General features: G+C 39.8%; 17 protein-coding genes across 31 annotated transcripts in view; 9 read left to right on the forward strand and 8 right to left on the reverse strand.

Annotated features, from left to right (window-relative positions):
• Window positions 1–11,756: 11,756 nt before the first annotated feature.
• Window positions 11,757–19,887, forward strand: ucp1 (uncoupling protein 1). 2 transcript variants are annotated; one of them, XM_017719792.1, is made up of 7 exons: window positions 11,757–11,851; window positions 12,399–12,533; window positions 14,562–14,769; window positions 15,168–15,365; window positions 15,534–15,635; window positions 17,524–17,704; window positions 18,624–19,887. In XM_017719792.1, the coding sequence occupies exons 2-7, from the start codon at window positions 12,408–12,410 to the stop codon at window positions 18,736–18,738; spliced, it is 930 nt and encodes a 309-aa protein (XP_017575281.1). In that variant the 5' UTR covers window positions 11,757–11,851; window positions 12,399–12,407; the 3' UTR covers window positions 18,739–19,887. The 2 variants fall into 2 exon arrangements, with proteins under 2 accessions (XP_017575281.1, XP_017575280.1); XM_017719791.1 differs by having other exon boundaries at window positions 12,402–12,533.
• A 1,217-nt stretch (window positions 19,888–21,104) lies between these two features.
• elmod2 (ELMO/CED-12 domain containing 2) lies at window positions 21,105–27,715 on the reverse strand. 4 transcript variants are annotated; one of them, XM_017719794.2, is made up of 9 exons: window positions 27,330–27,715; window positions 25,575–25,722; window positions 24,979–25,007; window positions 24,556–24,653; window positions 23,633–23,762; window positions 23,138–23,271; window positions 22,853–22,921; window positions 22,603–22,736; window positions 21,105–22,057 (listed from the first exon to the last, which is right to left on the reverse strand). In XM_017719794.2, the coding sequence occupies exons 2-9, from the start codon at window positions 25,720–25,722 to the stop codon at window positions 21,900–21,902; spliced, it is 900 nt and encodes a 299-aa protein (XP_017575283.1). In that variant the 5' UTR covers window positions 27,330–27,715; the 3' UTR covers window positions 21,105–21,899. The 4 variants fall into 4 exon arrangements, with proteins under 4 accessions (XP_017575283.1, XP_017575286.1, XP_017575284.1 ...); XM_017719797.2 differs by having other exon boundaries at window positions 21,900–22,057; window positions 27,537–27,715; XM_017719795.2 differs by having other exon boundaries at window positions 21,900–22,057; window positions 27,515–27,715.
• Window positions 27,716–32,828: 5,113 nt separating this feature from the next.
• Window positions 32,829–42,709, forward strand: gprin3 (GPRIN family member 3). The gene is made up of 2 exons (XM_017719790.2): window positions 32,829–32,936; window positions 38,840–42,709. Exon 2 carries the CDS (start codon window positions 38,927–38,929, stop codon window positions 41,282–41,284), a length of 2,358 nt encoding a protein of 785 aa, XP_017575279.1. The 5' UTR covers window positions 32,829–32,936; window positions 38,840–38,926; the 3' UTR covers window positions 41,285–42,709.
• A 15,248-nt stretch (window positions 42,710–57,957) lies between these two features.
• Window positions 57,958–119,649, forward strand: zgc:154142 (uncharacterized protein LOC555481 homolog). Of its 2 annotated transcripts, XM_037538415.1 has the most exons (21): window positions 57,959–58,203; window positions 69,362–69,498; window positions 71,505–71,598; window positions 81,262–81,402; window positions 81,801–81,898; window positions 85,466–85,598; window positions 85,704–85,913; window positions 89,662–89,883; window positions 95,969–96,109; window positions 100,627–100,863; window positions 102,086–102,271; window positions 105,789–105,898; window positions 106,712–106,812; window positions 107,790–108,067; window positions 110,991–111,154; window positions 112,100–112,283; window positions 113,377–113,595; window positions 116,001–116,141; window positions 117,815–118,039; window positions 118,397–118,576; window positions 119,156–119,649. In XM_037538415.1, exons 1-21 carry the CDS (start codon window positions 58,068–58,070, stop codon window positions 119,221–119,223), a joined length of 3,405 nt encoding a protein of 1,134 aa, XP_037394312.1. In that variant the 5' UTR covers window positions 57,959–58,067; the 3' UTR covers window positions 119,224–119,649. The 2 variants fall into 2 exon arrangements, with proteins under 2 accessions (XP_037394313.1, XP_037394312.1); XM_037538416.1 differs by lacking the exons at window positions 69,362–69,498; window positions 71,505–71,598 and having other exon boundaries at window positions 57,958–58,203.
• A 366-nt stretch (window positions 119,650–120,015) lies between these two features.
• On the forward strand, window positions 120,016–123,887 carry LOC119263487 (chymotrypsin-like elastase family member 2B). The gene is made up of 3 exons (XM_037538531.1): window positions 120,016–120,089; window positions 123,023–123,294; window positions 123,756–123,887. Exons 1-3 carry the CDS (start codon window positions 120,040–120,042, stop codon window positions 123,785–123,787), a joined length of 354 nt encoding a protein of 117 aa, XP_037394428.1. The 5' UTR covers window positions 120,016–120,039; the 3' UTR covers window positions 123,788–123,887.
• A 5,414-nt stretch (window positions 123,888–129,301) lies between these two features.
• fam13a (family with sequence similarity 13 member A) lies at window positions 129,302–210,792 on the forward strand. Of its 4 annotated transcripts, XM_037538348.1 has the most exons (25): window positions 129,302–129,522; window positions 139,428–139,638; window positions 143,208–143,417; window positions 147,478–147,655; window positions 150,203–150,350; window positions 153,877–153,963; window positions 157,357–157,449; window positions 162,476–162,702; window positions 175,238–175,279; window positions 186,409–186,450; window positions 186,648–186,827; window positions 187,534–187,708; window positions 190,363–190,427; window positions 190,879–190,915; window positions 198,456–198,567; window positions 202,866–203,082; window positions 203,645–203,786; window positions 204,012–204,093; window positions 204,568–204,773; window positions 205,317–205,400; window positions 206,046–206,141; window positions 207,005–207,091; window positions 207,621–207,808; window positions 208,873–208,974; window positions 209,085–210,792. In XM_037538348.1, exons 1-25 carry the CDS (start codon window positions 129,496–129,498, stop codon window positions 209,206–209,208), a joined length of 3,162 nt encoding a protein of 1,053 aa, XP_037394245.1. In that variant the 5' UTR covers window positions 129,302–129,495; the 3' UTR covers window positions 209,209–210,792. The 4 variants fall into 4 exon arrangements, with proteins under 4 accessions (XP_037394245.1, XP_017575967.1, XP_017575968.1 ...); XM_017720478.2 differs by lacking the exon at window positions 129,302–129,522 and having other exon boundaries at window positions 139,368–139,638; XM_017720479.2 differs by lacking the exon at window positions 129,302–129,522 and having other exon boundaries at window positions 139,368–139,638; window positions 207,008–207,091.
• Window positions 210,793–211,433: 641 nt separating this feature from the next.
• On the reverse strand, window positions 211,434–253,764 carry herc3 (HECT and RLD domain containing E3 ubiquitin protein ligase 3). The gene is made up of 25 exons (XM_017720483.2): window positions 253,676–253,764; window positions 249,109–249,478; window positions 246,798–246,957; window positions 244,591–244,667; window positions 243,863–244,084; window positions 241,767–241,858; window positions 240,663–240,793; window positions 240,159–240,316; window positions 237,421–237,494; window positions 236,075–236,193; window positions 234,309–234,368; window positions 230,825–230,936; window positions 229,576–229,765; window positions 229,249–229,412; window positions 227,354–227,467; window positions 227,204–227,227; window positions 227,028–227,117; window positions 225,935–226,105; window positions 225,087–225,230; window positions 221,903–222,069; window positions 219,951–220,017; window positions 218,911–218,993; window positions 215,990–216,173; window positions 214,285–214,387; window positions 211,434–212,522 (listed from the first exon to the last, which is right to left on the reverse strand). The coding sequence occupies exons 2-25, from the start codon at window positions 249,329–249,331 to the stop codon at window positions 212,314–212,316; spliced, it is 3,138 nt and encodes a 1,045-aa protein (XP_017575972.1). The 5' UTR covers window positions 249,332–249,478; window positions 253,676–253,764; the 3' UTR covers window positions 211,434–212,313.
• Window positions 253,765–254,178: 414 nt separating this feature from the next.
• LOC108441139 (probable E3 ubiquitin-protein ligase HERC4) lies at window positions 254,179–277,105 on the reverse strand. Of its 2 annotated transcripts, XM_017720489.2 has the most exons (24): window positions 276,779–277,105; window positions 274,906–275,023; window positions 274,734–274,810; window positions 273,149–273,370; window positions 272,391–272,482; window positions 269,727–269,857; window positions 269,400–269,527; window positions 268,389–268,456; window positions 268,178–268,290; window positions 267,073–267,132; window positions 266,875–266,977; window positions 266,421–266,613; window positions 265,915–266,072; window positions 264,349–264,423; window positions 263,614–263,667; window positions 263,445–263,513; window positions 263,191–263,328; window positions 262,869–263,009; window positions 262,605–262,771; window positions 261,527–261,590; window positions 261,393–261,451; window positions 257,594–257,777; window positions 257,399–257,498; window positions 254,179–256,040 (listed from the first exon to the last, which is right to left on the reverse strand). In XM_017720489.2, the coding sequence occupies exons 1-24, from the start codon at window positions 277,017–277,019 to the stop codon at window positions 255,826–255,828; spliced, it is 2,970 nt and encodes a 989-aa protein (XP_017575978.1). In that variant the 5' UTR covers window positions 277,020–277,105; the 3' UTR covers window positions 254,179–255,825. The 2 variants fall into 2 exon arrangements, with proteins under 2 accessions (XP_017575978.1, XP_037394246.1); XM_037538349.1 differs by lacking the exons at window positions 263,445–263,513; window positions 263,614–263,667; window positions 264,349–264,423 and having other exon boundaries at window positions 276,779–277,104.
• Window positions 277,106–280,184: 3,079 nt separating this feature from the next.
• Window positions 280,185–297,354, reverse strand: LOC108441136 (probable E3 ubiquitin-protein ligase HERC3). The gene is made up of 24 exons (XM_017720486.2): window positions 297,059–297,354; window positions 296,491–296,602; window positions 295,928–296,004; window positions 295,354–295,575; window positions 294,496–294,587; window positions 294,211–294,341; window positions 292,347–292,474; window positions 292,002–292,075; window positions 291,792–291,916; window positions 291,500–291,559; window positions 291,281–291,386; window positions 289,601–289,793; window positions 289,343–289,506; window positions 288,105–288,179; window positions 287,871–287,948; window positions 287,718–287,801; window positions 287,522–287,620; window positions 286,234–286,374; window positions 285,365–285,531; window positions 285,156–285,219; window positions 284,984–285,054; window positions 284,575–284,758; window positions 281,652–281,754; window positions 280,185–281,319 (listed from the first exon to the last, which is right to left on the reverse strand). The coding sequence occupies exons 1-24, from the start codon at window positions 297,273–297,275 to the stop codon at window positions 281,108–281,110; spliced, it is 2,979 nt and encodes a 992-aa protein (XP_017575975.1). The 5' UTR covers window positions 297,276–297,354; the 3' UTR covers window positions 280,185–281,107.
• A 1,792-nt stretch (window positions 297,355–299,146) lies between these two features.
• On the reverse strand, window positions 299,147–318,749 carry LOC108441137 (probable E3 ubiquitin-protein ligase HERC4). Its single transcript, XM_017720487.2, has 24 exons — window positions 318,461–318,749; window positions 317,893–318,004; window positions 317,194–317,270; window positions 316,230–316,451; window positions 314,986–315,077; window positions 314,731–314,861; window positions 313,978–314,105; window positions 311,984–312,057; window positions 311,774–311,898; window positions 311,109–311,168; window positions 310,886–310,991; window positions 310,242–310,434; window positions 308,512–308,675; window positions 308,335–308,409; window positions 308,032–308,109; window positions 307,866–307,949; window positions 307,671–307,769; window positions 306,517–306,657; window positions 305,522–305,688; window positions 305,344–305,407; window positions 305,165–305,235; window positions 303,446–303,629; window positions 301,926–302,028; window positions 299,147–300,929 (listed from the first exon to the last, which is right to left on the reverse strand). The coding sequence occupies exons 1-24, from the start codon at window positions 318,675–318,677 to the stop codon at window positions 300,718–300,720; spliced, it is 2,979 nt and encodes a 992-aa protein (XP_017575976.1). The 5' UTR covers window positions 318,678–318,749; the 3' UTR covers window positions 299,147–300,717.
• Window positions 318,750–321,500: 2,751 nt separating this feature from the next.
• On the reverse strand, window positions 321,501–343,628 carry LOC108441135 (probable E3 ubiquitin-protein ligase HERC6). 2 transcript variants are annotated; one of them, XM_017720484.2, is made up of 23 exons: window positions 343,366–343,628; window positions 337,135–337,285; window positions 336,870–336,952; window positions 335,191–335,418; window positions 334,279–334,370; window positions 333,451–333,578; window positions 332,758–332,909; window positions 332,505–332,560; window positions 331,184–331,284; window positions 331,038–331,097; window positions 330,848–330,956; window positions 329,413–329,593; window positions 328,389–328,540; window positions 327,153–327,284; window positions 326,796–326,894; window positions 326,379–326,549; window positions 324,966–325,106; window positions 324,685–324,851; window positions 324,440–324,506; window positions 324,251–324,321; window positions 323,259–323,442; window positions 323,054–323,156; window positions 321,501–322,070 (listed from the first exon to the last, which is right to left on the reverse strand). In XM_017720484.2, the coding sequence occupies exons 1-23, from the start codon at window positions 343,592–343,594 to the stop codon at window positions 321,859–321,861; spliced, it is 3,069 nt and encodes a 1,022-aa protein (XP_017575973.1). In that variant the 5' UTR covers window positions 343,595–343,628; the 3' UTR covers window positions 321,501–321,858. The 2 variants fall into 2 exon arrangements, with proteins under 2 accessions (XP_017575973.1, XP_017575974.1); XM_017720485.2 differs by lacking the exons at window positions 321,501–322,070; window positions 323,054–323,156 and having other exon boundaries at window positions 323,303–323,442; window positions 324,411–324,506.
• An 8,407-nt stretch (window positions 343,629–352,035) lies between these two features.
• On the forward strand, window positions 352,036–362,180 carry ppm1k (protein phosphatase, Mg2+/Mn2+ dependent, 1K). Its single transcript, XM_017720490.2, has 7 exons — window positions 352,036–352,122; window positions 354,197–354,768; window positions 355,626–355,726; window positions 358,350–358,515; window positions 360,098–360,242; window positions 360,331–360,465; window positions 360,866–362,180. The coding sequence occupies exons 2-7, from the start codon at window positions 354,329–354,331 to the stop codon at window positions 360,995–360,997; spliced, it is 1,119 nt and encodes a 372-aa protein (XP_017575979.1). The 5' UTR covers window positions 352,036–352,122; window positions 354,197–354,328; the 3' UTR covers window positions 360,998–362,180.
• Window positions 362,181–367,171: 4,991 nt separating this feature from the next.
• On the forward strand, window positions 367,172–394,234 carry abcg2d (ATP-binding cassette, sub-family G (WHITE), member 2d). Its single transcript, XM_017720503.2, has 16 exons — window positions 367,172–367,249; window positions 370,134–370,379; window positions 374,161–374,220; window positions 374,806–374,920; window positions 375,235–375,387; window positions 376,782–376,939; window positions 377,612–377,763; window positions 377,965–378,066; window positions 379,012–379,262; window positions 385,206–385,288; window positions 387,044–387,133; window positions 388,651–388,775; window positions 388,967–389,121; window positions 390,852–390,941; window positions 392,323–392,405; window positions 393,395–394,234. Exons 2-16 carry the CDS (start codon window positions 370,168–370,170, stop codon window positions 393,540–393,542), a joined length of 1,977 nt encoding a protein of 658 aa, XP_017575992.1. The 5' UTR covers window positions 367,172–367,249; window positions 370,134–370,167; the 3' UTR covers window positions 393,543–394,234.
• A 1,904-nt stretch (window positions 394,235–396,138) lies between these two features.
• On the reverse strand, window positions 396,139–417,024 carry pkd2 (polycystic kidney disease 2). 2 transcript variants are annotated; one of them, XM_017720493.2, is made up of 15 exons: window positions 416,147–417,024; window positions 414,476–414,589; window positions 410,549–410,682; window positions 408,586–408,836; window positions 408,058–408,282; window positions 405,972–406,200; window positions 405,703–405,873; window positions 405,396–405,577; window positions 405,034–405,154; window positions 404,390–404,488; window positions 404,118–404,239; window positions 403,637–403,754; window positions 401,651–401,811; window positions 401,240–401,387; window positions 396,139–400,184 (listed from the first exon to the last, which is right to left on the reverse strand). In XM_017720493.2, exons 1-15 carry the CDS (start codon window positions 416,514–416,516, stop codon window positions 399,957–399,959), a joined length of 2,673 nt encoding a protein of 890 aa, XP_017575982.1. In that variant the 5' UTR covers window positions 416,517–417,024; the 3' UTR covers window positions 396,139–399,956. The 2 variants fall into 2 exon arrangements, with proteins under 2 accessions (XP_017575982.1, XP_017575980.1); XM_017720491.2 differs by having other exon boundaries at window positions 401,651–401,814; window positions 416,147–416,516.
• A 7,123-nt stretch (window positions 417,025–424,147) lies between these two features.
• On the forward strand, window positions 424,148–464,733 carry papss1 (3'-phosphoadenosine 5'-phosphosulfate synthase 1). 2 transcript variants are annotated; one of them, XM_017720494.1, is made up of 12 exons: window positions 424,148–424,355; window positions 426,130–426,244; window positions 429,161–429,396; window positions 430,318–430,456; window positions 433,616–433,734; window positions 434,969–435,082; window positions 435,762–435,873; window positions 438,795–439,000; window positions 447,127–447,262; window positions 449,428–449,696; window positions 456,396–456,625; window positions 462,896–464,733. In XM_017720494.1, the coding sequence occupies exons 1-12, from the start codon at window positions 424,296–424,298 to the stop codon at window positions 463,032–463,034; spliced, it is 1,875 nt and encodes a 624-aa protein (XP_017575983.1). In that variant the 5' UTR covers window positions 424,148–424,295; the 3' UTR covers window positions 463,035–464,733. The 2 variants fall into 2 exon arrangements, with proteins under 2 accessions (XP_017575983.1, XP_037394763.1); XM_037538866.1 differs by having other exon boundaries at window positions 456,396–456,629; window positions 462,896–463,019.
• Window positions 464,734–490,422: 25,689 nt separating this feature from the next.
• On the forward strand, window positions 490,423–507,050 carry dkk2 (dickkopf WNT signaling pathway inhibitor 2). The gene is made up of 4 exons (XM_017720495.2): window positions 490,423–491,037; window positions 501,106–501,256; window positions 501,772–501,903; window positions 504,372–507,050. The coding sequence occupies exons 1-4, from the start codon at window positions 490,807–490,809 to the stop codon at window positions 504,620–504,622; spliced, it is 765 nt and encodes a 254-aa protein (XP_017575984.1). The 5' UTR covers window positions 490,423–490,806; the 3' UTR covers window positions 504,623–507,050.
• Window positions 507,051–546,976: 39,926 nt separating this feature from the next.
• Window positions 546,977–565,000, reverse strand: part of aimp1a (aminoacyl tRNA synthetase complex interacting multifunctional protein 1a) — a 22,770-nt gene continuing 4,746 nt past the window's right edge. For all 3 annotated transcript variants that reach the window (XM_017720500.2, XM_017720501.2, XM_017720499.2), the window contains exons 2-7: window positions 562,468–562,601; window positions 562,182–562,295; window positions 558,482–558,649; window positions 553,671–553,876; window positions 550,055–550,223; window positions 546,977–547,348 (exon numbers count right to left, since the gene is read on the reverse strand). In XM_017720500.2, coding sequence (XP_017575989.1) covers window positions 547,182–547,348; window positions 550,055–550,223; window positions 553,671–553,876; window positions 558,482–558,649; window positions 562,182–562,295; window positions 562,468–562,576 — 933 coding nt within the window. In that variant the 5' untranslated portion in view covers window positions 562,577–562,601 and the 3' untranslated portion in view covers window positions 546,977–547,181. The remainder of the gene's footprint in view (window positions 547,349–550,054; window positions 550,224–553,670; window positions 553,877–558,481; window positions 558,650–562,181; window positions 562,296–562,467; window positions 562,602–565,000) is intronic.

Here is a 565,000-nt window from a genome sequence, read left to right on the forward strand (position 1 = left end):
CATTGCACATTTTGATTTTAATTTCGTAATGCTCCTGACATGAAGTTCTCATGCTGATGTTGCTTCCAGAGGCAGTTTGGAACTCTGTTGTGAGTGATGAAACAGGATTTTTATGCACTATACACTTCAGCATCTGGCAGCCGTGCTCTGTTAGTTTGCATTGGGCAGATCTAGAAGGACCTTTTGGCAAAGGTGGCATGATATGACAGTGCCACGTTTAAAGCCATTGAATTCTTCAGTACAACACATTTTCTGCCACTGTGTGTGTCTGTAGAGATTGCCTGGCTATGTGGCTTTATAAACCTGTTAGCAGTGGGTGTGGCTGAAACTCCTGATCTCAATAACTAGCAAGGATTTCCACATACTTTTGGCCATATAGTGTGTGTGTGTATATGTATGTGTATATATACAAAAAAAAAGCATTAACCTATGCTGGAATTTAATGTAACAGGATTTTTGCCACTTATTTTTGGACCATGTCTATTGGTTCATTCATCATCACATTTTGACACTGTGCAAAGGGTAACGGGAAATGTCAGACCATATAATAAAAAAAAAAGACAAACTTGGAGACACAAAACGTTTGTGCAACAGCAAGGATGTGTTTTGTCCTGTTTCACAGTCACCCTGAATTTTGAGGCTGTTTGATAAATGATTTATTTGTATTTCTTCACGGCTCTTAGACGTTTAGAGCACTGACCGCCAGACTGAAAGAGACACTATGACCTTGTGCTTTTAGTGGAGTGGGGCTTTTGCATTTGTTCCAGGGATTAATACCATAGCACATCCCAGAGCAACTCTCCCTGCTCTCTGCTCTGAATATGAATTAATGAACTAATGATATCAGAGACTGCCATAAAAGTGCACACTCATCATTCATGTATTAGGCAAGGTATTTTTAATTATTGACAGCATAAAATCCCTGATGCAACAATATTTTATACATATATATTATATATTGTAAACAAAACAACAAAATTTAGCTTAAAGTCGCTATTTAAATGGCATTAAAGTGGTATTAATCACACTGTCAATCATCAACCCTATAAGTACTTTAAATGTATAGTTTTTGCTGGTACCTTTGCTGCCTGTAAATTATTGTGAACTGATTACTAAATTAGCTGTTGTAAACAACCCTGTATTAATAGTTTTTATATTATTATTCTCACTATTTCCTTGGGATGTTTATAAGCATGTATTTGCTATTCTAGTTCTTGTTCAGGTTTATATCTATGTGTTATATGTTATGTTAAATTTTCACTCAGGAAACATACTGTTATTTTTCAACAATGCAAGATGAGCAAAAAAGGTCATTTTGTGGTTGTTCAGATCAATCTCATACTGAAAACAATAGAAGTGCCACTTTTAATTGAAGGACATTTAGTTTAAGAAAACAAAAACTCACCAAAAATACAGATATTTTCAATGAAACCATGAGTCACAATTATTGGCAGCCCTTCTTTTTTCTTTACTCTGTGCAACCTGTCTCTGCCAGCATACACATACAACTGAGTGACATTCCATTCTTAATCCATAAGGTATAATATGATGTTGGCTCACCCTTTGCAGCTATAACAGCTTCAACTCATCAGGGAAGGCTTTCCACAAGGTTTAGGAGTGTGTTTATGGGAATTTTTGACTATTCTTCCAGAAGCGCATTTGTGAGGTCAGACACTGAGGTTGGATGAGAAGGCCTGGCTTGCAGTCTCCACTCTGATTCATCCCAGTGGTGTTCTACAGGGTTGAGGTCAGGACTCTGTGCAGGCCAGTCTTCCACACCAAACTTGCTTATCCATGTCTTTGTGGACCTTGCTTTGTGCACTGGTGTGCAGTCATGTTGGAACAGGAAGGGGCCATCAGCAAACTCTTCCCACAAAGTTGGAATCTCTTGGTCTGCTGGAGCATTAAGAGTTCCTTTCACTGGAACTAAGGGGCTGAGCCTAACTCCTGAGAAACAACCCCATACCATAATCCCCCCTCCACCAAACTTTACACTTGGCACAATGCAGTCAGACAAGTACCATTCTCCTGAAAACCACCAAACCCAGAGTCAGCGATTGGATTACCAGACGGAGAAGTGTGAATCGTCACTCCAGAGAACACGTCTCCACTGCTCTATAGTGCCTCAGCATCTGCTGACCTCGCTCTGTCAGTTTACGTGGCCTACCACTTTGTGGCTGAGTTGCTGTCGTTCCTAATTGCTTCCACTATTATAATACCACTGACAGTTGACTGTGGAATATTTAGTAGAGAGGAAATTTCACGACTGGACTGGATAACTGCACACTTGGCGTCCTATCATGTTACCATGATGGAATTCACTGAACTCCTGAGAGCAACCCATCTGAATATAATACAGTGTGTATATATATATATATATATATATATAGTGATATTTAAATATGTATATACTATATTTAACTATATTCTATGAAAAATGTTTAAATATTACAAAATATTTAATATATTTAATGATAACAAAATATGTAACAATACAAAATATAAATGGTTTATTCAATATCAAAAATTCTGTGTAATTTAATAATAAAAATATTCAGTAATCAACTATTTACATTTGTTTTGAAGTTACCTGCCCTTGATCTGATCTCCCCCTTTACAATGCAAATAACTCATTTACTACAGTATTTCAAAATGACCAGTTATCCTACACATGTCTTCTGTGTTTTTATATGTAATATTGATTAGGGAAAAGTAGTGGTAAATCTGAATAAGTATGTTTTCTTTGGGTACTACTTGCCTTACAGCACCTGCATCCTCCTCTCTACTATGAACGGCTGCTAAAAATATGTTTTAATCCAAAAAAAAACATAAAAACTGTATGACTGTAAAAAACTGTAAAAACATAAAAAAACTATAAAAGTATTCATAATGACTGCATGTAGTAATTTTCTTAAAGTAAGTTTTTAGAGGCATTAAACTCTTCCAATGTCTGGTTCCTATAACCACCATTGTGAACAATTCTGTCTCTACATTCTCTCTGTAATGCAACTTTTGACATCAAACTACTTTGAATGACTTTGTTTACATTTTAACAATTGAATTATACAGAGATTTAGAAAAATCGGTGGAATTCCCTTATGACTGCATTAGTCTTAGTGCTGAATCTCTTGGCCTGTTTCAGTGACATTTCAGGATTTAATCTAATCCAGAAGCCAAAATCCAATAAGTTTAGCAGACTGAACCTGACGTACTCTCTCTCATAGTCAATCAGCCAAGACAGATTTGGTGTTTGAAGTTTGCAAGTTTTGCACTAGAGCTACGAGGCTAATGTAGCAACAAGTAACAGAAGCTAACAATTTTTAAGTGACACAGGCCTTTGTAACTCTGCTAGAGAACTACAGAAGAAACCACAGACAATAAACATCTATATCTGATCATAACTAGGCTCTGAAAGTGTTAGCGGAAAGGTTTCACCAGAGACGTCCAATATTTCATCCATCTGTCTGATCTCAGCCAAGAAACACAGATCCAGTAGAGGCTTTTGCATTGAAAGACCAGTTTACAGCTGTAACTGGTATCTGCACATTGAAGCCTCTTGCGTAAGGTGGCCATAATTTACGTAGTCATGGTCTTAACAAAATATGCAGTGAGGCAAGTCTCTTATCTGTCCCTGTGCGAACTTCAGCCACAGAGTCACTCCGTGTCCTCTGTCTGAACTGTAGTGCTGACGAAGATGAACCTGTTTACCATCATCCTACATTTAGAGATATACACACCATCCACTTACACTCCCTGGCCACTTTATTAGAAACATCTATATAATTCTTCCACTCACTGGCCAGTTTATTAGTAACACCTACCTTGTCCTTCCACTCGCTGGCCACTTTATTAGCAACACCTACCTTGCTGGTCACTTTATTAGAAACAACTTGTGCCTCCTTCACTGGTCACTTTACTTCCTTCGGGATCAATAAAGTATCTATCTATCTCTTTATTTGAAACACATAACTTGTACTTTGACTCACTGGCCACTTTATTAGAAACAACTAACTTGTTCTTCACTCTCTGGCCACTTTGAGCTCTATCAACCTTTTATAGGTGTACAGTTGCAAACTGTAGTCTATAACTGTACACCTGCAGTCTGTTGCTGTTGAGTCAGAAGCCCTCTACCATTTATCACTGGTCAGTTTGTGACCAAATGGCTGCTGTGAACCAGATATCATTTGGTTAGTAGGCCAGGAATAGGTACATTCTTTGAACTTTTGTCATTGACAGTCTATGCAATTAGACTGTATAGTATGACTGAGTGCACACTGGTTGCTATTTAGAGGACAGAGATCTGTTTTCACACATGCAAATGGAGAAAAGCGAAAGAAATCAGAGTATACATGCACTGAAAAACCCGATTGCTAAAATCCAGCTAAAATCTAGATCTTCTAATTAAATTTCTAGGCCTCAATCCGACTAAGAAATCAGAGTATGTGTAACGAGGTGCAAGCAGGCGGACGCATGTGCTGAGTAAAGCAAGATTTATTTTGGCCAAATCCAAGGGCATAGTCGGAACAGGCCATGTTCATATATAGCCAACACGGAGAGATCGCAGGACAGACATGACAATAATAAACACAGAACCTCTAACAAGGCTAAAACACTTCAAACAATACAAACAACACATACATCAAACATATCAAACATCAAACAAAGACCAGCAAACAAAAGGGGCAGACACAGGGCTTAAATACAAAACAAGGATAACGAGGGACAGGCAGAAAACAGTTGGCAATGATCAGGGATGGAGTCAGACAACAAGGGGGCTTGACTTAGACTCAAAACAAAGAAGCACAGTAAACAAAAAGCACATGGAGGAGAGGGAGGAGCCAATCGTGACGGTATGCTGCATACATGACCACATGAAATCCATTAATGATCTGATTATTAAGTGCATGTAAACACACTCATTCTTTTAGTTACTCATCCAATGGTATTTTAAGGCTGGTAACATTTTCTGATGAGGACATTCACCAGCATCTTGCTTGAATTGACCCATTCCACCTTAAATGATTAGGCATTATAAGGTGGAATGGGAGAATTTGAACAAGCAGATGCGGAGTATGAAGTTGTTCATCGAGAGGTGAAAGGTATGATAAGAAATGAGGAACGTTGAAATGTTGCTCTGCTTCTGCTTGACAGGTGAGTAACATTAACTTTTTAACTTTAACATTTTTTTTAAACATTAACCTTTTGTTGGTTCACAGAATCAAAAGGTCAGAATTCTTTTGTCCCATTTACAAATTACTGCTGTTGGAACAAAACCTCCATCCAGCCATCCTCCACCGCTTATCTGAGTCCGGGTCGTGGGGGCAGCAGCCTAAGCAAAGTGGCCCAGGCCTCCCTCACCGCCACCACCTCCTCCAGCACTTCCGGAGGGATACTGAGGCGTTCCCAAGACAGTTGAGAGATATAATCCCTCCAACGTGTCCTGGGTCTTCCCCGGGGTCTCCTCCCCGTCAGACATGTCTGGAACACCTCCCTAGGGAGGCATCCAGAGGTCATCCTTACCAAATGCCCAAACCACGTCAGCTGGCTTCTCTCAATGTGGAGGAGCAGCGGCTCTACTCCAAGCCTCTTCCGAATCGCCGAACTTCTCACCCTATCTCTAAGGGAGAGTCCTGCGACCCTGTGGAAAAAGCTCATTTTGGCCGCTTGCATCCGTGATCTCATTCTTTTGGTCACTACCCAAAGCTTGTGACCATAGGTAAGAGTCGGAACATAGATTGACCAGTAAATTGACAGCTTCGCCTTCTGGCTCAGTTCTCTCTTCACCATGACGGACCGATTTACGGTCCGCATTACTGCAGATGCCGCGCCAAACCGCCTGTCAACCTCTTGCTCCATCCTTCCTTCACTTGTGAACGAAATCCTAAGATATTTAAACTCCTCCACTTGAGGCAAGAATTCACTCCCTACCTGGACAGAGCACTCCACCCTTTTCTGACTGACGACCATGGTCTAAGATTTAGAGGTGCTGATTTTCATCCCAGCCACTTCACACTCGGCTGCAAACTGGTCCAGAGGGAGCTGGAGGTCCTGACCTGATGACGCCAACAGGACCACATCATCTACAAAAAGCAGACGTGAAATCCTGAGGTCACCATACAGGACACCCTCCGCCACTTGGCTGTTCCGAGAAATTCTGTCCATAAAAGTTGTGAACAGAATCGGTGACAACGGACAGCCCTGGCGGAGTCCAAACCTGACTGGAAACCAGTCCGACTTACTGCCGGCTATATGAACCAAGCTCCTGCTTTGTTTGTACAGGGACTGAATGGCCCGTAACAACTCCCGGAGCACTCCCCACATGATCCCCCGAGGGACATGGTCAAATACCTTCTCCAAATCCACAAAACACATGTAGACTGCTTGGGCAAACTCCCACGCACCCTCCAGGACCCTGGTGAGGGTAAAAAGCTGGTCCAGTGTTCCACGACCTGGGTGAAACCGCATTGTTCCTCTTGTATCTGAGATTCAACTATCAGTCGGACTCTCTTCTCCAGTACCCCTGCATAGACCTTACCAGGTAGGCTGAGAAGTGTGATCCCCGATAGTTGGAACACACCCTCTGATCCCCTTTCTTAAAAAGCGGGACCACCACCCCAGTCTGCCATTCCAGGGGGACCGCCCCAGATGTCCACGCAATGTTGCAGAGACGTGTCAGCCAGGACAGCCCTACAACATCCAGAGCCCTCAGGAAATCCGGGTGGATCTCATCCACCCCTGGTGCTCTGCCACCAAGGAGTTTTCCAACCACCTTGGTTACCTCAGCCTGAGTGATGGACAGACCCTTGCTCGGATCTCCAAGCTCTGCCTCCTCTAGGGAAGGATCATTGGTGGGATTGAGAAGATCCTTGAAGTATTCCTTCCACCATCCAATGACACCCCCAGTTGAAGTCAGCAGCCCCCCAGCCCCACTGTATACAGTGTTGGTCAGGAACCGCTTTCCTCTCCTGAGGCGCCTGACGGTTTGCCAGAACCCTTTGGTACCCATCTTTTGCCTCCAGAGTCCCACAAGCCAGCCATGCCCGATAGAACTCTTTCTTCAGCTTGATGGCTTCCTTTACCCGAGGTGTCCACCAACGGGTTCGGGGATTGCCACCACGACAGGCACCTACGACTTTGTGGCCACAGCTCGACAATGGAGGCATGGAACAGGGCCCACTCGGACTTGATGCCACCGGCCTCCCTCGGTATGCGGTCGAAGCTTTGTCGGATGTAGGAGTTGAAGATCTTTCTCGTAGGTTCCTCTGCCAGATGTTCCCAACAAATCCTCACAACTCGTTTGGGTCTGCCAGGTCTGTCTGGTATTTTCACTTGCCATCTGATCCAACTCACGGCTAGGTGGTGATCAGTTGACAGCTCCGCTCCTCTCTTCACTCGGGTGTCCAAAACACACGGTCGCAAATCCAATGACAGAACTATGAAGTCGATCAACGAACTGTGGCCTAAGGTGTCCTGATGCCATGTGCACTTATGCACACCTTTGTGTTCGAACACGGTGTTTGTTATGGACAGACTGTGGCGAGCACAGAACTCCAATAACAAAACACCACTGGGGTTCAGATTGGGGAGGCCATTCCTTCCAATCATGCCCTTCCAGGTCTCACTGTCATTGCCCACGTGAGCGTTGAAGTCACCCAGCAAGACAATGGAGTCCCCCTCCAGGGTCTCCAAGAAGGCCGGATACTCTGAACTGCCATTCGGTGCATAAGCACAGACAACAGTCAGAGCCCATTCCCCGGCCCGAAGGCGCAGGGAAATAACCCTCTCATCCACCAGGGAAAACCCCAACGTACAGGTGCTGAGTTGGGGAACTATGAGTAAGCCCACTCCTGCCCGACGCCTCTCACCCTGGACAACCCCAGAATGGAATAAAGTCCACCCCTCTTCCAGAGCCCCTGCCATGTGTTGAGGTGAGCCCAACTATATCTACTTGGTATCTCTCAGTCTCATACACTAGCTCGGGCTCTTATCGGAACAAAACCTCTTATCACTAAATCTGTACATTTACAGGAGAAGGAAAAAATCTACATTATTTTTCATGTAAGTCAATGGACTTTTTCTCCAAGTCATTTTTGCCCATTTATTTTGGTCCATCCTTGAAATTTACATACAATATAAAGGCTAACATGCATTTTCAAATTATGTCAAAAACTGAAAATCAAGAAAAATGGAGATACAAGGTTTTGTTCTGTCAACAGCAAAATGTTTGTGGTAGCTAATAATAGCTGCTGCACCATTTTAGTTGGAACAGGAAAATGACCTGTAGCAATATTCATATATCAAGTTAACTGCTTAACAGCCGTGTAATTCAGACGATCTAGTTTAGCCTTCTGGCAGCAGGCCCTGCAGAAATCCAGTCCAAGTTTTGATTCCTCCCGTCCCTAAACCAGTCTTCCCTCATACTACCACCATAGTGAAGGTATGGCCCAAACTTGCAAAAACCTATTAAATTCACTCATCATTAATACATGTCATAAATATACATGAACTAAAATAAAAGAATTTGTACCATTCACTCCTCACACTGACAGCAGTACTGCTGCGTCTGATCCATAGCGCAACACACACTAACACACCACCACCAGGTCAGCGTTATTGCAGTGCTGAGAATGATCCACTACCCAAATAATACCTGCTCTGAGGTGGTCCTATGGGGGTCCTGACCATTGACGAACAGGGTAAAATGGGACTAACAAAGTATATAGAGCAACAGATGGACTAGAGTCTGTAATTTTAGAACAATTAAGTGCATATATATAGTAAGTGGAGCTGATAAAGTGTGTGAATCAGTCATGAAGGCATAGTAACAAAAACAGTCCACATCATAAAGAGAGTATGGAAAATGAATTGTGACCTGTTTTGGTACATAAACCCACACAAACACAGGGAAAAATAAAGTAAATATTGACAAGAAAATGGAGGATAAGGCCCATCTGATGTGAATTTTAACCAGCATTCATTTATAAGATTTGCACAGCACCATCCACTTGACCTCCAGAGACCAGCCACTGACTTCATTCTTCCAAGTCTCAGTCTTGTGACTCAATAACAACTCAGTCATTCTGCATTGCTTTCGGAATAATAAGCCTTATGATGGGGACGTGCAAAGACGTTTAAGAGACTAAACCAGCCACATCAACAGCCTCCCCTTCTTCACATTCCCTGGACAAGAATACTCACTGACAATATACAATAAATATCATCCAGCTCTGCAACCAGTCACATTTCTCAAGCCAGGGTCGCTGTCCTGAAAGCTGCTCTGTGATTGGTTGGGATGTGGGTCGAGCCCCTGTCCTGATACAAGTGCGCTCACTTTGAACTCTTGGAGCTTATTACCCTCACGCAGGCTAAGCTGAGTCATAAAGTGGAAGTTATTACTTGTAACTGCCGAGGCCAAAGAGTTTTTTTTTTAAGTTAAAGAGTCTACATGAAATGTGTGATGTAAGACTAGGATAGTGACCTTTTTGTAGCCATAAGATCTTGATTGATTCGGTCTTTAGTAAAGAGCATTAAGACATCATTTAGAAATTTCATTACGTCTTAGCATTAAGACATCATAAAATTTCATCTGTCATTTAAAAAAAAACCTACTAAAAACCACTTGTGATTGGAGAAACTACAGAGTAGTGGATTTTTTTTATTTTTACATTTAAAAAAACACAGAATTAAAAATAATAATTAATAAATATTCCACATATCGCTGTTGTCAGAAGAAAAACTCATATCTCTACAATGGTAACTTTCCAGGAGAAGGAGAAAACCTACTTTACTTTTAATGTAAGTCAATGGAACCAGTCATGTTCGGCTGTTTCTTTTGGTCCATTCATCATGACATTTATAAACCACATAAAGGACACCAGGTATTTTCAAATTATGTCAAAAACTGAAAAATACAAAAAGACAAAAATGGAGATACAAGGTTTTCTTCTGACAACAGTGATCTATATTGGATAGTGGTTGGATAGTGTAGTGGTTAACACCTCTGCCTTCTACACTGTAGACTGGGGTTCAATCCCCACCTGGGTAAACGCCCTACACTATACCAATAGGAGTCCTTGGGCAAGACTCCTAACACCGCCTTGGCATCCCTGTGTAAAATGATCAAATTGTAAGTCGCTCTGGATAAGAGCGTCAGCCAAATGCCAGAAATGTAAATGTAAATATATATCATTTAAATATGTGAGGGCAAATAGGACCTGTGTTCGATTTCCCGGCTGGGTGACCAGGGTCCTTTCTGTGTGGAGTTTGCATGTTCTCCACGTGTCTGTGTGGGTTTCCTCCGGATCCTCCAGTTTCCCCCCCACAGTCGAAAGGCATGCAGTCAGGCCAATTGGACATGGTAAATTGCCCCTTGATGTGAGTGTGTGAATGAATGTGTCTGTCTGTCTGTCTGCCTGCGATGGATTGGCGACCTCCTCCAGGGTGTATCCTGCCTTCTGCTGGGATAGGATCCAGCACCCCCTGCGACCCAGAAGGAGAGGCGGCTTAGAAGATGTGTGTGTGTTTGTGTGTGTGTGTGTATTTTCAAATGTAAAAATATATAAACAAATAATATATAAGTATATTGATTATTATTATATAATTATTATTAGATAAATGGTTATAATCACACCAAGTTGATGCAGTTGAATCACCACCTTCTAACTGCTGCAGCGATTCATTTTGACACCCTTCCTTAAGACGTCTTGTCTGAGCCATTGCAGGACATGAACTCTTCATGTCTCACCTATTTACAGTATGCAGTGAAAAAGTTATGTTTTAACACTAAATCAGTTTGACATTCAGGCAAGGCAAGTTTATTTCTGTAGCACTTTTCGAACCCTGTTGTCATTCAAAGCGCTTTACAAATGAGAAAATTCAGAGTCAGAGTTGTTTAAAAAAAGTGAAGTAAACCCACATAAGAGAACATAATTAGAAACATTAAAAACATAATCAAAGCATGATTAAAACTATACATTTAAAAGTGAAAATCATTAAATTAAGAATCAAATTAGAAATAAAATTAGTATAGTTAAAAATACAAAAATTTAAAGTTAGATTAGGACTTTGAAAAGTCCTGTTACAGAGGAAAAGGGGCTAGAAACACAAACAGAGCTGAGCTGAAAGCTGTTCAAACAGGAATGTTTATATCCAAGAATGGACCTGGATATAAAAGTGTCCAATGTCTGACGTTTTTCTAATGCTGTATGTTGACTGGTCCCATTTAAGAGCAGCGTAGTAGCCGAATGCTACTTCTCCATGTTTAGTCTTCACCTTTGGCGGGACTAACTGATTAGTTCCTAATGAACTGAGAGCTCTGCTTGGCTCTTATTGCTACAGCATATGAAATAAATATGCTGGTCCTGCACCACTGAGTGGTTTATAGACCAGTAATAGTATGTTGAAGTCTATTCTGCAACAGACTGGTTGTCAGTGTAAGGATTTAAGAAGGGGGGGGGGGGGGGGTGTTTTCCATTCTTTTACTCCTGGTGAGCTGCAATTTTCAGTAAAGTGCAATAATATTCTTCTGATATCTGAATCTATTTAATGTGTTTTCTGACAGACGGGAGGCTATCTATACATACTGTGTACAGTATGTGTGGTTACAGTATGTACAAAGGTGCAATTGCACTTTTGAGATCAGTGTGTTTATCTGAGCGGACGGCGAAGTGGACATTGACTCTATGTTTGTAAGTGGACTTTGAGTTTGCCCCTGATTGCAAAGTGACGCCTCTCAGTGTCTGCAAAAATCATATAAATATAGAGGGAGAGAGAGAAATGTACCTGCCTTTATCAAGATCAAGCTCAGCTCAGCTTCATCCAAAGGGATTATTTGACCACCGGATTAAAAACAGTAAGTAGCCAGTTAGAGTTAGGTCTGGGAATCTAAGACGCATGGATTGGTACTGGAATTGTATTGTAATTTAGGCTAAGATTCCTGATTTCTAAAAAATGTAATGACTGTAATTTTACAGATTTATACCATCACTGAGAAAACACCTTTATTGATGTTAGTTAACAGGTTTTGTCTAGCACCATTGCTGCTGACACATGGAACAGCTATTCTTATGTAAAATCAGAATTTGCTTGTCCTGTTTTTAGCTCCTAGATGGAAGTGATGGTTCCTTGTTCTAGTGTTGAGTAGAGTGAAATCACAAAATAGAGACAATGTTGACGTGTGGTGGTGTCTGTCATTCATTGCTATCTCCCTCTGTCTGCACTTTTATTTTCTCCTTTCTGTGTCCATACGCTCTAAGTGTTAAGATGTTGTCCACCTGTAGCTATGAGTATTCAGTAGTTCATGACAGTGTCTGTGATTCTGCAGCCATGTACAGTTTCTCAGCTGTTTCAGTTTCTGACTATGCAGTGGTTTCCAAACTCTCCGTTTGTGTGTGTATAAGCAGGTCATCATGGTGGGTCTGAAGCCGTCTGATGTTCCTCCTCCTCTGGGAGTGAAAGTGCTGAGCGCAGGAACGGCTGCCTGCATCGCTGACCTGGTCACCTTCCCTCTGGACACTGCCAAAGTCCGACTACAGGTACACGCTTCTCAGCAGGCAACTTCTGCTCCTGCTCAGCTCCACTGAGACTGCTTGCATCTTGAGTGCTTCCCTAAGATCTTAGCATGCTTTACCCTGAGGTGCACACCACACACAGGGCTTCTGCTCCCTCAGCTCCACCAGCTTCTCTGCTGGCTCTACAGGTAGCAAAACCACAAAACCTCAGCTCATCTGCAATCCGCATTTTTGTTTTACGCATCTAAAAAAAATAATAAAACAAGGCTAAATTCCTATGCCAGTGGTAAAATTCTCAAATGCTTTCATTCTCAAATGTTGTGTATTTTGTTGTTAACAATTTTGGATATAACCAGTGTTTGAAAAGAACAACAGCGGATGTACAATGGAACAGACATTATTTCTGTAGTAATGGTGATGTTAGTCAAAATATACATTGAAAAAAGTATTTTTACTGTTAAAGTACAAAAACACACACGCACACATTTCTCTCGATACCCGTTTTTAAAGAAAGGTTAAATGCATGTAAATAAACCATAGTATACTGTATTTTAATACTATTGCTAATTTACACAAGTAGAATTTACATAAATAAATGATTATGTCAAAGAGAAACAAGTATCTTCAAAATAGCAGCTTTACAGGAAGGGGAAAAACCTCTTTTAACATAAGTTAATACAAAATAGTTTTATCCCAAGTGATCTTGGAGCATTTCTGTTCATGAATTTTTTACACAATGTGCTCAGATCATATAGAAAAAAGAACAAAAAGAATATATATATATATATATATATATATATATATATATATAAATAACCCTAGGTTTTGTATATTCAAATATGTATATATATATATATATATATATATATATATATAAATATATATATATTTCGCATATAAATGGGATTTTGCATATATATATATATATATGTGTGTGTGTGTGTGTGTGTGTGTGTGTGTGTATATATAAAAATATATATTGCCTTTTGCCCTGTGTATATGAACCAAAAGAAATGTATATATATGTATATACAAAACCTAGGGTTAAGGACTTAAATCTTATTGGAAATGAAAACTATAAGTATTTGTAACTAAAAGTATTTGCAAGTCAATGTTAGATATTGCAATAACAAAGCATGGAAAAATAAAACAAATTATTTTATATAGTTTACAATACAAAAACAAACAACATAAAAATTAAAAAACAATCCATAATCCAGTTATATGCATCTTTCATGAGTTCTGCACCATTTGTACTTATTTTGAGCCCATAAACAGCCAGACTTCGTTCATTGCTCCTGTAACTCAACACCAAAAGATTTTTTTCGATTCTGTGCAGTTATGGAATAATATGTGTCTAATGATTGTTTTGTTTTTTTTTGTGACAAAATGGAATGTTCATTCATTTATGTCAATAAAATAAAAATGATTTTGCTGTCATGTCACTCAAAGTAAAAGGAGTTTAGTCTAAAGTCCAAGTCAGTTAAAAGTAATAAGTCAAACTTTTGAATGACAGAATACATCAAGTTATGATTAGGCTTTGTTCTTTCAGTTTCTCTAGGCTTATCATGAGTTTATCTCCCACTCCAGCCAAGTGAACTGTCTTTAGTGAACACTGCTTGATTGTGAATTGTTGGAGATTTTAGTGCATTCTGTCTGAGTGATGAATAATAAAATTCAAAACTAATTTCAAACATGAAAGGTTTCAAACAGTTTGCAGTCATGAACATATTCACAAATAAGCACAAGTAAATGCTGTAAGTCTAATCTGAAAACATAGTTTGCAGTGTGTAAAATTACAGGAACAACACGTGAAAAATGCAAATAAGTCTATTTTCTGAAACATGTACACAAGTAAAAACTGGATATTCATTCTACAAGACATTCTTTGACAACATTACCATGTTGATTCTATCTGTACGTCAACCAGTTTGTCAATGTTCAGTTTTCTCTGCGTCCAGTGTTTCGCCATTGCCAGCCCAGCAGTTAATCATTTCTCGTGTGTTCCACCAGAAGCTCTCTGACGTGGATGTTGTTCTGTTTTGTGTTTAGATTCAGGGGGAGAAGGCGGTGGTGGACGCTGCCAAGGACATTCGCTACAGGGGCGTGTTTGGGACCATCAGCACCATGGTACGGACAGAGGGGCCTCGCTCACTCTATAATGGCCTGGTGGCCGGCCTGCAGAGACAGATGGCCTTCGCCTCCATACGAATCGGCCTCTATGACAACGTAAAGAGCTTCTACACAGGAGGCAAAGACAGTGAGTGCTGCCTGTGAAATTGAACGAGCCCTCCAATGTTGAAATGAGTTACAGTTAGGGGTGTAAATATCAGAATCATTCACTTTGGTATTAGGTTATTTTAGTGATTCAGAAGTATTATTAAAAATATGTTGAATTCACAAATAATGAAACATCTTACTGAACTTTTTGGAGCCTGATTTTATTTTAGCCAAAAATGAGCGAATGACTGACTGAATACTGGCTATAATTGATTAAATTTGATACCACTGGATCATACATTTATCACAGCCCCAGTAATCAGTATCAGTAATGCATTCATAGGACGTTAAAGCATGACAAGCTGTTACCCAGAATGTTATATAAAAGATAAGACTTGAAGGGAAATTTCAGTTTTTTCTAAATTTCTTTCTTTTCAGACCCTAATGTAGGTATCCGGATCCTGGCTGGCTGCACCACGGGGGCCATGGCTGTTTCCATGGCGCAGCCCACAGATGTGGTGAAGGTGCGCTTCCAGGCTCAGATGAACCTGCAGGGAGTGGCTCGCCGCTACAGTGGCACCATGCAAGCTTACAGACAGATCTTCCACCATGAGGGCCTCCGGGGACTGTGGAAAGGTTTGTATTACCAAACCTGTTGCATAGAATTGGGGTGCTTTTAGCTTGTTTTTTCAGACCTCAGTATGGCACTTTTTATTTTGTTAGTTCATGTAACTGGTCATATTAAGCATGGTTCATCATATTATGTCATTAAAATAAAGTCAAATCAAGTTAATTATCTTTCAGGGACACTGCCAAACATCACTAGGAATGCCTTGGTCAACTGCACAGAGCTGGTGTCCTATGATCTCATCAAAGAAGCCATTCTCAAACACAAGCTCATGTCAGGTACGTGAAAAACCATTCACCTAAAAAAAAATGCTAACATGGCTAACAGCCACTGCATGCAGTGGGGACCAATTAGCATAGTGCTTACTGGTTATCATGGAGTATTAGCAGTGTTAGCATTCTTTTATGTTTTACAACATGTGATCTTCAATCAGCAAAAACCAAGATGGCACAAAGCACTAATTCCAGCCTAGACCAGTTTTATGGGCCAAAATCCAGCAATAGGCTGAGCTAAGCGCTAATGCTGATTGGTCAAACCTACTCACACACCCTCGCTGTTGCCTCCTGTCTGCTGATAAGAAGTGTTAAAGCAGATATCTTCCAATATAGAGCACAAGCCATTACTGTCTTTTATTGCTTCATGCAGATAATAATAATGATAACCAACATGCCTCTACATGCAGAATACAGGTTCTTCAATATACAGTGCAACTATTGTAATTAGTACTAGATCCTGTAGTTTAAGGTACAGTTAAATATGTGATACAAAGGTCACGGACAGAACAGTGTTCAACACCCATATATATATGGGTAAAAATAATTATTAATAATAACAACAATAAATACATTTTTACTTATATAGCAATTTTTCAAGCAATAAAATCTCAGCTGAAAGAACAAGAACAGGAGACAATGAACCACAAAACTAGGCAGTAAAATACAGTAAAAATGGTCTCCCACCAACTGAGCTTTAAGTGATCCTTGGAGTTTGCAGTAAGCCATAGCTGAGCGTTCAGGAAGGAATCAGCAAGGTATGGTGGAGCTAGGCCAGACTAAATGTACCAAGAATTTAGAATGTGCTGCATGCAACTGTTACTGGCTGCTTGCGAGTTGCATGCAGCATATTGTCCATGAAATTTGACAGTTACACAAAGCAATTTAAAAAGAATCAGTTGCATGCAATACAGTTAAATTGTCCCACTAGCCAAATTAGCAGCCGGTAGTAATGTATTATCTATATAAGGTTATCTGTGACATTTACCTATATTTGCATATTTAATATGTGTTTTCATCACTAAGATCGCAAAGGAATCTGTTATCTGTGTAAAATTAGGGGTCATCAACAGATGAAAATAAAGTCGTTTTACATGATTATGTGATTCATTACCAGCGTCTTTGACTGTTTCATGAAACTTGTTTCACAAAGTTGTGACACTTGCTACTGTTGCAGTTGAGTTTCAAGTGAACTGTAGAACATTTTACGTTATGCAACTCAAGGGCAAATTGTGTAAAGCCAGGCTTAGACGTACTACTGACTCAAATGATAAACTAGCATCCAGTGTTACACCGAGGTCTTTAACTGTGGCTTTTGGTTGCCCTGAGAAACAAGGATCAAATCTTAATTTGAGCGTAGAAGGAGTTTCAGGAGGCACTGGTGCAAGGAAAGACTGCAAGCACTGTATGGCATGTTACTGTACTTAGGTGTAAAGGAGACGTTTTATTAGCCCATAGATCTATGGTGGGATTCCGCAATAGTTACATAACCAAAGGTGCCAAAAAGATTTCTTCTGAGTTCTTTAGGGAACCAAGTTGCTCTTTGTGAGAGTACATGCACTTTCTGGCCAGGTGGACTTTTACTGAAGTAAAAGTACAGTTGGTCAGCACTCTTTTTCTGAGCTTGTGCCAGGCAGTGCTGAATGCAGGGGCAAAGGTGTGAGGAAAGGCGGAAACAGCTGATAGCACATCTGTGTAAGCAGGTTCTGAGAAAGACACTATTGCTCAACGTGTTAGGGGCTATAAGGGGACAATCAGTCCATAGGTGCACTAATCATTATCACTTCTGTTCCAGACACAATGCAAAAGGGCAAAATGGTTACACAAGTGTTTCCGTCAGACTGTGTGCATTAAGACGGCGACCTCACCTTCACTGTTCACTGTTGTACCGCAGATAACCTGCCGTGCCATTTCCTCTCTGCGTTCGGTGCTGGCTTCATCACCACGGTGATAGCCTCTCCTGTAGACGTGGTGAAGACTCGCTACATGAACTCTCCTCCTGGCCAGTACAAAAGTGCCATCAACTGTGCCTGGACCATGATGACCAAAGAAGGCCCCACTGCTTTCTACAAAGGGTAGATCAAATGAATTATATCTCTACACTAATCAATCAACCGCCCAACCGATGACTCACTTGACATACTTGACAAGGGTCCACATTTATCCTGTTATAACAGTCCTACTCCAGTCTATAGGTATGGTTCTCTTTATGTATGGTTCTATATAGCATCAAAAAGGGTTCTGCTATGATTACGATGTCAAGCACACACTGTTAAAAAAGATGGTGCTTCATGAGTTCTTTAGTAAAGTGAATGGTTCTGTATGGAACCATGAACGTTCAAAGAATCGCTTGTATGATTAAGGGTTCTTTGCATCACGAAAAGGTTCTTCCAGGTGATGGAAAACGTGCTGTAGATGGTTCTACATGGTTCTGCAATCCAAAGAACCCTTTCATGATGTAACGAACCCTTTAAGCATGCGAAGCATTCTTTGAGTGTTCATGGTTCTACATAGAACCATTTGCTTTACTAAAGAACCTTTGAAGCACCATCTCTTGTTAAGAGTATATAACACATTCTGCCTCAGTCTCTTACTCTGAAGAACCGTTTAACCATGCAAAACCGTGCAACCATCCAAAGACCCATTTAAGCATGAAAAAGGTTCTACATAGAATCATTCCCTTTAGTAAAGAACCCTTGAAGAAACATCTTTTTTAAGTGTTCACTTACAACATTTGGGCATATTCAAAAGGAGAAATCTTTATACTTCAACTCGTATAAAAATATAGAGGATTTCTACTTTTACTCAAGTAATATTTAGCAAGGGCATCTCTCCTTCCAAACCTTGTCCACTACTTTGTCTATTTAATTAGAGACTTTTCCAGTTTTAAAGCCTTTATAAATACACTAAATCATGCTAATAACATGATCAAAGAATAACTTTGTGGACTCTGTTCTGTCTGGATGACCGGCTTCAATCTCTGTCCCCTTGTAGGTTTGTACCATCCTTCCTCAGACTGGGCTCCTGGAACATCGTCATGTTCGTGTCATTCGAGCAGCTGAAGAGAGCTATGATGGTGTCCAGGAATAAGATAGAAGCCACCATGTAGAGAAAAGTACTATAATTCTGCCCCCATTTTGAACTCATGGACTCGGAGAAAGCAGCTGGTTTAAGCCTCCTAAGGGGAAAGTGATGGAGGATAAAAGCAAGTGGCCTATTATTTAATTTATAAGTTTGATACTGAACTAACTAAAGGAAGTTCACTGGCTCACATAGCATTACAACACAGAGCAGGCTACAGCAGGACCAGTTCATGTTTATGGCAGGCCAGCATTATAACTTATCTCAAAGCTCTGTGTGTGTAATGTTGTCTGAGTCAGGGCTCTGACAGTGTATTTCAGAAACAGTGTTTGCGGTCAGCTGTAGCTGGCAGGCAGTGAAAAGCCACTTTCTGCACTTTGGCCTTCCCTCGATGATCCATTCAAATGAACACAGTGGATTTTTCGCAGAATGTACACTATAAGCTACCATATTGGTTTTATAATTATTGATGCTAATTAACTCTGCCACACTTTACTTTGATGGTCCCCTACATATGCACAAATCATCAGGGTTTGGACTAGGGTTGAAGTTTTAGGTTAATTAGGTTATATTTAGGTACCACTTTAGAATAAGGCTACCTTCATAAATGGGTTATTAATGGTTTTAACTTGACAGGTGTCAATCAGGTCACGAACAGATTTCAGTCCTTAATAAGCACTTATAAAACACAAGTGACCTGTTTGCCTAATACTAAATTCACATTACTTTGTGTTCTCCATCAGTCAGCACTGAACCTGCCAGCTTCATCACATATTCACATTCATCATTTATAACAGGTCACTTTTGACCTTTCTAGTAATGTGTCACACTCATTCTAAACTATTCATAAACCCTTTATAAGGGCAGTCTTAATTTACAGTCATACTGATATTTAAGTTGAGCATCTATAGTGGATCATCACAATAAAGTGTTGTCGTTAACTCATTAATCCTTTGTTTAAAAAGGAAATCCTTCACCGGGATAAAAACTATGTTTTTAAAGTTTATTTTGAATCTGCCTATTCACTGCATGAACCTCTACTGTGGAGAGAGAGTGACTGATCGAGTGCTGTAAACGTGCAGGAGCAATGTGCAAGGACACATCCAGCACTGTGACACATATCAAGGTCCATTTCTAAAATAAATATTATTTAAGTGAAACACACTTGAGTGCTTTACAACTTTCAGTTTGTGGTTTTTCATTGTGGGGTTACTCAGTGCATCTATGTCTGCCCAGAGCACACATCTTACTCTTTATGGTATGAAATTATTATGGTCCACTTACATCATTTCCATGGGTTTATGCACCAAAAATACACACATCTTTTAAGCCGCTCATCCCTCTGAGCCGCAGGGTGCAACAAAGACAATTCTAATTCACTGAACCATGACTATGGTCCAACTTCTCTTTATCCCTTAGAATTACACAGGTTGTTTATGTCATGCCTTTAAGACTGGTATATTTAAATGAGCCCTGTTCTGATTGGCATCCCTGCCTGGGGCCTCATTCGCAAAGCATTCTGGACTGAAACGTCTCCTTGAACTTCAGTGAGAATGGCTGGAGCCTAACCTGCTGTAGTCTGAATAGGTGGATCTACAATTGCACTCCCTGGTCAAATTACAGTGTTGATTTTCTACACTTTTAGAAAAAAAAGTACAAAACTGGCAATGGGGCGGTTCGTCTCACCTTTAGTCAGGGAACATAATTGTACCATAATCCATTAAAATTATATTTTCCACACACCCTGTCTTGTCGCCAGGATTATTTTCACTGTTGTTTTTAACATTAGGTTATGAAAAGGTACAAATATTTACTTTTCAAGTGGGAAAAAATTACTTAAGGTACATAACTGGACCTTAAAACCACTGTTGTACTTATGAGGGAACATTTACATTGTTTGTACCTTGATGAACGAAAAATGTACCTGCACAGAACCTTTAACAGTGTACTAGAAAATAGGTTAACACATCCTCCAGAGAACACACTTAACTATAACATAATTTCTCTGGGTGTATCAGGGAAAAAACTGATGAAAGGGGCCATAACTTCTGCACAGACCACATTGTATGCTTTATTTTTCCCCCATATATTAAGTTCAGCAAATAAACAGTAAATGCGCATTAAAATGTGCAGACATTTTGCCTGTTTACTTATTTTCACTAGAAAATGAACACGTAATTTGACTGGAGTGCCCAAACGTTTGCAGAGAGCTGTGTATAAATGTGTTAATGTGACATCACAAAAATATTAAATTCAACCAGGACATTTTTGCAGGTTAGTCTCCATATATGGACCATAAATACTAGGACGTGAGTTTATTAAAAAGAAAAAGTGAAAAGGTGAGAAAAAAATGCACTTTTACATGATTTAAATGAAACAAAAGAAACACAAAAAAAAGTTCTTAACCACTGATTTAGTTTATTATTGTCTGCATCTCTCCAACTGTACAAAGCAATTCATAGTGTGACTTGAACTACAAAACGTCCTGCAAAATTGTATAAATAAGACAGTGAATATTGATACACAAACCCCACTGCAAGACAGTAATTGTGTATGTGTTTGCTCATTCTCAACAAGAATACTAGTACCATGCAGTACTTTCACTGCTTTTGTCACTGACTACAAAGTTACACATTAAAAATACATTAACCATTAAATTCTGTTACATGGCAACAGGCCACTTAAAGAAATATACTGTGGGGTAAATTTATTAGCCATCAAAAAAAGCATTAAAACATGCAAAAGGCTTGAACTGTCTATGTGCAAGACAATTTTGCTCAAGAAAAAACACACCTTTGATATTGACCATATATGATCTTCCTCTGTGGACAATTCCTGAGATGATGGACGAACACAAGAGTAAACTCACAGGAATCATAAATACATGCAACCAAAATATCAAGTGAGGAGAGTGTGCCAATCTAGCTACAGGACCAACTAGTTCTAACCATCCTCATGAGCTAAAATTTCTTGTAGTGTTAAGCATGGGCATGTCGCTGACCACATAAACCAATAATTCTACAGTATAGTGCTCAGGAATGATCACTGACTGAGGCTCTGTGGTTTAAAGTATCATAAAACTGCTGTTATTATGTTTAAAAACAGGAAGCATGGGAGAGAGGTGTCCGTAAAGAACGCTATTATTCAGTCATCTGTTCAAAGTAATTTCGGGTCTATTGGGAGTGTGGATCAGTTTTTAGTGTCCACCTTCAAGATGAGGGCGACATCTGGCTCTTGAAGGTACCCTTTGACCTTGTCGTGGAACTTCTCTCTGTAGTGGTTGAACTGCATGATGCTCTCAGGCTCCTCTTCCACCCAGAATTTATCGAACTCGTGTGCCAGGTAGCCTGAAAGAGGCCCATAGTGATTTGGATTACATTGGAACAGCTCAAAATAATAATTATGCTCAGAATAATAACATAAATTAATATCTCTCTCTCTTTTTTTCCCTAGCTGTGACAATCATTTCAGAATATGTTCATGCGTGGCATCATACCTGCTGCTGCTAAAAACGGTGTCTGCAAGCATCTTCGTGTTAAATGTTCATACTTTTTTACTTTTAACTTTTAAATGCCATTTCAAATAGACAATTTACCAAATATATACCAAATATAAAAAACTCTGTTTTACACTAATATCAATGGAAGTAACATCAGTAATGTTAACTTAATTAAACAAACTGAAATGACCAAATTCTAATTTAACTTAATAAGCCTTTAATTTATGTAATGGAATTTTAGACAAATGAAGAATTTTTAAGGACTTAGACACCCTATAATCACTTCTTGCATCCTGAGTGACCGTGCCAGCAGTTGGGCTGTACAGTTGCAGCAGACGTTTGCCAGTAACCAGTGTTAGGATTGGGGATTAAAGCTTAAAGCACTTTACTCACAGTAAAGCTGGTGGAAGTCGTGCATTTCAGGTTTTCCTGCCACACTGTTGTAGAAGTGCATCCTTAATGCGCCACTCCTCAGTAAACTATAGGCCATCTCTGTCAGGTTAATGCCCACTATGGCATAAGAGTACCTGGGTTGAAAAAGCAAACTGATATTACAATGTAATTCAATTAAGAAAAAATTATGCTTAGATAAAGGTTTTAGTGTAGCAGAATGTGTAGAATGTTGTGGTCACAAATTCCCTACCCTAGCTTGGGATGGTTTGCATGTGACAGGACTTGTCGTGCTGCGTTGGTGTAGTTCTCACTGAAAAACCTTCCCCAGCAAAACAAAACACAAAAAAATCCACCAAATTACAAACTTCAGAAAAACAGTTACAATTTTTTCTACCTTTCTTAAGCAGGACACAGTTAATATTTCTCCAAGACAGCGCAAATCAAACATACAGGAAATTCAGCCTATAGAAAGACTTTTAGATCTATTTTAATGTGAACATTTTTTACACAATTTATTTAACATTGTGAGACTTACACAAGGTTCACCAGGCCAAGCATACCCATTCCCCTGAAGTCAGTCTTTGGGTCGTCACCTTGAAACCCAATATCGCCCCATTGCTTTGTGATTCGAGAGTCCAGCTTAACTGATGGCATCAGCAAGTCCCACAACTAACCAATAAAAACAACAATGTTTTGTTTGAATTATCTATATTTGCTTATCAGAGCTATTTTTACTCATTTGGTATTTCATCATAACCCCTCAACTTCCAAAAAAAAAAACCTGACTGCACAACTTGATCACCAGCCTAATCACCAAAGCAATGCATGATGTATGCGCAAATAATCCTTTCAAAAATGATCAAGCAGGGTACAGCAGGCATTCAGTGATCAGGAACAGGCCCTATAGTGCCTCCAAGAGCCTAGCCAGCATAATCATCAAACTAGCTGTGTGTTTGCCAAAGCTTCTTATCTCCCAGTGTTGTGATGGATCAACTGAATGTAGGCTAAAGAGCATCTCAATGAAACTCACCTTAAGAAGCATTTTCTCATGGTCTTCATTTTCTGAGTCGAACACCTCTTTTCTTAGCTCTTCAACTGTCGTAAACAGTGTGCTATAGCCACTTATTTGCAACAGGCATTGCTGAAGATTCCCCTTAAACCTAGAAAATGAAATGTTAAGTCAGTTCATTCAACCACTTCTATAAAAAGTGAAGAGCTTTAATAGTGGGGATGGAAAGTTTCAGTTGACTGAACCTATTCCTTAGAACCACCTGCTTTAGTTAATCAAATATCTGATTCAATTGAGTCAAAGCATTTGCTCTTAATGTGTTACAAAGGGATGTTTAATGTAATTTGATATTATGTTATTAGAATCCTTCAGCCAATCCTTGAAGTCAACTTCAATGAGTGGGCATACTATGATGTTCACAATGATTACTCAACTTTATTCTTATTCCTTCCTATGTAATGACTTTCAATATAGGGAATTAGCCTGAGGATCACTTACTCATTAAAAATGTTCAAGGAAAGAAAGGAGACAGAAAATAACAGTAAATTCAAGACTGTTCTTAATATGCTGTATGGCTATACTCTATGTTTTTAACTAATTTCAATTCTGAAAAACTTGTATTGAAATTTAATCAGATTTTTTCAGCCTGTACATGAATAAACAGTGCACAGACTTTAGCAATGACCGACATGAGATTTTTTCTATTTTAATATATTGGTCAAGTTTACTCACTGTCAACTGCTAAATCGTTCCATGGATTAAACTGTATGTTTACATCATTGCAACATACAGTTTAAAGGAATTACTATGGTTAAAAAATACTGGAAGACACCTGATTCAATTCCATGTTACTTGAACAAGAATTTGATTGCTTCACCATCAAGTTCATAATACTATGCATATCTCTAAATGTGTGATGTGAGATACAGTAGATTCAAACTTACGTTGGATCTTTTTGAGCATTGATATTCTTTTCTCTCATGATTTGTGCCACACAGCCCACCACATCATCTTCCTTCACCTTCACAGCATCTTGCAACACCTATGCAATATAAAAGGAACCGAGACTAAGCATTCACTTTAATCTAATGGAGAGAAGCCACAGTTTTCAAATGTGTACAAACAGCAACAAATGTTATCATAACCACATGGTAAATTTGCCCTAGTAGAAAGCAAAATCTGATTTAATATTTGTTTACATGACTCAGAACACCAGAACTCTAAGGAGATTGGACCCTAGATCAGTGTTCCTACTGTGCAAACCTATCTTTCTCAGGAGTGATAATGCTATGATAAACAGTTAGTGATGATCAGTTTAAAGTTTACACAGTAAATCTTAAAGCTTTGATGTACTCATTGTCCCTTACCTTGTTTTTTGAGGATTTCAGGGAGTACTCTGAAAACAGAAACAATACGGATTCTCTCTAATACAAATACAGCAAGAAAATGATCATCTCTTTTTGTAAGCATGTGAAATGTAGGTAGTACATGATGACAAATAAAAGAGATCCTCATTCTATGAAACCAAACTTGAAACTATAAACTTCATATAGATGGTCGGTTAACCTCAAGAACCTCGCAGAATGAGCCTGTGTACTTACCAGGAAAAAGGAAATCTGAGCATATTACGCTGGCAGCTTATTATTCAGTTTACACCGCTTTCATTCCACAATGACTACAAAGTCTTGCTTGTGACATTTAAAGCCCTATGAAGGCTTGATGACAACATATCTTGCTGAATCACTATAGCTTTTCCAGACTGCTCAGCTCAGACTCCTACGATCACTTACAGCTCAGTTGGTAGAAGACCATTTTTAAGTGGTTTTTAATCCAACAATAAACAGGTCTAAAGCCCAGCGTGTAGGGTCTCTCTTCTCGAACTGTTGGTAACTACTGTCATTTAATTTATGGCATTTTAGCTTCCAAAGTACTTTTTATTTTCTATAACGATTACAACCCTCACCTATCTGTGTCGTCCTCAGTGCTCCTTGCTTGTACCCAGCACATATCCGCTGCAGTTCACATTTCCCTGTGACGTGTCTGAGAAACCATTTCAGCCAGAAGCGAAGAAAGGATGAATAGACGTACTGCCAGATATATGCCAACATCATCTGCAATACAAAACAGCAATAAATGTAGTCATGAACAGCTGTTTGTTATACATTTCACAGCACTGCTCTACTCAAGACACATCAACATACACATTTTTGACACTGCGCCCCCCTCGCCATTAATAGCGACTTCAACCTGGACAGAAAGTCTTTAAGCAGCTCACACGAGGCTTTGAGTTTAATCTTTTTCTCTGCGTATTTTAAATTTCTGCCCTTATCTTGGGTAGATAAGGATGCTTGTAGGATAGTTCTCTATTTGCTGTCTGTCTTGCAGGAGTCAACCTCCATCCAATAGGATTTACTAGCAAACAGTTCATCTAGCAAGTTATTAACATTTCAACTGTGATGCTATCAAGGCAAAAAAGATTAGCTTTTAAAACAAGCTTCACAGTCAACTTCAGTAAGTTGATGATTAGAACAAGCTGGCTGGATAAAGCCATTTAAATCAATGAAACACATCTAGGATGTTCATCTATAGTCGCTAAAAGCTGTACAGAGCAGCTTATAACCTAAAACATTTAACCATGCATGAAACAATATATAAGACACTAATACTGGACAGACTTGACACCTTAGGTTTCTAAAGTCTTCATTGCTTTATGTAATAAAATTGATTTTTCTTTAAAATTGGATTCCTGATTTGGACTGACAAAAACGTACCCTAAACTGATGACGGAACAAACATTTTTATGATATATATATAACTTCTTATATATAAATTTGTATTTCCATTTTCAAATGTAACAATATTTTATAAAATACATTTTTAAATACTCAACTAGAAATCTACCTACTTTTTTTTTAAACTGCGTAACAGTTACTGTTTTGCCTTTTTTTGCCCTTGGCGCAGCATAAACATTGCACTTCGGACCCCAAGACAAAAAAGCTTAATCCCACGATTTAGAGTTATGGCTCCTGTTATTGATGGTGTCTATAAGGACCACTGATAGGGGGATAAGTGCTCCTCTAAGGATTCCATTTTTAAGAAAAGTGTAAACAATGAACAAATTAGAAACTTGAGATTTTAACAGGGAATTCCACTGGGTTTTCAAACATGCGCATAAGTCTGTCGTTGCAATATAAGCAAAGTCATTCAGAGTGGTTTGATGTGAAATGGTTTGCTATAGAGAAAGTTACAGACTAAGATTTCTTTACAGTGGTGGTGATAAGAACCAGGACTGTTCACAGTGTCCACAACACAGCCATTTCATTTACTATTCAAAATGACCAGTGTGACTACATGTATTTTCAGAGTTTTGATTAAGGTAAAATAGAGGCAAATAAGGGGGAAATTTTTTTCTTTGGGGACTATTTTGTCTTACAACGCCTTGCGTGTATCTCTCCGCCATGAATGGATTCAAATGCACGTATTAGCAAGATGTTTTAGGCCAACTTTTTTTTTAAGAAAAAAAACTGACGTCTGGTTCCTATCACCATCACTGTGAACAGCAAGTTTCACTAGACTGGAGCATTTCACACCAAACCACTTTCACTTTCTTTGTTTCCAACCCATTTAATGAACTACACATTTTGAAATTTGGTGGAGTTCCCCTTCAAGTCTGTTATTCAGTAGCGTTAACGTTAGTAGCAACAGAATCAACACAAACCTCACATTTATTTAACGGGTGCCCAGATCTCTTACTCTCCCGTGTTCAAACCGGGTATCTTAAATAAAAGTCCGGCCAGTCTCAATTCCGTTACCCTGACCAACTCAAACAGGTTGTTTGTTAGAACAGTTAGGTTAGCTAGCTTTGTTAGTTAGCTTAGTTTGCTAGGTTAGTATCACTGTTACCCCAGGCAGAGTGATTTTATGCCTTTTATGTCCCCCACGCCACTGTTCCTCTAACGGCAGACGAAGAATTTTCACTGGTGAACTTCAGAAAAGTTTCAGCCGGTTTACGGTTCAAGAAAAACGGATAAACGGCTAGACAGCTAATCGTGTAGCACCAACTGTCGTCTGGGTCGCAGCTCGTCTCCCGGAAACCAGCTGCGCATGCGCAGAGCGGCTTGTGGTCAACTTTTGCAGAGACCTTTCTTCTCAGCACCACCAGAGGGCAGAAACTGACCACAAATAACCAGTCTACACGCTCAAAGGTAAGATGGGAAGGAAAACGTGGCATAATATTTCGAGTTTCTACACAAAAAAAAAACGTTTTAATGAGAGCTGAGATGTCTGTATATAAATACAGCCTCGCAATATTATCCCTGCATAACAAGATCTACAGTAATATTAGATAAAAGAGTTTCTACAGAACTGCTAGGACAATCCTACAGTGATAAGATAAGATAAGATAAGATAAGATAAGATAAGATAAGATGCGTTTATTGTCATTGCACAGTGTACAACGAAATATCTAAACATAAGGCTAAAATATGTAAAGTGCAGATTTAAGGGAAAAATGGATAAAAAATCTTAAATATAAAGAAAAAGGACCATAAAACTATATATTCTATAACAGTCAAGTTAGTAGTAAGACAAAGCAGTATGCACAGGTGTTGTACTTCACTATGAGACGGTGCTACAGTGATGTAATAGGAGGCAAATACTACCATTTATTGTGGAATCTTTATTATATACCACTGTAGACATGTTTTGTTTATTAAGGTACTACTAGATCTTTTTGTAAAAAAAATAAAATAAAATCAACTGTGTTGACAAAAGGTTTCCTACAGCACTTGTACTTGTACTTTCCAGTAGCCCAGAAAATGGTTCTGTATAGCACCAGAAAGGGTTCTTCTATTGTTTTAATGTCAAGTTTGTAACAACAAAAGAACCCTTTTTGGTACTCTATCCTTTTCTAAAAGGTTCCGTATGGAGTATGGAACCAGATGCAACATGTTCTTCATCATTCTGAAGAGCTATTTTACAATGCAGAGAAGCATTTAAGCAAGAAATGGTTCTGTATAGAACTCATGGTTCTAAATAGAACCATTGCCTTCACTAAAGAATCCTTGACGAACCATCTTTTTTAAGTATGTTCCCAATGATTTAGTAAGCCATGTAGTTCTTCTTCTTCTAATTGTTATTATTATTATTATTATTATTATTAGTCTATTTAGGAATATTGGACGATATATCTAATACTTTCCTGGCACTGATGCACATAGTTCTGAATTTGGGAATTGAGGTCAGATTAGTTACTCAAACAATCAAAATTCCGAGAATCGTGCAGCGCTTTGTACGGTACAGCTCCGTGCTGACTGCCCATGGGGAACCTACAGACTGCAGCACATCAAGAGAAGAGCAACTCCAGCAAAATCCCTCCTTCATCATCTCACTGGGGATTCCTTCAAGACAGAAATCAACAGTTCAGAATGCTCTTTCTCTGTCTTTTATGTCTCAGGCCTTTATGTGATGCCTTCGTGTTTCCCGTGTCCTATATATGTAGAAGACAATGGAAATACCCCATAAATACAGGAGTACAGAGTTCAGAAGCCCCTTCATTTATGTAATTTCAAGCCAATACATTAATTACAAGCTATTCATGTTTCAGGAGTGATTTATTGAGGAGAATAGATGTAAGATGATCCACTTGCACAATGAAAGGGAAAGTTAGAGCAAAAAGGGAAATTGAAACATGATTCCCAAAACTGGAGTTCAAAATAATGATTAAAAGATACAGAGGAAATGGACAACAAAACCTTCAGATAAACGCTGCTTAAAGCTTTCAGCTTTGAGAAAAAGGAGAAACAATCCATAGGTGTTTCTGTCCATCCTTCTACTATAAGAAGACAACTCAACACTATGAGTCTTAAAGGATGTGTAGCAGTTAAGAAGCCCTTACTGAGAAACAGGAATAGAAAAAAGAAAGAGCACAGAAGCTGCTGGTGTTCTCGGAACAATAGACTGACCACTCCAGAGTCCAGACCTCAACATCACTGAATGTGCTTGGTTTCATTAGGAGCGTTAGAAACTAAACGTTGGAGGTGTGTCTGCAGATTTCTTTGAAAAGCTGAAAGGAAGAAGAGGATATAATAAAGAAGAACATGCTGAAAAAAACTGAAATTTGAATTTGTGTGTAAAAATTATGGAAGAACAAAATATTGGAAAAAGACTCTGCATTCATTCTGTTCAGTAGGAGTAGATCTGCATCAGCCTGGACATCTGCAGCGCTGTGATGAAGGCAGGCGGCCGAAAATATACCATTACCTCTCCACCAGTAAAAGTAGGTGTAGAGCTGCTTTTGTTTGTTCTTACTGTACTATTGGCTGCAGATGAGAATGGTTCCCCCTATTGACTCTTGGCTCCTCTCAGTGTTTCTTCTTTATGCTCTTACAGACTTTTTTCCTGACGCTAGACAAGTTTCCATCCATGAATGAGCTTCAAGCAAATAAATGAAATGTCACAAACAATTATGCAAATTAGGCCGCTATTGATGTTACATTCATGCAAGAACAAGTATTTTCATCATAATTTATTCGGCAAAAGTGTTTGCATTATAATTTGTTACATTTCTTTTTATCCACAAGAAAAATTCATCCAATATTTGTTATTTTTCATCAACTCTTTTTATTCAGTATGTCAACATATGAGCAAATACACTATATTTCCAAAAGTATTGGCTCGTCTGGCTTCACACGTGTATGAATTTAAGTGACATCCCATTCTTAATCCACAGGGTTTAATATGATGTTGGCCCACCCTTTGCAGTTATAACAACTTCACCTCTTATTATGAAGGCTTTCCACAAGGTTTAGGAGTGTGTTTATGGGAATTTTTGACCATTCTTCCAGAAGCACATTTGTGAGATCAGACACTGATGTTGGATGAGAAGGCCTGGCTCACAGTCTCCACTCTAATTCATCCCAAAGGTTGAGGTCAGGACTCTGTACAGGCCAGTCAAGTTCTTCCACACCAAACTTGCTCATCCATGTCTTTATGGACCATGCTTTGTGCACAGTCATCTTGGAAAGTTGGGAGCATGAAATTGTCCAAAATCTCTTGGTCTGCTGAAGCATTAAGAGTTCCTTTCACTGGAACTAAGGGGCTGAGCCCAACTCCTGAGAAACAACCCCACACCATAATCCCCCCTCCACCAAACTTTACACTTGGCACAATCCAGTCAAACAAGTACCGTTCCCCTGGCAACTGCCAAACCCAGACTTGTCCATTGGATTGCCAGACGGAGAAGTGTGAATCGTCACTCTAGAGAACACGTCTCCACTGCTCTAGAGTCCAGTGGTGGCACTTTACACCACTGCATTTGATGCTTTGCTTTGCGCATGGTGATATAAGGCTTGGATGCAGCTGCTCAGCTGTGGAAACCCATTCCATGAAGCTCTCTACGCTGTTCCTGAGCTCATTTGAACGCTACATGAAGTTTGGAGTTCTGTGGTGATCGACTCTGCAGAAAGGTGGAGACCTCTGTGCACTATACGCCTCAGCATCCGCTGACCCCGCTCTGTCATTTTACACGGCCTACCACTTCATGGCTGAGTTGCTGTTATTCCCAATCGCTTCCACTTTGTTATAATACCACTAACAGTTGACAGTGGAATATTTAGTAGCAAAAAAATTTCTCAACTGGACTCAACCTGAACTGCACAGGTAGCATCCTATCACGATATCACGTTGGAATGAGAGTGACCCATTCTTTCACAAATGTTTGTAGAAGCAGTCTGCATGCCTAGGTGCTTGGCTTTATACACCTGTGGCCATGGAAGTGACTGGAACACCTGAATACAAAGATTTGAATTGGTGAGTGAATACTTTTGGCAATCAACAGTCCATCCACGTACTTATGTGTGTTTTGGCACATTGAAGAAAAAACCTGAAAGGACCTGAGTTTGATACCCCTGGTTTACATAAAGGTTTATATGATGCAAAATGTGGTAAATCATGATTGAGAGGCATTTGCTGAATAAATACTCAAAAAATCATAAGACTGACCATGTGTTTCTGTTTTTTGTGTCCTGACATAAGTACGAAACATGACAGAAGATGGGACCAGTCAACTGCGAAAATTAAAACATACCTTTTTACCTTATTTTCTCAAAGAACACCTAACGGTGATGAGTTTGGTGACACTAAAAGATTATAAGGTCCATGACGCTGAAATGTCTTGAGCAGTTATGTTAACCAGTGCGTTCTGCCCCACTGCATTGGCGCACCTTATTGTCCATTTTATCATTTACCATTTTACTCACCATATAGGTGAACTTTGTAGTTTTACAATTACAGACTGTGCTCACTCTGTTCTTCAATAGACAGAAACCCCACAGGACTACCACAGTGACCACTAATGAAGGACTAGAGGACGACCAACACAAACCGTGAAGCAACAGATGACCCATTATTAAGATTAAGAAACCCTTATTAGTCCCACAGTGGGGAAATTTCACCTCTGCACACACTCTAGGGAGCAGTGAGCACACTTGCCTGGGGCGGTAGTTGGGGGTTAGGTGCCTTGCTCAAGGGAATCTCACTCTGGGGTGACCTTCCGGTCACAGGGCTGTTTTTCTAACCTCCAGCCCACGACTGCCCCCTGACTTTACAACTACAAGATGGACCAACAAGGTAGGAGGGTCTAATAGAGTGGGCAGTGAGTGGACACAGTGTTTAAAAACCCCAGAAGCACTACCAGCGCAACACACACTAACACATCGCCACGCCAGGGTCACTGCAGTACTGAGAATGACCCATCACCCAAATAATACCTGCTCTGTGGTGGTCCTGTGGGGGTCCTGACCACTGAAGAACACGATGAAAGGGGGCTAACAAAGTATGCAGACAAACAGATGGAGCTGTAGAACTACAAAGAGCACCTATATGATAACTGAAACTGATCAAATGGAATAAGTGTAGATACTTGGCGGCGTACTTAATAAAGTGGCCGGCCTGTGTTTTGGCACTGTGTGCTGCAGCGACTTTATTTGTTCTGCAATGAAGGCCGGCTGCTATTTGAACACTGCAGAGGAGCTTTTTTAAAATTCATGGTCCTTTTATTAGCGTCATTCCCCGTGGAATGCGGTGGTCAAGCCATATTTACGATTTTGATCAAATAATTAGGATTTTTTTCCCGCCACTGTCCTTGGATTTTTGGCGCGCTCTAGAGGGCGTGGCCTGCACGTCACTAACGGTCGGGTGAAAATTCAGTGGCGAGAGAGAGAGAGAGAGAGAGAGAGAGAGAGAGAGTGAGTGGATGTGTGTGGAGAGGACGAGCTGCGCGGTTGGAACCCGAAACCGAGAAGGATGTAAGACAAAGACGAAGCAGGTAAGATTTTCATTGATGCGTGTTTCTGCTTTTTCCCTTGTGTTTCCCGCACCTTGTGAACTGAGAGGCTACCAAACGCTTCGTTTTCTCGCAAGGTCATCGATAGGCTGTGGACTGGTAGAGGAATTCACTGTAAATGAGCTGAACGTTGCCGTTGTTTGTATTTTTAACAGTAAACCCGCAGGATAGTCTTTTACAGTTCATTTTCCACCTCATAATGCAGCTCATGCACGCTTTAAGTGACCTAAACTGATCCAGTCTAATTATCAGTCCATTATTCCGCCTGGCTCTGTCCAGTCAGTCCGAATGTAGCCCCTAATTTGCTACCTGTCTTCTCAATGGACAAACCAAGAGTTCTTTTATTGGCGTATTTGTGACATATAGCCATGCTGAGCGTGTCTATAGCTGTGACATGTATATCCCTTTTAGACACCTGCTCCTCCAGCCTTTCTTCAGGGGTCTTAATAGAGAGTTTGTCCTCCTTTGCTGCGGTAACAGCCTCCACTCTGCTGGGAAGGCTTTCCACTCTGCTGGGAAGGCTTTTTGCTGTGAGGATTTGACTGCATTCAGCCACAGGAGCGTTAGTGAGGTCAGGCACTGATGTTGGATGATCAGTTCTCCGCTCCAGATCATCACAGAGGTATTGGATGGAGCACCATCATTCCAAAGAACTCAGCTGCTCTACAGCCTGGTGCTGGGAGGCTTTATGCCCCTCTAGCCAGCGCTTGGCATTGGGCAGCGTGGCCTGAGGGTTATGTGTGGCTGATCTAGAGCATCGCATTTTCTTGGCAGTGCTTTTCAACACAGATATACAAGCTGTTTGCACAGTTGAACATCTGTGTCAGCGATGGGTGAACCTTTAACTAGCTGAATTCAGTAATTAAAAGGGGTATCTGGATATTATTGTGGGTGTATAAATACATATATGTACATGGTTGGGATGTAAATGCATGTAAGTATTATTGGGCATATATATATATATATATATATATATATATATATATATATATTCAGAAAATGGATATTAAATATCTGTATTCAGTCCAAGTCACATTTTGTAAATGCAGCATCCAGAATAAAGTTACCTTTTACATTTTAGGAGAATACCTTTAGAATAATTTTGAGACCCACTAATTTTGAAAAAAAAAAAAAATCTTTCAGAGAAATATCACTGGTTGTTAAGTTCTATTTAAAATCAGCACACAGCATATAAAGGCTTGCTCTTAAGAAGAACTCAAAATTAGCACATCCTCAAGCCTGAGTAGACTGATAAATCACTGTGATGAGCCGGTTGTAAATCTGAGTGTTAGTAAACTCTTTTGAGGGAGCACTGAACTGAGCAGTGGGTATATTCTCAAATGATAAGCTTAGCTTTGGCATTGTACCGGACTAGTGCATGGGTTCAGTGACATATTAACTGAAAATCACACAGCTGCTCACTTTCTAGACACATTTGCATACTTTGTTTTGGGGATATGGTGAATGCTGTTATGCAACATTGAGAATTTAGTATAACTTTTTTATTAATGTAATTAATACAATTTTTTAAGTGAAACATATTATCAGGAGACTAACCAGAAACAGTGAGGAATGACGTGAAATACATAAAAAATACAGCAGCGTTTTTTTCCATGTACTTTATCAGTATGTATTCAGAATGTATTCTACATAATTTGCTTTTTTATGTATTGTTTTGAAATTATATTACTAAAAACATTTCAGACAGCTGGATGGATGGATGGATGGATGGATGGATGGATATTCAGTATTTAGCCATCACTACTTTTATAAAGTATTCTGACCAGCACTGTATAAATACATTCCCATGTGAAACAAATGGACCAAGCTCAAAATATAGCTGTTTTAACCACACAGTTTAACATTTAAAGAAACCAAGGGAAAAGCTATCTCATACTAAGTTACTTCATCTGTGTGTTTATTGATTGGTTGTTAAGACCATTAAAGCTTAATGTGTTGCCATTTTTGGGCTTGGCCTATAATATTTTTTACATGGGAGCTGTATTATTCCATTAAAACTGAGAAAGCTCTATAGCATCGAGCTGAACCCAAATACAATGAATATCTGGAATGCCTCATATTAAAAAGCAGTGACGAAAGCTCACGGATCAACCAGCTATTCATAGTCATTTCATATCAAGAATCATATAATGGCAGGTTATTGTTTAATATACCTTTTAAGTTTTGGTGTCTAGTTTATAACATTTCCATCTACACTGTGTTATTATTGAATAACAATTATTATGACAAGGGCTTCCAAACTTTTGAACTGTGTGATGTGCCAGGATTATGTTTCGAGTAATTACAGTAGCTAAGGTTTCTGTATTCTGTAGCCTGCTTCCCTTAAAATAAAGATGTGATGTCCAGTATTGTTTTGAAATACTGCCCAGATTGAACAGTATTTCATGCAGTATCCCATACTTTTTAGGCAGTGAGCTCAGCTTATGCCATCAGAGTTCCTTCAAGAGTAATAAAGACAAATAGTTCTGGCTGCAGCTTTTAGAAATCAGAGATGAAATGCATTGCTCGGTACTGTGAGCACTAAATCTTGTTCCGTCTGTCCACTGGTGTGTTCCATTTCTGATTCAATGTTTATTATCATGGAAAAATTGAGTGCTGCCCAATTTTATAGATGAGGTATGCGTTTTTATGCCCTATATGCATGTGTGTATGCATTGGTATAATAATAAGTGGTTGGGATAGTGTAGTGGTTAACACCTCTGCCTTCTACACTGTAGACTGGGGTTCAATCCCCACCTGGGCAAACACCCTACACTACACCAATAAGAGTCCTTGGGCAAGACTCCCAACACCGCCTTGGCCTACCTGTGTAAAATGATCAAATTGTAAGTCGCTCTGGATAAGAGCATCAGCCAAATGCTGTAAATGTTAATGTAAGGTGCTTGTCCAGATAGGGGATTGAACCCCAGTCTATAGCGTAGAAGGCAGAGGTGTTACCCACCATACCAACAAACATATAAATAGTTTCAAACCATTTTCTTCTGCACATTGCTATACACATGTTTCTCTGAATCTCCTTTTGCTCTCCAGGCTAGACATCAAATCTGCTTTTTTTCTTTGTTTTAGAGGATTTGCTTAGTGTCACACAATTTATCTTTGCCTGCTGCAATCAACCTCTAGCAAAACAAAGCCCTGGAGAGCTGACAGACTGAAAAATCCCCTTCTAGCAGGCAGTTACACTCACTTCTGCTAATAACGGACTACCGCTGAGAGGGAACCTTGCTGGTTTTTTTTTTTATCTAGGTAACAATAACGGATTGTTATACCCAGCTGTACTTTAATGAAGCTCTTTCCTATCACACTCCACACAAACAATAAATCACACCATAGCCTTTTGCTTATCTATTTATTGATTCTTTCTATTTCAAGAGCATCCTGTCAAACCTTTGGCTGACTGCCCCAATGCCTTGGCCAGAATAAGACCTGCTCAGAGGGTCGGACAAAGCCTCTAAATAACAAACATTATTACACCACGTTTATCATGAATAATGTATTTTCCTTTGGTGGAAATAAACTGCATGCTTGGTAACAGCTGTTATGTCCGCTAGCACAAATAATGACCACACATGCATATAGGGCATAAAAACGCATACCTCATCTATAAAATTGGGCAACACTCAATTTTTCCATGATAATAAACACTGAATCAGAAATGGAACACACCCAGTGGACAGACTCATTATACCAATAAGAGCCCTTGGACAAGACTCCTAACACTACCTGTGTAAATTGATCAAATTGTAAGTTGCTCTTAATAAGAGCGTCAGCCAAATGCCATAAATGTAAAATGTTCACAGGACAAAACATTTGTTGTGGGTGTAAGTGTGTTTTTGTCATTATAGAACATTTTATAAGAAAAATAAACATAAATACAGTACAACCTAACATTAGTTAGATCCCATTGTTTTGAAGTAAATGGGCTGCAAATGTCTGAAAATCATTGTGTAACATTAAGAATTCTGACTACCAACACACTTATTTTCTGCAATTAGGTCAACTTTTTTGTTTGGATGAACAATATTAAAGCTGTGTTTGCTGGTCATGTAGCATTTTTGAGTGATGCTTAAATTAGCTAAAATTGTCCCCACCGAAACAGTCACAACCGAAACATTTGGTGAAGTTTTTGGTAGCATTATGATTGTTTTGGTAGTGACAAAATGCAATTTTTTATCATTTGTTTTAATAAAATAAGCATAATTTAGGCACATGGTCATTCAAAGAAAATTAATTTTAGTCTTGAGTCCAAATTTATGAAATGACAGAAAGACCAAAAACTGACTTTGAACCAATTCAGTAGTACAATTCATCTATAATCATTAAACCAAAAATAATATTCTGTACATGTAAACGTTTGTATGACAGAATGTGCTAAGTGACTCAAAGGACTCTGTATTTAGCATAAATGATTGAAAATGCATTTTGATTTCTCTGTAATTAACAGTGTAACTAGTCATTGTGGGTTATTCCCAGTGTTACTTGAACCATGTGAGTGTTTTACCAGGTTATTTCACTTTAACTGAAACCACAAAATTCAGAATTGAGCTTTGGACATATTGGCTGAAGTCACCTGTGATTAAGCCTGTGTCCAGTGAAGGTTAACGGTGCTACATTCCACAATGATGTTAAAAACACATTTAGTGTCTATTTAAATTTGATATTTTTTGCTTGTTACAAAAATGTCATTCATTCGTGAGTTGTTGTTTTTTCTAATAAACAATGGCAAAACTTTATTATTCTCAAGCGTTAACATAATCAGCCTTTCAAAACACGTAAGGTGATGTGATACTCCACTTCAGTACCACTTTTGTTGTACTTAATATGGATTAAATTGTTGTGGACACTTGGCTGTGGTGATTAAACATGCTGTGTCTACAGGCAAATAATGCCATAATGCCTGTACCTACAACTACCTATAGTACATAAGACTGCTTCAGACCACAGTATCAATTTTTAAAAATCAGAAAAGATGACTTTGGGTCTTGGGAAAAGTGCAAGTAAAAACATCTCTCAGCTCTTGTTTCAAACAGTCTTGGTTGAAATGGCTTTAGAGCCAAAGGCAACAGGCTAAAATAAGTGGCTACACTCTCTTAGACCATAAAATTTCATGGCCAGTGTCATGGCCAGATACGTAAAGCTATGGCCACAATGTTGACTGAGCTGTGCTGATATTATTTTGTTTTAGAGTAGATCTAAAGGGCTGATGGTTACAGATGCTGACGTTACAATGTGTGTTTGGCTTATGCCATGCCCAAATCCAGATAATGGGTTAGTTTACATGAAGGTTTAAGGGGATCAGGACTGTATAACTTAAACCCAGGACTTGCAAAAGGGTTAAAGTTTCAAGCTGTCTTTGCTATTCTTGTTTGAGTTAGAGAGCCTTGTCAAGTGTCTGAATCCTCTTTGTTTCCTCTGTTGTTCAGCATAGTTGCTTTACTTGACCTGTTTCTTTGCTTTCACTGTTCCATCTTGACGTACCACACTCTATACTGTGGTTTGATCAGTAACTGGTGTGTCTGTGTGGTACTAATTGGCCTGCATGTGTTTATGCGTGTCTGTGTGAGTCATATTTTCCAGTGCTGTCTAAAGTGATTACAGTTGACCTGAGAAATTTTCATAAAAGGTGTTTAAATTGAGATCGTTTAGTGTCTACATCAGTTAGAATAAAGAATTAGAGTGTTAGAAGTGGTTGTTGCTTTATGGATTCGTGACATGTATGTATATATATAAATATATCTAACAGTACATTTGTAAATGATTTAACTTTTAATACGGTCAGAAAATTGTGTATCTCAAAGTTTTTTCTTAATCTTGTAACATTTATTTTTACTTTTGTATCTAAAGTAATTTCTGTCTCTATGCCTTAGGGAAGCGTTGGAGGGACAGTTAGGCTTCCAAGATATCCACACTGATTTTGGAATACCAACAACTGAAGTGATACCACTGGACTCAGGATGGGAACTGTCCCTAACCCCAAAAGGACTGTTACTGTTCAAATGGTCCCACAGCTGTCTGGTATGGATACTTTGGGTAACAAAGAGACAAATGCCAACTGGGACCAGGAATCAAACTTAAACGTGAAGCGCAGTCACTCCTCTGCTCAAAAAACAAAACCTGATCAGGATAATATGCATTTAAAGTCCCCCAATGCAGGTCCCACAAACCTTGGAGAAAAGCTCTTGGAAGGGACATCCAACTCTCCTTTATATGACAGTGGAGGTCACAAGAACCTTGGGGCCCAGGATCGCGCAAATATCAAGACAGGTCCATGTGCGAACAATGCTGAGGAAAGTCACAAGGATGGCAATGCTAATTCAAGACCACTATCAGCCCTTTCTGCCAAAAGGGAGGATGTGTGTGTGACTAGCCCGTCATCTGTAGTTACGTCGCCTAAAGTTGACAAGGAGACGAATGGCAATGGTGCAAAAATGGCAACCAAAAGGGAGGGGTGTGAGGACAAACTACAGAGTAGGGCTTCAGTGACAGAGGAAACCATTTCTTCTACAGGTACAATGCACAATCAAAAGCTAAGCCACGCTAGTGACCCAAAGCTGATGGGCTGTGCTGCGATGTCACCCCAACAGAATGCACCTACCAGCTCTAGAAACTTAAACAAGGACGTTTCCCACTTACCTGAATTGAAAGATTCAAGTTGCTCAATGAAATCAGGCCAAGCTGTGACAACCAGCTTGGATCTGATGAAGCAACCACTACCAGAATCAACCAGGAAAGCTCAAGGAGCAGGTTCCTCCAAAGATTTAAAATCAGAAGTTTCAAAATCAGCAGAGATCTTTCAGCCAACACATATCAATGAGAAACCTGAGACAGGTGTTACCCAACAATCTGTCAAGGCACAGCCCACACCTGTTAAAGAGGAAGGTCGCTGCTACAAATCAGAATGCTCAGAAAACAGCGCAGAGCCCCTGGTGACCTCACAAATTTCTTCTCTCCACAATACAATACCAGTAAGCAGTATCCCTCTTTCTCATGACACCTCCTCTCATGCTCAGCTGACTGACGAAGCAGTTCAAACACAAGGCTCTGCCTCGGAGGAAAACAAGAAGACACACTGTAAGCTGTACCGTGAGGCTTCCACCATGACATCAGCAGCAGATTGTGGCTCCTCGCCCTGCAAGCAACACCAAGACGTGGAAGTGCAGGCTGTGGCTGCGGTCTGCAGTCGAGCTGTGGCAACAAGTCCCAGTCTTTTTACGCACCAACCCAACCAGGCATGCATCTCTTCTCAGACGAATGAAACAGAGAGCCTTGCAGTGGTTTATAAAATGGACAATGCGGCGGCTCCTTCACTTGTTCCCTCACAGATTCTGATGGGCACGTCAGTTAGTTCATGTGGTCAGTCTATAATGACCGTATCAGAGAAGGTTCCTCAACCTGGCAGTGTTTCAGTACACACTGATGCTGCTCTACAACAGGAGTCTAGGCTTGGAGCCAAACCCAAAGAGCCAGGGCCTCCTCTGCTCAATGCCCAGAAAGGATATCCACCCCTTCAACCAGTTTATCAGATCAATATAGAGACGGTCAGCCAAAATAAGCCTTCAGCTGAAGCTAGCTGCCACAGTCAGGGCTACAAAGCCTCCCCTGTGCTTTCTACTTCAGATTCGTCGAATCAGGACTCTATGCGGAAAGGCCTTTGTGAGATGCCGACCACAGCATCAGATCAGGCCTGTCGAGTTCTGTCTGACACAAGTGCTCAGTCAGAGCAACCAGTCAAGCCTCCTGCTGCTAAATGCCCCCTTTCACAGGCTGAGCCCCCTCCGCAGGACACCGTTTCTCATGTAGAAGACAAGGCCAAAACAGAGGCTGCAAAAGTAGTTCCTACGCCATCTTCCAAGCTTCCATGCTCCACATCGGAGGACAAGAAGAAAACAGAGCAGCCAACAGACAAAGCCAAAGCTAAAGCTGCTGTGGAGTCTTCAAAACAGAGTGGTTCCAAGTTGGAGCCAGAGAGGAATAAAAAGGAGGAGGAGAAGGCAGCGAAGCAGACCAAGAAGAGTGTCCATGACGTAGTGTGGGATGAGCAGGGCATGACGTGGGAGGTCTATGGCGCATCGCTGGACCCCGAGTCACTCGGCTTTGCTATCCAGAGTCACCTCCAGTGCAAAATCAAGGAGCATGAGAAAAAGATAATGGCTCGGACGACGTTCAGGAAATCCATGTCAGGTGGAGCGTCTGACTCGCCATTGGGGAGGAAAAGCAAGCGAAGGCAGGCTAATGTGTTCAGGTCCATGTTCCAAAATGTCCGACGACCCAACTGTTGCGTACGCCCATCACCATCATCGGTGTTGGAGTGAGAACTGCTAAGTAATCGTGGTCCTACAAGATTGTTCTAGTGCAAAGCATGACAGAACTACCCCCATTCCTGATGATGGATTTGTGGCATTTAAACCCTATTGGTGATATGAGTGTTAGAAGGTGGAAAACAGTGTTAGAGGAAATATTTTTAGAGACTAAAAAAGCTATTTATGTGGAGAGTCAAGTCATAGCAGTATTTAGAGTGAAATGGCAATAATAATACTTAATACAGTGTTGATAACAGAACAAATTTAGTTATATGCATGTATATTTGTTCAAATGGCCAGCTATTAACCTCACATTGTGGAATCCACATTTATGCATTGCACTGATTATCAGATGTAAGCATACTAATTATACATTTTTTTTCCACAACATTTTGCAAAACCTTGTGCAGTTTAATTATTATTGTACTCTCAGTACAGTAAAGTGTTTGGTAAATATTTGTTTTGCATTTCTGAAAGTGGACTGGCCCCATTTTTAGCATTTAATGAGTTCTCAAAGTTTCAGAGATTCATTACAATTACTTAGACTTGATAGAGTAAAAAATCCACAATATGTTGTGCTTGTTGTTCTGCATAAACTAAGCCTGTGCCATTCAACCGTAGTGTTACCCTGATTTTATATTAAAATCATCAGGAGAATACTGTTTACTCTCGATGTATTCAATTTTTCCATAAGCAGTGCCTTTTTGACTTATGTTTGTGCTTCGTTTAAATATGTACACACTTTGAAGTAAAAGTAAATTGGAATGCTTAATGCATTTTGCTTCGATACCACATCGTATGTTAGGCTACGTTCACATTTCCAGGTTGAAGTGACACAAATCCGCTTTTTTGACCTAATGTGACTCAGATCTGATGTTTTCAGGGCTGTGTGGACACGCAAATCTTGTGTTCTTAGATCGTATATGTATCCAATTCGTGGTCATGTGACCTTATTGTGAACGCTCAGATCAAAATTCATGCGTTTTTTTTTTGTGTGCACCAGTAGAATCATTCAACGTTACCATGGCAGCTTTACCAGATAAAAAAGCCTGTAAACAATGAAAAAAGCAACACATCTTACCTTGTTTACGTCTGAGAGCTGGTCAGAGTTAATTATCTTCGCAGCGAAGGCTCATTCTGCTTGTTAGTTCGTTTGCTGATGATGCACGTGACGCATACAACTCATCTACATGACGTTACTGAGTAGGATGTGCGCATCCGGGTCATTTCAGGACACTGCTTCGTTCACATTAATGACAGATTTGAATCACTTACCTGTGCCATTGTGTCAGAGATGTCGGATTTGAGCAAAATATCGGATTTGAGCAATATTATTGGCTAATATCTTTTTTTTCTGCAAAAAATGGATGGAATATATGGCGAATGAAACATGTATGATTTACCTTCATAAATTGTTTGATGTGAAGTAAGCTGCAATGTTTTCCATTGTCCATGTTATCTTGGCATTGGTGTCATTGTGTTCGCTTTTACTCCCCATTGCTCGCTAGCAACTCAACACAACCACAGCATTTCACACCCAGAGAAACAACAGCGTCCTAGTTAATAGGATAACAGAGTTAGTGGGAAAATGTTTTATTTGATTATGTTAAAGATATCAGTGTCGATTTCCGTTCCTCTGGTTGAATGTTCATTAGGGCGGCCTGCAGAAAGAGTTTGAATAATATGATGTGATGAAAGATATATACATCATATAAAATGACCTGAGACACGAATCAACAGGGTAAAATGTCCATCTTAATTCCACAGTGAAGGATTATCATGTAAACAATTTTCAGTTGTTATTGTTGAGCGCTGTATACATTCACTGATGTGACTGATGGTGCCATTTTATCTGAAGATGGAAACCATATCGTCTTGAGCCGCATCTCAGATATATTGTCGGAGGTCTTGATTTCTAGGAGAAAAACAGAGATATTGAATTTGGCAGAAGGGCTTTTCCGCTCTTCCTGACTCCGCATGCGATTCTCTGTCTCCATCTCTTTTGCCTCCCTCCCTTCATTCCACCATTCCTCCAGCTTCATTTTCTTTCATTTCCCTTCATCTCATCTCTTAATTAGCCCTTGTTTCAATATTTAATGTCCTCCCTCTTGCTGGCACTGTGTCTCGCGCCTGTTTGAAAGCTTTGATTAGATCTTCACCATAGGCCGTGTTTAACTCTGGAAGAGATTAATGCCGGCAACAGAGCTGGCCAAACGCCGAGCCGCTCACACATTCCATCTGGCCCGTTCCCCTGTTCAGTGATCCCTGTTTCACTTTTCAGTGGTTTTTGAAGATATCAGCCCGCAGGATGATACCAGAGACTGCCTGACAAAACGTTTTGTGATGTGCATTAATGAGAGTGTTTGAAATGAGCTGGTCCTGTAAGGATGTTTTGAAGTGAGGATAAACATGTGCCGGTGATATGAGGCAGCCCAGTGCTTGGGCTGTGAATATAAACAAAAATAATGTGTGTGAATTGTAGGTAGACCTGCAACAAGTAAGCATTATTGAAAATGTGGATATTTAAAAAACACATTGCCAACAGATCATGTTTAGTTATCATGATGATGCTTGTGCTCCCCATTTACATCAGCTGATTGGACAAGGCTGAGCTGGAGGTGGCAGAGATGAAGATGCTGAGATTTTCGTTGGGAGTGACAAGGCTGGACAAGATTAGAAATGAGCGGATCAGAGGGACAGTGAAGGTGGAGCAGTTTGGAGATAAAGCCAGAGAGGCCAGGTTGAGATGGTTTGGACATGTGTTGAGGAGGAATAGTGGATATATTGGGCAAAGAATGTTGGAGATGGAGCTGCCGGGTAGAAGGAGAAGAGGTAGACCTCAGAGAAGGTTTATGGATGTAGTGAAGGTGGACATGGAGATGGTTGGTGTGAAAGTAGAGGAGGCAATGGATAGGGCAAGATGGAGGCAGATAATCCGCTGTGGCGACCCCTAAAGGGAGCAGCTGAAAGAAGAAGAAGAAGATTGGACAAGGGAAAGCACTGATGGTGGAGACTGCAGTACAGGTTATTCACAGCTTAAAGAGTCAAAAATATGGGACAACTTCAGCTTAATATTGTTTAAAAAGACCTATAAGATTTCCTGTAATATGTGTAAAACTGAGCTCACCTTTCAGTATGACTGTCATCTAGAGTGTAGTCAAAACCTGTCTACTTTTCAGTGAGCTCTTTTGATTTGGCCACATTGATGGCTTGAAGGTTGAGCTGCATTTTGTTGCATGGCTAAATTAGATGTATTGGTTGCTAATGTGCTAATGCATAGACCTGCTTGTCTTCATCCATACAGATTTTTAAAAAAGTGTACTGGGTTTGTTTGCGTTTCTCTATTTCTATAGCTGTGTTCTAAAGCCTACGTTGCAGCTGAGGTAGGGCAGATCTTATGAAGACTCCTCCTTAGCAGCCTATTGGTCACAATTTTGAGAACAGTACTAACAAGGCTGCGTGGTGACGTCACCAAAAAGGTCCCGTCTATTGCAGTTGTGGTATGAAAATTTGTGAGAACTGGAGAGAGAAAATGAAGCCCATTGCATTGAGTACAATAAATTACATACACTAATCAGGCATAACATTATGACCACCTCCTTGTTTCTACACTCATTGTCCATTTTATCAGCTCCACTTACTATATAGGTGCACTTTGTAGTTCTACAGTTACAGACTGCAGTCCATCTGTTTCTCTGAAACTTTGTTATCTCCCTTTTACCCTGTTCTTCAGTGGTCAGGACCCCCATGGACCCTCACAGAGCAGGTACTATTTTGGTGGTGGATCATTCTCAACACTGCAGTAACACTGATGTGGTGGTAGTGTGTTAGTGTGTGTTGTGCTGGTATGAGTGGATCAGATACAGCAATGCTGCTGAAATTAAATAATAAATAAAATATATTGACAATATACGCTATGTGGACGAATGCTTTAATTAATCAATAATTTTACGCTTAAGACAAATTCAGGGACATAAACAACTTATATTTATAAGCAAGCTCTGCTCCAACGGCTTCATCGTCTGGGGCTGTTTCTCCTTCACGCAGTTCGTGCACAGAGAACTGTGGGTAACAAAAGTCCTGGAAGGATACATCTGTTGCAGGTCACTCAGAACATAGGCTGCATGTCTAGGCTGTATATGAAGGCTCCTTTACTTTGGAATGGCCTTCTATGACATGAAATGCAGCCTAGGATTTGGAGCGCAGCTTCTGTATTTTGGCCTCCTACCTGCACAAAACTGGTGTCCCTGAAAACAGAGGTTTTGGAAAATGCTCTCCAGGATGGAGATAAAAACGTTTTTAGGTTACCACATGGATGGATGTTTTTGAAAATGTTAACACACACATGGTTACTGCTATTCCTGCATGTCTGACATGGCTATTCGGGCTGCGTGTGTGCTCGCTAATATCTAATATAGGTTTGATTACATCTAGTTACTGAACACACAAACTAAAGACTTTATCTTTGCTTCCTTAGAGGAAAAATAAAACCACCTCCCTAATACTGCTCATGCATACCACCTTCCTAACAGTACTCCTGCATACCACCTTCCTAATAGTACTCATGCATTCCAGCATTTGTGAGGGCATGTGTTGATGTAATGAAAGTGTGGTTTATAAGATGGGTGAAAGAGCCCTGGGGTAAAAGGAGGAATAATCCTTGTATTTTTAATTTGTTAAAAGAGATGTGAAATTTTGTGCTACCAATTTTTCTCTTTCTGATTAATCGAACTAGTTAATCTGATATGTAAATCATCTTTTGTCACTGCCTTAATTAACTGATAATAGAGAATATGAAGAGAAATGTTCTGGTAACTGTGTTTCAGGTTGGTTTTAAAGGGTGGACGCCTCTGCACAGGCTTCAGGGGAGCTGTTTCTAAACATGGGGTTTGATGTAGAGAGTAATGATGTAGGTTGGGCAGCAGGAGGCAGGACGCAGTGGTGGTGCAGTGCAAGAGTGCTGATACAGACCGTACCCCTCACTGAACCTTCACAGAGATTTTATAGATTGCAGCATCAAACGGACCGAAAAACGCACTCCTCAGTTGTCTGGCAAAGTGATTCGCTGCACTAAAAAGTAAAAAAATGTAGATTGAATTTCAAAAGGAGGAAAAGGGGAGTGTAGAGCATTGATTGGAGTCATTATTCTTGCACTGTGATTTATTTCATCTAATTTATTTAGATGGGGATGGAGAGGAGGGGAAGGAGGAGGATTACATCACTGCAGACCAGTGTTGCTCTTGCTGTTGTGTTTTAAGTGACCACTGGTAGTGGAAGTCCTGCATGATCCTGTTTATTTCTCTGGTGATCTTCTAGACTGGTAGTGTTTCTTTCGTACATCACACCAGTTCATGATGCTGTTAATTCTTCTGTAACCATGACTGGAGCATCTTAATTATGAAGCTTCCATTTGCTGTCTTTGACCACGGCCAGCCAAAGACTTGACCTAAATTTCCTGATAATTAAAGCAGGCTGGTCTGAAATCGTTTTACCAAGGAGACATGTCTTTTTAGCCAGCCCTCATATCTGTCATTTGAACTGCAGATAGGGTCCCTCTGGCTGCTGGATGGATGTTTATTCACTCATATTTAAAGCCAACCTGAGATCAAAATGGATTTTTTTTCTGGAATTGTTAGTTCATAATAATATTAACCAACAATATTAACAAATTATATTTTTGGCAAAACTGAAAAAAAGGACAGGCGTGGATGAAAATTAAAACTGGAAATATAATTATTATTATCATTTTTTGTCTTTTTATTCATGCGTAGTGAAAAAGGTGCAAGGTAATGAAGAAAAACGCTTATTTTTGATACAATCGGGACAAACTATGGTGAAAATTATTGTGAACAGTTGGTTTTCTAAGGGAATTATTTTTTGTTTGTTTATTGATTATTCATTTATTTATTTTCATTATACTTTCCACTTTGATACTGTCTTTCATGAAATTTTATCCTCATTTCGTCCGTTCTGCTTCTGCTGTTTTGCCATATTCTGCATATCACTGTGGTCGGAAGAAAGCTTTATAGGAGAAGGACAAAACATACTTTACTTTTAATGTAAGTCAGTGGAACCAGACTTTTTTCCAAGTCATTTCGGGTCATTTCTTTTGGTCCATTCTTCATGAAAGTTACATACAATGTATTTACAATGTATTTATTACATACAAGATTTCCAAATGATGTAAAAAAAACACTGAAAAACATCAAAATTAGAGATGCAAGGTTTTCTTCTGACAGCAGCGATATCAACTGGGATGTTATGTTTTCAAGTAGAACCAAACCTGTAATGGAGGGTTTCTTTGGCAATGTTATGGATTGTCATGCACAAAGATGATAAATCACTAATGATTTTCACTGTTAATCTGCTGCTGATCAAACTCTTTGAACACATCTGGACTAAATAGTACAAGAGAGTGACAAAGCAAACTGTTTTTAATCACGGCTCCTTATTTTCATTACCTTATTGCTTGTTCAGTGATATTTTATGTTTTATACCTATTTAAGTTTTTTCTCTTCCTCTGCACCAACATTTTGGTTGTTTTCGGTCAAAACTCTGGTGCATCTCAATAATATCATGTTTCACCTCCCCTGCCTTTCATCGACAGAAAATGCTCAGATCTTGGAGACCTTCTCTGATACCATAATTGATGTCAAGAAAAAAAATATATGATCATTTTGGATTCGCATTGACTTCAAAGCTAATCACTAATTCACCTTATTGATATATTGTTTAGCGGAGTTGCTGGGTGATCTTTCTATATGGTTTCTGAAAAATGAAATAGCTGACAGAAATAGCTGTGGGCAGAAGTGGTCTACATGTAACCTGGATTAAATAATCTGATTACAAAAAACAACCACAATCAGAAAAGCAGGATGTTTTAAAAGAGGTATAAATATTAGAGTTACGTTTTTTATGGATTATTCTTTTCAGGATTATATTTTAATTAAGGCAGTAGATAATAAATGATATTAAGGTAGTGTTGTCACCTCACAGCAAGAAGGGCCTGGGTTCGATTCCCGGCTGGGAGACCAGGGTCTATGTGAGTTTTCTCTCACCATCCAAAGACATGCAGTCAGGCCAACTGGACACCATCAGTAATTCAATTTGTTAATGCCGTTTTGGCAGAAAGAAGGAAGGAGAGGAAACTGGGTCTGTATCTATAGATGATTTAAACTTTATATAACCAATTTACAAATTGTGAAACTAAACAAAGCAGTTAGATAAGAAATAGACTAAAACTAATCAGATTAGATTATTCTAATGATTACATTTCCCCCCATCCAGCCTATAACCAGTGTCTAATCACATTTCTTAGGTAATCGACCCAACACTGAGCGTCATTTAACTTACAGTACATGGATTTGTTTGTCCTATAGACACTTTATCCTGCTAAGAACAATGAGCCAGTTAAATCAGACTCACCACATAATGTTCCCTTCTGCACATCCCAGGTCAGATTTTACACCCCCTTGTTTACCTGCTGCTGTGTTAAATTGCTGGAGCTTTGGCATTTCCTTTGATGGCACTGCTCCCCATAGAATACTTGCCCTACATATATTAGTGGTGCAGTGAAACAGCCCATGTATGTGTGTGAGTCTGGACCCTTGTGCATGTTCACATGTGCACTTTTATTCTCCCAGTTATTACTAACTCTTGCGCTTCAATTAGACTCAATGCATTTCAGAGGTCTTGTCAATAACTCTGCTGTACACATGCAGGGTAAAGTCACTCCGCATCACAAGGTCACCTTCCTCTGGCTTCATTAGAGACTGCTTTATTACCGCTGACAGATGCAGTCATAAATCACTGCTCCCCTGGTAGAGAGAGCTCCAAAACAAAGCGTGCACGCAGACCTCTCTCTCTCTTTCTCTCTCTCTGTGCTACTCTGTAACAAGCTAATTATCTATATACTGCCAGCTCTCAGTTCTGCTCAAAGCTTCACTTTGCCTGAATAATATCTGATAACCTACCATCTTTCACTGAAGAACGCCTCATTTATGTGTGGCCTGCTGAGCTTGGTCCATGCACGTTCCTATGGTCTAACAGGTCTGCACTTAAAGGGTCCGTATTATGGAAAAAACTTGTTTTCCTTGCTTTTTTGAAATGGTGATATAGCGTTTACTCATTGCTAGCGTTTCAAAATGCACCATACCCAGTCGTACATACAGATTAAGCTGCAAAAACAGCTTATTTTGAATGAATTGTTTTCTGATCTCACTTTGGCTGTGTTTACATGCAAAGATTTTCGCCAATCCGATTGGATACCTTCCATTTATAGAAGACTGAGGTGTTTATATGCTCACTCTACTCAACAATCTGATGGAAATCTCCGTTTACATGCACACTACAAGTAATCTGATCCATAATTACGTGCATGCGTAGAGAATCGCTTAGTGTAGACATTACCATGACAATTAGCATCACGTGAGTCCAGTCAGAGTGAGATGAGCAGCAGTGAGCAGTGCTTGTGTTTTTAATTACTTTAAAAAGAAGGCCAAAAAGAAGATCTCATGCTCTGAGATGTCATCCACCGCTGTCTTTTAAACTTCCAAGCATAAACCTTGTCTCCTCTGCAGACCAGTTTCTGCTCTTGTCATGTTGAACGCTATGACACAAACACACACGCGCAGAATGTACTGTAATCAGATACAGGCGTTTATGTGGTTATTATTCTTCTATTTAACTGACTTAAATCAATGATTTACAGGATTCTCCACCTCGTTCAATCAGACAGAAACTGTATTCCCGATGGCAGTGTATTCTATTCCGATTTAGCTATTAGTGAGATTATTAACAAATTATTAGGCTACATGCTATTTTGGCTATTTACATATGATCGCTATCAGGACCAAACCCCGCAAAACTACATTTTGGTCATTTTTCATTTTTTGACAGAATTTGAAATGGCCAGTTGCTTTTTACACTGTGTTAAAATGCCATGATGAATAGACCAATAGAAATTGAACAAAATTACTTGGTAAACCTGTAGTGTTTTTTACAAATTCTGACATCAATGTTGTATCTATGACTCCTTTAATGGCTATTGCTGGATGAGGACATTTCCAGTAAATAGTAAATGTAAAAAGAGTTTGTACACAGTGATGTTGATGCTACTGCAGAAGAGTGAAGTTTGAAGCAGTCACCGGTTTTGGTGCTTGTGTAGGATTATGAAGCTCTAAGCCTTTGTAAGCTTGTATTCATCAGTCTGGAAGTTCTGGGCTACTTGGTCTTGGCAGAGGAGAGATAAGACTTCAATTTCATAATGGCTCATTTCATTACGAGTCTGAAAGCAGCTGGAATAGTAGTTATCTCCCTATGTGGGGAGATATTTTTAAGTCCTGCTTACTGAATGAATGTCTTTGTCTAACAGCGCTAAGAGGACAACAGAAGTGATTTAGCTGAGATAAAACCCATCTAATTTCTAACTTGCTCTCAGATTTGACTGACTATCTCTCTCATAAACCTCATTAGCGTTGCCCTTAGCCCTGCTTCTAATGAATGTCTGTATCAATAAATCACATCCAATTTCAAAAAATTCTAATTAATGGTCAACAAGTGGCTCATAGTAATTATCCCGCGCTCATTATATGGATAATATAGATGGGCAGACCGACACTGAAGTGTTGATATTTCTAAGTTCTAATATTTCTAATCCTGACATCTATACAATACGCCTAACTTGCTTTAAAAGCTCAATAATGCCAACAGGCGAGTTTTCCTTTGTGCATGAGGTGACTGAATGGTCTGATTTACAGTCGTACGCACACATTTGGGCACCCCTGCTCATGTGACATGTTGTGAATTTAGGGGATCTTTTTTGTACCACATCTTTCCTTATCAGCGTCACCTTCTTCAAAAAGAAGGTCCAGCTTGATGTTTAAATCAACATTTTGCTGATGAAGGTATGGAAACAAAAGTAGATAATTCACGTACATGCTTAGAAGACATGCCTTACACTAAGTTTTAACTGAGGTCTCTTCGAAAGCTCTCTTAACCCACTCACAATCATCAGATCCATCTGTTTGGAGAAAAGATCTAAAGTGCAACTGATTTTCTAAACATAACATGCAATTACATATTTCCAAATCTCCAAAATGTACGTAGTGCAGCTTTAAAGAAAAACCACATCTGAATATTTGATAAATTAGGGCACAATTTAAATTTCATTTTTTAAGCAGTATAGTTTTACTTGGTGTTGGTTTGCATACAATCAAAAAGTAAACACATCCCTTCATTGTAAGGCTAATCATTATTTTTCCACCCAGCTTGCCTGCTGCTCTAGGACTGGTTAGTAGTTCATAAACAGTCTGTCAACGAGCTCTCTCTTAAAAATTCTAATTAACTGTCAATGAATTAGAGCCTTTCCATTCAATATGGCTGAGCATATCGTTTACTACTGACAAATAGCAGCGCAAGGGGTGGGGCATGTTAGAATATAAGTGGGAAGAATGATGTTAAATCATGTAAAGAGCACAAGCCAGTTACTCACATCTCTCAGTTTGAATATGGATGTGCTAAACAATAATGCAATGGCTAACTGTCGCAGAGCTGTCACCTCTCATTCCTGAATGGAGGGTGTGCGATTATTCAAACTCCTGGTCGGCTCTTATTAAAAGTCAAATTAAAAATGTGCAGATTGCTGCGGTGTGACAGACTGTCGTCCTCTGCTCACACCTGATTTCATGCTGAGGCACTCTGCCTGTACTTCTCTTAATTAAATCCTGACAGTATGGCTCTCTCTTCGCAGTGCTAGTGGTAGCCCTGAGCAAAGACAAGCCAAATCAGGTGGCAGTGGCTGTGTAAGAATCAGCATGGCCTTATCACCATCAGGAAAGGAAATTTCAGTTTATCTCAGCATGTAAATGAAGACATGACCTGTCAACAGATTGTAGGCTACACCAAAAAAGGTTACCTGCTAGCTTATGTAACTGCTAGAGCTGGGCAAACACCAGAGAATGTGTAGTGAGAAGAACTGCCATTCTCACTGTGACTTCCGGGTTTGCCAAATGCCACAGGGTGGTCCCAAGTGGGTCAAAAATAAATGGGTTAATATGGAGCATTTGAGCAAAAACATAGTTTGTAAATGCTTAAACATTTTTATATAGAAGAATGCAGTCATTTCCTGAATGTAGAACAGCATAAAACATTTGAACAAAATTATTATAATTTTTTTTTATTTAATCACCTTTGAACTCAGTTATAGAGTTTATAGGACTTTATAATGGTGTTCACTGCCAATAATAATGGTGTACTCAGCCAATGAGTCATACCAACCAGTCAGCACTCAGTACCAGTGACACTAACCTAGCAGCACTTAGTAACAGTGATGCTAACCAATCAGCTCTCAGTCGCAGTAATGCTAGCCAATCAACTTTCGGTAGCATCAATGCTAAACAATTAGCACTCGGTCGCTATAATACTAACCAATTATTACTCTGTAATTTCACTCAGTAACAGTGAAACTAAGCAACCAGAAATCAGTAGTAGTCATGTAAACCACTCAGCACTCAGTAGCAGCAATGCTAGTGCCCAAATCCCATTAGCTGTAAAAAAAAGAAAATACAATTTTTTAAAAAACATTTTTGTGAAATACATATCTCTACTATCCAAAATTAGAAGTCCTGAACAAGTGGCTAAAAAACAATTTTTCATTTTTAGCTGTTTAGCTCTATTCACCCTCAATCATTGAGGACTTGTGGGAGCCCTGGTATTTTGCAGTCCTGTTTTTGATATAATGTGAGAAATAGAAAGTGGCCAGGCTCCCTCTAAATCAGCTCTGCCATAACCAGAAGTAGCCTAAAAACCATTCTCCAGTAAGTCTTGTTAGATCAATGAAATAATGACTTAAGTAAAATTAAACGTAGCTAATCAACTTGAGTAAAAAAAGTATCAGGTCCAAAAAGATACTTAGCTCCTTACAGAACTGCAGTGGAACCTTGTAATGCATCCAGCATCTATCAGCATATAAGCTTGTTAGGCTCTGTTGTTTCATATTTAAAATCCATTTGATCTAAAACAAAAAGCTAATGCTTGAAAATCAAGTGTGAGCAACTGTTTGAAATTTGAAGTCAACCTCTTTGAGACCAAGCTTTAACCGTTTCCAGTCCAAGTCATTTAAAAATCAGATATACCCCAACAGATTCACTTGGGAAAACAGGGTTAGTACTTTAACTTTCCTGTAGTGTTTAAATTAAATTTGAAAGTGAAGGACTGAAAGGGAACTGAAGAAGTTAATAAAAATAAGGATAATTTCCTCATAAATACAGCCCTGTGCAAAAGTTTGGGCGCCACCTGACAAATTTAGTTGAGTTTCTGACTGAAAATAAGTCAATTTGTCCTTTACAAAGAGCACACTTCTGCACATTTTAGTGCACTATTACTGTTTATTTGCTGAATTGAACACACTGGGGGGAAAATAGGCATAAAATGTGGCTTGTGCAAAATTTATGGCACATTTTATACAGTGTTCCTATGATTTTAATCCTAGCAAACAAATAACTAAACTAAAATTTGCAGAAAGTTTAAGACGTATAAAGTTTTTGCTCTGTATAGCAGTGGTCTCCGACCCTGGTCCTGTTGGTCTACCATCCTGCAGAGCCTAGTTCCAACCATAGTTTCCCACACCATCTCCAGCTAATTAACCACTTTGCAAGTCCCTGTTTGGCTGAAGCTAAGTAAGGGGTGGGACAGCTTATTGGAACTAAACTTTTTAGGATGGTAGCTCTCCTGGACCAGAGTGGGAAACCACTGCTGTAGAGGATGTGTTAACTTATTTCCACCTAGGGAATCAACAAAACATGTTGTTTGACCAGCGGGATTCAAACTTTTGCAAGAAACTCTATGCTTCAGATTTGAAGCATTTGCGTATTCACAGCAACCAAAAAATGTATAAATCCTTCAAAGGTAACATAAATATCAACCAACTACACTCCATATTGACATGGTCTTATATTTGTCATTGTATTTCATTCTAGGCAATGGCACTTCTGCATTGAGCATGATCTACTTCACCAAAGGGCTGTTAAATTACCCAGTTAAGAACAGCTGTAATATCGGGAGGCTCATTTCCTTTGCTTTGTCAGTGTGACCGACTAACTATGCACATATTACTTGATCGATTGACACTGAGTGCTAGAATGCAGCTATCTCAAATGAGGCATGCAAACTCGCTGCTTAACATAATCACAACAGGGAGCCCCAGATAATGATGTGGTCAAGGCTTCTGGCAGAACGTGGGTATGGTGGCTATAATCTTATTGATAGCAGTTGATACCAGGCTCCATGTGTTTATGGGAGCAGCAGACAGCCCTTGCCCCGCTCTCCGATTATCATAAGATGAGATGAAGTGCCTCTTGCTTCAAAACCACTGCCTCTGAGGAACAACGCTCCTACAGAGAGCTTCATAGTGTTAGCCTGACGCTTCCCTTTAAGACAGAGCCAGATAGCACCGAAGCGTTCAAAAGCCGCCATCAAAAGCCTCCTCCAGTGGGTCAGGCGGACAAACGTGTGGTGACTGAATTAAAAGGGGCTCCTTTGAAAAGCTCCCTCTTTCATTCAACCCTGTTCAATGAGTCAGTGCTGAAAACTGTTGCCTTTGCCATCCTGTTCACTGAATGTAGCAGTAGGGATGGCAGAATCCAGCAACATCAGTGTATTTTAGTCCTTTGGATCCCAGGCATTGTGAATATGTGCCAAATATTTGTTTGTTTTGTTATAAGTGTACAGTATTTGTAAACCACTTAAGCCCCAGGCTTATTATTCAATTGATCATATTAAAGCTTATTTTACTATGATGTATTATGTAACTATTCTATGACTAAAATGTAGGTTATATAGTTAAAAGCAAATGAAGTGTGGGCAAGTGCCATAAATAAGACAAAAATCTGATAACAAGTGTTTGCCAAGCTTAAATATATTAATTAAAGTTTCTCATTAACAAAGTTTATTATTTTGTTTATGGCAAAAGACAAACATTATGCTTTTAATTAGATTTTTTTAAGCATACATACATTTTATATGTTCATAGAGAGCATCATTGAAGTTATAGCTCACATATAAACCCACACAGTTTCTAAACCAGTTGTCCTTCTGAGTCACAGGGGGAGCTGGAGCCTATCCCAGCGGGTCACTGGGCACAAACACCCTGGACAGGTCGCCAGTCCATCGCAGGGCAGACACATAGACATATACAGTCACACACACCTGGGGCAATTTAGCACATCCAGTTGGCCTGGCTGCATGTCTTTCGACTGTGGGAGGAAACCCACATAGACACAGGGAGAACATGCAAACTCCACGTAGAAAGCGCCCTGGTCACCCAGCTGGGATTCGAACCCAGGCCCCTCTTACATCAATCCTTTGCCAAGCCCAAATGTATATCTGTCTCCACATTTAAGGGAAATTCCAGTTTTAACATTCTCTATCTAATTCAGTCATTGAGATCAAAATCAAAGTCATCCAGTGTTTTGTGAGATGGTTCATTGTAGAGAAACTTACTGACTCATATTTCTTTACTGTGGTGCTGATAGGAACCAGGGGTTGTGATGTCTACAACACAAATGTAGACATTTTATTTACTATCCAAAACCACCACTGAGCCTACATTTGTGTTCTGAGTTTTGTACGTAGAGCTGATGGTGGTAAATCTGACAAACTATGGTTGTTCTTACCTATTTACAGTTCCCACATGCATCTCTCCATGAGGCAGTGTATTCATAATCATTCATATTTAGAGATGTAAACTTTGCAGACATCTGGTTCCTATCAACACCACTGTGAACAATTCTGATGTAAGTTTCTCTAAAACAGAGCAGTTTTGCATGAAACTACTCTGACTTTGTTTGAAGTGCAGAAATTTTGAAAAATAGTTAATATATATATAATATATTTGCTTTGCACCCAGTCACATCAACTTATTAGCATTAAAATGAGGTTCTGCCAAATTAAATGACATGATTAAGAGCAAGCATTTAAGTCTTCAGAAGAGCTATGCACAAAAGCTGGTTCTGCTTTTATTCAATATAACTAATTTGTTGTTTTCTCCATCCTTAATGGAGAAACAACAATGTTTTGAAATAATTGGAAAATGCATGTTGGCCTTTATATTGTGTGTGAATTTCATGAAGGATGAACCAAAATAAATGGGCAAAATTGACTCGGAAAACATTCTGGTTCCATTGACTTACATTGAAAGCAATGTATGTTTTTCTTTTTGTTCCGACAGCAGCAATATATATATATATATATATATATATATATATATATATATATATATATATATATATATATAAACAATAAAACATAAAAAATTTGGATTTTTGTAATATTTTTAGAAAAGTCATGTAATTTGCTGTTGAAAAACTCATGTTAGTAGGTGTAAGCTTGATAACAGGAAGTCTGAAGGCCTGAAATATTCCATCTCTCACATTCCCCTCCACCTCCATCACAGCTTCAGTATGCTGGGGTTGTACTTCTCCACGTTATTAGGCACGAAAAATGGAAAGAGCAGTATGTCCAAAATTTTCTTGACAAAATTTCAATACAGAATCTCATAGAATGACTAGAGCCTACATACAAACCTTAAGGCAGTGGTTTTCAAACTGTGGGTCATGACTTGGCATGTGCTGACATAAATAATTTATGTCACAATAATGACCTACCTTTTTATTAAGGTTGCATCAGTGCTGTTTTCTGTCAGTTTTCCACCAGCTAAATGCCTCCAGCTAAATGAAGCATGTTCAATATCATTGTGGCCTAAGGGGGTGCTCAGACGATGCTTCTTCAAACTCTTTTAAGAGCATCATATTTTTTCATTGCTGCACTCTTCTAGCCTGGGCAGTTGATGTTGTGTTTTTAAATGACACATTTAAGTCTTTTATGCTAAACCCACAAAAGAGCATCATTCATCATCCAGAGCTGACCAGTCAGGACTGAAAATTACTAGTTACTCATCCAACAAGAGGTAAAGTAGGTTTTGGCTGTTTTATGATACCACAAATCATATTCCTGACTTTTTTCTCTTTTTGTGCTTTGTTATTAAAATCTCATCTACATTTAAACTGATTGTTATATGCAGTGGGGTCTGAATGTCTGAGCATCTACTATTGTTTTCATTTAATCCTGTAAATAAACAACAGAAAGCTTTTGGGAGATTATAAAATAAAGTACACAAGATTCTGCATTATTTCTACATCACAATTCAAATTGAAGCAGATTTGTGCAAAAAGGGTCAGATCAACTTTGTCTTATTCCTTCCATTAAAGTTTGTGATTAGATGACTCTCAGGTGTATATTTTTAAGCACAAGGTGCAGCGAACCTTTTATGCATAGCCATGCACATAAAGTTTAGTGATCAAGTGTTGCACAAGCAATAATGGAAGGGACGCATAGTTGCAATAGTTTTTTGCAGTGAGCTACAGTTTTAAACATTGGTCATTTTGAGCTTTTATGTTGACACACGACCGTAAATCCAGAATCAAGATTGTAAACCCAGATTGCACCATGTCTGATTAGATATAGTTAGTCTTGTACTGCAAATCCTGCAGTTTCACAGTGATATCGAATTAACATGTCCAGCTGATAATGGCAGAGATCACTATCGTGGGCTTGCAGGTGTTTCAGGTATACCTTGATAGCTTACCATAGAACAAAGTACAGCCTTACAAAGTTCAACAGGGAACGGCAGATACTAACATGGGACAGTTGTCTGGTAAAAGCACTGCAAGGTTGTCTTCATCAGCTTGAACACACCTTCAGTCAGAACACTGTGGACGAAGAACGCCAGAAGAGGAAGATGGCATCCAAGAAAGGCCTGACAAACTTGGAGAAATCTCTGATTGTTCTCTTTGTGGCCATGACCTTGGCCTGCATTGGTCTGATTGTGGTCTATGTCACTGAGAGGAACAACTCTAAAACTGAGAACAAAGAAGGTGAGTTACTTTCACATTCTTTTTAAGGCAGTTGTTGGTGCATGTGCATCATGTTATTGAACTCTGAAGGAACTGTGGACAACTGTGCAGCACTGCTGGAGTTTACTTCAGGCGCATTGACAATTGGTCTTTATGACATTTAGGCAAAAATAAATGAACTAAAATGACATTACTTTAGTACTCAGCCTCTGTAACCTTCAACAGGACATAAATGGGAATTATGTAGGCCTGATGTCAGATCAATACCCTACCAGTCAAGACAATCAATTGCCATAAACCTTTTAAACAAACTCACAATGATGCAATGTTAATGTCATTTCTAAAGGTCACTGACCCCGCAAACACCAACACTCCAATGTTGCCTTTATCCTGTTCCAGAATGAGCACTAAAAAGACAAACAAACCAGTAAGAATGTTGTAGAACAGTGTCAGTGTGGAGAATGTTTTAGAACAGTGTAACCTGGGAGAGAACTTTTTAGAGCAGTATTAATGAGGGAAAGTTTGGGGGAGAGCATTTTGAGAATAGTTTGAAGGGGGTGTTCTTTGAACACTGTGAATGGATAGAACATTTTACAACAGTATGAATCAGAAGAGTGCTTCCTACAATAGTGTGAATGGGGATGAGCATTTTAAAAAGTTTGAATGAGAGTTGAATTCCAGAACAGTGTGAATGACAGAAGAGCGTTATAAAACAGTGAACTGGATGAAACATTCTAGAATAGTATGAATAGGGATAGAGTTCCAAAACAGTGTGGATGGAGAGTATTATAGAACAAAGTAAACTGAATAGAACATTGTAGAACATTGTGAATGGGGTTAGAATTCTAGAGCCATGCGGATGGAAGGAGAGTATGGTAGAACAAAATGAATTGGACAGAACATTGAAGAAAGGTGAATAGGGATAGACATCTAGAACGGAGTGAAAGGAAGGAGTGCATTCTGGAAGAAAGTGAACTGAACAGGACAGTGTGAATGCAGTAGAATTCTAGAACAGTGTGGATGGGAGTTCAGCATTATATAACAAAGTGAATTGAACAGAACATTTTAGAACAGTGTAAATGGGTATAGACGTCTAGTGTGAATGCAGATAAAGCATTATAGAAAAAAGCAAACTGAACAGAGCATTCAAGAACTGTGTTAATGGGGAGAGAACATTCTAGAATGGTGTAAGTGAGGGAGAAGGTTCTAGAGGATTTCAAAAACCTACACAGGCAATTTACACCAACAAAAGGTTTGGTTTTGTTGCCATTTCGGTCGGTGTGCTTTGGTCAAAGTATTGAGAAACATATTGAGGACCATGCTTGAAAGTTCTGAAGGCTGGCATTCAAAAAGGCTTCACGAAACCTACATCAGCCTTTAATGGCAACTGAAACTAATCTATATGGACATTTAGAAAAGCGTCAGTTGTCATTAAAATTTCAAAGGTGAAATCACTTCAAAATCGACGAAATCAGCCCTTTTCACAGCTGACATTAGTCAGAGTAAGCCTTTATACATGTTTATGTAGGGTTTTGTACATTATGGTGTCATGTGGCCTTAAGAATGCTGCCTTTCAATAAATGCCTCATATATCTTGAGATAAGCCGTAATCAGCTCTTGTGATTACAATGTAAGCTCCAGCATATTGGTTACATTTTTGCTGTAGTATGAAAGCCTGAGCATCACAAGAGTTCCAGATTGTGGCATTAAATCATTTGGATAGCTTATTTTTGGGCTTTGTTCTGACCTTCAAACAGAAATGCCATGTCATTCTGCAATGGATTTATTAGTACAAGAATTCGTTCTTCTCTTTCACAGTTTGTTGTGAGTGTATCAGTTCAGGCTTATCAGCGCCGCACCACACTCGTTTCACATCAAACCGCTGGAAGATCACATCTTTCTTTTTCTCCCGCTCTCTTTTTTCTTCAACACCAAAGCATGGCCTCGAACCTCCAAAGGCGAGAGGCGCATAGACAGTTTTGGAGGCTTTGCTCACATCGTATATCCATCAGGTGCAGGGACGCAGGCCTGGACGGTCAGAGAGGTTTGAAGGCTGACAAGAGTTGCACTGATGTGTTCAGCCGCTGGCCACGCTCCAGTCTGACAGACCGAGAGACGCAGATGTGTGTGAGGGGAACATCGCTATGTAGGTTAGCTTTTTCTGGGAAGGACAGGGAGGCGCTGCTCTTAAGAGACCCGCTGCGATTTATTTATTTATTTACTTCAGCGGCTGTGGGCGCCTCTGTGTCGCCCATTCAGGCGTGAACCCGACTCGTGAATGTGCTGACCTCTACAAGGTCAAGCTTGTCCTAATTTTGCCAAAAACAGCTTCCGTGTAACACGTCCATTACATTGGCTCTCAGGGGAACTAGACAGATCTGAGAGGAAAGCATGGAATACGGTATTTGTTAAAGATTTGTGTTTGTATTTTTTATTCGATTGTACTCCTTAATCATCCCTCTTCTTGCTCACCGCAAGATACCATATGTTCAATTCTTATAGACAGCATGACACACCATATAATCTGTGATAATTCTCCCAGGAACTTCAAATGTGTCATAAGTGATCATTCTAAATGGCTGCACACAGCTTGAACACTTAGAGCAGCTGTCACTTATTTTATGAGATTTTTACTTATTGTGATTGCACACATGTTGATTGATGTGTAGCAATAAAACTGCTGTCTACCAGACTGGCAATCGGAATGGAGACTGTAGCACAGGGGGTTGTGTTGAACAGCCCTACAGGCCCAAAGACTGAACGATTCATTGTTTTTTAAATCGAAATGCAATTTTCAAATCACAAGAGTTGCCATTTTAATTAGATCTTAATTTTCCAAAATGTTGGTATAGTTCAATACACAAAGTAAATCAGAGCTTTAATGCAAATTGTTCGGTTCTAGAAATTCAGCAATTCATAATTCTTCACACAATGGGGACAGGAATGTCTGAAGAGTTCTGTGCTTCTAAAAGCTCCCTCACAGAAAGTTAATACACTAAATGGTTAAAAATACACTGTATGATGTCTGAATTTTGACCTTAAACATATTTTAAATCCAGTCATGGCAGAGAGGTAGACAAAGGGTGTTGTAGGGCAAAATCGTCCCCCAATAAACTTTCTAAAAAATGTACTGCTACCTTTATGAACTTTATATATAAAACTTTGCAACCCCTGTGACCCTGAGGGAGAAGCGGCTACGAAATGTGTGTGTGTGTGTGTGTGTGTGTGTGTGTGTGTGTCTGTGTGTGTGTGTGTGTGTGTGTGTGTATGTGTGTGAAGGTTCACAGGTCATTTTGGATGGGAAAAATAAAATATCTGTTCTTGCATTCTAGACGTGGTGACCCTGGTTTCTGTCTTCACCGCTATAAAGAAATCAGAGTTTCTCTATCAGCCGTTTCACATTAAACCAATGTGAATGATTTTGTTTACATCTCAATGATTGAATTATGCAGAAACTATGAAATATCAATGGAATTCCCTTTAAGTGGAGAAATTTAACTTAATATTGCAAAGCTTGTCAACTGGCAGTCATTCAAGCTACAAGTCTGAAAAAAATTGATGTACTTGACTTCTTGGCCAAAAAAGACTCAGAGCTGAATTTGCCTGTAATATCATACTTACTCCACTGCTACTAGAGCTTCATGTTTTTGTTTTCCTGCTGTTTAAAAATATCAGCGTTCCTTTTTTTCTGTTCATGTAAACATTAATGAGAGGATGGAAAATGATCATGTACCCCTGAATTTGAATGCTTTACAATCTTACATGTGGATCTCAAAGGAAATATTAAATACAAGAAAAAAGGGAGAATATCGCTCTCTACTCATTTTCATGATTTTCTGTTTTTATTATGAGCTGGCAGAGAGTCTTCATCTTTTCTGTTGAGAGATTTTTGAAATGACTTTTCTGCTGTTTCCTTACGTTTGATTTGAGTTGGGACTAAATTTGGTGCAGGTACCGTCAGATCTGCAAAAGTTCCAGTCAGAGTTAGCAACACGTATACCTTAGCTTCTTACGTTCCTCTCCCTCACATAAAGTGACTGCTATCTTGTTTCTCTGAGTCTTAGCCAAAATTCCCAGCAAGTAGGTTATTTAAGCTTTTTTAAAATTGTTAATGGTGCTTGTTATAAAGGTTATTATGTTGTTGTTTGTAGCTTATTCTCCCTTTTCCACTGCTTACTCCCCATTCAGAGACCGACCAAGAAGAGCGAATTGGTCTATTTTTCTGGGGGGTGGCCATGGGTCATGGATTGGTGGTGTCATGGTTTGTTTATGTTGTTTACTAGATGCCACTGTCAATCATTTTGTATATGTACACGCCAAACAGGAGCTTTAATTAGACTGATATTGAACCGATGGTGTGCATCAACATATCAAATGCTGATTGCTTTAGAAAAAGTCTGGTTACACTTTCCTGCCATACACGCACAAAATTCAGGAGCCCCTAAAATACCCCAATTTGGAAAGCACACTGGCCAACTTCCAACTACCAGAGAGTCTGCATTGCCACTCTACTAGTTCAAGAAAACGCCTTTATCCTTCAAAAAGGCAGGGAGCGTTCTGAACAGTATCCATCGCTGCCCTTGGCTTCTATAGCCAAATGTCACATAGTACTTTATAGTAATGTACGTCATCAATCTCTGTGAGTGAGTGGGTCTAATCGAGTAGGAGACAGCATCTGTAACATGTACCTCATTTAAAGCGACACAGCCCTCGTCTTCTTGAGCAGTAAAGTCAGCAGTGCTGGGTAAATCCTACATCTAACGTGTCAATTTTAGCAGGAACACCATCAGTGCATGAATATTGTCCAGAAAAGGCTATTTTACTTTGTAATATACACCAACCAACCCCACTACTGCTGGTGTACAGTTAGAGACTAGCCCTTCATCAGTGGTGCTCAGCTTCTGACCACAGAGCCACACTTGGCTGGATATTTTTTATGTAGTGGACCACTTTCAATCTAGCAGTGACACTGATGTTTCTAAGAACTATCAACACTGCTGTATCTGCTCTCATACCAACACCACACACGCTACCATGTTCGTTTGTGTGCTATACTGATAATTATCAACCTCCAGGGTTTCAAAATTGCTTCTATAGTTTCCAGCCAGAAATTTGTTCAAAATCAGAACATAGTGAAAAACACACTAAGGTCATTTCAACCATAATGATAAATTACACAGTGTTTGAGGAACATGGCATGAATAATAAGCTTCTGGGTGCATTAACAGCTGGACAAAGAAATGTAAAAACATGAATCATTTACATTATAATAATTTATAAAAGATATTTCAATTATTTGAAATATGTTCTCAGCTTGCACAAACTGCACAAACATTTTCAGAGTATTACCATTTTATTTAACAATTTATTTCTGAGATCAGTAGTGATAACACCTTGTTTTACATTCTTTTTGAATTAACAAAAAACTTTAATATATTCTCAGCTGAACAAATTGAATAACGGTACCACCTTTGGAATCTTTGATACTTGAATTTCAGAATTTATTACTTTTAATTTAATGGACAAGTGGGCATGGACTCCATGAGATTGTGCAAAAGCTTATGACGTGTAGATCAAGTCCACCCGAGAGTCATCAGAACACTTCAGCAGAAGTGATAAGACCCCAAAATCTTTTATCTTAACTTTTCAAATTCTAAGACTTTCTGTTGTTTATTTATAGGTTTAAATGACAAAAATCTCAGATCCTCAATGTAGTCTTTGACTTTTGGACTTCACGTTTTATTTATTTATTTGATGATGTTGTATATGATAACACCCAAAGGCAAATGAATAGCAATAATTTTGCATGCATAAATATCCCTCATACACATTTTTAAAAACGTGTTTACCTTGGACAAAACCAAAGAGATCACAGGCTAGTTCAGTTTCCAACTACTGCAGAACAACATGTAGTCAGCAATGTCACATGAACTGGATAATCTATGCCATAATAAACTGCTGTAATAAACTGGATGTGCTTACCGCTGATGTGAAGAGAAGTTAGGTCTATAACTTCAGGTCAATGTGCCAGTATCATGACAGTCTGGCCCAAAGTCTCACTAATCATTATTGAACCAATTCTAACCAAAATCTTCACAATTTATTCACCACCCAAAAATACCTGGTCGATCAGCGGTCCTGTAGTCAGAAACTGACCAATGATAAAAGGGTTTCAAAGGCGCTGACTGATTGAGTATGAGACAGTAAGTATCTAGGTAGTCTGTAATTGTACACCCTTATACTGGACCAATAAAGTCAGTGGAGCTTGTAAAGTAGCCATTAAGTAATGAAGAACCCTGTTAATGAAGTACAAGGTAGGTGGTTCCAATAGAGTAGGTGTTACATAGACTAAGCTGTTCATTCTGGAAGTTAGATGTGGTGAGTAGATTTAACTGGAAAGCAGAAACTCACAATAACTAGCTAATGAGAGCTAAACTAGCTGATTATTTAGTGTTAGATATGTGATGGGCTTATGTCCTTACAGGCCTGTGCCATTACAGGTGGAGTTGTAGTGGGTGGAGCTGAAGGCCTCATCGAGAACACTACTTTCACTTGTATCGTTTGCTTGTGGCAGGAACTTCTCTTTAGTAAATTGACCAGCAAAACATTTTTAGGCAGACCTAACATTTTCAAATCGTCAGCCAGTAGTGCCAGTGTGATTAGGACTAAATCCCAAACTTTACTTAGACGTCTCTCTAGCAGCCAACAATAACCATGGCTACCCTGATCCCCAGTCCCCTTGCACTTGAACACAGTAAGCATGTAGCAAAGACTTTAGCATCTGATGGAACCTTTCTAAGGCTCCTTGGCTCTGGGCATGATAGACAGTAGCATGTGTTCACTTGGGGAGGTTTTAATACCTGGCTTAATAAACAAACTAGAAGTAAAATTAGACCCTTGGTCAGACTGAATGACTCGAGGACATTCCAAAAACTGAAATGAACTGAGTCAAAGCTTCAACCACAGACATTGCAGTAATTGTGACGATTGGCCCCTCCCAGTCCTGTCCATGTGTTCATGTTTTGGTTTAGCCCACATGCGTTTGTTTTGGTTTAGCCCCCTTGTTTCATGACTTCATTATTCTCACCTGTTTTTCCACCTGTGTCTTGTGACCCCTCATTAGCCCTCTTGTATTTAAGCCCTGTGTTTTCATTAGTCTAGGGCTGGTCTTTGTTTGAATCTCTGTCTGTGTTGTTGGTATTATCTACTGTGGTGTTTGTTCTGTTCTGCTTGTTCTGTTTAATTCTGGTGTCTGTCATGTCTACCTCTCTCCGTATTGGCTACTTGAACCTGGACTGTTATAACCATGACCTTGGATTTGCCCATAATAAATCTCGCTTATCTCAGCACGTACGTCCGCCTCCTCACTCGTTACAGTAATAGAAGTGTGTCACGGTTGGCTCCTCCCAGTCCTGTCCATGTGTTCTTGTTTTGGTTTGTAACTCCGCCCCTGATTGTTTTCACCTGTCCCTCATTGTTCCGTGTATTTAAGCCCTGTGTTTGCCCCTTACGTTTGCCAGTCTTTGTATCGTTGTTTCATTGTATCTGGTCTTTGTTTGATGTGGATTCTGGTTCTTTGTCATGTCCGTCCCCCAATCTGCACGTATCGGCTCTTTGACCCTGGACTGTTATAACCACGACCCTGGATTTGCCCGTAATAAATCTCGCTTATCTCAGCGTGTGCGTCCGCCTCCTCGCTCCCCCTTACAGAAAGACTGGCCACCACAGGACGCAGCAGGTAAGCGAGACTCCGGCATGTGGTTGTTCCGTTGGGACGAAACTCCGGCTGTTTCCACCAAGCCGGAGACAGCAAATCCCCTGGCGCTGAGGGAACACGAGCGTCTCGTCGGTCCCGCAAGAAAGCGGAGGACCTTCACGCCTTGTGTCCGGGTGACGAGAGCTCAGGTAAGCGCCTTGGGTCTGCACGTCTTGAGCGCCACTGCAGGGAGGAGCGACCTGCAGTGCAAGACGGGGTCAGACAGAAGGAGCATTCAGATGACCCGTTTTGTGGGACTCGGCTCGTTCGCAAGCGTCACTGCGAGCTGCCTATCGCTCGAGTGAGCTTTGGGAACGGCCGAGTGGGTCCAGTGTCTGTGTGTTCCTCCAGGTTGGAGCAGAGGTCCCCACCCCGCGGCACTTCTGATCCCGCGGCACTTCTGATCCCGTGGCCGCACCCCGCGGCAAGCCCGCGCCTCCGGACCCGCCGCCAGTCGTCGCGCCTCCGGACCCGCCCTTCATGCATCAGAGCAGTCTCACACTACAAGAGACTATCCTGCTGATGCGTAGATTGCTGTCTCCTGTACAAGAGACGGACGTCGTAGCAGGCCCGCCTGCCTCCGTGGACGTCGTAGCAGGCCCGCCTGCCTCCGTGGACATTACATCCCCTTTGTTCCCACCCATCCCGCCCTCGCCTGTGTCTGTTGCCCCTGGGCCTTTCGTTCCTCCTGTCTCTGTTCCCCGTGGTCCTTCTGTGCCTCCTGTGTCTGTTTCTGTTCCTTTGTTTCTGCCCTGTTCGGTCCCTGGTTTTGTCCTGTTCCCTACTGTTGTGTCTGTCTCGGTTCCCGTTCCTGTTGTGGTTCCCGTTCCTGTGTCTCCTTTTGTTTCCGTTCCTGTGTCTGTCTTGGTGCCTGTTCCCCTGTCTTTTGCGTGGTCTGTTGTTCGTTCTTGTTTTCCTCGTCCTGTGTCTCCGGTCGTCTCTCGGTCGGCGTCGTTTTGTGTTGTGCCTCCTCGTCCTCCCTCTTTTTTTTTTTTTTTTTTTTTTTTTTTTTTTCTGTCCTCGTTCTGTTTCGTCTGTTCCTGTGTCTCCGTCTGTGTCTGTTCCTGTTTCTTGGTCTGCCTCTTGTGGTTCTGCGTCTGTTCCTGTTTCTTGGTCTGCCTCTTGTGGTTCTGCCTCTATGCCCGGTTCTGCCTCTGTGCCCGGTTCTGCCTCTGCTCTGGCTTTGGTGTCTGTGCCTGTCTAGTTTGGTTTTTCTTTTTCTGGGTTTTGCTTTCTTGTGTTTTTGTTTTCGGTTCTGTGTGGCACGCCTCGGTGTGCGTACCTTTGGGGGGGGGTACTGTCACAGTTGGCCCCTCCCAGTCCTGTCCATGTGTTCTTGTTTTGGTTTGTAACTCCGTCCCTCATTGTTCCGTGTATTTAAGCCCTGTGTTTGCCCCTTGCGTTTGCCAGTCTTTGTATCGTTGTTTCATTGTATCTGGTCTTTGTTTGATGTGGATTCTGGTTCTTTGTCATGTCTGTCCCCCAATCTGTACGTATCGGCTCTTTGACCCTGGACTGTTATGACCACGACCCTGGATTTGCCCGTAATAAATCTCGCTTATCTCAGCGTGTGCGTCCGCCTCCTCGCTCCCCCTTACAAAGTGGATAAGCTGCAGGATATCGTGTGGCTTGACACATCAGTCAGAAGATAAATATTTCCTGCTTTGGACTTGTGTAAAGAGCCTACACAATCCACTGTCAGATGCTCACATGGTTGGCTAATAGTAGGAATAGGTTAAAGGCGAGCAGGTATCAGTGTTTGATTAGGCTTACCAGTTAACTGGCAAGTGTGGCAAGTCTTAATGTATAAAGATACATCCTTTTTCAATTTTGGCCAAAGAAATTGCTGCAGTATTCCATTGTAGGTCTATCTAACTCCTAAAAGTCCTGACACATCATGAACGGTCTGCAAAACAAGGCTACGAAACAGTTTTGGCACTACAATTTGAAAAATAAGAGTCTCCCACAAAATGAATGCTATGTGGAACCCATTTTCTCAACAAGAGGCCACCTTCCAAAAAGTAACCTGAAGGCAGATCTTTAATAACAGAGGCAGGCTGGACTTAATTAAATAATTCACCTAGAGAAGGATCAGCACGTTGCTCTCTAACCAACACTTCAGATGAAACAGAAAGGCAATTTCTGAGAATTTAAAACATCCCTACTAGGGATGAAGGATCCTTGGGTGGGGAATGTTCCCATGGCATGTGTCACAGCACAAGAAATAAATATCTCAGGAGAAACATTCTCCTCCAAATCAACCATTCGAGTGACTGGTGTGGAAGACTCAACCAAAGATCATCTCTCCACACATGTTCTCCTGAAAGATAATTACGCAGAATCAGATGCACTTCTTCTACTGGCAAACAAGATTGCATATCCAATTGCACCTGTCCCTAGACCAGATCAGACTTTGTAAACAACCCTATAAAAAGGAACAGACAAAACATTCGGTCCAATTCCCCTAATCAAAACATCACTGCCCATATAGGAATCAGAAGAAAAAGGCATCACAGATTCTAATATAAAAGACTATTATGCCCCAGGATCTCGCAAAATTCTAATAGGGACTTCTTGAGTAGAGTCCACTAAATGGACACGTCCGTCAATCACAAATGGCAAATACGTAGAATCACAGGACTTCCCAGTAACAGGCTCAAGCACAGAAGGAGCAGCAGCTATCAAGCTAACAGGTTTCACAAGGTCAGGAGCACTCCTAGAAGGCTTGGAAGGAATGCCCTCTGTCTTCGTCCTCAAGACAGGATATCCATTTTTCCATTGACCACTGGCATGAGAGTAATGGCATACATTCTCAAGGTTTCTGTCTTTAGGAAAACGACATGATCCCCTACCATGTCAGTATACAGCCCAGTCCTAGGAGAAGTACGCCAAGCCAAGTCCCTTTGAACAGACTCTCCACGGAACCTGTGGCCAAATGAGATCTTATTAATCCAAACAAATTCATCTGCCGAAACCTCAGCATCACATGCAGTCTGGACTTTACGCTGATTTACATAGGTAGCAATCAGAAACAGAATTTGGAAATTGTTCTACTATGAAGAAATCTGAATCTGTTTCTCTATAATTATATAAGTAGTAGTCATAAGTAACTACAATGAATGACTTTGACAAGATGTTATTTCAGGTCATTTTGGACAATTCCTAATGCTCCACTTATCATGAACCAGTTCCACAATGTGAAGGGCAGCTTTTAAATAAGGGACAAAATAAATACGGCAGCCATGATGTTTTCATGTCACAATTACAAAATACTCATTTAAAAAGTGCTAATTATTATAATTTGCTGATAAGATTTAATTTACCACTCTAGCAAGGCTTCATCTACAGGGTGCTATTACAGCGTAATTAGTTCACCAAGGCCCCAGCAGTGACGGTTTGTTGTTTCTCGCTTGTCATCTGCAGAGGAGGTATTGGATTCGGGGTGTGGAAGCCCGGGACAGCTGAGCGGAAACTCGGGGGAGTTCAGCAGTGGGAATTATCCAAGCAACTACAATAACGGAATGAGCTGCAGCTGGCACATCACTGTGGAAAACAATAAGGTAGTGACCCAGATGATTGAAAAGCCAGAAAGGTGTCTGAAGGAATGTAAAGCTTGGTTAGATTTTAGAGGAGAGCCACTTAAATTAGAATTAACAACCATTTTATTGTGTTTTGCACACTGTGAAACTAGACCTCTGCATTAAACCCATCCATGCAGTGAAACACCCACATACATGCACACTAGTGAACACACACACTAGGGGGCAGTGAGCACACTTGCCCGGAGCAGTGGGCAGCCCTATCCACGGTGCCCAGGGAGCAATTAGGGGTTAGGTGCCTTGCACAAGGGCACTTCAGTCATGGACTGTCAGCCAAGGCAATCGAACCAGCAACCTTCTGGTCACAAGGCTAGTTCCCTAACCTCCAGCCCACGACTGCACCATACATTTTCCCTGTACTTTTTTAAACAGTAACGGATAAGTTTAAGATGACTGGAGCAAACATATAGAACAGCTGCATAACAAACGGAAAATATGCCATTGCAGTAAAGAGGAAATAGAAGCATGTGTGATTATTTCTGTGTCTTGAATTGAGAAGTGCAGTGATTAACTACGAGTAGCTACATTTCAAAAGACCAATCGCACACACTCAGCAAGTAAATGGCACTGATATTTGAAGCCACTGAAGTAGCTACTGTAGCTTTGATTTAATGTAAATATATAAACATTAGATACAGTGATTGATGTATATGTATTGATATGTAGCAGTGATTGATTTATAGGTTCTAAAACTAGGCTGTGGTTGATCTATAGGTTCTGATATTTAGCAGTGATTGATCTATATGTTCTGATACTTAGGAGTGATTGATCTATAGGTATCAATACTTAGCAGTGAATGATCTATAGACATTGAAACCTAGCAGTGATTGATCTATAAGTATTAATACTTAGCAGTTATTTATCTATAGATATTAATACTTGGCAGTGATTGATCTATAGATATTAGTAGTTAGCAGTTATTGACCTGTAGATATTGATACTTAGCAGTGATGAAGCAATAAACATTGAAACTTAGCAGTGATTAATCTAAAGATATTGATACTTAGCAGTTACTGATCTACAGATGTTGGTACTTAGTAGTAATTGATCTATAATATATAACATTTAGCACTTATTGATTTATACAGCTGTATGAAAAAGTTTGTGTGCCCTGGTCAAATGACATGACAAATGACATAAAAAGTGTCCTGTGCAAAATTTATGGCACATTTTATCATTTGTTTTATTTTTTCCAATATGTTGAACTCCAATATGATGACTGTCAGGGAGCAGAGGATGAGAAAAGCCATGGCAATATGCAAATACCATCAGGTTTTAATGAGATCAGCTAAAACTGAGCAATTAAATGTAGCATTTTAAAGTGATTTACAGCGACTAACTGACTGAATCCTTTTATATTCACCCTTTTTTTTCCAGTCTCATTTTATCCCCTGTAGTTTATCCCCTACGGTTCGTAATTGTGCACTGAGTCTTTGAGGCAACTCTTCCTCTGAAGCCCCAAGAGACCTATTACTGAAATAAACGTGCTACCAAATGAAGGACTGCAGATATATGCTGCATTTTATGAGCAGTCAATAATACTGTAAAATGAATCCTGATATAGCACAAAACGAGGAGGGATCATTAAACTGGAATAATCATTTTTCAGTTTTTCCTTCCTCTTTGTTTAAGCCCTATCTGCTGATTTTGAACAAGCTGGAGTGGAAGCAGGAATTAAAGGGTTTTATGCTAATGCACTGGAGAGGAAATAGAAAGGAAAGTCTAGTGGCTTCAAAAGAGAGAAAAAGAGCCATAAAGTGATTAAATGTAAATACAGATAGCAAAGCTAAATGATTACATCACATACAAAATCAAACAAATGGGAAAAGTAAGTCATCCATCTGCTGTTTAGAGAAACCTACAGAGAGAGAGAGAGAGAGAGAGAGAGAGACACACAGAGCAGTTGTTTTGGGAGTGAATGGAGCACAAGAGAAAAGAGAACAATCTGTGTGCTCTTGTTTCTCCAGGTGATCCATTTGTGGTTCCAAGACTTTTCTCTGGAGGATTCAGGCACGTGCAGTGCAGACTCTCTCACGCTCCGGGACAACCTGGGGATCATCGGTGAGGATTCTGGAAAAACCTACTGTGGTAGCAATCTCTAATAAACACAGGAAATCAGTTAAACAACATAGTCACAATTGAGTCTAAAAAAACTTATTTATTTATATATATTTATTTAAAAATCATCTCCAGAGAGACCCAGAGATCTTCACCTGAAACAAGGATTACAGTTTGATAGCCCCTAAAGAGGCATTTCGTTGGTCAGAGAATTCACAGGTTTCATTTAGCCCTATTACCACAGGTGTATAAAATCATGCATCTAGACATGCAGTCTGTCTTTATAAACATCTGTGAAAGAATGGGTTCTTCTAAAGGGCTCACTGAATTAGAGTCTGTGTCACGATTGACCCCTCCCAGTCTTACATGTGCTTTTGTTTTGTTTTGGTCTTTTTCATGCGATTCCTTGTTTTATTTCTTCCTGGTCCTGCCCCCTTGTTTCCAGACCCTGCCCCTGATTGTAACCACCTGTGTTAACACCTGTGTCTTGTTAATCCTTGTTATTCCTTGTATTTAAGCCCTGTGTTTTCCCCTGTTAGTTTGCTGGTCTTTGTTCAGTCTTTGTATTGTATTGTTTAGCGTCATTCTTCCGCCCTCCGTTGTGTATTTTTCCTGTGTTCATTTTCATCATGTCTGTCCCTTGTTCTCTCTGTGCTGGCTTGTTGACCCTGGACCATTTTGACCCTGATAATGGATTTGCCCTTAATAAATATGCGTCCGCATCATCGCTCCCACATGTTACAGCCTGGTACTGTAAGATGTTGCCACCTTTGCATTAAATCTGTTTGCAAAACATCTTCCCTCCTAGATTTTCCATGATCAGCTGTGAGTGGTATTATTGAAAAGTGAAGTATTAAGGAACCACAGTAATTTAGCCACAAAATGTCATACAGTTACAGTGTGGGTCGCCGAGTGCTGAAGCGCATAGTGCATAAAAGTCACCAACGCTCTGCTCACTGCTCACGTAACTGCAGAGTTTCAAACCTCCTCTGGCATCAACATCAGCACAGAAACTGTGCCCCAGGAGCTTCATAGTATGGATTTCCATGGAGTGAAATGTAAAGCATGCCGCCACTGAACTCTGGAGCAGTGGAAACGTGTTCTGTGGCATGGCAAATCTTGCTTCTCTATCTGGCACTCTGATGGACGAGTCTGGGTTTGGTCAAGGCCAGAAGAATATTACCTGGCTCACTGCATTGTGCCAACTGTAAAGTTTGGTGGAGGAGGGATAATGCTATGGGGTTAGTTTTCAGGGTTTGGCTTAGACCCCTTAGTTCCAGTGAAGGGAAATCTTAATGCTTCAACAGACCAAGACATTTTGGACAATTGTTTCTTTCTACTTTCATGGGAACAGTTTGAGGAAGGCCCTTTGTTAAGGGTGTGGTGGCCTGTAGCTCCACTGGTTATAATCAGTGGTCCACTGTGACTTTATCCTCCAGGTAGTCTCAGGATGAAAAATCCTAGATACAGTTGACATCTAAAAGTGACAGAGATGTTCTTCTAAGCCGATTATCCTTCTGGGTCACTGGGGGGACCTGGGGCCTATCCCAGCAGTCATTGGGCAGAAGGCACTGTGAAAGCAGAAAAAAGAAAATAGAGAAATAGAGACAATTAACGTCTATGTTTATCACAATGAAAGAAGCAGGTCGCTGATGCTTGGCCAAAAATAAGTGGGCAGAAATCAAAGGCATTTCTTTGCTATTTTTTATTGCTCTCCTATTATTACCAGCAGCTCACGCAGCAGGAACAATACGAGCAATTGTAAAGAGTAAAATGTTAAACAGGCAGATTATGCAGACAGTACAGTGCTGGAGCACTGAAGAAAGCAAAGCGCTCATGTGTTGAATTTTCCCACATGAAGTCCATTCACAACAGCAGTGAACTGCAGCAGGGATCAGTAAAAATGAACTGAGACCTGCGATTTTGACAGTGTTCACACCCAAAACAGACTAAGAACAGACCTAAATAGACTTCACAGTAAATTCACAGTGTAGGAACATAAACAGTGACTAAGTGCATTCATTCAGGCATGTATCATGATAAAAACATGTTTACTAGATTAGTGAACTGTAGCACCTCTTACTGAACGCAAACACTGAAAGGGAGATTTTAATTAGTCCTGCCCAGTAGGGTTTTTTGTTTGTTTCATGTCTATAGGTCAGTTGAACTCAAACGGTAGTGGCCTGTCGCCCCAGTACTTTCAAAAGTGATGGGTCAAAAGCCTGCCAAGAAGTGCTGGTGTGATTGATTAATTTAATATCAATAATTGAAATTTTTGTAACCATACTACACAGTAAAATGATAGTTAAATGAGCTCCTGCAGAGTACTTTATAAGCCCACTCATCCCACATACAGGACCCCATACATGCTCTTAAATGGTTCTTTGGACTGATGCCATAGAAGAACCACTTTTCTAAAGAACCTTTTAACGAATGAAGCACTTCAGTTGAACTCAGTCGAATGTGTTCCTACAGGTTCTGATTATACAGATACAGACTGCTTTGGCTGCAGCAGCCCTCTAATAAAATAAACCCCAAAAATGGCAAAGTCAATTGCAATTTATAAACAACTTCATAAAAAAACAAAGTTAATTCAAAGTGGGTTTGTATGAGATAAGCTCTTCCTAGCCTTTCTCTGATAGGATGAACCCAGAAGTCTAGTTTTGATCACTGACAGTTTTCTGCATAGGCAGCATATAGGCAATACAGTTTTATCACGGACATTTTTATTTACCTCACTTTCTTTACATAAAAATATTTGACATAAAATGTTTGAAAAAAAGCTACACAAAGTTTCAAAACACACTGTTCTCTCCCCAGTACATACTATATGGATATAAACCTGAAAAAAGCAGTCATTATTTTTGTGATGTCATTAAAATCAGTGCATTTGCATATATCTACTTATTCAGCCTACAGCAGTTTAGCTCCGCCCTTTGATTCTGAAGCTGTAAGCAGTGTTTCAACCCATGCTTTTTTGAATGAGGCACAATATATGAAGCCAGTCAGTACAGAGAGCAATCAACTTATATCAGGCTTAAAGTCACATAAACAAAATAAAGCCAGTTTAATTCTAAGGGACACAGAGAGGCTGGAAAATAGCCATGTAAAAATGAATTATGGCTGCTTTTGGTACATAAACCCACACAAATAATGTGCATAGAAATCATCACGTCCTTATTTTTGTTCTTTAATGCCATTGATTTAAAGCACCTTTTGGACACCTTTCATTTTAAGACTAATGTAATAATAGTAATGCTTCACTTTTTACTCTGCTCTCTAACTTGCATGATCTTCTGTTAATAAAATCTTCTCTGTGAGACGACTGCAGCTTAACTACTTCAGAGAATTCATTTGGATGTTCTGATTGATTAGGAAGACTGTCAGGCAACCAGTGACCGTTGCAGCAATGACCTTTTGCATATGTAGTCTGTCGGAGTTAATTTAATGCAGGAAGAGCTGATTTGACATTGGTGATGTTATTACGCAATGCTGTTTTTCTGAGTATAATGATCTTGAGCAGGAGTATTTCAGGAGTGAAAGTGTTTTCTGATGAATCAGAGGAGTGAAAGGTTGTGAGGGGGCAGTGGGAAATACCTGCCCACATGTACTGATAACCCACTTTACACACACTGCTATGAGCTGTTGAATGGGCTTATTGTGCATCAGTGTTCACTACTTCAGGCAACTCTAATATGCTATGCTATGAAAGTCTTTTGACAAATTATATTGACTCTAATCAAAGAAAGTAATGCTTCAGAGATTAAAGCAGTTGCAGAAAAAGCACTTTGTTGGGTGTTTACAGTAATTTCAGGTAGTTGCTAGGCAATTCTTATGTTATACCAGGTGGTTGCTAAGGTGCTGAAAGGCAGTTGCTATGTTATCCCATGTGGTTTGTAAGGTGTTGCTAGACTATTGCTGTCCTGTTCCAGATGGTTGCCAAGGGGTTATTTGGTGGTTTCTAAGATGCTGCTAGGCTGTTACTATGATATCCTAGGTGGTTGCTAATTTGCTGGTAGACCATTGCTGTGCTATCCCAGGTGGTTGCTAGGGTGTTATTAGACCATTGCTATATTACCCAGGTGGTTTTTAAGATTTTGCTAGGCTGTTACTGTGGTATCCTAGGTAGTTGCTAATGTGCTGGTAGACCATTGCTGTTATCCTGGGAGGTTGTTAAGGTGTTGCTACGCTATGGCTATGTCATCCCAAGTGGTTCCTAAGATATCACTAGGCTGTTTCTATGGTATCCTACACAATTTCTAAGGTGTTGCTAGACTATTGCTGTCCTGTTCCAGGTGGTTGCCAAGGGGTTATTAGGTGGTTTCTAAGATGCTGCTAGGCTGTTACTATGATATCCTAGGTGGTTGCTAATTTGCTGGTAGACCTGTGCTATCCTAGGTAGTTGCTATGGTGCTGTTCGTCCATTGCTGTACTAATCCTAGATTGTCACTAAGGTTCTGCTGGGCCAATCATTGTGTCCTAGGTTGTTGCTAAGGTGTTGCTAGCATAATTGCATGATGACATAACAGGAGTTTCCAAAACCATTAGAGAGTAAATTCTGACTATGGTGGAATATGATATTGAGATATAAGATAGAGAATTACATAAGAGGAATGACTCAAGATGTTCCCCAATCATTTATGTATTTATTTATGTAAAAACTGTGATGTATGCTGTCTGAGCACAGTAAGTCAAATTGATTAAAAATGCACAACATGTTGAGGTATGGACTTTTGACATTCACTATTGTTCATTTCTATCTCATTGAAACAAGCAGATCAAGGAATATCCATTAACTGGTATTGAACTTTTACATTATATAGACATCCTTTTTACTCCTAAAGGCTATTCATATTCACACATCTCATATCTTTAAAGAGCCTTCTATTAAAACACTTTTGGGGCTTCTTTAGTAAATCATTCTACTTAAAACTTTAAGTTCTTTATAGAAACATTGCATGGTTAAATGGTTCTTTTCATGGGGAACTGTTCTTCAGATTGATGGAACATGTGTTGTCTGTGGTTATATAAAGAACCTTTTTGAAAATGGTTCTATGTACAAGCTTGACATTACCAAAATAGCACAGTGCTTTTTGGTGTTATGTAGATCCATAAACCTGTCATGGCAGGGTATTTTTGCTATGTTTAATCTAATTAGCTATCATGGCATTGATGACTGTGCAATCTGTCATGACAAGTACTGGTAATTATAACATGGTACTGTTATATTACTGAACAACATCTGTTGTGATAACACATGACAGCAAATGGCTTCTGCCATAAGTGTCCTGTTTATGGCACCGTTATGTCAATAAAATCAGATACGGTGAGATACCATTGGCAATAGTATCAAAAACCTCATTATAAGTATCACAGAACTCTCTTTGCTTTGCCTGCTTTCACTTGTTTTGGACTGTTTTGGACATGGTGAAGTTTGCCAAAGGACAATGTGTCAAAATCGTGCAGTCATCATGCCTAGTTTTGGTGGTTCTTGTTGTCTATCCAACCTTTTCCTCTAATTATTAGAGGATGCTGACTGTTCCTGAAGCAAGTGCCCTGAGGGTTTTGCTGATGACCTGCAGCCACTCCATCTCTTTTACTGAAACAGGGTTTGCACTGTCATGGAATGGAAATGGCTGATTTGCAGTGTTTGTGAACTTTGGTTTGATCAGTTCATTTAATTGATTCTTTTTGTTCATCTCGGCTGTTACATGGTTCTGCATCATTTCAATCGAAGGATGTTTAGAATAAAACCAGTTAAACCTATGAAGATACTAGACTGAAACCAAGCAAAGCAAAGTGAAAATTTCCTATTTACAAAATGTAGTACAAGGTTGTAGAAGGCTAAGTAACGAGAATCAGCCTGGACGTTTTGTACAAGGTTGAATGTACTGTTTAATACAACAGAGCTACTGCATGGTGTCAGTTAATATATGTGTGGTTATATTCATATACTGACAACTATTGGAGTGGGCGATATGGTTAAAATGATGGATGCATGACAGGAATTGGCTCAGATGGGATTGGATATTTATTCCAAGCATCACTGGTAGTTGGGCAAGGTATTATTTTTTTGTGTTGAGCTGTGCCATAATTTAATGACCAAAATAATGTGAGCCAGGAAAGTGCATGACTGCATCATTATGGTCATTGTGCTTAAGAGCCAGCTGCCTCTTGCTTTCAATATATTACTTATTATATATTATATTACTATATATTATATTGCCTATAAAAGAGCAAATAATGGTACTTATATTACAGCTTTGGCTGGTGGAAAGCACTTGAAACTAGGGGTGTAACAACATGCAGATCTCATGTGATATACATAGCTGTTTTTGCCTTACGACACAACGTGCTTCTGATACAGAATTAGAAAAGTAATGCTAAAATATATTGTATGTATTTATTTATTTATCCCCCAAAAAGACAATAGTGCTTGCTGAAGGGATAACTGACAGGGGGATAAAGGGATAAAGTTATTTTCTTAAAGTTCAAGATGTTACACATAAAACCCGTGTGTTTGGCACACATGAGTATTATTATGGCTCATAACAATAAAAGTAAACAAAAGTGTATGCTATAAGGCTACATCTCAAGCGAAAACAAGCACTCTACAACTGAGTAACTTACAAGCAATAAACATCCCTGTCAGAGCTATTTGTTTCACCCATTCAGAATCAGCACTTGTTGGCTGCTTGAATCCTGTTTGGAGGCATAGCTGCTGTGACTCAGGTTTTTTCCTCACTTCAATAACAGAATTTGTTTGATGTCTTCACAAATTAGTTAGAATGGGTATTTGATACTCGCATTGAGCAACTATCAGAATGCTGTCCTTGTTCAGTTTATTACCCTTTGCTCATCATTATTCTACTCGACTGGCAAACCAAAGTGTTCCCAAAATGAAAATGAATGCGAGGATAACTTCACTTTTTCCAGCCAAACTTGCTCTCTCTGCTTGCCATTTCAAACGGCTTGTGCAACCATAAAGGGCATTTGTTGTGATGTTTTGAGCTTAATTAGACACACTTTTTCAAGTGGAGGATGGAGTTCTGGACTGCAGGAAGGCTAGTCTAGCACCTGCGCTCTCTGATTACACAGCCATTCTGTACATGTGCAGAATGTTGCTTGGTGTTATGTTGAAATAAGTATGTATGTGCCTGAAAAAGATGTCATCTAGAAGGCAGCATAGTTGCTCCAAAATGTGTTTAGTGCTAATGGTGATTTACAGATGGGCAAGCTATATGCTAGTAACCCCCATGCCATAATAGACCCTGGGTTTTGAAGTTTACAATGTAACAATTTGGATGGTCCTTTTATTTATTTTTTTGGCCTGAGGAGCACAACCTCTACAATTTCCACAAACTTTTGAAAGTCAGACCACAATACATGTTTCCACTGTGCATTTCAAATGAGCTCAAGCCCAGAGAAGTTGGTGTTTCTGGACATTGTTGATATGTGACTTCCACTGTGCATATTATAGTCTTATTTTGAATGTGTGGATGCAGCACTGAACAGTGTTTACTGACCCTCAATAACTAAATTTTCACTCATAAATGTCTAGGCTTTTCCTGAGTGCTTCTTTTACACTTAGCAATAACTGCATCACCTGTTTAAGATGCAATTTGATACATTTCACAGCATTCCTAGCCTCTGTCACAACATTTTAGGAGCTTGTTGCTTACATCAATTTCAGAATCTAATACATAACTGAATGAATACATATGAATTATAAATACGTAACTTTCCTTTGTACTATTTTTATTCGCATACATGATAATCACTGCTTTCTGCTTTTATTTGCATTTTACCTACTGGCTTTTGGAATTGAGTTTGTATCATGAGAATAAAAACATATCCACATCTTGCCCACCCATAGTGGCAAACTTATAAAAGTTTTGAGACCAAGGTCTTCAACCAAATTAGGACACAAGCACAGATCCACAGACACACTTCCCCCACCCTGCAGCTGCAGTGTCCTCCTCACTCCAAAGCTAAGAAGATTGCGCTTTGATGTCATGCCTAAAATCGGCCCCCCAGCTAGAAGCCAGTCTCCACCACTTGGCATTCTGGGCCAATGCAATGTTCCACATTAAAACATCCTCGCAACTACAGTGGAGTCACTGCGGTGCTATAATGAGCATCTTAAGGAGGGCTTGCTCTTCTCATTGAAACTTTAAAGGTCCAGGAGAATGGGGGGTTTTATGTTAATGTAGCAGTAGGAGATCAGAATAAATCACTTGCAGTCGTTTAATGAGCATCATGTCTGTCCCTGACACACATTTCATTTACAAAACGGTCTCTCTAAAGAGTCATCTGTTGAAAGGTTCTTTAAGGAACCAAGAGTGGTTCTAAAGTTTTTATTGTGTGTATAGTTCTGTGTCACAAAAAATCTTTTTACATTCTATGATTTTGTTTCATCACATTTCAACAAATGGGAAAAACATTATTGTGAGGGAATGCAAAATTATTGTGAGGGAATGCAAAATTATTATGAAGGAATGCAGCATTATTGTGAGGGAATGCAAAGTTATTTTGAGGGAATGCAAAATTATTGAATGCAAAATTATTGTGAGGGAATGCAAAATTATTATGAAGGAATGCAGCATTATTGTGAGGGAATGCAAAGTTATTTTGAGGGAATGCAAAATTATTGAATGCAAAATTGTTGTGAGGGAATGCAAAATTATTGTGAGGGAATGCAAAGTTATTGTGAGGGAATACGAAATTATTGTGTGGGAATGCAAAATTATTGTGAGGGAATGCAAAGTTATTGTGAGGGAATGCAAAATTATTATGAAGGAATGCAACATAATTGTGAGGGAATGCAAAGTTATTGTGAGGGAATACAAAATTATTGTGAAGGAATGCAACATTATTGTCAGGGAATGCAAAATTACTTTGAGGGAATGCAAAATTATTGTGAGAAAATACAAAATCATTGGAAGGGTGTGCAACACATCGTCAAGAGAATGCAAAATTACTTTGAGGGAATGCCTTATTGTTTTTGACCACAGCCAGTTAGAGGTCTTTGTTATTTTTGAAAATGCTGCTGGCGTGGATGATTTTTTAAACAAAGAAAGACTGCATGTCCAATAAAACATCCGGATATGGGAGGACAAATCCTAAACTGTACAATTCTGTCCCATAAAACTCAACTAAATTTCAACTAATCTTCATTTCACGTTGCATTTTCTTCATAACAAGAAATAGTAATAATGTTCATTTATGCTGATGCGGGGTTTTTGTTTACCAATGTTACTGCTGCTTCCACAGGATGGACAGCCGCACACTGCCTTTCCAAAGCAGTTGGACACCTAGCTTTTAAAAATGGCTTTAATAAAAATAATCAAGTTTTATTGGAGGGAAACAACAAGGAATATATAATATTTATGACAGTGTTGCTTTGGCAATGATGCCAGAACCTGCCCATTTTACCCTGTGGCATCACGTCAGAACTCATTTTTGGGCCAAAAGAGTTTCAGTATGTGCTTTTAACTCTAGGTTGCAAACAAAACCTTGTCAAATCCTCATTTAGACAAAACTTGCTCTTCATGTCAAGGAAGACACTTTGATGAATGAGGAGAGCTGAAGAGCTGAACTTTTAAAAGCCCCTGTCCATCTAGGTATCTGCACCGGCTGTGATGATATGTTGTTTTGCTCCTGCAGGGAAGTACTGCGGTCATTCCAAGCCAAAGCCGGTAGTGTCTCTGGGAAACACTTTGGTGGTTTACTTCGACACCAATGACAGACAGATGGACAGAGGCTTCAAAGCCATGTACCATGCTGTGGACCCTGAGGCGGTTACAGGTAATAACAATGATAATAATAACAATAATAATAAAGACATTACATAATGTCTGTTCAATTGAATAACCTTGCTGCTGCTGACCAACACAAAAGAACATTTTCAGTGTGAAATATCAGCTGCAACTGCTGCCATTTTGAACGACCCTTTTATGTCTGTGTGAAGATAAGAATGAAATAATCTTGTTCTGTGCGACGAGACTAGAAGCGGGGGACATGATGTGCGACTCGCTGTGTTTGACCTAGAAACCGAGGGGCTACAAGAGTGGAGGGTGTGAGAAAAAATATCCCCACCAGTGTCATCCAGCTAACCTCCCTCTCTCTACTCTCTCTTTCTCTAACTCTCTCTACCTTTTACACTCTCTCTCTATCCTTCTCTGTCTCTCCCTCTCTCTTTCCAGAAATAGTTGGTGCTGGTGGTGTCCTGCAGGGTGACCGTGGGGAGTTGATGACCCCTGGCTTTCCTGAACAGAGCTATGAGAGCGGTGTGCTCTACCAGGTACACTTATTTAACCACGTAACCTATAGAGCCTCTCTCTTTACCCCTCTGCTCTTCTCTTTTCACACTTTCTTTCCTTGTCTCTGTCTCTCCCTCGTTCTCTTCTATCTGTATCTCTCTGTCCTCCTGCCTCTTTACTGTTGCCTTCTGCCTTCGGTCTGATCTCCAGCATGAGAGCAACATCATGCTCTGCCCAAAAATGTGTTCTTTCATGGCAACTGTTGCCAGGTTGGAAGATATTTACAGAATATTGCATAAGAATTCCGTTCCAACTAATGACAACCTGTGACAATATGCAGTTTGAAGTTTGTAATGCTGCACTACCAAACTGGCCTATCCTGTTATAGGCAGGTTGGACCACAGTGAATTTGCTATGATGCAAGTGTTGCTTTGATTACATGTGATACACATACAAATTCTCATGACACTGTGAAGCTTTTCTATCCTCACGATAGTCCCTACATACAGTGCATCCGGAAAGTATTCACAGCGCTTCACTTTTTCCACATTTTGTTTTGTTACAGCCTTATTCCAAATTGAATTAAATTAATCTTTTTCCTCTAAATTCTACACAAAATACCCCATTGTGACCATGTGAAAAACGTTTTCTCGAGAGTTTTGAAAATTTATTAAAATTAAAAAACAAAGAAATCATATTTACATAAGTATTCACAGCCTTTGCTTAATACTTTGTAGAACCACCTTTGGCAGCAACTACAGCCTCAAGTCTTTTTGAATATGATGCCACAAGCTTGGCACACCTATCTTTAGGCAGTTTTGCCCATTCTTCTTTGCAGTACCTCTGAAGCTCCATCAGGTTGGATGGGAGACGTCTGTGCACAGCCATTTTCAGATCTCTCCAGAGATGTTCAATCGGATTCAAGTCTGGGCTCTGGCTGGGCCACTCCAGGACATTCACAGAGTGGTCCTGAAGCCACTGCTTTGAGATCTTGGCTGTGTGCTTCGGATCGTTGTCCTGCTGAAAAATGAACCGTCGCCCCAGTCTGAGGTCAAGAGCGCTCTGGAGCAGGTTTTTATCCAGGATGTCTCTGTACATTGCGGCATTCATCTTTCCCTCTATCCTGACTAGTCTGCCAGTTCCTGCTGCTGAGAAACATCCCCATAGCATGATGCTGCCACCACCATGCTTGACTGTAGGGATGGTATTGGCCTCGTGATGAGCAGTGCCTGGTTTCCTCCAAACATGACGCCTGGCATTCACACCAAAGAGTTCAATCTTTGTCTCATCAGACCAGAGAATTTTGTTTCTCATGGTCTGAGAGTCCTTCAGGTGCCTTTTTGCAAATTCCAGACGGGCTGCCTTGTGCCTTTTACTAAGGAGTGGCTTTCGCCTGGCCACTCTGCCATACAGGCCTGATTGGTGGATTGCTGCAGAGATGGTTGTCCTTCTGCAAGGTTCTCCTCTCTCCACGGAGGAACGCTGGAGCTCTGACAGAGTGATCATTGGGTTCTTGGTCACCTCCCTGACCAAGGCCCTTCTCCCCCGATCGCTCAATTTAGACGGCCGGCCAGCTCTAGGAAGAGTCCTGGTGGTTCCGAACTTCTTCCATTTACGAATGATGGAGGCCACTGTGCTCATTGGGACCTTCAACGCAGCAGTAATTTTTCTGTATCCTTCCCCAGATTTGTGCCTCGAGACAATTTTGTCTCGGAGGTCTACAGACAATTCCTTTGACTTCATGCTTGGTGTTTGCGCTCTGACATGCAGTCAACTGTGGGACCTTATATAGACAGGTGTGTGCCTTTCCAAATCATGTCCAATCAACCACAGGTGGACTCCATTTAAGCTGTAGAAACATCTCAAGGATGATCAGTGGAAACAGGATGCACCTGAGCTCAATTTTGAGCTTCATGGCAAAGGCTGTGAATACTTATGTAAATATGATTTCTTTGTTTTTTAATTTTAATACATTTTCAAAACTCTCGAGAAAACTTTTTTCACATGGTCACAATGGGGTATTTTGTGTAGAATTTTGAGGAAAAAGATTAATATAATTAAATTTGGAATAAGGCTGTAACAAAACAAAATGTGGAAAAAGTGAAGCGCTGTGAATACTTTCCGGATGCACTGTAAAGGAAGTTTGCTCTTGGAGTGAAAGCTGCAGCTCAGTGGCCATGCACGCTGAAACTGATTAGCTATTTCACTCAGCTCCGGCCACAGAGCGGCCAGAGGAGAGGGAAAAGCTTTGGGGTGAAGCCGTGATGAGAATTGATGAGCTGTTCTGACAGGAGGATGTTTGATTATGGAGTTTAGATTCGTCGGACCCTCCCTGTCGTTCAGCAGCTCCATCTGGTCAGGCGGAGAGCCGAAAACCGCTAATCTACAGCCAGCCTGTCAACCTCCAACACAGCAGACAGACACACAACAACATATGGACACACACAAAGAAAGATCTCTGAATTACTACTGTCACTGCTTTATAACTGAGCAGACATTTATATGAGAGGGAGAAAGAGAGAAGGGGGGGTAGAGAGAGACAGAGAGTGAGAGACAGAGAGACAGAGAGAGAAAGAGAGAGAGAGAGAGAGTGAGAGACAGAGAGAGAAAGAGAGAGAGAGAGAGAGAGAGAGAGAGAGAGAAAGAGAGAGAGAGAGAGAGAGAGAGACAGAGAGAGAAAGAGAGAGAGAGAGAGAGAGAGAGAGAGAGAGAGAGAGAAAGAGAGAGAGTAAATGGAAGGCAGATTGGTTTAGTGATTAAGGTAATGGCCCAGCAATCATTGAGCACTGTGTTCAGTTCCCAGGTGAGATGTGCTGTATGCAGACAGATCGCTGTTGTCATGGACATTTCGTCACTGCTGCTGGCTGAGAAGACTGAGCATCTGCTCAGTGTCTGACCTACAGGCCTGCAAGTCTTTCACGAAAACTGATGTGATACAGTTTGCAAAGTTCTTAGTGCAAAAGGCTACTGATAAAGTCAACAATGTTCAAAATGACCTGCTGCAGTACAGGTTTTTATGAGCAATGACTCCTATAAGACCAGAAAATGTATTTTCTTAAGCCAATATTTCCCAGTTCCGGCCCTGATGCGCCATTTCACAGTAGATTTTGCTGTTTTTCTGCTCTAACATCATCACTTCAGTGGACAAAACTAAATCGTCTGGTGAGAGAAAACTGCAGGACCAACACTGGAAAGCATTGGTATGAAGTAATAGTTCAGGAAAAAAATTAAGTTAGCATGCTTGATGTTTGGAGGTGTGAGGCTAAAGCGGCTAAGTAATGATAACGCCTAGCAGGTTAGCATCGTCCAATAAATGATCTGCATGCCTAAAGAATCACATATTTGCCTTAAACTGCATTGAGTTGTAATCTCAAACAGACTTGCTGTATGGCAAACTGCTATCTATAACAAATAGAAGGTAGGGACCAAAGTTATGCCTAAACATGGCGGCTACTGTTGTTTTTAGCATGGTCAGAAACCCAGAAAGCTAATTTATTTAGGATTTCTTTACAACTCAATGAGGTGAGTGGGTGATGATTTTTTTTTCATGCAGTTTGCGTGATGCTAAGTGGTTGGCAGGTGACTGCTTCTCCTATATTGTTCTCCAGTGGAGGATTGTCGTGAGTGCTGGGAACAAGGTCCATCTCAACTTCACAGCTTTTGACCTGGTACCTGATTCCTGTGGAGACTTTGTGGATGTCTTTGATGGACATTCAGATGATGTTAGTGCCACTAAACTGGGTGAGTCTAGCATATGGTTTGATCATTTCAGTCACACCATTCAGCCTGTTGATTGTCTTACACCCTCACAACAATAAACAACAACAGATGTGTTCTTCATCTCAGGTCACTTCTGTGGAAACCAGATGCCAGAACCAGTTGTCTCCAGTAGCAATGAGATGGTGGTGCGTTTTAAAAGTGACTCTGGCCAGACTGCTAAAGGCTTCAGCGCTGTCTACACTGTGGTGACTGATCCACCAGTAACATCAACCACCACCACCACCTCCACCACTCAAACCAATACAACTACACCATCCATCACATCTGCACCCATAGGTAGGTGCTGAATTTACCATTCTAAACTGTATCATGTCCTAATTACAAATCATACCTAGGCCTGCACAGCTCTCCAGTTGTGGTTCTTGGTCCAAGGTTGTATTGTGTTTTGTGTAAGATTTATACTTAAGTTTGTGTTTGGTCTTTTTTGTGCTTTCTGTGATACACTTACTCCAGTGGTGCTCAGTCCTGGTCCTTAAGATCCACCACCCTATAGCTACGTCGCAAATCTAACACACCTGATCCAGGTGAAGAAGACCTTCAGAGGTGTCTCAACGTAGGCACCAGGTGTTTTCGATCTGAGATCTCCAGGGTGGTAGAGCTCCATGACCAGGATTGGGCAGTCCTGATGTACACTTTACACCACTAACATTTTCACTAAGCTCCACATTAAAACTAGTTTGCATGGTGGTAGTAAAGCGTAAGCCTGAACTTAGTAAACACTTATGTTACTATTAGCCTATGTTTGAGTTAACATACAGCTAGTGCAACTGGCCCCAGGTTTTCCATCTGTCTTTTAAGGTTTAGTGTCTAATATATTACAGAATGTGTACAACAAAGGCAGTCTTAACTGTTCAGAATAAAAGGATTGTGGCCTGCTTGTTACATCAGATAAAACACAGACTGGTCATGTATAGTTTAATAGTCCATCCTTGGGCCAGCTAAGTTAATGGTGGCTATAGCAAAAGCTCAGCTTTCAGGTAAATGTGAATATGTTTTTAGTTCATTTTCTGTCATTCAACTCAAATGGTTAGCATCAAAACGCTGCAAAGCGTTGTCTGTAGTAATACATATCTCTTAGTGCATGTGAGCGGGTTCAGGTCAAGTTCGGGTTTTATATTGAGTAACAGTAGCAGTAACGGATGAACGGAGTCGAGTCCGAGTGTCAAATTCATGTCTGTGCATACCTCTAATATTAATGCACTTTGAGTAAGTTTATATATGTATTGCTGCTTTCGGAACAACTTTACAAGAAAATGAAAAAACATCCTGAACTTTTAATGTAAGTTAATGTTTTAAAAAGATCACTATCATTTCTATTTTCTCAAGAACTTCCACAATGAAAAGGCCAGCTGGCATTTTCAAATTCTGTAAAAAAAAAATAGAGCGGTGGTGGTCACTCTACCTTGTAGCTCCGGCTTGCGGGTGTAGAATTAGAGATCAGCTCATCTGTTCATGCACATTTTGTATTAGCTATCCTCTGGATCCCATGTGTCAAACACAAGGCCTGTGGGCTGGGTCAGGCCTGTGACACGGTCCTATTCAGCCCATTAGGTTATTTTAATTTTCTATTCATCTTTGCCCATTTCACCCCGAGATGTGCTACAGTCACCAGCATGCACAGCAATATAGTGTGTTCTGATCCCCTTCTTCTAACAACAATCTATGGGGCAGCATTTATGCAAAAAGAAAAGATACCTGGTGTCTAGTTCAAGCAAATAGGCAGTTTTCCATATTCAGGGTCTATTTTACTGTTGCAGTTTTGGCATGTTTTGAAACATAGGCCCGTTTGAGTGACTGCGAAATATTAAGCAGAAAGAAATAAAAACAAATCGGGCCCAAAGATTTGCTTAGATTTTTTTAATATAGCCCTTTTAGTGGTTGAGTTTGACACCCCTGCTCTAGACCTTTACAATTACCACAGAGCCCTTTGATTGGATATTCTTTGATGGCTGACCACTCATAAACTAGCAGTGACCGCACTACCACATCACTACCATGTCATTGTCACTGCTGTGCTGAGAATGATCCACCACCCAAGTAAGGTCTCAAAGTGATCAGTGAGTATAAAGATATTCCATCTCCTCCTTCTCTCAGCTAATCAAGCCTTAAACCCTTTGACCCATATGAACTTATTCAACATAGTGAAACTCTACAGAGATCTGTTTAAAAACTACATTGACTTTCATTCTCATTACTTCTTCTCAGTACTCCAGCAATGGAGACCAAATTGGCTTTTGTGAAACCTCTTCCCCTGAGGACTGCTACAGGCCAGCACAAGAAATTAATTTCTGTTTGACTTCACTTTCAGAATAAAACTTGGGCTAATAAGTAGTAGGAAGTATTGGGCAAAGGCTTAGAAGAGAAGTGGTGCACATATAGAACTATGAGATTCATCATTCTCTCCCATATGGACTGATAAACAGCAAATGCTGTCTGTCCAAAAGTCTGTAGAAACCTGTTTCTTCTGAAATCAGGAGACTTTGTCATTTGCTGCAGTAACAGCCTCTACTTTTCTGGGAAGGCTTTACACTAGATGTTGGAACATTGCTGTGAGGATTTGATTGCATTTAGTCACAAGAGTCAGGTCAGGTACTGATGTTGGATGGTTATGTTGATGACAAATACAGATTAAAGAAAATAGAGAACTGTGTAAAAGATGTGAAAGGCTGGATGTTATGTAACTTCCTCCTACTAAACAATAACAAAACAGAGGTTCTCCTTCTGGGTCCAAAATTGGCAAGAAATAAATGATCAGATATAATTGTAAATCTCGCTGACTTTCCAGTCACACCTGGTTCAGCAGCAAAAAATCTTGGCGTCATAATTGATTCAGAATTATAGTTCGATCAACACATAGGCAGCATCACTAGGACAGCTTCTCTACATCTTCAACATTGCCAAGATAAGAAATGCCCTATCCCTGTGTGATGCAGAAACACTAGTACATGCCTTTATTACTTCAAGGCTAGACTATTGTAACGCACTACTGTCAGGATGTACGAGCAGGAATTTAAGCAAACTTCAACTAGTCCAAAATGCTGCAGGCAGGGTCCTCGTTAAAACTAGAAAATTTGATCATATCAGTGCAGTGCTATCATCACTTTGTTGGCTGTCTGTTAAATTCCGTATTGATTATAAAATTCTTTTATTGACATATAAAGCCCTATATAGGCTCACTCCTGAGTACCTACAAGACCTTATTTCCTATTACGAGCCACTACAATTTCTCAGATCACAGAGTGCTGGCTGTGATCTGAGTACTGTCGAGCTCTCCTGCTACCCACTTCATATCCACCCATGCCCCAGCTACCACCACCTGCCTTGGACTAGCTGCCCACCCTACATCGAAGTTTTCATAGACTCCTAGCTATTACTACTACTAATACTACTGCTAGTAATATTAGTAGTATAATAACTTTGTAGGTAGTTTGACCAGAGGATGGGTCCCCCCTTCTGAGCCTTGGTTCTTCCCAAGGTTTCTTCCTTAGCTCTGAGGGAGTTTTTCCTTGCCACTGTTGCCCCTGGCTTGCTCACCTGGGAATTTTTACATTTCTTGTTAAAACTTTGTATTTTCTGAAATTCGGTGAAGCTGCTTTGTGACAACATCCGTTGTAAAAAGTGCTACACAAATAAATTTGATTTAATTTGATTTAATGATTTAGGTTCACCCCAACTCATCTCAAATGTATTAGATGGTACACCATCATTTTAAATGGTGCTCCATCACACAGTGCTCCACAGTCCAGTGTTGGGGGCTTTGTATGCCTCTAGCCGATGCTTGGCATTGGTTGTGGTGACCCCATGTATAGTTGCTATAATGTCTCATTCTACTGACACTGCTTTAATGGAAATTACACAAGCTGTGTAGTACAATCAAACACTTGTATCAGCCATGAGTTCAACTGTAGCTGAATTCACTTATTAGTAAAGCCGCCTACAAATGTCTGGATATATAATGGGTGGAATCAGTTCAGTGAAAGCATAGTATATTCTCCAGGCTGATGTTCCATATTTCTCATTGTAGATTCTGGCTGTGGGTCTCTCGAGACTCTTTCTGGTCGTAAAGGTGTGATCCACTCACTGGGCTTCCCTAATGTGTATCCTGCAAACCTGCAGTGCTCGTGGAACATCAGTGTGGATGAGGGTCTCCTGATCAAACTGCACATTACTGACCTGGCCATCGTGGGAGAAGCGGGACAGTGTGGCCAGGACCAGCTCACTGTGTCTGACAGCCAGCAGTCACTGGGTAAGACCAGTCTGTGTGTACTGTACCAGGGTTAAGGTTAGACTTATGATGCATTATAGCTCAGTGACATTCATTAGCACAAAGTTTGGGCCCACCACGTTGTATGTAATGTAACTTTACATGCTTTTACAAAATGCAAACTGTTCACCAAAACATATTTTCAGTTGTTTTATTCAATATTTCAAGAATTCTGTAAAATAACTTTGTATTTACATCTTTTTTTGTCAGATTATCTTAAGATTTGTTCTCCTTTTTTGAAACATGATGAACTAATTAAATTCTGGTAAATTCTTACCATATTATACAGCTTCTTAGTTATCTCAGAGTCCTCTATGGGTCCATTCAAGGTTCTGGACACATCTAGCCTCATAGTTATATGAAAGCTGTGACATCTTGTACAGGATTTTGTTAACTTTTCTGTAAACAAACTGATTTTACAAGATTGATATATTTCATATTCTTTCAATGAAGAAGTGGATGTAGTCAAAGAACACTTCAGTGCTTCTTGTGCTAGCTCTGCTGTGTTCTCTTCACCATCAGTATTTGATTGCTAATCATTAGAGACCAGTCATAGAACATGACCCAATTCTAAGTCCACGATAAGTCCGGTTATGATCCTTTAAATGACTTAAGTAGCAACTAACGCATTTAAAAATCATGTCAGATTGAGTCGTTGAGCGCTAGAACCCATCCCAGTGTTTACTGGGTGGAAGACAGGAAAAACCCTGGTTTGGCAACCTGCCCCCCACCATAAGTGCTGGGTGGAGTGTGGCCTATCAGTGAAAACCTTTAGCACATATAAATTCCTGATTCTGTGGTGCAATAACACTGCAGACGGCACAGTACAGCATTCACCACGTTCACCTTTAACAGTTTGGACAGGAGCTGCAGAGGCAGCTGACCATGATCTCCCTCGAGGCAGTGACAGAGGCAGTGAGCTATAGTGAGCTAGTGAGGTGTAAATTACTGCTCTTTATTACTGCGACCGAGAGTTTTATCAGCACACGTTTCTCACAGATACTGCACCTCAGATACCGCACACTAACGTGCACAGCAGGAAGGAGGAGCTTCACGTAGAGGGAGAGAGAAAGAGAGAGAGAGAGTGAGAGAGAGAGGGTAAGAAAGAGAAGAAGAGGGAGAGAAAGAAAGAGAGGAGGGGAGAGGATAGGGAAGAGGGTGGCAGAAAGAGAGCAAAGCGGAAAAAGAGAGAGGGGAGGAGCGATAGAGTGAAGGAGAGAGAGGTGAAGAGAGATAGAGGGAATAAAGAGAGGGAGAGGGTGTGAGAGAGACAGAGGAAAGCGAGATAGAGAGTGAATAAAGAGAGGGAGAGGGTGAGAGAGAGAGACAGGGAAAGAGAGATGGAGAGAGAATAAAGAGAGGGAGAGGGTGTGAGAGAGACAGAGGGTAAGAGAGTGAGAATAAAGAGAGGGAGACGGTGTGAGAGAGACAGATGGTAAGAGAGTGAGAGAATAAAGAGAGAGAGAGGGTGTGAGAGAGACAGAGGGACAGAGAGTGAGAGAGAGAGTAGAGAGAGGGAGAGGGTGAGCATAGACAGGGAAAGAGAGATAGAGAGAATAAAGAGGGAGAGGTTGTGGGAGAGACAGAGGGAAAGAAATATAGAGAGAGAATAAAGAGAGGGAGAGGGTTTGAGAGAGACAGAGGGAAAGAGAGAGAGAGAATAAAGAGAGGCAGAGGGTGTGAGAGAGACAGAGGGAAAGAGATAGAATAAAGAGAGGGAGAGGGTGTGAGAGAGAAAGAGGGAAAGAGAGATAGAATAAAGAGAGGGAGACGGTGTGAGAGAGACAGAGGGAAAGAGAGAGAGAGAATAAAGAGAGGGAGAGGGTTTGAGAGAGACAGAGGGAAAGAGAGAGAGAGAGAATAAAGAGAGGGAGAAGGTGAGAGAGAGACAGAGGGAAAGAGAGTGAGAGAATAAAGAGAGGGAGAGGGTGTGAGAGAGACAGAGGGAAAGAGAGATAGAATAAAGAGAGGGAGAGGGTGTGAGAGAGACAGAGGGAAAGAGAGAGAGAAAATAAAGAGAGGGAGAGGGTTTGAGAGAGACAGAGGGAAAGAGAGAGAGAGAGAATAAAGAGAGGGAGAAGGTGAGAGAGAGACAGAGGGAAAGAGAGAGAGAAAATAAAGAGAGGGAGAGGGTTTGAGAGAGACAGAGGGAAAGAGAGAGAGAATAAAGAGAGGGAGATGGTGTGAGAGAGACAGAGGGAAAGAGAGTGAGAGAATAAAGAGAGGGAGAGGGAGTGAGAGAGACAGAGGGAAAGAGAGAGAGAGAATAAAGAGAGGGAGAGGGAGTGAGAGAGACAGAGGGAAAGAGAGATAGAGAGAATAAAGAGAGGGAGAGGGTGTGAGAGAGACAGAGGGAAAGAGAGATAGAATAAAGAGAGGGAGAGGGTGTGAGAGAGACAGAGGGAAAGAGAGAGAGAAAATAAAGAGAGGGAGAGGGTTTGAGAGAGACAGAGGGAAAGAGAGAGAGAATAAAGAGAGGGAGAGGGAGTGAGAGAGACAGGGAAAGAGAGATAGAGAGAGAATAAAGAGAGGGGGAGGGTGAGAGAGAGACAGAGGGTAAGAGAGCGAGAGAATAAAGAGAGGGAGAGGGAGTGAGAGAGACAGGGAAAGAGAGATAGAGAGAATAAAGAGAGGGAGATGGTGTGAGAGAGACAGAGGGAAAGAGAGTGAGAGAATAAAGAGAGGGAGAGGGAGTGAGAGAGACAGAGGGAAAGAGAGAGAGAGAATAAAGAGAGGGAGAGGGAGTGAGAGAGACAGGGAAAGAGAGATAGAGAGAATAAAGAGAGGGAGAAGGAGTGAGAGAGACAGAGGGAAAGAGAGTGAGAGAATAAAGAGAGGGAGAGGGAGTGAGAGAGACAGAGGGAAAGAGAGATAGAATAAAGAGAGGGAGAGGCTGTGAGAGAGACAGGGAAAGAGAGAGAGAGAGAATAAAGAGAGGGAGAGGGTGTGAGAGAGACAGAGGGTAAGAGAGTGAGAGAATAAAGAGAGGGAGAGGCTGTGAGAGAGACAGAGGGAAAGAGAGATAGAATAAAGAGAGGGAGAGGGTTTGAGAGAGACAGAGGGAAAGAGAGAGAGAGTATAAAGAGAAGGAGAGGTTGTGAGAGAGACAGAGGGAAAGAAAGATAGAGAGAGAATAAAGAGCAGGAGAGGGTGTGAGAGAGACAGAGGGAATAAAGAGAGGGGGAGGGTGAGAGAGAGACAGGGGGTAAGAGAGCGAGAGAATAAAGAGAGGGAGAGGGTTTGAGAGAGACAGAGGAACAGAGAGTGAGAGAATAAAGAGAGGGAGAGGGTTTGAGAGAGACGGAGGGTAAGAGAGTGAGAGAATAAAGAGAGGGAGAGGGTGTGAGAGAGACAGAGGGAAAGAGAGAGAGAGAGAATAAAGAGAGGGGGAGGGTGAGAGAGAGACGGAGAGTAAGAGAGTGAGAGAATAAAGAGAGGGAGAGGGTTTGAGAGAGACAGAGGAACAGAGAGTGAGAGAATAAAGAGAGGGAGAGGGTGTGAGAGAGACAGAGGGTAAGACAGTGAGAGAATAAAGAGAGGGAGAGGGTGTGAGAGAGACAGAGGGAAAGAGAGATAGAGAGAGAATAAAGAGAGGGAGAGGGTTTGAGAGAGACGGAGGGTAAGAGAGTGAGAGAATAAAGAGAGGGAGAGGGTGTGAGAGAGACAGAGGGAAAGAGAGATAGAGAGAGAATAAAGAGAGGGGGAGGGTGAGAGAGAGACAGAGGGTAAGAGAGCGAGAGAATAAAGAGAGGGAGAGGGTTTGAGAGAGACAGAGGGTAAGAGAGCGAGAGAATAAAGAGAGGGAGAGGGTGTGAGAGAGACAGAGGGTAAGAGAGTGAGAGAATAAAGAGAGGGAGAGGGTGTGAGAGAGGCATAGGAGCAGAGAGTGAGAGAATAAAGAGAGGGAGAGGGTGTGAGAGAGACATAGGAACAGAGAGTGAGAGGGAGTGAGAGAGTCAGGGTGGGAGGGAGTATAAGAGCGAGTGTGATAGCTGTTTAGTTTCAAGGAAGGATTTGCACTTCAAGTGTCCCAGTTACTCACAAAGTGGAGCAGCTCTGACACCTCAGCACACATTACAGCAGCAGAGCAGGTTAAAAACGTCTGTTCACAACAGAGCAAATCACATACTGAACAAGCTTATTTGTCCTCAGCCATCACACTGTACGCCTCATTGGCTGCAGCAGTTTATCCTTCTCTGCCCTTCACTAGTGTGAGTGAGAATAGATGAAGATGCCCTTACCTCTCATATCAGCTCTCTTCCTTCCTTCCACACTGACTTTCAGCCCTCAGATCATCTCCAGTGGTGTTCATTTGAGTGCTCAGCAATGTGTGTGTGTGTGTGTGTGTGTGTTTACAGTTTCAGGACAAACATGTCGACATTTACAGTAGAAGGAAATATAAGGAATATAATATAAGGAAGTTACAATGAAAGTTCATGGAAAAAACATAGTATTCCAAATAATTTGGTACCATGTCTATTGGTCCATTCATTGTGTTTTTCAATTATACATATAGGACATATCAATAAATATATGCACTTATGTGTGTATGATACGTATGAAACATGTTATTGATACATATATGTACTTACATATGTATAATAAATATGAGACATGTTATAAATACATATATGTACTTACATATGTATAACACATGGGACGTCATCAATACATATATGTACTCACATATTTATAATACATATGAGACATGTTATTAATCCATATATGTACTAACATATATATAATACATATGGGACATGTTATTAATCCATATATGTACTTACATATATATATTACATATGGGACATGTTATTAATCCATATATGTACTTACATATATATATAATACATATGGGACATGTTATTAATCCATAGAGGTACTTACATATATGTAATACATGAGAGATGCTCACGTTACATATAGGTACTTACCTATATAATACGTATAGGACACGTTATAAATACATATATGTACATACATATGTATAACACATGGGACGTCATCAATACATATATGTACTCACATATTTATAATACATATGAGACATGTTATTAATCCATATATGTACTTACATATATATAATACATATGGGACATGTTATTAATCCATATATGTACTTACATATAAATATAATACATATGGGACATGTTATTAATCCATAGAGGTACTTACATATATGTAATACATGAGAGATGCTCACGTTACATATAGGTACTTACCTATATAATACGTATAGGACACGTTATAAATACATATATGTACATACATATGTATAACACATGGGACGTCATCAATACATATATGTACTCACATATTTATAATACATATGAGACATGTTATTAATCCATATATGTACTTACATATATATAATACATATGGGACATGTTATTAATCCATATATGTACTTACATATATATAATACATATGGGACATGTTATTAATCCATATATGTACTTACATATATATATAATACATATGGGACATGTTATTAATCCATATAGGTACTTACATATATGTAATACATGAGAGATGCTCATATTACATATAGGTACTTACCTATATAATACATATGGGACACATGTATGACCCTACATCCTGTTTTTGTATAGAAACGTGTGTATTGTATTGCAAGTTGGCTGCATGCTGCTGAAAGCCTGTGCTCCATTAAGGTATAGAGGGACACACCGGTGCAGTACAGAATGTAGGCCAGTGGTACACACTATAATTATGTCAAAGACCTCTTGTTGGAGATGGTGCTGATTATGTAGAGTATGAATAGAATGTGCTGCAGACTATCATTTCTCCCACATAATAGGTGCCAGATGCCACATAAGTCATGATAGTTTAAAAATGCATTAATATGAAGTTTAATTAACTGCTGCATTTTTCATAATAGATGTATATTGTTTTAATAGGTCATTTTCATCAGTCACAGTGATATAGTAATTTGCAAATTCTGTGCGAGCTTAATGACAAAGCAAGCAAGGTAAAAGTCACTGCTTTTGTTTTTCTTACTTGAAGATTGATGTCACCCCTCTGTGTGTGTCTGTGTGTGTGACTCTCTCAGGAACACACTGCGGGTTTATTCTCCCTCCAGTGCTTGTCAGTGTCAGTAACAGGATGTCCCTGACTTTCCAGTCTGACGGCCGGCTGGCTGACCGTGGCTTCTCCGCCAGGTGGGAGGCTGTGTATCCAGAGGACATTGCCGGTACAGCACCTGCTTCACTCACAGACACACACACACACACACACACACACACACACACACACACACACACACACACACACACACACACACACACACACATATCCACACAGGTGATGGTGTAACAATAGATTACTGACGGCTATTAGAACAGACAGCTGTCTCAGCAGGACTCACCCTAAGGTGAGTGAATGACGGAGAGTGTGTGTGTGTGTGTGTGTGTGTGCGTGCATGTGTGTGTGTGTGTATATTTCAGATATATCATATAGTACACAAGACATATTGTTATTTTATATCTAAGTAGTTACGCACATATAATACATATGGGATGTATTATTGTTACATAGAAGTACTTACAGACAGCACTGTGCAAAAGTCACCTAAGAAAAGTATATTTAAAAAGCTGTTCAGTTGGGCAGTATGTGCTTATCACTCCGAAAAAAATAGCATTCAGGCCTGGATCATCGAGTTGTCAGCCCCCATGCATATTTCATTTTAAGGTCATTTAAGGGGTTAAACCTGTGGGATGGGCCCAGTTACATTAATACAATAAGTTTTTATGAAGTAGAAAGATCCTCAAACTCACCTAAACAGGCCATAAACAGTTAACTGATACTTTAATAAAGCAATAAACCATGAGAGGCTATGCTCTGCTTCACATTATGCCTAAGAACTTACTTTCCCATGGTACAATTCCAATAACACACAGCCTCAAGTGGCTTATTGCTTTTAGAAAACAGCAGCCAACATAAAGTATGATGTAATACACATTTGTTTGAAAATAATTTAAGTTATGCTCAATAATAATCAATGTAAACAAGTATTCTGTACAGAAATGTAGGTTTCTTAGAGTATGGTATTGCCAAGCAGCCATGTACTGCCAATGAGGAGCACGTTCGGTTGCTCATTCACTGTATACTGTGGTCATTTCATGAACTTTTTATCATATAACAATGAACATAAGATAGCACAGCACTGTTCAGTGCAAAAACGTTCCCTTAATAAGTGCTTGTTGGTCACCCAAATACCACCAAGTCTTATTTAGCACCAATCCAGTGGCGCCCCACTTCTCAAGCTTGGGCTGAATCTCAAACAGCTCCCTGCACTCTACATGGTGCACTACGTAGGAATTTAAATACTGGATCCTGCACCCCAACTGTGCAAAATATAGTTAAGAAATAATCATGTGGGACTCATTCGTACTGATGCACTATTTGACTGTAGAGGCTAGAATCTCTAAACGTCTAGCACACTATTTAAGGAGTACGGAGCCATTTGGGATTCCGACTGGGTTTGATGATGCTCCTGACTGAAACACAGATATTTTAAATGTGTAACACGTTCAAGGGATATTTTTAGACTTTTACACTGCAGTTTTACAGTAAATCATACTGTAAGTGCTTCAGTTCAAGCCTGTGATATTAATGATGAAGTAATTCAGGCTTTAAACTCTCTTTCAGCCTGTCACCTATAGCTGAACAGCCTAGTTCTAGTTAAGAACATAAGTAGCCAGCCCCTCAGTTTAAAAAATGTTTTCTTAATCAATAAACTCAGTGGTCCATGCGAGCAGCATGAGAGTAAATGATTCCAATAATAGCATACAGGTTCATTTTTTCATGTCATAGTGTGCAAATATACAGTTCAGTTTTGTTAGTGGATCTCATAGGTGTGCATATATTGTGGATTTTACAACAGCTCAGCCAATCAGATTTTAGAACCAGAACTATCTGTTTCATTAAAAAGCATAACCTTCTGTGTCTTGGTTAAAGGCAGGTAGAGTGGCAAGTTTTTTCCAGGATAAAAGAAAAGTAATCAGTAAATGAGTAATAAGTAAACTAATAGCCCTAATTATAATACATTTACCAGCCAATGCAGAGCTCTACCATCTGTGTTCTTGTGTGCTGTGTTCAAAGCAAAAGTTGCAGCACGCTTACACCTTTCGGCAGATATCATTTGGCTCCTTCATTTGTCCATATGTGTGTCTGTACGCGGGATTCACTGCCAAACGTTTTCTAGACAGCCCAATGAAGGAAAACTGCTTCTGCGCAATAAATAGACTCACTGACCGTGACTGTGCGGAGATTTCACTTTATGGTCTTTACTGCAACTCTCAGCTGGCCCTGCGCCACACAGCTCCTGTGTCAAGGCTAACAAATTAGACTCTACCTGCATTGCCAAAATGGCAGTTTAGGGAGCCGTATTTCACTGTGAATGTAAATATAGCTGGATTTATTATACGTGTTTGCCTGCTAGAGCCTCCAAAGATGCCTTAAACTCCTCTAGGCCTGGCAGGAGCTGATCCGTATCTTGGGAGATGTAAGTCTGCACCAGTTTGCATTTCATGGGCCAATGGTGAGACGAAAAAATGCTCTCTGCAGTTTTCATTGTAACATAAGGGTCACAGAAGGAGGACATCTTAAAGCTGTACTTCCATTTGAAACAAACTCAGCTTGTTTAACTAATTAGGGTCTTAGTTATACCGAAAGAGAGGTGTACTTGAGTAGTATCACCGGTGCAAAATCAGGGCAGGGGGCTTGGGCAGGGAGAGGGGGCAGTGGGCAGGGGGATCTATAGGGATATGCCCCACTTTTTGAAATGATGCAACATATTTTGGGGTTCCAAGGTACTAACTGTCAGGTATTAATTATTATAGAGCGCTCAAACTCTTAAAAATGGAACTTTACTGCCAAAATAGATGTTTTGTTTCATTATAGTCAGTGATGACAAAAAGAAACTTGTTTACTGTGCTGTGATCACCTGTTGATTTTGCCATAACAGTTATTAACATTTCTTCCTTTTTCCTTATAACTATCATCATATTTATCATTATCAGGGTATTTGGCTAAAATATTTGTAATTTAGATCAAGATTAAGAATTTTAGTGACGCGAAGACAAGACAAAAATGCCATTGTAACTGGCAACAAGACTAAATCTCTATACTGAATATTTATGATATTCCTATTATTTGTTTTTGTGTTGTAATGTTGACATATAATGCATCAGATACCAGAGGTATATTTTGTCTATCCATTTTTACGTTTGAATTGCTCAGTGGCAAACTCGACCTTTTAGAGCTTGGCCCTTAATTTGGGTCATAGCATAAGGAAAAAATCCACCTCTGTGATAATGCTAACGTCTGCTAACTTGCCTATGGGTGTCACGATTGGCCCCTCCCAGTCTCCTCATGTGCTTGTGTTTACCTTTCTCCTGTCCATGTGCTCGTGTTTACTTCCTGGTCTTCCATGTGCGTTTTTTTTTTTTTTTCTGTCCTGCCCCCTTGTTTGGTTACTCCACCCCTGATTGTTCCCACCTGTGTTTCCACCTGTGTCTTGTTTGCCTTGGTCTGCGTTGGTCTTTGTTTATTGTTGTTTGAACTGTTTGGATGTTACTGTTGGATGCTCGTGCTGTTTGGTTTGTTTGGTCCGTTTCTCCGTTGTAGAGTTCAGTCTGTGTTCATTGCGTCATGTCTGACCCATATTCTCTCCGTGTTGGCTACATGAACCTGGACCGTTACAACTATGACCCTGGATTTGTCCATAATAAAAGTCGCCTATCTCAGCGTATGCGTCCGCCTCCTCACTTCACATCACAATAGGATACTAGTAGTTTGTTAGCACTAAACTGCCCAATCAGAAAATTGGTGTGTAAACCAGAATGTAAACAAATCAAACTTTTTTGATTTTTTTATTAAAGCAATACTATGTAAGATTTTTTTGGCTAAAACTAAAAGAAGTAGCATTACTGAGTTTGGAGAAAAAAACTCACCCTGTAAACCCAGAGGTGTAGAGTCAGGATTTGGCAGGAGTTTTGAGATCACGTCATAAAAATAGTTTAATTACGTGACCCTTATTAGTCCCACAATGGGGAAATTTCAGCTCTGCATTTATCCATTTGCGCAGTTAAACACCAAATTACACACTAGTGAACACACACACTAGGGGGCAGTGAGCACACTTTACAGCCCTACCCATGGCACCCAGAAAGCAGTTGGGGGTTAGGTGCCTTGATCAAGAGCACTTTAGTGACATACTGACAGCTCAGGGGATTGAACTGGCAACCTCCTGGTCACAAGGCTGGTTCTCTAACCTCCAGCCCACGGCTGCCCTTCTTTTTTTCTTTTTCTTTCTTTATTTGATTAGACTAAATATATAAAATGTACTTAAATGTTTTTATTAGATTATGTATAAATGTTCTGTTGCAAAATCTCAAACGATTCATCTGCTCAGAGAAGGGGTTCAAGACACAACCCAAGTTACAAAATGTTCTTCTGCAGGTTCCTGCAGGTTCATGTCTGTACAACTTACAAGCAGTGACAATAAAGCCCTTGCTGCTGTTTCACAGAGCAATCACTGTGTGTGTGAGTGACCAATGTGTGCAAGCTGTACCCTTCAAAAACTTCTGATTGGACTAGTTTCCTTGTGTTCCTGTGAGGTCTTAATCAGTTAGTGTGTTTTATTCCACACTTTGTTCTGGGCAACATTAAACCCCCCACCCTAATCCCTCCTCTTTACTCCTTTAGAAATCCAAGGCTGTGGAGTCTTCTCTCATGAGGAGATGGGAGTCATCAAGTCAGAAAACTGGCCCATGAACTACCCTCCCAACAGAGAGTGCCTGTGGAAGGTGCAGGTGCCTGAGGGCAAAACCATCACGTTGACATTCACCCAGTTTGACATGGAGGCGGCTGGCATCCTGTTAGGACGTTGCTTGGACAACGTGATCATTTATGATGGATCACAGCCCATGGCCAAGAAATATGGTCAGCAAGGATTTCTCAACTTCATAATGCCTGTTTTTTAAACAAGTTTCCAATATTTCACAATACTATGTTAGTTATTGTATATGTTTTATATAATTTGTTCAAAATATTTCTAATGTAATAATAAATAATGAAAGCTTTTTTATTATTCAACTTAAAAATGTATGTATATGCTATTTAACTAAAATATTTTGCAGTTTTTTTATGTAATATGGCCAAAAGTATGTGGACATCTGACCATCACACTTATATGAACTTGTTGGACATCCCATCAAAAATCTTTGGGCAATCCCACCTCTTTGCAGCTGTAACAGCCTCCACTCTGCTGGAAATGCTTTCCAACTGGTATTTGGAGTGTGTCTATGAGAATTTGTGCCCATTCAGTCAGAAGTGTTTGTAATGGCAAGTACTGATGTTGAACCAGAAGGCTGGCTCGCAATCAACCTTCCAATTCATCCCAAGTGTTCTGTGAAGTTGAGGTCAGGGCTCTGTGCAGACCACTGTAGTTTCTCCACATCAAACGCGCTTTATGCCCAGGGCCTGAAACAGGAAAAGGGTCTATTCCAAATTGTTGCCACAAAGTTAGTTAGTCTTTGTATGCTGCAACATTAACATTGTCCTTCCATGGAACTAAGAGGCCTAAAGCCTGAAAAACAGCCCCAGACCATTATCCCTCCTCCACCAAACTTTACTGTTTCCACTGTGCATTGTGGTAGGTTGCGTTCTCCTGGCATCCACCAAACCTAAATTCATAAATCAGACTGCCAGATGGTGAAGAATGATTCATCACTCCAGAGAACGTGAACATAGATCCACTGTGTTCTTTCATTGCTTTACACCACTCCAGCCATTGTGCATAGTGATCATAGTGTGCAGGTGCTCAGTCATGAAAGCCCACTTTATGAAGCTCCTGACTAGTAGTTCTTGTACTCAAGTTGCTTCCAGAGGTAATGTGAAACACTATAGTGAGTGATGCAACATAAGACATGTAATTTTTAAGTGCTACACACTTCAACACTCAGCAGCCCCACTCTATGAATTTGCATTGGCTACCGCTTTGTATATATATTGTATTGTATATCTCACATGTATGTGTAAATTGTAATATTTTTTGCTGTATGACTGACAAACTTGGTTTCTACCTTAGGTAAACAAGTGTTAACTGATGTTAAAAAATATACAGTAAAGGTTCACAAGTGTGTGTGTGTTGATGGCACTACAGGGCCTTACTGTGGTACCAGTATCCCCCCAGTGATCCATACAACAGGAAATGAGCTGGTGATGCGTTTCTATGCTGACTTCTTCATGGAAGCGAAGGGATTCAGAGCATTTTGGACCACAGACCCCACACTCCCTGCTCCAACTGAACCTCCTGTACCACCAAACCCCTGGGATGACATCCCCATAGGTACAACTGATAACCTTTTAATCCACATTAATCCTTAGGTCAGTTTGTTATTCATGGTTTACTGTTGTGCAGGTAATAGGTGACAATTTAAATAATTTCAGCTTTAATTTGAGGGTATTTATATCTGTAAACAGTCCTTTTCATACATACTAACCAAATATTAGATCAGCATAAATAATTAGATGAACTGCTGCTTAATTGTTTCTATGTTAGTTGTTTAACAGCACATCATTAGTTCATGCACAGAACTACTAACTAAAAGACTTTGTTATCGTAACAGCCTCTACTCTTCTGTGAAGGCTTCACACTAGCTTTGAGTATTTAATTGCATTCAGCAAATAAAATTTGATTTGTGGGAAATCAGTGAGCTGATTTCACTTAGTTTGGGTATCTGGATAATTAGAACCATGGAGAAGTGCAACCAACTTCTAAGACTGGACTTTTGTAGGTGTGGAAAAATATACCTGCAGATTTCTTTGTGGTGGGGACAAAACTGAATGTTTAAAAAACGGGTAGTCCCCTGTGCCCTCATCGTAAATTATGCCTATACCTGCCATCGGGGGGGGCAGTCATGGGCTGGAGGTTAGGGAACCAGCCCTGTGACTGGAAGGTCACTGGTTTGATCCGCTGAGCTGACAGTACATGACTGAAATGCCCTTGAACAAAACACCTAACCCCCAACTGCTTCCAGGCACTGCTGATAGGGCTGCCCACCGCTCCGCGCAAGTGTGCTCACCAGTGTGTATGTGGTGTTTCACTGCACAGATAGGTTAAATGCAGAGGTGAAATTTCCCCCTTGTGGGACTAATAATTGTCTCTTAATCTAATCTAATTTGCATCTGGAGTCTTTTGCTGCTGTCTGTCAATATGTGTTGATGACACCAAAGCAGACCATCACCAAAAAGAGGCTGAAAGCCACAATAAATAAAGAGATGCTATCAAAACATTATTTGTGTAGAAATCACCTGTGTGGTGCAAGGAAGAAAGTTCAAACTGGTGAGGTTGTCAAACAAGCTGGCAGGACCACAGATAACCACAGTACCCAAAGTGTGGTTTCTATATGTTTCACTCAATACAGATGTAAACACTGTGGACTTACAGCTGACATTTTACTCTTTAACATCATCATAGCAGTGTATCAAATGCAATGTATTGAAGCATAAAGCCAAAACAAGAAAAACACCAGTGTCCAGTTACTGTAACATACTGTATAAGTCGGTGCTCCTTATGTATGTCAACCATAGGACACTTTTCCATGTTGATCCGTGGGAAATTTCGAATAGAAGAATGTAAAAATGTGCAGTCAAGACCTCAGAACAAAACAAACCAAAACAACAAACAGATAAGAGCAGAAGGCATTGGTCCATCAGCAGTGATGCAGTGATGTGAGACTCTTCTGTTGGGGACGTGCAGTGTTCTATGGAGGCCTGTGGGAATATGGCTGCCGTTTTTCTGCAGTGCTGACTTTGTGAGAAGGCCTTGTGCTGTGTTTGGTCTCAGGTGGCCTTGCTGGCTAGTGGAGCGTGTGCGTGTGTGCTCCGAAGGTGAACACTGCAGGACACACTGAATGCATCCTGCAGTCCAGAAAGAGAGAGAGAGAGAGAGAGGTTGCAGTGTGAGTGTGTTTAGGTAGGTGCGGGTGAAGACACTCAATTAGCAGTCTTTTACCAAAGTTTACATTATTTTATCCAATAGACCTGAAGTTAATTTCCTTGTTCAGTCACATGACGACAGAGCATGGGCATAGCCAACCTTATCTCTAAGCTGTATGTTCTCTTCTCCTAATCAACTAAATTTAATAGCAGATTGGTCAGTATTTAGTGTGTCCACCCTTTCCAGTTATTAAATGATTTGAGCTTTTCAGAGAAATCAGCAGTGCTTTTTTCCACACCTCAAAAGTTCAGTCTCAGAAGTTGGTCGCATTTTCTGCTTCTTGTAAGTGATGTTGACATCTGGACTCAGACCACATTTGCAAAATGTCTTCTTTTTTGTTTCCTTTCTTAGTAATGGCTCCTTGACAGTTAGTCATCTTTGGAAACTTATGTTTTTGCACTTATTTTCAAGTGGAATATCTTATATTTAACCTCCTGAAAAAATGAATAACCTGTGCTTGATAATAATGACTGGAAATGAAATAAACTCTCTTTTTGGACAGTCCTGCAAGTGCAAATGCATTGTGAGATCTGTATTGATGACCAGGTCTTGCTAACTTAGGGCCAGATTTCCAGACACGGATTGAGCCTTGTCTTAGACTAAAAAGAATTTTCAATAGTGATTCACTGTTAATGCTGCAGTTCAGTCCATGATAAAGTCCTGCTCTGGAAGATCTTAAACTATGGAATAATGTGCTAGAGGATGCAAGCTTAATTTATGCTTTAAATCTGGGTTAAAATATACAGTATGTGGCAACCTTGGAGTTTTGTATGTGCTGTGCTGGCTCATTTGCATACCCATAATCCTGTGCCTGGCCCTGTTGTGTGCTGGAAACAGCTCTGTCTGTTCTGTGCTATCATTATGGTCTACACTGCGTATGTGTTTTTTTAGCTATCTATCCAGTGAGCTGTTGTAGTTAATTGTTAATATGCCATGTATGTGACATTGATGTGAGATTGTTATGCTCAGCAAGAAGGTCTCATCTCTCTGGCTCACACCAAGCTGCTTTGTAAGCCAGCAAAGCACTGCATACACTCCAGAATGCTTGCTGGTACCACCTCTTCTTTGGGGGTCACTATGTTTGTTTTAGGCTTACGACTGCCCAGTCTATTAGATCTATGTTAGTGTTTATTTTATAATGTAATTGTGGTATTGTTTCATTCATTTGTGTGTTATATGGATAATTATACAACAGTTAGTTCTGGCCATGCAAAATGATTGGTGAGAAGCTGTTATTTGTCATAACATCATGTTTTTATTACAAACACTGTGTCACTCCACTGAGCAGAACTCCGTTACTAAGCAACGACTTTGACAGCTGTAGGAGACACTCAAGTCATTTGAATGTTTTTACTTCTTACTTTGCATACAAATAGAAAATGGATACTTTTAAGATCACATTCGACCCACAGCCGATTTGGTGAGACTCTGAAGGTGAGACATCACTAAATTCCTGTCATTACCACTGAGTAAGCTTTCGAGTCAGCAGCTGTGACAGAACACCTAAACAACCTGGAATTAGCCAGAAATGAACCGAATACCATTTGCTAAACAAAATGGCCTATAAAATGCTTCATAGATTGGCTGGAACAAAAAAACATTAATATTGAACTAGCAAAAATTTACATAACTGAGCTAAACTTGATATTGTGACAGTTTTATGGCTCAGTTTGTACTTCAAAAGGCGACTGTCTTAACTCCTCAAGTTACTTCAATAGGCAAGGAAGAACCACTGTAGTAAACGTAAAAATTCCAGCATGGACATGAATGGGTTAAAGGTAACATACCCTGTAAAGCTGTGGAAGAAGCACAGCTCATGAATCTGCTCTTTAACCTTAATTCTGTGTCTGCTATTCTGCTGCAGAATGGCCAGAGACTTGCGGAAGGCCTGCGATCCCCCCCATGGTCAACGCTCGCATAGTGAACGGTGAGGCTGCCAAAGCTCACTCCTGGCCCTGGCAAGTGTCCATGCAGGTATGGCCGAAATCCATCACCTCCTGCCCAGTTACACCTTACACTTCCTCTGCTCATCTCAGCACTCACGCTAATGTTTATCTGAGATACCGTGATATCGAGCAGTGATGGAGTGTTTATTTAGATACGCTGGAGTGATTGGTAATAAATTGTATGTGACAAATCGCACTGATCAGCAAACCTCCATTAGAAAATGATTAGGTGGCTAGTTTAGCTCCACCTCAGCTTCAATATATCATCAGTGTCTTAAGAAATCCTCCTAAGATGGTAGCTTCCCAGCAGAGGAGCAAAACAACTGATATATTCTCCACACATTGTGGCGCCTAGAGTTGATTTTTCCTTTTTGTTTCCTACAGCGTGAGCTACAAAAATGCCTACACGGCATAAATAGGACAGTTTTAAATTTTGTAACAAAAAACCTCAAGCCTGTCAGAAAGGGTGACAGGTTTCCTCCTGAGAGCAGCTATATTACACATCACAGCTCCAGAGTTAAAAATGAATGATTATCCTGTGTTGCTGTGTAGTCTCTGTATACTAACCTAGACCTAATCACTCATATAAGTCATTAGTATTCTATGACCAGCATCATTCCCCAGCACCTCTCCTGTCCTTTCCTCTTCTGTTTCACTATAAATTAGCAAACGCTAAAGCTGTGACAACACCTAAAGGACTTAAGGACCATAACCAATCATTCAGTCGATTCAGTCTCTCTTAATAGTGTCCCCGAGCTGCTATTAGTTTATGAAGAGAGCTGTGCTACCGTACCCTCATTGGTTATATCTCAGCAGTGTTATCTGCGTGTTCTTTCCCAAGGTTTGGCCTGAGTCCCAGCCGACCCCCACGTTCGCCCACACGTGTGGTGGGACGCTAATCCATAGGCACTGGGTTATGACAGCTGCTCATTGCTTTATCAGGTACAGTCAAAGTCCTCTGTTATTTATATTGCTTCATAGGCTATTATTTTTGATTAAATCTCTTATCCATGTTAGAGCATATTCTATATCTGCTATTATCACTGGCTGCATGGCTTTTATCATATGTTATTAGCTCATGTGTGCACGTTCTTTAATGCACCTGTTCAGACAATTTTATCAAGGGTGCTCAAACTTTTGCCTACGACTGCATATACACATGCACATTGACAATGCATATGCATATGCATGAATTTATTTATTTTGGGGAAAAAAACATAAAATGTGGTCTGTGCTAAGGTTATAGCACCTTTTATAATACATTTTTTTCCCAATATTAGTCCCTTAAAATCTCAGGCTTTCTATATTTTAAAGGCTTATTATTCAGGAGCTGCATGGACTTGGTCAGCAAACTGACCAAGCTGTTCTTAGGATATAGACGTGTGTCATAAAACTTAAGCCATTTAAGGGGTTGAACTCAGCAAATGAACAGAAATTGTCTGCAAAAATCAGGACATCGTCTGCAAAAATCAGGACAAGTTTTTTTTTTAATTGTTCAGTTGTGTTGCCAATTATTGCCACTTGACCAATCAGAGCACACTGGGCTCATCAGGAGGGGGCTTATGGACCCAGGAGCACTAACAGTGTGTGAGAGTGACAGAGAGTAAATGAAGATGTACAGTCTGTGAAAAAAATAATATGTTTTGGAATCATTGAAGGATGTAAATCTGTTCTAGTAGAACCAGAAATATATTCAAAATGAGCATAATAGGTCCCCGTTAAAAATAATGTATGTAAATAATTTTGAATTTCCTATTTAAGCACTTTTTAAAGATATGTTTATTAGGGAGAGGAGTGTTTTGAATCACTTCTCTGGAATGACCCATGTTTGTTGTGTGTGTGTGTGTGGGTGTGGGTGTATGTGTGTGTGTGTGTTCTTTTATGCATGTGTTTGACTGTGTGCGCACACCTTTCCTCAGGTACGCAGATCAACTGCAGAGATGGCAGATGTGTCTAGGCAAACACAACCTGACCCTGTCAGAGCCTGGCCAACAGTGCTTTGGTGTTCAGGGCATTTACCGCCATAAGGGCTTCAACTATCCCACCAGTCCCACTGTGGAGTTTGACATCGCCCTGGTGCGCCTGGACGGAGAGGTGACCCCATCTGACCATGTCCACTTTGCCTGCCTGCCGCCTATCGAGGAGGTGCTTCCAGAAGGGAAAACATGTTATGCTACAGGCTGGGGAGACGAGACAGGTGTGGACGATAATGCTGTATTCTCAGTGGTTCACTTGTTAACCCCTTAAAATCCTAGGATTATTACCTACTAAGGCTTATTATTCAGTAGCCACAGTAAACTGGCTGCGCTATTCTTAGTTTATAGAAGTGTGCAATAAACCTATGGGGCCACCTGTTGGCCCTGGCCATTAAATGGGTCAACTCATTCTCTGTTTACCACATAGTGTTTGCTCTATAGTGAATTGACTAGGAAACTATAATGAAACGGGCAAAATATTTGCCATTCAAACAGCACTAACACACTACCTACTGTAGGTTACTATTTCTGGAGAGTGAATATGGTCAGATCCATGTTATGCCAATGGAGGAATTCCTAACTTCAGCCTTTGATTAGCCCTATGCTGCACGATTTGGTGTGCTCTAACCAAGGGTGAGTTAATGCACAGGGTTTTGTGGACTGAAGCCCAGGGGCCACGAGTAACATAGCCTCTGATAATGAAATTTGATTCATTTTCTCTCAGTGCTGTCACTTTATTAGAGCTAATCAAATAATTACCCTCTCCACCAAGTTCTGGCTTTTTAAAGCCTGCCAATCATTTCACAGCAACCGTTGCCTTCCACCAGTGCCTCAAGCTCAGTTCATTATCAGCGTTCTAGTATTTGAATTCGAAGCTCCAGCATTGGTAAAAAGATGTGAATGTGTCGTTTTACACTGCTATCATCATTGGTTTTCGGTGAATGTGGTATTTACAATGCTCTCTTCGTACAGTGGCTGAAATGGGCTTGGTCAAAATGTCAGTGCAGACATATAAATTTACTTCAGTGCATGAAAGGTTGGACAAGAATGGGCCACTAACATTTTTCATGCCCACTGTACAGTATGCTTTACCTATGATGACAAGGTTTATTAACTTCTTAACTTCAGGCATATCATCCTTGTTTCTGTGCTCATTGTCCATTTTATCAGCTCCACTTACTATAAAGGTGCACTTTGTAGTTCTACAGTTACAGACTGTGGTCCATCTGTTTCTCTGATACTTTGTTAGCCCCCTTTTACCCTGTTCTTCAGTGGACAGGACCCACAGAGCAGGTACTATTTGGGCGGTGGATCATTCTCAGCACTGCAATAACACTGATGAGGTGTGTTAGTGCGTGTTGTGCTGGTACGAGTGGATCAGACAAAGCAGTTTTTTTAAACTTTGCTCATCTAATGTGTCTGATTTTATCTCACATCATCTTCTTTGGGTCCATGCATTTACTTCTTCAGACAATAGACTACAGCTTATTGCAGACCTTGGGGGTTTTGGTGGTGTTAATGGTTTTACAGAGTAACCAGTAGGCTACCACGCACTGCTGGAGAAGCAGCGCACAACTGACTGAACAGAGTGCAGCTTGCACATATAAGATCAAGTTGAAGTTCATCTACAGTTCAGTGGAAACTTCAAACCTTCACCAAATTTAGGTTTGGTGAGGCTGAAACTGACTTTCTGTTTGCCATCTTCTTCTTCAGATTTTCCATTCCACCTTAAAGCAGTTGCAGGTGTCAGAATGCAACTGCTGCACCTGGTGGATAAAATGCTAAATTCAGCTTCATTTAGGTTCTTGCGGTAATGGAAAGATGATGAATGGTAGTACTGGAGGTTGGTGGCGGTGTGTGCACATTCATTAAAAACAAAGGCTTCGAGTGTGTGGACGCTGTGTGTAAATACACCTTTAGGGCCCAGGACCACAAGTAGCCCAAGGGCCTATGAGCAGGTTAAAGCACCTCTGGCTCTACCCCACCCAATAAAACTAATCAGCTCTTTAACAAGCATGAGAAAATGCTAAATTTAAGTTTAAGCACTATGCTAATGGTAACCCAGTGTTATGACCACCTTGCTGCAAATGAGGCTTCAGTCTCAGCTGGGTCTCCCTGCATCAGCACAGATTTGAATAAAATTGCCGTTTATATATCTCTGCAGGCTATTCATCAGTAGCCAATCAAATGGGCAAAAGAGCAGAGCATTTCCCCCTTAATTTGCTCTTCCCCTTAAAGAGTTACAGTGCCATCTGTTGGGTAGTGGGTGTTAAAGCAGCTGGGCTAGTAGTGGTGTGCTGTGTAGCTTTTATTTATTTATTTACTTGTTCATTGATTTAATGCACATTCTTTAACCCAGAGACAAAAGTACCATTGATAGCTAACTGGTTCATTTCTAACTAATGCTGTACACCATAAGCAAAAAGGTAGTAGGATTGATTGTTATCCACTTAATTTATTTACTTATATTTATTACTCATTTACATCAGGGAAAATACATACAAGATAACCTAAAGGTAAATGTGCTACTTTAAGATACAGTTGTATGCAAAGGTTTGAGCACCCCTGGACAAATGACCTGTTTTCTTGATTTTCTGAGTAAAAATAATGCAACACATCCTTGACATTAAACACACTTAAATATGACATTTTTCTGTGAACTAAAGGCACTTTATTACCATAAAAAAATTATTTTACCACAGCTTTTTGTATTGTTTTTTTTCCCCCAGTATGTAAAATTCAACAAAGAAACTTATTGTGTGTTAAAATGTGCCAAATAGTGTTAAAATGTGTGTAAAAATCAACAAACCATGTCATTTGACGAGGGGTGCCCATGTTTTTCACAACTATAACAGTCTACTTTTCAATTGTTGTCCCTAAGGTCTAATGTTATGAGCTAACAGCTAAACATTTAGATCATATTATACCTATAACCAATATAGCAAATATTAGACAAACATAAAGCATATCACAGACAAAGTGTAAATGCAGACAAGGACAATTCAAAGATAATATAGAAACTGTTATAAAAAGTAACTGCTTAAAAACACTTCCGGATACTAATTGGCCTTGTAAATAAAGCGTTAAATGTAATATTTAATAAAGTGCAAACATGTCTCCTAAAACTGAATATTTTCTCATCAGGGAACTTCTCAGCTCCTAAAGCGTCTGAAACTCTAAACCAGGTGGCTCTTCCTGTTGTACCTTATGACACCTGCAAGCGCATGGACTACTGGTGGTTCCAGGTCAAATCCTCTATGATCTGCGCTGGATACAATTTACCTGATGAACTCAAGTCTGTGTGTCAGGTGTGTATGACAGCTCTTTACCCGTATGGCAACAGTGACTTTTTTACCTGATTGCCAAGTAAAATTCTCATATTTTAATTCATTGTTTTGCCCGACTGCAATATATGGTTACCCTTTTCCCAGGTTAGATTTTATAGCTTTCATATAAAATAATAAAATGTAATTGTTGCCATATGGCAACAGTGTGCAACAATGGAACTGCGATCTGCTGTGCATACAATGGTAGCATATGAATACACGTCTATATGACACACTGTACTCCACTATCAGCTTTTACAGTTCAAGTTGATGGTTTTCATCAACATAATTATTCTCATTCTACCTTCTGTATTTTAAAAAACATTAATATTAATTTGTCTAAGTTCATGTCTAAATGATGGACTTGAACTGGTTTACTCACATTGTATGCATTGCAGGTGACAGTTCCATTGATAGATGCTCTTGCCATATAACAACAAAATGCAATGTACCACCCAAATATTTCTATTAATTGTGCCATTTTTAATAAGAAATAAACAAAAAATATATTTTTTATGTGTATTTTATAATTCATACAGCAAAGGGGATGTTACCAACCCTATATTCTTAAAAATGTATTACTGAAAATGTCTCTTTTCTGTTTTCCATCTTGCCTTCACACTTTTTTTGTTTTCTGACTTGACACATTTTTGTGCCACATTGTTATCTATTGTTATCTGTTATCTAGATGTCTAGTTAAGAACATAGCACATCTCTTTTTAGAGAACACCAGCAGCAAAAAGCATCCCTTCAGAATCTCCCCGACAACAATATTATGCCAATAAGAGCTTCATATGTGTATATTCTTGTTTTAATTAACACCTACAGAGCACACTGAGGACTAGTGGAGCTACAGGTTGTGCTCTAGAGGACAGGTGAACACTGTAGGTGATTATGCTGTGTTTGCTCATTCTCTTTGTGGCACAGGGGGACTCAGGTGGGCCCCTCGTGTGTCAGGATGGCCCCACAGGCCCCTGGGAGGTGCATGGCATCACAAGCTTTGGGCCCATCGGCTGTATCATGAACAAGAAGCCCAGTGTTTTCACCCGCACTTCTGCTTACCTGCCCTGGATAGAGAACATTATGCGGAAGGACAGCTATGACGGCATCAGTATGTTAATACCAATGAGAGTACATGGATCTACTGAACTAGTTCAGAATACATTTTGGACTTTTAACTGACTTGGACTTAAAACTAAACAAAAGACCAAAAGCCTTTTGCTTTGAGTGACCCTATATCTTAATTATGTTTATTTTATTCAAACCAATGACTGACCATTCCATTTTGTCAGTACCAAAACATTCATAACACTGAAAAAACTGTACCAAAGGGACAGTTATATGCTGATTTTCAGACTTGGGATGCATGTACAAAACAATGGGATCGAACTGCTCACCATGCAGCCCTGAGGAACAGGACTACAGCCTCCCTCCCTGCTCTAAAATGCAGGGGTGTGGCTAAAATAAGGCTTCGCCTATGTCTATAGACTAAAAATCTCTGTCAGTAAGGTCATGAAAAACTGGGGCAACATTTTCTGAATAAAGTTCATAAAGATCTTGAAATGAAGTTGAAACTCTGAATAGTCCCCTTAGAAAATAGCTTAGAAATGATTTGTTTATGTTTAGCTTACTGCTGTCTCCATTAAAGTCTTGGGCTTAAATACATCATAACATAATCCTTGTAAATATCAAACGTCCTTGCAAGCGCTTTGTTGTTTAAACTAATTCGAAGGAGTGCTCCATATAAAACATAGAAAATGAAATATTAGCATGAAAAAAATTAATTTGACAATATAAAAACTTACATCAAAAGTAAATAACATTTTTGCCTTCTGGACATTAATATTTTAAAGATGCTTGTATTTTCACTACATCATATACATACATACATATATATATATATATATATATATATATATATATACATATACATATATTGTACACATTTCAATCAAGTACATTTTGTGCAATATTAATATTCTGCTAATTTTTACTTTCCTCTTTTCCGTTTACCCCATTGTTTCTAGTGTTGCCAATTCTATGTATTTTTTCTATGTATTTTATTCTATGCATTCTATAAATTCGATTTGTTAAACAAATGTAGGATTGACTTATAAAGAGTGGGATTACATTACATAAATTACAGGATTACATCATAAATAGTGACTCCTCTCTATCTCTTGCTCTCTCTCACTGTTTTACAGCTTCTGGCTGTGGTGGGCTGAAGGAGCAGACTGGTACTGAAGGTGTTTTGTCGTCTATGAATCACCCTCAGGGCTATGAGAACGGCGCCCGCTGCCAGTGGAACATCGTCGTACCTGCAGGAAAGCGTGTGCACCTGCACTTCGACACATTCTCTCTGGAGGAAAGCCAGCTGTGTCTCAGTGACAGCGTGTCCATCTCCGACAGCCTTGGATCTCTGGGTAGGCTGGCTGAACTGAACTGTCACCGATCTGGTCTAGATAATCATACTCCTCACCAGGCCCAGGCATAGACATTTTAGAGGGGAAGGTGGGGAGAAGACTGGGGTGGGGGGGTCTCACAGGAAAAAATGGAACATGAACGAAACTGAATTTGATTTACAGCAGAAGAAAGAAGAAATTTGTTTTCCAAGGAAAATAAATGTAGTGCAAAGAGTCAGAAGCAGCCCAGACCCCAGATCCACTACTGCTTGTTGTCCAATTACAAGCCAAAACAAACTGCATAACATTAACACCACACAAATAATGTCCTTAGCTCTTTATCCTCATCTTCTTTCTTTTACATGTACAGTCTTTTAAGGCATAATTAACTGGTTGATTGGTCCTTCTACTTGACTACCTTAGACAACAAAATGGTACAATAGAAACGCAGAAGTTGTTAGGGGGTCCCCTGGTGGACAAGGTAGCTCTAAACCACTGCTTATGTCATGATTTAGGCAGAGCTGGCACTGCTTGAGTCGTAGCTGTTAATGAATAATTTGGTATAGTAAGTTATTAGCAGCCCTCTCTGCTGACATTATGTTTGGCTGTTGTTCAAAATAACCCCAATATGAAACGCGAAGCTTTCCTAAAGAGACAGTATTGGGAGTTTATAGGTGGTGGTTCCAATGCTCTGGTGGTGCATGCATGACAGGTCAGAACTGGCTGAGAAGAATGCACCAGCTATATAATATACGCCATACAACTAGGCGCTGTGCAAAAAGGTCTCAAATCCCCATGGCGTCTGTTTGTGCATATGCCTGTTTTTCACTGATAGCGTCATTTCACTTAATGAAATACTGTTTTGATAATGGTCATTTTGCTGCAGCTGTATTATTTGAAAAGCATGGAAATTGTGAATTGTTTGTCTTCAGCTGTAGTCTCTCTCTTTCTCCTTTAAGCCTTTTACCGAGCATGATTTGACTTCAGTTAGCTATAATCAGTAGGTGGCCTATTTGAAAAGCACAACTATTTTTAAAAATAGGCAATAAGAACAAAGTGAAACAAAACAAAAGGCCTGTTTCAGGGGATCCTCCTCCCCTAGATTGTTTTTTAATTAACTTTTTTATATAAAATGAGGATCAATTCAGCAATGTTGATTGACGTCTTATAAACAAAATCTGAAAAAAAGTGTGAAAACACTGCTTATAACAGAAAATGTATGTCAAAAAATATAAACAATCATGCCAAAACAAACCATTCCATGTGGATAGTTTTGTGAGTCTACCACAGCCCAAAACACTATTGGGTAAACATTTTTCACATATAAAAGTAGACTCAGGCTGGGCTTATTTTCTAATGAGTAATTATTTATCATTTCACACACTTTTCATGCTTTCTTTCTTGTACTCTCTTCCAAGAGCGTATGAATGTGCCCTTGAATCAAACCACTGATGAGTGTCCAAACACGCCGATGTAAAACGTGTGACATATTAACATTGTAAGGTTTGGGCAGTTTAGACTGTCCAAATACAGTGTCCCATTACTGAGGAGTCCACAAAGCAATACATTATTGGACAGTTTATTGACTTAATCGTGAATTTAGTACTTACTACATACAGTATAATACCACCGTATTATATGTGGTTTTTCAATGTATGACACATCAGTAAACAACTTCTTCTAAATTATACTCACATTTTTCACCATCAAGATATTTTCTAAAATATTTACTGCAGTTTTTTCCATATTACTCAGTTCTACTCCAGGTAGATCCATATTTATTGAGGGGACCTTCATAGGCGCTTCATAACCCATGCATAAGCAATGGAAATTGTATAGAAAAAGCAATACTTCATTGTTGCTTAAGTCAATATTTGCAAGATAACATGTTTTACTATGTAAACATCAGTGAACTGACATAACAGCTTTTAATCTAAAGTGGCAGACATTTGTTCCATCAGTTTATAACACTGATATGAAGCATCATCAGGAAGTCTCTTTGGGGCATTAGTCACATTGTATCAGGTCTATGAAGGATATTGATGCCCTCAGACATTGTAGTTTGAGGACATCTTTCATAGATCTGGTATAGTATATGATGTTCTTAACAAGGCATCTGCCCTATAAGCTCTTCATAACAATGTTATGAACAAATGTCCATTTAGTTTAAAGGGCAGTATAATGCAATCAATACAACATCATTTGTATAATAAAACAGATGTGTGAATACTGACATAAGCTGTTCATAAACATTCACATATGGCTTTGTAAATACGTTATTCAATGTTTAGGCATGTTATGAAGTCCTTATGTAGGTAGACTTTAAATAAAGTGTTTCCATTTACTCAAACTATGTGTATGCATAAATATAATATAGCATGTATGGATGTGTTTAATGTCTAAATGGAATGTGATTTCTCCCTCAGGCACCCACTGCAGCATTTCCCCTCCAGCAGACCTGGTTGCCGTTGGTGCCACACTGACTGTCCATTTCTCCTCCAACGACAGGGTGGTGGACACAGGCTTCAAAGCCACATGGAGAGCCGTGGACCCAGCAGACATTAGCAGTGAGTCACTGATTCAATCTAAACAGAGATAAACACACAATACACTACATCACTATAGTGGAAAAACATGAAATGCAATGTACACATTACTTTTCCATATACGCAAACAAAGTAAATGTCTTCAGTAATACAATATGGACCACAGGGTCATACTGTCTACCTTAAATGAGTTTTGAAGGTGTACTACATTCACTATCCATGAGATTGTAATGGCATGAGGAACACAGTGGAGGGTGTGTATTTCTATGCTTTTATAACTTGTTAAAGTATAAAAAAATGACAGATTCTGGAGTCATGACAGGCTGTACTGACTCAATGCAACTTAAATAGTATAAAATAGTATAACTGTAATGGAATGTAGCACAACGCTTCCTAACAAGAGGTGCTGAAGACGTACTGCCCCAGTGACGCCTTTGTACACTGAATTTTTTTTATGTTGAGTGTAATGACATGAGGAATATATGGCAAAGTGAAAAGCCAAACATCAATTACATTGTTTTCATTTCACTTGACCTCTTTACTGAAAAACAGTACAGGATTTGCATTTTAAATACAAAATTTGAGAATTTGCAAATTTAAGCCTTATTAGAATACAATCCACATTGAAACGTGGTCAACGCACAGGTATCTTGCTTTCCAATAAGCCAGATTATTAAAACAAACTCTGTTCCGTAGAAGATAAAAGCATGAAAAAAAGTCTTATGAAATGAAAGACTGTGGGGCAGATTTTCTAAGCGAGGCATTGATTACTGACAATCCACCAACACTTTATGCTGGGGTCAGCCCAGTCATCAGATTATCTTCTAAATGAACACAGGTGCAACTTCATCATTAACATATCGGCAGCGAGGCTCACATGCTTTTTGTACGAAAGGACAGGAAGAAAATAGTTTTTTAATTCTTTGACTCAAGTTTAAGTTAAGTTTCAACTTAAGTTGAAATAATGGCTTGGTCAGTCAAAATAAAGGCAAACTCCAAAAATGTGTAATTACTTGCCAAGAAAGTATGTGATTATTTTAATATAATAAGCAGTTATTTTGAGAGAATAAGACATTAATTCATTCATTCATGAAGTAATTATTTTTTACTTTCTGTTTTTGGAACATATTTTTTTGGTTGGTGAATAAGCTGAACTTTTTTGGTTGGTGGAATAAGCTGAACTTTTTTGGTTGGTGGAATAAGCTGAACTTTTTTGGTTGGTGGAATAAGTTGAAGTCCTGTGCTGAGTGCAGTTGGAAACCATGCAATGTTGCAGAATCTCTGTTTTATTTCGCTGAGCACTCTCAGGTTGTTTAGGAAACTGTTTGATAAACTCTTAGCTACATTCAAGACATCAAATAATGACTGTGACATTTTTGCCACATGCAAGAAAAGAGTAGCTTTAGTAAAGCAAGGATTGAATCAGTCCATCAGTAAAGGCTCTATGTGTTGTTTTTCTATGCTTCACTAGAAGATTTGAGTCACATTTGTGTACATGTATTTGTTTAAATAATCATAAATGATACCAAAATAATCAAAAAGGAATCAAATTGGGGTGAAATTTGAGATTTCATTATGTATTGAATCATTTCACAAATAATTCTGGAATCAGGGATTTGTGTGAGGTCTTAGATTTGGATTTACACTCGTATTAATCTTGTTGCCACCTTTATTACGTCTGTTTTTATTCCCAGATCTGGTTGGGTGTGGTGGAGAATTTGTCGGTCAGCAGGGAGAGCTCCAGTCACCCAACTGGCCCAATAACTACCCTGACCAAGCGGCCTGCACCTGGACCATCTCTAGCCCCTCAGCCAAGAGCCTCCACATCGTCTTCACTGACTTTGAGCTGCAGGCGGTCAACATCCTTGGCAAATGTGTGGACTTTGTGGAGGTCTTTGATGCTGCTGGGCAAAGTCAAGGTTGGAATAGTAACATTATACTAATGAGAGACATCAAAGTAAGCAAAATTTACTGAGGCAGGAACTGGTGAAATAGATAAGTGTTTAATGTTAATTAGTGTAGTTAAATGTAGATTATCATAAGGTGTTAATTACGGTAGTTAAATAAAGATTAGTGTTTAGTGTTTAATCTTTAATGAAAGAAATAAATCTTCTCAAATAGAAGAATTCAGAACAGATCAAGTTGCTGAACCACAAATCTGTCTATTAGATTAATATTGAACACATGTTTAACACATGAAAATGTAACCCCTTCAGTTATAGGGGTCCTGCTGGTCAGATGGTCAAAAGCTGATATTTGTGTTTCTCTTTGCTCAGGTCAGTTCTGTGGCTTTGGGCCACCCAAGCTGACTGTCACCGGAGATAGAGCCACCGTTCGCTTCCGCACCAACAAGGAAGTGCAGGGGAAGGGTTTCCGTGGTTACTGGACCACCGATCCCAACGTCTTTCCAACTTCGCCCCCTCTGGCCCCCAACTCATGGGATGATTTGGTCATCAGTAAGTGTTCATATATAACTGTTACTCTCTAACTATGTGACTCAGACACTTTTTCATTTCATTTGTTTCTAATAGAGGTAAAAATCATATGCTAAATAATGATATAATTGTAGTAAATTACAATTACAGGACAGTAAATTGCAGTTAATAATTGAAATAAGCATAGTATTGGCCCAGAAATTGCAGATTTTTTTTTTCACTTCATATCAGTTTTTAATTAAAATTTTATTTTAAAGATCACACGGGGTTTATAAGGTTAATGTCATGTTGGTGCCAAGCTAACGATGGTGCACATTCACTTTCCCACATAGAGTTTAGTACTGTACAGCTCTAGCTTAAGCACTGACTTTTGGATCTTATAAGATGTGCAGGGAACATGTGTTTTATTCTGTATACTGCAGTTTTTAAGTGTATCCTTTAGTAAATTCTTTAGTAAAGGCCTAAACTTTAACTTGGGGCGTGTCCAAGCATCGAATGCAGGACGGAGAAGCCAGTGGGCTAACCAGTGGACTAAATAGCTGATGATGTTCACCAGTGCCTTGTTTTGGCCAGCCCACTTATAGTCATCTCTTCCCTCAGTAGGTGGCAGAGCCCAGAGAGAGAAGGAGACCCGTGAAGGTGTGAGAGACGAGCTAAAGCTGAACTGAGCTGAGCTGAAGTGAACTGAACAAGAAATGAAAAAAGGACTGAAAAGTCCCACCGAGCATCTTCTCTTAATTTGTCTGTGGGCTGAAAAGCTGAGTGGTTTTTGCGTCATCTATAAATAATTTAAAGGCTCTCCGTCTTCACACCTGCCCCCAGCGTCCTTCCTCCACCCATCATTACAGTTGTTACAGTGGTGCCAAAACCGGGAGGATTGGACGAATGTCGCCATGGAGCGCTCACCGCTTGGAGAGAGAGAGACGAGCAGCAACAACAGAGACTGAGTGAAGAGCTGAAAAGCTGAAGTGATAAAGGACTGAAAAGTCTAGCTAGTTGAAAGCCACTGAGAAGTGACCAGCAGAGCTTTGATTATTTGGTTTTGTGTGCTTTGTGTTCATTTGGAAAATAAAATACGGCTGCTGCAAACGCTTCTCCTGCCTCCCGTGTCCTCCGTGAGCCCGGGGTAGCACATACCATGCTACACATTCTCTAAAATGTATTTAAGACACAAATTAAGGTACAGTTTGTGCATTTTAAAAACAGCTGTTTTAACTCTTTCTTTTGGTAATATGTGTGCGCATATATAATCTTCATAAAAGATGATATTGTTGATTAAGTAATCTACAATAATGAGTAAAAGGTATTTACGCCCAGCTGGACACAAAGCAGATGGATTTCATTCACTACTGATTTTACTGTGAATGAATATAACACTAAATGAACTATGGTGTTTGATGTTGACCATGTCTTCCTCTTAGACTGGCCAGCAGAATGTGAAACTCCAGTAATCAGTCCCATCACTCATGTGGCCAGGGTGGTGAATGGAGCAGAGGCTAAGCCTCACTCCTGGCCATGGCAGGTGTCCATGCAGGTAAGAACAAAATGTTCTCACATGGGTTTACACTTGACTAATTAGCTCTTATCAATACTAATAATACATGATTGTGTGACTTCACTAGGCTCAGTTATATAACCTGGACTCGAGTCCAACTCGAGTCACGAATTCGATGACTTTAGACTTCACTTATGAAAATCAAGAAAGACTTGCGACTCGACTTTGACTTGAACACCACTGACTCGGACTCTGACTTGGATTTGAGAGTCATGACTCGGAAAGACTTGAGACAAAGTGGAAGAAACATGGAGAGTCTGGCTGCAAACGTGACTCTATATCATTAGAAATAAAGGTTCCATGCAGGTACATTTTTAATTCATCAAGGTACAAAAAATGGAAACATGCCCTCATTGGTACAACAGTGGTTTTAAGGGCCAGTTGTGCACCTTAAGGTAAAAAGTATATATTTGAACCTTTTCTTAACCCAATGTTTTAAAATAGAACAACAAAATAAAAAGCGTAGAGAGGAGATGGGGTGTGTGGAGTCAATATAACTTAGAAAATATAATTTCAGCGGATCATCGTACAGTTATGTTCCTTGACCAAAGGAAATGAGATGTACCCTTCAGGGTACCACTCCAGTGACAAGAGGGTTACTGCCGAAGTGTCAGTGAATGCCCCATTTCCTGCCATGAAGTTGAATAAACAGCAACATCAAATGTCTATTAATGAACTTATGCTCGGTTTAGTTTATTTTGAAAAACAAGAGAAGCATTAGAGCTCAAGTTCACCACCATAAGCTGGCAAAAACAGAAGAATCAACAGCATCAATAAGCCCAGCTCAGCACTTAAACTCTTACTGGAGAAACATACAGGTGAACTGACCCTTTCCCTCATGGTAACAAAACAAAAGAGACACAGCTCTCTCTGATTTTAACACTTCACCACAAGGCTGAAGCAGACTTTTTATTTGCCGGCTTCATTTCAGAATTAGTCATTCCACCTTAAATGGTGCAGCAGTTAGGCACCTAAACATAACTGCTGCATTTAAGGTGGAACAAAAAATCCAAATAAGATGCTGCTGGTCAAAAAGTCAACGTCAGGTTTGTGCATGAACCATCATTTTGTTGTCTTTTCTGTAAAATGTGTTCAGCTCTGTCATCCAAATCCAGTTCAAACTAGTGATTGTTGACTAACCTAGTTATTTTAATCCTCTGTGAGCAATGTTCCCAAAAACATAAAAAATTAACGTCAAATAAAATAAATAAATAAGTTTCATTTCATTAAGTTCTGTGGTACTTGTTTAAAGTTCTTATCATATGTAATGCAATACTCTTTGTGTATAACAGTATGCCTGTCATGGTTATCTGTGTTCTGTGGAATTTTGAAAAAAAAAAATAATACAGCCATACACTGCTAACATGCTGTCATTACAAGGCTATAGAACTGTTACCAATATTCAGTAATGAGGCCTTAATTTAGCTGAAGAAATCAGATTGACTTGTTTAGGACTCAATGATTAGCACTATTGACTTGGGACCCAACTTGAGACTCACCTGTACTGACTTGGATCTTAAATTGAGACTTGAGTGAGAAGACTAGAGACACTTTTTACTAGCAACTTATTGATTTCCTATCTGTGTCCAAAAGTGTCCAGATAGCCCTTCTAATCAGTGAATTCAGCTACTTTAAAATGCACTTATTGCTGATCCAGGCATTGAATTGTGCTCAGACAGCTTAATAAGCCCCATATAAAAGCACTGCCAATAGAATGGGATGTACTGGAAGCCACACAAATTTAAGGTCACCATGCTTAATGGAAAGCATCAGCTAGAGTGGAGCTAGAGTCTCCCCCACCACTCTATGCAGTCATGGAACACCATCTAATACATTTGGGAGAATGTAGTTTCGCTTGTGATCAAGAACTTATCATCAGTAATCATCATCATCAGTAATTCACCTCAATAATGCTCTAGTGGCTGAATGCAATCAAATCCTTACAGCGATGTTTTAACATTTGGTGTAAGTCCTTCCTAAAACAGCAAAAGTTGTTAATGCAGCAAAGGGTCGTAAACTCCCTCCACTGTAGAAAATGAGAGGTCAGCTTACCTTAAAATGATTTAGTAGCTGATTACATGGCTTTTCTTGAGTTGAGTCAACTTAAGGACACCAGAGTTCACACAACTTAAACTTCTTGGTTGAGTCAAAAATTCTCCAAGCTACTGTTTCTAGATCTGCATCTCTGTTAGATAAGCTAAAGTGAATGTGTTTTTTTTTTAACTCAGTTTCGCCACTCGCTGGCGCTTCTTCTATCACACAGTCCCACCTGGCATATTCTCCTCTTGGTTTTCCGGACAATGGACACTGTGATATTGCTGGGATTCAAACTCACAACCACCCGATGTTGGGATAAATTATTAGACAGCTGCACCACATGAGATGATGCCACGCTTCAAAGTCAAAACAACAACTATTTTCTCCAGTGTATTAAACATTTGTAGACACAAAATCGGAGCTGCGTCACGTGTTCCTGAGTGGTGCAGTCGACTGAGCCGTCTACCCACCAGGAGGTTGTGAGTTTGAGCCCCAGCGATGCCATAGCCATCCATGAGTGTGTACTCAATGTCTCGTGTGATGGAGAGAGTCTTGGCTGGTGAAGAAGTTGAGTATGAAAAAACAAGTTCATTTTATTTACATAACTGAGATGCAGAACTAAAAGCATTAGAGAACTTTTGACTCAACTAGGAATTTGAGTTGTGTATCCTCAAGTTGAGTCAACTCAAGAAAAGCCATGCATTCAGTGATTATATAATTTTTACAGTGTATTTAAACCCTTAATTTCCCTGCGTCTACAAACTTTTGGACATATATGTTTGTGTATTTGAGTATGCTTATATCCATTATCTATCTTTCCATGCATTCATCGACCCATTGGTTCATCAAAATCCCTGTCTTTCTGTCTTCCTCAGCCTCTTAACTCCTGACGTATGGCAGATGTGTTTGGGGAAGCACCATCTTAGTGCTAGTCTGGACGGTCCCCCTGAGATGTGTGTTTCTGTTGCTGCCATCATCTCCCATGAGGGCTTCGTCAACCCCGATGCCATCAATGACATTGCCCTGTTGCGACTGGCTGAGCCCATTACCAATACTCCAGAGATCAGCCCTCTCTCTCTGCCCAAACCTGAGGCGCTCATGCCTGCTGGCCACATATGCTATGTCACTAGCTGGGGAGACAAGAAAGGTCAGAGAAGGTCCTCAGAAATGACACTGCGAGAAACTGTCAACACAGCATATTCAAAGTAACATACTATGGAAGGAATTATTCTCCCAAAAATGTGAATGTGACTAACAATATATGAAAAAAAGCAGCATGTTATGTTTTCATTTGCATCATGCTAAGCATCTGGCTTTCATTCTTTATTAGTAACACTAGCATTTTTAATTGAAGTATTCCTTTGCAATGGGGCACAGTAAGCTTCATCTTCCTATATACTACAAAGGCCACTACACAGTTCATACAAAATATATGAATCTTCATTCATAATGTTCATGCAAGCTTCTGTTTGATAGTCTTTTCCGTGAATAAATGATGTATTTTTAAAATACATTATGTGCTTAGCAATGAATGAGTACAATGTATGTTATTACATCTGTTATTACATAGAGTTATTACTCAAGCTGATTTTGGTATTTATTTTACAGGCACCCTGAAGCCTGTGGCATCAAGAGTTTGAACCAGGCTCTTCTGCTCATTGTGCCTTATGAAACATGCAACAAACCCACAACTGGTGGGATGGCGTCCAGCCCTCCAAGCACCAGCTATGAGCAGCATGATGAGCTAAAGTCTTCCTGTCAGGTATGGAAAGAGACTTAAATGAATATGCATGTGTACTGTTTCAGTATAATAGACATCTGATCTGTTTTAGTGTTATTAATTAGTGGATTTAAATACTATTTTCCATAAACTCAAAGCTACAGGCCAAAGAAATTAGTGGATGTGCATTACATTTTGACACATAAGTAGATTTAATGTGGTCACTTTAATATTAACAAAAACTAAAAGCAGAATTTTTTAATAGTTTAAAATTTCTCTGCAGAACAATTGTTCATATTTGAACTCGAAAGCAAAACAAATAGACCCCTCCTTTCGGTGCTCTAAACACTGAGATAGCAAACTTGTTTGGAAGTTTGGAAAACCAAGACTCAGTCCCATATCTTATTTTTACCCCTACCCCGTGTTTTCGAAAGTCACCTTGCCCCTCGGAACTGAGTCACAATGGGAAGTGGTTGAAATGGGACCCTCAAATAAAAAGAGCATTACTTCATTAACAGGCTACTATTGATACCCTGCAGGTGACAGTGATAGCAGAGGAGGGTAAGGTCAGAAACCTCACTGCTGGGCTTAAAGTAAATTTAGGCATCATATGCTTTCAAAGAAGGAGATGTGAAAACGATTCATTATCACCCACCCATGATATAAAGCTGAAGTCATTTTTTTCACCAGCTTCTCATTCAAAGTTTCCTGTTCCACCTTAAATGGAGTAGCAGTAACATTCTGGCACATCAGTACTGCCTCTGTTTGAAGGGCCATGTAGTCCTTACACTTCATCCTAACCCTCTATCTAAACAAAAAACGAGACACCCTAACCCTAGACACGAACAGGCAAAACGGAGGGCTAAGGACTAAGTGGTAGGACCAAGGGGTGAAAAGGGGGGAATTATAACGTTACATTATAAGGGGGGTTATAACGTTACAGTGAACAATGATGCAACAAGCAATATAACTAACGTCACCTAAGTTGTGGGTTAGCAAACTGTAGCTACAGTTGCTGCAGTTATATAGTTACAATTATTGTTTTATATTTTTTATTGTATTTTTATTATTAATGTTTCACTTTTTTATCATTATCTGATTTGAATGTTTATTTATTTATTAAATTTACTTTGATTATTTGATATCACTGCTGTCGGATCAAAAGCTCGTATCTCCAAAATAGTAACTTTACAGGAGAAGGAAAAAACATACCTTACTTTTAATGTGACTCAATGGAACCAGACATCTTTTTGCGTCTGTGTCGCTGTGTGACCAGCAGTGGAGCACCAACCTTCAGGTTAAAGGGTGAATAAGCAGTTCTACTTAAGACCATTATATTTAAGACCATTAACTGTTACAACTGTGTTAAAACAGCGAGCTAGAATGGTCAGCAGAGTTTTATTTTACTGCAAAGGTTGGATTATTGTATTTTTACCTAAAAATCTAATTCTGCTGTGTAGCCACAACAGTAGAGTAGGGCAGTAAAACAGTTGCATGTTGCCGCATGGTGTAATTGGTGACATTATTTTCTCTATTTAATATGCTTTTCAACTCATAATTGCAACATTGGAATAAACTGTTATTATTATTGCCATCATTTATTTGTTTGCATATGATTATTTTTGCATCAGAAACTGTTATTTCTATACCAGAAACATTTGAGGAGAAAAATGTCCTCTGCTTCGGCACAACACAGCACACTGTTTAGAGCTGTTCCAATTCAGTCATCTTTCAATATATGCAAAAAAAACTGAAACTGTCAGAAATGGTGATAGAAGGCTTCATCCTGACAGCAGTGATATCAGGCTTGACGTTGAGGAATAACTGCAGATGAAAACGAGTGTCAGCCCTACTCTGTCTCATGGGGCTCTGCACAGTTGCATAAGCTGCCACCGTTCTTCATAATCGAGCTGTGTTACATAAAGTCCTGAATGAGACTTGTTTGTAGTCACAGACCCTGAATGACTGCGGCCCCCTGTCCAAAACATTGTGTCCAAATTGGGGCCTTTTGTTCAATGATGGGACTCCAAAAGACTCTTTTGTCAGAATGTGACAGACTCACAGCTCCTTTAGAATCAGTGCATGCAAATTCTCTCAGTTTATAGGACTACTATGTGGCCTTTTGGACAAGGCCATTTTTTCCTCGATGGAAGATGATTTCCCATCTTCAACTGCACGGCCCTGTAATTAAAAACAATTACGTTTTCAGACCTTATTTACAAGTATCATGTCATGATCTATTTAAACTCAAAGCAAAAGAGATAAGCTATTAGTTATAAGCTAAATATATATCCAAAATCATCATGTATTAGGTTCTTTCTATTATGAGGTGGCTGTCCAAACCCTAACCCCAAAATTTTTACTTGTGAAAAAAATACTATTGTTTTTCTCAATGTTTCTTCATTTTATACCTTTTCTCAGTGTTTTAATGTCTTTTAACTTTATTCAGAAAATGCTGTCCATTTTTATATCACTACTGAAACACAAAGAGTTTTAGTCTGTAGGCCGAGCCTTATTTTAGCCACGCCTCTGAATTTTAGAGCAGGAAGTGAGACTGCATCCCTGTCCCTCATGGCCACATGAAAGTCATAATCAAAAATTACGCAACTGCTCAAAGTGTTTCCTAGTCATGTACTGCCTAGTGTTTTCAAGTTACACTCAAAATTAGCTAAAATTGTCACCAACGAAAAGTTAAACCCTAAAATTTCAGTAGCGCTGTGCTTGTTTTGGTAGGAACAAAATGAAAGCTTCAATTTTATTTTATAAAATATATATAATTAAGGTATAAGGACTTTTAAGAGTTTTAGTCTAAGGTGCAAGTCTGAAATGTTTTTAACTGTATGTAGTATGTATGTATGTATGTAGTTACTGTTGTCTTAATATTAATGACTGAATAATAAGCCTGCAGTTTAAGGTGCATCAGTCCAGTTCTGGGGAGATACAGCACTGCAGAGTTTAACATGCTATCACATTAAACACACCCGGTTCAACTCAGCAGCTAATTATTGTGAGTTGAATTCAGAGTGTTAGATGGAAAATGCTAATCTCTGTGGGCTGCCTGGATCAACTCACAATGCATTATGTTCCTGTACTGTGTCTGCAAGCATTTGTATGTGTAACAAGTCAATGTACTGTTCTCTTCTATTTCATCTGGAGCTCATTATTTTGGTCAATATTTCACTACTTGGACCCTTGCTCTCACACTCAAACCCTCATTTTCCTTCATTTTATATATTTTTTATGAAATTGACAAAAGAATTTGATGGAATGTGAAAAAGTTGTTAAATAATAGAATATTCTGTGCAGTTTGTACTTTGTAAAGTGTAAAGCACAGTAGTTCTTAAGGGAAAAAATGTAAAATTGTGCTGTATTTTGCAAGATTTCGGTTGAGAATTATTTAAACTGACAGTATTCCATAAAGTGGAAAATGTTAAAATATGTTGCTTCATCAAAATACTAACAACAACCACTCCACTCCATTCGTTTTCATTTCTGCTGTATTTCTCAAAGCCATACAGTCAGACAAAAATCAGTAGACATTATCTCTTCACGGTCTCTTCAGCTGCTGTATTCATAATTTATATGATTCAAAGTTTTAGGCTGTACGTTACAGTTTGTTACATTAAGTTCTTTTAAATATTGTTTTGTTATAAAAAATTATCCACTTACAATGTTGTCTTAAAGAAATAAAGATTGCTTTGTTTTAGCAGGTAATGTTTCTGTAAATGATTATTCAAACTGACAGTACTCCATGAAAATGATGTGCAATGCTTTGGGGAAAAAAGAAATAATATTTTGAAATAATTGGCCTTGCTCATCCATGTCTTTATGGACCTTGCTTTGTGCACTGGTATGCAGTCATGTTGGAACAGGAAGGGGCCATCCCCAAACTGTTCCTACAAAGTTGGGAGCATGAAACTGTCCAAAATCTCTTGGTTTGCTGAAGCATTAAGAGTTCCTTACACTGGAACTAACAGGCCAAGCCCAACTTCTAAAAAGCAACCCCACACCATAATCCCCCCTCCACCAAACTTTACACTTGGAACAACAAAGTCAGACAAGTACCGTTCTTCTGGCAACCACCAAACCCAGACTCATCCATTGGATTGCCAGACGTAGAAGCATGATTCATCACTCCAGAGAACACGTCTCCACTGCTCTACAGTCCAGTGGCAGCACTTTACACCACTGCATTCTGCGCTTTGCATTGCACTTGCTAATGTAAGGCTTGGATGCAGCTAATCGGCCATGGAAACTCATTCCATGAATCTCTCTACACTTGAGCTAATCTGAGGGCCACATGAAGTTTGGAGCTCTGTAGTGATTGATTGAAAGTTGGTGACTTCTGCGCTTCTGCTGACGCTGCTCTGTGATTATATGCTTTGTTATAATACCACTGACAGTTGATTGTGGAATATTTAGTAGTGAGGAAATTTCATTACTGAACTTGTTACACAGGTGGCGTCTGATCACGGTACCATGCTGGAATTCACTGAGCTCCTGAGAGCGACCCATTCTTTCACTAATGTTTGCAGAAGCAGTCTGAAGGCCTAGTGCTTTGTTTTATATACCTGTGGCCATGGAAATGATTGGAACACCTGAATACAATGATTTGGATGGATGAATGAATACTTTTGGCAATATAGTGTATATATGTAATATGTAATAGTGACAAATTTTAATATTTACATATACAGCCATACACAAGCCTGTTTTGTTGATTTTCTAAGTGAAAATAAGTGAACATGTCCTTTATGGTCAACACACTTCTGCACAGTTTAATGCACAACTATTGTTTATTGTTTATTTGCTGAAATGAATGTACTGGAATGTAAAGTAAGGCATAAAATGTGGCCTTTAAACAAAGGTTATGGCTAATTTTGTATTTTATTTTGTATCTCATCAAATAAACACAAATTTTGCACTATAATTTGTAGAAAAACATCATATTTAAGCTTCCTTCCTGTAGAGGATGTTTTCACTTATTTTCACGTATAAAATCAACAACACATGCAATTTGATCAGGGGTGTTCAAATTTTGCCTCTGACTGTAGTCAAAAATGTGTAAACATATCACAAACTGATACACATTTTGAGAAATATATGAAATATATTTATATTTGCATATAGAAAAGTTTAGCTTTGCAGATGCAACAGTTTGGTACATCAACGCAATTTTGTGTTTTGATTTACTAAACTGCGTTAACGTTATATGTGTTGTTCAAACAGAATTCATGAATCACTGTTTCAGTGTGAGTACAGACCAGTGATGAGTCTTTGGCTTTCAACCTCATCCCTTTGAAAGTTTCAGCCTGTTGGTCACATGACCTGATCAGCTGGCCAATCACAGTGCAAGGCTCAGATTTCAATAGGAGGCTCTAATCCCTATAGAGGTCTGGAGAGAAGGAGTATGACCGGAGGGATTCCACTTCCCTCAGACTAACTCCAGACTGACTGAGACATCCGCACTGGATGTGGAATGGACGAGCGATGGATTAATCCTTGTGTTCTTGCTTTGTGGCCTTTATTTTGGTGGAATGTTTGTGGGAGCTGTGTGAGGAGGAAGAGGAGGGTGAGTTTGAGGAACTCATCACTCTTTCTTTAAAGACTCTTCCTGGGAGAAGAAGAATGGGGGCAGGAGCACTCACCATCTGTGTAAGTACGGAAGAATGCCGGCCCGGGACTCCTTCTAAGGGGGGAGTGAGAACTAGAGAAAGAAAGAAGGAGGGAGAAAGAGAAAGGCCTTTAAGACGTGCTGACTTTCTTAAGCAGAAAAAGTTCAAAAGGGCGAAGTAATGTGCTCAAGAGGCAGTCATGCAGTGTGTGTGTGTGTGTGTGAGTGCATGTGTGTGTGCGTGTGTGTGTGTGTGTGTGTGTGTGTGTGTGAGAGACTCTGTGTCTGTGTGTATGTGCACATGTTTGTTGGCTGTCATCCTAGGCCTGAGTCTGGCTTGCCCAGCATGGTCAGTTTTTCCCCCTGTGCCTCTGCTTACAAAGCCACTGCTGTTGTGTCCACTGGAGCAACACCAATTAACTCTCTGAACTTTATTTATAACATCACTTTACATTTTTCTAGCACGCTTTGCTTTGAAAATCTCAGTTTCTTTAGCTGACAGATAAATATTTTTGTAGGCAGTTGTTTACAAAAGTTTTGCTTTTTTCTAAGTGAAATTAAGTGGAAAAATCCTCAACAGTAAACTTCAATGTGCCATTTTTTCTGCTAATTTTAGCGCACAGTTTCTATATTTTGAGTTTAACATGAAAAACATAAAATATAAAAATGTGGCATAACAAAACAGGAACCCATTATATCTATTTTGTTTCACTAAATTGGCTCTATTTACTGTTAAGGGAACATTAGAGGCTGGCAATATTACGGTATTTATTGCTATTGTGATAGATTACGTCTCACTATGCTTTTCTGATCATTTTGTTGAACCTTAACCACATAAAAGGCCAGGGCCCACCAGCGGGCCTGAGGTTTTACTACACATTTCCGTGATCTAAGAATAGCTCAGCCAGTTTGCAATAAAGTCCTTCTAGTTACTGAATAATAAGCCTTAGCATGTAATAAGCCTGAGATTGTAAGGAGTTGAAGAACACCAAACTGCACATTTCCTAATAAAGAAGGCATAATTAGTCCTGTTTGATTGGATTTAGGAAAGAAAAGTACTCCTAGTTTTTGATAATGTCTTTAAATAGTGCTTTTCTTTTCTCCTCCAACTTATCAAACTTTAGAAAATCTGAATATCATTAGGGAAGAAACTCTCTCAAAGGATTGACATTGTATTTAAATTATATTATAGTTACATTGTATTTTCAGCTTATCGCCCACCCACTAGAGAACATTTATAGTAGTGAAAAAGTAGGACAATTTATATTGAAGCCACCAACTGCTGTCTCCTTCATACTGTGAATGAATGTTACAGTCATTGTGGACAGAGAAGCAGTAGACACACAGAGTATAGTGGGAGCATGGCGAGGTTCACTGTGCTGCAGCTGTTGCTGAAGGCTTTTTGAGCTGCAGCAGTTGCTCCTTGGCCACCCAGCGAGAGGGGGAGAGAGAGAGAGGGAGGGAGGGAGGGTGAATGAATGAACATGCTGAGGCTTGCTGCTCACCATGTAGAGCGGAACACTGTGAGAATGAACTCTGTCTGAACACTATCTCAGGTAAAACAAAGCCCTACATTCAGATAGTCACAGCAAACAGGAAAGGTGTAAAAGAAACCTAAATCTTTCCTTAAAAATCATAGATTGACCAAATGGCTAACAGTGACTTGAAGCTAGTGGCCACCAATTTGCAAAATATCATTTGCATAATGCTAATCTTTATCTGTCTGCTTTCATGTAGTCTTGGCAACAATAGCATTTATTGACTGAATTGGCTCCTTAAACTCCTTAAACTGTAAGCTTCGTCTTCATTTGTTCAATTTAAAGAGCACATATTATGGAAAACCAATTTTACCTCACTTTCTTTCTTTATATAAAAGAGTTTCATGTAATATATAAACATTCACAACCCCCCCCCCACCACCACCAACCCCGTCCATATGAGAAAAATAAGCTATAATATATAAGCCCTATTTAGTTTTTAGTTTTTAAGAAGAAGACAAATCAACTGCCTGTTCAGCCAATAGTAGTTTAGCCCCTGAAATTATGAGTGTTTTATCCTGAATGGCTTTTTTAATGCCCAATGCAAGGTATATATATATATATATATATATATATATATATATATATATATATATATAATTAGATCTTTTTCTACAAAAAAAAAGATTTAATTCAAGAAAAATGTAACATATTGGCCCTTTAAAACTTATTATTAAAACTTATTAAAAGCACAAGTTCAAGATGTACAACCCTTTGGTGTTACAATCGATAACAGATTATCATGGTCAAAACATATTGAGAACATAGTTTTAAAAAATGGGAAAAGTCTTATCAGTAATAAGGATATAAACACCATTTTTAAACCCCGAGGTCACTAAAACTAGTGTTAGAATCACGGGCACTGTGTAATGTAGATTATTGTGCTGCAATATGGTCAAATGCAGCAAAGAAACATCTGACAAAACTGAAAATAATGCAAAATAAGGCAGCAAGAATGACATCACAATGTCCATATAGAACTAACATTAATAAAATGCATCTTCAGCTTGAATGGCTAAAGGTTGAAGACAGGTGGAAGACGAGTCTTACTCGACTTATTAAAAACACTTATGAACAAAAATATCCAACAGATCTCTTTAATCAACTGGAGCAAGTAAAAGGTATAGAAACTAATATAACAATACGACAAAAATATTTTCAAATGAGCCAGATCAAAAACTAACTACATGTATCGAACAGTAATAGAGTAATAGAGCCATAAAGGAGTGGAATCCCCTACCGGTGTCACTGCTTAAAATTGAGGGTAAAATAATGTTTGAAAAACTGATATAAAAAATTCTATTTAACAAATTTAAGAGGTCAGTTAAGTAGGTAGGTCCTTGGCAGCTGCAACAACAGTATGGTGGATTGGGCAAAAAAAAAGATTTGGGGTAAAAATATTGGGCAAAATATTTACCAAAATATAGTCACTAAAGTTGTTATGTTGTGGATACACTGTCTACTTTGTATTTTTTTTTATCTCTTCTCTCAGTCTGTTTTTGTTTTTCTTAATTTTTTATTTGTGTTTGTATGACTAGTATTGTTAATTGATACCACACTATTTTTGTAATGTATGATATACGTGTACTGGACCCCAGGAAGAGTAGCAGCTATCACAATAGCATGGGTATCCTAGAAATAAACAAAAATAAACAAAAGAAACCCACCAAAATTTAGTAAATTATTTTGTAACCACTATAAAACTAGTATGTAAGTAATAGTCAAGCCCAGATCACAGTTACAGTCCATATCTGAAAAGAGCTGTCAGTGCAAAATACCTGCTGCCGGTGTGGTTTAGCCTAAGATGAGTGATATTAGTCATGTGTGTGTCAGCTCACAGTAAAAGGCCCAGCACACACACTGTGGATGGCAGGGAGCAGTTGGTAAAGGCAGCTTTCACACCAGGTGGGGGAGGGGCTGGGGGGCAATCTATTCTTCCACTGGACACAATGGAGAAAAGTGGCATTGGTAGTTAAAGAGCAGTTGTCAAAGAGAAGGCCTGAAAGGTGTAGAGAGCTGTAAGTCTTTAACAGTCAATGAATACACAGCAAGCTCTCTGGACGACTGACCAACGGTTGTAAATGGCATGTGAGTCATGGCATATGAGGTCACTATATCCAATGAGTAAGAGGAATATCCCTTCCCTGAGTGTGTGTGTGTGTGTTTGTTTTCATACATGTTCAGGTATATAATGCCCTGACTTTTTCAGAAAAATGGCCCAGACTTTGTCAAGTGCTCAGTTTCATTGTTTAAAAACTAAATGGGCAAATCTATTTCTTTCTGGATAGTGAAACAGAGTTTAGACCTGGTTTAGCATTAGGCACTTACATACAGTACTGTGCAAAATTAGTTATCCAATCCAATTGTTTTTTATCTGGACAATAACTGTTTTTTTAGATACTTAAAATAGGCTTAAAATAGACTTTTTGTGTTCATATTGTGGTCATAGTTTTTCTGAGCAAATAAATGCTTAACCCCTTAAATGGCCGGTGCACATGGGTGGGCCTAAAGTTTTATTACTTACTTAGGATAACCAATAACCTAGGAATAGCTCAGCCAGTTTACACTGAAGTCCCCGCAGCTACTTATGAATAATAAGTCTTAGTTTGTAATAAGTTGAAATGATTTAAAGTTAAATAATTTCTTAATTCTAGCTTTCTCAGGTGGCTAAAACTTTCATACAGTACTGTACACAGCCGCCTGTAATATATATGGGGATATATATATATATATATATATATATATATATATATATATATATATATATATATATATATTTGACCCTATGTCCTGACACAAGTGGGCATGTAATGTATGTACCTCTTTCTGCCTTTGTGTGTGATTGTGTGTGTATTCGTGTATGGTAGAAGACATCTGCTTGTGCATGAGTATACTAGCTTAGACAGGCTTATGTTATTAACGGTCCCCAGGGCACCAGTGAATCACTTCAGAGCTCCAGTAAACACAGTTAAGAGGTTCATGATGCTACATCATATACATACACACATTCTGATTCTGTCATGTCTTATTAATTGACTATATGACCTGATCCTGTAACAAATATAGCCTTAAAAGCACATGTTCACGCTGTGTGATGTGATGATGTTAGCTGTGAATTTCTCCCAGGGGGGCAGTGCAGTGATTGAGTCTACTTTTAGGTGCTTATCTTGTTAATAGATTTTAAAGAAGTAATATTGGATTGGTATCATTACTGGCCAATACTCAGTTTCAATATCAGTATAAAGAAAATATTATGATTAGGATTATTTTTAAAAAGTACATTAACTACACAAATATAAATCATGCTGCCAGGTTTATCGTGTGCTAAAAACTGCTTCTCTACACAGAAAACTACTGCAAGCTATTAACAGATTTCTGCGATACTGCCAGCTGTCCATTTAACTTTTTCCTTTAGATAATTAGTATATGAGCTGATGTTTAGTTTTATGCCTCTACTGCTGTAACGCTGCAGTATAAGTGATGCTTTGGAATAACATGATTAAACAGCATTAAGTGGTTGTATGTGACTATAATGAATTACTTGAACCCATTTATCTATCTATCTATCTATCTATCTATCTATCTATCTATCTATCTATCTATCTATCTATCTATCTATCTAGTCTCTGTCTAGTACACTGAAAAAAGTTCTTGCATTCTTATGATTCAAATGTGTACATTGGTTCCACATAAAATTTTATGTTACAACAACTTGAATGAAGTCAATTGAGGACTTATACAATAATTATATTGATGTTAAACATGTCATTCATGTTGAGCCAATCTACACATTAAAATCACTTGAATTTTACCTTTAAGCAGTTATTTTTTATGCTTAGTAGAACATGGAAAATTGACTTTTTCGACTTTTACGTTTAAAAACAGCCCTAAAATTGGCTGCATCCTTTCCTGAACTTTATTATAAGCAATCAGAATCATTCTTAAATCACTGCAGTTGAAACACCACTTTTAAATCAGTACATCATCTGTATTTTTCATCAACCCACTGTTTTTCCCCCATATAGAAAAACTAAACAACAACTTCATCCTGCAATGCAACAATTTCTGTGTGCTTTCCCTTAAAACAGATGAGGTCATTTCCTTTAGTTGGCTCCATTGTAATGCATATGTAGTAATAGTATGCATATGAAGTAAGGGTGGGTGTTTATAGAGGAAGACACACAGGCCTCCTGTTAAAGCATCTGTCTCTATGCAGATCCCCTCTTTATTCATCACAGCACCATCTGTGAAGCTTCCACCACACTCCATCCAGGGAGGAACACAGACTGTCAAATGCAGTTAAAGACATTCTTCTACACAGGCTTACGTTGCTTTAACACCACTTACGCCACACTAGCACTGTACTGGAAACTGGCTCACAGATTTTCTGCAAATTTTATTTATTGTCATTTCAGAACATGCTGTACATGAAAGGTAAGGAAATGAGGTTCTCAGGGCTCAGTTTGGGTGGCAGCAATAATAAAATCAAAAAGAAAGCACACAGTAAACACCATTCAACATAAAATATGTAAATAAATATTTAAATACAAGTGTAAAGAGTACAAAGTGTGAATAGGAATAAAACTATGAAAATCTAAAAGATAAATAAGGTGGCGAAGTGGGCCCAAAACTGCAGTCCTGATATAAAACAATAGCAATAATAACAGCAACTCGTTCAGTAAGACAGCAAGTGTCCAGTGAAGGCACTGCAGAATTTTTCATCTTAAAGTGCAGAATTGATCAAACTCAAGTAACAGTGATTCCCTGATGTGGAATAACAGTAATAACAACAACCAGTATTCAGTGACATTTGTCAGTCCTAAAGCATCTGCTCTTCACCCTGGTAGTTCTGGCCTTAAAGGTGTGGTGTGTAGGATTTAGTGGCATCTAGTGGTGAGGATGCAGATTGCAACCAACTGAATATCACTCCCTTCCCAAATGTGTAATAATAGGTGTTGCCCCCTGTCCTGATTTTGTTTATCGTCGTTTGTGTTTTCACTTCTTTGATGGCGAGGATTCACTCTCATTTCTTTTTCTTGTACCAAATAAACATTTTTAAACATCTCACAGCACAAAATAGTTTCAAGGATTCAAAAAAGGATTCAAGCTGCCGCTTCAACGTAAATAAGTGAAGCGCTAGACCCGGTGTTTGGTGTGTCTGTTCTGGGTTACTGCAGAAACATAGCCGCACAAGGTGGCAGCCTCTGTTGGAAGAGAACCTGCTCATTATGGACACATGAAGGGCTGATTCTAAACTAACAAAAACACGATTTGTAGTACAGGTGATTATAACACTAATGAAAACATGGCTTTGTATACTCCACTTCTGCTAATAGATCCCCTTAAATCTTACACACTGCACCTTTAATGCTGCATAGCCTCCTATCTGAAGGCGCCCTTCAGTGAGGAAAGGGTGCTTGTTCTCTGTAGAACCGCCGTGTCTAAATGTCACGAGCACACTTTGATATTGCAGGAATGACATGAGCAGCAAAGAAGCCTTTGATCAGACCTGAGAGTATTAAGTGTCACGGGAAACCTGCAGACCTGGAATTCGCCTTTAGGTTTTTGACACTGTCCTGTACATTTCCCCCTGGTTTAAAGTCACAGATAAAAGCTTAAAAACAACTATAATGTGGGACAGCATCCAGCAGCAGACTCCGAAGGAACTGATTGACAACATAAACTTTTCAGAAACATGAACCAAGCTAACCAAAATACAGTAAAAATGATGTTTAAGCTCTAATTGCTTATTTTTTTTACTGTTTGTACAATAGGCTTACGTTGCAAAGTTCAGAGACCTCGTATAAATCAAGCATCTTAAAGGTAGCCTATTATCAGGAAAATGAACCAGGACAGAAACTGTAGGCTATATTTCTCACACACAAAACCTAAACAACGTTAACAAAACTTTAACAAATGTTAAAGATTGATCAGTTATTGGCCTTAAACCATCAGTCCCATTTCTAATGATTTATTAATCATTATTAATATGCATGTACTGTTGTTAATAGTACAGTTGTTGTAGTTGTTGTAGTACAGCAGTGAAGTTGCTTTTGAAGGATAGACCTCAATGGGACCAAAAATGTGTAAAACCTACAGATTCTGGCCCTAAATGTATGGCTCAATCTCAAATGGCTACCTAACTCCATATGTAGTGCGCAAAGTAGGTCTTAAAACAAAGGCTCCTGACCTCAAACACTCAGGAATATTGTCTATAACATGTCAAAGAGCCATTTGGAATTCCCTTAAATTCCCCACTGGGTATATATTGCCCTTATTTAAGTGAGGAAGCCAAATAACTCACAGTAGTACATTATATAGGGAGCAGGAGCCATCTGAGATTTAGCCTGAGACTTCTGCCCTATAGACCACTCTAGTCGTGTCGTCATTTTGTAGTCAGCGACATGTTGTTATGCCCACATTAGGAACTCCGGGTCTAAGCTTAATTTCTCTAAGGGCTGAATGAATAGGGTTTTCGAAAAATCGCCTCTATCGCCCCCTGTGTTAAATACAAATGTTCGGAACCCGATACGTTTTGCCCCTGTGAACATTAAGCGATTTAAGATGGAACGGGAATTTATTTATTTATTTTTTTTGGTGGAGGGGGCATGATATGAGGATGTTTCTCTATTTCTAAACAGCTGAGTGACTAACTTATTACCAGTTTTTTTTTATTTACCAGTATTTTGTCTTATTTGCTAGGTTAATGTTTGCGATTAGTGTCACAGCTGCTGCACCATTTAAGGTGGAACGGGAGCATTCAAACAAGAAGCTTCGAAAAAAGAAGCTTCATTCAGCCTCGTAGTTTTAACACGGGTAGGATAAGGAGTTTTAGCCTGTCAAAATATCCTACCTAGAGGTTTTATTTACGAGTATACCCGTAAATATGCGCCCCGGTAGAACGTTTCGAAAATAGATAATATAGCACAGCGCATCACAGCAGCGGCACAGCCCGCATTAGCGTCGTGTAGCTTTGTGACATCACACTGATGCGCAGTAGCTTTAGCTCGCTTGTAGCACTATTAGTATTACAGCTCGTTACGATCATGTAATTCGGAGAATCCAGTGGGATTGAGGAGAAGAATGTTCACAGGACAAAACGTATCGGGTTGTGAGCATTTTAATTTAATACAGGGTGCGATAGAGGCGACTTTTCGAAAACCCTGTTCATTCTGGCCATAGAGAAATCGGGCTTAGACCCGGACTTCCAAATATGGGCATAACGAGGACTAAAGAATGACGCACGACTACAGTGGCCTGTAGTTTTTTGTAGGCTGTTTTTCTATTTTTGAGCCATTATTTGAATGAAAAAACAATACTTTTACTTGAGGATGGTGCTACATCGTATTACTACTATATTACCACGTTTACAGACAAGGTAATGTCTGTATATTTGTTTGTTTAATTATTTGTAGGTAATTCTTCAGTGACACCAAACCCAAGTCTAGAAGTTGCCGTGGAGACCGCAGAACAGGGAGAAAAGAAAAAGACTAGCTTCTAGCTGGCTAACGGTTGCTAGCCAGCCTGTTTAGTTTTTTGTTGGAGACTGGATTAAATAAATTTACAACGACTTAAACCAAGACTGAAATAAATGAAACGAAAAGGTTAAGTCTTTTCCAAACTTGTCCAAAAATGTCTAGCGCTGTTACCTTTTTTTGTAACTAGGTTAGTTGTTGAGTGGTGACCATACAGCTAGTTAACGTTAACAGGGCTAATCGCAGGTTGCTCACGCTGAACTTATATCTGTGGCTAAACTCATATCTGCTACGCTCCCAATTTGTCTGAAACTGTAGGAAGTAGCTAGCTAGAATAGCTAAACCACACGATTATATTATACTTTATAGATTTAACTGTTTAAAAATGAAGTTTGAAAGACAGAATGCTCAAAGGCAGTGCCTACACCACTGTAGTTAGTGTGTAAGGACTATGGATGCGGACTGTATTACTAGGATGCAATGTAAGTTATACTTGGGATTGTAACGTTAATCTTTTTTTTATTATTATTATTCATATTTCAGTCTGTCTCAACTGTTTTTATCTTAGGCATTTTTTTCATATTCCCCATGGTTTCCTCCTTGCTTCTCCACCTAAAGCCCTTCCTACTCTGCCTATAAAAGCTGTGTCAGCTAATCTATCTTTTCTCTGGGCATTGTAGTCTAATTGCCTCTGCTTGCTTTAGCCTACTCCCCTAGATACAGGTGCACAGCAACCGGTGCCCTGACGTAGCAGCTGGGACAGGTTAGGTCCCTCTTGTATCCATGCCTCAGCATTCTGTTGTCTCATATTAGGAACATTCTAAAGTCCCTAAGGAGTCTCACGAGAGATCTGGGGCAGAAGGAGTAGCAGCAATGAGGTCCAGGAGAGCCGTGCCTGTGGTTGACTGCTCTCCTCTCTTATGTTTCTCAAAGCACAACAAGGCGGCTGTGCAGATCCGGGAGGATATGAAGAAGATGGTCCAGCTGCCCATGCTGAAACCCTGGCCACCCTCCGCTGCTGCCACAGTCACAGGAGGCCAGAAAGTGTTCGGTATCTCCTTGCTGGAGATTAGAGAACTGGGCCTGTTGAAAGATGGAGTGCCCTTGGTGGTCAGGAGCATGGTGCAGTACTTGAGACGGCACGGTGAGTAAAGGGACAGATTAAAGCTCATCTGTTGTCATTTATATTAGCTATCCTCTATTCCCTTCATCAGTGTCTGACCACAGGCCCATTCTTGATATAACAGCAGTGCAGTACAGTCGCTAACTGCGGACCTATGACGGTTTCTAATAAAGTGGCCAGTGTAGAGTAAAAACAAAGAGCAGGAAACTTGACCTAAGGTCAATGAAGAAGACTTGACAGTAACTTCTCTGAGTCGTTTTTTCAGTGGTGCATTATTGACAGACCCAGTCATCTGATACTCTTATCACAGCCAGCATGGTTGGTCACTGTGTGCATTGCAGATTATTTGTCATGTCTAGCAGGTGGTGTGTGCTGTTCCTAAGGTGAGCCAACATCCCATTGTTTTTTAATATATAATTTATATCTCATGTGTCCATATTCTATTCTATTGTGTCTTTATGTGAGGAACCTTTATTAACTTATTAATTTTAGGTTTATTGTTCAATAAGTGCAGTGAAACTACGTAAGAGAACTGAATTGTGGGCTCACGTACAAACTTTGAGGGTATAAAGTGTTAACAGGGTACCAGCAGCGTAAATGTGCCATCTGGGAGATTTTTCACATGTGTGTCATCATCATGTTTTGTGAAATAATCCTCATAAGTCAATTTACTAACTGTCATGTATTTTGTATCACTGGGGCTCTAGTTGTTGTTTCTAAATTGTCCTGGCCAGTCAGACTTGGTGAGAGATTTATACAATTTCAGCAGAACAGTGTGTGTATTTAATGACTTATGGCTTATTTGGTGCTCTGACCACAGAGTAAATGCCAAACCTGGCCAACTCGAACACACCAAATGTTTGTCAGTGTGGTTCACTGTCCAAACTTGCCGACCCTATTTTTGGGTTGTGAACATGAGTTCAACGTAAGTTGGTAGGAGAGTTGCCACTTTACCAAGATTTTACAGTCTTCTTCATTTAGTACCTAATACAAACCTTTTTTTTTGTTTCCCACACTAAAAAAAGTGAATTTACTAGCTTCACATCTGCACATCTGTTCTACATGAATAAAATACATTAAATCAACACAGTTCTGCTCAAAAGTAAGAATGAATGACCATAATTGTGTTGATATATTTAATTCACGTAGAACCAGCGTATAGAATTGAATCAAGTAAATTCAAAGCCTTTTTAAGCGTAGAACAATACAGTTTTCACAAATTGCACTTTGACCAAAATGGTCTGTGTCAATATACGAAGTGGCAGATAGGTCGAGTTGTGCTGTTGTTGCCTACCAACCAGTTATGTCTGAAGGCAAATAATGTCATGCTTAAAATGCTGAGAGCGAACTCAAACAAATACCATAAAGACCAAGTGCAAATGAACATGTCTGGCGGTACAGTATGCTATTAGTTCTGAGTGAGGGGATACACATGGAAACAGGTCAAACAATAAGAAATTAAAAACTCAAAAATTGTTCTGACGAAGCTAAGATTGTTGTTGAAGAGATGCTGTAGTCACTCTCCTTTGCTAATCTAAATGTAGCCTACAGTTAACTCTTGACTTGAATGGGATGCAGTGTTCGTCTTGCTCACCTTTTCAGTAAAACCTACTCGAAAGAAAGAATCCATTAATAGTCAAAATAAATGTACAAAGGTTTGGTTTATATATGTCATTGAGTTATTTTTTTTCAGGTTAGCAATTCTGCAATGGTTTAAATCAGATTTCAAAATCTTTTGATACTAAAGATTACTAGTGTTTTATCATAGGCAGCAGTTCCCAGTGTTCTCCACTGGATGGCAGTACAATGTTATGTCTGAAAAACTCCACCAGTGGTACCCAACAGCTTCTGGAACATTACAGCATAGGACAGGCTGTGTGTAGATATTTACAATGGAACATGTCTGAAGTGATTTCAGGAAAAACAAGGTACACCCTAAAACTTTTTTGGCTAAAAATTTGTAAAAATATTTGAGCAAGATTGATAATGTCAATTTTATGTAAGCAGTCTTAACCAATTTCCTTGAAGTAAAAGTGGAAAACTTACATATAATGTACACGTAACATTGCTGCAGTCAGAAGAAAACCTTGTATTTCCATTTTTTTTTCTTTTTCAGTTTTTGACATAATTTGAAAAGGCCTGTTGCCCTTTTCATTATGTGTGAATTTCATTAAGAATGGTCTGACAGAAACGGTAAAATATATTTTTTCCTTCTCCTTTAAACTTACCATTTTGGAGACGGTTTTCTTCCGACAACAGCGATATATAGCATGGTTCTGATGCATCTGTGAATAAAAAGTTTTCTTTTAAATCTTTACTTATTGCATCCACTGGGAGGTCAAAACAAAGCGCTGTCATGTAGGCTGTTGTACATGTAGGCTGTGCTTTAACCTGGCTGGCTCTCACTGTGAGCTGATTATGAGCTTCAAAATTATGCTGTATACAGTCATATGCAAACGTTTGGGCAGGCATGGTCAAATGACATGTTTTGTTGATTTTCTAAGTGAAAATAAGTTATGCATCCCCAACAAAAAGCATGCATCTGCACAACTTAATGCACATTTGCAGTTTATTTACTGAATTTAATACATTGGAGAAAAACTGCAGCATGCACAGAGGTTATAGCATATTTTAATATTTTTTCCAGCATGTTAAATTTACCCATTAAAAAAACAAAATTTGGTTTGTTTGCACGGCACGGTGGCGTGGTGGGTAGCGCTGTCGCCTCACAGCAAGGAGGGCCTGGGTTTGATTCCCCGGCCGGGCTACCGGGGTCCTCTCTGTGTGGAGTTTGCATGTTCTCCCCGTGTCTGTGTGGGTTTCCTCCGGGTTCTCCGGTTTCCTCCCACAGTCCAAAGACATGCAGTCAGGCCAATTGGACATGCTAAATTGCCCCTAGGTGTGAGTGTGTGAGTGACTGTCTGTGTTTGTCTGTTTGCCCTGCGATGGACTGGCGGCCCATCCAGGGTGTATCCTGCCTTCCGCCCGAAGACTGCTGGGATAGGCTCCAGCACCCCCCCGCGACCCTGGTGGAGAAGCGGCTTAGAAAATGGATGGTTTGTTTGCTATAGATGTTAACTAATTTTCATTTAGAAAATCAACAAAACTTCAAACTTTTGCATACAACTGCATGTGAATTCTGTCATACTTACCAGTAAAAAAAAATACATTAATAATACGAAACCACTTTTCAGGGTGAATATCGAGAAATATCTATCCTATTGCTGAGAAAATTTGCAGACAGCATTGCTATGGGTATACAAGATGACAATGAAAAAACCACATTCTACTTGAAATAGAACCGCATAAAAAATTTGGTAACTCTTACACTGTGATAGGTTGTGAGCACCACTAGGTACATAGAATGACATTGAGAAGAGGCCAAATACAAGCGTACCAAACTTGTTAGGAACAGACGTGTGTTCTGTGTCTTTTAATGTCATTGAATGTTGCGAACAGAGACATTAATGACGCACAAGAAGTTCAGTACACTTAGGTCATCACGTATCACGTTTAACTCTGGACACCATGCAAACGCTTGTGAGGATGACGCAGAGTCATACTATGTTCTCTATGTTTGTGTCTCTTAGGGATGGAGCAGGAAGGCCTGTTCCGTGTGAGTGGCAGTGTTCGTGCCGTGGACAGTCTGAAGCAGAAGCTGGACAGTGGTGAGGATTTGGACCTTCAGCAGGAGGCTGAGGTCTGCAGTGTGGCCAGCCTGCTGAAACAGTACCTGAGGGAGCTGCCTGAAGGCCTTGTTCACTCCTCCATCCACTCCACACTCATTCAGCTCCATCACGGTGAGCCAGTCAGAAACCCTGCCACCTCAAAAGCAGCTGTTGCTATGGTGACTCTATATTTGTGATGCTTCTATCACAGGAAGAGCAAGACCACATGAAATCAGAGTTTAGCCCAGCATTAAAACATACATGCAAACTGCATGTAAAGGGTTATCCAAAAGGACAACATTATTTTAAACAGTATTATCCAATATAATGATTATGATGATGATCAGTGTGCAAGCCGACTTTTCTGTCTCAAATGTAAAAAATATATTTATTTATTTATTTATTTAAATTTAATTACAGTAAAATAAATACAGAGAAGAGTAGCAAAGTAAAAAAAAAAACTATGCTTATCACAACAGATGGGACATAAAGCTTTATAATATTGCCTGTGCAATGATAGGCCTCATAATATTATTCCTAAATACATTTCACATTCACTCTGATCAGGTTTTTGTCTCTTTGAAGCACATTTTCAGATGACCACTTTTGCTCTGGTCTTGCCCTTTTGCTTCTGGCTGGTCTGTATTGGGTTTGACAGTTGTTTCACTCACTGAAAGTAAGTAATTACTCACTGAAAAACAAAGTAGGTCAGAAGGCTGAATTGTTGTACCATCCAAAACATCCAACTGCTCTTTAGAGCTACTGCTGTGATTTGGGTCAGGGCTGTGCTTTGTTTTACTGCATTTATTTTTAGACCCCCTTGAGTCACTGTCTAAACACACGGGTTCTGCCATCAGAGGCTTAGCAGGAGGCCCGTCTCTTGCAGCATCAGCGTATGTTTGCTTCCCTATGATGCTCAGATAGTGACCCAAACTGTGGAAAATGGCCATCGGAGGAGAGTTCGCCCACTGTGTCTGTTTGTGCCAGCTGAGAGGCATTAGAGCAGATTTATGTTGCTGAGTGAGTAGCCTGTGGGTGTAAAAGATTAAATGAAGTTGTAATAAACGGGCCTGTTTGTCTAGGCCTGGAGCCAGTGGATGCATTACAGGACACGGCTGTAGCAGAACCTTTCTGAGCCCACAACTGAGATCAGCACTGGAGCTTAAGTGCAGCAATGGCCTTTCCATGTCAGATGGAGTGTGGGGTTGGAAAGTAGAGCGTGGGGTCTGGGGGGATTTGTGAGGAGTTTGAAAAGGCATCCCAAAGTCATTACTTTCTGCGTTTGTGGAGTGAATCACAGCTTGTCTCCAAGCAAAGTTGAGACACAAGTATTTTCTTCACAGGGTTGGTAACATGAATATGCCTCAGGCAAAATTCTCTCACTCTTGTCTCCCCTTCGTCACGTCACCCTCTCTTCCTCCCTGCTCGCTCTCTCTCTCTCTCTCTCTCTCCTTCAACAGTGCCAATATGTCTCCTCCTCTCTGTTTCTCCCTCTACTCCAACAATTAGTCTGTCTCACTGTCTTTAACTAAGATCTTTCTCTGTGCCTCTCATGCTCCGCTATCTCTCTCACTCCTCTTTGTCTTTCACTCCTCACTCTCTTTCTTTCTCTTTCTCTCCTCTTTCTTTTGCTCTTACTCCATTCACTTTCTTTCCTCTCTTGCTTTCTTTCACTTTCTCTCTGTGTACCCATCACATTGTCTACTTCTCTCTCTCTTTCTTTTGCTTCTCCTACTCTGTTTCTCTCATTCCTCTTTGTCCTTCCTCACTTGTTCTACTCTCTTTGCTCTATCTCTTTTGTTCCACTTCTCTCTCTCTCTCTCTCTCTCTGTACCCATCACCTTGTTTATTTCTCTCTCTCTCTCTCTCTCTGTACCCATCACTTGTCTTATTTCTCTCTCTCTCTCTCTCTCTCTGTACCCATCACCTTGTCTATTTCTCTCTCTCTCTCTCTCTGTACCCATCACCTTGTCTATTTCTCTCTCTCTCTCTCTCTCTCTCTCTCTGTGTACCCATCACCTTGTCTTACCCCCCCCCTCTCTCTCTCTTTCTCTGTACCCATCACCTTGTCTATTTCTCTTTCTCTCTTTCTCCCTTGTCTTATTTCTCTCTCTGTCTCTCTCTCTCTCTGTACCCATCACCTTGTCTATTTCTCTCTCTCTCTCTCTCTCTCTCTCTCTCTCTCTATGTACCCATCACCTTGTCTACTTCTCTCTGTCTGTCTCTCTCTCTCTCTCTCTCTCTCTCTCTCTCTCGCTCTCTCTCTCGTTCCACTCTCTGTCTCTGGGGCATACTAAATATCCTGCACAGATGGTGCACCTTAGGTGTCAGGAAACAAGCATAGACGACATGTTTGTATTAGGTGTCAAAATGTGTGTTTGCAGGTGTTATTTCACTGCAGTGGATCACCTTTTACCACTCACTTCACATGTGACCATCCCTCACATGATTGAATCTTGGAATTTCCTCTAAATGAGGACATGAAATTGGATTAGACCTTTCAGTAATCAGTAAAAATTAACATTAGTAAAAAAGTATTGCTCTCCTGCAGTATTGCATGGTGAGAAATGGTCACCTTAGGTTTTTTTAGTCTTACTTTACTGTAGTCTACTTGGGTGTCACAGAACAGGATATCTTTAAAGAATACTATAGAATGTGCACTATATAGGACTGCATGATGTATTGTGTGTACCACTATTGTAGAGGACAATATACAAATGTGACCTCTTACCAGTTGCAGAGATTTTACTGTGTGCTGTGAGCATTTTGACCAATCACAGTTCCAGATGAAGGTTTCAGTGGATATGTTGATGAATTAAAGTATTCATGTAATCCAACAAAAGTAAATTAATTCGGTCAGAATATGCACTATTCTGTACCACATCACATATTTATTCATCAGTGCATTACTAATGAACTACAAAGCATATCGTAATTGCAATTATTGGGGTAATGATGTTCTCAGCCCACAATTGAATTTGATTCACAATAGGGGTCTCACAATTCAGTGGTCTTACTAACAAAATTCAAGTAAAGAAAAATGGTAAACATGAGGTTGTTGCACAACTTACTAGCAACACTAGAGCTGGGAGGCAGGCGAGAGGTGTGTTAGAGAGATTGTTATTGATTGATGGTGATTGTAGAACTTCTTGGTCAAACAACCCATTTGCATTTGATGCAAATTAGTCTTTTCTCAACGATGCATCAATTCTCAACAGTGCTCATTGTCACTGAAAAACATTTTCTAGTTTTGTATTGAAATATCACAATGCCACAATGTATTGTAAGGCTGGCTTTCCACAATGAACCTGTATGCAGCTAGTTGCATGTTATCTGGAAAATAAATTCTATGCAACTTCATAGAAACTAATTGAAAAACAAAGTTGCACACAACACATTCAGTTAAGATTCTAGATATCCGTATTAGCAGCTCATATTTTTTGATACACTGTATTGTTTTTGCTATAAAAAATGTAAAATGTCTTGCCCCTCATCAAAGGTACGCTATTTATGTCATTCATGTGATGTTCAAGTGATGCATTACAGCTGTTTTGATCGACTTTTTCATGAAGCTTGCTTCATGAAATTAATACAATTGCAACTGTTGTGGCTGAGTTTCAAATGAATTACAGGATGCTTTAAGTTCCACCATGTAAAGTCAGCCTCACACCCCTAGATTTAATATAAAATTAAAATGCTAGTGGTTTATCTTGTGGTACAGTAGTGCCTCCATTGTAATTGCACATTGCCCAGTGTAATAGCTGACTCGGGCTGTCACTGTTACAATGACTCAAGTGTGTCTTACCTTGCAGCTCTCTCCATCAATTCAGCTGAATACTCACACAAGCTGCTACAGCTGTTAATGCCACCCAGCCTCTTTCCCCAATAACTCTGAATCAGCCTTCCTGATTTCCTGGTCCACCTTTGACCCAGTTAGCAAAGTCATGCTGACTGTGCTGCCTGTTTCCTGTTTTGAAGCTTTCTTTGACTTGTTGGCCCCTTTAATGTGAGAAAGAAATGCATCCTTTAGCTGCATTTTTGAGTGTATTTAATGGAGAGGGTTGTAGGTGGTCCTAACATTGCAGTTCATTTTTCCATGCTTAGAAAAATGTAATATTTTTGGATTGGGCAAAGTAGGTAGCCTATTTATTAACTTTTGTCATTCTTTGTTTTTTAATTTTTTTATTAATAGAATCCAGTGAGGATGGTTTCTGTAAGGATGTACGCGAGCTCCTGCTGCGGTTGCCAGACGTTCACTACAGCGTCCTGCGCTACCTGTGCTATTTCCTTACCCAGGTGGAACAGCAGCAGCACCTTAACCGCATGACTGCACTCAACCTGGCAACCGTGTTTGGTCCCAATGTTTTTCAGTGAGTGTAGAGACATGGCTGAGTAATTCTACACTAGGAAGACTAACTGTGACATTTTTAAACTGATCTGGTCTAGTATTCATGACTAGTGCTACTTTTGGTTGCCAGATTAATGCATTCTGCAGAAGATGACTAATGATCAGCAGCCTAAACTGCCTTTTAAAAATTTCATGCCATATTTGGGCAGCGCATATGAATGCAAACACAACACATCCATTCATAACAGAGAGTGTATTCCTTTTTGATCGTCTGGGCTTTTGAATGTTAGATATTATCCCCTTTAGTCTAAAGCCATTAACACTATGTGTTTATATTCCTTTAAGTTCTCTATAGACCTGAAGGGACCAGTCATGTCAGTAGGAGTCTCTTGTTAGTAGTGTTCAAATATTATTCAATTTCCAGTCATAACAGCCATTATGTGCATATTATTCCTTTTTCAGTGTCAAGAACACTGAAAACACCAAAATGTAAGATAAAATTAAGCATTAGTTGGTCCAAGTTTTACTTTTGTTCCCTCTGCTGACACTGAAAGGAATGGAAGATATAAGGCAAAGGGCAGACAGAGTAAATCCTGAAAAAAATGATGTCATATTTAGTTGTAGAGGCTTCTGTGTAATTTTCGGTTAAATGGATGTTTCCTCTTCATTTCCTGATGCTGAAAAATGAATGACTTCTACTTAATGGCCGTTTTGACTGAAAATAAATGAATGGATGGTCTGACAATTGCACAGTACTGTATTTGAAATAATGTTTAGGGTGACTTTTCTCTTTGCTTTTGCTAAAAGCAATAGACCACCAAGTTGTATGCTTTTGTGAATAACAGCACAATGGAGGTGTTCTACTGTTGGTCGCAGTCTTGATGGTATTCATGATAACACACACCATGTTTAATTTCTTAAATGTCTCTCTGTACTATTTATCACACATTTCACAAAAGAATTGGCACATTTTCAGTCACCCTTTGATGTACAATGTACTTGTCCTTGACCTGCAGCCTGTTCTCAGTCACAAACATCATTTGCATGTCTAAGGTCATGACTTTAAATTACTCGTGTTATTTTCAAGCTCACAAATATTTTGAACTCTATAACTAGTATGTGGGCCTAGGCATGCCCAGTGAACCAACATGTTGTTTTGCCTTATGTTGTCCAGGAGTGTAGGTATAATTAGGTCTGACACACAAATAAACACACAGCTCTCCAGCATTTGTGAAACTTTCAAACTCATTAGCAGTCAGGTGGCTACGCGGCTTTACACGTTACTTTGCATATGCCTAGCGGTCAGCGAAACCTCAAATAGTAAAAACCGCACCACTGTTATGAATTTAGCTATATTTGCTCATGTCATTTTGCCTTGCTCCTTGTTGGCATCTTGGCATTTACCAGTAAGTCTGCATCAGTCAAATGACTGTTCACATTTAGTTCCACGTTCAGTTTGTCATTCAGGTGTGTGTTGTTGAGGTGGTCAGACAGAATTACACTTTTTGTTTGAACGTTATCATTATTTTCACAAACATGTGCACAATGACCTTATTTTATGGCAGCTTGGAACACCTGGAACCAAGTATTGCTATTTTTTTTTTGACATACAGTTTTTTTTGGCTTTCAAATCTCTCAGTTTAGATGTAGCTCTGAAATGAATGCAGGTTTGTCATCTTCCCAGAAAATTATCCATTTCACATTTTACTGGCCAAAAGTACTGCAAAAGTACAGAGACCACTAATTTAAGTAATTACAGATGCTTTTCTCATCACTCTCCTAAAAACAACTTTTACTGGAAGCCTGCATTGATCATGATGTGAATCAACTTAAAGTGCTTTAGTCAGTCCTTTTTTCCTTTTTTGAGTGTTGTGTCATCACAGAATGCAGTGAACAGTACTGTGCAAAAGTCAGTCAAATATCCTTTCAGATTTCTTTGACAAACTTAGACAATCTCCCACAAAGAAAAGAAGGTATAATAAAGCCAAATGGTGGACACCCTAAATAGTGACAAAACTTGTGTGTTAAGTTCTTAAGGCTTCTGTGTAATTTTCTGTGAAATGAACGAATAACTTGCACTTAATGGCAAATTGAATAATTAGAAAGCTGGTCTCTGACTTTCACCCAGTACTCTATGTTCCTGGATTTATCTAAAGCTCACATTGACAGCTAGGAACAAAGTAATTAAAATCAGAATTAATAACCTAATTTTACAATTGCATAATAAACATTCAGCATTGTATTTACATCTTTTGAAAATAGTGTTATGCTGTGCATCTCCAGTTTTGCAGGGGACAGTATTCCAACATTGTTGTCCTCAACTAATGCATTAAAAAAGACTAAAAGTGATATTTAAAATTTTGTCACTCCATGTCAACAGAACAGAAATATTAACCGTGTGGAGTTGTAGCTTCATCTATAGTTTGATTCTCTTTTAACTAAACCACATCCATCATCCAGCCATGAACAGTAAAACAAAACTTTCTTGCCTATTTTTGAAAAGGCACGGTTTGGTCCTTTGCACAGAATATAGCAGTTCACTGATGACTTGTTTCTGTTTCTTTCTCAGTGTGTCCCCAGGTTTTGATGGCATCCAGGAGCAGAACGTCTGTAATAAGATCATGGCCAAGCTCATTCAGAACTACACTGCTATATTTGAGCCAGACAGAGATGAGGAGCAACCCAAAAGCAAGGCAACAAACATCATTGTAGTTAAAGTGGGTGTTAACAATTCAGCTTTCTTCACTTTGATTTACTACCCCTCAGTCATGCTTCATACATTTTCCAAGATTCTTGCTCATCCACCCATCTAAGACATACATTGCACAAAGCAGCACTTTTCTGTCTCATGGCAATGAACACAGCAGAGACTGAGCCAAATCTGTGTATAGTTGTAGGACTCAAAGCATGGAATGAAGTGGAGTGAAGCAAAGCATGTTTTTCTTCTGCTGACGCAAACAAGGGTGAACAGTATTAACCAGAGCGTTAGTTAACAAAGAAATCATAAACACTCATTTACTCTAGAGACACCTGTGGTCTGTATGTGCGTCTGCCATGTTGAAGTACAGTGAGGAAAATAAGTATTTGAACACCCTGCGACTTTGCAAGTTCTCCCACTTAGAAATCATGGAGGGGTCTGAAATTTTCATCTTAGGTGCATGTCCACTGTGAGAGACATAATCTAAAAAAAAAATCTGGAAATCACAGTGTATGATTTTTAAAATAATTTATTTGTGTGCTACTGCTGCAAATAAGTATTTGAACATCTGTGAAAATCAATGTTAATATTTGGTACAGTAGCCTTTACAATTACAGAGGTCAAACGTTTCCTGTAGTTTTTCACCAGGTTTGCACACACTGCAGCAGGGATTTTGGCCCATTCCTCCACACAGATCTTCTCCAGATTAGCCAGGGAGTTTGAGCTCCCTCCAAAGATTTTCTATAGGGTTTAGGTCTGGAGACTGGCTAGGCCACTCCAGAACCTTGATATGCTTCTTACGGAGCCACTCCTTGGTTATCCTGGCTGTGTGCTTTGGGTCGTTGTCATGTTGGAAGACCCAGCCACGACCCATCTTCAATGCTCTAACTGAGGGAAGGAGGTTGTTCCCCAAAATCTTGTAATACATGGCCCCGGTCATCCTCTCCTTAATACAGTGCAATCGTCCTGTCCCATGTGCAGAAAACCCCCCCATGCATGACTTAAAACTATGATGTCTTAGTGTATTACCCACAGTAACCTTGGAAACAGTGGTGCCAGCTCTCTTCAGGTCATTGACCAGCTCCTCCCATGTAGTTCTGGGCTGATTCCTCACCTTTCTTAGGATCATTGATACGCCACGAGGTGAGATCTTGCATGGAGCCCCAGTCCGAGGGAGATTGACAGTCATGTTTAGCTTCTTCCATTTTCTAATAATTGCTCCAAAAGTTGATCTTTTTTCACCATGCTGGTGTCTTTGGACAGCTCTTTGGTCCTAGCCGTGTTAGTAGTTGCAGTCTTACTGATTGTGTGGGGTGGACAGGTGTCTTTATGCAGCTAACGACCTCAAACAGGTGCTAAATTGGAATAATAAGTGGAGTGGAGGTGGACTTTTTAGAGGCAGACTAACAGGTCTTTGAGGGCAAGAATTTTTCCTGATTGACAAGTGTTCAAATACTTATTTGCAGCAGTAACACACAAATAAATTATTAAAAAATCATACATTGTGATTTCCGGATTTTTTTTTAGATTATGTCTCTCACAGTGGACATGCACCTAAGATGAAAATTTCCGACCCCTCCATGATTTCTAAGTGGGAGAACTTGCAAAGTCGCAGGGTGTTCAAATACTTATTTTCCTCACTGTACATGAATTACAGTATATTTGGTTAAATGATTGCAGTACCATGAAAAAAACATTCATAATTTCCTCTATTTTTGCATATTTGTCACACTGACTGGTTTCAGATCCTCATATAGAGTGTCATGCAAGAATAGAACATGAAGAAACACAGAACTATGTCATTAAATGATATTTCATTTATCAAAGGAAAACTACCTCTGGTCTTTCACATCAGTGAAATTTTGGTCTACTGCTTTTTGCAGAATTGTCTAAATTCAGCCACATTGGAGGGGTTAAGGATATGAACTGCTCATTTAAAGACCTGCTGCAGCATCTCGATAAAATTTAAGTCAGGACTTTGGCTAGGCCACTCCAAAACCCTCATTTTGTTTCTTTTAAGCTGTTCTGAGGTGGACTTGCTCTTGTGCTTCAGATTGTTGTCTTGCCATATTTGCAAGTTCCAATCTTTGTGGAATGCTGTCTTAGTTTTACGCCAGATGTAACAGGACCCTGTTGTCCAAAAATGTTTTTTTCCCCCAACAGTCCACAGAACAGTATTCCAAAGACCTGTGGCAACCTGAGACCTGCAGTTCCTGAGATACTCATCTAGGTTTGTGAGCTAAATTTGGTTACTTTGTTGAGTTAGTTAACTCAAGTTAGTTAACTCAACAAAGTTAACTAAGGATACAAGTACCTTTTCACACAGGATAAACTGGTGTAGGATAAAGTTTTTCTTCAGTAAATAAAATGATCTTTTAAAAACAGTATTTTTATGTTTTCTCAGGTTACCTTTCTTTTATACTTAATTTTATTTGAAGATCTGAAATAATTAACTGTGACAAGTATGCAAAAACAATAGGAGGGACATTTTCTTAGAATTGTACATTAGCTTACAGTAGATTGGATATATGGTTATATTGTATCTTGTGCAAAAAAATAGTCCTTTTTTATGTACCTGAGGTTTTATATACGTGGGATAACAAAGATATTGATATTGACATTGACAGTTTGTAAATGCATCAGCATTATTAATTAAGATATTAATTGCAGTATAATCATAGTATTTATCTTTAAAATGAAACACCTTAACTGGTCTTCCTTTGCTCAGAATTCAAACTGTCTATAATGGAACTAGCTTCCTGAGAAGCATGCTAATCTATGGAAGCACTTCATCCACTCGACAGAGATTACCTCACGCCTCTCAGACTAAATAACCACAGATGATCTTTGCCTCTACCAGCACCTATCCCCTGCCCTTACACGTGATGGAGACGGCTCAGGTTTCTGATGTTTTGCCCTATGACATGCCACAATAACTCAACGGCACCTTCACATAAATACACCGGCACATGATGACTTCTCCTTCATTACCCTCTTAACTACATAACATTTATATTAGTTTCATGGTAGGTACCAGAAAATGCTAAGTTGGATAGTGGCTGAAATATCAAACCTAGTTCTGTCAGAAATATAATTTTAATTATATTACATTTGGTATATATAAATGTTAGGATTAAATAAATGTTAAAAGTTTTAGAATATGTGTAAGTGTTAGACTATATCAGAATTACAGTTCCCTTATTTACTTTACAATTGAGCCACACTTATATTGCATTTAATTATAATGTGCTATATTTTTTTAAAGAAATTGACTAATTTTAAAAACATTTAAGGCTTTAAAAGCTACAGTTTGTATATTGTTGGCTGAGTATTTCTTTTTGTAGGTTTATTCTTGATTAAGCAATTTAAGCGTAGTAGTTTTGCTAAACTAGGCGTAACTACATTTATGGGTGTTATTTTAGTGAAATTAAAAGGTTTCCCCTAAGATGCTCTGAAAGGTGAAGCTTGCACTAGATGCTGTGTTTCTGGTCACTGAGGGCAGGTGAGCTCATGTGAACTCTTTTTGCTTGTTGTCCTGTTCCCAGGAGGCCCACATGGATACGGCATATGAAAAGACGTCACCATGCTCTCCTTTTCCAAAAACACTCACTCCTGTTCCCAGAAAAAACAAGGTACACATGTGTTTGTGTTTTTGTTTGTATGTTTGTGTACTATCATGCATAATGTCAATGTGGGTTTGTTTACATGGCAATAATATGTTCTCAGTTTTGCATAAGGAGTATGATAACCTTGAGTAGCTCACATATCGTTTGTCGAATACACTGTGATAGGCCTGGTTTGGTTGGTGCAAAAGTCAAACCATTTTATTTGGTTACACTTTATTTTTATGTTCACATTACAAGCCTTAATGCTTAAATATGTTTTGTTTGCTCAAATCCGATCTGTCAGACAGAGTGGTTCACACTCGTTTAGGTAAATGATTCAAATCTGTTATTAATGTGAACAAACTGGTGTCCTGAAATGACCTGCATGCGCACATCCTACTCAGTAACGTCTCAGTAATGTCAGACCTGCGTCATACGCATCATAAGTAAACAAACTAGTGAGCAGAACGAGTCTTCACTTATAATTAACTTTGATAAGCTCTCAACTGTTCTTTATTAGAACGAGACGAAGACGAAAAAGGTGAGATGTGTTGCTTTTTCCACCGTTTACAGGCTTTAACTTCTGTTTGGCGCTGCTGCCATGGTAATGCTGAATGATGTAGTGTTCTAGGCCTTATTAGATTCATTACTTTGCAGTGATGCTTCATAACAGTGTTATAAATAGAACAATAAATCTTTTCAATTTGAGGTTCCTTTTATCAATACAGTGTCATTTACTTCATAAAACATCTTATGTCATCTTGCGATCGCTGACATAAGCTGTCCATAAATACTCAAATATTGTTTTAGAAATGTTCGCTGCTTGTGCTTGTGCTATAGTCTCTGTCTAGGTAGATTTCAAAAAAAGTCTTCTTTTTATTCTTTATAGTTTTAATAAAGTGCATCAGTTGTGTATCTTCAGCTATAATATGACTTTCTACTCAGCACTATGATCCACAATGGTGCCAGCACTGCCAGTTGGTGTTTACCAAGCTCCATCACTCTTACAAATTAATTTTCATGTCCTTTATAAGTTGAAGAAAGTGCATTAAAGCAGAGACAGCGCTGATCAATGCAGAGCTGTGGTCAAAATCAATCTGGATAACTTGTGGACTAGAAAATGCAATGTGGAAAAACATCAGTGAGCCCTTGTTATCGTCATAACACGAGTAAAGACTCTTGGAAGTTACATAAAGCGTTCCAGGCTCTGACTACCATCTCCAGTATGCTACTGCTGTGCCATTGTTTCATGCAGTCAGCCTCAGCAAAATCACCCAGTCTTGACCTCTTGGTCTTGATCTTGATCTTTGCCTGCTCATCATGTGAGTGAAAGGGCTCCTTGCAAGCATTTACCTGAGGATGTGTTTATGCCACTGGCACTTTTGAGGGGGATAAATAAAAGATGTTATTATACCGTAGGATATGTGTTTATGCCTGCATAACATGCAAATGTATTCAAATTTCAATTTAAATTAATAATATAAACCTTTCCCTGAGATCTACTTTTAGATTTTGTGTGAGAACAGGCACAATGCAGCCAAGAATAGTATCTGAATATGCCTTTAAATTTGCATTGTAAAAAGACAGTTCAGCTTAATAAGAACACTGCATATAAAAAGGTGTGCAGACACCTTCTGATTAGTAAATTCAGCACCCGTTGCTGACACAGGTTGTTCAATTGAGCACACATAGCTCATAAAAACTCCATAGAAAAGCACTGCCAATAGAATAGGACACTCTCAGTAACTGCACGTGAGGTCACCCCAACAAATGCTAAGCTAGAGGAGTAAAAACCCCTTCGCATTGGGCTGTGGAGCAATGCAACGGCCCTCTCTGAACCGTTGAATACCTACCTTAGGGATGAGTTGGAGTCATGAAGCGCTAATCATCTAATATCAGTACCTGACCTCACTTATGCTCTTATGGTTGAATACAACTAAAGCAAAACTAGCTTAAAGCCTTCCCAGAAGAAAAGAAGCTGCAGCAAAAGGGAACAAACTCCTTGTTAATATCCTTGATTTTGAAAGAAAATTTGAATAAGCTGGACATATACTGTATCATAAAAATTAACCAGGTGTATATAATGATCTTGAAATTTGAAAATAAGGGGAAAGTGAAATGTAATGCCATAACACCAATGCCCATTTTCCTCTGACCTCTCACATCAACAAGGCATTTTCGTCCACACAACTGCCGATATTTTCTCTTTTTCGGACCATTCTCTGTAAACCCTGGAGATGGTTGTGTGTGAAAATCCCAGTAGATCAGCAGTTTCTGAAATACTCAGACCAGCCTGTCTGGCACCAACAACCATGCCATGTTCGAAGTCACTTAAATCACCTTTCTTCCCCATTCTGATGCTCGGTTTGCACTTCAGCAAGTTGTCTTGACCGCCTCTACATGCCTAAATGCATTGAGTTGCGGCCATGTGACTGGCTGATTAGCTATTTGTGTTAACAAGCAATTTAACCTAATAAAGTGGCCAGTGAGCGTGTGTGTTATCTGGGGGTATCTCTGGGGTCATCTCAAACAAATTGTGTATGCTGAGAAAATCCGCAACAAACAAGACTTTCAACAGCGCATTGTGGAGGCTTGTGACAGCATTTCTCCAGAGATTCTCATGCGGATTCATAACGATTGGATCCTGCGCCTTCAGCTCTGTGTTCAGCACCGGGGACAGCACATTGAACACTGTGTTGAAAACTTTTGAACCACAAAAGATATTGTGAATCTGATTGCAGCAATCAACTTCTAACTTCTAGCAATTTGGACTTTGTGATTTGGACTATGCTTTGTGACCACCTTCCCATTGGAAAAACTTGCCCTTGATCCAAGATGGCGGCCATGTTCCGGACATAGCCTAAAAGATAGGCCCCCTCACCCATTACTTGCTGGGGTATTCAGATATGTCATATTCCCTTTTCTTTTCTTTCTGAAATAAAACGGTGTCCTGTGACTTTTGACTCATCCTGTGTGTGTGTGTGTGTGTGTGTGTGTGTGTATGTGTATATATATATATATACACACACACACACACACACACATATATAAGTAAAAAAAATACTGACTGGAAGATATTTTCTTTATGTATAAGATGTGTATGTGTTCAGAACCACATGTTGAAGCAGCTGGAGTTGGGTTAGGCCTCATGTTTGTGTAGATTCTCTGTATGAACCCTTATGAGCTATGACCTTCTACACTTACTTGACCATGTTTTCCTAGCAGCCACTGTGCTACTGCTGATTTCTGGGAATTTTAAATAAATTCTACTTTATCTACTGTCTACTATCTACAGTTCTCTAGCAGTTAATGTTTTCACCTCCAGGGCTGTTAGGAAACCAAGGTCCAGTCCGTTGAGTGGTTTTATTGGCTTTGAGATCTCCTAATAATCATGGCCTGATCATTTACTGTTCTGTCAAGGCCACACAGAGCAGCGAAGGAGAAGACAAAGATTCGCCAAGAGAAAAAGTGTCGAGCCTCGCAAACCCTGCAGCTATGCCAAGAAAAAAGAAGGTAACAGTCTTTCATCATTTGCATTTTCAGTGGTGCTTACGAAAGAGCTGAGCAAGACTTTTTGCCAGTTTGAATTAAATTGTAGTCATGCTGTTTTATCTTGATGCAAACTTAATAGACAGTCCATTCTGATCCTTTCTTTGTAATTTATTACCTACCTTCCTTCCCAGTATGTGTGAACACACCTTAAAATACCTCGACCTTGCAAAAGTCTCTTGGCTCTAGTTTGCACCAGCAGGTGGGAGCTTGGTGTGTTTATTTCACACCCCCTCCCTTAAGCCTGGTGGTTTTATCGTCACCTGACTTTATTTTGATGCTGTGCTGTGGGAAAAAAATCTGCTAGTTCATAACCTCTTCAACCACTTTTCCACTTCCTGGAGTTGCAAGGTCAAGGAGGTCTTGGCAGACACCAGCTTATGCAATGTTTTTGTATAAGGTTTGAAATCCAAAACTTAAAAAACTGTTTGCTTAGACTGGTGGTGTTCAGCGCTTCTTGCTGAGCTAGCCCAGATAAGGGCCATAGGAAAGCATGGTGATACCTGATGGCCAGCGTAGTAGGCCGATTGAGAAATGCTGATGGAAAAAAACAAGAGGAGATGGTGAAAAATAAGCTCAGCTCCAGCTGAGGAGATGTTTGCCATCGCTAAAGGGGTCACTGAAATCATTCATCTTAACACGTAGCATGACTGGAACTTTATTTTAGGTTCTTCACTCAATAAAGAATTCATATGTTTGGGTTATAACTCATTATTTCTCTTGGCCATGCAGGCTTATATGTCCAAAGCGATGGCTGTTTTTAGGTTTGTATGTAGTGTTTAAATCCTACAAACTACAATTTGTATCCTTTATTACTTGATAATAGCCACTGTCTGGCATGTCAGCGTTATCTGTTTGCTTCCTGGCTACTTCAGTGTTTAAAGACTGTTTCCTTGTCTCAGTGTTTTCTGTGGTAGAATTCTTTTCCACAGAATACACTTATTTGTGTTTTTTCCTTATAACAATACAGCTCTTTTTAAGCTAATTGTATGTTGGCAACTTTCTGAGTAGTGAACAGGCAGAATCATGACACCATGTGACATTTTTAAAAGTAAACCATGGACTTTTGTAATAATTAATAGAATTAAAATGAAAGGAATAATAGTGGATTGACAACATGTGCATTGTTGGAGACTATTATGTAAACCTTCCCCTGTCAGCCCAGCCAATCAAACTAAGGCCAACAAGGGCCAAAATTAAAAAAGGTCAGAATAACAAAAACATGTTTATCATGTATATGTTGTATTTATAGTTCACAATCATGCTTTAGTACCAAAAGCAGCTTTATGTAAGTATTGCTCTGAAACTAAATATTTATTAACACGCTGACATCACTATGACATCATCCAGTCTAGATTATATCATTAGGTACTGTTTAGCTAGTGCAATGATTTTGTAATGCCAGCTTGTTTAACACTTTATCTATTTATTTATACAAGACCTCATTTTATAGAATATTAGCAAACTTTTAGCCAGTGGAACGGCATGTATGATTCCAGGTGGACCAGCTCAGCAGGGGGGACCCCCGCAGTTACTGCAGGATGATTATAGCTAATTAATTGTGAAAATTGTGGGAAGAAATGTCAGTCTGATTTGTCTAATTAGTTTAGTGCTTGATCAAGCAGGTTTGTTAATATTGAACAAGACAAGTGCAAGTCTGAGGCAAATGGCCAAGTGGCCCACCAGCTATGCTTTTTTAGTGATCAGAATGTGAAAAATTTGGTCAGGGGCAAAATTCAAAAACCAAATTCACTATTTACTTTAACCAATTAACTGGAAACTATATAGACATAAACTTGCCTTGATTGTTATGGCGTCCATGTTGTTCCCAAGAACCTTGAGCAGTCATTCATGCGTGTAAGAGGATTTCAGTACGACTCTTATTTCTCTGAATTACCAGAACAGATCAAATCTATAAAGCCACTCACACTGCCAGAGCAGCCTGTGCTCGCTTTTATCAGAAAACAGTTCTCAAACCTCACCTGTTTATCTGTGTTTTCATAAGGAAAGAAAAAGAAGATTCATGTGACATCATTTATCATGTGGCGCATTTGTCTTTCTGTATTTCCTTAGCCTTGATAATGGTATAAAATGCTATGTAATTCAGGGGAGTGGTGCCATAAATGTCATGAATTAGTGTTTTTATTAGTGATAACGATAATGTTATTTATTGGAAATCAGTCAAAACAGGAAGGCCTAGGCGGAACAAAAGCATTATGTTTTTAACAACATTTTTATTGTTTATGGGTCAAAGTTCTCACAGTCTTTGTTTAGCCCCATAGTGATTCCTTTCCTCATGAGTTTACTCAGAACATTGCAGTGTGTGGAGGATGTTTACTGTGGTAACTATAAAAGTTGCTAAGTTGTAAAAGAAAGATTTGCAACTTACTTTGCCATAGAAAGAGAAAAGAAGCAACAAGTCACCATGAGTGGGGCCGTGTGTGTGAATGGGCCATGCTGTGCTCTCACTCTGAATAAAGATGTTCACAGAGTTCAGGTAAGCCATAAGGTTATATATTAGGAAATACCACTGATAGGACTACTGCAGATTCAGGGATTAGAGGTGTGTTGGTTGTGAAAGTATGATTTGTCAAGTAGTATTGACACTTTGAATAGCGGTTTCTGATTACTATATAGTGAAACTAGCTATCTATAGCAATATAGATAGTAACAGAATGCTTCTTTGGTGAGTGGCCAGCTGTGAAGTGGGGAATAATAGGTCAGTATTGATTGTACCATGTTTGCTTGAGGTTTTTCTAGTACTTGAAGTCATAGCTATGACTGTGAATTCCTAGATAAGGACGATATGCCAGAGCTGTCTGGGTGGTTTCATTACACATATTCAGACAGTCTTATAGATATTTGGCTTACTATTCAATCCTTGTTTTTAAAGATGGACCATGGGGAGCTGTGGATAATATAAGGTCTTAGATCTTAGGTCAGGGGTCTCAAAGTGCCGGCCCAGTCCACTTGTAGGCTGCACGTCTCTACGCATATGTGCTCACCATTCCTGGCAAAAACATTCTGTTAGCCAAAATGTCTCTTTCGAAACTCTCAAAAAATAAAAGAAAAGTTGACTTGGAACACAGACAGTTTCAAGAGAGGTGGATGATCGATTATTTATTTGTTGTGTTTAACACGACCGCCACTTGTCTGATATGCAAGGAGAAAGTTTCCGTGCATAAGGAGCACAATCTTAGGCGTCATTACACCACTAAACATGCAGAGCAGTATGCTAGGTATGAGGGAGAGGAGAGGGAGAGATGAGTCGCTCAGCTTCACAAAGATCTTTCCCTGTAGCAAAACTATTTCCGACAAGCAAAAAGAGAAAGTGATGCTGCATTGAGGCAAGCTATGTGGAATGAGTGAGCTCATCGCCAAAGCTGGGAAGCCGTTTACAGAGGGACAGTTTCTGAAGGACTGCATGCTTCAGGCTGCTCATATCCTTTGCCCAGAAAAGGCGACTTTATTCAGAAACTTAAGTCTCACTGCGAATACTGTAGCCAAGCGGATCAGTGAGTTGTCTGCTGATATTTATGATCAGCTGTGCACCAAAGTGTGAGGATTCAGTGCATATTCACTAGCGCTTGATGAGAGTACAGACGTGAATGATACTGCTCACCTGGCTATATTTATCAGAGGAATAAACGACCAGTTTGAGGTGACCGAAGAGAAGTTTCTGGTAGCAAGCACAAAGCAAGCACTGAGCAAACACTGAACAAAATGTATTTGAATTTCTGTGTGTGTACATAGTTATTATATATTAAAATAGTTGATTTTCCCTTTTCCCACTGCTTTTGTCACGATCCTTTAATCTGGCCCCTCATCGAAAACACAGCCTGGTTAGTGGCCCCCAGGTAATTTAAGTTTGAGACCCCTGTCTTAGACCATTTACCATGTGTGTTAACATATCTTACTCTCACAGATTAGCTACATTTTAATTAGTCTGTTAAAAGTAGAAAGAATGACCTTGTGTGTTATAATAGTATGTATAATATTGCATAACTAAACAGAGCTTTTTGGATCCATAAAGTATCCACAAAACTCAACTGACCTGCATTTATAATGACCAGCTTCAAAGCTTGTATGTTCAATGGTCAATTTGCTGGTGCATTTTGGGCTCAATTCAGAAAAATAATGATTTTTGCGTGTTGATTGCATCATTAACACATTAACACATCAATGTTTACTGTCTATTCCACTACAGTGAAGTAAGTAGTCCCAGCAGTCATAATCAATAGAATACCTTTAATAGTCGTGTACCGTGAATAGGCCTTATTTCAGTCTTAACGTTTTGGCCATGCTCACAGCCTTGTCCACTCTCATCTGACTTTGTTGTACCATTATTAATTTTGAGTTTTCTCCTTGTTTCATTCCACCTTTCAGACAAATTCTCCTCTTTGTCGAATGGCATGAGGGTTGGAAGCCTAATGCTTTGTAATTGGGTGCTGCACTACCAATCAATGGCCTAAATTAGGGCTGGTGAGTAGCAGTTAGACAGCAGAGCAGCTGCAGTGTTCAGGACGAAACTACTTGCTCTTCATTATAAGTGACTAATATAAAAGAAAGCTGTGCAGTTTTTTTGATAGTTCTAGTAGTGAAGAAACCTTACTACATCAGTTTGGGAAACATTTTAGAGCAGGCTCCATTCATATCAACTTTTTAAGAGGCGATGAGGAGAGCTGAGTTTGACTTCGCTCTTATTCGTGTGAGATTTTTTACCTTTTCTACTGTCTCTGGCTCAGGTCAGTTACGGCCTGTATCCGTGAGCAGGGTAAGAGAAACGTGAGCTAAGCCCTTTTTTATCAGCTGCTTCCTCTTTCTTCTTCTGCCTTGTGGCACTTCCTTCCTGCTGAGGAATCCTGGAGTGTGGGGCCTGCAGTAATCTAAGCGAAGGGCCTGTCATCTGATAGCCAGCAGTGCTCATGTTTATTTGGCCTTCTTCTAATGCATGTTTGTGTGTGCCTCTCTGTTTCTCTCTCTCTCTCAGGTGAAGAAGGCGAAGGCTAAGGAAATGCTCAGGTCAGTTCCGCAGCCCTCTCCATCCTCTGGGCTTCCTCTCTCTAGACATTTACCCCAGTCTCCAGACTGCGGCTCCAGCCCACGGGCACAGCCAGAACTCCACAGTCAGGACAGGAGAATCAGTCCTCAGCCCGAGAGCATGGACCTGACCCCTCCTGACCCTGTCCCTGCCAGAGGCATGGACACTTTGTGCAGGTGAGTTACATGCAAACATGCCATTCTTTACAGACATGTGGTTTCCTTCCTTAATCCTATCTACACACTTTTTCATAATTTTGTGTTTGATAAAGTGTTGTTTTCTGATGCTTTTCTGAAGCGTTGTGTTGAAACTTTACATAGTTTAAGCCATTTTTATTAAAGAAGAAATATATATATTATATAATATATATATATTATAATACATGAGTCTTACCAGCACAAACATAACTACTTAAATAAATAGCAGCATTAGACAGATGTTTAGATTTGACCAGTATTTCCTATGCTGAAATGTCTATACATTACCCACAAAAAGGAATGCTATAGTTCTCTGTAATGCTAAACCATGTGAACCTACACCCAATGTCTACATTTTGTACATGTTTATATGTATTGGCTTTGATTTTAGCTCTGAGCTACTACTTGCTACTACTTCTTTTTATGGTAGGCCTCACTAAAATACAACTTATTATATTAAATTCACATACATATCTTGTATATGTTACATTGTTGAAAACAATCATAGGATGTCGTTTGTTTTTTAAATGTCATAGATTTAAGGGTTAATCACTAGTGTTCTCTGTGATACATGCCAGAGTAGAAATCAAACACTGAAATACAACCATCTGGATTGCATTGTATGCAATCACTGCCTGTTTGTAGATATAATTAGTTTTTGTCATTATTATCCTTAATTGTACTCCTATCATTAGTACAGTTGTCCAGAAACAACAAAAACACTTCATTACCATAAAGAGAGGCACATTTTTCCTTAGTCCAGTTCACGTAAGAGCTATAAAAGCAGCAAAGGGAAGCTCAGTAAGACTGCAGGTGTTCCTGTTTCTTTAGGTGGAAGAATGCACAGGCTGGAAATTATTATTGCGGATTCAGAATCAGGGATTCTGTTCTTTGTAGTTATTTAGAGAAATAGCAGAACTGTTCAGCATATCAGTTCAGGACGAAGAGGCCCCTGTATGGAAGTGTTAGTATGGCGTTGTTTTCCCCATCATCTCTGATAGTGCTGACAAGTATGTTTAACATCTAGCTGCCATTTAAGTTTTAAGAGGTATCGTAGCATGGCTAGCGGCATGCCACAGACACCCAGATTCCAGGCACACACTTATTATAAGCAGCTGAAAGCTGATCGGCTGTGGAGATCAGGTGTCTCCTGGAATAGCACTGCTGAGGCTGTGGGGCATGTTGTCAGGGCGAGGTTTGTTCTGCCTCTGTGAGAGTGGACGCATTAGCCACTTAGCCACTTTCTCATTTCCATCTAAACTGAAAAAAGTGATGCATTGTGTTTACTTGATTCAAATATGTACATAATTTCTACATGAACTAAATATGTTTCACAATCACTGCCAAAAATAAATAAACTGAAAAACATGAACTGTGCAGATATATTGTATTCATATGTAAGTGCTGTACACATTTGAACCACATGAACCCAATGTTTGTCTAAGACAAATAAAATGAGCTTAAATTAAAACCATGATTTGCCAGTCAGCAGCTAATGACCGGCAAGGATTCCAAACTGTGTTTTGAGCTGATTTTCAAACTTTTATTTTTAACTTTTTTTTCATTCTAGTGATAATATTAAATACATCATAGAGCTTGTTGTCATAGGGGTTTGTCATAATTTAATGTAACTACTATCTATTTACACCACAACGCAACAGTGAAATTAAATTATAATATTAGGCACTTGCTCTTCTGCCATGGTGGTCAGTGCAGTAGTCTGTGTTGATTCGTAACCTAACACCAAACTGCTCCATTGACGGCTCTGGGAATCCATTATGAATTGTTGACGACTGTGGTGCAGGAAATTATTTACTGCAGTTAAGTAAACTGAGCACGTAAGCTGAGCAAATAAATGAAGTAGGCAGGCTGCAGATGTAAAGCAGGTAGCTAGTTAGCATTAAACCTAACAGCAACCTTAAAAAAGAAAACTAAAAACAACAAGATTATATCTAAATAATCAGCATTTCTGCTTTAACCAATTAATGCAACAGAACCAATCCAGACTTCCATTCTTCATTTTCATATCTGCATAACTTTCTATTAGCTTCATGGCAGTTAAAGATTAATGATAGACTAGCCCTTTATGTCCCATTTCATCCTAAGGCTTATTGTTATTAGTTGGACTTGAAAATACGCTGACGTCAAATAAATTCATTTTTATTGTATTCAAGTGAGTGATCTATGGAAAATGGATAAATATGAATAAAAGTACATTAACATGAATGAGAGCCATTTTGATCCAAAGAGAATTTTATTCTTTTGAAACTAAATTGCACCAAACTGTTTTAATTTCCATCAGCAGTTGAAGAACTGTGTCTATGTATACTGACTCTGATCACACACTTGGAAACGTGTGGCATGATTTAATGAAAGCATCATACAGCAGAGTAACACTTTATTTAGGTGATCAACTGTAGATGCTTGTTATCAAATGCTTAACTTATTAAACTACATTGAAGTAAATTTCTATTAACATTGCCTTGATTTCTTACAGTTATAATTTTCCTGAGTGCAGGTTTGAGCCATACTTCAGTGCAAACATCTTTTACATTTTTATGTATAAGTACAATATAGAATGTATGTATGAATGAAAGGTTAATCTAAGAGCTTTGAAATGACTTTTTCTTATCAGACCAATGCACAATCTTTGTTTGGATAATGTAAACATCTTTGCACTGGCCACATTTTATGTAAATTGTATAAACAAACAGTATTGTGCATTAAAATGTACATTCTCTGTAGAGGAACTTACCATATATAGAGCTTATATAGGTTAACTTATTTTAAATCAACAAAACATAATTTGACCAAGCGTACCTTAACTTTTAGGTAGGACATAAACATACAGGCTGTACAATCTTGACAAGTTATATTCATTTTATATTAAATTCAGACCCCTGTTGTTATCATTATTCAAGTCTGTGCAAGGCTTTTCTAACTGCTATGAAAGAGTAACACATTTCAGTACATTTTGAGCTCCACAAAAACTCAGACGTCAGAGGCTGTGTGCTGAGCTAAAAACACTTGAGAAGTGAGGGACGCCCCTGTCTAGTCCAGTACAGGCTGGATCACACAGACTTGCAAAACTGAGGTAGATTAAGTTGCACAGAGTTTGACCTTTAGATCGGGGTTCACCATGTGAGCCTTCGCTTCCTCTCTGCTGGTAAACCTGTCATCTAACCACCAGTCTTCTCTGATTATGTGCTAAAAGTATGTCAGCATAAGTGGTATGGTTACTTTTTACTAAAACAAACTTGCCCTGCTGAAAAACTGGAACAATGTAATGTATTTTCAATCTTGAATGTGGTGTCACCATCCAATCACGCCAACATTATTGCCCTGTGTGTTGTCTCAATTTGGTCACTGGTGGTATATCTGTATGGGTGTCACACAAGGTCACAAAGAAACCAGACACCCATCAAATCCCTGATTTATTCCCTGAAATAGACCCTAGCCTCTCATGTGTTTCAGCTAAAGTAGAAGGCTTGGCACCTTGCTCTTACTTTCTGTAGATATGTGTGTATGTCATGTCAGCAGCAGGTCAGCTCTCTACTGGTCCAAACCGGGTCTGGATAAAATAGGTAGCACCACATCCGTGGATAACGTTCTGCACGTCTGTGTGTCTCACCATCTGATGAATGCAAATTAGGCTATGGCGCACCTCTGTAAATTCAAGCGTAACACATAGAAATGGTGCATGGAGTTTCTTTGATTTACTTGTGTACACAATTTTCACATTATTGCAATATATTACATCAACATCATTGGTAAAAGTAAGTGAACTGAAAGAGAAATGTGTTGATAATCATTGTTATTAGTGTGTCAATTATGTGCACATCTGAATCAAGTTTGGTGCTTCACTTTTCACAATATGTGATTATCTGTTGGCTCAGTGTTTCTGAAGTTCCTACTGTGCTGCTACTATCAACCCCGCATCACTTGCATCTCCAATATATCCCCTTTCCGTGGGAATATGAAGTGGAGCTAACAGTTTGTGCCTATACATCAGCTTTTTCCAGACCTGCTACCAGCACTTGCTGGACAGCTCTGTTTAGTTTTTTCCCTGCTCCACACCTGATTCAACATGGTGGCTTCAAATGCTTTGTAAGCTGAGTCAAATGTGTTAGAGCAGGGAAAACCCTGAACTAAGCAATGCTGGAATATCCCTAGGATAGGGGTTTGGAAATACTCAGCTAGGATTTGTTCTTCATTTGTGGCATATACATGAGCTGGTCATCAGATATTTGCATGAAACTGAGAGCCAGATGCATGTATACTGTGTGTCCAAAAGTATGTGGATGCCTGACCATCAGCCTTATGAGCTTTTGGACATCCCATTCTAAAACCAGGGGCATTGATATGGAGTATGCCCCCTTTTTTCAGCTATAACAGTCTCCGCTCTTCTAGTGCCCATTAAGTGAAAAGAGAGCGTTTGTGAGGTCAGACCTTGATGTTGGAGGAGAAGTCCTGATTTACAATTGATGTTACAATATATCCCAAAGGTGTTCAGTGGGGTCTGAGGTCAGGACTCGGTGCAGGCCACTGGTGTTGCTCCACACCAAACTCATAAAATCATGTCTTTATGGACCCTGCTTTGTGCACAGGGGCACAGTCATGGCAGGACAGGAAAGAGCATTCCCCTAATTGTTGTCACAAAGTTGGAAGCATATAATTGCTTAAAATGTCTTCATATGTGGTAGCATTGACATTACCTTTCACTAAAACTAAGGGGCCGAGCCCAAACCCAGGAAAACAGCCCCAGACCATTATCCCTCCTCCACCAAACTTTACAGGTGGCACAGTGCATTCCAGTAGTGTTCTCCTACCATTGGATGTTCCTTCAGATTGTGAAGTTTGATTTATCACTCCAGAGAAAACATTTCCACAGCTCTAGAGTCCACTGGTAGCGTGCTTTACACCACTCCAGCTGAATCTTGACATTGTGCATAGTGATCTCAGGCTTGTGTGAAGCTGCTTTTGAATACATAGTGTATATGAGAAGACAGCACAAAATGCAGTTTGATGTGGTCACAGTATGACTATAGCTAATGAACTGCTTTACACTTGTTAGGTTTGGGGTTTAAGGTTATAGAGTGCCAATTTCTGTTATTTAATCTCTTCTTTGTTGTTGCATTCATTTGATATGTAAAGAATATTATCTAATAGCAAAGTTCATAGATTTGTATTTTGATCAAGAATACACACTTAGGAATAAGCCACCTTTTATCGTTAAACCAATCAGTAATAAGCTCTTACCAGTCTACATTAAGATCTGTGTGTGCACGCTTACTTAGAAACTATGGTAGTGTATCCACCAATAAAGCGCAGCATGGAGCTAATATAGTGATAGAAAACAGGGTAGTGCAGAGTTTATCTGGCAGAGTTTATCAAGTTAAAGGGAATAAAGAATTCTTACTGTATTGCTGGTGAGACATTTGGTTTGACAGGTTTTTATAAGCTAAGGACAAAACAGAAGATGAGTAGTCAGTGGTTAAATTATAGTACTGTTAGTAAATGTTGATCCACCAAAACATTCTATATGGGTGTGATTCTATATGAGAAGGAGTAACATACGTTTTGAGAGCATACTTTGCTCTACAGCTTCTTGCATATGTATGTCTGCTCCTCAGAGCTGAACTAATATTGTTCTGTTGGTAAATATTCTTTAGGCTCCTGTGCATTTGTATGGCAGCTCATACAGCTACCATTGTTAAAAGACATCTCCTGAAAACACTCTTTTGAGACACCGCCATTACTTAACTTATAAAAGGTGCAGCAAATACTATGCAAAACTGACCTCTGTTAGTTATTAAAACTTTGCACATTCTAACAATGTAATAATCACATGTACTTTCTATGCCTCTACTCATTCTTTTGTCTAATTATCTTATGTTTGACACAGTTCTCTCTCAATACATGTGTATGAGGGTGTGAAAGACATTTTATGTTCTTTATATATGCAGCATAACCTGCCTGTTTAGGCTTGTACACCAGTGTTGTACGTAACGTGTGAGCTGAGTGTTTCCTATTTGCTATAATATATAGGTGCAAATTGTTTAAAAAAATCTGATCCAACACTAATATCATGTCAAAATATATGTCACTCATCAGGATAAACAAAATTGTTCAGAGAGGTTTGATGTGAAACTTGTGTGTATTCGTAATCAAACAGAATGAATGAATGACCTCTCAAAGAAGATAAATTTGGAAATGGCTGGAAATTCCCTTTAAGGAACTCTATACTTCTAGTATTTTAGTGTGTTGATGTTAGTGTTTAATAGTTCAGTTTTTAAAGAAATAAATGTAATTAAAAATAAACAAAGCTGAAGAACGACCAACTATCTTTATGCAAATCATACTAAATGATGGCTACCTAGAAAGTTGATAAAGTTGATAAGCCACACCATGAAGGTTTGGGAAAGAGTTGTTGAAGCAAGGCTAAGGCGAGAGGTTCAGATCAGTGGGCAGCAGTTTGGTTTCATGCCCAGAAAGAGTTCCACAGATGCAATTTTTGTGTTGAGAGTGTTGGTAGAGAAGTACAGAGAAGTTCAGAAGGAGCTACATTGTGTCTTTGTGGATCTAGAGAAGGCATATGATAGGGTGCCAAGAGAGGAACTGTGGTATTGTATGAGGAAGTCAGGTGTAGCTGAAAAGTATGTTAGGGTGGTGCAGGACATGTATGAGGATAGTGAGACAGTGGTGAGGTGTGCAGTTGGCGTGACAAATGGTTTCAAGGTGAAGGTGGGGTTACATCAGGGATCAGCTTTGAGCCCCTTCTTGTTTGCAATGGTGATGGACAGGTTGACAGATGAGGTCAGGCAGGAGGCTCCATGGACCATGATGTTTGCAGATGACATTGTAATCTGTGGTGAGAGTAGAGAGCAGGTGGAAGAGAATCTGGAGAGGTGGAGGTTTGCACTGGAGAGGAGAGGAATGAAGGTCAGTAAAGACAAGACGGAATACATGTGTGTGAATGAGAGGGAGGCAGGTGGAAAGGTGAAGATGCAAGGAATAGAGGTCGTAAAGGTGGATGGCTTCAAATATCTTGGGTCAACCATCCAGAGCAATGGACAGTGTAGAAAAGAGGTGAAGAAGAGGGTGCAGGCAGGATGGAGTGGGTGGAGACGGATGTCAGGGCTGATGTGTGACAGAAGGGTGAGGGACAGCAAGAGTGAAAGGGAAGGTTTACAAGACAGTAGTGTGTCCTGCTAGGATGTATGGTTTGGAGACTGTGGCTCTGTTTAAAAGACAGGAGGCTGAGCTGGAGGTGGCGGAGATGAAGATGCTGAGATTTTCGTTGGGAGTGACAAGGATGGACAAGATTAGAAATGAGCAGATCAGAGGGACAGTGAAGGTGGAGCAGGTTGGAGATAAAGCCAGAGAGGCCAGGTTGATATGGTTTGGACATGTGTTGAGGAGGAATAGTGGATATATTGGTCAAAGAATGTTGGAGATGGAGCTGCCAGGTAGAAGGAGAAGAGGTAGACCTCAGAGAAGGTTTATGGATGTAGTGAAGGTGGACATGGAGATGGTTGGTGTAAAAGTATAGGAGGCAGTAGATAGCGCAAGATGGAGGCAGATGATCTGCTGTGGCGACCCCTAAAGGGAGCAGCCGAAAGAAGAAGAAGAAGATGGCTACCTAGATTCTGTTCACTGTCAGCCACATTAGCATGTTTGTTGAAGCTATTGTTTCTACTTCTCGTCACACGACATTGAGTACGGACACATTTTATCTGTTTGTTGCTCTCATGTCTGACATTGTTGAACTTTGTTAGTACTTTGGGTATTGAAACATTTGCGCACACACACATCCTGGACACATACACAGGGAGCAGGATATGGTTCCTACTGCTGTTACTTGTAGAGAGAAACCAACACTGACATGTTTGACGTCCATCATTGCCACGTCATGCATACTGGCAAGTGGCCTGCTTGAGCATAAAACTAGGAAGCTTGGCTGAGCTTATCCAAATATTTTTGTGAAACACAACAAAGTCTTTTAGTGGAAATGTGTCAGGAAAATGTTGCTTATTTACTGTTCTCATATAACCCATTCAGCTGTGGGATTATTATTCACTTAGTAGTCTTATTAGTAATGCTATTATTAAGACTTATCATCCAGCTGCTTCTATATTATTTAGTAACTACAATATAACTAATATGTAAGTTTCATAGACATAGTCTTAGGCAGGGTTAGACAGATTTTGGCCTAACCACTCGGGCAGCCAAGTCGATGAATCTTTTTTCTAAAACAGGAATTTGTGGCCAGAATCATAGAAACATGTTTACTGTATTCATTAGATTGGATCATTTGGTCTGATTCATCTTTATACACATTTTTACTCATTCAGATTTCAGTAGAGTCATGTTTTAAACAGGAGTCCTAGACAGGAGTATTCATTCACTATCATCTTAGCTATCATGGTGGTAATGTTAACATTGCAGTCGGCAAATTCTGACAAAATCTGATTTAAAGCAGGTGGTTCATGTCCAGTGAAACAAGCTATGGATGCTGGAAACTAGCTGTGTTGTTATTAATCATGGATATTTATCGATGGTTGTGAATGTGTGAAAATGTAACTGCCCTTTTAAGAGGTTAAAAAAACACTATACACCCTAACATCGAGGTTAAAAGGAAGAAGAAATACTTCTGCTCTAATTTATTATCAACTTTAACAGTTATGTTTGAATAAAATACAAAATTTAAACACAAATGGATTTTAGCAGTACCAGTTAGCACCCCTTTATTCCTTTCATTGTATGATGTGAGTGCATTTTAGAGGGGGCAATATTACAAAAATACAGTGTTACAATACTTTTTCTAAACACGAAATGCATCATGATTAGATTGTTAAATTTAAATCATGATTAAATTGAAATAATTGTTAAGTATTTTTTTATGTTTCACAAACTGCTCTGGACTAATTAAACAACCAATTAAACAGGACTAATTATGCAGATGGCATGACGCTATCCACAAAATGCTTAGCTCAGAGGTGCGCAATCCTGGTCCTGGAGATCTGCCACCCTGGAGAATTCAGATCTAACACTCCTGGCTCTAGTAGTCAGATGCACCTGGAAGCCTTAATTACTTGGATCAGGTGTGTTAGATTAGGGTTGGCACTAATCTCTGCAGGGTAGTACCCATTTACACTTACATTTGCAGCATTCAGCAGGCGCTCTTATCCAGAGCGACTTACGAAAAGTGCTATCTAGAGAAAGTATCTTTGCTAGTTACCAATAGGTTAGAGACAAAGCTAGTCCTGAGCTCAGATACTGCTAGAAACAAAACATTTCAAATACATTTCAATAAGTGCAGTACAATACATTACAATGAATGCTTAAGTGTTCATTTAAGTCCTGTATAAAGAGATGAGTCATCAGTGTTTCAAGACTGCAAGCGACTCTACTGTTCTGCTGTTCTGCTTGTACTTGCCATCAAGTAGGGAGGGGCTGGTCCGTTTTTGGCTTTGTAGGCAAGCATCAGAGTTTTAAATCTGATGCGTGCAGCTACAAGAAGCCAGTGAAGGGATCACAGCAGTGGGTCACCCCTGGCTTAGATGTATTTATCACGATAATCACAATATCACAGTAAAATATCATCACATCATTTTTTTTTTTTAAACTGTACACATCACATTTTTACTGTATTGGTGACTGATGGATGGACATCTATACATTTGGAGTTATACTTTGTCCAGGTAGTAATTATGATTAGATTGAAGGAACATCATGGATAAAACATTCTGGAAGCTCCATGTTGTTGACGCGTCACTTCCCCTTTTTGTAATTTCTACATAAGCAAAGCTTTGTTGAAGGTTACTATTGTTCCCTCACTAAGGTAGTAGGTAAGCAGGATTTTCATTTTGTAATTCACAGTGGTACACACATTAGTTTAATACCCTCACCAGACTGTAAGACCACTCAGTGGAAAACTATTGGCCTCAGAATGCCGAAATATTGTGCAATTTCCTGTATGCTTTGGGACGTTAATACCCAGGAGATTTCAGAATGGGACGTACACATGCTGTTGCAGGTAGAAAAAAATGGTGTGTTATGCTATTTTGTGGGTGGAAACACCAGTCCTCCACACACACACACACACACACACATGCCAGTGCATTCATAAATTTCTTTAGCACAGGCAATCATATGGTGAGCTTTTTGAAGTTGCTTGAACCTTGGCCCCGTTTTTCATTTTTGTGTGAGCTGGACCTAAATCCTTAGTGGTAGGCAGTTGAAGTACACCAGTCCTCTACACACATACACCAGTCACCAGGAACGCCAGTCCTCCACACACACACACACACACACACACACACATGCCAGTGCATTCATAAATTTCCTTAGCACAGGCAGTCATGTGGTGAGCTTTTTGAAGTTGCTTGAACCTTGGCCCCCTTTTTCATTCTTGTGTGAGCCGGACCTAAATCCTTAGTGGTAGGCAGTTGAAGTACAGTATATTCAGATTAGTTTCTTCCACCACCCCTGCACACGGCTTTTATGATGGCCTACGTGAAGGCACGGCACGTATTCTTGAATGTTGTGTTCCAAGTGACTAGGCCATAACAATGCAGTTCAGTTTCACATTTATATTGTTTATCTCAGCTTCAGAACTGAAACTAATTCTGATGTGCCCTGTCACAGCAGTCTTATAGCAATATGGTGTTAAGTGTCTTGCTGTAGGGTGCTTAGCAGTCAAGTCAAGAATCTCAGAACATGTACCTTATTAGTACTGATAGGTTGATTTAACCCCTTAAACAGATTTATTAAACATGATATTAACAAAACACCATATAATTGTCATTATGTTGCTTGTGAATATATGTGCGGTTACCACATTCATGAAAAGGGCATCTGAAATAAAATCTTGTGTATGAATAGAAGTAATGTTCCCTATTTTATTCTGTTACAGTCACTGTTCTTGTTTCTCGTCTTCCACAAGGTTATATGTATGATTTGCCATGTTGTATGATGACCTATATTGTTGACAGGTTACCTGGAAGGGTTAAATGATTTGCAGTGTTAAATGATGACCTGTAGTGTTACATGATGACCTATAGTGTTGAATGATGACCTGGAGTATTTAATGATCATTTATAGTGTTGTTTGAAGGCCTGTAGTATTGAATGATGACCTTTAGTATTGAATGGCTGTAATGTTGAATGATGAACTTCAGTGTTGAATGATGACAGTGTTTATTCATGAACTGCAGTGTTGAATGGAAAACCTGGGGTGTTGAGTGGCGACCTGTGGTGTTGAGTGACGACCTGTGACCTGTGGTGTTGAGTGACAACCTGTGGTGTTGAGTGACGAGCTGTGGTGTTGAATGATGATCTGTGGTGTTGAATACCGACCTGTGGTAATGAATGACGACCTGTGGTGTTGAATGATGATCTGTGGTGTTGAATGATGACCTGTGGTAATGAATGACGACCTGTGGTGTTGAATGATGATCTGTGGTGTTGAATGATGACCTGTGGTGATGAATGATGACCTGTGGTGTTGAATGATGACCTGTGGTGATGAATGATGACCTGTGGTGTTGAATGATGACAGTGTTTATTCATGAACTGCAGTGTTGAATAACGACCTGTGGTGTTGAGTGGCGATCTGTGACCTGTTGTGTTGAGTGGCGACCTGTGACCTGTGGTGTTGAGTGGCGACCTGTAGTGTTGAGTGACGACCTGTGGTGTTGAATGACGACCTGTGGTGTTGAGTGACGACCTGTGACCTGTGGTGTTGAATGACGACCTGTGGTGTTTAATGACGACCTGTGGTGTTTAATGACGACCTGTGGTGTTGAGTGACGACCTGTGGTGTTGAATGATGACCTGTGGTGTTGAATGACGACCTGTGGTGTTGAGTGACGACCTGTGACCTGTGGTGTTGAATGACGACCTGTGGTGTTGAATGGCGACCTGTGGTGTTGAGTGACGACCTGTGATGTTGAATGATGATCTGTTTTGTTGAATGATAACCTACAGTTTTGAACAAAGCCCTGTGATGTTAATGATCTATAGTGTTGAACGTTGACCAGTATAATTAAAAGATGGCTTTTAGTGTTGAATGGTGACTTACAATGTTGAATTATGGTGATGTATTAACACCCACATGGATGAATTAACACACATAGTGTGTGTAGTTGTAGTACACACATAGGTGTAGTTGGACGCATATGAATACCTTAATTGAATACTGCGCCTCTTGCTGTGTGTGAAGCAGCGTAGATGCCTTTTGTCATAGCATAATTTATCATGTGTTTTTGGCAGAGCTCCACATTGTGCTACATGGCTCTCTCTGGCTATAGTAATTACTGGAGACAGACTGCACAAAGGCATTGAGCTGGGGCACTAGGCACCCATTGTTCCCCAGACAAAAGCCACTCAGAAACTCTTAGTCCCATGTGCTTCAGAACAATGTTTTGAATCATCTAGCAAATGCTTGGTCTGTTTATGTTGTGCTGTTGCATGATCCTAACCCATGTTTTTGTTTTTTTGTCTTGTCACAGCTCCCAAGAGGATGAGAGGCCAATATCTCCTTTCTATGTGAGGTAGGCTACCACTTTATATCTTAGTGTTTCAGATTTTTTCCCCCTTTTTTCTCTCTCACTCTCTAACTTGCTCCATCCCTCCCTTTCTCTCTCTCTATCTCTCTCTCTCTCTTTCTCTCTTTCTCTGTCTCTCTCTCTTGCTCGCTCGCTCGCACTCTCTCACTCTATCTCTCTCTCTCTCTTGCCTAACACACTTGGTCTCTCGCTTTTTCTTTCTCATGCATTTCTCTCTCTTTCCACCAGTCCTTTCTTTCTCTCCTCTTGCTTTCCCTTCCTGTTTTTATTCCCCTGCTAACAAAAACCTCATGAATTTAAAGGGATGAAAAAGAGCAAGTCTTTTCACACTCTCTCAGTGCATCAACTTATCAGGCAAGCGAGGGATGTACACAGCACAACCAACAGTTGTCTGTGCTGTTATTATTTGGCCAAGCACACATCATCAGAGTGCAATGTGCTACTTAGCCTGTTATTGTCCTTATTATGCTCCATAACAAATAGTCACCAGCATAGGAAGATGGGGAAATGGTAAATAATAAAGCAAATTAGACAGCTTCCCTTCAGTTCAAAGTTGTTCAGCTTATTCTTCCTTACAAGTTTAGTTATTACCAAAAACAAATTATAAAAGCTGAGTTGATTTAGTCTTTATTTAAAAATGAGAACAGAGCTAAACTTTTGCTAAATGTTTGATAAATGCAACATCACATCAGCCTAGAAGGGTATTAGCATGTTCCAAAGTCAAACAGTCACATCAGGAATTTCACCATTTCCGTCTCGCGGTGATTCATTGGCTTGCATCAGCTCTGTTTCTTTCCAGAATTTTGGTAGGTGACCGTTCACACGTTTCACTATTTACAACTTGTTCACTGTGTTAACATAACACAGAACACATGGGACACACTATCACCGTTTATCACCCCTGCCCTATGTTGAGTATGCTGCAAACCACAGAAATACAATCCAGCGTTCCTCTTCAGCTGGCAGCACATCTTGCCATGGACGTTGAATACTGAGGACCTTATGCTCTGCACCTCAGCTCTTACCACAGTCACTAAACAACACAAACAAAAGCAGACAGGTCTCAGATTAGTGTGAAAAGGCAAGTGCTGATGAAATGTGTCTCAGGCACTGAGAACATGAACGCTGTGTTCAGCTTTTAGTGAAATGCCAAAGCTGGGGCTCCACTGAAGCTTACTTCCTCTTCTCATTGCTTCTGTTTTTCTCCATTAACCACAGAGGTTGGCAGCTTTTAATTACATACAAGTTGTTCAGAGTGGTTAAATATCTGTCATTGTCTTTGGCCCACACAGTTTGTCTGTATTCATTCAGTTTCATGGTTCTTGCTTAAGGCAGTCCATTGTATTGGAGTCATTGTGCCAATTTGTGACTCAGCATTCTGTTATGAGAGTCACATTGAAATGTGGGAAATGCTTATTCTCAAAAATATCTACATTTAGAGTGCAGAATAAATTTTATGCTACTGTTTTAAATGAATAAACTGTTTTGGGAAAATACTTTGTATAAATCTGTATAATTGGTATAAAAACATGTTCTTTACACTCACACACCTTATTTACAAATACAGTTATTTAAAAACATCTGTTAAAAGGTTCTTTAGGGAACCAGCCAGTCTTGTAGTAGTTGTTGTTTATTCCTGTCCTGACGATTCTGCTGATGTGTGATTATCCTTGCTCATATCAAAGTTGCCAGTGCTTGGCAAGCTTGTCACCAGATTGGTTTCTTGGACAGAATGGATGCGCACCTGACCTCTTCCAAGACATCCTACTAGTGTCCTTATATCAGCTTTTCTGCATTTCCTCCTGCAGAATGCTGTCATTGATCAGCTGACTTTAATGTCCTTGGCAGTGTAGGATTCACAGTGGACTCAAAACCCTAAAGTTAAGACCAGGCTTATGCTGTGCCAATAAATGATGGTGAATGTCACTTGGATAGTATTAAAACATGACTCACAATCTTGCCACGTTGCTTTGAGGACACCTAGACATTTGAGTTTGTGATCTGTGTAAAGTACAGGGCCTTATCAGACTTCTTATAGTGTGCTGGTTGTCACTGAGACAGTCAGAAGCTTTCTTTGTTTTTAGAAAATGTAGAAGCTTATGGCCCCTGAACATGTTGTGTCTCAAAAGGCCCTTTTAGATAAACTCAGCAGTAAGTCAGGGCAAACAATTTACATAAAGGAACCATAACCTTAAAATCCTGTGTCTCAAATGAAAATTGGAGAAAAATATAAATCTGTTTATACACGGTGATGCCTTCAGTATATTATAAGACTGGCAGGGGGACTGTGTTATGGGAAGATTGCAGTAGAGCAGTAGAATTTGACTTTTTCCTTACTGGCTGGCATAGCTGTATTTCTTGCAACCTGGTCATGTGCTGACAGGTGGATATGCCTAATCCTGTCTAATAGGTGACTGTTCTGTAACACTGGATTAACTGATCAATTAGGCTGGAGGTTTTACACAGTGTGTTTGTATTACAGAGTAATGGAGACTGAACATGCTGTGTAATTAATGTAACTCCCCCACTCAGTCTCAGAATCATTTCTTAGGCCTGGTATATTTGCATTTACAAAGAATTTGTTTTAGAGAAACTGTTGCTCAGAATACACTTTATGTGTAGTATAACAATCCTTCTCTCTCTGTTGTTATGTGTGTATTAATTGTGGTTGTCCAAAAAAGGGAATGTGAAATGCTAATAAAGCAGAAAGCAGTGATATTAGTAAATCTGTTTGACCTGTATTACATTGAAAACAGAACAAAAACACAATATAATACATCTTTTCTATAAAGTACCCTACAAATGTCATTGTTTTATGTAATTATATGCTAATTCAAAATGTTATGCTTGCAACACATTCCAAAAGGTTGGTTCACCTTTCCTTTTGCATAATTTTTTGCCATTCTTCAGTTGTACAAGTCTTCAGCTGAGCACCCATACAGGGCTTTTTTGTCGCATTTTGATCTTAATGAGACACACTTTTTTTTTTTTTTTTTGATGGACCTACAGACAGGCCAGTCTAGTACTCCCACTTTCTGATTATGCAGCCATGCTCTTGTAACACGTGCAGAGTGCTGCTCGGTGTTGTCAGTTTGAAATAAACAACCCTAAGGATGACTTCATCAAAACTGCTGCCTATGTTGTTCCAAAATGCGTTCATTAATGTTTTAATGACGCTTTCACAGAAGTGCAGATTGCCTGCTGATTCTTTCCAATATACCAAAAGACCCCAGCTTTAGAACCTTATACTGGTAATAATCTGGGTGGCATTTCTTTGGCTCAAGAATAATCCTGACGTATCAGGCTACGGTACACATTTCCACTGTGTATTTTAGATTAGCTGGAGCCCTGCGAGCATTTCTGCACACTGTTGATTTATGACTTCTGTTGCAGATAGTACCGTCTTAACTTGTGTTTGTAGATGCAGTGACAGAATGTGTTTACTGACAGAGTTTTTCAAAATATTCCTGAGCCTATGTTATGATATCCATCACTGAAACATGCCAGGTTGTAGTGCTACGTACTGTTTGAGGTGTTGAAGGTCAGAGACATGCAAAATTTTTGATGATAGGATGCACTGTATAGTGTGAAACACCTAAAATCCTTGCAGTCCCTAGTTGAGGAATGTTATTTTTAAACTGCTAGATCCTTTGCTAATGCATTTTTGGCAGTGGCGAGCCATTATCCGTTCTTACTCATGAAGGACTACACCTTTTCTGGATGCTCCTATTATATGGAAGTGCAATTGTGCTACCTGTTAAAGATTAAAGGTTAAACATTTCACAGTGTCTCTAGTCGTAAATTGCCCTGTTTCAACATGTTGCAGGCATTAGTTTCATCCATCCAGCCATCCATTCATTTTCTAAGCCGCTTCTCTGTCAGGGTCGCGGGGGGCATTAGTTTCAGAATGAGCAAATATTTACAAAAAGACAGTGGAGTTGTTAAGATAAACATTTTATATAAATAATTTCTTCATGTTTTTATTGGAATTTTTCATTTTGTCTCAACTTTTTTTGCAGTGTGGTTTGTGTATACATATATATATATAAACACAAACCCCACTGCAAAAAATCATGTCACGTTTATCATGTCACAGTTGGAGCAAAATGTCTCATCATTCAAGTGAAAATGTAATTTAATGTGAGAAGATGAATGTTTGAAAAATGTGTGTGAATTTCAGAAATTATTAGTATTTGCTGCTGGAAAGCAAGCGTTTGTGAAGTTGATCATGTCAGTTCATTTGGGCAAAAGGCCTTCAGATTAGCTCAAGAACAGTACGTAGAGAGCTTCATGGAATGGGATTCCATGGCCAAGCAGCTGCATCCAAGCCTTACATCACCAAGGGCAATGCAAAGCGTTGAATGCAGTGGTGTAAAGCGCTGCCACTGGACTCTAGAGCAGTGAAGATGTGTTCTCTGGAGTGACGAATCATGCTTCTCCGTCTCGCAATCCGATTGACGAGTCTGGGTTTGGCGGTTGCCAGGAGAACGGTACATGTCTGACCGCATTGTGCCAAGTGTAAAGTTTGGTGGAGGGGGGATTATGGTGTGGGGTTGTTTTTCAGGAGTTGGGCTCAGCCCCCTAGTTCCAGTGTAAGGAACATTTAATGCTTCAGCACCAAGAGATTTTGGACAATTTCATGCTCCCAACTTTATGGAAACAGTTTGGGGACGGCCCTTTCCTGTTCCAACATGACTGCACACCAGTGCAATCAAGGTCCATAAAGACATGGGTGAGCGAGTTTGGTGTGGAAGAACTTGACTGGCCTGCACAGAGTCCTGACCTCAACCCGAGAACACCTTTAGTTAGAGCGGATACTGCGAGCCAGGCCTTCTTGTCCAATGTCATTCTCTGACCTCACAAATGCACTTCTGGAAGAATGGTCAAAAATTCCCTTCCCAGAAGAGTTGAAGCTGTTATAGCTGCAAAAGATGGGCCATCATCATATTAAACCCTATGGATTAAGAATGGAATGTCACTGAAGTTCATATGCGTGTGAAGCCAGACGAGCAAATACTTTTAGCAATATAGTGTACATGTTTTTCTTTGAACGGCAATGATATAGGGGCGATACAGGAATGGGGTTGTGTGTTCTTATATATTGTCGCTGTCCAACTAAAAACAAGTATCTCCAAGTACCTCCAGGAGAGGGCAAAAACATTCTTTACTTTCAGTGTAAGTTAATGTGAAAGTTTTTATTCTAAGCAATTTTGGAGCGTTTCTTTTGGTCCAATCATCATGAAATTTCACACAATGTAAAGGACAGCTGCTGATCTCTAATGATGCAGAAAAGTAAAAATGGAAAAAGATGGAGATACGTTTTCAACGATACATTCTTATGCATTCTTATATGTTCTCAAACGTGTGTGTGTGTGTGTATGTGTGTGTGTGTGAATATAATGTATATATCGCTATATATATGTATATATCGCTGCTGTCGGAACAAAACTTTACAGGAGAAGGAAAAAACATACTTTGCTTTTTTATGTAAGTCAGTGGAACCAGAAGGTTTTACAAGTAATTGTGGGCCATTTATTTTGGTCCATTCATCATGAAATGTACATACAATGTAAAGAACAACAAGGACTGGAGATATGAGGTTTTGTTCCAGCAGCAGCAAGATATATCCAGCATCCAGGCTCTAAAAGAGGTCATTCTTGAAGAATGGAAAACGATTGATATTTCAATATGTTGCCAGCTTGTTCTTTCCTTGCCTAGAAGACTTGGTGCTGTCCTTAAACATCATGGATGTCATACAAAATACTAGGGGTGTATTTATTTTTGCATCAACTGATTTGAGTAAAACATGATTTTGTAATCCAAGTTATATTATTAACCTTACTTCCATGGTTAAAGGTCAAACAAATGTTCTGTGAAACTCAGTCTTGTTAAATTTTTGGAAATTGTTCTTGTGTTCAGTGAGATATTGATAAAAATCTTACTTTAGTATACTTACTTACTTTACTATATATACACTGCTCAAAAAAATAGAGGGAACACTCAAATAACACATCCTAGATCTGAATGAAATATTGTCATTGAATACTTTGTTCTGTACAAAGTTCAATGTGCTGACAACAAAATCACACAAAAATCATACATGGAAAATCAAATTTATTAACCAATGGAGGCCTGGATTTGGAGTCACACACAAAATTAAAGTGGAAAAACACACTACAGGCTGATCCAACCTTAAAACAAGTCAAAATGAGGCTCAGTATTGTGTGTGGCCTCCACGTGCCTGTATGACCCCCCTACAATGCCTGGGCATGCTCCTGATGAGGTGGCGGATTGTCTCCTGAGGGATCTCCTCCCAGACCTGGACTAAAGCATCCACCAACTCCTGGACAGTCTGTGGTGCAATGTGGTGTTGGTGGATGGAGCGAGACATGATGTCCCAGATGTGCTCAATTGGATTCAGGTCTGGGGAACGGGCGGGCCAGTCCATAGCTTCACTGCCTTCATCTTGCAGGAACTGCTGACACACTCCAGCCACATGAGGTCTAGCATTGTCCTGCATTAGGAGGAACCCAGGGCCAACCGCACCAGCATATGGTCTCACAAGGGGTCTGAGGATCTCATCTCGGTACCTAATGGCAGTCAGGCTACCTCTGACAAGCACATGGAGGGCTGTGCGGCCCTCCAAAGAAATGCCACCCCACACCAATACTTGACCCACTGCCAAACTGGTCAAGGATGTTGCAGGCAGCAGATCGCTCTCCACGGCATCTCCAGACTCTGTCACATCTGTCACATATGCTCAGTGTGAACCTGCTTTCATCTGTGAAGAGCACAGGGCGCCAGTGGCGAATTTGCCTATCCTGGTGTTCTTTGGCAAATGACAAGCGTCCTGCACGGTGTTGGGCTGTGAGCACAACCCCCATCTGTGGACGTCGGGCCCTCATACCATCCTCATGGAGTCTGTTTCTAACCGTTTTTGCAGACACATGCACATTTGTGACCTGCTGGAGGTCATTTTGCAGGGCTCTGGCAGTGCTCCTCCTGTTCCTCCTTGCACAAAGGCGGCGGTAGCGGTCCTGCTGCTGGGTTGTTGCCCTCCTACGGCCTCCTCCACGTCTCCTGGTGTACTGGCCTGTCTCCTGGTAGCGCCTCCAGCCTCTGGACACTACGCTGACAGACACAGCAAACCTTCTTGCCACAGCTCGCATTGATGTGCCATCCTGGATGAGCTGCACTACCTGAGCCACTTGTGTGGGTTGTAGAGTCCGTCTCATGCTACCACGAGTGTGAAAGCACCACCAACATTCAAAAGTGACCAAAACATCAGCCAGAAAGCAGAAAGGTACTGAGAAGTGGTCTGTGGTCCCCACCTGCAGAACCACTCTTTTATTGAGTGTGTCTTGCTAATTGCCAATAATTTCCACCTCTTGTCTATTCCATTTGCCATTTGCACAACAGCTGTGAAATTGATTGTCAATCAGTGTTGCTTCCTAAGTGGACAGTTTGATTTCACAGAAGTTTGATTTACTTACGAGTTATATTGTGTTGCTTAAGTGTTCCCTTTATTTTTTTGAGCTTATATATATATATATATATATATATATATATATATATATATATATATATATATATATATATATATACACACAAACACACACACACACACACACACATGTATGTATGCATCTATGTATGGGTAGTGGATCATTCTCTGCACTAATGTGGTGGTGAGTTAATGTGTGTTACACTGGTATGAGTAGATCAGACTCATGTCAGACTCATGTCAGACCCACTTCATGTCTCACAGCCAAACATTAAATATCCAGCCAACAGTGCCTCTGCGATGAGCTATCAACAGATGAGCTATCGTCTCTGACATTACATCTACAAAGTCATCCAGGTAGGAATGTCTAGTAGAGTGGGCAGTGAGTGGACACAGTGTTTAAAAACCCTAGGAGAACTGCTGTGTCAGACCCACTTGTACCAGCACAACACACACAAACACACCACCACGTCTGTGTGTCACTGCAGTGCTGATAATGATCCAGAACCCAAATAATACCTGCTCTGTGGTGGTCCTGTGGGGGCCCTGCTCACCAAAGAATGGGGTGAAAGGGGAATACAAGAATTCAGTTATATTGATCCTCTGTCTCATGCCTTGGCCTTACAGGCTTTTAACCCTTTAGGCATAAAGACTTTCTATAACTCTGGAATAAGTATTTCACAAGGGTTACTGTGCTGTTTTTAGCCTGAGACGGAGCAGTGGGTCAGGCTAGGCAGACAGCAGTGTAGCATTACATGGCACAGGACCTCATTGTGACTTGCTATTTATGATCGAGAGACTACTCTGTCCCTGCAATCATTTCATTTGCTGGTTATTTGTTTATCTCACACACTAGCTCAGCACAATTCTTATCATGTTTTCCTCCATAAACCTATCAAACAAGAGCTTTGTTAGATAAGATAGTACGTGCTGTGCCCAGATCTGTGTTCAGGATTGGACAGTGTGTTTATTGAAGTAGGGCTACTTATAATAATCAAATATTATACCACGTGAATCCCAGATGAATGATGCTGTGTGGGCTAAAACACATACTGAACCATTACGCTGTTTTGTTTTCCTTTTGAAATTGTGTAATTCAAGGATAAAAGATGTGGCTGAAAATGTGTCTTCATATCATAAATTATGAATTTATTATACTGTACCTTCCTTTGGTTCATTTCGTTTGGATTTTTTCACACCAGCAAGACATTTTACCATAGATTGATTAGCATTATCCTCACTTTGCACTGTCAGTCCACACATATATGTCACTATTTTCATGAATAAAACACTCATTTGACTTTCCCACACTCATCACTGTCTGATGCTTTGCCCTGTTTTGTCTGTATCCCCACCTGAACTCCTTCAACTCCTTGAGTTCAAGTCAAGGTGTATTTTGACTCTTCACAGTCCAAAGTGTTCTCTATTCATAGCCCGCACATTCCAGACGTTAGATAGCAGACCCTGTGTCTACCCAATCACACTGTGGTTTCTGAGGCCTTGACCACAGTTGCCTCGACTGATATCTCGACACCAACTCATGTAACCAAGACCGACTTTGTTCTATGCTCTTTAGACAACCGGCTGTAGTCACTGGCCTACATCAATTAAAACAACTGATCCTTTTACTGTAGTCTAATGCCACCTGAATGGCATCTTCCTTTTGAGTCATCCTCAGATGCTTTAAGAGACAACAGCCGGCCATAAGCGGGACAACTCCAAGGCAGTGACCCTGAGGGGTACATTGATTTCATAGTACTGTACGGCTGAGGTGATAAGTCTGGAGTCACTGTTTATTTAAGCATGCAAAACAGTGTGACCATTTTAGATAGCGGAGTCATTTTCTGGAATTTGTTAAACTATCTGTCCACAGGCGCTGGTCAGCTCTCATCTAATGGAGTGTAGTTATCGTAACTAATGGCGAGCGGGAATAGTTTAAAAATAGACGAGACATAACAGCTGATAATCTCCCTTGAAGCAAGCACAGGCTGAGTCACTGTGTTCAAGCTGTTTTGTAGAATAAACTCTGTGGATTGTCGTAACCAGTATTACCCCATTTGTTACATAAAAGATAGACATACTTGTAAGACAGAAGTTAATTAGATCACCTCTGTTCTTTGATATGTGGGTAAATTAGCGGAAAAATATTATAAGTTTGTATTATATATAATATAAAATATATATTATATAAAATATTAAATAAGTTTAACATATCTATTTTGACAAAACAAAGCCATTTTTGGTGCAGGTGCATGTACGTATAAAGTTACTTTAATTTGATGCTAACATTCCATAGGTTTATTAATTGTGGGAAGGGAAGAAATTTTTTCATAATGAACAGATCAGTGATTCCATGATTGGGAATGCTGTATGGCATCAAGAATAAACTAAAATGAATACCTAATATTCAAAAAGCAGTGACCAAGACTTCCTGATAAATGAATAAACCATTGTTTCACATTTTGGTGTCTAGTTCATAACATTTTACCCCGCACTGTACAAGATAATATTGAATAGTAATGATTAATATTGATATTAATGTTAGTGCTGCTCTATTTTGTATGAACAAGGTTGCTAATGACTTTCCCTTTATTTTCTTCACTCTTATAATTATTACAAGAGTCAGCTTTGACCTTTGTATAAACACTTCTAATCTTGGCTTGAGAAGAACCTGAGAGAAAAGCAAGACTTCATGGTTTTGAGGCAAAAGTTGGTCATTGTGATAAAAAGCAGCTCTGTTTGGATAAGTTCTGCTTAGTGATTTGGCTGGTCTGGTAGGTGTGCCTTCTTTTGTGAGCTGTTGTAATCTCTCTGATCTGTTGTAATCGCCTGTTTCTGTTCCGTCATCTGTTTGCTGTTCAGTCTCTTTCCCACAAAGCAGTGCTGTGACTATAAACTGATGTGTTTATGGAGAACCACAACTAGCGTCAATGGCCTCTTACTTTTAATTCCAGTCATTTTGAAAGACGTCTGGATGTATTATAATTATAATAATAATAATCATTATTATTATTATACATCATTAAATTGGGTGGATTCAAGTCTAATTGGCTCCATCATCAGTATTTTATATATATATATATGAAATAATATTGTCCTGTCCAATAAGACATTTTAATATATAATTAATAAAATAAAAATAATAATTGATAATATATTGACTTCCATATGTTGTGCATCTCTTAATCTTGACTGTAGACGTCAGAGCTTGTTTACACCTTGTTCCATGTCTGTATCACATATGGACATACTTTGGCTTGACTCTGTATACACTTTTCACTAAAATGCATCCCCAATGTGACCAGATGAGTTCCAGTTATTCTTTTCTTTGTAAAAAGCACATTACGACATTGTTTCTTTCCATTTTATTTCCATTTACTTTTTCAACTTTACATTATGAATCGACAAGCTTGTCTTGTATGCTTCGTGCTTGTCTTATGTGTCCTTTATCTTGTGTTATCTTGTTTATTCTCCCTCCTGTTAGTCAGATGTGGCACATGCATTTTTTGGTGCATTTGCGGAAGCTCAATTAATGGTGGGTAATGTTTTAATGTGACTGTTTCACTTCATAGTACAATGTGTAAAATGTGCTGTGTTCTCTCTCTTCCAGCTCTCAGCTCTCTCCTGGTCAGGGTAGGCCTGACTTAGCACAGTAAGTGATCATACAGTGACTCAACGTGATGTCCTGATAATATATTCACCTTAATTAAATAATTGTTACTGATGATTCACTGTAATAGTCTGAACAGACAAATGAGCTGCAGTGCAGGCCTAACTGTAGCTACAATCATTTTTTTCTGTTTTGAGAATGGAAGGAAGTGATGTCATTCCCTCACTCTCTTTCTGTAGTTATCTGGAGAGGACAATCCGCTCTGCGGTGGAGCAGCATCTCTTTGATGTTCATATGCAGGCAAGTCAAAGTTCATCACAGGACTCTGAGTCAGTTGACCATTCTGCGTCTCCCGTGACGACGGCTCGGCAGAGGAGGCGACAGCAACGAGAGCTAGAGGAGAATCATGAAAAATGCAGGTAAGAGCTCTCCTTTATGAAAGATTAAGACCATCCCCACAGCCGAGCATGACAACCTCCCTTCAATTTCCCTGAGCTTACCATATGCTAGAACTTGGAGTATAAACCTATATATAATGGTCTAATCTAGAGTTTTGCTTTCTTTATCATCACTGTAAACTCATACATTTCTGAGTTTTGATGGGCCTCAAAGCCATGGTAAACTTGAGCAAGTTCCTTATGTGATGTCACTGGTTTCTTTAAAGGTGAACAACTTTTAGTTACAGTGTGATGATGTGACAACTTTGACTAGGACTGAATATACCCTTAGTCTAAGTTTGCAGAGGTTAGTTTGTAGCATGTATTAGCACCTAGCCTGGTATGGTAACCTGCGATCCATCTATGTGACCCTTTCCTCTGTTCCACTTCTCTTTATCACTCCTGTCTCTTTATGGGGTCATCTCAGAGCCTCACTGATCCTGCTGACAAGAGGACAGCGGCAAAAGAGACCAAAAACATGAGATTAGAATTAAAGCAGTTGTGCTCAGTGACACCGGCTCATCTGGGTTGGACGAGAGTTTAGATAAACATTGCTGTCTGCTATAAGTAGCTGGGACATTAGCGTGTCTCACTCGCTCATGCTCTGTTTGATCATTCTTCATATGGAAAAGGCTCTGCTAAATTTATGTTGTGTTTTTTTCTGAAAGCAGATCTGTCTTTTCCTTAGGGATGACATCGATAAGGAGAACATCCCTTCCCGTGGCCTGAGTGGCAGTGTTAACATCAGCACCATCGAGGAGGACGAGAGGAGACTGGACAGTACTCAGGAGGGTACGAGGTCCAGGAAGCCCAAACACAGCCCTACCCTCACTGAGCTGTCCCATAACCAGGACTCACCTACTGTGAGTACTGCTCTCTGTGTCCCCCAGGCTCTCTCTAGCTTTCTCTCTGTTGGTCTTCTTTCTCTGTCTTATTATCAGTTCTAGGGCTGTCAAGATTATATTAGCAATCGAGAAGTCCTTTACAATTCTAACAGTTTTTCTCACTATTGAGCAACCAGAGACCATGAAATGGTCATAACTGAACAATCTTAAACCAGCTTTTCTCTAAGCTTTTAAAAAATTTATTGGAAAAAAGATTAAAAATATATTTTTCCTGTTGGATCTCCATTTTTGTTGTCTTTTATATTTTAACATCATTTGAAAACGCTATCTTCCCTTTATATTGTGCAAAGATTGTATGATGGACAGAAATGGTCAAAAATGATTTGGAATTAGGTAATTGAATTAGAATTATTTTAATATGTAAATGTTCTTGGTGGGCTGATTTACATTATGAAAGAGAACCTGATGGACTTTTGTTTATACATATTTTTTGCTGCATTGTGTCTGTATCATTCGTATATGGAACAAAACCTTGTATCTACACAATAGTGACTTTACAGGAAAAGGAAAATCATTCTTAACTTATATTGTAATCCTACAAATGACCAACTACTCATTGCTGTTTCTTTGAGAAGGTAAAAAGTATTTGTTAATTTTAAAAGTAAATATGACAGTTTTCATTCCAACCAAGTACAATTAAGTGCTTTCCTTAAAAAATACACTTTCTGCTCCAGAACGACTCACACAGTCAGTCTAATTCATTTATTTAGCTAGTTCTTCTACATCTACCCTCTAGTATTGTTCTTAAGAGCAGTGACTCAGTCCTGGTAATTGATGACATAGAAAGAGAGAGATTGTGATTAGAGATGTGATGTGAGGCAGAGAATGATGAGGAAAAAGCAGACCCAGGGCAAACTGCTTTAATTATACCAGCAATCCCACAATCCCTGTCTTGGGCACAAGGTTAACAGTGTGTCACGCTTGCCTGCATAACATTCTGGCTAAATTGCTTGCAGGCTAACAAGGCCTCAATTAGTATGAGCTTTTATCTGAGGCAAGTGGCCGCTGAAGCAAAGAGGTTGACGTATGTTTATCAGCTGGTGGAGTGTGTGTGTGGGTGTGTGTGTGGGTATGGGTGTATGTTGATAGATGTAACTTTAACTGATGAACAAATGAGACCACCGTGTTTAGAGCCATGGTCAGACATGCATCAAAAGGTGTCAGAAATGTCCCAGGGGCAAATATGAGGAGAAAGACCACAGGCCACATTACATGCAAGTGAAAATTGGCAGCATTAGATGTGCCTTGTTGTGGCCACAATATGTGATGTTCAGTTTATAAGTGCTATAGCTAATCAGCTCGGTTGAACAAAAAATGTGCTATGCTTCGCTATTATGCTACAACGTCTGCATTTTATTCATTTTACTGCATTTGTAACCCTCTACAAATACACTTTTTCCTCTGCAATGCTAATCTGTGTTGATGAAGTCCCATTTTCTTTGTTTATGACTATTTGTTTTGGCTTCAGCACGAAAAATATCACTTATTAGTATAGCCCACAATTTCAATATTGGTGAATTATGTCAGTTATTTGTATAATTATTTTGACTTTTTTATTTTGTCCTTTTATCTCTTGACTGAAATATTTATGTGATACAAAATGTAATCTGGAAACTGAAACAATTTGTCTTTGGACGGAAACTGAAGCAACCGCCTTTATGTAAACGTTACCAAAATATAGTGAGGATTGTGTAGTGGGGACTGTCTCAATCTTTTATCTCTATTAGTAAGCAAGAAAAAAAACTTAAGTCACTTGTGTTTATATCATGTCTGTGTTGCTATAAAATACACTGATCTACTATATAAGAGCTCAGACACACTATTGCCTGCTGACAGGGGTTTGGAGACAAATACCATGGTTTCACAGTAATGCTAGGCAGTAAAGTTAGGCTGCTGTTTTTGCATAGGTTATGTAATGTTGCCACAAGACACCGCTGACACACTAATGGTGGTCCCTGATGGATCTATAATGCCAGTCATGACTGAAATATGACCAGTGAGGTGAAAGAGTGCAGTGTGCTCCTTTAGCTGATGCAACAGAGTACCAGATTGCCTTTGCCTGATCTGTTAATGCAAGAAAACCTTTAGCTTCTCTTCTTTTTTCAGGAGGGGTGACGTATAGACAGACAGCACATGATGTTCATGTGTTTCCAATTTATTTTAAACTTGTTTTTCAAATTAATTCTCGCTTAATTCTGTTAGCTGTGCCCCATGTTTGTTCCCAGGGGTTTGTCAGCAGTAAGAAAATAATAAAAAAAAAAGATGTAAAAAGAAGTAATAATAATAATAATTTAATAATCAATAATAAATAACTTTAAACAAGTAAAAAGTCATCTTGAAATAAATTGAATAATATTGTAACATAATGTTAATCTCATAATGGCAAATATTAGATATTTTGACTAGATTTGAGCAGTTTTCACTTGCCAACATGATTTTTGCATTATAAGAAGAAATTTAAAGGATTGTCACTCACTGTATGTAAAGTCAGTGTTCGTGTAACCGACCTGTTATAACTCAGCATCAAAGGAAAGTTAGTACTTACTAGACATCATTTCATTGTTGTAACTGTTTTTTTTTGTTTTGTTTTGTTTGTTTTTCCACAACTTCAGATTTACAGATCACCCAGACCGCACAACAGAAACATGTCAGACAGCATGGAGTCCACAGAGAACAGGTATTAAAACAACGGAGTGACCCATTTTTTTAAAACATGCTTTCTAATACTGGCAAAATCGATTCTTACTGAAACTTAACGTGATTACATTATTAACTAGTTATGTTCTTTAAACTTGCATTGATGGTAAACCATGATTCAACTTTTAACTATTTTTGGTGTAGAGAGAATGCTGTCAGTATACCACCTCGCCTGTTCACAGTGACATGTAAAGGAATGTCATTTGCTCAGTGTAACTAATCACATAAACAGTGAATCTGCTGAGCCTGAAGGACATTTAGAGAGTAGATTATTTGTGGTCTGGGAATGTGTTGAGACCTCCTTTGCAGACTCCTACTATACAACGTGCCAGGGCTTCTGTCATCCTGCCCCTCTAGCTTTCTAGATTTGTGCTCTCCTAAATCAGAATCCAACCTATCAATAAAATGCTGCCATTTCTCATCTGTTCCAGGGAGGATCAGAAGACAAATGACTCACCTCATCTCCAGGTAAGTCTATGCCCTTATATCTGCTTTCTTTTTCTGTTTTCCCCCTTTCTTGTTTGCCCATCCTTCTTTTTCTTCCTCCCTCTTGTTGTTATCTTGCCATGTGTTTGTGGCTTCTACACACGTAGGCAAGTTTGTGATGAAATCACCACTCAAGGTGTTCCTCTGCAATAAGCTTCCACTGGCTCATTGTGTGATGTAGAAGCTCAGACATGAGAGTCTGTTTCTGCAGCCAAGCTTGTTTGTGTTGCTGTGGGCAAACATGTGGACAGGCTGCATATTTAAGTGACGCAACCTTAAATTGGGTGAAGCGTCAGTCAGGCATACAACTGCCGTTTAAGTCATGCAAGTGCAATTTAAAGTGATAGTTTGCAGAAAATCTGAGTTCTACAGTTTTCATTCTTATCCCAAATGTAGTTGATCAGATAAGACAGTTTTGCTTCTTTAGTGGTTTACTGGAGCTGCAAGGCTAAAGTAGTAGACGCACATTATACAAACCTCATGCCTAAATCCTTACACACTTGCCTCAATCAATGTTCTGTTGATAATGGGCCCATATTTTACATTTATCTTCTTTAGGTCCACGTATGACGTTTGTTTGGGTTTATGTAGCAAAACCAGTCGGAATTCATTTTTATATGGGCATTTTCCATCTTCTCTTCCCTTAGAATTAAAAACTGTTTAAAGGCTGTCTGTTTTTACTGCACCTTTAAAGTAACTATATGTAATTGACCTCTGTTCTGACTCTCTATACCATTTTGTGCATCATTCAAAAAATTGTGTAGACTGCAGCACTGCTTATAAATACAGCGAGAGAAGATGGGGCTAAACTGTTGTAGACCAAACGGGCAAAAATATTTAAATGCATTGGTTTTCATCACAAAAACAATGAATTCAAAGCGTTTTTTTTGCAGTTTAGTTTCCATATATGGACTATATGTGGTGGGGAATGACCGATACATTTTGAAAATGATGTATACATACTCTGTCAAACTGAAAAAAAGTGAAGAATGTTCAGGGCCCTTTAAGTAATCTCAAACAGACTCACTCATGTGGTTCTTGAGACTGCATAATGTACAATTATCTAACTAAATAGATGAATGTACAGACATAATTCGGGCTTTAACATGGTTGCTACTACTTTTTTTTTAGCAATGCCACATACATTTATCCATTTTTAGGAGCAGTCGCTTTAAGCTAATTAATTTGGACAAGATGGATGAAGTGGATAAACCTGTAATGCTCACTGTTATCTAGCTTTCACTTACAGTTAGATACATTAGGGATAAATTAGTACTGTTTTGTTAAAGTGTCCCTTTGGCTCTCTGACACAGTCTTTTGGAACTTGCAAAGAAAAAGATCCATCTGAGATGTATGCAAGCATTCCATTGTTGTTAGTGTGGGAACCGCCTGGTGCCGTTGACCCCTCACAGTGGAGTTGGCCAGTCCCATCCAGCCCCATCTGCTTCTAAATGCACTGTCCACTGCTGCTCCTCTGGGGCAAACACTCTGAGCCTAAACACGCAGATGGCCATTGCTGAAGTAGCTGCGGCCCCTTCGTTTCTGTCACCACCCGTATTGGTTCACCCTTAGTGCCCTGCCACCTGGCATGCTCTAACACCAGCCTCCTGATTATGCCAAAGCCCTTCTGCTGTGACACTGTGGCGCAATGGCTGCACCAAGTAGGTTAAAAAACCATGCCACTTATTTCTGGTTAGCGTTGGAATGTTCTCCATCATGGTGCTGATTTGTAGGATTGAATTCATAAAGGAATCTTTCATTATGAAATGGATGAGAAACTGCTTGAATGTTTTTCACTCAAGACTTAATCTCACAATCTATTTGGAAAGCATTTTGCAAGAATGTGTTTCGCAACTGCTCTCTCCCTCCAGACCTTCTTTTTTTGTGAGGCAGAGATTTTGGCAGTTACACCTTCTTTTTTACTAGCAATGTCCTTGAAGTTGATTTAACCCCTTAAACAGGAGTCTTGGTTTTCAGTTATTAATCTTAAGGATTATTATCTGGCAACTGCTGTGAAACTATTATGTGAGTAATGTAGCTATGAGAGTGAAGGACTGCAAGTCTAGACCTGCCTCTATAGGTCCTTACAGTTCAAAAGGTTGTTTCATTTGGTGCCTTCTAGAAAGCTAGAACCTAGAACCTCACCCTTACCTCACAGTATATACACCTATAGACTCATACCAATAACGTATTTACTGTATCAGCATGTTGCTGCATGCCAGACGGTGCACATAGTAACCTGATCATACTGTATGCTCCAGCGGCTAGAACACTCTGTCCTGGCTTTGCATATGTTCACAGTGCATTAGCATGCAGCAGTCCGTTGGGCTGTACTGCCACAGAGGGAAGGTAACACTTGATATCAGAATCTTATCTGAGTCTCATTCTTACGCTGCAAAAAATGATATCTTGGCAAAGGAAAGCTTTAATCTGGTCAATATAGCTAATGCTTCTCGTTGTAAGATGGTATAAGGATTATTTTACCTTTTATTTTACTGTTTAAAGTCATTTCATCTAGTGAAATTGTCTTACTCTATTGGCAGATCATTTTGCTTTTTTCAAGCATTATTTATTGAAACAAGCTAAACCACCTGCGTCTTAAAACAATTTCTTTAGAAAAAACACTTAAAACAACTAAAAATGTTTACAAAGCTCTCATTGTGAGAGACACATCCACTAGAATTGAGATGCAACTTATTGCTGTGTAAAGACATAGACAATTACAAGTAAGGAATTTGGACTGAGAATCTCCAATAAAAGTATTAATGTGTAGAAAGAAACACTTCTTATTTGTTTTTCTTGGATTAACAGTAAATCCATTGTTGTTTTTTATTAGGTTAAATCATCTCTCCACTGTATTTTGGCCTTGGTGGATGAACTGAAAATCCCAGATTAGAATATATTGAGTACGGCCTTATAGGATGGGAACACACATAGACACAGTTGTCTAGCTGTGTGCATTTGTCCACCCTTATCCCCATAAATCCTGTGTTTGTGTATAAGTATGTGTGTATTCATAAGTGTGTGTGTGTGTGTGTGTGTGTGCATGCATATATGAGACCATACAGTTTGAGACTGTAAGCAGTTATTAGACCAGCCCACCTGCGGAGCTGGGCTACTGGTGATTATGTAACTGGAATGGCCTCCATTGCGCTGCAGCAGAAAAGCATGCTGTAACACTCAGCTAAAACAGCGTCACTTCAGCATTGATTCATTCAGCTTTAACCTCGTCTTTACAAGTTGACATGCTTAAAAGTGTTTTCATCTTGTATTAACAACGTCAACGTAAGTGGATTAAGTGATTAATAGTTGTTTACTGTTGATTGCCCTTAATTGTATTACTCTTTGTGGTTGTTTTCTCATAAGGGTATCATGTGAGGGATGCAGATTGGCCTTTTGAATAGCCAAACTCAAGTGTTTCCAATTATTGGCAGCTACAGGCACTGAAGGTTGATGGAAATTAGCCAGAAATGCTTGAGCTCTGAAAGACTTGCATGAAAATGCCTTTTGCATTAATTTCTTGGCATGTGGAGTTAATTCAGATTCACAAGGACTCAAACCTAAATTCAAGATGCTTGAAAGAAAAAAAATAGTTATTGAAATTTACTGATATGTAAAAACACAGGGACTGAATTCACTTCATTTGCAAGTTCTTGTTAAAAAATGCAGGCAATAGAAAATTCAGTTTAAAAAAATCAAGTTAGAAGAAATGTTTTGAAAATTCAGCATTACAAAATTCAAATTTAAAACACTTGAAAACTACTTGAAAATTCAGGTTTAAAAATTTTAGTTATACAAAAATCAGGTCAAAACATTATAGTTAAAAGGAATGCATGTTTAAAACATTCAGGTAATAGAAAATTCTGCACAAAAAGACTGGTGCTTGACCTGTTTTAGGACTCCTAAAACCTGGGGGAGGGGTTTCCCTGTACAGAACATCATGTACCCTTTTCATTTATTCAGTTGACTCTGCAGGACACATCTATCCTCCTGTATTGCCTGATCAAGAATGAATCTGTGAGCCAACAACTGTGTCTGAATTAAGACATTGTAGGGCTTGCATGATTAGATTGGAATCCAAAATCTAAAAGAGCCGTGTTCAGTGACTTTGTTTGGTTTTAGCTGTCTTACATTATGAACTAGAGCACATGTTTTTATGGGACCGTCCTCTTCCTTCGTCATGTTTAGATTACGATCTTAACATGTATGAGTTTTTGGTGGGAAATAAAATATAAAATAAACATGGAAATTGCTTGATTGAGCGGTTTTACTGCTTACAAATGGCTGTTTGTTTATTGGCTGGTTTGATGTGATTTGTGTGATTTGATTGTGTGTGAGCATGTGAGGATGTGTGTATGTGTGTGTGAGAGTCTTAATGAGAACCAAATGTTGTGTAGAAGTAAACAGTGAGAGTAAAGCGCGTGGGAGGTTTCCGTTGCTGAAGCTGGGGTCGGGTCTCCTGTCCACAGCGGCAGCAGCAGCTGGCCTTTGGGCATTACTCACTCTCTATAAAAGAGGATTCACTGGGGCTCTGCTGCAGTCTCTTAGCACTGGGCCCTGAAGAGGAAAATCTGCTCCTAGAGCAGTGATAATGAAAGACTGGACCATTTTCAGTAAATCCCCTGTAACATTTCATTTAATTCACAGCTGCCCTCTATATTTATCTGAAATATTGACTCCTTTCTGTCCACCTCGTTTATCTTGGTTTGCTGGGTTGCTAACTGTTTCTAAAACAAGACTAAGCGTTTGCCTCTGTTCTTCCAGATTTGTGGAACCAGCTCCATCTCAGCATCTCAGTAGCAGATGTCTGGACTTTTTAATACGTCTTAAAGCAGTATCTTTTTATGGAAGCATGTGAATATATTTTTCATATTGTGTAGGGCTGACACAATTACTTGATAAACCTTGAATACCCAATTTATATTAAAAAAAAAATTTAATTTTATCTTCTTCAGTGATTAGTTGGCAGTTTGTATGATGATGGAATCGAATTTAAGAAATCCATCTGCTGTCTCTTAACAAGCCTAATAAACCTGTTACATGCATTTACTGTATTACCTTTTAGATTTTTTTGGGATGTTAATGGAAGATAGCCAGAAATACTCGAACTGTATGGTGTTTGTATGACAGTGGTGTCTACATTTTTTGATGGCATATACAGTTAAATCAGAATCACCAGAACATGAACCTGAAAAAACTTTCAGAAAAAACTTTCACAAGTTGTTGTACTTTTTTATCTGTATTTTATATATGTGACCACACTTAGTCTGAATTTACCCTTTTGAAAAGTAAAAAATCACATAGTACAAAATTCAGGTTTAAGAAATTCAAACAGTAGAAAATTTAAGCAGTAGAACATTAAGGATACAAAATGTTTTTTTGAAAGCTTAAAAATTATATTTTTATTCTTAAAGGGAAACTCCACCAGGTTTTCAAAAATTTTAGATAATTAAAAGGCTAAGATGAAAATAAAGTCATTCAGAGTGGTTTGGTGTGAAATACTCCATTCTGGAGAAGTCAGAGGTGTTCCCAGTGGTGGTGGGAGCCAAACACCCAAATAGAAGAGTTACATGAAAAGTTATTACATGAAATGGTTATGAGTACCTAGCGTAATGTCTGAGACATTATTTCACAGTACTTTTAAAGTTTTGGCCTAAAACTAAATGAAAGTAACAACCCTAGATATTGTTTTGAATACATTGGTTTGCTCATTTTACCTCTTTGTACATTGTCTTGTCTTTGTTTTTGTACATTTATTCCAAAGTGCTTTGAGATCTGGAGTATATTATTATGGCTGTACATTGTGCGAGTGTTGGCCTTGCTCTATTCTTGTGTGGTCGTGAGTTCTTGCACTTTTCCTGCTGGGAAGCCTAAAAGTCTCCCCCTTCACTTGTTTGGGTTGGCAAAATAAATGACAAACCTCACTGTAATTCCAGCAGTGTGGCAATTATAGACCTCAATGGGGCAAGTTTGTTAAAAACTGCTGTGGTCTTCCAACACGGATCTGCCAAATAGCATGTGTTGCCTTAAATAATGTGTTAGTAATAACACTAGAGCATCTAAGCTGCTCTTAAAAATCCGTCAGTATTAGCGTGAGGACTTTGTGTGCTGTAGTATCAGTAATAGCAGTTGTAGTCAGAGCGCTGCTTGGTGCTGATGGTAATGGAGCTCTAACTGGAACTTGTTGTCATCCTTTCAGCAATGCAAAGGGGGCGGGGAGTTATAGGGGGCGTTCCTTTTACTGCAAAGCCCCAATCTGCTCCAAAAATAACCCCAGCCCAGCATCAGAAGTGTGTGTGTGGGTGTTTGCATGCGTGTGCATATGTGTGGGGGAGTGTGTGTTGGAGACACCTTGCAGAGATTTCTCCTTTTGAAAAATGTTGTAAGAGAAAAACATAAAGTTATGTGTTAATACTTTTGGGTTAGGGTTAGGGTTAGCTTGATGTTCATCCCAGTGTCTTCTTTGGTATGAAGAGCAGGTTTTGCCTAAATAATAATTTGACAGTTTTTCCTTTCCAAGCTATTGTTAAAAGCACATATTGGAGTTCCACAGAGTGGTTTAAATAAGTGAAAGATTTGAGTGCTGACATCACAGCAGGAGGATACAGTGTGAAAGCTTTGGCATTATTTGTAAGGTAGCACTGGCAAAAATACTGTCACAGCTATGTACAAACCTGGTTTGTCTTTGGTATAAGTTATTACAAACTGATCAAGAAAATGTTTATTTGTATTAGAAATTTGTATGTTGAAAAGCTGAGTGTCCCCACACTTGTGATGAGCAGTGTACATGCACGTGAGTGAGTGTGCATGAAAACAGCAATGTGTGCAATAAGAAAAGTCCAGCATGCACGGTCTACGTGTGAGCAGCTAAAGGGATTACATGCCTGCCAGAGGAAGAAACATCAAAAGGAGACATGGATGTGTGTAGATGAGGAGAAAGTAAGAGAGAATATCCAAAACGGTAAAACCAGAAGAAAAGCAGAATAAAATTGGCTGCTGCGGCTGTGCGGTGTCGCCTGCAATAACAGAAGTTCCTGTCAGTCTGCCTGCGTGCTCAGCGTGCCCTGCGTGCTCCGGCTGTTCTTTCTTTGCACCCCCTCCCCCACCTTTTCTTTCTACGCCCTTTTCCCTCTCTCCGCCCCTCTCCCTCCCTTCCTCCTTCCCCAGCTACTGAGACAAACAAGTACGGGGAAGCACTGGAGCGACTATGTGTGTGTGTGTGTGTGAGTGTGTGTGTGTGTGTGGTAAGGGGGTGATACACACCCTCACTCCAAAAGGCAGATGGGAGGATATTTTTTCTTTTTCCTTTTTATTTATTTATTTATTTTTTACCCAACACAGCCAATCAAAATACAGGGGTTCGGCGCTCTAGGCTCCACCCACCCCACCTCCCGCACTGCCCTGGGGTAGGCTGGGGCAGGAGGAGGCAGAGCACAACTCAACTTAAGGAGTGCACAGCTCCTGCTGCGCTTTATTCCGTGCTCTATTCAGCACTCATCCCTCGCTCTTTTCCCGCATACAGGCGTCCGCCATGAAGATCCAGGAGGCTCTCAGCAGCCCGGAGCCTTCAGATGGCTGCGAGGACGTCCCACGACTGGACCTGTCCGCTCTAACGGAGGACAGCAACTGGGGAGGTGAGTGACTATCTCTTTTTCTGTTTTGGCTGAATCACAATTTGACTCCCTCCTCCCTATATAGTGCCTTCTAATAATACACTATAATATACAATAGGGAGCCATTTGGTGTCTAGTCCGTCTCTCTCTCTCTCTCTCTCTCTCTCTCTCTCCATGGCTCAGTCGCAAATGACTCCCTCCTCCCTATACAGGGGGCCTGTAGGTCATGAAATAATACCTTCTGCACCCAAACGTTGCAATCTATGTCGAATAGGGAGTCATTTAGAATTTAGCCTCTTTCTCCCCCACTGTTTCTCCTTCCCTTTTTGTCTTCTCTCCCTCTCTCCTTTTCCCTCCCTCAGCACATGGGTGGCAGCTGCAAGCCTGCTGCTCCCACTTTTGTTGTTATCTCATGTTGGTGACGAACAGAACCACAGCCTAAGTTGCTTTAGGTGAAAGATTTTGAGGATTTTATTTGTGTGATACAAAACTATTTTGCCTTAAGATTATTTTCTCTGCGTTGAGTGTTTATGCTTAAATTGTAGATGCAGCAGTTTACTGTAATGTGGTAACTGGTGAAAGCTTGTTGCATTCTGGGTGGGAAAGATTAGAGCTGTGAGCAGCCACTGGTTGCAGCACTGATGGCTGAAGGCTGTGTTTGATGGTGAACTTGCTTCTGATCTGGGGGAAGGAGCCTGCATTAGAGACCCTGTGGGCATTTTAATGAGAGTGCTGTAGTATCATGTGAGGTTCCAGTTGCCTTCTTGTTTTTCCTCCTTCTCAGGTCATTTATTGCTTACGACTGCATATACTGTATATCCATAGGCCATCATTATGTTCTCTGTTGTGTTTCTTGATTTTGTCATTTTATTTCTTAGACGTTGTATTTCACTCATTTTGTTCATGGCGTTTGTGGCATTATTTCATAGGTTTTATTGTTTTATTTTCTACAAGGAATATTTCAGTTATTTTTGGTTTGCAGAATGTATTAATATGTACAGCAGGATATTAAGAATGGTTAGACTTTTAAATAATTTGTGCAGATCAGAAACCTCTACAGATGGCATATTGGTATTGCTGAGTATGGACCAGTCCAATGCTGTAACAAATAAAACCTCAAATGCCTCACGCTCACACTGTATGATATTATTTTTAAGTAGTTTGGGCATAATAGTGTACTTTTAGAAGGGGAATTCCTACTGATATTTGAATTTTGGGTCGATAACCAAGATTTTCTGTGTACATTCTGCTGATGCCACCATAATATTTATAAAATATAGAAATTGGGGCTAAATGCAGGCATATTACCACAGTAGCACAGCGTTGCCTGAACGTTTCGTAAATACAGCAGCAGATATTATTAAATACTTTCAGACCACAGTCTGCCAGTACTAATGTTTCCCAATGCTATTAGATGCTCTTCTTGATTCACACAGCTTTTAAAGCTTAGTAATTTAACATTCTTGAAAACAGCTTGTTTTAAAGCTTAGTCATTTTAAAAGAAAATAGATCACTATCAGAAGATATCAGTATCGGTACAGGAGAGGAGCAAGTGGTACCATGCCATCTCCAGAATGATCTATTGCAGATGCAGAGTCAATATATAGGACAATATTGGGCCTGAAGTTTGTTTAGAGGTGGGCAGCAACAGTGAGCATGCAGCAGCTTCCTGGTTTTATTATCACCGTGGAAACAGACAAACCTAGAGCCGAAATGTGTTCTGATCAATCTCAGTAAGGCAGGCTGTTGCTATGGGACTACAATACCATCTGGATATGTGTACGTGAAAAAACAGTCAGCTTCCTTCCTTGATTCTTGCTGCTTTCCTACGAGACTGCCAGTTACAGGCGTGCAGAAACATGCGGACACACACTCACACACACACATACACACACACACAAATGCCTTCTCCACCGTAACAGTGGTAATGCAAATCTAGTCGAAATAATGTGAACATTCAACCGTCTCTCTCTCCTTCTTCAGCCTGGCAGAGACAGAGCCACTATCTCCCAACCCAACGTCTCCCAGAGCTGACCCAACTGGGAGGGTTGCCAGGTTGAGTCACATTTACCCTTTAACTTAATAGAGCTGCTAATTCCTGGCTCAAGGGCTGGCAGCCTTAGCTACATGCTATATCTGTTTTATGAGCTTTTTACCAGACCACAGAATGCATGGGGTATAGGCGGATTTCTAAAGTTACCTTTTCTAAAGGTACACTCTGAGAAATTATGATAAGAAACTGCAGTGCTCTATTGCCAGGGGTGTGCAGAGATTGCTTGAATGTTTGGTGTGACGTATTTCTACCCTGCAGCGGAGGTGATGTATGGTTGTGTCTCCAGATTGAGATGTGCGTGTGGAAGTGGTACAGGCTGAACGTCTGTGCATCAATTTACATGAATATTAACTCTTAATAGTCACAGTTATCACCAGTGGTCACAAAGGACAGTGATCACATAGTTTAAAGGATGGTGTAATTTTTTAAATAATTATTTCTCACTCATAGCTCAGAGAACTGGAGAAATTTTGTAGAACATGAAGATTCAAAACTTTCGTACTACCTTTGTGTTTGTAAGTAGAAGATATTGTGATTTGAATTGATTGGTTGATTGAATTTGAAATGTTTCTGAACTGTGAAACTCAGCAGAGGAGTTTTGCTCTGTTTTAAAATAGTATAATAGGTTCATGACCAGGGATCAAGTGCAGGGATAGAGTGTATATGTATACCATGGGCCTGATTCTCACTCATTAGCTTTGAAGTCCAGCATTAGGGGGAAAATGGGAACAACAGAAGCTTTCTTTCACTCTGAAGGCAAGGGACCCCTGGAGAGAGGCTGTACAGACAGCAGATGAGACATGAGCTTTTTAAAGTGGACGGGTGGAGTGGGAAGGGGGGTGAAACCTTTGTCCCAGTGTGGCCAGTGCCAAAGCTGTTTGCAGTGACCCACTGCAATGGGATAAACAATCAGATATATTTCTATTAGTCATCCATTACATCTCTTTCATGCCGAATCAGTATAGTTTCCTCTTTTTCGATATTCTCGCCTCACACTGCCCATTTCCTTCTAGAGGGAAGGCAAAAAGTCAGTACTTATTTGACTCATCTTTTCTCTTCTGTTCATTTTCTTTGCTATTTTCTCACTGATTCTCATTTCGTTTGTTTGTCCTCTTGTCTTTGTTTCTATTAGATTCACCCTTCTTTAGCAGCCCTTTCCTTGATTTCAAAAGTGTTTTCCAGCAGAGTTATTATGAGGGTAAGTGTATTAGAGGCCTACTTTAGAGATAAACCTGCCCGAGCCAAACCCATCCCTCTGCAGTGGCCTTTCCATGCTGCCTGGCAACCACACAGACGTCTAACATCTAACAAGGCAGAATGATGTATACTTCATTTAAGTTGACAATGGCACAGAGCTGTTAGTGAACTTTATGGGTTTCTTAAGTAAAGGCTATCTTATAACACATGTTGGGGTATATTAATCTGTAACACAACAATGGGTCCCAAACAAAAAGCAGTGATTTAGTGCTTCATCTTAATTGTTAGTGCTCAGTGCAAAACCATTAGCAGTGACAGGTCATGCATAGACAAAAAATGCCCTAAAACCTGTAGGATAGTTCAAAATCTCACTTAATCTCACACCCCTTATCGCCTGTCCACTCCCTTTGACTGTGATGCTAAGCCTGACACACGTGGGCATTTGTTTATTTATCCATGCTTTGAAATGACCTTGCATCCTTGCTGCAGTCTTGGCAATGCAGCAAGTTGTTTCTTGGCAACTGCTCTGCAGTGTATAAAAAAACAACTTGGAGTATTTTGTTCTCATACATTTTGCTTTTACTGTCTTTCAGGAATCGCATGCTTGAGTTAACTGATATTATTCAGTCATTATTAACCCTGAGCCTAAAATTAGAAGTTTTCACCTTGGAAAAACTAGGTTGAAAGCTAATAATTAAAAAGTTTAAATATTAAACCACATATTTTTGTTTGGTGGCTGTCCAGACATTTGCAGTCCCAAAAAGCCTTTACTACCTGTTTAACCATGAATGCGTGGCAGGTTCCAAAGGTCATATATCTCAGCATGAGTCTGTGTGTGTTTTGTGTCTGCTAGGTCAATTTAGTGGACATCAGTCAATACTCAACCTTTTGAACCCAAGAGCTGCTCAGACTCTCTTTCTCTTATCCTTCTGTTGCTGACCATTTTTTGAGATGCAGTAATCGCAACTTTATATTAAACAATGTCTTTTTTCCTTGACCACCTATATATATCTGAGAGATACCAATGTTTCAATATGTGTATGTGTTTTGTTTTTATTGCTGTTAACAGAACCAGTGCCCGCCTACTCGTCATGGCAAAGGGAGAGCATGGACCGTGAGGAGGCCCGTCTCTCACCACACGCTGGGGGCAGACTGATTCGACAGCTGCTGGAGGCAGATTCAGATCCCATGCTGTCCCCGCGCTTCTACGCCTATGGCAACTCTCAGCAGTACCTGGAGGACACAGAGGTGCCCCCCTCACCGCCCAACGCACACTCTTTCATCAGGTGAGACAATGAGAAAAGGCCTGGCTCTGATCTCATTACACCAGAAAACTACAGAGGCCCCAAAACTGTCTTCATGAAATAACTTTTAAACTGCAGGCTTATTAATGAATTATTAATCTTAAAGCTTACTGATCAATGACTACTATGAAATGAATACTCAAGCTATGTAGTTACCATAGTTAGGGTCTACATACATTGTTAATGTTTTGTTAATTATTAAATACAGACATTTTAATTGTTCCACTTTGTTGCTCTTCGAAATTCTCTGTTGTTGTACAACCTAAAACTAACCAATTTAAGAGTTTCTTGGTTGAAATGCTAACAGTCTGGCAGTAGGAGCACTAATAATAGATTATTCCTATCCATCATTGTGAGCTAAAACTGTATCCAGCAACAGCGATCATTCTGGCATAGTTTATTTCATGGTATTTTGTTGAAAGGTTTTTTAGAATATGTCTATCTAACACACAAGTAATCTGATGATCAGTATGTTGATGCTGTTGAGGTTGAGTGGCTGTGAGGATTTAAGTGTAATGGTTTAATTATTGTCTGTTTTGCTCAGCCGGCGGCGGAGTTCTTCACTGGGCTCGTGCGATGATGAACGTGAGGAGCTCACCTCAGCACAGCTCTCAAAAAAGATCCACAACCTCAAGAAGAAGATCCGCAAGTACGAGGAGAAGTTTGAGGAAGATCGGAAATACAGGGTGAGTGGGATGCAGTAGAACATATTACAAATAAAACAAAATAAAACAGTTCCTTAAGACAACATGAAATACCTGTCAAAAGATTTTTAGAAAGATATAATAATGTGATAAGCTTGAGGGAAAATCAAAATGGATGCCATAACTGGCCCTTCAAAATGGCCCCTGGTGAGTTTATTTCCTGCTCTCTGCACCAACAATAATGAGCGCTGTGTTTACTCTCTCCAGCCCTCACACAGTGACAAAGCTGCCAACCCCGAGGTCCTGAGGTGGATGAATGAACTGGCCAAACTTCGCAAAGACCTCAAAGGTATGCCTGAAACGTCTAAAGCACCAAGAAGGAAGGAAAAAAGTGATTAGCATGATTAGCGTCTTGTAAGTCATGCTAATCCAACACTCATGACGTTTTTGTTTAACAAACGAGAAAAAAAGGAATATGCATGCAAACACAAACGCCTTTCAGAGTCTCAGACATCATTAGTTACATTTCAGATTCTCCAACAGCCATAAACAGCCTGTGTCAGGGGTTTTATTTTTGTTTGTTTATTTATTTATTTATTTGCTTATAATAAGAAAGGAAATAAAAAGAAGATTAAATACCTACACTTAAAGGACCAATTGGAGGAACCAGACTTAGTAGTTACTGAGTAATGCATTGCTGGATAATTAGTCTTAATGAAGGCTGAATAAAAAGCTTGGCGTTTAAGCTATTAACAGTGAGCATAGCTGTCAAGAACCTGGCTTGGAAGCCAATCAATTCATCTCCCATCTGCTTCTCTCACAGAGCACAAATTGCTGAAGTCAGAGGAGGACCTGAGTCCTTTGCCCCGACAACGCAGCAACACACTGCCCAAGAGCTTTGGTTCACAGCTGGAGAAGAAAACCCCTGAGGTCAAGGCACCAAAGCCCCCGGTGGAGAGCACACTGGAGTCGGTAATGAGCAAACTGCAAGAGAAACGAGTCGAGGTTGGACGGCCCGAGGACATCAAGGCAAGTTGCAGAGCATGAGGATGTTTCAGAGCTACAGGTTTAGATAATATTTTTTCTTGTTAAAAAATTAAGACAATTCTGTAACGGTAAAAAACTGCCTTAATAAGAGATTTTTTAAAATAAGAAAAAAATGGATGGCATTACAAAGTAACAGAAATGGACTGCTTAAACCTGTAATGGAGGTAAAGCGCATAAGGCTGTTAATGAGTTCCAAATAATACAGCCTTTTCAGATTTACCAAGTCACAGATAAAACTGCTATTTTCTCAAGTTCAAAATTAAGCTTACTGTTCTAGCAGCATTCCATGTTTACTTGAGACACTACAGGCCCAAAAACATCATTAAGATTCAGTATAAAGAAAGAACCCAAATGCATATTCATATTAAATTAATTGTTGAAATGTCTCCAACTTGCTGCTCCGAAACTGAGCGAGCTCTTGTTTTAAATATTACGACTTTTCACAAAAAAAAAATAAGCTTAGTGGCGTGTTTAAGATTATGATAAATAATTCAGTTTGGTAACTGAAATACCTCTGTTTTTCAGGATATGACCCGAGAACAAATTGCTGCAGAGAAAGTAGCTCTCCAGAAAGCTCTGCTGTATTATGAGAACATCCATGGGAGACCGGTGAGTGTGGCCACATGATTGCAGGTGTGGCAGTATTGTCAATAACTCTCCTCAAACCTGTCTTTGGCCCAGATTTCCCAACAAGTGCATTAAAGTCTCTTCTGCTTGCCCTAGATTGCCAGTGGAGAGTGAGTAATGCTTCAAAGCAGTTTGTGTGTAGGAGTAGCTCACTGAATGCACAGATATAGTCTGTTTGACTGTATGCCCTCAACACATTGCCAAGGCTGATCTTTAGAAGCTCTGCAGAAGATCTTCCAGTGCTATTTCATGCTCAAGGCCATTCAGGATGCCAGAAGGCATTTGGCTCATGCAATTTTTTTACTGAACTCAGCTTAACTGGGCCTCTGTAATATCTTCTACATCAGCCCTGCAGTGTATGATCAGAGTGGAATACAGCTGGTCTCACTTTAAACCTCCATCATTCATCTCAGTTTATGAAATGGCCCACGTTTTTACAGCCACTGAGTCACATCCAGAAGAAAAAAACTCACTGGATTTGATGGGAGAAAATATAGGTCAGCTGCAAACTACACTGCAGTGTCCATCTATCAGCCTGAGAGGAGCTCTGTCCAGCAGTGTTTTAACAAGGTTTTTCTCCCTCTCTCCTTTTCTCTCTCTCTTTCGCTGTCTTTTTCCTTTTTCAAGATCACCAAGACTGAGAGACAAATCATGAAGCCGCTCTACGACAGATACCGCCTCGTCAAGCAAATCCTGTGCAGAGCGTCCACCATCCCAGTCATTGTAAGTACACATTCCTTCTCCTTTTTCCACCCTGAGCGCTCCATTCATCCACGTGCTGGGTTATTACTCCAGGGCCTCAGTGCAGGGAAGTCATATCCAGCTGCTTTGCCACATTAGCTGACCTTTGTGAGTTAGCATTGGCAGAGTTAGCAAGCTAGCCACAGCCTGTCATGACACGCTTGGCAGCAAAACTAGCAGCATCAATGTCAATGGTGTGACTAAGAATTAGCATTGCAGCATTAGCTGCTGTGTTGGACCCACGATAGGAAATATCACTAGCACGGTTAGCATAAGTAAGTGTTTGCTCTCACAGCGGTGTTGGTGTGATGGTAGTGTTAGCAGCGCTAAGCCCAGCTTTGGCAGCTCAGTAGATCTTCTGCTCTTAAAGAGCTCAGGAGTGACAGGGAAAGGACCTTATCTGGACTTAAACAGCAACATCAGCAACATATGTACATGCACATACACATTTCAAATCTTTTAGCAAGCCCTGCCGTGTACAGAGTCTCATCTCTTGAGGATTAAGTTTTCATATCTTGTATATCTACAGAAATTCATATTCCACTGCAGCTTGAAAACAGACTTTTCAGTTACACTAGGTTGATTACAGTGTAGATTTGTGAATTTATATTTAAAAACCTTTTGATTATATAACATGTAATCTGTATTATAGATGCATGTTCATTATATAACAATCTGAATACTGATTATATAAACTGGAGTAATGCAGCAGCAGAGCTACATGCTTTAGAAGGGCATCACTGAAGACTCCTGCATCAGTTTAGTGGTTCTGAAGCTAGATTGAGCTGTGTGTTAGCTGTCCTGAGGTCAGTATTGTAAGCAGTAATTTCCATATGAACCCCCAGCAGGGCTCTCCCTCCAGCAAGCGCAGAGGCCCTCAGCTGCAGCCTATTATCGAGGGGGTTCCTGCTCTCTTCTTCGACCACAACCAGGTGAAGAGCTGCTACTCAACCAATCGGAAACCTGACTGCCCTGCCTATCCCCGCCCACCCCTCCAATTAACCAGTCCCTGTCGCAGCCTGTTGATTTTGGGTGTGATCTGTCAGATGACTATTCCAAATCAGTAGCTGAATTTGATTTGGGAGTGTTGTGTGATTTCACTGGTTGAAGTTCTGATCAAACTGAGGCAGACGCTTGTTTTTTGGTGCATGTTTTTTTTTTTTTTTTGTAAGAAAAAAAATTTAAATTCACTTTGAGCTCAATAATATTCTCAATGCTTTAACATTGCTGTGATGTTCTGAGCATGTGCAAATGAGAGTGTAGATAGATCTCACCTTTGGTCCTGCTACAGAATCACTAGAGATGTGGTGAACAGTCTTTGCCTCTTCTAACAAAAGCTCTGATGAAATCAAAGCCTTGATCCTCTGAATCCTGCATGGAGGTGGAGTCTACCTGAAGATCCCGACTTGAACTAGCTTTTATATTCATGTAACTAAGCAGGCATGTATTGTGTGTGTACAGGAGGAAGAGGATGGCTCAGATGAAGATGACAATAGGACACAGTTGACAGTCCGTCCAGAGCTGAGCACACTAGGGTTTCTGGACCACTTGGATGATGAAGTAGATGGTTTTATCTCACCCGTAGATGAGCTGTCACCCTCGAAGAACAGCACAGACATGAGGCTGTCCAACTTGCATGCAGCCACCATGTAAGTGTTTTTAGAAAGAGGTGTGCTTTCTACCACAACTCTGCAAAACACATCGATTGAGAATCCATCAGACCTACAGAGCAGCAGGAAGTCTAGACCTGCAGATTCAGGACATGATGTAGCTTTAGACTTGCACCCACTGCTGTCTAGAGTTGGTGTTAACTTGTTGTGTGGTGCTGAAATGAAAGTCTACTTAACTCCAACTTTAAACAGTTTTTGATGCATCTGAATGATTTAATGTTCATTTTGGGGTCTGTATTTAATGACTATTTTTTTATTATTTACATGCCAAATAGAACTTATTTTTGATGTATCAAATCTGTAATTTGAATGAACTGCAGTTTTTCAATTTTTTATTTAAATGTTATTTATTTTAAATGTCCTAAAACATGGAGCTTGTGAACTGCCTGTAGATGAATTACATGAAGCAGCAGCTACTAAACATCCATGTGGTGTATACAACACAACCACATCTAACTGGCAGTCTGGCATATTGCATTCAGAGCCTCAAGTGAGAAAAAGTGGCCAAAAAAAATAGGCCACTATTTTTAGCCTTTATAGAAAATAATGGAAAATTTATTGTTACAATATTGGTCAGAAAATTTTTACACAAAGTTAATAACAGTTAGAAATTAAGTTTGCTACTTTGGCTGGATTGACCAGCTAATGAGATCGTCCAAGAAACCCTAACCCTGACCATTGGAGGCACCAAACTAAAACCCAGGCAAGTCCTGAAAAATGCAGCTTTAGAACTATTGCTGCTTCTCCGTGTGTGTAGACAGGTGATTATCCATCTTTTCAGTTACAAAGGAACGTCATATCTTTGATATTCTTGCTTAACATTTAAGAATGAATAAAATAAATAAATGAAGAACACAATTTAGAGCTGAATTGTAATCTAAACACCATCGCCTGGATCTCTTCACGATCAGAAAGAATGCAAGAGGATAAGTGATGTAAAAGATATTTTGTAGTGGCAGTACCACAACTACTGGGTGCTCTAACTAAGACACCATTTGCTGAGTGTAAAAGAGCTTAACAACATCCTTCTTTTCCACACAAAGTCAAGAACTGGTGGAACAGCTCCAGGAAGCTCGCGAAGAGAAGAAAAGAATCCGAAAGAACCTGCGTGAATTTGAGGACCAGTTCTTCAGGCAAAACGGCAGGTAAGAAGGACCTCATCACTTATGGATATATATTTATGAAAGTTTCCTCTCAGTGATTCACATTTTACAGAAGGTTAACATCACACTTTGTGCTTCTGCTTCTCCTATAGAAACGTGCAGAAGGAAGATCGCTCACCCTTGGCGGTGGAATACAATGAGTACAAGCACATCAAAGCCAAGCTCAGACTGCTGGAAGTCCTCATCAGCAAAAGAGACTCTGCTAAATTCATCTAACGGACAGCCTGCAGGGAAGATTTGCTGGACTATAGTTGGGAGCACGCTTCCACACAAGCCGCACAAGGACAACCAGACAGTGTTAACAAAAGCAAATGAGCTTGTACAAAAACCCGCCTGTCAGATTGGAAAAATCACAGATTTAGGTGTTGGGGTTTTTTCCTCTCAGGCCATCTGTGGTTTACAGGCACATTTGGCTGAAGAAGATGCCAAGACATGGCAGCTTCACCCCCTGCTGGATCTGTGTAACACCCTTCACACTCACCTTCTCTATGAAGATGATACAAGCTCCATCCTCTTCCATCCCAGACACATGCCATGCCGCGTCATTTAGTGCTCAATTCTCAAACTGACCTAAACTCTACTGCCGCAGACCTGACTGCTCGAAGTCAGGGAACTTACAATCAAGACAACGAACTGTTCAGCAGCACCCACTGAATAACAGTAACCCCAGCGGAGTAAATTCATATTTGACACACTTTTATGATGTATTATATGATTTGTATTTATTCTGTAGATCATTTTTCTGGTTTAACATTGGTATGAGGTACACGGCATTGACAGAGAAGAGGTTTCACTTAATCAGAGAGGGTTTAGTAACAGAATTGGGAATTTGAATTCAAGTCTTAATTTTTTATGTGATGATTTACTGCTATTTATCAATGTAACGACTTTGTATTTTAAATCAGGAGAGAGAAGTTTAGGAAATTGTGGAAGGAAAAGGCTCTGTACCTACATGCAAGCTGCATGAAAAACATCAGGAAAAAAAAAATGTATCTCCCCCCCCCCCCCCATTTCTGACTTTTATGACTGGTGCCATATTTCACGCACAGCTCTGTTTGAAATACTTATAGTGTCACAGGCGTAGAGACAATGTTGCTGTAGATAATTTTTGTATTTTCTTGTTATAGTTTGTTTTTCTCTAATGAATAATTTGCTGAACTGATTGTAAACAGTGTAGCCAAAGCAGGTTGTTTTTTTTTTCTTTAGCTAGAATCGGTGTGTACTGAGAGCAGGTGATTTTCTTCCATAAGTGGCAAAAGAGACAATATCTTAATCCAAGATACCAGCTAAAGCTCGCATTTGTATTTGCATGCGTCTCTTAAATTTTTTTTTTTTTGGCATTTCATTTTTGTTATGCAAAATAAGCTCCACAGTCTCTAACTGGTTGTAATTGTAAAGTCACTGTGTGACAGTGACGTGGGCCAATATTATCCTAGCAAAACGGCTGCCATTTCTTATTGCAGAGCGATAGTTTTATGAAGAGAGCGGGGCCTATTCCCTGTTTTGTTTGTGGTAATATAGATTCAGGTCTATATTCACAGAGTGAGCACATTAGCCTCTCCTATTTTTCTCCAAAATGGATACTTGCAGTGTGACCTTCGCTTTACTGAACGTGAACACTGATGGTTTATAATGAATATGGGTGTGTACATTTTAGTACATGATTTTATTTGTATTTTGTATATATGACAAAGTGAAACTTATTTTTACTGAACTGGCTCGTGTGGTATGCCTTTCTGTGTGGATTTTCACTTGGTTTGACAAAGTGATGTGAAATACAGTGCAAATCTTTCCCAAGTACAACATTCTTGGAGGTGGAATTATAGTTTTATTTTGTTCTGGAAAAAAAATAGATAAAACAATATATTCCATTTGAGAGAGGTATAAAAGTAAATATACTTTACCAAAATAATGCATCAATAGCCACTAAGAAGCCCTTGTTTGCTTACATTGAATATAACATATTGGATAGGAATGCTCGTGGGTGAACTGTGAATGAATGAACGCACGTCTCCAGCTCCTGCAGCAATACGTAGATGAGAGGATGCCGTGAACACGGCTCATGTCTCCAGGGCCTGTGCCGTGTTCCTCTCATGAGATTTCTGCATGAACTGCTCTCTTCTTCATGTTATTCTCCTTTAGCTATGCAGCAAGTCATTCTGATCCAGTACTTTACAATGTCACCCATGGCTGTGCAAAGAAAAAAAAAATCCCTTTAACATGCCCTGCGACGCGCAGACGTCAGGAAGTCGTTCAAATGTGAATACAATGTCGTCTGAAAGACCATTTAAAATAAGGAACGTTTAACAGATTCATAGTGCATAGGCCAGCGTTTCAATGGAAAAAGAAAACCAAGCAAACACAGATGCATCGCCCAGTTATTGCTAGATCTCTTCCTTCAACCAAATATCAACCAAAGGCTTCCTTGTGATTCTCAATGCAATCACACAAGTTACAGTGATATTTGCAGCTTTCAAATGTTTAGGAATCAGGGTTTTTTTTTTTTCCTTTTTAAACCATAAATTAAATGTTTGGGTTTACCATATACATATTTATTGTTACACTAAACAGTCATAAGCAGGCTCAGCTTCCACTCTGTATGCCACATTTGCATGCACACTTATCATTAAGAGCAAAAGGAAACAAACAAACAAACAAACAAAAAAGTAAAAAGCTTGAGGCATACCTCGCTAGTGGCTCACTATATTAAAGGCAATGTTGCAAGTATGGACTCAGGAATGCACAGTACTGCATAATCTGTTGAGTACATGAGTAAGCAAAGGGTCAGAAGTCAGAGATTTGAGGACGTTTTAGTAGGTTTTTCTGTTCCCCAGCAACAGCAGAGGGAAAACAGTTGAACATAGTGCCAAAACAACGCCTATAAACCACAGCAAACCAAATGCTCAGGCTCAATTCCAAACAGAAAATATGTACAGTCAATGTGTAGAACGTTAAATTCCCCTACAGTAAGCCACATGGATTGGATTCCAAGGATTAAAAAAGTTTAACTCAAAGAAGGAACGGAAAATATACTCTGAATAACAATGTGCATATCTCGGTCATTGAAGTCACGTCAGACTTACACTCCAACAATAGGAAAATAACATTTACCCCAATTAGAATCAGCAAAGGTGCCCGTCCAGTACAGGCCCCTTCTTTACTCGGCCACTGGAAGAACCCTGTGGTGTTAGGTCAGGAATGGCCTGTCCAGACAGGCCATCCTGACCTCCCGGGCTCCTCCATTCTATCCCCCCCGTGCCCCGCTGGGTATATGGGGTAAAAAGTGCAGTGCATCCGGCCTTCCCACACTGATGGAGTCGCTCACACCAGGCTAAAGCCCTCATACTGCTCGATGGCGCGTGTCAGCCGTGTGTGCAGCGTCTCTTTGGTCTTGTAGCAGGGCATGTCCAGCAAGTTGTAGCAGGTGTGGGCCACGGGCAGGTAGTGCTCAGCTGCTGATGTAGACTGGAGGACAATGCGCAGGCTGGCCATGCCGTGGATGGGGATGCGATCGCTGCCCGTCAGGAACACTGCAGCAAGGCCAAAGAGGATGAGAGTTAGCCTCCAATAACGGTTAGTTCGTTTTGCACTGAAGGGTAATGTAGCTATCGAGTAACCCAGACTGAGACTACAAACCCATAGCAGACGAAACGTAGAGAAAGGCATCCAGTCTGAAGTCTTTAAGACAGACAAGTGCCGACTGTTTTCACTTTAGGCATTTCCTACCTTTCAGTAAGCCAGCATATCACACATGATAAATTCACTAAATGGGTTTCCATACCACTAAATCTATACAAGTAGAGCATAACATGAAATTAAGCTTCTTATGATATTCGCATTGATACTGGAAAAATCATACGCATCACAGCTGTCAACAATTCTGGGAGGAACTTCAAAAGGTTGAAGATATGTGCCTGACTTTATGTAAACAAATGTATTTGTAAACAAATGCAACAAAGCTAGTTGCAAAACACAATTGAATTCAAATAGTGACACATTTTACAGTTTGCCCTGGCAGTTACAGGTGAGATGACAGGTGATAGAACATAGTTATACAAGAAGTCTATCGTGTTCTTCTGATACTAAAAAGATCAAGTTAGAAGATAAATACCATGAGACAGAGTTTTAATGAACTGCTAAGTTAAAAAGAGAAATAAAAGGTGGAACTGAGTTCCACAGTTTAGAAGCAGAGTAACTGAACGTCTTTCCATGTTCTCTAGGGTATTTGTAGAAGGCCACTATCTGCAGATCTGTGCGGGACCATAAACAGAAGCCGTTTGATGTAAGTGGAGCTCTAAGGTCATTTAGAGCTTTAAAAACTAGTAGTTCTCTATCCTGAATGACACAGGTAGCCAGTGCAGTTCTTTTAAAACAGGAGTGATGTTACATGGTTCCACCCGGAAAAACCAGACTATTAACCAGTAAAACTACTTCAACTACCTGTCAGCTACATTAGTCTTGAAGCTTCAGTCCATAGGCCACGTTCACATTACCTGGTTGAAGTGGAACAAATCAGATTTTTGCTCTAATGTGACTCAGATCTGAAGCTTTCAGGGCTGTGTGGACACACAAATCTGATCTTTTCAAATCCGACCTCAGCCACTTTCATATGTGGTCCTAGATCGGATACGTATCCAATTCATGGCCATAAGAGCTTAATGTGACGCTCGGATCGGAATGCAGTGCTTTTTTTTCTGCGTGCGCCATCATTCAGCGTTACTGCGGCAGCAGCGCTGAGCAGAAGTTAAAACCTGTAAACGGTGCAAAAACAACACAACACATCTCACCTTCTTCATCTTCATCTCACTCTAATAAAGAAGCGGAGAGCTGTTCAGAGTTAATTATATTCTATATAAGCTCGTTCTGCTCGTTAGTTTCTTTGCTGATGATGCATGTGATTCATTCACATGACGTTACTGAGTGGGTCATTTCAGGATTCCGGTTCCTTCACATTAATAACAGATTTGAATCAATTACCTAAACTAGTGTGAATCATCGAGTCAGAGAGATCAGATATGAGCAAAAAAATCTGATTTGAGCATTGAGGCTTGTAATGTGAAGGTAGCCTAAAGAACCAAACGTCAGATAACATCTTGGCTGTGTAGCTCAGGGCACCGCAACCCTACGTGCTTACAACACCACACCCCTAGTATATGTGCAAAATTACAATTACATGATCCCATTGTATTCTATTTCCTTCCACTGTGCCTCTCAATAAGTATATAAGTCTGAAATGTAGACCACATGCCAGAGCTTGAGTAACAGCAGTGTAGTCTGCACTTTTCCACTTACATAAGAACTGTTTCTTTTTCTCCAAGGGAAAGTTGTGGAACACCTCCCAAAACATCCGCACTGTGGGATGAGAGGCTGAAAACTCCCCCTTATAAACCGCATTCTGCAAAGAGACGGGAATATCATGAGAAACTCTCGAGAAACAAAGCCTACAATAAGAAATGGAGCAAAGAGGAAATTCTAATAAAAAATGATATTATCAAACTTAAATTATGGTATTACATCAGACAGATTGGAATCCTCCTTCAGCAGACAGTTACATAAGAGCCCTCCACTCAGCAGAGTGAGTGTCACGGCTTTTCACACAGAAGTGTGTTTATATGTGTGCATGTGTTTGTGTGAGCACACTTTTACCTGGAACAACCCCAGTGTGTGTGTGTGTGTGTGTGTGTGTGTGTGTGTGTGTTCATTCACAGAACCCTCTTACATTCTGTTTGAGGCTGTGAAAGATTGAGTGAAGACTGGGTTACCCAACCATACGCACAGTGAACCTGGAACGTCGTCTCCGGTCAGCTTCTGTTCGAGGACACTTCTTTTGAAATTTTCTAAGAAACATTCGTTTTCCACTGTTAATTTTCAATCTACACACTCAATGCCAAAATATCCTTCCGACTGACCTTTTAAGGAACATTGCTCTTAACTGTTAAATTTCTCTGCAGCTGAACTTTTGGCAAAGCAGTGAGCCTCGACCCCTCTCCATCACAGATGAGACCTTTCCTGGATTTTCCCGTTATAGCCAAGCATGGTGGCATCACCTCTTTCCTCATTCCCGAAATGTTTTAAATTGTGTCTGTCCCAACTTCTTGTGGAATGTGTTGCAGGCATCAATTTCAGAATAAGCATATACTAACAAAACAACAATGAAGTTGATGAGATAAAGCAGTAAATCTCTTGTCTTTCTATGGTAGCTTGTGCTGTAAGGATGATATGAGTCTCTGTCAGGAGTCAAATGATTAAAAGGTGGATTCCGCTGACAGTACAGCGCTAACGTGCACTGAGAAAAGCACGCTCTGATGTCGAATTCCCTTGTTTGGTGAGGACCATCATAAAAATGTGTTCCCACAAGCAGCGAACTGGACTACAGTTCAGTTAAAAGCAAACGAAGACCTGCGATTTTTGCCATCAGTGTTTGATTGGTCCACACCAAACAAGGCACCTTTTGCAACATCCTAGGGAAGTTATTACCAGTTATGTAAGACCAGATTTCTCTACTTGAACGGAGAGAACTGATAACCAGGTTAATGCTTCAGTATCTTATTTGAATTCACTGATAAAATCTTGTAAAATCAACGGGTGACACAAAACAAACAACCTTATTTTCAGATACTACAGATGCGCATATCTCCACAACAAGGAGACATTTTCCCACTGTTAGCAACAAGGCTAAGTCAAAATCAGGGAATTTTCTCCTCCTACTTGGCTATATTTAGCATGAAAACTCATCAAAGTGCCTTCCTTGTTTTGAAGCGCAGATTTTGCCTTAAGAAAGACTGGATCGTTTTCTTTTCCAAACTATAGTTAAAAGCACATATTAAAACTCTTTGCTTTGAAAAGTCTGAATGCTGATGAGAGCTGACAACACAAGAAGGAAGGAACACGTGAGAGATCTGGTTGATGCAGGAAATTAATTAAAAAGAAAGAGTTAAATGTCGTGGCCTATATGGTGCAGGCTCACACACAAACACATGCACACATGCCCTCTCACCTTCTCCAGCTCCTCCCAGTTGTAGCTGCTGTTGCCCACCACCATCGCCATGAGCTCCGAGGGCTGAAACAGTGAGAGGATCCGGCCTCCACACACCTTCAGGAATCCGCCCGAGAACGCAGAGTACAGCTCCTGCACGCTGTCACTGAACACATAGCGCAGGTACGCCTGCACAAACTCTTCTCTGTAACAGGAACACATACATACATATATATACAGACATATGCATTACTGTAACTTTCACAACCCTAATGCTCTGAATAGTGGACCGCACCACACATTAGGTTTTATAGTAGGTATATGTGTGTGTGTACACACACACACACACACACACACACACACACACACACACAAATATATATATATATAAAATGTATATATATCAATGGGGTTCAGGTCTGGGCAGTGGTGGTCAATCCATGTGTGAAAATGATGTCTCATGCTGACCAACTGCAGCAACCCCAGATCATAGCACTGCCCCCACAGGCTTGTACGATAGGCACTAGGCATGATGGGTGCATCACTTCAAATTGAAGCCATTTTTGCCGGTTAGCCTCACTGATATGTGGTTTTCTTCAGGCTACACAGCTGTTTAGTCCCAATCCCCCGAGTTCCCTTCACATTGCGCGTGTGGAAATGCTCTTACTTTCACTATCAAACATATCCCTGAGTTCTACTGTTGTTTTTCTATGATTTGATTTCACCAAACTTTTAAATGACCGCCGATCACAATCATTCAAGATTTTTTTCCGACCAAATTTATTCCTCCAAGACGACGTTTCCACTTTTTTTATAATGCGTTAGACCGTCCTTAAACCAATTTTAGTAGTTTCAGCAATCTCCTTAGATGTTTTCTCTGCTTGATGCATGTCAATAATCTGTTCCTTCTGAAACTGATTAACATCTTTTCCACGACCACAGGATGTGTCTTTCAACATGGTTGTTTAACAAAGAGAAGCTACTCACTGCATCAGGGTTAAATAACTTGTTGCCAGCTGAAACATAATCACCCATGCAGTAATTATCCAATGGGAGGCTCTTACCCATTTGCTTAGTTAAATCCAGGTGATGACCTTTTTCTGACCAGGCAGTGTTTGTGTATGTTATATATAATATAACATAATATATATATATATATATATATATATATATATATATATATATATATATATATATATATATATATATATATATATATATATATATATTACATACACACATACACACACACACACACACACATACAGTGGCATCTCTACATTAGGGATCAGATGTCGCTCTTGAGCAGTGCACAACATGATCAATAATTCAGTATAACAACTAACACAACTATATTCTTGTTCTTTGTGACTAAGACTCTTGTGCGTTTATTACATATAATAATGTTATGGCTGTCTGATATATTCCAAATACCTTCCTGTACCTGTTGGGGCTGGCCTGTCACCGTTCATCTAACCAAGCGAGCAGTTCAACTCTGCGCATGTTCAACATGCTTTCAATAACCAACTTTGGGGCTCCATCATGTTGGCCCCATGCTGAGAGCAGCCAATAAAAAAAAAAAAAAAAACGATAAATTTACATACATCCAGATGTTTAGTAACGTTTACAGTATGGGCGTCAGTTGTGGTAGCTACTCCTAAAAGCAAGGCAATATAATGAGTTAAGTTGAAAACATCATAAAAGTTAAATGTGGTACCAGCCATTAGAGCAGATATTAGAGATTAAAGATTGGGACCAGACCAGCCAGAGGATTTCAACATCATTCAGACTGGAAAGGACAAAATCTGCTCCTTCAATTCAGAGAGGTTCAAAAGAAAAACCTGGCTAACTGTGAGTGTAGATAAAAACGATGAAATATGGTTGTGCATCTTTTCTGTTTTGAGTAGTGTACATCACTGGTGAGTCACTCTGGATTATTACAAGGCGTGTAATTCGTAAAGCCCAAAAAGCATGTTTCCCTGCTCTGATATGTTGCTTTTGATGTGTATTTGCATGGATATAGATATACGTGTGTGCGCGTGCGCACGTGTGTGTGTATGTGTGTGCGCGTGTGTGATCCTTGCTCTGCACACAAGATATTTGGCCATCTGCCTAGTTTCCCTGACAGATAGCAGAGACAGCCGTCCTTGTAAGACACACACACACGTAGGCATGTGTGCACGTGCACACATTCACACATTCACACATACAGATTCTTGTGGCAGAAGCTACGTACAGACTTCCTCTGCCTTCATATGAAGGCACAGAAAGCATGCACTTCGCCATTTCTTAAACAGAAACCTTTGAAGATTCACTGCTGACAATGGTCACGTCCACCTGCCGATGTGAGAGATGTCTCAGCTTTAGAGCAAAAAGCCTGCTGGAGGACTCCATGTTCTGCAGCAGCAGAAAGTCTGCAATTAAAATGGTTGCTCTATGATCCTGCCAAAGGATCCATTCCATCTTGGCTGAATATGCATCTGCATGCGAGTGTGTGTGTTTATTCTACGTTCCTCTGGGACGACGCCCTGAGGATTTGGCCCTGCAGCCTAATGGACTGTCCAATTATAACAGTGTGTGCACATGTGTGTGCGTGTGTATGTGTGTGTATGAGTGAGAGAGAAATAGTGCAGAGAAAAATAGAGAGTGACTGAGTGAGAGATTTTGTGTGGATTTTGTTGGTAGTGTCCCATCTGTTTGTGCAGCCTATGAAATCCCACAATCCTCTCACCAACCACAGGCACACACACACACACACACACACACACACACACTTGCCATTGCCACTCAGCAGACATATTTGCAAAATATAGGACGCAGGTTGGAACATCACGACCTCTTTTAGCCAGTTGTGTGAGGTCATAGAAAGGCACTGCTGCAGACACATCACTGTGTGAGAGGAATGTGGAATCGTACAGGGAAGTTACGTCTGATAGACACACCTGTTGGACCGGACCACAGTGATGTTCTCTCCTCCGGGAACCAGCTCCTTCACCTCTGTTACCCCATAATGCTCTCGGGTAATCTGCAGAGAGAATCATACCCATCTTGTTTACTGCACTAGTGGAATGCAACACTACTACTGCAACTACTCAAATAAGAGCAACATTACTTTTAAATAGCATTCTTAGTAAAATCTGCATTTTGACCTGTCAGTTTACTATGGAGTTAGAATACATTTGCATACAGTTGTTAGTCAAGTTTTTAGTGCATAATTTCTGTTTTTTTTGTAGAGTTTAACATGTTAGCAAAAGTTAAACATAAAATGTAAAATGTGCCACACCTCTGGCACAAGCCACATTGTATTACTTATGTTTTTCCCAATATTTTAAATTCAGGAAATAAACTGTCATTGTGCATTAAAATGTGCAAGTTGAGAGCATGGGTTAAATTAAATTATTTTTTTACTTAGAAAATAAACAGAACCTTTGCCCAAACCTCTGCAAACATTTGTGTATATTTTTCTCTGCCAAGTACTAGATACAAGGGATTTCTGGTGGTGCTGGTGTCAACATAAATTCCAGTACAAATACTTAAAATGGCTATAAAATTACATTATACTCAAAATAATCTACAAATATGCAGTTATTTCTGTGTCAAACAAAATCTTGATTTCCAAAAAGTTAATTTTACAAAAGAAATTGACATAATATAAAGGACAGTTATCAATCTAAAATATTGTCCAAAAAAAAAAAAAAGACAAAAATTGGAGATTCAAGGTTTTGTCCTCATAGTGATTACATTTTTTTATACAGGCATAAAATTATATTATACCTTGACTTATTAAAAAGCTTCTTATCACGATGCAGGTTTATTGTAACAGCTTCCCCCATTTTATAAACAACACAGGGACTGAGAATAGTTATCATATTAAAAGTAATATAGTAGATAGTTTTGTAACTGGCAGTATAGCAGAGTGGTTAAGTCACTCACTATCTATGTGGGACAATTATTGAAACATTTCTTGCTGTTCACAACTTACAGCAAAGTTCAGGCAGAAGGCTTCTTCAACATCATCTCCTTCATAGTCCAACAGCTGCTGGAGACTCCTGTGACAAACACCAATTCAAATTCTCAGTCTCCAACTGTAATAAATGTGGATGCTCTTATATTCTAAGGAAATATAAATAAGTTTTCAATTACAAGGTAAAATGAAGTTTAAAAGGAAATCTATAAGCACACTGACTTTTCACACATTTGGAAATTGAGGCAGTGTTTGTATTTGAAATTTGCCCTTTACAATGTACTGACGTTGGGAGAGCAGCCTCTTATTAATTGTGTTTTTTTATCCTCGCCCACATTAAATATTTAGAAACCAATGTCTTATTTAATAAGCTCGGTGACATTTGTACTACCTGCACAGTTAACTGTCCATCCATCTGTATTATATTCTTGGCACCAGATGAGGCCCACAGATCTCCAGCATTGGATTAAGAGTGCTGAAAGACCAGAGCTTCCCGCTACTCAACACAGGGCAAACTGACACGCGCTGGTTTTAACACACTGCCAGTATAAAGCAGAGAGCACAGGGCCATTTGCAACGCATTATGAGCCAAACATTCTAACCAAAGAATGGAGCGCTAACTTGAATGGGTACATAGTGTCCCAATAATAGGAAGTGACAGCTGGGAGAGTAATAGCTCAACAGCTGGGACACAGTTGTGCTGCCAATCACAGCAGGACACTCCTCATTTTCTAGAACGGTTTTAGTATATTCATCACAGTTCCAGAAAAAGGATGCTAGAAGATTCACTACAAATGAATGTAATGCACATACAATAGAAAACAGTTGTCAGCAAACAACTGAATACTCATGTAGTTGTAATAGGTATCTTGTTATAACAGCTTCCAAATGACAAGTTCCTTGTTCTCCATTCAAGAGATAACTACTAGTTCACACAGAACCAATGCCAAATAGCACATAACAAAACAAACAAAACTCTCCCCTGCTTGCAATGGCGCAAAATACAGCACTCATAAAAATGCCAATGATCTAGCTGAAGTAAAGACATAGTTAAGAAACCACTTTATCATTGAGAAAGGATGGCACCTTTTACTACACATTCTGGATACGACCTTTCACTGCCAATCTAAGGGTCAATTGTTTCACTGTTTTCCTCTCCAGCCATCTGCAAATAATTAGCGGCTAGCGGCCCATGTCCTCCAATTGATACAGGGTTTCTGCTGTGCACTAATTAAACCTTACATAATAACAGGTTACATAACATCAGGCTCAGGGCAGGGAGCTTTTAGGCTGGAAAATGGGGCAAAAGTTTTTAAAAATGGTCCCCTGCAGTAGCCACTGTAGCCTGGATTGAGGTGAAGTCAAGAACTCCGGCAGAGGTTAGTAGAGCTCCATCGATTTAAGCCAACCCACAGACAGCAGTGAACTTCTCTCTTTCTGACATGTTCAGGTTTATGACTACAGAATTTCTGTAAGCAAAGCAGGTAGGATGAGATTATTCACTCAACTCTAGAACAGAGCAAACTGTGGTAAAAATGGTCCGCACTTAAATAGTCTTTTGTTGCCTATTTATGTGGTAATGTTGGCAGGCGGTGTCACAATCAGTCAAAAAGGTTTAAAAAAAGGAAGTAAAAACAGACAAACGTACATTTAGAACTCAAGCTTTAAGACAGCTGCTACTTCTTAGCTATGCAACGTACATCTGTCCAGTTCTACAGATAGCAGTATGCCATACAGGGTCAGAAACCATATGAGAAGCATTTGAAATTACTTAACAGAGGCAAGTGTGTGATTATTTAGCTCAAACAATTCTAATTGGTGGGGTATAAGCTTCCATTACTAGTTAGCTATTTGCAAGTTGTTTAAGTACACAGAGTGTGGGGACAACTGGGAACTGGGTTAATTCATCTTTTTTTACCAAGCTATTCCTTTAGGATATCCAACACAATCAATTTTTTTTAGTTGCACACCTTCCCTCCGTAGGAGACAGCTCCTTCAGGTCATCCAGAGCAGGACAAACATCCAAAAGTTTCTTGTAGAGCACCAGAGGAAAGTGCAGGTCTACCACTGTGGAGTTATAGATGGCCAGGCCACAGACGATGCCGATTAAATGGAACCAGTTGTGTTCCACGAAACACTGCAGCACAAACAATTTAGCAGAAAGTCAATACAAATCTACTCATTTACATCAAGTTTTTTTTTTCTTCTAGGTTCCTTTAGGCAGTATGCCTGCTGGTGTCCGTGTAATGGATGGTTACCTGCCTACTAATGATAGGTGTGAGCTGAGATCTACACTGACTGAACACATTAACTCCATGATTAGAATACCTGTATAGCAGCACTCATGAAATCATTTGGAAAAAATTGGTATATCGGTTAGCAAACATTATTGGCCAATATGGACAACTGATGGTTTTAACATTATCTGCAAATATACTGCTTAAACTAGTAATCTCCCAGTGATAGGGCAAGATGATAGGTGGTCTCATAAAATACATATGAAAGCAGAACAGGCAGAGATGCTGGCTACAAAGGAGCCGTCAGGATACTGGCTGGAAAAAATAGGCAGGACAAACAGAAAACGCACATTTTTATGCATTATTTGAGCCAAGAGTGTTTGTGTGTTGTTTTGAAACATTCATTTGGGTTTTAGTTTGGGGTTTATAAGTCTCTGCTCATTCAAAGTGCTTGAAGTCTAGTCTAGTACGAGTGGTAATGCCTGGGGACATTGCCAAGATGGCAATCGAGTGGACAGGCCCTAACCTTAAACTTATCAAGACTTTGGTACAGGTCGAAACGGTTAATATGAACACCCTCATGGTTAAACTGTGAAATTAATAGAAATTAATGGGAATTAATAGAAACCAAAACCTCAAAATATTCTTTAAAATTGTGCGTTTTTGCTGTTTATTTGAACTTACGAATCATATCCATTGAGAACAGAATGATACTTCACAATTCACAGCTGACAAATGACCTACTCCGAAGTTCTACAGGCTTGAAAACTGTGCCCAAACTTTTGATACTCTAGACAGGACTCTAAATGCATGATAATGGTTAATGGCTAATAGCTGCAGTTCTTAAGTAGCAAAGATGGCAAGGAGAGAACACACATAGTCCCTACAATAAGCTCCTGGTGGCTCCTGTAATTGTACATCATGTTTTGTACACTTTATGCTTAACAGCCATGTGGTTTGACCCATCCAGCATGGTAATCACTGTTCCAGGAAAGTGAGCTGATCTGGGCTAAATACCTCGAAATCACAGGCTCCATGACGTGGGGTGTTGTCATTCAAAACAACATTAATTCTATCCTTTTCACCTTTGAAAAACACCCTGTAACAACATAAGATGACCTCAAAACTATTCTGAATTACTCAGCTAGAAATGAGACTGACAGACTGTCAGAGACTGACCGGAATATCCAGCGCAGTCCAGAGTAAACAGACAGATTTTAGCTAATTCCCTCTGTATGTGGGTCCATGCTACATTTTCTTCTCCCTGGTTTATGTATTAGTTTCACAGTTGTCAACATAATTTATAATTACTGAAAAACAATCAGAATAATAAGCCTACAGTTTAAGGTGATGCTTCTAAAGCACTGTGACCATTTTAACTATATTTCAATTATTCTCTAGGTCTACTTAATTGTAACTCAAAAAGGGTCCAAACTCTTTGTAGGAAACAAAGTTTCCCAATCCCATTTCACCCTTTGCCCCCAACACTTAGCCCTACCCCTCTGTTTTGGGCGTAGTGTTGTCCCGATTGTTGCTGAGATGGAGGGGTAGGGTGAAATGTTAGGGCTATGTGGCCCTTTAAACTGAGATTTTTCAGAGGCGCACTACAAATGGAGTGTTATGAGAAAATTCCCAGAATGCCCTGAGAATCATCGGCAAGATGGCTGCACAAGCGGCTGAAGAGACACATAAATGTATTTTCTCTGTTTCTCTGTTAAAAAGCCGCTGTATTGTAAGGTAACCATTGTAATAATGTTTTATGGTCATTTCCTTCATAAGACACATAAAAATCGCTAGTAATACACTGATGTCTCGGTCACTACCTAGCAAAATTTCCCGTTCCACCTTAAATGGCGCAGCAGCTACGTTCTGGTACCTGAGGTTGCCTCACCATTTAAGGTGGAACGGGAAACTGATCATGAAGCTTCATATCACCGAAGAATCCTTGGTGGTGATAATAAATAATTGCCCTTCCCCCTCTTTGAAGGTGTATGATACCCTAAATGCATTTAAGCAGTGAGGAGCTGAACTTTCCCCTCCTCTGCTGTCACTGCAGGCTGGCAAGGTCACTTACAGAGCAGCGCTAGCAGCTGTTAATGAAGTGATGTAGTTTTTTGTTTGTGCCCTTTTTTAATCTGTGACTCGTGGATAAAAGGCAAATGTCAGTGCGATATACCATTATTGCTATAGTATGGAGAACACAGCAGGAAAACGTGTCCTGATTATTTTTTTCAGGCTATTTTAAATATGATTCACCTGTCCTGTCATGTGACACACAAGTGAGATCACCACAGCTGGAGGCGGCATCTTGGAAATGGCCGGAAAACCTCGTCTCGTCTGGTTACGTAAAAGTCACTAACGACAACTGATGACGTATCCGGTTCTTGAAGGGTCGCCCCATTTCATAGGGGGAAGATTTCAACCACTACCTCTTGTAACTCAGTTTTGAGGGGGGGGGGGGGGGGGGATTACACTCGAAAACAAGGCGTAGGGGTAAAAAGAAGAAATGGGATTGGGCCAAAGAGTGAAAAGAGAACCAAATCTGAACAGCACAAATCCACAGTGCTACTCCATCATCAAAGCTTTGGCATCTACCTCAATTTAAATTAATGTAGATTTTCAACAAAGCAGTTGCACATCCTCTTTAGGCCCATAAAGAGAGACTAAGCGTAATGCTAAAACTAAGCAAATTTGATGGGTCTTCCACTTCCACTGTGGGGTGTAAGGTGGAGCAGTGCAGCTTTAATTTAATAAGGCTTGTAGACAGATCTCAGAGTCTGACATTTTTTAACACCACCTTCCACTGCAGGTCAGTGATTTTACAGACGCATAAATCTGCTTGTAAAGATGACTTAAATGACCCGTTTTACAGATGCACTGAGGTGCATAGCTGGACTTTGCCTCAAGTTCAACTCACTTTATCAGAGAACCAGAGCAGGTTGGATTCTGGGTAGTGGGTGAACATGCCATACACTGGATCCATCAGCTCCTTCAGCAAAAGCAGAAAGAACTCTTTGGTGACTCCTCCTGCATCCACTGCCTCCTCGCCATCAAAAATCACCTACAGTTTAAATCAACACATTAATAAGACATATTTTACTCTTTTAGTTCCCCTGTGTGATCAATTCAGCGACATTAACATGTCATTTCTTCCTCTTTGAGAAAAACAGGGTTGCTGCACAATTTTAAAAGTCTAATTAAACGTGTTTGATACCTTTTAAGACGTCAACAAGCAAAAATGAATTTGAATCACACAACAGTGCTCACAAACTCAAATGCAGCATGTATTTGTGTCTTTTTATGTAAAGAGATTGGTTGTAAAGGAGTGGATATGTATTGTATTATCCTGCTCTGTGTGTTTGATTTATTATTTATTAGTCTTGCTGTCCTCTAGTCCTTCATCAGTGGTCAGTTTCTGACCACAAGACTGCAGTCAGCTGGGTGGTTTTTGTAGGCTGACCATTTTAACATGTAATGTATCCTGTTCTTTAGGAGCCATCATATTATTTAAATAGACATGTCTAAATTCAGCCCCCCGCCTCACTATCCAATCAGATTTGAGGCCTTTTAAGTGAATTTGTGTAAAAAAAAAAAAAAAAAACGATTTAAGTAAATACGCTAGGCTGCTAATAAATACTACAGTAAAATTACTTCATTTTTTGTATGTGTATAATGTGACATTTTGGATTGATATGCTTAGATTTTTGGTTTACACTTTTATATATAGTCTCCTGATATTGTGACAATGTCAAGGTGATTACTAACCTTTAGGGGTTTCTTCAGATCCACATCATTGTAGATTGTGAGCTCCCGAAGTGCGTCACTGACTAAGTGATCCCTTCGCACATGGAGCACTAGAAAGGGGTTCTGTGCCAGCAAAGGTTCCAGAGTTAACAGCATGAAGACATTGTGCAGGTTCGCTCCACTCACTGCCATCTAAAAGGAAGATGGTATAAACAGTTCATCTAAAAGAACTTTCACATCTGTTGAAATGACCGTTACCAATTATGTTCACAGTCAAATCTCTAAAATCAAAGGTGAGGTTCTTTATCACTTGGAAATGAAGAATAAAAATGCAATATTTGAGAAGATTTTGAGAAGATGAATAGAACCTCAAACTTAAAACTTACAAAAGACTCTGAAAAGCCTTTATAAAGCTTGAAGTCTGACACCTTCTCACAACAGAGGAGTCACAGACTATAATTTTGCATGGTGTAGCGGCCAATAAGGTGCAATATTCCTTTAAGAGGAAGTCAAGTAGTGTGAGCAGATGTGTAGCACTGCTGTGCGGTAGAGAGATTTTGTGCTGCAGCATAACAAAGACCAATAGACGTTTCTTTTATTTTCTTTTATTTTCACTACAGGGTTTTGGACTGGTTCTCCTTCATCTATGAACAAACAAGTGAAGCAACGATCTCTAGCTTTACATGGCCAATGATAGCTAATATATAACTTGTTGGAATACTGTCAATGTGTGTTTGAGTCACTGGTCAGCATTTAATCCACGTGCTTCGCGTTTCACTTGCTTATTTCTCATCACCAAAGCCCTCCACTATCTGGAAACCTGAAGCTAAACTGACATCCAAACATTACAAGGGTCACTATTTGCATGAGCTGAGACAAGACTAAAAACTTATAATGACATTGAATTTTATAGGAATGTCAAGACACGAAAAGACTGAAAAAGACCACCACACTGACCGCAATCGAGATTATAAGAGCATGCCTCTACTCTAGCGAAACTCTACCAAATGATCTTATTCTGACACTGAAAATTTGTCTGCGATAGTGAAATCGCTTGAAACATCATTTGGTGTAAGGCTGGCATTAGGCTGGCATATGACAGACGTTCTTTTACCTGCATCTGCAGCTCAGCATCTGTCTGCAACATTGTTGTCTTGGCTTGAGCGTTCAATATGAACGGATAGGCACATAACGTGACAGAACTCTGAAAATGAAAACCTCTCATTAATACTTATTTTAAACATGTCAAATGACTCACAAAAGAGGCTTTTCTACTCTGCATCAGCGTACCTGTACTGGAGGAGATCGCATTTTCTATAAAGCAATAAAAAAACAACAGTAGTTACAAAAGATACATGAAAGATAATAGATCAGGCAGTTTACTAAATAGTAAGGGTTTGGCAATAGGATGAAAAAGAGGGCAGGAAAGAAGTGACTTACAATCTCAGCTTTGCTCAAAAACCACTTGAGGTAGTCTTCCTGGATGTCCACCAGACTGGTGACATCAGGGATGTAGAAGCAGTTGTATTCCACATGTTGGGCTTTCTGGTTTACCTACACCAGCACAACACAAGAATTTACAAACTAAATCCTGCACAGCAAAGAAAAGACAAGAATGCATGCCTCAGAAAATGCAAAAAGAGACAAATGTATTCCCTGCAAGGACATGCACACAGGCCATGGTTCAAAAGAAGCTAAAGCTAAAAAGTTATCTATTAGTGCACAGCCATGTGCAACCACAGTTTTAAGAAAAAACCTAGACTTAAAAATCTAAAAAAAGACCAAGTCTGGCATTTTATTAGCATTCTAAAAGGGTCAGATCTTCTCTTTTGACAATCCATATCAAAGCCATTACCAAAACAGACTTCAAATCATCTTAAAAATATAGCCAGCATTAAAAACCTAGAGAAATCATCCATGCTTTTATCTACAGCAGGGTAGACTATTGTAACAGTCTCTTAACCAAAAAGACCATTAAACAGCTAAGTCTCATTCAGAATGCTAAAACCAAACCAAACCAAAAAAAAAAAAAAAAACAGAGCACATTACAGCATTTCTAAAATCTTTATAATGGCTACCAGTATAAAGTTCCAGAACAGACTTTAAAGCACTGCTAGGCTGCTTTAAAGCAGTGGGGAAACCTCAGGGACTTCTAGGCATTCAGAGAAGGCCTATTGATTTCTGGGAACTAAAAAATGCATGTCTGTAATTTTTAGTTATTTTTATTCAATAGAATCATTCTTGAATTCCAACTATGAAGGATTTACAGTATAATTTTTGTTTTGTTTAGGATGGAGACAAAAGGGTTAAATTCTTGTAATGCCTAGTGGAAAGCTGGCCAATCAGGTATAGTCTTTCCTCTGTGGTATCTAGGTAAATAGGAGCTAAGGAGGCTCTCCTACTGTTTAGGAATTCAAGAACTGAAAATAAGTCCTACAGCATTAGATTAACTATCTGCATAGTTATGAAGGGACGGTGTCATCACCCAATCGCATTTTTAATTTCCAACAGCCATCAGAAATATCACTCTAAGCCTTCTGACGGTCCTAGATATGTCACTGACTGTGAACATAAGTAGCAGCCTAATAAAGCAGCAGCAGTTACATTCTGGTGCTGCATGATTAGAGCATAAATCCCGATAAAGGTGTCACTGCAAATAGTAGTTAGTAATGCATTGTAGAAATACATGAAGGCCCATTCCCACTTCTTCCTTTTACCTCTAGCCCTTGTTTTGAAGCGTCACCCTAACCCCTTGGACCAGAGTTAAAGTGTAGTGGTTGAAATCTTGCCCTACCAAATACGACAACCCTCAAATAAAAACAAATAAATAAATATACATTATTTATTTAGCCTCATTAACAGGCTATCAGTGATAGCAGAGAAGGAGAAAGTTCAGCAACCTCGCTGCTGGGCTTAAATTGCATTTAGAGCATGATGTTTTCAAAGAGGGGATATAAGATTATTTATGATCGCACTCTCCTAATTCTTTGGTGATATAAAGGTGAACTTCACTATTCGCCAGCTTTTGAGACGTTAGCGTGCTATTATTATTCTTTGTGTTGTTATGAAGAAAAAGACAAACTATGGTTATCATAATTTTTAATGGAGACAATACCTACTTATATTTGTGGGTTTCTTTGGTCACTCCCGTAGCCATCTTGCTCTTTGTGGAGTGTGCCTCTGAAAAAGCCCTAACACTTCGCCCTACCCCTCTCAACAAAAACTGGGACACCCTTACGCTAGACATGAATGCGCGAAACAGAGGGCCAAGGGCTACGTGGTGGGGCAAGGGGTGAAATGGGATTAGGCCTCAATATCTTGATATTATACTTTACTTTATGCAGTTTCTCCAGCAGTCGTAACGTGGCGCTAATATAGCTCTCCAGAAACACAGGGATGAGGAGGGCTTTGCCACTGGTAAGCAGAAACACCACGATACTCTTATACATCTCCACCAGCCTGGAGAACACTTCGCAGTCGACCAGTGACCACCAGTTATCTACAGATGAGAAAGAAACAAAGATAAAAGCTTCACATGGCTCTTTTGAATGTAACTGTGGTAACTGGAATGTAACTGTGGTAAAACAGGAAACATGTGGTCTTGGAAACGTGTGTGAGAAGAACTGTGCAGTAACCCACAGCTGAAGACGACGTTTTCATACCTAGAACTTTACTGGGGTTGGTGTCCAGTCTGAGGATGGCCATGGCAAGAGGGATGGTGAGGGAGATGTAGTTTTTGGAGTCGTGGAGGGCTGGACACTCAGAAAGGATCAGATAAATGCGCATGGCCTCCACGTCAGGAGGGGAGCAGGGGAGCTGAGGAATCAGCAGGCTCTCAAAGCTCTTGGTGGTCTAAAAACATACAGCCTTCAGTCAGTAGACTTTTTAGAATGGACAGATAAAAAAAATAATAATAATAAATTAATTTAAATCAGTTTATTGGATTTGTTTTGTTGAAGTTTTGTTTTGATCAGGAGGAGAACAAATAATGTATATATGGCAATGTTTTAGAGCATGAGACCTTTGGAGCATTGTTGCTAAACAAATGGCTCCACTGCTGAAGACCTTAAGATGACCCTGAAATGTCTTTATATAAAAAGCTAAGCTGAAGGGACGGCAAACTACCCCAGAAGATTGAGGCCAACGCAGCCACAACACAAGGAGCCACAAACGGATTTTTGATCAAATACACAACCCTGCATGTGTCACACAAAATGAACAATAAATCTAGTTTGGCTGTTGAGCACAAACTCCCTTTTGCTATTAATAGGCGAGCTTTACATGTGATGACTCACTTTTTCAAATAGTAAGTGGCGGGACCTCAAAAGCTTCCAGGGCTGAACAAAGCTCATCCTGAAACTGTGTCTCTAGCCAGATAGCTGCAGGAGATTAGTGGAAAGAAGCAATGTTTCCAGAGCTCAACACCCAGACCTTTTCTGTCCTTGCAAGCTGTGTGTTTTGCTCCAAAACAATTTATGAACACAGCATATTTGGAGGAGCTAGTTAGTATGAGAGAACAGGATGGCTGCATGGTACAGTTTTACATTTGTTTTTAAACTGAAGTCTTGCTTTGGGTACAAGCCAGGTTCAACATGATACACACAACGTAATTTAAGTGACTACCAACAAGATCAGTGGTATTTATTATAAATCTGAAATACCTGTAGTTTTACAGTCTGACCATAAAAAGTGCTTCTGTAATTTGCCAAATCTGGAGATTCTTCAATAATAACACTCCCTTTTCAAATTGACTTCATAGTCAATAGTAGTGCATCAGTGACATCCAGGTTATGTGGGGAACTTGGGGATATTATACATTTAATACTGTATCATAAATTTCCCCCGTCATCCCTACAAATCACATAACCTTCAATGGACGTCCAGCTAAAACAGTGCTTAAGACACAGGTACCTGCTCCAGTAGCCTTGAGTAGGCAGGCTTCATCAATGTCTCAAACAGCAGCCTGACTGAGTTAAGATCGATGCCAGGGACTTTGGGATTGGTTTTAAAATGACCATCATCACTGTACAAGGAGAAAAAAAACATACAAATAACACAGAATATTAACAAGAGGACAATTTATGATAAAGTACCAGAAGAAAACAAAAGCAAAACTGAATTTTTGAAAAGGTCTGAGAGCAAAGATTTGATAGGTTTAGGACGCAAAACCCAAATGTAGCTTATATACACAGAATCTAGAGAACATTCTCCCTGAATTTGACTTGTCTAGCGACAAGTTCTGAGTCCAGACCTGACAGCAACTCCACAACAGACTGCCCAAACCTGACCTGAACCCACTGCTTTAGTAGAAAGAAGAAAATAGGACAAATAAAATTGGGTAAACACAGGCCAAAATCCATTAAATGCAGGAGACAGACTTTGATAACCTTGACTGTAACATTTAAACCTGATTCAAATCCAACAAATATTTGTACAAAACTCAACCGAACCTGACATGCATAGTCTATCACCGTGAATCTGGGACAAACATCTCATACCCTAGTCTGTTGGGCTTTTTTTTTGCTTCTCTCCCCTTTCCACTTGCATTTGTTTGGTTTTTGAAATGTATTCACCATTGGTCTTTGCCCAGAATTCAGTCTTCCTCCTGACCTTCTACGACTTCCACCATTAAAGGCACATTTCCCTGATCATACTATAAAATGGTGTTAATACCTATAAACAATGTTGATATTTGCTGCCTGTGCTGGATGAAGGCGACATACACCGAAACATCACAAGGACTTGAATAAAGAAGTTAATAAAGAATTTATATACGGACTGAGAGTCATGTTTTTGCCAGTCTGTAATGTATATTTTATGAAGGCAGCACCTCCTCTCGAGCTGTTTGAGCCTGACTTTTGCTTTTTTGCATGCCCTACTCTAAGTACATGCCTATGCATGCCTTTGCACACTAAAATTAAATTAAGCATTATAATCTATAACGCTGGATCGTGCCTTTATAGGACTGATGCACAAACCCTCTGTTCCCCATTACAGTGTACAACTGTATTTTAGGGCAGACAAAATAAGTGCTGTGACCCTCCAGGACTAGACCCTGCACAAACCTGCTGAAGGATGAAAGGACAGATAAAAAGATGAACCGGCAAAGTGAGTTCAGGGAGGAGGACAGACCAGCCTGCATCTGTCCCTCTTTATCTCTGTGGCTGCTCCGAAGGGGATCATCTACAATCATTTTCCATATAAACACAGCGGTAAGTTAAGCCATTACGCAGACACAAATACAGCCTGTAGCCACAATGATCAAAGCTCAGGTCAGAGCCCTATTTACAGCACACTGAGATACGGAAAAAATCTACAACCACAATAAATAAGAGCTTGTGGCTGGCACAGATACAAGCATGATGTGATCTGAAATTCCAGTGTGTTTAGACATATCTCGTCTGTAACCATATATTAGGATTGGTGTCACACAAAAGTATTATATTTAAGGTTTATCAGTATTGATAAACACAAAAAAGCTTAGCTGCAAGATAAATAACTTGCTAGATGGTCCATATTGTTTTTAAAGATCAGTTCAAAGTACATAAAACAGTCTGGGTAACATTTACAGTACTGTGTAAAATTCAGCAGGACACAAAAAAAAAAAACCCAAAAAAAAGTTCAACCGAAACATGTTATAGCAGGTTTGTAAGCTATTCCTTTAGCATACTGTACCAGTCCTCGGGGAGCATGGGTTTAGTGGTAGTGGTGGTGGTGGCGGGGGGAACTGCATATACACCAGATCTGCTAAGACATGTTTGGAGTTACTTTACTCTAAACACTACTAACAAACAGTAAAAGTCAAGTCACCAAACCTATCCATAAATACACCCCCAAAACTTCTCTCAACCTGCTCAAACTGCATCCAAGTCTTACTAAGATCATGCAGACTTGTTGATGTGGTTTAGACGACAGAATGACTTGCTGTGAGCTATAGAAACGACCATAACGTCACCATGTAGCTGAACACACAGTCACCCTTCACAGGTGTGGCGTTCAAATCCGACTCCTCTTTGCAGACAGGCAAGTCACGCAGGTGTTATTTCAATGAATAAATAACTGCTTGTCTTGAATTTTTAAACTGAATTAAATATAAACAGTTACAACAGATGAACAAAATCAAGAGCCCATATCAAGCCCAAATCAAGAACACACAAAGCTGAGTTGTATGAGCAGAATTTGGCACAATGTCGTTGTCTAAAGTGGCTACCCACTGTGTTCAGCTACAGGGTGAAGTTTTGTTCATTTTATAATTGACCGTAAGTCATACCGTGTCCTACTACACATCGACGTGTCTGCATGATCTTACTGAAGACCTGGATGTGGTTTGAGAAGTTTTGGGGATGTCTTTACAGAAAAAAAATGAGTGTTGACTTCTAGTGTTTGTTAGCAACATTAGCCCAACAGCTCCAGTGGTAAACTAAAAAGGAAACATTCGGACATTAAACATGTCTTGGCTGATCGATTACATTTGGAGAAGGTGAAAAATTGTGTAAATGTGATTTTTGCACCAAATCGTTATTTTAAATGCAAACTTAAATATCAAGCAATTACTTTAGGAAAAAGCAGTCATACCGAATTTCATCATTACCAGCCAGTGATACTTTAGAAGCATAAGACCCTCTCTATACATATTGCAATCTGACCAGTTAATCCCACTGTGCAGAACACCATGTGGCGTCCCTAAAATCCACACTGTGCAAAGCACTACAAGCCAGCTGACCGCTAGAGAGGACTTGCTTCTCTCAGGCATAATACCATGCAGAGAGTAAATGACACCAGTTGAGGCTTATGTAATCAAATAATCTCTCTCTCAAATGTCTGGCTTGCTTTTTAGTGAAAGAGATTAATGTGAAGTACGATCTAGTGAGGACAGCATTATGTAGATGATGATGATAATGTTGATGATTCCAAGGGTCATTCCCAATCAAGGGATAATCATCTAGTCATGATTCAGCCAAAAGATGTCCTGTTCTTTTATGGACAGGGCAGGGAATAAAAGTCTGGGTTTACATGCGTGCGAGAGAGTGTGTGTGGGCATGCATGCAAGAGAAAGAGAGAAAGAAACACACACAAAAAAAGAGAGAAGCGACTAAACTGCTCATTATCTAAATGCACTCAATAACCCACTGAACCCTCCCCACTCTCCACCCTCCTTCTCTAGGACACATCAGCAAGTTTGGAGGATGACCCCAAGCTTTTAAAGCATTATGGGACAAATGAGGCATCATTGGTACGATGCACGTACCTGCCAGCATGTTAAACTGAATCACAAATAAATAATAAGCTAGTGTGTAATGAATAAAAGCTAGTGCTTGGGAGGGGGTCAGCATTTTTTTGGGTGAAGTATTCCTTTAAAGGGCATAATTCACAGAGATTATTCATTGCAGATTACCTCTGGTCCAGAAAACTGGCGTTCCAACATGCAGTTGAGGACAACAGCAGGATGATGTCACTGCATAAGCAACAAAGAATAAGTCCATAAACCAAACATTTTACATTTGTCCATATGCATACAGTTTTACATATTTAAGATTTTCTTATTATTATTATTTCATTTTTCTATGCAGCACCTCCCCAAATTCTGCACAGTAACTGAAACAAATGAAACAAAATGAAACAAACAAAAAAAAATTATTGGCTGATATTAACAAATTATAAATACATAAATTGTGGCCTATGCAAAAGTTATGGTTCATGTTATAGTATATTTCCCAATATCTTAAACAGACACTGCACTGACATGTGCAAAAATGCCATATTTACTGTAATTTATGCCATTGTTCACTGTAGAGGATGTGCGAAAAGTAATTTGACTGGCTTGACCACTTTTGCGTCTGAATGTAAATAGTTTTGAGAGCATGTACTACATACAGTAGCGCATATCTGAGATTGTACTTCAAAATGTACCAAGCAGGGAGTGTCTCTCCACTTTAAGTTTAGCAACAGAGCTTCAGTGAAGATACCAAAGTTAATAATCACCTGTATGTGTAGTATCCCTACTGGCTACTAACTGAAACATCCACATGTTTTTGTCCATCATAAAAAAAGCACGTTTTATGCAGCCGTTTTATAGACTGATAAAACACCAGCAGATAAAAGATTGATCATTTACAGAATCCTTGCTCTGCCACTCTACAGTAGCGCCGCTGTTCACATGCTTGCATCTTTATGGAGGAACTCCACTCTTTTTTCAAAACGTCCGCATAACTACTCATTAAGACCTAAACACGCTCAGAGCGGTTCGCTGTGAAATACCTCATTCCAGAGAAACTGGCAGAGTCAGAATTTTTTTTTACAACAGTGGTGATAACTAGACATCCAAAAAATGTAACGCCTCTTAAAGTTACTTCACAGAAGGACGCCTGATGTCTAAATGGAATATGCAAGGAGCTGTAATGCAAAATAGTTCCCAAACACAGCTTATTCAGATTTACCATTCTGATCAGAACATATCGCTGCTGTCGGAGCAAACCCAAATCTCCAATATGGTCACTTTACAGGAGAAGCTAAAAAAAGCTTTACTTTAATGCAAGTCAATGGAACCAGAATCCTTTCCAAGTCATTTTGTGGGCCATTTCTTGTGGTCCGTTCATCATAAAATTCACGCACGGTGTAAGGGGCAACAGGCATTTTCAAATTCTGTCAAAAATTGAAAAGTGACAAAAATGGAGAACAGCAGCGATATGTAAACTCAGAAGACAGGTGTAGGGCTGTGTAGACATTATCACCCCTGGTTCTTAAGACCACCACTGTAAAGAAACCAGAATTAATAAGTTTCTCTACAATGTACCAAAACATAGACCGATCTCAGCAACTTTGTTTACATCAACAAAGACTAAGTTACATATACATTTTGAAAAACTGGTGGGATAGCCCTTTTATTAGTTTGGTTTCTATGTAACCACAGCAAGTAATGGAATGTTTAATAATAACAATTTCCTTTTGTGACTTCCCAAGAAGGATGCTTTGTGTCAGTCAAGCGAACTGAATATAAATCACATTAGGTGAGCTAAAAAACAAAAAACATCAGTTCAAATAATCTGGGAAGATGCTTTGCAAAAGCAGCGATATTGCCTGAATAAACATTAGGCATAATAACAGAATCAATGTGCATAAAAGTTCATAGTGAATGACACTCGTGGTGAATAACTCACTCACTTTGTGATACTGGAATCCGAACTGTCGAGGAGCTTCAATCTCCAACTGTTTAGACTCTCATAATTAATCAGAGAAATGCTTTTAGACGTGCTGATAACGCGAAAGTCCTCTGGCCATCTCTGTACACACACACACACACACACACACACACACACAGTTAAGATAATAATACTAAACAATTTCCCACTGTGCACACTGCAAGGCCACCTCACATCAATGTTTAGACTAAATGTATCTCCAAGCACAGATTAAACAGGAAATGCCAAGTCAACAGAGCAAATCCGCTTTTCTGTTTTTGTATGTAATTCTATCAATTTGGAGGTTAGAGTACCACCATGTGGACAACATGAGGTGGTGCAATTACTGGAGAGAGGAGACACTCATTACCAAGGTCAGACCAAAGCACAGAACAGTAATTACATTAGCCCTTAATTAAAGCTCGATCACTGGGATCTGGAGGCTTTAAGAGAGTAAATACCATATGAAATTTCATGCAACCTGTAAGTGGATAAGAGTTTATTACTCATCCACAGATTGCCTTATGGAATTAACCAATCTGCTACAAATATGTACCTTAGTTTAGTTTTTTCAACAAGGGTTTCATTACGATTACTAAGTTTGTTTTCTCACTTGCTGGTCAGGGTTATTACAGTTAACTAAAACTATTACTAAAATGAAAACTAGAGGTGAAAAAAACTGCTTATTAACTTGAAAAATAAAGACAGTTTTCAAGAACACTAAAAAGTACAGCCAGCTGTCCACAGCATAACTAACTAAAAAAAATAAAAAGATAAAAAATAAGAATTTCTGAGAAAAAAGGATTTGTTTAGAACTGAAACTGAAATTAAATAAACACTAAAATACACTACTTTTCAGAAAACAAAAACAAAACTAGAACTATGAATGCACTCTTAAAACTAACTGAAACCAAACTGTCTAAAACCAAAATGAAAAACTACTAAAAAAACAAAAACTAATAAAAACTCAAAACTGTTATAACTCCACAAAAGATGGGCAATAGGACTATATTTTCTCATTACCGTGATAAATAATACACTTTTCTGAATAATCCTGGAAAAAAGAAAACTGACGACTGTATCTTTCTGCATAAATGGTCCTGTTTAACTACAGTTAGCGTAGTACAACAGGTGAAATCCAGTTTTTGAGGGCACTGTTTTTGATTGTTCATTATGCTTCTGTGTAAAATTACTGTGAAACACATTGTGTAGTGTGATGTCATCACATATCGCGATAATTTTTCTGCCACATCACCCACCCTTTCCTGTTACATCTGGTCAAAATAACTACTGATAATATGAGCTAGACTGCACTGTGAAGTGGTGTACCTTGTCATGTGACAGCAAGAGGAAGCTGTGGTCCCCTCCGCAGTGAATCCTGTTGATGCTGTATCTCTCTGTGTCTGTTCCAGAAACAAAATGAAATGGCATCTCTTACTGATCAGCTGCACATACACTTTATTACACACATAATCACTGTATTCACTGTGTATACCATGCCATAATCCTTCAGAATAAGAGCCTTTCCCACTGTCCTCTATTATAGTCAGTGCCCACATGCACTTTAACTTTAACTGGTGAAATCACGTTTTATTGACTTGAAGTGAAAATGACATCCTCTACAGAGGACACTTAAAATGAGCATTTTATGGCTTTTTCTGCCAATTTCAGATCATAATTTCTATTTACTTTGATGAGTTTTACATTGGAAAAAAACTAAAATATAAAATGTCACATCTTTGGCACAGGCCACATTTTTGTTGTTCACCCAATACATTAAATTCACCAAATAAACAGTAATTGTCCATTAAAATGCGTAGAAATATGTTCTCTGTAGAGGATGTGTTAATGTTTTTGCACTCAGAAAATCAACAAAACAATTCATTTGACCAGGGACTGGCATTTTTTTAGCAAACGACTGTACATATTATATATTTTACATTTATATTTGCTGCTCATACATTTAGCTGTACTGTAGGCATGTACTTCAATACTTGACTTTAAATGTACTCGACTCCCATTGCACATTCTTTTTTACTCATCGACTGTTTGTGTGCTCTCTGTTTTCTGTATATTTATGTGCACCTGGCGAATAAAGATTCTGATTCTGGTTTAAAGAGACTGGGTTATCATCAACTAAAAAAGTGAGGCAAAATACATACAATACATACACTTGCAATATCTAGAACAAACAAAAAAAAATGTAAGAATTTGGAAAGTAATTGTGCAGTTTTACATTTTAGTTTCTGTGATGGTCATATATTGCATGCAATGTGATCCAAGCCATATAAAGAATAGTGATTAACAAAAAAAATAACAAAAAAAAAAAAAACACCTTTCTTTTCTGATTATTATATAACTGCTAATGTACAAATGTAAGGTGGCCAAATTGGTTTATTAGCTATCTTTCTACTCACACTGTTTCTTGTGACATGAACATATGATCGTAAAGTGAGCAATCGTGCAAAATGATTGCAATCAGTTTGAATAATAATTACGATCAGGCAATTATGTAATAATTGTGATCTGCCCAGTACCTCAAAAAGAGATTAAAACCTACAAGCTATGGCAAAGTGGCTCAATTAATTCCAAAATCATGCGGAAAGTTCACAGTTAAAAAAAATATGGTCCTTTAAGGGTTCTTCAGTAAAGATATGGTTCTATTTAGAGTTCTATATAGAACTGTTTCATGCTTAATTGGTTATTTGCATGGTAAAATGGTTCACCAGATGGATGGAGAATGTGTTGTATATGGTTCTATAAAGCACCAAAAAAAGGGTTCTTCTACGGTTATAAAGCAGCCACTTCTTGGTGGTATATTGAACCCATTTTAAAAAAGTTCTACATAGAACAACATGGTACACATTTTCAATCAATCTGAAAAACTATTTCATCATGGCAAGAAACATTGAACCATGAAATGATTCTATATAGGACCTCTGATTCTAAACAGAACTATTACTTTTACTAAAGAACTCAACTCAAATCCTCCCTCGTCTAACCTGAGTCACGGACGCCTAAAATGTCTGAGTCAAGCCCTGCCATCTGTTCTCCTGAGTGTGGCAGGACTTCGGTCGAGTTTCTCCCGCAACAAGGAAGCACACTCCTGATGCTGTCCCTCCAGCTCTCTGCCCTGGAGCTCCTGTCTGCAAACAGCACACCTACTGCCAACACTGGTACTGCAGGCTTGCAAATGTGGTCACGGGTGCCAAACTCAGCCTGCAGAGATTAGCGTTTCACCCCTTCTGACAATCTGATTTTGACTCCTGAAGGACCTGCTAATTAGCTGATGAGTTGAATCAGGGGTGTTAAATGAGGTAGATGACCCTCCATAGTGCTACAATTTTCTAGAACTGAAGAAGTGCTAGATGTTCTCTATTGTAATCAGGACTGGGTGATCTCGATTACTGATTCTGTCTAATATATAACAATGCAAGCGATGTGATTTTAGTTCATATGATTTTTAAATCATACTATAAACATTAACTCTTCTTTACAAAATACATGGTCTGAGTAACTTAACATCTTAAAAAACTAAAAAAGTAGAAAATTACTTCACTTGTCATTGTAATAGTTGTTTCTGCAAATGTGCATTTATGAGCTCCTTCTAGTGTAGGTTCAACTTGCGTGCTAGGAGCTCCCCTTACTGGAGAAACTTAAGACTGCAACAAGCTCTAAATGAGTCATTTCCAAAGCTGTGCCCACATGCATTACATACTAAGAAAACAAAGGTGTTTTCTGTTGACATTGTGGATACCCTCTGGAATTCAGCTATAAATGCCTTTGGAAAACCATCTAGCATTATACTTTAACATTTGAAGCACCAGGACACCCACAGCAGGGACAGTGGTAATTTACTTAAAGGCATAATGGCTTTTTATAATAACTATTATTATATGACCACCAATAAGTGAACAACACAAATAATATAAAAATGCTACTTACTGTTCCTTTACTTTGTGTCAAATTAAAAGCAGTGCAAATAATCAACACTGGTAATCCTAATATGGATGCAATGAAAAATAACCAAGGGTTATTTCCAAAGACTTCCTGTCTAGTTTACTAACCTGCTGTTTGAGTGCTGCTGAGATATGGAGGCTGAATATTTCGGACAGGCATGGGGATCTTGGCATGTCCTCTGGTTCCTAAGCCAAGTTGGCCATGAGCATTGCAGCCAAAGGCGTAAACCAGGCCAGTGGAGGGCACAAACGCCAAGGTGTGGTGCCTGTGAGAGATATACCCACACACAATGGTATGTGGTCAAACCACAATTCTCTCACGTCATTCCTCTGCAATGAGTACAGCCTATCGATCATTACAAAGATGTGAGCTCATATCACAAATAACTGGCAAGTCAGAAATTTACGCTTATGTAATGACTTCTCCACAGATACACGCCACATGTTTAAGATGTCTGCTGTCTAAAGACAGATGCCGTGTTCAGGACCTCCATTAAACCCCTCCCATGCTGTACATATTCAGCAAAAATAAAGGCACCTAAAATATTAAAAGGACTAAACTAAGATGATGTAGTCATGTAAAAAGGAATGCATTTATGATATCAGACTTACTTGCCACAAGCAATCTGAGACACTTCTGTGCCCATGAGCTCCAGAACCCTACGTGGCAGAGGCTCATTATTGGTGGAGTCATGTCCTAGCTGTCCTCTTGACCCATTTCCAAATGTGAACAAGCCTCCATCCTGCTCAAACACACAGCAGCAGAAAGTCATTGCGTGGTCATCCAGATATTAATTGCTAAACACCACATGAACATTATGACTTTCTACATCAGGGTGGCAAAGTCAGGAAAGAAATGAAACAGGTGAAATTACAGACTTACTGTAACTAATATCAATGTGTAATAGAAGGGTGGTCTCAGTGTAGCATATTTAAAGAAGAGATATTACCATCCATTAAAAAAAATATATACGACAAACACTGATAAATGTACAGCTTTAAAAGCACACATACATGACACAAGCACAAATGTGTAATAAATCATTTTGAAATGGCAGATTTAAAGGAGTTAAAGAGACCATCACCAATGCCTCTATATGTATTGCCAGCAAAACACTGGTGAAAACCTACAGACCACAGAACTACACAGAGATTTTTGCAGCTCTAACTCACCTGAACTGAGCTCATCATGAGCTGACTAATACTAAACGCAGTCTTATGACCCTGCAGGGTCCATTTTAAGGATCCCAGAAAAAAATTTTCAAACTAGTTGCCAAAAAAGTACATAGGCCTACATTTTGGTATTCTCAAGAAGATATTATTGAGATTTGAGGAAAATAATTTCAAGATTTAAGAAATTCTAGATCTAAGAAAAACATTTCTTAAAATCTCCCATACCAAAACCACATCATCATTACAAGAGAGTGGTTGAAAGACCCAAGGCATGCACACACACCAAGTGACTGACTGGTGTGGTAGGCCATAGCCTGTAGCAGCATCTAGCAGCATCTAGCAGCTAACCAAGCAGCTAATTTTTACTTATTGCCTTTATTCAGCTCAGACAAAGTTGCTGGAGTTGTAGAACACCTCTGTGGGTGTCACCACCTTCTAAAAAGAATCAAACTTTTTAAGGTTCATTTTTGGATGTGCATTAAATGGCAATGAGACCGAGAAGCTCCAGCACAGGTGAGATAGGAGAGGTTTTGAGAGCTGTACCTTGGTGAGAGCAGCCGTGTGCTCCTCTCCACAGCTGATGTAGACCACTTTCTGGGACCGAAGGAATTTAATATGGCAGGGAACGGCCCGATCTGTATGAGCAGGGAGAAAACCAAAATTAAACACCTGTAAAACATGTTTATGTGGATGCAGTAGTTCATGAGCACACATAACAGATTTTAGATTCATCAGCAAATGCAGTATTCAGGGCAAAGGAAGACAAGCATAATGGGGTTTTGAGAGCAGTATCGCAGGAACAAGGGGGTAGTGTACTTCTCACTAGCCAGGTCTGGAGGAAAAAAAAAAAGGATAAAAAGAAAAGAAAAAAAAAAACATTTTACAGAACAACTCTCTACTGTCAGGCAACACATTTATCAAGCACAGTGCAGGCTGCAGTACACAGAGGCCATTCAGAAGCTTTTTTTTTTTCTTGTGCTGACTGAGCAGAGACACTCACTACGTCTGTCCAACTTACACTCAAAGTGCACTAGTACCTCACATTCAACACCTGTTCAGGCCATCTTTCATCATTTTTAATACTCGATTACAATATATTCTGGTTTTCTGAGTTTTGATAGCCTGGAATAGGCAAAATGCAACTTCAAAACTGTAATGCAACATTAAAACATGCGATCAAAGATTTTTAGACAATGATTTCCGTTATTCAGCGGAGACGCTCTCCTGGACTATCAGAATAATCAGGATTCATTGATATTTTAACAGTAGGGAAATGAAACATCAGTATTTAAATGAAAAATCCTGTGTTCCATGTATGTGTTCATATCAATTGTAATCTATTTTCATATGTCTATTGTTTTAACTTTCTACTGCTCACACTTAATATTTTGACACTTGGTGTCTGGTCATTAAAATGTGCATAGATGAATATATACACGTACAAGAAGGTCCAATATACAACACTCACTTAAGTTGTCATAGAGATAACTGCATCTCTACTGGGGAACCCGAGATCAGATTGCATCACGAACAACATGTAGCTGATCACAACAGCAAAAATTATTGTTTTTATAGGCTATTTTCTAGACATTCTGCATTTGTGAGCTTAAGACAAACCAACTGCAACCTCATTTCCAAAAAAGCTGGGACACTGTGCAGAGCGTAAATAAAAATAGAATGCAATAATATGTAAATGATGCAAACCATATTTTAAAGGAAAATACTACAAAGACAATAAATCAAATGTTGAAAGTGAGCAATTTTACTGTTTTTTGAAAAATATATGCCCATTTTGAATTCGATGCCAACATGTTACAAAATTTGGGACTATTGTGTACCGTGTTCACCACAGTGTTATCACCACGTCTTCTTTGAACAACACACTATAAGCGAGAACTGTGAACTTAGCACAGTAGAGAGACCAGTTGTTGTAGTTTTGAAAGTGAAATGTTTTCCATACCTGACTGTTATAGGATCCAGGACTCTTTCAATACGGTGTAATGCTGGCGTACTACATGCAGAATGTGGTTTGACATTGTCTTGCTGAAATAAGTAAGGCCTTCCCTGAAAAAGACGTTATCTGGATGGCAGCATATGTTGTCAAAACATGTACATATCGTTCAGCATTAATGGTGCCTTCACAGATAAGCACGTCACCAATGCCATGTGCACTAATGCACCCCTATACCATCATAAATACTGGCTTTTGAACTTGTGCACTGATAAAAAAACTGAGTGGTCTTTAGCCCGGAAGACAGTGTCCATGATTTCCAAAAAGAATTTCAAATGTTGATTCGTCAAACCACAGGACATTTTCCCACTTCCCCTCAGTCCATTTTAAATGAGCTCAGGCCCAGAGAAAGTGTCAGTGTTTCTGGATCCTGTTTTTATATGGTTTCTTCTTAGCATTTTAGACTTTGCATTTGTGGATACAGCAACAAACTGTTTTCACAGAAAGTGGTTTTCAAAAAAAGCAGAAAAAGGCACTGCAACTTGTGACATGATCAGTGGGAAATTCTGGCACACTGTTTGAGGTTTATTATTACATGAAATTAAAACTTGTTCCTAGATCACCGCTCCTGCTCTGACTGTGTGACCACACGCTTTTAGCTTATTCCTTACTCATCTTGAAAGCTCACCTTGCTCGTCATTGAGGCCCAGCTGCCCAGCGCTGTTCCTGCCCCATCCGAACACGGCTCCAGAGAGAGAAAGGGCGAAGCTGTGGTCTCCCCCGGCACTGATCTGAGCCAGTGGGATCCCACACAGAGATTTGAGGGGCTGAGGAGACAGAGAGCTGGGCTCACCTTTCCCCAAACCCAGCTGACCACTGGAGTTCTGACCCCACGTGAACAACTGACCATCTGAGAGAGGAACCAACATCCCATATTAGTGCCAGTTCATTGTTCACATTAAAAAGATTTATGCACCATTTGAAAACACCAGCTGCCCTTTACATTGTGAGTGTGCCTACAGGAATTTACTTGAAATAACTTCAAATAAAGTGTCAGTAGATTAATACACACTAAAAATGAGAACCTTTTTTCCTTCTCCTATTAAGTTATCTTTTCAGAGATATGGGGTTGTTATGACAGCAAGGACACCGATCAATCGAGTGCATGTAAAGGCCAGCACCCCTACACCATGCAGATTTATCTGCTCCAACAAATCACAGCTTACAGATCCGGATAAAAGAGTCTGATTACCAGCTGGTGAATTCAGCTCAGATGTGTACAAAACAAAAGTACTAAGCCATTTAGCACAGGCTTTAGAACCAGAGATGGAACTGTCTGTATGCAAGGCTGGAGAAAAGATTAAAGAACACATTTAATCAAAAAAAGTGGAACAAAACTGAAGCGGGTTGTCTCACCTTTAGAAAGTGCTATGCAGTGCTGGTTTCCACACATGACTTGAGAGATTCGATGCTCACAGAGTTTTTTAATTAACCTTCACAAACGAAAAGAAAAACAAAGCTGTTAAGCTGTCAGAAGAGGGTTTTCCATTTTACTTTTCACATGGTTTTTGAAAATGTGCATCAAAGTATATTGCTAAATATACACTTGGCTGAGGTGGAAAGGTTGTTAAAATTTTTGTTCACAATGTTAAAAGTGCAACTATACATCTTACCCAACCTTAAAAATAAGGCTGTTTTAAGAAGGGTTCTTAAAAGAGGACAAGATCCCAACCGTTCACTTCTATCTATGTTTATAAACCATGTTAAAACTTGCAGATATCAGTCTGGTGTTCAACTTGAGAAAAAAAGAAAAGAAAAAAAAAGCAACACAAGCATTATAAAAACATAAAACACCTACGCCTGACAGTCTTGCTGCTTGCTTAACTTGCTGTTTTACAGGTCACACAAGAAATCAAGAAAGTCAAATGTTCCCAGTTTCTATTTATCAATCCTATTTTTTGGTTCATGCCAGACCCTGTAGTTTCCAGCTATCTGTAGTTCCCTCTTTCAGTCATGTGGTGTAAATGAAACGTGCATCAAGCCAACTAATTGATAACTTGATTCATTGCATGAATGACATTTTTTACTACCAAAAATGCCGACTAGTTGTTTCAGCACTACTTCCGTCATGCTGGAAATATAATACATTATAATGTCAAAAAGCCTATTTCTAAATGTACATCAGTCATCAGTCCTTGACTGAATGCCACCCCACTGAAATGACATTATATCATGATACATGTTCATGTTACATCATACGCATGATGATATTTTGACAGATACACGATGTTCTAGTAGTACTTTTAAAAACAGCCATCAAAAATTCTGGGTACAATGATTTTTAGATAAACTTTTACAGTCTGCACTGCACTAAATCCAATAAAACAGGATTAATTACGTTTTGTTTTATTGGAACATGCAGTTGTTCAAGGTACTTTAAGTATGGATGATATACATGATATGCTTGGAAAAGCTTATAATGACGACAATGATCATGACGATGATACAATATTGTCAAACTGCCCACCTCTCCCACAAGCTTACATACACAAGATGCATGCACCCATACAGTGTATATGTGGCATAACATGTGATACACTCAAAAAGGTTGGATACAAAAGACAAAAAAAGAAATATTTTATAAACAAGTGACCATTACAATCGACAGAAACACAAAAGAAATCATGATCAAGATCATATGATCACTATTATACTCACAGCAATTACAGTCACTATTACAGTCATTTGAATGTCAGACAAATTAAAGACAGAGGTGCCATTCACACTTGGCATAAACACACATCCTGGGTGATTCATTCATAAGTGGACAGTGACAAGTACAGGTGTGAAGGGGTACAATGAGTCTTAAAGACACAGCATAATCCAATCCCTCAAACCACCTTTAGAGTGGGAACACCATATTGATGCATCTTTGACAGCGGCAAAGGATCGACTTAAATGACCTGCGTCATCCCAGCAGAGACAAACCCACTGTGTAGCTTCGCTTGTCGCCTCCTCCATTGTTTGTTTACAAGTCACTTTTGCACTTCATGTGGTCTTAACACTTATACCAGCACTTTCACTTACACAAAAACAGTCTCGCGGTACATTTTTGTCTGACAACAAACACAGCAAGACATCACTGTAGTGAACATGGATGGTTCGCGTCCTCCAGTCACAAAATCCAATCAGTGGAGATGTATTCGAGACACATGGAAATGTCAGGTGTGAACGGCAACACGCCTCGCTGTTCACTTATAATCAGATCACTTGAGATGGATGTTAATACAAAGTGCAAAAAAGGCCAGAGTAACTCTGACAACTATAGTGACATGTAAACAACTTTGAAGAGCATCAGCTTTGTGCACATTTATTTGGCATAAGAAACCTGCAAAGATCTCACTCATCTACTCTTATTTCAGTCCACTTACAAACGTATTTCTTGTCATGCCCAGATGTTGTTTTAACATTGCTCATGATATAACAATACACTGTAGGATAAAGGTCTTGCAATCTGTGAAGTAAGGTAAAAGGAGTGGAAACACACATCTGTGCAGTTTCATTATAAATAAGAAAACAGATGAAGCAGCCAAACAGTATCAGAGAGAGAAAGTGGTTTTTACCTGGGCACTCGGACGGCCTCCTCTGCTGTCCCGAGACCAAGCTGACCCCCGTCTCCGGCACCCCAGGCGAACACCTGGCCCTGCTCATTTACTGCTAGAGAATGGGCCTCTCCACATGCCATGCTTGCAATCTTTTGCGCATCCAACGCCACCACCAATTCTGTGGATGTACATGCATGCACAAAGACGTGAGGAGGATACATTTGCAACTAATCATCTCCATAAATTTTAATTTATGATCTGTAAGCAAAGTAGCTTCACAAACATAAATAGGATTTGCACAGGCTGCATGAGATAAACATACAAAACCTCAATATTTATATTCACTGGTCACTTCATTGGAATCCCCTTCCTTATAGCTGTTCATGACTATAGATTGAAGTCCTTCTTTTGATGATTTTTGTGTTGAGAGGTTGACTTCTCGCGGCTAGGTTGACAGTGGGCTACAGTCGGTAACTGTATAGCTATATTGCTGACCTATAAGGTAAGTGTTTCTATTAAAGCGGCCAGCAAGGAGGAAGCACAAGGTAGATGATTCTTGTAAAGTGGCCAGTGAGTGGACAAGATAAGTGCTTCTAAAAAAGTGTGTGGCAAGTATTTAACATATATTAATGACAATTACAAATAAGTGTTACATGATTATTACTTTGTTATAACACCCATGTCGTCCAATAAATAAAACATTGCATTACCTAGTCTCACATTTCTCTATGTTACCAAAAATTGACACACTGCTTTTAAAATAATGACTGATGCAAACATATAGCCCATTTTCCCCTCACATAATGGAAATATTGAGTGTGCAGGCTCCAGAAGTAAGACTTCTTGATTCTAAAAACATGATGTTTCTGGTTTAGCAGGACAGACTAAGTTTACATGTTTTCACACCTAAATACAACTGTTAAGGTGGGCCAGTTTAGTGTAAATCAAGTGGCACGAATGGCAGCACCTCAGAGCCCAATTTGAACCTGCTGGTGCCAAGAGCAGCTGGGGAATTCCAACCTTCATTCCAGTAAATTTCATTTAGGCTTCTACTGAAGAGAAAGTAAAACATTTGCTTTATCTGTTCTTAAGAATTCCAGCATTGCAGAACCAAAAGCAGTTTCAGAAAATAGCTTTTTATACTGGCTTCTGAATTATGAAGCACCTGAACTCTTTTGCTAGCAACCAAGACAAAAAAACCCCAATGTGAAGCGGTTGGTGGTAAAAGCATCTGCGACAAGCACAATTTGTACTGAGGCTGAGAACGAGGGCACCTACTGCTATAGCGAAGAGACTCGTGCATGCATTCCCTTTAATGCCCTCCTTTATTATGCATGGCGAGGTGCAACACAGCCGTTTAAGACGCAGTGGTTCAAGACTTAAAAGCTGTCAATCATAGCAAGCTGACTCATTTACTAAGCATCAGAACCTTTAATATTGATGACCATCTTTATTTATATAGCAATAAAGATTCTTACAAATCTCAAAAGTTCTTTAGATGCAGTAATAAATAATGTCAAAAAATACGCTCGACCACTGATGTTCATGTGTACATTTTCCGTGCTTTTGCACATGCAGGCACATGCACAGAATGAGAGCGCCTCATTGGCTGCAGCAGCCTCATCAGCATGGTCATGTGCAAGAGAGCGTGCTGCTGGGAAAAGTGGCTTTACAACCCGGATTACACGCCAAACGTCACACAGATACAAATGTGACTGAAGCCGCAGGTTCAGTGTCACATATGGGCACTCGATTTCCCTTATTCAGGAGGAAATCCCGCAATCGTATAAATCAATGACAGAGCAGGGATTAGTCTGTATCTGAACTACGCATTCTTCTCCCACAATCTAAGCTTCGTTGCATCACTGGGAGATTTGCAAGTTTAATCTTAAGTTTAATGTCACAGTGATCTATAGCCACGGTTCCAGGAGAGAGAATTTGGCCTCTTGCTTTCTGGGTGGATAGGATAGCTGCCCAACTCCAACGCATCACTAAACAAGATGCAAGCCAAAATGGACGTCTGGTAGGTGACAACACAGAACTGACAGTTCTTCACTAAGGCTGTCTTTTCATTGTGAAGCTTTCATGCAAATTTAAATGCTTGAAACTTAAAATAAAACAAATTTGCACTTGAACTGCGTAATGTAAAGCATCCTGCAACTCACTTGAAACTCAGTGGCAACAGATAAAGGCGGCACTCGTTTCATAAAAAGCCAGAACAATGAAACTTAAGGCACTTTCACCGTACAGCTCTGCAGCTCATAAAACAACAGTTAGAAAAGGCCTTGCTCCAGTATGCTAATTGAGCTTTAGAGAAGCAGTTCCTCACCTGGCTTTGTACCTGTCTTCTCATGGCCCAACTGACCACGGCTGTTGGAGCCACATGTGTACACGCTCCCATCATGTAGCAGGAAGAGTGAGTGCTGTCCTCCACAGGCCACCTCTTTCAGCCCCTTCCCGTTCAACATGCGGCAGCTCCGTGGCTCAAACACAGCACTCTCGGAGTTGCCGAGGCCCAGCTGACCCCAGGCTGAACTGCCCCAGCACAGCATTGCCACTCGGAGACAGAGAGAGAGAGAGAGAGCACAAGAAACAGAGATGGAGAGAGGGAGAAAGGCGGACACAAAGGAGGGAGATGGAGGGTGGAAGTGCCCTAGGCTGAGCAGCCCTGCCTTCTCCCCTTCATGGGAATGACAAACCTGAAAGGAAAATGAACATAAAGCCCAGCATTACACAACAGCCAGTGGACTGAAAGAAGAAAAGAGCAAGCTGGAGCAGTGCTGTGTGACTTTACTTCTTATAGCTAGCTGAAGAGCCACAGTGGTTGTTGTGTGACATAATGTCACAAGGTGTTAGGCAGTTCTTGAAAGAGGCTTCATGTACACTCCTCCAAAGTTACACAGCGCTACAGCTACAACACCGTTCTTCCTCATTATACATCTGTTTACCATTAAAATGACCTGTTATTCTGAGGTAAAACTGTTAAACAATGTTGCTTTAAAACTCAGGCACCCTTGGGGAAATGACATCTTGTTGAAACAAAGGAAATAAACACATCTTCTACAACTTGATTTAACATAATGTGTTAACATAATAAAACATTAAATGTGGCCTGTGCAAGTTATGGTATATTTTATTTTCTGATATACTAAATTAAACAATCTCTATCACAAAAAACAAAAAAAATGTTATTTATTAATTATTTTGCTGTTTACTTATTTTCACCTAGAAAATCACAAAACGTGTCATTGGACAGGGACAGTGTTCATGACTGTATGTTGCATTCCATATGCACACTATCAGTGTTTCTTTATTAGTCCACAGTCCATTGCGGTCAGTAAGTACACCCTCTTCCAACACCCATATCTGTTTTAGGCCACACAAACTTTGGGTTTGTCATGGTATTATTCATTGAATCAATATAGAAATCCAGGTATCAATTCTTAAGACTACCCAGCCCTATACACAACAATACTGACTTTTTGCAGTATATAAATTAACATTATGACATTAACTGCACTGTTTCACTGGCTGGAACCTTTGGAATATTTTAAAAGAAGTTTCCAAAATACATCAACTATATCAACAGTAAGTTACCCTTTTAGAAATGTGCTTTCTATCTGGTGAACATTGACAATACTGTATAAGAATTCCTTTGGTGAAATTCTAAAATACAAAAACATAAGAGGCCAATCAAAACCAACCACGTCAGGTTTATACGATACTGCTGTAGCATACAGCGCCACTCCACCCTAAGGATGGGGTCATTATCTCAATGAATACACTTCAGCAAGTGTCATGATGTATGTGGAAAACAAAGGGATACAGAATTTTATCAAAGTCAAAGAGAGAAAAAAGGCCCCCCGTTATTCCCTTGGCTTCTCACCACTCTGGATAGCCCTATAAGACTGTCAGCCAGTAAGGGGACGCAGGGTTTTGCCATGTTGTGGAGATAAGGAAGCTGCGAGGTTAAATAAAACGGCAGCTTCTCTAATCTCTCCCTAAGCTGCAAGCAACAAACACTACTGCCTCCTACTCGCAATCCTCTCAGCCAGCTCTGACCACTGAGGCCACAAGTGGGCGTGTATGCTCAGGTGAGTTGTAAGGTAATTGCTAGCAGTCTCACATATGGCCATGTGACCATATTAGAGACCACAGTCTCACAGTGACACGCCAAAATGTAACATTAGCTTCGGCATTAAAAGGTCAATAAGATATAGACAAAACACCAGTGTATCAATTACACTGCTGCACAGTGCACTACACAGTGGAGCATCAATAACGTGACAACTTACTGTTGCTGGATTACATGAACACCTCAGGTAATCAAAACACCACACCAACACTGACACAGCTACAAATCCAAATCATTAAGGCTACAGTATCTGTTTAGGAGTTGGTGTTATTACTTGTTTTGATTAACTGTTGAAACTGCAGCTAAACCTGTCATTTGAAAAACAAAAATTCAGGTAAATTCATACTGTGCTACAGCTTTTTTTGTATGAAAATGAGTCACTTGGATGAATCTATCATTGATAAATGAATCTAAATCAAACTGAGCAGTAAGCTACTTGGCAGTTACTAGTCTGCTGACTTCCAGTAGAGTACAGTGCAAGGTTTTCACCAGTCCTGTAGCCCATTCGCGCAGTACAGTTTAGCCTTTTCCTACTCTACACTCTCAGGAATAAAGGTATGAAACTGTCACTAGGACAGTACCCCTTTCATCGGTGGGGTGGTACCCTCAAGGGTACATCTCAGTACCTTTAGTCAGGGAACAAACCTGTTCAATAATCCATTTACATTATATTTTCTAAGTTGTATTGACTCCACACACCCAGTCTCTTCTCCAGGCTTTTTATTATATTGCTCTGTTTTAACACTTTAGGTTATAAAAAGGTATAAATATGTACTTTTCACCTGGTTAAAACTTATTTAACGTACACAGTTGGACCTTCAACCCACTGTTGTACCTTTAAGAGTACATTTACATCGTTTGTACTTTAATGAATGAAAAATGCACCGGCAGTGTAACAGTGTAACCACACCTCACTCAGCTCCAGAGGGACTTGATCATTATCTAATGATGTGACAGAGACAGTTCAAAACCATGCAGTGTCGTTTTACATGACTGAAGCTGTACATGCTGGTGTGCAAGCAGAGGTTTCTCACACCACTGCCATGACAGGATTTTACATCTCTTTGCAAATAAGTAGCTGTCACTGTTTTATTAGTCATCAGCAGGTTCTGGCATTTGAAATACTGCTTGAATAGTCACGACGCTGACATGCTGTAGCTTTTCTTCAGCACCAATCAGGAGCCCTCTGTCTTCAGCTGTATTGCCAGTAAAAAGTGTGTTTATACTGCAGCGTTGGCAGTTGGTGTAAAAGATCGTCACAGTATTTCCATCTGCACAGAGCATGCCTAGAATCAATTTGTGCAACAATACAGGATTTCAGATTTCACACGATTTGAGACTCTGAGGTCAAAGATTCAATGTAATTTTTGACATTTAATATTTCAAAAACATCTGGATTCTATACTTCGCTCCAACTACACAACACACGGACTGTTTTGGAACAGATAAACACATAATCCAATTAAAGTAGCCTGTCTTTGGGCAAACAAGCTCTTACAAAACAGTGCAACAGAAAAATAGGACACACCCAGAAGCCTAGTTTGTGTCACTGACAGTGCTCATCACGAAAAAGGTTGTATGAGGTTGTATCGGTCAGGAGAGAGCAAGAGGCGTATCGGCAATACAGTGTTACACTCAGACTGTTCCAAATGTTCCCCTTTCAAATTTATCGATACTGCATCCAAATCAACAGATGATCTTAAAGCACCTGCTTATGTCCGAGAATGTTTATTTTCCAGCATTTAGTCTTAGATCTGCAGATACTGGCCATCGTCAGATATGTTCCATTAAATGCAGAAAACGTAGAGACTCCTTCTGGTTTAATTCAGTTCTAGCTCTATTTTGGTATTTGTTTTCCATTGGATCTGTCTGCCTTACATGATTACTCATAATCAAGAAGGACTTTATTTGCCTGTTGTTGTGCCAAACACCAAACTGTGAAGTTGGCCCTAATACGGAATTTAAGCAGCTACTCGGTTTACATTAAAATTCAGGTTTCATTACATCTTTCGCCCAGTGCTCTTTAATATAGTTAGTTAGCTACGTCTGTCAAATGACGAGGCTAAAGTGAGCTTCTTGTTCGAATTTCCTCGTCCCACATTAAATAGTACATGTCACTGCCGCATGATTTAAGGTGGAACGGAAAATGCGAACAGGAGACCGGGATGAAATCCAAAGGAATGTATTTACTTTAACGTTACGCCTCTTATTTCAGCATCAGCTAAGACTGACTAACGCTCGACACACGCGAAAAACGCTGCTTCGCTGAAGTTGTTTTTGTTAACGTTAAGTTACTTATTATTATTTATTTCGTCTTAATCCTCATTGCCACTGCTTACTGCCAAAATGCCAAAAGACCAGAAAGCAAAACTAAAGACTGTCAGTAACGTTAGCGAGCTAGCAGGCTAACGTAGGCTAGTTAACCACCGTTTAGCTTAGCCACTAGCGACGTAAGCTACGGTGTCTACTAATGACTTTTATCAGCATATTCAGTTTAGACCTTGAACCATAAGAGATTTATGAAGAACCCAAATATCAGGCGAGCGCTGTTAGACAGCCTTATTTAAAGTAAGCAGCAAAACGGCACGTTTATTAGATCCTGGCGTTAGCTTAGCTAACAAACAGCCTTACTTTAACGCAGAGTGCTAATCGGCTAACCGCTGCCTTTTTTGCAAACTCATCCGTAATAAACTCGTCCAGAGAGGAAAAGGCGAACAAGGGGGCAGAAGTTGGTTGGCCGGTAGATCAGACACCCTCATACCTTGTACGGGTCATAATCCTTCTGCTCGTTTCGCCTCCTTTCGCTCTTTTCTCTTCTCGCTCTGCTGTTTTGCCCACAATAAGAAGGAAGTTCAGCTTCAGATTATTGGTGGGCGTCACCGACCACGTGCTTATGTTGTGCAGAGCGCCACCGACCAATCACAGCGCCGTGTGGGTGGGATTTGCCCGCATAAATTAGCAAATTTTAACGTATTCTTTATGAAGATTATGATTATTCATGCATCACTTTTACCGTTGAAGTTTATCATTTATCAATGACATTGCTATTATATCATTTAAAACTCAATTCCCATTTCTCATGAAACATTTCGAGCATTTTCACTTCACATGCATTTGAAATTTACATTTTAAATGCTTTAATGAATTATTTGTTGTTATTGTTAAAGCATGTTTAATGTCTGCTGCAGAGCCCATCAGGAATAAGACTAACCGCATTAGACCTTTTCATCTTTGAAAACGATATTTTATTTATCTTTTTTTCATGTATTATTTACATGAACTTGTGCTTTTAATTATTATTAAACATTCATGTTATGATTAAAAAGTAAACAGGATGTTCACAGCTTCGGTTCAAGAAACAGAATGTATGCATAGCTACGTTAGATCTAAAGCATGTTTGCCTAAACATGACCTAAACTGTGAGGGAAAATAAATCATATCGCACTTATCAAAATAACCTTCACCGCAGAGCAGAGAAAGTAGCAGTATTACATCCACTCCGCTTTATTAAACATGGGGTTTATTAGCAACATGTCGTTGAAGCGAAGCACCAAACACCAAACAACCCCATAAGTAATTTTTTTGTTTTGTTAGTTTATTGTTTGTTTGTTTTTTTGCCAAGGGACATCTCTGCATCTCAAGAACTCTGTCTCGTCTTTGTGGCTGTGGTCTTCATAAGATTAGATGAGCTGTGGTCATCTCCCCGCTGAAAATAACAACACAGGCATTTCATGCTGGTTTATGCTGGTCTGCTTCTGGCTTAGCCGGTCACCCTAGCATGGTCCTACAAGTTGACCAGCAACAAAACACAGCATATTCTGGTTTTGGTGGTGACCTGTCGTGCTGCTGTATGCAGGTTCTTCTAGCAGGGCTAAGAGTCATGCGACCAGCATAATAGAGAAAAATCTGTGCACCAGCATTGCTAAGGTGTCTGATCCACATGCACCACTGCAACACACACTAAAATGCCACTAATACATGAGCGCTGAGAATGACCCACCATTCAGAACAATGCCTGCTTTTTGGTGGTCCGGTGGGCTAACAAAGTAGAAACAGATGATGCCCCTAAATGGTAAGTCATTTTAGCCCTATTTCAACTGTTATTTATTAAGTCGATTGATTGACTGATTGATTATCTATTTTAAAGACTACAAAAGCTCCTTCTGATAATCTTTCTTGAAGGTGGGAGAAACCTTAGAAACACTGAATCTGCTAAAGAGTCATTGTTTGGGTATGGACTGTTCAAAATTCTTTCTCACTAGGAATGCAGAAAGAAGCCTGGTAGCTAATGTCACTGCTATCAAATCATTATTGTTAGCAAGTTAGCAAGGTGGCTACCTGGCTCTCTAGATATTTTCTATGAATAATAGGGTGAAGTCCTTGTCTGAAGTGGCCATAAGGCAAGAGTTACACTAATGCTAGCATGGTTGAATAAATCAACCTACAGATCAGTGGCTATGCTAGCAGTCAGGATTGGCCAACAGCACAGGAATGCACGATAATGTATTTGCTTAATACCTGCTGGGTACTGTAGTGAAAGAACACCGAAAGAGGGAAAACCTGAAAATATTTAAAATGATGAATTCTGTCTAACTGATCAGGCTGGGGGGTCTAATACTGCTCTAAAACACTGCATAGCACAACAAATAACATAGCAATGCTAGTTTTAGGCCAGAATGCCCCTTGAATATATTAAAAAATATATTTAAATAAGCAAACATAATTTGTAACATTCAGTGAATATCTACAAATAAAAAGCTTGGGGTTATTTACACAGTAGTCTTCCATGACCTCTGTAGTCTTGATATACAATCACCCAGGTTCATGGACCATGGTCATGTTTTACTCTTAGTCTGTTAAAGGACATCTCATATCTCCACTAACACTTTACAGAACAGATCAAATGACTTTCTACATCTTCCCGAAATCCTCACAACAGGTGATGGCATGAATTAGTCTGTCTCCAAGTATTTGGATGTTGCTGTAGTTTGGAAGATGCAGCGTGCCGAAGCAGATCTGAGCCACTGGGAAACGCTTGTCTGCATCTTCATAGTCACATCTTACAATTTTCAGGTGCAGTTGAGAGAGGCCTCCCAAAGGCAAGCGGACTGTTGCATACATGAAAACTAGAAAAAAAAAAACAAAAAAAAAAAACAAATCTCAGGGACACTCAGCCAACCTCCTTATACTCTATACTCCACATTATACATTCTAGCTCAAATTAAGGGAAATCAAATTCTGATAAAATATTCTGCATAGACCAGATTTGTGTGCAACAATAAGGGTAAAGGTAAGGTCTGAAAAGCGTACCTTCTTCCCTGTACATCTTTTGTTGCCTATACTGTTGTACGAGCATTTAGAATCACTGTTTAATAATATGAACTCAGTTTTGTTGTGGGTAAATGTATAATATCATACAAACATTTTGTAAGTTTCAAACTATTTGCAGGATGTTATAACAGCACAGTTCCCAAAATGCTTTAAGTTGTGAACAAACCACTGGTTTATGTTTTGGTTTGTAGCTTATGACATTTCAAACTACACTATAATTAGTAAATTACACTTATCCATTTGACAATTGCTTCTAAACTACTGAATAGAAAAATAATTGGAATGCTAACATAATAGCAAAATTAACCTAACTTGTGGTATATTGTTATATTTTGTATTATCAATTTTTTATTTCACATTTATTATATATATATATATATATATATATATATATATATATATATATATATATATATATATATATATATATATATATATATATAAAATGTTATATATCTCACCAAAGAAAATTCCAAATTGACAGGACAAGTTTAAAATTTTCAGAGCAATTATGGAGCATTTCTATTTGTTCTAATTTGGTGAGCTTCCATGGGTCCTTGACAAACTAGTATATGTAACGTCCTGTTTTTGCGGCAGTTTTAACAATTAACATCCTAAAGCAATCATTTCTTGATGGTCATAACCACATGATACTTAAAATCGACATCATCAGACAAAGTTTCTTTGTATATCATAATGGAAATAAAATTGCAAATGCTTTTTAATTTTGTACAGAACTACAAAACACTTGCCAATCATGAAATCATGCCAAATGGGACAAAGAATTTTAGGAGTATTTTTTGAAAAGTTAAAGTGAGTAGATATGTGGGAGAGAGACTACATACTGTTTAATGGCACCTTTTTATGCATTTGAACTTTTTTTAAACTGAAAAAAAATGCTGTCGGACTGAAAATGTAGGCGTCACGTCATTGACCCATATACTATATGCATGTATACATATAAACATCATCATTTCAAAAAATAATCTTTAAATAAAGATGTGGGATTTTTTTTCTGACATCAAGTGGAATATAACATTTCTCAAGGCAATTTAATATCATCAGAGTAATCTGAACACATAACTGGTAAATAAAAATAATAAATAATACAGTAATAATAATTGTTTTATTTGTATCCAACTCTTAAACTCACTCAGAAACCTCTTCTTATGTTCTTCAGACAGCTCAAGGAAAACAGTCCAGAAATTTTGAATCAGTTTATCCAGGGGTCCACAGTGTTCATAAGTGGCAATCTGAGGGAAATACGACATACAAAAAATCCATTGTGCAATCAAAATAATATAAATAAGCAAAATAGCCCAGACTATCAAAACAGTTTGCGTTTTACCCTTCGGAGTTCTTCCCACTCATATTTAGATGTGCCGTAGAGTTGAAGCCTGAGTTCTTCAGGCAGAAACATCCTCCAGAAGTCGAAGCAGTTGCCACAAGAAAATCCTCTGGCAAATTCCTTGAACTGATACTCCACAGACTTGTTGAGAAAGAAGTCAACATACAAGTCCACATATTTCTGCCTGCAAAAGAATGAATAAACAGAGGCTGTGTTTGAACGTGATAGACGCTGCCTACGCATACAGTATATGAGTCATATCTGAATGAAACGTTTGCATAAAACGCTGCTTGCTGAGATTCCACCATCTGGCCATTTATAAAGGCAGCATAGATGTATCCTTCACTGCATTTCATGTCCCATAAAGACTGTTTTATGAGACCAGTAGTTTTTCTTTATTTTATCTGCATTAAACAACAAGCATTTTAGAACCATATACATTGCCAGGGCCTGCCATAAAGTGTGTGTGTGGGGGGGGGGGTTTAATATAATATAATAATATTATATTATCATTATCATCATCATCGTTGACTTCACACTGAGCTGCAAACCACTCCAGCGAGCGCTGGAGGCATCCATGTGATTCCGCCAAAAGAACAACATCACCTGCAAATAGCAGAGACGCCACTGGTCACCGCTCCGGCCTCCACACATACTGCCTTCCTGACCCCAGCTACGCCCTGACACTCTGTCCATGAATATCACGAACAAGACTGGAGACAGGGCACAACCCTGGTGGAGTCCAACGCTAACACTGAAAGAGTCTGACTTAATGCCGAGTATACAGACACAGGTCTGACTCCGGGAGTACAGAGATTGGACCGGAGGACCTTCCACAAGATATCTCGAGGAACATGGTCATAAGCCTTCTCCAAGTCCACAAAACACATGTTGACTGGGTTGGCAAACTTCCATGCCCCCTCAACAATCTGTGAGAGGGTGAAAAGCTGGTCCATTGTTCCATGGCCAGGACGGAATCCACATTGTTCCTCCTCAATCTGACGTTCAACTATCGGTCAGACTCTTCTTTCCAGCACCTTTGCATAGACTTTCCCAGGGAGGCTGAGCAGTGTGATACCCTGATAGTTGGCACACACCCTCCGGTTCCCCTTTTTAAAAATAGGGACAACCACCCCAGTCTGCCAGTCCAAGGGTACTGTTCCCGAGGTCCATGCAATATTGCAGAGGCATCTTAGCCACGACAGCCCCACAATATCTAGAGCCTTAAGCATCTCTGGACGAATCTCATCCATGAAAGTCCACGGAAATGGAACTTGACACCCCAGGAGCCTCTCGCCCTGACTCCCATAAGGGAGGCACGTCTCCCGGATTAAGAAGTTCCTCAAAGTGCTCCTTTAACCGACCAACAATATCCTCATTTGAAGTCACCCTTGCCGAATACAGCTTGGGCACAGCCACCCCGACCACTCCTGAGTGTCCAGAACGAAAGTCTTTTTCCATGGCATCACGAAACTCCTCCCATGCCCTGGATTTCGCAGCTGCCACCTTTTTAGCCTGTCTGTACCTATCTGCTGAATCGGGAGTCCTTCGGGCCAACCAGTCCCTAAAGGCCTCTTTCTTCAGCTTGACGGCCTCCCTCACCACCAGTGTCCACCAGGAGGTTCTTGGGTTACCACCCCGACAGGCACCTACAAGCTTTTGGCCACAGCTACACCTGGCAGCTTCCACAATGGAGGTTTTGAACAGGGTCCATTCAGACTCCATGTCCCCTACCTCCTCTGGGACATGAGAAAAGCTCTCCTGGAGGTGGGAGTTGAAATCATTCCGAACAGGGGCCTCTGACAGTCGTTCCCAGCACACCCTCACTATTTGCTTGGGCCTACCGGATCTGACCATCAGTCTTCCTTGCCATCTGGTCCAACTCACCACCAGATGGTGATCAGTTGACAGCTCAGCACCTCTCTTCACCCTACTGTCCAGAACATATGGTCCCAAGTCAGATGAAACGACAATAAAGTCGATCATTGACCTTTGACCCAAGAAGCCCTGGTACCATGTACACTTATGAACATCCTTGTGTTCAAACTTGTTTTTCGTTATGGACAATCCATGCCTGGCACAGAAGTCCAATAACAATTCATCATTCAGGTTTAGATTGGGCAGGCCATTCTTCCCAATCACGCCTCTCCAGGTCTCCCAGTCATTGCCAACGTGAGCATTGAAGTCTCCCAATAAGACTATGGAGTCTGTAGGTGGGACCCTTTCCAGAACCTCGCCCACTTGCTCTAAGAAGGCTAAATACTCTGACCTGTTGTTTGGTGCATAAGCGCAGACAACAGTCAAAGCTTTCCTCTCTGCGATTTTAATTCGCATTGAGGCGACCCTCTCATCCACCGGGACAAACTCCAACTGCATGGTCACCAGCCGGGGACTTGTGAGTATCCCCACACCCACCCGGCACCTCTCACCCTGTGCAACCCTTGAGTAGGAGAGAGATCAACCCCTATCCAGGAGTTTGGTTCCAGAGCCGACACTTTGGGTGGAGGTGAGCCCAACTATATCTAGGTGGTACCTCTCAACCTCCTGCACAAGTTCCGGCTCCTTCCCCCCCCCAGTGAGGTTACATTCCATGTACCAAGAGCTAGTTTCTGCTGCAGGGGCCTAGGCCACCAAGGGCCTCCCCGCAATCTCCCACTGCCGTGCCGTATTGCCGTATATTATATTATATTATATTATATTATATTATATTATATTATATTATATTATATTATATTATAATAAAATGATATTATACCAACCCCTTAAATTCTCAGGCATATTACATACTAGAGTTTATTATCCAGTAACTACAATGACCTAAACGTAAACCATCTGAGCTATTCTGAGGTATAGAAGAGTTTACAAAAAAAGTTTTGTTCTAAAATATATGAGAAGAATGACTGAAAGGTTATGATAACAAAAACAGTCCAATTAACTCAAACAAATTCTAGCCAGTGGAGCACATTTGTAAACATAACACAATTTTCTCCAGGTTTACACTATATCACTATCATTCAAATTATAGCATAGTCTCACTTCTTTTTGTTTAACTGTTAGCACTGGAAGCCTATCAAAAATATCTGTGCATTCTTTTAAACCCATAATGCACTTTTCTGCCATAAGTACAGAAAATAAAAGTAACCAGGAAAATTACACAACTATTTTAAATCTGCCATGCCTTGATTTGCCTCCTGTTTGTAAAAAGTCATTGTTCCAGATTGTAGATTCTGCTGAGAACTTCAATGGATCACCCATATAGTTACAGATATCTCACCACACACTGAGAGATTTTGCCACTATGGCATAGAATGTAAACATTTGATCCTTTTTTGAAATGCTGGTGAACTGTAAATCCTGTAGACGATGTGGATGCATACTTGTTTGCCACTGCCATCTGGGACTCCACTTTCAAACAAGTGCTAATTGAGCAAAGTTGAAAGAACCATATATATATAGTTTGTGTACAAATACAACACTTTGGGTATTAACCGTTCAGCATGTAAAACTAAAAGACTTTTTTCTGAGTAAAAGCTACTGTCGTCTAATGCTAACAGTTAGCAGTGAAGTATCTATATTAGTAACAACATGATGTATCACTGCCTTTGAAGCATGTCTAAAATGCATTTTCACTGCCTTCTAAGGCACTGATTATGAGACAGCACAGGCGACATAACATCCAGACGTCTCCCTTCAGCTTCAGACACAGTTTAATGCAAATGAGCCTGTTTTTCATGAATATCATTATGTGTGTAGATTGCTGTGTGTGAGGAATAAGTGAAAAATGACAAGAAAAACATACCTGTTGACTTTGGTGACAGGGATTTGTCTTCCATTCGGAATGAGCTCTTTGCCCTGTACCTAAAAGAAACTATACTCACATACATATACTTCAAAACCTAAACGTACAGCAATAAATGTTTAATGATTTCTTACTGTGAAATCCAAACAAAAAATCTCCTCAACTTCCTCATCTTCCATCAGTACATTTTTCAGAGACCTGAGGTAGCAACAAATACAACATAATTAAAAAAAAGCATTTAAATAAAAAACAAACAATAAAAATTCTATATATCTATATAGGGATTTTTAATAAGCTAAAGATGCCCATAGTTGTTGACAACACACAAATAAAGTAACATACAGCATACTAGGAGAAAAAACAAGATGACTTGGTTTGTAAGTCTTTTTAAATGATCATTCGAAGACTACACTTATTATTCAGTAACTGCTTTAAATTATTCAGTAACTACTATAAATCACTACTACTATAAACTTCTATTAATAATTCAGAATCCACTATACATTAATATATATTACTCAGTAAATTTTATAATTAATTCAGTACCAACTAAATATTATTCAATATTATTATATAACTTTTATATATTATTTAGTAGCTACTATAAATCATTCATTAACTACCACAAATCTTTCAGTACCTACTATAAATTATTCCATAACTACTATAAATCATTCAGCAACTGCTAAAAAGTATTTAGCAACCACTAATAACATTCAATGACTTATAGAAATCATTCAATAACTTATAAAATTGATTTAGTAACTGCTAAAATCATTCTGTAACTGCTATAAATTGTTAAGGATCTACTACAAATCTTTCAGTAACTACTATAAATTATTTCGTAACTGCTAAAAATGATACAGTCACTACTATAAATCATTCAATAATTACTATACATTATTCATTAACTACTAAATAACATTCAGTAACTATACTACAGTATATGGTTGATATGATTTTTAATAGTTATTGAACAATATACAGTATTCAACAACTATTAAAAATCATATTAACTGTAGAACTATACAATAAACTATATAATAGAATACTATAAATCATTTAGTAGCTGCTGTTACCCTAATATATATGTGAGTCCACACTTTAGTTCCTCACTCTCATAACTACTAACTACACACATTAGTTTCATAGCAGCTACTGAATATTCATGGTAGTGAGGGTTTAAGGGGTTAACAGACAATGGCTCTGAACCTGGCTTCCACTGGGGACAGCTCCTCCAGGTCACTGAGAGTGGGACTCAGGTGCAGTAGCTTCTTGAAGAGCGCCAATGGGAAGCCGATGTTTAAGTAACAGTGATTATAAAAGGCCATTCCACAGATGACGCCGAGATAGTAAAACTCATCACTGCTTCCAGAGGTCTATACCAGACAGGAAAACAGGAGCAACAGTTTTGTATTCATTTGCCATACAAGAGCAAGCCTTTTGAGAAAAGCCACATGTTGACCATAGACTCACATCAGCAGAGAACCAGAAGAGACCTGAGTCTTTAGAGGCTTGAATCACGCTGGAGGCTTTTCTTATATCCTGACTAAGCAGTGTGAAGAATTCTGTACACAAACCTCCAGCATCAAACCCATCCTCCAGGAAAAAGTTCACCTTTAAGAAGAGACCATGATAGATAGATAGATAGATAGATAGATAGATAGATAGATAGATAGATAGATAGATAGATAGATAGATAGACAAACAGACAGACAGATTGATTGATTGATTTAATTGATCGATCGATTGATAAATTCACTTTAGCTAATTTAACCTAAGTTTAATAGTTACAGACCTTTAATGGGAGGGAGAAATCAGGAGGAGTTGTTCTCAGATATGCAAGAGTATCTGCTAGCACCATGTCTCTCTTCACACACAGTGAGTTTTCACAGACGAGTGGAGGATCCACATTCTTTTGTCTTTCCTGCAAAAACTTGAGGCACAAAATAATAAATAGAGCAACACATCAATACAATGAAGATTAATAATGATCGATGGAGTGGATTTGAATACAGCCTCTGCAGCGTCTGACGGAGTGAGTCTACTTACACTGAAAAGAAAGCGTTTAGACCTCAAGTCAAGAATGAAAGGGTAACAACAAAGACAGTCCACATTTTTCTAGGGGAAAAAAAAAGTAAATAAATAAATAAATAAATAATGCCACACTACAAAACAGGAAATGCAATATACAATATACAAACGAATCAAGGTTGATTACCATAAAGTTGAAAAAAACTGAACATTTTTGCTGATCACTGAGGAAAAATGGAACCTGTTCAAACGCAAAGAGACAGTAACATTAATGCAGAGACCTACAGCACAACAAACTTTCAGCAGTCATGTGCATGTCACATATCATGGACAGTCAGTTTTGTATGCTAATTTTAGTCCAGTTACTCTCTTGAATTCTTTTGTATGTCCACATCCTGACTTATTGTTACATTTTAGTAGTTTTTTTTAATTATGAAATGATGAATAGATGTCTGGACACCGGAGGCCTGCACAGACATCTTAAACCTGCCTATGTAAAATCTCAAATCTACACCTGAAAAATATGTTAAACATTCTGATTTAAAAACAGTTGTGCCATTTAACATTTTTTATTGTTTTATTCCACAGACAAGCTGTTGGCTGTTCTACAGCACTGTTTAAGTAAGTCACAGTGTATAGCTGAGAGCAAACTGTGGAAACGTAAACTGTAACACCAAATAAACTACAGAACAATAATGATATTAAAAGTAAAACACTAAGCAATGATCATTTAGACTATAAACATTGGTGATTTTTAGGGAGGAGCAACTAAACACTGTGACAAGCTTAAAATGTGTGACGGAAAAGATTTTAAAACATTTACAGTACAAGCCTTCATATTCTTTTCACAGCTGCCTGAATGCTACACTTTCACCAATATGAATGTGAATATTAATTTCTGTGGAATTATTTCAGTACTTACAGAGGCAAAGACCTCAAAGAGCTCTTTGATGTAGAAGTAATCATCCATCAACCGTGAGGCTCTCTTGCTATTAATCTGAGTGAAAGTATTAAAATGCTCAAATATCGCAATGATAAGGACATTTAATCATAATAATAACCAATAATGACATAACATCGCTAGATAATAATTAGATAAAAGCAACATTACACCATGAAATCATTACATCATCGGATCATTAATAATACAATATTAATAAGATATTGACATTAAATTGTCAGATAATAATAATCTGATAGCAGCAATAAAATGCTGATAGATAATATTTTGATAACTTGAAATAATTAGACAATAATCTGACAACAACATGGAATCATAAGATAAGATTAATCTGAAAATGGCAGCAAATCATTAGATAGTTATAATAATGATAATCTGATAACAGATTAAATCACCTTTTAACAGTAATAATCTGATAATAGCATTAAATAATTTGAACATTATACTACACAAAATAAGTAGACAATAATTTGATAACAACATGGAATCATTATATTAGAATAATCTGAAAAGGTAGTAAATAATTAGATAATAATAAAAAACAATTATAATAACAGCATTAAACCATTAGATAAGAATAATAATCTAATAATAACAGTCAATAATTAGATAATATTTTGATAACACAAAATAATTAGACAATAATCTGATAACAACATGGAATCATTAGATTAGATTAATCTGAAATGGTACTAAATAATTAGATTCTAATAAAAATAATAATAATAATAACATCATTACATCATTAAGTAAGAATAATAATCTGACAACAACATTCAATAATTGGGTAACATTTTGATAGCACAAAATAATTAGACAATAATCTGATAACAACATGGAATCATTAGATTAGATTCATACGAAAAGGTAGTAAATAATTATATTATAATAAAAATATTAATAATAACATCATTAAATCATTAGATAAGAATAATAATCTGATAATAACATTAAATAATTTGATAATATTTTCATAACACAAAATAATTAGACAATAATCTGATAGCAACATGGAATCATTAGATTAGATGAACCTGAAAGGCAGTAAATAATTAGATAATAATAAAAATCATAATAATAACAGCATTAAATCAGTAGATAATGATAATAATCTAATAATAGCATTAAAGTATTAGATATTTTGAGAACATGAAATAATATGTAAATCTGATAAAGTATATTATATGATTGGAAGTTTATGATGGTGGTTGGTTAGTGTAGTGGATAACACCTCTGACTTCGACGCTGTAGACTGGGGTTCAATCCCCCACCAGGGCAAGCTCCCTACACTATACCAATAAGAGTCCTTGGGCAAGACTCCTAACACCACCTTGGCCTACCTGTGTAAAATGATCAAGTTGTAAGTAGCTCTGGATAAGAGCGTCAGCCAAATGCTGTAAATGTAAAATGTAAATGTTGAAAAAAGAAAAGTCTGGCTAACAGGAGGTGTGTGAGTGTGTATGTGGAAGAGGGTGAGAATGGAGGGAGTGATAACAGGAAAAGATGAATGAAATCTGTAATCCTCACATCGTGCAGTTTGTGCAGAACCTTTAGAAGAAACGATGCTTCGTCCCAGCGGTTGCAGATCTGAGTTGTCATCTGGGAGATGAAGTGTGCCAATACAGAGTGAAAGACCTTCACCAGCGTTCTGTAGTAGTAATAGGGCAGTGTAGTCCACAGCCTTCCTGAGGACATTTTACAAGACAAGAGCATGTGCAACTTCTGAGCTGTTTAAAAGGTCAAGTAAATTTGATACACATGCATAGATACACGAATACATGCATAAACAAATAAGGTTGTAGCAATGCTGTGATATTACACACAGTACAAAAATGATGCATTAAAATATTTGATTGAAATATGTAGATCATTTCCACACTGATGACATATATCACACTACTAGATACTGTGTTGAACTGATAATATATGTGATTTATGCTCAAATGATGTACACATTTTAAGTAATTCAACAAGGTGTTCAGAGTAGGTCTTAAGTAGGTAATAAACATCAAGGTCTCTAAACAGGGACATACTTAAGACACTCAGTGACTCCTGATCCAGGTGTAAAATGGCAGAAGCCAGGTCTACAGCGAGCTGCTTTCCATGCTGTTGTTTGTTCAGCACTCTGAGGAGCTCAGGCAGGATGAGGTAAACTCTCAGAGCTTCAACACCAGGAGCAGTGGAGCCCAGAGACCGGAGCAGATTCTGCCTCACTACACTTTCCACCTGAGAGGAAAATTCAGCCTCTGATTTCAGCCTCATAACCACAATTTAAATGACGTCTACAGTCTCATAGGCACAAATTCACATAAAATGATGTCTATTGTCTCAGAATCACAAGTCAACTCAAAACGACGACTATATTCTCATAGTCACAAGTCAACCTAAAATGATGTCTACAGTATCATATTCACTAGTCAATGTAAAATCGTGTCTCTACTAATGAAATCAAATTTAGCCTGTAACATGTTATCAACAGAGCAGTACCTCCAGTAAAATCTTCTGCTTTTGGGCCATCTTCTCAAAAGCAAGACGAGCCAACGACAAATCCAGACCAGACTGCCTTTCAGATGTTTTATAATGTTTATCACTGTTAATGATACAAGTGAACAACCTCAGACATTAATACGCTGAAACAATCACAAACACAAATTCTGAAAAATGAGTCACAAAATCCATTTATACCTTTTGTCAATGAAGCTGCCGTTGATGCACGATGCCGATGAGAACATTTTCTTGATTTCACTATCAAGACAGAGAGAATAATAAGCTGGATAATTGGTCTCATGCAAAGTGAAAATGACCATTACGTACACTATATTCATTTTCAACATCAGGAAAAAAGCAGGATTAGTGACGCTTCCAATCAAAAACAAATTACCCGCTCCTGATCATGTTATATATCCCTAAACATGCAATGATCATCCATCAGGCTTGACTGGTTGTTGTGCATATGATTTGAAGAGTCTTTACTTCTGTTCCTTTGACTTTCTCCTGGCTAATGCAGAGGTAAATATCTCATTTAGCCATTTTAGACACTCATGAGAAATGTCTAAGGCAGCTAAGGTGTGTGTGGGTGAATAATAGTGTTTCTGTGATGGAGAACATAATGTCGGTGACTCCTGTCTACTGCTTTTTCCCAAGAGTCACATTATTAGGAAATGCCATTTAGGTTAACACTGCCATTGCACTGAAATAAAGCAGGTTTGACTATCAGACACGAGGCCTCAGGGGAAAAAGTTCACTGTGCTGTTGGTTAGTCTAGCATGGGCAAGTCAACCTTTCCCAATATAGTTATGGGGTTCCTTACAGTAAAAGCTATGGACTTTTGGATGAGATACAAAAGTGAGTTCCAAACTCTCTGTTTAACAATACTCACCCAGATGTTCTAGCCTAAACGTCACACTCTGACACTCTGTAGGAAATGTGATCTCCTACTGATCCCCTTCTTCAAATTTTATTTTCCCTGACACATAAGTAATGACTGGAGTTGGTACTGACTCACAATGGCCTCTTCTCTAATGTGCACAGTCATGATGAGTCCACATTTACAGAAAAGAATTCTGTGTGGTCTAAAACAGTGTTTCTCAATGCTGGTACTGGAGGCCCACTGCGCTGCACTTCTTGGGGTTTTCCTTGCTCCCAACACACCTAATCCAACCAATCTCATTAACAGCCCAGTCAGGTTAAAGTGGCTGTGTTGATGTGCGGCACAGTGAGCCTCCGGGACCAGGGTTGAGGAGCACTGGTCTGGAAAAGTGTGCAAGTGCTATGATGCATTTACATATACCTTTTCACTCTGTTCCATGCTTTTGCGTTTTCGCAGTCTAAAATCCATCTGTCAATAATTCCATCATCCAATACTGACATCCCTCTGCATGAACCTGCTGAGATCTCACCATCCTTAGACACACAGAACATTTACCACAGTTGGAAAAAAAAACTATGTAGATCTATGAACTGTAAGGGGAAAAAAGACATCACTGAAGACTCTTGCTCACCTGAAAACAGGCAACAGAAAGATTTCCTCCAGCCATGATTTTCTCCACTGTCTGATTAGGGCTGCATTCTGTTTAACAACATTATAATATGGTTATATGGATCATTCTACTGAATCAGAACAAAGTCAGAGTTCAAAACTAATTTGAGCCTTTTAACTGGCTGAAACTTTAAAATCGCTTTCCGTGAATGACCCTACACCTTAATTATGTCGATTTTATTAAAACAAATGATTGAAAAATTCATTTCGTCACTAATAAAACAATCATAACACTGCTGAAACTTAGTTCAGTAGTTTCGGTAGTGACAGTATAAGTGGTGTCAATTTTAGCTCATTTTGGAAACTCTAGTCAGTACATGACTAGCAAACACAACTTTGAACAGATTTTGAATGCATAAAATAATATTTATCATTAAAACATAAAAGAGTGTACATTACTGTAGAAAATCTGTGTTTCAGTAGTGACAATTCTTAATGTTACACACTCATTTTTAGACCTTGGGACACATTTAATTTAAAACAACAGGATCGTACTGCTCTCCATGTGGCCATGAGGGACAGGGATGCAGTCTCACTGCTCTACAAGGCAGAGATGTGGCTAAAATAAGGTTCCGCCCACAAACTTTCAAGTAAAACTTTCAAGACTAAGGATATAGTTGGGGCCAGAGAGACCTTCCTAGACCTTCCACACAAAAAATGCCGCAGCACTATATGTGTAATATGTATTTAAGGGGGGTGTACTAAAATAGCAGTGAGGCCAAATGTTATTATTTTATTTTTATATCTTTATCTTAAGTGAATTATATGTAAAGTAACCATGCAATAAAATCACCAGCATCATACTATATTTTTAAAAATATTTGGAGAGGTTGTGTTTAAATGGCAAATATTTGGCCAATATTTGGCCAGGGGTGGCAAAGCTTTTGCATACGACTGTAAAATGATAAACATTTTTTTCCTTGCAGTAAATACACCCATTCAGTTTCTAAAGGTAGTTTATTATCGCACAAACCTGGTGGCAGGTGTACAGGAAGTGGCACACACTGATTGGTTCTCTGTCCATTTCCCAGCTCTCCTTGCTCTCCACGTCCAAACGAGTAGATCATTTTTGATGATCCAATCAGTGCCAGAGTGTGATGTCTTGAATTCAAAAGAACAATCACACATATCAACTAGTTCTGTATGACAATGGTACCACCATCTGTACCTGGATGATGCTCAACTCAAATATTTTACATCAGCATCTTTAAATTAATTTCCCAGAGTAGCAGAATAAGCACTAATAGGTATTCCAGGACATACTGTCTTAAGGCGGCAACACTTTTGGGCAGTTATTTACCGTCCACAGGCTATTTGGGACACTTTTGACCCCCAGAGTCCACCCAGCAGACGAGGTCGATGTTCATCTCTCAGTGAATTATGTCCGAGCTGCCCGTAACATCCTGACCCGAATGTGAACAACAGACCTCCCTAAAAATGTAAATATATAAGGAAAAATATTTTTGGCTTTGCTTACCTGTAAAACAATGTTCTATCACACTCAGTGACTTGATGAAGAGTGACACTGTTTCTGACTTTACAGGAACTTTAGTTGACTTTAGCTCTCCCGTGAACTGGTCAACCTTCTATAAAGGTTCTTAAACAGGGACTGAGCTAACCCCAGCCCCCCGTCACATACATACTCCACACATACAACTCTTTTGATGCTCTACTTGAACTATCTGGAACATGGCTGCTACACTGTGTTTACACTGTTTTACTCAGGTCTTTTTACTGCCTCAGTAACTGCTGTGTTTATGTCGGTCATCTGACTGTGTGACTCACAGATCACAGCATGTTAAATATCTCTGCACCTTATTTTACGACCTCATGTCCAGAAATGTGTGCTGTATCGGTGCTGCACTGTCCTGTCTATTTACTGTGTCTAATGTCTGTTTAATTTATCATATTTATTTACTTATTTTTTTATTTGCACACTGTGTCTGCACATTTGCACTTCGTACTTTTGTTCCTTGTTGCACCGTGATGTCCTTGGAGGAACATAATTTCACTCCACTGTGTACTTCTACATAGACAGAATGACAATAAAAGCCTCTTGACTTGACTTTACTTGATAATGAAGGCAGAATAAAGTCCAATCACAGAGAATAAAGGAAATACACTATATTTCCAAAAGTATTCATTCACCCATCCAAACCATTGAATTCAGGTGTTCCACTCACTTCCATGGGCACAGGTGTATAAAGCCAAGCATCTAGTCATACAGACTGCTTCTACAAACATTTGTGCAAGAATGGGTGGCTCTCAGTAGCTCAGTGAATGCCAGCGTGGTACCGTGATAGGAGGCCACCTGTGCAACAAGTCCAGTTGTGAAATTTCCTTGCTACTAAATATTCCACAGTCAACTGGTCAACTGGTGGTATTATAACAAAGTGGAAGCAATTGGGAACAACAGCAACTCAGCCATGAAGTGGTAGACCACATAAAATGAGCGGGGTCTACGGATGCTGAGGCACATATTGCACAGAGGTCACCAATTTTCTGCACAGTCAGTCGCTATAGACCTCCAAACTTCATGTAGCCTTCAGATTAGCTCAAGAACAGCACATAGCGAGCTTAATGGGATGAGTTTCCATGGCCGAGCAGCTGCATCCAAGCCTGACATCACCAAGCGCAAAGCAAAGTGTCAGTGTTTTAAAGCGCCGCCACTGGACTCTAGAGCAGTGGAGACTTCTTCTCTGGAGTGATGAATCGTGCCTCTCCGTCTGGCAATCCGATGGACGAGTCTGGGTTTGGCGGTTGCCAGGAGAACGGTACTTGTCTGACTGCATTGTGCCAAGTGTAAAGTTTGGTGGAGGGGGGATTATGATGTAGGGTTGTTTTTCAGGAGTTGGCCCCCTTAGTTTAAGTGAAAGGAGCTCTTAATGCTTCAGCAGACCAAGAGATGGACAATTTCATGCTCCCAACTTTGTGGGAACAGTTTGGTGATGGCCTCTTCCTGTTCCAACATGACTGCACACCAGTGCACAAAGCAAGGTCCATAAAGATCGGTGAGTGAGTTTGGTGTGTAAGAACTTGACTGGCCTGCACAGAGTCCTGACCTCAACCCGACAGAACACCTTTGGTATGAATTAGAGCAGAGACTGTGAGCCAGGCCTTCTCGTCCAACATCAGTGTCTGGCCTCACAAATGCGCTTCTAGAAGAATGGTTAAAAATTCCCATAAACACACTCCTAACCCTTGTGGAAAGCCTTCCCAGAAGAATTGAAGCTGTTATAGCTGCAAAGGGTGGGCCGACATCATATTAAACCCTATGGATTAATAATGGGATGTTATATGCGTGTGAAGGCAGACAAGCGAATACTTTTGGCAATATAGTGTAGTTTGGATAAAAGAGTCCAGGCAGTAATAGGAAACTTAAAGATAGAGGTGGGCAATATGGCAAATTATAATATCATAATACATTTTTACAATACATAATATGCATCACAATATTTTAACATTTTTTCTTAGATTCAATCATTTGGAAAAGACAAATTAGAACCAGTAGTAACTGCAAGGTACTGCTGGTTCTACAGGTTCTGATAGAACCACAAATGTAATAATAGTAATAATAATAAATCTACAACAACAATGATTTTTATCCAGTGTTTTACAAACTATACTGAGCTATATCCAATTAAACAGGCCTAAGAGTCTACAGCTGACTTAGCTTCAGTCCTGCAAGACCTGTGATGCAGGATTCAGTGCATAACAAAACAAAGACCATAATTCATAACAAATACCATGATTCATAACAATGCAACACGGCAAGATAAACCCTGCCAAAAGTCTCACTGTTTACCTGAACTGACCCTTCAGTGGTCAGGACTCGCTGGTGGGCCCAATGTTTTATAACCTAAGAACAGCTCAGCCAATTTGCACTGAAACCCCTGTGGTTACTGAATAATAAGTGTTAGTATGTAATATGTCTGAGATTTTAAGGGGAAACATCTGGACTAACCTTTGTTAGAACAGCAGTATGGTCCTCTCCACACGAGATGAACACTGTCTTCTTTTGGTTCAAGCTCTTCACACAGACAGGAACATACCTTTCTGTAAAAGACGTAAGGACACATGACGTCACTGAACATATGGCTGTCAGATCAGGTAAAAAAATCAAGAACTCGACGTTGACTGTGAAGTGCACAGATTTTCAACCAGCAGATCACTTTTTAAACGTTTTTCTTTTAAATGCCTCCTATATGTCTTTATACCTCTTGTAAATACACATAGTTACTGAACTCACTGAAAACATTTTGCTTATCAGAAACAAACGCATTCAGTTGTGTGCAAAAGTTCGGGTGTCGCTCAACAGTGAAAAAAAAATGTAATGCATTTTATTTACTGTTTATTTGCTGAATTTTTGACATGGTAAAAAAAAAGTGGCCTGTGCAAACCGAATGACACATTTTTAATCTTATATTTTATGTCATGATTTTACTAATGTGTTAACTTCACAATATAAAATATTATAATAAACAGAAATTGTGCAATACCACACAATACCAGAAAAAGTTAACCAGGATGAAAATTTAATTTCAGATAAAAAACAAGTGCGTACATTTCTGAATGTTATCATAATTAACTATAGTCATTATTGACATTCTCGAGTGTTTGCAGTTGAATTGATACCTTCTCATAGATGTTTCATCAGATGTAGCCATGTTACATTTTACACCCCTACACATCACCACAGGAGTACCATAGTGAGGTAAATACCTTCTTTGTCCCCCAGGCCCAGCTGTCCGGCACTGTTCCTGCCCCATCCGAACACAGCTCCAGAGAGAGAAAGGGTAAAGCTGTGGTTTCCCCCAGCACTGATCTGAGCCAGTGGGATCCCATCCAGAGACTTAAGGGGCTGCGGAGACAGAGAGCTGGGCTTATCTTTCCCCAAACCCAGCTGACCACTGGAATTCTGACCCCATGTGAACAGCTGACCATCTAAGAGAAAACATGAAGTGCTGTTAATTACAAAACCAATTTCAAAAAAGTAGGGACAGCAGGGAAAATGCAAATAAAAACTAAAAGCAGTGATTTATAACTCCACTTTAACTTGATGGAATGAAAACAGTGCCCAGATGTTTAATGCTTTATTTTATCAATGTCATAGTTTTTTTTAAATATATATTAATTCTGAAATTGATGCCCACAGCATATCCCAATAAAGTTCTGACAGATGCAATGTGTTCATAAAACATGTTAAACAAGTGATGCAATTATGCCTATAAGGAGAATTCAGGAAAAGTCTAGTCCTCTATGAGCAAAGCTGGCTGACCACTTTGCCAAAAATGAACCCAGTAGTTTAAAAATAATGTTCCTCAGCCAGGGATTGCAATGTGTTTAGGTATTTCACCTTCTATGGTCTATATTATCATCAAAACATTCAGGAAATTCAGAGAAAAAGAAAGACTGAAAACCACAACTGAATGCCTATGGACTTCGAACACTCAGACACAGCACATTAAAAGCCATAAACATTAAAAACTGGCATATCTCTGTGATGGATATCACACATGAGCTTCAGAATACTTTAACAAACCAATAATCATTGTCTGTTACAGCATCCATACATGCAGGTTCTCCAGGCCAAAGAAGAAAAGGACCATCCAGATTGTTGTAAGCATAAAGTTCAAAAGTCAGTGTCTGTTATGATGTGAAGGAGGAACTAGTGGATTACTTGAACATCTGCGAAAGCAACATTTACTCTGAACACATTTTGGAGCAACATATACTGCCTTTTAGACAATGCTGCATGTGACAACAGCATGGCTGGGTAATGAGAGAGTGCGGGTGCAGTCCAGAACTGTCGCCCATTTAAAATGTGCCATATTACACTCAAAATGCGTCAATGAAGTCATTGTACGGTTGCATAGCTGAGGACCTACACAACTGAATAACAGCAAAAAATTCAGCTTTCAAAACCGGACCAGTTTTTTGTCCTCAGTTCCCAAATGATTATAAAGTGGTGTTAAAAGGAACAGTGTATGTAACACAGTGTAACACAGTGGTAATCAAGCTTTCTGTTCCAACTTTTTCAGAATGTGCTGCAGGTATCAAGCATATCAGCATAGTTATTACCAAAAACGTTGAAGTTCATATAGAAAAAAAATCACTGCAGTCTGTTTTATTAGCATTTCACGTACTGCCCCAACATTTCTTGGAACTGAGTTTGTAATGCATGATGGCAAGTAAATAAACAGCTACAATATCATACGAATATAAAGTATCTGTTCAGTAGGATACATCAAAATGGTATAGTTTTACCCTGTGAGTGATGTGTTTATCAGAATAAACTTCAGTTTACCTTTGGTTAGCACAACTGAGTGATCATCTCCGCATGCAACTTGTACAATCTGTTTGTTAGTCAAGCTTCTGAAGGGCCTACACATGCAAAAAGGAGATATGCATCTTGGTAAAACTAGAAAAAAAGATCTCACAGTGTAGTATTCTCCACTGTACTCGGTAGTTAGACTTACTTGGTTATGGTAGACTGCTCACTCCACTCCCACACCATCCCTGCCTGTGTCGCAAGCACCACATGGTGCTTTCCACTACTGAGAGAGTGAATTTGCTCTTTCAACGTTATATTAAATCCTGAAAAAAACGGGAATTTATTTGTAATGTTGCCATATTTTTTGTCATTATACTACTGATACTACTGAGCTTAACAATTATTAACAGGGATCTTGTTAACAGAAAGTTGCTGCATATATAATAGACAAAAGTATTGGGACACCCCTCCTAATTATTGAATTTAGATGTTTCAGCCACATCTATTGCTAACAGGTGGATTAAGCACAAAGCCTTGCAGTCTCAATAGATAAACACTGGCTGTAGAATGGGTTGTATTGATGAGCTCAGTGACTGTCATAAGAGGCCACCTCTGCCACAAGTCAGATTGTGATGTTTCTGTCCTGACAGATCTGCCCCAGTCAACTGTAAGTGCTATTGCTGTGAAAAAGAGTGTCTAGGAGCAACAACAGCTTAGGCACGAAGCAGAGACCTGACCTCAACCCTATCGAACACCTTGGGGATGAACTATAATAGAGAGCGAGGCCCTCTCGTCCTCTCGTCTCACATCACAAATGCTTTTCTGGATGAATAGGCAGAAATTCCCACAGACACACTACAAAATCTTGTAGAAAGCTACCCAGAAGAGTGGAAGCTGTTACAGCTGCAAAAGGGGACCCAATCCATATTAATGTCTATGGGTTTAGAATGTCCCAATGTCCCAAAACATTGTGAATATAGTGTGTGTGTGTGTGTGTGTGTGTGTGTGTGTGTGTGTGTGTGTGTGTGTGTGTGCATATATATATATATATATATGTACATATTTTTCAGTCATTTCAATGCATGTTTTCTAAAATTAGAAAATCAACAAAACGTAATGTAATCTGAGCTTTGACCAGGGTTTTTAAATTGTATATATATGGACCACTGGTTCTCGTGGTCCAAACCACAGTCCCCACCAGATAACGTCTGGTGAGGAGAACCTCCACTTAGTAATGTCTTCCATGTTTTACAGACACAGATGACGCTCCTGATCAAGTCTAAAATGAATGGTGGCCTAAAAAGCTTTTGTGCAAAATTACATTTGTGAATGAATAATCCTATTTATACATACTAATGCAGTTATCTTCTCGACCCAGAACAATAGGAAATATTTCAACATTACTGGTACACTTTTTTACTTTTTTCAACTAATACTCAACAAGACTGCCTGTTTAGAGAGACACCTGAAGTGTTTCATGCCTCTGATAGCTCCCTCACAGAAAGTTATTGTTTACAGTGTTTACAGTTACGATGTCTGATATCTGAGACATTATTTTATGATAGTTTTAGCCCTTTAGACTCCCATCATGGTGGAGAGGCACTAGGACATTCTAATTCATAGTACCCAAAGGAAATGTATTAGTTATGGGTGAACAACATGGAGTTGTTTTATCATTATTGTGATGCATTATTTGATCATATGCTTTTCAAAACACTGTTTCTCTAGAATGTTTTTCTACAATGAACCATTTCACTACATGGTCATTCAAGCCACTCAAATCACTATAAACAACTTTGTTTACATCTCAAGCACTGAAGGATGCAGAAAATGGCAAATATCTGTGAAACTATTAGGCTTATTATAATGCAGGAAACAATAATAATGATAATAATAATAATAATAATAATAATAATAATAATAATAATAATAGTAGTAGTAAAAAAGGAAACAGAATAATAGTAAAAAGACAGATAAAGAAGCAGAACTCTAGCCAAAATAATGAACGCCAGCACTTAGTGCTTGGACCCCTAAAAATAATAACAAGTGTTTCTGGCTGAGAATCATTTGACACTCACGTTTGTACCGACTCGGCGCTTTTCCTCCTCTACTCGTCTGTCTTTCGTTCTGTCCTTCTTCACTCTGTCCATTCAGTAAAACCACAGTCACATTTCCGTCTGCAGTGAGAAACGCCAGCAGGCTGCGCTTGACAGACAGCTCGGAGAGTCTCTTAGAGCCGAGGATGTGTTTAAAACCATCCCCAAAGCTCAGACCCACGCCAGCGCTGCCCGGCGAGCTCAGTCCACCCCAATAAAACATGGGCGAAGCGAAGAAAAGCTCGAGCAGACTAAACCCTGCCGTCGCCAGCTAGCGGCTCTCTGAGGGCGGCGGCAGTGAGAGCTGAGCTGGAAAACGAAACTCGGCCGTAAACAGAGCGAAACAAAACCGAAACACACACTCAGGTCCAGGGAAACGCGGGTTCGTGTTGTTGTAAATGAAATGATGACGTATCGAAAGGCTTATGTCACTTTATTTCATTAACATGCTCATTAAGCTCCACTGGGGGCTCTACAGAGTGATCTGATGTGAAGTGCTCTGTTCCAGAGAAACTTGCCGACTCAGAACTGGTCACAGTGGTGGTGATGGGAACCAGACGTCCGAAGAGGTTAATGCCTCTAAAAGCTCCCACACAGAAAGCTGTTATATGGAATGGTTCGGTGTACACTCACCGGCCACTTTATTAGGCACACCTGTTTAGCTGCTAGTCAGCCAGTCACATGGACACAACTCACTGCATTTAGGCCTGTAGAGGTGGTCAAGGCAACTTGCTGAAGTGCAGAACGAGCATGAGAATGAGGGAGAAAGGACATTTAAGTGACTTTGAACGTGGTTGTTGGTGCCAGACGGGCTGGTCTGAGTATTTCAGAAACTGTTGATCTACTGGGATTTTTACCCACAACCATCTCCAGGGTTTACAGAGAACGGTCCGAAAAAGAGAAAATATCCAGTGAGCGGTCAGTTGTGTGGACGAAAATGCCTTGTTGATGTGAGAGGTCAGAGAAGAATGGTCAGACTGGTTCGAGATGATAGAAAGGCGACAATAACTCAAATAACCAACCACAATTTCTGAGGAACGCTTCCAACACTTTGTTGAACGTGCCACGAAGAATTAAGGCAGTTCTGAAGGCAAAAGGGGGTCCAGTCTTTTACTAACACGGTGTACCTAATAAAGTGGCCGGTGAGTGTAGACTGGTGTCTGACACACTGATTTATGACGGTTTTGTGACAAAGCTTTGGGTTCAAACGTATTTTAGTCCATTTATTTTCATGTATTTTCACGAAGAGGAATACATGCTAGCAGGAATGGGGGAGTAGCTAAGTACCAAACGTAGTTAGGCTACATTTCTTGTAGCAGCTGTAGTTTTATGTAGCGCCCACAAATGTTTGTGTAGATACATCGATAATTTTCACTACAATTTCGCTACAGGATTCAGGCAATCCGAGCAAATCCTGAACTGCAGAAGGCGGCCGTTAACAGGGCTGTGGCGACTGTGCAGCAATGAGCCGCGGAGAGTTCACGCAAACAGTCAGGCGTTGATCATCCATTACTAGTAAGCTTAGCTTAGGGGTCGCAACCGAAATGTTAAGAACAGACATTTTGTCCTTTCAACAAAAATGAAACCCACTTTGGAGGCACAATATTTTATGTCTGTTTTACCATCTTGGTCGTATGTCTCAGCATGTGCTGATTTGCTAATACAGGCTAAAAATATAATATAAACAAAAGCTCAGCTTGCTCTGCTTTAAGCGTTAGCTCAGCTGTAGCCGTTTTTCTCGCATCCCGGTCAGGAAACTTCTGAGTTTCTTGTAAAATGTCTTTCAATGTTCGAGCTTTTACGAGGCTGAAGTCACTTCTCATTCTCCTGCTTCTTGTTATTTGGGACGGGACAATTAGAACGAGGAGCTGGTGTGGACTGTGAGAGTAGCTAAAAAGTAGTGCACTAGTTTTTTTTTTCCAAAAGTAGCTAAAAAAACTGCTTTCTCTGTTGTAGCTAGCTACAACTATTGGGAAAGTAGCTACAAAGTAGCTTACTACTAATTTTTCAGTAGCTATCCCAACCGTGGGATTCAACCTTCAAGCTGTTGTAAGGCAAAAATGCCCTCAAAGAAATGTATGATTGTTTTACCATCATCAACATTAAATATAAAAACAGAACACATGTGCAGGTTCACTGGTGGGTTTGGATAGTAAATAAAATGGCTATAATTGTGTTGTAGTCTTTGAGACTCCTGGTTCCCATCACCACCATTGTAAAGAAATCACAGTCTGTAAGTTTCTCTACAATGTGATTCATTTCACGTCAAACCACTCTGAGTGAATCTGTCCACGTCTCAATGTCTGGATTCTTCAGAAACGTTGAAGAGCTAGTGGAATTCACCTTTAAGTAACAGACATTTCTGTGAATAAAGTGCAAACTTTTTACAATTTATTTTTCTTAAGTATTAAGTATTAATCAAACTGCTTAACAGTTCGAAAATGTTATCTCACCAATACAGGCTGTCAAATCAGATACTACATGAGCTATTTTTACCATAGACGTGAACACTTAATCAAATAACATTGTAATGACGGTGCTCCTGGAAATCTTTTGATAAATATATTTCATGGAGAAGTTCACTGTCAGTTGGTGGGACTGCCCAAAATCGCCATTTTAAGGGTGTAGATTAAGAAGAACTAAGAGTCAGTCCAGCGCTGATGGCTGAGAATGTCAGATATAGTGAGGCTGGAGTTACTGTTACAGAAAACAGCAGCTGGTTAATAAAGCACTATGACTGTGCTACAATATTAAGGCCACTATACTATATTGAGGCCACAAGATAACATATTGAAGCCACAAATTACTATATTGAGGCCATAAATTAATATTGGCCATGAGTTACTACATTGAGACCACAAATTAATATACTGAGGCCAGAACGTTTTACATTGAGGCCACTAATTAATATTTTAAGACCACAAATAACTATATGATAGTCACAAATTAATATATTGAGGACACAAATTAATATATTGAGGCCACAAAATAATTAAGGCCACAAATAACTATAGTGTGGCCATCAGTGAGTAGGCCTATATTGAGGCCACAAATACATTTTTTGAGGCCATGAATTACTATATTGAGGCCACAAATGAGTATTTTGGGGCCTTAAAATAATACATTGATGCCACAAAATTCCTATACTAAGGCCACAAATAATTTTTTGAGGCCATAAATCACCATATTAAGGCCAAAAATTAATATACTGAGACCACAAATTACTATAACTGAGGCCACCACAGAATAATATAAGACCACAAATTGATATATTGAGGTCATGATTTAATATACTGTGACCAAAAGTTAAGAAAAGCTTAACTCACGGGCTCAATGCATTAAATTGTGGCCACACCTTATTAAATAATCACCACATCACCTTAGCAGCTCCACATGAACACAATCTGTTTATTAGATGCACAGGATATTTTGAGAGTAATCTTCCTCTCAAACTTGCCCTCTAGGAAGATACTTTTGCAATGCATCGTGGTTGTATTTTTACAATGCCTGTTCAAAGGTAATTGTTTTTTTTTTTACCAATTAACTTTTAGTACATGTTGAAAAATCACTAAGTTAATATTACTGCAAGGTTCAGAGTGGCCCGTCATCAAAAAAAGAACTTGCCTAGAGCAGTTCAATGGTCAGGAGATGACCTTTGCTGAATCCCTTGATGTGGGCTAACACAAACAGGGTGACAAAAGCATATGGTCCCTAACTGTACACCAGAAATGTTGAGCTGTAATGTAGGGGTTTCTAATAAAGTGATTTGTGAACATCAGGTTGTTTCTAAAGGCACAGTCAACAGAACCACATAAACACATTCTGATCAAACCACTCTGAATGGCTTTGATTATTAATGCAGAAATGATGAAAAATCTGTAGAATTCCCCTTTAAGGGCTAAAATACACTGAGCAGACAAACGAGAAAAAGAGAATGGGAAGAGAGCAGCGTGTGTTTGCTTGTTTGTCCAACTACTATACTCTGGCTTTAAGAATAATGATTTAAAGCTCTAATTCTTTGATTGTTGTAAACAATGGAACATGCATAAACTCATGTTATGGACCACAAGAGCTCCTAAATGCCTTTATGGGTAAATGCAAGTCAAAAGTTCTAACAAAAGTTATTGAATGAATTTTGTTAACCACATTTCCCTGATTTCAGATTAGGTTGTAATAGAAAGATACTTTGTAAATGGACTGTAATATAATCATAAAATTCAAAGCCTAGGTGTAAACACAGCTACTATTCACATACAGTGAGCTATGACAAATATGTTATACAGCATTCGTTAAGACACTTGGTAAGTCCTTTTATTCTTCCCAGAAGCCCCTCTTGTGGTGTAGGGCCTCTAAGAGTTTAGCTCTTAATGTTTCCTTGGTTTGGTACATAGGCAGCTGCAGGAGGGAATGGCAGGTAAGAGCTTCGGGCAGGTGGTCTTCAGTGGACATATACAGGCAGCACACCCTCATCCTCACTTGGTCCATACCCAGAACAGGCACTCGATCGAACCCAGTCAAAAACACTGTAACACAAATAGAATGCAGTGCTTTTTAAAGATGTTGTAGTGCCCACATGGATGGATACATGTAGAAACAATGGATTATTGACTTTATTCTCGCTGTATTTGAAAATCTTGGTTTGTCTTCCACCATTGAATGGAAAGTTGGTCACTGGGCCGTTTCTGACCACAGGACCACTGTTGATTAGATATTGCTGGAGTTTTTACACACGTCAGTATCGTTGCTAGGTTGAGAGTGGGCCGCCAAGCAAAAATATACAACAAAGGGTGGCTCTGTGGTCAGAAACTGACCACTAACTCAAATCTCTGTTTGAAGAATGAGGTAAATGACTCACAGAGGAAGGCTTTCTTGTCCTTGTCTGACAGTTCATCAAACACTTCCCAGAATGAGACAATCATTGGGTGTCTTGAATGGAACAGTCCTTCATAACGTGCATTCTATTCAACATAAAGAGATATACATAAACAGTTTGCTATGGCTAAAGTATAGCAATGTGTGGTCCATATCAATACCTATATCAAAGAGCTGGTCCACCAGAACAAGCCAGAATCCATCACCTCCCAGATTGGATCATTGGATCACCCATACCTTAATCACTTATTATCCAATTTCTGCCCAACTTTTTTCATTTTTAAAATTTCTTCATGATAGCAGTTCTTGGAGCTTAACTGAGCACAAATCGGATAGCAAAATTCAAATCGGTCAAATTCAAATCGGTTGACTACAGCATCCAATTTTCATTTTCTTGTTGTGCTTTAAGTCCTTGGGCAGAAATAGGTTAACTGTATGCATCAGTAAATACACAGTACTGTGCAAAGGTCAGTCCAAAACAACCACTCCTTACAATTCATTCATTTTCAACATCAGGAAAAAGGCAGAAAACTTATATTTAACAGAATATTACACAGTAATCTTATTCAAAGCAACTACATAATATGAAAAATAATATAAATACAATTATTTATGTATACAGAACAACACAGTTCCAAAAAAGTTGGGATGCTGTGTAAAGTGTAAATAAATGTAAATAAAAACAGAATGGAATGATTAGCAAATCTCATAGACCCATGTTTTATACATAATAGAACATAGAACACAGATGTTGTGGTGTTTCACTTCATGGATAGGTTAAATGCAGAGGTGGAATTTCCCTGTTTGTGGGATTATAAAAGTATCACTTAACTTAAAAAACAGCTGGAGAAGGAATTTGCAACTAACTCACATGACTGGGTATAAAAAGAGCATTTTAGAGAGGCAGAGTCTCTCAGAAGCAAAGAAGTGCAGAGGTTTAACAATCTGCATCTAAAAATTGTGAAACAATTTCAGGAAAATGTTCCTCAACATAAAATTGCAAAGACTTTGGATATCCCACCATCTACAGTAGATGATATCATCAAAAGATTCAGAGAACCTGGAGAAATCCCTGTGCACAAGGGACAAGGCAGATGGTCAATATTGGATGCTCGTGATCTTTGGGCCCGCACTGCATTGAAAACAGACATGATTCTGTACTGGAAACCACTGCATGAGCTCAGGAACACTTCCAGAAATCACTGTCTATGAACACAGCTCGCCACGCAATCCACAAAAAAAAAGTGAATAAAAACACAATACAGGTTAAAGTTGCATCATGCAAAGAAGAAACCATATATTGACCCGATCCAGAAACACCCCTGTCTTCTCTGGGCCAAAACTCATTTAAAATGGACTGAAGCAAAATGGAAAACTGTTCTGTGGTCAAATTAATCAAAATTTGAAGTTTTTTTTAAAACCACAGATGCCACATCCTGCTGACTCAAAAGAAGAAGGACCATCCAGCTTGTTATCAGCACACAGTTCAAAAGCCTGCATCTCTAATGGTTTGGGGTTGCATTAGTGCCTATGGCATGGGCAGCTTGCACATCTGGAAAGGCACCATCAATGCTGAACAGTATATAGAGCTTTTCGAACAACATATGCACCCCCCAAACAGCGTATCTTTCAGGGAAGGCCTTGTATATTTCAGCAAGACAATGTTAAACCATATACTGCATCCATCACAACAGCATAGCTTCGCAGAAGAGGAGTGCGGATGCTGAACTGGTCTGTCTGCAGTCCAGATCGGTCATCAATAGAAAACATTTAGTGTATCATCAAACGAAAAATCAGGCAAAGAAGACCCAGGACTGTTGAGCAGCTAGAATCCTACATAAGATAAGAATGGGACAACATTCCTCTCCCAAAATTCCAGCAATTGGTCCCCTCACTTCCCAGATGTTTACAGACTGTTGTTAAAAGAAGAGGGGATGCTGCCCAGTGGTAGACGTGGCCCTGTCCCAACTTTTTAAAGATGCGTTGCTGCCATCAAGCTATAAATTTTATAATATTTTTTATGTGAAATGGTAAAATGTCTCACTTTCAACATCTGATATGTGTTCTATGTTCTGTTGTGAATAAAATGTGGGTCTATGAGAAATCATTGTGTTCTGTTTACATTAAAATTTATTTATTTTACACAGCATCCCAAATTTTTTGGAATTGGGGTTGTAAAATTCAGTATTCTGTGTGTCTAAAAGTGACTGCCTTTATTATATCTTCCAATCTTTCTGGGGGACTTGCTTCCAGTTTCTCAAAGAAATATGCAGTTCAGGTATAGAGGTTGGGTGGATTTCCTGCTCCTCACAATCCAAATGTAGCAAAACAGTGATGTACTCTGGGGTGGTCAAACCATTGTTCTGAGAATACCAGCAGTTACTTGTTTAATCGGCAGGTTTTACTTTTTTTTTTCATCTCTCAGAATGTTGGGCTGTCTTATCAGAATGAAACAACAGACAGAAACATGTGGGTTTTCTCAAATCTGAAGCAAGAGTGGAGCTTGATTTTCTCCTTTCTCTCAAAGATGAAAGCTTTCTAAAGGCACATAAGTGTTTATGTGAGGGGAACTGTTCTGGTGGTCTACAAGGTCTTGCATCATTGTTTGGCATTCCATTTTCTCTGTACCTTTTCTGTATACCTTTTAATAATTTTTTAAACTCCAGTTTTGGAATTTACCATTTTGACTGAAAATGTATTAATCTCTGACTTTTGCACAGTTATATCCTCATAAAAAGGTACATCAAATTAAAATGTAGCTAGCTGTGAGATTCAGTGAATCACTTGTTCAAGTACCATCACTACACAGTATTGCAAAACCTCAACATTTACAAATACAGCACTGGATCAAACTCTCCATGTCTTCTCAGCGCTGTAATGTGGAGGTACTTTGGTCGAGACCCCACCTTTTTGAGTGTACTCCAGTCATATTCTTCTGTGCCCACCATCACCCCTCTCAGCTCCTCGGGCTGGAAGGACTCCACTAAGTCTTGGTCACACACTTTGTAGAAGCCCCTCCTGAACTCCTCAAACACTCGCTCCACCAACTTGTTCATGGTGTAATCTACATAGGCGTCCACAAACTCCTTTCTGAAAAACAGATAACAGCCAACAATATTAAATCAATACTTCAGCTTCTGTCTGTTGCATCTATAATGCATGGCCAAATGACCACAGACAATATTTTTCATGCATTTCCCTTTTGGAAATGGAAACTCAAAACAATAACAGAAGCCAGTGAGTTGCTGCTACTTTATAATATACAATAATTACTTTTTAAAACTGAAAATTGTAAGCATTTACAAAACAACTAACTTGTTTGAGCTTGTGACGACTTTCCCAGGCTCATTTGGATCCAGTTCAACCTCCTTGTCTTCCCAAATGATCTAAATATGTTAACAGGAAAACATTAGAATTAAAAAACACATATTGTAGGAATCTTCTTGCAGCTATTTCAAGCCATTCATACACACTGCCAAAGACTCACTGTGAAACTCATTTCCATGCATTCAACATCTTCATCACTGTAATCCAGTATGTACTGCAAGCTCCTAATTACAGAACAAATAATAATTGAAGACACAGTTCTGCTGGCATGGCACATACAACAGAAAACATCAATACTGAGAGAACACCAAGAAACGGCTGAGAGAATGATGATGAGGGTCTGCATTACTTTGGTATCAAAGTTCATACCTTCCAAGAACAGGACTAAACTCAGTCAGATCCTCCAGGGAAGGCTGGACATCAGCAAGCTTCTTGAACAGGGCTAAAGGAAAGGGCAGGTTCACTACACTGTTGTTGTAAAAGGCCAGACCACACAGGCATCCAAACAGAAAGTAGTTCTCCTCCTGTAAACTGGGCTGTAAGGAACAGAGATCATAGCACAGACCAGAGATCTCAATACGAAGTCATAATACTGTTTGCCACCTTAACATAACATAATATACAGTGGGCAAAATGTAACCAGGCAGAAAAACTTTAATGAGCAATACAAGTGGAATATAATGTTAGTGCCATTGCTGTGCTGAGAATGTCCCACCACCCAAATACTATCTAATCAATAGCAATCCAGTGGTCAGAAACTGGTCAACGATAGCTGAAGTAGAGGGTGGCTGATAAAGCAACAGATGGGCTACAGTCTGTAGCTGGACACTTATTTAGAGGTGGATGGAGCTTATGAAGTGGCCAGTGAGCGGACCTAAAAGGTGTTTCTAATAAAGTGTACACTGGATAAGTGGATCACGTCGGGGTCAAACACTTCTTTTCGAGAGTTCGAACCCCTCAGCCGACAGTACATGACTGAGGTACCCTTGAGCAAGGCATCTCACCCCCAACTGCTCTCTGGGCGCTGCGGATAACGCTACCCACCGCTCCGGGCAAGTGCGCTCACTGCCCCCTAGTGTGTGTCCTCTCGGGTGTGTATGTGGTGTTTCACTGCATGGTTGGATTAGATTGCGGAGGTGAAATTTCCTCACTGTGGGACTAATAAGGGTCACTTAGTCGAGAAATGAATACTGAGGTGCTGAGTGTGTTAATCTTTCAAAATCATGTCTTTGTCTTACCTCAGCAGGAAACCAGATCAGTGTCTTTGTGTCGTTGTACACAAACATTCTGGATTCTGGGTCCAACAAAGTGCGAAACACATTGTAAAAGAAGTCCTTCTTATTAACGTCTGTCTTTTCATGCTTCTCAGAGTACACCACCTGTTTATTGACCACACAGAAAAATATAATATGTCCCTAAAACTTTAAATTCAGCTTTTCAGATAAACTTGGATCAACACATCTGGTTGGAAAGTCTGGACAATCTATTAGTTTAACCTGTTGAAGTAATTAATCTACAGACAGGACTATAAATATTTTGACATTGACAAAAGTATTGTTATTTTAGCTCTCTACCACAGCATTTAGAAGTTGACATCAAAAGTAATTGGACATTTGGCTGCTCAGCCGTTCCCTGACCGGGTGTGTGTTATTCCCTCATTATGTCGCACTAGCAGATAAAAGGTCAGGAGTTAATTTCATGTGTGGGTCAGAAGATCCCTATCCATAGTGAAGACAAACCCCTGCACAACAGTTGGTCAGATCAAGCACACTGTCCAGAAGGTCAGCGTATCTGAGTCAATAGGACAACAGTCAAGTTCACCAGACTAAATACAGGTTTTTCCCAAGATGTAAGCCTCAAAAACAGCAAGACCAGATTAGAAGGATAGAAAAGCCTCTACAGTTCTAGAACTTCTTTAAGGCAAATAAGTGGGATGTTCTTTAATGAGGAAGTCAATCACCTGACCTCAATCTAATCAAACACTCGTTTCATTTACTGAAGGTGAAACTGAAAGAAAACACCCTAAAATCTACCAGGGACTGAAGAAAACTGTAGTAAATGCCTGACAGACCATCACTTTAGAGGAAACCCAGCACCTGGTGATGACTATGAATTCCAGACTTCAGGTAGTCATTGACTGCAAAGGCTTTGCAATGGAGTATTAAAGATTTCAGCCCCTGAAAGGGAGGGAGCTTATTTATGCACATATTTGTAATTCCTACACAGTTCATACAATTTAGGTGTTTATAACCTCAAATCTGTTTTGGGCACAGATTATTAATATTTATTGGGTATCAGCACCTATATGCTGTGGTAGACCGCTAAAATAACAATAACTTTGTCAATGTCCAAATACCTCTGGACCTGAACTGTATGCGAGAGTGATATCTAAATGTGAAACTAAAAAGAACCAGTTAAACAGGACTGGTTTTAAGTGGCCATCAATGTGTGGAGACTTACTGTGAACATACACAGTACATTAAATGTTTGCATCTAGTTTGATGCATTTAGACGAGCTGATCGTACCTGCAGGCAACCTTTCAGAGCACTCTCATCAGCAGCTCTCAACTGACTGAAACAGTCCTTCAGGAGTGCAGTGCGTCTCAACTCCAGCCTGAAGACCTCCTACAGTTACAGCATTGGTATACCAAAGGAGAACATTAGTAAGATAATGCAGGGTCATCTGAGATGAGAAAGTATATTCACAGAGAAGGAAACATACCCTAACTTTTCTCAGTTTTAGAAGGTTGCATTTGGCCTCCAGGTTAAAGATGCAAGGACTGGAGTTCAGAATTTGCAGGATGTGCTGCAAATGAAGGTTATAGTGTTGAAAATATTTAAATTCAGGTTGCTCTTAAATGCATAGAATACCCACCTCTAGTTGCCTTTTTTCTTTTAACACGACAAACCACTGAGCACCCATATAAAACAATTCCTGATTAACAGCTTCCAACTGTGGTTAAAGAAAAACAGACAACCATTAGACATTTCCAGAATTACGACCCTAGATGTTCACAATAGTGAACAGACTTATTGACTTAATGCCACACTGAATGAGCAAGCACAAATACAGTAAAAACATTACAAAATATTAATGCAATATTCTCACCAACTCAAACAGATCATTGACCTCGTGGATAATGAAGTCCCTGGATGCCATTTCTCTTTGGCCTTTACAGAATGCCTGTAGAGTAAAAATGAGTCAAACAAGTCAAATAAAGTAAAATGATATATTAACCTTTTGCAACTTAAACATCATGCATTCATCAGCTCACCGGACAAAAATTGGTCACCTATGACTGAAACATACCTCATAGCATGTAATACCTCAATGAGCATGGATAACAGCTGCGATTCAGTTTTGTTTCTGTTTGTCCAGCAGCTCAATGTAGGCACTGTGGTTCAAATTTACTGTCACCTCAACCAAAAGACCAGTTACTGCATAATTAAAACACCTCCAGAACATCATAGACCCTCCTCCAGCTTCAACCACATCTTCCACACAGTCCTCCTTGCAGGCTTCCTGAGCTCAGTGATGAACATGAAGCCTAGCACCATTCACATACCAAATAACACGTTTCCAGTCATGAACAGTCCAATTTTTGTGTCTCTTTGCCCACAGTAACCGGGCAACTTTGTGAACAGAAGTGAGCAAAGGCCTCTTGCATGCTGCTCTGCTTCATATGTTAATGACATGCAGTTCCCTGTGGTTCTTTCAGAAATTGGTTGTGAAGCACTTGCGTTGACTTTTAGAAGCAATTTTTGCCTTGAAGTGAAGCGATTTTTGGTCCCAAGCCATGAAACACGTCAGCGGTCCCTGTCCATCAGTTTCGGCCCCAATTCTGATTAGAATTTCCTATAGACTGGTATTTTTGCCAGTGCTGGTAGACCTGTATAACCATACACTTCGATACACCTGCAAATTCAGCTACTTCCTTCACACTATGGCCTTGGCACACCCAAATGCAATCGCTCCTTTTTGCCAATACATCTTAACATCTGCTTTGCAACTCATTTCCACATTGAATGAGACATTTACTGCACTGTACCACCTTTTCTCAATCATGTTATAATGTTGTTCACCCTGTAGGTATTTATAGTCTGTTCATCCTCTTGAAACACCGTCTGCGGGTGCCTGAAATTACTACTACCTTAAACACTGACTAATTCTTTTGTCCAGGGAGTTTATTCCAGCACAATGCATGTCTAATCTTCTTATCTGCTGCTTTTGTTGTGTTAAATGTAGAACAGAATTCCAAATAAACTACTCTTCTGTTTCTCATTTAACACACCCATGGTGAGAAGGAATGACAATGAAGTTTGACATTAACGTTGACTATGATTCACCTTGTAGAGCATCTGCAGGACTCGCACGTATTTCTTCAGAAACTTGAAATAACATTTTATTCGTTGGTCAAATGTCATCTTAGATATGAAGTATGCAGATGGTTTGCGGAACAGCTCCACCAAGGGTTTAAAGAAGTCATCAGGGAGCTCGGACCAGTAGTTCTCTGAAAACATATCAAAATGTGAAACCACACAGTGTATCTCCTTCCACACATCACCAGAGAAGTTTAAAGGATATAACATTCTAATAGCACTTACCCAAAACCTGGAGCATGGAAGGGTTCAGCTTTAAGATGGCAGAAGCCAATTCAGCAGTGAGCTTTGTCTCATGCAGATCTTTGTTCAGCACTCTGAGGAACTCGGGCAGGATGAGGTAAACTCTCATAGCTTCAGCACCAAGAGCAGTGCAGCCCAAAGAGGGGAGCAGATCCTTCTCCACAATCTTTTCAATCTGAATAAAAGCACCACAAAATATCAATCCCATTTTACAGTAATCATGAAATGAAAGTTCTTTGCCTGTTTTGGAGATCATTCAGATTATTTTTCTCCAAAATTGTTGATAACAATAATAATGTTCCAATATTATTGCATTGGTTTACAAAACTGGATTTTAATCTTTGCAAGTGAAAAATGATTGAATGTTATTTGTTACTGTTGTCACGCATCCCTCCAGCCATGGCTCTCAGGACTCTCCGGATGAACATGTGACATCAAGGTCACCTGGGTCCACCTATCAAAGATCAGCTTCCCTTTGGCCCTATCGTCAGGTGATCGCAGCCATGTGTAGCCGCAGCTATCTTGTGGGAGTTGTTCTCACCCTCTTGAAGGGTTCTCACTCAACCTATTTCATCCTCATTGCTTGCTGGCAGCTCAGTAGAGTGCATTTCACACACAGAGAGACAATAATCTGGACATGGAAAATTATTGCATTTGATTATGTTGCTTAACAATTTCTTTTTCACCCAATTTTCTCCCCAATTTAGTCGTCTCCCATTCCACCTGCTAGTTAGGACTACCCCAGTCATACAATGCTATCAAAGCTAGGAGAGTGAAGGCTAACACAGGCTTCCTCCGAGACCTGTGAAACCAGCCACCGCTTCTTTTTCGAACTGCTGCTCACGCAACGTCACAGGACAGCCAAATGCGCTCGGAGGAAAGCACCAACCGCCAGATCTGCTATGTCAGCTAACAGATGCCTGCGCTGACTAGCATTGCGTTGAGTGATGGGGGAGAAGGGGGTGCCATCCTGCCCACCCAGAGAGAGTGAGGCCAATTGTGCTCTCTTGGACTACGGATGGCTATAGCATCACTAGGGATCGAACTCACAATATCCTGACAATGGGACCAGCACTTAGACGGTTGCACCACTTGGAAGCCTGCTTAACAATTTCTAAGTGCAATCTAATGTGCCGGTGGAGTAGGGGACTGCAGAAAGAGACTATAGCAATTGCTTGTCCTGCTTTGTCTTTCCTTGTTTCTGTCTGTGTCTGCCTTTGTTTATCTTCCCTCGTGTTTTGTTCCATGTGCTTTCGTTTACATTTGCTTTTGTTATTTAGGTCTGTCTCCTCCTCAGTCATCTGTCCCACCCGTGTGTAGTCTGTAGCCCCACCCTCTCGTTAGTTCCAGGTGTTTCTCATGTATTCTTAGTCTATTTACCGGCCTTGCTTTGTTCCGTACTTGCCATTGTTTGCAGCATGTTTTACTGATTTATAGTTTGAGTAGTATGTATTTTGTACTCTGTCCTTTGCTTTTGGCGGTTCTTTGCATTTCTTTATTGCTTTCCTTGTTTTGCTTTTCTTTTGTTTCTGGTTCTTTCTTTGCTACTTTCTCCATGGACAACAATAAACTTGTTAGCTCCCACTTGCATCCTGCCTTCTGATCTCCTTTGGCTTCCAACACATTATATTGTGAGCCTTGAGTGTTTTGGGGCTGCTTTACCTCCAACAACACCTTTTCCTTCTGAGCTAACCGCTCAAAAGCAGCTCTCACTGATTCCATATCCAAACCGGAGAAGCTTGTAGAGGTTTGATAATGTACATCACAACTACACAGAAACAGAGATGCACACACATGAAACAACTTCACACTGTGAGTAGCATTTAACCAGTTTTTGGATTTAAAGTTTTAACCGTGTTGTATTAATTCTGGCTGCAGTACCTTTTCTTAATGAAGCTCCCATTTAAACATGCTGCAGATGAGAACACTGTTTTCATTTCTCTAAGTTAAAAATAGAAAAATAAATCAATACACTGCAATAAATCACAATAAGATAATCTGTCAAGTGACACATCAGTTCAGTTCTGCTCATAAAGTCAGCTAATGTTCACTTGTTTTTTGCTATGTAATTGTTTTGGGGTCAATATGGTCAGGGGATATGCATGTAATGGAGATTTTTATCATTTAATTAATAATGTGAATGTCTCCAAATCACGTTCATGTAAACACTCACTTCTTGATTGTCTTCCACTGATTTGAGTCACACTCAGATATCCATCTGTCAATCATTCCATCTCCTAACGTTAAAATCCCTCTCCCTCGGTTCAATTCCGGGTGCACTGAGCTATTATCAGCTTCCTAGAGACAGAATTCCAAACAGACCCTCCAGTCAATATACAAGCTTTCATTTGTTAATAGTTCATGCAATAATACCAGATCTTACCTGCTGAGAGCACAAGACGAAGGAAAGGTTCCCACCAGCAACGATCTGCTCAACTGATTTGTCATGATTCGTCTCTGCACATTAAACATTTGTTTATTGCTCGCATGGGATAAATGGTAAATACTGTAAATTCAAACTAGCACTGCTGTGATGCTGATGTTGGAGCTTCTTGTTGGCATGTGTTGTGCTGGTATGTTGGATCAGACACAGCAGTACTGCTGTCCGCTCACTGTCGAATCGATTAGACTCACCAACCTTGCTGGTCCACCTTGTAGATGTAAAGTTAGAAATCTCATCTTTATCTTTACAGACTATCCTACTAAGATAAAACTAGTTGGTAATTACCTGGTGGCAGGTGTACAGGAACTGGCACACACTGATTGGTTCGCTGTCCACTTCCCAGCTGTCCCTGTTCTCCACATCCAAATGAGTAGATTGTTTTTGATGATTCAACCAGGGCCAGAGTGTGATGTCTTAAATTCATGGGCAGATAATGAGAAGTGAACTCTCAAGCTTCACAGTATATATGAGATTCAAGGGCAAAGTATCAGCTTTTGTTTAACTGTACATCTACAGTGAGTGAAGCAGACATCAGGCAGAATCACAAGCGTTTTATATACAGTTCTCTCATTTCAGGGTAACAAAGTTACCTCAAAAAGTGAATATAGCCTTAACTAAACATTTATTTTAGTACTGATTTTCCAAACTCATGAAGACCTACTTTACTCTTTGCTGTTCCTGATCTTGAGAAACAGATTCCACATGCAAAGGTCACATCTAGAATCAATTCTAGACACATTTCTTAGCTCTCTTGGTGCAAATATATAGAAAGGACTCGTCCATATAAAAATGAGACATGCATGTATGTATAAGACATACATAATATGGCCAAAAGTATGTGGACACCCCTCCTAATTATTTAGTTCAGATGTTTTTGCCACACTTGTTGCTAACAGCGATACAAATCAAGCATAAACCCGTGCAATCTCCATAGACAAACACTGGCATTAGAATCTGTGACTTTAAATATGACGCTGTCATAGGATGCAGCCTTTACCACAAGTCAGTTTGTGAAATATATGTAAATGTTATTTTTGTGAAGTGGAAGAATCTAGGAGGAACAACAGCTTAGCCATGAAGCAGTAGACCCCACAAGCTCACAGAGTAAGGCCGCCAATTGCTGAAGCATGTATAAATCACTTATCTGTTGCATCACCAACTACAGAGTTCCAACCTGCCTCTGGAAGCAACATACACTATGTGCAAAACCAAGTATTGGCTGGAGTGGTGTAAAGCATGCCAAAACTGGACTCTAGAGCAGTGGAAATGTGTTCTTTACATAGCTTCACTATCTGGCAGTATGATGAACAAATATGGCTTAGACAGATGCCAGGAGAATGCTACCTACCAGGATGCGCAATGCCAACAGTAAAGTTTGGTGGAGGAGGAATAATGGTCTGGGGCTGTTTTTGAGGTGTTTGGGCTCCTTAGTTCCAGTGATGAGAAATGTTAATGCTACAACATTCAAAGACATGTTGGACAAATATATGCTTCCAACTTTGTGACAACAGTTTAGTGAAGGCTCTTTCCTATTCCAGCATGACTGTGCCCCTGTACACAAAGTGAGCTACATAAAGCCATAGAAACCCCACTGAGCACCTGAAATGACAAACTAAAACCCCAGTTTTGACTAAATGGCCACAAATGTCCTCAGACACACTCACAGAAGAGTGGAGGCATGCCACAAAGGTATGCATGTAGGGGGGTAGGGGGTGGTGAAAAGCTCAATATTAATGGCCATGGTTTTGGAATGGGATTTCCAACAAGCTCATATAAGTGTGACGTTCAGGTGTCCACGTATTTTTGGCCATATAGTATATGTATGAAAAGTGTCATGAAAAAATATCTTCTCCCTCCTGATTTCTTCTGTTTTAGCATATGTCCAACCTGAGTAAATGTAAAATACAGTAAAATGTAAAAGTAATATTTTACATTACTTCTTTTACATCATAAGGCCTATCAAACCTCATATCAAACAGTTTAGACTACAACAGAATGCAGAGCTCAAAAAAACATTGAATGAAACATCTAAATAACTGCAGACAAATAGTTTGCAATATTTAGATACTTACTAAGGTTATTGTTGTATATAAAGCACAAGAATTGCTAAAAAAAAGATTCCAAACTTTTGAAAGCAAATCAAATCTACCTTCCACAGGTGATCTGGGACACCATTGACCCCCAGAGTTCACCCACCACTCGAGGGTGGTGTTCATCTCTGAACGAGTTATGTCCAAGCTGCCCATATCGACCCGATCCGAACGTGAAAACAGTTCCTCCCTGAGGAAAAATAAAAGCATCATACAGCAACAGTTTCTCAACAATCAAATATAACTGGCTCAAAACAAAAAAATAGAAAATAGATGGCACTTCAACAGTGTTGTAAACAATGTGCAGTATGTGGTTATATTATGCTCCTTTTCAGCTGTGATACCTTTGACAAAGTGGCAGTGTGCTCCTCTCCACATGAGATGAAGACTGTTTTCTTGAAGGTCAAGCTATTCACACAGGCTGGAATGTATCTGTCTATGGGAGGAAGTCAAACAGGGCTAAAGCAGTACAAGCAGTCTACATTCTTCATCTATTTTATCAGGTCTATTTATCATATTGGTGTAGTTTTACAATTACAGACTATAGTCCATCTGTTTCTTTGCATACTTTATTGGCCCCCTTTTACCTTGTTCTTCAACGGTCAGGACCCCCATGGATCCTCACAGAGCAGGTACTATTTGGGTGGTGGATCATTCTCAGCACTGCAAAGACACCAAGGTGGTGTTTGTGTGTTGTGCTGGTACGAGTGGATCAGACAGAGCAGTGCTGCTGGAGTTTTGAAACACTGTGTCCACTCTATTAGACACTCCTATCTTGTTGGTCTACCTTGCAGATGTAAAGTCAGAGATGACAGCTTGTCTGTTGCTGCACAGTTAGTGCTGGCCCTTCATCAGTGGTCACAGGATGTCTGAATATTTTTGGTTGGTGGGCTGTCCTCAGTCCAGCAGTGACACTGAGGCGTTTAAAACTCCAGCAGCACTGCTGTGTCTGATCTACTCAGACCAGCACAGCACACAATAATACAACATCACCATGTCAGCGTCAGTGACTGCAGTGCTGAGTATGATCCATCACCCAAATAACACCTGCTCTGTGGTGGTCCTGTGGGGGTCCTGCCCATTGTTCTTCAAAATATGCAGAGGAATAGATGAACTTCAGACCACATCAGAACTACATCTACACAAGCACAATATGGCAAAAACAGACAGGTGTTCTTTGACTCCTTTAAGACATGGCCCACCTTCAGTGTCCCCCAGGCCCAGCTGTCCAGCGCTGTTCCTGCCCCATCCAAACACAGATCCAGACATAGAAAGGGCAAAGCTGTGGTCTCCCCCGGCGCAGATCTGAGCCAGCGGGATCCCACACAGAGACTTGAGGGGCTGAGGAGACAGAAAGCTGGGCTCACCTTTCCCCAAACCCAGCTGACCACTGGAGTTCTGACCCCATGTGAAGAACTGACCATCTGAAAGAGGATGAGAAGAAACATAATTCCATCAGATCTCAGTACCACCAACCAGCTTAAATCCAGAGTCTTCTTAATGTCAACACTACAGGGTTTTGTAAACTCATGCATAAGAAGCAAAACAAAACTCGTATGTCCTGTTATGTGTCTTATGTTTGCCAGCTGTGATCTAACACCACAGACCTCTGGCAGATCACCCACAAGGAAATGAAAGTCAGATAGCGGCTTCTCCCATGAATCAGATAATGAGGTCTGAACGGTGTCTTCACAAGCATGAATGTTTAAGCAGCGTTAGGCATTAGATGGATTTATTCTGCAGTTTACATAGTGAACTGAACAGTGACGTGCTTACCCTGGGTTAGTGCCATGCAGTGCTGGTCTCCACATACAACCTGAATTACATTCCTACCGGAGAGCTCTTTGAGGGGGCTGTGAAAACGGCAATAATATAAATATTATTACTACAAATAATACTTGTAATGATATTATATGTAGTCATATTACATATAATATCACAATAAAGCTAAATAGTAAGACACTCCTTGCATACTTATGGTTCTATAACAAAGTTCATGTTTTCAAATGTATTTTTAATTTAAAAATTATTTACTTACAATAAAATGTATTAATACACACACACACACACACACACACACATATACACACACACACACACACCTACATATTATAAATGTGTATAACAAAAGGGTGGTCTCTGACTTTTTCACATTATAATATATTATATACATTATATAATAAGAATTATAATATTTTTCATATGCCAATAAGTCAAAATTCATTGTTTCTTCATATGGTTATACTGATTATGTTCAAATCTCATTTAATGTCAAATAATAATAATAATAATAATAAGAAGAAGAAGAAAGATTATTATTATTATTATTATTATCATACCTGCAGTGGTTATGTGTGTCCATCCAAAACGATCTGCCTGCGTATGTAAGAAGAACTGCTTGAGTTTCTCTGCAGCTCATCAGTCTGATCTTGTCTTTCAGCTCCAGATTCTCTGAGACAAAGACAGAAAGACTGACAGTGAGATTCAGCTTCGCTCACTCAGTGCTCCACGTCCACTCCACCGTCCTGCACACTTCAAAAAGATGGTTCTTCAAGGGTTCTTTAGTAATGGAAATAGCTCTATTTAGAACCATAAATGCTATATAGAATCATATAGCACCACAAATGGTTCTTCAGGCTGATTTAGAACGTGTTGAATGTTTGAACACATTTGTATAGTTACAAGCTTGACATCGTAACAACATAAGAACCCCTTTTGGTGCTACATGGAACCATTTCCAAAAAAAGGTTCCGTATAGAACCATGTACAACACATTACCATTCATATGAAGAACAGTTTCTCTAGACAAAGAACATTAAAGCATGCAGATGGTTCTGTGTAGAACACTATGGATCAGCATAGCTCCACTGCCTTTACTAAAGAAGCCTTGAACAGCCTCAGACGTACTCAGCCTGCCGCACTGCAGTCCGCCAGCAGGGGGCACTCTGATGACGGACACGTTCCCCTCTCCGCGCACGAAGCCCACCAGACCCTTCCCGGGCGCGAGCTGCTTGATTCTGGATTTTGGAGAACAGAAGAAAACACCAGAAGTGGTCTTCTTCACCCCATCAGGCTTGACCAGGCCAAAGCCCGCTCTGACGTCATCTCCCCAGTAGCAGAACATCTCCGCGTGAAAGTCGTGCAGATCGAGTCAGCCGCGCTCTGAGGCTCGCGCGCCGTTGAGGCTGCTGCTGCTGTGATGAACAGGCGCGCGAGCTGACTGGGAAACGAAAGCGAGAGTTACAGCGCGAGCAGCAAAATCCCCCATCTGAGCACACGTCGCATTAGATGTCCAAAAGTTTGTAGACACCAGCTCATCCAGCGTTTCTTCTGAAATCAGGCGTCTTAATAGAGAGTTTGTCCTGTTTTGCTGCAGTAACAGCCTCTGCTCTTCTGGGAAGGCTTTACACTGCAGAACATTGCTGTGAGGATTTGATTGCATTCAGCCACAAGAGCTTTAGTGAGGTCAGGTACTGATGCTGGATGATCAGTTCTGGACATACCAGCAGTCAGTAATCATCAGTCAGCCACCATTAAAGGTGCAGTGTAAGATTTACAGGAATCTGTTAACAAAAATGTAATATATTCTTCAATAGTGGATAATATAATATAATATAATATAATATAACCTCCAACTACAAATCAGATTCTGCAGTAGCTCAAAACAGACAAACCAAACACTGACTCTATGCTCTTAAAAAAGATGGTTCAAAGAAAATGCTTCTGTATAGAAGTGTGGGATTTTTGAAGAAATATTTCCTTAAATCACCTTTTAATAAAAGTTTTGTAATAATCATTACCTTAGAAATGATTAAAGACGGAGTTATGAGCATAAAACAGAGACAGGCCTATAAGCATTTAACTGAGGCAGGCAGACAGGGACCGGAACAGCAAGCCCAAAGCTTCCAAATATGCATTTTCCACTCCATGAACAGACAGTACTCGTTGACAGTGAGTGCACCTTGCCTGGGAGCCTTGAGAAGTGTTGCCCATTCAGCGAAAACAAGCCTGAGTTAGTGAGCAAAATACATAAGAACTGGTAGAAACTAGCCCATCAATCAAAACTAATGAGGAGAGCACCCAACACTTGGTTAAAATGACCTCATGTGCCAGGATAAGGGAATTATATAAAATATAGGAAACAAGGGTTCCTAAAAAGCTAGGAAAACAGTTCTATTGATTGGTGATTTCAGGATGTACCAAGAGTAGGTGGAGCGATGATCTCACCCTTCTCACCCCAGGGAGCGATGATGGATTCGCTCATAATTGTCTGTACATTTTGGCTTTTGGGGTGCCGTCTTGTCATATTGGAACTAATAAAGAGGCTTTTTTTCCCTTCAAACCGAACCTGCGGCTGAAGTTTGGTTTTTTCATCTGACTTTGATTTTTTTTGCAAGATTGATTTTTCACTTCTCTGTAACTTTTGCAAGAACGTTTTTCCAATTCTTTTACTTTGCGACTCTTTTCAAATTAGAAAACATTAAATTAAAAGCAAAACTTTGATTTGACTTTAATTAATTAGTAACGTTTTTTCACATCGTCGGGAACTTCGGAGCAGAGGACAGGGAGCTCTTTGGTCCCAAAAGAAGCATGAGCACTCAGCCTCACTCCTGCTACAAGGGGGACCTACAAGGTAGGGGTGTCTAACAGAGTGGACAGTGAGTGGACACAGTGTTTAAAAACTCCAGCAGCACTGCTGTGTCTGATCCACTCGCACCAGTGCAACACACCACCAGTCTGTAATAGTAGAACTACAAAGTGCACTTATCAGTAAAAGCAGCTGAGAAATCGGACAATGACTATAGAACCAAGGAGGCCTTTTTAATGCAGTAGCTGATTGGTGTGTATGTCCAATTATTCCTAGTGTTTGCATTTTTGAATATTATTAATCAATTTTTGATTCAGGCCTCTCTCAGTTTACATCATGCTGATTCCACCTCATATTAATAAGCTAAGACAATGTCAAAAGACAGTAAAACAGAAACACTTCAAGCCTCAGTTTTATGTACTATTTATTGTGATCATATTAAATTGCTTAATGATATTACATCAACCTTTTATTATTGCCACATATTTTTCATTCTTATATCAACCATCATAACAATAGCAAATTAAACAAAGAATTAAGCATTTCATTGGTTACTGTACATGATTAGTGCATATAATAACATCATTTACAAATTGCATGTAAAGTTAACTCTGCTGACTAGCAAAAGTCACATACAAACTCAAGTTCAACAAGACTGTTAAAATCGCTTCTGAATTCTAGTTAATGATTGCTAAATAATAATGCTAAATAATAATGCTAAATAATAATGCTAAAACTAGCTAGTGAAACTCCAGTAAACATTGCATCTGTAATAATATTTACATTTATGGCATTTGGCAGACGCTATTATACAGATCGATACAATTTTGATCATTTTACACAGGTAGACCAAGGCGGTGTTAGGAGTCTTGCCCAAGGACTCTTATTGGTATAGTGTAGGGTGCTTACCCTGGTGGGGGTTTGAACCCCAGTCTACAAGGCAGAAGTGTTAACCACTACACTATACCAACAATAAGATTCTTGGGTCAGTTTGTGAAAGGGGGGCTTTTGCCCAATGTCTGGGGAAACCTCTTACCCCAAATGTTAACTGCTTTTGAAAATAAATAAGTAACTAAATAAATACAGCTTTTTAACCTCTCAAAATGTAATGTTCAAGGAAAGTCTGGTGTTGACTGTAATAAGAATGCAAACGCTAACCAGGTTAGCCTGTTACCGTAATACCTTCAATATAAGCCATTCATTGGGTGAAGACTGTAGGTTTACTTAGTAGAATTGAGGACTGGCCAGAAAATCACCAGGAGTGCTTCGTAAGAGAGAGTCTAATCCTGCTGTTATCATCCTTTTTATGATCTCTAATCTGTTTTCTGTAACATTATTCTGGAACAGAATTTTTTTGTATACTGATTATGTAGCCAAGTCTGGTATTTGGCATATCTTGTAGTGAGGAATGCAGATGGGGACTGGTCATCATACAAAGGCCAAAGATAGCCTGACTAAGCCTGGCTTTTACACCTCCTTAACCCTTAACTGCATAAAAAAGTAAGTCATATGATAAATCAATGAAATAAGCCTATAGTTAACAAGGTTAAAACTACAATCTACAAAAACAATGGAACTGAGTGCGTTGTGCCTTAAAACAAGCCTTCTTCCATCTTATTCACCAGTGCAGGAATTCTTGAGTGCAGGAATGGATTTAAAGCAATACTTAATGCTTACAGTGGTGCTTGAATTTCTGCATAATTGTGACCCAAAAATTGTTTTACTGAGGAAAATCAACTTTTATGCAGAAATATAGAAAATTCTAAAGAGTTCACAAACTTTCAAGCACCACTGTAAATATACATCTCTCGCTCAACAGTTAAGACAAACAACCATGTTTCCCTAACCATATTTTCTCCATTCTTCCAGATATGTGCAGCGTTTCTTGTGAGTTCCCTGATTTCAGATGGAAGTCATTACCATTAAAACCACCACCAAGGTAATATGGTAAAAGCCCAGTGTGTACTAATGAGGAATTTTATTCCTCCCAGAAGCCCCTCTTGTGGTATAGGGCCTCCTTGAGTTTAGCTTCGAGAGTTCGCTTGGTTTGGTACATAGGGAGCTCCAACAGGGAATGACAGGTAAGGGCTTGAGGCAGGTGGTCTTCAGTAGAGTTTAATAGGGGGCGCACCCTCATCTTCACTTGATTCATACCCAGAATCGGCACTCGGTCAAACCCCGTCAAAAACACTGTAAAGCAAAAAGGATGCAAAACAAAAGTGCTTTTATGTGTTTGGAGAATGTTTACAATACAGCATGTTGTTCATGAAGTATTTTAAAATCTTGTTTAGCTTTCCATCTTATTCACCATCAATGAAATGGGAGTTGTTAATTAGGTAAATTTCTGACCACAGGATCGCTATTGATTAAACATTATGGTAACACTTTAATGTAGGGTGCTGTTCATAAGGCTACATGCCACCTACATAAGCTTGTCTTGACAACTGACAGAACTCTACATAAATGTTTATGAATGCTTATTCCAATAGGCAGCATCTGTCATAAAGGCTACTTTAGTTAACTTTGATCAAAACTGGCAACCTTTATAACGAATGACGCATATTGGAATAAGTATTAATTATGTAATAAACATTGATGTAGGGTTATGTCAGTTCTCATGACAAACTCATGTAGGCATCATATAGCCTTATGAACAGCACCCTAGAGTAAGTGGTACTGATAATATTTGAATGGAAGATCATTTTCAGTATAGCAGTTACACTGATATGGTAGCGTGTGTGGGGCTGGTATGAGTGTATTAGACACAGTTGCCAGAGTTTTTAAGTTAAGTGATACTTTTTTAATCCCACAACCGGGGAAATTCCACCTCTGCATTTAACCCATCCGTGAAGTGAAACACCACATACACACTGGTGAATACACACACTAGGGGGCAGTGAGCACACTTGCCCGGAGCGGTGGGCAGCCTTATCCACAGTGCCCAGGGAGCAATTGGGGGTTAGGTATCTTGCTCAAGGACACCTCAGTCATGGACTGTCGGTGCAGGGGATTGAACCGGCAACCTTCCGGTCACAGGGCTAGTTCCCTAACCTCCAGCCCAGGACATAAAAGTGATCCACTGACTCAAAAATATCCAGAAAAGAGTGACTCTGTGGATAGAAACAACCACTAGGGAAGCTGTGCGAAATGCAAATCTCTGTTGGTAGAATGAGGTAAATGACTCACAGAGGAAGGCTTTCTTGTCTTTTTCTGACAGTCCATCAAACACTTCCCAGAGTGAGACAATAGTTGGGTGTCTTGCATAGAACAATTCTTCATAGGTTGCATTCTATCCAACACAAAGAAAGAGAGCAAACATACAAATGTACATCTGTAATGTTTTTAAAGAATAGTCATGTGCAGTTCATGCAGTCCGTTTAGAGAGAATTCAGATCCATTCGCTTTTTCATTATGTTCCATCATATTCTTACTGTAAAACATATTTTAGAGAATATTCTCATTATTCTGCAAAAACAGCTCTTAAAAAAACATAAGCAAATTTTCACAATTTACAGAGTTCAAACCCTTTCCTTAGTGCAGGGGTCGGCAACATGCGGCTCTGCATCAGAATTGAATTTTTAAAAAACCATCCTTTGCAGTAAAATAAAGCCCTGCTGGTTGTTGTAACACAGTTTTAGCAATAAATGGTCTTAAATGCTGGAGTTTATGTATAACTGCAAATTCACCCTTTAACCCTAAAGGCTGGCACGCAGACCACTGGTCACCACAGCAACACAGACAAGAATCTTGCCTAGCTAGCAGCTAATGAAAAGGCAAAAGAGAAAGATTTCCGATAAACATTGATGATTTGGAGATAAATGGACTTATTTGCGTTTATAATCACTCCAGTTGGTTTCCTGACATTTAATCTGCAACAAGAAACTGTCAAACACTAAAAAGCCACAATGCTGAGGTCAGATTCTTCTTCGCCAGCTTCTTGTTCCAATTTTCCCATTCCACCTTAAATAGTGCAGCAGTTCTAGTGCCTCAGGCACCATTTAAGGTGGAACGGGAAAATTTAAACAAGAACTTGGTGAACGAAAAGCTGACTTCAGCCTTGTAACAAGTCAAATATTGAGAAACATTTCCTGCTTGAGAAAAGTTTCCTGCTGGAGAAACGTGGCTAAAGCTTAAAGCAGAGCAAAGTACATCTGGGTTTTCATTCATATTGTATTATTTTATATATACTAGTATGTTAGCACTGAGACATGTTTACCACTAAGATGGTAAAATGGACATAAAATGTGGCTCCCAGGGTGGTTTTATTTTTGTTGAAAGGACAAAATGGCTCTTCTCAACATTTGGGTTGCCGACCCCTGATTTAGTGCCTGACAGTAAATATAACCTGAGGTCCTCTTGAAAGGGAGTCCAGCTCCCAGCTGAGTTTAACATTAGGCTATAAAAAATAAACCTCTTCACTGATTGGATATTGAACGAGAAGAGCAGTTGTTTTCACCAATCTTATGTTAACCAATCAGAGTGCAGATTTAATTTGGACTGCTTTATTCTGTTTTAAGGTTTTGTTGATATTTAATAACAATAGAAAAGTTTAGTTTTGAGTTAGCTCAGACAGAGGCACTACACTTGGCTGGTCTCAAGCCAATTAATGAGTCCGCTTTACACCAAGACTGAGACAAGAGCAAGTCCAAATGATGTTGAGGTCATGACAGGATTGAGGCCAGACTCAAGCACACAGGAGATCCCACCTTTTTGAGTATACTCCAATCGTATTCCTCTGTGCCCACCATCACCCCTCTCAACTCCTCGGGCTGGAAGAACTGAACCACATTTTGGGCACACACTTTGTAGAAGCCCCTCTTGAACTCTTCAAACACTCGCTCCACTGACTTGTTCATGGTGTAATCCACATAGGCGTCCACAAACTCCTTTCTGAAACACAGATAACAGCCAACATATAGTTAAGTATATCGCTGTTGTCGGAACAAAACCTCGGATCTCCAAAATGGTAACTTTACAGGAGAAGGAAAAAACCTACTTTACTTTTAATGTGAGTCAATGGAACCAGACGTTCTACCAAGTAATATTTGGCCATTTCTTTTGGTACATTCCTCATGAAATTTTGACACAATGTAAAGGACAACAGACAATTTTGAACTATGTCAAAAAATGAAAAACAAGAAAAACGGAGATACAACGTTTTGTTCCGACAGCAGCGATATGTAAAGTATAGTGCAGGTTTGTTTACAAAGGATATCAGTTTACTTTCTCCATGTTTATATTTTATATGCACTATTATAGACTCACTATTCTCTGAATGTAAAATCAATACTTCTACAGAAAATAAAAATGACCAAATTAAGATTTTCAACCTCTATCTGTTGTTTCTCTAGCATGCAGTTAATAGTAGATATTAATTTTGATGCATTTCCCTTCTTCTAGTAAATGGACAGAAAACTAAGATTGAGTGTGTTCACATGTGCTCGATTAATCCGATCATAATCTGATTTCTGCAGTTGATTATTCAAATGGTCAGCATAGTCCAATTTCTTAGATTGGAGTAAGGTCTGCAAATCTAATTAAGAAATCCGATAAAGAGAGCTGGATTTTAGCACAGTAATCAGACCTCTCAGTGCATGTAAATTCTTGGATTTCTTTCAGATTTCTCAGTGTGTACATGTTTAAAAACAGAGCACGGTACCAGAAATAAGCAAGCAGTATTTCCCATTATCTGATTACCCAAGAGCTTGTAAACACATTGATTGGATTACTGACAAAATCTGATTTCCTGCAGTTATTGGATTATTAGGTGTATGTAAATGCACTCATTGTCATAAAATGTGATGTTTGATAAAGGTGTCAAATGTAATGATGATATAAGAAGGGATAAATTATTACTAAAATAGTGTCTCTGACTGGTTGTAAATTAAGTACAGACTTTTTTGTTGTGTAAACAGACAATCTACATACAATCTACATAACCTCTCCTTTGAGCAAATAGTAAAATATGAGCACTATAAAGGCACAAATTTACCATTCTGCAACATAAAAAGAAATGAAATAACCCCCACCCTCCCCTTTACCCCTCACTTAATTATAATAAAAGCCAGTAGGCAGGGGCAAAAGGCAGCAGTGTAACAAAAATGAACAAATACTAGACAAAAAGTTACATATCGCTGTTGTCAGATCAAAACCTCCACTTTTGTCTTTTTTTCAGTTTTTGACATACCTTGAAAATACCCATAGTCCTATATACTGTGTGTAAATTCCATCATGAATGGACCAAAGGAAATGACCTAAAATTACTTGGAAAAAAGTCTGGTTCCATTGACTTACATTAAAAATAGACTATGTTTTTACCTTGGCCTATAAAGTTAAAATTTTGGAGATATGAGGTTTTGATCTGAGAACAGCAATATATTTGATTACACTTTGAATTTTAAGCATTGTCTAAATGTTTAACTAACTTGTTTGAGCTTGTGACGACTTTCCCAGATTCATTTGGATCCAGTTCGACCTCCTTGTTGTCCCATATGATCTAAATATGTTAAAAGGAAAATATTAGAATAAAAACTAAATATTGAATGAAGCTTCTCGCAGCTGTTTTAAATCTTATATACACACTAAAAACACTATAAACACTTACTTTGAAAGTCATGTCCAGGCAATCAACATCTTCATCACTGTAATCCAGTACGTACTGCAGGCTCCTAATTATAGAACATTTAATTAGCATTAAGGATACAGGAACTTGACCCTTGTGTTATAAAAGGCTGAGAGAATTATGATGAGGGTCTACCTTACTTTGACATCAAAGTTCATACCTTCCAAGAACAGGACTAAGCTCAGTCAGATCCTCCAGAGTAGGCTGGATGCCGACAAGCTTCTTGAACAGGGCCAAAGGAAAGGGCAGGTTCACTACACTGTTGTTGTAAAAGGCCAGACCACACAGGCATCCAAACAGAAAGTAGCTCTCCTCCTGTAAACTGGGCTGTAAAGAAGAGAGATCAAGGTACAGATTAGAGGTCTAAATATCACTCTTTAATACTGTTTGCATGAGTCATAATACAGATAAAAAGGTTACCAGGTACAAAAACTGTAATAGGCAATAGAAGAGGAACATTTCTCTAGTAATATGTCGGCTGAAGAACGATTAATAAGTTAGGGATAAAAGAACATGAGATAGGACAGTTTAGACCTCTAGCTAATTCTGTGTCATGTCTACAACATGTGACTTCATATAGACTCCCACTTGCATACAACTGTATGCAAAAGTTTGGGTACCCCAGTGAAATTACTTTTTGCTTTTTACAAGTGAAAATAATTTCACATCCTCGCTCAGTTTGAGTCAGTCATCCTCTAGTGCTTCATTAATGGTCAGTTTTTGACCACAGAGACACTCAGGGTGGGACCATTTTGGGCAGAGGAAATGGATAGAAGGGAGCTCATAAATTGTCCGTACAAGCTACACTGTAACAAGTGGCTCTACTTAAAAAATGACTTCATGTGGTAAAAAAGCAGTTGACCTAGTTTAATTCAACTCAAAAATGTACTTTGATTGAAAGAATCATTCATTCAAAGTATTAATTTAGGATGAATAAAACTAGTTCTTTTACTTTACTTTTATTTATTTATTTTTTACCACATTAAGTCATTTTGGAAGTAGATCTGACAAACCACTTATTACAGTGTACAGTTTGTTATTGTACTCCTACAAAGTGGACCTATGTGGTAGATGCCGTTTATAAAGTTGCCAGTGAGTGGACCTACAAGGCAGGTGTTTCTAATAAATCTCTCAAAAATCACGTGCTTGTCTTACCTCAGCTGGAAACCAAATCAGTGTTTTTGTGTCGTTGTATATGAACATTTTGGATTCTGGTTCCAACAAAGTGCGAAATACATTGAGAAAGAAGTCCCTCTTATTAACATCTGTTTCTTCAAACTTCTCAGAGTACACCACCTGTGCAATAACGAGAAAAATGCATGCGCTGTATGATACTTCAACTACGCTGTAAAAAATTCTAAGTCAGATCGCTGTGAAATTTTAAGTCAACCTTCTACATAGTTTTAGTTTTGTGCTAGTTTAGTTTGGCACTTAGCTTTTAAGTACTGCATCACAGATTTAACAGTGAATGTGTTCACCTCCTAAAATTCCCAACATTTTTGGGATTTTTACTCAGTTAATCAGTTTCCACTTACAGGCTATGACCCCCCTTTATAAGGTCCCGGAGTCCCCAGCTTGGAAGGAAGGTGGTTTGAGTGCTACTCCTCTCAGATTCCTGACCATGGAGGGCTGTGGTGTCAGTGGGATTGGACCCCATGATCTCTTGATGATCAAGCAGTTAGACAATTGCAAAACTCACTCAGAGCATTGTGACCTGTGCTTGAATTGTTTCTCATACTCAAGCGGAGAGCATTGTCTATGAATGCGAGACAGGAGATCATGAGTTCGAATCCCAGCGATGCCTCAGTTTTCGGTGGTCAAAAATCTCAGACAAGGATGCACCTACGCCAACCCCTCTGCCTGTTCTGAGCATACTGATTGACAGGAGGAGTTGTAGTTTCTGGGCAGGAACTGGCCATGCCTAATCTGAGGGGTGGAATGGAGTAAAATCTTTAAATTCTAGCTTACGAGGAGACAACCATGCTTACTGGGCCTCATTAACCACCATTCTTAAGTAGAATTTTTTCCTCTTAAAATCCACTTACACAGTTTTCACAAATATTCAGAATTTTCTTACTTGGGATTCATTCTTAGGTCATTTGCGGTTTAAGTACACGTCATGAATCTAATGTAGACTTTTTCTTAGGACCTTCCTCAAGAACAAATTCAAGAAAAATCTTTGGAAGATAATGTCGAATGAAGTCCACTGTACTATCAATGTTGTAGATTTAAGTCAGATGCAATACTGAAAAGTGAAGTGTAAACGGATTTGCATGCAGTTCAGTTCATTTGCATTTTCCTGGCCGTACCTGCAGCCAACCTTTCAGAGCGGTCTGATTAGCAGTTCTCAGCTGAGCAAAACAGTCCTCCAGGAGCGCACTGCGTCTCAACACCAGCCTGAAGCAAGTCTATAATTGCCAAAGCATTTCCAAAGGAGAACGTTAATAAGATAATGTAGGTTCACGCCAGAGAGGACAGTAAATATACAAACAAAGGCTACATACCCTCACTTGTCTCAATTTTAGTAGGTTGCACTTAGCCTCCAGGTTAAAGATGCAAGGAGTGGAGTTCAGAAGGGCCAGGGTACACTGCGACAATGGAAACAAATGCGTCAATGATTCATATTTTATCTGAAATATCATATTTCGGTTGAATGTGTAGGTTGCCCACCTCTAGATACTGTTTATTTGCGAGCGCTACAGGGCCAGGATACCTATTCAGCTGCATATTGTTATAAACAGTTTGCAACTGTGGTTAAAAAAAAACATCCTGCCATTAGATATATGCAGTCCTACATGATCAACATCCTTTGTAGAATCATACAGTGGTGGACAGGCTGATGAACACATTATCATATGAATAGAAACTTGTAGATCACTGAATGAAGAAGTACAGATACAACTATACAAATACAGATTAATTTAGCCAACAGTTGCATGCCTGATTTGCAAAGATTAAGACAAAAATACTTACTATTTCAAACAGAACGTTGATCTCATAGATGACAAAATCTCCAGATGTGATTTTTCTTTTGCCACTGCAGGACACCTTCAGAATATAAATGAGAAAAGTTTGTTTAAAATAAGTGTTAAAGAGTTTAAAAACTTAAAAACTTTTCACCTTTCTCATATTTCATCACAATACATTGACCTTGTAGAGCATCTGTAAGACGTGCACAAGGTTCTGTAGATGTCCATCCGAGGATTCCGCTTGTCTGTTAAATGTCCTCTGAGATACGAAGTGTGCAGACGGTTTGTGAAAGAGCTTCACCAAGGGTTTAAGGAAGTCATCAGAGAGCTCAGACCAGTATTTCACTGAAAAGACAGCAAAGTATGGATCTTTATGTCTACAGTGGGTCTCCAGTTTCACTCAGTACCAGAGCTTGGTGGAAAAACCCTAAATTCATGCTAGTAAAAGTATTGATAGTGGTGTAAAACAATGACTGAAGTAAAAGTACCTTCCCAAAAATAACCTGAGTAGAAGTACAAAAATATCAGGTAAAAGCTACTTAAAGAGTAACTACACCCTAAGACCCCTTTTCAGTAACAGCTGAAATGTATTGGTTTGTAATAATAAAATATACCAGCCTTGCTTAAAACTGCTTAAACCTTTCCACGCTGTGAAAATAACATTTTTATCGTGGTTGGTTCACCCTCTGCAGTGCCCCTATGGTTCAACTCTGCTAAATGCGAGGATGACGTGTCATCGTTCAGTATGCAAATCAGTCCTCCAGTGTTACCACCCCCTGATGACGCCTTATTCAGAAATTCATAAATCACAAATATGAGAAGCATTTAGCGTGTTATTTAGTGTTTCAGTTTTTGCTAGGTTATGCTTGCTAAAATGACTCAGTTAGTTGTCTTTCAAACTTAGTTTTTCAAATGATTTAGTACTTCAGAATTCAGTTTTTCCCGGTTAAGAGCAAGGGGGCCAAATGTATGCTTACCACTGATATGAAAGCAATGTTGAATTGCATGTATTTCCCACTAAACCAGCACTGGCTTCTAACTTATAGACCTGCAGTGCAACTTTTTAGAATACCCAGAGTCAGAAATATCACTATAAAAACTGAATTTTGCATGGCACAGTTCTTTTTCAGATTCTTTGAGTCTAAAATAAAAGGCTAAAGCTTCGAAGTCAGAAATGTGAGCAAACACAAAACAGTACAAATGCAACAACCAACAAAACATAATACATTTAAGCACAAAACAGAATCAATAACTAAATAGGAAAGGCAAAAACGTAAGAGTAAAAGAAGATTATTCACTAATATACTTGAGGGGCAGTAAGAAAGTATTAGGATTTGAAAATACTCAGGAGAGTGCATGTCCATAATATTTCACTTAAGCACATTAACTTAAGTAAATATAACTAGTTACTACCACATCTACTCATCATCTACACATTACAGAAACTTTATGCAGGAGTTCACAGCCTTTTCCACCTCAAGGCCCTGTTTGTCAATAGAAGGCATGAAGACCCACAGACATATGAAACTGTTTTGATTTAAAATGACATTTTTGGGAAATTATTTGGGCGCCTAACCTCTCACTATGCAACATTTATCAGTAAACATTAAAATGTCAGAAAATAAGGCACATCAGAAATCAGGCCAAATGCTTGCAATGACTGAAATATCCTTGGAGTACACTTTTTTTCTAGAAGCAAGTAGCGAAAAATAGACAAAGCTGTTGTTTTAGGGCATTTATTAATATAGTTTATTTATATTATATTATTAGGTCAACCATTTCTTCACTGATTTTTATTACAAATTGCCATTGACAGCCCTCTACAGACCTGTTTTCCAGCCCACTTGTGGTCCACTGCCCAGTGGCTGAGAAACCTTGCCTTAAAGGACGTAATGTCACGTTAATGCTTACCCAAAGCCTGGAGCATAGAAGGGTTCAGCTTTAAGAGGGCAGAAGCCAATTCAACAGTGAGTTTTGTCTCGTGCAGACGTTTGTTCAGCACTCTGAGGATTTCAGGCAGGATGAGGTAAACTCTCAGAGCTTCAGCACCAACAGCAGTGGAGCCCAGAGAGGGGAGCAGATCCTTCTCCACAATCTTCCCTACCTGAAGCAAACACACCATAAGATATTAAAGCCTCAGTCAGGAATTGCTTCAACGTCTGTACCTGAAGCAAAGGGATCAAAAGACACTAAAGCCTCGGCCAGAAACTGCTACAACTAGCAGGCCAGTGTTTATCATGAAATAACAAAAAATAATAAAAAGTAGAAAACATAATTCCCACCAGAACTTTGATATTTCCCAGAAATGAACATTGCTGGGGTCAAATTGGCCTCAAAGATAAAAGTTGTCAGTAAATTTGAGGATAAAAGGAGAGTTAAGCAAAGGCCGAATGCTACAACAGTATAACAATGCAACTTTTTGCACACCTGTTAACAATTAGCTAACCAAACTTATATACTGATATAGAACATCTGCAAGCTGGTAACCTTCTAAATTGTTCCTCCAGAAACATTTTCTTGGAGGAGTGTTTTTGTGTAACTTTGGGTTGCTTTACCTCCAACAGCACCTTCTCTTTCTGTGCTAACCGCTTAACAGCAGCTCTCACTGATTCCATATCCAAACCAGAGAAGCTTGTAGAAGTTTGATAATGTTCATCACAACTGCACAGAAACAGAGATGCACACACAAAATCAACAAAACTGCAGAGTTTGAGCAGCATTTAACCAGTTTTCAGATGTAAAGTTTTAACTGTGCTGTATTAATTATGGTTCTAGTACCTTTTCTTAAGGAAGCTTGCATTCAAACATGCTTCAGAGGAGAACACTCTTTTAATTTCTCTAATAAAAACAGAAAAACACATCAATACACTGTCATAAATCACAATAAGCTAATCTGTCAAGTCACATAATGAATTTAATTCGATATACTGATGTACAGTCATAAGCAACATCAACCCTAAAGTTACTTTGGAGGGAACAAACCCAATATATGACCCTTTCCTGCACATTCTAGGACATAATTTCTGTTTATTTAAGTTTAACATACTGGAAAAAAAAAATCAAACATGAAGTATAAAATGAGCCTCAACTTTTGCAAAGTCCATATTTATTTTTTATTTTTTCCCAACATCTCAAATTTAGCAAATAAAGAGTATTTGAGCATTTAAATGAACAGAAGGTTGTTCTCTGTAGAGAATGTGTCAATTATTTTTACTTCCAACAATGCATATAATGAATCCAGTGGCGCCCAAACTTTTGCACACAAATTCTGCTTATAAAGTCATTTGTTTTAGGGTCAGTATGGTCAAGAAAGGAGGGCCTATTAAGATCTTGTGATTATCATTTTACAAACAAAAACATTTTCACATGTAAACATGCAGCTGATGCACTGTAGAGGTGAATGAGATGCATGTGAGCAGCTCGAGTTTCGCTTAAACACTCACTTCTTGATTGTCCTCCACTGATTTGAGTCACACTCAGATATCCATCTGTCAATCATTCGGTCTCCTAACGTTAAAATCCCTCTCCCTCGGTTCGATTCCGGGTGCACTGAGCTATTATCAGCTTCCTAGAGACAGAATTCCAAACAGACCCTCCAGTCAATATACAAGCTTTCAGGTGTTAATAGTTCATGCAATAATACCAGATCTTACCTGCTGAGAGCACAAGACGAAGGAAAGGTTCCCACCAGCAACGATCTGCTCAACCGATTGGTCATGATTGGCATCTGCGCATAAAAAAACAGCATTTGATCATTTCTAGCTTGCAGCATGTATCCAATTACAGTTTTTTCTAGCTGCAAGATCACGGACACTAAGGAAAGAGGACATATTACTTATGGTTTTAGCCTCCCTCCACAAGGTCCAGTTCTTTTACTTGTTGGTAAGACCCTTAATGGAGTTGCACTCTCTTACTAAAACTTCATTGCTCTTGCAGGTCCCTGAGGTTTTTAGATCAGCTACTCTTAGCTGTTCCATGGTCTCAGCTGAAGCTCAACACTATTAAAAGTACTGTGTGGGTACATTTTTTGTTCATTAAGGTACAAACCAAGCAGAGTTAACACACTTTCCTAAAATGACTTTGCAGGCCCATTACAACTGAATTGAGCTGAACCTTTTCAATGAGGTGACCAGTTTACACCCAGCAACTTTATTATGGTGGCAAACTGCTAGGGATAAAGGTGTGAGGTAACATTATGAGAGTAATATTCGGCTAGGTAACATGCTAACCTACTGCATTAGCAGGAACATCTCCTCAGCACTGAATTAGTCTCTGATGAAATCTAGCTCGCGTCACTAAACAGCTGTAAAAAGTACTCAGCTCATGATAAAAAATAGATGTTACTATGCAATACTAAATGTTAGTTACTAGTTTTAGCAAATGATAGTTTTTTGTTTTGGATTGTTACTCCATCCTACCCTTGTAAAGCCTCCTTCAGATAATGTAGCAGTAGCTTAACAGTGATTTTATCCTGATTTCCATTACATTATGTGATAAATATTGCATGTTTTGTTCCCTCTACTAATCCTACTCTCTGCTGATCACTAAAATCTTTAGTCATAGTACTGTTACAGAAATCTATATAGAGCACAGTATTTACTGATGACAGCTTTGTTTAAAACGTTTAGGGGCATAGCCAAGGGGTCTTTATGGGCTTTATGCCCCTTCTGGCCACTCCTTACCTATGCCCCTAAACCAAATGTACAGCCCAGGTGCTGACTGTCCATAAAAAGAGGTCACATCTGAAGTTACTTGTTCACAATGGGCAGTGTATTATGACCGAGCTCATAATAAGCAAGTGCTCATTCAATTCTACCTTAAAGGGGAATTCCACCAATTTACCAAAATGTCTGGATAATTCAGTCTGACATGTAAACATTCACAGTCAATTCACAGTGATTTGATGTACAATGACTCACAGTGGTGGCGATGGGAACCAGGGGTTCCCATACAACACTAATATAGCCATTTTATTTGCTGTCCAGAACCTTCAGTAAAGCTACACATGACTTCTAAGTGTTTATATGTAATGCTGATGATGGTAAAATCATTGAAAAAAAAGTGGACTATATTGCCTTGCAACATCCTGCAGGTACATCTCTGCCATGAACGGATTAAAGAAAATGAATTAGAACAAAACACTTTGAGCCAAAACATTATCACAAAACTATCATGTTTCAGCAACCATTTCATGTAATAACTTTCTGTGTGGGAGCTTTTAGAGGCATTAAACTCTTCTGATGTCTGGTTCCCATCACCACCACTGTGAACAATTCAGATTCTGCAAGTTTCCCTAGAAGAAAGCATTTCACACCAAATGACTCTGAATGATGTTGTTTACATCTGAACATGGAGTTCCCCTTAGTGCCAACAGGTGTCAGTTTTTTTCAGGGTCTGACTGATATACAGTAGTATTTCTTTTGTAAGAATAGATGTATTAATGGAATTCATTTATTTTTACATGTTTTGCACTGTTTTTACAGCTACAGAGCATGAAAAGCTGCATGTTTATGCAGAGTGGGGAATGAATGAATGAATGAATGAATGAATGAATGAATGAATGAATGAATGAATGAATGAATGAACCTTGGCACTAAAAATGCTTCTTAGCGATCGTAAAAGCTGTTAGAAGAACACAGTTAATTACCTGGTGGCAGGTGAACAGGAAATGGCACACACTGATCGGTTCTCTGTCCATTTCCCAGCTGTCCCTGTTCTCCACATCCAAAAGAGTAGATCGTTTTTGATGATCCAACCAGTGCCAGAGTGTGGTGCCTTAAATTCACATAAAGTAATGAAAGGTTCACAGGAATGACCTAAAGTGCAGTCTCATGGGCTGAAGGTGTTATTCTAAACCAGTGGTCTACAATGGTCCTGGAGATCTACCTTCATGCAGAGCCTAGTTCCAACCACAGTTTGTCACACCTGCTCCAGCTACTTGACCTTTTTGCAAGTCCCTGATTGGCTGGATCAGATGTATTGGAGTTAAGTAAGGGGCAGGGCAGCTTAGTGGATACAGGCTGGACCTAAACTCTGCAGGAAAGCAGCCCTTCTTGACCAGGCCTGGACACCACTGCTCTAAACTCGACAGCTGTTTGCATATTTAGGCATACATAACAATACAGTTTCCCTCTGGGATCAATAAAGTTCTATCTATCTATCTATGCAAAAGTTTGGGCACACCTGGTGATGTTTTGTTGATCAAAATAAGTAACACACCCTCCACATACTTTGATCCCTGTAGCGGATGCATTAGCCCCATAAAATCTCAGACATGTTACATACTAAAGCTTATTATTCATTAACTACAGAGACCAGTGCAAACTGGTTGAGCTATTCTTAGGTTATAGAAGTGTGTAATAAAACATTTTTATAGACCATATAAACAAATCAAATCTACCTTCCACAGGTGATCTGGGACACCTCTGACCCCCAGAGTGCACCCACCACACAAGGTCGGCGTTCATCTCTGAACGAGTTATGTCCGAGCTGCCCATAACGACCCGATCCAAACGTGAAAACAGTTCCTCCCTGAGGAAAAGTAGCAAAAGCATCATATTGCAATTGTTTCTCATCAATTAACTGTTACTTTATGTCAGCGTTGTAAACAATGTGCAGTATGTGGTTAAATTATACTCATTTTCAGCTGTGATACCTTTGACAAAGTGGCAGTGTGCTCCTCTCCACATGAGATGAAGACTGTTTTCTTGAAGGTCAAGCTATTCACACAGGCTGGAATGTATCTGTCTGTGGGTGGAAGTCAAACAGTCATCATCAAATAGTTTTAAACACATATGAAGGGTGTGGCCTCGTTTTATAACAGCATGTTCTACCAGTTATGAATGACAAGGCTGTAAAGTACTGAGAATAGGAAGACAATATACAATACACTATACAGTAAAAGACATAGATAGTCCAACTATGGCATGTTTAAGCTCACTTCCTGACTGAAAGCTAAATATTCAGATCTTTAAAAATAACACATTGCAAATTACATATTTTCTCTTACATTATGTGGTCTGTAGCCTTCAAGGCTCATATCAGGCAGATAATGATATTATTAAAGATTTATTTGATGCTCTCTGAACTAGTAATGTTTTCATTAAGTACGCATGTGCCTTAACCACGGTGTCAAAATCACCTGTAAGAAGTACATTTGTACCGTACCGTATATCTTCTAAGACACTTGGGAGTTCAATTGTCCAGGTCCTACATTTTTGCTTCTTTTACATTGTTTTCATTGAGGCCTACTTACCACATTTGTGTGCATTTATGTACCAAAACTGGTCATAATTAATTTTTCCAAGACCAGTTTCTCACCTCTCTCTATCCCTTAAAAAAAATTCAATATAATTGGGCGGAGCTAAACTGCCTAGGCTTAATGGATGGCTATATGTAAATGAGTTGGTTCTCAATACTGTATACCTAAATAAATAATGCATGGCCATGACTCAGTAAGGCATAGGAACAAGATAATTAAGTTGTGGCCATGACTTTGTAAAGCATGGGAACGAGATCCTAATGCGTGGCCATGACTTAGTAAGGCATGATCTCGTTCCCATTGCCACAACATAAATATCTCATTCCCACACCTTAGGATCTCATTCCCACATGTTCAGAAAGGTGTGGCCACACATTATTTTTATTTATATGGGATGTCACCAGCAGGGCTCCGCTCAGAGAACAAAGAATTTTAAAAAACTGGCTGTTTCGCAGCTTAGTTTCCATATACGGAATATGTGGTCCACTTTTAAGTGTTTATACGTAACTTCTTTATTTAAAAATTCTGTGATGCGCACACTTTAAAGTATGTGTACCTGAATCAATGAAAGCAGTGCATTTGATTCAGTTAAAAATTTTTCATTAGCTTTAAGCAAAACTGAAAAAGATGTGCCCCACCCTCAGTGTCTCCAAGGCCCAGCTGTCCAGCGCTGTTCCTGCCCCATCCAAACACAGATCCAGACAGAGAAAGGGCAAAGCTGTGGTCTCCCCCGGCGCAGATCTGAGCCAGCGGGATCCCACACAGAGACTTGAGGGGCTGAGGAGACAGAAAGCTGGGCTCACCTTTCCCCAAGCCCAGCTGACCACTGGAGTTCTGACCCCACGTAAACAAATGACCATCTGAGACAACAAGAAACATGAAAACACTAACATGATACATGATGTAATATGAAAACACTATTTAAATTATAGTGTACAATGCTGCACTGATGTATCACAGCATTATGGGACAAGGGAGTTAAAAAGTTGTAAACATTTTAATAAAACACACACACACACACACACACACACACACACACACACACACACACACACACACATATATATATATATATATATATATATATATATATATATATATATATATATATATGCAGACACACACACACAGACACACACACACATACAAGTTCTAAGCCGCTTCTCCTTTTGGGTTGCGGGGGGTGTATATATATATATATATATATATATATATATATATATATATATATATATATATATACAGTATATAGTTACTTTTTTACTGTTTTACTGTTAATATGGTACTGTAAAAGTAACACCATTCATAGCCATTCACTTACAGAAATTTTACTGTGATTGTTTTTACAGTGTAGAATTTATAAGTGTGCTTATCGTAGCTTCATCACTAGAGGCCTTAATCACCTCACTGACAAGCAAAGGAAAGTTATCTTTGTAATACCAGCTGCTGAGCATTGAACCAGGTGCATATGTGCTTAGTGAGAGAACAAGGCCAGAACCATTTAACCTCTTAGGTCCTCAACAGCATCTCAGTATCTGAAGCTAAACAGCTTTTCAGCTGTAATGCAGGTTTAACATTTAATCAGAACCATGATATAAATACCTTGTGTTAGTGCCATGCAGTGCTGGTCGCCACATACAACCTGAATCACATTCCAACTGGAGAGCTCCTTGATGGGTCTGTGAATTATATATATAATTTATAATGTTAACATGTTAATTACAAGAACACAAACATGTTTTTACCCCATCAATAGTTTTAGAATTCACTTTCATGGTACATTTGACTATAAACGATTCATCATTGTAGTTGTTTTAATGAGAGACTACTACACTATTGCTATAATTACACACTTAAAAGGGATGGTTCTTCAGGGGTTCTTTAGTAAAGGCCATCCTGAATAGAACTACATTGGACTATGTGTTCTACATAGAACCATTTCGTGCTTAAATGGTTATCTGTATGGTGAAATGTTCTAAAGGTTGATGGATCTATATAAAACCTGTTTGAAACAAGGTTCTTGTACCAAAAAGCATTTTATTGTTGCATGCTACAACAGCAGAACCTATTTAGAACCATTTTTCAAGTTTGTATGTAGAACCATGAATCTGAAGAAGCATTTCACCATGCAGAGAACCATTTAAGCATGCAAATTGTTCTTTGACTGTGCAAAGTTTTATATAGAAACATTGTCTTTATTAAAGAACCCTTGAAGAACCTACCCTTTTTAGGAGTGTATGATTAACAGTAGTATTAGTATCATTTATTTTATCAGTGTTAATAGTTTTATAACAGACATACCTGCAGTGGTTATGTTTGTCCATCCAAAACGATCTGCCTGCGTATGTAAGAAGAACTGCTTGAGTTTCTCCGCAGCTCATCAGTCTGATCTTGTCTTTCAGCTCCAGATTCTCTGAGACAAAGACAGAAAGACTGACAGTGAGATTCAGCTTCGCTCACTCAGTGCTCCACGTCCACTCCACCGTCCTGCACACTTCAAAAAGATGGTTCTTCAAGGGTTCTTTAGTAATGGAAATAGCTCTATTTAGAACCATAAATGCTATATAGAATCATATAGCACCACAAATGGTTCTTCAGGCTGATTTAGAACGTGTTGAATGTTTGAACACATTTGTATAGTTACAAGCTTGACATCATAACAACATAAGAACCCCTTTTGGTGCTACATGGAACCATTTCCAAAAAAAGGTTCCGTATAGAACCATGTACAACACATTACCATTCATATGAAGAACAGTTTCTCTAGACAAAGAACATTAAAGCATGCAGATGGTTCTGTGTAGAACTCTATGGATCAGCATAGCTCCACTGCCTTTACTAAAGAAGCCTTGAACAGCCTCAGACGTACTCAGCCTGCCGCACTGCAGTCCGCCAGCAGGGGGCACTCTGATGACGGACACGTTCCCCTCTCCGCGCACGAAGCCCACCAGCCCCTTCCCGGGCGCGAGCTGCTTGATTCTGGATTTTGGAGAACAGAAGAAAACACCAGAAGTGGTCTTCTTCACCCCATCAGGCTTGACCAGGCCAAAGCCCGCTCTGACGTCATCTCCCCAGTAGCAGAACATCTCCGCGTGAAAGTCGTGCAGATCGAGTCAGCCGCGCTCTGAGGCTCGCGCGCCGGGCTCGCATTATTAAGGCTGCAGCCGTTGTGACGTATAGGCGCGCGAGCTCGCTGGAAAACGAAACCGAGAGTTACAGCGCGAGCAGCTCTCACTCAGCGACACCGACACACACGCGCGCGTTTGTTTCTGTGCATTGTGGGGACATTTCATTGACATTCATTCATTTCTTGGAGACTTACTCAAACCTTAAACAGAACTACTACTAGCCTAGCCGTAATCCTAATCCTAACCTTATCTTCCCCTCACCTTAAATGTTTATGATTTACGTGGTGAGTACTTCACGTAGGTCCCCACAAGGACGAAACCTAGTCCACACACTCTCTCTGTCTCTCTCTCTCTCTCTCTCTCTCTCTCTCTCTCTCTCTCTCCTTTCTCTAATGAATACAGTTTTAAATGAAGTCTTTCATGAACATCATGGACACTGAACGAACAACACCAGAAGTTCTGAATAAACAGCTGGTGTTGAATGAAAACCACCACAGTTTATTTAAGAAAACCAAGGTTCCTGGTTCATGCCTAACAATTAAATGTAGTACAATCAGGAAAAAAGCCACAGAGCTTGTTCTGATTGGTTTCAAAGTGATGACACTGTGTATAGTTATAGCTGAGATGAACACCTAACAGGATCTTTTACATTCATTTTTATAGATAACATACAAAGACAGACTTAAAGTATAAAATACACACCTACACTGTTAGACTGAAAGTATAGAATGAACACCTACAGTTTTAGACTGAAAGTATAGAATGAACACCTACAGTGTTAGACTGAAAGTATAGAATGAACACCTACAGTTTTAGACTGAAAGTATAGAATGAACACCTACACTGTTAGACTGAAAGTATAGAATGAGCACCTACAGTGTTAGACTGAAGGTATAGAATGAACACCTACAGTTTTAGACTGAAAGTATAGAATGAACACCTACAGTTTTAGACTGAAAGTATAGAATGAACACCTACACTGTTAGACTGAAAGTATAGAATGAACACCTACAGTTTTAGACTGAAAGTATAGAATGAACACCTACAGTGTTAGACTGAAAGTACAGAATACACACCTACACTGTTAGACTGAAAGTATAGAATGAACACCTACAGTTTTAGACTGAAAGTATAGAATGAACACCTACAGTGTTAGACTGAAAGTATAGAATGAACACCTACAGTGTTAGACTGAAAGTATAGAATGAGCACCTACAGTGTTAGACTGAAGGTATAGAATGAACACCTACAGTTTTAGACTGAAAGTATAGAATGAACACCTACAGTTTTAGACTGAAAGTATAGAAGGAACACCTACACTGTTAGACTGAAAGTATAGAATGAACACCTACAGTGTTAGACTGAAAGTATAGAATGAACACCTACAGTTATAGACTGAAAGTATAGAATGAACACCTACAGTTTTAGACTGAAAGTATAGAATGAACACCTACAGTTTTATACTGAAAGTATAGAATGAACACCTACAGTGTTAGACTGAAAGTACAGAATACACACCTACACTGTTAGACTGAAAGTATAGAATGAACACCTACAGTTTTAGACTGAAAGTATAGAATGAACACCTACAGTGTTAGACTGAAGGTATAGAATGAACACCTACAGTTTTAGACTGAAAGTATAGAATGAACACCTACAGTTTTAGACTGAAGGTATAGAACGAACACCTACAGTTTTATACTGAAAGTATAGAATGAACACCTACAGTGTTAGACTGAAAGTACAGAATACACACCTACAGTGTTAGACTGAAAGTATAGAATGAACACCTACAGTTTTAGACTGAAAGTATAGAATGAACACCTACAGTGTTAGACTGAAAGTACAGAATACACACCTACACTGTTAGACTGAAAGTACAGAATACACACCTACACTGTTAGACTGAAAGTATAGAATGAACACCTACAGTTTTAGACTGAAAGTATAGAATGAACACCTACAGTGTTAGACTGAAAGTATAGAATGAACACCTACAGTTTTAGACTGAAAGTATAGAATGAACACCTACACTGTTAGACTGAAAGTATAGAATGAGCACCTACAGTGTTAGACTGAAGGTATAGAATGAACACCTACAGTTTTAGACTGAAAGTATAGAATGAACACCTACAGTTTTAGACTGAAAGTATAGAATGAACACCTACACTGTTAGACTGAAAGTATAGAATGAACACCTACAGTGTTAGACTGAAAGTATAGAATGAACACCTACAGTTTTAGACTGAAAGTATAGAATACACACCTACACTGTTAGACTGAAAGTATAGAATGAACACCTACAGTTTTAGACTGAAAGTATAGAATGAACACCTACAGTTTTAGACTGAAAGTATAGAATGAACACCTACAGTGTTAGACTGAAAGTATAGAATGAACACCTACAGTTATAGACTGAAAGTATAGAATGAACACCTACAGTTTTAGACTGAAAGTATAGAATTAACACCTACAGTTTTAGACTGAAATCCATTAGTTACAGTGGTATTCAAGACCAACTGGGCACAAATGAACACTAAGTGTTGATTCATCACTAAAGATATTTTCTGTCTATGTTGTTCATCACAATTCATGCAGTGTGGAGTATAAACAGCACAGCTGTGTGGAAACGGAAATAAATTCTTTGTTCAGTATTACACAATAGCTTAGGTAGCAGGCTTGTGGTTTGAATTAGAGAACGTGAAAAACTGGCTGTCTCCAGTCATTGTGGCTACGATGCTGTAAGGTGTTGTGAGAAACAGATTCTTAAGACAAAAAATGTGCAGACAAGAAAGAAAAGCCAGTTTATTAAGATTTATCATGCATTTATTATCTTAACACGCAGTATTTAGTAACTATTATGAATTATTTGGTGACTATGAAACCAATATGCAAGTTGTGAGAGGATATAAATATATATTATAAGTAAGGCATTGAAGCATGAACTCACATACAGACCTTTGAGGGTCTAATACCTGGTCAATGTATGAAATATTTGAGATTGTGACAAGCAAAGAAGTGTGAGAGAGAATGAAACATCTGAAATTCACCAACAAGCAGCCCGATAGAATTATCACAAACTGAGAACATCTAGACATCTATTTCTGCACCGATGCACTTCCGTTTGTCAAAATTCTGTCTATTCTCTCCAAAAGCCTCTGTTGTGCTTCAAGGCTTCAATAAGCTTGGACTGCAGCCGCTCCTTGCTGTTATACTGAGGGAGCATGAGGATGCAGTGACAGGTGAGGGACTCCGGCAGGTGGTTCTGGGTGGAGTTGGGCAGGACAGACACACTCATTCTAACCTGCTCCATTCCAAGGATGGGTACACGATCACAGCCCGTCAGAAACACTGAGATAAGGGGAAAAAAAAGAAAAGAACTGAAAAAGTGTATTGAGTGTGCACACATGATTTCCATGTGAATAAAACACATTACATCAACACAATTATTACCAGAAGTAGGTAAACCTAAGAACATTGTGTTGATGTATTGAAGGAATGGATCATCAATAACATCATATTGACACACTTTTGTTACTATAGTGCTAGGGCCATGAGAACGATATTGCTAACTAGCACAGACTAGTTGATGTGGTTTAGGGCACCGTATGACTTACTTTAAACTATAAAAACTATAATGCCATTGCATTCACAATTTCTCTTTTTTTCTATATATCAACATACAGTATATCTTCAGTTTGAAATTCAAGACTATTTAGTCTAAGTTTGTGCATGTGATGGGCAGGGCACCTCAAAAATGTGGCTAAGAAATTGTCTAAAAGAAAAAGTCATACTGTGCCCTAAATCTCATCAACAAGTCTGTGCAACCTTAATGAAGATCTAGATCTAAGGATGCATTTATGGGAAAAGATTTGGGTGATTATTGACTGCTAGTGTTATCGGCATTAGTCTTGGCTAATTTGTTACATCTAAGGGAATTAAAAATTGTGTATGTTTGATTTTTTGCCAAGGCATTAATTTGATGTGGATTATGTGCACATTTCAATCCATTAAACTTATTATTTATTCTGTGTATATTTTGTATGGGGGGAATTATTACATTGCTTTTTGGATACCTGTTCACTGTATATCCCCCCCTTTGCTGCCTTTTTTTGGCAAGGCTTCACACTAGATGTTGGAACACTGCTTGGAAGATTTGATTACATTCAGCCACAAGTCAATTCACTAATGTGAAGTGATGTCTGGATACTTTTGGACACATAGCGTACACACTGATGGCCCATATACTCACAATTTATGCTTATGATGCTTATGATGACTGCAATACCAAGCTACTCAAACACTATAAGACCAAATAGCATAAATGCACTCACAGAGAAAAGCTTTCTTCTGTTCATCTGTCAGCTCCTCAAACACCTCCCAAAAAGTGACAATAGTGGGGTGTCCCACGTGGAACTGTCCGTCATAAACCGTGTTCTAAATTCAACAATAGTTTCACACTGAGTGTGCCATCATAACATGCTCCATTATATTGTACAGTATAAGTAAAAGACAGGACACCATGTAAATACTTCTGACCTGTCGGAAAACATCCCAGTCATACGCTTCGGTGCCCACCATCACTCCTCTCAGCTCCTCCGGTTGGAAAAACTCCACCACGTCTCGGTCACACACTTTGTAGAAGCCCCTTCTGAACTCCTCAAACACTCGCTCCACTGACTTGTTCATGGCATAATCCAAATAGGCGTCTACAAACTCCTTTCTGTTGAAATAAACACATAACATAAACATTAAGGACATAGTAGCCCACCTGTGGATGCACAATTAGACAGTAAACCTCTATGTCATTCATCACTAGTCAGTTTCTGAACACAACATCACTGTTGAGCAGATATACAGTATATTAAAGGAATAGTTAGATAAAAAAAATCTAATGCACACTATTTTCAACTTACTACAGATGTAGCAGATCAGCTATGACATGCTGTACAAATGTTGGTTTTAGTTTTGCACTGAAGCTGCGAGGCTAATGTTGCTAACAAACACTGGAAGTAAGTAGTCACCCAAATGTTTTCCATAAATACATCCCCAAAACCTCTTTCAACATGATGATCCTGATCTTCATTAAGGTGCTGCAGGCTTGTCAGTGCGGTTTGTAAAGAACTGTGAGCTACAAAACTTCACTGTGCAGCTGAGGAATGCAGACATCATTTCTGGATAGCACATGTACCAAATTCCGTCTCTCCATACAGAATCTAGATTATATTCCCTTTTTTGTTGTTCCTATTAAAAAAAATTAATTCAGAACATGCATGGCCTTTATGAAGACCTGGATGAGGTGGGAGCATGTTGAGAGAAGTTTAGTTTGCATTTACAGAAAAGATTTGGGTGACTATTGACTCCTAGTGTTTGTTAGCAGTGTTAGCCCCATTGCCTCATCACTAATAACGTAGCAAAATTTGGACACTGTACATGTCTTGGCTGGTTATTAATACATCATTTAGCCATATAAAAGTCAGCATTGATATACTCATGAAAACACATAATGTAAATGTGCCATAGCGTCTTACTTATTAGCACTTATCACAGGTTTTCCTTTTTCCTGAGGATCCAGCTCTACATTGACTCCATCCCAGTGCACCTGTAATTCAGAGGAAAATACTTCAGGTTTATTTATACATTACTAGATAAATCATACAGAAGTCTATAAATTTCAGTTAGTTAGACTGCCTTTTTAAGTTGACTGAAATGTCTCGTACACAGAAGGTGGTGTCCATATTCTCAATGACATCATCAGTATAGTCGTACAGAAGACATCTCAAACTCCTGAAAAAACACAACCAGAGAGCTGAAACCAGTCAACTTCCCACTGCCTGCAATAATCTACAGTATCATCATCAAATACTTCCACATAGTGTTCAACCCTTTAGACACGCCTGAAAAATTCAAATGCAACATCAGCGGCAACAACTAATGATTTCATAGTAAAGTTTGATTCTCTTACTTTCCAACTGTAGGCCTGAACTCGATCATGTCATCCAGAGTGGGCTTCATGTTAACCAGCTTCTTAAACATGGCCAGAGGGAAGGGCATGTGCACTATGTTGCTGTTATTCAGTGCCAGGCCACAGAGGATCCCAAACAGAAAGTACTGCTTTGATTCCACCTTGGGCTGGAAGAAGGGAGTCAGAGTGAGTCACCAGTCATGAATCCGCTTTACAACAGCCATTACTGAGGATGTGGAACATTCTTGCTTTAACTAAGGATCGAATAATGGATTTTGTACCTGGGATGGGAACCAAATCATTGTTTGGGTGTCGTTGTACATGAACATCTCTGACTCCGGAGCTAAAAGCTCATTAAAGGCGTGGAGGAAGAAATCTCTTTTGTTGACATCTGTCTGTTTGGAATCTTCAACAAATTCCACCTACAAGGAGCATGGAAGTCACAACTGGGGCTATTATGATCATTACATTTTAGCTGACAAATAACTGTCATATAAATAAAAGAGATTAATGATGAACTTGATCTTTTCTGGTTAATTGCAAATATTCAAATACAAGCCTGAAGCGGCCAAATGGGCTGATTAGCCACTTTACTTATTAGCTAGTTACAATTATGTATAATTACAAACCATTATCCAGTACCTGTGTACAATTTAATCATGTTACAGATGTAGGCAAATGTAGTGTTTGGAGTCTTGCCCAAGGACTCTTATTGGTGTAGCATGGAGTCCCACAAGTCTTCATTAAACAATATATTCATTGTCCACAATCACACGTCATATTTTCAGTAAAGATTCCATAAAATATGGATTATATATGTACTCCTATTCCAAGTCCCATAAATTTTACTTTGCCCCACACTTCTCATGAACAATAACAGTCAATAAGAAAGTACTCTAAAGGTTCTTCCTCTTGGCAATTTAGTATGGGGCAGGATTTGTTTGTCTTGATTGATGTTTGTCTTAACAAAACAACTACAAGTATACTTGCAGTATAAAACTATTATCCTTTTAATTGCCAGGGCCCGACAGCAGGCCCACAGTTTTACTAAACACTTCTATAACCTAAGAATAGCCAGTTTGCATTGGAGTCCTTGTAGTTACTGAGTATTAGTTTTAGTATGTAATAAGTCTGGGATTTAAAGGGATTCCACTAGTAATGTACTGAGAGCATACTTAAAAGTGTATTTTCAATAACTAAAAAGTGGATGAGAAGTATTTAACTACTAAAGAGTACACCTGAAAATTTACTTAGTTAACTACTCTTACACCTAAAGAAAACTTTAATGATACCTTCAAAAACTAAAAAGTGGGCCAATTTTGTCCCAAGAAGTGCTGAAATAGTATGCTTACAAGTATATTAGCAATACATTGATATTAGTGAACTTGCTACATAAAGTATACTTGGGAAACCCACTTGAACTTTACTTAAGTTTTAAGAATTTTAAGTATACTGTTTTTGTTTTGTAAGTATACAAGGTTTTGTAAACTAGGCTACATCAATCACCACTTCCACTTCTTCTTGGCTAATGGAACCACCAACGTTTCATTGACTGTGACCAAAATGCTAGCTTTGTTAACAATGAACAGACCTCATGTTCCTGGCTGAAGCTGTGATAATTTACACCTGCATTAGCATTTCTCAGGGAAATACTGCTTTAGTCATGTTAGATGGACTGAGAAAGGAGTGCCCACCACTAGCTGCTTTTTGAAGTTGTCATGGTCAGCATAGGAGAGCTGTCGAAACACGTCCTCCAGCAGAGCGGTGCGTCTCAGTCTAAGCAGGATGATGGGTGTCGGGGCCTGGGTGTACAAATTCTGAAACAGCCCAGCCGTCACTTGGTCATGAATAAAGGAGTGGGTTATCTGAAACACATATGTAGTTCTGTTATTTTTCAAAGGGGTTTCAAAAAGGTATTGCAGCACATGTATTATCACATGTTAGGCCTACAGGCAAAATAAAATATATCAATTTTCAGTTGTCAGGATGATTTGAACACTATAGTGCTTTTTAAATGTGGTGAAATTATGCCTAAACTCATCAAATGTCTACTTATCTGTAGAGATTGTGACAACAAATGCACAATATTAACTGCACAACAACAGAAATACCTTTGTTATGGCAGCATCGTAGTTAAAAATGTTTATCTTGCTCTGCAGATCCAGAAGAAATGGGTAACGGCAGAAAACAGGCGGCAGATTATCCCCTTCCTCTCAAACATGAATAAATATATGAGGAATATAAGACATAAATATGGTTATAAAACAAGGACAATGTCATTGATGCGAAGCTCTGCCCTTATGAAGCATTTTTGACTGTCCCCTTATGGGGACTTTTCAGCCTGCTAAACATGAGTGAGTGAGTGAGTGAGTGAGTGAGTGAGTGAGTGAGTGACTGAGTTACAAGCCAGCTCCATAAGGTGCTTTGCATCATAAAATTAATTTTTGTTTGATCTGATTTTGCATTACCTGAACCTGCCCCCATTTAAGCTGCCGCCACAGCGTAACATCTTGTTGGAGCAATGGAGGTGACAGACCGATCTCCTCTACATAGAACTCACTAAGGGGAACCTTCCTGGATCTCGCCACCCTTTTGTTGCACTATGAAATGAATACATTAAATCAGTCTTCATCTGCTACTGTAATTTCCAAGTTGTTGTAGTAGTTTATATATAATATATATATATGGTATATAAACTATAAAGCTATAACCAATGGTTTCTATCAAGGTTTTAATCAAATGTATAGGACCATGTAGATCAAATACAATACTAGGGCTGTATGATAAATCATACTCATTAGTCATCCAGTATTTTGTGTAAAACATTAAGTGCTAATAGCTATTGTTATAACAAACATGCATCACCATAAGGAGCCTTTGCAGGAATTAAATATATATCTGTTAGTTTTTGTATTGTGGTAAAACATAAAAACTGTCTGTTTCTCAGCCTTCAGTGAAAAAAAAACGCACTTGCAGTGTTGATGCCAGTAACTGTTCATTAATTTAATTTCTCTTTATTTTACACAATGCTGAATGGTGATTTTTATAATTAAATTTTTTTTTATTATTATTATTAAAAATAATATTATTAAAAAAAAGATTTGTGGCACATTCAATCAGAGACACTATTTTAATCATAATATATTGTTTCTAGGATCATCATCATGATATCCAACAGCTTTGCATTTTATGTTCACAACGTGTAGCCCTATACAACATTATGCAAGTTAAAATGGCATCGGATACATCATAGCCTTGTATAAATGGAAAATACAAAATATCTACGTCAGATAAATGATCGTTGAAATTACATTATATTTTAAATTTGCCAAGTTCAACATGACATGCATGTGCACTAAATGGGAAAAATCACCATAGTGAGGTCAGACCACTCATGGATGTCTCTGTTGCGCTATACCTGGAGGGATAAATCTCATGTCATCTTCCAAGAAATGTACAGCCAGTTTCCACTTAACGCTGTGCTGCCATGCAATGTTTTTCACTTTTCTGAATGACTTGGGAATGCCAGCTACCAATCGAACCATGTTAGAATTCCATGATAAATAGACCAAAAGAAATGTTCCAAAATTATTTGGAATAAAATTGTTCCATTATTTTATATTGGAAATTCGGGATGCTTTCTCCTTCTGCTGTTAAGTTGAATTATGACTGGAAAGATGCTAATAACAACTGGACACACTGACCTTATATAGATACTTGAGGACTTCCAGCACAGCTTTCATTCCTGGGATGAATGTTAACCACACATTGGCCTTCAGGAGGAAGGCAAGTGCACTTTTCCACATGCAAATATGCTTGGACATCATAGGGGCTTCCATGGAGGACCAGTAATCCTCTGAAGAGACAATAACCAAAAATATTAAAACATACACTCAATTACTGTAACATACAGCTTGTTTTCATACCTGCTCTTGTCCTTTTGGCCCTGCTGTTCCCCCTTGGCGGAGTCCCTGATGTCATCTTAAGGGGTGTTACATTACTTTATTATTCAAAATTAACTTTTTTAGATGAGCACTCAGAAGCTTAGGGATTAAGTGAATACAAGTGTCAACACCAGAACAAAATCATAGCATTTTCCTTTTCAAACCCAAAAATGCCAGATACAGTGTACAATGCCAGGTACATTTTCTCTAGAATGTTTCACATCAAACCACCCTGCATGACTTTATTTACAGCTTAAATGTCTAATTATGTGGAAACTTTGAAAAATGATGGAATTTCCTTTGCCAGATACTTGTTAAGGGCCTCTGGGCCATAAGGTCCACCTTTGTGACAACACAAGTCAAATAGCACTGATTCTTTGTTCTGTTCTTATGTGTAATTTTGAGCAGTAAGCTAGATGTATGTAATAAAGTGGCTTGTGAGTGTTTATACATTTGTCTCATCATCGTTACTAATAGAGGCGCATGCACTTGTGCACTACCATTTAAAAAGTTTGGAATCAATGCTCTAATTTTCTAGCCCTGAAACTCCCCCGGGTTCATCTTCGTCTTAGAAAGCTGAAAACCCGAAATAATCAGACATTGTAGAGGATTACAGAATGATGCACAGAGCTGTAGATCATTTCAATTGCTGACAAACCATTAAGAATGAAGTTAAAATAAAGTTAATATCAGAATGACTCCTGTGTCAAAAGATGTGACCAAAAGTTGATCAGTAGTGTATATATTTAAAAGATGATAGTTTATAATGCCCATCTGGTCTTACTCAAGGTTTTCATGGCAGACTCATTAAGCGTTGTTAGGGCTACTGCTAATAGCAGCACCAGGTCAATGACATTCCGGTCTTCGTGAAGAATAGAGCACGTGGGTAGAAGCAGGAAGATCTCTGGACACTTCATCACCGGTGCAGCAAGCCAAAGATTGTGCACAAGTGGACGGATGTTAACCTGGAGCAAAATTACAGTATGTAACACAAAATATTATGGCACCACAATTACCATAGAATTAGACTTGTTACTGATCTGAATCCAGCTGCACAAATGTACTTGGGATGATTTTGCAAAAATTAAACACAATTTCGACCTCTACCCAAAATATAGTCAACCAGCCACATTTGGAGCACAGCTATGTCACCTAAAATATTTTGGGGGAGAAGATTTTCCATTACTTGTCAGCTACATTAGCCTTATAACTCCAGTGCAAAACTAAAAAAGAAAACATTATGAACCAAACATGTCCTGGTTGAATGACTGTGTTATGGGGAAGTTGCTTGAATATTATTTTTTGCTGAACAATTTCTTTGATCCCTTAGATTCCCAGCTTAAATACATTCTACATTCTGTTGTCCCATATATGCATATAAACAAGTTTTTTTTTGCTTTAGGTATTAAGTGAGGAAGTGAGGAAGCCTGGACATATCTGTAGGTCCTGACCACCTAATGCCCATGTATCAAACACCAGGTTCGCGGGCCAGATCAGGTACGACACTCAATCCTCTCTGGCCCACAAAAGAGTGTATTCATTTTCTATTAATATGAGTCCATTTCACAAAGTGCTGCACTGCACTTTTCCAGCATGCACTGCAACATAATGTGCTCCAAATTTGCTACACCAACAACTGTCTATGGGACAGCGGTTCTACACAATTCTGCACAATGCCACACCAGTCATATCACCAAACACACTAGCTGTGTTTTAGCTGCATTTTATCTGTTTGTTTGAATATATATATATATATATATATATATATATATATATATATATATATATATATATATATATATATATATATACATACATACTTATTCATTTATTTCTTTATTTATAGGTGCCTACTACAAGTGCCTATATTTTACTGCTGACATTTTTGTACCACATCATTAACTAAAAATGAGCCCCATTAACCCTTTTCCTCTGGCCCACGGATTTGATGAGATTTTTTAAAATGGCTCTTTTATTGGATGTTTGACACCCCTGACCTAATGTGTTTAGGCGCTCACTACTGTCGTCTTCACTTGCTTTACCATCTCATAATGGTCATTCTACTCCAGTGTTTTAGGAAATCACACATAATCAATAACTGCCTATATACAAGAACTTTTATATATTTAAGTGTAAAAAATTGGACAATTTCTATAACAACACTAGATAAGATGTAGATTTCCATACACTTTAAAATTTCACTTATACATGTTTTATACCTCAAATGCTTTCTTGATCCAAGGAATCTTCAGGATCTTGTCAAAGGTCTCACTGGCAGCATCCAAATCAACCGCAACAGTGCCTGGAGAACTCCTGCCGACAGCTCCACTACAGGCAGAGAAATATTTAATGAAAATAAAGACGACACAAGCAACAAAACTTCCAAAATGTTCAGGTGCACAGACTTACCTGTCCTTCAGGAAACAAGCGACAAGACTTGAACTTGTAGAAAAAGTCAAGCCCACCTCCCTGTGAAAAATCAGACACGTTCCCCAGTTTGGTTAGATCTGCGGGTCCATTTGAAAGCTAGAGGCAAGATTTCAGATTCGTCCCACCTTTTAGCTTCCTCAGTGTATCTGTCTCTCTCTAACACCGAAACCCATCTCTGCACTCGGGCGTCGTCTAGTTTTCCAATCGGATCGCCAAGAACAGATTTCTTCAGAAAAAAAAAATGTAATAATTTCATTTTCATCATTTAACTGTTTGAATGTTTACAATACAGCTGCTTTAAAGGGGAACCAAAATGACTTAATAATTCACTGATTTAGATGTGAATAAACTCATTCAGAGCATTTCGGTGGGAAATGCGCCTTTTCAAAGAAATTTACAGAGTGCAAATTGTTCATCATAACAGTACAAGGAACCTGAAGTCTGGCCGTTTAATGACACTGAAAGATACATCCTGTTAAGTTATCACACACAATGGGTATGAAGACATGACTTGATACCTGAGACATTGTTTTATGACAGTTTGGATGGATGGATGGATGGATGGATGGATGGATGGAGAGAGAGAGAGAGAGAGAGAGAGAGAGAGAAAGAGAGAGAGAGAAAGAGAGAGATAGATAGATAGATAGATAGATAGATAGATAGATAGATAGATAGATAGATAGATAGATAGATAGATAGATAGATAGATAGATAGATAGATAACTTTTTCAATTCCAGGGGAAATTCTTCTATTGCTGCAGTTCAAATCACAGTAAAGCACTTTTATTATACCGTTTTGGCCTAAAACATATATTTTCTTTCAATTTTGCCCTGTTTTATCATTATCAGTGTGACATATATGGTTGTTTTGGATAGCAGATAAAATGGTGATATTTGTAGTGCAGACATAATGTCTGGTTCCTAGTACTGCAATGGTGAACAATTTTCCTGGTGCTTTTCATACTAAACTACTCTGAATGATTTTGTTTACATCGATGGAATTCCTCTTTCAGCATTTCTCGAGCATTATCAAATACATGCACGGCCTATATGTTCACCAGTTGATTGATAATTATAGATGCCTCATCTGAAAGTACATCAAACCCCAATACACACCAGTGCACTAATACTAATAAGTGTAATAAAATACTAACAATAATATTAATATCAATAATGTACTAATAAACCTTAGTGTAAATATACCATCCTGAGTTATATATTGATCACTTCCACATGCATTTTGGAGTTCAGCCATTAAATTTAACATTATATTTTAGCTTTACGTTTCCTATTTTAGGTCAGTTTTAGCTGCTCAAAATAAACAACTTAAACATTTTGGCTGAAACAAACAGTGATTAATTCAATTATTGTTATTTTTTTATTAAATTGCTATGTTTATTACAAAATAATTAAATAATCAATGACAAACAAATGTGTAGTATTTACCTTGGGAGGGGGAAAGAAAAGGAAGTTGGAATTCCATCCTGAGGAGATCCTCACTTCTAATTTAATTCAAAGATAAGAAATTATTATTGTTTTCTTTCAACGTATTTTAACAAATTTAATGCACAACACTGTTTGTCTGCTGAGCTTAACATACCAAAAAAAAAGCATACAAAAAAAAACATAACATCTAAAATGTACCAAAGTTTTGTAAACAACTGTATATTAATGCTGAGGGGATGGAGAGCTCCTGTACCTCTCTGTCTCTCTGCCCCTGAACTATTCCAGGGTCCTTCCAGTCTCACAGGTTGCAGGCTGTTCTCTGTGCTGGCGTTGCCCAGCTGACCATTGACCCCTTGCCCAAATGCAAAGAGGTCACCCGACAGCATCAGAACCAGAGTGTGATTGCTGTAACAGTACATATATTCATGTTAATGAATTAGTCAGGTTTGTCAGCTGGTAATAGCGTCTTGAAGAGAATATAAGAGGCTACACAGAACAAACTGCACACAGATCACAAAGTAATATCCTCTCTAATAAACCCTTTATTTAAAAGTAGGAAGTATATTTACTGAGTTGTTTCAAGCACTCAATTAACATTTTGTTGGATTTGTACATTTCAAGTATTACAGTTAAAGTACAGTGAGCCCCAATAGTGAAAGTGCTTCTATTTGCATTCCTTCCGAGTTCAATGCAATTTATTTAATTATCAAATAATATTGGCACAGCAATTTTCATTTAATGTAAGCCCATAAATCCAAAAGTTTGTGCAAAAGCCTCTGATCAGTAGATGAAATCCCCCTGACAGTCGTCTAAATATATAAATAACAGCACTAAGGACTGACCTTTTTTGTACAAAGGCCTCAACATGGTTATTTTCACATACAACCCCAATTTCAATGAAGTTGGGACATTGTAGAGGATGTTAACTTATTTTCACTTTCATTACCTTCCACAGGTTACTTGTTTAGCTGGTCCATCAATACCTTCCACCTTCCTAGGCAGAAGCTCCCTGTTGGTAGAGTTGTGCCCAAGCTGACCATATGTTCCATCTCCAAACGTATAGACTTCTCCACCCTAAACATAATAAGACGTTTTCAGGAACTGTATGATGAGGAATGTAGGCGATGTAGAATGTGTACAAGTGAAAATTACAGCAAATTACAAAAAACTGTGTGTACAGTGTATTATATATGGTATACAGCATATATAAATTGGGAAGATGTTGTTTCATTTTAAAGGAACTGTTCATTTTAAATGGAACTCTTTCCTTCAATACTTTTTTAAACATGCGCTCACCCACTTCAACTCACCACTCAGATATGTGCCACCCTTACATTACACAAGTAGCTATTCGCAGCAGAGTGGGAGGAGGGGACAATGAAGAGCGCTCAGCAGGTAAGCCTCAGTAAGCTGTGATGAGGCCTAGCAGACAAGGGTTGTTAAAACCAGTACTGAAACGGGTGGCAAGGAATCGAGCGAATAGGGCATTTCATGGAAATGGTCAGACAGCATCATGGATAACATTATCGCCCCTTTACAGGGGAGCACAGCAGAATCAGCACTCGGAACCGCCACTATAATATGCCAGTAAGTTGTTAACTATGTGAGGATGGAATCTGTTCTGAATTCAAATATAGGCGTCTATAGGCTCAATAGATAAATATGAGGAGAGTTTACTGAATGTTGCTTTGTGTACACCACAATTCTATTTTGCCACATCAGTAAAAAGACTGAACAGGAGTGAATGAGGAGAACATTTTAGATAAAATAGTACCTTAGTGAGGACGGCAGTGTGTGCTGCTCCACAGCTGATGGAGGCAATGGACAAGCACCTCATAGCAGGAATAGCACAGATTGTAAAGCGGCCTAGCACAAAAAAAAATCTATTTTGAAGACTTCAAAGATGAAAGCTTGACAAACGTGCTAATGTGGCTGATGGATAACAGCTAATAGCACTCAGCTGGTTGTCACAATATGTGAGCAATTGTTATTGGCGACAGCTTATCTAGGGTTTATGCGGTCATGATTTCCATGAAAAACTCAAGCAGAATTGAAAGTAATTATGTTGTTTGCCAGCAAAAGTAACATTTAATATAAATAAACACTAATGCAGTAACACATAAACATTGCTTGTAATAAAGTTATTAATATGTTGTTTAGAAAACCACAGTTAGAAATGAATTTTCTATAGTTACTTTATTGAAATACCGATTAGATAAACTACACACTTGAAAGTGTTGGTTCTTCAAGGGTTCTTCAGTAAAGAAAACAGTTCTATACACAACCATGAGCATTCAAAGAACCCTTCCATGATTAAAGGCTTCTTGGCATCATGAAAGGTTTCTTGGGATTGATGAAGAATGTGCTGTAGATGATTTTATATAGAACTTTTCAAAAAGCACATTCTCCACATATAAAAAGGGCTTTAATTTATTAAATATTAGGCTTGTTAGAACAGAAGAACCCTTTTTTTGGTGCTGTATAGAACCTTTTTCAAAAAGTCCTGACAAATACACAGACAAATAGGCAAATGGATCTGCAAAGCTCCTTCCTACAGCTGCCAATAGACTAATTGCTTGGTTCCCACCCCATGTGTTATGTAATAAGTAAAACAGGTCCCAAAATGAAATGACCGTGTGGAGCGTTCTGTATTTGTATCAGGTGGAATGAAACAACAGCACAGTACCTTTCTCATCAGTCCTTTTGAGGCCCAGCTGTCCAGCACTGTTTGCCCCACAGCAGAAGACTTGCGCTGAGCTGGTGAGGGCGAGAGTGTGGGCTCCACCAGCAGAGATCTGAATGACTGGCACTCCAGTGAGAGCTTGCACCAGGGCAGGGACGACCTGCAGGGCCACAGCTTTCCCCAGTCCCAGTTGCCCATAGCTATTCTGGCCCCAAGCATACACCTCGCCTCCTTAAAAGAATTGCTTTTGTTGAGTTATGCTGTGTGTCTTTCATCATTGTTATGTAAGCTGGCATATCACACCTTTATATACACACTGTAGAAATGTATCTATTTGATGCAATGAAACTCTTTTAGATGTATTTTTTTCTGAAGTCCACATGCAAAATTAGTGTGGTTTTATGCTATAAAACCAATTGTAATAAATTTTTATGTGGCCATTCTCATCCCCTAGAATTAGACAGGCTGTTTTTGTTTCTGTTTCTTTAATATTCATTTATTTAAATATCCCCTGTTCTGATTGGCTGTGTGCTTGTCACGATTGGCTCCTCCCACTCCTCCATGTGCTTTTTGTTGACTTTTGATCTTCCATGTGTGTTTGTTTTGGTTCAGTCCAGCCCCCTTGTTGTCTGACTCCACCCCTGATTGTTACCACCTGTTTCCAACCTGTCCCTTGTCTTGCCTCTGATATATAAGCCCTGTGTTTGCCCTGGTCTGGGTTGGCCTTTGTAAGCCTGTTTGATCGTGCTGATTGTTTGATGTTCTGATTGTTTGTTGGTGTTGTTGGTGTTTCTTTTGTCATGTCTGAACCCCAATCTCTCCATGTTGGCTATTTGAACCTGGACTGTCATGACCACGACCCTCGATTTGCCCTCAATAAAAGTCGTTTATCTCAGCATATGCGTCCGCCTATGCCAGTCCAGGCTGAACAGCTCAGGACAAACAAATCAGACTGAAATCCCTGGGGACATGGGAAACAATAAACCTCAGACGCTCCTTTATGATTCGTGGATTTTATTGGAAGGCTGCAGTGATGCATTCACTTCCCGACAATCAGTACAGTACAACACATTTAGTCAATTTTTTTTCCTTCACATCTTCCACTCCTGTAACTCTGTCTGTCTGCAGTGGTCGACATGAATGCGTGGGGGGCTAAACTGCTGCAGGCTGAACTGACAGTCATATGTAAATGTGTCTATGGTTGTGACATCACAATCATGATGAATTCAACAGGCTGTTTGTTGGGAGTGAGTACATTTTAAAACACCACCACTTTTATTTGTATATCTCTTTACTCATCATGTACAGTTGCAGAAGTCTGAATACCCCTGGTCAAATTCCATGTTTGGCTTTTTACATGAGAATGAATGAACACATCCTCTTCAGGGAACAAACTGAAATAAAAGAAAGCTTTATTGCATGCTTTCTATTATCTGCTACGTGTATTAGGAAAAATAAAATACAAAATATATAACTTGCCATAAGTTCAAATGTATTTTCACTTATCAAAAGAATTTGACCAGAAGCATCCATACTTTTGCAAATGACTCTATAAACATATAAAGATGTGTGTTTATATAGTACAAAACTTTTATGTCCAAAAAAGCAATGAAAATTCTTTTTCTATGATGTGACTTCTTTAAAGAATGTTACTGGTTATGTTGTCCCACAACCAGACTTACCTTTGGTCAGGGCCAGAGAATGGAAATTTCCACATGCAATCTGTACTACTGGTATTGGTAAAGGTGATGGTACATGAACAGGTCTGGAAAAAACAGATATGTTAGGAAAAATAATGGAACAATAACATAAATAATATTGCAAAAATATATACTTTACTTTACTTTAATATACTTTCTGTATTTACACTGTCAATAAGTATCCAACCCCCCTTTTTAATTACTGAATTCAGCTTCTTTAATGCTCATTGCTATAGTCAGTCTTTACCCTGGTTTTGTAGATTTTGCCACTGGACTGTTGATGCCCAGCTGACCTTCTCCACCTCCTCCCCAGGAGAACACCTGACCCGAGTCACACAAGGCCAAACTGTGCTCCTGACCACAGGCCACAGAGGCTACTCCCCCCAGACCTTCAATCACTAGAGAGAGAGAGAGAGAGAGAGAGAGGGGAAGATGAAGGGGATATAAACACAAAAAGAGAAAGAGAGAGGAGGGAGCAACACAGAAAGAGTTGAGAGCAGAGAGACAAAGAGAGAGAGAGAGGATGAGGGGAGAGAAGACACAGGAGGGAGAAAGAGAGAGATAAGAAAGACACAGATGGGAAGAGACAATCAGAGAGAGAACAGAGAGAAAGAGGAGAAGAGAGAGAAAAGAAAGAAAGAGAATGTAGAGAGGAATAGCGAGAGAGAGGGGGGGTTGAAAAGAGGCAGAGACAAAGAGAGAAAGTGAAAAGAAAGAGGAGAGGGTGAGAGAGAACAGAGAGAAAATGAATATGTATATATAGACAGAGAGAGAGAGAGAAAGAAAGAGAGTCAGAAGGAGAGAGAAAGAGAAAAGAAAAACAGAAATACAGAGAGACAGGGAGAGAAAACAGAAAGAGTATAGAGACAGAGAGGAACGAGACAACAGAGAATGTAGAGAGAAAAAAGACAAAGAGCAAAAAAGGGGGAAGAGAGATAACAGAGAGAGTGTAGACGGAGGAGAGAGAACAAAGAGTGTAGAGAAAGGAGAGAGAACAGAGAGAGTGTAGAGAGAGAAGGAGAGAGAACAGAGAGAGTGTAGAGAGAGGAGAGAGAACAGAGAGAGAGAGAGTGCAGAGAGAGGAGAGAGAACAGAGAGAGTGTAGAGAGAGGAGAGAACAGAGAGAGTGTAGAGAGAGGAGAGAGAACAGAGAGAGTGTAGAGAGAGGAGAGAACAGAGAGAGTGTAGAGAGAGGAGAGAGAACAGAGAGAGAGAGAGTGTAGAGAGAGGAGAGAGAACAGAGAGAGTGTAGAGAGAGGAGAGAGAACAGAGAGAGAGAGAGAGTGCAGAGAGAGGAGAGAGAACAGAGAGAGTGTAGAGAGAGAAGGAGAGAGAACAGAGAGAGTGTAGAGAGAGAAGGAGAGAGAACAGAGAGAGAGAGTGTGTAGAGAGAGGAGAGAGAACAGAGAGAGTGTAGAGAGAGGAGAGAGAACAGAGAGAGTGTAGAGAGAGAAGGAGAGAGAACAGAGAGAGTGTAGAGAGAGAAGGAGAGAGAACAGAGAGAGAGAGTGTGTAGAGAGAGGAGAGAGAACAGAGAGAGTGCAGAGAGAGGAGAGAGAACAGAGAGAGTGTAGAGAGAGAAGGAGAGAGAACAGAGAGAGTGTAGAGAGAGGAGCGAGAACAGAGAGAGTGTAGAGAGAGAAGGAGAGAGAACAGAGAGAGTGTAGAGAGAGGAGAGAGAACAGAGAGAGTGTGTAGAGAGAGGAGAGAGAACAGAGAGAGTGTAGAGAGAGAAGGAGAGAGAACAGAGAGAGTGTAGAGAGAGGAGAGAGAACAGAGAGAGTGTAGAGAGAGAAGGAGAGAGAACAGAGAGAGTGTAGAGGAGAGAGAACAGAGAGAGTGTAGAGAGAGAAGGAGAGAGAACAGAGAGAGTGTAGAGGAGAGAGAACAGAGAGAGTGTAGAGAGAGGAGAGAACAGAGAGAGTGTAGAGAGAGGAGAGAACAGAGAGAGAGAGGAGAGAACAGAGAGAGTGTAGAGAGAGGAGAGAGAACAGAGAGAGTGTAGAGAGAGAGGAGAGAACAGAGAGAGTGTAGAGAGAGGAGAGAACAGAGAGAGTGTAGAGAGAGAAGGAGAGAGAACAGAGAGAGTGTAGAGAGAGGAGAGAGAACAGAGAGAGTGTAGAGGAGAGAGAACAGAGAGAGTGTAGAGAGAGGAGAGAGAACAGAGAGAGTGTAGAGAGAGAGGAGAGAGAACAGAGAGAGTGTAGAGAGAGGAGAGAACAGAGAGAGTGTAGAGAGAGGAGAGAACAGAGAGAGTGTAGAGAGAGGAGAGAACAGAGAGAGAGAGGAGAGAACAGAGAGAGTGTAGAGAAAGGAGAGAACAGAGAGAGTGTAGAGAGAGGAGAGAGAACAGAGAGAGTGTAGAGAGAGGAGAGAACAGAGAGAGTGTAGAGAGAGGAGAGAACAGAGAGAGTGTAGAGAGAGGAGAGAGAACAGAGAGAGTGTAGAGAGAGAGGAGAGAGAACAGAGAGAGTGTAGAGAGAGAGGAGAGAGAACAGAGAGAGTGTAGAGAAAGGAGAGAACAGAGAGAGTGTAGAGAGAGGAGAGAGAACAGAGAGAGTGTAGAGAGAGGAGAGAGAACAGAGAGAGAGTAGAGAGAGGAGAGAACAGAGAGAGTGTAGAGAGAGGAGAGAACAGAGAGAGTGTAGAGAGAGGAGAGAACAGAGAGAGAGGAGAGAACAGTGAGAGTGTAGAGAGAGGAGAGAGAACAGAGACAGTGTAGAGAGAGAGGAGAGAGAACAGAGAGAGTGTAGAGAGAGGAGAGAACAGAGAGAGTGTAGAGAGAGGAGAGAACAGAGAGAGTGTAGAGAGAGGAGAGAGAGAACAGAGAGAGTGTAGAGAAAGGAGAGAACAGAGAGAGTGTAGAGAGAGGAGAGAGAACAGAGAGAGTGTAGAGAGAGAGGAGAGAGAACAGAGAGAGTGTAGAGAGAGGAGAGAGAACAGAGAGAGTGTAGAGAAAGGAGAGAACAGAGAGAGTGTAGAGAGAGGAGAGAGAACAGAGAGAGTGTAGAGAGAGAGGAGAGAGAACAGAGAGAGTGTAGAGAGAGGAGAGAGAACAGAGAGAGTGTAGAGAAAGGAGAGAACAGAGAGAGTGTAGAGAGAGGAGAGAGAACAGAGAGAGTGTAGAGAAAGGAGAGAACAGAGAGAGTGTAGAGAGAGGAGAGAGAACAGAGAGAGTGTAGAGAGAGGAGAGAGAACAGAGAGAGTGTAGAGAGAGGAAAGAGAACAGAGAGAGAGAGTAGAGGAGAGAGAACAGAGAGAGTGTAGAGAGAGGAGAGAGAACAGAGAGAGTGTAGAGAGAGGAGAGAGAACAGAGAGAGAGTAGAGAGAGGAGAGAGAACAGAGAGAGTGTAGAGAGAGGAGAGAGAACAGAGAGAGTGTAGAGAGAGGAGAGAACAGAGAGAGTGTAGAGAGAGGAGAGAGAACAGAGAGAGTGTAGAGAGAAGGAGAGAGAACAGAGAGAGTGTAGAGAGAGGAGAGAACAGAGAGAGTGTAGAGAGAGGAGAGAGAACAGAGAGAGTGTAGAGAGAGGAGAGAGAACAGAGAGAGAGTAGAGAGGAGAGAACAGAGAGAGTGTAGAGAGAGGAGAGAACAGAGAGAGAGAGGAGAGAACAGAGAGAGTGTAGAGAGAGGAGAGAGAACAGAGAGAGTGTAGAGAGAGAGGAGAGAGAACAGAGAGAGTGTAGAGAGAGAGGAGAGAGAACAGAGAGAGTGTAGAGAGAGAGGAGCGAGAGAGAACAGAGAGAGTGTAGAGAGAGGAGAGAGAACAGAGAGAGTGTAGAGAGAGAGGAGCGAGAGAGAACAGAGAGAGTGTAGAGAGAGGAGAGAGAACAGAGAGAGTGTAGAGAGAGGAGAGAGAACAGAGAGAGTGTAGAGAGAGGAGAGAACAGAAAGAGTGTAGAGAGAGGAGAGAGAACAGAGAGAGTGTAGAGAGAAGGAGAGAGAACAGAGAGAGTGTAGAGAGAGGAGAGAGAACAGAGAGAGTGTAGAGAGAGGAGAGAGAACAGAAAGAGTGTAGAGAGAGGAGAGAGAACAGAAAGAGTGTAGAGAGAGGAGAGAGAACAGAGAGAGTGTAGAGAGAGGAGAGAGAACAGAGAGAGTGTAGAGAGAGGAGAGAACAGAAAGAGTGTAGAGAGAGGAGCGAGAGAGAGTGTAGAGAGAGGAGACAGAACAGAGAGAGTGTAGAGAGAGGAGAGAGAACAGAGAGAGTGTAGAGAGAGGAGAGAACAGAGAGAGTGTAGAGAGAGAGGAGCGAGAGAGAGTGTAGAGAGAGGAGAGAGAACAGAGAGAGTGTAGAGAGAGGAGAGAGAACAGAGAGAGTGTAGAGAGAGGAGAGAGAACAGAGAGAGTGTAGAAAGAGAGGAGCGAGAGAGAGTGTAGAGAGAGGAGAGAGAACAGAGAGAGTGTAGAGAGAGGAGAGAGAACAGAGAGAGTGTAGAGAGGAGAGAGAACAGAGAGAGTGTAGAAAGAGAGGAGCGAGAGAGAGTGTAGAGAGAGGAGAGAGAACAGAGAGAGTGTAGAGAGAGGAGCGAGAACAGAGAGAGTGTAGAGAGAGAGGAGCGAGAGAGAACAGAGAGAGTGTAGAGAGAGGAGAGAGAACAGAGAGAGTGTAGAGAGAGGAGCGAGAGAGAGTGTAGAGAGAGGAGAGAGAACAGAAAGAGTGTAGAGAGAGGAGAGAACAGAAAGAGTGTAGAGAGAGGAGCGAGAGAGAGTGTAGAGAGAGGAGAGAGAACAGAGAGAGTGTAGAGAGAGGAGAGAGAACAGAGAGAGTGTAGAGAGAGGAGAGAACAGAAAGAGTGTAGAGAGAGGAGCGAGAGAGAGTGTAGAGAGAGGAGAGAGAACAGAGAGAGTGTAGAGAGAGGAGAGAGAACAGAGAGAGTGTAGAGAGAGGAGAGAGAACAGAGAGTGTAGAGAGAGGAGAGAGAACAGAGAGAGTGTAGAGAGAGGACAGAACAGAGAGAGTGTAGAGAGAGGAGCGAGAACAGAGAGAGTGTAGAGAGAGAGGAGCGAGAGAGAGTGTAGAGAGAGGAGAGAGAACAGAGAGAGTGTAGAGAGAGGAGAGAGAACAGAGAGAGTGTAGAGAGAGGAGAGAGAACAGAGAGAGTGTAGAGAGAGGAGAGAGAACAGAGAGAGTGTAGAGAGAGAGGAGCGAGAGAGAGTGTAGAGAGAGGAGAGAGAACAGAGAGTGTAGAGAGAGGAGAGAGAACAGAGAGAGTGTAGAGAGAGAGGAGCGAGAGAGAGTGTAGAGAGAGGAGAGAGAACAGAGAGAGTGTAGAGAGAGAGGAGCGAGAGAGAGTGTAGAGAGAGGAGAGAGAACAGAGAGAGTGTAGAGAGAGGAGAGAGAACAGAGAGAGTGTAGAGAGAGGAGAGAGAACAGAGAGAGTGTAGAGAGAGAGGAGCGAGAGAGAGTGTAGAGAGAGGAGAGAGAACAGAGAGAGTGTAGAGAGAGGAGAGAGAACAGAGAGAGAGTAGAGAGAGGAGAGAGAACAGAGAGAGTGTAGAGAGAGAGGAGCGAGAGAGAGTGTAGAGAGAGGAGAGAGAACAGAGAGAGAGAGAGTGTAGAGAGAGGAGAGAGAACAGAGAGAGTGTAGAGAGAGAGGAGCGAGAGAGAGTGTAGAGAGAGGAGAGAGAACAGAGAGAGTGTAGAGAGAGGAGAGAGAACAGAGAGAGAGTAGAGAGAGGAGAGAGAACAGAGAGAGAGAGAGTGTAGAGAGAGGAGAGAGAACAGAGAGAGTGTAGAGAGAGAGGAGCGAGAGAGAGTGTAGAGAGAGGAGAGAGAACAGAGAGAGTGTAGAGAGAGGAGAGAGAACAGAGAGAGAGTAGAGAGAGGAGAGAGAACAGAGAGAGTGTAGAGAGAGGAGAGAGAACAGAGAGAGTGTAGAGAGAGGAGAGAGAACAGAGAGAGTGTAGAGAGAAAGGGTGTAGAGAGAAAAGGAAAGAGAGAACATAAGGAGAGATGTCAACATGAACTTTATTAATTACAGCGCGTCACTAAAGAAGACATTTACATCACGACCTTAAAGCGGTGAATATAAATGACATCATACACTGCCGGTGTATATGATACAATATGATGAAGACCTGCTTATCTAGTCATAACAGTCATTAGGCAGTTGCACTACAGCGGTGTAAGTCGTCGAAGCTACAGCTGTGATTAAAGCCCGTCTTCCAGCTGATGTGGATCAGAGCCAAAGTTTCACCAGAGCGGCTGCAGAAACGAAACTGAAACGGCAGCGTTTCACAAGAACAGAACAAACAAATAAATAAATAAACAAAGAAGATGCGCCTCACATGATTAAAAGGGAATGCTGGCGCGCACGATTCTCTCTGAGGAGAAAATGAGGGGAAAAAATACTTCCCACTTTATTCCCTTTTTTCCAGTCTGTCAGGGCAAGTGAAGCCAGACTGATTAATCTGTCGTCATCACTGAAAAACCCCTAATAAAGCGCAGAAACTGAAGCTGAAGGCGAAGCTCTACCTGGTACTTTAGTCTCTTTGCTCTTCGCTCTGCCCAGCTGTCCTTTAGAGTTCCGTCCACAGGAGAAAACTCGACCACCTTCACTCACAAACACAGCGTGCTGCTCTCCGCACGACGCACTCACTATCTGCTCACCAAACGCATTCACCAAGGTCGGGACGGTGAGAAAGCCGCGCTCAGCTCCGGCTGAGAGGAGCTGACCTCTGGACGCGTCTCCCCAGCAGAACATCCTGAGAGCGCCGCTGAGGTTGAGCTGACAGGAGCTGGAGTGAAGGAGATCTGAGAAGGAGCTCCAGCGCACGACACCTCCCTGCTGGCCACCACCTGACATTACCTCAGCTGTGGCGTAGGGGCTTTAGCGTGCAGTGCTGATTTTCACACAGGTGGCATTTCGTAGGAGCCCCGCTGGTGACATCCTGTATAAATAAAAATCTTGCGTGGCCACGCCTTATTAACGCGTGGGAACGAGATCCCAATGCGTGGCCGCGACGTAGTAAGGCGTGGGAACAAGGTAATGAAGTCGTGGCCATGCCTTAGTAAAGCGTGAGACCGAGATCCCAATGCGTGGCCACGACTTAATAAGGCGTGGGAACAGGATAATTAAGTCGTGGCCACGACTTAGTAAGCCGCGATCTCGTTCCCACGCCTTACTAAGTCATGGCCACGACTTAATCGTTTGTAGACAGGTTTCTTCTGCGACCAAGGACTGAGTTAGCGCTGCAATCAGCCATAACATCCCTGTTTCTACACTTATTGTCGTACTAGAGTACTAGATAGGTGCACTTTGCCGTTCTACAGTCCATTTGTTTATCTGAATACTTCGTTAGCTCCCTTTCCCCCCGTTCTTTAATGGAAGACCACCGCAGAGTACGCATTATTTGGTTGATGACTCATTTTCAGCAGTAACATTGATGCGGCGGTTTGTGTGTTAGCATGTGTTGCGCTGGTCTGAGCGGATCAGACACGGCAGCGCTGCAGTGTTACTGCTGGACTTACAGTAGACCACCAACCAAAAAATGAGCTATCGTCTCTGTCTTTACATTTACAAAGTGGATCAACCAGGTAGGAGTGTCTAATAGAGTGGACAGTGAGTGGACGCAGTGTTTAAAAACTCTAGCAGCACTGCTGTGTCTGATCCACTCAGACCAGCTCAACACACACATACACACTACCACCACATCAGTGTCACTGCAGTGCTGAGAATGATCCATCACCCACATAGAACCTGCTCTGTGGTGGCTCTGTGGGGGTCCTGACCACTGAAGAACAGGGTAAAAGTTAAGTGATACTTTATTAATCCCACAAATGGGGAAATTCCACCTCCACATTTAACCCATCTGTGAAGGGAAACACCACATACACAGTAGCGAATATACACACACTAGGGGGCAGTGAGCACACTTGCCTGGAGCGGTGGGCAGCCCTATCCACAGCACCCGGGGAGCAACTGGGGGTTAGGTGTCTTGCTCAAGGACACCTCAGTCATGTGCTGTTGGCCCTGGGGATTGAACCGGCAACCTTCCAGTCACAGGGCCAGTTCCCTGACCTCCAGCCCACGAATGCCCCTTAACCCTGTAAAACCCAAATATAGAAAAAAGTGCAAAAAAATTTTTTTTCTTCTCTCTAATGATGTTAAAGTGATCATCTGATGCAGAAATTGAAGTGTTACCAATTTTTTATGTTTTAGTATGTTTTTACAGAAATGTTGCAATATTGCAACTTCGGGCCTAGATAGGAGCAGAATTTGTGTATTTACACTCACGCTGTCAAAACAAATATACTGAAGAAATAAGGCTTGATTTGCACTGTGGACTGCTTATAAAGCTCTTTAACAGTAAATATCATTATTAATAATCACACAGCAGTCATACTTATGAATCTTAATTTATTGACCAAAAAAATAAGAATAAAAACTGTGTTGCAGACCCAGGACAAGCAGACAGTGTGTTGTTATGCGTTGCTTAAATACATACTATACTCCATTACCCAGAAGGCAGGGGGGACCAGAGGGGCTGACGGGGGAGAGTTCAGTTCAGTAAAGTGAGAGATAAACCCACGCTGACCGTGTGTGTCTATTCATTAATGCACTACACGGCATAACATGGTGTCAGATGGTGAAAATCTTTGAAAGTAAGCAGGAAAGATGAGTTTCGGTGACGAGTGAGCGAGTTTGAGCTGTGAGGTTGTGCTTACGAGCCTAGAAGTGTAATGTGTAATGCTAACGGCGGAGGAGAACGGCAGCAGCATTAGCGGTGAGGAAAGCACGGGAGAACTCGGCGGACGCGGTGCCAGAGTCACAATCACCGCAGCAGAATTCGTCGGCTGGAAGGACAGAAAGAAGACCCGCAGTCATGGATAAGCTAAGTCCACCCTCACCCATGCAGTTTAGTGGAAATCTCGCAGATAATTGGAAAAGGTTCAAGCAGAGATTTGAAATATATCTAGCTGCTAGCGGAGCGGGGCAAGGGGACGAGAAATTGCAAGCTCAAATCTTTCTGGACGTCATTGGGGAAGACGCGTTGGACATTTATAACAGTTTCCAAACTACACCCGCTGATCTGAAACTACCTACACTGTTGAAGAAATTCGAAGTCTACTTCGTGCCTACAAAAAACAACGTTTGAGAGATACAAGTCCTTTTCCTGTGACCAAAAGCCTGGCAATGCTTTCGATCTGTACCTGGCAGAACTGTATACTTTAAGCAAGACATGCGAGTTCGGTGCACTGAGAGATTCACTAATAAAGGTCCGCATAGTTTGTGGAATTGCAGACAATGGCCTGAGAGAGAGATTGGTAAGAGAGAAAGATAAGGCAGTAGACTTTGGATAAGGCAGTAGACCTGTGCAGGGCATCACAGAGCTCACGCGAGCAAGTCAAAGAACTGGCCAAAACAGAAATAGTGCATGCAGTAAGAACAAAGGAGCAGCATAAGAAACGCCAATGTAAACAAAATAAAGACAAAATGGTGGTTGGCACTTGTAAGAAATGTGGAGACAGTCACGCGCCAAGAACATGTCCAGCATATGGGAAAACATGTAATAATTGTGGAAAAAGAAACCATTATGCAAAATGCTGCACGGCTGAGACAAAGAAAAAAGTGCATACACTGGACGAGGAACCAGATGAGTTTTTCGTGGATGTGGTACAGGCATCCCATGCTGAAAAAGAAGAATGGGTTGTTCCAGTGACTGTAAATGAGACAACAATACCGTTTAAGTTGGACGGTAAAGGTAAACTTGTTGTCATTTGCTGATTACAAAACGCTAAAAATAAAAAGCAAGATACATCCAGTGAAATTGAAAGTGACAGGTTACACCGGAGAAAGTGTACCAGTTAAAGGCAGCTGTATAGTTACATTCAAACACAAAGGCCAGATGTTAAAGGCGCAGTTGTTGATTGTTGAAAAGGAAGTGCAACCAATACTAGTTGTAACTGCATGTGAGAAACTCAATCTCGTAAAGAGAGTGTTTATGGTGGCTTCGCAGACAGCAGACAAAAAGAACACAGACAACGGTGATCAAGACACTTTAATGACAGAGTTCAAGGATGTTTTTGAGGGACTAGGCTGCCTACCAGGTGAACACAAAATACATGTGGACGAAACAGTTGCACCAGTAGTTCACGCATGCCGAAAAGTTCCATTTGCACTGAGAGAAAAACTGAAGGAAGAATTAGGAAGAATGGAAAAGCTGAAGGTCATACAGAAAATCAATGAACCGACAGACTGGGTGAGTTCCCTTGTCATCGTACAAAAAGAAAAAAGGTGCATTACGCGTATGTCTGGATCCCAGAGATTTGAATAAAGCAGTCAAAAGAGAGCATTTCAAGTTGCCAACCCGTGAGGAGATTATGTCTCAGTTCGCAGGAGCCAAGTGGTTCAGTAAACTTGATGCGTCTTCTGGGTTCTGGCAGATGAAGCTTGACGACGCTAGTTCAAGACTCTGTACTTTCAACACGCCAGAAGGAAGATACCGATTCCTCCGTCTTCCATATGGAATCCTATCTGCTCCAGAGGTCTATCACAAGACTATTCACACCACATTCGAGCACATTCCAGGAGTCACAACCATGATGGATGACGTGATAGTGTGGGGATCCACAAGAGAGGAACAAGACACAAGGCTACGACAAGTGCTTGAGCGGACACGAAGTGTCAACCTGAAGCTAAACAGAGACAAATGTGAATTCGCAGTGAAGTCACTGACGTTCATCAGAGATGTTGTGTCTGAGAAAGGGGTGAGTCCTGACCCAAGAAAGACGTCAGCCATAGTCAATATGGAGAGGCCCCAGAACAAGGATGAGGTGAGGCGGTTCTTAGGGATGGTCACATACCTAGCTAAGTTCATACCCCAGCTGTCTGCCATTTCGGCTCCACTCAGGATGCTGCTAGAGCAGAAAAATGAGTGGATGTGGCTACGACAGCAAGAGGAGTGTTTTCAGAACCTGAAAAAGATACTCATCTCAGAGCCAGTGCTTAGGTTCTATGATCCCAAACGAGAGACAAGAATCTCAGCTGATGCTTCTCAAGATGGCTTAGGAGCCGTCCTTCTACAGTTGCACGAGGAAACATGGCAACCTGTGGCCTATGCGTCGAGGGCCCTCACCAGCGCTGAGGTCAAGTATGCGCAAATTGAGAAGGAATTGCTGGCCACCACGTATGCATGCGAACGTTTCCACCAGTATGTATATGGGCAGACTGTAGAAGCAGAGACAGACCATAAACCATTGCTCGCCATCATGTCCAAGCCATTGACTGACTGTCCACTGAGAATACAGCGTATGTAAATACGACTGCAGAAATACGATGTGAAATTGACATATACACCAGGAAAATACATGTATGCAGCTGATACACTGTCACGGGCTGTTGACAAACATGAGAAACCAGACAAGGAAAAATGTGCTGACATACAGGCATATGTTGACATGATCATGACATCACATCCTGTGTCACGTGAAAGAACAGAACAACTTAAACAAGAAACTGAAAAGGATGAGACATTGACAGAACTCAAGAGGATGATCAAACAAGGCTGGCCTGAGCACAAGAGCGACTGTCCACAGCGAGTTCAAGATTACTGGACCTGCAAAACAGAGCTGACAGTGGTCGACAACGTTGTGTTCAAGGGCAACAAGTTTGTAATTCCGTCTTCAATGTGCAAAGACATGCTCAGGAAGATACATGAAGGGCACCTGGGGGAAGAAAAGTGTAAACGCAGAGCTCGTGAAGTCATGTATTGGCCGAGAATGAACCAAGACATAAGCTTGACCACAGCCTCATGTGAAGTATGCTTGACTTACAGATCTAAGCAGCAGGCAGAACCACTTATGTCTTATCCTGTGCCAGGTAGACCATTCTACAGAGTAGGAGTGGATCTGTGCGAATGCCATGGAAAGAGCCATATAGTGGTGACAGATTACTTCTCAAACTACCCTGAGGTCGCAACCTTGCAAACAACATCTAGCAAGGCAGTCATTGCATTCCTGAAGACTGTATTTGCAAGACATGGAGTCCCATGTGAACTGATATCGGATAATGGTCCACAATTTGCAAGCAGTGAATTTGCTGACTTCGCAAAAGAATGGGGTTTTCAGCACATAACATCTAGCCCACATTATCCTAGGTCCAATGGCCTTGCAGAGAGCTCAGTCAAAGTTGTCAAAGGTCTCATGAAGAAAGCGCACGATGGAAAAGAAGACTTTCATCACAGCCTGATGATCTTTCAGAAGTGCGCCACTGCAGAACGGCCTGTCACCAGCCCAAATGCTAATGGGACGACGCTTGAGAACCAATCTGCCAATGCATGAGAATCTCTTGACACCCAAAGGAGCACACAAGATCAAAATTGACAAAGAAAAAGACAAAGAGAAACAAAAACTGCAACACGACAAAAGACCAAGGAAACTGTGCGTATTAAGGCCTGGAGAACAAGTCAGGATCAGAGATCATGTGACAGGCATCTGGAATCTGCAGGGTTCCGTGCAAAAAGAGGTGGCACCACGCTCTTATGAAGTTCAGACGGAGCATGGAGGCTCTCTGAGAAGAAACCGTGTCGATCTCAAGCCACAAATGTCAAAACAGCCTGACACAATGCCGCAAGCCGGAGACAACACCCTGAAGCATACCGTGGAACCGGAAGTGCCAGCAACTGTCCATAGCTCTCCTGCCAAGACACCGTGCAGGCCAAAGCGCATGGTTCAGCCTCCTAAGAGACTCATTGAAAGTTGCTGAACACTAGAGACTGTAAATTTGTTGTGTGTAAAGAGAGAGGAAAAAAAAAAAAAAGCTCATAATGTGATGTTGTGAATGTTTAAAACAGAGCATTTAGAGTAAGTTAATGCAAGGTACATTAAGTCTTAGACATAGTCATAGTCTTAGTTAGGGTAAAGTTAATCTCTTTTCTAAAGGGGGGAGATGTGTTTTTATGCGTTGCTTAAATATACTCCATTACCCAGAAGGCAGGGGGGACCAGAGGGGCTGACGGGGGAGAGTTCAGTTCAGTAAAGTTACAGATAAACCCACGCTGACCGTGTGTGTCTATTCATTAATGCACTACACGGCATAACAGACAGAACCCAGATTAGTGGGAGGCAATGGTGATAACCACTTGTTTTTATGTACAGTGGTACTCCAAAAAGCAGTTCCTTTCATCTGAAAAGCATAGACGCACACTACACTTCCTGCACAGGGTATTGGTATTGATATCGGTCCCGGGGCGTTGTCAGATAAGTTGTTTGGCTTGGTTTAGTTGCCTCAACTTCCTCATCATCAGCAGTTGGGAAATCTATGGGTGCCTGGTTCTGTTTGTCCAGCTCCTCGTCACTTGATTCACTGGTGCCTGATTCCATTTCAAAATCACTCTCTCCAGTTTGAACAGCTTCAATGACATCTTTCACGGTGTAAACAGATTTCCTTGCTTGTAGCATTCTGGAACTGAAATAGTAGTGGGAAGGATTAGAGAATGCTACAATATGAATAATTTACATTTACATTTACAGCATTTAGCAGACGCTCTTATCCAGAGCGACTTACAAGAAGTGCTTTGTCAATCTAGAGAAAGTATCTTTGCTAGTTACCAATAGCTTAGAGAAAAAGACAGTCCTGAGCTCAGATACTGCTAGAAACAAATTCATTTCAATGCAAATGAATGCTAATTGTGTGATACATTCCACTCAAGTCACACAATGCACTGTATGGCCACTTAGATCAACATAATAAAGGGAACACCCAGACCACTTAGATCCACAGAGTCCAGAACAATGCACCATTCCCCTGCCCACTTGCATCCATACAGTCAAGAATGTTCACACCTTTCCCTACACCCATACAGTAACCATCCAGTGTCTGGCTTTAGATATTTGAGTAAATAAATCCCAGAAAAACATATGTATATGTATTTTTACAGATAAAACACAGCCAAAGTTTCAAATACTGCTAATGGAAAGACTTGAATTACCACAACAACAAATCATGTTTTCATTCAGAATTACTCAAATCTGTTCTTAACAGATAAAAAACATCTACATTATGTTTCTAGTATTAATAAGTAACTATTTCACAATATTTGAACATTTGAGAAGTGTTATGTCCCTATGCATTATGCAAGGTGCATATCACATTTTGACTACCATCCTCACCCAACGTTGTAAAACTACAACAAAGACATAACAAGCTCAAAATCTAAGTTGGTGCATGCATTCAACAATAATGTAGTATTTACATGTTCTAGACATTCTAATGATCACCCAAAAAATAATTCAAGGATTTTACTTACTTCAGTGTTGAGATAGCCACTTCAGTAAATGAGGGAGATGTGCAGAAAAGTTCCCAAGTCGAATGACTTCATGGCTTGATGGTCAGACCTTTTTACACATTTTACCGTCCAATGGCATTGCAAGGCTAAACAATAAGACATACTGGCTATGGAAATGTGGTGTTATAGGATTTTATTTTTGCAGGTTTGTTTTTGGTACAGCTGAAAGTGATGTTGTAATTTTGCAACAAGGGGCCTTACAGGGTTAAAAGGGGGCTAACAAAGTATCAGAGAAACAGATGGACTGCAGTCTGTAACTGTAGAACTACAAAGTGCACCTATACAGTAAGTGGAGCTGATAAAATGGACAATGAGCGCAGAAACAAGGAGGTGGTTTTAATGTTATGGATGATGGTTGTATGACGTCAGTCCACAGCGCATATAAAAAAGTACAAAAGTTTTAAATTTTCTCGTTTTATGGTCTGCAGAAGAGTATATGATACGTCTTAGAGGTGTCTTACCCAACTGCGACAATTAAAAAAAATGTAATAAAATTAAAAAAAAAAAATCCATTTAAATTTTCAGGGAAAGTGGGGAAAGAAACAGAAACACCGCAGTGTGCAAACTAAGGCTGTACCGAAGCACTTTTTAGACAATAAAATAACTATAACGTAATACATACAATATATAAAGGACCGCTATAAGCCTTGATGTTATTGAGGTGATCGCGTTATTTAATACACATTTCAATACCAAATGTTCACGTCAACGGAGGTGCGTCCAGATTCGACCACTGATTGGGTAAACTGTACGACAATCAGAAATGAAGCGCCAATCCGCGGCATCGAAAGGATTTGCGCGCGTTCTTACTGGCTGTTACGGCTCTTTCTAGTGATGTGATTGGCGGAGAGGCGTTCGTGGGCGGGGCTGGCGTTAGCATACATCTGCCGGACGTCTTTCATCGCCATTTAGATTGGAAACGAAAACCCGCTAAGAAGTCACGGTAAGTTAGATTTTTCTTTAAAGAATGGAAGTTAATGGTTGTGCAAAATGTTCTTGTATATGCTCGCGTACACATGTACACCAACGCAAGAGCCAACGGCGTATTTCTTACATTTAATGTAAATGAAAGAGCTCGGCCATTTTGCAGGGAGGCGGTGGCGGAATGGGGTGAATGGGTGGATTTTTTCCACTCCAAACCGCTTCTGCGTTGCAAATGATAGTGTCTGTGTTAAGAATATTACACGGTAATGTTGCAGGTTAATGAGGGAAAGTGCTGCTGTGGTATTTTGGAGAGTCAGAGTACATGGCTGGAGTGTTGCGTCATGCTTGTGTACCAGCCAGTTACCTAATCTCTGTGTTTTCATGTCTGAGATAACCTGCAGACATAGAGACGGACTTTAGCGGTAATTCACGTCTAACGCGCTGCTTTACATCGTCTCTTGTTACTCTTTTTTTCTGACACTATAACCTGTGTTCGGAGTTAAAGGATCAGCGCTTAAATGAATGCGAATGTAAATGGGAGGCGGCGCCGTGCAGGCGCTGCAGCTACAGGCTGCCTGCTGTGTGAGGGGCGGTGCTGGCTAGTTGGCCTCTACAGCCTTGTAGTTCACCTGCAGTGGATATTTTAGCACTTCTCCCCCTTTAACACTTCTGATTTAACTACTCCGATCATTTCCAAACCCTTAGAGAAGGGCTAAGAGGAGGGAGACTCCACCGATTTGTTCAAAAATTTCTGCATCATTAAATTATTGACGTCAACAAAACCATTCGTAGTGGTTTGGTGTAAGTCTGAATTATTCACAGTGGTGGTGGTAGGAACCAGACCTCCACCTCTAAAAGCTCTCTCACTGAAAGTCATTATATGAACTGGTTCTGATAATAATATAATAGTATATAATATTATTAATATAGACGAATATAATGTACTTTTATATTATTATCTTATTCATATAATAGTCCCCAAAGAAAACTTGTTTTATTCAGATTTCTGACCATTTTCACGTCATCAACATTACATTAAAAACTCTGAACATACAGGTTCACTGGTGGTTTTCTATAGAAATATATAAAATGGCTATATTTACATTGCAGTGTTCCTATCACCACTGCTGTAAAGAAATCTGAGTCGGTAAGTTTCTCTGCGAATGAACTCAGAATGACTTTGTTTATATCTCAACCACTGAATGATACAGAAATTTGGAAAAATCTGTGAAATTCCTCTTTAGGGACAGGGTTGGGAAAATCTGGCAGAAAGGTAGGATTACTTTTTCAAACCAAGCTTCATTTAGCTCTGACTCTAGCCAAAAGTCCAACCTGTCCAATAAGAGGAAAGCTAAAGACTCTATTATTAAGCTTATTAGACTGCCCTTACTTTTTGTTCAAGTTGTCGAGTTTTCTGAGTTAACTAGCTTTGAGATATAAACTTTCCACCCTTTAGTTCACCCGTCTTGCTTTACCTGCTCTGACACACCTGATTTAGCTCATTATCAAGTCCTTCATGAAGGTGAAATGGGTGTGCGATAGCAGGAAAATACAGAACCGAGCCTGTAATGGTGAATGATATGATGATACTGTGATGACACAATATTCTTATGACAAATTGCACCAAGCGTTTCTAAGCATATTGTGGATAATGTAACTCTAACAGACAGCGTGCTTCATTAAAAATAGGCTTTACTGGTGCTTTGTGTCTGGGCCTATGAAAAATGTGATGCTTACAAAATGTGTGTAATATATTTATGCCATACCACTATTAGCAGGACTCATGAACTCCAGGAAAAGGAGCATAAGAAGACTGTAGCCCCCCCCCCCCCCCCCACTCCTGTAGCCCACCAGCATTGCACAGTTTTGTGTTTTCCAGCTCTGACACACCTGATTCAGGCACATAGGACACAATGTGCACTGCAGAGATCATAAGACAGGAGGAGCGGCCTGCACTATGCCATGTTTATTATTGACACACTGTTGCAATCATGTGTCTCTCAGAAGTTCAAAGTTCAGCTTTCTCCTTTGCTACAAAAGCATTCGTTTGTGATCTGGGAGCTCATTCATGTTGTGGCGCTTTTCTTTTTCAGGGCGCTCCTGGCTTAATTTGAGCGGCTGTGACCTACTTGCTGCTGTCGTGCCTGGATTTGGTCCGTCTGTCCGAGGTGTGTTTAAGGGAATTAGTTTGGAGCAGCTGTTCAGTACTCCGCGCTCGGTGAGCTATGTCAGTGGCCATGCTTGTGCGACTGGCCACGCATGGTGGGTCCCGGATGTGCCACAGGGTCGTGCTGAAGACCGCCCGGGCAGTGCAGGACGACCCGAGGCGAATGGTCCACAGCCCGTCGGAAGCTCGTTCCAGCAACTCCCGTTTTGACCCGGACAGCAGCGGCCGCCCCACCACCTGGGACTCTTTTGGGATTTGGGACAACCGCATAGATGAGCCCATCCTGCTCCCTCCCAGCATCCGGTACGGAAAACCCATCCCCAAAGTCAGCCTGTCCAAGGTGGGGTACGCTTCACAGATTGGCCAGCGCAAAGAGAATGAGGACCGCTACCAGCTGTCGCAGTTGACCAACAGCATCCTGTATTTTGCTGTGTTTGATGGGCATGGGGGAGCAGAGGCTGCTGACTTTTGCCACAGATACATGGAGCAGCATATTAAGTAAGCGCTTTTGTTTGTGGTAATGAATGTGCTTACTGTGGAATAAGAGGTCTGTTGGCAGAACTAATGCTGGCAACATAATAACTTTGCCATACGTTACGTTTGGGATCATTGTTTTCAATAATAATAAGCCAACTTGATTTTAGATACATGTATAATTATGTATGATTTTAACATGGTAGTCCTGTCCAGCTTCACGTTTTACATAAGTATTAGAAAGTCGAGAAGCTGTGCTTATGTGTGTGTTTCAGTGATTACATTTTAAATGATTTTAAAATGGCTGAGGAAAATGTGTTGCACCGATAATACTAAGCTATGATAATCAAGAAATCTAGGTTATGATGATAATATGCAGAATGCCTTATATTTCAAAGCACATCTCTAAGTATTTGGTGTCCAGAGGTGGGCAATCACATCACAGTATACTGTTTTGAACATGTCTTGGAAATTGTCAGTACACAGAACAACTGCACAAAGAGTACAGTTAGTCCTGTTTAATTGGATTTAGTGCAGTGCAATATGGAAAATTTTGAATAAAAACTATGCATTCACATTTTTATAGTATTTTTTTCAATGAGGCTCTGCTGCTTATTGTCTGTTCCGACTTAAAATATTATTTGTCACAAAAGTTTGTTGAAATATTCTGACAGTGTTTTTTTATTATTATTCCAAATCATGTTATAAAGGTGTTATTGTTACATCCCGTAATATTTTTTAAATGACAAATGATTCCAAACTTGAATGGTAGTGTAGTTTTGGGACCGTTCTTTAAAATATGTAAGAGTTATAAATACGAGAGCCCGGTTCTGTAAACCTGCACTGGATTCTTGGTACTGATTTTAATAAATGTGTTGTAGGGATCTTGTGGCAGAAGAAGACAACTTGGAGCTGGTCCTGACAAAAGCATTTCTCAACATTGACAAGGCGTTAGCAAGGCACCTTCACATCACTGTAGATGGTAGGTTCCCTCGTTGTAGACTGTGGTAAGCAAGGTGGGGTTGGGAGTTTGGGGGGCGGGGTGGGGGGGTGCTTTGTCAGGGTGAAAGGTTGGTGTGGTTAGTCTGCTAACTAGGTTACTGTGCTATGAAGACAAACCTCACACTGTGTCTTAATGGTTTATCTTCTCCATTTAGCTGTACTGTACGTTCTTCAGACACTATGCCAAGAGAAATTCTGGGATCCTAAATAATATCAGTTTTAGGTGATCAGCTTTTGTATTAATTACGCAATCTGTTTAGCCACTGTCTGTAATTCTCCTGTTTGAACATGGTCTGGCCTTTTTGGTCAAATCTGCCTTATTGCTGTTAACTGCAGTTTAATTTAGATTTAAATGACCTTATTTCAAAATACATTTTTAACACACAAGTCAAATCATAAAATATACAGTACTGTTTAAAATAAATCTTGGGCATGGTATATAAAGCCATTGACATGAGCATTAAAAACCCACTAATGTTAGAATAACCACCCATAAAATCGTGTGATCTCCCAGAGAAAGTAATATTTAGAGAAATCTTGCATTATATTAAAGGGACTACAGCTGGACTAGTAAATAACCCTCTTGAAGATGGGAAGAACTGCTTTTATGGGGGCAAATTATTGGAAATGTGTTGTGAAGTGTTGCAGTAACTTCAACGTTTGTCCGTTGCATTTCAAACACACAAAATGCTGCACGTCGTGGTCATAACATTTTAACCAGTGGTTAATAATTGATTAAATGTGTAATTGTCTTTTTTTTTTTTTTTTTTTCTTCTTGTCTGCAATTACAAACCTAAAGTGGCCAAACTGGCTATTTAGCTATCTTCTTCCCTGCTATTGGTACTTATCAGCTAACAACAGATACAGCTTGATTTCAAAAGTTCCATTACTCAGTGCTGCATTGTACACATGTCCTTTGTAAGCTCCTCCCGCATTCGTGACACATCATCAGAATAAGGTTATACCTTTAAATCAAATGCCTTTAAATAAGTTTGCTAGTGCTGGAATCAGATGTGCTAGTGTTTACATGGACATATATTCCAATGTTTTTTAGGAAAACATTGCAAACACTGTTGAGAAGTAGTTCTAAGTAGTTTTCTTGGCTGCCCTAGACTTTTGCACAGTACTGTATCTTTTATATCTGCATGATCATGCCTAAGCAAAGATGGTCTTAGTTTTGTATTTGGGTTCACATTATTTTCCTTGGCTGTAACCCTTTATTTACCAGTGCAGTTATTAATAAATAGTGTATATTCACAGTGAAAGACCAAGCTTTGAGCAAAACCCTTAAACTTTTAGATCTACAGAATTAGAAGCTCTGTAGTTCCAAACAAAGCTTAGATAGATTTGACACCAGCCATGTCACTCTTTTACTGTGTGGCCCATTCATGGGTCCTGGTGCGTTCAATGTACAATCTTGCCCTGTGTGTGTGTGCGTGTTATCTATGACAGCTGCGGACCCAGCTAAGAACCCATAAATGCGGCAGCTCTGCGCTACCTTTTTGGAAGGAGGGGGGCTAGATCTGTCCAGCGGGTCCCTGCGTGGACTTCTGGAAGGTTCCTTAACTTTCTCACCCTTTCTTTCTAAATCTCTCTTTCTCCTTTCTGTAGCTGCCTCCTGTTCCTTCACACATACTAAACGATTAGATCACTCATGTCGACAAAAAAGTTGTGATCAAGGTTTACTGTCCGTGTGCCACAGCAACAAAGTTAATTTCGATAATGGCTGTTATATCTGGATGGTATGGCGATGGTACTGAGAATGCTCTGCAAGGTAGCATTTTCATTTTTATTTTTTATTGAGTTTCTTTGTTGAGGTAAATATCATTACTAAGCCTCAATAAATGGTCTTTCTGCACCTCAGTACTATTAATGCAACAACACTGTCCCCAGAAGTAAATTACAACATAATATGAAGTCAGAAATGGTTTCTTGCTAGCATTTTGCTCAGCTGACAAAATATGTAGTGTAAACTACTGCCAAATTTGTTCAAAAAATAATGCAAGTATGGAAATACCTTTCTGAAGGTTCTTTGTGTTCAGAAGAGGCTGTGAAATCAGTGGCTTTTCACCTGTTTAATGCTTAAACTGTTTCCTTGCTGTGTGGTTTATTTTTCCATTTCTGCTAGTTCTGACTCCTTGAGCAGCTGACATTTTCCCCCAGGCCCCTTTCCTGTACATTTGCGGTTTGGCATGCTTGTATTTTTGTTCATACTCATTCCCTTCAGTCACTCTCTCATTACTAGGCCCCCAAAATCCTTTTTTCCCCTGCATGTTTGATTTTTCTCGACTATTCCTGGTCATCGTCTCTTGTGGAAATTTCCCAAAGAATCAACACCACCTCTCCTTCTTCATCATTCTTTGGAGTACAGCAAAGCTGTGTGTCTGTATGTGTGAGAGAAAGTGTCCCATAAAGAGTGTAAATACAGTCTGTATTCTTGAAATGATCACTGCTTTGTCTAGAAATACTAGTATTGGTGTGTATGTGTGCACTGCAATAGTTTATGCATGGCAAAGTATATATTATGAATGCCCCTCAGCACAGTGTGACTGTATTATCCTTGACTGCTGTAACGCATTGGCCTTATCTCTGGTGCTTTGCAGCCTCTGTGCTAAGCTCGGGCACCACTGCTACAGTGGCTTTGCTGAGAGACGGCATTGAGTTGGTGGTGGCCAGTGTGGGGGACAGCCGGGCCATGCTCTGCCGGAAGAGCAAAGCTGTAAAGCTCACCATGGACCATACCCCAGAGAGAAAGGACGAAAAAGAGAGGTGAGAGCTGGCTTATGGTTCCACATAGCACATTCAAAGTCTATTAGCGCTAAGGGTGGGGGTGTGGTAAAAATATAGCATCAGGATACATGAGTACATTTTCATAATAGACGGTATGAAACTCTGCAGTGCAGGTGGACTATGGAATAAGGCTGAAAAATACTGAGCTGTTCTGGGCAGTAATATAAAATCTGTGTTTTCCTATTTAATTGTGGAAAAAGGATCTTTTACTTTGAAAGGACAAATAATTCATGACTTCATATGACCAGGAATTCTTATGATTTGATTGTATTACAGTACATTCAAAATACCAATTGAAATTGTGTTTCCAATATTTGTGAATACTGGGTCATACATTTCACTGCGTATATGTTGAATTTGTTTGTTCTTGTTTTCAGTAAAAGGATGTTTTAGAGAAATTTGATTTCATGTTTTTTTTTGTGGTGCTATGGTACAATTTACAAATTAAATATTTTTTTTTAAATATTTGCATTATATAAGCCATTTTAAATAACAAAAATACATGAAAACATTTTTTCATGTTTAAGTAATAATTCATGCAATAGAGGGTTAAAGCAGAAGGCTGTAGTGTCTACACAGTTATAGATACAAATTTCCAAAAGTATTCGCTTGTCTGGCTTCACACGCATATGAACTTGAGTGACATCCCATTCTTAATCCATAGGGTTTAACATGATGTCGGTCCACCCTTTGTGGTCACAATGTGGTCAGACAAGTACCGTTCTCCTGGCAAACGCCAAACCCAGACTCTAGAGTCCAGTGGCGGCACTTTACACCACTGCATTCAATGCTTTGCATTGTGCTTGGTGCTGTAAGGCTTGGCTGCAGCTGCTCAGCCATGGAAACCCATTCTATGCAGCTCTCTACGCCACATGAAGGCCACATGAAGTTTGGAGGTCTGTAGCGATCGACTTTGCAGAAAGTTCTCGACCTCTGCACACTATGCTCCTCAGCATCCACTGACCCCGCTCTGTCATTTTACGTGGCCTACCACTTCGTGGTTGAGTTGCTGTTGTTCCCAGTTGCTCCCACTTTGTTATAATATCACTGACAGTTGACTGTGGAATATTTAGTAGTGAGGAAATTTTACGACTGGCCTGCACAGGTGGCCTCCTATCACGGTAGAATGCTGGAATTCACTGAGCTCCTGAGAGCGACCCATTCTTTCACAAGTGTTTGTAGAAGCAGTCTGCAGGCTTAGGTGCTTGGTTTTATACACCTTTGGCATAGAAGTGATTGGATCACATGAATTTAGTGATTTGGATGGGTGAGTGAATACTTTTGGCAATATAGTGTAGCTCTAAGCTGTGAAACAGTCGTTTTTCAAAAACTTTGTCATCGATAGTAAATGACACCTTCTTCTGGCCCTTGCTGTTTTAGTATATGCTATTTTACATGCAAATTTTCTGCTGCATTTTCTTCCCTGAGAACATAAATGCTGTTGGTCAGCTGTAATTCAGTAGGTGAAACTTATGATCTGTGAAGTGTAGGCTGTAAACTTCCTCTCCAGACTTGCAGAACTTCTTTGTGTAACTTCTTCCTGCTTATCTATGTGTTACAGGATTCGTAAAAGTGGGGGCTATGTGACCTGGAACAGCCTGGGTCAGCCTCACGTCAACGGCAGATTGGCCATGACGAGGAGCATCGGAGACTTTGACCTCAAAAATGCAGGGGTCATCGCAGAACCGGAGACCAAACGTATCACAGTGAGTAGCCTCTCTGTGCTTATAGTACAGCTGTACTATGGCTTTAGTAACGTTCATCAGTTATGCCAGTTTATGCTGCTCTGTCCAGCTACATCACGTCCACGACTCCTTTCTGGCCCTGACCACGGACGGCATCAACTTCATCATGAACAGCCAGGAGATCTGTGATGTCATCAACCAGTGCCACGACCCCAAAGAGGCAGTACAGCGTCTCTCTGAACAGGTGCAGTGGGTTAGGGGGGATCGATCCATTTAAGCTCTGGTTAATAACATGTATTGTAGCTTGGTAATTCACAGTCATGTTATTCAGAGCTATGTATATGTGTTTATATGTACATGTTGATGTGCACTTTTCATTGGTATACATTCTTAATGGTAGACCTTGTCAAAAGTATGCATGTAAAATAAAATTTTGTGCTTTTGCAATATTAAATGTATTGACCCTAAGCCAGTTACATGTAGTACTTACTGTCTTGTACAAATAAAGAGAGATTATCAACAGTATTTTTGTAATTTGAAAAGGACTAAGAAAATGTGATGTTTTATTCACACGCATTGAACTTCCCCTCACCATTTCTATAGAAAACTCTCTTAACATCTAACACATTGTGTTTCTCTCTCAGGTGCTGCAATATGGTGCTGAGGACAACAGCACAATCATCGTGGTGCCATTTGGTGCATGGGGCAAAGAGAAAAGCTCCGATGTCAGGTTTTCCTTCAGCCGCAGCTTCGTGTCCAGTGGCCGCTGGGCGTAAGGGCGGAATAGGAAAAAAAGACAAACAAGTGGGCCAGGTGGGAGGGGGAACCTAGTCGACCCGACTAACGTGCAATACTGTCAGTCTATGGTGTTAAGGGAACAGGAAAAAGAAACCCACCCAGCATTCATCCCCAAAACCATTCGTTTGGACATAACCACATAGTTCTGTTGAGAAACAGTAAAACGATTTGCTGTTGAACTGCATCAGGTCTCATTAGCATTATATACATTCTGTTAGTGTGCATTAGGGTACAAATGAACTGCTTCCGTGAAGAAAAAACAGCAATTCGTAAAACCTGCACACTAGCCAGAACTGCTGCAGTTATGGTTGAACAAGTTTTTTGGCAAACAGGCAATTCACTGTACTTTTCTATATGAATGGTTGCCTCAGTTTTACCTCAGAATATTTTTTAATCCTATGTATTTTAGAATTGTGACTTGAACACTGTTATAGATAAGATGTTGTGTTTTTTTTTTTTTGTTTTTTTTCCCACCATCAATTCCAAGCACATTAAGTGTCAATGACTTCAAACATTGCTCACTTAATTTGGACATATTTTCCCATCTCTGGTATGTGAATTTTGGTTGGCTTTCTTTGCTTGACAGTTCAGCAAATTGTCTTTTGCCTTCAAATTTGGTGCACCCTATTGTTTGATTGTGGTCTTTTACTTGCATCCATCCTCAACTTACTCCTTAAATATGAACAAACACTCTAGTATTGCACTTTCCTGGAGGCAGCTGATAAACTTTGGATTGTCAAATGCATGGTAGCTCTGACGTCATCATAACTGTTCACAGCAATGGAAAACCAGTCTGAACCACTTTATTTCCTGCAGACCACTGTTATGTTTCGTGAACTGATCTGCTCATCTAGTGCCTTTTGTCTTAATGGTCTTCTTTTGTTGCGCAAGCACAGTGATTATGGTTCGAGAAATTACCGTTGACGTCTAGGAACAGGACGCTACGACTTGAGCTCGCTCATTAATAATCCACAGATGTTAAGCTTTGTTGGGCTTGTATGCAGTAGTCAAGTGCATTTGGAACAGGTATGGTTTTGTACTACATGTTTTGTAAATAATCATATTTATAAATTTTGATGTACAAAAGAAAAGGCGGTTTATATGTGTGTGTGTGTGTGTGTGTGTGTGTGTGTGTGTGTGTGTGTGTGTGTGTGTATGTATGTATGTATGTATGTATATATATATATATATATATATATATATATATATATATATATATATATACACACACACACACACACACACACACACACACACACACACACACACACACACACACACATTGTATAGTTGTAAAGTGTATAAGCCTTTATTAAAGTGTATGAGACTTTAAAAATGAGGCATTTCTTCCAGATTGGGACCCTCTTGTGTGAATATGATAACAGATTTTGGATCTAAAACGCTTCCATAATAGTTTTCTGTACTGTAGTCAGCTTCAGGAGCCAGAGGTTTGTTAGCTTACAGTGTGAGCATCTCAGCTCGAGGTATATTCAAAGATGGTCATGAGTCTTTTTTACGTATATATCTGGATTTTTTTTAGTAAATAGCTGTTAAAAGGGAATGTAGAATCGTGTTTTGTGTTATTTCAGACATTTGTTTTCGTTTGTTGGTCTTCTTTTTTTTTTCTCTCTCGAAACCCAAAGTCCGTTATCTGATGAAATGAGATGTGCAGAAGCTGAAGAGTCCTGTACAGCTGTGCAGTTTTGTGTTTGTCCTGCTCTAATTTATTCCCTTTTATGTTTTGAAAATAGTCATGAACTGAGTCTCAAACCAAGAAATATGTGAAACTGTAGGATTCTGAGTCTCATGCTAGCTCTGAAATCAATGTGAACATTTTATGAGGAATGTAAATGGAATACTGTCACTTCTCCACTGATGCCTGATTTGTTTTCCTTTGTTGATTAATATTATATATTTCCTTCACCTTGAAGTCATTGTACTACAAACATGCGATTTTGTGAAATAAAGCTTGAGCAGAAACAGGTGTGTAGAATCAGTGTTGCTTATTGCTTTGTGCTTTTACCATTTTTATTTGCTTAAATTAATTAATAGTTCGCTGAAATATCCTAAACATAGTCGATGACAAATGCAAATTTCAGACTCCAGACATCCCTGCTGGAAAAAAAAATCTTGGAATCATCTTGCATCTTGCCTACCACCTGATGACCTCTGGGATAGGCTCCAGCACCCCCCTGCAACCCTGAGAGAGAAATGGCTTAGAAAGTGTGTGTGTGTGTTTAGGTTTACACAATTTTCAATCAAACTGGTTGGTACCACACAAACTAGTTTTTACGGTGAGCTAAATTAAAAAGGACTTAATTACATAATCCATAATCTGATTGTAACCAGTATAAAATATTATTCAGTAAATAGTATTTTATCCTGGTTTCAGCTACAGATTAAAGTGTAGCTACCTAAAACGTCCACGGAAACAGGAGGAGGGTTGATGGGTGTTTCCATCTTTTGACAATAACAGCAAATCTTATGTGACACCAGAGCCTGTTTATTAGGAGCCTGGCCTCTTCCTATTTCTCCCGTTATAGCAAAGACTGCAAAACAGCAGAGGGCCCAATGCATAGGAGTAAATGGAGTTAAATGGCTAAAAACAAAAGAAGTTAAAATAGTTAATAGAATAATTCTAATCACTCGCCAAGAACTTTCATTTAATTTTAGAAAGTAGAAGAATGTAGTTCAATAAAAAAAAGGACAAAAACTCCCCGGTGTCTTTTCTTTTTGGGCAGCAGGAGGCGGGCATTACTGCTAGAGCGTGATGATTGATGGGCGAGCGGAGCAGCTCATTGGCTCAGCTCACTGACGTCATGGCCGTTTGAAACTCCCATAACTACAGTTTAAGAAAATAACAGCGGTGTCGAAAGGTTTTATTTAGTGTTGTGTTCAGGTAATGGCTGTTCTTTTACATTAAAAATGTTCCCTCTAGTGTTTGAGAAAGCAGGAAGACAGAGTCATAAGTAGTAAGTTAACGTTAGCGCTAAGTGGTGCATTTTAAACAGAACTCACTGTCGGGCGACACCAAGGTCCTTTAGGAAAGTCGGTTCACTCGGTGGCCATTTTGGCAACGCCGCCAGGCTGGTCATTCAAGATGGACTCCTCTCTCTCGGAATGGGAGCCCTTACAACTCGAAATGAAGGCCAAATGACCATTTCAAAAACATTCGAAATCTGACAAAAAACCCCGTAAACAATTTGTATTGTTTGGCTCATTAACACACAAAAAGCAAGTTTTTTTTTTTTTTTTTGGGGGGGGGGGGTCTGCTTTACCTGCAAGTAGCGCATGTATATAACCATATATACATACGTATATGTGTCTATGTGCTAACCGAAAACCAGCTCACAGCCGCCACAGACATTATAAAGGTCGAGAGCCGCGCAAGCTGCTTGGTTGAGAAGCGTCGGACTGTGTTGTTGTTTCGCCAAACACTGTATCACTCCGCCGAGACGCCGTTGCTAAGCAACGACTTTGATGGCAGACGCTCAAGCCATTTAAACGTTTTTACTTATTACTTTGCGCGCACACCGAAAACGGACACTTTGAAGATGACATTTGACCGACAGCTGATTTGGTCAGACTCTGAAGATGAGACTACGGTAAAGTCCGAACCTGTCAGTTTGTCTGTGTGAGGAGCTGGAGAACGAACTGCCGGCTGTGCAGCGAGTGGGCGGAGCTTGCTACTCTGGCGGAGCTGCGAGCTGCTCATGGCTAATATGTGTATTTATATTTACTGCGTGCTGGTTGGTTAGCATTACTAACATCGCCTCTCACTGACGTCATGAACGTCCCATAACCGAAGTTCAAAAGCACTCAAAACTGTCACAGTGGTGGTAAAATGTTTGATGCTGTTCTGTGTTCAGGAATTAAATCAGTTCTTCAATAAAACTGTTCAAGTGCTTACAAACTCTTTTTGCTTAGCTTTGTTTTTCATACAAAATAAAACATTTATTTCCTGAAGTGCTGTTATATTTTTAAGAGCTTTTGAAATCGAGTTACAGGATTTTACCATGGCGCCTCGTGTGCGTCCGTGACGTCAGTGAGCGCGATTAGCCAATGAGGTGTTTCAGAAAATAAGGCAGGAGTAATCGAACCCAAGGCCAGCAAGGTGTAGGTAGTCTACTTCATTAGCACACTGAAGCATGAAGCACACAATATATAAATGTAGAAATACATAAATGTATTATTATTATTCTTTATATGTTTATTGTTAATTTATTTATTAATCTATTTGTTTTGGCTTTTATTTGATTGATTTATTTCATTTTAAGGTGTCTATTGTTTTCACAGTTCTGATCTTTGCCCTTTGTGTTTCTAGTTGGTTTCATTACCGCTTACATCTACTTAGGTGCAGATGCATATTTTACTAAACTCAACATAAAGAGAAGTGTGTGTGGCACAACCCAGTGTGATTTAGTGTAAAGGTGAACACAGTACACACCCACATTAACCTGTTTATATAGGTTAGCCTATGTTTGAACTTAGTACAGCCTGTCCCAGTTCTTTGACATTAGATACATAAATATTGTGCATTTCTGTTTTATCCAGCAGAGGGGGCCGCTGCAGAATGTAACTGATGATCACCAAGGGGGTTTGGGCTTCAATCTTCCAGGCGTGCATATCATCTTTAAGGTTTATAAGCAGCTGGATTTTCACTTATACCACAAGCCGCACAGAGCCTCCAGCTGTGAGTCTCAAACACTGTTTTAAATCAGCTCATGTTCAAAATGGTAAATTATCTGCTGTGACATTTTATAGAGCAACGCCTTGTTTAAATTAGGTGTATTCCCCTATTCTCTAAGAATTCAAGCATACAAATTTTATCGGATCTGGTCTAGATGGTTAGCATATATAAGACCCCAGCGACCAGACTTTTTGTAGAACTCATGACCTACCGTCCTTCTCTCCTCTTTTTACTAAAGAGTAAGCTTCCCCACCTTTATGTAAATAGTTTTTGACCTCAAAATAAATAAATAACAAAGAAATTGTTAAATAAATAATAATAATAATAAATTATTAAAAGGGGAACTAAATTTAGGGACAAATCAGTGACTTTAATGTTACTTTGTGGAAAAAATGTGATCTCATGGAAGTCTAATTCTTGATAAGATTTGTATTTGTTTTTGTTGTTTATTTATCTATTTTGTTTTGTGTGATCATTATTTAGGATATATGAATGTTTGAATGTCACTGTATTTCCATTGTCTTGAACAGAATTTCCCAATAAAAAGTTATTTACAAAAAAAAATAAAAAAATAGGTGTATTCAATAGTAATCAGTTGTAAAAGGGTTCAATGAATATCTGTTTCATAACCACCTGTCCTGGTGTTATGAAAATGAATGAAACACGTGGTCATGCTTCCTCTTGACCTTTATTTACACTCGCTCTACCTCCTGTACAACCTGCCTTTATTTACAGTAGGTCGAGAGTCAACCACGCCAAAGGACTCTCACACACGCAAACCAATAAGAGCATGTTCATTACAAAGTGAATTAGAGGCTGTAAGAGAAGTACAGATGTTAACTTTTGTTTTCTTGATTGCTGCTACCCTATAAGATAGCTAATTCATCCTTAGGTGAAAAAAAAACAATAATTATTAATTCAGGAATTTATACACTGGTTTCTCTTGTCACTGATCTCTCACAATAAGTGTTAAAATGTGGCTGTGAGTCCTGTGGGTCATCTGCTGGTCAGTATATGTGATATAAAAGAATGAAAAGAATTGTGCCAAAGAAATTGACATCAAAGGATATCTGACATTGAAATTGACATTAACTAATAGATCATGTCACTCAACAGTAAAAAGGTGCACTATTGTAGTGAATGGATGAAATGGATTGTGTAGATTGCATAATACTCTCAAGAAATATATGAGACTTTGTCTCTTTCCATTACTTATAAATTAACCAGAATCCTCCTGCACCATTAAGACATGGCAATAAATAATGGCATCAGATGCAAAGTATCTAAAGCAGTTCACCTATTCACCATTATAGAAATTTTGTGCTATCTTACAGATCACAGATGTTGCATGGCTGGTTCACTGCCTTGTGTAGTCTTGGATGCTATTTGTATGTGTGCTGTGCCCTCCCACTGCATGTTATCCAATGCTGATTCCTCTATAAAAGCACCAGTGCTGGATGAGCCTGTGTTAACTGCAAAACCCTGGAGGAGAGAGCAAGTGGCCTCAAAGCAGCGGTCAAAGATCATAATAAGGGGAAAGGTGAGTGCACTGTCTTCACTGTCTTTACAGTTTTTGGTACTATACACATTAGTCAGTTGTAGTAGGCAGGCATAGACCAAACATTTTAGAAGCCATTAATAACCTGGGGCATTTTCTATGACTTTTCCATTTTGACAGCATTTTCATGCAACATCCATGGTTCCACCTTTTTAATTCAAACATGCCTTTATCATCTTTCAGCATCTTTGCATGGTTTTGCTCTCTGTGAAGTGTTATAAGTTAAAAAAAAATTCAGTGTAATGTGTGGAATACTTTGAAATGCAGTGCATATTTGGTTATGCTTCTCGTTGGAGTTTTTTTTGGGGTGTACTTTAATCATAGAGTCGGTTAGGCAGGAAAAGTTTTGCATATTCAAATGAGTGAAAATGGGCAATGTAAATGCACTGCAGAATTAAAGCTGCATTATGCAAGGTTTGGGGATTTGGAGACCCCTCTGGTGGAAATGTGTAATTGCACACAACACACAGAAGAACACTTTGTTTTGAACCTGAATACTGTGAGCACGTTGAGACAGTATTAAAAGAGAACTCAATCAAAACCTCATGAAGGACATGCCTTCTGAGCATGTGAGCGAATGATCTACTGTTGACATCATATCTACATCAGTGTAACGTTGATTGGCATTTGAGACCTAAACATCTAGCCGGACCTTCTTTTTGAGCCTGTGCATGTGACATTAATATGTAATGATGTATGGTGTACTCTGAAAAATTCTTACCAAATCTGACCTGACACTTAAATGATCATTTCAGGATTTACAGGCTGGCAGCGCATGCTAATCATATTTTAGCATGTTTTTCTTCTCCTGAAGCAATAATGCTACTTCTTTTATCGTTAACAGCAACTACCTCACACCATGTCCTAACAGCAAGCAGGTGTTGAAATATATTATATCACATTGAGTTGTAAAGCCTTCAACATGTCTACCCTGGAAGTCAAACCGTAAAAAAAACAACAGACCTATCCGAAAAATAGCTGCTTAACTTGTGGAGCTGTGTAGCTGTGGTTCGGGGACATTGCTTTAATGGAGTGTATAACACGTTATGTTTTATCTCTAAATAACACATTTTTAAAAAATGTCTCGTCAGATGAGCCTAAAAAAATTACTTCATGTAGTAACAAGTAATTGAACTAGTTTTATTCAAAAAATTACATTGATTGAAAGAGTCGTTCATTCAAAGTATTAATTTATGTGTAATAAAACTAGTTAATGTACATGTTACCACATAAAGTAATTTTTTAGGTTGATTTGACGAGTCATTTTTTACAGTGTAGTTAAAACAGCATCATGGTGGTGGGCAGCTCATTTGTGTACAGAGGCATAACCAAGGGGTGGCTGGGGTGGTCAGGGTCATTCTAACACTACCTCAGTGTTGTCAATGACCTGGCCACCTCAGTTATGGAAAGTTAAGTGATACTTTTTTTAATCCCACAAATGGGGAAATTCTACCTCCACATTTAACCCATCCGTGAAGTGAAACACCACATACACACAAGGGGGCAGTGAGCACACTTGTCCAGAGTGGTGGGCAGCCCTATCCACAGCGGGAGCAATTGGGGGTTAGGTGTCTTGCTCAAGGATACCTCAGTCATGGACTGTCAGCACTGGGAATCGAACTGGCAACCTTCTGGTTACAGTTCCCTAACCTCCAGCCCACGACTGCCCCTGTCAGTGAGAAAGTGAGACCATCAGCTAATAGTTAATGCAGTAAAGCAGTTAATGCAGTAAAGCAGTTACTGGAAAAGGTTATAAGATTAAAAGTTCTAAGAGTCTGATGAGTCTGCATTTAACTCTCAGCATGTCTTGCAGTAATAGGCTAAATTTGCTGAGCGTGAGTGAATGTATGCTGGGTGCTGCTCTGTGAGCTACATTATGAAGTAGGCTATGCAATGGCTATAATCGTTTTTCATGCTTCTATTTACATTACTTCTAACAGCTGAATACACGCATGTGCTATAGGCTAGATTCCATCTGTGAAATATGTTTGTGCTAAAGCTAGGTCAGCTTTTTCTCTCATTATACAGTTTCTACTTTATACAATGCTGTCTGCTTTCTAATCATTACCAATGACTCGGGTATCATCCGTGGAACAGTGGTCTCCAACCCTGGTCCTACAGAACTACCTTCCTGCAGAGATTAGTTTTAACATGTGTCCCTGTCCCTTATTCACTCTGATACATCTGATCCAGCCAATCCAGGACTTGGGAAGACGTTGATAAGCTGGAGCAGATGTGGCGAACTGTGGCTAGAACTAACTCTGCAGGAACGTAGATCTCCAGGACCAGGGTTGGAGATCACAGGGTTGGAGACCACTGCTGTAGGTAGTTCAGCCTAAATTAAACTTTACATGACTTTTTGTCTTAGTTATACACTTTTTACTGAATGTAATTTTGGCATTTCATCACACAGTATCAGCCTCACTTGTCCTAGTGTGGGATGTCTCATGACGCTCCTTTTCTGAGCTCTCCTAATTGAATATACTCAGGAATTCACAGGCGGTGTGCTCTGTCCATTGAGACTGGAGCTCACTCCAAACTCTTGATCTACCAGAAGTCCAGAATAGAAAGTGTGCCTCTGCTTATATTTGCAACTGAAGGGCACAAAGCAGCACCCTGTAATAGATAAAGCTTACTGGGTTCATCTCTGCCTTGTGCCATCAGAGAAATACATCAGAAACCCACAAACAAAGCATCTCTCTGATGACTCCACTTCAAACAACCTGCATCAGTTTTTACGTCTGTTGTGAAGCAGCTAGTTCAGTATTTTGATTCATGAATGTACCCAGTGTTTTGTTGTTGTTTTGTTGCTGTCAGTGCCTTTCTTTGTGTAATACGGTTAGTATGTGTGTATGTATTGGTCTAGTCTGCACACAGGGTCAAAGCCTCATCCTCAGAAGATGGAGGGCCGAGTGAATCATGCCAACATTGAAATGATGGAGGAGGTGGGCCAAAATGGGACGATAGGGTCAGTGGTCGTCATCACAGAGACCATGAAACAGCAACAAGGAGCCACCGTCAGCTTCCACAACATCCAATACAGCGTGAAGATGACCAGCGGGCCGGTCTGTAAGAGGAAGGTTCTCACGAAAGACATCCTGCAGGACCTCAAGTGAGTCTCTGCTTGTCATTTAATCCAGATGCTTATGATGCTTATTTCTGTCAAAAAGTTGTTTATGCATAGACTACTGACCAAAAGTGTGGAAGTTTCAAACATGTTTTATAGATGTCGTATTTTAAAGCCTTCACACTCTTTGTTGATAGTAATTCTTTACACAGGCCAGTTTAACACACAGTGGGCTCCACAAGTCTGAGACAACAGATAGATTTAAAATTTTAAAAAGTTATAACACATAAAAAAAATTAATTTCAAGATTCACTCTTTCTAGATTACTATTCAATTTGAAGGCCTCTGTAGAAAAAGGTCTGATTTTTTTTCTAGCTCAAGTGTGTGATGTTAGTAAAGAAAATGAGGAACATGCCACCAAAACTAAGAAATTCTGACATTCATGAAAATTTTACAGATTCTACATTTCACTCAAGTTTTTTTGCAGTGTTGTATAAATTGTGATGAAAAACATGCATTAAATTTGAAAAAAAAAGTAGGAGGCATTTTTACCAGAGTTCTGTTATAACATCATTTTTAGCAACACAAACAAAAAACAAACAAACAAACAATGTTTTGTGCAAAGAGAGCATTGTTTTCAAATGGGGTCACTGTGGCTTAGACACTTTCAAGGTTATGTTCAAATATATTGATTATTTATATTTTCATGCTTTGTGAACTATAAAGTGTGTAAAATATGCATTATTAACATTTCCCTGTTTTCTATGAAAAGAGCTCTTAGGCTTTACTGGATGTATTAATAATAAATGAAATGGTTTATTGGTTATAGCTGCATTTTTACTCCACCTAGTCTAATAACACCCATTTCACAATGTTAAAACCACTGTATCTCATATTACTTATTGCTTATTACCCATATGTGTGAAGATTTATCTATTTAATATCCATGAATTAATAAATGAAATATTAAACAGTTAAGAGTGGTTTGATGTAAAGTGCAACATTTTTAAATCCATGCCTGGTGGAGATGTACATGCAGGGCCTTGTAAGGCAAAATAGTCCCCAGCTGAAATATTTTTTTCAGATTTACCATTATTTTACGATAATCAGCATTATATACCTAAACTCAGAAGACATGTATATACTGGTTGAGTAGGATAGTGTTGCTGGTTCCTACTTTCTGTCCAGTGAACCATTTCACATGAAACCTCACTGAAAGAGTTTGTTTACATCTCAAGGATTGAATTATGCTGAAATGTTGAAACAGTGGAATTTCCCTTTAACATAAACTTTCTTAAAGCTTATAAATCTTTAAAAAGGCACTGAGGATTAAAAGAACATATTCAGTTCAAAAATTATAAAAACTGAGCACAGTTAAGAAATCATGACGGAAGACTTTTGAAAATCCCTCTTATTTTCTGAAATAGCGTTAAACACACTTGACATTTCCCAGGGGCGAATGTGCAATTTCACACACGTTTTTGGCCCTTTCCTCAGTAGTGTTAATTATTTGATATTAGGCATGGGTTCCTGCATATAATCTCTCCTGATACAGGACAGCATAGACTGCCAGGGTACAATTAAATGCAGTTCCATGCCACAGTTCATCTTTCTTATAGGATTCAGGGTTCAGCTTTCATTTTCATTCAGACTGGAGTGCAGGATTTATATAGAGTATTAGTCAAAAGTTTGATCATACTTTTTTGAAGCCAGATGTTTTATGCTTACCCATGCTTTCAACTGTTTATGCTATCTGTATAGTTACTGTTACCAAATAAATGACATTAAAACTCTGTAAAGCCTTTAAGCGAAAATGGTCAGAAAGACCAGTAGGATTTAAATCTGAAGCGTGAGTCATGGGAAGTCATGAATGATATTGTGCTGAAAGGAGCTAGGTGGCTGTTCTGATCAACTCAAGATACAGGGGCAATATTTATCCAGCTTCTGAGTCAGAACACTGATCTAAGACCAGGAGGCAGATTTACTAACGTTTGGTAACATGTATGTATGTATGTGTGTGTGTTTATATATATATATATGTATGTTTCTATGTGTACTAGTTAGGTTAGTAGCGGTATCAGCTGATACTTAAGGAGCATGTATCAGTATCGGAAAGGAAAAAGTGGTATCAGTGCATCCCTAGTTAACTCCAGCAATCCCTGTTCAGCATATCCCCCCAGAAAGTGAAAAAGAATTACTTACCGTCTCAAATTTCTGCTCTATTCAGTCAAAATGATGTTTTCATTTTTTTATTTGATGTAGAAATAATCACATATTTTCTCAGTGAGTTTTATCATTAATCATTAATCATTATTTTGTCTTACTGAGTCAAAATCTTGAGAAAATGAGTTATTCATGCATATTTAACCTAATGAGTCAACCTGAAACTGATGGAGAATTTTCTCTTATCTGGTGGAAACAGATTTTCAGCATGTAAGACAAGCCAGTGATTATATCACACTGGTCATGTGATTGCACCCATATCAGTGCAACTTGTCTGAAGATTGTTGGCAACCAGCGCCTGTCTTAGTAAATCTGCCCCAGTGTTTTAAAAGTGTATGTAGTCCTATGAAGTGGGATGTTAAAGATCATAGACTGATCAACATTCTTACTATGAGAATTTGATAAATGTGTAGAGGAAACCTCACTGAACACATCACTTGCCTTATTACTGCAACTAATGAGTTGAATGAGGCATGTTGCATGTAATAACACTCAAAATAGACTGATATGCAGGAGCCAGTGAATGTTCTGGTTGGTTCTCCTTTATGCTGCAAGCTGTGCAAGACTCGGCATCCTGACTCACCAGGACAGATTCCATAACATACACACGTAAAACAAGTAGGTGAAGAGCCATGGCTGCTCTGGCCCGCTGCAGCTGTTGGATAATGTGTTTACACTGTGGAATGTGGAAGCAAAAACGAAACTTGTATGAGGTGATCTAAATATGCGTGGCTGTGCCGAAAGGCTGGAGAGCCTGTTTTGTTCATCCAGTTACAATCAAAATTAAATGCAAATTTACAATTTTTTTTAGTACAGAAATTTAGAAATATCTTTCATACATACACAGTGCCAGAAACCACATGTAAATCTATTTGAGATTACTTTAAGGGGAATTAAACAAATCTTTCAAAATTCCTACATAATTCAGTGGTTGAGATGTAAACAAAGTCATTCAGCGTGGAAATAGTTCATGTCATACTCTCCAAAACCACCAGAGGGACAATTCTGCCTTAGACCACCCTTCATGTATCCTTCAATTTTGAATGGATTAAAATAAACGCATATTAAAATGCACTTTACAGAGCTTTTAGAGGCAGACATCTGGTTCCTATCACCACCACAGTGCAATTGTGCAATTCTGTGCAATTCTGACTCTTAACATGTAAACCATTTAATTGGACAGAAATTTTGCAAAATCAGTGATGCTCCCCTTTAACACCTCAGCATGGTTTGAGGCAAGGGTGTGATGATTACTAACTGGTGAGGTGTACGCTTCATTTGGCCACATTAGGCTACATTAGGTGCAAAAGTAATTGAACAAACTTCAGGCACCTGACTGGCTATTTTTGAGGGATTTTTAAGCATTTAAACATTTATCTTCTTCCACCTTTAAGATGTTTTGATTTTGTAACTTATTTGGGCTTATTCGCCCTGGCAGCTGATATAATTCAGTCATCTTATTCAGTGGTCTCAGGAAAGCTCTCTACCCTGATGGAACAGAAAATGATTAGATATGCCGCTTTTGCAGGGAGTCTGCATTTGAAGTGTTCTTGATGAAACATGATCTGAGAGATTCTCTCTGTTTTTTCCCCTCTCTTCACAGCGGAATCATGAGACCTGGGCTGAATGCTATTTTAGGCCCTACAGGAAGCGGCAAGTCTTCGTGAGTACTTTCTCAAACCTCTGCTTTTTAGACTTGAGGTATATTTACCTCAATTACTAGTCCAACAGATGTATTTCACATTCTGGTCTTTTTGGATTAACCTCTACAGACTTCTCATTATTTCTCATTAATTGCTTCTTTTTATTGCCATATTCACTTCGTATATTTGTTCAGAATTCTTATAAGTTTTATTGTTGTGTTGTTGTTTTGCTATGTGCTCTTTAAACATAGCAAGTGCAAGGGTTAAACTGCAGGAAGGTGTATGAGGACATGTTGAATTTAGCTACCTCAGTGGTGACATGTTTATTTGGCTATGCTCCATGACACTTGCTATGTTTATAAAAAGACCTTTTATGTTAGCTGACACAACAGAACTGACGGTTAGCTCTCTGTTCCAATCGCTTTCACCTGTTCAATGATGCGTTAGAGGCAGTTTGGTGGCTGGCTTCACGTGTTTGCCTTTGCCCTCCTAGCACTGGTGGTATTATATGACTGGGGGAATCGGAACTTATGTGTGGAAATGGTTGTGACTAAATTGGGGAAGAAATTGGAATATTGTTGTTATTGTTGATGTGTCTTTTTCAGGTTTCTGGATGTGCTTGCAGCCAGGAAGGACCCATCGGGCCTGTCTGGTGAAGTCCTAATCGATGGTGCTCCACAACCACCCAATTTCAAATGTCTTTCTGGCTATGTTGTACAGGTACAGTGATGCACAGCACTTTTCTATGACTTTGTCCATGTTTAATAGGTTAAATAGGTTGAAAATCTCGCATCCACTTTTACTTTAATTCTCGCTTTGTGCTTCCACTCACTGGCTACTTTATGAGCTCCACTTATTTAGATCACGTATACAGGTATATAATTAATTGTCAACCACCATCTACCACAGGGATGGGCAGCGCTGATCATGAATGGCCACAGTCCAGCATAGTTTCCTGCTTAAGAGGGTGTCTATTAAAATGTCTATTGCTTTGTTTTGTATTGAGTGCATTGTATGTTTGTGTGTGTGTTTAGGATGATGTGGTGATGGGTACTCTGACAGTAAGGGAGAATCTGCGTTTCTCAGCTGCGCTGCGTCTCTCCTCCTCTGTGAGCCAGAAGGAGAAGGAGGCCAGAGTTAACCACCTCATCGCTGAGCTGGGCCTCAGCAAAGTGGCTGATGCACGGGTAAACACACACATGCAAGGGTTAAACTGCAGTTTAGGAAGGTGTATGAGGACATGTTGAATTTAGCTACCTCAGTGGTGACATGTTTGGTGACATGTCTGGCTGTGCTCCATGACACCATTGAAAATGTGTGTTCATGACTGAAAATGGGCAGAATATGAGCGGGTCAGCCGCTTCACAACATAATGTCAATGTGTAGTGCCAATATGTATATCTTCAGTTCTGTGCAAGAAACAAAAAAGTAAAAGCTATCATTTATTCCGTTTTTTTAATGAGAATAATCTTTAAAATGTTATTCTTTGTTATTAATTTTTCAGCACTAGGAAAAAAACATACATTTAACAGAAACCTGTATGAGTAAATATCATTTTTTCTATATATATTGTGTCCAACCTTTGCCTTCATTACCACTCCCGTTCTTTTTGAAATACTTTCAGTTTTTTAAAGAAATCTGCAGGGATATATTTCCACACCTCCAAAGTTCAGTCTTGCATTTTCTGCTTCTCATTATCCAAGTAATCCTAAACACATTCAATGATGTTGAGGTCTGGACTCTGGGGTGGTCAGTTTGTTGTTCTGAGAACAGCAGCAGCTTCTTTGTTGGATTTGCAAGTTGTCTTCTCTTTTCTCTATTTTCTTTCCTCAATAATGGCTTCTTGACAGCTATACATCCTTTCTAACCCATAGTGTCGAGTTGTCTTCTTACAGTAGAAGGATGGACAGAAACACCTGTAATATCTGAAGGTGTTGCAGGCGGTTATTAGGAGTCTCATTTTCTATTCTGTTAATTTTTTGAACTCCAGTTTTGGAAACTTTTTTTACGTTTTTGTTTTTTTTGTTTCACCTCCTCTTTCATCAAGCAAGTGGATTATCTTATATCTAATCTCCTCAGAAATGTATCCTGAGAAGTTAATCATTTGTATTTAATGGCAAATTTGACCAGAAAACAAATAACAAATGAAGGGTGATCTTTGACTGATACTGCACTGATACTATATTAAAACAAACAAAAACATTTATCATGGAGTGTTAAAGTGTAGAGGTGGATGAGGGAGTTTAGCTGTCTAGATGTTGTCTCTCAGCATGGTTTATCAAATCAAATAGTCAAATGGATCTCACAAGAATGGTGCTGGTAATGAGTTTGAGTTACTCACAGTACTAGAGTTATGAAGGCTGAATATGTAGAATGACCTGCAGAATGTATTTATGTAATCTAATATCAATCTATTCACTACTGCCCTGAATATTCAACAGCAATCAGAAAAAAATACCATTTAATAACATTAGAAATGTTTAATGTCTATAGGTAGACTAATCTGCCAGATTTCTTTAAGAATATTTTATTGTATTTTATTATTACACATGCTCAATGTTGACATCTTTTGGTTGGTCAGGTGGGAACTCAGCTGATTCGGGGTGTCTCTGGAGGAGAGCGGAAAAGAATCAACATCGGTATGGAGCTGATCATTGACCCATCTGTGCTGTTCTTGGATGAGCCCACCACTGGCCTGGATGCAAGCACAGCCAACTCAGTGCTGCATCTACTTAAACGGTCAGCAAACTGCTTCTTCTAACCTGGAGGGTCAAACTGGGCTCCTTCCAGCCCACAGCTCTGCAAACATTGGCTTTCAGCCTAATTAAAAACACTCATCAGCAAATATTTAGGCCTTTGGGAGTTAAATTATAGAATTTAAAGAATAATAATGTCTCTGCGGAGCTGTGTGCCAGAAGAAACCCAGTTTGACACAACTGGCCCAACCAGTCAGGAAAAAACGGGCAAGAAACCCACTAAACTATTAATAAAAGAAGCTAGTATGTTCTAAATGGATTGTCACATAAGGGGCAAATATAATTTGTAATATATTATATAATATGAAATAATATATTTTATATTATGTGAGTTTTTTCCAGTGTGTTAAGCTCGGCAACTGAGAATCAGAAACTATGCGCTAAAACTAGTAGAAATGTTTTTTTGCCGTTTTTTTGGCAGAACTTTTTTTTGCTTATTTTCAATCAAGACAATGTCATTTGACCACTTTTCTCCTTCAGATTTACTTCCCAGTTACAATGGTGACCCCTTGTACTGCATATTTCCACTGTAAACTGTAAATGTGCAGACAAGAATTTGACTCTCAGTTGAAGAATAATCCATTTGTTTGCATGTGGTATTGTGATTTGGTTGGCTAGGTACATACTGTTTACTTTCCCTTTTTCTCCTGTTTAGAATGGCCAATAATGGACGTACTATTATTATGTCCATCCACCAGCCACGCTACTCCATCTACCGGCTCTTCGACAGCCTCACACTGCTGGTCAGCGGCAAACAGGTTTACCATGGACCAGCCCAGAATGCTCTGGACTACTTTGCCAACATCGGTACACTTAGTACACAGAAGCACAAACACACCACAACGATAGCTCATGAGAGACGTTTAATTATTCGAAAATTTTTAAGTTTTAAGTAACACTAGACAACAAATGTCACTTATCTCTGAGGTGAAAATGAACCATTTGCAAACAGTTGACTTTCAAGCCTCTCCCAAGTTTATAATGTTTGATTTTGATATGATGTCCCAGGTTATGCTTGTGAAGACCATAATAACCCAGCGGATTTCTTCCTGGATGTGATTAATGGAGACTCCATGGCTGTTACTATGGCCAAGCTGCAGAATGCAGAAGGTATTTGTTTACAGTTAGCTAAGTAGCTCAAAGCAACTCACCCTCTCTTAATGATAAAAAGGGCCATATTAAAATAATGTCAACAAATCTGTGGGCCAGCTGTGTTTTTATTTCATTTTTAATTAACAATTTGCTATGACCTGAACTGGCCATTGTTTATTCAAAGCAAAGATTTTGCGGTATAACTGCTGTCCTATAGATTGTTGTTGGGGGAGGAAGGTCGGAGCACATATTGCGTTGAAGCGCATGCTGGGGATTGTAGTGCAGTGCATGGTGAAATGTGCCAATATTAATAGAAAATGAAAATAATTTTGCAGGCCAGATAGGATTGTGTCACGGGCCTTGTGTTTGACAAATGGGCTCTACAGAGAACACGCTTCTGCACAATTTAAAAACTGCAAAAGTTATGGCACATTTTATGTTTTAGTCTTTCCAGTATGTTAAGCTACATGGCTACAGAATCTTGAATGGCAGCCCATACTTATCATTTTTTATGTATGTAATTCCAGTTTCCTAATAGCCAGATTGGCTGATTGCTGAATGCTGGTTTGGAGCAAAGTTCAGTTTTTTCTGATCTTACTTTTTGGCATTTGGCAAAACATTTAACAAGCACACTGTAGAGATCAGAGTGTGTAGGAGGGTTAGTGCAGCCAGATGGATTAACCGTAGACCTGTCAAAATTTTGTCAAAATTTTCCACTGCAAAAAAAGGACATTACATCTTGACTTAGATTAGGCCTTTAAAAACCCAATCGTAATGAAGTGGCAGATCTTTGTTGAGCTTTTGAAGTTACCAAACTTCTGACATTTTCTGATTTTTAATCATCTTGTAGACTTGTTTGAAAAGATGTTTCTCTTTTTCAACTGATCCTGTTTCAGCAGAGCTTGGGTAGACATGATAATTGCGTTTGTGTAGAGGACTGAGTGGCGTTTTTTTCATTTTCAGGTATAGAGTTTGAGGAGTCTGGAGAGACGAGGCAGAGCATTGAAGAGCGTCTAGTGGAGCAGTACAGGAACAGCAGCTATGCTCAAGACACCAAGGGTGAACTACAGCGCATCATCCACGGCAAAGAGTACAGCATCAGGCCCAAGTCTCGCACCATCACTTACAACAGTGGCTTCTGCCATCAGTTTAAATGGGTTTTGAATAGAACTTTCCGCAACCTGATGCTGAATCCTCAGACTTCTATTGCACAGGTAAAGTACTCTTATTATGTGGCAAGCTGCATGATGAGCTTTGAAATATATTGTGTTTTGCGTATTGTCCCTTTCCAAAAAAAACGTTCAACTGTTCTTGAAATGTTGTGATGAATGGAGCAATAGAAATGCTCCAAAATGATTAGGAATACATCTTTTTTATATTAACTTGCATTAAACGTTGAGACTATTTTTTGCATTTTCCTGTAAAGTTACTATTTTGGACAGCAATGATGTGCTTAATTGCATAATATAGCCGATCGGGATGAGATGATATACATTTTCAGATTTAATGTCATTTTTGATTCAACCTCATCTAAAACCTTGTAGTGGAGAACAGGGAAGGCTTTGGTTTGTCTTCACTTCTGTAGTAATAGAAGTATAGTATATTAGCATAATTACATAATATATGACAGATTGCTGTATTTACATAAGAGCAGGTATTGCACTAAATGGTATTAGCTAAACATTAAGTAGAATAAGAATTTTGGGATTTACATGTGTTGTAGTGTTATTTGTAAAATAAAAAGTGAGTTTTGTTACTTTGATAATGTAATGAGAGCTCAAAAGGCTGCACCAGCAGCAGTGACATTAGGTTTGGGATTAGGGGAGTTTCACGGTTCTGTCTTCCAACCCAACAACATGAGAACATGGATGTTTGTGTTGTGGTTTCTGTCTTGGTTTCAGAATCATTACAACCCTATTCTACACCTTCATGCTTTTATACAAGATGTCCATATGTGACTGTTACAAATAGCAGTAGTGCAGAAATATATTCCTTACTCACAAAACAAGCACTATGGGAATAGGTTATAACCGTGAGATGAATATACAAGAATTTATTAAAGTATATTTGTAAAGGATTTAAATTTTTTCATTTATTTTTCTCAAATTTGGAGCAGCACCTGAAACTTATACTACACCTAATACTAATCACGTGACACTGTGTAACGCTTTGCAAGCGATGCAAGATAAAGTCACATTCGTTTGAATGTTCGTTGAACTTGTTTGAAGTACATGTAAGAAATCAGCGGGCCTAGTATTCTTAGGTCAGTCAGCCCTACATTGTGTTATGTAGTACAACCTGCCCCATCCTGGTCTGTCATGACTGCTAGATTTTTTCTACAGGTGTGTTTAAACTAGAGGAACTCCTGTTTTAGATTATACACTTTTAAAGGGTTCTTTAGTAAAAAAAAAAGATTCTGTAAAAGAACCCTTTGCATGATTATAGGGTTCTTTACATCATGAAAGAGTTCTTCAGAATGTGCTGTAGATGGAACTGTATAGAACCTTTTTGAAAAAGGTTCTATATAGCACCTACAACCCCAATTCCAATGAAGTTGGGACGTTGTGTAAAACATAAATAAAAACAGAATATGATGATTTGCAAATCCTTTTCAACCTATATTCAATTGAATACACTACAAAGCCAAGATATTTAATGTTCAAACAGATAAACTTTATTGTTTTTTGCAAATATTCACTCACTTTGAATTTGATGCCTGCAACACGTTCCAAAGAATTTGGGACAGGGGCATGTTTACTACTGTGTTACATCACTTTTCCCTTTAACAACACTCAATAAGTGTTTGGGAATTGAGGACACTAATTGTTGAAGCTTTGTAGGTGAAATTCTTTCCCATTCTTGCTTGATGTAAAACTTGATTTGCTCAACAGTCCGGGGTCTCCGTTGTCGTATTTTGCACTTCATAATCGCCACACATTTTCAATGGGAGACAGGTCTGGACTGCAGGCAGGCCAGTCTAGTACCCGCACTCTTTTATGATGAAGCCACGCTGTTGTAACACGTGCAGAATGTGGCTTGGATGGCAGCAGATGTTGCTCCAAAACCTGTATGTACCTTTCAGCATTAATGGTGCCTTCACAGATGTGCAAGATACCCATGCCATCTGCACTAACACACCCCCATACCATCGGAGATGCTGGCTTTTGAACTTTGCGCTGATAACAATCTGGACAGTCCTTTTCCTCTTTGGCCCGGAGGACACGACGTCCATGATTTCCAAAAACAGTTTGAAATGTGGACTCGTCAGACCACAGGACACCTTTCCACTTTGCGTTAGTCCATCTCAGATGAGCTCGGGCTCAGAGAAGTCGGCAGCATTTCTGGCTTTCGCTTTGCATGGCAGAGTTTTAACTTGCACTTAACTTGCACTGGTTTTCTGAAGTGTTCCTGAGCCCATGTGGGAATATCCATTACAGAATGATGTCGCTTTTTAACGCAGTGCTGCCTGAGAGATCGAAGGTCACGGGCATTCAATGTTGGTTTTCTGCCTTGCTGCTTACTTGCAGAGATTTCTCCAGATTCTCTGAATCTTTTGATGATATTATGGACTGTAGAGGATGAAATCCTTAAATTCCTTGCAATTGCACATTGAGAAACGTTGTTCTTAAACTGTTGGACCATTTGCTCACGCAATTGTTCACAAAGTGGTGAACCTTGCCCCGTCCTTGCTTGTGAACAACTGAGCCTTTCAGGGATGCTCCCTTTATACCCAATCATGGCACTCACCTGTTTCCAATGAACCTGTTCACCTGTGGAATGTTCCAAACAGGTGTTTTTTGAGCATTCCTCAACTTTCCCAGTCTTTTGTTGCCCCTGTCCCAACTTCTTTAAAACGTCAAATTCAAAATGAGTGAATATTAGAGAGAAAGTGTTGAGTGTGATACCCACTCTACCATTTAAGAGTCAGTAGTCATTCAGCAGCAGAAAAACATCCTGATGGGGTCTTTCATAGAGCAACATGTTAGGCCCCATATATTGTAACCCCGCCTGCTGCCTTCAGCACCTGCTGTTGCCATCCTAGCTTTTCTGAGGAATGGATTACTCTGTTTGGGTGCAAACACGGAGACATGTTGTACCTCTTTCATCCTTCTCCAAAAGCAGAGGAAAAAAGGAAATATATCTGTGGGATAGTGTGACTAGCCAAAGACCTTATGAGAGGGCTTTCCTCACATCTTAAGTCCGCTCTCGTTTCCTCCTCCAATCCACCTTCCCCCGTCCTCTTCACAGAGACTTTACATGCTCATTAGCCACCAAATGCCATCAGAGAAACCTCACTTTAAGAATTATTAACAGCTAATTGGCCCCAAATAATTTAGGCTAATCCTTCGAGGGTCAGCTAAGCTAAGCGGATTTATCAACTGTTGTGGCCTTACTCTCGTCTCCCTTGGTCAGTATCTGCATTGATATCATAGGCCAGGCCATCACCTGACCGTATGGCTTGGCCCCAGAGTGCCGCTTTCACAGGAAGGGTGAGAGGGATTGAGGGAAGAGTGGCTGTTCGGCCCCGATTGGCTATGTTTTCTTAGCCTTTCACCCTGGGAATGGATTTTGCACCAGGCAGACACCTGTCAACATCCATGAGTCCTCAGGAGGTTACTGCCCCAAACTCACCCTGTCTCTCCCCTCATTCTCACACTCGTTCACTTCAACTGGAACCTGCTGGTCTGCACCTTCAGAGGATTAGAATTCTCACACTCTAGAACAGGTCCCAGAAAATATAACGATAGCCATGGTTACACACATTTGTAAAACATGGACATTCCAGATCATTTAAAAAGAAAAATGCTAATAGTTCACTAAAGGCTAGTGATGGATAAGCAGATTTCTTTACAGTGGTGGGTATAGGAACACAAAAAATGTATTAACTATCCAAAGTGGCCATTAAACCTACACTTGTCTTCTGTGTTATTATGTGTCGATAGTGGTAAAATAATGGTAAATCTGAAAAAAAAAAATTCTTTGGGGACTATATTGTCTTGGAATGCTTCACATTGATTTAAAAATACAACCCCATTTCCAAAAAAGTTGGTACGCTGTGCAGCATATAAATAAAAATGGAATGCAATGATATGCAAATTAAGTAAGCCATATTTTTAAAGGAAAATACCACAAAGACAACATATCAAACAAAAAAAAAATGTTAAGTGTTTTTGAAAAATATATGCCTATTTGATGCCAACAACATGTTCCAAAAACGTTGGGACAGGGGCAACAAAAGACTGGTAAAGTAATGCTAAAAAGGGGTTCACCACTCTCTTAAAGGCTGCATGGGCAAATAGTGCAACAATTCAAGAATAATGTTTCTCAGCTTTAAGTTGGTGAAATTTTGTTTTTTTTTAAATATATGCCCATTTTGAATTTGATGCCAACAACACATTCCAAAAAAGTTAGGACAGGGGCATGTTTACCACTGTGTTTCATCACCTCTTCTTTTAACAACTAAGGGGGACCAATTGATGTTGTTTTAAAAGTTAAATATTTTCCCATTCTTGTTTGATACTGGATTTCAGCTAGTCAACAATTCAGGGTCTCCTTTGTCATATTTTTCATTTCATAATGTGCCAAATATTTTCAGTGGTGACAGATCTGGATTGCAGGCAGGTCAGTTTAGCACCCGGACTGTTTTACTACAGAGCCATGCTGTTGTAATACGTGTCAAATGTAGTTTGACCTTGTCTTGCTGAAATAATCAAGGCCTTCCCTGTAAAAGATGTTGTCTGGATGGCAGCATATGTTGCCAAAACATGTATATATCGTTCAGCATTAATGGTCTTCACAGATATGCACGTCACCCATGCTATGTGCACTAATGCATCCCTATACCATCATGAATACTGTCTTTTGAACTGTATGCGAATAACAAGCTGAGTGGTCTTTAGTCTGGAGGACACGTCGTCTATGATTTCCAAAAAGATTTTCAGTTGTTGATTCGTCGGACCACAGGACACTTTTCCACTTCCCCTTAGTCAATTTTAAATGAGCTAAGGCCCAGAGAAGGTGGCAGCATCTCTGGATCCTTTTTAATATGTGGTTTCTTTGTGTTTTGGAGTTTTAACCTGCATTTGTGGATGCAACAACAAACTGTTTTCACAGACAGTGGTTTTCAGAAGTGTTTGAGTCCATGCAGTGATTTCACTACAGAATCATGTCTGTTTTTAATGTAGTCCTGCCTGAGGGCCCAAAGATCATGGTCTGCAAATACTGTTTTTGGCCTTGTCCATTGCATACAGAGATTTCTCCAGATTCTCTGAACATTTTAATGATATTATGTACCATAGATAATGAAAAATTCTTTGCTATTTTTATATTGAGAAACATTATTCTTGAATTGTTGCACTATTTACCCATGCAGGCTTTCAGAGAGTGGTGAACCCCTCCCCATCTTTACTTCTAAAAGACTCTGCATCTCTGGGATGATTTGTTATAACCAATCATGTTACTGACCTGTTGTTACTCAACCACCAGGTGTTTTTTTTTTTTTTTTTAAGCATTACACACTTTTTTACCAGTCTTTTGTTTTATTCAAAATAGGCATATATTTTTCAAAAAACACTAAAATGTTTCAGTTTCATATGTTTGATATGTTGTCTTTGTATTATGTTCAATTAAATATAGGGTTTAAATGATTTGCACATCATTGCATTTTGTTGTTATTTACATTTTGCACAGCGTTCCAAGTTTTTTTAGAAAATGGTTGTACATTTTTAGCCAATAATCTCAAAATAAATATAAAACAATTTTTAGACATTAAGAGTATATTCATAGCCATTACATACCATGTCTGTCATTCAGACTCAATTGAATTCTTCAGACTCCGGGTTCCTATCACCACCAATGTGAACAGTCCTGCCTCTGTAAATTTCCCTAGAATGACAAGAAACACTTCGAATCTTTCTGATTTACTGTTTATGTCTTCATTTAATTGTGCAGACATTAAGCAAAATGTGTGGAATTCCTCTGTAAAGAATATACACTATATATACCAGGTGAATAACCAAGAACCATTTAGGAACCTTTATTACGTAGCAAAATAACTGCTAACTATCAGTTTAACTAACTAAACTGTTTTTTAAGAAACAGGTTTTTCCATTGTAAACCTTTCTATCTATAAACACTGACTATCTACTGTCTTACAGCTTGGAGTCACTGTCTTCCTGGCCCTCATTGTTGGTGCCATCTTCTTTAAAGTGAAGGACAACCAGAGTGGAATACAGAACAGGTGAGTTTGGTCATTGTTACACCAGTAATGACCTTTAGCCACTACAGCAGTTTCCAGTCTCGTTGTTAAGAACTTAGTGTGTTTTTTTCCCAAACTTCCCACATCATGTTCAGTTATTGCACAATTGAGGTGCGGTCAAATGCAAAAGTTTGGTCAAATGAGGTTTGTTGATTTTCTAAGTGGAAATAACACATCCTAACATTTACTGTTTATTTGACATATTTTAACATATTTAGCACATTAGGAATTAAAAAAATAAAATAAAATAAATAAAACATAAAATGTGGCCCATGCAAAAGTTATGGAGCATTTTATGTTTTGCATTTTATTTTTTCCAGTATGTTTAGCAGTAAATAAATAGAAAGTGTGTGGTAAAAATTTACAGAAAAATGTCATATTTTAGTGATTTCTATGTAGAGGATGTGTTTGACTGGGGCACTATGTATATCAGAGTTTGGGCCAAAATACAAATATGCATTTAAAGGCCTGCCTGAACTTCCATGACTGGATTGGGAACTTGCTATATAAAACAGACTGCCATTAGAGAAAATGCATTTGAATTATACAGACATCTACATATTCAGTTCATTTTTCATCATAACTCTGCATATCGCTGTTGTCTGAACAAAACCCTATATCTCCAAAATGGTAACTTTACAGCAGAAAAAACATACTTTGCTTTCAATGTAAGTCAGTGGAACCAGAACTTTTCCCAAGTCATTGTGGGCCTTTTCTTTTGGTCCATTCATCATGAAATTTACATATAATGTAAAGGACGACAGGTACTTTCAAATTATGTCAGAAACACAGAAAAACAAAACAAAAATGGAGATGCAAGGTTTTGTTCCAACAGTAGTGATATGCAATATTAAGCATTTCTCCCCATGTATAGTGCTTTAAACACAATATTTGTTGCATGCTATTCTTTGGCCTAGTATTAACAAGCATCTGGCTGAAAGCAGCTGTGTAGTGCAGCACAGTACTAAGGGCACCAAGATGAATGGACTCCTCTGTTTGAGGTGTTCTAATCAGAAAACACGTGGACAGTGCTCGGTGGCTGGCCAGGCCTAAGCCTCATCACATTATGTACATTATTTTACATAGCCTATTATAAGTCAGCACCCTGCGCACTGGACCGTACGCTTAACGCACATCTCAGACATTCTCCCCAGCTCTGTTCTTACGTGTCATGCATGAACAGCTTTGAGCAGACGGATTTCATGGCATTAGGCTGTAACGAGTGACCTTATGTATGAGCTGAAGTGAGAAAAACCCACGTAGCCTTTTGCTTTAAGGACCTGTTGGCAGATCTACACTTTAAATGCTCACTCTCATAACTGTGTAACCTAAATATTGATTTTCTGGTGGTTACCGAATAATTTATAGTTGTTACTCACTAATAATGTAATATGGATTTAGGTCAATATAAATGTTAAACCTGTTTAAGTTGGACTAGAGCTTTGAGTTGACCAATAAGTTTATTAGCTTTTGTTACTGAAGCTTGGAGTTTTTATAACACAGCTGCCATGTTAAGAGTTCCCATTTATATTAAAGCAGTGAACCATCTCCTTATAATGCCTCTGTGTTATGGTTAATTTGGTTCTCCCACACTCCTGGTGAAAGGTCTTGAAGACCTGCTTTACTTGATGGTGGCTTTTGTAATTATAAAGAGTCAAAGTCCTTTGTGTGTACGGTATGTTGTACATCTGCATAACCAATGACAGACATGCATGTCTAATATCTTTCCCCTGGCAGGTTTGGTGCTCTGTTCTTCATCACAACCAATCAGTGTTTCAGCACTCTCTCAGCCGCGGAGCTCTTCATCACAGAGAGGAAACTCTTCATGTGTGTATCTGAATATTCATGTGTTTATGCATATTTTTTACTCATCAGTTGGCTAATAAAAAAGGCCTTTGGGGCTGGATTCATGATAATACTGTAGGTTTTTAACTTCAGACTTAAAAGAGGATTCCACTGATTTTTCCTAAATTTCTACATAATTCAATAGTCAATGTATACAGGGTGGGCCATTTATATGGATACACCCAAATAAAATGGGAATGGTTGGTGATATTAACTTCCTGTTTGTGGCACATTAGTATATGGGAGGGGGGAAAACTTTTCAAGATGGGTGGTGACCATGGCAGCCATTTTGAAGTCGGCCATTTTGGATCCAACTTTTGTTTTTTCAAAGGGAAGAGGGTCGTGTGACACATCAAACTTATTGAGAATTTCACAAGAAAAACAATGGGTTTTAATGTAACTTTATTCTTTCATGAGTTACTTACAAGTTTCTGACCACTTATAAAATGTGTTCAAAGTGCTGCCCATTGTGTTGGATTGTCAATGCAGCCCTCTTCTCCCACTCTTCACACACTGATAGCAACACAGCAGAAGAAATGCTAGCACAGGCTTCCAGTATCCATAGTTTCAGGTGCTGCACATCTCGTATCTTCACAGCATAGACAATTGCCTTCCAATCCACTTTGGAAGCTGGCATGTTCCCTGAGTTTTTCCAGCAAGATGGTGCACCACCACATTATGGGTGTCAGGTCCGAGCATTCCTAGATGAACAGTTTCCTGGAAAGTGGATTGGTCATCGTGGGGCAGTTGAATGGCCCCCAAGGTCTCCCGATCTGACCCCCTTAGACTTTTATCTTTGGGGTCATATGAAGGCAGTTGTCTATGCTGTGAAGATACGAGATATGCAGCACCTGAAACAATGTCTACAATGCACATGTGGCCGGTTTGTTTACTATCCAAAACCACCAGTGAACCTACACATATCTTCTGAGTGTTTGATGAGGGTACAAAGTTTTCTTAGGGGACTATTTTGCCTCAGAACACCCTTCATGTATCCCTCCACCATGACTGGATTAAAATAAATTGATTAAAATACAGACACCAGGCAGTGTATTCATACCCATTTCATATAATAACTTTCTGTGAGGGAACTTTTAGAGGTGGACATCTGGTTCCTATCACCACCACTGTGAACAGTTTCTCTAGAACAGAGCATTTTACACCAGACTACTCTAAGTTTACCTTAAAGAAACAAGATAAATTGTTATTCTTCAAAAACTAAGAATCTTTACATTTTTTTCTTATCTTTTATCTCAAGAACATGTAAAGAAAAGGAGATGTACTCCATAGGATAACTGACAAATGGCCTACTTAAAAAAAAAACTTTATTATATATGAATATGAATAATATTTAAAATCGAGAACTGCATTTGAGAACATTCTTATTAATATTTTAGTTCTTTCTCATGGTTTGGATGTTTGATGTTCAGGAGAGGATGCTGCCTTTCTTATTTCTGTTGACCTTATGTGGATCAGCAGTGTGAAATCTCTCCATACAGACATGAGTACACCAGCGGCTACTACAGAGTCTCTGTCTACTTTCTGACTAAGATCCTCTCTGACATCATCGTCCTGCGCACGATTCCTGCCATACTCTTCACCTGCGTCTCCTATTTTATGATTGGTAAGCAACGGAGCTGATGTACATCTTTCATTTTTGGACTCAGCCAGTTTTAAGTGCTAAAGCAAAAAGGTACTACTTATTAAAGTACTACTGCATGTATTTACACTGTGTGTGTGTGTGTGTGTGTGTGTGTTTGTGTGTGTGTGTGTGTGTGTGTGTGTGTGTGTGTGTGTGTGTGTGTGTGTGTGTAGGATTTAAGCCCACAGCAGCAGCATTCTTCATCTTCATGTTTACAGTCACCCTGGTGGCGTACACAGCCACAGCTATGACCATGGCCATCTCCGCTGACCAGTCTGTGGTGGCCGTGGCAAACATCTTCATGACCATCGCCTTCGTCTTTATGATGGTAAGTCAGAAATGTTAAGATGTATAACTAGCCTCACTTTTGATCTAGTTCTTTGGTATTCCAAATGACTGATAGGAAGGGAGGTGGCAACGTTTTTTTTACCACAGTTAAGGAGTGTTGTTGTGCAAGTTTATTTCCTGTTTCTTGCACAGTCTCATTTGCTTATAGCTTTTTTTTTTAATCCACCTTATTTTTCACGCAACTACTGTATTTCAAGTTTAGGGACGAAATATGCAGTTGGGGAAGTGTTGTTTATTACTGTTTAGCCAAGTCACAGAAAATGTTTATTTGTTAACATTTTATGTCCTATTTGAGGAGCAGAGCTTCAAAGGACATGTGAACATGATTTCATAATCATTTACATTTATGGCATTTTGCAGACGCTCTTATCCAGAGCAACTTACAATTTGATCATTTTACATAGGTAGGCCAAGGCGGTGTTAGGAGTCTTGCCCAAGGACTCTTATTGGTATAGTGTAGGGTGTTTGCCCAGGTGGGGATTGAACCCCAGTCTACAGTGTAGAAGGCAGAGGTGTTACCCACTACACTATCCCAACCATAATCACTGCTGTAAAAAGCCCAGTCACTACTGTTTATGTCCATGCACATAAAATCCAACCAGACGAGGGTTTACGCTTTATACTGCCTGTGAGTGGAAGTATTCTGCCTTTACTTGAGTAGGCAGAGCAGCTCAAAAGAAGACTAATGGGCTAACAGGTGAACGCTCGGATAATAAAAGACAAGCTTTGTGTGGAAGCATCTGGAGAAAGTCTTTCTTAAAAACTGAGATATATAAAATAAAGAACATTACTTAAACGCCTGTTACAAGCTTAAAATGTCTTTATTTAAAGTGGAACTGATGTCCAAATCCAACATAACTCTGACTTAATCCTGCTTGCTTGGAGCTAACATACCGTTTCAGGGGCATTATTTTAGCACTAGGGTTTTTCGCTTTTTAAAAAGAACCAGTGTTTCGTTTGTCCGTTTTGGGGTACTGTAGAATGGTGGTGCAACATGGTGGTGCAACATCGCGGCCTCTGTTGGAAGAAGACCTGCTCCCTATGTAGATATAAAAGGGCTCATTCTAAGCTAGAAAGCACAGCAATTCGTAGTTATAGGTAATGATGTTTTATAAACCGTATTCCATTTCTGCTAATAGACCCTTAAATCTTACACACTGCACCCTTAAGCAAAATCAAAAATGCATCAAAATTGTAAATATTGTGCAAATATTGTTTTTTCCATGTTTTTATCATGTTAGGAAGTTGTTAGCATTGAATAAATATTCACTTTGTAGGAAGTTCTGTCCACTCAAAGCATCATGAGGCTTAGGAAAAAGGTGGATACAATATATTCTATGTCTATGTTTGCCAACCAGCATAATCGTCAAAGGATTATTCCATTAACAGTGGTTTGTAATAACTTGCCACATTACAGAATTCACCTGATGTGTGTGGTTTATATATATCGCTGCTGTCGGAACAAAACCTCATATCTCCATTTTTGATGCTTTTCAGTTTTTGACATAATTTGAAAATCTCTGTTGCTCTTTTTGTGTGTAAATTTCATGATGAATGGACTAAAAGAAATATACTAATATACTAGAGATCAATAAACACAACCATAGTCCATTCTTTTACCCCAAATGCTTATGGAGGTTTTTTGGCCTTCATTAAGGCAGTTGTTGTGGATGTACTGTTTGTCTAACTGTAAGAAACTGATGATTGTAGATTTTCTCTGGTCTGCTGGTGAATCTGGAGACTGTGGTGGCCTGGCTCAACTGGCTCAAGTACTTCAGTATCCCACGCTACGGACTAACAGTAAGAATCACTATCTTATTTGTTATGTAAAGGAAAATGTCATTTCCAAATTCATATCTGCCAAGGGAATTAAATTAATTCTTGGTAAAGTCATACAGTTGCCTGCTTCGGATCAAAACTAGGATGTGGTTTTTTTTTTCTTCGCTTGGAAGCTCCTCAGAGAGTGAAAATGTTCTTTTCTAGGCCTAATCAGTCACATATAATGCAAATATGTATGAAAGTCCATTTATGCATGTAAACAAACTCCGCTAAACTACATACACAGAGTTAGTTAACATTTTGTGTTCTTTCATTTCCAGTCAAAACAGCCACTAAGTACAAGTTATTCATTTCTCAGGAGATATTTCTGAGAAGAATAGATGTAAGATAGTCAACTTGCATAAAGGAGGAAAGTTAAAGGAAAATGTGTGACACAAAAGGACTTTTCACAACAAAACAAAATGGGACTCCTAATAACCATGCAAAATCTGGCAACCATCCAAAACTGTCCCCATCAGATAAACAGCACTCAGTTCTCTTTCATTTTTGGGCGACAGGAGAAAATCAAGCTTGAAAAATCAAGCTCTTGCTTCAGATCTGAAAAAATCCACAGGTGTTTCTGTCCATCCTTCCACTGTGAGAAGACAACTCAACACTATGGGTCTGAAAGGATGTGGAGCTGTCAAGAAGTTGTGACTGAGAAAAGAAAATAGACAAAAAAGAAGAACAAAAAAGCTGCTGGTGTTTTCACAGTAGAGGACCTGAAAGCAACTCTCCTGAAAAGAACGGAATCTGTAAAAAAAAAAAAAAACCCGGTATTTTATATTTAGTTACTGAGGCTTCTGCTTTTATTTTAAACACTGAAAAATAAACTTGGCCATCTTGACTGGACGTGAAGGGTAGTCTCTGACTTTTGGACAGCATTGTAGGTGCACTTTTTAGGTGTAGAGTTACTGACTGTAGCCAGTCTGTTAGCGGTCCACTGATAAATAGCAAGAGGATGGATTATACAAACTGTGCTGAAAAATGAGGAGCTACAGTCCCTAACTGTGCATCTACAAGGTCTACCAAGAAGCTGCACAATGAGTGACTAATGAAGCAGAGAGAAAGTGTGTCAGTGTTTTGTTTTATTGGGATGAGCAAACAAACCCAGGCAAGCCAACCAGGGAAAACTAAAAGAACCAGACTAGGAATGAAGGCTATGGGTGGAAACAAAAGAACATAAACACACAGGACACAGCTCAGGAAAAAAGGCAAGACAAAGACACAGAAACACAAAGACCATAGATACATGTGAAAAGAAGGCAGGCCGTTGGAGGAGACAGGGTGAAGCCAATTCAGGACAGGGATTCTCTGTCACAATTAAGACATGCAGAGTGATGCATATGTTCTCTTTGTACAGGCTTTGGAGATAAATGAATTTGTGGGACTGGACTTCTGCAAAAACCTCACAGCTGAAATAGCTAACTACACGCAGGGGATCACGTACGTAGACCACACATACACACACGCACAGTGATTAGTCTTCAGGCGCTGTGGTGGTTTGGTGCTTCTGTTGAAATACAGTAGAGTCCGCTTAGTTTGCCTGTTGCTGACACTGCACATAAAATGTGGATCTAGAGCCACCTACTGGTGTCATCTTTTACACATGGAAAAGAATGAAATATAAATTATTTATACATTTGTCTTGATTAGGAAGTATAGAGGAGAAGATGGCTTAAATTTGGTATTGTATTATGTCAGTTAGTGATCATGTACACTGTGTCAAAAAGTATCTGGACACCCTTTCTAATCAGGGAATACAGCCGTGCAGTTCTTGCTGATACAGGCATAGAAAAGCCACACATGAGCCCAATGCCATTCTGCCCAATGCCAGATGTCAGCTAGATGGGGTATAAAGACATCAGTACTGGGCTGTGGAGCAGTGCAACTGTATTTTCTGGAGTGATGGTGCTCCGTTCAGTACCTCTGGGATGAGCTGGAGCGGCGTTTGTTATCCAGAACTGATCATCCAACATCCATTTCTGACCTCACTAATGCAATCAGATCCTCTCAGCAATGTTCCAGCCTCTAGTATAAAGCCTTCCTAGAAGAGTAGATGCTGTTACTACAGCAAAGAAGGACAAACTCTATGAATATCCTGGATTTCAGAAGAAACATTCGCTAAGCAGATATCTACAAACTTTTGGAGTCAGTAGTGTAGCTGTGAAAATTAGGGCTGTAACGATATATTATCATAATGGTTATGAATTACATTACAATACACTTGTATGAAGATGTTATCTAAAGAGGATATCATCAGTACTTCAACACCGATCAACTTCATATCACATCATATTCACTACATTTCATTTTATGTATCATAAGAAAACAATAAACGTATTTTACAACAAATGCATTGTAAAAATGTGTTCTGGTATCATCATATTATATTAGCTGTATCACCCACCATTATCCATAATTCTTTGGTGCAGGTGTACAGGCGAACAGCATCTGACATCCCAGGGAATCGATTACTCCACCTGGGGATTATGGCAGAACCACGTGGCCCTGATCATTATGACCATCCTTTTCCTCATCATTGCCTACATCAAGCTCAGATTCATCCGCAAGTTCTCATGAGTGTCTTTTAGTGTGACCTCCTAATGTGACCCCCCTGCCCTACGCAAGTGATTTGGGCTGGATCAGTTAGGTGAGCTTGTTGGGTGTGGAACAAAAAATGCGCTGAGCTCCTCCAGAATATCTGCACATCTTGATTCAAAAGCAATCCAGAGTGCGAAAATCCTAAGTGTTATTCTTCATCAGTGTTACTCTTACAAACCTGAATGAAATGCGATGCATCTGTGTAAGAGTTTCAACCTACTTTCTGTAATTAACTGTAACAATAATTATTATTCTAATAACAAAAATGAGGTTGTATCAGACATTTGGTCAAACTTAAGTATTTGAAATTATACTAAGCCCATCGTCCACTGCATTTATAGTTGGACAAATGCCAGTGCGAAAATAGTTTCCCTAATAGTTCAGAATTCTGTAAATTTGAGGTCAGCTACCTTCTTTGATCAGATATTGAAGGTGTTTTCTGGGATATAATTCTAAAGCTTTGATTTCTTGAATTATAACTCATGTTTCTTATGTCCTAAATGTTTGTGCACTTATATTAATGAGGTGCCTGTTTTGAACAGCTGAGAATCTGAAAACGTGCCAAAAAGGCTGTTGTCTGTAGATTCTAAGTGATGCTTTTTGTTTGTAATCTAATCAACAAAACTGTACATAGTGAAATTTATAAGTTCATATTTTTCATTTTTATACATCATATTCACTACTGTATTTTATTAACACTTGTCAAATAAAATATCACACACATATCAAATGTTTTCAGTCCTACTATTTAACTTCAGAAATACATGCACTGTTTGTGTGGTTTCTGTGACATTCTGCTGAATCTTGCTCTAACTTTATCTGTGAAATCTAAGCAATAAACTGTCACATTTAATCAGATCCCAAGCAAATTACTTTAAGAGTGCAGTCATGAACAACCCCGTCCTGAAGATACAATGAACATACAGTGCTAATCAGATACTGTCATCAAGTAAATTCTGCTTCCTGGCAACCAAGTGGATAGTGTTTCTTCAGTCTTCTGTTTGAATCTTCAGGTTTCTGAGTGGCTCCTTTAGAATTCCTCTGATTGTATCCACCCATCTCATTGCTGGTCTTTGTTTCTAAAGACAAATCATGTCATCTGAACATCTGAAGACGACGTTCCTTCATTCTTGCTGAGTGCCACTCTCACATTAAGAAGAGCTGCAGCCCCATCTTTTCACTCTGTTCTTTAGCCTTTCTTGTAAGGGCCTTCAGATCTTCCAGATGTTCTGAGTGTTGCATCATCTACATATAAAAGGTTATTAATGTTTCCTCCATCAATCTTGAATCCTTGATCATCTTCCTCCATTCCTCTGTCATTATATGTTCACCTTATAGGTTGAACATGTATGGCAATAGCCTGCAGCCTTGTCTAACCGCTTTACCAATGTGGAACCAGTCTGCTTGTCCAGGTTCTGTCATGACTGATCAGATGAAGTGATATAAATCTACTTTGCAATTTTCACTCTGCTATTTGTAGCCTAGAGTTAACATTCAGAATATCACAGCAACTTTTTTTTATGTCTTTAACAAAACATTTGATTAGTACCACATGAATACTTAAGATACTAGGGGCAAAATCTAGCCCAAACTTGTGATGCCATTCAATCTGCTGCTTTAATGCTGACTAATCTGTTTTAATCTGACATAATCCCCTGTCAACAAACATCAATCGTAGAATTAACAGAGATCAATCTAATGCCATGCAAAGACATAATCCATTCACTACGAGTGCTTAAACCTGGCTAAAGAGGATTTCCACACATTTTTTTCAGAATTAAACGGTAAAGACGTAAACAGTCATTCAGAGTAGTTTGATGTGAAATGCTTTGTTGTAGAGAAATTTACAGACTCTGTATAGTGGTGGTAGTAGGAATTAGGTGTTGCGAAGTCTACAATGCAAAAATATTTTAAAATATATTTGCTATGTAAAACCAGAGTTTTTATATCGCTGCTGATGGAAGAAAACCTTGTACCTGCATTTTTGTCGTTTTTCAGTCTTTGACATAATTTGAAAATACCTGTTGCTCTTTACATTGTGTGAAAATTTCATGGCGAACAGACCAAAAGAAACGGCCCAAAACAACTTGGAAAAAATCCTGGTTCCATTGACGTAAATTAAAGTAGGATTTTTCCTTCTCCTAAAAAGTTATCATTTTGGAGATACAAGGTTCTTCTTCTGACAACAGCAATATGTAATGCTGGTAATGATAAAATAGTGCTAAAGCTGAAATGTTTTTTTTTTGTGACTATTTTGTCAAATAACACCTTGCACATTTCTTTAAATACATGCTTTTGACCTAAACGTAATATTAAGACTGTCATTAAATAATGTCCCAGACATCAGGCAATGTATTCATAACCATTTAACGTCATAACTTTCTGTAATGGAGCCTTTAGAGGTGGACGTCTGGTTCCTATCACCACCACTGTGAACAAGAGAGTAAGTTTCTATAGAATGAAGTATTTCACATCAAACTACTAGGAATGACTTTCACATCATGAAGACCAAACTATACAAACACGTTTGAAGGACTGGTGGATCTTCCATTTAATGCTGCAATGCCACAAACTGTGAAAGTCTGCATACATTAAATTTCGATTTTATTAAAACAGTAATACTGATTAGAACATACACAGGACTACAAAGTACCATAAAGCACAGTACAGAGCCAAATTTACAGAGCTGTTTGCTGATACAAGTTCTGTCCATTTGTTTAAAAATGTAACAAACTGCCGGTGCTACAAAATATCAAATAATAACATGTCATATCAAAACAGCATACTGAACATCAGTAGCATAAAAGGAAAATGAAATACCCAAAAAGTGTCAAGAACTAAGCCATTGTACCATATTGCCGAGGCAAAACTGACACCAGAGAAAAGCTTTGCAAATCCAGCTATACGAGTCAAACTCACACGGGCTTCCTAAGAAAGCAGATGCACTCCAAATCGAAGTTTGTTTCAAGTTACAATATGTATAAAATAAGAAAATACATTTGAGAAGTTATACATCACCTAGTGCAGACATACATGACAGAACATGCCACTCGTTCAACTATAGTAAATGATGTTGAACGCAAACTTACAACAGAAAATCATTTCTAGTTGAAATATGCGTGAGAGCTTCCTACTGAGGAAATGCTTGTGCTTTAAATACATTACAATTCATACAGCTGTGCCAAATCTCCTTGTAAAATAATTAAAAGTACCAGCGTCAAAGCGCCTTCATTTAAAATGCCTTCAGTAATATGAATGAGTTGAAATGATGGACAGTGCCCTCTACTGGCACCCCTAGTAAACATGAGCAAAACTGGCTGTAAAAGCATTCTTTATTGCTTATGCTTTTAATATTTCATTAAAAATATTAACAAAAATTGAAGCTTTATTTGAAGCACAATGATCAAATGAAACAAAATTAAATATTTTCAAGAAATATTTTTAAAAATTTGTGTCAAATGTGTCAAATCTAACTGAAGTATAGTGCTATTATTATATGCTTTTAATTTTAAGTAACACTGAAAATGGTCAACCATGACCTTTTTTCACTGGGGTATAAATATGAGGTGACACACTGGCCAAACTCTCTTTGGCTGCATCCAAAACTGCAAACTACCAAAGTAAATAGTAAATAACGATTCCTAAATACTAAATAGTACACCACCAATAGAAGTCTATTTACTACTGGGGTCTGTGTCGTACAGTATTATGTGATTTTGTATGCAGCTTTAGCCATTTATCACTATGAGAAAGACCAGTACAAAAATAGTTAAACAGATAAAAAAGGACATTTCCCCTACTGGGGCAATAATTAAGACGTTTAAAGCAACTGGAGATGTTAAGAGTCTGCCAGAAAGAGGACGCATGTCTATACTGACCCCACTCACAGTGAGGAGGCTGGATAGAGCGGCCAAAGAATCTCCAAGGATCAATGATAGGAAACTGCAGACGTTAGTCAAGTCTTGGAGTCAAAACATCTCTCAAACTACAATCACATGTCAACTACATAACTGTAATTTGGGATGAAATATTAAATGAAGAGATTTAATGAACAGACTTAAGAAAAATATTTCATAAGATTTAGTTTTTTCTTTTAACTATTATACTTAAAGGCTAGATTTTTGTTACACTGAAAGATCAAAATGATAAGCAATAAACAATATTTACCAAGGATGCCAATATTTGTGGAGGACACTTTATGTGGAAGTATATTTTATCTTCTAAGACCTCAAATATGTTAAAAACAACAAAATCTATTCACTGTTTTTGAGAAATTGCCCTGGATGGAAATACTATTGTAATATGATTATAATACTATTTTCCAAATCCAGCGCTATAAATATGTAACACTCTTCTCATTTTGCACGTAATAAGCTGCAGGAATGCTGATATTCTGAAGCTGGCTGTTTTTCAGAGAAAAAAGAGAGAGAAAATAATTCAAGATGTCAAGCTAGCAGTTTAGGCTTGTATACATGAATCATACATAATGACGGTGAATAGGGGAAATGCTTTTAAACTATTGAATAAAGGAGAGACGTTTGTAGTCTTAAAGGTAAATAATGAAAAATACAGCTGCTGACAAGGTAACTTGTCTGCTGTCTCGGCGTAACTGTGGCATATGGTTCAGCTTGTTGTCGTGTAGTTTATTGTCTGGTAATGTTAACACACTCCTACAGCACATTCATGCTTCACTGTAGGCTGGGCACCTGCCACATGGCTCTGTTCAACCTAGATTAAAAAGATTACTCATCTTCATTTGCTGCACCCATCCTGACCTGCACTGGAAAAAAAACATGCAATTCTTCAAAATGTGGAATGTAAAGCTCAGGCCTGGAGTGACGGCTCCTCCTACAGTAACAGGGAATAATGTATTTCACCCACATGAAACTGACGCTTTCATTGCTTGATGACTTCAATGCAAAACTAGTTGATATATGTGTATTAAAAGAAATATTACACCTTTATCTCAGACCTTTTTGCATATTCAAAACCTTCATACTTAAAGTTGCCCCAAAAAGTATTTGGACATTTGTACCATAAAAAGTGTTTTATATCTGGGACAGTAAATGTCACACAAAGTGGCATTTATTTTAAACAGACCAGGTGGTCTTTCACAATACAGTCGGTGTTTCAGATCATTATTGTTTGAACAGCTTCTTTGCAGATCCTGCTCTGGACACTCTTAAAAAGAGGGTTTATCAAGAGTTTAGTAAAACTTAAAAGTAAGGAAAATTGTTCTGTACAGAACCATGAACACCTTTGCATGCTTAAAGGGTTCTTTGCATAATGAAAGGGTTCTTCAGATTAATGGAGAATCTGCTGTAAATGGTTTTATAAAGAACATTGTTTGAAAAGGGTTCTATAAAGCACCAAAACGAGCTCTGCAATTATTATGATGTTAAGCTTGTAACCACAGAAGAACGCTTTTTGGTGCTATATAGAACCCTTTATAAAAATGCTCTGTATAGAACCTTATACAGCACATCCTCCATCAATATGAAGAACACTTTCATGATGCAAACTGTTTGATCATGTACAGGGTTCTCTGTTCTATATACACAATGTTCATTGTTCTATATAGAACCATTTTTTTAATTAAAGAACTCTTGAAGAACCGTCTTTAAGTGTGTAGGTTTGCAACCAAATTGCCTTTGTACACTTCTGAACACATCAACGAACAAAAGCTCATTAACTTAGGAGTGCACAACTCTGGTCCTGGAGGGCCGGCACCTGGTGCAGTTTGGTGGTTCCCCTGCTCACAGACACCCACTAAACCTGGCAACAGAGGAGTGTTGTCAGGTGTGCTTGAGCAAGGAGGTGACCAAACTGCCCTCCAAGACCGGAGTTGTGCACCCTGGCATCAACACCAATGTAAGAAAAACAGCCCAAGACTGACGTTTCCACCTCTGTGCTTTACACAGCCCTTAGTGCAGACTGTTAGAAATCATCTCCACACAGAGAAAACCATCATATGGATATTGTGATGTTGTTTTTCTATTTTATGAAGTAACTTAAAGACTGTCATTAAAGTTTCAAGAAATTTCCATGATTAAAGTGTCCAAAGACGTTTTGGGGCGGCTGTATCACCCCACTTAGTAATGCACCTAAAACCAAAAAAACCTAAACACATTTGCTCTGGTGCTGCCTAGTCCTCAATACAATCCTTAGTCTTATTCATTTGATAATACTGTCTTCTGCAGTGTCCATTTCGCAGATAGACCACTGCAGTTCGATGTTAAACGGGTACCTATACCAGCACAAATCCTGGAAACACAATCCTGGCTACCTTTTTTCTGCACAATGTGAATAAACTGCAGCATACAACCTATAACATTGATGTAATTATGAACTTCAGTAATACTTCTTATGGCAGTGGGATGAGCAGGAGTGGACTTACAAGTGTCCACTCCCAATGCCCCCAGCGTCTTGACCCTCAGTGGACAGTGAGGAGGAGGGGCGGGCGCTGCGAGGACGGGCCTGAGCTCCAGGGCCAACTGGAGTGGCCTGCTGATGGCTGACTTGAGAGATGGCATCATCTGACTCCCAGCGCTCGAGCTCCTCTCGTACCAGCTTCTCCATCTGCTCCCTGTGAACCTCTGTATCCCTTCCCATCCTCTCATCCTAACAGAGAGAGACAAACAGAGGTAAGAAGAGAGCAGGTAAAAAAGGAAGTAAGAGAATGGAGAGAGAGAACAGCCAAAGAGATGGAGAGAAAGAGAGCAAGTAGTGATAGGAGGGAGTAAAGAAATACTAAAGAAATACTAAAAATAGAATATGACCACAGTGTAGTAAATAAGCTAGTAAGCTGATATGTGTTTTAGCTGTACAGAAAAACAACGGTCTGCGGTTCGTTATTTTACATAGTCGAACGCAAACCCTTCCTGCTAAAGTAGATGGTGCTTCCCTAATGATGATCAAGAAACACACCAGACTCTCTGACAAATACACTACCACTTTGGCAAATACAGTGTAGAGGTCGGTGCCTTTATGTTCATCAAGGCACAAACAATAAAAATGTACTCTCAAAAGTACAATGGCCTTAATGAGAGGTGGACAATATGCTGCTATTTTATCGCTATTGTGATTAATTTGGTTTTTGTGAAATAGGTTTTTCTGAGCATGTTGTGCATACCATATCAAGAACACTGAAATAGTTTGATTAAAATAGATTATAATTAGAATACTCACTCCCATGTAGTTGAATTTTGAACAGTGCAGAATGTGAAAGGTAAAATAAAAATGACTTTACTCAGAGTTTTCTATGGAAGTTTTAAATGTGGCACTGCTAGTGCATCATGTCTATCAGAATACTGTGATATGTATCATCTGTAAGTATTGTGATATGTCTTCAGATCCAACTGTGTACCTTAAAGTTCTAAAGCTACTCTACATTCACTTTTCCATGGAAAGGTGCATATTTTCACCTCATCATAACTTAATATTTTGAAATAAACAAAAAAATACAAAGACAAAGACAGGGTGTATGGAGTCAATGCAACTTAAAAATGAATGCAACAGAACACATTTCACTAATGCTCCCTTACTAAAGGTGCTGCAGCCATACCCTTGATGGTCTTTCTAATTTGAGCGTTGATAGAAGTCAGGCTTGCTAGACTCACCACAACATGACACACGTATCTATATTGTTGTCAACCCCCTAATAGTCAAAGGCTTACCTCTATCACACCGTCCAGCAATCGGCCAAGCACTTCTCTCCTCTTCAGCTTGGCTCTCTCCATGGCCTCCAGCTTCACAATGACTGCGTCGATCTTAGACACAATGCTACCAATCGAGTGCTCCATACGGTCCACCCTCCGCACCAATCTGGCAACACAGTCAAAAAATAGAGCTGTTCATTACATACACAGCCGTCTGTGGAGAATTCAAATGTTGAACTCTTCAACAACATTTGGCTCATTCCAGCTACGATTACTAAACGTTAAGTGATGAAGTTACCTTGAATATGTAGGAAATAATTACAGATAAATTAAAATCATTTCAAAAAATTTTATGAGATGTTACATTTAATGGAAAGGTAAAACGTGTTTTGTTGTCATTGCTTAAAAGTGACGTATAGAAAAGCTTACACTTGGAACTCCTCATAAGACACGCCCCCAGAGCTGCTGCCACGGCGACGGGAGCTATGTCCACTGTCTTCGTCGTCATCCTCTTCCGAGTCGTCCTGACTGCGAGAGAAGCTCCGTCCGCTCAGGGGCCTGGGCAGCGAACTACGCTCCAGATCCAAGTCCTCCTGGCATGTGTGTGAGAGACACTGAGCATCTGTACAGCTGTGTGTTTGTGCACATACATGTTCATCTACTTCATTGTTCAGGGCGATTCCTTATATAAGGATTAAATATTAAGTAGCTATATTACACCTCAGTACCAGGACTGCTGACAGTACCGTTCCTCCCACAGTACAGCATGGAACCCAAAGAGCAGGAACCATGCAAAGTGGAACAGAACAGTGGTGTCATACACAGCAGATTTTAAAGTTCTCCATGGTCTAATATACCTCATTCAGCTCACAAATGACTTTTTAATTAGTTCACAGGCTGAATCAGGTACGTTAAATCAGACTAACTCTGCAGTGTTGTCTTCCCGACTGGAGCCAAGCAGCCACCACTGGATTAGAGGGTACTGTATGTCCAAAAGCTTGTAAACACCTGCTAATCTAATGTTTCTTCTGAAATCAGGGGTATTAATAGAGAGTTAGACTAGCTTTGCTGCAATAACAGCCTCTGCTTATCTGAGCCACAAGAGCGTTTGTGACATCAGATACTGATGTTGGATGATCAGATATGGATCATAAACTGTACTTCAACTCATCACAAAAGTATGAATGGAGCGCCATCTCCAGAGAAGTTCTGCTCCTCAGCTGGGGGGCCAATGACTGGCATTGGGCATAGTGACCTTAGGCTCATGTGTAGCTGTACCAGAACATCCCGAGAATCTGTTGGCAATGCTTTTCTATGGGGATTGTACAAGATTTGTGTGCATAATAGAACAACTGTGTCAACATTGGGTGCATTTTAAATGCTTAAAAGCACAACAACAAACCCAAACTTCTAGAAGCTAAGAATAACTCAGCCAGTTTACATTGAAGACTGCAGCTATTGAATATTAAGCCTTAGTATGTAATAAGCCTGGGATTTTAAGGGGGTAAAGTAGTTAAATTCACTAATTAGAAGGGCATCTACATATCAGTGTGAGCCATTCAGCATCCTAAAAAAGTTATGTAGTCAATGGCAATTCTATAGGCTGTGTTTGTTTATACGCCAATGAGAGCTGAGCTGTATATCAGTGGGTCTGTACTATGAGGCGGGAGGTAAGTGACTTGTAGTCAGTGTACTGGCAACTGGGCTAAACATTCTAAAGCAGATACAGTTCAGCTTTCACATTATGCTACTTTTAACCCCTTGATCTGCAGGTTTACTATTAAGTTATTAATGTATTATTCAGTAATATAAATTATTCATATAGTGTGAAAGAAATGTTACGTATGTGAACAACTGAATTGTGCAATTTGAGGTGTTACCACAATTTGTCTACTTCACGAGAATGAAATATGTCAGGTAGCAGATGTCTACTTATCTCATTCTTCTCTTTCTCCTCTCATTAGCACAGCATTTTCCACATTTTTAACCCTATGTACCTGAGCGTCTACTAGTCTGAGAATTTTACGTTTTCCCCTTTCACTCACTGAAATCGCAACCTGAGGACATATGGCAAGAGTGAAACATCTCAGCATGTAGAACTGGCACTTTCTGCATGCTACTCTGCTTCTATCCCCATATCAAAGATGCACAGGGCTTCCTTTATTGTTGGATGCACTGTGTTTTTCGGAGCGAGGACGTGAGCTCAATGTGCAATTCAGATCAGTATGTGCTTATTACCGATTTGTTTAATCAGAATACCAATAAAATATGACTGAAGTGTGATTTCTGTGATATTCCTATTCATGAGTGTTCTTTTAATAAAAGATTAAAAATGAAGATCTATGAATTTTTCGGCTTTGTTACATCAGGCTCATTTTACGTCAGCCTTAAAGAGTTAACTTCACATCTACTCACTCTCTCTTTCTCCAGGTCGTCCCTCATCTGCTGGTGTTCATGCTCAGTAAGCTCCTGGTCTCCGTCCAAATCGTATTTGGCAAAAATAGCTTCTATCTCAGCATCTGAGTGTCCCTTTCTGCAAACACAGAGGTAGAAACTCATTTAGCACAGGTTCTGATCAGGTGATAAAGCTAAATTCTTGTTTTAGCATTATTATCCCATTAATGAGGTCCATACCCAAAATGTCATATTTCTTTTGGTGCATATGTTTTTATCACTATACTTATCACACTAAATTCAGTATTTTGGGACTATGGATTTTTAATTAAAAATATAAGTATGAAAATGATAAAAAAAAATGGTCAAAAGCTAGATGTTAACATTTATGTCCAATCAGATAAAATATGTTTTTTGCCATTTTCCTTATCATACTAAGTTTAGTTTTTGGGTTAATGGGTTAAGACAGGTTGTTGAAAATGTCAGTTATGGTTTCATTCACCCTCGCAGGTCCTGTCGGAGTTCATCAAAGTTGAGTTTCCCTCCAGCCTGGCGTAAGCTGTCGGAGATGTCATCCACCGTAGTCTTCCTCAGCTTCAGTTTCACCATCGCCTTGTGGTATCCCTTCAAAAGCACACCAGCACCCATTGTCTATGCGTTTTGCCCATTTAGCACCAGTTTATACTCGCAGTTTTACAAGTTACACTTTCAGCTATTTAGTTTATCTTGTTAACTGAGAAGCACCGCAGGTGTGAAGACCACTCTGTCACACACCTTTTTAATGAGGTCTGCAATCTCCATTTCAGATCTTTGTTGCGCCATGTCAGCCTTCACTTCTGAGTATGTGTCATTGATGATAGCCAAGAACATGTTCTGAAGAAGGGGGAAAAGAATCAGCAAAACACAAACTTCACCCTATGGGTGGGCAGTATGACAATATTTTGTTGTATTGTGATGAAATACATCATTATGTGCCTTTCTGATCATGATGTCATCAGTAGAACGATAATCAACTGCATGTTTAATACAAGAGAGTATAACTGGTCATGTTTAAGGGGATTTAGTGAAGTGCAATACATTTAATAAAGATCACTGTATGTATTTTTGATAGTATATTTAAAATGTAGCACTGCCGGTGCATTCTGTTTATTTTACCTTATCAAACATCAGAAAAACTAAATATTGTCATACATATTATGTGGTGAAAATGTCTTCAAGGATTATGATATTGTCCACAGCGACTTCACACAGACTTACATGAGGTTGACTGCCCTGTCCCTGTCACAGAAATCAGTGGCTTGCATGCAATTCATGAATTTAATTCACTTGAATCTTCACATTATATGAATAATCAATAGAACATAGTGTCAAACAGGTGATTGGTCTGTTCTGGACACAAGACTTATTTGTCTACTTACCAACAGAATCATGAACATAAAGAAGACAAAGGTGGTGAAGTAGATTGGCCCCAGGACTCTGTTCGTCTGTTCAATCTCAGAGAAGTCAAAGTCTCCCAGAATGATCCGGAACTGTGTGAAACTGCATAGAGAGACAGAGTAAGCATGACGTGAGTCATCTTAAGTACGAACTACCTGCTTTAAAAACATTTTTTTAATGATTAAGATTTGAAAATGAGCTGAAATGACTGATCTGCTTCCAAAGTACTAAACAGAATGACAAAGAGAACTACAGCCCATGTTTGAGAACAAAGTAAAGAATTATTTTAAAAGTTTTTAACTTATTACTGGCTTCAGATCAGTGAAAAAGAGCCCAGACTCACATGCAGGCCTGGAAGGTACTGAAGTCATTATGCTGGTTGCCAAACACCAGGTAAGCTAACTGCGCGTATGCCAAGAACACAATGAAGAACATGATGGCGAAGCCCAGCAGATCCTTTGCACATCTGGACATCGTGGTGGACAGCTGACTCATGGTTTTATTGAAGTTGATGAACTTAAAGAGCTGAGGAAGGAGGAGTGCACTCGATTCACATTATGATGAAATGAATTTCACACTGGAAATAATTACTGTCCATTGGATATTAGTGAAGGGAATACAACACACAGATGATGAGATAAGAACCTCACCTTGACCCAGGCGAGGAAGACGATGACTGCAGCCAGGTTGTTGAACTGAACCTGCAGCTGAGCGAGCGGTTCGAAGTTTGGATATGTGCTGTGGTTCTCCAGCAAGTACCTCAGCCTGTTACTGACCGCTGATGTCCTGTAGATGTTCATGATGATGGCAGGGATGCTCAGCTATATGGAGCAGGTATATGGAGAAATGAAGGAGAGTCATGAAAGATCGCATCAGCAACATAGAGAGAGACGCAAACAGCAAAGATTTGTTTTCTCACTGTTACTATGGCGACGTCCAGACAGTTCCAGAGGCTCTTGAAGTAGTGCAGGCGGTGCAGATGTATTTCGAGCACCTCCTCCACCATGTAGTAGAGCACAAAGAGGCAGAAGACCACCTCACATGTACCAACAAAGTAGTCCCAGCTGGATATGTACCGCACTAGACGCACTGTCTGGAACTGCCAAGATGTCACAGCGCCTCCGGTGGCAGGAAACTCTACTAGCAATCTGTTTAAAAAATGAGATCACATTTTCTGTTTCTCTTTAGGAAGGTTACACAGTGACTCAAATTTGAAAAGCTATGTTACACGGTGTCTTGCAGAAGTATTTAACCCCCATAAAGGTCATCAGATTTAGATCTGAAATGAGAAAACAAATGAGACTGTTTTCTGACTGACCCTCAACATTAAGCTAAAGTGATATTGGTTAATATAAGAACAACTTAAAAAGAACATGTTATGTAGGAAAAACATTCCATGATAAAAAGTACTAACTGTAAAATGTTGCTTGTGTAAGTATTTAACTTCAGTCCTGTGATATGTAAGCTCCAATATTACACATATTAAAGGTAATGCCCTATCAAACACAACTGCCTTACAATGGGCCTCTACTTGTGAATCCTTATAAATGTTTACTTTTTCTGGAAAAAAGGTCCACTTATTTCAAATACCACTGGTCAGACTGTGAATCTGAAGGGAAGTGAATATGAAGACCAAAGAACAGTCTATGGAAATTTGAGGTTAGAGAATGGTATAGCTATGCACAAGAAAAGAAGAGGCTACAAAATAATATCCAAGTAACTGTGAGCATTGTTGAATCATTTGTGAGGGAACTGAAGCTGCATCTTATCACCCAGGACCATTCTTCAAAAGTCAGCATCAGAGCAAGAATGATTTTTCTCATCATTGTCAATGATATCAAGGAGAAAAAAACACATCAAAGCACGTCTTGAGTTTAACAGAAAAGACCAGAGCCACAAAAAGGTGAATGTACTACCACGGCCAAGTCAAAGTCCAGTTCAAATCATTATGGCTTTGTTCACACAGCAGGTAAGAGCGGCCCAAATTTGATCTTTTCCTTCGTATGTGGCGCAGTGTGAACAGAAAAAAACTGAATCTGAAATTTTTAATTCTGATTTAAAACGCTTTCATATGTGGTACTGAAATCCGACACTTATCCAATTTGCGGAAGTGCAACTTAGTCTGAACAGCCAGACTGGAATTCATGCGTCGTTTCAACTCGATGTTTGTCATACGTTCGCTTGCTTAGACCTCAGAAACATTTGGAGAAGAAACATATCTCAAATGCTCTGAGTTTGAAGAGATTTCGAGAGAAATGGCTGAACACAACCATCTGGGAGCAACTGCGGTTCGCTGAAAGTCAGGATTGTTTACCTCTGGATGAGCATTGTTCTTTAAGTTTAGGAGCTGATCTGTTCAGACTAATGTTGCATACAGGCCATGTTTAGAAGATATTGTGAACAGCTAAACAAAAGAATCAAATTTGGTGAGAAAATCTAATTTGGTGAGAAAATCAGATTTACCTGCTTTGAATGTAGCCTATTTGAAAATTGTGGTCCACACGCAACATCTAACCAAAATCAAGAACCAGAAGCTAATCTGCCAGGACGAATGGACAACAGTCACTTTCAAATAATATCCAAAGCTACGAATGTACCCCAACAGCGTTCTACCACATACAAGTCTGAAGGAGCTGAATACTTTTTCATTTTCATTATTCATTTTTTAAAAGATCTGCTGACAAATTATTCATTTTGAATTAGGAGCATACTGGTATTACAATAAAAATACTGGCTTGTACAAGCTGTGTATACATCATTTTGTAATCCAAACGAATTTGATTTCTTTTAAGGGGGTTGAATAATTTAGCAAAGCACCCTCTGTACTACTTTCTTCCAAAATGTTGATGCTTCCATTTACGATAGCCGAACCTCACAACAGGCTTAAATTCCTAAATTCCTAAATTATCAACAGCTATTTCCCTTTCACTGTGTGACCCTGAATTGAACTGAATCTTGAATAAAGATCCAGTTTACACATGTATAGTAGCTTTTTACTGCTATACCTGACGATGCAGAAGAGGTTGACATTGCCATTATAGACGGAGAAGTCAAGGAACACCGCTCTGGTGCCACGGTCCAGCCACAGGTTGTCCTTTAGCCCTCGCAGCTGCCTGGCGGACTCCTCTAGGGTACGGGACAGGTCTTGGTAGTAACCCCCTCCTCTGTACGTGGCCACTTCACCCCAAAAGCTACCCTCTCCAAGAGAGCTCTCCTCAGAATACACCCACCTGAGACACAAAGTTTGTTGGCAAAACAGGACAGAATCAACTTGACTTTCCAATGTACTGTTCAAATGCAGTTTAAAGGTATAACTGCTGCATACAATTTTTAACAATGTTTTACATTTGTTTAGTTTAGAGATGGAAATATGTCATTCCAATGTAACTGTAGAAATAATACTGCCTCAGTAGATAGAATAATAATGTTTCCTAGTGAAACTCTTCCACTATATGATACATTCAATTGCATTTAATACAATTCAATTCAACACAACTGCATATATTAAGTATTCAGCAGAGCTGCTTCCTTACGCTGTGCCGTTTTTGAGGCCGAAGGGTGCCTTGTCCTCACTGGCAGGTGAGTAGGTGCTGTAGCAGTCATAGACCTCGTCCTTCAGGTCCTCATGCACAGGACAGGACCTGTTGAGTACTTTGACCTGGCGGAGGCGAGGAACTCCTAGGAGAAGGTTCTCATAGTAGATGAGACTCTGGTTCTCTGGCAGGCTCTTGTTGTTGTACCACACATCCCAGTACATCCCATTTAGAAAAGGCCCCTCTGTGTACTACAAACAGTACTCACATTAGACAAGATTGACAGTGGTAGCCTAACGTTTCCCACATTTTCCTTGCATGTTATTGTTCTGTCTGAGACATTTGTGTTCGTTTACATCACAAACTAGTCATAATTCATTTTACATGACTCTCTTAGTTTAATGTCATTTCAGTCTATTCCAAATTACAGCCAAATTCAAACAAGAAGCTGACGTATAGCTGACTTCAGATTTATTTGTCGCACCCCCCCAACTGCCCCCGTCCCCTTTTATGGTGATGCCCTAAATAAACCTAAAGACCAGCAGACTAAAGACTAAAGAGCTGAACTGTTACCCTCCTCTGCTATCACTGCAGACTGGCAGGGTTGTGCACAGAGCACCACTAGTAGCCTATTCATGAAGTTATGTACTTTATTTATGGATCCCATTTTGTAGGATGAGATTCCGACAGACAAAGCACTTCTTGTAAGTCGCTTTGGATAAGAGCGTCTGCTAAACGATGTAAATGTAAATGAGATTCCAGCCACTACCACTAACTCAACACCGAAGGGGCAAGGTGACACTCAAAAACAAGGGGTAGGGGTAAAAATAAGAAATAGGACTGGGCCTTTGCCTCACATTTTAGTTTGTGAAGACACTTTGCTTATGAAGACATTTAAATCGTTGGAGAGACTCCTGCCTAAAACTAACATCTAATAGTTTTTCATGTTATGTAATATTCAGTAACACAGCACTGAATTCACACATTTTTATCCTTTCTGCATTTCCACCGATTAATATTGTCTAATTACAACACTCAGCATGTAGTACGCAAATACATCATACTACTACTGGGAACGTCCCCTACCTCAACGAGAAAAAGAAATCCCGACTTCAAGCAAAGCCACTCATATACACGCTTAAAAAGATGGTTCTTCAAGAGTTTTTAGTAATGAAAACGGTTCTATATAACACCAAATAATGATGTCAAGCTTGAAACAATGGAAGAACTTATTTTGGTGCTATATAGAACGCTTTTTAAAAGATTTCAATATAGAACCATCTACAGCACATTCTCCATACGGCTATAGAATCCTTTCATGATGCATAGATCCTTTTATTCATGCAAATTGTACTTTTAAGTGATCATGGTTCTATAAAGGAGTTTGCATGTTCTCCCTGTGTCTGTGTGAGTTCTCCAGTTTCCTCCCATAGTCCAAAGACATGCAGTCAGGCCAAGTGGACATGGTAAATTGCCCCTCGGTGTGAATGTGTATGTCTGTCTGTCTGTCTGCCCTGCAATGTACTGGCGACCTGTCCAGGGTGTATCCCGCTTTCCGCCCGATGACAGCTGGGATAGGCTCCAGCACCACCAGCGACCCAGAAGGAGAAGCAGCTTAGAAGGCGTGTGTGGTCCTATGAAGAATCTATTTTTTTCTAAAGAACCAACCGTCTTCTGAATTGGACATCAAATTTAAACGATCTTACCTTCAACTGTCTTCCCCAAAAGTTTTATAGTTCTTATAGTTTAAAGTTCCTCCCATTCCCAATGTACATCATCCAAAGGAGGTTTTCCTTCTCTATGACTGAAAAATCTCACTCTACAGACCACTGGCTCACCACTATAGAAGGTAACCATGCATGCTTACAATACATAGTGATGTACAAGATGTAGCGATAGTAAAATTTTAAATCATTTTAATATATACTCTTTAAGAAGGATGTATTAAAATAAGGTCCTTTACTTTCCAGAATTCCTCCATGGTTGAGAGGGTCTTGAAGGTGGTAGGATCTCCATTTGACACTGGTGTGTCCACGAAGAGTTGAGACATGACTTTGGTGTAAAAGTACATGTTGGTGCTCACCATCCCATATGTTACTGCAACACATCCAGACAAAATACAGCACGTTTCAAAACGATTAGTCCCTGAAAAAGTATCACCCCATAAACTAACACAACAGTTTAACTCCCTTCATTATTTTTATTCTTGTTCTTTTCTCATTTTATATGAATGACCAGACTGCTGTAAATGTTGTTCCACTCAACCAACCTGAGCTTTTTCCGAGATGCCTGGAGGAGTGTTTAAATTCTTTCCTCATTACTGCTCCTTCTAGGTTGCCTCAAGTTCTAATATGGTTCTGCCAAGAAACTGTGTAATGATGCCAAACTTTGGCAAAAAAGGTTTTTACCACTCAGAAATGCCAATCATGAGCAAAACTGGACTGTATATTATCCTGCATTAAGAACTGTGACTGCTTTAATTTGCATATCTCTAAACATACTATGAGCTGAAAGGATTCAACTGAGACTAGATACAGACTTCTCCAGATAAGATGCTGGTTCTGTCCTGTCTTTGCTGTAAAAACAGGGCATAGAGAAAGTTTTCCATAGAGTAAGGCTAAAGCAGGGCACGGCTGAAACCACACAGAGACACGAACACCACATCTTTCCATTACAACAACTGATTCACTGGCGGGCAGTAGGATTATTAGGAGTTGCGCATGGTGAAATTAAAGGGAAACGTTACCCATTTAATAATAGTAATAAGAAGAAGTTACATTTATATAGCGCCTTTCACAAACCCAAGGTCGCTTCACAAAGCATGGGCAAAAAACAAACAAAAACAAAAACTAAGCAGTGGAGGAGGAAGAAAATGCACATTAAAGAATCAGATTTGAAGGTGGAAAAGGAAGAGCAGTCCAGAGTTTGGGGGCCATGGCACTGAAAGACCTCCCTCCCAAAGTGGAAAGTCTGGTGCGTGGGACACCAAGTAAGTTATTACAAGAAGACCTGAGAGAGGTCAGCAGTTCTCTGAGGTAGGGGAGCAAGATTATGCAAGGCTTTGAAAGTGAGTAGTAAAACTTTATATGGGACGGGACCAGTAGCCAGTGTAGCTGAGAGAGAATGGGGGTGATGTGAGCTGAACGCTTAGTATGGGTGAGAACTCTAGCTGCAGAGTTCTGAATGTACTGTAGCTTTTGTCTAGACTTTACAGGGAGACCAACAAAGAGGGAGTCTTGAATTGTCCAGCTATGCTGGACCGATTTTTCCACCAACTCTTGCACAATTTCTGCATAATTCAGTCGCTGAGATATGAACACAAGTCATTCAAAGTAGTTTGTTTCAAAATGCACAATTCTAGAGAAAGTTGCTGACTCAGGATTGTTCACAGTGGCGCTGATAGGTGCTACATTTCCTTCGGGATCAATAAAGTATCTATCTATCTATCTATCTATCTATCTATCTATCTACCTATCTATCTATCTATCTATCTATCTATCTATCTATCTATCTATCTATCTATCTAAAGTGCTTAATGTCTCTAAAAGAAACCTCACTCAGAGTTACTGTACAAAGTGGTTATAAATTGCTTAATACCGATGTAAATATTTGTTAAATACATGCATGGAAAAGGGGCACATGTATTGCATTGTAAGGCAAAACAATGTGCTAAAGAAATGTTTTTTTTCTTCTGATTTAACACTATTTTACATTTATCATCATTAAAACTCAGAAGACGTGTAGGTTCACTGTTGGTTTTGTGTAGTGAATAAAACTGCTATATTTGTGTTGTAAACATAGCGACCCCTGGTTTCTATCACCACCACTATAAAGGACACCTGAGTCAGTAAGCTTCTCTATAATGAAGAATTTCACATTAAACCACTCTGAATGACTTTGTTTGCATCTTAATGATTGAATTATGTAAGAAATATTGATCATTTTGATTTTACCTGTTGAAATTCCCTTTAAAGTTCTCTGTGCTTTTTCTAAATTGCTAAATGATTTACAAACGCTTTCTGTCAGGGTGAAAAATATAATGTTCAGGTGAAATTTTCCAGCAACACTATCTGCAGTGGTGAATCAAACACCTATTAGCTAGTGCTTTAACTTCATGCGAGCCCTAATATTTTAAGGCAGGACCGCCTAACCTTGATTCTGAAGAACTACCCAGTTCTGAAATTTGGTTCTAAGCCTCACTGCACGCATCTTCCTCTAATGCTCTAATGTTCCTGAACTCTTCCTTTGGGTGAATCAGATGTGTCAGATCTATCTACCTGTCTTACAATACAATCCCAGTGGTTGGTGTAGTGTAGCGGGTAACACCTCTGCCTTCTACGCTGTAGACTAGGGTTCAATCCCCCACCTGGGTAAGCACCCTACACTATACCAATAAGAGTCCTTGGGCAAGACTCCTAACACCACCTTCGCCTACTTGTGTAAAAATGATCAAACTGTAAGTAGCTCTGGATAAGAGCGTCAGCCAAATGCCATAAATGTAAATGTAAATCTGCAGGGTGAGGTGATCTCCAGGAGTATGGATAAGCGAGTGTTTATAATAGTCTCTCTATGAAAACATCCATTTCTGTGTCCCTACATTTACAGATGTATTACTCTTGAAAAACATGTTAAAATTTGTTTATATTTTGAAATAAAACAATAAGCTACTTCAATAATTACACCTTCTTGAGCCATCAATTTAGCAATACTGGTTTTTAAATCAGTTATATTATAGAAGTGGTCGCATTCACAGTCCTGTGTAAGGGTTAGTGCCATATTTTGAGGTAAAAGCCATGTTTTTCTGCAGTTTTAATATACATGACTGTGATATATATTATTTCAATGACACAAAGAAAACAAATAAACATTATAAAATATGTAATGAAAGTTGTGGTCCGCAGGAGTCGTGTCACTGGTGTTATTACGTAACAAAAAATCTCTCATTTTGAAATAAAAATCACACAGACTTCACTTTTCCTATTTTCTGAGGAGCTATGAAGACAAGCACATAGGTGCACTGTGTCTTTCGGTTATCATTAAAATGTCTATGGTGTTACCTTTCTTAACAGTAACACCGGTGACTTCTACGCATAGATAAAAAAGTGGACGTTTCTGAAGAACGACCCTTCCAGTGATCGCACCTTCCAAATTGATCTTCTTCTTTCGGCTGCTCCCTTTAGGGGTCGCCACAGCCACAAAAGCTCTTGATAACATTATGAAATGAAATAAAAGGATTAAACAAAGCACACAAGTTAATACATTACAGAAAACAGGACATATGAAATCCTGAAAAAAGCATGACATTAAAACTAGTGGGATGTTAAGTGGAGGAAAAACAAGGAGAAAAACAAGTCTTAAATGTTTCTTCAAGAAAAACAATCTGCTGATCAAATGGCTGTTCCTAAGCTGAGGCACAGTAACAGCAGAGGTCTCATCACCTCGCGTTGTGGGACAACTAAGAAATCTTTTTTTCTCCTTTTCAGACCTCCTGATGAAACGTATTACATGGACACCGCAGCTCAGAAATAGATTTGTCGCTGTTGAAAAAAACCTTGTGCCATTTTCATTTTTTTAATTGAAAAAATCAGCTTTCATTTACATTGTTTCAACATTTCATGAACGGACCAAGAAAAAATCTGCACAAACTTGCACTGAGAGTTAAAAACATTTTTCTTTCCCCAGTAAAGGCGCTTTTTTTCCCCAGATGATATGCTGCTGCATGGCCCTGCTGAACTTTGAGGGATCAGAAACATTTTTTATTCTGAATTGAAATAGTAGCTGATGCAAAGAAGCTACAAGAAGAGACTCAGCAGGTGTGACTTGTAGATCATCTCAGAACAGATACACAACTGTTGAACGGCTTTGATCACTGTGGTCTTATTCAACTTACTGATGCACAGAGTGATGAGGAAGAAGATGTAGGTGACCATCTCCCTCAGAACGTTCTTCAGATACACCTCCCTGCTGCTGTCATTCTCCTCCATCAGACGTGTTCCCCACAAAACTGGAATGATAAAGCAGACCTCAGTAGACCTCAAAACCTCATATATAACCCAGAGGGGCACAAACCCAGACCAAGGGGAACTCCATCAATTTTTTAAAAAACCTAAATAAATACGTACACAAAGTCATTCAGTAGTTTAGTGTGGACTGGTCCATTCTAGAGAAACTTGGAGTCAAAATTGTTTATAGTGGTGGTAAAAGAATGAAACATCTGACCAACTTAATGCCTATTACATAAAATGATTATGAATACACTGCTTGATGTCTGAAAGACTGTCTTAGGGTAATTAAGTGATAATGTTTTGGCTTAAAATACACCGCTCAAAAAAATGAAAGGAACACTTTGAAAACACATCAGATCTCAATGGGAAAAAATCATGCAGAATATCTTTCCTGATACGGACTGGGTAATGTGTTAGGAACAAAAGGATGCCCCATCATTTGACGGAAATGAAAATCATCACCCTGTAGAGAGTTGAATTTAAAGACACCCCAAAATTAAAACGAAAAAATGATGCAGCAGGCTAGTCCATTTATCCAAAACTCAAATAGTTTGTATGGCCTCCAACTGCTTGTATGCATGCCTGACAACATCAGGGAATGCTCCTAATGAGACGAATGAGACAACAGATGGTGTCCTGTGGGATCTGGACCAGGGCATCACTGAGCTCCTGGACCGACTGAAGTGCAACCTGGCAGCATCGGATGGACTGAAACATAATGTCCCAGAGATGTTCTACTGGATTTAGGTCAGACGAGCAGGAGGCCAGTCAACAGCATCAACTCCTTCATCCTCCAAGAATATGCCTCCCCAGACCATCATGGACCCACCACCAAACCATCATGCTGAACGATGTGAGCACAGGGCCCACCTCAGGTCGTCGGGCCCTCAGGGCACACTCATGAAGCCTGTTTATGATTGTTTGGTCAGACATATTCACACCATTGGCCTGCTGCAGTTCATTTGGTAGGGCCCTGGTGGTGCTCATCCTGTTCCTCCTTGCACAAAGGAGCAGATATCGGTCCTACTGAGGGGTTAAGGACCTTCTATGGCCAGCTCTCCTAGAGTAACTGCCTGTATCCTGGAATCTCTTCCATACTATTAAGACTGGTATGTATTGATGTGCCATCCTGCAGGAGTTGGACTACCCATGCAACCTCAGTAGGGTCCAGGTACTGCACCATGGCACCAGTAGTGATGCTGACCCAAGCTAACTGCAAAACTAGTGGAAAATCAGTCAGAAAAGATGAGGAGGGACAAAATGTCAATGATCTCCACCTACTAAACCATTCCTGTCTCATTGTCTCCCACCTTTTCTCTACAATTAACCACTTCAAAACAATCTTAAAGACTGCGTTTACATCACAAGGCCTGAATTATTTGGGATTTTAAAAATAAGAACTGGTGGAATTCCCCTTAAAGAACTTACTGGACATACAGTCTGTTACACAGGGGCCAAATCTTTGACCATTTTTAAACCTCACTGCAGTCATGCACAGGTTTGATGCTCCGTCCACTCCTCTTTGTTGAAATGTAGCTGCGGTCAGTCGTGCATACCTCTGATTTTTGACAGTATCCTCTTGCTCCAGCCGTGCTGGGTGCCCTCTGCTGGTCGCCCGAGGGAAAGTCCTCCGCGGATCCTGCCGCTGAAGCTCCCCAGGCCGCTGCTGCCGCTGGAAGCCGTGGACAGAGACCTCCGTCCGGGGCTCTCCGGGGCCCAGCTGGCCCCCATTAGACCCTCCTCGGGCTCAAAACCAGGGTTGTCCCGGCTCCACGCCTGTCTGGAGCTGGAGGCGGGCGGGCACGGGCTCTCCTCCTCGGCCGCTGAGTGAGGCACTGTGCCCAGCTCAATGGCCTCGCTCGGCGGTAAGGAGGCTGGAGCCGGCTGGGGCTGCTGCTGCGGGGAGCGGAGTCGGTTCGAGCTCATAATTCAGACCTTGGTTTTACAGCAGAAAAACTGTTCATCTTATAGACAGTTTAATGAATATGGGCGTGTTTACAAACACCGCCTAAAAGAATCAAAACACCAACACACAAAGCCTCACCAATTTAATGAAGGAAAACTTTCCATTACGTTATTTTAAAGAAGCAGATTTCTCTTCCAGATTGTTAAATCGCAACGAAACCGCTGTTTTCCTTCTAACCAACTAATCCCGGCTGCTTAAATGAGCTCGGAACAGAAACGCGAAAAAAGACAAAGTGAAGAGTTTTGAGGAAAACAGGGCGTCTGGAAATCCCTGTGACCGACCAAACCGCAGGACTTGAGGAAAACGTGACGAGCGGGCACCAAAGCAGGTTAGGTGAGCAGTTTCAGAAGTTTGCGGATGTTTAAATCCTCCGTTTGCGAAGAAGGGAGACTCTCTCTGTGTCCCGCAGCCATCTTGTTCCCTTCAGTTGAGTTTTCCCCTAAAACCGCAGCTCTCATTGGCGGAGGGATCAGATTACAGGACCAGACCCGGGACATTCTGCACTTTCTGTGCTGAAGCGAAGGAAATAAATAATGAATTGAAACATGCTCAAACCTCTAGCCATCGTGAAGACTACAGCGTGGCCAAACTTCTGCCCTTCATAACAATGACGTTGAGGGATGCTCAGAAGCCGGATCGCGAACTTTTGATGAATTTTGTTGGCGAATCTTTGAAAAAGTTCATATTGAAAGGATGTTCATTTTTATGTGGAACTAGACTGAAATGACAAAGAGTTTAAAAAACTCGAGTCTAACAGAGTTTGAGAATTTGGGGTAAAAATACCAACAGTTGGTTTTTACATAACCGCTTTCTGTTTTGGTTCTGCTGCAGCTGTTGCTAAGCAACGGCTCCTCCGCCCGTCTCTCTGGACAGTTTGCTGTAATATTGCTTTTAACCAGTAGGTGGCAGAAAACCTTCACAAATCTGTTTTTGTGTTGATGATAATGATTATACAATACAATTATATGACAGCAACAACAATAATATATATATATATATATATATATATATATATATATATAAATATATATATATATATATATATAGCGGCTTAGAAAATGGATGGATGGATGTTGTTGCTGTCATATAATTGTATTGTATAATAATTATCATTATATATTGTTGTTGTTGTTGTTAGTGGTGGTGTTTGCATCGTACTTAAAATTGCAGTTCAACTACGACAAAAATTAGTCACAATCTCCACCATCCACAAGAATTTCTATGTAATTGCTATGCAAAAGTTTGGGCACCCCCACAAATACAGAAATGAAGTACGTTAGCATGTATGTTTTGAAAATATGATACACATATCAAGTGCATTTATTTCTAAAATGTTTCCTAAAGTAAATGACCCAAAAAACATTTTTGACCCATGTCATTCTACATTTTTGCATTTGATAAATACTTTTGACATGTTCTTCTTTTCCATACGGGTCCACATCCTCCACGCTTTATGGATTTTCTTACACATCCTCTACAGATGGTGCACGTCTGCACATTTTAATTCACGGTTACTGTTTATTGGCTGAATTTCAAAAATGAAACATACAAAGTGATGGCACATTTTATGTGTTATATATTTTCAACGTGTTAAATTTAGCTAAAACAATAGAAATTTTGATCTACGATTAGCAGAAAATGCTGAAATGAACTTATTTTCACTTTGAAAATCAACAAACCATTTTCACCAGCCGCACAGACTGTAGGCTATTGCACAATGTTCTAATCACATTTTCACGTCAAGACTGAGTCAGTGATTTATACTTAGTTTCCCTTAAGGTTAATGAGTCTGTTGTTTTCAGCATTTTGTTGTCAGGGCAATTTGACACAGTCTGAGAATCAATGTGGTGGATAGACAAACCTGACTGTGGTGTAGAGCGGCCTGCACAGCTGGAGTGTTTTAACCAGATGAGAACATTAACCAATTTAAAACATTAAACTACACGTTTTCGCTTGCAATGCAGTATGACAACAAAAAAGGATTATCAAGAAGTGTTTATGTGCCACAGCTCATTGAATTAGACATCAAATGCTGAATCTTTAATGACATGAGTTACATCTAATGATTTAGCTCAACTGATTGCAAGATGTTTCTACTTTCCTTCAAAGCCAAAATCATAAGCCTTGAATTGGTTAACATTGCTTGGATTAAAATGTGCTTATGATTGCTGCTAACCTGCCTTTAGTGTGTCAGAAAGGAGAGAGTCTCCAGCTGGACTGAAGTCATGGACATGAACGTTGCTCTTCAGGTCCTTCTCACTCTGGCTGCACTGATCACATACTCAGCAGCGGGTAAGCTGTGCTACTAACCTGAAACACTTTCCTGCTTTAATTCCAGTAATACGACTTCTATTCAAACACCAGTCTGCTCAGTTTACTGATAGTGATTAAACGTACTGTAGTGTAGGCATTAGAGGTCTTGTAGTGAAGCTGTTGTTGCCAGTTGTACTGATTCCCAGCTGAGGCTTTAGCTTGTGCCTCAAATTGAGTTACAATAAAATTTGAAAACACATTTATACTGTTGAAATGACTGTTGCCAGCAGCAGCACATACAACAACGCAAACAACATATCACTGCGTACATATAGTGATAGTAATGAGAAGAAAAATGTTGCTGTTGTGTCTTTTTTTGTGTTGTTTTTCACATAATTTGAACATTTTAGTGAACATTTGCATTGCGTTAAACTTTGTGTGATGTTCAGGTCTGGGGGCCCATTTTCAATGTTTACCAAAAGAAAAAAATGATGTGATTTATTATTTTATTAACCCCTGATTCCTTGGCCTTTGCTCATTTTCTGTGAAGAACATATAAAATAACACATTTTAAATGACTTCACACTGTAAATATTACACATGTGGTGTTGGGCTGAACCTGCTGTTAGTGTGTGTGTGTCTGGGTGTCCATGTGTTTGTATGTGTGTGTGTGTGTGTGTTTGTGTGTGTGTGTGTGTGGACAACATGGACAGGCTGCTGACTGGCTACAGCTGCTAAAGGAGAACCCTATGCTGGCCACCATTTACATGAATTGTTATGGCTGTATTGATTTAAAAAAAACAATAATGTGGTGGGTCCACCAGACCACTGAGTAACTAAAACACGAACACCACACAAGGGTTAAAATTTCATGATGAATGGACCTGTAAATAAAGTCTAAAATTGCTTGAAAAATTGTTGTTGTATTAACTTCAACATTATAAGTTGGGAAGGTTTTTCTTTCTTCTGTAAAACCGCCATTTTCGAGATACAAAGTTTTGCTCCGATAGAGATTAAATGTATTACTAAGTTAATGCATGTTAACCAGCTGACTCACCCGCATAACAATCAGCTGGTTAGGGTTTATAGTACAGTAGGTGCTTACTAAAGAAACAATTCACTGTAAAATCAAATTTGCACATTTATCTCTTTAACCCAACCATATTTGATCAGCCACTTACATTTGCAGTTTGCCACAATACATCTGCTTCTATAGTTTTGCATTGAATCTATGAAGTTAATATAACAGAGGTCTGTCTCACCCAAAAGTAATTCCATTAGTTTTCAGCTATGCTAGCTTTATAACTCCAGTGCCAAACTAAAAAGCACACTTCAGACACCAACCATGCCTTGACCAGCTGACTATATTTGTGGTAAGAAGAATATTTTGCCAGTCTGATCTTTGAGTGAACCTTTCCTTTAAGCTGCTTGTTACACTTATCATAACTACCACAATATCTGTTCTCAAACAGGGAAAAGCCTGAGACTGTGTCGTAAGTCTTTGCACAGTAAGTCGTCTGTACACATTGTTATTGAGCTTTATGATCGGTGTGTTCTCCATCTGTACACCCTTAGGGCCCATATTCTTTGTTTGTCGTATGTCTTATAAGGTCAACTTACAGCATTTGTGAGGTTTTATGTACTAAAACAGTCATAATTAATTTAACAATTTATCCCATAGGCAAGGTGTTTTTTGGTACTGTGCCTTTAAGAATGATATATGTAAATGACTCTATTCTGATTGGCTGTCCTGTACTATGCCTCCTTTAAAAATCACACTGGGCTGAAACACTCTTTATAACTTCGTTAGTGGGTGGGGCCGAACTCCCTTAGGCTGAATAGATGGGTACATGTAAATATTGTGACATCACAAAAACAGACAAATCAATATGGGCAGTAAGCCCTGAGTGATACATTTTGAAATTGTAACGTTTACACACTGCATCAAACTATTTTATTTACAACCCCAATTCCAATGAAGTTGGGACACTGTGTAAAACATAAATAAAAACAGAATACGATGATTTGCAAATCCTTTTCAACCTATATCCAATTGAATACACTACAAAGACAAGATATTTAATGTTCAAACGGATAAACTTTATTGTTTTTTGCAAATATTCACTCATTTTGAATTTGATGCCTGCAACACGTTCCAAAGAAGTTGGGACAGGGGCATGTTTACCACTGTGTTACATCACTTTTCCTTTTAACAACACTCAATAAGCGTTTGGGAACTGAGGACAAACTTCATTTGTTCAACAGTCCGGGGTCTCTGTTGTCGTATTTTGCGCTTCATAATGCGCCACACATTTTCAATGGGAGACAGGTCTGGACTGCAGGCAGGCCGGTCTAGTACCCGCACTCTTTTACTACGAAGCCACGCTGTTGTAATGTGCAGAATGTGGCTTGGCATGGGAAGACTTTCTTGCAAGTAATTTTGGGCCGTTTCTTTTTGTCTATTTATCACACAATGTAAAGGGCAGTAGGTGTTTAGTATGTTCTCCCTGTGTCTGCGTGGGTTTCCCCCCACAGTCCAAGGACATGCGATCAGGCCAATCGGACATGCTAAATTGCCCCTGGGTGTGAGTGTCTGTCTGTCTGTCTGCCCTGCGATGGACTGGTGACCTGTCCAGGGTGTATCCTGCCTTACGCCCGATGACCGCTGGGATAGGCTCCAGCTCCCCCCGCATCCCAGAAAAGAGAAGCAGCTTAGAAGATGTGTGTGTGTAACAAATCACATCTCTCAGTTCCTAATCATGTGATATGTTCTTATTCACCAGGGTATATTTTGGTTTGTCCATCTGAATTTACATGGACAAATCGGCAAATTATACAGTAACTGCATGAAAGAAGTGTACATTTTTATTGTATTTATTTATTTATTTTGTAATCGCTCCCCTCAAATGAAAAGAAAACGTGTGTCATGACCACACACATTGCTGTATGCTTACAAGTTACTACTGAAAGCCAAAAAATCTTAGAGGCTCTTCGTATTATTGTATTAAAATCATTTTCACAGAGCAGATCACTGAAGAGACGCCGCCTGTTTACAGTTTATAGACAAAAAAAAAATTGTGAGTTCAGCTTCTTCTAAGGGTTTACACAGGGGCGTTGCCTGGGTATGTAAAGATCCGGGGCTCTGCCCAATTAATTAATTATATATATATATATATATATATATATATATATATATATATATATATATATATATATATATATATATATATATATATATTAGATTGTTAGATTGTTAATAGATTAAATTGTTAAAATTTAACAATGGGTGCACAAATTCTGCAAAATGACTGTTGGTGACCTAAAGATAGTGAGCTTTTACTAAAGGACATGGACCAGGTATATTCCATCAGTAAATCCATTCCTCAATAAAGTATGCAAAACAGTATGTAAACAATGGATTTCATGCAACTGTGTAATAATGTAAACAATTCACTTGTTTCTAAATTGTTCTTTTACCTTTTATGACACATTGAAACAAATTATTGAAAGAAATATTAATAATTATTAGTGCTAAGCGGTCTACACAATTAACACTCTTTAAGAATTACTTATTATCTATCCTGTATGTTTTTGCACAGTCTTTCTTCTCATAACCTGTTCTTTCTTTAGATCAGTCCAGTCCTGATCAGTTCAGTTCATTTCAGGTCTCTCCACATTTCCTCCCTCTCCACCCTCTCCACCCTCTCTTCTACCCTGTTAAATAGTAATTCAGGAAAGCATGCTTAAAATAAAGCTGGAAACAATATTTTAAATACAAAAGACTGTGCTAAAACAAACTACATCTGGCATTATTTTGCTAGTCTTCGTACTAAAAACGTGTATTTTATTAATAATGTGTTTATTAGGCATTGTTTTCCATACCGCTTGTATTGTCTTCTCCCATCTCCTCTCCTCTCCAGTTCTACTCTGTTCTCCTCTCCTGTTCTCTCCTCTTTCCTCTCCTGTTCTCTGCTCTCCTCTCCTGTTGTCTGTTCTCTTCTCCTCTGCTCTCCTTTCCTGTTGTCTGTTCTCATCTCCTCTCCTGTTCTCTCCTCTCCTCTCCAGGTCTCTGTTCTCCTGACCTCTGCTCTGCTCTCCTCTCCTGTTGTCTGTTAGCTAACTAATTCCGAAGCTGACTAGTGACAAGCTGCATTTTATTAAGCACACGGTGGGTTTGATCTGTGTGTTTTGATTCGGAGACGTGTGTTTTTAACCAGCTATCAGAGCTCCACAAACAATGTCATCACAGTTTACATAGTTAACTACCGTTACCTTTCTCCTTGAAAATACGCCGTATATCCATTTTCTTTCACCGTCAGCGACCTGCAACCTGCTGCCAAAAATGGCTAGAGCACGTGCGCTCCCCCACGGGGGTGGGGGTGGGCTCTCCTCCGCAAGCTGATTGGCTGTTTCTCCTGAAAGGCGGAACTTTATCCTTGAAGCGGCACTATGATTGGCGTTAAGAGATTTCCTATTCTCACAGCAGCATTGGCCTCCTCATTAATAGTACAGCTGAGCGAAAAGGTTCGGGGCTACTGGATAATCATTCGGGGCTGAAGCCCCGGAAGCCCACCCCAGGCGACGCCCCTGGGTTTACAACCACATTACCCATCTATTTGACTGGAAAGAAGACAGTTACAGCTCTCATTTGACCCCCACCTTCTGAATGTAGCTTATGAAATATGAAACTTGTGAAGAATATAAGTGCGTTTTGGAGGAGGGCGTCTCAAGGAGTTGAAAAGGTTAAATATTCCTGCTTTTTGTGAGAAATAAACGTCAGAGCAGTCCATCATTAGAGCATAATGTTTAACATAATGATCATGACAACAACTAACATCATATCTCCAATAATATTAAGTGAAGTGATACTTTATTAATCCCACCTCTGCATTTAACCCATCCGTGAAGTTAAACACCACATACACACTGGTGAATAGACACACACTAGGGGGCAGTGAGCACACTTGCCTAGAGCGGTGGGCAGCCCTATCCACGGCGCTCAGGGAGCAATTGGGGGTTAGGCATCTTGCTCAAGGACACCTCAGTCATGTGCTGTCAGCCCTGGGGATTGAACCGGCAACCTTCTGGTCACAGGGCCAGTTCCCTAACCTCCAGCCCACCACTGCCCCCCTAGAAAGATTAGTTTCTAATATTTAAAAACTAATGGAATAACTAGACTGGGCCGCATTCACTTTGTACAGAAGAGCATCAGCTTTCGTTGCGTCACGGTTGGGATGGTTGCTGTTGTTTCAGAGAGCTAGATGAAGCTGTCAGCCCAGCTCTGTAGTGTCCCCCTCTGTCACTAGGTGGCAGCAGCGTGGAGATGAGCTCTCAGCATTTCCTGTGACGCAGAAGCTAAAGCTCCTCTTTCTGCCGGACTGGCTTCAAGCATCCATTCATAACACAGCCGGTTCGACAAAGTGTTTCACTCCGCACAGCTGCTCGGTTTGTAGAACTGCGTGCGTCGCTTCGTAAAACTAGCGGACATGGAGACTTCTGGAAACTCGCACAAGAAGCAGAAGCTGAGCAACGCTCCTGAGAGCTGGGTGAGTATCCGATAGCCAGCCGGCTAGCAGAGCAGAGCAGCCTGTGAGGATGTGGCTGCTGACAGTGAGGCCGGCTGCTGTCTGCTGAACCCTGCTGAGCGGCACAGAGACTTTCATTTAACTTACTTGCTCGTGGCTGACTTTACATAGACTTCAGGTCCCCTACTAATACCCTACTTTACATGGACTTGGGTAACGCTAGATAGGTTAGTTTTCTCACACTGAGAGCTAACGGCACACTGAGATCAGAAACGGGGAGAATTTCTACTGCATTTTTATCCTGTCAGATAAAAAATACCAATAAATGCATTTATTGTTTAACGTATTTACTACTAAAATAAAAAGTATGTGTAGTATGTGTAGGAATGTGTGGCTGTCTTTGCTCTTTAACGTCAGTCTGGAGTTTCAAATGGGCGTGACTGGCTTGTTGGGGGGCGTGGCTGCGCTCTTGAGGGGCGGCACCGCTTTGCTGTGCGTTTGTGCTTGTTTGTAAACAGCGAACTCATTAGCTTCATAGTACTGACTATTCGCCACCAAAAACAGCCATAATACGATTTGCAGTCTCTCTTTTTCCCTCAGAACGGAAAGCTGTTTTTGCAGCTGTTCCTTTAGGACTGATATATATATATATATAAATGATCGCTGATTTGCTTCTGTTTTGTGCCTCACTGAAAAAGCGGTCCACCCTGAAACGCGCCTGATAGATTTAGTGTGAGTAGGTGAGGCTTAAACTGCTGTAGGCTGAATAGATGTAAGTGAATGTGTTGGTTTTCATGACACGAACCAGTGAAATCAGAGCTGGCCGTTTTGCATTGCACCAGCTTTCCGTAGGAGCCCTGATGATGGTATCCTGTACAAATAAAATTAATGCGTGGGAACGAGATCCTAATGGCCACGACTTAATAAGGTGTGGGACTGAGATTATGGCTTACTAAGTTGTGGCTACACGTTAGGATCTCGTTCCCCACGCTTTACTAAGTTGTAGCCACGACTTAATCATCTCATTCCCATGCCTTACTAAGTCGAAGCCACACGTCATTTTTATTTATACAGGATGTCACCAGCAGGGCTCCACAGGTTTGTACTTAACTTTGTGCTGAAAGTCTTGTCTAAATCTTAGTTAACAGTAGTTAGGTTCACACTGTCATTTTAATAATAAACTATAAACTGATGCTGCTATGATCTTCCTTTGTGGATCACATTGTCATTATCTGGTTTGATAGCAAAAAGAAACATGCAAGAAAAAAAAACAAATCATTTGTTTAGGTCTTTTAATTACCAGGTTTTGCAGGTGACATTCTAGATCCTAGGCTTTGTCACATAGGTAAGATTTGTAAGTCAGGTTTTTGATGTTCTCTGATCTCACAAACAGTGTTATGGCACTGTGTGATCGGATTCCTGCTAGAAATAAGCTCACTGGACAAAAAACGTGCATCACTCATTTTCTAAAACTTGGATGTCTGTCTCCTTTCCTTACTAACAACGCCCATTCAGTTAGGTAGTGATTACACCAGTCTTTTGAAAGAGCTCCTGTCCATTCTAGAGTTAATGTCTACCTTTTTCCACAGTTTTAGAAGTACAGTGTGGTTTTTCCTTGTCCTGTAAAATTGATAATTTAGAGATACAAAATTTTGGTATTGTTCTATATATATATATATATATATATAATTGTTTATAATTATGCTGAACCTTGCTTGAGCTTTATCACAGAAATATTGTTTGCTGATGTAGACAGATGAAGTTTTAAATGTTTTAACGATTGTCCTATTTCTAGGGAATGCAAAGAGCCACTAATGTCACTTATCAAGCCCATCATGTGAGCCGGAACAAACGTGGACAGGCAGTCGGCACAAGAGGGGGTTTCCGTGGTTGCACCGTTTGGTTGACAGGTACAGTCTGACAACCTTTGAACTGAAAAAGACACTGTTTTCTGACTTAGGAAACACATAAAGGTGTATTCGAAACATCCTTTTAGTAGTACATGTTTCAGTGGTGATGCAATGACAAGCATAAATATTGAGAGAGTGAAGAGAATGAACTGGTTGCTTTTGTTTCATCATTGTCATATTGAGTAATATTCAAATGAAGAAGATAATCTAGAAATTAAAGATGAAATTCTGTAATTTAGCTTTGTATTAATTTAGCTTCAGTAATGTACGTCATATAACTGTGGTACTGTATGAGGAAGTCAGGTGTAGCTGAAAAGTATGTTAGGGTGGTGCAGGACATGTATGAGGATAGTGAGACAGTGGTGAGGTGTGCAGTTGGCGTGACAAGTGGTTTCAAGGTGAAAGTAGGGTTACATCAGGGATCAGCTTTGAGCCCCTTCTTGTTTGCAATGGTGATGGAAAGGTTGACAGATGAGGTCAGGCAGGAGGCTCCATGGACCATGATGTTTGCAGATGACATTGTAATCTGTGGTGAGAGTAGAGAGCAGGTGGAAGAGAATCTGGAGAGGTGGAGGTTTGCACTGGAGAGGAGAGGAATGAAGGTCAGTAGAGACAAGACGGAATACATGTGTGTGAATGAGAGGGAGGCAGGTGGAAAGGTGAAGATGCAAGGAGTAGAGGTCGTAAAGGTGGATATCTTGGGTATATCTTGGGTCAGTGTCTCGGGTCAACCATCCAGAGCAATGGACAGTGTAGAAAAGAGGTGAAGAAGAGGGTGCAGGCAGGATGGAGTGGGTGGAGACGGGTGTCAGGGCTGATGGGTGACAGAAGGATAGCAGCAAGAGTGAAAGGGAAGGTTTACAAGACAGTAGTGTGTCCTGCTATGATGTATGGTTTGGAGACTGTGGCTCTGTCTAAAAGACAGGAGGCTGAGCTGGAGGTGGTGGAGATGAAGATGCTGAGATTTTTGTTGGGAGTGACAAGGCTGGACAAGATTAGAAATGAGCAGATCAGAGGGACAGTCAAGGTGGAGCAGTTTGGAGATAAAGCCAGAGAGGCCAGGTTGAGATGGTTTGGACATGTGTTGAGGAGGAATAGTGGATATATTGGGCAAAGAATGTTGGAGATGGAGCTGCCAGGTAGAAGGAGAAGAGGTAGACCTCAGAGAAGGTTTATGGATGTAGTGAAGGTGGACATGGAGATGGTTGGTGTGAAAGTAGAGGAGGCAGTGGATAGGGCAAGATGGAGGCAGATGATCCGCTGTGGCGACCCCTAAAGGGAGCAGCCGAAAGAAGAAGAAGAAGAATGTACGTCATATAACTAGTCGCTATGTTTCCACAATTGACTGCTTGCAAAATTCTGCCAACTCCTGCCTCTTTTAAATATAGTTGCACTTTCAGCTCAAGCATCTTGGCATCCGCAACCCTTGAGCTGAAACTTGGTAGGAAACTTTAGAAGCACACAGAGAAGAACCTCTGAAAAATGTTATTATACAAAAATGGACTGGTTTTAAAAGGGATGCAGGTTTCTGAAAATCAAATGTCTTTTTAAGCCCCTGGGCGTTAATGCATCAGGTGTTCATGTCTAATTAGGAGCATGCCTGAGCTAAGAATCCTGACCCTTTAATGCTAAATCTAACACAGGAGTTAGTCTGAGCAACTAAGGTGATAAAAATGAAACATTAGAAATGATATGAAGTGTACTATCAAATGTATTAATATTTATCTTTACACAGAACGTAATCAATGGCAGTTGCAGCTGCTGTAAAGTCATATTATATGTAGTTTAACACCTTATTAAAAAGTGTATTATCTAATACAGTAAACTAAAGTTTAGCTTACATTATAGACGGTAAAATTCAGCAAATCGTTTGATGTAGAATTGCGAGTGTAGTCCTTCAGAGTTTAATCCAAATGTTTTCAGCTTCAGGAATGCAATAAAACCTGCATTACCCTCCAAATAACCAGGACAGCCTGTATGAATTAAATGTTTTTCTTTAAGACCTTCTCACACGTCTTAGTCCGGTAACTCAGACTAATTTACTACCCTCGCTGTTCTGATTTTTTTCTGCCATTTTGACAAAGTTTTTTTCTTTGCTTGACAGAGGAAGTAGCATTTAGATTATCAGAAAGAAAAAGATTAAAAAAAAAAAAATGTATATATATATATATATATATATACACACACTCACTCACACACACACACACACACACACACACACACACACACACACACACTCACTCACACATACACACACACACACACACACACACACACACACACACACACACACTACTATATAGTAACCATGCACTGTTCACATTAACACTGCATTTTAATTACAGCAAGCCGAGTCATTTCCCTCACCAACTGTTGACTGCGTGTCACTAAAACACAGCTTGATTTGCCCAGAGGAAAAGTGTATGCAGAGTTTTGTGCTGCAGAGCAGCCTAATATAGTTTTATGAGCTTAAACAATATATTCAACTTTATAATGTCCCACACTTGAATATATTAGATTCAGTCAGTCAGTTGCTGAACCACATATTAGCATTTATCACCACTCATCTCATTTACATGAAGTTTGTTGTCTAGAAGGAGACAGCAGAGAGAGCAGGGAATGCATCAGCTGTGTGTGTGTATGTGTGTGTGTGTGTGTGTATGTATGTATGTATGTGTGTGTGTGTGTATATATATGTCTGGTGTTTGATGCAAATTATCCCAAAAAAAAATCTAAAAAAGGGCAAGTTTTGTAATGCGTTAGATTTAACTCATAAAGCATGTTATGCCTAGCAGATGACTTGACTCAGGTGCTTCAGCCATGCATTTGAGCAGGCAACACTGTAACACTGCTAAAGCAGCACTGCTGCATTTCATTAGAACAGTAGGTAAAGCACTGTCTCCCTGTGTTCTGCAGGCTTGTCTGGTGCAGGGAAGACAACAGTGAGCATGGCTCTGGAGGAGCACTTGGTGTGCCATGGTATTCCATGCTACACTCTGGATGGGGACAACATCAGACAGGGCTTGAATAAAAACCTAGGCTTCAGTCCTGAAGACCGTGAGGAGAACATCCGCCGCATCGCTGAGGTGGCAAAGCTGTTTGCTGACGCTGGCCTCGTGTGCATCGCTAGCTTCATCTCCCCTTACAGCCGGGTGAGAGAGTGCTCGTGTGTTTTCATAACAAAATTGCTCTGATATTTTTTGTCTTCTAGAAGAACCAGAGAAAAAAGAGGAGTACCTAATAAAATGGTCTTGACTTTGTAAATTGCTTTTTAGGGAAGCTCCATGTTTCATTTTTTAAAACTGAAGAAGATTTTTTGGTTACTGAATTTAAGGTTAGAGTTAGAACACACTTCAATTTGTTCCCCAATTTTTTCCCCCAATTTAGTCATCTACAATTCCACCCACTAGTTAGGACCCCCAATCACACAATACTACCAACGCTAAGAGGGTGAAGGCTAACACAGGCTTTCTCCAAGACCTGTGAAGCCAGGCTACTGCATCTTTTCAAACTGCTGCTCTCGCAACATCATTGGACAGCTGAACACACTCTGAGGAAATCTGTTACGCCATCTAACAGATGCCTGCGTTGACTAGCATCATGTTGGGGGGGGCATCTACCCACCTAGAGAGAGAGAGAGAGAGAGAGAGAGAGAGAGAGAGAGAGAGAGAGAGAGAGAGAGAGAGAGAGAGAGAGAGAGAGAGAGAGAGAGAGAGAGAGAGAGAGAGAGAGAGAGAGAGAGAGAGAGAGAGAGAGAGAGACCTCTTGTGCTCTCTTGGACTATGAATGCTAATTTGGTATCTGTCAAGGCAGAGGCATGATAAAAGGCGACATTTATGAAAGTGAAGCAGCGGGACTGCTTTGTACTATTCAGAGCTGAGCCTGATTTCCCAAAGGTTTCATAGCACAAACAGCCTCATTATATGGTACAGCAAGCATTGCTCTTCCACTGTACTAATTATCTTAATAGTATGAATCTGTTGGGAAACTGAGTTATGATTACATGTTTTGCCTGATTGTGTTGTTCATGTTGAGCTCTCATTATATTCTCCCATGCTTATTCTCCTGCGTAGGACCGTCTGAACGCCAGGAAGATCCATGAGGCAGCGGGCCTCCCCTTCTTTGAAGTGTTTGTGGATGCCCCGCTGGATGTGTGCGAGCAGAGAGACGTGAAGGGCCTTTACAAAAGAGCCAGAGCTGGAGAGATCAGGGGTGAGACACAGAAGATCTGTTTTGTATAGTGCTTTGCATACAACTATACATTAAAAACCTTAGATGCTGCTGGTACTTTCTTATAGGAGTCAGTTTTGTTATAACTTGGCAATAAATTTTATAAATATAACATTCATTAAGTGACTAATGAAATTGAGATTATATAACCTAGATATACAGTGGGGCAAAAAGTATTTAGTCAGCTACTGATTGTGCAAGTTCTCCTACTTAGAAAGATGAAAGAGGTCTGTAATTTTCATCATAGGTACACTTCAACTATGAGAAACAAAATTAGAAAAATAAATCCAGGAAATCACATTGTAGGATTTTTAAAGAATTTATTTGTAAATTATGGTGGAAAATAATTATTTGGTCACCCACAAACAAGCAAGAGTTCTGGCTCTCACAGACCTGTAACTTCCTCTTTAAGAGGATCTTCTGTCCTCCACTCATTACCTCTATTAATGACACCTGTTTGACCTCGTTATCTGTATAAAAGACACCTGTCCACAGCCTCAAACAGTCAGACTCCAAACTTAACCATGGCCAAGACCAAAGAGCTGTCGAAGGACACCAGGAAGAAAATTGTAGACCTGCACCAGGCTGGGAAGAGTGAATCTACAATAGGCAAGCAGGTTGGTGTGAATAAATCAACTGTGGGAGCAATTGTATTGATCTCAAGATTACCATCCCATGGGGTCAAAATTATCATGAGAACGGTGAACAAAAATCCCAGAACTACACAGAGGGACCTGATGAATGACCTGCAAGAGAGCTGGGACCAAAGTAACAAAGGCTACCCTCAGTAACACACTACGCCAAGAGGGACTCAAATCCTGCAGTGCCAGGCGTGTCCCCCTGCTTAAGTCAGTACATGTCCAGGCCCATCTGAGGTTTGCCAGAGAGCATATGAATGATCCAGAAGAGGATTGGGAGAATATCATGTGGTCAGATGAAATCAAAATAGAACTTTTTGGTAAAAACTCAACTCGTCGTGTTTGGAGGAAGAAGAATGCTGAGTTGCATCCATACCTACTGTTAAGAATGGGGGAGGAAACATCATGCTTTGGAGCTGTCTGACAGGACGACTGATCTGTGTTTTTGTGAGATTTTAAGTCAAAACCTCCTTCCATCAGTGAGAGCATTGAAGATGGAACGTGGCTGGGTCTTCCAGCATGACCATGATCCCAAACACACCGCTCGGGCAATGAAGGAGTGGCTCTGTAAAAAGCATTTCAAGGTCCTGGAGTGGCCTAGCCAGTCTCCAGACCTCAACCCCATAGAAAATTTGTGGAGGGAGTTGAAAGTCCGTGTTGCCCAGCGACAGCCCCAAAACATCACTGCTCTAGAGGAGATCTGCAGGAGGAATGAGCCAAAATACGAGCTACAGTGTGTGCAAACCTGGGCAAGACTTACAGGAAACGTTTGACCTCTGTCATTGCCAACAAAGGTTATGTTACAGAGTATTGAGTTGAACTTTTGTTATTGACAAAATACTTATTTTCCACCATAATTTACAAATAAATTCTTTAAAAATCCTACAATGTGATTTCCTGGATTTATTTTTCTAATTTTGTCTCTCATAGTTGAAGTGTACCTATGATGAAAATTACAGACCTCTCTCATCTTTCTAAGTAGGAGAACTTGCACAATCAGTGGCTGACTAAATACTTTTTTGCCCCACTGTATCTATTTTTGATCTTTGAGCAGAAACATGTTTATCAAAAATAAAGCATAATAACTGATGAAGGATGATACTAGACGTAGTTATAAGCATGTACCATATTTTTTTAAATCACTTGCTATATTCAAATGATTATTTGTTATGTGAAAATAAAAATAAACTACTACTACAACCACTATTAATAATAATAATACTAATGATAAATTTGGTACTATAGTTATGTTTCACCCGAGTTTCTCTAAAACTTGACTTTGCAGTGAGTCATCAGGTTCTCGTTTTGTTTCCCAGCAAAACTGGTTTAATTTTAAAATGTTGTTGTGGGTGAAAAGGGTCCATTTCGGTGAAAACCACATTGGCCCCATATTTTTGAAGCAACAAAATATGATGTATTTTGCAAACATGGTTAAACCTTTAAAACATATAATTCAATGCCTGTAATTCAGCCTAGGCTACTTTTTAAATGAGATACAATACAGAACAGCCATGTAGAGCAGATTCAATTTATGTACATCAGACTGTATATAAAAAAAAAAATAAGCGAGGATGAAAAGTGAGAAAATGCTGTAAGTGAAGTGAGATAAGAAGTCTGCGAAAAGGAAATGAAACCAGGGAGGAAATGCGATTTCTGGTGTTTCTGCACATTGAACCTGCTGAGCGCACTAAAAGCCTTATTTGTATTTCATCTGCGACAGTGCTTGTCAGTGCCATATGTTCCTTAGACTTGAAAGGTGCTTTAATGCCAGCTGGCCTTAAATGGTCTTTTAATCCTTTTTAAATTTGATCTTGAGAAAACTTGTTTAGACTGGCTCAGATAAGCCATAAGTTAACCTCTTCGACTCTAGCCATAATATTCATTTACTAATCTTGGGGCTTATTATCCAGTAACAGTACTGTGAAGTGTTTGGGAACACTATGAATGTAAGGAATGTAAGTCTGGATCTGCCGCTGAAGCAGCCCTGGTCCTTGAGATCTGTCTTCCTGCTGTCTCTGGTTCCAACCTTAGTCTGCCACACCTGCTCCAGTTTATCCTCATAAGAACTTGATTGGCTGGATGTGATGCATTAGTGTAAGGTTGTGAGGGGACAAGCATGTTAGAGACAGGTTGGAACGGGAGGAAAGTAGATCTTTAGGAAGAGGGTTTATTGACCACTGCTTCAAGGGGTCATAAATAAAATTCTGGTGCTAATAGCTTTTCATAACTGTTGATTTATCAAACCTTGGGTCCACCACCACTTTATTAAATGAAACAGTAAGGTTGTCACCTTGTGTTTAGAAACACTTTCCACAACCCTCCACTGTGGTTTTAGCTGCTCTAGAATTCCTTCGATTCAGATTGCATTCTAATCCTCTCTAGACATGTTTTGCTTATTTCTCTAACATCCATCCATCAGTACTTAACTCCCCAGTAATGGACATTTTTGCTTAATTTGTCAAGTGGTGCCTAAACTAACACATTTGTGTGCTGTTGCTGGCAGGGTTTACAGGGATCGACTCAGAATATGAGAAACCCGAGGCTCCGGAGCTGGTGCTGAAGACGGACTCCTGCAGTGTGAATGAGAGCATTCAGCAGCTTCTCGATCTTCTGCAGGAGAGAGTGAGCTCACTTGGCCTTACATTTCTTGCATTATAGCATTGGGTCAATACTCTACAGGAGCGCTGTGCTCAGTCCAGCTCTCAGAAAGCTCAAGATGGCCTTTTGCTTCAAACTAAATCGCAACACCTAGGGATAGAGCAAAAATGTGAAGCCTCTGAGGATCCATGAGGTCTGATTTGAAGAGGAAAAAAAGCAAAACTCCTCTCTTTAGTGCTGACTGTTGCATTATTTAATCAATGTGTTTGTATTTCAGTTGTTACAGTATTATTGCACAAGTGCGTGTAGAAGAAACTGGCTTGTTAACCAGTCAGTGAGTTTTTATAGGCGTTGTTGTTTTGATGTCTTGAGCTACATTTCCATCCAGAGGATTGTTTCTGAAATGCCAATATTGATGATTGTTAAGAACTTTTTTTCTGAAGTTTTGCAGTAACTTTTATTAGAAACTTTTGGCAAACAAACAACACAACAAAACAAGCAAAAAAGTGCATTTGCTCATATATTTAGTGGCATGTGACAGATTTCCCCCCACACGAAAACAGAGCAGCATGATGGAGAGGTAGAGATGAAAGTTTTTTTTGTTTGTTTGTTTGTTTTTTTAAAGTAATGCTACTACATGACCTCTTGTGTGATGGTTCAGACTAGTTGTGGGGGGAGGGGGGCTTGGGATAAAAAAAAAAAAAAATTTTTTTTGTAAATTTCCTTATCTGTAGGTTACGAAGAAGTTAGGCAACATACATAAACATTAGAGATGTAAATGTTATTGATAAACCAAAACTTTATCAGTATTAGTATTTATTTATTTATTTATTTATAGCTGGAAATGAAAGTCACTTTGATGAAAACGAGCTGCTAGTGATTTTCATTTTATCACTTGCAATTTGTGCAGAAAGTCAGTGGAAATAATATAACTGCTGTTGCTTTTATATGATGAAAACACACAAAATGATGAAACACACAAAGCAGCACCTTGTTTTGCCCAAAATTACAATGAGCTGTTCTTCACCTTTCATAGTAACGTACATTTTCTTGAGAAACACATGCAGAATAAAAGGTTTCACTTTGACCACTAGGGAGAGATATTTACCTTTACATGTAAACTGAAAGTCTACAACACAGTTTTTGCTGGTATTGTAGGTTCTGTATTTTACGATCTGTCTCATTATTTTGAACAAGTTGTGAAAATATACAACAACTTGCTTCTGCTCTTAAATAACTCGCCTCTTTATATTTTCAGGACATTGTGCCTGTAGATGCTTCTTATGAGGTGAAAGAGCTCTATGTGCCTGAGAACAAGCTGGACTTGGCTAAGGCAGACGCAGAGACTCTGCCTGCTATCGAGATTGGAAAGGTAAAACCTCTACATTATTTGCAAAAGATTTGAGCTCTACAGCGTCTGTGCAACTTGATTGATGAAGATGCGTTTTTCTGATGGTGGAGATTCAGCTGCATAAATTTTGAAATATCAGAATTGATTGAAAGTGATATTCTGTGAGGTGTGCACTCATTTTTCAAAAAAAAAAATCTTAGTTTTAAAGTAGTTTCTATGACTGTTAACAGTAAGCAGAGTGTTGTACTTGTCACTTTGATCAGTTGTCAGTGCTAGGCTCAAAGCTATTTGTGCTGGACCGCAAAGAGCGCCGTTTAGACTTTGTGTAACAGCAGATGTGATCCTTTTGCAGACTGGAGCTAAAACAGTGCCAGTATCTGCTCTATTGATTACAGCTTAAATCAAGTTGGATGTGATGTTTGCAATTGTGGGCCATGGGTAACAGACAAATTTAAACAAAGTTATGTTTGGATTAGTTTGCTGTTGGGCATGTGGGTTTCTGATGCCAGCTGAACTTTTTAGATGTTCTGAATCTTTTTGATTGTGTTTGAATTTAGTGTTTGATCTATAGGGCATTCTCTGTCTAGCAATGGGAAATGCCCATTAATGGAAATTAATTTTTTTTTTAAATCAGCGTAGTTAAAAATACTGGGCTTCACATCCAATAAACAGTGTTATGGTTTTATTTTTCTGTTTTTAGGTGGACATGCAGTGGGTTCAGGTGCTGGCTGAGGGCTGGGCCACTCCACTTAATGGCTTCATGAGGGAGAGAGAATACCTGCAGTGTCTGCATTTTGACTGCTTGCTTGATGGTAAGCCTTTAAATTTAACTTTCTGTTTTCAGGGCCTAAAATACAGTAGCCCTTCTTTAGCCCAAAGGCCATGGCATGATATTGCTTTTTCTTTTCCGATACCGATACTGATCTAATAATTCTTCTTTAAAAGCCTCTGTGCTTTAAAATAGATTTTTTTTATTAAAGTACTTTGCTAAACAACATCTAGAAGACGTGTCAAATGCCGTGTCATGCTCAAAATACTCAGTCATTCTACTACCCCATAAGAAGAAACATGTATGTAACAGTATAAGTGTGTGCTATTTCAGACTAGGTTTTTTTACAGGATTACAGGATCAGATGTGGCAATTTTTTTTTCACCCAACAAAGGACACAGGAACTAACCTCTAATCCCCAGTACTGTCAGAGGGAGGCATTGTGTGCATATGAGTTAACAGCTGTGCATACATTCCTGAATGAACAAGATGATGATTTTGACCAAAATGACCATAGTGCAGCACTAGAGGGCGCCGTCGATAAGACATGTACAGTCAGTGAGCCTCCTTCATTCACTGGTTTTCTTGTAGTTGTGGTCAAAGCTCAGGGAATAGTGTTCCTCTAAGCAAATTGAATTAAATGAAATATAAAAGTGAATTAATACTAAAAAACACGAGTTTCAGGTTCTGCTCCCTCAACCCTGAATCAGGCTGATCTTATACACCTGGGGCTTTCACAGTATTAGAGAGAGTCACTCGGCTGAAATAAAAGAGAAGAGCGTATGCCTTTTTGATTAAGGGAACAGGCAAATACGCTGAGGGGCTTTTTAGGAAGTAATCTGCTCCTCTCGTTTATGGAACTGTGTAATTACAACAATTTCCCACATCGAGTTTGAGTTTCCAAAAAAGAGTCAATTTAGTTTTATTGCTCCATAACATTGACCCTTCCGCTGTGTGTTGTGTAGCCAAGCATTCCAGCATGCACACACATACGTACAGTGCTCAGAAGTGATCTGGGGAATACAATTAATATGTTGTTTGTTTTTGACTTTCCACAATGAATTTATTTTTTCGTCCTTATCCATCAGAAAATTATATGCAGCAGTAACACCCAGGTTTACTAAATGAAACTCATTGTTAATGTAAAACTTAAATAAAGCCAGTAAAAGTATTCAAACATTAATGGGATAAACGTCTCTTTTGACTCTTTCCTTTATGTAGCTTAGTGTTTAGTATTTTATTCAGTATTTTGTTGCATATCCCTTCTTTTGCATGACGGCTCTAGTCATTGAGGGTATTAGTTTGCACAACTGATGCTCAGCCTGGCTTGTGGGATTTTCTCTTTGGATGGCCGGTGTGGCAGGTATTAAACACTTCATCTCTTTCCACATCGTATATTTTTTTGCACTTTATATTTTAATTTTGTATTGTATTTGCAATCTTTTTCCTAGACTTCTTATTATTAAGAAACAAGACAGTCTCTGTTTTGAACAGTGTTGTGCGTCTGCAGTTTGCATTATTACATTTTTTTTGCATTATTAACTTTAAAATTTTTTTTAAATAAAATATAATGAAAATAAAATTAAAATAAAATAAGTAAAATTCTGGTTTAGGTAATAGTTTTCTATTTTACTCGCATTCAGGCAGACTGAAGGTATTCATTAATAATTTATAAAACAGTTTAAGTTATGTAACACTTAGCATAATACCTTTACAAATTATATAATATAAAAAAAAATAATAAAAGTAGCGATTATAGTGGTCTCCCAAGAATCCTTTGAATACTACAAACACACATTGTTCTTTTTTTTTTTTTTTTTTTTTTTTTTTAAATTACAAGTTGCTTAGATCTTGTGAAGGTGATGGATATGCATTCATGTATATGAATACGAACCATTTAGGTATGAGCTGAGTGACTATAGTATTGTAAATTTTTTTGTCAGTCAAGTAGGATTTAAATGTCAGAAAACATGCTGTCCATGGCTTTTAAGATTTGGAAAAGTATTGATATTTGTCCCGCCATCTGTTTTCTCTTAACACGTTTTCTTATGCTGTGCAGAAGAAGAGAAAGATGTGTAGGTTGCTCATTGCTACACTAACAGTAGCCTTTAGGAAATTTCACATAATTAAGCTTTAGCCGTTTTATTATTTTAATCGACAAAAGAAGCGATTTATGGGCCGTTAACGTGATTTATTAAACTTGCAGCAAGAACTATCAAACCATACCAGCTTACCAGAGAGCATTTTTTCCCCTCTGGCTTGTGTTACCGCACAACCTACCATGCTGAAATGGGTTGCTGGAGAAAGGTGCCACAATTAAGAGAATCCTCAGTCCACCAGGTTAAGGAGCGGTCTGCGGTCCATGTTTATGACTTTTTTCTGTGCACACTGAAAGATACGCTGAAAATGCTCAGATAATGTGTTGGTGGTGGGGGAAAGAGGCTCTTTGCCCACGATAATATCATCAAGTATTGACCATGGCTTTGGGGCCCAGATAGACATCTAGCTTCCTCTGATTGAGAGGTCTTTGCTAGATATTTATGATGTTAGCCTGCTCCTGACCGAGCTCTTGGAAAAGATTGCGCACAGCCAGTGCTTGGATGCTCAGAGGCCTTTGTCTTATGGGAACCAGCTGCTTCAGCTACTTTGTGAAGCACTGAAAGGATTCAAAAAAGGCTGTTTAAAAGTTCGCAGCTCACGTTGGTTCAGTCAATGTGTAGGAGCCAATGACTCTGCCAGACACCAATGTTAGCATTTCAACACTTCACAAAGTCTCACACAGCCTCACATTCAACCCTCAAATAAAGCTATAAGGTTCTGTCCCTCCTCCCCACCTTGTCTCCCCATATATCCTTAACTATACCTGCCTTTGCCTCTTGGGTTTTTTCTTTTTCACAGCACTGAAGCCCACTGTGAGCTGCTGATGTATGTGACGTGTGTTTGACCTATGCCCTCTCCCCATAGGAGGGGTTATTAACATGTCGGTGCCGGTGGTCCTCCCTGTCTCGGGCACAGACAAGGAACGTCTAGACGGCTGCACAGCGGTGGCGCTGGTCTATGGTGGTCGGCGGGTGGCCATCCTGCGCAACCCAGAGTTCTATGAGCACCGCAAGGAGGAGCGCTGTGCGCGGCAATGGGGCACCACCTGCAAGGACCACCCCTACATCAAGGTCAGAGTCGTGGAGTCCCAGATTTACAGTAGCATCACTAGATCACCTCACATGTACCTGTCATGCCTATGTGCGAGGATTATTTCACAAAGCTTGAATTGTCAGTTAGCCAGATAAATTAAGCCTGTCCAGCAGAAAAACAGAGGTAAGGGATATTCATATTGAACTATCCTCAGTTTTAGCCATCTTTTACAAAGTAGGAATTACTTGTGACACAACCTGTCTAGATAGCCTCTGATGTCAGTTCATAATGGTATACATTTGTTTCTGATTTGTTTCTTAAAATCTGACAGCTTCAGTGCCCTTCGCTTTAGCGTTGGGTTGATGATTTATATTACCATCTTGCAGTAGTAACTAAGGGCTAATATTGACCTAAAATTATCATTCTTTCCTTCTCTGTCATGTGCCGTGACATATATATATATATATATATATATATATATGTGTGTGTGTGTGTGTGTGTGTGTGTGTGTGTGTGTGTGTGTGTGTGTATATTTATAAATTTTCTGTTGACTTTTTAAATAGTTTTTGCCTTTATTTAACCAGTCCCTTCATACAACAATTCTAATATGTCATAGTTAAAAATAGAACATACTGCACTTAATAGTCTTAACAAGACAGAACATAACCAACTAATTAATAACACACATGTATGATTCAAACACTACTAGGAAAGATCGTAACAAAGATTTATGTTCTTTCCAACCAGACAAACACTGCAAGCCACTGGATGTTGACTGTGCCACATGCTGCCTGTTCTGTGCGAAACATAACCATTATGTTTTATTAAGTAACATTAGAAGCCCAGTTGGTAATTATATAGCAATTATACTACCGTAATTAGAGAGAGTTACAGGGTGAGGCTCTTTGATGCTGACATGAGGTGCTTTGTAAATTAATTTGGATCATTGTGCCGTTGTTTATTGCAATAATTCTGTGGCTGATGCTTATGTCAGCTCTGAATAGTGACCTGCATGAACACTTTTTGAAAAGCTGGTGTCCAGTGAGGGACAGAAACGATGCATTCACATCCAGCTGTCACCAGTTCATGAATATTCCTGCAGTCAGGGCTGCGTCAGCACAGAGCTTATCTGATCAGCTGCCTGCTTGTGCGTTACTTTGGTCTCATTCATGAAAAGGTTGCTCTGTGCTGTGTGTGTTAGCTGCAGAAGAGCTTGATGATTAGTCTGAAAATCATATCAGATGTACATATTGAGAAAATGTTATTATTTTATTTATTTATTTTTAAACAACTGTTGTTCAATACCAGAGGGGAACGAAGTACACAAATCATGGACTTGAGTTAAAGTAGAGATACCCAAGGTAAAATATTACTCCAGTAATAGTAGAAGTCCTTACTCTAGACCTCAACTTGAGTAAAAGTGCAAAAGTATTTACCTTCAAATGTACTTAAGTATCGAAAGTAAAAGTACTAAAAGATTAATTATGGCTCTGATGTCCTGTTATCATTTTTATAACAAGACTCACTTCTCGAATTCAGTTTAGGTGAAAATCCTCCAGCGTCTCTCTTGGTAAACCAGACTTTTAATAGAATGTCATTAATTAGTGATGCTGACGTCTATTAAAATGATCATAAGCACAAAACACAGAAGGCAAAGAGTTTCCATCAGGGAGAACCGAGTGGCTCTGAAATCACTTTTACAAACAAGCATAATTACAGTTTAAGATTTATTTTTAAATTAGTTACAAGTTGAATAAAAACTGGCTTTAAACTCAGGATCACAAATAAGTTTTCCTTTACTGTATTGATCTTGGTCTCTGTTCATAAACATAAACTAACTGAAACTAATTTACTATAAAATGAAAGTGTTTGTATGAATTCAGAAAAAAAGAAACGTGCCAGTCACGACTGCATGTGTGTACATGTTTCTATATTGTGGTCTATTTACACAAAGTTAGGTTAGTTCATCATTTAGGTGATGCATGTGCTCCCAAATTTTTACACTGCTGCACTGACGTTGAACCGTGTGCTGCTCTGGGTCATGACCAACAGGTCAAAACAAGCTCAGAACAAAGTGACCGCTGTGCCCTGATTGGTGTTCTTGCTTTGCGCTTCTTTTGTTTTGACATGTTATGTTTTTATGTACACAAAGAGCAAAAGGAACGACAGATTTCTCAAAATGTAGTGGAGTGAAAAGTCAGATATTTGAGTTTGAAATGTAGTGGAGTGAAAGGAAAAAGTCGCCCAAAATGGAAACACTTCAGTAAAGTACAGGTACATGAAAAAACTTCTTAAGTACAGTAACGAATTACATTTACTTAGTTACTGTCCACCTGTGTTCACTACCATAGTGCTGTTACAAACCCAAACCCAGAGCTCTCTGTACTTTTCTCGGGTATCTGTGTCCATTTCTCATCACGCAACAGAGCAGGAAAGCAGGCAGTGTTCTCTTGTTGTGTAGTCACATGATTTCTCATGCAGATCGATATCAATGTGATAGAGCTATATGGACAAAGGGACAGGCAATATTTAGGCTTTAAGATGCAGCACCAAACTTGTCCAGGCTGATCTGCCATATTTTCATTATTTTCCATAGTCAGTGACGATGAGAGCTGCTGTAAAGAGCTTCATGCTATGTGGCTATGGCACAATCTTTTCCTTCTGATAAAAGACCCATCCATCATGACCTCGCTGTTGGCTCTCTTTGTCTCTCTCACTTTCTCTTGTAATCCTTTTATCCACCACCTCCTCCATTTCACTTGTATGTTTTGCTTGGATTTCTTGCTCAGCATTCTATTTACACAGTGTTCTGTCAGACCCCTCCCCCCATCCCCCTCTCACCTTCCTCGTCCAAATATATCAGAGTAAATACTGAACAATTGTTTCCATCTGTGAGAATGGACGAGAGGCTCAGGTAGACTTTAATGGTTCACAAACCGGCCGGGCCACTCCAGTCCCCTTTTAAATGGGCGCCAGTGGAGGAAATCTCGCGGACTCTGGAAGGGTCCAGCCCGTCTGCCTCTAACCGCAGTGAGGCCATCCGCCCTGACCAATGACAATTGTAAAAATTGCGCTTATTGAAAATATGGTAATAGTTAAACCCTGTTTTTTGCTTTGGCATCATGTGCCTTTGCTGGAGTGGGATGTTCTTTGCATAAAGCACACACATTCAGGTTGGAGATGATTTAGGCAAAAAGAATCTGGCAGTCCTATCTCACTGTGTTCCCTGGCTCTTAATCTGCTGTCAGAGAATCTTTTAGACGTCTGGCGTAACTCCCTCTGTTCCTGCTTTAGTGATAATGATTGTGTGTTAATATCATTTAGATCTGTGGCTCCAAAGAGTCCCACTGCCCCACATACTCTGGTGTTTTCCAGCTCTAACTCACCTGATTCAGCTAATCGGCTCATTAACAATCCCCTCCTGAGCTGAGTTGGTGTACCATAACAGGAAAACCCTGAAATGTTCAAGACCAGGGTTGAGAACCACTGATTTAGATAAGTCAGTACGAGGTTGAGTTAAAAATTCGACATTTGTTTTCTAATCTTTCATTTTATCCATGTATCATGACACTGCTTGCAATTCTGATCTGAATGCAACCCAATAACATGATGCCCGAACACGACCCAACCCACATCACACCTATGTTGCTATGTAGTGACAGCACTCATCAGATCATCACTAGATAAAATCTAAAATATTAATAGCCTAATTATCCGCCATTCAAAATTAGGTTTATGCCAGATTAATTGATCAAGTGCTGCTTTTGACCAAAATTTTCATTTGACCAAAAATGTTTAATCTGGATGAACTTTGTGTAAGCCAGGGGTTGGCAAGCTATATGTTAAGAAGAGCCAAACACTTACTTTGCTCTTTGGCTCAGCTGTAGCTGCTTTTCTCACATCTCCAGCAGGAAACTTTTCATCAAATGTAGAATATTTTCTTGTAAAATGGCTCTCAACATTCCACCTTTTTACGAGGCTGAAGTCAGCTTCTCATTCATCAGCATCTTGTTCGAATTTTCTCTTTCCAACTCGAGTTGTTCGTGAGGCACCAGAATGTAACTGTTGCACCATTTAAAGGTGGAGCGGGAGAATTTCAACAAGCTGGTACCGGAGAATCTGACTTCAGCTTCGTGACTTTTTTAGCATTTGACAGTTTCCCGTTGCAGATTAAACGTAGCTACCAGCTACCAGCTGAGTGCTTAAAATGCAGTCTGTTTGTCTTCAAATTGTGATGTTTTGTCTTAAATCTCTCTTTGCCATTTTGCTTCTATCTGGACGAGATTGTTGTCTGCAATGCTGTGTACAGACCAACAATCTGTGCGCCAATCTTCAGGTTTAAAGGGTGAATTAGCAGTTATACATGTGGGAAGATGTGGGAAAATTAAAATGAAACTTTCTATGTGTTTTTGGCTGGTAGAAAGGAAATAAACCACTGCAGCTTTTAAAGAATCCTCTCATCATCAAGTACACATCATGTCCAGTACAAACGTTGCAGTTTTTTTTGTACATTTCAGCCTAGACTGCTGTTTTGAGTGTGGCAGAATGCATGGCAGCCAGTCAGAACAGAGGTCATTTACATATACATCAGTCTTAAAGGAGCAGTAGCAAAAAATCAGGGTCGAGACTTTGGAATATGGTAATGTAACGGCGAATTAGGAGTGTTGTAGGCCAGTCCGGATCACGTTTCTCTGACCCAAGTAAAATATTTAAGAAATTATGTCCAATCCAGCTCAGATCCTTCAAAAACTCTTGGTCCTGTCATGTTCAGATAAATATTTTGAGCTCTACTGCTGTGTTTCTGTGTGGCAGCCAAGAAATGTGCCCTGATATTGGCCTTAGCATTGACATATTTGATATTGCTCAACCGAATATGTGCATGACTGTGCACAGCTTGATATGGTTATCACTGATGAAGTGGGCACTGTGAGTAGTGCATGTATGTGTGTCTGTCTGGAATTCCTGGGCTGATGTGTGTCAGTCAGCAGGGCAAGGGCTGGATAACCTGGGTTCAATTGTATGCAGTAAATCCACTTTTTCCTGTTTATTCCCACTGTCCGTATGTGTTATTTCTCCACAGTGGAAATGGGGCCGTGCTGAATATTTACCCGAGCAGAGCACTTATATGTAAGAGGCGGGAAGGCACATGGGTGATTATGGACTCGCCACGCGCAGTTTCTCGTAAAATAACTGCCTTTGGTGACAGAGGGGGTGGGGGGGGTGGGGGGGGCTCAGCTGCTTTAGCAAACACAGTAATATCTCAATTACTCTGGCGTTTCTTTCTTTCTCTTGTTTTTCCTTATTATTCAGTTTTGCATGATGGATGTAGTTTTTCCTCTACAGGTGCACTGCAGCAAGCAGGCAGTGCAGGATCTGAGCAGCTTTCTTTTCCATTTTGAGCTCCGCTCTGATCATTAATTACCCAAATGCTGCTACTGCTACGGTATTCAGGCCAAAGAAAGACAGATTCCCTCACTACGCTGCACATACCAACATTTCTCCAGCTTACCTAGAATCACCTCTTACTTTTCCTTGTTACTCACTCATATCCTCTCTCATTCTCACTTTATCCCTCACTCTCTGTCTCTCTTTGTCTCTCCTCTCTCTGTCTCTTTCTCTCCCTCACAGCTTTCAGTGCCTGCTAAAGTCTTTAGCGCTCTCTCTCTCTCTTTCTCTCACTTTGTGTGTCTCTTCTCTTTGTCTCTTACCCATTTACTCTCTTTCTCTCTGTCTCTTCTCTCTTTCTCAGTCTCACTCGTTCTTTCTCTCTTTTGGGACGCAAATTATTCAAGGACAGTTTTCTCTTCATTTGTTTCTCACTCCTTTTTTCTCTTTCTCTATTTCTCTCTTTCATTCTTTTTCTTTTTCCCCCTCTCACTCTTCCTCACTAGTGTCCCCTCTCCTAGTCTTTCTTCTCTTTTTCTCTCACCCACTCATGCTCACTCCTTAAACCCCTCTGCCTGTGCTGTTTAGGAGTTTCCATGGTCGTAAATTGAGCGGGGGGTGTGAAACGGCTCTCTCGGTCCCAGTGGTCTTAAATCTATCAGAGTACTTTAAGACTGGTGTCCTTACAGTCCCTCCTGTTAACACTGACCAGACTAATGTCAGAATGTCAGCCAAGTCCTTTTTTTAGACTAAATATTGAAAAATTGTGCAAGAGTTACTGCCTAAAGCACAAAAAGTGGGTGTTAGGTAAATAATTCAGTTTAGCAATAGTGTTCCAGGTTTGTGCTGGTCTCATGGCAGAGTTGTCAAGTTCAGAATCCACACTGTGTGAGTGGAAAAGGAGCAACAGGCTCAGTGATTTGCTTAAATACATACAATTCTGATCTTCTTGTCTTGTTATGATTTAGGGGTTGCAGTTGGTTCTTTACTGTCCTGCTTAGGCCAGCAACTAACAATTATTTGGACATTGATAAATGTATTATCTGATATTCAATTAATCAACTACTTGAACCGTTATTCCTTCTATTTCCTCCTGTTTACCCCCCTGTCTGTGTGACAAGTGATTTATTTTATTGTGTAATGAAACAAGCCATATTGCCTCTAATCCCTCATGTACTGTGCTGCAGGCTGTTGGAATGGTTGCATATATTGTATGATCACTGTAGAGCATTGTAGATGGTATTTGTTTTTAATTAAACAATGTGTCTGCCTTGTTTATACCTGTTGTAACCATTCATCTCGAGTAATCTGATCACGACTGTGCTGCTATAACATATAAGTGTTTACACCCAGAAATTCTATTGTGTTTAATGCATCTGCAGTGACTGCTTATAATCTGATTTCATGACTAGTTTCGTGGGCACTCCAGCCACATGAATCACTCTTGTACATCCGCTAGCTAGATCTCTACCCTATCTTAATTGGAGGTGACGCTAATGTTTTTTCCAACCAGTCTCACAGTGATAAGGCTGTTGATGCAGACAGTCCTCCCATGTTGTCAGAGACACTGAGATACTTCACTGTCACACTGTATATACACAGTATTCGCTCATCTGCCTATACATGCATGTGAACTTGAGTGACATCCCATTCTTAATCCATAGGGTTTATTATGATGTCGGCCCACCATTTGCAGCTATAACAGCTTCAACTCTTCTGGGAAGGCATTCCACAAGGTTTAGGAGTGTGTTTATGGGAATTTTTGGCCATTTTTCCAGAAGCGCATTTGTGAGGTCACTGATGTTGGATGAGAATGCCTGGCTCGCAGTCTCTTCTCTAATTCATCCCAGTGGTGTTCTGTAGGGTTGAGGTCAGGACTCTGTGCAGGTCCATCAAGTTCTTCCACACCAAACTCATCCATGTCATTATGGACCTTGCTTTGTGCGCTGTCATGTTGGAATAGGAAGGGGCTGTCCCATTTACATTAAATTTACATTTATGGCATTTGGCTGACGCTCTTATCCAGAGCGACTTACAATTGGATTATTTTACACAGGTAGGTCAAGGCAGTGTTAGGAGTCTTGCCCAAGGACTCTTATTGGTATAGTGTAGGGTGTTTTGCCCAGGTGGGGATTGAACCCCAGTCTACAGTGTAGAAGGCAGAGGTGTTAACCACTACACTAACCTCCCCAAACTGTTCCCACAAAGTTGGGAGCATGAAATTGTCCAAAATCTCTTGGTCTGCTTAAGCATTAAGAGTTCCTTTCACTGGAGCTAAGTGGCCAAGCCCAACTCCTGAAAACCAACCCCACACCATAATCCCCCCTCCACCAAACTTTACACTTAGCACAATGCAGTCAGACAAGTATTGTTCTCCTGACAACTGCCACAGTCGGCCTCTCCGCACTATGTGTCTCATCCACTGACCCCACTCTGTCATTTTATGTGACCTACCACTTCATGGCTTTTCTGCTGTCATTCCCAGTCGCTTCCACTTTGTTATAATACCACTGACAGTTGACTGTGGAATATTTAGTAGCGAGGAAATTTCTCGACTGGACTTGTTGCACAGGTGGCATCCTATAACGGTACCATGCTGGAATTCACTGAGCTCCTGAGAGCGACCCATTCTTTTACAAATGCTTGTAGAAGCAATCTGCATTCCAAGGTGCTTGGTTTTATACGCTTGTGGCCATGGAAGTGATTGTAACACCTTCCTCAGGCCTTTACTCTGTGAGTGGCTGTAGGAGGCTCCTCACAGCTGTGTGTGCTGTTTCAGATGGTGATGGAAAGTGGCGACTGGCTGGTGGGAGGAGACCTGCAAGTGCTGGACCGAATCTACTGGAACGATGGCCTGGATGCCTACCGCCTCACCCCCACAGAGCTCAAACAGAAATTCAAAGAGATGAACGCAGGTAACACGCATGGAAAAATGGTTCTGTTTAGCAACAAAATGGTTCAGCTGTTGTTACATCAGTCTTTGACACTTTTTTGATACTATACTGTTAAGCCTAGAAATATTTGGACAGTGACACAAGTTTTGGTATTTTAGCTGTTTACCAAAACATATTCAAGATACAGTTGTATAATCAACATGAGCTTAAACTGCAGACTCTCTGCTTAAATTTGAGGTTATTCACATCCCAGTTGGAGGAAGGGTTTAGGAATTATGGCTCTTTAATATGTAGCTGCCTCTTTTTCAAGGGTCCAAAGGTAATTGGACAATTATCTCAAAAGCTATTTCATGGGCTGCATGGGCTAGTCCCTCATTAATACATCATCGATTAGATAAGTAAAAGGTCTGGAGTTGATTCCAGGTGTGGCATTTGCATTTGGAAGCTGTTGCTGTGAACCTACAACATGTGGTCAAAGGAGCTCTCAATGGAAGTGAAGCAGACCATCATTAGGCTGGAAAAAAGAAGAAATCCATCAGAGAGATAGCAGAAATGTTAGGAGTGGCCAAATCAACAGTTTGGTACATTCTGGGGAGAAAGGAGCCCACTGGTGAGCTCGGGAACTCAAAAAGGCCTGGACGTCCACAGAAGACAACAGTGGCGGACAATAGCAGAATCCTTTCTATGGTGAAGAAAAACCCTTCAGAACATCCACCCAAGCTAAGAAAACTCTCCAAGAAGTAGGTGCATCAGTATCTAAGTCTACTATAAAGAGGAGACTTCATGAGAGCAAATACAGAGGGTTCACCACAAGGTGCAAACCATTAATCAGCCTAAAAAATAGAAAGGCCAGATTAGACTTTGCCAAAAAATGTCTAAAGAAGCCTAGAACTTCTGGAACAGCATTCTTTGGACAGATGAAACTAAGATCAACCTGTACTAGAATGATGGGAAGAAGATAGTATGGAGAAGGCTTGGAACGGCTCATGATCCAAAGCACACCAATTTGTCTGTAAAACATGGTGGAGGCAGTGTGATGGCATGGGCATGCATGGCTTCCAGTGGCACTGGGTCACTAGTGTTTACTGATGATGTGACAGAAGACAAAAGCAGCCGGATGAGTTCTGACATGTACAGGGATATACTTCATGCTCAGATTCAACCAAATGCAGCACGGTTGATTGGACGTCGCTTCACAGTGCAGCGAAAGCAACCCAGGAGTTTTTAAGGCAAAGAAGTGGAATATTCTGCAATGGCTGAGTCAATGACCAGATCTCAACCCGTTCGACCATGTATTTCATTTGCTTAAGACAAAACTTAAGGCAGAAAGACCCACAAACAAGCAACAACTGAAGACAGCTGCAGTAAAGGCCTGGCAAAGCATCACAAAGGAGGAAACCCAGCGTTTGGTGATGTCCATGAATTCCAGACTTCAGCCTGTCATTGCCTGTGAAGAATTCTTAACAAAGTATTAAAAATGAACATTTTATTTATGGTAAAGTTAATTTGTCCAATTACTTTTGAGCCCCTGAAATCAGGAGGCTTTGTAGAAAAATGGTTGCAATTACTGAACATTTCATAGGATATTTTTGTGCAACCCCTTGAATTAAACCTGAAAGTCTACACTTCAATTGCATCTCAGTTGTTTCATTTCAAATCCAATGTGGTGGGATGCAGAGCCCAAATCATGAAGATTGTGTTACTGTCCAAATATTTCTGGGCCTAACTGTATAATCACCTCTATGTTGAGTATGTGTGTGATTACAGTGTGCACATGTTTTGTCCATGTCTGCATTGTTTATTTGAACTGATTTGTTGGTTTACGTATTACATATACCGTAAATCTTAATCTGATTAAGAATGCTTTGATTTGAGTGTAATTGCTGCTTTATTCACTTTATTACTGAAAAATCCCAAAAGTGAGGAAGATGAATTCATCATAAAGCAGGTGATCATTCACTGATCCATAATAACTAACTTTCCATTTTCTCTCTTTCTCTCTCTCTATCTCTCTTTCTCCACTCCATCTCCTCTTTGTCTCTCTTTCTCTTTCTCTCCCCCTTCATGTCTGTCTCTATCTTTATTTCTCTCCTTCTTTCTCTCTCTTTTCCATCTCTTTCTTTATTCCTGTCTTTCTATTCCCATCTCCCACCTTCTAAATCTCTCTCTGTTTTTCTCCGTCTCAGACGCAGTGTTTGCGTTCCAGTTGCGAAATCCTGTCCACAATGGTCACGCTCTGCTCATGCAGGACACTCAAAGGCGTCTGATCGAGCGCGGTTATCGGCGGCCTGTTCTGCTGCTGCACCCACTAGGTGGCTGGACCAAAGACGACGATGTGCCCCTGCCCTGGCGCATGAGGCAGCATGCTGCTGTGCTGGAGGAGGGTGTGCTGGACCCCAACTCCACCATTGTAGCCATCTTCCCCTCACCCATGATGTATGCCGGCCCCACTGAGGTAAGCATAACTGGGCCTAATGAAGTTAATGCTTGCATGAGGCTGCGGTCACTCTCTAGTCATTGATTTTGATGCTGATTACAAGTGTAGACACATTTAATATGTGCTAACTGTTTTAATGGAAAAGGCCCACCATGTTTAAGTCCAAGTACTATGCTTCTAATTGGGGATTGGTGTAGTTAAAGGAAGGGTCCACCCAGAAATGCTAATGTGGTTAGCCATTATGAAAAGCATGTCTGGACCAGTTCAAAGGTTACTTACTAGCTTATTACTAGAAGTTTGGCATTTTGTGTGAGATATTTAAAGGGGCCGAGTCATGGTTTTAAGCGTTTCGTGTCCTATGCAAATATTATTGAACTTTCAAAAATGTTGTGATTTTAATATCCATGAAAATGTGACTGACCATTCAACCTAAGGCATTTTAACCCAAACTTCCACACTAAAGTGAGTGTCGTTCTTGCATGCACTTTATAACGGAGTGGAAGATGTGAGGAAAACGATTAACCGTTGTTCTGTTCCTGGCTGTTGGAAAGCAAATGTATAATCGTGGTCTTCCAAATAATCTGCACAGTCTAATAGGATCGATTTAGTATACTTTATCCTATGTCCCTGAGGATTTCAGTGGCACAATACATATATACATTCAGAACAGAGGTGAAATTTTATCTGACAAATGTCATTAATTATTGCAGTTAATGATTTAATTGTATTTTCTTAGTCATTGTTTAATGATGATTAAAATAAATATTAAAATACAAGCCTAATGTGGCCAGATTGGCTGAATAGCCACCTCACTTGCTAGCTGTGTTTACATAGTGGCTGAAATTGGTTTTACTCACAAATTCTACATTTACAGAGAATTGTTTGTGGAGTTAAGCAAAGCTTCATGTTCTTCACGGCAGTGACAATTTAAGTGAAAAAACACTGATTCAGGCTGGCTTTGGCCAGACCAGCGGGGTCTGTATAGATTGTGGTTTGTTTAATGCTTCATAAAACAACTTACAGTTGCAGAGAAAATGTTTCAGGCATTTCAAGTCTCATATATAAACATAGATAATAATGTCTGTATGTATCAGCACCCACAATAGAAGAACAGTTGGGGGGAAAAGTGGATTAAAATTACATCTACGAGTGGTGTGTGAGCAATCTGGGGATCTTGACCACCAAACTATATATTTTTGGGGGGGGACTTGCCTTTCCAACTATAGGTTATTAAATGGTATTTAAATAGAATCAGAGATATAATCATTGCAGAAGTTACAGTGTGTGGATGTTCTTTTGTGCCTAGAGCTTATCTGCAATGTTCAAGGCTGTTTCTATCAAGGGAATGGGGAGAAGTCACGTACCATTGTAGGCTCCATTAAGTCTGCACATCCAACACACACACAGATCCAATAAGTCTGTGCATCATACACACACACACACACACACACACACACACACACACACACACTTCACCTCCATTGATTACACTTCATCTTTAGCTTTAGGTAGTATAAAAATCAGGTATTACAATCTTCTTGGGTGTATTACAATGTATGTTTCCTGAGTGTGCAGTTGGGTCGTTCATCTCTGACTATGAGTGAAGCCCTGATGATGAGTGCTCGTCTCTCTGGCTAATGCTGATTGGGTGAAGAAGGTCACTTCAGATACGCAGGGTTGTTATAAATTCCTTTGGTAAAACCTTAAGAGTTAGTTCGGGCAGGGGCACAGAGAGTTGAGACTTGGAGAGATAAGCGGGAACTCATTGTCTTGTGAGATGGGAGAAAGCGCGAACCCGAGTCCGCACTCAGGTTTACTGGGGTGATGGGTGCCCTAAAGGCTCTCAAGCCTGTTTTTTCCATTTTATTTCATTTTTCTTAAATTTTTCATATTTAGCATGATTTTTCTGTCTTGATTTCTATTTTTCATATTTCCTTCATTATAAAAACATTTTTGTCCAGCAGTTTCATCCAATAAACTGGCAAAACTCCTTTTGGACTTTTTCCAGTTTCACAATCTTACAGGTGTGAGATCTGTCTGCTGTCCTCAGGCAGCAAATTTCTTTTCCAGTTTTACATTCATAAGCCTACATTTGAATACATATGTAAAAATAAATAGTTTTGATGGACGAGACGGGAATGATATTGTAAGTAGGTGGAGTGCACGTGATGTTAGACTGTGAAAGTAGCCAAGCTGCCAACATTGTGTTCATACACATGAAGGACCTGAGGATCAGGACTGCGAGATCTTAACACTTTCCTATTACACACACAGTTACGATTGTCTTTTAAATGTATAAACTGGCAACATCCAGATACGGGACAGTGTAACATATGTCAGTCTTAAAGAGTCAATGACAAAACTGTCTGGCTGTACGACGGCATTTTAGGGCAACTGTTAATAAAGCAGGGTGGTACAGTGGCATGGTGGGTAACTCTGTTGCCTCACAGCAAGGAGTGCCTGGGTTCAATTCCCCGGGCGGGTGACCAGGGTCCTTTCTGTGTGGAGTTGCATGTTATCCCCATGTCTGCGTCGGTTTCCTCCAGGTTCTCCGGTTTCCCCCCACGGTCCAAAGGCATGCAGTCAGGCTGATTGGACATGCTAAATTGCCCGTGTGTGTGTGTGTGTGAATGTGTATGTCTGTCTGTCTGCCCTGCGATGGACTGGCGACCTGTCCAGTGTGTATCCTGCCTTTCGCTCAGTGACCGCTGGGATAGGCTCCAGCACCCCCCATGACCCTGAGCGAGAAGCGGCTTAGAAAGTCTGTCTGTCTGTCTGTCTGTCTGTCTGTCTGTCTGTCTGTCTGTCTGTCTGTGTGAATAAAGTGTTGTTATGGTCTCGGTTGCTGTACTGGTGCACCGAAGTTCCATTACTGTCTCCTTGTGAATCAATCATTTTGATTATCATTCTCATTGTCTGTGAAACGCCATGCGCTCATTGAATAGCATGGAGATGTAGCCACCGGGTCACTGCCTACGATTCTCCTTCAGCAAAACAGACAGACAGTTTCCTCCGAGTCCGTTTGGATCCTTCGTCTAAATAAACAGTTTCCTGCACAGCCATTTCACCAGTATCTTCTGCTAATAACAGGCTGGTGCTGATGTGCCAGAGAGACAGGGAGACAGTGTTTCTTTATGGCTGAAATAGATCTGAAAGTATAACTCCACCAACTCCTATACGCCCTTCTTTTTAACACAAGGCCCTTCTCTTTCCTTTGCAAAGGCTTTGGCCACAATATTGCGACCTTTCCTGGTATTAATGTCACTTTAATGTCGTAATTCTACAACTTTTTTTCCCAAAATAGTACGACTTTATTCTCAAAGTCTGTTTTTATTTTTATTTTTATTAACAGTGGCCCTAAAATGTCATCGCAGGGTTGAGAGGTTGGTAAATGGAAATGTTAAAACACACTTTGGTGCACACAATTCTACAAAATGTTATAAACAGACTTTTTAAGGGCTGCATTTTGAAGTGGAATTTTCTACAGGCCTCTGAAGCACACCGTTTTTTTTCTCATTTTTCCTCATAGCTTGTATGCAAGGCTGCTGTTCAGTGTCACTCTCTCAGTGCCTGAAATTGTCCTGAAGTGCAGAGGCTCTGAAATGGGTCACATGAGTGAAGCTGCAGACAGCTGAGACAGGCTCATCTCGTACACACACGCCTCTTTACTGACCGATCCCAGTTGATTTATGCCTCTTTGCGCTGCCTCTAAACACAACCAGCTTTCTCAGAGCAGATCTTTCAGTGGCCCCTGCATACAGTCTTTTGAGAGAAAGAAAGAAACCTAGGAGCGTTCCTCTGACAGAAATTGTCGCTGATGGAATATACTCTATCTGTTTTGAAGTCCGCTGTCCTTTAATCATTTGGCTGGGGACATTAGTGGTTTATTAAGAGCAGACAGGGTTCTGGAGCTCTGAAGCAAGCCCGCAGGAAGTGGCTATTAGATTCAATGAGCTACGAGGAGGACATAAAGGACCTGTGCGCTTTTACAAACGCACATCTCCTCTGATATAGGCCAGTCCGGATCGTGTGTCTCTGTCCAAATGCCTGTGCGACATAGCCGTACATGTTTCCACTCCTTTTAGAATGAATGTGTTTTGGCGGTTTCCTTCCCTTCCCTTTTCAAAACTACTTGTTCACTTATTCTGCTCACTACTTCTTTCTCTTATTATAACTAATTCAGCATGTTACTGAGAAAGGGAACGCTGCTTCCAAAAATATCAGCAGGCCTGTGCTTGGAGTCTGTTGACCAGGTGGCTGTGGTTATAGGCTCCTGTCACTGTAAAAACTGATGAACTGCTGGTGATAAAGAAAACAAGAAAGTAGTTAATTTGCCCCTTTATTTTGTACAATTAAAGTAAGACATTGGTATAGTGAGCCCACTTCCTCACAATGTAACTTTTCAACCTCACCAACAGGAGAAAAGTGGTACAGGACTGATTTTAACTTTTACAGAATACAGCAGTTACAATAAAGTCAGCGCAAGCTGGAGAGCATTATGATGTCCGATATCTGATTAACCATGGGGACCAAAAAAACATAAATTAACATGCGGATGGAGCTGGAGGCTTACTCTGGTGATCGCACAGGTATTATGAAGCTAAAGAGCACAACAAATGTACAGCAAGCAGAAGAACACATTTCAAAACATACGTGTGTGTATACACTATATTGCCAAAAGTATTCGGTCATCTGCCTTCACACGCATATAAAATCGAGTGACATCCCATTCTTAATCAGTAGGGTTTAATATGATGTCGGCTCACCCTTTGCAGCTATAACAGCTTCAACTCTTCTGGGAAGGCTTTCCACAAGGTTTAGGAGTGTGTTTATGGGAATTTATGACCATTCTTCCAGAAGCGCATTGTTGAGGTCAGACACTGATGTTGGACCAGAAGGCCTGGCTCACAGTCTCTGCTCTAATTCATCCCAAAGTTTTCTATCAGGTTGAGGTCAGGACTCTGTGCAGGCCAGTCAAGTTCTGCCACACCATACTCGGTCATCCATGTCTTTATGGACCTTGCTTTGTGCACTGGAGCGCAGTCATGTCGGAACAGGAAGGGGCCCGTCCTCAAACTGTTCTCACAAAGTTGGGAGCATGAAAATGTCCAAAATCTTTTGGTCTGCTGAAGCATTGAGTTCCTTTTACTGAAACTAAAGGGCCCAACAACTGAAAAACAACCCCACACCATAATCCCCCCCCTCCACCCAACTGTGTTTTTGTGTGTGTGTGTGTGTGTGTGTGTGTGTGTGTGTGTATGTATATGTATGTATATATATATATATATATATATATATATATATATATATATATATATATATATTATACACACACACTCACACCCTATACACATTATACACACACTCACCGGCCACTTTATTAGGTACACCTGTTCAATTGCTTGTTAACACAAATAGGTGATCAGCCAGTCACATGGCCACAACTCAATGCATTTAGGCCTGTACATGTAGTCAAGACAACTTGCTGAAGTGCAGACCGAGCATCAGAATGGGGAGGAAAGGTGATTTAAGTGACTTTACACGCAACCATCTCTAGGGTTTACAGAGAATGGTCCGAAAAAGAGAAAATATCCAGTGAGCGGCAGTTGTGTGGGCGAAAATGCAACAGTAACTCAAATAACCAACCAAAATCTCTGAGGAATGTTTCCAACACCTTGTTTAAAGTATGCCACGAAGAATTAAGGCAGTTCTGAAGGCAAAAGGGGTTTCAACCTTTTACTAGCAAGTATACACACACACACACACACACAAGCAGAAGTAAGAAAAGTAACAGAAGTAGCGGGAAATCTCTATTTTTTTTTTTTGTTGGATTGGTTGCAGAGGATGCTTCTTCAGATGATAGGAGCTACAATTATGGCTAAATTATCTGGTGCAACTTGACGAGGTATCGCCACCTTCTCACCCACAAACTTTCCTGAATGATGTGCCAACAAGTTTTTTTTTCTCTCAGAGACTTAAACTGCCTGAGTAGTTAGCAGTGAAGATGCACTTCTGCAATTTCCCCCTGGGATCAATAAAGGAATCTGAACTACATGTGCCCTCTCAGACAGATTCTTTTAGTGCACTGGCACTCCGTGTTTTGGACTGGCAAAATATACATCCTTACTCACAAATACGAGCATGTCTTTAGGCATTTTACTGTCTTATTAAAACATAAAGGTTCCCTTTTAATTAAATTGTTAATCTATGTATTTTCTCGATCTTCCTGTGTTGAAATGGAACAGATATGCAAAAAATGTTTTTGGTATTCAAATACAGGCACCTCAAGTGGATAAACAACTCGAGGACCCATTAACATAAACTAGTCTTTCTGAGAATGTATTTCTCAAGGCAGACTCCTGCTCCTACCATGTCTGGAATCATGAAAAATGCACTCCCATGATGTTTTCCACTCATGAACTAAAAGTTTGATTGTGACAGAAGCTGCTACTTCAATTCAGCTCCTGCTTGCACTCACACTTTACTCCTTGCGGCTTAATTACTGTCAGTTTCATGTGTTAAAGGGGATGTGTGAAAAGGGGTGGGTGAGGTTTTCAATGATTCTGCGAATTAGGTTTCCCTAGTTTACACACAGGTGTTTTAAAATGGTGTATTTGTTTAGTTATTTTATACACAGATAACTCCTACCTTCAGGTGTTGAAGCAAGGCTGATGTTCTTACCTGCTGATAAAGTTCTCCTGGTTCTGGTCTCCCCAGGTGCAGTGGCACTGCAGAGCTCGGATGGTCGCCGGTGCAAATTTCTACATCGTGGGCCGAGACCCAGCTGGCATGCCCCACCCAGATACAGGTAAAGATCTGTACGAGCCTACTCACGGCGCCAAGGTCCTCACCATGGCCCCTGGACTTATTTCACTGGAGATTGTGCCTTTCAAAGTGGCAGCGTACAACAAAGTCAAGAAGGCCATGGACTTCTATGACCCAAAAAAGTAAGTTTGGCTTCATCATTTCTTTTCTTTTGACATACATTCTGCGGATGTCCCACCAGCCTAAGCTAGAAAATGGGTATAGCACCTGGGCTCTGGTATTTGTTATCTATTAGATGTTTTCACTTTTTGAGCTGAACGTAATGAACGGTTGATCTGAATGTAATGAACATAGTGAAGGGTAAACCAGCCACAGAAAAATAAATTAATGAATAAATAAAATGTGTGACGTCTCAAACCAGGGTCTTTTTGTTAAAGCATGTGGATGTGATTGCCCACTTTGTTCATTTACTTAGTAAGTGATATCGTAAGAGGTTTGTAAAACTGTAGTCTTCAATCAACAGAAGAGGGGAGATCGACACAGTCGGCTGATGATGGGAATTTGCCTAGTCTGTAATTTTTTTTTATGTGTTTTCTCCAATGCATTAGAAAATCAGTCATTTGGCTTCTCGAATGTAACTTCCATGTGTGTCCTTCTTCCTCTGTTATCTACAGAGATACGTAAGGCCAAGAATAACAGGAACTGTTTTGGTTTTTTGAGGATTTTACAAAGTTCTGTGGCTTTTCTCAGTTCTTTGAAGTCGTCCAGAAATCACGGAGAGCTGCTGCTAATTACGCGGCTGCGTCCGAGTATTGCAGGCGATGACTAACAGAAATCTTGCTGTGTTCCTGTAATTAATAGCGCTCCCCACTATCAAATTAACTGCCTTCTGACCCCATGTTCCAGAAAACATTCTGATGTGAAAGCTCATCAGAATGACAAAGATCGTCTTCCTGTAGGCCTGCATGAACCGAGCGAGCGAGCATTCTTTGCCAGCAGTTTTTAGAAAAGGCAGAAGAACCAAGTTTGCTGAAAGCTGTTTTTACCCTTAATTAACTTGATTTCATGATCTCAACTGTAAGAAATTAAGCACTGGTCGAAACTGTCCCATCTGAATCTTTGTTGGAAGCATAACACTCGCTTCCCTCAGTCAACTGAAGCTTTTTGTCTTCTCTGTGTCCCGTATGGAGTCTTTGATGCTTGTCATACACTGCTCTGGTATGCTGGGTCATCCTTCTCAGATGTAGATCTTCCAGCAAACCACCAGAGGTTGTTGTCCATCCAGGGCTAGAATAAATACATGTTTCAAACATTTCACTTCCTCAAAATACATTTTTATTTGAAGTTCTTGGAAGGAAAATTGACTGCACTCTGCAAGTATGTGATTGTTTGGTGTGTTTGGACAGACGTAACTGGAAAACAATCTTTGTGAGGTCTGTACAAGAGCAGAATGTTTGATGTGTGTCACAAATACAGTCAATACCTGAAGTTCCAAGTCTTTCTTTTTCCACCCCTTTTTTCGTGACCTGCTTGTGGCCTAAGTAACGATGAGTGGGATCTGTACAGTACTGTGTAAAAGTGAGACCACAGTTCCAATCAAAACATTCATTTTTCAGCATCAAAGAAAAATAAAAACGCACATATATTAAAGAGCAAATTACTCAGATGTCTCAAAAACTGAATATAATGTTGAGATATTCAGTTTTTGGTTTGTCCACTCCTTATTACAGTTTCCATTTGTTTCAAGACACTGCAGAAACATTTCAAAAGTTTCGTCCTAGGAGTTGGTTGTGTTTTCTGCTTTTTTTAATCCAAGTAAAACAGAATATTGAGGTCTGAACTTTGAGGTGGTCAGTTGTTCTGAGAACACCTGCAGTTTATTTGTTTGATTTTCCAATGTTCCGTTTTGTCTATTTTCTTTTCTCAGTAACGACTTCTTCACAGCTACACATCCTTTCAGGTCTACCAGGTCTTGCATGGTTGTTAGGAGTGCCAATTACTTTGTATCTTAGTCATTTTTGAACTCTAATCTTCTCAGAAATATCTCCCACACTGCAATTGAAGTAAATGATCTTCATACAAAAAGCTGCATTACACATGATGGACTGTTCTCATGTGAAATAATGCATGATTGCTCTGATCCAAATCCAGTGCTACTACATATTCTACCACAGAGCTGAAAATAAAGTGTGAGGGAGATGTATTTAGTGTTGTTAGAATCTGTCAGGCCCTGAACACTCCTTGGCAGTCTCCTTTCCTCTGTCTCCCTTTTCTTCTTTCCTGCCTCTTCCATCCTGGAGTGAGCGAGTGATTAGGGAGCTAGGTTCTAGCTCCCCATCTGAATTTCAAAGGGCCCCGCTTGGCGCCTTCGCAAATTTATGGCATTCTGTCTGCTCCTGGAGCAGTCATGGGCTGGGCCAGAGTCGAAGCGAGTGTGGATGCTAAGCCTAATTGCCTGTGATCTCCCTTAAACTCTCCCTACAAAGTATAATAGCTCAAATCAGTCCAAGCTGTTTCTCATTTGGCTGCATAGGGTGTTTCAGTCTCATTCAGGGATGTCCACTGATGGTGTTTCAGCTCCTCATGAAGCAACTTTATCCTTTCCGTCTTCATACATTTACAAAACGGATAGTTCGGGTTCTGAAATCTGAGTGGCTGAGAGAAGTTTTAAGCCACTGTAAAGCACTCAATATAAACACACATCATTTGAATTCTGTATTAATGTGTCAAGTTTAAAAATTATATTAGAATTATATAGACATGTTTGTTATTTTGAACGGAATACATAATCTGCTATTTGGGAATTAAAATAATTTGTTTAACATTGGTGAATTTTGTCATACTGTGCTCTGATTTGTTGTTTTGCATAGTCCGATATGCAGATATGCAGTCCGACTAATTTGATAATTGATTTGTAAGACTTCATGATTGGCTATCTAGGATTTTGGCTGAAATTCGTGTAGGCTTGCCTTTTCTTGGTGATGACAATGATGTTGCACAAAAATCTAGCATCATACAGAGAAAGTATGTTTTATTATGCAAAAACAGCCACGAGAAATCAGTAGGTTTTAGTGTTGGATGAGTAATATAAAGGAAGCTGACCCAAATTGTGAGTGCGTTTACACACACTTAATAATCCGAGAACGGCAGCCATTCCGATTGTGTCAGTAATTCAGTCAACACGTTTACATGCACTTGGCCACTGCGGGTCTACATGGGTCAAGCAGTAACTATCTGCTTTACAACCAGCCAATGAACTCACGGAAGAAGGCATGATGTAAATGTAATGTAACATTTTTTTTTTTTTTTTTTTTTTTTTTTAAACGACTTCACGCCACTTTACTCAAGAAAATATACATACGTCTTCTAGAAGATGAATAATATTTAAATTGCTCATTTTGTGGTTTCAGCGTCGCTCCAAAAGTGTTTTGCTGCAGTGTCTCAGAGCAAAGCTGCTTGTTTATTTCCGGTACCCCCCGCATGTTTTCGTACATGCACACAATAAGAAATCCGAAAGAAATCTGAGTAAGAGTCTGCATGCCCTGAGAAATCTCATTACTGAGGTAAAATCCAGCTCTCTTTATCAGATTTCTTATTGTCCAAACTTCGATCTAAAAAAATCAATGTGCTGTTTACATGACCATTTGAATAATCAGACAACTGCGGAAATCTGATTATGATCGTATTATTAAGTGCATGTAAGCAGACTCCCTGATTTCAGTGTTTGAACATTGGCACCTCAGACTGTTAATGAGTACTTCAGTCCTCGTTCATTTCCCTAGTTTTGCCTCATGTCTAACACCTGTTAACCATAGTGAAATCATTCTAGTACACAGACTCTTGGCCTATCGTTTTATTTTTGGCCGTATTCTGTCCCATCTCCAAATTCTTTTCCTTCAACCAGGTAACTCAAGGATTATAGAAGACTGATTACCTCCATAGGTATACTGACACACTAAAAATGGACTACAGTGAAAACTGCTGCTGTATAGCAAAAAACAGGAATATGATGGCTTACGTTCTGTTCTCGTGAAGACAGAAACAGACTTTCCTGATGTTTCCTCGCCTTGGTGGCTGGAAATGTTTGAGCTTTTTAAGCGTGCCCAGCTACAAACCCATACGAAACGCATCGCTTGTGTGTACAAACCACATCACTGAGGAGCCGCAGCAAAAAGAAACCACATTTTACAAATGTGATTATTTCAAGCAGAGTGCATTGCAGCATTAGTGGCGAAGAAATGCGCAACACGGAGTGGATTTATTTTCTTAACGTCTTTGTCTAAATTGAAGAATGTCTAATCTCTTACGAATATCTTGTTAACTTCAGCAGTGCAGTGGAGGTGCCGTTAGAGGTTGTATTTAGACTGGCTGATTATTGTCAGTGAGCTGTGTTTGTCAGATATTTGACCCCAGGTTTATTTTTTTTGATGACATTTGTTTTGATGACAAACGAGGAAGGTGTAGCAGAGTTCCAGTTTAATTGTCTAAGGTTTATATTTCTGTCTCTTCTTTTTATTATTGTTGTGAAGTCTCGAGATATGAGTGTCTCTCTATGGCTTGTCTTGTTCTGCTGAAATGAGTTTTAGTGCACTCTTGTCTTTGCGTTTCTGAGTATTGGGAGATTTCCTTTGTTTTGTGTCATTTCATTTATTACTTATCATTCAAAATGTGCAATAAGTTTTTTTATATATATATATTGCAAAAGTGAGATACCGCACTTTCATTTTTATTTCCAGCCAAAATTGTACAAGTAATTCATTTTTCAGTGTGAAAACATACTGGTGCACACTCCCAATACCTTCTGTACACACAGTAGACACCTTGGCGTGAACTTTCAGACAAAACAGCCAGTAAAGCAGTAACTCAGTTGAAAGGTTCTTTAGGCCACTGAAAGTTTTGTTGGCAGAGGTTCTGTCAGTTGTCGGGAGCCCATGCTCTACACCAGTGGTCACCCACCTTGGCTTTGCAGATCTACCTTTCTGTAGAGTCTAGTTCCAATCACAGTCATTCAAATCTGCTTCATAAAGTTACCCAGAGGCCTCAACATCTAAATATACTCTTTTTGTCCAGCACTTTTGTGTCTCCCGCCTTTCATTCTTTCGTTATTTTTATTAGACTTTTTTTCAAAGAAACCTTCAGGGAATTTTTCCACACCTCCAAAGTTTAGGTGCAGAAGTTTATTCCATTCTCTGCTTCTCAAGATCCATTAATCCCAAGCCTATTCAGTGATGTTGAGTCTCTGTTTGATTTGCAAATCTGCTTTTTTGTCTGTTTCCTTTTCTCAATAACAACTTCTTGACAGCTACACATCCTTTCAGGCTCATAGCCATGACTCGTCCTCTCACAGTGGAAGGATGGACAGTAACACCTGTGCGAGAAAGGAGAAAATCAAGCTGCTTCTGATCTAAAACATCCAAAGATGAAAGCTTTCAGTGCTGTTCAACTGATGGGGACAGTTTTGGTATCTGCCAGGTCTTGCACGGTTGTTAGGGGTCCCAATTTCTTCACATTTTAATACATTTTTGCTTTTCAATTATTTTACTTTCAACTTTATGTAGATGATCCTATTGCTGATCTCCTCAGAAAGATCTGAAAAAGGAGACTAATTTGGGCTTGATGACCTGGTCTCTGCCCTTTGTACAGTACTGTGTAAAGGGCATATACAGCCTAATATCAACACAATTAACAGCCACAACTATTTGCTGTCACCTAAGACAAATTTTTTATACTGTACATTTGTTTATGTGTTAAGTAGGATGGTTATCCACTGTCACATTTGAAAAGATGTTTGATGTTTGTTTGTCAAGATTTGATTTGCTGTTTAATATTGTATGTTTTAAAATGTTTACAGAGCTCTAATTGTATACTGCACAGATTTGGCTCAAAACTTTTAGGACTGCTTGCTACACCTTCCTCTACCAAAATAACCACAAAAATCAGTGTTTATTAGCCACTTCAGGGGGAAAAAAGCTCAATCATTTGACTGTGGGTGTGTGCCTATCATAATTCCCACCCACTTTACCCTCCCTTCCCCACCCACTTTACCCTCCCTTCCCCACCCACTTTACCCTGACAGGGTTCACCCAGATGTTTAATCATTAACCGTGGTATCCACTGTCGGTGAATGAGAGACGAGAAATAAGAAGGGCGTATCTGTGATACAGTTTAAATATCAGTATGCTGTTTGTTCTTTTTTATTTTTGTCTTAAAAGTGTTACACCCTGAGTAAAATGATAGCACAGCAGTATGTATAACAACTGCATTATTTACAGTACACTGGGGCCCCAGCGTATTAGGCAAACCTGCAGTATTTTGTGTTAATCAGGGTCAGGAACTGGCCTTAATTGACTACTACTATTCCACAGTTTAGCCTCCAGCCTAGTCATACCAGCTACATCGCCTGTGTTCTCCACCATGTTCTCAGTGTGTCTCTCTACTTTTGTGTCCTGCAGCCACGGGGACTATGACTTCATCTCAGGCACACGCATGAGGAGGATGGCTCGAGAGGGCCAGAACCCACCGGAGGGCTTTATGGCCCCCAAAGCCTGGACAGTGCTGAAGGAGTACTACACGTCTCTGGAGAAGGCGTAAGTCATTTCCCCTGGTGGAGGGCTGCAAGTGTTTTGGTTCAGTGGAAAAAAAGGAGAAAGAAGGGGAAAAAAATCAGTGGTCAAGCAAAGGGACCACCTCAAAAAATAAACAACTTGTTTAACTGTTTTTCTTGTGTATGGAATTGTATCTTGTCTCTTGCAATGCGCACACCTCTGGCTCCTCAAGGTACTGTGTATTTTTACTGTTTTCAGTCTTACACGATTGTTTTTGTGTATTTAACTTATTAACTCCAAGAGGCAAATTTTATCAAGTTTTAAAAGTGACATTTAGTGCTTCTTCTGTACATTTCAGTGTTTTCTCTGCTCTAACTCGCCTGCTTCAACTCAAATTAGCAACCTTTAGTTGAAGTGGGTGTGTTGGAGTAGGAAAACACTAAAATTTGCAGGACAGTGGCGCACAAGAATCAATGTTTGAGAACCTCCGATTTACTGTAAGGAAACTTTCCAAAGAATAATTCTAAGCTGTTATACAGTCAAGAAATGCATGAAATCATTAGAGTGTAAATCTGATGTCATGTGAGTTTCCCGAGTGTTCACAGATACTGTGATTAAAAAGAAGCTACTGAAGAAGAGGTTACTGTTACAAGACACATGTTGGCCAATCATTAAAGTGACTGATATGGTACGTCCTACAGTAAATTCATTTTAAAATTGGGCCAGGTTGCCTTATTGAATACAGCATTTGCCTGAAGTAGCTGGACAGACGAGGTCCAAGTGGATATCTGAGCTTGAGAACATCTGGTTCCTTGGTTACTTCCTTTGGGTTATTTGTCATATGACCTCATCAGACAAAATGGCCCGTGGTTTGTTTCTCTGTTCTCTATCTGTATGTTCTTCGGTGATATATGTCCACTGTACATGTTGGAAGCACCTAGCTTTTTCTGTATTACTCTCAAGTGGTCACGCAAGCTTTGGAGTGAAACGTCTTTTATGAAGTGAGTTTCAAACCTTAAGAGGTCAGTCAGCTGTTGGATTGAAATGCCTTTACTGATATGTGTCTGGTCCATTCTTTTTTTAGTTCGCTTTTGCGTAGCCTTTTTGAAAAACACAGGTGTTTTTCCACAGTGGTTGGAAGTACCTGGTTACATTTACAGTTACTGGTACTCAAGTACAAAATTGTGCTCTCCTCAGTATTTTAAAAGATACTTTTACTTCTGCTCAAGTGAGGAATCTCCTGTTTCTGTTACATTTTAGTCATTAACATCTTTGTTACTTTTTCTGTTTAATTGCATTGTGTTTCTTTGCATATTGCTTATTTATGGATCTTTAACACTGAAGATTTTAACCTAAATGATCCAGTAAGGGGAGAATGGTGCACCTAATAGACTTCAGTTCTTATATTTACAGGTGCTGGAGGTACTAAGAATTTCAGTTTCCAGTTCTATAAATTACTCAGCACTTAAGTAGGTTTTTTGACCCACATACTTTTGTACTTGTCAAGTTTTTCCTCTGATTTGTCATTTTTCAGACTTTGGTTTTCCTGACTCTTTGGGATAGGTGGATATGAATCTATTATTTTTTTATCAATTAAGTCTTTAAATGTTTGTGTTTTGTTTCTTGCTTTGTTAGTCTCTTCACTGTCTGTACATTAGCCATTGATTTCTAATCTACCAATTCCCACCTTATTTTTGCAATATTGTCTTTGTTACGTCTCTAATAAACCGTTCTAAGAAAGCCTATGACATTTTGTCTCATTCTAGGAAATGCCTGTAGAAAAAATAAGGATAATAATAATATTATTGCTATCATTAGCTAGGTTCCCAGCCGTGTTTCTATACGCATTTAAGCTTGAGATGGATATTTTTTTACACGTTTTTTTGGTTTAATCACAACAGAAATGCATTTGCCACGTAAATAATATAAATGTGAAACAGAATAAAGTCAAATGACTGCTCACGTTTCGTTTTTGTTCAGCAGTAACTACGTAATGTGACAGAAGGCAGCAGGTACAAGTAAACTGGTGAAGCATTTCAAATGTACCTTCATCTTATCAAAGATAAAAGAACAGATATAACATGCCTGCAGCTGATTACGGGACATTTCCAGAGATGTTTGCCAGTGTGTTCAGTCTCCGTGGTCGAAAGATTGAAACTAAAATTAGACAAAAACAACTCAGCATTAAAGATTTGTCTGTAAAGTCGTTCCATATTTCTCAAAACTGTTTTCACGAATGTCATCTAGAATGTTTTGTTCTCGTGCTGGGAGATGGTGGAAACTTAGCATAATTCGGATACATTCATTGCATATTCATTTGAATTTCATTCCACAGCTGGATGGAAACCTGGCTGGCGTTACGCTGTTTATTCTGACTGAAATGTAAATATGTATCGTTTGTAAATATGCTCCTTTTCGGTGTGGGTGCGTCAGTATGGCTTTCTGTTCCCCTTTGTCATAGTGCGTTCATTTCCTTCTGATCCCCAGACCCTCACTATCCAACAGGGCTGCATTCAGCTGCTGCGGATGTTCAGAATCTGCATTGCAGCTATGTTAGCTAGAGCGATATTAGCCTAACCTCCTCCACACACACACACACACACCCCCACTGACTGTAACACAGCTGGTTCCCAGATGCAGTCGGGGCCTTGTGAAAGTGGAAGACTCTGGGATCGCTCAGTGCCCTTTCACCACTCACCCTGCCTTTCCCTTCAATCTCACTCTGGGATGTAACGTCCAAACCTGCCAACCGCCATGTTTCCTTTTTTTTCAGTCCCTAATGTTAATCAAGCACGGACCCTGGTAGCACTTCAAAAGAAGGGCAGCTTCAATTTGAAAAATGAAGGAAAACTTGTGTGGAAGGTTGCATTACCTATAGTAACAAAGCCACTGGCTTTTTTCCTTCCCATATGCTGTATAGGCTGAATAAGTCTTCATCTTGAGATCTTGAGTGCAGAGTGAACTGTGCAGTGGTGCTGTTCAAATTCAAATAGCTCCTAGGCTTTTAAATAAGCTACTTTTTACTTTACTTAATATGGATAAAAGCAATGCTCAAAAACACCCCTGACCAGTAGGACAAAACAAAAAGCCAACATTTCTTTTGTGTGTGTAAAACACCTAATCACTTTGCAAATGTGTGCAGTATTAAAACAAAGGAATTGTAAATCTGATGTTTAGCTACTCATTGTTCTTATATTAGCGTTATTAACGTTAAGCTTCATGAGTCTACTCATATCTGCTTTACGTTATTGTGCAACAAGCATTCCATTCATATTTTAGACCAAATTAATTACAGAATCTGGTTGGATTCATTCTTTTCCCACCAGTATCCGATGCAGGATAATTTGCTGGTAGCGCCCAGAACTGATACTGATATGATGCCATCTCTAATTATAACCAGCCACTCTGAGTTACACTGACCGTACTTAGAAGGCATTTTCTGCAGTGTTCCGGGCAAGTGAGAGGCTTGTACTGAAGCATTTCCCTGAAGGGATCGACTGCCATGTTTAGAATGTTTGATCATTTCTGACTCACCCTTGTGGGATTGCCCTGAACCTTTTTCTGAAATCTGAACACCTTCCGTGTATTTTTCCTTACAGGAGCTGAGCTGCTGTTGACAGCCTCGTGTTTCTGTTCTCGGCTGCTCTGATGTCAATGTCCACAACTTAACCCCCCCCCTGCTTCAGAAAATGCAAACTATTATAAACATAAAACCATTAAGTCAAGCGGAAACGGTAAAGGTGTTTCCTGATCTGATAGAGATTTATTGATGTTGTTTTGAGAGATGACAGGGAACGATTGATTGGTGTGTCAATATTAGCTCTTTGTAAGCTAACGGCTGTATGTCCTGTGTGGGCCTTTTTATGTATATATACACATGCACACGCTTTCTTTTTATCATGAACAGAGCGTAATTAGTCTTGTTTAATTGGGTTCAGTGCAAATGCTGAATAAAAATCTTTGGATGTGACTGAAATAGACTGGGGTCGGCAACAGGGGCCAGTACCATGAGTCATACGGCCCTTCTACTGCCCTGTTGCGGCTCCACAACAGAATTAGATTTTTTGGGAAAAATAAAATAATCCTCCTTTAATCCTCCTAGAGCTCTGCTGATCGTTCAAACACAGTTGTAACACTGAATGGCCTTGAGTTAATGTAGCCTGTAACTGCTAATTCACTAACTTTTAACCCTATTGGTGCGCAGACTGCTGGTCACAACAGCTGCACGGACACCAGACTTGCCTAGCCTAGCAGCTAACAAAATGGCAAAGAGAAAGATTTAAGGCGAACATCTATAATTTGGCGACGAATGGACTTGCATTCACAAGCACTCCAGCTGATTTCCTGATGTGTTTAATCTGCAGCAAGAAACTGACAAATGCTCAAAAGTCACAAAGGTAAAGTCAGTTTCTCGTTCGCCAGCTTATTGTTTGAATTAATTAATTAATTTGAAGTATTCGGGCACCTCACGTACCATTTAAGCTGCAACGGGAAAATTTGAAGAAGAAGCTGGTGAATAAGCAGCAACTTCAGCCTCGCAAAAGGTTGCACGTTGAGACATTTTACAAGAAATGTTTCCACTTTTCCTGGTGGAGATGCGAGAAAAGTGGCTAGATCTGAGCTAAAGCTTAAAGCAGAGCAAAATAAGTCAGTTTTTCTGTTTATATTTTTTAGCCGATTAGTATATCAGCACATACTGAGACATAATTACAACCAAGATGGTAAAATAGACATAAAATATTGTGGCTCAAAGGGTGGATAGATTTTTTTGTCAACGTTTGGGTTGTGTTACAACCGTTGTGTTTCTTTGTGTTTTTGATAAATGTTTATTAAATGTGTCATCATTTGCTTATAGTCTGTTTCAGCGTATCACACCTTAGACGAAAAGCAAAAATCGGGATTCAGGTGTGTTGTGACAATGTCTTCAAGTATGATGTTATATATGAGACTTTTTGGCTATATGATTACTTTTGTGTCCATGTCTACAGTTAACAGTGTCAGAGACCACATACGCAAATCTTTTTGAGACTACTCAACAACCCAACACAGTTTGAGCAACGTGTGTGATGATTTAGGCATGCAGTTTGCTAATTGGTGGGGTGTAGGCTAAACCACAGAAGTAGCATTTGGATTCCAAACATGATTGACTACATTGCAGTAAGAAAAAAAAATGTGTGAAATTAGAGTTTTAGCTGAAACATTGCTTAAACATAATTGTTAGCAATATTGAGCAGAGCCGCCATCGGCCATCGTCAAAAATAGGGGTTTTGCTGCGAGGACCACAGTAATAATTCCAGAAACACACACACACACACACACACACACACACACACTGTACTGTTGTCACCACGTCTACAGTGCACGGCCGGTATGTGTTCCATAATCCACGTGTGGCATATTGAATGACCTCATCTGCCTCTGCGATAGGTCGAGTTCTGAAAGTGCATGACCTCCATCTGCTTTTAGCTCCTTTTCCACCATATGGTTTTACTTGTATTCAAAGCCATCCATTAAAAAGCAGCTCTCTTCTGTAAAAAGACAATACAGCGGCATCCATCAGTTTATGTGCCGAGCAAACTCAAAGCCTAACCCCAGTGCTGCGTCTTGAGAAAAGACAGAGTGACCTGTCATCCTCTTTCAACGTTAAATGAAGCCCATGCTGCCTCGGCCAGGCTTGATAGATGAGTGACAAGGATGATATGACAAGGCAGGGATATTAAGATACAGTGCTTCAGAGCTTAAGCTTGTTTTGCTCTTGCTTGCCAGATACAGATATCAGGAGAGATTATGCAATCAGAAATGTGCATGGGGTGAGATCTTCACCACAGCTTCTCACCTTCTTGTAAGGATTTGTCCTGTTGCGAAATGAAACCTGAGATTCTACCTCACATACTGTCACAGTCCCCAGCACGTTCCCTTTAATCTGCCACTTTCTGAGGTGTTGCGTATCAGAGAGAAACGAGACTCAAGAGAGAGCCAGGGATGGCCTCCGTGCAGAGGGGCCTGATATAAAGAGATCACACGGATGGTAGGGTATCATACATCAAATGCTGCTGCTCACATCAAAGAGACGCATCTGTTTCACGATGGGCCTGCGACCCAAAGACATGGAATTCCACTCTTTTTAGTGAACAGAGGGGTGGGGGAGCTGACAGTCCCACCCCTCCAGCCCCCCTCAGCCCACCTTGGCTGTGTGCTTCCCCACCCGAGTAGCGTCACAGGGGGCAATGTTCTGGCCCGTTGCCACCTACCTGGGTGAGACGAGGCCTCTTGGTGGGTGGGTGCCACGCTGGAGCCTGGAGGTCTCTGCAGGGCGGGCCTATTTGTTCATCTGAACGCCCAGTCCTTCTCTTGAGCATCTGCCACCAGTTCAGTTATAACCTTTACCGAAGGCTTCATTGACATTTCAAGCCTTGCTGTTTATGTCCAGTATTTCTGCTCGAATTAAAAGCATCATTTGTTTATGTTTTGTTATTGGTCCCGTCTTAAAGGTGAAGGGAAACAGTGCTGTACGGGACCTTTTATGGGGTATTTTTATTAGATTCCTTCATATAAGCTTCTGGAGTGGATTTCAAGTCCTGAGTCTTTGGGAAAGGAATGTTATTGTTTGTTTACACACTTCCCAAGAAGTTCCCACTTCGTCTGATCAGAGCTATCAACTTCTTTAGTGTGGGGGGAATTCATTCTGCTCTGATCATTCTCATTATGGTCTGATCTTGGAGCACATATGAAAGTGGCTCAAATCTAATCTGAAAAGATCATTTTTGTGTTCACAAAGCTCTAAAAAGATGATATGTATCACATATATATCATATTGCTTTTCTAGCTCAGTGTAAAATGAACATAGCCGTACATATCTGACTCTGATATTTAGACCCTCCTGTGGCTCTTGATTAGCTTATGCCTAAGCAGCCCTGTGCTGAATTACATTAGGGTTGCTCACAAAAGTTTACATCAGCATTGCTTGCCTGATGGTTCTTATTTTTGCATTTTCATATCTGGTTGCAAAAACACTGTGTATAACCCTGAATGCATCGTTGATTGCCAACTTGGCTGAACATTCAAATCTGCTCTGTACACAAGGGTCTGTGCTTGGCTACTGAGTAACTACTGTCACTCAAAACGGAAATGCCAAATTAAGTCTGTGATGACGTTCTCTCTCTCTGACTACCTCAGGCTCTGCTTTTCCACGATGCTGCCCACAGAGTTGCCCTTTTTCCAGCAGGTAAGCTCTTATGAAGACATTTCACTGAGTGAAAGCTGTCAGCTCTCTGCTCTCTGAACCAAAAGTAGGCCATGGTGTGAGGTGATGACGAATGCATGGCTGATGGCATCGCCCGATTTATGCCTTGTTGGTGACAAGGAAGATAAACAGGCCATCGTGGTACACTGCCAGATATTCAAATGTGGTGGCCCGTGTGGCTCTGGTGCGTACGTCACACCTTTTATCTGCTGGTCCCGGAACCGAAATCAACGATACTATCTACAGGCCTGCGGAGCAACAAGCACTAATCTGATAGTTTATTTGCTCATCACCAGCGATTGCAGACCGCCCTCAAGGAGAATCTCAGAATAAACACACTGACACTCACAAGTTCAGAAATGTTGCTGACCATACTGCACTGCCCAGTGTGTGTACACAGCACTGGTGGCAGTGCACGTGCAGGCTGTTAGTAAACCTGCTTTTGGCAGCCCTGGCTGTTTATATAGTTTGGAAGCCAAAGGATATATTCACTAACTAAGGTGTTCTTTGGATATTATTACCTATTAAGTGGGTATAATAAGTCTATTGGCACTGAAACGCAAAGCTCTGCTTTAAACTGTTTTATTGGCCTTCAGTTTTGCCAGTGAATGAAGCCTCCTAATCTGGCTGGAGGATTTACAAGCCTTTCGCTGCTGTAGTGAATGTGAGAAATGGAGATTCTGGGGCTTTCCTGCATGTGTAGGGGTTTAAACTCTATCTTATGCCAACCGAGGCTTCAGAGAAGAGGCTTCTAGTGCAAAACGATACCCTTTTCCCTCTTTGATGAGTGTTATACACTTACAGTCGGCTGGGCTCTCTGGCTTGGTAAAGGCAAAGTAAGCAAACGGCCTGTCGTTTATGGGCGGTTTGCATGATTTGATTTAAAGTGAGATTCAGGAAAGGTTCTTGTAAAAAGTTGGTTTAAAATAGCATCTTAAATCACTGTGTGCCGACAAATATTAAATATAAAGAAGAGGGGGAAAAGCAACACAGCGTAATAGCTGTGTGAACACTGTAAAGCGTAATATGTCTGGGTTATTGGGTTTTATTGAGAAGTACACCTATAAAACATATTACCCTGCCATGCATATACATTCAAATTTGAGCTTCATAAGAGGCAGGATGTATTGATTTGGGAATTGCGGTAAGGCAAATGGCCGAACCAAAAAAAGACCAATTCAAACAAGTTGGTTAAGCACTCGCGAGGTGACATTTAGCTTCAAAATGAAAACGTCATTCTCAGACGCAAATTCTGTGGGGACTTCATGAGATCATCAGTATGTCCACCGTCGGAATAGCCTAAGGGCTGCAACGTGGAAACCCTGCCCTGCTGAAAAAACAGCTGGACCAGCTAGTCTAAGCTGATCAATGCTGGCTTTTCTAAAGGGTGGAGTTTAATGTTAAGTAAGTTAACCCGCTTATAACCCTCTTACCGAGTCACAGATATATACGTCATATAGCCGTAATATCCCAGTTGGCCCATAGTAAGTCATTGTTAGCGAAGTGTTTTTAACCGTGGTTCTTGGCACAGCACCTGGCTGGCACCTGGTTGGCAATCTCGAATTCCCATACATCATCAGACGCAGTGCTATTCGATGCCTTGATTGTATTTGTCTTGGACATTGTTCTGGCTTTGATGGTGAATTGAGGTAATTATTCTGGCCCATACTCTCCACAGGAGACGACAGTGCAACAGGAGAAGCCTGTGTGTGTGAAACACAGCCCTAAACAAGAGAGGGCACAGCATAGGAGCTAAGGAGAGGATAAATAGCCCAATTAAATGCCTCCTTTATGGTTTTCATCAACAATACACTTTGCAGGCATTGTACTTCCCTCTTTCAGCTCAGTGAATGAGGCCGGATGTGTAAATGAATCAGGTGAAATAGAAGCAGGGTGCCTTTTTTCCCCCCTTCCTCCCGTCTCCATCCTTTCATCCTGAAATCACTAAACAAAAATAAACAGATGAATAAAACCTGAGAGGTGAATGAAGAGCAATTGTTCATTTATGAATTCTGGGAAAAATAAAATCAATTAGGGATTCAAAACAAGTGTGATTCATTTAACTCCATGAAAACCGCACATGCTTAACTCTTTCCTGTCTGAGTTTAGTGCATGCTTTAGGTTTCATAGTGGATCCTTATTATATTTTTGTGTTTTAAATTGTTTCTTCTTTTACAAGCATTTAATGATGATGTTTGCTTTATTTCAGATGGACAAAGAATTAATGAACACAATCTTTAGACGTTCTGGATAAGCAAACTGTGAGCTGGGCAAACTGAAGTGTACAACTGTAGTACAATTTTAATGGATTTGTACTTTTTAGATTGCAAATACTTTTACACTCAGGATGTATATGATTTTTACAAGGTTCTTTAGTAAAAGGAATGGGTCCATTTAGAACCATGAGTCCTATTTCATGCTTAAATGGTTCTTTGCATGGCGAAGTAAACATGTTATATATGGTTCTATATAGAACCTTTTTTTAAAATGGTTTATATAGCACCTAAAAGGGTTCTGCTACTGTTATGATGTTAGGCTTGTAAAAATAGAAGAATATACACTGCTCAAAAAAATAAAGGGAACACTCAAATAACACATCCTAGATCTGAATGAAATATTCTCATTGAATACTTTGTTCTGTACAAAGTTGAATGTGCTGACAACAAAATCACACAAAAATCATCAATGGAAATTAAATTTATTAACCAATGGAGGCCTGGATTTGGAGTCACACACAAAATTAAAGTGGAAAAACACACGACAGGCTGATCCAACTTTGATGTGATGTCCTTAAAACAAGTCAAAATGAGGCTCAGTATTGTGTGTGGCCTCCACGTGCCTGTATGACCTCCCTACAACGCCTGGACATGCTCCTGATGAGGTGGTGGATGGTCTCCTGAGGGATCTCCTCCCAGACCTGGACTAAAGCATCCCCCAACTCCTGGACAGTCTGTGGTGCAATGTGGTGTTGGTGGATGGAGCGAGACATGATGTCCCAGATGTGCTCAATCAGATTCAGGTCTGGGGAACGGGCGGGCCAGTCCATAGCTTCAATGCCTTCATCTTGCAGGAACTGCTGACACACTCACATGATGTCTAGCATTGTCCTGAATTAGGAGGAACCCAGGGCCAACTGCACCAGCGTATGGTCTCACAAGGGGTCTGAGGATCTCATCTCGGTACCTAATTGCAGTCAGGCTACCTCTGGCGAGCACATGGAGGGCTGTGCGGCCCTCCAAAGAAATGCCACCCCACACCATTACTGACCCACTGCCAAACCGGTCATGCTGAAGGATGTTGCAGGCAGTAGATCACTCTCCACGGCGTCTCCAGACTCTGTCATGTCTTTCATCTGTGAAGAGCACAGGGCGCCAGTGGCGAATTTGCCAATCCTGGGGTTCTCTGGCAAATGCCAAGCGTCCTGCACGGTGTTGGGCTGTGAGCACAACCCCCATCTGTGGACGTCGGGCCCTCATACCATCCTCATGGAGTCGGCTTCTAAGCGTTTGTGCAGACACATGCACATTGGTGGCCTGCTGGAGGTCATTTTGCTGGGCTCTGGCAGTGCTCCTCCTGTTCCTCCTTGCACAAAGGCGGAGGTAGCGGTCCTGCTGCTGGGTTGTTGCCCTCCTACGGCCTCCTCCACGTCTTCTGGTGTACTTGGCCTGTCTCCTGGTAGCGCCTCCAGCCTCTGGACACTACGCTGACAGACACAGTAAACCTTCTTGCCACAGCTCGCATTGATGTGCCATCCTGGATGAGCTGCACTACCTGAGCCACTTGTGTGGGTTGTAGAGTCCGTCTCATGTTACCACGAGTGTGAAAGCACCACCAACATTCAAAAGTGACCAAAACATCAGCCGGAAAGCAGAAAGGTACTGAGAAGTGGTCTGTGGTCCCCACCTGCAGAACCACTCCTTTATTGAGTGTGTCTTGCTAATTGCCAGTAATTTCCACCTGTTGTCTATTCCATTTGCACAACAGCTGTGAAATTGATTGTCAATCATTGTTGCTTCCTAAGTGGACAGTTTGATTTCACAGAAGTTTGATTTACTTGGAGTTATATTGTGTTGTTTGTGTTCCCTTTATTTTTTTTGAGCAGTGTACTTTTATGGTGCTATAAAGAACCACATATAACACATTGTCAATCAGTCCAAAGACCCCTTTAATCATGTGAATGGTTCTTTTAGTATTCATGGTTCTGAACACTAAAAGAACCATTGCCTTTACTAAAGAACCCTTGAGGAATCATCTTTTTAAAAGCACATATATTCTTTATCATGTTAATTAATAGAATTTAAATCTAGATCTAGATCTAAATCACATATACAGTCTCATGCAAAAGTTTGAGCACCCCTTGTCCAATTATGTTTTGTTAATTTTCTACATGGAAATAATTTTCAGGACACATTTTAATGCACAGTTACTGTTTATTTGCTGAATTTAACATATTGATAAATAAATAAATAAATAGCAGGTTGCCTGTTCAAAAGCTTTGTATTTCATGTTTTATTTTTTTTCCCAATTATGTTAGAAATTGTGCACTAAAATTTGCATAAACTGGATTATCCTCATTAAGAAATTTGAACGGTAGATTTTAACACTGCTATAATACCAGTTTGCTCATGGAGATTTACTGCAATGAGAATTACTGCAGGGTCATCTATTACTTTGTTTGAGAAGCTGCAGCCCACCCTGGCGCTCAGGTAATCCAGGATATTCCTGGACAGCTCTGTTGCTGGTGGCCTGGCTAAAAAAGAAGCCGTGGCTTTATTCCCACTTTCACCTTTATTTACAACACGGCAGACTTCTTACCAGCAAATCACAAAAGCTGCAGAGCCCAAAGCCAATATGGACCTTTTTATGAGCTCCAAAGTGTTCTGTCTGTTTTCATTCCCAATGTCCAGAAATCCCCACAAACACACATCAGAGTGGATTAGTCAGTGTTGCGGCTGGAAGCCGACATTTGGAAAGCTGACATTTTTTGAAACTCAATCACCATTCCCTTCACTCGGTTTCAGCCTAAGCCAGTTTTGGAGGTTAAGTGCAATGCGAATTCGGTGAAGGTCTCTGGGAATTAATTACTGTTGATTGCGGCTTGGGGGTGGCATGTGGCATGTGGCGTGTGGGTGTGAGACAGCATTAAGCAATAATCACGCTCCTGGAGTGCAATCTGAACCTATTTCTCCACGCTGCACTGATTTCTGCACTTGTAGCCTTTTGGCCAGCCAAGCCAGGAGACAAGCCAGACACACTCATTACCATGAAATCTCAGAATGTTGATGTGTTATTGTTGACATCGAAAGACGTGGCAGGATATTTTACATTTTTCGGAAAATATGTGTCACCTTTTCTTGCTAAATCCTATTTACTGTTTTCTTCCAAAAATACTGCAGTGGGTCTGGCTTTTGTGTTTGTGATGCATATGAGCACATTTACAGTCATGGGACTGGGAAGATGTTGCGTGAGTTCTGCATCTAAAGGTCAAAAAACAGCAGCACTGTATAATGAGCAATTCAGTTTTAAAAAAACGGATTAAGAGGAATGTAACAATGAAGCAACAATCATTGAAAACCTATCAAACTCTATTATTTCAAAGCTGGTTCTTGATGTTCTTTTATACAGAAGGTCAGCGGCTGGCCTCTTGAAAGAACACCCTCTTCTAATGCACATTGTGCTTCCAAATCCAGGTTCAACCATTTGATTACAACTATATTTCATTTGAGGTCTCTCACTAATGGAAATATGATTCAGTGCTTCAGTGGATTTTATGCAGGCCACAGCCTTATGAACATGTAAAATAAAATTTATAAGGTTGTGATCCAGTTTCTTTTCTAAATGAGTCAAGGTACTTAGAGGAACTCATTTTTTTTAGTTTTTTAGGGTTGTAAAATCAGGCATAACATTCTTGTTTCTACGCTCATTGTCTATTTTATCGGCTTCACTTACTGCTTCGGTGTACTTCGTAGTTCTGCAATTACAGAATATAGTTCATCTGTTTCTCTGCATACTTTGTTAGCCCCCTTTTACCCTGTTCTTCAGAGGTCAGGACCCCCATGGACCCTCACAGAGCTGGTACTAGTTTTTAAACACTGTGTCCACTCACTGTCTACTCTTGGACACACCTACTCCTGTAGATATCAGAGATCATCTCATCTGCTGCTGCACAGTTTGTGTTTGTCTTCCTCTAGTCCTTCGTCAGTGGTCACAGGATGCTGTTGGCTGGATATTTTGGGTTGGTGGTCTATTGTCAGTCCAGCAGTGACATTAAGGTGTTTACAAACTCCAGCCACACTGCTGTGTCTGATCCACTCAGACGAGTGCAACACACCCAAACAGTACCTGCTCTGTGAGGGTCAAGAGCAGGGTGAAAGGGGGCTAAGAAAGCATGAAGAGAAACAGATGGACTACAGTCTGTAACTGTAGAGCTACAAAGTACACCTATACAGTAAGTGGAGCTGAAAAAATGGACAATGAGTGTAGAAATGAGGAGATGGTAGTAATGTTATGCCTGATTGGTGTATAGTCAAGAGCTAAAACCAGTGGTTCTCCCAAGTTATCCAAGATATCCTAGGATCTGACTTTGTCATAAGCTATTTCAGGATTCGGATCAATGCAGAAGCCAAAAACCTTTAGTCCCCTGGGTTAAACCTGGGCCTGTATATATAAAGAATCTAAAAGTAGCAGGGCTGATGAAAAACTAGCTTCAGCTGATTATGGTCACAAAATCTGATCCTAGATCAGCTGTCCAGCTTTATGAAACCCAATCCTAAAGGAAAGTATTTCTATTCAAGATACTCAACAAAGTAGCTTTTAGCAATGACTTCCTAGTCTGCATTGAATTTATATTAACAATGCAGACTAGGAAAGCTCCTTTAGCAGCTCCTTTAGTAAGCCTGCGCATCCTTCCAAATGGAGCATTCTTTCGCTGGAGTTGGTCCTTATATGAAAAATGACAGTGTTGAGTGAGAGAGAAGAGCAGTGGCAAACACTGAGACACTCATTGTGTCTCAAGAACACTAAGTGCCAAGACACTGGGCCTAATTCAGCATCTGGCTGGATTCAGCTGTCATATGTATTATTACTGTACTACTATTACTGCTCTTAGAAACACTGCAGCAGACAGAGAGACTGACAACTGCTCCTCAAAGGACAAACCCACAATTATGTATAGAGCTTTAAAGAATGGCCTTAATTGTTCTTGTTTGTGTGTTATGCTATTTGGGATGTAATATACATGCTTAGATTTTTCATTCTGGTAACCGTTTCTTGACCACAAATCTTTGGCTTCTTATAATGAAGTGTTTCATTTCTAGGAGACTCATTTGGCATGACAGAAGAGCACACGAGCTGCCCAGCTTGTTGGCATTTGGGGTTTTTTTGTACTATTTTGTACTGTCAGCTTTTGTACTGTTGCTCATGTTGAAGAAACATTCAGAACCTGACAGCTTAACTGACACTCTAAAAGCAGTGATGCGCTGAATTTACATGACTCAAATGTGTACATCATTTCCACTTGTACATAATACAACTATGTAAAAGTAAGTCAGTTGAAAGGCGGAATTGTGTTGGTGTAATATATTTAATTCATGTAAATATGAGTTATAAAAATTCCTTTACTTGCTTCAGCGCCCTATGATGTGCTTCATATGAGCCTGTGACCTCTGGGACTTCAGAAAGAACACACCATGCCAATTCTGAGAATGCGTCCTAAACAGTGCATCCATGTGTAGGGAGGACATTGTGTCCCTTCACTACTGCCCAGGGGAATCTCTCTCTATCTCCCTCCATCTCTTTGTTTCTCTCCCCCTCTTTCTTTGTCCCACTCGCATTCTTTCTCCCTCTCTTTTCTGTCTTTTTTCTGTTTTCGCTTCTCTTTCTCTTTCTCGCTCTCTCTGAAGCTGGGAATGTCAGTCTTCCCTACTCGACCACAAACACTTTGTTCACTTTCTGCAGGCGAAATTCCTGCCAAGTGGTCGAGGCCCCTCGGTAGGGTGAGAGCGCCGAAGAAACATCTTCCCCGTGCTTCTTCTGTCCCCTCCAACAACTCCTCTGGGACGTGTGGTCGCCATGACATTTGAGACATTTTCAAGGCCCTCGCCATGTGACTGCAGTGCAAACCGCCGTGACATATGTGGTGGTTGCATCAGAACCAGGTTTCTGAAAGCATGAGGCACAAACTGGGAGGCTTGTAATGAACCGCGTTTGCTTTTTAACATCTACTACTCCTGTGTGGTATTCGTTATCTAAACCTCCGCTTCAAATACTCAGCTCTGTTGTTTGGGCAAACCCAAAACTTTCTTTGTTTGTAGGCGGGGTCGATGCTACAATTAAACGCTCTTCTCCTGAAGATGCTTTCAGACCTCCATGAAGTGGAACATCTGCTATGCAAATCCAGCTATGCGCCGTCTACTCAAGGCCTGTTGGTGTTCACTTCACAAAGCCTTGCCTAAGCTTTTCATCCCACCAAGAGCTCCAGGCTCTGTTATTAATGAGCACTAAGGCCTGATGCATGCTGTTCCAGCATTTGTCGATGATATACCCTTGTGTGCATTTGTGGCAGCCTTGAGATCTACCTGCATCTGTTTATGCATAATCAGTCTTCAGTGTGAAAAATCAGGAGAAGTGTGGGTCCAGATGGACTGTATTAAAGTATATACACACGCTGTGAGGTTTACTAACTCTTGTCAAAATGACAGTGGGCATTTCTACCTGCACATGGATTCGATTTGGGAGTTAGGACTCCATGTCCTTCACATCATTTTACACCATATTTCTTTTTGTCTTCTTACTTGCAACTACACGACACTCTCAGAAATAAATGTAGTAAACTGTCACTGGGGAGGTACCCCTTTTGTCACTGGGGTGGGACCCTCAAGGGTACATCTCAGTACCTTTAGTCAGGGAACATAATTGTACCATAATCTATTGAAATCATATTTTCTAAGTTGTATTGACTCCACACCCCCTGTCTCATCTCTGCTTTTTATTTTATTGCTTTGCTTTAAAACATTGGGTTACGAAAAGGTGCAAATATGTACTTTACACCTTGAAAAAAAGTATTTAATGTACACAACTGGACCTTAAAACCACTGTTGTACCTATGAGAGAACAATTACATTGTTTGTACCTTGATGAATGAAAAATGTACCTGCACAGAACCTTTATTTCTAACAGTGTAGAAGAGTTCATTTGTAGCTGTCTACCAGTTAGCCAATACTGTGGCATACAACTGACGCCTATACGCTTAGATATAGTTTACATTTTCATTAGGTGACAAGAAATTGTTCCCATCTGTTTCGCATCTTCACAGGTAGGGGTCATCTCCTCTCTTTTCCGAAAAAAGCCACGAGTAACTGGCGACAGACGTTTGGGTGGCCATAAACAGAGACAACAGCAAGCGAACAAATGAAAGACTAAAGGGCAAAATCAAGCATAAAGCCACAATGACAAACAAGTAAAAATAGATGCTTGTGAACTTACCCACTGGTCACCACATAAATGAGCACTTAATTCATTTAGCTATCTCTTTGAAATCTTTTTCAAAGCCTTTTCCAAGGCATTTGTATTTCACCTGCAGCATGGAGCAGTTCTTCTGACAGCCATATGTATTTTTTTGCCCATGCAAAATAATACATTGCTTAACTGCCATGTCTGATCACATTTGACTGTGTAACCAACAGAAAGGGCCTTGCATGAAATCTGTGCTCTCCAAAAGATTAAGGTAGAACACCACTGTCAGATAGTTGAATTGACTTGTTGCACATCCAGCTAAAAAACTGAAAATCGGTATGAAATCTGTGGTTTGTTTTATTCCTTCAGAGAACGGAGGTTGCGTGGCAAACCAGGTGATTTGTATGCCTTAGATAACATGGGTAAATGGATGTAATTCATACTGTACATAAACAGTCCTGACAATATCAGTTTACACCAGATCAGACAGACCATAGAACAGGCTTTGGAGTCATGACACCAAGACGTTTTCTTTTAGGCCTAGACAAGATGGCTGCCTTATTCAGTTCTGATTTACTGTACTCTGGCTCAACTTACAACATAGCAGACTCCTCTGAGGCCTTTTGAACCATAAAAGAAGAAATGTTTCCCCTGGAAACATCCATAATATTCCTTCTGATCTGCATTGTCACTGTTCAGATGGACAAATTGCTTAGGTTTCCACTCATCTGTGGCAAAATTGAAAACACAACCAGGCCTGTGTACTCTTCGTTTCTCTGCTTCCTTTCAAGTCTGCTCTCTGAGTGAAGGGAGACAAATCGGACTTTCCAGGTTTAACGGAACACCTCAAGCCTTTTGGGGTCCTAATAGCAAAGCGATGGAAATGTCAAGACACAACTGTTTTCATGATAACCCCCAGAGTAGCACTTTCTTAGCTTTCAAGGGGAACTGAACAGACAACAGACTGTTATTTTAGACCGTGCATGCGATACTGCGCTTCCAGTGTGTTGTTTCTCACTCATGCACTAAAGAAATGCCATTCTTGCAACATATGCAGATGTTTTAAGGTATTGATACTTTCAGTATGTCTGTGAGGAGCAGCTAAAGCCCAATTGAGCCATTATAGGATTTCAAAAGAGCAAAAATATGACTCCTTTGGTGGAAGCTGTTTATTTGGCCTGTGCAATAGTTCATCACAGGTGGTCCAAACATGTGGTTTGCCACCACATCTGAACTGCTTTTCTGGGCAAAGATAAAACCTAGTCTTTCAAAAGGACTTTCAAAAGAAAATCACAATTGACCATGTAATCTAGTTTAAGACTGGCCGGTGCCTTGAGGACTGACCCTAATGTCTTTGTACATGCTTTCAAAATGGTGTCATTTTTACTCTACTTCCTCTATGAGTGTGCGAGTTACTTGGATGAGTCAGCTAAATTCTTATCTTGTGTCTTTCTGCAATTATCTGCTAAGTCCATCGCATGCACAAACCCACCGTCAAGACCGGCCAGAGATTCCATTCGGTGTGCCTGTTGCCAAGTTCTGTGAGTAGCTCCATAATTATTCCTTACTCTGTGTTAAAAGGTGGTTGGTGTTTTTGTGATTGTGTGCTTACTCATCGCTCCACTTGCCTGGAATACGAGATGTTGGCCTGGGCTATGACTGGTGTGTTTGTGATGGAAGATTGTGGAGCACTTTGAGTTTGTCCAAACCCCAACTATTCCAATCCTTCCAAACATGTTTCAGGGACTCATCGCTGACCTGAGATCAGAACAGGAAGACATACTATGGGCACCCGCTCACTGTGAATGCCTGTGGTGCGACAAAATGTGGAAGTAGACATTTTAAATGTATCCGTAATTCTTTCCTTGACACCCAGAAAGCTTTCTGGAATCAATTGACGCCTCAAAAGCATGTCAGCTCCGTGAAGAAAGTGTCCAACACTTGCCCTTCCTTCTCCATTCCTGAACAAAACGTAGCCTCAGGCTTTAGCTAATGACTGTTATCATGATGAACAGAAGAACATAGTCTGAATTTCTGTGAAACAGGTCATCTCGCTCTGTACTGGCTTTTTAAAACTGATTTTTTTTGTACATCTTGCATTATGTAGAGGTTCTGTGAAGTGCTCTCATTGTCCTAAGGTTTCAAGTGGGCACTGTGATGTTGATTGAAACTGACACTGGAAATCAGTATACGGGACTCTCACCCTGTGCCTTTCCTGCTGTGTCTACATCACAGGTTTAGGGACAATAGAACATTGTGTGGAGGCCATTCTATCCCGTGTGGAGCTAAAACGCTGACAGTGAGTGATCACATAAAAAATGATGTCACTGCATTTGCTTGGCAGGAAAGAACAAAGGAGTACCTGATTTGTGGTCAGATTGGGTAAGATCACCAAAGACTTCAGGGGGAGCAAATAAAAGAGAGAAAAACATATATATTAGAAATATATAAAGATGTCATAGATATGGATTTACTGAATTTAAAGATTTTGTCCAATATACAGACAGTGAGAGAATGTTTGTTCAAAATGTCCCTATAAGGCTGCAATCAGGAATCTGTATGCACTCATTCCAGATATCTTCCAGATATAATCTATCTATGAGAGAGTTCCTGTGACATCATTACAAACAATGCAAAAGTAAATAAGCCATTTAGAGGTTTTAGAGGTTGTTCTCTATGACATTGATGAATTATGTCTGTGCTTGTGCTTAGGAGTCTAAACTCCTTTGTTTCTGAAATCCTTAATTGTGGACAGAGACGTCTCGGCATATGTCAGTGTTTACTATACACCTAAAATAGCAATGCGCCATGTCTATGTCATTGAGCATGGCAGAGAGTAGCAGCATAAGGGATTCCAAGCAAATCCACTGAGGCTCTTCCCAATTCCTGAGGACATAAAACAGAATCAGTGACCAGTGCTTGAGGCCAAGTGTTTAATAAATGTGAGACATAGTTCAAGTGCAAACATCTGGAGAGGCATAGTGCTTTACAAGTGGAAGTGAACAGTAAAGTGTGAACAGTAATTTACTAAAAGACTCCATCTATGCTATACGCCTGTCTCCTATTAAAACCTTATGACTGTCAAACCTAATCAGGCCCTCACATTAACACCGCCACAACAATAGTTGCACTTCTTCGCATGGTGTCATATTTTAAAGACGCTATTTACATGCCACAGGGAATGCATTATTGTACTTTAGGGCTTGCGTATATATTTGGTGAAAAGTTTGGAAAGTCACAGTTTATCAGTTGACAATGTTGGAGGCCAAGCTGGTCAGGCACATCATAAATTGAAGAAACAGCCAAACCTGGAACGCTTCATAATGCTGTATATACTGTTTTTCACATGTGCAGTAGGAGTTCAATATAAAACCATAAAGACGTACATTCCATGCGGACATTCCACTCTGAGATAGCCCTCTGTCCCTGTGAAATTGCCCTTATTGAAATTGTCTTGGCTGCGGCTGGGCTTGGAAGGAATTCCAGACCTTCTAAGAAGGAATTCCATGCCTGGAGAGACAGAAGTATGGCCCATTGTTCTGTTCTAGAATGCTAAATGTAGCTTAAGGTAAAGGCCTCTTCAGTGGTTCCTGGTGATGCATAGACCATAATTACATTAGTATTGTTGAATGACGATGCCATAAGGTGCGTTGGGGAAAACCGCACCTGGACTATGAGTGACTTGAACCATGATGAATACTGTGAACATCCCACACTAGTGTCTTAAATCCGAGTGAATGGAGGTGCAGTCACAGAGCCTGGATCTGTCTGACAGTGTGCATCTGGGTCGAGACAACGCCTTCAGGGTCTTTTGATTACCAGAAGCCTCCTTTCATGTGGTCAGCGCTTGGCTCAAGAGAGGTCATTCTTATCGCTTCAATGATCTGAGTCATTGAGAAGAATGTCACTAGAGGCATTCATGCCTCGACCGCTGCTTGACTTGTAGGAAATGGCCTTATCCATCTTCCATGGAAATGAGAGGACAGGACCAATTATTGGCCACACCACGTTAGTCCTTACTTGGATCGTCCTCCTCCATTCCCTGAGCTACAGTGGAAGGGATGGGAATGGTGGGACCACATTAGCCAGCTCCTTGGATTAATGGATGAACAATTGAATACCACAATGGCAATGCCCAAGATTAGATAGAGAAATATGTAGTTTCTGTCATGCAGAGAGAACAATAGTGCTTTTCATTCACACTTTTTATGTGGAGCCACAGGCTTTCCGTTGTAATAGAGAGTGATTTGGATTAATGGCCAAGTTTGTGCTTGGACCATTGCTCGGCTTTGAAGCCTGTTCTAGCTCATACCATATATGATTGGGTTTGTTTTGTGCTACACATAAACTTTGGAATATTATCAGAATTCAGTGGAATAGAGTAGAACTGGAATTACGTTTTGTCACTTACAAAACATAAGAACGGTTCCTTGAAGTTTCTTCTACCAGGAAATGTTAAGAATACAAAAACTTGTCTTTGACCCCACATGCTTTTGTTTATGATTTGCAAACAGCACACAGAATTCTGCCCATTATCTTATGCTTGGCAAGAGTTAAAACAATGCTTTTCTGCATCCACCCATATCTAAACAGTGTTGATTCTTATCAGAACTTTTATGGAAAAGTGATTACTGAAATCAAACAACTATTTCAGCCACAAGCCTGTTTCTCCTCATTTGTGGAAAATGAATTAGGAGACAGGTCATCAAATGTTGGAATTCCCCCAGTTTGCCTAATCAGGAACACAGCTCAACTTTATGCAAAAATCTGCAATCGTTGCGCCTGTCAGTACCTCCTAATGCCACGTCCTTTTGTTCTCGTGGTTCATAGGCCTGCTGTCATACAAGTGTCAAGGCACCTGATTCATATGGCTTGAAATGGCTCACATATGTAGGGCCACAGAGATGAGGGGAAAAAAAGAAAGCTGCATTCTGAAGAGTGTGTGTCATCTTCCAGTCACATCAGAATCAGCATGGGTGTGTGCATGTCACAGTGGACCACCAACCATACACTATTTATAAATAACTGGAACTAACCCAGTGACTATAAATGACTTGGAGGTGCTGTAATTGTGAAAGAATACAGTGAAAGAGAATAGAAAAAGGAGGCAGTCTTCGATTCACTACTCAATTATCACTAACTCAAAGCCATTCCATGAGCTTTCCTGCCTAATATTTTTCAATTGTAATCGCAATTTAGCATATTAAGTCTACTTAGTAAAAGATGGAAACTGTGCTTGTTTGAGAAGGATATGAATAATCAACTACACTGCATTGATAATTTCAAAGTAGGTCTGTATTTAATATTTGCACAAGAAGGTACAGTAAATACAAACAGAAACAACAAAGTGGAAAGACATAAATAATCAATTGAGTACGCATTATATAACCTATTCATCTGCTACAATACTACCTGACATTCACACATTACCAATGTCTGACACTAAAGAAAAAAAATCCCACTACATTTTTGCGCAACCTGAATCTCATTTTAATTTAATCTATAGTGTGGAAGTTTCCCATCACCAGATTCTGGTGGTTTTCGCTCAACATGCGCAAGAACTACCTGTTTTGACCGGAAGAGGTAATTTGACCGACATGCAAAAGGAACAATTACATATTAAAGATAGCACCAATTAAATAACCATTATAATTATTAAGCTGATATCAGCAGAAAGTGATGGATATGATATCAGACAGAAAAAAAGAATGAATGCGATCCTGTCCTGTACCAAATCTAGCCTGAAACACTGCACACTCACACTGTGTGACACTTTTAGACGATCATCCTAAATTGAGTACTTGAGAATTAAAAATAGCTTGTTTTAAAGGAATAATTCAGAATGTACACAATTTTTCATCTGTCCTGCATGTAGTTGATCAGCCAACACGTTTGGTGTACAAATTCTAAACACTAGAAATCAATAGTCACCCAAACTTTTCCACAAACATATTCCTAAAACCTCACTCTACCCACTCAAACTACTTCCAGGTATCATTAAGGTCCTGCAGACTTGCCGATGTGGTTTAGGTCTCAGTATGGCTTACTGTGAACTATGAAAATGAACAAAACGTCAGTCAGCCATTTGACATAACAAATGTCTTGTGTTTGCCTACAGGATTCGGCGGTTTACAGTCTTCCAGTGTTTGATAGCAGTGTTAGCCTTAAAAGTGAAACTAAAACTTTTTTGCTAAACCAATCCTTTCAGGTTTAGTCATTTTTAAATAAGAAAAATCTGATTGCCTCGCAGCAAAAAGGGCCTGGGTTTGATTCCCCATCCAGGCAACCAGGGTCCTTTCTCTGAGGGGTTTGCTTTTTTTCCTCAAGTCTGCATGGGTTTCCTCTTCAGCCCAAAGACACAGAGATGCTAAATTGCCTCTAGGTATGAGTGTGTGGGGGTGTGAATGTATATGTCTGTGTGTCTTCCCTGTGATGGACAGGTGACCTGTTCAGGGTGTTTCTTGCCTTAATCTGCCTTTTATTTACTACCTGCCTCAAAAACAAATGTTCAAAAACCGAAAGATTTGCAAACCAATTTTTCAATTCAGCAGCTAGATTTTGCTGAGAGAGGCTAATTCTTATCTCGTCGTGCAGAGCCAGCATTTGCTCACAACTGGCTGCTAACAAGCATTTAGCTTGATAGACAAAGTTTCAATAAAAAATGGGCTCTTTGTTTAGACACTTAAAACAATTTATATTAATATATATATGTGTATGTATATATATATATATATATATATATATATATATATATATATATATATATATATATATATATACATATAAAATATTTGATCACTTGTTTATGTTAGAGTGTTTGACCACAGAGTTACTTGAAATGCCGATCACTTGTACAATTAGAAAGAAATGAGAAGGATGGGGTGGATGTTGGGAGACTATGTGCAGGATTTGGTGTGTGCGCATGCACAACACATATGTGTGTATTCCCATGTGTGCATGTGTTATGGGTTCTAGATTCCCCCTCCCTACCATCAGTCGAACAGAATAAAAGTCAGGGTGGGCCGGACCCAGTGCATGCAGGATGCAGTCGTCCCCCTGACGCGCCGAGATTGATGGCGACTGTACGCGTCTGACCTGTTTGGAGAACGCTGCCGTCAAACTGTGTGATCCATTAATAAGAACCAGTTCAGTATGCTGGGGTGAGAAGGTTTCCAACAACATGGTTTACATCAAAGGCTGCGACCACAATTACTTAACCGAGTTCCCAGCCTTTGAATCGGCAGTGGAGGCTTTTAAAAAGGCTTGAAAGCATGGTGTGATCCAGCCTCGCAGACGTCCGCACGGGTTGTAGTCTCGCTTTCCATATGATGTCTGTACACTGTACATCGGACACATGGTGTTTGTTTGTTTAGCGTTGCAGACTCCTTGTGCCTGGTTGAGAGAGAAACTGTGGAGGACTGCGCAGAGTCAGTGTGTCAGTGCCTCAACGGAGGCTTTGTTCTGTTTTTTTTCTTCCAAAGCTGCTAGGTAAAATGCAAATGTTGACCTACAGTATATTTGTATTAAGCAAAATGTAGAATAACAAGAGCTGACACAGATCATTGTTTGGACGTAAAAGACATGAGACAATTTGACGTATGACTGTAATTAAAGTAATTAAAGCATCACTTGCAAACCCAGCAGAGCGCCGTCACCTGGGTAATGTTTCTCTGTGACTCTCTATCAGACCTTATCTGTGATCAGGGAGATAACCGAGATAACCTTGGCATTTTATATGATGCAGTCACGCAGGTTACTTTTTAAAGCCATGGAATCAGGTTTAGGCTGTCTTCGGTGTGAATATGTCTCTGGGTATTGCTTTATAGCTTGAAATTGAAAACTATGCAAGGCTGTAATGTGGTGGTCAAAGCTCAGGGTGACAACTGAATCTTGCAACACATGCAGCCCACGTTTAAACTTCACTACTAGCTAAATAAACAAACTGGAAAAGACAATCATCATGCAAAGCTTAGCCAACTACTAAGTGGGCCTTCATTCATCTGCTGCAGCTCTTTTCCGGCAGGACTAACCAGTAGGAGGAATGTAACACAATTTTAAGGAAGGTTTTTTTTTTTTACTGTGACTAGAGAGATTTTATTAATTTACAACAGCAATCATTAATACAGTATCAATGAGTTTAAACCCATTTGGGGTTATCAGCTGCAGCTGTCTATTAATAGGCCTATCATCCATCCATCCATTTTCTAAGCCGCTTCTCCGTCAGGGTCGCGGGGGGATGCTGGAGCCTAATAGGCCTATCACAAATTTACATATTATTTAAGCTGATAGCGATTTTTTAAAGCTGACCGCAATCGCTTTCCTTTCACAGTGATGTTAACATGTGTTTACAGACACTGAGCTGAAGCAAATATATGAAAATAGAAGAAAGCTTAAAATGAATTTACAGAGACGCTTCATAGGTCTTACAAAAATTATGATGACCTGCTGCTATAACTCCTGTAGAGGGCAGTAGCGAGTCGTGTTTGTTTATTTGAGCTTGAGCCGTGCCTGTGGTTAGTTAGAAGCTACTAATTAGGGAGTAAAGTAGGTAATCTGCTGATTTGGCCATTTAGGCTGGTTGCATACAACAAACAAAAATGACAAATTGCTAAGTGCAGTTATTTATACTGCAATTAATCATCAAAAATGTCCCGACTGTGACAGGCCTTACTGTTCAGGTTGATCTTGACCCATTTTCATACACTGAAAGAAACTTGACAAGTAAACCGTGAAATGTGGATGGAATTTAATAGCAGTTTTCATAATAGATAAAGAAATAAGCAATTATAATGAATATGTATTTAGATATCTTAAATAATAATACCAGTAATCCAAAGGGGAAGGCAAGAGGGACTGGTCATTTTACAAAGGGGATATTTTTTGTCTGTTTATGACCGGGAGTGCGACATCCCCTTGCACCCTGCTTCAAATCGAGCCCTCGGCTTTCCCCCACAGGATTCCTTTATCATACAAATGATAATACATCTCTAAACCACGAACTCCATGGCCGAGTCGTCCAAGAGCTTTGCGCTGCACAAGATTTTATCCAAAACCATGTGGCCGTCGGGACACTATTGAGACTTCAGTCTTGGATTTCAAGCCAGGACGTACACATAAGAATTCATCTCCAGATTCAATTGGTGCTATAATACAGTCTCACATCAATGACCCCCTACCTCTCTGAAGTTGAAGTCGCATGTCAGTTGTTTGTAATGAAGTTCCTTTTCTTTCCTCTGAGTCATTTTCTGCCTCTCCCCAGGAGCTTTTCAGCCATTTCTCCAACAATTCCTCCTCTAAACAACAGCTGGACACTGGCAACAAATACATGAGGCAAATCATATTCTTATTACATCGTCATATTTGAGGGCTGTTGTTTGCTGTTTTTCCACAATCTGTTTTTCATTCAGACAGCACAAATATAATGGAATTGTCACTAGGGTAGTGTTTCATTTGAGGACTTTTTCCCCCTTTGGCCAATCTCTGTTGGCGTAAAGGACTGACTTTGTGTTTGGCTGTTATTACAAAGGATTTTCACTTTGTGTATGGTGCGCCAAAACCTACTAAGCCTTAGAAGCGAAAAAACTCAGCTTTACATAAAACCATATGCATCTCTTCAAGCTATTTTGATACAGCAGAAAAAATGATTCAACGTCATGCACTGTCGTGATTCTGCAGAATTTTTAAAAAGTACATAAAGACGGTTCTTATCATCACAATCCATGTGCTCCCTTACAAGTTTATAAAAGTAGACACAACTGTTCAAAACTTTGTAATCATTTACATTTCGTTAATGTATACATAATAAGAACGTATTATGTATAACTTAAGTTATACATAATAACTTAAGTCTATAACTTATGTATAATACATTTTTAAGAAAACTTAAGAATGTATTTTTAGGCGTTTTATTCAATATTAATAAACAATGTGTCACAGTTGTTTGCTTATATGAATTAATGAAAGGAATCAAATGACTGGTCAAGTCATCTGCCCTAGGATTTGATCTACATTTAGAATTATGATGAATTATGGATATTAAATCTATTAAAGCTTAATTGTCAGTATCCTACAGCTTTATATGCCATTTTACAGTCATCTACAGCTCTGTTCATTGTTCTGGACGCGCCTAACAGTTTAAAGCACAGCTTCTTATTGTCCTGCCAGTTATTTGAAAGCCGTGAAGGTGCACAGGACCAGTATATTCGAAGAATTTTATACACGTCTCTGTGTTCAGTGGTTTTGGTCTATTGAAAACATTGCTTCCGAACGTTTGAACAGCGATCCCAAACTTTTGATACAGCCTGTAAGCTTATGTTTACAACTCTGCGTTTCAAGGGGAGCTGAGGGGCCTGGCAAGCTGAAAAAAATGTTACGGTAACAAGTAAAATAAGTCATTTTATTCAGCCTAAATAATCACTTTGAAGAACGATTATTTTAATGTGATTTTTTTAGCTGGATAAAACTGGTTCATTTGCTTGCTGCTGCATAAAGTCGCTTCCAGGCTGATCTGGCGAGCCGTTTCTCTCGGTGTGCAACAAGTGCTTTCTCGGTCGCTGACGTCACTGGTGTGGGCGTTTTGCTTGCTTGAGGATGAGCTGCGAGCCAATCGCAGCGCCGGGGGGCGGGGCTTCTTGAGCACATGTGGAGGCAAAGAGGGATCAGAAATAGAGGAACGCTCACACGTTCATGAGCGGGGCGGAGAAATGCTATAAAAGACACCGACCTGCATCCTCAAAATGCCAGCAGGCTTTTCCACAGAGAAAGACACACGCAGGGAGACATTAACAGCCAGAGACTAGGGACGTTTAATCGGCTTCTTTTTTTACGTTTTGTTATGTTTATGTGAGATTATGCTAGCCCCGTAGGATTTTAGCAGTTCTTTTCTTACCGCGCACAACATAAATGCCTCACACTGAGTTTTGGCTTCACCGAGTCTTGTTTTGGACATTGCCTAAACGGAGTTTAGGGTTTTAAGCCCCCCTATTCTCAAAACGCAGCTCCGTTAGAGGGTTCTAAGCCTCTCACACTCAAAACGCGGCTCTGGTAGAATCTCTCGGTTGGTGTCTCCAACTAAGTACACTCCATATTTTAGTGAAAACAGGAGGCTTCTCTCTCACCGAGGATGCTCGCATTGACTCGGAGCTTCTGCTGGATGGTTACGTTGCTCCTAGCAACAGTAGCGTCGCTGGGCGCCAAAGGCGGGAACTCCTTAGCAACCGCGCGGCACGGAGCGTCGCGAGACGCCGAAAACTCCATAAAATCCCCGCCGCTCGGCGAGTCGCCCACCGCGGCCACCAACCGGTCAGGGGTCGCTCACAGCGGAGCCGCCAGGAAAGGCAACGTCCGCCTTCAGGTAAACATCCTCTGTTTTTGTGCTGGCTCTAGCATTGCTAGCTAACGTACATGTCCAAAAGTCTCTATACAGCTGCTTATCCAGCGTTTCTTCTCAAATGTGGGGTCTTCATGGAGAGTTTGCCCTGCTTTGCTGCAGTAACAGCCTCTGCCATACCTTTACAGTAGATGCTGGAACATTGCTGTGAGGATTTGACTGAATTCAGCCACGGGAGCGTTAGTGAGGTGTTGGATGACCAGTTTTGGATAACAAACTCTACTCCAACTCATCCTAATGGTGTTTGTTGGACCTCCATCACTACAGAGAACACTTTCAGTTCATGAGGGTCTCATTCTTGTAGTGCTTTTCTATGGAGATCGTTTAAATGAGCTGAATTCACTAATTAGAGTTCTAGATGTCCAGGTACTTTTGGACATATAGTGTATGTGCCATTTCTAGAGGTGTTCTTACACTGGAATTTACTTAGGGAAAGAAACAAGGTTCCCATTCAGGTACAGTCAGAATAGTTCATCAGATCTGCCCACCCTCAACTAAAATGAGCTGCTATTTGTCTGTCTAATGCGGGTCAGCTTGAGTGGGACGGTTGGAGAGCTACAGTGGATAGAAATCTGTGTCCCACATTTAAAATTAGCGATGGCGTTATGATATGATGGGTATATGTATGGGACCAATATCAGCTGAAAATAATGGGTCAGATATTGAGGGTGAAAAGAATGAATCTGATCCAATCTTGTAGCAAATATATCCTGAAAGAGCGCACACTCACATTGTGTGTTGTGATGTTGTCAGCTGTGTGTATTGCGTCCTGTGGGATAATTCAGCGTTAGTTTACTTAAAAATAGCTCAGTTTAAAGCATAGAAAAAATATTGGGTCAGTATTGGTATCAGCCAATTTTAACATTGGTGTCAGAAAAGGAAATGTCTTTTAGTGTCATGTCTGTGATGGTACTTAGAATGAGATTTATAAAACACTTGATTTAAAAGCAGCCAAGCCCACAGTATTGATGTCACATCAGCCAAAAACCTTTATTCACATTCAGTACACATGCAGCAATATCTTAGAATGACAAAAGTATAGGACCACAAGGCCTAAGTGTCCCACTTTAACTCTTGTCTCAATTTATCTGAATATGCGTTACTAGTATTAACTATGGCAGGAAAATGGCAATGTGCCCATTCAGGTTAACTCACAGTGCATTTTAACACTGCCATTGACTTTGGCAGGCAAGACACGTGTGCTATATTTAGTCATGCAGGCTATTCAGTTGACTCTTTACACTTTAACAGTAAATGTGAACCAATGTTTAACACAATAATTAGTGTTGGGATGGTTATCCAACCAGGGATTAAGTCTTGTTCTGTACCGCACAGCGTTCTACACTAAAAAAGAAAATGTTGTCTAGGATTAAGACTAGTATCGGTCTGGGAGACTAACCCATTGTGTCTGAGTTGACAATGCTTTTAGTTAATATCAACTGGTACTTAAAGAAACAGGAGATTTTAGATTAATTAGCTTGAATTTGAGACTTAATAGCTTGGGGAAGTTTCCTAAGAATTCCTAAAAATAATACATTCTCCTCATCATCTCAACATAATTCTGTTTGTCTATGACTGAGATCTTTTTTTAAAGTAATTGTTGGTGTTGTCGTCATATTTGTTTATAGTACAGATAAGAGTCCGGATAGACCCACTGATGTTCTGTCGCAGCCTATCCTGATATCAGACTGAAATCAGTGCAGTCTCCACTGAGTAAACCTGGCAGTTCTAATATAAATCTGCGCTAGCATTAGATGTATGTTGGTGGCAGGTCAGCAAAAAGCAGCCATGATGGGGTGTAGTCACAATTTATTGGCGTGGTGAGTAATTATATTTTTGAAAACCCAAAAAGTGTCAGTCAATCTCTCTCCCTCTCTCTCTCTCTCTGCACCCCCCCTCCCATATGTTTGCTTTCTTACAGACCTCCATCTAAATCTTTTCTCTGTCTTGCTAAGCTATTCCACTAAACCCAATCCAATTGGCTGAACTGACCACAACGATATACATGGAGCCAACCACATTGTTATACAAGGGCTCTGCCATGCTACATTTAACCTCTCAGGCAAATGAAGATGGCTAATAGCGGTAATGTTGGTGGGAGTGCTATCCATTTGGCAGCCTGGAATGATTTCCAGGCCTTTTTTTCCCCAAACACACTGCAGCCAAATACTGAACTATAGCCAGCCTCCAATAGCCAGTGCCTCTAGGCACATGCCACTGACCATGTGATTCTGTCTAAAGTGCTTGTTTATGAGTGGGGTAAATCAAAGAAAACAATGTAGATGTAGTAGTGTGATTTTAATGGGGAAAGTGTGGCCTGCGATTTGCAGCAGTTTTAGGGCCAGTTCTCTTTGCGCATAAATGAACGATAAATTCAGTTCATATGGACTGTATGGAGCTATTCTGTGGTTTTTCACTTTAACAGTCTTACCTTAGTGTGCAATAATGAATCCTTCTTTTATGAACTGAAGTTGGATCCAGAAGTGATAGATTGACGGAAAGCTGGCAAGCTGAACGTAGTCTAGCTACATGTATCTCAGTGCAACGGGGAAGAGAGCACACACCACACAAACTGCTCACTGTAGCTCATTGATGTGGGACTACAGTGTGTGATGGATAGGGTGCTGACTGCTGCTTTTATCAGCCTTTGGACGGAGGTGTCTTTACAGCAGTGATTGATGGTTATCTGCTTCAGTGAAGTGTTAGAAGAGTTAGGAGCTAATTCACCATCACACCTTTTAGTCACTTTCCAACATCAAATCTGCATTGGCTCTTGAATGAATGTGCCACATTTTTATCTTTCCCTAGAAAGCTGCTGAAATGTTTCCCCTCAAGGCCTCTAACTCACTAACATTAAAGGATAAGTGGAGGATCATAACATAAGCTCCCAATAAATAGTCCCCACTGACTTACCCTCAAACCCTGTGAATTAAATGTGCGGGAAAATGGGCCACCCACTGTTAAGCCGTCATCCCCAGAGGGAGGCTGGAGTGCTGTTTGGTGTTTCTAACTGTCACATTAGTGAAGCGGGCCCACAGCCAGCGTGCCAAAGCCATGGTTGGCTGATGGCACTTTAACATGTTTTTATTTCACTGTCTGTTGACGAAAACTGCACTGACAATGAATATCATGCGTATTCTGTTCTCTTCCCCCCCTTGATAGACAGATAGACTCACATATCATAAGAACATCACTCAGAACAGTCCTACATTCTAAATCTGTGTGTGTTTCTGTCAGAAATTCAGCAGAGTTACTCTGCTGAGAGTTAGCAGGAAGGAAATGCATGTGGGTGGTCAGCAGCTGATGGTTTTTGTGGTTGCACCAAAAGAGGAGCACAGGCATGGGCACGCCATACTTTAACCCGTCAGTACAGGCGGGATACGGCCTATATATTGCATGATCGCAAGACCTGTTTCTCATCAGTGGTCCATTTTTTTCTTTCAAACTGGTCTCCTTGTTTAATTTGATGTGGAGGTTCTGTTAACGAGGAGGAGACTGGAGAGTTTGGGTCTGGCTTGTAAAGAGGGGAGGCAGGTCCCTCCTGCCCCCTCTAGGGTTAAGTGGCTGTTTAGTGATGCTAACGAGCTGAGAGGGTGAACTAAAACAGCCCGAGGTGTGACGGCTCGTTAGCGCTGGCTGGGCTAATCACCTGTCCCTCGCTAATGGCTAACGTTGAGGCCAGGAGACGCCATGGCCGTCACCACCAGGGAACCTTAACACATCTCCGGCATTTATGGCATTCTGAGCCTGTGCTCTCAAGAACCCACTCTCATTTAAGACGTTTCATTTCCTTACCAGCTTCAGCTAGCTCTGTTCCCTGTGCCGCCATGCCTGTGTGTGCGAAGCAGGCTGCTCAGTGTTTATGTTAGTCGTGTTGAATGAGTGACAGGATCTCATTCAAGTGGCCCTTTAGGGTTTTGCTACACACATGTTTTGTGGTGGAGAGATTAACCTTAAATTTGTGCTTCAAACAGTGAGAGAAAGCGCAGACTCGCCTCGGTGATCTGATACTGCGGGGGACCTCGCCCTTTGAGGCTGTAAGGGGTTTGTTTGTTCAGTGACATCGTTTATTTTACTCTGGAAAACCCTCCCAGCTTGCTAACACCATTCATGGTGTCAAGTGTCCATTTTGATTTCTCAAGGTCTGTTCCAGCTTGGCCATGAGGCCCAGTATGTGTGTGGGTGAAAGAAATGAAGCTTATAGCACGCCATTCAGGATTACACGTTCAGTTGTGTAAATAGTGCTGTATTTAAGCTGAGTCTTAGGAGGCCGAAATATCTATCCTGTGGTTTGAAAATTGATATCAGCTGAATTGTTTTGTTTATTGTCCTTTCTCAGGAAGGATCTATGGAAATTTTGGGTCAGCAGGATTGTTTGGACTGTGTAATGATTTAGAATGTTTCAAGCTTTAAGGATCACTTGAAATGATTATCGCTCTGAAGGATGACTCAAGCCCATCCAGGCACAAGCTCAGTGGCTCAAATGTTGCTGCTAGAGAGGCGCAAACTGCACTCGGTTTGGGTATTACACCACCATCCAGCAATGATATCAAACCCTGGAGTGACAGGTTTGTGGAAAAGATGAGGGAAAAATATAGACGGCGAAAAAGAAGTTCAAAGGCACACAGTTTGGGCTTCAGAGATTGATCTCCTCACCGGCACGAGAGCAGCATGGCGATGGAACTGGTAAGGCTTCCCTCATCTGCCTCTGTCTCGGGCCTTATCAGCTCTGCTCTTATCTTCTACCCAACTGAGCCCCACGCCCACCCTTTTAATGTCCCTGTGCACTCTTGAAACGATAGGGGTGAGAGAGAGAGAAAAAAGAACAGATCAGTGAGGGATGGGGATCAAGTAGTAAAAATAAAAAAGTAAAAAGGCACAGAAGCCCTTAGAAGAGCGTTATTAAAAATGTGCCGTGATCAGATGGACTGATTATGTGGAGATGTGGTTACATGTCTACGGCTGGCTTGCTAAATTATGTGATGCCCAGAAAAGGGTAGTGTCTGTTGCCTGGGATGAGGGTGGCGTCTGTGGCTTCAGGTAGCAGCCATATTTATGCGTATTATAAACAAAATGTCAGAGCTGTCTCAGACCTGCCTAAAAGGCAAAGACTTGTGATCTACATTTTACATTATAGAAAGTGGCAGAACTACTCTTAGACCTGCTTTTAGGGTTAAGAGTGCTACATATAAGACTTACACACTTAATATACATTTTACATTATAAGCAAAATGACAAAACTGTGGGTAGTATAGTGTAGTGGGTAACACCTCTGCTTTCCATGTTGTAGACTGTGGTTCAATCCCTGCCTGGGTAAACACACTACACTATACCAAAAAGTCTTTGGGCAAGACTCCTAACACTACTTTGGCCAACCTGTGTGAAATGATCAAACTGTAAGTCGCTCTGGATAAGATGTACCATACCATAGATGTAAATCTACCCTCAGACTAGCCAAAATAGTAAATCATTTGGAATTTATATTTTACATTATAAAGAAAATGACAAAACTATTCTCACACCTGCCTAAAAGGCCAAGACTTGTTATATACATTTTATATCATAAGGAAAATGATAAAACTACTCTCAGACCTGCGTAAAAGGCAAAGACCTGTAATATGTCTTATGCATTACAGCAAAAATGACAAAACTGGTCTCAGACTACCCTAAAATGTGAGGACACACTCACAATAGGCTATATGTTATGCATTATAAAGAAAAAAACAAGAGTACTCTTTGCCCTCCCTAAAAGGCAAAGGTTCATAATGTACCTATAAATTCTGAGAAAAATGACAAAACTAGTCTCTAACCTGCCTAATAGGTGAAAACACAATGTACCTTATACATTAAAAACAAAATGACAAAAGGAGTCTATGCTTATTTTTTGGACATGCTTAAAGGACTAATTATTACTATTAGCAGCTAATCGTTAAAAAGTGTATATAGATTTGATATTAAGATTTGAAAACATGACACGATAATGAATTGATCAAACCATGTTGTAGATCAGCAGACATGCTTAAACTCAAGGATAGAAGAACGTCATTTCTAGAGTGGATATGCTGATTTTATTTTGGGTAGCTAAGGTGCTGAACCTGTTTGGTCATAAAGGAGTCTGCTCTTTGAAGAGCAACCAGTACAGACTACCAGCCATGCAGCCTGATATCATCACAGAGAGACAGATATTGTAAGTGCAATGTAGTTTGTCTATAGGTTTATGAGATTAACAGCCGTATGAGGGTGTGTACAGCTGCTGGTCTGCTTTACAGAGCTTTGCCTGCATACTGACTGTCATTGCTGACAGACTGATAGTCATTGTTTCATCTTTTTAAAGATTTTTGTGAACTGAATGGGTTTAATTTAGCTTTAGTTACTGTAGACTTTAGGGACAAAGTTACATTTGGGAATAATCACTAAACAGTTCATGAGTTAAGAATGACTTTTTGTTTAATTTGATATTTCATCAAATTACAGAGAGATACACAATATATATTACATTTAAATGAAATTGTCATTATGTATTGACAGCTATGATTCTATAATTCCAACCTTCTCCCTTTTGTTTAGCTGTCAAACAGGAACAAAAGAGATTTTTTAAGACTAAACCTCAGCAGTGTAACTAAGATCTTAAGGGCCACAGTATGAAAACACTGAATAGGCCCTGTGTACAAAAATGACAATGTAATTTGCTTGTTTACTTTCTACATCTCAGCCACGTTGCTCTAATGTTATAGTAGTTGGGGACCTAGTCCATAGGACCCCTGTGCTGTGAGCTCCAGTGCGATTGTCCCAACTGCTATGCCCGTAGTTACACCACTGCTAAATGCACAAAAATAACTTCTTATCAGATTCAAATAATAATAAAATATCACCTCTTTTACTTACAAACACAAATGGCTTTGATTAAAAGTTTAGAATCCACACCTTCGACGGAATTTGTCTGTGTTTTGGTAAACTTTGACTGAGAAACAGTTCATATGGAATACCATGCTTTTCTTACTGCTGGCGATTACTATAACTTCTATCAGCTGGTAGAACACTACATACAAAGCCATCTATATCCATGAAAACCACACTGCCTTTGGATGCCTATACCTAAACCATACCGAACATCCTAATAAAGTAAATAAAAAAAAATTGAAATTGGACAGTATGTTTTTTTTTTTTTGTTGTTTTTTTTGTTCTTGTTCCTGATGTTAATGCATTTTTGGCAAGCTGGACTAAATTCACCATGTGTTTCCAATGTAACAGCATTTCAATTGCTTACCCAATAAGGGATGATCTTCCTAAGTCGTCTCAACGTCCAAAGCACATGGATTTTGGAATAACATCTTTGAAAGTTAGTTGATATTGAGATATTCTGTCTGCTTTACACTGTCCGAACATGTGTTGCGCATTTAATTCAGAAGAAGAGAACTTGTCACAATGACGTCAGTTGTTTCTCTCTGTGAATCATCATTATTTGGAGCTCATCGCTGATTGATGCTGCGCTGGCTCTTACCCCGCACTGGCTCTGACGCTGTGCAGAGCAGTCGTCAAGTGCTCTCTTTCGGTCAGAACTGATGCGAATCTGTCAGTACCTCTCAGCACCGAGGACCATCAAACGATCAAGACGTGTCATTACATTAGCGCTCATGAGAGCATGAAACCGATCCCAGTGCAAAGCTCATTCTGTAGAGGAGCGTAAGGAAGAAGTCTCATGTGATTTTAATAGATTCTGGGCTTGTAAATACAGCTGATTTAAAATGTTCTAGAATTAAAATATGATTTTTTTTTTCAGGCATATTAAACTGTTTAACTCAATCTGTGTTCACTTTAGGGACTTTTTAGCAGATGTCACTGAGCACTAATACAGCAAATCTGTTTCAGTTCGGATTCAGAGCTCTATCACTTCTATGGACAGAACATTTGATACTGAATTTTGATTTCTTGTCATGCGTCCTAGATGCCTTCATTGCTGGCTAAGGCTGCCGCTTGAAAATTAAAGGCAGATTTCTGAATATGTAGTACTTTATCGAAGCGCACATACTCAAAGTTCAAACTGAGTGGCTTAAGGACATTTTGGAACGTTTAAATTGGATCAAACATAAATATTGGGTAGTATTGCTGAAGTGTTTTTATTTATTCTTTGCACGCCTCCCACCCTTACTTTAGGCCAGAGGCCTGAAAGCATGTGTGAGACATTAACACAGAGTAGAGTATCAACTGTAGCATCATCGCACGTGTTTTGGAAAGCAATCTGAGCTCATCATTGCGTTTTGCGGTTTCCGTGCACTCGTTCTTGGAGTCATAGCTTGATTATCTTGGTTCGGCTAACACTAACTAACATCAGTGTTCAGTAAGTCTAAACATGAGATTTGAAGAAACAAACACAGATGAATAAAACAAACGGGAATACCTATACAAACACTCCACTGACAGAAAGTCCAATAGCAGATGCTTTCAAGGAATCCAAATAAAAGATATATGCTTTATTTTGAGGTAATGACAGTGCTTCTATTGTCAGGTGGATGAAAATATTAGTAGCAGTTGGGGAGAAAAATGCGATGCTGGTTTTTGGGGCTGTTCTCTACAGTTGGCTATAAAAACTGCTATGTGTTTCACAGGAACACCACACGTGCTCTGTTAAACTGGTTAGTGTCTCGGACAGTTTTACCCCAAGTGTCTAGCTGTCTCATAAAAATATGCTTGGCGACAGAGAAGTAAGTGATGACTGTGATCGGAGACTCAGAGTCAGATTTATTTGACTGAAAGTTGGAGTTTGGAGTTCCATATAATGTCTGGTTAGCATTAGCAGTTTTTCCTCATGTTACTCGGAAGCCCTGACGCTTGTTTGACTTTGCTAGTGAGAAAGCGCATTTTGACGGTAAGGCAGGAGCTATTCCCAATCATATTTTGCAAATGTCTGATCATTTTAAATCATCTGCCTCATTATAAATGGATCCTCTGTCGGTAAAATGTTCATTTTTACAACATTCACTGTATTGTTCCCATATAATTAAAAATACTGCTACAGTTCAGGACATGTAACAACTTTGTTGGATCATGAAGCACAATTCACTGTTTTATGCAGAAAATGTTTAAACATTTCTGCATTATTTTTCTGTAATGATGTAAACACGTCATTCAGAGTGGATTAATGTGAAACAATATGTTCTAGAGAAAGCTGAGAGTTGGAATTGTGCACAGTGGTGTTGATAGAAACCAGACATCCACCCCTAAAAGTTCCCTCAAGTTATTAAATGAAATGGTTACAAATATGTTGCCTGATGCCTGAGACATTGTTTTATGATAGCTTGGAGAAGGTTTTGGCTTAAAACATATTTTATAAAAGGCAGTCATTGTGGAGAGGTACTTTGAACGTTGTCAAAGAAAAGTCAAAGAAAACTTTTTTTTTAATTTCCCGTATTTTACCATCATCCACATTAGATATAAAACTCAGATGACACATGTAGGTCCACTTGTTGTTTTTTTATAGTAAATAAAACAGCTGAGTTGTAGACATTATGACCCCTGGTTCCTTTTCACTGCTATAAAGATTTCAGCATCAATCAATTTCTCTACAATGAACCATTTCACATCAAACCATTCTGAATTACTTTGCTGACATCTCAGCTACTGAATTCTGGAGACAATTTGAAAAGAATCAATGGATTTCCCCTTCAGGTTAAGATTAGCAAAGGTGGCACAGATTGATTACTGGGTATCAGTATGAGGGCAACATCAGCAAAAGAAAATGCTGGATCAGATATCACAAGGGGAAGAAATGATGAATTGTGTCCAATCCTGTAACAAATCTGAAATATTGCCCTCTCACACTGTGTGATGTGCTGTCGTTGGTTGTGTTTATCCTAGTGGGTCAATAGAGTGTTGAGTGGTATCGTGCCATCTCTAAAGACCAGTGAAGAGGATTTGAGAAGTATTTTAAATGGTGCAGTTTTATTGAGCCCACTGAAATATATTAGATGTGCTTATATCTCTCACAGTTACAGTGAAGGATTAACATATGTCTCTCTCTCTTTTTGCGTGCAGATGTACCCCTGCAGCAGTGATAAAGAGTGTTCGGTCGGTAGTTACTGTCACAGCCCTCAGCATGCTCCCTCACGCTGTCTCTCCTGCCGTCGGAGGAAGAAGCGTTGCCACAGAGATGCCATGTGCTGCCCTGGCAACCGCTGCAGCAACTGTATGTGTCCAGTTTTTTTGCATAACAACATCCACAGATAATTTGTGATTCACATGTTATGATTATCATGCTAATTATGTCAAACTATGCTTTTCTGAGTTTGTCAGTATAGTGCTAGGACACTGAACAACTGTATGCATCATAAAAACAGAGACTGCATGCACTGCTTAATAACTGCCTGATAGGATGTCACTACATCATGCCAGTTTTTTTTCCCCCTGTTTATTTGTTTAATTAGTTAAAAAAAAATATTGTACTCAGTTTTTAATGATGTGGATCAAATGTGGAACCACTGTTTTACTACTATGGACCTTAAAGCACATAAGGGTGCTTTTAGGGACCCTTTACCTTGTTCACAAGCCTGAGAAATGCTAAATATTGTGATACATTACATGTCTTGGAAATGTCTTGAGTAATTCTGACATATCACCCAGTCTTATTTCTGATGAATGTATTCAAGCAAGCTTTTGATATATTATCCAAAAACTGATGCCAAATGTCTCTCTCTGCTTTAGATATCTGCATCCCATTCTCTGAGAGCCTTCTGTCACCACACATCTCACCCTTAGAGGAGCACAACAAACTCTCAAGCAAAGACAAGGGCTGGAAGAGGAGCGGGAAAGCCCAAGCCAAGCTCTCCCTCAAAGGTGGGGAATTCACGCCAGCCTTGTAAATCTCAACAAAGATCTTATGGAAAAAGCCATGTCTCCACCAGACTGCATGGGGTTTTAAACCCTGGCAGTTTGGAGAGGTTCTCCTGTTTCTGTGCATTTACCTCTGTTATCTCCAGTGGCCCTGCCGCAGGTTGTTATTTGTGCGGAGGGAAGGAACGCCAAGCCGCAAACTGGCGCATAATTACATACTGCGCATAGATCAGCCTATGAGTTTTCAGCATGGTAGGGAGTGTGTGCAGAGTTAACCATAATGCACTGCTCTTCCCGTTTCTATATAAACCTGGCATACTCGTAGGGATGGTGACAGCACAACCCCATTCAATCATAAACTAAATCACAGGACATTAAACTCGTCTGAGGCATTTAAAAGGGCTCTAAAAGTCCTGCCACTACTGTCATTAAACTCAAATCACATAATTACATGTGCTCTTAACATGGGCTATAAAATTGACATCTAACTGAGATGTATTATTTAAAATCTTCCATTTGAGTACTTAAATTGAAATGATTGTCAAATCATACTCATAGCCTACCATTAGGCAATCAGAAACCACTCCACATATTATTAAGGCATGTTAAATGGATGGTTTTCTTGTTCTGGAAAAGGATCTTGTTTGTCGTTTCTTAACATGTCGCTTACACCGATATATCCCAGCTGTGAATGCAGAGATTAGAAGCCATATGACCCTTTGCTTGCTGGACACTGCTGCTTAGAGCTTTAACCAGGAAGGCCTCTCAGGAAACTGTGGTTTTGTTCTGGGACTCGTTGAGGCTGGATTTCGTGTTTAAAAGCCTTTGGCAGGGGAAGTGTGCATGCCAAATTATTTCACAGAAATCTCACAGTTATATGTATTATAAATATTTGCTATACTAATTATCCCTTTGAAAGACTAATATAAACCGCCTGACAAGTGTAGCGAGTTTCCCTCAACTGAATCGAATTGGTTAATAAATCAGGAAATCGTTTGCTCGGGTTCTTTGGGGCCCTGTATCTCTCCCTTTATGTGCAAACCTCGTAATGCAATTTTAAATCCAACGTAACAGCAAGAGCTCTGGATGAGTTTGAAGCCAAAACAATGTAATGGTTTGATTTTTCTTCTCTTCCCTTTGGAGAGTTAGAATTTACAGTACTTCCCTTGAAGAGCTGCTTGATTGCACACAATACAGTCATCATGCTAACGTACTGATGAAATTACTCAAGGTAATCTAATAAATTGGTGAATTTGGGCCATGTAACACTCAAGCTAAATTATATCATCTGTGGAAAGGGGCAAAGTGTTATAAAACATAAAATATGGCCTGTGCAGAAGTTATTCCACATTGTATATTTTATGTTTTCTAATATTCCGGCCTTTACTAAGTTAGAATAGCATGAATTTCGATACTCAATCAATTGTACTTATTTCAAACTTTCCTTTTTCAAACAGTTAAATACATATCCTATATCAAAAAAAGGTACTTTCAATCAAGAAGTTTCAATCAGGTTTTTTTTTCTTACCACAGTACTGAGACAGCATTGGTTCGTGTTTTGAATGAATTCAGACTTGCGGTTGATCCACAGAATCCTTATGGTTTGGTCTTGTTGGATGTAACTGCAGCTTTTGATACCGTTGATCTCAAGATTCTAATCTACCATCTGGAATGCTGGATCTGCCTCTCAGGCAGTTTTGGAGTGGTTTAAATAATATTCGATGAATAGATGGTTCTTGGTTTCACTGGGAAGTCATTTAGTAAAAATATTTAACACTTCTTGTGGATGCCACCTTTCAAGAAAATCAAGAAAAAAATCGAATGCTGATCCTTGGGATTACAATTCAGAAAAGACGCTTTATGAGAAGCTAGACTCTTTACTTCATATCTATATGAAATATAAAAGCTTTTTCGTTGTTTGAAAAGTATTGATAGTTCTTATTTGCTGAACTTCACTGGCTACCTTTATCTTTTAGAATAGATTTTACAGTTCTGCTGCTAGTATTTAAGGCTTTAAATGACCTAGGACCTGCTTACCTCACAGAATATCTGTCTTCTTATGTTCTAACATGTGATCTTAGATCTGCCGAAGTGGAAAGGCCTCTTTCGGTTATTATGCTTCTAAACTGTAGAACTCTAGACAGTCATGCTCATTGGTATGCATGGTATGAATAGATAATGTATAAGATGTTGTTGGTGGTGGTGGTGGTGGTGATGGTGGTGGTGGTAATGTTTCAAACTTTTTTGCTCTAAATTTGAAAGGAAAATGCAATATTTAGGTTTTCACTTAGAAAATCAACAAATCATATAATCTGCAGAGCGTTTAGATTTTTGCTTATAACTATATATGTTAGGTATTCTGGATAATATTGTCAGTGAGTGTAGATACAAGGTCGGTGTTCGTAATAAACGACAGTTGTGTGATAAAGATAATGTATTTAACAGATTTCCCTCCGCTTGCTTCCTTGTAGGTCATGATGGTGACGCATGCCTGCGTTCCTCGGACTGTTCCGAGGGCTTCTGCTGCGCCCGTCACTTCTGGACCAAGATCTGTAAGCCCGTGCTGCGTCAGGGTGAGGTGTGCACCAAGCAGCGTAAGAAAGGCTCTCACGGTTTGGAGATCTTTCAGCGCTGTGACTGCGCCAAAGGCCTGGCATGCAAGGTGTGGAAGGACGCCACCTCGTACTCCAAATCCAGACTGCATGTGTGTCAGAGAATCTGAGGGCGGTGCAGGCGAGGGCCCAGCAAGCGAGCTGTACCGTGAGGCCCATTCTTTCTGCCTGAGGGTAGAATGGAGAGGACTGCTTTTTTTTTTTTTCAGGACTCAGCCATCTGTGATGAAGGGAGGCATGGAAGGTAGAGAGAGAGCGAGAGTTAGAGAGAGTGTGAGAGAGAGAATAAGCCAGTATGTGTGTGTATGTGTGTGTAGTTTGGAACAATCGATTGATTTGTGATCTGATGCTCCCTTGAATTGTGTATACCCAGCCTCTTTTCAGCAGCTTGTTTGCTGCACATGTTTTAAAAACTGTATGAATTTGAAAGCCATAGCCTTTCACCAGCAATAGATGGAGGTTCTGAAGCAATTCCACTCTCTCTATGCATTTAGGTTTATGTATAATACATGTCAAACATGACTGTGTTTACCTGTTATCTAGTGATTTGATATGCACATGTTTTCATACAGGGTTCAGCATAACTCACTTATCAATCAGAAATAACCACTATATTTCACGAAAACAGTATCTAACTGTTCTGTAACACTTGTAGTATATAACCATATATTCCTTTCTGCTAGATCTACATTGCTCATACTTGCCCAGAGTATAGCACTCTAATTTGTATCGTTGTATATAAATGTTTGGGCACCCCTGGTCAAATAACATGTTTTGTGAAAACAAGTTGCACATTTTCTACAGAGAAGAAACTTCTGCACATTCTAATGCACAATTACCGTTTTTTGATAGGTTTAACGTGTTGGAAGAAATGAAACATAAAATATGATCTGTGCAAATATAATGGCACATTGTATATTTTATGTTTTAGTTTTTTCCAGTGTGTTAAACTTAGCGAATAGAAACTGTGCACTGAAATTTGCAGAAAATAGCTTAACTCAGAGCCTCAGATCTGTTTAAAGTATGAGGAAGATTCAATTACAAACATCTGCAAAATATCAAAAAAGAAATCAGAAGATGTCGATAGGACCAAAGAAATAACTAAGCCAAAATAATACAAAAAATTGATATGAAGAACCATAAAGAGGAAAAGATATCAAGAGACTGTGTTTGTCATGTGAACAAACTATCCTCTAAACACCACATGCCACTACAGTCATAACTCATGAAAAAGTTGATCAATTTTTACTTATTTTTATCCATTTCAACTTATTTTTATTTATAAAGTCAAGCAAAAATGTATTTTGAAGAGGGGTGTTCAAAGTTTTGCATATGACTGCATATTGTCAGTTATTCTCATCACTGTCTGTTGTGCATTGAAGGCTGTGTGGGTGAACCTGGGAAGGGTATCGTGCTCCAGCAGTTTGCTTTAGTGATCTAGAACCGTTTTTTCATTGGTGGTGAACTCGAGTAGGTGCCCACTGATTTACATGTTGCTTATTTGCATGCGGCGGGATTTCTTCTTAGGAGCGTACATTAACCAGTTACAATGAAGAGAGCACAAAAATAGACCCATGCCATCACCTTTTAGCTGAATCAAGGTTAAGAACATAAGGGGACAGTGCTTACAGATCCATTGAAATATCACTATATGAGATGAAGGCCTAGAGCACAGTACTTCACCACATAACTCTAGACCCATAAGGGTGAAATGGGTTTGGCAGTTGGGACCACTGGGTGATTTAAACTGGCTTACATTCTGAAGTTACACATTTCTGGAGAAAAGTTTTTCATTCAATGTTCAGATTCACACAGAACAGTTTGCTTATCTGTTACTTTGTCTATGAAATATGACTTTTTTTATTTGATTATTAGGGGAAAGTGTTTACAGTTTAAGAAGGCGTTTTTTATGGGTCATCTAACACATTCTGTAGACATTGTTTCACACCAAAGTCTGATTGTGACATTACGATTGAATAACTATATCCGATAATAGACGATAAAATACAAAGTGTGCCTCTATTTTGTGAATTTTCCTACGAGTTCTATCAGTTAACAAACAACTAATAAGCTCTTACTGTAAATAACATGGAGACAATGAAATGAAATGTATTTAAAAACAAGTGTATATCATGTACATATGATAATGGGAAGCTGTAAGTCAGGCATGGCACTTTGACATGCAGGCATTGCAATCTGCAGGAGTTGTAGCAGCGAACAGGTAAAGCTGAGGGCTTTTGCACCTGAGTGCTTGCATGCATTTGAGAGAAGAAAGCATAGTTTACATCTTCAATTTTCAACCCAACTGTATTTTTTGCTGCATATACAGGATATTAAGATCTTCACAGAGAATTATTACAATTAAATTATTTTCAAAATTCCTTTAAAAGTTCAGATTTCTTTTAATGAGCCCACATTGTGCACTTGTTTTCTGGATTTGTGCCTGCCTTAAAGAGATATGTTGGACTATGCTGTTATGTGTTTCCCAGTGTATATTTACAATGTTAAAATGATTAAAGAATGTATTTTGTATTACAAGGCTGTTTTGTTACTGCATGTGAATATCCAAAAGGGACAGATTGTCTTTAATACATAAAAGTAGTGCATTCAAAGTTAAAGTTTCATGTACGCCAGTGAAATCACTTTTAAAAGCTCATTTAAAAGCTTTAGAGGTGGTAAAATAAGGCCCCATTTTAAAGTGAGATTAGCATTAGTGAAACTAAAAGCATGAGGAAGAGATATCTCTTCATAGAGTTCGTCTGCTGCATTACAATCTAACCCCATAAAAGGGGTTGACCTAAGAATAGCTCAGCTATTTTGCATCGAAGTCCCTGTAGATTCTGAATTATAAGGCTTAGTGTCAATAAGCCTGAGATTAAGGGGTTAATCTACTTTTCTAATCATGACATTTCACAAATAATCACTACTCTACATTACTGAAGCTACAGTATATATAGAAAATGGAAAAAAAATCAAAAGCCTTTTAATGATGACTTAGGACTTTTTCCTACTGAACAATGGATATAATTTAAATGTTATACAGAAAAGAAAACATCTACACTTATCAATGGAGGGGTTAAACACTGTGATGGCTGCAAGGGCCAAAAGCCAGAGGTGTATAAATTCATGCTCTAATCTCATACATCTGATCCAGTTAATGAAGGCCTTCAGGAGCATCTGAGCATTGGAACCAGCTGTGTTGGACTTAACATTGCATTCATGACAACTTGGAACTCGGAATTTTCCAACTTCCCACCTCAAAACATTCACACAACTTCCAACTGTTGAAGGCTGGAAAAACAAAGACGCTCACAATGAGCTAACCTTCGTATGGCTGCTGTAGTTGTGTAAAAGTATCATGAACGATTACACACTATTAAAGTTTAATAGCATCTAATACAGCCAAATGTCACATAAAAGCATGCAGGTTAATTAAACATCATGCATAGAATAGCAGTCGCTATGCCGGTTTTATGGGCGTTAGCCGCTCTATAATGCCCTTCCCAAATAAATGCACATTACTAGTTTAAATCATCTGTAATTTATGCTCAAGCATTCCTGGTCATCCAACTTCACAATAACCTGTGATTGCAGGGCCTGACCTGGAGTAGGCTGCCTCTGATGTGCCACCACAGAGTTATTAACTTAACTTGAAAAGTATAAATGCCAGTCATATCAGACCTCGTAACATGTAAGCCAATCATATCACACCTAGGGAAGGGTCTCAGGTTTCACACGCTCTGCAAATTAATGTCACTCGACAACTGAAGCTGAAGACAGGATTTTGGCTAAAAGCTCACAAAAATAAACATTAAACCTTATTCAGAATCTAAAATATGCAGAAAGAAACAGTAAGTAGTTACAGAGTAAATGTGCCCAGCTACACCATGGGCGGAAGGCAGGATACAACCTGGACAGGTCGCCAGTGGGGAAAACACAGGGCTTAAATACAACAGGAGTAACAATGGTTCACAAGACACAGGTGGAAAACAGGTGGAACAAATCAGGGGCGGAGTCAGGAAAACAAGGTAGCCGGACTGGGAAGGAATCAAAATAAAGAAGCACATGGATAAGACTGGGAGGTAAAGCCAAGCACGTGGAAGACTGGGAGGGGCCACTCGTGACAACTACTGTAGTCCATCTGTTTCTATGCATACTTTATTTCTTTTACCCTGTTCTTCAGTGGTCAGGACCCCCATGGACCCTCACAGAGCAGGTACTATTTTGGTAGTGTATCACTCTCAGCACTGCAGTGTGACACAGATGTAGTGGTGGTGGTGTGTAAGTGTGTTGTTCTGGTGTGAGTGGATCAGACACAGCAGTGCTGCTGGAGTTTCTAAACACTGTCCACTCACTGTCCGCTCTATTAGACACTCCTACCTTGTCAAGGAGGTGGTAGGTGGTCATAATGTTAAGCCTGATTGGTGTGTGTGTATATATATATATATATATATATATATATATATATATATATATATATATGTGTGTGTGTGTGTGTGTGTGTGTGTGTGTGTGTGTGTGTGTGTGCATGTGCTGGAGCCTATCCCAGTGGTCAGAAGGCAGGATACACCCTGGACAGGTCGCCAGTCCATCGGCAGACAGACAGACACAGACAGTCACTCACACCTAGGGGCAATGTAACATGTCCAATCGGCCTGACTGCAGGTCTTTGGACTGTGGGAGGAAACCCACGTAGACACGGGGAGAACATGCAAACTCCACACAGAGAGGACCCCGGTCACCCGGCCAGGGAATTGAACCCAGGCCCTCCTTGCTGTGAGGCGCTACCCACACATTGACACACAATACACAGGGATTTATGCATAAGTTATATTTGATGTTTTTATATATGCAAAAATGAATACATCACTTAAGTTTGAGCCACTGCTATTTTATTCTTCTGTATGTGTGTGTTTGTGTGTATATATATATATATATATATATATATATATATATGTGTGTGTGTGTGTGTATGTGTGTGTGTGTGTGTGTGTGTGTGTGTGTGTGTATAATCTGTGCATATATTATGTTCCATGCATTGCAACAATTCACCAAGACCTGCTGCCGCGAAAGCTTTAGAGCTGTAGTGTCTGCACTGTATTTTCCTAACTCCATTTGAATTGACATTTATTGGCCTATACAGTTAGGGGTCTTGTGTAGAAAATAAGCAACCTGTGTGCATTTTTTCCCTTCTTGTAGCCCCCACAACCCTTTTCACGACTGGGTTCACATTCACAAGGCTGACACGGCTATAAACCGGAGTGCAGACTCGAGTCTTTGTGTCTGGCAGACTGGTGAGAAGCACAGGCAGAAATATTAAGTGCCCGTTCCAGAAGCCATTAACATGACAAACCACCAACAGTGTTGGTGCTCTCTGTGTAATTCTCTGCTGACCACAGGACCGGGCCTTAATAGCCGAGTCCGCTGTAAATGACATCCCCGGCTGGGGCACTGAGAGAGCAACTTATCTGAAGTAAAGGGAAGCAAATATGAAAGATGCAACAACAAATGCTTGGATTCAGTCATCACTCACACCACTTCATAGAGAACACAATTACTCGCTGATTGAGGAAAACACCCTAATCAACCATTGCTATAAACTTCAAGCCTTTTTGTAGTGTTTTGAATACCACTGTGGTGCTTAATTTAACGGATTTTTTTGTTCTCCTACAGCACTTCAGCAAAAACAAACTTCTCTCACATTCTTGCCCCATAGTTTAGACTTCAATTCAGTGTGTTTTTGTCTTCAGGCTAGTCTGTCCTGGCCTTCAATACCAAAGTCATTTTTGCACCATTTGAATCTCTTGATGTGATCGTAGATTAATATTGCCTTTGCGCACACACACTTTCACCATTAGTGAAGAGTACATTTTATTTACCAAAGATGGTATAATGACAATAAGCAGAACGATTGTCTTAAGGCAGCATTGTAAAACCTTCCATGTTTCATTTGGGACAATTGTTTCTTTATGCACTGTCCAAGCAATATTGCTGATAAGTTGCAATAACGTGAAACAGCCTTCAATTATTCTAAGGTAATAAACATTGTATATTAAACATTTTTGAGCTATTAAATACTTTTACAGAGTAGCAAATCCTAACACTAACCCTATGTGTGAATGTGCTTTCCAGATGTTCAATAATGTTGAATAACCATTGATACATTCCTTACTGTGTTTTTGAATCAGAACCCATGGTTCCTAGTTTGTCCAAGCCAACTGAAATTTGTTCCTTTTCGGTTACGTAAGTTGAATTTATTTACATATTGTGGAGCGAGCGTGGGAGGGACACTTCTATTGAATTTGGTCGAAAGGAGGAATGAACAACGGCAAATGATTGTTTTTTAGTTTGCTATGTGTTCCATTTGTAATTTAAACTTTGAAGTGAGTCCCAACAGATATCCCAACAGCTTTGTATTGTCACTGACGTGCGACTGAACAGTTTCCAGCATTACTCTTTTCGTTTGATCAGAGGGGATGATAAGTGAGGCATTCCAGTTGATTAAGTGATACTTTTTTGATCCCACAAGATATTCCACCTCCACATTTAACCCATCTGTGAAGTGCAACACCACATACACACTAGTGAACACACACACTTGGGGGCAGTGAGCACAGTTGCCGGGAGCGGTGGGCAGCCCTATCCACGGCGCCCGGGTTGCAGTTGGGGGTTAGGTGTCTTGCTCAAGGACACCTCAGTCATGGACTGTCGGTCCTGGGGATCGAACCGGCAACCTTCCGGTCACAGGGCCAGATCCCTAACCTCCAGCCGACGACTGCCCCAAACTAGAATAGAGTAGAATAACCCTTCATATTGTGTCCCTGCACAGACAACAGCTGAACAGGAAGCTAATCCCTAGTAATGTAAACGAATCTCCAGCTACAACACTTTGTTACTAGAACCTGAACCTACTAGAACCGAAGTCATGATGCTTGAAAAAAACAATTCAGGTCCTAAAAAAGGGGACGCTATTTTGAGTGGTCCTTTTAGATGAAGCACATACTCAACAGATTCTCAGCAACATGTCAAAAACATAAGAAGTTGAGGTTTAGGTTTTGGGTTGAGGTTAAGGTTAGAGTTAGGATTAGGTCCAGTGATAGGGTTAGAGTTTAAGGATAGTGTTAGGATTAGGGCCAGGGTGAGGATTAGGTTTTGGATAAGGTTGGGTAGGGTTAGGTTTTGCGTAATGAAAGTAACATTAACTTTCGATTACATTAGATTACATCTAATGTAAGCAGTGTATCAACAGAACCTCAATGTGTTCAGATGCTTCACTACTGATACTTCACTGCTGTTGATGTGTTACTGATAATCTGTTAAGCGTTTATTAATGACCTGTAAAGAACCAGGTCGGAAACTCAGATTGTAAAAATTACGGTCGTGGAAATTCAGGGAAAACAGCCACGAGAGACTGATCAAAAAATAAGGCTGTCAGAAATAAAGCAATAGCTTTTCTTTTGCCCAAACTGCAAGCCAAATAAACAAAACTATCATCTTATTTTATTTTGTGTCAGGAGACCAGCGGCTTACAACTGTGAAAGCTCCGCAGGGTTTCTCCACCATTGGTTGCATCTGGTTTGTGATGGGCAAGAATCATCTGCTCCACAGCCAGAATTTTTATGACCTCGACGTGAATTTTCACCAGGACGCCAATATGAGATGCTATATTTTGTACAGTTAAAATTTCTGCACCTGAATTTTTAAGACCTTTTTTTTTTAACCTGGATTTTTTACGATGAACTTTTCATGATGTGAATTTTTTTAACCTACATTTTTAAGACAAATCTTTAAATAACTTCAGACTTGGTGTATTCAAATGAATAAAACTTCCAGTGAAAATTTCACATGCTTTCACAAGCAGCATGAATTCAGGTTCATGCTCTAGTGACACTGATTTAGCCAAACCTGTGTGCAAAATGTACTTATTATAGATTTGAATAATCATGAAGGATTTGAGGAGGGCCTTTTTGTTTTGACTTGATCTTGACTTGAGTTTCCCTTCTCAGTCAGCTCTTACATCTTTACTGGACTTTATCCATTTCATCTTTTAAAATAGATTTTGGACTGTTTATGAACTTTAGGCACACTTTTTGCTTTAACATGTGTTTTTTTACTGTTGCAATATAAGGTTTTACATTTTACATCTTCAAGTGGATGCAAATTGTCACTGTAAAGCAACATGTGGTTATAAAAATCAGGGGCTATTTCAAATGATTTAGGCCACTTTACTTTTATGGACCCTTTAAAGACCCTTGTGTCTGGTGCTGAAACCCACAATAAATCATTTTCTCACTTTCCTTTGACAGTACAAAGGCAAAACCTACAGTAATTACTGAATACCAGCCTTTCCCTCATGGCCAGCAAAGTCACGCTTTCTCTCCAACTGTCCAGCTATGATTCTGGGGATTTGTGTCTCCCCACCATGTGTTTTTTATTGTAAATAATGACCAAGTCTGGCATTAGTGGGGGTGGAGGAGGAGCAGCTCCAAGGTTTTAAGGCAAAAGAGTTGTTTCCTCCAGTTATCTGTTAGCTCTGGTTTAGAAACCAGAGGAGAACTCAGAAGAGGAGGAGAAAAAAGATTCTTTCTTGGGAAAGAGCTCAAATTTGGCCTGAAATTGGATTCTGACTTCAATCTAAATAAAGGGTGTGAGAACAGTGCATTTCATTGGGCCACACACAGGCACACAGCAGCGGCTGTGATGCGCTAATTGGGCCGGTGGCAGGGCCAGTGACCCGGAGCTGTTCTTTCTCTCTCTGCTTAGACGAATGCGTCTGTCATGGTAATCCAGCGCAGTTTGTTAGCGTTGGCCCTGAGCAAGGCCCAGCTTCTCCAGCAGGCTTTCACAGCACCTCTGCTGTGACTGATCGCAAGCCCTGACCATGCGCCACGCTTTTCCTGGACATCGCTGCTGGAATACTGAGAGCCAGGTGCCACATGAAACCCAAGTGGATGATGTGTCCTTCAAACACACCATTATAGTTCCTACGCTCAGTGCAAAGAACAAGAGCAGTTATGTACCTCCCACTGACTGCACAGTCTTTGTCAATATTGCTCTGTGGTTTGTGATTGAAATCATCAGCGAGAAGCTTCAAGATGCTGCCAGAATGTGAGAATGAGAATATTGATTATTAATGATTTTCTTGATTATTATTTTATGTTCAGTTGGATTCATTCTTGAAATGTCTCATATTTCAAAGCTAATTTTCCTGAACCATGAAGATAAATAGCACTGTCTGTTCTGTCTGCTTTTGAGCAGTGGTATTTCAGTGGAACAAACTGACCCACATAACCCACATACAGTCAGTCATCCAAGACATTTCGGTGTCCAAAGTTTGTTTAGATTTGCATTGGAGCTACAAGGCTAATGAGTAATGGAAACGTGCACCTCGCCAATTAGCACTGTTTAAACTGCATCCCTTAACTTCACACAAATAAATGTAATGGTTTCTGACTGTACAGCTGACTGGTATATATAAAATTGGACAAATGTTTGGACAGAATGTAAGATTCAAGCTACTACTCTTTTTAAGCATGCCTGAATGTTGTCCACACTTTTTTCAGTATTTATAGATACAACTGTATAGAACTGTACATCATACTCTTAAAAGTACACAAGAAAGTCTATTTGAGCTCAGTAACCCAACATGTTTATGGTGGGCAGAGGTCTTGGGCTAGAGGTTAGGGAACCTACCCTATGACTGACAAGGTCACCGGTTCGTTCCCCATAGCCAACAGTACATGACTGAGGTGTCTTTGAGCAAGACACCTAACCCCCGGGTGCTGCAGATAGGGCTGCCCACCGCTCCGGGCAAGTGTGCTCACTGCTCAGTAGTGTGTTTGTGATGTTTCACTTCACGGATGGGTTAAATGCAGAGGTGAAATTTAATAATGAGGATCACTTTATGTAAAAATTTTAATGTACATAAAGAGCATATAGAGCCTCAAAGTCTGCTGAAAAACTTTTTTCCATTTACACTTGGAAATAAACAGCAGAACATTTTAGAAGATTAAAAACATTTAAAATAAAAGTCATGACAAGCAAAATGAAGAAGAAATATTCAAAGTTCTGCACTATTTCTAGGTCAGTATTCAAATGTAAGCAAATTTGTGGCACCATGTTGAGGCCTTCTTCCAAATGGTCAGTTTTTTTTTAGTCTCATCGCTTCCAGTGAAGCACTTGTTCAGAAGACTCTCTTTTAAACTGCTCATCAGAGGCTTTGCACAAACTTATGGAGACCATGCCAGCTTGAGTGCAGTGTCATTAAAGCAAAATTTTAAAGGATACACCCTGGACAGGATGCCGGTCCAACGCAGAGTGAACAGACAGACAGACTCACTCGCACTTAGGGAAAATTTAGAGCGTCCAGTTGGCCTGACCACATGTCTTTGGACTGTGGGAGGAAACTCCACATAATAATGTGGTGATATTGTGTTAGTGTATGTTGCGCTGGTACAAGTGGATCAGACATGTTGCTGGAATTTTAAAACACCTCAGTGTCACTGCTGAACTGAGAATAGTCAACCAACCAATAATATCCAGCCAACAGCGTCCTGTGACCACTTATGAAGGACGAGAGGATGACCTACGCAAACTGTGCAGCAACAGGTGAGCTACTGTCTCTGACTTTACATCTACAAGGTGAACCAACAAGGTACAAGAGTGTAATAGAGTGGACAGTGATTGGACACAATGTTTAAAAGCTCCAGCAGCACTGCTGTGTCTGATCCACTCGCACCAGCACAATACATCACCACCACATCAGGGTTACTGCAGTGCTGAGAATGACCCACCACCCAAATAATACCTGCTCAGCGATGGTCCTGTGGGGGTCCTGACCACTGAAGAACAGGGTAAAAGGGGGCTAACAAAGTATGCAGAGAAACAGATGGACTACAGTCTGTAACTGTAGAACTATTAAGTGCAGCTATGTGGTGAGTGAAGCTGATAAAATGGATGATGAGTGTAGAAACAAGGAGTTGTACTAAATGAAGTGGCTGGTAACTTTTATTGATGCTTTTCAGGTATAAATCACTCGGCTGAAAATTGCACATGCTCTGAATCTTATGCATTTGGCTTGGAGACTATTGAGGTTTCATCGTAGTGTTAACAGCCCAAAGTTTCCATTGCGCTTTTAACGGGTGCTCGTTTCTTGACGTAATTCATTTTTCTTTGTAAAATGTCAGATAATTCCAATCAGCCCAAATGAACTGTACACACTGAGTCCAAGAAATTGGCCATTATTATTCCAGAGGTTATCCAAACAGACTGGCAGTGCTTGGCCAAATCCTCCTTCCTGGAGCCCGTCCTGGTGAAACAATCACCCCAACCGTCGCTCCATAATTTCTCGCAAAGCATTCCCAGTCAAGAAGGCACATTAGCTCTTGATAAAAATACCAAGGCCCTGACACAAGCAATGTACCTGTAATAACTCAACCTGCTTTATTGATTAGGGGTCACAAAAATGTTGACATTGGAAAGTTTCAGGAGAAAATCTGTCATCATTACAGCAAAATGTTTTACAGCTCAACCACATCTTTAAAGCTTGCAGTATTAACACCATGGCTCCGTGGGCTCTCTTCAAAGCTCTGGCCTGGGGCGTCAATCAACAAGGAACTCATATTCACATGTTTTCGCAAGCAGACAACAAAAGTCATGTCTGTAGTGAAAACCTTGGATGAAATTAACCATGTCTTTATATCGAAAACTCAGAGAAAGCAGTGCTGCACAGTTTATTGAGTTGAGTTGTTGTAGCATCGATATATAGTCCCAATAGATATGCGTCCATTGGATTTAACCTTGAACTGCACAAGCTTTACTGTTGTTTCTTTGAGTTTGCTCTGTGTGGTACTCACCCCAGCTGCTCATGGGAGAGATAATCTCATGTTTTATGTTCATACCTTAACGTATTTCTCAATGAACACAGTATCAGAGTTAGCTTGGACAGGGAGGTGAAATTATTATCAATGATCTTTCCCAATTGCTGGTGCACAGTGATGCAATCTAAGCTCAGAGGACATTTTAGAGGTGGCCAAAGATTAGAAGATTACGAGAAAACAACAATTTTGGTTTAAATCCATATAATCTGAAGAATCGTGCTTAATATGACCATGGTCATGAACTAAGGTTACCTTAAAGTCTAAGGGAATACAGAGTAAAGTATCATTATTCAAATAAAACCATGTATCTCCATTTTTAGCTTTCTGCATCGTTTGAACACGGGGGTGGTCTTTTACATCGTGTGAACATTTCATGATGTGTGGACCAATAGTGATGCCTTAAAATAGGTTGGAATAAAATATCTTCACATTGACTTACATTAAACATGAATGTTTTTGCCAGTGACAATATCACAAAAGCTTGCATGATACATGTCTTGAATGTTGCATTAAACATTCAACAAAAGTTGAATGAAAAATATAAGATGTAAACATGACAAAACATGGCTCAATATCTACAGATCAGACCTATCTGAGATCTGTGGCTAATGAACAGCTTGATTGACAGCTCTTCATCCAACACTCCTGGCCTGCTTCAGCACTCTTGCACATCAAAAACTGTAACACAACTTTTATGTGTTAATGAAGGCACAGATGAACGAACAAAGTTTGCGTATGGATAAGCAGCAATAAACAGGGTCTAGCTTGATAGCATCTGGTTATGCTGGACTTTTGTGTGGGTGGGGCAAGAGCCTTGTGATTGGTTGGGAGAATGCTTACGCAAGAGTTACCCAAGATTAGGACTGCCCAGGTTACATAGAAAGGAGAGGAATATGGTGAAATATAGTGGTCATTTATTGGTTATTGTAACGTTGTTTAAAGGGTGTACTTAGTGCATGTTGTATGAAAACACAGATTAAGGTTCCCTGGGTCTTTAAAAGGAGCATATCTTCTTTATCGTTTGGAGATCTCTCTGGTGGAAATATGTCATTGCAAGCAACTTGCAAAAAAAAAGCAAAAAAAAAGAAAAATAGTTTTGCTGTGATGGTTTAATCAAGCTATCGTTGCTTTGTCATTCATTCCAGCACTGTGAGCTACTCCCTAGTATTTTGGTGTCCAGCCAGTCCAGCCAGGCCGCTGATCTTCTTTTAAGCCTAAGACTCTGATGTGAATTTTAAAAGACGTATAATAAAGCCAGAAAAGCTCCTGTCAAATGTGACTTGACAGCTCAGACTTTTTAAATACACAAACACTTTACAGTGTGACTTGCAGCAGCATACAAACACCATGGTGGTTTCTTTTTGTACTGACTAGTTTTTCGTTCTCAGCAACAAAAACATACATAAAACTGAATCTTGCTTAGACTAAAACAGACATAAAATAAACAGTTCAGACTATTTCAGGCCAAAATAGAATGGGTTCTTCTTTTGAATCTTTTTTTTTTATCTGCCAGTGTTTTTATCTGCCAGTGTTACCCTCAGTGACGCTTGTACTGTGTGCCATGTAAATGGAGCTGAATCGAATTGAAGACATTCTCAAGGCCATTATCTTCATGTAGAACTGCTCTAAGTCTGCTTCAGCATCTTTGAGTGATCAGCCTGTCCAGAAGATTTCAAAGGAACCTCCACAAGAAAAGTGAACGACTTTATTGTGGTGGACGTTTTAAAAGACTGGTGCTAAAGTTGAGAATCCACTTACGAGGTGCAGTGGAGACGTTGTGTCCAGACAGAGCTGAGTGTGACTGACAGATAGCATTGTAAACAGCGGAAAGTCTTCATAGGCATCAAAGAGATGTGTTCGTTTAGTTTGAATTGACCGTCGCAGGCTGGCCAGAACAGTATCAGAGTACTACTGAGCTCACACTAGCATCCTGTGTTATTTGTCGCCTGAGCGAGGCTCCACCAGTCTGCAGTGCTCTTATTGTCTGTCATTGTGCTATTTAGGTAGAAAATTTCACTCTGGCGCTGGACGTTTGTAGCTGGAAGATGAGAGCAGTGCATATTCTGTCTCTGGTTGTTACTTGGTACCCCCACTTTGATATAGATGCGTTTTATTTTGGTATAAATCGTTAAAGTATAAATCGTGATATGTACTGGGGTAAGGATCGGGGAATTGCACTTAATCTAAATCTCGCCATAAATCCTGAAAATAAACATAATATTTTCTTTTAACTGCTTGTCATGGAGTGAAAAATCAGGATTTTGACAAGCCAGAGTACTATTTTTTGAGGTGATGGGGTGTGGAGTTCTTGTGTGTCAGGGTAATCGTTCATTATTCCACTTCCAAGACACAATCATTTGATTTAAGAGTTTGAGAATGACTGAGATTTCCTGGAACCTGGAACTTCTCAGATCTGTGAATCTTTTGTTTTGGCGTTTTGGCCTTAAGCTGTCTTTCAGCTCTTAATAGTGTGTTCATATGTCTCCTTACTGGAGGAAATACTCAGAACATTATTAAAAAGTAAATTTCCCAAAATGAATTCTGTAGAGCAATGCCGTCAAAGAACCACCTCTGGTTAATAGCAGGCAGAATGACCAAAAATGTATATCATTATATCATTTACATTTCTGGCGGTATATATTTTGGTATATATCAGGGTTGTACAGTGTAGATGCATAAAAAAACCTGTTTTGTAAGCTAATAGAGGTTAATTATCCTGGGATGTCCATTTTTAATAACCAAAGTAAATCTGAAGTCGTTTTACTGGGAAAAATACCAAAGACAAGACTGAACAATATGTAGTTAAGCTTATGTCAATATTGCCATATATCACTAGCCTCACAAGCCTGGCAAATAACGGTGTTATATGTTGTTTCATATCTTAGTTCCTACAGCTCTGAAGTTGGCTTCTTATTTAGCAGTTTTTTTTTCATTTCCATTCCACCTTATATAGAGCAACAGTTACATTGTGGTACCTGTAAAGGCAACTGCATATAACTGCTGGACAATTTAAGGTGCAATGAGACTTTTGAGTATGTTCACATTACCAGGTTGAAGTGGCACAGATCCAATTTTTTGCCCTAATGTGCCCTGATCTGACGTTTTCAGAGCTGTGTGGACACGGAAATCTGATTTATCAAATCCACTTTCACGTGCTTCTAGATCAGATATGTATGCGATATGTGGCCATGTGACCTTAATGTGAACGCTCAGATCAGAATTCATGTGGTTTTTTCCACTGTCTGATCAGTGTTACCATGGCAGCAGCGCCGAAAAGAAGACAAAGTCTGTAAACTGTAGAAAAGCAACACATCTCACCTTTTCCCGCCTTCGTCTCGCTGTAATAATGCAGCTGAGAGGAGCTAACCAGGGTTATCTTCACAGTGAAGGCTCATTCTGCTCGTAGGTTCTTTGCTGATAACGCATGTGATTCATTCATGTGACGTTACTGAGTAGGATGTGCTCATGTGGGTTATTTCAGAACATTGGTTTGTTCACATTAATGCCAGATTTGAACCACTTACCCAAACGAACGTGAACAGTCCTGTCAGAGAGATCGGATTTGAGCAAAAAATCTGATTTGGCTTGCAATGTGAACGTAGTCTAAAGAAGCTCATTTCTGGAATTTGGAAAATATTATGGTCATTCATACCGTCAGTACCAACTGGTCCACAGCTCACTGTATCAGTGCTTTGAGAGGAAGTGCAGCAATGGGTCTCGTTTCCACATTAGGCTAAGACAATCCACAAAAGACCACCAGTTCCTTTATGTACGCTGCCTTGAAAACAGTGTGGACTACTTCAAACGCATTGGACCAGAAAGTGGGACATGATTGAGGCACTGATGCATTTTCTTTTTGGTTTGAAATGTGACTGAAATATCCCTGACTGAGACATTCAGATGAGGGGGATAACGTTAGCATGTTTTACACTGTTTGTACATCTGATTATCTGTGCTTATTTGTGGCATACCTGTGTAACAGATATGATGAAACTCATACCTAAGGAGCAATTTTAGTCAAGATACCAGAGAAACCAATGTACCAATCATCTATTCACTACCATCAGTTTCCTAAAGAACATTCTAGTGGACGGCCTTTTACAAACACATTTTGGATAACATGGTTGATTGTAAAGAATGCTTTTAAAGTCTGAAGAACCTTCAAAGTTCTGTACCAATTAAAGGATTTTAGTAGAACCATGCCTCCAAGCCAAGAACCATTTAAGAACCTTTTATTTTTAAGAGTATACACTTGCGTTTGAACTACAGCTCAGCTCATGATAGCTTAGAATCACAGTGCTTTAAACTTTTATTACTGCTTCATTTTCAGCGTAAACAAGTACACTGAGGCCGACTCATGCACACAGAGGTAATGCCATGGGCTTTGTTTTGCAAAGTTTGGATCACCCGCTGTAATACGGTACATGAGTCGACGTTTGCATCTTGTTTTGTGCGATGCGCACTGGACTGCTTTATTCCACTGGTCACAGTGACACCACATAACCCATTCATTTTGGCTGATCATGGTCAAAGCTATGCCAGCTGGCATTTTTGGATCTTTTGAATTGGTTGCACTCAAGAAAGGACTACAATGGAGACCTCCCAGCCTGCACACAATTATTTTATAATCACTCGGATAGCCTACACATCCTTTTTTCTTTAGAAAAATCCAGCACAGCACTTTCTACTGCTGACGCTATGTTAATAATCCCTTCAAAGATAACATGGAGTAAGTTATCGTATGGTCTCAATCTGGGCAGTAACAGCAGTGCAGTTGTTAATTCAGATGCCCTTTATCTTGTGCAGTGATTAGACCGCCCATGCATTCTTATAGAGGATGTATAACATCATTGTTAAAGAAAAAAATCTTTTTTTTTCTACATTGTTTGAGCTCACCAACTGCCCTTTACATTGTGTGAAAATTTCATATTGCTCCAAAATTGCTTGGAACAAAAACACTTACATTAAAAATGAAGAACGTTTTTGCCCTCTCCTGCAAATTTGCCATTTTGGAGATACTTGTATGCCCTTGGACAGCAACGATAAGCACTTCGTAATCCTTCAGTCATTGGACTTTTTAACATTGAAAAACACACCTTTGTATATATTCACCTCTACACTGCGCCATCTGTATTCATCTACAATATACTGTATATTGTTCATCACACTCTTAGAAGTTCAGGCTCAGATGTTCAAGGTAGAGCCATTTAGAGCCAGCCTGTTAAAGAGAAATATTCTTTCCTCACTTGTGCAGGTGTGCAATAACTGTATGATAGCCATTTAAACCTGCAGCCTTACAGTTACAGTAGTGAATCATTATAGTGCTGGGTTAGTGCTGCAGCCCACACTTCTGTTTCCAGGATTCTTGAAATATTGTCATCTTTTTGTCTATGTTACAGTTACTGAAGAGTGCTAAGATCCTTATAAGCATTTTGGTGTCACATTCAGAGCTCCAGGCTTTTGTAATGTGGCAGGCACACATATGGAATACGACATGTTTTGGAATACGACATGTTTTGGCTCCTGGTATGGAAACTGTTGTGGACCCAGTTATGGCTTATAAAGTAAAATGCACTGCTTTTGCACATTGTGTATATATATATATACACACTGTTCAAAAAAATAAAGGGAACACTTAAACAACACAATATAACTCCAAGTAAATCAAACTTCTGTGAAATCAAATTGCCAATTAGCAAGACACACTCAATAAAGGAGTGGTTCTGCAGGTGGGGACCACAGACCACTTCTCAGTACCTTTCTGCTTTCTGGCTGATGTTTTGGTCACTTTTGAATATTGGTGGTGCTTTCACACTCGTGGTAGCATGAGACGGACTCTACAACCCAAACAAGTGGCTCAGGTAGTGCAGCTCATCCAGGATGGCACATTAATGCGAGCTGTGGCAAGAAGGTTTGCTGTGTCTGTCAGCATAGTGTCCAGAGGCTGGAGGCGCTACCAGGAGACAGGCCAGTACACCAGGAGACGTGGAGGAGGCCGTAGGAGGGCAACGACCCAGCAGCAGGACCACTACCTCCGCCTTTGTGCAAGGAGGAACAGGAGGAGCACTGCCAGAGCCCTGCAAAATGACCTCCAGCAGGCCACAAATGTGCATGTGTCTGCACAAACGGTTAGAAACCGACTCCATGAGGATGGTATGAGGGCCTGAGCACGTGACAGACGTGACAGAGTCTGGAGACGCCGTGGAGAGCGATCTGCTGCCTGCAACATCCTTCAGCATGACCGGTTTGGCAGTGGGTCAGTAATGGTGTGGGGTGGCATTTCTTAGGAGGGCCGCACAGCCCTCCATGTGCTCGCCAGAGGTAGCCTGACTGCAATTAGGTACCAAGATGAGATCCTCAGACCCCTTGTGAGACCATATGCTGGAGCGGTTGGCCCTGTGTTTCTCCTAATGCAGGACAATGCTACACCTCATGTGGCTGGAGTGTGTCAGCAGTTCCTGCAAGATGAAGGCATTGAAGCTATGGACTGGCCCGCCCCTTCCCGAGACCAGAATCCGATTGAGCACATCTGGGACATCATGTCTCGCTCCATCCACCAACACCACATTGCACCACAGACTGTCCAGGAGTTGGTGGATGCTTTAGTCGAGGTCTGGGAGGAGATCCCTTAGGAGACCATCCGCCACACCAAGCAGGAGCATGCCCAGGTGTTGTAGGGAGGCACATTACTGAGCCTCATTTTGACTTGTTTTAAACACATTACATCAAAGTTGGATCAGCCTGTAGTGTGTTTTTCCACTTTAATTTTGTGTGTGACTCCAAATCCAGGCCTCCATTGGTTAATAAATTTGATTTCCATTGATGATTTTTGTGTGATTTTGTTGTCAGCACATTCAACTTTGTACAGAACAAAGTATTCAATGAGAATATTTCATTCATTCAGATCTAGGATGTGTTATTTGAGTGTTCCCTTTATTTTTTGAGCAGTATATATATATATATATATATATATATATATATATATATATATATATATATATGCGCTTATATTCAGCCTACAGACGTGCTTCGCGCTTTTGTGAAATGTTGCTGTTTACTGTTTATCAGAATTAAAAAAAACTGGTGAAGAATTGAGGTGATGGATGTGTGGTGGTGAAAAGAGGGATGGAGTGCATATGAATGTGTTTAAAGAGGAATGCAGGATGTGCCGTGGGAGGGTCACAGCCTCGCTTTGATCAACAGCTGGCCTGATTCACGCCACTGGACAGAGGAGTTTTGGGAAGCTTTATTGGAAAAAGAAGCTTTATTTAGCTATTTATTTTTCCCTCATTAATTTATTGTTGCTTCTTTTCTTCCTTATCGGTAACTTATGCGCAATAAATGTGATATGAATTTGTAGAAAATCTAGCAAGCAGTTTTTTGAACTTCATGCAAATTAAATCATAAAAAGATAATGGCTTAACCATTTGAAGACTTTTTGAGCAAATTATGACGTGAGCTACAGGACCCTGCTGGTAGTGGTGTGAAATATGGGTAAGAACTTATATCACAGTATAATTAAGATGTCTGGTGGTTTGGATATATATCTCAATGCATATATATTTTCAAATAAGACCATTTACAATGCTTAAATAAACCTATTTTTGTGGGTTAACAGTGGTATACTATTCTGGGATGTCCGTTTATTAAGCATTTATTTTTTAACCAGCAAAGTAAATCTGAAACATTTTATTGTGCAAAATATTGTACAATATTTAGAAAACCGTATGTCAACATTTATTTCTAACACTAGTACCCATCAAGAGTAAATATGGTTTAACATATTAATTGCAATTATAATACTTATAATAGCAGTAATAATAATAATATGTTTAGCTATATATGATGTAATTCCAAAGCTCAAGGTCACTTTACACTCCACAACAGCGTCCAAAACAGGCCAGCAAAACAGTCAACTATAAAACACAGGTTACGCAAAAGCCCTCGATGTTTCAATCCCAAGTAGTTCAGTTTCCAGTTGAGACCTTGCTTGGACCACTCAGTGATGTTACTCTACGCGACACATCGTCAGTTGAGAGAGTGTAGAGTAACATCACTGAGTGGTCCAAGCAAGGTCCCAAGAATATTATATAGAAGACAAAATCTACAGTATTAACCAAATTAACTGAGAAAAACAGAAAATTTCACAAACACAAAAAAGACGATAAAAGACAAAGACAGTACAAACCAAAGGGATAAAATAAACAGGACAGAAATGGTAGTACAGCATACAAAAAGGCTGAGATTAAGGTAGAAGAGTAACACTGAGCAAAGAGAGTTTTTTGCAAGTTAGAAGTTAGCTTCTTATTTTCCGTTCCGCCTTAAATGGAGCACCAGCTACATTCTGGCACCTTAACAGGTGTCAAAATGTAACTGTTGCAGTATTTTATGATGGAATGGTGAACTAGAATAAGAAGCCAACTTCAGCTGTGATGGGTTTCTCAGTCATTTGTCTCATGCGTGCATCCCATACACTTGTGCCTCTGACCATCAGGCACTCCTAGAATTTGGAAAATATTACAGTCATGCATGGTTTAGTAGCAGCTGGTCCATGACTTGTTGTGCTGAGTTGGGCGGCTTCTTAGCAAGTATGAGAAAAAACAGAAGTGCAGCAGTTGCTCTGCTGTCCATGTTAGGCTAAGGTTAACCCCAAAAGACCAACCATTTTTTATGTCCACTGCCTCGAAAACCAAGTGGACTAGTTCAGGTGAAATGGACTAGACAGCAGGAGGTGATTGAGGGACTGTTATGTTTTTTTATTCTTATATGAAACGTGACTGAAATGTCCATGACTCACTCAGCTAAATGGGAAACATTAGCAATGGTGTGTACATTGTGATATCTGTGCTTTTTGGTGGCATACCATGTAATGGTTATGACAAAACTGATACTTGAGGAAGAATTTCAATGGTATACTGCCCAGTACTACCTGCTAGCACAGTTATGGGTACAGGCCTGTTATTCTCAAGCTGGAGGACCACAGCGCTGCACATTTATTTTCCAGTTCCACCAAGTATGCTTTATCTCACTGGGCCTCATTAGCTGATAAGCAGTATCAGGTGTGCTCGAGCAGGAAATATACTAAACGTCAGCGCATGGCCGATGTGGATTTGAAGTGGATTAGAGCATCTCTGCAGAGTGGCGTAATGGATATGCTTGGCCTTGAAAGTGTTTGCAGTGCGTGTGTGTTTAATTTTGTGGGAGACATTGCAGACCTTCTGTTGTTTTCATTCTGAAGCATATCCAAAGCATTATGTATAATTGAATGAATATATTCAATTGCTGTTATGCCCAACTGAGAAGTGTCAGGGTAGAGTGGGGGGATTACTGTTTTTCTGTGTCACCCTGATTTGTGACAGTTTGTGTGAGTGAGCCTGTTTCCTCTTAGTCTAGATCCTCAGTTTATCTTCAGCATGTTTGGGGTTGAATGTGACTGCCTGCAAGCAAACACTGCCAGTATTTATTATGCGAATGCCTCCCCATCGGCTCCAGGACCGGGCGCTTACGGTGCTTTTCGCTTCGTCTTCCTTTTGTGGTCACCAGTGTTATGAAGGCTCAATCAACACCCTTGGAGGAGAAGCTGTTTGGTGGTGTTTTATGGCCATCAGATGGCTAGTTTCTCTCCCACTGCCTTTAAGCTGGCACATCAGCCTTCTCCATGTGTATGTGCGTTGCAGTCTTTCAGCAGAACCTCAATAAACACTGCAGCCTGCCATTGCGTGGCTTGACACTCAACATTCAATTTGAGGTTCACTGATCTATGGCGAGGACACCACTCTGCTGAAACACATTTAGCGGCGGGCGCCTGCCAGTAATCTCACTCGCTCCTGTAGTCTATGCTGTGGTTCTGGTGCATGGCCGTACTCTGCATGAGGGTTATCGCTCTTGGTCTAGTCACTGCTGGGGATCCATTTGTCAAACAGGAAAATATGATATCCTCCCATATTGTGCACCTTTCAGCAGTTCAAAACGATGACACTGCCACTCCTACTCCCAAGAGGGCCTCTCCAGCCCCCCTCATTCCATCCACGTCCACTGTTGTCCCTCATCTCCAGAAAGAGCCCTTTGTCCCGATGTCTCACTTTAGCAGTTTAACTGGATAGGCACCATTGAGTGCTTCTGGGTGGCAAAGGGTACAATTTCCTGTGTCTAAATAAAGAGCCCAAACAATTACCGGAGCCCTCCATGAATCAGTGAGTTCATGGGTCCTCCCATAGGTTCTCTGGGTACACAATGGAGCCGGAGCTGGAGCCGGGGTCCTGGTGTATCATTGGCCGCACCACAGAGTCTGAACGAAGGTTTGGGCGCAAAGCTGAAGCCAGCCGTCTCTGTTAGCAATCAAGCCAAAGTCAGAAACACATGGTGAGCTTTGGTTGAGGAGACATGCAAGCTCATTGCCAGGTTTTATTTATGGGCTGGGATCACTCTCGCCTGCCAGCATCCGCCTCAGATTGTGGAGAGCTAATTGAGCCGACTATGGGCATTAGAATTTCTCCTCTTAACCCTGCACCATAATGCTAACAGCCACATGCTATGACTTGCCACAGTGTGGAAAGAGTTGCAGTGTTCTTCACTGGCCCTGCACATTGTGGTCTGTGGCATTGATCAACATCCTGATCACGCAGAACTTATTGTTATACCAAATATATACAAGTAGACAGTGGAATGAAACAATATTCATCCAGGGCCTCGGTGCAACATACAAGACATGGCCAGTACCAGGGCTAAGAGAGACTGCATGTAGTGCAATTGAGTGTTGCCGTTTAGCAGCAATGCTTGTTGCTTGAAGTGATACCATAAGTTGCTGGTTGAGCTACTCCCTTTCTTCACCCTCTCCTCTCAGCAGGGCAGTCTAGCAGTGGAGCATGAGGTAAAGGCTCCCACCTACAGTACTGGCTTGTGCCTGCTCATACATTAGAGCAGAAAGGTATTCGCATAGCTGCAGCTTTCCAAGTTCCCGTCTCAGGTCTGTTCCTGACCACCCGGGAGCTGACCCTTTTTCAGTGTGCTCATTTAGAACTGGTAATTGTGTGGACAAGGTATGCGGTATCATTTACAAAACAGCCTTTCTGAAGAAATGCTGCTTTGTAAGTGCAAGTATGTGCATGTGCATATGGAGCGGAAGGGGTCAGTTCTGTTCAGCCAATAATCAAGTATTGCCTGCGGTTTCTACGAAGTGGAATTCAGTGCATCAGCGCGTATTGTTAGCATCTACTAATGCAAACTGTTTTCCGTTCTGTGCTTATTTATGAACATATATTCAAACATTGTCAGAATTATTAGGGCTTGGGTGAACCGTCTAGTAGGTAGTGATCAGTGCAGTGGGGTAAAGTTGGCTGTCCTGCCTGGCTATCCTGTCCTGCATGCCTGCTGCTGTGTTCTGGACCCCTGGGAGCGATCCTTTAGCAGGCTTGTGCAGGCTGGGACGTGCTCACTGGGGAGCGGCCTGAATGAACGACCTGGAAATGGTCGTTTCAAATGACCACAGTGCGGAAGTGGAGCTGTGAGGAGTCCCATTATGTGCCCGACAACTCCCACATTGTATTCATTCACACACTTTCAGACATGCATACACACACACACACACACACACACACACACATACGCTCAAATGTATGCTCACATTTATGCTCACATCACACAGTCATGCATGAAGAAAGACAGGGAGACAAAAGAAAGATAAGAGAAAAAGGGACCAATGGCAGAAGAAGAGAGATATGAAGAGAAGAACAGATGTGGAGGAGGAAATGAAAAATGAAAAATGTACAAAACGAGAAAAATGGTGAGAGGAACAGATATGGAGGCAGAAAAAAAGAAGAATGAAAAATGGGAAAACAAGAGAAGGATGATGAGAAGAATGTTGTGTTTGGAAGTATTAAAAGAGAGAAAAGGAAAAAAGGAGGGAATGAAAGAGAATCAGATGTGAAGAACAGAAATGGAGAAGAAAAAGAGAAGCATGGACAAATGGAGAGAATGAAAGAGGTGGATGAATAGAAGAACAGATATTGGGAAGAGAGAGAGAAGGAAATTGGAGAGAATGAAAGCGATGCATGAAGAGACGAACAGAAATGGGTGAAGAAAAAGAAAGAAGGAAAAATGGAGGGAATGAAAGAGAGAGGTAGATGTAGAGAAGAACAGACGGGGAAGAAAAAGAGAGCAGAAGGAAAAATGGAGGGAATCACTGTGCGCAGGCAGGTGAGAGGAGAGGGCACCCCGCCCTACCTGACCCTCACCAGGGACCCCAGTGTGTGACATAATGTCTCTTCCAGTCAGCAGACTGCATTGTTGTCCTTGACTGACTCGACCGCCCTCCCCCCGCCTCTTCCTCTTCTGTTTTTTGGCTCTCTAACTCTTTTTGTTTTGTTTTCACAAACAACAAAAGGGACGCCAGAGTTTCATCAAGGCAGGAGACATCCTTCCTCCCCCACGCCACCTGAATGGGCAGATCACACAAATGGGGCGGCTCCCACAGGATAGCTTTACCTGTGCCCCCCCCGCTCCACCCCTCTCCTCCCTCTCGCACCCGCCACTATCCCATCATTCATCAGCAGGGAGCCGGATCTCAGGGGCATCACGGCTGATGCTCATGCAGCTTTATCTTTGATGCCACACTAATCTGGGTCCAGTTACGCAAAAGCACTGAAGTGGTAAGATCATCGTGGCTATTAGATAAAGTGTTCAAATCAACTCCCTGAACCATTCTACAGATCTTTTTTTTTGCCTGCAGATTTTTTCCTAGTTAGTGGCTACACTATATTCATAGGCTGATTATGCCCAGATCTATCTTAAGCTTAATTCTAGACTAAAATGAATTTTTAGAATCAGAACTCCTTTATTTAAGTATTTCACACAAGGTATTTGCCTTGGTGAATGTGCACATGTGCGATATGTAAAATACTACAAACACCTGGCAAATACATATTCACAAATATTCAAAATAAAATAAGACACTGATTAAGTTAAAATGAGAATAAAATGTAACACTGTGAAAGGAGCCAAATGGGATGAACATGTAAGTATGTACATATGTGCATAAAGGTCTAATTACAGAATGATTTGTACAGTTGTGCAGATATAGCCTTGTGGAGTTGTGGGCCACAGTAAGAGGGGTTTGCAAGTTCCATTTAAAATGCAAGATGTCTAATGCGGTTAACTGCTCTGGGGCAAATCTGTTAGCATGTCTAGTTGTGTTGGCTTTGATGGCCCTGAATCTTCCACCCGTGGGAAAGACTTGGAAGAGGTGATGTCCAGGGTGAGAGGAGTCAGCTATAATCTTGCCAGCACACTTTGTGTCCCTGCTGTCTGCATTGGCAGATTACATCTGATGAATCCCTCCACTGTCCTGGTTCTGCTCTGGTCATTTGGCTCATTCTTGTAAGTTGGAAGATCAAAATCAGATGGCTGTAGATGAAGTGAGGACATGACAATTGCTATGTTGAACTTGTTCATCAGGGACTGCGGAAAATTGAATATCTTTTTGCACTCTTGCACTCTTGTTTAGAGACCATGTTCCTCTCTTACTCTAGTCTCTGGATATGGTGGTGCCCAGGAACTTGAGAGACTCCTCGGTGGAAACCACAGAGCCATTGATGTTGTAGGGAGGGGGTGTTGTACATGAGGTTCACCACTATCTCTATAGTCTTTTATGTGTTCGGCAACAGGTGGTTAATGCTGCACCAAGACACCAGCTACTCAACCTCTTTTCCAGAGTCCATCGATGGTTATGAGGCTGATGTACTTCAGGAAATACTTTTTTACTACATAGTGCTTCCATGGCTGATGAAGTCTCTCAGTCGAGTTGGCTTTCTCACTACTACATGATCTGATGGATGACTGAAAACTTTCACAGACGCCTACAAAAGTCGTAGGCATTCAAACAAGTATGTATAGCCATTTATCTGGGCAGTAAGTGTTTTTTGTGCAGAAAAACATAAAATAAATATGAGAATACAATAAACAATGGGTTGTGATATGTGTATTGGCTTAATTGGACTGTATCTAAGAAATATTTCATTAAATGAAAGTTCTGCTGATGGAATTTAACACATCCATGCAATGGTTGGAGTGCACAAGTCAGACACTAAACTTGTGTCTATATATATATAGTGTTACATTTGTATTGCATTCATGTGTTTTTGTGTGTATTCTAATATTATGTAGTGTTTTTACTGGCAAACACACACTTACTGCACTTGAAAAAATGGGAAAAACTGCACTGAGCCTTCCAAGCAGGTGGTTTGTTCCCATCAGATAGAAGATAATCATGAAATGAATCATGGAAGCGGTGCTGTTGTACACCTCAACCTAGCCTTTGGACATGTATTCTGAGGCTTACCAGACGGTAAATACTTTGGCTTCACGCTCTGGCTCATCAGGTTCTTAGAACACAATGTAAAAAATGCTGGAATTTTTCAGATTTGTTTTTTTTTGTTGTTGTTGACTTCCCATTTATCCAGTGCGTTTCAAAGGCCATCTGCATTATATTCATCAAACCTGAGAAATACTTGGTGCTAAAACATGTACTGCCAAGTGAGTCACCTCACACTGTCTGTTAAGTCAAACTAGGCCTTAGCCTGTGCTAGCACTTCATACAAACCAGAAGTGAGAGAGAACCCTGGGACCGTTATCACCTCTGGGGAAAAAACAGATCAAGTATTAAATAAGAATATGAGAAAAGCACAGTTACATTTGTGTGATGACTTTCAGTTATTCAGCTCACTTTATCAACAACTCTTTACGTTTTGCCTTTCATCTAGGTTTCATCAGTAGAGATTCAGTCCAATCCCTTTGACTCATTACTCCTAAACAATGTCGCTCTTACTCAGAGGTCCACTTTCCCATCTCAGATCAAGCCTAAGCATAGAGCAAAGGTCAGCAACCAAAATGTTAAGAAGAGCCATTTTGTCCTTTCAACAAAAATATAACCACCTTGGGAGCCACAATTTTATGCATATAATCTTGGTTGTAAATATGTCTCAGTATGTGCTGATGTCTTAGTATAGGTTAAAAAGATACAACGCAAAAATAAAATGCAGACTTACTTTGCTCTGCTTCAGTCTTTAGCTCAGCTACAGCTGCTTTTCCCACATCTCCAGCAGGAAACTTTTTACAAGAGTTTCTTGTAAAATGTCTCTCAGTGTTCAACTTTTTATGAGGCTGAAGTCAGCTTCTCCTTCGCCAGCTTCTTGTTCGAATTTTCCCATTAAATGGTACAGCAGTTACATTCATTTAAGGTGGAACTGGAAAATTACAACAAGAAGCTGGCAAATAGGAATCTGATTTAAGCTTTGTGACTTTTTAGTGTTTGACAGTTTCTTGTTGCAGATTAAATGTATCAGGAAACCAGCTGGAGTGTTCTAAATACAAATAAGTCCATTTGACTGCAAATCAACAAGGTTCATTTTTCATTTTTCTCTTTGTCCTTTCGATAGCTACTAGCTAGCTACTAGTGGGATTGTTGTCTGCTTGGCTATGGTGACCAGCAATACTTTAAGGGTTGAAGGGTGAATTAGCAGTTATACATTAACTCCAAGACTAATTATTGTTAAAACTGTGTTTGAACAATCAGCCAAGCTTTATTTTACTGCAGAAGAAGATTAATTGATTACTGTATAAAAGTCTAATTCTGTTGTAGACCCACAACAGGGCAGTAAAAGAGTCGTATGTAGCTCTAGAGATGCATATTGCTGACCCCTGGCCTCGACTAATGGAGATTTTTAATGGTGAAGCAACACTGATGTTGCAGTTTTATCTGAGATTAGATGGAAACTATGTCCACTTAAAAAGGTGATTATTCAAGGGTTTTTTAGTAAAGGCTGTGGTTCTATTGCAAACCATGAGTTCGATACAGAGTCATATCATGCTTAAATGTTTCTTTACATGGTGAAATCCTTCTTCAGATTGAAAGTGAATGTGTTGTGTGTGGCTCTATATAGAACCTTTTTGAAAATGGTTCCTTATAGCACCAAAAGGGTTTTTCTGTTGTTACAAGCTTGACATCATTAAAATAGCACCTTTTTTGGTTCTACATAGAACATTTTCAAAAATGTTCGATATAGAAACATATACAACACATTCTCCGTTGATCTGAAGAACCATTGCACCCTGCGAAGAACCATTTAAGCAGGAAAAGGCTCTATATTGAGCCATTGCCTTCACTAAAACATCCTACATTACTTGTACCAACATCAACTTGCCCCATAATGCTTCACTGGCTATTTTATATTATTTAGTCTTTCTGGTTTTTACTTTTCACTCTTTAGAATCTACAAAGACTTTGCAAGAAGTTTGAGCTTCATGAAACACTTTCACTTTAAAGAAAGGACTTTCAATCCAGACTCTAGGTAAAGTTACTTCCACACTTCCACACACCTCTGGAAATAATATGATCTGTTTACTGCCATCAGCCAAGGCAGCGGCCCGGGTCCCACCATACGAAGAATGATGTATTCTTTGGCGAGTAAATCGATCCTTTTATATCAAAACACCCAGCTCCACACTGTCATGACAAATTAACAGTAGTGCTCTCCTGAGACTTCCCTTTTTTGGGTATATGGCAGTGCACTTGTTACTGTATAACTAATGATCCTACGTTATGTTAAGTATCCATGGAAATTGGAACAACAGCTGTAAAACAAACTGCAGAGTGAGGACATCACAAGCGGAGCAAGGATGTGAAATATAAGGAGAGAGATGTGTGAGAGTGTGAGTTCAGAGAGACCTCATTAGTATTTATGATATATATCAGTTCAAAATGCTCAAAATGCCAAGATTATTCATTTCCATCAGTGTGTTTTTTTTCGATGGTCATATTTTCATGACAACATATTGAGTTATGCTTTTGTAGATTAGCAGACCACTCACTTTTAAGCTTGATCAAAAGGCTAGTAGGGATACAAATTAGGCCTGGGCTTTACATGTCCTGAAAGAGCCCCCAGTGCACAGTAAGGACTTGGGTTGAGCAATCAGAGTATTATGTATGGCTCAAAAACATAACTACTCAAAATTTGGCTGACAAAATGAAAAACATGCAGAATAAGCATCTCACGTGTTCTCCAGAAACTCATTAAAATGGCCGCAGAGAAATGAAAGTCAGGAGGGCTAACCGTAACAACATAGAGCCCCCCGGAAAGGCTGCTGTTTAATGTGGCCTGTGTGCCATTTGTGAGACCGGGAGGTTCTCTTTGGTGGAGAAAGGCTCTTAATCACTGCACTGTATTATTTGATTAGGGGTCAAATGAAAAAAGTAGGACAGATTATCCCTTTTAAGTGTAACCCTCTTTCTTGCTCTGCGTGAAGCTGAGAGGCTCTCAGTAAAGTGGAGCGCTATTTGGTATTTGTCAAATGAAACAGGCTCCTAATGGTACTTGTCTGGAGGTTTCTGAGGTTTTGAAGGCTTCGTGTACATGTCCGCCCTGCTGAGCACTTGACCGCAGTGAGTGGCAGTTTTGATATGGTTTCCAAATCTTAGTGGGTGGCTGTGGAGTCGGTGGAGTCACTAGAGCTTTTCATAGCATTTTAATGCCTGCTTTTTTCCTCTAATATACTCAAACCCAATAAGTAGTCTGTTCCCAAAAGCTGTATTTGTTAGTCCTTGATTTTGATTTTGATATTAATGGAATACTCCAGCCTTTTCTGCCTAATCTCCCACTGTTCCATCTGTGGCATGCGGTCGATTACTACAGACAGTAATTTTGTTTCTGTGTGTGTACTTGAAGAAAAAGAAATGCATTTACTTGAAAATCACTTAGAATAGTTACTTTAATATAATGGGCTTGAGTTGACGACAATAACGTTTGCTGGCTTTACTTTCCCACCCACGTTCCATGCGGGTCCCCTGCTAAACCTCCAGCCTTGTAAAAGCTGAAATTGTCTCATCTCCTCTTGTTAGGGGTCAGCCTGTGGTCTCTGCATCCCTATGAGGCTTTTTGGTTTGGTGGAGGGTTTTAGGTGATGACAGTGGTTGTAACTGACCCCTTGCCTTTACTTTCAAGCCAATTTCTGGTTTCTCTTTCATGTTGGGAGCTCTTTTGCCTATCCGTTCACAGAGACAGGCTGCAATCACTTCCCTGGCTGCACCTCTGCCTAAGTGTGTCCTCAGGCTAGCTTTCAACCCTGGGATAAACCTCCCCCCAAAACTGAGCACATGCAATTATTAGATCAGATCTCCAAGCCTTTTGTTTTTGCTCCTTAAAGGACATTGTTTTGTGTTTGTTGGAGAATTGATGGTGGTGTCCGGTCAGTAAAAAGTCACCAAGAACAAAACAAAGAAAAGAAAAAAGAAATAGGGGGAGTAGACGAGACCACAATGCATTGCACAATGCGCTGCATCTCTTTTCTTTCACCTTGGCTCTTGCGGTAACCAGACACCGGGCCTATTGGGGTAGTGTGTTTATCTAAGCATCTCTAAGGGACAGTTCAGCGTGATTCTTTAGTGGGACTCTTTTCACTGTCCCACTATGAGAAAAAGTGCACTACTCCCATGCTGCCTATTCTTCTTACCCAACTAATAGGTCTCTACTGCTACAGAAACATCCAGGCCTGACAAGCCAAGCCCCTCATTCCCACCCTTGTCAAACAAGACCTGGCACTTGCTTCAAAAAACCCATTGGCTGTGAGATTAGCCAGATGCTTCCTTCCTATGAGATTTAAGGGACGCTGGAATAGCACTGCGCGTAATAAATCACATCCAATATAGAACATCCTCTCTGATTCAGCACTTTGGACAGCTCAGAAAAGTTATGACTGCCTGGGTTTCCTCATATGCATAATCCCAAATACTCCTTCTCAGCCAACATGTGTAGAACATCACAAGCAATTAAACAATGATTTGTACCCAAACAAGAAGGAACGCTGAGTTCTATGCCCTGTACAGACAAAAAAGAGTGAGAGAGAGACTTTATTAATATACTGCACGCTCGCCACCCTGAGAAAGGAGCACCCTCACAGCTGGCGCTGGAGCTTAAAGATGAGGATGGCCTTAGATAAACACAACCAGACTGCAATAAACTGCTTTGGCATTGCCATTTGTTTGAGGGAGCCGGCCTGCACTGAAGTCTCTTATCGCAGACCTGGATGTTTACTGAGGTAACTAAATCTGTAGCTCCAGGCAAGGCAGATAGCATCGCTGCTGCAGTCCTTCGCTGTTGTGCGACTTTGAGCACAGTATGTATGTGTGTGTGTGTGTGTGCAGTGCGATGACATCAGACAGAGCGATGGATGTGATTCAAAAGGGGGGGGGGGGCGCATGGTGACATGGGGGATCAAGAGGGTCTAATGGAGGCCAGATGGGGAGCAAAGGTTATGGGTCACTTCCCATCTCTCTTCCTCTGTCATGAAGAGTGAAATGCGCTGTCATCCTTATCCGAAGTCTTTTATCTCTATTGTTCAAGTTCAATTGGGTGAGGCGGAGCACGCTGACTGAATAAGTAGTGATGATCACGGTAGATGTGATTTACGTGATGTTTTCTTGTTTACATATGGAGTTCTGTTGGGCTTGTGTGTACAGTCACTTATGCTCCTAAACATAGAGAATAACGCAACTTAGAGATGGGCAAAATGCCGCAGCATAGCTGGAATCTTTAGAACAGAGTGGCCAAGTAGGACCCAGAGATTTTTTTGGAGTGGCACACTGCTAGGAAAAAAAAGAATGACAAAGTGTTTTAAAAATGACATAACAAGTGACACACTGTTTTTTCTCTGTACATAATTAAATTTATTCATCATTTCCACATGTATAAAATAGCATATCACTACAGTTATTGCCATAGACAGGCCATATTCATTTAGGCTGCCCTCATACATGAATCTGATGATTAGAAAGCTAGCCAGACAGCACTGTATAAGGCAACCAACAACACATACATGCATGTATTGGGCTAACATGATGAACGATTATAGCTGACTAGGTTTTGATAGTTAACTGATCTTACCATCGCATAGCCTACTTCATAATGTAGCTCACAGAGCAGCACTGCTGAAAGGACCCAGCGCACTCACCTACTTGCTCAGCATATTAAATGAAATAGTTAAATGAAATGTACCATCACCAGACTCTTCTACCTAATTACCCTGTATGCAGATTTTCACCATAAAGTGTAATTGGTGCCTTATTAACGATAACTGACTGACATTGGTTGGCTGTCTCACTTTCCACACCTGGGGTGGCAGAAGGGTGGCCGTGCTTCATTCTATGGTAACACTGGCCACCGCTGGCCACTCTATGGATTCTATGGTGGTGTAAAACCATAGAAAAAGGAATGCAATTATTAAAAGGAATGCAATTAGAAAGCCTGTCTATCTCCTTACTAAGAGAAGTGCCATAGTGTGAAGGTAAGTCTTTTGGTGTGTTGAACAGCTCTGGCAGCTTACTCTGAACACTATAATTAACCTACATAGCACTTATACACCTGCTAAAGCCTGAAACTTTCATGTGATCACTGCAGATCCTGAATCCTTGACATACGAGAAATTGTGTTTGAATATCCTAAAGAGAAACCATGCTATTATATAGTGACATTCATGTGAAACACCAGTGTTCTCTGGCACCCCTGGTACTTTTTTGCAGCTAAAGCATCACTTTTTATTTTTGGTGATATAATCATGAGCAACTTGATAACTTTCTTCAGGCCTGCAAACCATACCATCACAATATTTTAAGAACAGACATGCGTCAGTAGTGCTACATTTTAAAACTACAATGTACCATGATTTTAACATTTTAGTAATTGCACTAAATCTATTTAATCAGGACCTACTGTGCTCTATTTGTAGCAAAACAAGCAGTTGGTCAGTTCTTCAGACACTGACAATGTATATGATATTAAGCAGTAGAACATGAGATTGAATGTGTCATTGTGAATAACAAGGCTGTGATTCAGTTGCACGAGCTGAAGGCAAGTACAGTAGATCACAGCTGTGAAGTTATTTGCAATAACGCACAACCTTGAGTGTTCTATTATTTTCATATAGCAGTTCTGAAAGCTAAGAAGCCCAAAATATTGTATCAAATGTGGTTAGATGTTGGGATTTGCTTCCACCAAAAAAGTAGTAGCCATTTGCATTTTGGATACAGCCATAAACCAGTTACAATATCAGGTTCAGCTCAGCTTTTTCAATATTTGCCCTATTATTCTGGATGTTGTTTTGCTTTAACCAGTCTGTAAGGGGCTTCACAGTCTCGTTGACTGAATTGTGTTCTACTTGTTACTGGCTTATGCCAGTTTGTGTAGTTGTTCTGCTTTCACAGATACTACATGAAAAGCTTGCGTAGGGGCAATGACGGACTAGGAGCAGTCTTGATGTGACACTCTTCTTTATAATCTGGCCAAACAGACAGTCAAACATCTTAAAGAAGTTACCAAGTATGTTCATTGTTTTTTTTTTTTGTATGTGCTAAAGATAAAAGATGTGCTAAAGACAAGAAAATATGTAGTAACCATTAATAACCATGCAGTAACCATTAACTAACTCACAAGAGAATTGTTAATCAACCAAATGATACAGTAATTGTAGAAAAAGGTGCTCTTCTTTGTGATGAACACTTCTCAGCCAGTCAGACTGTGCCATTGGAAAAAACTTGTTTAATGTGCCATAATTTCTCATTCTCACAATAATGATAAATATATATTGTCCACCCCATAAAGTTCCTTCTCTGATCATTTCCATGGTGCCATTAGTAGAATCCAAAGCACAATGGTGACAATCCAAAACAATTGAAATTGTAGTCATTAAGTCCATTCTCTTGGTTGATTATAATTCTGTAACCTTACAAGTATAAAATTCTACAATTTTAGGCCCTCAAGATAGATGTCGGCATGTTGTCTCCACTAAGTCCAGAACCCATTCATTATGATGCGAGGTGGAAAGGCCAGCAGTGAGAAATCTCCTCAGGCCTGTGTTGGTAAGCCCTAAATTGCAGGGTTTGGGTGCATGTGGGCAGTGCTCTGAACACAATGGCTGGGCCAGCAATCATCAACATTCAAAGTCAACATGAATGAGATGTTTCTCTTTAATTAACATTGTCATTGCGCAAGACGTCCTTTTGTCATGCATGAATGGGCAAGTTGAGATCATTTCAAGATCTAAGTTATTGCTATTGTGATTCAATTACTGCTATTGCAGCTGGAACGCTCAGGGCCACATTTCATTGAGGCTGAGAGTCTGAGGGCATGGAAATAATGTGGAGTGCTGTTTCGCTTGTGATTTCGCTGCTTATTTTCCATTACATAAGACAGACTCTTCTACTATAGAGACAGCTGTGAAAACCAATGAGTGGCTTCTGTGCCTTTTGATGCTGACAGTCATAGGCTATAAATTCTATATTTGTACCCCATATGCAACCCCTAGTGGGTAATAAATCTTGGCCATGAGAGTGAAAAATGATATTTAGGTAAGGGAAAAAAAAATCTTAACATTCTTTTCAACCTAACAGTTCAATTAGAGAATTCAAAGTCCTTTCAGTGCATTAAAACTGAAAGGTCAAACTACAGCACCTCTCTGACAGATGTGCTAGAAGATAATGTTTCTTTCGGTTCCCTTCTTCAGGATTTAAAAAACAAAGATTGGATAAGCACTAACTTGAGCAGGGATTTCCCAAAATGCCATAGTCAAATTGAACAAAACAAGGCTGTCGTATTCAGTTTGGCAGCTTTAGACTCTGGGCACCGGTAACTCTCCCTTTGTTTATAGTTAAAGCAGCTGTTCCGCTGGGCACAGTGAATGTAACATAAGACAAAGCTGAATTTACAGGACAAACTCTACCAATATCACTTACACTTGGCCGCGTTATGATAATTGGCCGCAAGCGCATTTAGAAATTACTTTCATATGAGAAGTCTATCTTCGGAAAGCCCCGTCCAAGGACTTCAAACGGACTTGGGAGAATGAGAGACAGTGCAGCGTTGCGAGTCGAATATCTTTTTCCCAGGTCCTGAATGATTTGCTGAGGTGGCCTGCATGTAGCCCAGTTGGAGCGAGTCAAGCAAACCTGAGAATACATTAAGCTAACCAACGGTGCAGGAACTGGCACTTTTGGTTAGAGTTCACACAAAAAAGCTGTTGAGGTGGCTGTAACCTAAAACAGACCAACGGTGTTAAAGTTAAGCCTTAATTTGTCCAAAAGCCATCTGTTTTCTGGTCTTTACCCCTTCGCTTGGGTTTTGGGTTTCATTTGGGGATCTCTGGGGGACAGTGATGTCCTTGTCTCCTGCTAATTGTGGTCCTCACCTCAAAGTTCCCCTCCCTGGGGACTTCCCCATGATGAAGACTAACACCTTGCTGAGTTCAGTCACAGAGGTATGAAGGGAAAGAAGATTAGATACATATTGAGATGTCTGCGGCCTTTTCATGCAGCCTCATTCTAAAACAATGGAGGTGGGGGGGTGGGGGTGAGGAGGGGGCTTCAGATGGCCATAAGGGCCAGAGATGAGTGGAAGTGGCAAATTCTGTGCTTGTTGCAAATCTGCAAAGGTCTGTATAAAGTAGATTTACTACATGATCAGGCACATGTTGGAAAAATGTGTCTACGAAGAGGAAGATCTTGCGGTTTTGGATAGCCCTCAAACACAAGCGCAGTATTTTATTTCTGTCTTAATAAGACACAAATACAAAAGAACCACACTGTAAAAGAAGATTTGTATTGGTCATGTTGTCCATGATATCAGAGTCTTTTCTGTTTTAGACAACATTAATGGTAGGGTTGTGCCCTCCTGTGGTCATCCTGGCTACTCCTCTACTTCAAAGCCCAGGTGTGCCTCAATGTGGCTAAGAATACTGATAACACTTACAGTTTCTCCTGACTAGATTTGCCTAAGAAGTACATTAACATGTAGGACGCTGTTCGAGGATGGCTTACGGCCCATGTTAGCAGTTGGTGATGAGTGGCTTGACTAATTGTTGCATGTTGGTTGGTTTATAGTGTTTTGCACTGCACCACCAGACGACTGGCTGTGAGCTCTGTTAGCTCTGTTTTGCAGCTGTGCCATGCTGAGTGATGCATGGAGATCATAAACAGTCTAGATGTGAAGAGGCTTGAGGATTCTGTGTTTCATGCTACCCTGAATCACAGACCAATTCAAAAGGGATTAGTTAGCTGTTCACCATGTAACTGTGTTGTTGAGTCTGTCAATATAAATTTCATGTGGAGCAGGATTTAAAGCTTGGGTCAGATTGACATGGTGGCTAAACTCTTGAGGCACCATGTTCCAGCCAAATCCACATCACACGGAAACACAGAAGTTCCGAGGACCTTTTCACAAACATGCAAGCGAGAGTATACACTCGATTAGCTAAGACTTGCTGCAGAGACCTCTATCTGAGACTTGCCTCTTCCCTATAGTTTGTCTTTGTCTTTAGTTTATTACATCAACAAAATGAAATTAAGACCTGAAAAGTGAAGAAATAGAATCAGACTCAACTCTGAAGGAAAAACCTATGCACCAAGACAAGCTCTCACATAAGTGTTGTGAACACCATATGTTGCACTGTACAGTAAAAAGGGCCTTCGGGAGAAAAAATTGCCCACCATATGTCTGTCACCAAACTTCACAGTGAGGATCATTTCTCTTTTTGTCATCAAATCTTCATGTGGAATTTATGGCCAAAAACTTCTATTATGTTCACATGGTCATAAAATGCAGTTCCAATCGGAGTTGTAAAGTGCCCAAGGCCATAAAACACCTTCAATTTTCCCATTACCATCTGAAACTTAAGATGTGATTTTCCCTTACCTAAGACACTTACTTAAGGGTGTTGCACAGAATCTCTTAAACGGGAAAACATGAGGGGTTACTACAGTGACTGAGGATCGGCTGTAGCAAAAATCAATTGCATCTATATTAGCAATCTCTCATTAACTGAATTTACTATTACTCGCTAATCTAGCTACAGTGCATCCGGAAAGTATTCACAGCGCTTCACTTTTTCCACATTTTGTTTTGTTACAGCCTTATTCCAAATTTAATTATATTAATCTTTTTCCTCAAAATTCTACACAAAATACCCCATTGTGACCATGTGAAAAAAGTTTTCTCGAGAGTTTTGAAAATGTATTAAAATTAAAAAACAAAGAAATCATATTTACATAAGTATTCACAGCCTTTGCCATGAAGCTCAAAATTGAGCTCAGGTGCATCCTGTTTCCACTGATCATCCTTGAGATGTTTCTACAGCTTAAATGGAGTCCACCTGTGGTTGATTGGACATGATTTGGAAAGGCACACACCTGTCTATATAAGGTCCCACAGTTGACTGCTTGTCAGAGCGCAAACACCAAGCATGAAGTCAAAGGAATTGTCTGTAGACCTCCGAGACAAAATTGTCTCGAGGCACAAATCTGGGGAAGGATACAGAAAAATTACTGCTGCGTTGAAGGTCCCAATGAGCACAGTGGCCTCCATCATTCGTAAATGGAAGAAGTTCGGAACCACCAGGACTCTTCCTAGAGCTGGCCGGCCGTCTAAATTGAGCGATCGGGGGAGAAGGGCCTTGGTCAGGGAGGTGACCAAGAACCCAATGATCACTCTGTCAGAGCTCCAGCGTTCCTCCGTGGAGAGAGGAGAACCTTGCAGAAGGACAACCATCTCTGCAGCAATCCACCAATCAGGCCTGTATGGCAGAGTGGCCAGGCGAAAGCCACTCCTTAGTAAAAGGCACAAGGCAGCCCGTCTGGAATTTGCAAAAAGGCACCTGAAGGACTCTCAGACCATGAGAAACAAAATTCTCTGGTCTGATGAGACAAAGATTGAACTCTTTGGTGTGAATGCCAGGCGTCATGTTTGGAGGAAACCAGGCACTGCTCATCACGAGGCCAATACCATCCCTACAGTCAAGCATGGTGGTGGCAGCATCATGCTATGGGGATGTTTCTCAGCAGCAGGAACTGGCAGACTAGTCAGGATAGAGGGAAAGATGAATGCCGCAATGTACAGAGACATCCTGGATAAAAACCTGCTCCAGAGCGCTCTTGACCTCAGACTGGGGCGACGGTTCATTTTTCAGCAGGACAGCAGTGGCTTCAGGACCACTCTGTGAATGTCCTGGAGTGGCCCAGCCAGAGCCCAGACTTGAATCCGATTGAACATCTCTGGAGAGATCTGAAAATGGCTGTGCACAGACGTCTCCCATCCAACCTGATGGAGCTTCAGAGGTACTGCAAAGAAGAATGGGCAAAACTGCCTAAAGATAGGTGTGCCAAGCTTGTGGCATCATATTCAAAAAGACTTGAGGCTGTAGTTGCTGCCAAAGGTGGTTCTACAAAGTATTAAGCAAAGGCTGTGAATACTTATGTAAATATGATTTCTTTGTTTTTTAATTTTAATAAATTTTCAAAACTCTCGAGAAAACGTTTTTCACATGGTCACAATGGGGTATTTTGTGTAGAATTTAGAGGAAAAAGATTAATTTAATTCAATTTGGAATAAGGCTGTAACAAAACAAAATGTGGAAAAAGTGAAGCGCTGTGAATACTTTCCGGATGCACTGTATTTACATCGTACACATTTCACCATTAATGCCTGGGGAGGTCACTGATTGTTAGCAATTGTTTATAATTGTCAAAAGTGTGCATTCTTTTTTCTCTCTTTAACACAACTTTCTTCTCAATTTAGTTGTAGCCAACTGCATGCAATAACTAGGCCTCCCAGGATCATTCAATGCTACCAAGCTGAGAGGATGAAGGGCTTTTCATGCTTCACTTGAAGCACCTCTGCATCTTTTCAGACTGACACTAATTCTTTGTCATTGGGCAACTCAACACGCTTTGTGGAGAACACTAACCACCAACTGAGTCATGTTAGGTAAGGGATGTCTGCAGCTGTGAAGCTTAGATTCCCGACCACAGACTGCTGTGCGCTTTAGTCAGAATTTAAGGTGGAATGGAAAAATTTGAACGTGAAGCTGGCGAATGAGAAGCGACTTCACCCTCGTAAAACAGCCGAACACTGAGAGACATTTTACAATAAACTGCTCTACTTCTGAGGAAAAGGTTTCCGGTCGAGATGGGAGGAAAACGGCTAAAGCTGAGCTAAAGCTTAAAGCAGAGTAACGTACGTCGACGGTTTTCGTTTAGATTTTTTAACCTGTACTAAGACATCAGCACACACTGAGATATACTGGGCATTAAATGTTGTGGCTGCCAAGGTGGTTTGATTTTTGTTGAAAGGACAAAATATCTCTTCTTAACATTTGGGTTGTGACTTCCGACCGATCCTGGCTTTAACGCAGAGGGTCGGATTTCTCGCTCATCCAGTTGTGTTTCTGCTATGTGCCGCCACAGACTGTCCGGGTGCTGCACTTACTCATTTACCATTTGTGAATCGATTCAGAACTGTTCACGTCCGCATCGCGATGCACCTAAGAATCGATTTTTTCCCACATCCCTAGTGTTAACACAGCTAATAGGTTTTTCTAGCAAGCAGAGGGCTTGAATGGGCTTTCCTCATGTTTAAACGAGGCCTGACACCACACACAGCAGCATCCCAAAGTTACTCTTTTAACTTAAGCCAATCACAGTCCTCTGAGATTCTTTAACCATGCACTTTCTTTCTTGACTTCTCCAGAATATACAAGAATAACTGGTCTTGAGTAAACTGTTACACGGTGTGTAAAGATGATTTCCAGCACATTCTGTTCTCAAGCAGAAGCATATCAGCCAATATACTATATCTGGTATTTCCTAGGCAGGGAGGTAGAAGCCTGAATTATTTTTCAGTTGGGCACTGTCTTTAGTAATTGATGTTTGGTCAAGTAGTTATGTTCCTTTGAAGAATCGCCTAAAAGGCTCCTCAGAGCACGCTGCCATGTATTATGTGTTTCTCAATCCCCTTCTGCGTATGCAAGAGTCCCAGTTTTGCTTTGATGGGATTTGTTTATATTGTAAAGCCTTTTCAAAATCAATTGCTGTGTTTTGCCAGCTAATTAATTCAATGGCACTGCGAAATAGGAATCCAAAACAAACGACGTGTGTGCATTAGTTTAAAAGCGATATGGAAAATACTGTTCTTCAAGGTTGTCACAACATTCAACCACATTAAGGCACTGAAAATGTGTTGTGGGTTTGAGATCAGAGACGAACTGTAAATCAATAAGCGATCATTATTGTCTCTAGTGCTTTTTGATGTCTTAGAAACCTCGGTCAGATTATGGGGCAGAACTATTTGCCAAGTCATACAACAACAGACCACTACATTTTTTCTAATTTAAACACAAATGTTTAATAAGAGTGGCTATTTCAAAACTTTGAATACCTCTGTAGGCAATCAGCTGTTCCAGAAAATCATTTTTCAGTTGGGGGGGGGGGGGGGGGGGTAACATTCTCCAAAATATGTTCTTACTCGTATACTGAGCTAAAAAGTGTTGCCAACCAAACAGGAAGGCATTCCTGAGGACCTCACCTGAGCACAACTTTCCTCGAATGTAAACAATACATTGTTAAATACTTGATTTTTGGATGATCGGGGAAAAAGTTACAGTTTGAAAACATCCATCACAGTGACATGGTATACACTCCCCCAAACACTCCTCAAGCAGTCCAGGCCACACAAACCTAAACAACCCAAATTTTGAATGATGCTGTACTGACATTGCAATCAAGTGAAATTTGTATCCTCTAAACACTTCGGTATTTGCTATTTGCTAACCTTGATCTGGCTTTGTAGACTATATATTGTTTGATTTAAACTACTGCTACTGTATCTCAGCCAATGACTTATATTTCCTTTTACTGTTAAGTTTTTTACTGTAAAGGCTTTTGTGATCCTGGTTGCTCTCCTGAATGGTAAAAGAGTATTCAAGCTGTATTTTTATTGCCCGTTATAAAAATTTAATAGTGATTTCATTATTCATACATCGGTTTGGACTGAGTCAAGTAAAGACCAGCAACCGTGCTAGAAATTTGACTTCATGTAGTGAAAAGCAGTTTAGTTGGCTCTATTCGAGTCAAATATTATTTTTCTTATTCAAATAAAGCAAAGCCGATGTTTAGTTTAGATGAACAAAAGCAGTTTTCGCTGTAAATCCAAATCTCGCAAAAATTTCAAATCAACTTGTGCGCTGTTATATTTTCTCACAGTGTAGGATTAATGTAATGCCAGGCCAATTAGGAACCTTTACAGATGTTGTTCCACCTACCATCAACCACTGCACACAAGGCCTCATCTGTACATCAGAAACTGAAGCACTGAGTTGACTAAATGACTGAAAAAGACCACCCAATCTATAACGTGGTGCTCGGCTAGGCTTCATTGATGGCCTGGAATACGCTGAAAGACTGAGGAAGATGCATCCAAGCGTGCCACGTCGAGACGACTTTTTAATTTACCCCTAATCACAGCTCTAGTGTGGTGGCTAGAATTGAGCATGAGTCTGGCAATCGCTTGTCCCAATTACCACTTGCTCATGGCTCATCCAGACTTTCATCTGCTCTCTGGGAACAAAGCTGCCTGGAGTCTACCAAGTTCCCAAAACACTTTACATTCAAGATCATCAAGAACATGTTGGCTAAGGCTGCAGGTTTCCAAATGTCAAGGTCATGGAATGTAGAGCGATGAACTTATGATAGAAAGTCTGTATTTAGAAACTGCATTGATTTATAATGAAAATTAGATATTTGCAACTTCTCAATTCCCATTAAAGGTCCCATTAGGTTGTATTCTCCAAAGTAATGCTGTCACAGCACAATGTTTTATTCTTCTGTTTGCTGACCCAGCAGCTCTACGGGAGGTGCGACCAACTCACCAAGAATTAGTGACTAGACATAGTAAAGCCCATGGTTTACTGCTCTTATGATGAAAAGCTGCATCCAAAAGCAAACTAGAATGATGTATTAAAAGTGGGTTATTTTGAGAACTTTGAGACCATTTAAGAGAGTGGAGACATGAGAAGCTAGGAAAATTGAGCAGAATAAGAATATGAGCCTTGATATTACAAGGGAAACAGTGTTAGATTTACCTTCATAGGAAAAAAATAGCGGTCTTTAGAGGTGGATGGTGTGCAAAGTGGGTCAAGTCTAATGAAGCAGTAGTTATAAAACTGTAACAGTGCTTGATTGAAAGGCCATAATTTGTAACAAAACAGGACGCCAGCCATGTTCAACTCAGCACAACGCAGCTACAGATGTCAAGCTAGAATCATGGCCTTAATTACTGTTGACGCAATTGGGAAATATAAATCCGTCGGCCTAAGGGGACCGGGTCGAGCGCTAGTGCAAGCGTTCTGCAGGGAGCAACACTTCCTGAGGGAAACTCTGCCGTGCTCTTCTCAAAGGGACAATAAAGCCAAGTGATCAACATGGCTGCCAGGGGCCAAATGCAGATACTTACTGTGAGATCAGAGTGGAGAAAATGAACACCAGCCAAGGCCTGTGAAATGTCTTTTGTTCTGTTATAGCTCTGTGGGTTGACATTAAAAAAAAAAACTGTCAAAAGAAGAAGAGGAAAAAAATAGATGATGAAAAGATGTGTGGGACAGTGTGCTTGTTGAAAGTGTGATAACTGCAGCTTTAATTCTACAATATATATATTTTTAAAAATTGAAAGCACTGCAGTGACCGAGTTTTACCATTATCACAACACCGAAACTCAAGCATAATGATGTTCAATCCCTTTATTACTGTTACCGTCTTCACAATGCCATTGAGGAGATGAAAATCAAGTATAACCTCAAACGCTTTATAATTTTCTCCTTCATCGGTGCCATTAGAAAGGTGTCACAGACCCAGTCCTGGTTAAGTTCACCAAGTCTTGACCATATTCTTCTGGCAGGCTGGAGCTATGGACAGACGGCTCAGAAACCTTTACTTGATGCCACTGTTGTTCATGGTCTGAGCTTTGCAAACTCCTTTTCCGGCAACCTCGAAGGCAGCTCCCTTGTAGGTGGCCACACACTGGTTGTCGGTGCGCAGGTCAGGCTGCACCTGCTCCCACACTTTCTTCTTGGGGTTTAGCTCCTTGTCAGGCTCACCTGAATCAAACAGCACAAAGACACAAGCATGATCCTCTTTGAACAATAACCCATCAGGTTAAAGCTGCACTCATGCCTTACATTTTAACAGGTGCAGTACTCTCCAGAATGGCATTATGCAGTTTGGATGGTATGTTTTTTTTAGCCTCTAGATCAGTGGCTAGACTAGCAATCACTTACTGTGAACGTTATAGGGATTCCCAAAGGCTGTGTGATGTATTTACGTAATGCACCCAGTGAAAGATTATCATACAAAAAAAAAAAAAAATACAACAAAACTGTGAATTCTGTTAAAGCGATGCTGCTCTACAAAACTACATATGGCAAAAACATTAACTCTACTTAGCACTGGTGTGGGACTGCGGTGAAGTAAAAATAAGTCACACTGAAATAAATAATTAAATAACAGAAGACATTTTTCGCTTGTTAGCCAACTTCAGTGGCAACATTCCCCTCAAGAGCTGTAAAACTGAGTGCTAACAATTAGCAAGGCACTCACTGTTTTGATGGGTAGCTTAGACATGCTTTTCAATTCGTAACACGCCACTAGGCACCAGTAAGTGGCGACGGAACATGTAGTAAGTTTTTCATCAACTTAAGGATGAAGCCACGTCAAAATATCAAAGTATAGCATCATGAAGATTTTTACACCATTTGAATGCCAGATGCCTTTTTCATTGTGCGAACAAATGGACCAAGAGAAATTCTGAAAAGCTAATTTTTACATTGAGATGAAAGAGATGTAAACATTTTCCCCTTCTAAAAGGACAAGATTTTTAGCTGTGGCAATATACAGAGTGACTCAAAAAGATTCATCTGATTTCAAAATGATTTATTTCCCTTGTAAATCATTACAGAACAATGCAGTAAATTGGAAGTGGTCTAATGAGCATAACGTTTATTATGTGATTGCTCAATATGAACCTCCTCCAGCTGTACGGACAACATCAACATGATAGTCAAATTCATCCCCTACTCGATTGAGCATGTCAGGTGTCACTGTACTTGCGGCTCTTTCAATACGATCGTCCAGTGTTGCTGGGAGCGGTGGCACATAAACAAAATTCCTAATGTACCCCCACAAAAAAAAGTCACACGGTGCGAGAACTAGTGATACTGGTGACCTTTTTCTTGGAAATGTTGGTACCAACGACGAATGCTCTGAACTGTTGGAGGTTAACTGCCATACTGAAACTCTATGAGTCCCTCTTTCAACTGGTATGTGATTGGTTCCCAGGCGCCTCACGGTTGTAAAAACATGGCGCTTTGAAATCAGACGAATCACCTAGAAATCACTTACTGAACTAATTAGAATGTGATTTCTATATGAGACCAGAATGTTCTCAAATGACTTGAAGAAGATCCCTCTAGCACTGAAACATTCTTACACTAAAGTGTGCAAACCATTGAGTGCACATGTAACTGTGTGTTCAGCACAATGTCTTCTCAATCTGTATCCCTAATCTTATGGATCAGCCCTGGCTTTTGTTCCCTTCCAAAATTCTGCTATGACGCCTCGTAAAAGGAGAGAACAAGGAAGAAACAAAAGCACGAGACAAACATTGGTGTCCATTACTCTTCACAGTAAACATCCTGTTGATGGGGCCAGCTCTCACTGTTGGCTTGTTTAACGACTCTGTGGTCCGAGGAGCAGATGGAGAGAGGTGGCGAGGACTGCTCGCCCTGCCTCGCTTCGGTCCGACCTGAGCGCCGAATCCATCCCAGTCGTAAAACGGGTTTTGTTTTTGGCTGGCTCAGGATACCCAATAAAAGCAGCAGCTGGAGTACGAGCCAGGAGGGGGAAAAGCAGGGAGATGAAAGCCTTACTGATGTGACAGGGGCCTGGTGAAGGCCATGGGATGGAGTCCTGCTCTAGACCCAACCAACTCCCTGGGAAACTCCCTGTTTAGCTATTGTGCATTTAATCAACCACCCGCACTGCTCCCTTATATTACTGCCTTTCCAGTTCCAGCATGCTTTATAGACCAAAAGAGAAGTCACGACCACACTGTTTAGTTCTCTTTGAGCTTTTTGACCTCACTTTGATATATATTTTTTTAACTGTTTGAGGAAAGCAGCGTGACTATGCTGACAAAGGTGGAGTATTATTTTCTGAGCCAAGACCAAGACCAATTTCAAAGGCACTCCTTGCCTGGTCTATGTAGTTTTAGCAATAAAGCTGTTTTTTTTTTTATGCTGACTTAGTCTGAAAAGCAATGCGGCTATATGCTGTGCTAGTCTAGCCACCTTTCTCCCTCAGACTCCCTCAAAACTATCCTATGTCCCTGATTGGCTGTTGCCAAATTAGCAGCCACAGACCAATTAGCCTATGAATAAACAAAGGAATTCTGCTATTAAACTAGTCTTAAGGGAATGGAATGAATAGGGGACTCCCACACTTTGTTTGGGCAGTGAATTAGTCATGTATGGTATACTGATGAGATTTCAGCGAGGGATGTGGGAGAGAGAAAAGCGAAAGTCTTTCCCAGACCCAGAATATCTGAATGCCAACTGATGCAATTCAAAAAAAGTGGTTGGGTACAGCAAAGGTGCAACTACTGATTATTTCTATACTTGGTTGACTTTTTCATGTGATTTTGGACATCACTGCTCACTAACAGGCTTTTTGGAATACTCACTACAGTACGTAGAAGGTAGAAGTGTTATGTGGAGGCATATGTGTAGTGCTGTGCATTGGTGCTTTACCTGGAAAGCCTTGGAAGGTGACTCTGTCCCCTGGCACTGCCCCATTCGGTGGATCCAGGATCTCCACCTTGTCTGGAGAGCTGGCACACATGACCATGGCCTGGGACACCACTCCCCTCATCTTAGCTGGCTTCAGATTACACAGCAGCACCGCCATGCGATTTTGCATCTGTCAGCACAATATCGACAAAGTTATCAAAGTTTACAAACAGAACTTTAGAACATCTACACACTACATTGATAAAGCAGATAAAAAAAAACAAACACACAAAAAAAACTCTGCTTATTTAAGAAATACATTCTTTCCCATTAGGGAAAAAAGCTGAAAAAAATAACAGGCCTGAGAGCAGAACTTAGAATTATGTTTCTTTATGAAATGTTCAAAGGACTGAAACTATGTGAAAGATAAAACTGATGCACTAGCCCTTAAAATATCTTCATTAGATACCTGTGTAGAATCTCCCTATGTACGCTATATTTAGGACCCCTCTTTCATTTGCAACAGTAAGCAGAGTCTGGTCACAATGGAAGCATATCAAGTATGCTGACCAAACTAAATGCCTCAGTCTTTTTGATTTTGTTCTTAGTCAAAGGTCAATAACGTGGGTTACTCTTATGAAAATTAAGCTTTAAACGGTACCTGAAACCTTGTTCCTGCTCCATACTTTAAAGCTAATGAATCTTCTAGGTAAATGGTCAGATGTTTCAACTCTGTCCAAGCTAAAGTCAACACACTTCAGTCACATTATGATTGCAAAATGACTGCTTTTTATGGACACAGAAAACAGCAGTTCTAAGCTGACCTCAAATTCAGACGGCGCTGTAAAAGAATGGTTGATTCTTTTAATCACATGCAAGTAGTTCTTTATGGCAACAGGAAGCATTTTAAACTATGGTATTCATCCACAGGGTTCAGTCACTCAACAGCATACTAAGGTTAAGACTGTCTCAGAAATTAGAGAGAGCATTCAAAGTAATACCAGCTCTCCCATTTTAGAAGAAATGGGCATAATAGACTAACAGACCACATTGAGATAAGGCGAGGGTAACTTTAAACCTGCTAGCTAACAACATGAAGTCAACATTTATCCATTATCTTTACATTGGGAAACATAAAATACTTAAATAGCATTTTCTGTTCTACTCATAATGGCCTATTGCATTTAAACTACAACCTATATGATAGTAAAGTTATACTAACTAAACACCAAGCGTGACATGAACAAGGCTGCCTTACGGAAGTGGCATGTTGGAAAATGTCCATATAGACTAGAACTCTGTTCTCAAATACACAACAGTTGAACAGAACTTTGAAGAAACAGAGGAAAAGCTAAAGCACTTAGACACATAAAGCAGATGGATTTTTATGGGAGTCATTAAGATTAGTCAGACTGCTAGTTCGTTAAACAAATCATAAACTACAGGCAAACCGAAACACAAACACGTTTACTGAGGGGTTTGTGGAATAAGAGCAGACAGAACCACGACAAAAGTATAGCCCACGGTGGCACAGAGGATTTATTAGGTCTAATAAAACTGAAATTTCCCCCTCAAACCACTCCGGCATTTAGCACCCAAAGGTCCAGCATCAAAACACAGCATTCATTTTTCAGAAAAACAAACAACTCCTGCAGTGATGATATATTGCAGCGCTCAGTGATTTCACGACTTTCTCCAAAGCAAACATCTGCAAATTAAACGATCTTGAGTCACTGCCTCTCATAGGGGGGGAAAAAAAGGACGTGATTAGAGTTAAACTTCACAGACCCTTCTTTTCAAAGCGATTTGAGAGGGAGGTTGCGTGATCATCAGAGTTTAGCCAGACAGAAAGGCAATGAGGCAGCTAAGCATGGCCCTATGAGGAATATAACTCTGTTCAACTGGGTGTATAACTCCTAAATCAACAAGAGCCTACTGACGCGAGCGTGGCTCTGCTTTTTTTTTTGTTGCTGAGAGAGATGTACTGTAATGTATGCTGCCTAATCAGACTAAGACTAGTCAGGGTTATTTTGAAGAAAACAATATTACACATGTAAATATTTGTAACAGTATAAGTTACAGTGCTAGTGCCAAAGCCCATTGTATCTACTTCTTTTGCTTGTGTCAGGACTTATCAGCATTCAAACCTTCGAAAGGTAGTTTGGACAAAAATGGTCAAAACTTGCTCTTCATACCAAGCAAGTTACTTTAATGAACACGTTAAGAGTTGAAGCTAAATATTTTCAAAGGATTAGCAGACAGCTGCTTTAACAACAACTCTGTGGCTATTTTTTCACACTTAATTCAAATGTACGGCAAAAACATTTCAAAGTACGGCAAACTTCTGACAGACAGTGGACTCACTAGCACCCATGCGTCAAACACAAGGCCTGCAGGCCAGAACAGGCCCAAGACACAATCCTATCCGGCCTGCAAAAGTGTTTTAATTTACTATTAATATTAGCCTGTTTCACAATGTGTTGCACTACAGTCCCCAGCATGCATTGCAATGTAATGTGCACTTGGACTCCCCTACCCCAAACAGCGGTTTATGGGACAGCGGTGACACCTCTATTCTACACAACTCCATGCAATTCCACACCAGACATATCGCCGAACGCACTAGCTGCATTTCAACTGCAGTTCAACAATTAATGTAGCAGAGAAAGGATGCCAGGTGTCTAGTTCAAGCAAATAGGTATGGTTAAAAAGACTGAGCTCCTGGGGAGATTTACATTTTGAATATTTCAAGTATTCATGTAATATTTCAAGGTCTACTACAAGTACCTACACTCACCGGCCACTTTATTAGGTACACCATGCTAGTAAAAGACTGGACCCCCTTTTGCCTTCAGAACTGCCTTAATTCTTCGTGGCACTTTCAACAAGGTGTTGGAAATGTTCCTCAGAGATTTTGGTTGGTTATTTGAGTTATTGTCGCCTTCCTATCATCTCGAACCAGTCTGACCATTCTCCTCTGACCTCTCACATCAACAAGGCATTTTCGTCCACACAACTGACCGCTCACTGGATATTTTCTCTTTTTCGGGCCATTCTCTGTAAACCCTAGAGATGGTTGTGCGTAAAAATCCCAGTAGATCAGCAGTTTCTGAAATACTCAGACCAGCCCGTCTGGCACCAACAACCACGTTCAAAGTCACTTAAATCTCCTTTCTTCCCCGTTCTGATGCACGGTCTGCACTTCAGCAAGTTGTCTTGACCACCTCTACATGCCTAAATGCAGTCATGTGATTGGCTGATTAGCTATTTGTGTTAACAAGCAATTGAACATAAATAAAGTGGCTGGTGAGTGTATATTTCTCTACTGAATTTTTTTTGCATATTTTGAATAATAATGACCAGTTCGGTTTATATCACAACATTAATTAAAAACCAAATACATTTTTTTTCTCTGGCTCACAGATTTGTTGAGATTTTTTAATATGGCTCCTTTAGTGACTGACTGACACCCCTGCACTAGAAAATCAGCTTCATTTTTAAATATTCTGTCAATAAGTCACACTGTCTGTTCTTGCCTACAGGAATGACCCCATGTGAACCTCACCAGAGTCTTTGAAACACTGGTAAAAAGATGTTCTTATGCTATGTTGGTGCTGGGGCAGTAGGAGGTCAGTACCTGCTCTAGGGGGACGTGTTTGACCAGACCACTGACCACGGTGCGTGGTGCTGGTTCACCCACATCCACCTGCTCCACGTACAAGGCGTCGGCATCTGGGTGTTTATCAGCTGAGATGATGCGTCCAACCCGCAAGTCCAGCCGGGAAACATCCACCTTGGCCTCTTCCTGTGGAGGGGCAGGAGCCTTCTTCTCTTGCTTCTCTCCTGGAACCAGAGAGGGACAGGCTGCTTCAAACACTGAACAGTTTTAAGACCCAATGATAATGTGGCTAACAATGAATCAAAGCTGAGAATGATGCACAATGCTAGGCTGGCCCTAGATACCTTCATTAGAGTTGAATGCGATTGGGCCAGGAAAGATTTTAGGTTTTTGTAATAAACATCAGCAAATTACTAAATTATCACTCTAGAAATTGTCAGGATACATTTACAGGTGGGTTTAAGGGAGGTATTTTAGCTTGGACTGCACAACATAGACAAAATATCATATTACAGTGATTCTGCTACGTTTTGCAGTTGTAACATAAATTCCAATGTACTGAAAATATATCAGTGAACCCTTGATGTGGCTAAATAATCAAAACACTTGCTGGATGAATGATTGGTCAGAATGCTCACAGCAGACATTAAAACAGGAGTGTCCAATCTTATACGCAAAGGGCTGGTGTGGCTGCAGGTTTTCATTCCAACAATGCAGATCACATGATCAACTGTTTGGCAAATTAAAAAAAAAAAAAAAAAAAAAAAAAAAAAAAAAAAAAATCAGTATTACTATATTATATTACATCAGTATTGCAAATGCTGATATCATGATAATGATTAAGGAACATATTGTGCAGCCCCAGCTTTTATTCTTTATTTTTGTTTTCTTAACGAACATAAAAGAGTCAGAAATGCAGACTCAGTGTAAACCGAATATGAATGTAAATCATGAGGCAACTCTGCAGGTCATTATGTAATTACATTTAAATAACTACCCAGAATAGCACAAAAAAAGTCTAAAAAGGCTTAGAAGTCTACAATTTAATAACAGACAATTACTCATATTGGTACTAAGAGTAGGTGATCAAATAACGTTGTCAGCTATTGATACTCATACCACAGAGGGAACTGGGCTTTTATTTTAAGGAATTTAACCCAACTTTAAAAGCCTTATTTTTTAGTAGCACACAGTACGTTCCACAATTTGCACATGGAAACTATGCAGACCCTGTCGTCTCTATCCTGATCCCAGCTTATCCCACTCCCAGAGTAAAAGCAAATCTACCAATAATAGCCACCGCATGGCATTTCACTCTAATCACTCCAAGCGCTCCAAAAAAAGTACATTACTCTTCCACCAGCTCCAGACACCCATATTAGGAGCGAAGCTCAAAAAGCTGCATTTAGGTCTTCGATCCTCTTTACAGTGTTGAAAATGTTAACTTTTATGTTAATTTTATTTAATGTAGTATGTTACTGAACAAAGGTCAGTAGAGATAAGATGGAATACATGTGTGTGAATGAGAGGGAGGTAGGTGGAAAGGTGAAGATGCAAGGAGTAGAGGTCGTAAAGGTGGATGACTTCAAATATCTTGGGTGAACCATCCAGAGCAATGGACAGTGTAGAAAAGAGGTGAAGAAGAGGGTGCAGGCAGGATGGAGTGGGTGAAGACGGATGTCAGGGCTGATGTGTGACAGAAGGACAGCAGCAAGAGTGAAAGGGAAGGTTTACAAGACAGCAGTGCGTCCTGCTATGATGTGTGGTTTGGAGACTGTGGCTCTGTCTAAAAGACAGGAGGCTGAGCTGGAGGTGGCGGAGATGAAGATGCTGAGATTTTCGTTGGGAGTGACAAGGCTGGACAAGATTAGAAATGAGCAGATCAGAGGGACAGTGAAGATGGAGCAGGTTGGAGATAAAGCCAGAGAGGCCAGGTTGAGATGGTTTGGACATGTGTTGAGGAGGAATAGTGGATATATTGGTCAAAGAATGTTGGAGTTGGAGCTGCCGGGTAGAAGGAGAAGAGGTAGACCTCAGAGAAGGTTTATGGATGTAGTGAAGGTGGACATGGAGATGGTTGGTGTGAAAGTAGAGGAGGCAGAGGATGGGGCAAGATGGAGGCAGATGATCCGCTGTGGCGACCCCTAAAGGGAGCAGCCGAAAGAAGAAGAAGAAGAAGAAGAAGAAGAAGAAGAAGAAGAAGTAGTAGTATGTTACTGAACAAAGTTAAAAGCAGGAAAGCTATTTACAGTTTTTGTAGCACCTATCCTTCACGAAATTAAAAAAGGTTACAATCTATTTACCTTAACCTAGCTTTTCTGATTTCCTTCAATTGTATTTGTCTGTAATTTAATTCAATAAATGTAAAATCTGTTTTTAGGATACTTTTTTGCAGAATTGATCTGTTATTAGAATAAAAGACATAACTTTCAGCTTTTTGTCTGTATTTTTATCTGTATTTGCATTCTCCCTAACAAGGCTCTGTATTGGTCTGTACTGCTGAAATGATGGCTGACAGATCTATCAGAGATAATGTGGCTCATGTGGCAAGTGATGGGTGCATGCCAAGTTTCAAAAAACTTCACATTCATCAGTGCCGACAGAACAGAGGCATATTTGATATTTAAAGCATGGTGTTTAGCATCTGGAGCCATGGAATACTAACTTTACAAACACACTCTCAGACATACATTACACACACCATCTACCAGGTCATTGTTCTTCTTAGCCCTCCATAAATGACACTCAGATTGTCTGCGATCTGCTTTGGAGAGGGTCACTTGAACAGATGGGACTGGAAGAATCTGTGATAGAATGTGTGTGATTTATGTTGAGAATAATTTTCATAATAAACAGCACTGCACAGAAATCTGCTGATTGATCTCGGCAGCTCTGTTATAAAGTACAGCTTAACAATGAGAAAATCAACACCATCTTGAGCGCATGGCTATCTGCGAAAACGCTCTCTGGCTTGGGTTTAGTTTGAGACCCCATGCTGAGAAGTGTCAACATGACAAACAATCAGCTGAAATTAGCTTGCGGTCTCAGCTTTTGTCATCACCTCTGGACCTCGCTGCCATCCCTCTGTGAAGATTTAATTGTATTTATTAACGTGCATTCATTTTTTTAGCCAGACATAGCACCAATACAACAAGGGCAACGACTAAAAAAACTGACCAATACAATAAAGCCCACATTTCACAGCAATAAAGAACTGGTCATTTTTATGAAATGCTTCAAAAACTTGCTTTGTGACAAGGTATTATGCAACTGGACTGTTGGATAAGAAATCAAATATTGACTTTTGTTTGTTTGCCAAATATTCAAATTTTAAATACATAAAAACTAAACATCAGATCTCAATGTTAAAAAATGTAATGTGTTGTGTCTCCTATGTCCACAAGGGGTCGCTCAGCAGAAATTTTCAAGCATCCCCAAAAGCACAGTGTTTAAACCAGTGATTTTCCATCTTGGAGTGAGTTGGGGTCAGCACTTGTGAGATGCTTGTCAAAAACAGTACAGAGGCTTAGGTCTGTCACAATTAATACATCCTGATTGCAATTAGTTGAGCTACTCACAATTATTTTAGCTGATCACAAAAATTGTGCACAAAGAGTTCACAAAGAAAGTGAATTGTGTGTATGTTATTAACTGAATTGAGGCAAATGCATGCAAATAAAAGAAAGTTACGACTAAAACAACAAAAATTCTAACTTCTGACTGGTGCTAAAACAACTTTAGAGGGCAGCAGAGTAATGTTTGTTTATTTGAGCTTGAGCCGTTTCTGTCATTATCCACTGTGGCCACTTTATGTTTATTCATTTATAGCTGAATACAATGAACTGTGAATTTTCAACAAGCCATTCATGAAACATTAAAATGCTTGCTACAATATTATGAATTGCTTATTTTTACAGTCATGGGTGCGCGGCTCAGCTGTATATTAGTTTACCACACTAAAAAGCATCTGCATTTGGAGCGCTTGCCTCTCAGAAAAAGTCTGCTGTCCACCAGTTTATTCAGCTTAAAAAGACATATTTCCTTGTTCAGAATAACCTGTTGCTAAAAAGTGGTTGGATGTTTGTAAATATGCCAGTACAACAAGCTTGACGAATTGGGAGGTTGGCCAAGACAGTAAAGCCACAGCACAAATAACCTGATGGTGATTTTTATAAAATGCTTCCAAAACATGCTTTTCTAAGTAAACACTGTAAAAACCTGTTAAACAATAGGACTGTCAGATGGGATCAAAACTCAAGTTCCAATTTGTTTGTTTGTGAAATATTGAAAATTTAGATATATAATCTCAAAAAATACATAAATAAAATAAAAACATTATTTGGCTAAAAAATAAGTATGAACTGTAGTGAAAGCCCCCATTGGGGGGTGAGGTGGTTTTCAAAAACGGTACACAGGCCTAGAGGCCTGTCACCATTATTACATCCTGATTACAATTAGTTGGGCTAACTGCAGTTAGTTTAGCTGATTACATTCTAATTTAAGCCTAAACGAATTGTTGTTTATGTTCAGCAACGTTCTCCCCTCTGTGTGATATTCTTTGTGTGTGACAATGTTATTTGGAAATTGGCCCAGAACTCATTAGGAGCTGCAGTAGAGGTAGCTTTAAACATTCTTTTCTACGCTTGAATGAGCATGATTATCATTAAATTTGACAAATGTTAGAACGCAGAATTGACTCCTACTGTGTGGGATTTATAACACTGACAAAAAGATAAACATCAAAATAGTAAAAATGTCTCTGAAACACACTGAACCACAACTTCCAAATTCATCAGAGTGGATACATACTGTTCAGGAACAGCTCTCACCTTTTTTCTCTGCTTTAACTTTCTTCTTGGCCTCGTTGTTGCTGGCTGGGGGGACTTTAGCGGTGGGTGCAGGAGCAGCAGCAGATGCAGGAGCTGATGGCTCTGGCACGGAAGGCTTGGAGACACACTGGATGCTGGAGTCGGCTGAGGGCATGGCCACCTGTCTCACTGCACACACCAATATGACTTGGTTAAGTCTCACATTGCTTGGCTTTCCCGAATGTTTGTTGGAAAATGGTACTGCAGAACAAGAGACTTTCCACTACATAACAATAACTGCTTTGGTCCCAAATCACATCATTGTACACACAAACCCAATTTCAAAACAGTTTGGACTATGTGGGAAATGCCAAGAAGAACAGAAACTAGGGACTAGTAAATTTTATTTGACCTGTGTTATACTTAAAATATTTGATATTTTATATTATGAACTTCATTATAATTTTTTTAAACATATGCTCATTCCAAATATAATGCCTTCAACATGTTCTAAGAAATGTGCAACATGTTTACCACTGTGTTACATCGCATTTACATTTAACACCTCGTAATAAATATCTGGGAACTGAAGACAGCAATTGTTTTTTTTTTAAAGTCTTTTGAAGGATCTTGCACTTCATAATGCACCATGTTTTCAATAGGAAACATGCAAGCCACTCTAGCTTCAACATTTCCTGATTACAAAGCCATGCTATTGTAAGACATGCAGAATGTTTCCTTGCATTGCCATACTGAAATAAGCAGGAACGTTCCTGAAAAAGACGGTGTCTAAAAGGCACCATATGTTGCTCCAAAATGTGTACATGTCTTTCAGTTTTAATGGTGCCCTCACAGATATGCAAGTTACCCATGCCAATAGACTCTGGCTTTAAAACGTTACACTGGTAACAAACTGGATGGTACTTCACTTCTTTGGCCCGGAGAACATAATCCATTATTCCTAAACAGTTGGAAGGACGGACTCTTCAAATACACAAGTTTCCATTGCGCATCAGTCCATTTCAGATGAGCTCAGGCCAACAAAAGTCAGAATTGTTTCTCCATGTTTTGAAGTATAGCTTCCACTGTGCACAGTACAGTCTCAGCTTGTACTTGGGAAGAGGTGGGTAGGGAGACGAAGTAGCATAGAAGCATGCCAGTTTTAACGCAGTGCCACCTGAGAAACTGTAGGTCACATGCATTCAGGTTTTGGCCTTGTTTTTAACAAGTTTCCTGAATCTTTGTGATAATATTATCATACCTAAATTCCTTGCAATCGCTTAGTGAGGAACAGCTGGACTAGTTGCTGATATAATTTGTAGCAAGCCTCAAGGCCTAGGCCTTTCTTAGATGCTCACTTTATACCCAAGCATGATTACGTTGCCTGCTTTAAAATATTTTCTGAACATTTAACAACATTCCTAGTTATAAACTGCTCAAATCCCAATTTGGCATACATTTCAGAATGAGCATATATTCACAAAAAACAGTGAAGTTAATGAGATAAAACAACAATCTTTGTATTGTTTTGTTTAAATAGAGGTCAAAGTAGATTCACACATCACTGCTTTCTTTTGCATTTCATATACTGTGCCAACCTTTTTGGAATTGGGTTTGTAGAAAGACTTCAAGCAAGCATACTCAATCAGAATTAAGCTTGCATACATATGTTTTTTTGCATTTTGTTGTTGTTTCTATCTAACTGGAATTTCAATGCATAGCATAGCGCCCTTAAAACAAAGCACATTAAATCCATTCCTGACCTGTAGGAGGAGGACGTTGGGAAAGTATGTTAAACGCATGCAACTTCTGGATTCTAGTCACAGACCATACTTAATTATTTCACAAAACTACATTTACCAAAGCCTACATTGGGTCCGGTGCCAATGCTTTGGTGAAGAATTATGGAAATATGCTTGACTTGACTAAGACATGTCATGGAATGTCATGGAATTCAGCAGCATAACTCAGCTAAAAGACAGAGAGAGACTATTTACATACTCTGTGGGAGGACCAGCTCCCAATCCAAACAATTTTAATGGGACAAGGCTACGGGGCCCATGTAGACAGAAAAAAAAAGGGAGGAAAATAATCCCTTCAGCCGAGACAGATAGGACAAACCAAGAGAGTCCACTGTTGTGCAACAGTCTGATTGCACTGCATGGGTCAAGACTTCCTGAGAATGCTAAACACTGCTGATGTGGGGCAGGCTGTATTCTTTGTTAATTACCATAATTCCATGTTTATTTAAGTTAACTATAGGTTTGTGCTTCCAGTATGCGTTAACTGAGTGTTCGCTGGCTGAAATTTGAACCAGGCTCAGTTTAAAGAACTCTACAATGACTTTGCTCGCCTGCCTTCTTAGAAATGAAGGAATAAATAAAAGAGCGCTGAGCAACACCTGATTAGAAGCCTTTTAAAATTTCCACTTGATCTCTGATTAGGCTTTTACGTTCCCATTAAATCATGGAAAGAGACATAAAACAAACACCATAATAGGACAAGTGGAAAAGCAGAATCCTACATTATTTAGACGTGTTCTGCAAGCCGTCCAAAAACAACAGGGACCAATGGAGCAATTTACAGAAATCTAAATTGCCTATTTGTTCTAATCCTGCACATTTCCCACCTCGACACTCTGGAAAACATTACTTAAGTGCTAATGATGGGATGGCTGCTCTTACTTGTACGTTAATGCATGGCAGAGGCCTAGAATCCCAGCGGCTCTGCATGAATTGTTGGCAGTCACACAGCTCCATTAATCAGATCAGGGAATTCTCCTGGGCCAGAATTCCCTCGGCATTTCAGAGTAGGGTGCACTTAACAATTACCTGTAAAGTGATTTAACCTAAAGACTATTATTTGATTACTCAACAAATCTAACTATAACGCTTTCAGTCTCTCTCCTCTATAATTAAAATTTCTCTCTGAGCGGAAAGTGATTTCTTCTTCTAACCTGCCTTGAAACAATACATATAATCGCCTCCTATGCTTTGTGTAGTGTACTGCAATCTGTCAGAATGATCACCATAATATTATTAAGCAAATGATGGGTCAGCATGAAAATTCATGTCAGGGGTTTCCAACCTATGTATTTGGCATTAGAATGTATGAAAGCTCAGTTATGAGATTTATGAGCTGAACAGCCTGAAGATCAGATCATTCATTTCAATCCAATCACAGGAAACAGAATCTAATCTGTAAAACATAAAACTACAAAAAAGAAAAGTGTATGTACAGCTCTGGGGCTAACTTTTGGTCCAGTGACAAGAAGGCAAGGTCCAGTCAAGAAAGAGACCAGAAAAACTGATGTGTAGCAAATTTGACGTGATATGTAATAATAATAATAATAATAATAGTTATTTTTTTCCCAGATGCTCCTAATTGCATGAGTGAAACATCGAGAAGAACAGACAAAGTGCTGTTGTTGTTGCACGTCTTGTGTTAACTTTTTAACTATTTTATATATTTTCATTACTATTCCTATAATTCTTCACTTATTTTTATAACAAAGTGCCATCACTGGGCAACAAGGACCACTGGCACCACCTCAGGACACCACATTTTAGCTTAATGTTTACAGTTCTGATTCAGTAATGCTGCTTCTTATGTTTATAATGAAATAACTTAAGTAGTTTTAGCCCTAATGCTATATTCTGGGTGCAATTTCCATGGATATAAAAATGGACAGCTACAGTAAAGGGCTTGGGTCGTGCTCTACCTCCTCTCCTTCTTTCCTTCTCAAGGAGTTGTCTCTTCAGATCCTCAATATCCTTCTTCAGCTTGGCATTCTCGACCATCAGCTTCTTCTCTTCTCTGACATTGGCCTGCACAACTTCATGCAAGAAAAATTCTTCTGTTAGACCTCAGTGACAGGAAGAGGAACATGTGCATGTGAATTTCACCTTAAGTGGCAGCTGTGATCTAGCCCTGATGTAACCCTCAGCCTTGGCGGTGTGTTAGAATATGGCCCAGAGAGCCAAGCCCTCCCCTCCCCTCCAACTTACTGGCTTTCTCCTTCAGCAGCTGGACCTGCTGCTTGAGGTACTCAATGATCTGGTCAGCCTCCGCTGCCCTCTGTTCCAGTCTCGTAATTGTGGGTGTGTGGCCTGACATCTTGAAGAGGGAGCGTGCCAAGAACCTGAAAAACAAGCCAACAGCAAAGATCAAACTCAGCGGAAACTCTTAGTCACTTGTAAAGATGTCTCTAAAAGCAAACTCAATAGACCTTGGAAGACACTCTATCCGTGTTTGGGAATATGTAATGATTCAAGCATAGAGAATCTGTGATGCAAATCTGTTGTGTTTTGGCAAAGATAAAACTTGACATGTGGACTCTAATCTGCCAAGCTCATTGTTTTGTCCACATCACCTATGCCATGGAGAGGCTTTCAAATGAAATGACCTACACTCTGCAGCTGTCCAAATACTGGATCAGCTCCTCTCCAAATAACACATAGCCACACACACCTAAAGTCTCCTTTCATTGTTAAAGGCTAAATATAGATGACGAAAGCACCCAGTCCCATTTATATTCACACTTCTAGGCCTGAGAAATGAAGGTTTTGAACATTAGCTGCCAGTGAAAACTTTAAATGCTGTGAAGAGTTTCAGGTTAGGTTTAAACTTTAAAATCACAGGAGAACCACAAACCATATGACATTTAAATTAAATAAGCTGTCCATCTTCCTGCATTCTCTTGTCCTCGCTCTTTCATGGGCAGAAAATTTGAAATACAGCATTGGCTCATCTACATACGCACCAGCGCTGACATGTGAGCTTAAGACAATTTTCGCAGTTTCAAAAAGACCAACGAACAACACAGTGCTGCTCAACCAAAAAGGCTGCTAGTCAAGCCACATCATCCCCTCTTGGAAGTAACATAGACATGACATGTTTTGCTACAACACATCTCCTGAAAAAGGAATCAGGGGACTTAAACAAGGCACAGGAAAGCAGAAGAAATTGGCTTAACACATAGTACAGGGTGGTGCTGGAAAACAACAGCTGGCGAGGGATGAAAAAACGAGGAAATTAGAAACACAAAAAAGCTGGACTTGATAATATCACGGATCAAAGTCTCTTGTTTTTTGGAGCCCTTGAATTGATTTAACTAGGCCTGTGGTGGAAGAATTTACGAACACCATGATAGCACCGTTTTCTTTTGCATAACCCCTGAAATCGGGCCTCAGGGTTGTGCTGGAACCTCACACTGCAGGCTCCAACAAACCCAAACCTTTCGCCTCTGATGTGAAGTCCCGCAGGGGTCATCTCCTCCCACACTGACCAGCAGGACAGTCACAACATTGCTGTTAGCGGGGCTGCAGTCACAGCCAAGGGCCTACAACTCTGAAATAAAGCCATGTGTGGTTATTTGGCAGGCAGGGTCTGAGAAAAGCCATCTTGGCCTTTGAAGATGTTAAAGCCAGACCTGCATTTCGCTCAAGTGCAACTCATGGGGTGAAGAAGCCTGAATAGCTCTGGCAGACAGTAGCTGTCACACGCCCAGCTTTGTATGTTGAGCAAGGCTAAAGAAGAGAAACAACTGCTGCATAAACTGCAACAGCTCCACTATGATCGTTTTCTTAGGCTCTGGAGATCAGAGTAAATGTAACATTTTTTATTGAACATGGTTTTAATAAAACAAGGTTCATTACAATTACAACACTATCACCAATGTAGTGCCAACAGGACTGTTGTGAAGCCAGTGAAAGGAAAAGAATTTAGACCAAATGGTTTCCCATAATTTCCCTCCAGAGTTCTTTGAGGGGTGGAAGCCACTGGGGCGTACGAAGAAGGGCATCCTTGTGGATTGTGGGCACCGTGTGAGGTTTCAGATCTGTAACAAGGCTCTCTCTTACGACCAACTTCGTGGTATCGTGTGAACACCCATCAAGGCACAACAGAACATGGCACTAGTTTAAACTGCTGTGACCGTTTAAGTCACCACGGCAAAGGCATGGGATGAAACACTTGCCTGCCAAGCCAAATTGAAAACAGTATGGTGCACAGCTGGCATTGGGGATACGGGTGTTTTACAATGAAATACGCCACCAAAAAAGGGACGGTCCAGATTTATGACATTTAACAATGCTGATGGTGAACTTTTAAAGATGATTCCATCATATCAAGTCAGTGAATCATCAGTTTTATTAGCATAAAGGGCATGCTTCGTGCATTTGTATTTCACAGACGCTGTAACACAGTTGAAGTTACAGTAGGAATACCAAAGTCCAAAGCAGGAGGCCCACAGGCTAAGGCTGTACAACACAGACATAAAATGTTTGATAAAACTGCTGGGTATCATGATGATGATATAAGAAGCGATAACTAATTATTAAAATGTGCCTCTGACTGGATGTGATTCAGATTTTTTTCTCCATTAAGCAAAAAAAATGAAGTGAAATACTAACAGCTGCTTACATGAGAACTGCAATCACATTCTAACCAATCAGCATTACCTCAACAGCTTTTTCTATAAAGACTACAAAAACATAAATGCCTCGCACACTTAACACAATACACAGTGCCAGAACAATC

Source organism: Pygocentrus nattereri, chromosome 5 (assembly GCF_015220715.1).
Source record: "Pygocentrus nattereri isolate fPygNat1 chromosome 5, fPygNat1.pri, whole genome shotgun sequence".
Taxonomy (NCBI): domain Eukaryota; kingdom Metazoa; phylum Chordata; class Actinopteri; order Characiformes; family Serrasalmidae; genus Pygocentrus; species Pygocentrus nattereri.

Coding starts and splice junctions, on each gene's coding strand:
- ucp1 (XM_017719792.1), top strand. CDS start 12,408: ATGGTGGGTCTGAAGCCGTCTGATGTTCCTCCTCCTCTGGGAGTGAAA. Junction 15,366..15,533: donor CCTCCGGGGACTGTGGAAAG/GTTTGTATTACC, acceptor ATTATCTTTCAG/GGACACTGCCAAACATCACT. Junction 15,636..17,523: donor CAAACACAAGCTCATGTCAG/GTACGTGAAAAA, acceptor GTTGTACCGCAG/ATAACCTGCCGTGCCATTTC.
- elmod2 (XM_017719794.2), bottom strand. CDS start 25,722: ATGATGTTGGCATATATCTGGCAGTACGTCTATTCATCCTTTCTTCGC. Junction 23,763..24,555: donor AATGCTCAAAAAGATCCAAC/GTAAGTTTGAAT, acceptor TTCATTTTCTAG/GTTTAAGGGGAATCTTCAGC. Junction 22,922..23,137: donor CTTGGCCTGGTGAACCTTGT/GTAAGTCTCACA, acceptor TTGCTGGGGAAG/GTTTTTCAGTGAGAACTACA.
- gprin3 (XM_017719790.2), top strand. CDS start 38,927: ATGGGAACTGTCCCTAACCCCAAAAGGACTGTTACTGTTCAAATGGTC.
- zgc:154142 (XM_037538415.1), top strand. CDS start 58,068: ATGGCATCCAAGAAAGGCCTGACAAACTTGGAGAAATCTCTGATTGTT. Junction 112,284..113,376: donor GGACAGCTATGACGGCATCA/GTATGTTAATAC, acceptor ACTGTTTTACAG/CTTCTGGCTGTGGTGGGCTG. Junction 118,577..119,155: donor ATGGGATGATTTGGTCATCA/GTAAGTGTTCAT, acceptor CTCTTCCCTCAG/TAGGTGGCAGAGCCCAGAGA.
- LOC119263487 (XM_037538531.1), top strand. CDS start 120,040: ATGGAGCAGAGGCTAAGCCTCACTCCTGGCCATGGCAGGTGTCCATGC. Junction 120,090..123,022: donor CATGGCAGGTGTCCATGCAG/GTAAGAACAAAA, acceptor TGTCTTCCTCAG/CCTCTTAACTCCTGACGTAT. Junction 123,295..123,755: donor TAGCTGGGGAGACAAGAAAG/GTCAGAGAAGGT, acceptor TTTATTTTACAG/GCACCCTGAAGCCTGTGGCA.
- fam13a (XM_017720478.2), top strand. CDS start 139,368: ATGAGGTCCAGGAGAGCCGTGCCTGTGGTTGACTGCTCTCCTCTCTTA. Junction 204,094..204,567: donor ACTTCGCAAAGACCTCAAAG/GTATGCCTGAAA, acceptor CTTCTCTCACAG/AGCACAAATTGCTGAAGTCA. Junction 207,809..208,872: donor AACTTGCATGCAGCCACCAT/GTAAGTGTTTTT, acceptor TTCCACACAAAG/TCAAGAACTGGTGGAACAGC.
- herc3 (XM_017720483.2), bottom strand. CDS start 249,331: ATGCTGTGCTGGGGCAGTTCAGCCTGGGGTCAGCTGGGCCTCGGCAAC. Junction 237,495..240,158: donor CAGCAGCACTCAAACAGCAG/GTTAGTAAACTA, acceptor TTTCTGGAACAG/ACACAGAGAGATACAGCATC. Junction 220,018..221,902: donor CTGTCTCCTACGGAGGGAAG/GTGTGCAACTAA, acceptor TGTTTGTCACAG/GAGTCTCCAGCAGCTGTTGG.
- LOC108441139 (XM_017720489.2), bottom strand. CDS start 277,019: ATGTTTTATTGGGGTGGACTGAGCTCGCCGGGCAGCGCTGGCGTGGGT. Junction 263,329..263,444: donor CTAAACGCTTTCTTTTCAGT/GTAAGTAGACTC, acceptor TTGTGCCTCAAG/TTTTTGCAGGAAAGACAAAA. Junction 261,452..261,526: donor TTTTTTGTTTGGATTTCACA/GTAAGAAATCAT, acceptor AGTTTCTTTTAG/GTACAGGGCAAAGAGCTCAT.
- LOC108441136 (XM_017720486.2), bottom strand. CDS start 297,275: ATGTTCTGCTACTGGGGAGATGACGTCAGAGCGGGCTTTGGCCTGGTC. Junction 291,387..291,499: donor GGGAGCTTCATTAAGAAAAG/GTACTGCAGCCA, acceptor GTTTCTGTGTAG/TTGTGATGTACATTATCAAA. Junction 285,532..286,233: donor TGATCTGGTTTCCTGCTGAG/GTAAGACAAAGA, acceptor TGTTCCTTACAG/CCCAGTTTACAGGAGGAGAA.
- LOC108441137 (XM_017720487.2), bottom strand. CDS start 318,677: ATGTTCTGCTACTGGGGAGATGACGTCAGAGCGGGCTTTGGCCTGGTC. Junction 317,271..317,892: donor GACAAACATAACCACTGCAG/GTATGTCTGTTA, acceptor TATAATTCACAG/ACCCATCAAGGAGCTCTCCA. Junction 303,630..305,164: donor GTCGTCACAAGCTCAAACAA/GTTAGTTAAACA, acceptor TCTGTGTTTCAG/AAAGGAGTTTGTGGACGCCT.
- LOC108441135 (XM_017720484.2), bottom strand. CDS start 343,594: ATGTTCTGCTGGGGAGACGCGTCCAGAGGTCAGCTCCTCTCAGCCGGA. Junction 337,286..343,365: donor CAAAGAGACTAAAGTACCAG/GTAGAGCTTCGC, acceptor CTCTCTCTCTAG/TGATTGAAGGTCTGGGGGGA. Junction 335,419..336,869: donor TTCTCTGGCCCTGACCAAAG/GTAAGTCTGGTT, acceptor AATTCTTTTAAG/GAGGCGAGGTGTATGCTTGG.
- ppm1k (XM_017720490.2), top strand. CDS start 354,329: ATGTCAGTGGCCATGCTTGTGCGACTGGCCACGCATGGTGGGTCCCGG. Junction 354,769..355,625: donor TACATGGAGCAGCATATTAA/GTAAGCGCTTTT, acceptor AATGTGTTGTAG/GGATCTTGTGGCAGAAGAAG. Junction 355,727..358,349: donor CCTTCACATCACTGTAGATG/GTAGGTTCCCTC, acceptor GGTGCTTTGCAG/CCTCTGTGCTAAGCTCGGGC.
- abcg2d (XM_017720503.2), top strand. CDS start 370,168: ATGGAGGGCCGAGTGAATCATGCCAACATTGAAATGATGGAGGAGGTG. Junction 370,380..374,160: donor GACATCCTGCAGGACCTCAA/GTGAGTCTCTGC, acceptor CTCTCTTCACAG/CGGAATCATGAGACCTGGGC. Junction 388,776..388,966: donor CGTCTCCTATTTTATGATTG/GTAAGCAACGGA, acceptor GTGTGTGTGTAG/GATTTAAGCCCACAGCAGCA.
- pkd2 (XM_017720491.2), bottom strand. CDS start 416,516: ATGAGCTCGAACCGACTCCGCTCCCCGCAGCAGCAGCCCCAGCCGGCT. Junction 403,755..404,117: donor CTCCGACAGGACCTGCGAGG/GTGAATGAAACC, acceptor CTGTGTTTGCAG/AAAGGGACACTCAGATGCTG. Junction 401,388..401,650: donor TCTTATGAGGAGTTCCAAGT/GTAAGCTTTTCT, acceptor CTGTGTTGCCAG/ATTGGTGCGGAGGGTGGACC.
- papss1 (XM_017720494.1), top strand. CDS start 424,296: ATGGAGACTTCTGGAAACTCGCACAAGAAGCAGAAGCTGAGCAACGCT. Junction 430,457..433,615: donor CAGAGCTGGAGAGATCAGGG/GTGAGACACAGA, acceptor TGTTGCTGGCAG/GGTTTACAGGGATCGACTCA. Junction 449,697..456,395: donor TGTATGCCGGCCCCACTGAG/GTAAGCATAACT, acceptor TGGTCTCCCCAG/GTGCAGTGGCACTGCAGAGC.
- dkk2 (XM_017720495.2), top strand. CDS start 490,807: ATGCTCGCATTGACTCGGAGCTTCTGCTGGATGGTTACGTTGCTCCTA. Junction 501,257..501,771: donor TGGCAACCGCTGCAGCAACT/GTATGTGTCCAG, acceptor TCTCTGCTTTAG/ATATCTGCATCCCATTCTCT. Junction 501,904..504,371: donor AGCCAAGCTCTCCCTCAAAG/GTGGGGAATTCA, acceptor GCTTCCTTGTAG/GTCATGATGGTGACGCATGC.